The sequence below is a fragment of the Coturnix japonica genome, chromosome 34 (assembly GCF_054131305.1).
Source record: "Coturnix japonica strain WE chromosome 34, WE-NBRP24, whole genome shotgun sequence".
In the NCBI taxonomy this organism is placed as follows: Eukaryota; Metazoa; Chordata; class Aves; order Galliformes; family Phasianidae; genus Coturnix; species Coturnix japonica.
In genome coordinates this window covers 2,151,453-2,683,700 of record NC_140696.1, presented here as the reverse complement: position 1 = coordinate 2,683,700, position 532,248 = coordinate 2,151,453, and the positions used below count along the sequence as shown (strand labels likewise).

The 532,248-nt window shown below is 51.0% G+C and overlaps 37 protein-coding genes and 2 long non-coding RNA genes across 113 annotated transcripts; 15 read left to right on the top strand and 24 right to left on the bottom strand.

Annotated features, from left to right (window-relative positions):
* Positions 1–39,452: 39,452 nt before the first annotated feature.
* On the bottom strand, positions 39,453–60,156 carry LOC107324317 (uncharacterized). 6 transcript variants are annotated; one of them, XR_014938222.1, is made up of 10 exons: positions 59,882–59,988; positions 51,417–51,523; positions 49,667–49,753; positions 49,156–49,262; positions 46,453–46,667; positions 45,942–46,163; positions 43,511–43,565; positions 42,280–42,392; positions 41,904–41,975; positions 40,739–40,862 (listed from the first exon to the last, which is right to left on the bottom strand). XR_014938222.1 is itself a non-coding variant. In XM_085526007.1 (8 exons), exons 5-8 carry the CDS (start codon positions 46,530–46,532, stop codon positions 40,316–40,318), a joined length of 474 nt encoding a protein of 157 aa, XP_085382133.1. In that variant the 5' UTR covers positions 46,533–46,667; positions 49,156–49,262; positions 49,667–49,753; positions 51,417–51,523; positions 59,882–59,988; the 3' UTR covers positions 39,453–40,315. The 6 variants fall into 6 exon arrangements, 2 of the variants coding, with proteins under 2 accessions (XP_085382133.1, XP_085382134.1); XR_014938221.1 differs by lacking the exons at positions 40,739–40,862; positions 41,904–41,975 and adding an exon at positions 40,157–40,374; XR_014938220.1 differs by lacking the exon at positions 43,511–43,565 and having other exon boundaries at positions 59,882–60,156.
* Positions 60,157–84,364: 24,208 nt separating this feature from the next.
* LOC146755279 (uncharacterized) lies at positions 84,365–92,338 on the top strand. Its single transcript, XR_014938219.1, has 2 exons — positions 84,365–84,977; positions 89,923–92,338. It is a non-coding gene; the product is annotated as an uncharacterized LOC146755279 (long non-coding RNA).
* Positions 92,339–136,614: 44,276 nt separating this feature from the next.
* LOC146755278 (uncharacterized) lies at positions 136,615–140,133 on the bottom strand. The gene is made up of 4 exons (XM_085526006.1): positions 139,906–140,133; positions 138,531–138,636; positions 138,007–138,137; positions 136,615–137,739 (listed from the first exon to the last, which is right to left on the bottom strand). Exons 2-4 carry the CDS (start codon positions 138,628–138,630, stop codon positions 137,572–137,574), a joined length of 399 nt encoding a protein of 132 aa, XP_085382132.1. The 5' UTR covers positions 138,631–138,636; positions 139,906–140,133; the 3' UTR covers positions 136,615–137,571.
* BUD13 (BUD13 spliceosome associated protein) lies at positions 139,839–145,254 on the bottom strand. The gene is made up of 12 exons (XM_015883894.3): positions 145,118–145,254; positions 144,908–144,998; positions 144,453–144,537; positions 144,270–144,327; positions 142,848–143,650; positions 142,390–142,498; positions 142,203–142,296; positions 141,762–141,867; positions 141,244–141,382; positions 140,837–141,021; positions 140,603–140,684; positions 139,839–140,267 (listed from the first exon to the last, which is right to left on the bottom strand). Exons 1-12 carry the CDS (start codon positions 145,234–145,236, stop codon positions 140,174–140,176), a joined length of 1,965 nt encoding a protein of 654 aa, XP_015739380.2. The 5' UTR covers positions 145,237–145,254; the 3' UTR covers positions 139,839–140,173.
* A 169-nt stretch (positions 145,255–145,423) lies between these two features.
* Positions 145,424–149,565, bottom strand: ZPR1 (ZPR1 zinc finger). 4 transcript variants are annotated; one of them, XR_014938217.1, is made up of 14 exons: positions 149,416–149,565; positions 148,947–149,108; positions 148,369–148,459; positions 148,138–148,208; positions 147,898–147,984; positions 147,690–147,812; positions 147,510–147,563; positions 147,344–147,410; positions 147,084–147,154; positions 146,719–146,818; positions 146,488–146,598; positions 146,117–146,203; positions 145,800–145,865; positions 145,424–145,683 (listed from the first exon to the last, which is right to left on the bottom strand). XR_014938217.1 is itself a non-coding variant. In XM_015883895.3 (14 exons), exons 1-14 carry the CDS (start codon positions 149,539–149,541, stop codon positions 145,549–145,551), a joined length of 1,341 nt encoding a protein of 446 aa, XP_015739381.2. In that variant the 5' UTR covers positions 149,542–149,565; the 3' UTR covers positions 145,424–145,548. The 4 variants fall into 4 exon arrangements, 2 of the variants coding, with proteins under 2 accessions (XP_015739381.2, XP_085382129.1); XM_015883895.3 differs by having other exon boundaries at positions 146,719–146,808; XM_085526003.1 differs by having other exon boundaries at positions 146,719–146,808; positions 148,947–149,082.
* Positions 149,566–149,704: 139 nt separating this feature from the next.
* On the bottom strand, positions 149,705–151,687 carry APOA5 (apolipoprotein A5). The gene is made up of 4 exons (XM_015883898.3): positions 151,503–151,687; positions 151,326–151,401; positions 150,759–150,870; positions 149,705–150,645 (listed from the first exon to the last, which is right to left on the bottom strand). Exons 2-4 carry the CDS (start codon positions 151,372–151,374, stop codon positions 149,763–149,765), a joined length of 1,044 nt encoding a protein of 347 aa, XP_015739384.2. The 5' UTR covers positions 151,375–151,401; positions 151,503–151,687; the 3' UTR covers positions 149,705–149,762.
* A 1,127-nt stretch (positions 151,688–152,814) lies between these two features.
* APOA4 (apolipoprotein A4) lies at positions 152,815–154,272 on the bottom strand. The gene is made up of 3 exons (XM_015883897.3): positions 154,174–154,272; positions 153,946–154,072; positions 152,815–153,812 (listed from the first exon to the last, which is right to left on the bottom strand). The coding sequence occupies exons 1-3, from the start codon at positions 154,220–154,222 to the stop codon at positions 152,885–152,887; spliced, it is 1,104 nt and encodes a 367-aa protein (XP_015739383.1). The 5' UTR covers positions 154,223–154,272; the 3' UTR covers positions 152,815–152,884.
* A 695-nt stretch (positions 154,273–154,967) lies between these two features.
* Positions 154,968–155,781, top strand: APOC3 (apolipoprotein C3). The gene is made up of 4 exons (XM_085526005.1): positions 154,968–154,995; positions 155,098–155,157; positions 155,231–155,357; positions 155,483–155,781. The coding sequence occupies exons 2-4, from the start codon at positions 155,100–155,102 to the stop codon at positions 155,577–155,579; spliced, it is 282 nt and encodes a 93-aa protein (XP_085382131.1). The 5' UTR covers positions 154,968–154,995; positions 155,098–155,099; the 3' UTR covers positions 155,580–155,781.
* A 398-nt stretch (positions 155,782–156,179) lies between these two features.
* On the bottom strand, positions 156,180–157,708 carry APOA1 (apolipoprotein A1). The gene is made up of 4 exons (XM_015883900.2): positions 157,668–157,708; positions 157,502–157,557; positions 157,147–157,300; positions 156,180–156,919 (listed from the first exon to the last, which is right to left on the bottom strand). The coding sequence occupies exons 2-4, from the start codon at positions 157,542–157,544 to the stop codon at positions 156,322–156,324; spliced, it is 795 nt and encodes a 264-aa protein (XP_015739386.1). The 5' UTR covers positions 157,545–157,557; positions 157,668–157,708; the 3' UTR covers positions 156,180–156,321.
* A 1,494-nt stretch (positions 157,709–159,202) lies between these two features.
* SIK3 (SIK family kinase 3) lies at positions 159,203–225,388 on the bottom strand. Of its 10 annotated transcripts, none has more exons than XM_085525995.1 (25): positions 225,076–225,388; positions 194,189–194,305; positions 192,514–192,577; positions 187,774–187,935; positions 182,109–182,233; positions 181,660–181,783; positions 180,180–180,298; positions 179,743–179,853; positions 179,450–179,593; positions 178,801–178,881; positions 178,579–178,688; positions 177,765–177,918; positions 177,139–177,294; positions 176,510–176,580; positions 172,977–173,120; positions 170,299–170,449; positions 169,513–169,638; positions 169,125–169,210; positions 168,334–168,443; positions 167,472–167,829; positions 166,080–166,969; positions 162,813–162,976; positions 161,980–162,112; positions 161,389–161,556; positions 159,203–161,035 (listed from the first exon to the last, which is right to left on the bottom strand). In XM_085525995.1, exons 1-24 carry the CDS (start codon positions 225,331–225,333, stop codon positions 161,399–161,401), a joined length of 4,116 nt encoding a protein of 1,371 aa, XP_085382121.1. In that variant the 5' UTR covers positions 225,334–225,388; the 3' UTR covers positions 159,203–161,035; positions 161,389–161,398. The 10 variants fall into 10 exon arrangements, with proteins under 10 accessions (XP_085382121.1, XP_085382122.1, XP_015739377.2 ...); XM_085525996.1 differs by having other exon boundaries at positions 178,801–178,878; XM_015883891.3 differs by having other exon boundaries at positions 225,139–225,387.
* Positions 225,389–228,691: 3,303 nt separating this feature from the next.
* On the top strand, positions 228,692–236,969 carry PAFAH1B2 (platelet activating factor acetylhydrolase 1b catalytic subunit 2). Of its 3 annotated transcripts, none has more exons than XM_015884078.3 (6): positions 228,692–228,745; positions 230,009–230,096; positions 230,778–230,867; positions 231,786–231,902; positions 232,822–232,944; positions 233,595–236,969. In XM_015884078.3, exons 1-6 carry the CDS (start codon positions 228,723–228,725, stop codon positions 233,871–233,873), a joined length of 720 nt encoding a protein of 239 aa, XP_015739564.1. In that variant the 5' UTR covers positions 228,692–228,722; the 3' UTR covers positions 233,874–236,969. The 3 variants fall into 3 exon arrangements, with proteins under 3 accessions (XP_015739564.1, XP_015739565.1, XP_015739566.1); XM_015884079.2 differs by having other exon boundaries at positions 228,692–228,981; XM_015884080.3 differs by lacking the exon at positions 228,692–228,745 and adding an exon at positions 228,922–229,001.
* Positions 236,970–238,341: 1,372 nt separating this feature from the next.
* SIDT2 (SID1 transmembrane family member 2) lies at positions 238,342–245,718 on the top strand. 7 transcript variants are annotated; one of them, XM_015884074.3, is made up of 28 exons: positions 238,342–238,701; positions 239,520–239,641; positions 239,711–239,872; positions 239,980–240,025; positions 240,102–240,203; positions 240,282–240,365; positions 240,454–240,565; positions 240,645–240,710; positions 240,782–240,875; positions 241,022–241,077; positions 241,279–241,290; positions 241,377–241,448; positions 241,531–241,605; positions 241,804–241,866; positions 242,107–242,228; positions 242,304–242,377; positions 242,483–242,549; positions 242,675–242,748; positions 242,829–242,952; positions 243,036–243,153; positions 243,218–243,354; positions 243,437–243,545; positions 243,995–244,071; positions 244,204–244,250; positions 244,540–244,645; positions 244,732–244,842; positions 244,917–245,030; positions 245,109–245,718. In XM_015884074.3, exons 1-28 carry the CDS (start codon positions 238,504–238,506, stop codon positions 245,169–245,171), a joined length of 2,607 nt encoding a protein of 868 aa, XP_015739560.3. In that variant the 5' UTR covers positions 238,342–238,503; the 3' UTR covers positions 245,172–245,718. The 7 variants fall into 7 exon arrangements, with proteins under 7 accessions (XP_015739560.3, XP_085382115.1, XP_015739561.2 ...); XM_085525989.1 differs by having other exon boundaries at positions 241,010–241,077; XM_015884075.3 differs by lacking the exon at positions 241,279–241,290.
* Positions 245,719–246,577: 859 nt separating this feature from the next.
* Positions 246,578–249,318, top strand: TAGLN (transgelin). Its single transcript, XM_015884156.3, has 5 exons — positions 246,578–246,631; positions 247,886–248,084; positions 248,192–248,369; positions 248,441–248,543; positions 248,628–249,318. The coding sequence occupies exons 2-5, from the start codon at positions 247,905–247,907 to the stop codon at positions 248,767–248,769; spliced, it is 603 nt and encodes a 200-aa protein (XP_015739642.1). The 5' UTR covers positions 246,578–246,631; positions 247,886–247,904; the 3' UTR covers positions 248,770–249,318.
* Positions 249,319–249,572: 254 nt separating this feature from the next.
* PCSK7 (proprotein convertase subtilisin/kexin type 7) lies at positions 249,573–264,869 on the bottom strand. Of its 4 annotated transcripts, XM_015884155.3 has the most exons (16): positions 264,821–264,869; positions 263,904–264,362; positions 263,427–263,561; positions 263,158–263,323; positions 261,394–261,484; positions 261,204–261,258; positions 260,338–260,476; positions 259,501–259,601; positions 255,632–255,799; positions 254,434–254,541; positions 253,402–253,504; positions 251,806–251,962; positions 251,605–251,699; positions 251,286–251,379; positions 250,834–250,951; positions 249,573–250,673 (listed from the first exon to the last, which is right to left on the bottom strand). In XM_015884155.3, the coding sequence occupies exons 2-16, from the start codon at positions 264,348–264,350 to the stop codon at positions 250,278–250,280; spliced, it is 2,373 nt and encodes a 790-aa protein (XP_015739641.2). In that variant the 5' UTR covers positions 264,351–264,362; positions 264,821–264,869; the 3' UTR covers positions 249,573–250,277. The 4 variants fall into 4 exon arrangements, 2 of the variants coding, with proteins under 2 accessions (XP_015739641.2, XP_085382095.1); XR_014938211.1 differs by lacking the exon at positions 251,806–251,962; XR_014938212.1 differs by lacking the exon at positions 253,402–253,504.
* A 67-nt stretch (positions 264,870–264,936) lies between these two features.
* On the top strand, positions 264,937–274,321 carry RNF214 (ring finger protein 214). 3 transcript variants are annotated; one of them, XR_014938213.1, is made up of 15 exons: positions 264,937–265,095; positions 265,166–265,376; positions 266,359–266,418; positions 266,963–267,103; positions 267,762–267,901; positions 268,440–268,508; positions 269,322–269,418; positions 269,681–269,769; positions 270,196–270,286; positions 270,728–270,826; positions 271,176–271,548; positions 272,035–272,170; positions 272,406–272,513; positions 272,859–272,954; positions 273,503–273,758. XR_014938213.1 is itself a non-coding variant. In XM_085525970.1 (15 exons), exons 1-15 carry the CDS (start codon positions 265,043–265,045, stop codon positions 274,186–274,188), a joined length of 1,950 nt encoding a protein of 649 aa, XP_085382096.1. In that variant the 5' UTR covers positions 264,937–265,042; the 3' UTR covers positions 274,189–274,321. The 3 variants fall into 3 exon arrangements, 2 of the variants coding, with proteins under 2 accessions (XP_085382096.1, XP_015739604.2); XM_085525970.1 differs by lacking the exon at positions 273,503–273,758 and adding an exon at positions 274,006–274,321 and having other exon boundaries at positions 271,172–271,548; XM_015884118.3 differs by having other exon boundaries at positions 271,172–271,548.
* BACE1 (beta-secretase 1) lies at positions 273,943–283,488 on the bottom strand. The gene is made up of 9 exons (XM_015884119.3): positions 283,083–283,488; positions 279,967–280,055; positions 279,216–279,432; positions 278,788–278,925; positions 278,502–278,636; positions 278,075–278,176; positions 277,765–277,914; positions 277,509–277,680; positions 273,943–277,396 (listed from the first exon to the last, which is right to left on the bottom strand). Exons 1-9 carry the CDS (start codon positions 283,326–283,328, stop codon positions 277,155–277,157), a joined length of 1,491 nt encoding a protein of 496 aa, XP_015739605.2. The 5' UTR covers positions 283,329–283,488; the 3' UTR covers positions 273,943–277,154.
* A 64-nt stretch (positions 283,489–283,552) lies between these two features.
* CEP164 (centrosomal protein 164) lies at positions 283,553–320,209 on the top strand. 17 transcript variants are annotated; one of them, XM_085525952.1, is made up of 31 exons: positions 283,553–283,629; positions 284,461–284,554; positions 284,883–284,994; positions 285,369–285,579; positions 290,051–290,209; positions 291,335–291,412; positions 293,591–293,701; positions 296,033–296,473; positions 297,911–297,994; positions 299,596–299,679; positions 302,899–302,984; positions 304,548–304,697; positions 306,739–306,957; positions 308,165–308,296; positions 308,652–308,868; positions 309,171–309,248; positions 309,506–309,637; positions 309,915–310,037; positions 310,548–310,691; positions 310,906–310,989; positions 311,384–311,452; positions 311,779–311,957; positions 312,401–312,527; positions 312,942–313,009; positions 313,211–313,418; positions 313,881–313,988; positions 314,983–315,097; positions 315,662–316,027; positions 316,467–316,533; positions 317,087–317,194; positions 317,992–320,209. In XM_085525952.1, exons 2-31 carry the CDS (start codon positions 284,473–284,475, stop codon positions 318,089–318,091), a joined length of 4,242 nt encoding a protein of 1,413 aa, XP_085382078.1. In that variant the 5' UTR covers positions 283,553–283,629; positions 284,461–284,472; the 3' UTR covers positions 318,092–320,209. The 17 variants fall into 17 exon arrangements, with proteins under 17 accessions (XP_085382078.1, XP_015739578.2, XP_085382080.1 ...); XM_015884092.2 differs by having other exon boundaries at positions 296,030–296,473; XM_085525954.1 differs by lacking the exon at positions 293,591–293,701.
* Positions 320,207–327,032, top strand: LOC146755276 (uncharacterized). The gene is made up of 3 exons (XM_085525983.1): positions 320,207–322,401; positions 323,239–323,290; positions 324,423–327,032. Exons 1-3 carry the CDS (start codon positions 322,228–322,230, stop codon positions 324,542–324,544), a joined length of 348 nt encoding a protein of 115 aa, XP_085382109.1. The 5' UTR covers positions 320,207–322,227; the 3' UTR covers positions 324,545–327,032.
* On the bottom strand, positions 326,742–403,575 carry DSCAML1 (DS cell adhesion molecule like 1). Of its 2 annotated transcripts, XM_015884081.2 has the most exons (33): positions 403,383–403,575; positions 396,703–397,020; positions 395,149–395,295; positions 352,582–352,728; positions 351,283–351,561; positions 350,416–350,691; positions 349,825–350,121; positions 347,875–348,147; positions 344,621–344,899; positions 344,028–344,147; positions 343,703–343,879; positions 339,671–339,870; positions 339,083–339,179; positions 338,848–338,976; positions 338,333–338,500; positions 338,173–338,243; positions 337,317–337,557; positions 336,560–336,706; positions 336,333–336,488; positions 335,179–335,318; positions 333,592–333,745; positions 333,320–333,437; positions 333,074–333,237; positions 332,893–332,991; positions 331,364–331,552; positions 330,838–331,125; positions 330,612–330,767; positions 330,462–330,492; positions 330,193–330,311; positions 329,805–329,957; positions 329,494–329,688; positions 328,988–329,299; positions 326,742–327,625 (listed from the first exon to the last, which is right to left on the bottom strand). In XM_015884081.2, exons 1-33 carry the CDS (start codon positions 403,423–403,425, stop codon positions 327,183–327,185), a joined length of 6,126 nt encoding a protein of 2,041 aa, XP_015739567.2. In that variant the 5' UTR covers positions 403,426–403,575; the 3' UTR covers positions 326,742–327,182. The 2 variants fall into 2 exon arrangements, with proteins under 2 accessions (XP_015739567.2, XP_085382077.1); XM_085525951.1 differs by lacking the exons at positions 352,582–352,728; positions 395,149–395,295; positions 396,703–397,020; positions 403,383–403,575 and having other exon boundaries at positions 349,832–350,121.
* A 5,218-nt stretch (positions 403,576–408,793) lies between these two features.
* Positions 408,794–410,730, bottom strand: FXYD2 (FXYD domain containing ion transport regulator 2). Its single transcript, XM_015884133.3, has 6 exons — positions 410,592–410,730; positions 410,029–410,067; positions 409,853–409,927; positions 409,282–409,318; positions 409,119–409,149; positions 408,794–408,991 (listed from the first exon to the last, which is right to left on the bottom strand). Exons 1-5 carry the CDS (start codon positions 410,683–410,685, stop codon positions 409,125–409,127), a joined length of 270 nt encoding a protein of 89 aa, XP_015739619.2. The 5' UTR covers positions 410,686–410,730; the 3' UTR covers positions 408,794–408,991; positions 409,119–409,124.
* Positions 410,731–411,608: 878 nt separating this feature from the next.
* Positions 411,609–418,979, bottom strand: FXYD6 (FXYD domain containing ion transport regulator 6). Of its 6 annotated transcripts, XM_015884131.2 has the most exons (9): positions 418,813–418,979; positions 417,028–417,148; positions 414,312–414,371; positions 414,153–414,191; positions 413,989–414,063; positions 413,841–413,877; positions 413,685–413,734; positions 413,556–413,598; positions 411,609–413,094 (listed from the first exon to the last, which is right to left on the bottom strand). In XM_015884131.2, exons 2-8 carry the CDS (start codon positions 417,062–417,064, stop codon positions 413,570–413,572), a joined length of 327 nt encoding a protein of 108 aa, XP_015739617.1. In that variant the 5' UTR covers positions 417,065–417,148; positions 418,813–418,979; the 3' UTR covers positions 411,609–413,094; positions 413,556–413,569. The 6 variants fall into 6 exon arrangements, with proteins under 6 accessions (XP_015739617.1, XP_085382108.1, XP_015739618.3 ...); XM_085525982.1 differs by lacking the exon at positions 417,028–417,148 and having other exon boundaries at positions 411,609–413,146; XM_015884132.3 differs by lacking the exon at positions 417,028–417,148.
* On the top strand, positions 418,462–422,107 carry LOC116654371 (uncharacterized). Its single transcript, XM_085525984.1, has 2 exons — positions 418,462–418,731; positions 419,218–422,107. Exons 1-2 carry the CDS (start codon positions 418,603–418,605, stop codon positions 419,398–419,400), a joined length of 312 nt encoding a protein of 103 aa, XP_085382110.1. The 5' UTR covers positions 418,462–418,602; the 3' UTR covers positions 419,401–422,107.
* Positions 422,108–422,987: 880 nt separating this feature from the next.
* On the bottom strand, positions 422,988–430,931 carry TMPRSS13 (transmembrane serine protease 13). The gene is made up of 14 exons (XM_085525973.1): positions 430,853–430,931; positions 429,153–429,324; positions 426,863–427,022; positions 426,542–426,643; positions 426,120–426,242; positions 425,905–426,034; positions 425,715–425,807; positions 425,593–425,636; positions 425,187–425,346; positions 424,934–425,106; positions 424,663–424,761; positions 424,296–424,531; positions 424,060–424,212; positions 422,988–423,976 (listed from the first exon to the last, which is right to left on the bottom strand). The coding sequence occupies exons 4-14, from the start codon at positions 426,633–426,635 to the stop codon at positions 423,962–423,964; spliced, it is 1,320 nt and encodes a 439-aa protein (XP_085382099.1). The 5' UTR covers positions 426,636–426,643; positions 426,863–427,022; positions 429,153–429,324; positions 430,853–430,931; the 3' UTR covers positions 422,988–423,961.
* A 2,433-nt stretch (positions 430,932–433,364) lies between these two features.
* IL10RA (interleukin 10 receptor subunit alpha) lies at positions 433,365–437,126 on the top strand. Of its 2 annotated transcripts, XM_015884124.3 has the most exons (7): positions 433,365–433,574; positions 434,287–434,407; positions 434,487–434,665; positions 434,761–434,927; positions 435,151–435,301; positions 435,449–435,573; positions 435,684–437,126. In XM_015884124.3, the coding sequence occupies exons 1-7, from the start codon at positions 433,514–433,516 to the stop codon at positions 436,539–436,541; spliced, it is 1,662 nt and encodes a 553-aa protein (XP_015739610.2). In that variant the 5' UTR covers positions 433,365–433,513; the 3' UTR covers positions 436,542–437,126. The 2 variants fall into 2 exon arrangements, with proteins under 2 accessions (XP_015739610.2, XP_085382097.1); XM_085525971.1 differs by having other exon boundaries at positions 435,151–435,573.
* Positions 437,127–438,304: 1,178 nt separating this feature from the next.
* Positions 438,305–440,895, bottom strand: SMIM35 (small integral membrane protein 35). 3 transcript variants are annotated; one of them, XM_085525985.1, is made up of 5 exons: positions 440,748–440,895; positions 439,450–439,566; positions 439,153–439,186; positions 438,817–439,021; positions 438,305–438,438 (listed from the first exon to the last, which is right to left on the bottom strand). In XM_085525985.1, the coding sequence occupies exons 1-4, from the start codon at positions 440,761–440,763 to the stop codon at positions 438,913–438,915; spliced, it is 276 nt and encodes a 91-aa protein (XP_085382111.1). In that variant the 5' UTR covers positions 440,764–440,895; the 3' UTR covers positions 438,305–438,438; positions 438,817–438,912. The 3 variants fall into 3 exon arrangements, with proteins under 3 accessions (XP_085382111.1, XP_085382113.1, XP_085382112.1); XM_085525987.1 differs by having other exon boundaries at positions 438,817–439,018; XM_085525986.1 differs by lacking the exon at positions 438,305–438,438 and adding an exon at positions 438,493–438,623.
* Positions 440,896–441,093: 198 nt separating this feature from the next.
* On the bottom strand, positions 441,094–444,120 carry LOC146755275 (uncharacterized). Its single transcript, XR_014938216.1, has 3 exons — positions 443,984–444,120; positions 442,844–442,924; positions 441,094–441,232 (listed from the first exon to the last, which is right to left on the bottom strand). It is a non-coding gene; the product is annotated as an uncharacterized LOC146755275 (long non-coding RNA).
* TMPRSS4 (transmembrane serine protease 4) lies at positions 443,038–448,035 on the top strand. The gene is made up of 13 exons (XM_015884129.3): positions 443,038–443,351; positions 444,871–444,901; positions 444,982–445,095; positions 445,211–445,363; positions 445,459–445,588; positions 446,001–446,102; positions 446,187–446,227; positions 446,548–446,707; positions 446,791–446,957; positions 447,111–447,206; positions 447,288–447,427; positions 447,545–447,694; positions 447,773–448,035. The coding sequence occupies exons 1-13, from the start codon at positions 443,049–443,051 to the stop codon at positions 447,782–447,784; spliced, it is 1,599 nt and encodes a 532-aa protein (XP_015739615.2). The 5' UTR covers positions 443,038–443,048; the 3' UTR covers positions 447,785–448,035.
* Positions 448,036–448,162: 127 nt separating this feature from the next.
* Positions 448,163–454,011, bottom strand: SCN4B (sodium voltage-gated channel beta subunit 4). Of its 5 annotated transcripts, none has more exons than XR_014938214.1 (6): positions 453,562–454,003; positions 453,108–453,357; positions 450,664–450,827; positions 449,894–450,119; positions 449,675–449,804; positions 448,163–449,604 (listed from the first exon to the last, which is right to left on the bottom strand). XR_014938214.1 is itself a non-coding variant. In XM_085525976.1 (6 exons), the coding sequence occupies exons 3-6, from the start codon at positions 450,763–450,765 to the stop codon at positions 449,511–449,513; spliced, it is 552 nt and encodes a 183-aa protein (XP_085382102.1). In that variant the 5' UTR covers positions 450,766–450,827; positions 453,108–453,357; positions 453,562–453,650; the 3' UTR covers positions 448,163–449,510. The 5 variants fall into 5 exon arrangements, 3 of the variants coding, with proteins under 3 accessions (XP_085382102.1, XP_085382103.1, XP_085382104.1); XM_085525976.1 differs by having other exon boundaries at positions 453,562–453,650; XM_085525978.1 differs by having other exon boundaries at positions 448,253–449,604; positions 453,318–453,350; positions 453,562–453,689.
* A 2,246-nt stretch (positions 454,012–456,257) lies between these two features.
* On the bottom strand, positions 456,258–460,382 carry SCN2B (sodium voltage-gated channel beta subunit 2). Its single transcript, XM_015883882.3, has 4 exons — positions 460,149–460,382; positions 458,124–458,290; positions 457,767–457,977; positions 456,258–457,686 (listed from the first exon to the last, which is right to left on the bottom strand). Exons 1-4 carry the CDS (start codon positions 460,216–460,218, stop codon positions 457,487–457,489), a joined length of 648 nt encoding a protein of 215 aa, XP_015739368.1. The 5' UTR covers positions 460,219–460,382; the 3' UTR covers positions 456,258–457,486.
* A 1,153-nt stretch (positions 460,383–461,535) lies between these two features.
* Positions 461,536–467,293, bottom strand: JAML (junction adhesion molecule like). Its single transcript, XM_032449107.2, has 8 exons — positions 467,047–467,293; positions 465,108–465,358; positions 463,588–463,751; positions 463,097–463,322; positions 462,852–462,969; positions 462,444–462,504; positions 462,230–462,325; positions 461,536–462,111 (listed from the first exon to the last, which is right to left on the bottom strand). The coding sequence occupies exons 2-8, from the start codon at positions 465,181–465,183 to the stop codon at positions 461,950–461,952; spliced, it is 903 nt and encodes a 300-aa protein (XP_032304998.2). The 5' UTR covers positions 465,184–465,358; positions 467,047–467,293; the 3' UTR covers positions 461,536–461,949.
* Positions 467,294–467,883: 590 nt separating this feature from the next.
* On the bottom strand, positions 467,884–473,521 carry MPZL3 (myelin protein zero like 3). Its single transcript, XM_085525974.1, has 6 exons — positions 473,394–473,521; positions 472,458–472,624; positions 471,258–471,468; positions 470,465–470,627; positions 469,612–469,669; positions 467,884–469,026 (listed from the first exon to the last, which is right to left on the bottom strand). Exons 1-6 carry the CDS (start codon positions 473,467–473,469, stop codon positions 469,000–469,002), a joined length of 702 nt encoding a protein of 233 aa, XP_085382100.1. The 5' UTR covers positions 473,470–473,521; the 3' UTR covers positions 467,884–468,999.
* Positions 473,522–473,671: 150 nt separating this feature from the next.
* Positions 473,672–478,968, bottom strand: MPZL2 (myelin protein zero like 2). 2 transcript variants are annotated; one of them, XM_015883883.3, is made up of 6 exons: positions 478,687–478,968; positions 476,603–476,769; positions 475,892–476,102; positions 475,500–475,644; positions 475,042–475,132; positions 473,672–474,528 (listed from the first exon to the last, which is right to left on the bottom strand). In XM_015883883.3, the coding sequence occupies exons 1-5, from the start codon at positions 478,739–478,741 to the stop codon at positions 475,069–475,071; spliced, it is 642 nt and encodes a 213-aa protein (XP_015739369.2). In that variant the 5' UTR covers positions 478,742–478,968; the 3' UTR covers positions 473,672–474,528; positions 475,042–475,068. The 2 variants fall into 2 exon arrangements, with proteins under 2 accessions (XP_015739369.2, XP_015739370.2); XM_015883884.3 differs by having other exon boundaries at positions 475,042–475,129.
* An 813-nt stretch (positions 478,969–479,781) lies between these two features.
* Positions 479,782–485,841, top strand: CD3E (CD3 epsilon subunit of T-cell receptor complex). The gene is made up of 8 exons (XM_085525949.1): positions 479,782–480,257; positions 481,509–481,758; positions 481,884–481,992; positions 482,754–482,774; positions 483,078–483,281; positions 483,808–483,960; positions 484,748–484,794; positions 485,149–485,841. The coding sequence occupies exons 3-8, from the start codon at positions 481,950–481,952 to the stop codon at positions 485,203–485,205; spliced, it is 525 nt and encodes a 174-aa protein (XP_085382075.1). The 5' UTR covers positions 479,782–480,257; positions 481,509–481,758; positions 481,884–481,949; the 3' UTR covers positions 485,206–485,841.
* Positions 485,842–487,544: 1,703 nt separating this feature from the next.
* On the bottom strand, positions 487,545–489,680 carry LOC107324150 (T-cell surface glycoprotein CD3 gamma chain-like). The gene is made up of 5 exons (XM_015883885.2): positions 489,470–489,680; positions 488,930–489,148; positions 488,582–488,713; positions 488,174–488,217; positions 487,545–487,840 (listed from the first exon to the last, which is right to left on the bottom strand). The coding sequence occupies exons 1-5, from the start codon at positions 489,663–489,665 to the stop codon at positions 487,778–487,780; spliced, it is 654 nt and encodes a 217-aa protein (XP_015739371.2). The 5' UTR covers positions 489,666–489,680; the 3' UTR covers positions 487,545–487,777.
* Positions 489,681–490,315: 635 nt separating this feature from the next.
* On the top strand, positions 490,316–499,834 carry ZW10 (zw10 kinetochore protein). Its single transcript, XM_015883866.3, has 16 exons — positions 490,316–490,448; positions 490,540–490,674; positions 491,400–491,501; positions 491,674–491,751; positions 491,858–492,017; positions 492,241–492,390; positions 492,676–492,867; positions 493,193–493,356; positions 493,638–493,820; positions 494,003–494,241; positions 495,171–495,242; positions 495,843–496,012; positions 496,613–496,743; positions 497,075–497,206; positions 497,729–497,931; positions 498,209–499,834. The coding sequence occupies exons 1-16, from the start codon at positions 490,332–490,334 to the stop codon at positions 498,327–498,329; spliced, it is 2,349 nt and encodes a 782-aa protein (XP_015739352.2). The 5' UTR covers positions 490,316–490,331; the 3' UTR covers positions 498,330–499,834.
* TMPRSS5 (transmembrane serine protease 5) lies at positions 499,323–504,423 on the bottom strand. 14 transcript variants are annotated; one of them, XM_032449106.2, is made up of 14 exons: positions 504,283–504,415; positions 503,352–503,502; positions 502,544–502,643; positions 502,239–502,349; positions 502,033–502,155; positions 501,629–501,764; positions 501,457–501,558; positions 501,322–501,365; positions 501,084–501,249; positions 500,827–500,999; positions 500,627–500,725; positions 500,313–500,455; positions 500,079–500,231; positions 499,323–499,968 (listed from the first exon to the last, which is right to left on the bottom strand). In XM_032449106.2, the coding sequence occupies exons 2-14, from the start codon at positions 503,418–503,420 to the stop codon at positions 499,960–499,962; spliced, it is 1,428 nt and encodes a 475-aa protein (XP_032304997.2). In that variant the 5' UTR covers positions 503,421–503,502; positions 504,283–504,415; the 3' UTR covers positions 499,323–499,959. The 14 variants fall into 14 exon arrangements, 13 of the variants coding, with proteins under 13 accessions (XP_032304997.2, XP_085382064.1, XP_085382063.1 ...); XM_085525938.1 differs by having other exon boundaries at positions 501,084–501,365; XM_085525937.1 differs by having other exon boundaries at positions 500,827–501,249.
* ARCN1 (archain 1 coat protein complex I subunit delta) lies at positions 503,532–510,710 on the bottom strand. Its single transcript, XM_015883878.2, has 11 exons — positions 510,680–510,710; positions 510,431–510,588; positions 508,968–509,231; positions 508,193–508,372; positions 507,769–507,974; positions 507,186–507,347; positions 506,851–507,016; positions 506,327–506,474; positions 505,930–506,038; positions 505,633–505,837; positions 503,532–505,048 (listed from the first exon to the last, which is right to left on the bottom strand). Exons 1-11 carry the CDS (start codon positions 510,708–510,710, stop codon positions 504,959–504,961), a joined length of 1,719 nt encoding a protein of 572 aa, XP_015739364.2. The 3' UTR covers positions 503,532–504,958.
* Positions 510,664–515,070, top strand: IFT46 (intraflagellar transport 46). Of its 2 annotated transcripts, none has more exons than XM_015883880.3 (10): positions 510,664–511,011; positions 511,323–511,462; positions 511,656–511,730; positions 511,844–511,937; positions 512,374–512,502; positions 512,750–512,868; positions 513,112–513,178; positions 513,472–513,532; positions 514,123–514,208; positions 514,644–515,070. In XM_015883880.3, the coding sequence occupies exons 1-10, from the start codon at positions 510,709–510,711 to the stop codon at positions 514,737–514,739; spliced, it is 1,170 nt and encodes a 389-aa protein (XP_015739366.1). In that variant the 5' UTR covers positions 510,664–510,708; the 3' UTR covers positions 514,740–515,070. The 2 variants fall into 2 exon arrangements, with proteins under 2 accessions (XP_015739366.1, XP_015739365.1); XM_015883879.3 differs by having other exon boundaries at positions 512,747–512,868.
* A 1,251-nt stretch (positions 515,071–516,321) lies between these two features.
* Positions 516,322–528,603, top strand: LOC107324143 (uncharacterized). The gene is made up of 13 exons (XM_085525933.1): positions 516,322–516,602; positions 519,127–519,425; positions 521,341–521,465; positions 521,808–521,856; positions 522,073–522,116; positions 522,255–522,904; positions 524,049–524,154; positions 524,433–524,579; positions 524,778–524,838; positions 525,023–525,189; positions 525,274–525,384; positions 526,302–526,410; positions 526,704–528,603. Exons 1-13 carry the CDS (start codon positions 516,460–516,462, stop codon positions 526,712–526,714), a joined length of 2,022 nt encoding a protein of 673 aa, XP_085382059.1. The 5' UTR covers positions 516,322–516,459; the 3' UTR covers positions 526,715–528,603.
* Positions 528,604–532,248: the final 3,645 nt, after the last annotated feature.

The following is a 532,248-nucleotide window of genomic DNA, read 5'->3' as shown; positions in this document are numbered from 1 at the left end:
ACAGCAACAGGAAAGTGGGGCAGACTGATGGTGCAGAAGGGCGATGTTTGCAAGTCCTTGCCCAGCACTGCTCTGCCCACCCTGGGATGATGCACCATAAATATGCATGCGGCGTGGCAATGGGGTATCACTGCGTTTTGACATGTATTATATGTTGGAATAACTCAGAGGGATTTCTGCACAGTATAATAATGAGCACGCCTGGTAATAGCCAGCTCCAGGAGAGGAGACAAAGCTGGAGTTACTGCACCTGCAGTTTAATAGTTGGAGAATTGTGATCTTAGAAAAGCAGTTTGCCCTAACGACATGATCCGTACAGTGAAAGCCTCTCGTCTCGTTTAAGCCGGCTGTGGGGGATGTTTGCAGCCACAAGACTCTCAGAAAGGATGCGTTTTCTGACAGCAAGAAGGTCACCCAGACCGAGAGCAGAGCTGCGTGCTTCTGCTGCATTGAAATTTCTCTGCCCTCAATTCACCATCGTGATATCAGCCGAGCATTAGGGACAGGGAGGCCAGCCAAGAAAATGCTTTTCTGATGGGTTTGGGATCTGGGAGCCTTGGGGGGGGGGGGCTGCAATGGGGAAGGGACAGCTGCCCACCAGGTCTGGATTGGTCTCAGAACAGGAGGACGCTCCCTTGGTTCCTGGCTCCCCTGCATCCCAAGTGTGACAACACTGCCAGAGTCCCAGCAAAGCCAGGCTGGAACCCCATACATCCCTCACCGGGTCAGAGGCTATGAATTTGTTGCCTTACAGCTCTCCCAAGGTGGCTTTGAATCAAGGGTGGCTGGCATTGGGTTTAATCACATTAAGGCATGGCGGGTCCACTGCTCTGTTTGAGGATGTCTCACCCCAGCAGCATCCTGCCCTTCAGAGGGAGGTGACGCTGCCTATGTCCATTGTCACTGCACAGCCCTGCATGGCAGGGGGACCCTTCCTGACCTTCACAACCATTAGCTGGTCACCTATGGTGTGAGGGCTGATTAGCCCTGACTTCCATGTGCGGTTACAAACGTTATTATTGATCATAACATTACGCAGCTCCTCTAAATCCAGCTACATTTAACCCAGTGACCTCTGATGGCCATAATTCTGCAAGCTGCTGACATGCCAGGTGAAGACACGGAGCTGAGAGGTGCATTTGAAAGAACAGAAGGGAAGGACGTCATTCTCAGGGACCTGGATAGGCTCAAAAAGTGAGAGAAACTGATGAGGTTTAAGAAGGCCAGGTGCAACGTGCTGCCCAGACATGAGCATAGACTGGAGAACTCCTTGAGAGTTGGGCTCCAACCTGAGCCATTCTATGGTTCTATGACAGGGGCACATCTCCATACTCCGCACACACCTGACATCAGCTGCACACTGATTCTCCCTCTGCCTGGTGATGCAGGGAGCATTCACCCTTCATCCTCCTCCTCCGTGAGCCCTCAGACGATGCCCTCAATGCAGCAGTGCTCCTTGCTGGGCGAGCAACAAGCACAGACACAGCCAAAGATGTTTCCAGATGAACCCGGTTCCTTCTCTGCTCTGCAGGTAAACAAACAGATTGTTGTCGAGGGTTTTTAATTTCCTCCGCCACGGAGCTGCCGTGTGCCTTTTACACACAGGCAGAGCCTTTAAAGACTTTGGGAAGCAATTCCAACATTTTCTATAGGCGCGGGGAGATAATTGAATGCTTTCAAAGGCCGCTGTATGGCAGAGGGAAAGTTCAATTTTTGCAGCGCGGCGCATCCCGCATTGACCGACTTCTCCCCTTCTTTTATTCCTTCCTTGCAGCTGAATTCCTCACTCCGTTCTTCTGTGCCTTTCTCTTTGATGAAGCGCTTGGGGTTGAGAAGCAAAAACCAACCGAAAGGAAAGCGAGACCCTTGCCATGAGATAAATAAATAAATAGGCACAAGCAGAGACTTCTGCTCCTCTGAGAGGGCGGAGAGGCGTCTGCTCCGCTCACGGCACCGATAGGCAGAAAGTCTCTGCCGAGCTATTTTTAGTCCTAACATTGCAGAACAAGACGCAGCTCCAGGCAATTTTCTTTTTCTCTCTCTCTCTTATTTTTTTCTTGTTCCTCCTCTCTCTTTTTTTTTTCCTTCTTCTTTCAGATTTATTCATTCAGAGACAGAACAAACGTGATGCTGTGAGATGTGTGGGGGGGTCTCAGTGTGTCCTCAGTGCTCCCTTGCAGGTTTAGAGCTGGCATCCAAGCATGGAGAGGACTCATTCCATATCCCTGCACCAATCTCTGGGCCACTCTTTGCCCATTGGTGGCTGCCTCCTGTCCTGACTATGCTGGCACAGCTCTATCACCCTGTGCCCACCGTGCTCAGAGCCCCCAAATGAAGCTGTCCCTCTCTTCCTGCATCGTGGTGGTGGGGTTCTTTTTTGTGCAGCAAAATAAACATGTCCTTGTTAATGCACATCCCTTTGGAGGAAGCAGCAGGTGGAAGTGTGCGGGTGAAGGTTACCAGCAGACTGGAATTTAAAAGCAGCCAATGCCAAAGCACAATCCCTTCCTCTCCATGCTCCCTGCAGCTTGCAAGGGGCAGTGGGGATGCAGCAGATTTGCAGGGGAATTCAGTTCTTATGTTCACTCCTGGCGCCAGTTCCATGCCAGCTAATTGCATCCCGCTTATCTCTGCTCCAAAGAAAAGACTGATTTAAGGCTTGCCTCTATTGGAAGTGGCATTGCTTATGCACAGCTGCATGCATACTTCACAGCTTTGTGCCGTCCTGCGAAATGTCAGACAGACTTCTGCATGGAATGAGCCTAACCCCAAAAAAACTGTATTGTATTTAAATATTCCTTAAGTCATTTTAATGTATTTAAGTCTTAATTCATCTTCTCAAAGTTCCTTTTCACTACATTAGTGTGACGTATTTGACAGAAAGATGAATGACATTATTAAGGAGTCTCTCTGGCACATTTTAGTAATAAAATCTTTCTTTCCCCTCTGCTTCTCTCTTTTTCTAGACATATAGGCCTTTTGCTTCCTTAATCTTCCAAGGCTGCTACTGGGTTTGCTAGGAGACGCTCAAAGGCAGCTTCAGAACCTTCCCAGGGCAGTGCCCCAGTCCCATTAGGGCCGGGCAGCCTCATGCACCCACAGCATGGCACTGTGCTGAGGTCCGAGCTGAGCCTTGTGCTCCCCCTGACAGCTCCGAGCAGACACCCTCTGAATTTATGCACTGCTTCCCCGTTCCTTTTTGATTTATCATTTTCAGAGTGCCAGAGAAGTCACGCGCATTAATCATCCTGACTTCCAAACCATCTCCCCTAAATCATTTCTCATGCTGGGAGCCATTTGCCGGAGAGCCCCCTCTCTGCTGTGCAGTGTCCTAAAGCCCCCTGTGAGGACACTGCTGTCCCCATGTGCAGAAGCTGAGGGAGAGATGAAGCTGGGGGGAAGGAGTGTCCAAACAGTGGGATGAAGCTGGTGGGAGTGCCTGAACACTGGGATTGCTCCCACATCCCCAAGCTCCCAGCTCAGGGCTCTGTATGCCCAACCCCATCTGAACCAAATGTGGCTTAAAAATAGAGAAATTGCTAAGAGAAACTCCAGGCTTCGTGCATGCTTCATATGAAATATTGAAGAGATGGCTCAGAACGGAGTTGTCAGCGGTTGGGGAGATGGAGGAGTGAGGAGATGGCTCTGCTCGGCTGCATGGAGGAGGATGGCACTGAGAGATGTGCTCGGGGTCAAGGCTGGGTGAGGATGAAGGGGAATCCCTTTGTTGATGTGCTCTCTTGAAGGGGAATCCCTCAGCTCCTGAGAACCCTGAGAATGGGGGGAGTGGGGAAGGTATGGGCAAAGGACATGCCGTGTTTGCTGTCCTAAATCAATGCGGGTGATTGCACTCAGCATTTACCCATCCCTCTCCCATCTCTGCAGAACTCTGCCTCCAGTATCTCCCTCATAGCCCACACCTTTTTTTGACCATAAAGGGGGTATTTTGTAGAGGCTTGGAGTAGGGAAGAGCAGGTGGTGGAGATGACAGCCCCACAGAGCCCGTGAGGACCCTGACATTGTGTATTTCCATGTCTCAGGGCAATGTCTGTGCATCCTATTGGTGCTGGGAGCAGTGAGCGCAGGAGGGCAGCTTGCTCTGCAGGAGAGTATTGCTTGCAACAAAGGAGAGATCTGCTGCTCTCTGGCTGTTTAGACTCTCCAAAGCTTCAGTGATCTACCTAGATTAGGCCTCAACAAGCTGAATTTCTGCTCCAGGTATTGCAGCTGCTCCTTGCTGAATAAAACATGCCATTTGCTCTGCTGTGCCCAGACGATGAGCTCCACGAATTCTCTTATTTCTTTTTCCATTTGTACACACACGTCTTGTTTTTTTTTTTTACTTCCTCTTAGCAAACCTCTGAAAAGAGGGGCAGTGCCTGTTGCTTCCCTTGGGTTCCTGCACTTAGGGAAGGGTTTTGCTGCTTTAATAAGCATCCCTCTGTTTGCCCAGCAGGTGTATCAAATGGATGCTAGTGCTGCACCCACACCTGAGCTCCCCAAATGGGGCAGGAGCACAGCACAGGGGGACTGCATCCTGCAGCCCTCTTTGCACACTCAGATTGATGCTTGAAGTGAGTGCACAGCAAAGCAAGGCCAGGCCCAGGGGCTGAATTTCAGCCTCAATTTATGCTTGAGCTGAGGTGCGGAAAACAACTTGACTGGGATATTTGTATGGCGCCAGCCACAGACAGCGTTTGAAACGCTATTCATTTCCATGGCTGTTGTTCCCATTTAGAAATGATCTCCCTGATAGCTGGAGGAATTTTCTGCTTGTTACATTTGGTCCAAGCTGTCCACTCAGAGTCTCTTTAGTTGCTATTTTCATTTACTTACAGAGAACGCAGGCTTTGCACTGAAGTAATAGGGGGAAAAAATGGCAATCAAGTAATTAAGAGATCAGACATTGAACACTCTGTATTGGATAAGTAGTTTTGCACGAGTTCACACCAGTTACCTGAAGTTCCTCATAACGGTTTAGTAGTTCCTGTGTTCTTTGCCTACTTTTGCATTTGCTCAGCTATTGGTAACCATGCCCACTGTGGAGTGGTGTGAGCAGGATCCGGCCCCCCACAGCCCAGCACTGCAGCTGGGAAGGGCTCCATGCAAGCACATTTCCAGCTGTTTTTGCATGCACACGCACCCCTGAGCCACACCACCCCTGTCCTCCCAGCTTGCCAGCCAGCTCCGAGCCCCCTCTGCAGCAGTACAGCAAGCCAGTCTTTTTATAAACATTTAGAGATCTAAGTTTGGCATCTGCTCCCGTAATGATATAGCAGATCATTACAATTTGTGACATTCCACTATAAACAGAAAGCTGTAAAACCCTGTAATTTAGGGAGCTGGATCAGGTACTCGTGTGTTTTGCATAATCCAGAAGGATAGCGGGTTTCAGGCTGGGTTTTCCTTTTCCTTTTTTTTTTCTCACTTGCTTTCTTTTCCTTCCCTCTAGTTGACATGGTTACAGTATCCTGAGGATGGGGTAAAAGGACACGACACATGATGGTGATCCTGTAGGTCCTTTCCAACCTTGTGATTCTATGATTCTATGCATTTGGGCTGACTCAAAAATCCAATGGAAAACTGAATGCACACCGCTTAGAGACCATCCAGCTGCTTTATCTTCCCAGTATTTCTCTTCCTCTCTTCTTTCCAAAGAGCCATTTGCATGAAAGCATCCTTTTCCTCCCCGAAGCTCTTCACCCACCACTGCTCTTTCCTATCCAAGCCCTTCCTTCCCCGCCTGCAACATCAGAGCCGCTGCTGCTGCGACCCAGTGCTGCAGCAGAGCAGAGCCTGGCATCGGGTGGGGAAACAACCTGTGGCAGGAGCAAGTGCTGACACAGAATAGATAGATGGAGGCAAAAATTGTTCCTAAATTGAATGTTTTTCACAGTTCTTCCAAGCGGTGTCTGCAGTACTTTAAGATTATTCTCTCCCGGGGGGCCTCATAAAAGCTGTAAATACTCGGAATAGCTTTCAAGGCTGGCCTTACGACAGTGCCGTTCTCAGGAAAATATATGCTAATATGCATCACCATCATTATCTGGGAGACCTCGGAGCCGCCGCTTTTGTGTCGACGAAGAAAAGATTTCTGATTGCCGGTGTTTTGCTAAAAGTTAAATACACGCAGCCTTCCAAGAGCACGGGGAGAATTCTTAAGCAGGAATCTCTATATGGCAGCTCCCGCGTGCCACAGCCCGGATCTGGGATTTACTGCAAAGCTGTGGGTCACACTTTCTCTGCTTCTGGTACAGAAGCCCGGGGACTGTGTAGGCACAGGTGGGCTTTCATAGCTTTCTCCTTTGTATAGGGAGATTGGGCAGCATGCCACAGGAATCACAGAACCAGAGGATGATTTGAGCTGGATGGGACCCTTAAAGGGCATCTGATGCCATCCCTGCAGTGCACAGGGACACCCACAGCTCCAGCAGTGCTCAGAGCCCCGTCCAGCCTGAGCTTGGTTGTCTGCAGGGACAACACCTCTATGCAACCTGTGCCAATGGCTGTGGAGAGCAGGTTGTGCAGCATGTGCACACGTGGACTTCCTCACTCTGTCTCATGGAGAGTTCTGTACCTTGTCATCAGCACTGACATGCAACAAAATGGAAACAAGGCTATTTAAAGGCTCCCATACAGTATGGTGCTTCAAGAAAACCACACTTAAGTGTAAATGTCAATGGGACTGTGTCTGTAATGCTGAGCTACTTTACTTAATTGAGGCTGAAGGCACTGAAAGGGAAACAAAACTCAGGGAGCCGTGCAAATGGAAGCTGCAAAGCACCAGCAGATTTACCGTGCCTGCTCCAGTACGGATCATTGCAGGCAGCCCGGTGCAGGGATGTCACCCATGTGTCATCCTTAAATCAGTGCTTCTGAGCAGAGGATACTGAAGCCGAGGCAGTGCTCAACTTCAGCTGCTGGTGAGGAGACTGCTGGCACCAGTGTGTGCAGGGCTGTGTTGGTGCCATGGGGCAGAGGGCAGCTCACCTTTGCCCGGAGCTCAGGGCAGGTTGTGGTCTCCATCCAGTGCCCACATGGGCAATGCTGGGTGCAGAGGGCTGCAGGGCATCCTTAGGGCGAGAGAAGGGGATGGGCGCAGGGAGGTACCGGGAGCCCCAGCTGGAACCGTCCGTCCTTCTCAGACGGGTTTGCAGCTCCCCTTGGTGGAGGCAGGCGGGGGGACAGGGGAGAGCCGGAGCGACGGGGAGGTGCTGGGGAAAGTAAAGTCTTCGCTGTCGTCAAACACTCCTCCAGAAGTGCGTTCGGCAGCTCACAAGCTTTCAGGTTTTAGGATTACCGGTATCAATCTCGAGTGTGGGACGTTGTTTACAGCTGCCTCGGTACAGCAGCTCTGCAGTAATCGCATTCTTTGATCCCAAGAGGGAAATGGAGAAGCTGGGCTCGTGCAGAGCAGTGTCCCCAGGAGCTGTCAGGGTAGGACCTCTCCAGCATCTCTGCCAGGCAGACCTGCCCTCAACGGGCACGCACCAGCACCAAATAGATCTTTAAAGTCCTCTCTCTCCATCTTCCAGAATGTCCTTTGCCTTCAAACTGTGTTTATCATGCATGATTGATATTTGACATTACGATGTACGGGGAACACACACAGCATCACTCTGCTGGGACACAACACCGCTCCCACAAACACATCCATCAGCGCTGCGTGCCACCCAGCACAGGGACAACAGAGGGGCTGTCCCGGAGGGGGGGGCAGAAATAAAGACCCCAACCCCACGAGGGACCTCTCACACATCTGCAGGCTTCAGGAGAAGAGAGGGCTGGAGTTCAGTGCTGCTTTTAAGATGGAGCTGTGGCAGCAAGCCTTGCCGAGCACAGTGGGATCGCTGCGATCAGACAGGCTGAAGGATGCTGTCTGCAGTCCTCTGCCCTGTGGGCTGCGAGTGCCCTTGAAAGATGGCTGAGAAATCCTTGAAGAAAGCAAGGAAGCCAGGGCTCCGGTGGGCTTGGCTTTCATTGCTGTGACCAGGGGAGGAAGGGAAGCTGCACAGTGAGCGGCACACTGCTGGCTTCAGCAACGCCAAAGTCTTTAGCAGATGGAGATAACAGGGGAAGTATCGATCCCAATTTCCCTTTGCTGTCATTTGAGAGGCGGCTGTTGGAGGATCGCATTATCTTCCTGATACGTGCCAGTGTGCGTGTACATCAAGAAGAGATGGCATGTGATTCATTAAGCAATTACACTCGTGTTGAACTACAAGCACAATGAACTCGGCTAAATAGTTGGAGGGCCTTATTCTCCTCCCCAAACAAGATCCCTCACATTCTGATAGTGTAAAAGGCTCCCATTAAGGTTCAGCTTCCCAGTGCTGCTTGTGGATAATGCCCCAGGCATGAAGACAACACAGCTGCCCTGGCTGAAAATGCCCTGTGTTAGGGCAGGGCTGGATGCAGTCCCAGCGGGGTTGAGCTCAGCTCTGCAGAGACCTCAGGAGCCGGCCAGAATTAACAGGTCCACATTGATTTTTGTTTAACTTCTCATTTATTACAGTGCTCTGGATAGAGATTAACTTTCGGCGCTTAGTATTTATTATTGTTTCAGCTGCTTTCAAATGGAAACTGAAAGCACTTTGATGAATGAATCAAGAGCTTTGCCCTGGTCCGCTGTACCTGCTGTGAAAGTGCGATGGATGCTCATCCTCAGTTAACAATGAGGGAACACAGAATGTAGATGCTCATGAGTTTGGCTGGGGCACAGAAATCCCTGCAGAGCCCTTGCAGTTGCCCCAGGGGCCTGACTTGATGCTTCCCTCCCTGCACGCCAGCCCAGAAGCAGCTCCCACTGCTGCAGCACCTTCGCCTGCATTCCCAAAGGCATCAGCTTTGAGGAGGGGATGCAATCCAAGAAGCGGTTGGCAATCCCAAAGGCTTTCCTTGAACCAGCACAGAAAGCAAGTGGTAGTCAGACAGAGCTGGTACTCCTCGCTGCCAGTTCGTGCTCCCAAAGCAAACCATTAATATGCATTTCTCTGACGAGCTGTAAGTCACTTGTGGTGAAGGGCTGCATCTAATTGATTTGAGATGCATCAGCCGAGCCTCACGACCAGCTCTGCTAGGCCTGTGTGTAATAAGTGCAACACACTGGAAAGAGAGGAATTACTCTTGACACTGGGATTATATCTCTGCCAAAGGCATCAATATTCTATTAAAGATATGTGATAACATAACACTAATTACCAATTGAGGGGCCATTAAAGGCAGCCTACAAACAGTGGTTCGATCTCACCTTTCAGATTAAAAACACCACAATGATTTCCTGTTCCTTGTACTTTATTTCTGTGTTTTTCTGCCCATGCATAATTCAGGAATGCAAATTACCAGAAGATACCTCAAAAAGTTCTGTCCTCACCTGCCATTTAGGGGAGATGGCTTCCCAAGCCTGGATGGAGCCAGGAAGGAGATATATCATGTCTACAAGCCAAAAACAGGACAGAGAAGAAGTCCTCTTCCAGTTGGGTTTGGCTGCCTGCCCCAGGGGCAATGTAAAGAATGGCCGTGACTTAGCAATAGAGAAAGGCATGAGCCATGTGAGATGAAAGCTGGCCTTGCAAAGTCTTCATGCCAAACCCCAACAAATTCAGCTCTTCAAAGGCCTCAGGTCTTACAGATGTTCTTCTGGTTGTAAAGATACATATTTTTTCCCCTAAGCCTAGCACAACAATCATAAAGATGAGGAAACCTCATCTTATGGGGGCAAAACTGATTCTCTCATCAAGTGATTTAGTGCTTGTCAGCCCTGCCTATAGCAGAGGGGTGGAACTGGAGGTCCCTCCCGACCTAAGCCATTCTGTGGTTCTGTGTATCTAAGCCTTGGTCCCCAACAGAACAGAACACTGTGCAAGGTTTGAGCCTAAAAGACACAACTGGGCTCCTCTGATGTCTCTGTGAACACCAATGTGTGTCAGTGGGCAAAGCCCAGCCTGGAATTTAGTTATTGGCAATAATAGTATAAAAATTATCGTTAAAGAGGGAATAACTTCCCTGTAGAGAAACAGAGGAATTAGAAACCGTCTTGTACTCCCAGCTGGTGCTAACAGCATAATTTAGCTCTGAGCAATCCTTCTGGGGGCCAACATTGAGGAACAAAACATTGAGGAGCACACATTAAATAAATGTCTAATAAAGGACTAAATGCATCACTGCGGGAGGCTGAGGAAGGTCATGCAGGAGCCAGCAATGAGGAGCTGCACTTCTTCCTGCAGCCTCACTGCTCAGGATCCCCCCAGCACACGCTCTCCTCCATGCAGCAGCCACTGCAAGCCATGCATTATTTTAATGAGACACAATAATATTCTATCAGTTCTACAAGCTATAGATTGAAGCCACAGAGAGAAATAGTCTGAACCTCCGTATGATCAATCTTTTCAAAACACGTTCATTTAATCCCTTACAAACGAAAGGAAGACGTGTTTAAAATGTCATCCTTGGGGTCTAGTAGCCGGGTCCCTATAAATCAGACAACCTGGGTAAACTGTGTTATTTAGGAGCTATTTGACAGCACACAGGCTGAAAACATTCTTTAAACCATGCATGCAAGGTTTACATTATCCCAGGCATTAAAGCGATGAGGATTTCTTTGTTTTACCTGCCTGTGAGTGAGTGCCCCCCGCACGGCGGCTGCACTCCGAGGTGCACACACAGAAGATGGATGGGTGGAGGTTAAGCAAGGACACACACAACTGACGGCAAAGAAAACGCGCCGCCAAACCTGGGGACTAATAAGCTGATGGAAGCTGACAAGGAGGGACAACCGCGTGCAAAACATCAGGCAATAATTTACTCTGCTGGGGGAATTCAGCCCTTATTCCAACACGGATGCTTCTGCAACCATGTACTGAGCCTGCAGCCCCCAGTGCTGCAGCAGTCCTGGGCTGCCTGAACAGGAGCAACGCCTGAGGACACGCAGGTGCCCATATTTACCACAGGTCTGTTTCTTTTCATCAGCATCTACTTTAAAAAGTCTGGAATAATCTGCAAAATTCTCTGTGACATCTTCAGAAAGGACCAACTTTGCACCCAGCAGAGGAGCAGGTGGGAAATGGAGCGGTTGGCTTTGCTTGGGCATCAGGCATTGATTATTGGGCTTTGTTTCGTTCTTTCCATATCACTGAGTGAGATACTTCACCTCCTGAATCACGTTCAGCTTAACCATCATGTCGGCTTAACCATCTTCATCCTTGCCAGAGGTAGGTCAGAAGGCAGCACCCAACTCTCAGAAGCACTTAGGGAGCATCCTGCAGCCATTCCCCAGCTCCAAACTCTGTAGGACTTCCTTCTGGGGAACAACATTGCATTTTTGGATGAACACCCACATGCCCATTTAACAGAAAGGATGTTTGACAGATATGACAATGGACAGGGATTGGTTGGGTTCTTTATTGGTTCTGAAGGTGCTTATATTTAAAACAATTTGTTAGGCTCTCTGTGATTTACTGCCGAGCTGGAAAATGGGGCTGAGTATTGATTCTTTGCCTTTTCTATTGCAAATGGGTGTAATGTTTTATAGTATGTCAGAATAATAGCAGTGGGCACTTTATCAATGTCAAATGTTAAAAATGATCAGCTATTGTGATGTAGGAGATTAAATATGAAAGCTTGATGGGTATATAAAAGCAAAATGGCAATAATAAAGGGATTTTTATGTTCAACTCGTTGCTCTCCTGAATCTACCTGGGGAGCTATTAGAGCCAATTGTGCTGATCAGTGACATATCACGATGGGTTAAAGGACTGGAAAGAGCTGGGTTTCATTCCCTGGGGGGGTGCTTTTTTGTTGTGCAGCTAATCTGGGGGCTGGAGGCCAGCATTGCCTTTCCCTACTAGGATATAGCTGGCTCCCAGCCCTTGCCACACAGCAGCACAGCTGGGCAGCCAGAGGGCACACAGCCCCAACCACACCAGGAACCCACACACTTCTGTTTGTTCCCACACTTCTGTGACCCAGACAAGCCAGCTAATTGCAGTCAGTTAATGCACCCATCCAATTGGCAAAGTTGCTGTAAGGAACACAACAGGACAGCGTTAGGTTTCAGCTGGATTTTGCACAGCTCCCATTCAAAATGATGGTGAAAATGCAACCTACACCCACGCATCTCCTTTAACTGACAAACTGAATACCTTTCCACAAGGATGTCACCAGGCCTTAAATATTTAGTACCTAAAGCAGAAGAGTTTTTCAAACATCTCTTTGCTGCACCTAAAGGCTGAGCTGCTGAAAGCAGCCTCAGTGCTACATAGAGCTGAGGAACAACAGCAGCAGAAAGGCTCCTAGTGCTGCTTCAAGAGCAGAGGAGAGCTTCCAGCAGCACAAGTGTGGGATGGGAACATGAAGGGGAGCCCAAACCCAGTGAGCCCTGCAGCATCACCTGCACTCAACCCAGTTGAATCACACTGTGCTGGAGTTGCTCAAGGAATGACTTATTCCACCAGTCACTATTAAAAGTTGCACAATTACTTTGTTACAAAGGAAATGGGTTTTAAAAAGCAAAGAAATAATAAAAAAAATACAGTCAAGTAATTCTGGAAGCCTGGACTCCAATTAATATATTTTTTTTTTCAAGTTGTTTTAAGCAAGAGGAAAAAATGCACAGGCAGGACAAATGTTCTCCTAATTACCCAAACACTTTATTAACCAGCGCTAATTAAAGCATTTCTTGGAGTCTGACAAATGTCTGGAATTGCTCAATTTAGAAGTTAGTTTTGACTCCAGTAATATATGCCGCATTAGAAAGTTATGGGGGGGAAAAGTATCTTTCAACTCATGTTTTTTTATTAGAGCTGACAGCAATAATTAGTTATTTGCTACTAATGGGGCAGCCCCTGGAGGGGAATTTGTGAGATGGATGGACTGGTCTCATTCCAGCAGTAATTGCTCTGAGCCTCGGTCAGAAGCAATGAGCAGATTGTCCCAAGCACTGCCCCTCCACTTCACAGCCACCCTTTGGTTCCCTTACAAGGAAAGCGAGAGGGATGATCCGCTCTATATCTTAGGAGAAATAATTCCTTAATAATATCTTAAACCAGCTGAGGAAGCACTGCAGCACTGATCACACCAGCAGAAAAGGGCCCTGCTCCAACAGACCGAAGTCATGCACCGGCACACAGTTGCTAAAACCAAAGTTCAGCAGTAATGGGAGCAATGCGGTGTCTCAGCAAATGAAGCTGAAACTCTGTAATTGCGGCCTCAGATTTCCTCAGAGCCATTGTTTTGCTGGAAGTCAGTATTTTGTGCAGCTCGGTCCTAGCAGGCAGTCATTGCCCAATTAACAACAAGCTCCTCACTCCGAGTAGAAGTAATCCACATTACAAACACCATTTGTTTTGTCCCAGAGAATAACTGATCATCTTTTTAAAGGGGCAGCACAAAACATCAGGTCTGAAATTAAAGCTTTGCCCAGAAAAGGGAAACCTGGATTCAGCGCTCAGCATTTATGATGGGGTTTTTATACCATTGCATCTTTCAAATCCCCAACCGTGGGAGCCAACGGATTGCACAAGAACCTCAGTTCTTGTTAAAAGCAGATTTCTGGTTTTTCTCAGATGCAGAAAAAGCCCTGAATATAGGAAACTAATGAGCTGCGTGGATTCAGAAATCAGAATGCAAAGAAAGAGGATCCAGATTTTCTTTTCATCTCTTTTTTTTTTTTTTTTTTTTTTTGAGCTTGACACGTAATTTTGGATGCTTAGGTTGTCAATACCTTTTGTTTCTCATCTTCCCTATAAACTGCAAATGATCCAATTACAGAGTAAAAGGAAGAGAAAGGGGGGAAAGCGGGAGAAATAGAATAATCTATGGGGGAAAGAAAGCAGCTGAGATGAAAAGCTAATGAAATGACAAATGTAACACCACTCAGATGAATTAAAGGGGATTTAGTGTCAGACAGAGCAGGGAAGGCAAACGAGTGAGATCAACTCAAGGACTCAGTTCTCATCCTGTGGCTCCAGGATCTCTACTTGATCCACTCTTCCTCCCTCACTCCGGCTCCTGAGTTATGAAAGAGTAATAGGGGAGAGCTATTCTGAGCCCTGGCTGAAACACATCACAGCCACTTTGTGTTACAAGGCTGCGTTTCTTTTGCGTTGAACAGATTTGCCATGTTGTAAAACAAACCTGAATTCAACCAGAAAGGATCTCTGGAGCTTAATGTTGAGAAGCACTATTTTTCTTCTCTTTCTTTTTTGAAAGAGATGGAAAGGAAATGTGCCACGGGCTGAAAAAGGCACTTAAATCGCACTCGCAGAAGAGGTTAACGGGGAAGCCTTGACAGGTATGCTAATGCTCTGCTATTTAGTCTGTAGGAGCTGACATTAAAAGGCCTTGGTTAAAGACATGGCTCAGTGTTTGAGCAATTTAATGAGGTGTTTCACATATCCCGACCTTGTAGGAACTATCACAGCTTTCCAAATGTTTCTGGTTGTGTTGGCCATTTGGCCTGACATCTGGATGTGCTTCTAACCCAAGAGCTGTGGGAGCCAAGCAACTGTGCCCACACTTCCCTTTGCACAGGCAGATGGGCAGTGCAGGTACCACGGGCATCGTGAGCACTATGGGTACTGCAGGCAACCTTAGTAACCTAACCCTAACCTAAACAATACCAAAAAGCAACCCAATGGAATGAAATGCAATGCAACACAGTGCACTGCAATGGAACACATCGCAGCCTTAACCCCAAGCCAAAAAGCAAAACAACAGAATGCACCACATTCCAGTGCTCACGGGTACCAGAAGCACCAAGAGCATTGCAGGTACCATGGATACTGTGCACACTGGGTATCATAGGCATTGAGAGCACCATGGATGCTGTAGGTATGGTGATTACTGCATCAAAGCAGCCTCTCATCTCACTGAGGCAAGCAACACCACAAAACTCCTCACTATACGCCTGAGCTGCCAGCAGGCACCATTAACCAAAACTGCAGGAAAACGTTTGAGATGCGTCAAGCACGGAACGTCTCAATTTTGACCTTTAGATTTCTGAAGTCTCTTTCACCACTCCTTCCTAAGAACAGAAAGCTGATTTGACTTCAGAAACGGAAATTATTCAATAAAGTTAAAGCCTGATGGTGGGACTACACAAAATCAAGCACGATGCATAGCAGCAGGCCTGGCACATGGAGGCAACATGAAAGCTTGGCAGCCAATGGCACCACCACATCCACACTGTGCCCATCCCACCTCCATGTGCTGATAGAAGGGGCTCTGTTGTTGTACAATCCCAAGTTTCTCCACTTGCTTTCTTTGTTCCCATTCCTTTAGAAACAAATTTGCGCAGCACATTTAAACAACAGGCTCTTGGGACTCACACTGCTTTGGATAAATAGACATCCGAGTGACTTAGCATTTAATATTTTAAAGTCTTGGGGAACAGCACAGCAGGCAGCACTTCGCTCAGCCCGAGCACAGTGCGTTATTTACAGGTCGTGGTGTGCTCAGGCAGGGGAGCCTCAGGGCCTGCATTTCTCTTTCTCTCCATGGGAGCTGCTGTGGATGCGCTCCTGGGAGGCTGCAGCAGCCAGGGCACGAGCTCCAATGGCACAGAGCACTAAGGCCATTTGTGGCTTATCTCATAGGCTCAGAGATTCATGGCCATTCATTCCAACACAGTTTGACCTGTAGGTCAAGCATTGCGAGCAAAGCATAGGGTTAGCCTGGGGAACCACCTGCAAACCCCACTCCTTTTCCTCTGACCCTACAGGGTTCCCATTGCCACCCCAAGGATGTGCAACTCCCCCCCACCAGCACCTTGCCAACACAGGGAAGTTAAACCTGCTAGTAGAAAAGCCACGTGATTTTAAAGCTTTTAAACAAATATTGAAAAGAGCAAAAAGGGGGTTTTGAACTTCTTCCACCCCCCCCTTAAAACTCAAAAAAAAAAGAAAAAAAGGGGGAAAAAAAGAAAGAAAAAGAAAGCTTTTAAAATAAATAGCTGGCAATGCCTCTTGTTTGAGTAATTCTTTGCCAGCCATAAATGTGTCACTCTAAAGTGCTTTATTTAGAAATAAGAAAAAAAAAAAACCCAACACATTTTTCTTTCTGGAGCGCTGTGCATTACATCAAGTTAAAGGCTGGAAGCAGAATGCTCTGCTCTGCATACCCCTCCCCGCTTCATACATTCATATATTCCCCTATAATCTGATCTAGGTTATAAAAATATTAAAGAAAGAAAAAAAATAGAGAGACATCTGGCTCTCCCACACATCTGACATTTCCCTTTATGCCTGGTTTAACTTTTTTATGACTGCCTGGGTTTGCTTCATCGGAGAATTTCTCCCTTCAAACGAGTACCCTGGTTTATGTAAGAAATTCTCCTTTAGAAAAACCTGGTAATGTTGCGTGTTAAAGCGAGAATGCTTTGTGTACTTAGGAAGTTTAAGGATCCTGCTGATGGGGACATAAATCTCAGTTTATTCATGCTGGTGTACCTGTGTCTAACTGACCCTATTCTGAGGGGCAAAAAAGGGAGAGATGTGGAGACTGGGGGAGGAAAGAGCTTTGTTTGGGTTCTGGGTCTGAACACTGAGACCTCTGCTATGGAGACAGACTGAGGGAGTTGGGCTTGTTCAGCTTGGGGAAGAGAAGGCTGTGGGGAGACCTCACTGCTGCCTGCCAGTACTTGAAGAGAGCTCACGAGCAGGAGGGGAAGCAACTGTGTACAGAGTCTGATAAGGACAGGACAAAGGGGAATGGCTTTAAACTACAAGAGGGGAGATTTATGTTAGATGTGTAGCACAGGCTGCCCAGAGAGCTGTGGGTGCCCCATCCCTGCAGACATTCAAGGCCAGGTGGGATGGGGCTCTGGGCAGCCTGAGCTTGTGGGGGGCAGCCCTGCCCACAGCCGGGGGTGGCACTGGGTGGGATTTGAGGTCCCCTCAAACCTGAGCCTTTCTATGACTTCAGTCCCTTGGGAACAAGGAGCCCTGGTATCACTCAGCACTGCAGCACAGGGGTACCCCTTTGGGCACCCTTTAATTGGGAGCAAAGGGGTATCAATACCCCACAGACCACCCCCAGCACCCACCTCATCACTGATAGCAGCACAGGATCACGTCATACCCAAAAGCAGGACACGTCCTACTGTTCAGTAACAAGGAAGGGAGGGGAATAAATAAATAAATAAGCCAGGGACTTAAAAGACCAAAATTATTTCTCAAATAGAATAGGGGATAAAAAAAATAAAAGCCTTAACATGCCTTATCACGGCAGAGAACAAGCGCTGTGCAAACGTGTGGGCCTGTGAGTGGCGTGCAGGTTGTTTTGAATAGACGTGTGACATTGTCAGGGAACCTTCCATTGTGCCTCTGAAAGGCACTCGCAACGTTGCATGAAAATCAGTCATTTGTGTCACCCTGAGACTGAGAAAAGATGCTGGGGAAGGGTTTGGTTGTTGGGCTTGGTTTTTTTTTCCTATATATTTTAAAGGCAGTGTCCCCAGAATAAGACCTTCAAAGCCAGATAAAGCTCATTGCTGATAGGCATTGAGAAAAGGCAAGAAAGCAAGACTTCAGGGACACGCAACAGCCCCAGCTCTTCAGATATACTGATACAGCCCTCCCTGCCCATCCTCACCACACACAGAGCACAACACAGATGTGGGTACCCCCAGCCCCACCATGACCCACACGGTCCCCACTTCTTTGCACATCCCATTCCCAGACTGTCACACAGCAGCACTTCCCAGCCCTGCCCCACAGTAATGCAGAGAGAGAACACAATCCTCCATCCCCACTGTTAATTCTGCATGTTGTTCATGGGAGCAGCAGCTGGGGAATTTTAGTTTGTTTCTATTTGACAAATGCACTTTTGTTTTCAGCCCAGAGTTTCCTTTCTTGGAACAAAAGAAACGTTCTGCCAGCTGTAATGAGCTGCCCCAGCTACTCACAGCAAGGGACTCTGATTGAGCCTTCTCTTAAATCCTTTCCACTTGTTCCAGGTGGGCACCCCATATTGGCATCCTGATTCCATATCCACACAGGGTATGGGGATGGCTCTGCTCCAGCACACAACAGGCTGGGGGGGCAATGAGTGTCCCCCATATCCCACTGTGCCCCCACACATCCCACCCTGAAGCTCTGGGGTGAGCCTGTGAACACCCCAGCATCAATAGAACAACGCCATGTCCCCAGGATGCCACAGAGCTGCCCTGTGTCCCTGCAGGGTGGACTTAGGTTGGGGCAGAAGGGGGGTTTGGGTGCTCAGCCCCTGCTTTCAGCCTTCATCCAAACACCTAATTACATTTTCAGAGCACTAGCAGCTCAACACAAATAGCTGCAGAAGCCAGGCAGAGGAAGGGCAGAGAGGGAAGCAGGAGGAAAGAGAAAAAACAACAACAACAAAAAAATTAATTAATTAATTAAACAAATAAACAGGGAGAGAAATAACAGGGGGAAAATAAAATAAAACAACCTGCAGCCCCGGCCACCCGAGCACTCATTAACAGCGGGAGAGAAAGGAAGGGAAGTGTCTCATTGTCTGGGGCTGTCATCCTTCATCCTGACGAGCACTTAGGGAGTCACGACCCCTTTCAGCATCTCCACACAGACCATCAGCCCCGAGTATCGGTCACCACCACGTCCCTGCATCATTACAGGGATACAGGGATGGGAAGGGCGCAGCAAAGCCCCACAACACCAGGTTGGCATCGGCGCATTGCAAACCCTTTTTTCCCCCCCTACAACGCCTGCAGCTCGGTGTGCACTGGGAGGCCTCACTGTCAGCAGGCACAAAGCAATTATTAGAACTTGGGTTAAGGCAAAATAATAAGGATCATAATAAAAGAGATCGTCATCTGCTTGGATTGGATCCAGGAGAAGCAGCATTACAGGAGAGGCCGACAGATGGGGAGACGGACAGGGCAGAGGCAAAGAATGAGCAGCAGAGCTGGAGAATCTGCAAACTTGTGGTTTCGGTGCTCTGCAGACAGAAGATTTCAGCTGAGGCTGCTCCCCAGCATCACAGCTTGTTACCTTTCTGCCTGAGCTCCCTTTGTGCTTTATTATAATTTTAAAGCACGGTTAGCACTGGTGAGAGATCCTGAATTGACAGCCCCGGAGTGATGCCTCCAGCGCGCTGCCCTCCCACTCGGGTTGCTGTTGTTATTTGTGTACTCGCCGCTCTGACAACGGGCTGATCACTGCGCGGATAATAGAAGCAACCCCTGGCTCGGCGGGTTCAGCTCCGAGGGGGAGAAGGACATCAGAATTCACCATCAGCTCCAGCCGCAGGGAGATAAAGGAGCAGGGAGCATTAGTGGCAACGTCTTTTGGGGACGAGGAGAGAACGCTTGGAGGATTTGGTTTTTAATCACTTCGTGTCAGCAGCACTTAAGTGCTCGGCCAAGGAGGGGATGCTCCCCAAGCCGAGGTGTCTGCATCACACAGCACAGCGGTGCTGATAGTCCACCTATCCTCCCCGATAGACTCCTCTGCTCAACCTGTTGCGATTTAAATTAAAGACAGCTGGCCTCATGCTGAAATCAGTGTCACAAGGCTTTTAGCAGCAGCTTGCCTATCAGTTTACATTCCCTCCTCTAGTTATCCCAGGATGCTATAGCTCTCTTAGGTGGGGTTTATCATGACACAGAACAAGCACTGTCAGCGCTCGCTCTCAATGAAGCGACAGCTCCGAACACACCGAACGCCTCTGGATTTTCTCTGCAAACATTGCTTGTTGCTGGGAACTCTTGTTCTGCCGGACTGTTTGCTCCTCGTCAACACAGAGGAAATTTGGCTGGGTGCTTCAGAACCTCTAGAGCAAACACTCTGAAGTTATTTAAGCAAAAAAAGCAAACATCTGTTAGTGAAATGTGGAGGAAATGGGGATGCTGCTTTCTCTCTTGCCTTGCACTGATTGGAACAGCAGGGGGCTGGCCAGGGCAGTGCCCCCAGGGCCACACTGAGGTACAAAGGAGACACTGATATCAGCTCCAGTTCCTGCTCAAAGCCAGTTCCTTGCTGGAGCAGGTTCTGCCCACCCTGCTGTGCCCCCAGCTCTTTCCATTTTCTCCTCTGTGGTGCCTAATAGCTGTTCTCATCTCCAGATCCCCTGTAAGCCTTCTCTCCTCCTCCCTCTCCGCAGACCCCAAGCTGTGGTGCTGCACTCGCCATCAGCTTCTATTGTTCTACCTAAAACTCACCTCCTGCCTCCACCCCTATACCTGAGAGAGAGAAACCCCTCCACACACAACCCATGGCACAGCCCAGAGGATCCATCCCACCTCTGCTCCCATCCAGGGCTCAGGGTGCTGCTGTGAGCTCACCCCAGGATCTTCCCTCTTGTTTTGGGGGAGCTGCTGCTGCTGGTTGGGCTCCCAATGCTTAATTATTACACACCATGGAAATGGATTCCATGTTCCATTTCTTTCTGGTTCCATGAAAGGACTCCAGTTACACCATAAGTCCGATTTAATCTTTACAGTGCATTCATTAAATCCCAGTTACTTACTGCATTATTTAATGGAACTGATGATGTAATTAAGCTACAAGCAGACATTAACAACCAGAACCGTCAGGGAGGTTTAGGACCCTTTACTGCCCTGTTTGCAGTGTTATACACCTCCTCATTTCAGACCAATTACACCAGCAGGGTGGGAAAGCTGCACACTGCCCACATACTGAACACCAACACAAGCTCCATACAGGCTGTGCTCTGAGGCTGCCCCAGCCCACACCATACTCCAAGGAACACCTGCAGGGCAGCACTGATGCTTTCTTTGCTTTGCCCAATTCCACAAGATACACTTCTGTTTGCTATACACAAAACCCCCAAGATGGGTTTACACCAAGATCCAAATGCTGCACAACCTGCACATCCCCAGTGAGACACAGAGCCCTCCCATCCAGGTTTCATTACATGGGAATAACTCATTCTTCCCATTGCTGGGGGAGGAGGAGGAGAAGATTGGGCCCATTTGTAAATCACTCCATGATTCACAGAGGCAGGACACAGAACTTTCATCCTTAAAAGTGCATCAAAGCTAAAGCCACAAACACCTCCAAAGCACAACTATCTGATTTCACCAGCACTCAGGAAAGTTATTCCAGCACAGCATGGAGGCTTCAGATAGCAGATCTCCCAGCCCAGGTGCTCCTCAGAAGTTCTCTTTTCTCCCTGTTGCAATCAGGTCTGTTTTGGACCTTCTTGTTTCTTAGCAGGAAGAACAACATATGAAACAACCCCCATACCCTGGGGCTGAAATAATGCCAACACAGTGCCCCTGTACCACTGCTTTCCCAGCAGACACAATACAGATTCCAAGCAGATAAATACCTCACCATTGGAAGATATTACAAGAACAGAACCTCACCTCTGGTTCCAGATAGGGAGAAGATGGTGTTGGCCAACACCTGGGCACTGTAAGGGCAGTGGGAAGGCTGCAGCTCTTCCCTCCTGCTCCTGCCTTGTTCCTGGAGCAGCAGCTTGCTCTTGGTGCCATAAGCATAGAGCTGATGCTAAACCTCCCCAGGGCTTTGTGGGACGGAGGTGAAGCTTTAATAATCACTGCGATTGCGTTAGGAGATTGCTTCCTGGTGCCTTATCTGCCCAGAGATATCAGCAGCCAGGATCTTATCACGCTGTAATTACCAGGTCTAGATTTGCACTAATTGGCTCTCTGGAGTAAAGTTACCTCCAATCTGTGTATTATGGGTGCTCAGCAGGAAGCGATTTACAGCTGAGCAGGTTCTGTGTGATGATCTCACAAGGATTAGCTGTGGCTACAGCCTGGAGAGCAAAGAGTGGGCACAGAGGATGTGCTTCTGCCCTAGGCCCTTCTCCTGGTGCACAGAATGGGGGATTTGAGATGGGCAAAGCACTGCACCCACTGCTCTCCTTTGAGGTGCACAGTGCCATACTCAACCAAAGCCCAGTGCCAGCAGACTGGGCATGTGCTATGCCTCACTCTGTCCAATTCAGAAAGTCTGTTCTGCCTTCCCAGCAGGCAAAAAAAGCCAAATAACTAGAAAAGGTCTCTGGGAAAAGGCAAAAGTGGCTCCAAGCACCTGCAGGGTGCAGCAGCAGAGGATTAATGTTCTTGCACCAGCATCCACCTGGATGCTGCCTTTTCCCTGTCATTAATGCCTATCTGTCTCTTTGACTTCAAGTGATATTTAGAGCCTGGGACCCTCAGCAGCATGATTAAAAACAAACAACACCAAAACCAGGTATGTAATTGAGATGCTGCTCCATCCCTTGGGGACTGCAGTGCACTGCCCTGATCAGAGGCGAATAAGGAGAGCAGTGGGTTGGGATGCCCTCAACTCTATGTTTGTTCACTCTCTGCCTTTTGGTGATGTTTGGTTTGCATTGTGTGATTATGTGATCTCTGTTTGAGATGGAAATGGATCCAAATAAGGGGATGGGTGTTCTGCATTAAGGGCAGTCCATGGGACTGGGATGCTGATGTGGTCACAAGTCAGAGCGGGTCTTGAGGAGCACTGGACCACACCAAAGCCTTCAAGGAAAGGTGTATTTGTGCCCTTGAACACTCTCAGCAGCATCAGTGGCTCCTTGCCCATCCCCAGCCACCGGCTCCAGTGCCACATCTGCAACTGCATTGCTCTCCTAGCAGCTGGCATGGAAACCTCATCTCTATCAATCCAACTGCTTCCCTCTTATCTGTCCCCTGAGTCCTCAGAGAGTGACCAAATGCCATCTTTTCTTTTTTTCCTCTAAAATACTCCACATTTGGGAGGCAGGTTTGTGAGGCTACAACACACCTGGTCCTTCCCTTACAGGTCGGGGCTCAGCGTGCTCTGCCAGGGATGCAGCTGTGTCCTCTTATCATGGACAAGGTCATCTTCTCAATGCTGCCTTCTAAAATAGCATAATAAAATTACTTCACATGAGCAAGACGTTCCTGCTAATCACAGCTTTGCTGGTTTAAGTGCTGCTACATGAAACGTTTTGCTGGCCCAGTTTCATCGCTCCGCTTCTCACCTCTGCTAATGCAGCAATGTCAGCAGAGGACTGCAGTGTGGATTCAGTTCCTACAAACTGATGCTCAGCAGCTGCATTTCAGGCTGCTCTCTTGTCCATAGAAGTAATGAAATCCAGCAAGAGCTTAATGACCATCTGAGATGCTGCTCACTGGGCCATGCCTTGGTTGCCTTCAACAGTGATGTCCTGGTGGGACCCCTCCTGGCACCATGTAAAGGAGCAGCCCCAGCCTTGGGGAGCTGAACACTGTAGCCCCAAAGACAGGATGCAAGTAGAGCAGATCTGTGTTGTACTCCTGCTGCCTTGGGGTCATGGAAGGCAATGGGGCAATGAGGCTTTTTGTCACCCACAAAGGGCTTGGAACATCTCCAGTTTGGACCATGCAGCTCCACCAGTGTTAGACCTGGAAGACTGCCGTTCTATTTCTTTTCTACATCCTGTAACAAAACAGTAGAGAATAAGAAAATCAGGCAGATGAAAACTTTGGTTATGAGGGATGGATTCTTTTAAGTTTTATTTTTAATTTCTTTCCTGAAATCCAAACACCTCCAAAAAAATCACAGAATCTGGGCTACCAGGGGGGCAGTGGTTGCACTGTGGGCCCTTTCCTGGGGCAGGAGTTTTAATAACTTCCTAGCAATGGGAGGCTGCTATCAAATCTCAGCTGGAAGAGGGTTTTTTTTCACCCAGCTGGATCTCGAAGGCTCGTCACATCATTAAGTCACCGAGATAATTTTTGAAAGGGAGTTGTTTGTGGCTTGTTTGATTCCCTTCCTGACAAATCTTCCAGGTAAATCTCTGTGCTTCACAGTGCTTTTTATGTCTTCCCAGTGAGAATAAAGTCTGTGATGTGACAATCATTTCCTGTTGGACAAAAGCTCGGGCTAACACGCCTTTACCATGTTAATATTGCATTAACACCGAATATGGCGGCTCCTCTGCTGGTCTCTGCAGATGAGCAGCAGAAAGGTTCCCTGCTCAGCAGTGCCTGGATGGGTTTTTAATTGCTGTCCTTGAAGAGCTGGAGCTGGGTCACAGCAAACCACAGCACTAAGGTTCCATCAATCTGGAACAGCTCCACGTGGCCTCAAGCTGCCCACCTGCCACGTCTTGCTCCATAGCTTATACCCAAATTGACACGTTTGCAGTCGAGGAGGAGTTTTTCTTCCAGATCACATCAATGGTAATCACAGTAGTCTTTCTTTTTGCTTTTCATCCATAGAAATTCCTTGTTATCACGAGGTCGGCGCTTCCCATTCTTCCACTCTCTGTGTCACACGTCTCCCATCTTCCTATAGATCTGAAGTTTGTAACAGGCACAGGGAGATGCTTAGCACAGCCCCTGGTAAATGTAGGCTTTCCATAAACTCTTTTGAACTGCTGCAGGAATGCCTGAGATAAGATAATGGAGGCCTTTCTGCAGGCAGTACACTGCTTCCTAAATGGAGCAAGCAGCAGCCCTGCCTGCCCTCACATACAGCACGTTTAGTAACATAGGCTGAGGACTTGGGGACTGGAAATCCTTTCAAATTCAATTTTGAGAGCTATCATTTTATTTTGAGAAACCTATCACACAAATGATAGTCCCTCAGGTTTTGGGTCTGTCCACATTTGCTTCTATGTCTACAGCAATGGCCAACATTGCCGCCAATCTCAAGTCCATTGAACCTCTCACACAATAAACTGGATGTCCATCCTATTGTTTTCAGTCCTCACCAAGTTTTCACTAGAAAATGACCCTCTAGACCTGAGTTGTCTTGGTGCTGCCCAAGCATGCTCATGCACCAGTTTTAAATGAGTTGTTTATTAATTCCATCAGGTGTTCGCTTGGTCTTGCAGCATGGGGAAGGATAAATATTGCTTGTGCTACAGGAAACAAAGAGGCTTTGGCTGAGAAAACACGCCTGCAGGGAAAATTGGTCTGGGACCGCTGTTATTGATGACTCAGGTATGGAGGGAACAACTCCTTTGAAATCCCCTCCCCACATGCTCCCTCCTGTCCCCATGATTCATCCTTGGCTTAAAGGGATTACTTAAGAGCGACAGGGGAATTTGATCTCCATTAAAACCAAATCATTTGTCACTCCGCAAAGAGCAGTGACAAGGAGGACAATTAGTGAAAACGGGGAGGCAATGTTTATGATGTGAAGGCTCGTCCATTAGTCAAATGTTTATCGGTATAGGTGCTTGCCCACCCCTGAAGGATAATGAGAGATTTTGGTGGGGTCACACAGAGGCCTCTCCATCCTTCTCCAGAGCCTCATCTTTCATTAAGAAGATAATAAAAATAAAATAATAAAGTCATTCTCTGGCTGTTGTTTGCAGCACGGCACTTCTCCAAGGCTGATGCCTGCTGCCTGGATGTATAAAGCACCGTCCCCATGTGTGCAGGGGTCCCTACATCAAACACTTGTATGGGGTTTGGTGCATTCAACAGAGCTGGGGAGAAAGACTTCATGGCTGTACCCACTGATGAGCCACCACACTTCATATTTTAATCCTCTTGCAGCACACGATCACAGGGGGAGTATAATGTAGGCTCAGCTGTCAACAGCATTAGAAACTTTGCATAAACTCAGAGATGCTCACCAGCTGACTGCTCAGGACACAGTCATTCTTTAGGAAAAGCATTATGCAATCATCCTGCTCTTGGTTTGAACCACATATGAGCACTGAGATGCTGTGTACCCATCCTGCAGCCCCACAGTGCCCTGATGTCCCCTGGAGCACCACCAGCAGAGCACTGCCCCTCCTGTCCCCCATCCTGGTTCTCTTCAGCAAACATCCACCACTCACGTTTTCACTCCACCGCTTTCTTTCAGCAGGCAGAAGAGTTTCCTGAGCGTGGCATTTACACTCATCTCTGCTCCAATTTCCCAGCGAGGCTGAGACCTGGGCTTCCTGGGGACATGTCCCATTTTCTGCTTTCCGCACTGGCAGTGTTAGCAAGGCATCCGTGCCTTGGAGAGGGATGTGCTGTGCCATGATCTGCCCAGAGCTGCTCGCTCCAGGCTCCTGTTTGTTTGTGCTCTACCTGGGGGTGGATGTGGGACTGCACTCAGCCGGGATTACTGCGGCATTTATGAGCTCTCACACACAGGTGGATGCTCTGGATGCAGAAGTGGGTCATGCACAGTGATGTGCTGGAGACGCTTTGATGCACAGGGAGAAGGGGAGGCTGGGGAGAGGACAGAGAACCTGGCTGTGCACAGCTCAGCCTGCCCTGCTCGAAACTGAATTACTGTGGGTTTGCCTTGCTCTACATGGGCTCCCCCTGCTCACATTGAGTGACCTCTATGAGCTAAAGGCTTCACAGGAACACAAAGTGTGTATCCAGTGAGAGGACTGGGAGGAGGAAAGCAAGGTGGGCCCACAGGAAGCCCTCTGGCATAGGGTGCAGGAGGAGGGCAGCCCTGGGGGGAGAAGGAGCCATGGCTGAGCCGCTCCCATGCTCAGCCTCCATGTGCTTCAGGAGCCCCAAGCATCTCTGTTTCCTCATTTGCACAACGATAATGATACAATTAGTTCCCTTTGCAGAGCGTCGTGAGGTTGGCTCAGTAAAGTGCATGAAACGCTTTGGGATTCACAGACAAAAGGATTTCTACGGAAATTGAAGATTGCCTATTTTCAGAGAGAATGCCAGGCATCAAACCACACAGAGGGTGCTGCTACCTACACCCTCACCTGCACACAGTGGGCTCTGCTGTGCTGCAGTGGGGTAGGGGATGGCACAGACTGCTGGGAGGGGGGACCAAGCCCTGCCACCCCCATCACATGCTCTGCAGTAGGAGTAATAGCAAAGACATCATTCCTCATCACTTCTAGTTACATCTTCCCCCCCCCCCCCCACACACACACACACCCTCAAGGGGGGACTCTGCCACCTCTCCCCCTTCTTTGTGAGCGTAGCAAACCTTGACTAAAAAGAAAGGCCATTAATAATAATTACCCACAAAGAAGAAGTTAGGAAGAAAAAAAATCAGAAAGAAAGAAAAAAAAATAACCCACTCTCTTTTAATGAGTCCTAAAAAATAAAGTTCCTTAATTGAAAAGCTTTCTACTTCGGAGACAGAACTGACACTACAGAGCAGTCCAGGCGGCTCCATCAAGTGAAGATGAAATGAAGAAACTTGTCAGACAGTGCTGGATTGGGCTCCGCGAGATGAACCTCAAAGTCAGGGGGTCAAATGAAAGCGATCTCTTAAATTCAAGGAACTATCAACAAGGCCCCTAATTGGATTGAAAGGAGGCGGCAGATGGAAAGAAACAAAGCAGCAAAACAGCTTTGGAACAAACATCATTAAAAACAAAAGTTGAGGGAAGCAAAAGGAGCAAGCCCTGGGTGCAAGAGTCACAACACAGCTCTGGTGGCAGACCCAGGAACGTGAAGGGCATCTTCCTTCAGGGATAGGGAAAAGAACTGCAGACAGTGACCGAGCCCCAGGTCAGCCCTGCACACTGAACCCCACAATGGGTTTTGTAGACAACACACAGGAGCTCAACGCTCTCTTTCATTGGGCTGGGGACAGGATAGCACTTCAGGGATGAGCAGGGCTATCTACAGTGCCCATTCAGACCACTGCTCCATGACAGTAAGGCTTAAAACCACAACCCATCAGCATGGCAGACGTTGCACCAGACTATTTCCTGTGTCCAGTTCATAACTATTAAGTTAAGGCTTTATCAGCCAGCAAGACAGACACGACTGAGAATCCATCCATCACTGCTGCTGCTTTCCTGAATGGCTCATTGAGAACTGCAGACATCGACCTCTGCCAGGTGCCATAACTCATGTCCCCAGCACTCACACCTGCCCTGAGGCCTCTGCCATGCTCATGTCTGGCAGCAGCCCAGCCCAGGGCTGGCAGCACTTCCATTGGGACCAATCGATCGCCAGCCACATTTGGCCTCTCACTCACTGCACTGGTGGGGCACAGAACCAAAGATGTGGCCACAGCTCTTCCTGATGGCACTGCTGTGCTCTCCCTCCCCACAGCAGCAAACCCCAGACACCACTGAGCAGCCTGTGGTCCTTGGGTAGCCTTCTCCCAATGCTTCCTTTTATTCCTTATTCCCACATCCCTCTCCTACCACACAGAGTATTTATCATGAGGCCCAAAGCACTCAGAAGCTCCTCAAACCACTCTCTTCTTGCAGGATTCAATTTCATTAGAGCAATTCTATATAGATAGGGAACAGCAGAGTTAGAAGCATCCCATCACAGCCAGGACCAAGGTTTTCTCCTTGATGCCCTGGTCAGGTTCCTAAGGACCATGTTGGGAATGACCAGAGCAGCTTTGGAGATCACAGTAACATAAGAAATAAAACGTGGAGTTTCAGTCTCTCTCTCCACCAAAGCACACTGTAGTATTTCAAGTAGGAGCAATGTAAGGAGCTGGAGAGCCCGCACCAGCCAAGGAGTGAGTGCTGGCACAGCTCCACCAGAAGCAATTGACTTATTGCAGCTGAGGACTTGGCCTCAGACTTGCTCTCTGTGGTTCAATTAATGAGCTAGAAGTGGGGATTAGACTCAAATACTGGCATGAGAAGTGGAATGGCTCTCTTGAGCCCACTTCTCCCACAGCCAACTCCTGTATGATGCCACCACCTTCTGCTCCCTTACAGCCCTCTTGGCTTCTCCTTGACTTCAAGCCTTTTTTGCAATACAGGCAATGCAGTTCTCCTCTCCCAGCACAGGGCAGGTGCAGGAGGAGCACAGCTCAGTACTGGGGTGTCTAGGGGGCATCAGAGGCCAGTGCCCCATCCCAACCCTCTGCTTCTGCCTTCTGGGCAATGAGATCCTGCCCAGCACCTGGAACACACAATGGGCTCAGTGCATGGACATGTCAGAGGCAGCAAAGATTCCCCTGGAACCTTTAGGAATGTCTCTGTGATGGATCTCCAACTGCTTTGGGACAGAAGGGGTTCACTGTGGGCGAGCTGCTCTGCAGGTCAGTGTATGGGATATACAGCACTGCCATTGGTACCATGTACAATCCATAATTATAGACAGCTAAAAGTATCTCTTTCATTATTTTTACGCTCCTGTCAGACACCACGGCTTGGTTGATACACACTCACCGCTCAGTTCCTTAAAGTAGCTATGCAAATTGGATCTTAATATCATTCAGATAAATGGTTTAAGGAAGAAAATGGATACAATAGTCTGTCACAAAGTTAATGTTACAGGCTCTACCTCCCAAATTGCCTGAGAGAAATTAGCAGGAAGGAAGGAAGGATCAGACGAAATAATAAACCTGCTTACCTGCTCATTAATTTAATCTTTTCTTTTCTCTTTCCCCTCTCACAGCCTTGTGGTTTCTATAACCATAGAATGACTAAAGAACAGCAAAGTCCTAGATGAAAGGGAGACTAAGTCTGGAAGCACAAAGATTAAAGCAGAGTTTTTAGGATTAGCCTTTGATTATTATTATTTTTTTAAATATCTTTGGGTCTGTGATGATTATTCCTTCAATCCTTCTGGGTGGATCTGATGGAGCACAGGCTCTTGAGCAACCTCTGCATGTTCTTCTAGGGATGCTAGGGTAAATGCACACTAGCAGAGCAGCAAGAAGACCCAAATGCCTCCTCAAAGCATCACTGCCTTTTATCAAGTGAACCCACACACCAGCCCCTATTCCCTCCTCTCACACCCCTATACCAGAAAGCCATAAGGGAGGCAGGTGCGAGCCATGTCCCTCTATTGATTTTGGCAAGGAGGAAGAGACATGGGTTTCTCATTGCACTGACAGGCCTAGGCAAGCTGTCCTTAGCTGCAGCCAGGCTCCTTCCTCCCTTCTCCTTAAAGGAACTCACCAAGACAGAGTTCTTAAATTAATCAGCACTTTTCTAACTAATGCCCTTTATGTTTTACATAATAACATAAAGCCTGATTCTGAGACAACAGCCTCCTACATCAAAGATCCCTCGCTCACATCCTGAACTTTCGAGCCCTTCTCCATGCAATTAATGCAGAAAGATCTAAATAAAGTTACACAGAGCAGCTTGCAGATAATATCTGGAGCTGCCACGCAGGGCTCTCGCTTTGCTCTGCAGGCAGAAGCACAAAAGCAGCTTTGCTTGATATTCCCTGCCTGCAGGGACCCATTCTGCCATTGTCAGGCTGTGCGTGTGTATAAAGGGGAAATTGCCTGAGCAGCCACGCTGACTGGGGGCTGCAGTGCCTTTATCCCATAGAGCTGCACCACTGGCCAGTGGGAGTTCAGAAGAGGAGAAAGTTTAATTTGATTCTACACTATCAAAAGCCGTTGCCTGGAAAGCTTTGCATTGTGCACTGGGCAATACACGGAGGCAGGCTCTGGTGCACTTATTTACAGCACACCCTGACCATCCCCATTAGTGCTTCAGAAGCTCACTGCAGGCTGATGCCTAAGGGCGTGCGATTCAGGGCAGCCCTTCCCAGTCTAACGTTAATTAATTGAGTTCTTGAGCTGTGCCGTGAAGTTCTACAGCCCATCCCAGCAGCACAGAGGTTGTTCAGCAGCCTGGATGACCTTTGCTTGGGATGGCATGGCCTATGTATGAGGGTATGTTGAAGCAGAGCCTTCCTGGCCATGAGAACCCACAGCACAGGAGGGACGAATACAACCCAAAGATACATAGGATCACATGGAACACATAGCAAAGTCAGAGCTGCTCCAAGGGGATGCAAATCCCTCTGGCAGCTCCAGGACAAACATACAACACCCCAGGCCCACATCCCCCCACGCTGCCCACCTGCAGGCTCAACTCTGCCACATCTCCTTTCAGATCTCTGCAAAATGCTAATTGCTGGGCCTGACCTCCCCGAGATAACAAGGGAAAACCTCCCCTAATTAGCACCAGAGTCTGTGGGTGAAAGAAACCAAATGTTGACTGTAGAGCGGCTGTACTTACTGTAAATTCCAGCATATGCTGTGGAAAAAAAATGCTGCCTAAATAAGGCTTCAGAAGCACGGGGTGTTTAAATAATAATGAATACCCACTGCTGTTTATTACAGAACAGAAACATCATAAAAGACAAAGCTGCAGTTGCATTTCAGCCTTACTTTCAGGGTGTACTGCAACCTGCCTGCAGTCCAGAAGGAGAGAAAAAGAATCTAAAAGTACCAGAAATACAGCAAACAGCAGATCCAGGTGCAGGAATCACATTTATGGACATTAGCTAATTAGGCCTTCCAGCATCCCTGCAAGCCAGGTAATCATTATTAGCTTCATCCTGCCAATGCAGTAACTGTGCCAAATGGGCAGGGGAGATCACTGGAGGGCAATGGGGAGATTGGGTGCAGAGGGAGAATCTCTGGGGCTGCAGCTTCAGGCTGGGAATGGGGAAAAGAAGACTAATAGCACCACAATTGTGCTGTGGTAAAATATATGGGGTAAAAGACAAAAGGGGCACTTGGGTCCAGCAAGGACCCACAGCAGCGCACAGACATACCCCCACACTTCTGGCTTTGCGCTGGTCATTTGCAGTAGTCCAAAGCACATACAATATTTATTTGCTCCTAATTAGGTGTAATTACCACTTAACCTAGAGGAGGGCCATACCCAGCGTGCCCAGCAGCTCAATGCACTCAGTGCCGAATAGCTCTGCTGCAGCTAATTAAAAGAGAAGGGCTCCTGCCCTCTGAAAACTTGCAAGGAAACTGCTGGGTTTGTTTGGTTTGTGAGGAGACTTCATGTAACCGAGCACGATGCTCAGCCTCAAGGTAATCCCAGTGCCAACGGTGCTCTGCTCCTCTCCACTCTGTGCCACCCTATGTGCCACTTCCCACTCAGTATCACCTATAGGTGCCCCCGGTGCAGGGCTGCCCTCCCCTTGAGAGCTGCACAGCTTGCTAATGAAGCACCTGATTAACATTCACATAACAAGAATTAAGGGGGGGGGGAAGAAAAGACAGGCTTCAAATGACTATTGTACCACTTTACAGCTTGGAAAGCCTTCACAGCCAAATAACTTCCAGCAGATCAGCTTTGGCTTTGCACACGTGGAAAGCAGTGAGAGCTGTGTTTCCCAGTGCTGTGCCCTTCCTGCAGGGCTTTGTCCTGAGGAAGTACAGCACAGAGATCACCTGGAGAGGGTTCTGTACCTGAACAAACTGCTTCACCCCATTGCTCCATCAGAAAGGGGATTGCTCCCATATCATGCCCAGGGAGCTGCAGCACCCAGAAGCTAACTTGAGGTGCACGGTGGTGAGCTGTACAAACATCCCTGCTCACATCCTGCAGCAAGCCCCGAGCAAAGCTCAGCTGTGCATGAACACAGGAGGAGAGCAGCCCAAGTCCTGCTCTGTGTGCGCTCCTGAGGGTCTGCTGTCACCATGTCAGCCTTAAGACTTTCTCCCTATCTCCCTTGGGAAAACCCCATCTTGCTGTTGCATGTACATCCCCTGACACAGCCAGAATGAACAACACAACCTGAGAGGTGCCCCACAGGGCAGCACGATGGGACTGTGATCCAAGTGAATTCCACGGTTGGGGGATCTGCCTGAAAACTGAGAATTCTAAAGGATTCAAAGTGATAAACACCATCTCAAACTGCACCAAAGATTTGGGATCTGAATAAAGAGAGCCACCAAACATCCCCAGGCAAGGGGGATCCATTAGCTTGATCCTCTCCCATCATTTCCATTTGGATGAACCAATGTTAGCTCAGTCCCAGCTCCAAACCAACAGACAGTCCTACCCAGGCTGCTTCCATTGCTACCCTCTCCCTTTTACAGAAGAGTGCTGGGCACATAACTGAGTTTTAAGGCCTTAAACATGTTTGGACTGAGCCGTGTGAAAAATCCTCCCTTAGATTGGTGTGGATGCACAAATCTCTGGGCAAAAATACTATTTCTCAGTGCAGCAATGAGGTTAGAGCAGCCTGCAGACACTCGGGCTGCGTACTGCACAGAAATGAGTAGGACCCCACTGTGCAGTGCTGTGCTTTGGCCTCATGCAGTGCTCCCAACAGCATTTCACCCCAAGCAGAAGCGCCTGTGGCCTCAGCACCACCACCCCATCCCATTTGGGGACCAGCTGCTGCCAACAGACAAAGGTTTTTCAAACATGGCTGGACCCCACAAACAGCTGTTCTTCCCCTCTCCCAGCCATCAATCACAGCTGACAGCCTTCCCCCCATGGTCAAGAGTGAGCATTTCACCTTAATTTCTTAGAAGGGCTTTTTCGCCTGCTGGAAGCTCATAAATACCACTTTGCAAACCCAGGTAGGGCTAATGATGGATGTCTGCTTCACAGACATGCCAGAGGCTTTGACCTAATTGTCACAGAAATACTTCCTGATTAACTAATAGATAAAACCCAATTAAAACTTCTGCTCTTCCCGAACTCCCCACTGAATACTTTTCCTCTCTATCTCAAACTGTTTTAAGTAGGATCCAAGCCAAGAGCACTGCTCTGAATGGAGGACAGTGCTTTGACCTTGGGTGCTCCTCAAGGAGACAGACAGGTTCCTCTGAGATGGTATCTAGGTGTGGAAGCCCCTGGAGGTTACACCAGCATTCCCAGTGTTGCTTCCATTTCCTTCCTATCTGGACTCAAACCACAGCACAGAAAAGCTTCTTCAGTATGTTTGCTTTGATGTGCAAGAAGTTAATTACTGTAATAGCTTCATCCTTCTCCCCCAGTATTGAATCGTGTAGAACATCCATACAAATCGCCATCGAGTTGCTCATTTTCAGTCTATTTGTTCTTTAAACAGATCCACCAAGGGCATTTCTGCTGCTGGCACAGAGGAATTTCCTAAATCCCACTGTATACGCTCCCAGCATTTCCCCCTTCTTCTCTCAGTGATCCCTTTGGGTCACCCTTACCCCTTCCCTTCCTCTGTCCCTGCTGTGCCCACTGATGCACTGAGCGAGGGAGGAAAGCCTACAGCCTTTCCCACGCTACCACACACATTACTTTATCTTCCAGACAAATGCTAGGCTTGTTTTTCATCTTACAAGTGAGTGTGGGAGGGTTTGGGGAGTCACCTTGTGCGTCACCTGTGACACTCACACACAGCAAAACTCAGCACCTCGTTTTTACTTCTCTTCCCTGGTCCTTCCCCTCTTCCACCTTTTCCTTAAAATAATCTCTGGGTAATGCATTCAGTCCTGCTGGGCTGCTTTATATCACTCATGGTGTTTGCCAGTTGACTCTCCCCTGCTGAGATCAAGTCTCTTACCGTGGATTAAGGCTGTAGCTCAGGAGCGCAGCTCTGCAGCACACAGGCAGGAGACAGGCAGCAACCCAACACTGCCATGGAACTCAAGGGGAGCAGCCTGGAAGCTGGGTGAAGGAAGGGTGGGCATCCATGAGCAGCAGGGAGCAAAGGACAGGGATCATTCCTTGCCGCTGTCTGGGAGTGACAAAGTCACCACCATGGCTAAGCATGAGGCTGTGTCATTAAGAACATCCTGATGGTGAGTAGGGGGAAGCAAGCTGGGGAGACAGAACAGTTGATCTATCTGAGGTTACGTCAAGCTCTCTGATCTTCCAAGCTTCCAGGAGAGAGGATCTATAGCAAAAACATTACCACTGCAATGAGCGTTCGCTCTGTGCCTAGAAGGGCTTAGCAGAGGGTGGGAGCAAAAGACAGATTTGTCCCCTCTGTGCCGAGCTGCTGTGCTTCTCATGGCACAGAACCCAGCACAGCCCTCACAAAACCCCTGCCCTAGAGCTGCCCCAGGTGGCATCCAAGTACAGAAAGTCTATTTCCATAGTAGGCAGGTGAGTGTCCCAGGTTACTCAGCCCCTCTGAGCTGACTGCTGTTATGAAGGTGGTGAAGAGCAGCTTTGCTGGGGAGGACACTTCCCACTAACCAGCAGTAGCTGAAGCAAAGTTGGGTCAGTGCATGCTGACAGCGCTGGGTATCCCCATAGCCATGCATGCACCCATCCTCTCCCTCAGATCCCACCACCACCTCACAAGCAGGAAGCACTCCAGTACACTGCTGAAGCCTGGACACTCAGCTGTCCTACTTTTTTCTCTTCCAATTTCCTGTTCTTGAACCAGTTCCACAGGCAGGAGCAGCATGAATGGGCTCCTCACAGCTGCTTTAACTCCTATGGAGCCACACCAACATTCACACAACAGTAGGAAATGGGAAGCAAAGCACCAGCACAGCTCATACCTGCGGTACCCACAGCAGCACAGCTTCATCCCTGTGACCTTCCCAGCAGCACTGTGGGGCACAGCAAGAATACAGCCCCACACTGGAGCATCCATCCACCCCCCTTTCCCAAGTCCAGCTCTGCAGAAGGGGCCATCAAGTCTGTTTGCTGCTTTACCCAAGCTATCATGTGCTGTGCCTCAGCAGGGGACTGCAAATGACTTTATAGTTATTGTTCCTCAAATTGGACACCCCCTTGGAGCTTAGATAATATGAGATGAAACAGCCCGCAGGAGGTTGCAGTCAAGTGGAACAGTGATGGAGGCTTTTTCCCCTGTCCATGAAACACTCAGCCGATTTACTTCTCCTCCGCACCTCTTCTCCTCTGTCACCATTTCTAACAGAGCCACACCTGGCGCTGACAAGGGTGAACCTGGGTCTAATCACTGAGCAAACAGAGCTGCCTGAACCCTGTGCGGGTGAATGCATTTTGCATGCCAGGATTTGGGAGTATAGATTTGACAGCGAGCCCTAAAGAGGAATGGGAAAGGAGAGAAACTGCTGCGGTTTCTCACTCTATTTCCAATTGAAGAGGGGTTTGCGAGGAAACGTTATTACTGGCAAAGTAGAAATATCATTTCATGTCATTTGGCTTCACAGAGCCCGTGTAACCGTTGGAGCGCTGCGGCAGAGAGCAGAGATGGCTGCGGGAGCTTTGAGGTGAGGGAGCACAGGGAAGAACAGAACTAATGAGGGAATGGGGAAGGGGGATGTCAGGGTGTGCAGCCACCAAAAGGGAAGGAGCTCGTTATGGAAAAGGGGGAAGCAGAGGGCTGAGGGAAAGGGATCTGAGAGATAAGAGGTCCATGAAACCGCCTCCAACAGGAGGGAATGGGCTGAGGAAGAAGGAGGATGGGGGATAGGGGGTGCACAGCCTGGAAAATAAAGATCCAGAGGGGAGAAACAACAGGGGACAGACAGAGGGAGGAAGGGACACAGCAAGAGATGCCAGTCCCAAGGCTTCCAAATGGAGCAGAACTGAAACCACTGTTTGCCAACAGAGACATTTCCTATGTTCCACAAAACAGAGAGAGAGGAGGGCAGACACTGGGGGGGGCAACAGCTGCTCTCAGCAGAAAGCACTTCTGGGCAGCACTCGGGGCACCCTGGGAGCTTTCAACACACACATAGGTGTGTATGCATCGCCCTTCCCTTGGGACACACTGTGTGTTACACAGCCACGCAAGCTGAAAGCTGATGGCAGAAGCCTTCACATTAACGTGTCCCCAAGCAGAGGTGGGGGGGGGAAGCTTTGCTTTCAGTTCCTTTAGAAAGGAGCACAGCGATGAGAAAACTGCAGAGACATTTGCAGCAGCCCCAGACGTTCCCAGGGAGCTGAACAGAGGGAGAACTCCAACCCGCGTGCGATCACAGTCGCTCTGTTTGCCTTTCTCCATAGCAGATCTGATGATTTAAATTAGGTCTCGATTCTTGTTTAAATTATAGTTTACTGTTCTGCGCCCCGCTCAGAAGTGAATTACCTTAAGCAGCAGTATTAATAACACGGTTATAATTAAGCTTCATTACTGTAGGCAGTTTGCTGAAACAAATTGCTTCTTCATTATTATTATGGCACCTTTGGTAAAAAGACATTTCCCCAGAATGCGACCTTGATGCTTTATATAGAAAAAGCTGAGAGATGATAGAGATGTAAGGATGAATTAGCATCTTTTACCTTCTATATCAAGCTCATTAAAAGGAAAGCAACTCAAGTCAAAACCAAGCAGCCTTGATGGAAATTTTAATCCAAAAGAAATGGGTAATGAATAGGTTTGAACTTTCCCTGACATTTTTATGGTGGTGCTTCATTTATATTATGCTTCTGCTGAAACACAAATAAACAGCGCGGGGCCAGGGCTGAGGATGGACAAAGAGGAGCGCCAAGCCCAAGGATGCTCCCATTAAAGCCCAGCACAAGCCTTGGGACAGAGATAGCTCCCTGGGTTCTCTCTCCATCTGAAAACCCAGGAGCGTTCAGCCCTGTCCTCTGAGCAGATGTTCCTCCAGTTCCTGGACTTCCCACAGGGGCTGCCTCCTGCAGTGACTGCTGTCACCCTGAGTTTAATTTCCTGTTTCATCTTGCGCAGTTGTAACAGTGCTGTACACAACTATATCCCCTTCAGCAGCAGATCCTGACACTTATTAATGAAGCCTTGTAATGCCTGCAGGAAGCTGTGCCATTAATATCTAGCAGCTGTTGGCTACTGCAGCACAAGCAGGGAGTTTCAGGCTTCAGCAAGCCATGTGTCCAACCCAAACCACGCAGCATGCACTCACTAACTAAACTTCATCCAATGCCTGGGCTTGCACTAATTCACAAAGTCTAAATACACTCTTAAAAGCAGAATGTTTGGAAGGAACCACTCCCTTTATCTCTGATTCTATAGCCTCTACTGACCATTGGCTTGGGTCATCTATCAGAGAGGTGCCCCAAGAATCTGAGAGCACTAAGAGGAGAGCAGCTGGTTCTGCAGCCACAGCCAAACCCACAGCTCCATACCCTGAGATAACACCATGCAGCCCTCATTCCTTACTTTCCCTGCAGCTATTAAGACTGACATTAATTTCTGCATTGTAAGTGCTCAACAACTGAAACGAGGCATTATGGACTGAATGGAAATATATATTTAGAGTCTAGAGAGATAAAGGTAGAGCAGTTTGGGAAAATATGAGATTAAAAGTCTATAGAGGGGAAACAACCTGTTTAAGCACCACATCAGAGGTATCATTACAGGTTATAGAAAGGGGCATTGTCTGAGCAGAAATGCTTGCGGAGTGAATTCTAAGATGGATCATTTGCTCAGCTTGGCCAAACCAACAAGGAAACATGGCAACAAAGAGAAGTACGGTTTATCTTCACTCCTGCCTCCAAAATATGTGCTGACCTAAACCTCTTCCCCCAGCATAAGGCATCTCTGGAGATAACCAACACAAAGAGAAGGTGTAGCATTAACTGCAGCTCCTTTCCTCTGCCAGACCTCAGAGGGGGAAACAACTCTCAGCCTCTGACTTAGTGCCAGCCAGGACACATGGTGGCCCACTGCCAGCAGAAAGTAATTAGCCCTCAGTTATCACCATCATCACTTTCACCTGTGCAAGACCATGTAGCAAGCTGCATTCTTGTCCCCCCAGACCAGAAAACAGGGAAATATTTAACCCACATCTGCAAGCTGCACAAAATGAAGCGCTACCCTAGAGCACAGTGAGCATCTGTACCTGCAGCAGGACAGGGGACACTCCGGGATAGGGACCACAGCCACATACTCTACATTTCCACTTCCACAAGCAGCAGGAGGGGCACTAAGAACAAGTTGTAGTGACTGCCACACACACACACCAGGTTGATAAGAGATAAAATGCTGTGCTTACCATGGGCAGCCTTCCAAGCAAGTCCCAGAACCAACCCAGCTCTGCTGCTGTTGGTGAGGGCTGACGAGGAAGCAGAGAATGGAGCCTTACACACCACCCTGGAGCCTGGCTGAGTCCTGAAGGAAGGTAAAGGAAGGTGTTCACACTCCTCTATGTTTCTTACTGAAAGTGATCAGCTCTGGGCAGCACCATCTTATAGCCTGCCCCCATAACACACCACAGCTGCCTCCTCCACCAGGTGCTCTGCTTTCAACCCCTAAATAACCAGAGGACACCAACCAGGTGTGATGTAAATGAGATTGTTTCCACTCTGTGCACCCTGGTTGTGGTGCTCTGTGTGCATTAGCTGTGCCGTCCCCAAATCAAGCAGGTTCCTCTCCAAAGCTTTCCATCCACACCTGACACATAGCAGTGCCACCTGGGGCTCCTGGCTGCCACCAGCCCCAGCCTCTCCTGCAGCACTGGGACCACTCTGCATGGAACTCAGCAAAGCAAAGTCCAACTTTAACGACCCTTCAAACTGTTGTCATTTGCCTTCCCCTGCAGTTCCTAGCAGCCCTCGGTGAATGACTGTTAGCATGCAATTAAACTCCCTTCTCGAAAGGTTACCGATAAAAATATTTCTCCCCATTGTTAAACTGGGCATTTATTGGGTCTTCCTGCGACCTTTAGCATGACAGAACTTAACACTTTCTCTGCAGGGGTGTCTGAGCTGCAGGAAAGCACTGCCATGAGCTGACAGTGCACTGTTACATCGGAATCTTCCCTTCTGAACGCACATGGAGATCTCTCCCCCTCCACGCACATGCATGCCTCTCCCTGTGTATATATACACACTCATTAAACAAATGCTAGCTATCAATTTCACTGAGTGCTTATTCTGATAATAGCTATATTTATCATTTAGCATCTCTGGATGCAGTTCAAGTCTAAAATCTACTATGAGCATTATGATATTTAATAAGGGTGTTTTATTTTTTAAATGCAATAAAAATAAAGATAAGCCCTTTTTTTTTTTTTTTTTCCTTTCTTTTTTTTCTAAAGTCACCTCCTGGGTTTTAAATCCATCTCTGTCATTGACACACTGTGTGACCTTGGAGACATTGCTTGGTCTGAACCTCCTCCTGTATTAGATGGGGACAACCCTACTATGGGCCCAGGGGGGTTGGGGAAGATCATTCATTCAGGTGATGCTGTGAACATGGGGTTGGGGGGAGCAGAGGGGCTGATGTGGGGCAAAAGCACATCCTCAATGTTATAAATATGTGGCAGTTTATTGAGTGTTGGTTTGAACTCAGAAATCCTAATGGCCAGAGAACTCCTGGGGTGGGGAGAGGTGCTCTTACCTGAATTATCACCTGCTGTAGCATCACTTTCTCTTCTGCACTTGTCTCTGTGCTGTTCTCTCAACCATTGTTTGGTCCCAGAAATCATAGAGTCATAGAATCACAAGGTTGGAAAAGACCTACAAGGTCATTCAGTCCAACTGTCCTCCCATTACTGTTGCTACCACAAGCCACTAAACCATCTCTCATAGCTCCTCATCCAGATGCCTCTTGAACACTGCCAGGAACAGCAACTCCACCACCTCCCTGTGCAGCCATTTCATTTCCTATGTTCACCATGCTCCAATAAGTGACATTTTTTCTGCATGGAGGAATTCAGTTCCATACCTTTGCTTCCTCTGCACTTCCACGTCAGACACCGCTGTGTCAGACTGCCCCTCTGCTGCCATCTGTCACACAGCAACAACATGGAACGGGATATTGGTGGGAAGGTTCCATCTCTACTGCTGTGCCACCACCATCCGCCTCTGATGTCACAGGCCAACATCATAAAACAGGAGGCATTACTTTCAGAGCAGTCCTTTTAGCAAAAAGCACAGGTATCACTGCAGGGAGGAAAGGCACCACTTGTAAGTAGGTTGCTGTTATTATTTTATTATTAATAATCACCTATTTTCTTCCAAAGGTGCCAGGTTCACTGCTCCCATTCGCTGCCCTTGGGCTGCTCAGTCCAGTGGCCTTATGCCCTTTCACCACAGAATGGACAAACAATTTGCATAACTTAATTAAATTTACAGTAATCTCCACCGAAGTCGGCCTGTAAAGGATGCTGTGTACATGGTCTTAAAGCAAATCACTGCTAGTGATGAAAGAGCCTATTTCAGTTAAGCAAATTATGAGGAGGCAAGCGATGTCCTCAGTATAATAATTCCATGTGAATTATTTATAAGGAATCTGCAATTACATTGAGCAAAACAGTGTTGTACGCATAAAGCACACTTAATTATCCAACCACCTGTTATGAACGAAGGCACAGCCAATGGCATCATCGCCTATAAATTACCCAGTGCTGGAGCAGCAGGTTGGCAGCATCCTGGGGATGGGAGAGAAGAAGAAGGAAGAAGAATAGGAAGAAAACAAAGATGGAAAAGGAGAGGAAAAGAGAGAGGAAGAAGAGGAAGGAGAGGTAGAAGAAAAGGGAGGAGGAAATGAAGAGGAAGAAGAGAAAAACAGAGGAAGAAAAAGGGAAGTAGAAGAGGAAGAAGAAAAGGAAGAAGAGAAAAAGAGGAAGGAGAGGAAGAAGAAAAGGAAGGAGAAGGGGAAGAAGAGGAAGAGGAAGAGAAAGAGAAAGAAGAAGAAAAAGACAAAGAAGAGGAAGGAGAGGAAGAAGAAAAGGAAGGAGAAGGAGAGGAAGAGGAAGAAGAAGAGAAAGAAGAAGACAAAGAAGAGGAAGGAGAAAAAAAGAGGAAGAAGGAATAGGAAGAGGAGCAGAGCACAGCACTGACAACATACAGATGTTCGACTCCTGCATAGATCCAAGCCCAGGCAAGCTGCATGCCAAGAGGTTTTTCTCCTGGTGGAGGAAGCTCCTCTTCAGATAAACTAAAGATCTTTAATTTCACCCCTAGAAAGAACCTTCTAAAGGTGTTTTGAAACACTTTTCAAGCTCTTCCCTAATGGATGGCTTATATATAAATCTCTGGGCTGATTTCCCTTCTGTTGTCCAGTAACTGGCCCAGCCAAGCACGTGGTTTTGGCCCATCAAAGAATGGACCGGTCCTGAATGTATAATGAAAGAAAAATGTGTGTTTTTTTTCATTAACAGATTTACCATCTATAAATGTGTGAGAATATTAAAGGCAACAATTAACTTTATTGGAAACTTTATATTCTCCGGCCTCATTAGAACTGCCAACAAGATCTATTATTAGTATTACTATGCAGATAATGTAATAAAAAGGGTATTTAAAGTGGACAGTTTTGCACTGAAATAAAACAGCTTTTTCACCCCTCTTTCTGTCCCTCTCCCTTTTGCCCTAAGTTGTGTGGCATTGTTCAACAAGCACAAAGCTCCCTGTGTTGAACCCATGGTTATTGAGCCCCTTGCCAGGAGCTTATGGGAAGGAGTTCTTACCACGATAGCAAGGATGGAATGAGAGACTGGCATGTGTTTCCATACAGTCCAGGGGCTACTTGAGCTGGAACGCTGTGGATAAAGCAAACATCCCTCTGTGTTTGCCTTTTTGGGGTAAAACCGCACACTTTTAGGGACAAAGACATATTCCATCAGCCTACTTATTAAATTAAAACACTAATTCTTCAGGATAAGTATCAGTAGGAAAATTCCTCCTGTCCCCACCGTGACTTCAGAGCACTGCTTTGCCCTGCTGTGTGGAGGGACAGCTGTGCTGTGCAGACTGCTTTGCATTATAATTGCAGAGAATGAAGCTTGCTGCTCTTAACGATGCCTAATTTTTTTGGCTGTTTTGTAAGACACGAACATCTCTCACCTGTGACGTTGTCTGCTCTTCTTGCAGGGCTTAGAATTGCAGTGTTTCCATCCCAAAGCTTCCTTTCACCGAATCCATTCAGAGCAACAGGTAGCGGCAGGAGAAAAGCCAGCCTTTAAAGAAGAAAGGGAAAAAAGGTTTCCTTTTGTGACACAAATGTCAGGACTTCTTCTCCTCTCACCACGACTTTGCTTTGAGTGATAATTTAAAAACTGAAGTTAAAACTCAAAGCAGGAGTCAGCTGAGACTGCGGCTGACCTGAGCTCTGCGTGGCATCACTGAGGCTTGAGGGGGAATGGAGGGGGGTTCATCCATAGCCAACCCAAGGGCAAGCAGCACCCGGCCACAAGCAGGGACATGTGTGAGCAGTGGGGATGCTAGAACCCATAGGCTGCTCATGGAGAGTGGTATTTCTGCTGTCTGTGAGTGAGAGGTGCTCAGGGACCCGGGACATGGACTCTATCATTATATAAAAGAACCTGTTTAATTTGTGGGTTTAAATTTTAAATAACTGTCGGAGCTGAGCTGCTCTCAGCTCTTGTCATAACGCACTACACACAGTCTGCTTCGGCAGGAGTCCCCGCTGGGGGTTCCAGTGCCATTTTAATGAGCTCATTTCTCTTTCCTTTTCTACTATCTCCTCATACAGGGCAGGGGCAGCTCTGTGTGTCTGCTGCCTCTCACCCCTCCATGTCCTTAGCATGTGCATGCCACCATTTGCCCCATAGGGCCAAACCCCTGCTGTGCTGAAATGGGTGACCTGGGCACAGGTAACCATTCAGACAGAGCCATGGTGAGCATCTGGGTGCCAAGCTTCAGCACCCCGAGGCCAGGCACTGGGAGAACACAAAGAAGGCACTCTTCAAGCATGAACTCATTTCCAGCAGGGCCACGCTGCTCAGCACCAACTCTCTCTTTTAACACAGTTTCAGACTTGTAAGCTTCTCCTGCCCTTTGCTGGATGGATGAGGTCAAGGCTTGACTGGCCGTGAGGCTGCACCCAGCACAGCGGCAGCTCCGCACGCTGCAGCATCCCCAGACCTGCCTGGGTGCTTTCCATCACGTTTATTACACCCTGCAGTCTAATTAACAGAGACGAGTCAAAGGACCCGTAAGCAATGATTGCAATAAATAATCACTCAGCGACCACGGAGTTAATATTCCACCAGGGTCTCCTTCTGGCCTCCAGAAGAAATGGCAGAGACAGAATGGAAGAGAAATGAAAGCTCACAGTTGGACGTGCCCAGTGCTGCCTGAAGAAAAGGACAAGGGGGAATGGCTTTAACCTGAAAAAGGAGAGATGTGGGTTAGATGTGAGGAAGCAATCTTTTCCTCAGAGGGCAGTGAGGTGCTGGTACATCTGCCCATAGAGCTGTGGGTGCCCCATCCCTGCAGGCACTCAAGGCCAGGTGGGATGGGGCCCTGGGCAGCCTGAGCTGGTGGGGGCAGCCCTGACCATGGCCGGGGGTGGCACTGGGTGGGCTTTGAGGTCCCCTCCAACCTGAGCCATGCTATGATTCCACAGTTCTATGATCCTATGAAAAGCTGTGCTGCCACAGAGGCTTACTGCCCTTCCCCAAAAACTTCACAGCAGTTGTTAACAACTTTTCTTTTGTAGTTTTCCACATGGTGTCAGGAAATCACAAGAAGCTGGAAAAAACAATAGGTCATGTCAGAGGGATGGATTGTCCCAGAGCATCGCATCTCTGCTCCTCTCAACTCACCCAGCACATCAGGCTTCCACTCCCAAAACCCAGAGGGAGGAGGAGCATCAGGACAACTGCATCACGAGATCTTCATCTGCCTCCTCCTCTTCCTCTTCCTTTTCCCAGCTCCGTGATATCCCCTTGCATCCTGCTTTTGCAGAACTCCCACACGCCGTGCCTGTGCCCAGGGCACCCTTCACTGCCCCTGAGCTGGCAGCAGGGTTCAGAGGATGCCATCAGATGCTGAGCACAGCCCCATGCAATTATCCGTGGAGAGCTTGGCTTTGCTGATAATTTGTGAGCTCCACACATATCTCTACTAATTATAAATCTCAGCTGAGATTTGCATTTTTATGAAATGCTTCTGCTAGAAATCTTTGTTAAAAAAAAAGAAAAAAGAAAGAAAAAAAAAAGCCCTGTACATATTAATTCAATCTAATCTTGGTCATTTCAGGTTCCATAAGAAAGCTCTTTCATAGGGCCACAAAGCTAACATCTATAACTTTTCAGTTTCGCCAGAGAGCGTACCTCTGCTCTCAGTTGTACATTTGTCTTTGAGGATGGTGTTCATAATAAGCTGTAAGGACAGGAACGTCCTGCACAGCCCACCCTGAACACAGCTGGGGGGATGCTCTGTGCACTGGGCTTTGCAGGGACAGAATAGGGACACATTGCCTGCAGGGAGAGCATCTCAGTCCCTGGTAGGGCACTGGCACAGGTTGCCCATAGAGGCGGTGGTGCCCCGTCCCTGCACACAGCCAAGGTCAGGCTGGACGGGGCTCTGGGCACTGCTGGAGCTGTGGGTGTCCCTGTGCACTGCACGGAGTGGCACTGGGCAGCCTTTGAGTGTCCCTTCCAACTCAAACCACTCTGTGATTCCTGGCAGCACGCAGTCAGAGTTGCAGAAAATGGCTTTCTTCCCTTTAGCAGGGGCTCTTTTAAGTGGGCCTTTCCCAGATGGGGCTCAAAGCCAAAAATTTCATCAGCAATTTGTATCTCATTTGAAATGCCTTTGTCTGGAGTCAGGGGAAAAAAAGATTAACTTTTCCTCCCTGAAATATGGCTGCCGGATGCGAGGGAATAGAGAAGGCAAATAAGCAAAGCAAAGTTAAGCTTTCTGTATAGAGCTGGAGGCTTAACGGTGCAGATTACAACAGCAGGTGATGAGCAACTCTAGCCTCTGCTGTGTAGGCTGTGAAAAATCCTGTTAAACTGCAAAGGCGTTTTAGCTACAGCTCCACATTTCAGAAATGATTGAGCTGAAATCTAAGGGAGTGACAGCAGCCAGAGACCAAGAGGCATCTCTCTGGTGGCCGGGAGGGTCCTGGGGGCTGAGCAGAGCCTGGGATGCATGGGTTTGGCACACCATGGTGGCTTCTCGTGCACCCTGAACATTTTCTGTGGTGATTAATGCAGAGAAAACAGGGCAGGATGAAAGCACGATGAGAAACGACTCAGCCCGAGTAACGACACAAGTGAGCAGCCCCATTGTAGGAGCAGGAGTGTCTCGGGGCAAGCTCAAGGAAAGGTCATGAGCTTTATTTATTGCTCTAAATAATTGATGGCGTGCCCGTCTTCAAAGGCACCAGCACAGAGCACAAAAACAAAAGCAGAGGGACCCACAGCATGGGGCAGCTCTAGGATGCTGTGTTGGTAGCTCTGCTCTGGTCCAACGTCCTCAGCATCTGCCCCACCCGCCAGCAATGGCAACAGATGCCGGTGAAGTTCCTGGCCATTAGCTGCTGATAAGAAACTAATTAGCTCATTAGCTAATATCTGATCTTTTGGACTGGGTTCTGTCGGCTGTCTGATTTCAGCCCACGTGTGCACAGCCCAAGTCAGTGCCACACTGCCACCAGCTCCTGGAGAGGGGACGAGGTGTTATTCCTAAACTCCAACCAGCAGCGTGAGTGGTGTCAGCCCTGCTGCAGCTCCCCATAGAGGCAGATTGCTCACCTGGGTCCACCTCTGCTGAGCAGGGCTGGTGCCACACACCTCACACCCATCGACTTTGGGAACTTCACACTTTGCTTGTGTTCTCCTTGCAGCATCACATCCAGACCTGTGCTTGCAGCTCTCCTCCCATCATGTTTGTTCTTCTCTGGGAAGGCACTGAGTCCCTCAGGGATAAGCAATACCTGTTGCCGCTCTTTCACTAGGGTTCCCATTCCAAGTCTCCTGATACAAGATAAAAGAGAAGCGTTTCCACTCTGCACAGGGTATCCCTGGGGGTTGTCCATACTATGCTTAAACCCACTGACCCCTTCTAGGCAGATGTGAAGGCAGCATTTACCCCTTGCAGAAGGCAAACCTGCTGGAGGTGGGCTGCCAATGCGGGCTGCAGGGGGCCCAGACATCTCCATCCCCCCATCTCGAGGCATAATTTGGGGTGCAGGGAGTAGGGCCGTTCCCCAATGCAAACACATGGGATGAGCATTAACAGCACAGTCAAACTTCCCCAGCTTACCCAGAGTGAACCCGCAATCCCCAAGAGGTTTGTCCTTCACTAGAAATTAGTGACAAGTTTCCAGCGCTTTCCTCTGCCATCTGCCCCAGCTTTAGTTGAAATGCAACATTTTACTCCGGCAATCAGTAGGTAATCTTGTCAGCACTGCTTAGAGAAGCTGGGTCTGTCCTGCCCATCTGATGCACTGTGCAACAGAGGGAAAATCGTGGGTTCCTCTTGAAAGGAGGGAAAAAAAATTAAGGTTGACTTTGGCACAGGAAAACAAGCAATCCGGAGATGACAACATGCCACAGGAGCTTAAAATAAGCATCAACTAATTCAAACAAAAACAAATCTGCATTGAAAATAGACTCTTCCCCAGACCACATCCCCACTTTAAAGTGTCTTTGAATCCTCCCAGGCACATTTAGAACATACTCCCCCTTCACTCTCTCTCACTCACTTTGTTTTGCTGTTTTGTAGCCAGCAAATGAGGGCTGAAGTTTGAAATGATGTTTCCTTATTAGCGCACATGCAGATGCTGATACAACACCGTGCCCATGGCTGCCAGTGCTGGCACTGTGTGCTGTGCCAGCCCAGGGGAGCACAATGGGAGCAGCCCGCAGTGCCTTCTGCTCACAGCAGGCAAGAGAGCGCAGGAGGGGTGGGGGGATGAAGGAAGGATGGGGGGGAGGGCATAAAAATAACTGGTTTTGTATTTCTTCTCTAATAGCATTTTAAAAGCTTGAGGTAGAGTATGGGCTGTGAGCCTGAAGGGCAGAACTGATCCCAGCCCTCCCCCTCCCACACCAATCCACCTCCTCCAACCACCACTGGAAGGCTTGGAAACCTGGCTGTCCCAGCATCAGTGGGAGAGATCAATGCAATCACAAGGTCATCCACTGGTAGGCTTGAAAATCACCAGGCTTCACCCATAGATGGAAAGACTGGAGCTTACTGGTTGGCAGGGCTGCAGTTTATGGATGGGTGGGGAGGGTCTACACAGAGCCACCACCTGGGGCCAAGGGTTTGGGCCTGCCCCTAGCAGGAGGCATTGCCCTGGGTAAGGGGATGAGATACAGGGAGCAGGGGATGCTGCACGCACCCACCAGCTCCTGCCTGCTGCCAAGCACCCTCCTCTCTGCTGTCCAAGAAGACCGTAGCACCAACTCCACTAATTAAAAGAAAAGCAGGAGGAAGGGAGGAAAAAAAGATCACTGGGCGAGTCCCCAGGAGGCAGGCTGTCTCCTGCACATGCCAATCCCCTTCAGACATCTCTCAGATCTCCGCCGCCGATACCACCTCCTCGCTCCTGCTCTCCTCTGCATGCCACGCCGGAGCCAGCATTGATAATTAATAAATCTTGCAGAAGGGAGTGGAAGAGGCTGTCGGATGTGCAAGCAGAGCGGGCACTGCTGGAATTGATTACTGTGGAGGCTGAAACGCTGCTTCTAATTAATGCATTGTTCGTTAGGTGTGGTGGTGTTACGGGTTACGCATGGGGCTCCCCAATCTGCCCTCATAACCCTGAGCTCACAGAGCAGTGCTGGGGGCAGATATGCAGGGTTGAGTTGGACGCATACACACATGCATGTGGTTTAATCAATGGGGCAGCACTTCCTATGGAAGGAAACGCAGAGGAAGATTTGCCAGCCTTGATAAGGGCTGAACCCTTTCTTGGTGAATGGAGAATTTCACTATCATGCTTCCCCCAGGCCTCATGTAAGTGACATGAGATGGATGGCACCATATTGGGTCCTAGAATCATTGAGGCTGGAAAAGACCTCTAAGATCACCAAGTCATCCACTCATCCCCATCAACCCACATCCCTCAGCGTCACATCTACACAGTCTTGAACACCTTCAGGTCATGGAGGGAGCAGAGTGGGCAGCATGTAACAGCACTGTTGAAGCCAGGAGCATGAGAAGGGCCATGCAGCAAGGAAACTGCAACCTTCAAGCACAGACATGTGAAAAAGCACCAACAGAGCTCCTGACAATGACCTTGCTTCTGGTAGCAGCTCTGGGCAGAAAACAATGCTTCCTGCCCAGTCCCACCTGCACAAAGCTCACAGCCCACAGGTAGCAGCTGTAGGGCAGGTACTGCAGATCGCTGCTCACTGAGCCTCCAGTTTTGGGGCAGATTATGAATTGTTTGATATGGAATTTCAAATGATCACTTAAGTAGCTAATTAGCCCGTAACAACTTTGAGCAACCTGGGCGTAGTGTGTATTTAAGTGTTTAATGCCTTTTTTTCCCCCCTCTCTCTCTCTTCCTTTCTAATTGGCATTTAATTAAAAGAATAAATAAAAAAGAAAAGCAGCTTTGCCTGGGCTGTTCGGGTTTAAATATTAAACAGTTTGCTGCTCCTCGAGGAGTGCATTGCTTTGGTTGGGAATCAGCACCGAAAGCAAAGGGCTCAGGGCTCTGCCCCTTCCCACATCAGCTCTAAGAGCCAGGCAGCACAGCACATAGTGCCACCTCAGCACCAATGCCTCACCTCCTTCCACATGGTTTAAACCCTGCCCAGAGCTCAATTTGGCTGAAATCTCCCCTCTGCACTTCAAGTTGTTTGCAAGTTGGCTTCAGATGATGTCCTCCCTTTGATGGCATGGGATTTACACATCTCCCAAAGAGCAGCTATCTGTATGGGGATGATGGAGGGGTCTGGGTACCCACAGAGAGCAGCAGCAGCCCCAGCAGTTAGGGGGGCTGTTTCTCACCTTGCAGCCTCCTTCCTCAGCACGTTTCCCAGCCTTGGCACAACTCCCTTGGCTTCCTCCACTGAGAGCAGCCTCTGGTGCCCCCACAAAGCCCAAGAGGGGATGCTCTGGAAGGAAACGTCCATTAGCAGAGCACTCGATAACTTCTGCTTTCTGATTTATGGGAGTCACTAATGTCTGAAAATCATCTAGTGCTCTGGCTTCCTCTCTTGGCAAGAGGTGCCAGAGCAGGCTGGGCTGCCAGATTAAGTTATAACAGCTTCGGGAAGGCTCTGATGTCTCTGCTCAGACATCCAATGCTGACTGAAGACCAGACAGTCCCAAGGAGCTGCTGAACAAAGCAGCACTTTCAAAGCCATTCTCTCCAGAGATGTCACTGTAAAGGAGGAGGGCAACCCCACACAGCACACCCACTGTAAGGCCACCACATCCCCATCCTCAGGTCTGCATCCCCAGGGAACATGGAAACAGGAGAGGAAAACCCCCACTGTGACTGTGAGCAAATACTCACTGTGAAAAGTTGGTGTCCAGAAGAGAAACTTTCCCTGCTCGTTTGAATTTGGGCGGATCTGATGCAAAACACACCAAAAGTGTGTGCCTGTGAATACCAAGCGTGTTAATAGGTTAAAGTAAATCCAAAGTAACATTTGAAAGCTGGAAGATGAAAGTAGATCACAGGCCAAAGATCAAACAATCTAGAACCACTTCTAAGCCTTTTAGTGCTGCAGATTATTAGCATTTGAAAGTGAAGAGCATTAGTGAGAGAAGAGGATGGGGGGGAGCAGAAAGGAATTGCTGTTGTGCAGATAAAAAGTGAAGTAAGTGACAGTGGAAGAAGAGGACTGAAAATTATCCAGCTTATTGGGCATGGCACAAAAGGATGCATGCGCAGCTGGAGGAACCACCAATGGGCCCGTAGACTGCAGGAGCTGCTTCTGCTGCATTGGTCTCTCCAAGAAGTTCTGATGGTTTCCACTGAGCTGTTGTGGCAAAGGCTGGGAGCCATCAGCTGTGGGAATGCCAGCCCTGCAGTGCCATGAGCCATGCATTGGGGTGCACAGCCCCCCCCCAGCCCACAGCATCCTTGCTGCTCCAGTGCTGCTTTACACCCAGGTGACTGAACACAATTAGGCCAACAAGTGCACCAGCACCTGGCTCACATCTCCTTCAACCATTTGCCTCTATTTCAGGGTTACCAAAACCCTCCTCAGCCACATGGTGCGAGATTCTGTTAATTGATGCTTGCAGAAGCTCTCGATGGTATTGTCCTGTGTGGATTCTTTTTGTTACTGGGGCACTGGGATGAAAACCTGCCACCACAAAGGAGCTCTCAGCAGGTCCTCAGGCAGAGCACAGGGTTGGTACAGCAGGACAGGGCTGGTGGTGGGCATTCATCTCATCCTCCCCCCCCACTGCTCTGCTGCTACACAGAGCCCAGCACCTTTGTTTATCTCAGGTGCTCCTCTGTGTGGCTGCAATTGCAAGCAGCAAATTATGAGAAAGGAGAGAGGGAGGCGAGTGGCTGCCATCCCTATTATATGCAGCCTCGGCTGTAATAAACACTGAAGTCGACTATTCCCAGAGGGAGTTGCTAATATAGGAGATTGATTCACTGCAGTGTAACCCCCCAAGGGCTTTACACACAACTCTGACTAAACTTCCCATAAAATCAATCCAGCCTTTTCACCACTTTTGACAGGGTGTTCTAATATTAATCCACTCTCCTTGTCAGTCAGCTCTGCTAACAAAGGCTTTAATGATCTTTAACCAGGCGTAATAAATACGACATAGGTAAGTGGAGGATTCCTGGATCCCTCCAGAAGAAAAGGAAAAATCCCTTTCTATAGGCAATGGGCTCGTATTAGTGCTGATAATAATAAAGAATAGTAAAATAACAATAATGATGACAAAGCAAACAGCTTCCAAGGGGAGGCTGCATGGTGCAACTCAGCTGCTCCAGGAGCACATGCAGAGCAAGGAGTGAGTGCAATGAGATGGGTGCAGAGATGCCAATGCCCAGCCAAGTGAAAGACAGTGCCCAGAAGGCAAGTGAGCCTGATGAGCCCCGGCTATGCTGCCCGCCTCAGCTAGCCTCAGGCACCCGCAGCAAACAGAGTTTTGTTGGAAGAAATGTAAAGTGCCTGGCCCCTGTGATTAAGCCCAGCACAGACTATTCCCTTTCTCCTGCATCATTTCCACATCTCTGCTTCTGACTCACTGCTGACTTATTCTCCCTGACAGTTAGACAGACAGGAGCCCACCTCGGATTGTTCGCACTGTAATTAGGAAAGTCCTTCGCTTCTGAAATGCGAGCAGGGCAGGCTCTGAGCGTTCGACAGGATGGAAACACGGGGAGAAACACAGGAACCTGTGTGTGAAAGCACAAAGAGTCAAAGTAGGTGTAGAGCAAGGCTCAGAGTGGTTGGGAGCTTGAGCACATGCTACAGAGCAGCAGCAAGGTCTGCATACCCTTCTCCAGTAGGGAAAATGCTGGGATGCATCACTGTGGCTTCACTTCTATGCTGCACCCCAGGGCACAGAGACACAAGCACCTCTCATTTCACAGAACCATAGAATCATTTGAGTTGGAACGGGCCTTAAGGGTCATCTAATCCAACTCTCCCATTGGGATCAAGGACTTCTTCCCCACTCAGACCAACCCTCTTCCCCTGCCATGAGAGGATTCCCAATAGACACCATTGAGAGGTGCTAGGTGGGTCTTACAGACAAAGTAGAGACTACAGGAAGATGTTTGTAAAGCAGAAATGGGTGTTTCATGACACACTTGCTCTTCCCTCATGCAGCTTCCCTTTGCAGGCCCAATCCACAGTGCCACATTGCAACTGCTGCCCTAAACTCATAGATGTATAAACACAAACATTGCTTTGGACATGGGCCACAACCAGGCTGATTTCAGCCTGGACAATGTCTGTTTGCTTTGGAACAGACAGTTGCTTGTCATCAAGCAGCAAGTTAATGGCAGGTGAAACATATGTAGCTCATCAGCACACTCGTTCTGCCACAATGAGGCTGAAGCTACTTGCCCATCCTCTTCCTCAAACCATCCCAGTTTGCAGCTGAGAGAAAACAGGAATCAGAAGAGATAACTTAAAGGAATATCATCTGGATTGATTCAGCAGTTAAAGTGTCCAAAAAGTCCACAGGATCCTTCATGGTGCTTAATTACACGGCAAATGGAATTGGAAATACTTATAGAAATTTAATGTCACATTGGCATCATCAGAAAATCCCAGGGACATTTCCTAAGGATCACCTTAATGTCTTTTGCAGGAAAGGGAGATCCTGTGTGAGTATTACACTACCCGTAATGTTATAAACAAATCTAATGGTCTGCTTTGCTTCGCTCCTCAACAGAACTCTTAATTATGTATCTTGCAAATGTGCTTGGAAAATGGATTAGCTACACCAGCTGTTTGCTACCATGGCACAGTCTTCTCCAAAGCGTTTGTAGTGGCTCCAAAGTATTATCCACGTCCCCTGCTCTGGCAGCACAAGCATGTGATGAGGAAGGACCCGCTTTGGTTGGATGTGCAGATTAGCTCGGGCTTTGTAGACCAGACGCAAGGTGTTTTGCTGGAATCCGTCACAGCTGTCTCTGCTTGCAAGGTAGGAATTGGGATAATTTGTGCAAGGTTGGTTTGCTTTTGGTGCGCATGTCGCTTTGCAGCTGGATGGCAGGAGAGAATAGAGAAGAATTTCAAAAACAACCACCACACAGAAGGGATTTTGCTCATGAGCAGTAGCCACAAGGAGGTGCAGGGGTGGCAGGAGGAGAGAGCAGGCAGACATTTGCCACTGGGTTTAGTAGGGGCAACAGAGTCAAAAAGAGAGAAAAGCAACAGCCTTGCAGCAACACTCTACAGTGTGGAGGCTGTGATGGCCATTGGGCTGCTCCATCACCTACCACAGACCATCTGTACCAGAAGGGGGTTTCAAAGCATCCCAAGACAATGGTGACAAGGCAGGATTGCAGGTTGGCATGACCAGCCATGCATTCTGCTCATCTCACTTTTTCAGGGCTCCTGTAGGGGAAGGGCAGTGAGCACCATAGCACTGCTCATTCGAACTCCCAACTTCAGGAGAGGCTGGGGAACTCTCAGCCAACACAAGTGATCAAAGAGGATCATGTATTATTTATAGGTGAAGGAGCCAACTTTTTGTTCTGTATTTACACAATGCTTGACATAATAATATCCTCATGCAACCAGATCCCTGCCTGGGACCAGACATCCAGAGCAGCCCGCAGGCACAGTGCTCTAGGAGCCGGACAAAGCATTACCATGCTGAGATGGGTGGCACATCCATGGCAGCTGCCAGCATCCCACACTGTCTTGGCTCCTTCCCATATTCATCTCCAATGCAGACAAGGAGCCATCCTTTAAATAAGCTCCCGAGGACACCCATTAATAAAATGCTACTTATCTCTGCGTGCTCTGAAATAGCTAGGTGGGCAGTGCACTGTAATGGAACTTTTAGCTCAAGTAGCAATGACTTTGACCGTGCAAAATTACACTCTATTCTGGCCAAATTAACTAGGTAATGCCTTGCATTAGTGTAAAATCCTCCATCAAACCATGAAGGCTGCCGTTAAAAACACTCAAGGCCAAAAATATATGGTGGTGGGGGGAAGCACTCAGCTCAGTTAACAACCCGAGAGGATGATTTTCCACCTGGTGCTGCCCTCTGCATGTGGGTGAGGTGGGGACAGGTATGGAGGGAAAGCAAATACCTTTTCTGGGGTGTAGCAGAGGCTACTGGAGGTGGGACAGGGAGCACTGAGACAAGGCACTGCCCAGACCCCCAAGCACCAGCAGGGTCTCCTTGTAGCTCATAGTCTCCCTCTGCACCTGCACACATTAACATTTCCTTAACTCTAACAGTGTTCCCGTGTCACACTGAGTCACAGCTCAGTGGGCTTGCACCAGGCACATTCAGAAATGCCATTTCTGCTTTGCCTCCATACCTGGAGGAGCAGCTTAGCCATCCTGGTGTCAGCCACAGGACTCTGCTCCCTGTATGCCTCCACACCCAGCAAAAATCCCTCAGCACCTGGTTATGGGCTCGGTGGCAGTCCAGGTACCCCAGGGGAGGCACTTCTGGCACTCCCCACAGTTGCATTCCATGGCTTAAAATTCTTCCTACTGGAACTCCCTCACCTAAGAGGGAGATTCTGCCTGTTCTCATGGCTGTGCTGCTTTATACATGCAGCACTATTTCTCTTTTTCCCCCTCTTTTGTCTGTTACTACAGCAGATCATACTGGAGGAGCTGCCTACTAATAGGTGTTCCAGGCAACCTGAACAGCTCAGGCAGAAGAATACCTGGAAGAAACTAAGGGATCTCTGACGGAAGAGCAGGCAGACATCAAATGTGGCTTAATGAGGAGAACACGACTTTCCTATTAGCGCTCCCCCTCCATGTGACATAGGCAAAGGGAAAGGGAAGAAACTGCCAAAGAGCTTATTTGTTTTGCAATTACGGATGAAATAAAAAATTACTTGGTCTAATTAGGCCTCTTTTAGTAAGAGAACCATGCAAAATAATCTCCATTTCATTATCAATGCCAACACGATTCTCTCTTGCACATTATATGTTTAAGTGAAAATGTGGAAGGTCAATTTGCTATGTAAATTCTCACAAATTTGGCTAAACTAAAGCGATTACACTAATTCGTATGCAAATTAGCTTAATTGATAATGACTTCTCTTAGTAACTTTAAAGAAGGGGGGGATTATTCCAATTGTGACAATCCTCTAAAGTGTTTCTTTGCCCAATAAAGAAATGGTATCTTGACAAATTAAAGAGAATATAATGAAATCAGATTAATTAATGCTATGACCAATTAGCACAAGCAAAGAGAAGAGATTTACAGAAGCAAAATTCACTAGAGCAGACTACAGGAATTCATCATCTTTCACAAAGACATTTATACACCTTGATATTCTTCAGAGCACGGAAGAATTCTTTGCTTACACAAGTAGTCTGCTGTTAAAATAGTTATTTCTGTTCAATGGAAGGAAGCGGAATAAATCCAAAAGCAAAAGCCTGTCATATGCTTGAGGAAAGAGCTGGGTTCTTGCCCTACCTGACTGAGGCTGTTGTCCATCAGCACTCACATATACAACTCCAGCACATACATACATAACATACCCCTTTCCTCCAAAATCCTGTAAATGTCAGCTTCTTCACCAAGGTTTTATAGAAAAAGGAAAAACCCCGGTCCAGCAGCAGGGGAATATTCAACAGGTGCTTCCCATTTCAAAGCTCTCATGGAGATGCTCATCACAGTCCTGTGGACCTGATCCTGCTCAGCCATGCCAGGCCGCCTCAGAGAACATTAACTACACCAAGCAGAAAGTGACAACTCAAAACTCCCCCTACTACCACAATAAAACTAGTGTGAAGTAATAAAAATAATTACCAGCAACGCTGTATGTAATATCCTTCTGTGTCATCTCTCTCCTGTTGGCAATAAAAGCTACCTAACAAATTAACTATTAGGGAGGGACCATTTATTTACCTTGTAATTAGACCATGCTGGAAAATGCTTCATATGAAGTGTCACATGGACAGGTATAAATTAAGGAAGCAGCATGCAGCAGGGTCCCCATGCAGTGCATGGGATGTGAACCAGAGGTGGATCCTGTGTTGCTTCATCCCCAGCCCTGTAGCACATCAATGGGACAACATTTCTCCTTGTGAATTGGCAGATATTCCCACTTGATGAAAAGGAAGGCAAGACAAAAAGCAAGCAATAAAAGGGGGCATGGACTGGCATGATGCTTCTTAAATGAAAGTGGGGGTGGGAAGAGATAGACCTCTCAGTTTTTGATGCTGGGGGTCAGAGCCCCCCAAATGATGAGCTGCATATTATAGGGTTTGGCCTACCCCAAACGAGGGCAGCTCCTGGAACACCAGCTGCAGGGTGCCTGCTCCCAAATAACCAAGTTGGTAGAGGGCAGGCAGCCAGGTCAGCATGTGTGATGGAGTGCTGCAGGGCCACAAGTTTTCTGATGCCATTATCTGAGTTCTTCAGATAGCTGAACTACTGAATAAGCACTATTGCTGGCTTTATGGCATCGCTCTGCTCAAGTTCACATCTCCAATGCATTACCTCACCTCAGCCATTCAGAAAGGAGAAGGGAAAAAAGGTCATTCTTTTAAAAATAAAATACCATAAAACTCCTCCCCTAAAATCGTACAACAAAGCAGTGGCCAGAAGGCCTAGGCAGTGGAGGTGAGGAGTCAGGAGGAGGCCAGCAGTGAGCCCTCTGTTCCTCAGCAGAGCCCCCACATTACAGCCCTGCCCATGGCACCCTCACCCTGCCCAAGGAACCCCCAGCGCTGTCCATGGTATCCCAAGCGCTATCCATGGTACTGCCATCCTTCTCCCTGACACCCTCAGCTCTGACCATAATATTTCCAGCCCAGCCCCTGGTACCCAGTCCATGCTTAACGAACCCCAAGCCCCACCCATGGTACCCCCAGCCTGGTTTTGATATCAGAGTGCTGAAACTCTTCAATTTCTAGAAACTGCTCAAACACTCTCTGCCCTACATTAGATGCAGCATTTATAACCATAAATCAATGGTGCTATTAAACTCTGCTCACAGCCCTGAATTCCTTGAAGCCCTGGCCATCCTCGGCCACAAACACACACTTGTTCTGCCCTGTTTTCATTGCTGCAGAGCAAGAGGCTTAGTACCCCTAGCACAGCTCCAGTAACATGCGCAATGGATGCGATCACTGCCCCCCCCCCGTGAACCCTGCAGAGCCAGTGCGATGGAAGGGAACCTTTTGCTCGATTTATTTCACTGCAGTCAATTGTGTGGCATGTCTCCCAGTTTGTTGGTACCTCTCGAGCAAAACAGGCTCCTTCCATCTCATTGGCGTTATGCATGAGCTGGGATAGGAAATGAGCAAATATGCTGCTTGGATAAACACCCTGAAGAGGGTCTTTCTTCCCTTTCTCCTTTTATTTTGCCACCCTTTTTCCCCCCCCTCTGTCTCTTTTTCTTTTGGCATTTTGTTGTCTACAAAGACAGACAATAAAACAGTAAACAGGAGAAAAAAAGCCATGCCTTCAGATCATCAGCAGAAATCTCTCCTCACTCCATTTTCCTCTGCTATTTGTTCAACTCTAAAACATTAAAGGAAGAACTGGGTGGGAGATGCGGGTTTTTTTTTTCCTCTCAGCTTTGTCTCTTATTTGTTAATTGTGCTCATCAGTGAAAATCATTCATGGTAGAGATGGGGAGCCAAAAGAAAAAGTAGAAAAAAAACAAGCCAGAGCTGATCATATGCAGGGGAAATAACTCAGATGTGAAAATACTTCAAGACTGGGAGATTGCACTATTTATTCACACAAGTGTCCTGCTGTGCCTCAGAAATGCAGTGATTTAATGAGCTGCTGCAAAGGTGTTTGTTATTAAGAAATTCTGTCTCTGGTTATTCTCCCCCGTGTGATTAGGACAGAGCCCGGCAGAAATTCTGACTCGGCACACCATTAAAGATTTAACGTCTCTCCCCTCCCTGCTCCCAGCTCCACAGCACTTTTGAATCCATTCCAGAATTAAACGCGGTACAAGCTGAACAGGGCTTGTTCAGCACAGATGCTGAGTGAGAGTTAAGGAGAAATTAGGAAGGCATTTGTGTTAACAGATGTTCCTCCTCTCTGCCGGGGATCTACGCATGTGGGGTGATAGTATGGAGATTGCTGGGAGCAGGGAGCACCCAGAGATGCCTAACGGGACAAGGACCAGGAGGGGTCTCACCCCACATCCCTGGGCTACACCACCCAGCAGGGATGCCTACATCCATCTCAGCATTGCTACCATCCAGGTTCTTCATGGAGTGGGGCACCAAAGCCACCTCAGGATGCTTGGTGCTCACCAACCCTTCCCCAGGCTCCTGTCCCCTAGACTGATGCTGGTTCCCCACCCTAACTCAGTGATCCAGAACACAAAAGAATATCCATAAGGGGAATTTTCTGGGGCACCCAGCTCCCTGGTGATTTAAGCACGCTCCACGCAGCATGTCTGCTCTGGTTGCTGTGCTGGAGCAGAGTGTTTCTCCTTTCAAGTCGCTCAAGCACCGCTATTACTCTGAGGCTAAGCAGCGCTAATGGAGAAAGCATTCCAAGTTTCATTTTCCTCTGTAATGGAAAATGCAAGAGCGAGATTTCAGTCTGTGAGCACTTCTATGAAAAAACAAATATCTTTATTGGCACTGGACAGCCTGCCAATCAGCCACAAAATTGCTGGCTTCTCTTTCTCCCCTGAAGGAATGCCTCTGCATACAAAGATACCGGAAAAACTTCAGGGCCTGGAGGATAAAAGGCCCTTCTTTGCCTTTCATTGGGTGATTTGCAATGCATTGCTTCAGCATAATTTCCCATCTCCACCGCTCACAAAGGACGCTCTGTTGCTATCTGTGAGTTTAATAATTTCTGTTCCCTACACCTTGCATTCATAATGCATCTTTCAACACTTCAGCTCCTGCTGTCCAATAAAACCTGAGGCTTCACACCAAGAGAGACCTGGAGCTTGAGCTGCTTCTATCGCAGCCCCAAAGCTCCCACATGAGCTGAGCTCCACAGTGCTAGAAATGAGCACTCTGGAGGGACTGGGTCAGAGCAACCCAACTGCAGACTGGCAGTGTCTGCTTTCAGCCTTGTTACTCAACAACTAAGGAAAGCAATGCATAGCTTGTGTGTTCCCATCTTCTCAGGTACGTGGCTATCATCTCCTCGTGGCCTCTGTCCCTCCCAGGGGATAGTCAGGTGCCCATGGCCAAACAGGTCTCATGATTTCATCCTTGTGAGGCTTCTGTCCCACACTGCCCAACTCTGTACATTTCCCACCATCACCATGAGGCAAACTGCAGAAAACTTATTACCACCTGTTTTCAGATGGGAGTATTTGCCTCAGTTATTCCCAAAAGCCTTCAGTCCCCACAGGACATATTTTATATCCATTTACCCAGGAATTCAGCTATTAAAAGCCTGCAGACACGAAGCATTTGTAAAGTTAGTACAAGAGGCTCCAAATAATCCATGGAAATAATCTATGGCTCCATCTGTCCTATGAGCCACATGTCTCCCTCCCCTTCCAATAGATGCAAACAGAAGGCACAAAGCCTGGTGGGGCGGCTGCAAGGCAATGACCCTCACGCACCCCCAGCACAATTCCCACATCCTGAGCCCAAGAACAGAGAAGCAGAGATGTCAGCTCAGAAGTGGGCAGACGTTGCTCTCAGTGCCCTTTGTGTTGGCGGCATTAAATAAATGTCCCCTGGCTCCCACTGGCCATGGCCTGACCCTTTTATCAAAATGCATCAAAACGCTTTTCACAACAGCAAGGAAATGCTTTATTATTTAGTTGGGCAGCCCTCACAAAGTCCTGCATGGGTCACACAGGCAGCATCGCAGCATCCATCTGATTGCTACTTTTGGCACATACCAAGGGAAGGAAAATAGAGCCTATCAGTGCTGCAGCAACAGGAGGCTATGCTGAGACCAGGTCTTGCTGCAAACACCCAGAGCAGAAGTGCACGCACAGCAACATACCAACAGCAGAGCTGCACACACCATAGCTGTGTAACCTGATGGAAAGTACAGCAATAACAATAGAATCCTAGGCTACAGCAAGCAAGAAGTTACTCAGAAACAGTCACGGGCACAGAAAGAAAAGAAAGAAGCTGCTTACCTTCAGAAAGCCCGAGGTACTCAGGGATCTCCAGCAAAATATACTAGCCTCCACTGCCAACCCTTAAATGAGGTCTGGGAAGGGATGGATTCTGGCTCCACCCTGTTCTGGTCACCCAGGTGCATGGCACTGCTTGCACCTGAGCTCCCCTGGGCTGGCCCTGCCTTCCCACCAGGTGCTCAATCACTGCTTCAAGCCATGACTTAGCATTTCTGCTATAATAGCCTCACACAGAAACCTCTGCAAAGCCTTCCAGGCCAGGCCAGCTGCTCTGCAGCATGCATCTGAGTGTTTTGCACAAGCACAAAGTTCTGTAAAAGCACTGAATTATTAAACCACTAGAGTCAGCTCACCCTCCACTTTCAGGGTGAACAGGTCGTTAATTACCTGCTGTAAACAACAGGGGCAGAGAACCAACCAGAAAGCAGGACTGGTTCTGTTCACCCAGACCCCTCCCTGCAGCCCACCTGTGTTCAGAATGAGACCCATCTCCAAGCACCTGCTCTGCTATGGACACAGCCTGCCCTGGTCTTATTTACTTATTATGGTAGGGTCCAGTGTGTAATGCAACTGTACACAAATAAATAATGCAGACTGCTAAAGATTGCTGCAGAGGTGACTTTTCTGGGGATTTAATGCTCACATCCCTCACACTCTTGCCACAGCGAAAAAGAAAAATTACAAATTGATCTACAGGACCAGGCTCCCCTCTCACACTGCCCTGCTCCATTGCTATAAATAATGGCCAAACCCCTGGGGGCTGCATGCAAGTCTGGGGGATGGGAGGTGCTATGCTTTGGTGCTGAGGAGCTCCAGTGTCACCTGGGGACCCAATGATGCATCCCCACTGCTGGAGCATCCATCCCTATCCCCATGCTCTCCTTGCCCCTGGTGTCTCTCCTGCAGTCCTTGACATTTTCTTTCTCAAGGGGCAAGTCCCTGGTGCATCCTCACAGAGTAATTGTGAAATTATTATGGTTGGTGATTTTAATTTAAATTGGATGGAGAAATGTTGTACTGCGGCTGACTCATTTGCTATGGATTTTCACTTAACCAAATTGATTAGTCAACCAACTAGACTTAACTTGAAAGTTGTAATCATTCATTATTAGATCTAATTTTCATGTTGCTCCCAGACTACGTTCAGAAATTGAACTGCACAGACTTTAACCAAGTTGGGGCGGAGGCTCTGGCAGGGGAGTGCCCAACAATAGAATCCTCCTGCTTGCACCCCCCTGGCTGCTTGGAGTGCTGGAATGGTACAGAAAAGCCAGAGTACCGCTGGGTCCAGCCCCAGCCATGCATTCATGCTGATGCTCCCCACCTCCAAGTACAGTTCCAGGAACATCTGTCCTCCCCAGGAGCATGCAAAGGGGCAGAAGCCCTCAAGCAGGGGCTAGCAAAGCCCCCTGCCCATCCTCGCATATCGTTTAAGAGCAGCTCTGTGTATCTGTAATTACCACCAGGCACTGCAGAGGCCACTGCCTCTTTAAATAAGCAGGCTGCATGCCAATTAATACCTTTAATTAACAGTAAGGACTTGCTGGAGGGACTAGGGCTTGGTCTCCCAGATGGACTTTCTGCCTGTTGATCCAAGCGGCAAGGCTCTGTTAGGTCAGGCTGGCTGAGACCTGCTGCCGGATTGCTCACTGCTCCCTGCCAATTAAAATGACTGTGAGGGAAAAGATACCTCCAGTGGGACAGCCAGCTAGGCAGGGATGGGCAGCCAGACAGACAGCTGGACACACAGCAAGGGGGCAGCCAGACAGACAGTGAGGGACAGCCAGATAGACAGCTGGGCAGACAGCTAGACAGACAATGAGAGGCAGACAGACACACCATGAGAGACAATCGGACGGACAGTCAGACAGACCACAAGGAACAGATGGACAGACAGATGGACAGACCTCAAGGGACAATTGAACAGTCAGATAGACCATGAGGACAACAAGACAGGCAAGCAGACCTCTAAGGACAGCCAGACAGATCGTGTCCCAGGGTATGGGGACAGGCAGAGCAAGGCTTCCCAGTGCCTTCCATTCTCTCCCTGGCTCCTTCAGGCTTGGCTCTGCACACAGGGACCCCTGAGGCTGCATTTCAGCTCCCCACCTTCCCATCCAGATAATTGTCATGGTAGCAGGTGCAGGAGCAGCGGGCCAGAGGGAGATCTTTATTCAAAGCAATGTATGTTAACGTCTCCAAAAGCTTTTAACGAAGGCCATTATTCCCACCCTGAGAATCGATGCATTTTAATTCCCTCCGAGCTATTTGTTTGGCTTTGCTTCTGTTTTTCAAACACGCAAGAAACGTTTAACAAAACAAGGTAGCCCTGCGAGAGAGACGGCGCATTGCATTTTCCCTTGAAACTCCTGGAAGTTCATTTTCAAAGCAGGGCAGTTTTCTTGGAATCAATGCATATCAACCAAAATCAATAGTTACTTTACGCAGATGGGCTGAGACACCTAAGTGATAGCGCTCTATGGCGTTGCTATCCAAATCTATATGTTTTCAACAAGTCAATGCATTTTAGCAGCTGCTACTGTCTTTTCACTTAAAAATAATCCAATTGCAGTCCCTTTCCACTGAGTCCAGCGATACCCTCTGTGCATTTAGTGAAACCAAAGCACATGCACTTGAATCAAAACCTTTCCCTTCAGGTTGGATAGTAGGGAAAACTCCTTTGAAAGAGTGGTTGGGCACTGGCACAGCTGCAAAGGGATGTGGGGGAGTCTCTGTCCCTGGAGGTGTTCAAAAAACACGGAGATGTGGCACTGATGGACACACTGGTGTGCAATGTTTTTGGTAGGTGATTGGTTGGACTGGATGATCTTAGAGGTCTTTTCCACCTTTAATGATTCAATAATCATATGCCAGCCCCTCTCTTCAGACAGAGCCCTGTGAGCTCAGCCCCAGCCCAGTTCCCCTTCTCCCCATGGCTCCATGTCCACAGAGCACACAGCAGTGCCACGCTGAGCATTACATCTTTACAAACCAACGCAAATCCCACATTTAACGCTGAGCCCTGATCGTTCACTCCCTCCTCTCAATCTGGGATGAAAACCACTGCTGAACAGGCACTCCAGCTCTTGACCACTTACATTTCTACTGACATTTCATAAGCTTTTTCATCTGGCTTTGCTCTTCTGTAGTGCAATCACCAGCATGTCCAGGTGCGCTGGCATGAAAGGCAGCATGTAAGCAGATTTTTGCAGGACAGAGACATTCAATTTAGTTAAAAGGCTCTGCCAAGTGCAGTGCCTTCAAGAAGAGAGAACTGCAAGTCCCACTCGTCCCAGATACTCAGGGAGAACTCCAGACAGGGAGATTGGCCAGGGTGAGTTATTGTCATCAAATGCTTCTGTGATGTTCACAGTGAGGCATTTTCCTCTGCTTCTTTTTTTTTCCCTGTTCCTCTTGCTGTATGCAAATCGCTGTTCCCTGTGAGTTATTAGATAACAAAGGGCTGTTTGCTCTGCAGAGACTTGCTTGTGTCTGAACCTTGTGAGAAGGATAATTAAGGAATGCCGTAGGAAGCTGCACCAAGGATCATTTCCACCCCTCCCTCTCCAGTCTCCAGGAGGAAGCTATGAGTTTCCTCCCAGACAAAACACAGTGGGAGCAATGGCAGCATGAACACCTGACTCGTGGGGAGCATGACAGCAAACCTGGGTCAGCCCTACAGCTGAATTCAGGAGTCCACTTCTCACCCCTCAGATGTGACTGCAGTCCTGACAGATGCATCTCCCTTTTTCCAGGGCTGTGTTATGCTGGTGGACACGGGCAAGCCAAGCTCCCAGACCTCTGACCAGCTATTTTCTGGCTAATGGCTGTCCCCAACAACACCCCAGCTTAGAGTTTGCAAGACACCATGAATTCTTTCCTTTGCCATAAGCAAGATGCCCGACACCCAACTTCAGCCCCCCAGGGATGCTGTATTCTGCAGTGCCCTGGAGTGCAGAACCACACATCATCTCCCCTCCATGTCCCCAGATCCCCCCTGCTCCCAGCCACCCCCGGAGCCTTGCAGGCATCCCAGAGCCCAGCACTGCCCGCCGCCGGCCGTGTTGCCATGGAGAAGATTTCTGTGCCATTGGTGACACAAAGGAAATTGTTCTTTCCTGAGCTTGCCTGGGATGCAGCGCTAATGAGGAGGAGGAGGAGAAGAGTAGGAAAAGGGCTGGCTCTCTTCCTTTCTTTGGCTCTTTATTTCTAGTGAGAAGGAAAAAACGAAGAATGAAAACAACAACAAAAAAAGACAAACAAGAAAACAGCGTTGGGTAGGAGGGGCTCAGCCTCTCCCCTGCCAAATGACGGAGCTGGCAGCAGCAGAGCTGGGTTTGTGTGCACTCGTTCCCATGCAACGAGCCCCGCTGGGCGACGGCAGCGTAGCAGCACACTCACTGTGAGAGATAAGGCAACAGGTGACGGTGTCCTGTGCCAACAGGGAATGACATCCCATGCCAGCAAGGGATGCTGTCCTATGCTGCAGCCCCAGAGACCATCCCAGCAAGGGACTACATCCACCCTGCACCACCCAGAGCCATCACAGTGCAGGGTAGAGCCAACCCTGCATCCTGCACTAGTGATGCTCACCCACTGCTTGTGTTCCTGAGGGGAAGGCCAAAAGAAACAGAGACAGGGCAGGAAGGTGGGGATAGAGGGGTGAGAGCACACGGCTGCCCTCCTTTACACGGCAACCACGTCCCTGGGACAGCCTGTGAGAGCAGCATCCCAGGCCCTGCACCACTGCAGCCTGCTCAGGTTCATAAATCCTCATTTTCTCTATAGCATTTGATTCTTGAGCATCTCCCAGACACTTCCTCCCTTTACTACAATTGATGGGACCACATGTAATTTGTAAATGATATTAAGTGAGGTAATAACACTCTGGGAACCAAGAGAAAATCATAAATTATTAAAAATTACTGAGCTGAAATGTTACTTCTTTGCCTTTGCACCTGACAGATGGCTCATATGCTGTCTTCTCTGCCCCTGAGACCTTCCAGCCCGCACTTCCCCATCCATTACACCCACATGCAAGCCCATGGGTGATGCACGGTGCGCTGAAGGAACAGCTCCACCAGCACAGAACCTCGGTAGGATCCTGAGCCTTGTGTGGGCTGCAAGCAGCATCCTCTCTCCAAAGCTTGCTCTGATCTTCCCCCTTTTTTAGAGCTCTGACTGCATGTGCCACCAGCAGCAGGAAGCACAGAACAACACAAGTGCAGCGTGCCTGCATCACAGACCTAAGGGGAACCTGCAGAAACCCAGCTCCTGCACCAGGTCCCCCCTCTGCCCGCGAGCTGCTGTAGGTTCCCATGCTCCAGGCGCTGCTCAGCGATGCTCATGCATTTTTCAAGGCGATCGATGCAGCCAGGCACCCCGTAGACATAATGACTGCATTGGCCTGGATGCAGAGACAGGCTGGGGGAACGGCTCCGAGGCTGGCATAATAGACAGAGCCCTGGGAAAGCTGGGCATTATTTATAATTTAACTTATAATTTGCTGCTCAAACCCGGTGGTTTAAAGTGGTTGGATATCAGTGTGCCTTTGGAGAAGGGAGCGGGATGGGAGAGAGGAGAAAAGCAGTGGGATTTTTTTTTCCAGCTTCAAAACCCAGGGTGTTTGAAAAGCCCCTTGCTGAGGTTCTGACCTAGTTTGCATGGCAAAAGCAACCTCCATCATTAGAAAAGAACTAAAGAGCCTGCAAGGCGCAGACCCACAAACTGTATGGCAGTTATGGGGAATCTGGGAGCAATGCTATACGTTGTTGTCCTAGACCCACCAGTTGGACACAGAAGGGCACCAAGGAAGAGGGAGCCCACCTTTGTGACACCCCCTCACTCCCTCCACAAACACATCTCCCAAATTAAAGCATTGCCGTGGCACTGATAAGGGGAGTGCTCCAATGGCAGGCGCAGAAGCAACGCTCATTGCTGGTAGCAAGAGAGGAGTGAGCTCCGTATGAAAGTGTTTTGTCAAAACTTTTTTTTTCTCCTATGGAAAACAAGGTTTTCAATCAAACTGTTTCTGGTTGAAAGCAATCTGCTTCCTTTGAACAGCTCTCCGGATCCAGCAGTTTAGGCCAAAAACTTGTCACTTCTAAGCCAGCTCTTTTCTCATCTTCCTGCAGATTAGTTTTTATTTTTCAACAAAGCCATAAACCACCTTCTGCCTGGTATGGGAAAGGTTAGAAGCGTGCAGCCATCCTCACAATTATTTTCCATGAATAAGTTGTTTGAGATGCCTGTTTTCGTAGTTATAGAATGGCTCAGGTTGGAGGGGACCTCAAAGCCCACCCAGTGCCACCCCCGGCCATGGGCAGGGCTGCCCCCCACCAGCTCAGGCTGCCCAGGGCCCCATCCCACCTGGCCTTGAGTGCCTGCAGGGATGGGGCACCCACAGCTCTCTGGGCAGCAGTGCCAGCGCCTCACCGCCCTCTGAGGAAAGGATTGCTTCCTCACATCTAACCCACATCTGTGTTCCAGGCATGGCGATGCCCCATGTAGCCCAGCCCCACAGCAGCACTGAGCATGGGGCACTTCTGGTTTCCCATCACAACACCTCATCACAATTCCCTGCTGGGTTTGCATCCCTCCTTACTTTAAGCCGCAGCCACTGGATCAGGGCAAGAGCCTGTAAGCTGTCAAATCACATTTTCAGTAGTAAATTGCTTTTATAATTAATTTAATTATTATTACAGTGCCGACTTTTTGTATTGGCTTAATAAACATAATCAGGTTTTGCCCTCGGTCTCCTTCCCTACTCCTTCTACTTCCTTTCATGAATCGGGCAATTTGGGGAGGGGGGGAAAAAAAACACCATACAGATGCAGGCCGAGTAATTAAAGTTTCAGTTGTTGTCATTCATTAAACAGTACATGTTTTAATTATCCCGAGTCTTCCCATGAATTCGTGTCAGCCATGAGAAAGAAAGAACTACCCTGGCCCACCACTAACGCACACACACAGGTGAGAGCTGATCCCTCCACCCCAAAGTAAGTACTTTCAAGTTGCCATGGAAACAGATGGATGGGACCACTTGCATTCTGTTGCTACTACCACTATCAGAAGGGCTTTACACTTCCTCTGCTGACAGCAGTCTCAGCCCCAGCACCAAGGGGCCCCCAGGATCTGATCGCCTGTACCCCATTGCACACTGCAGCTCATCACCTGCTCCCCTGCAGCTCCTGAAGGATTTAGCTCCAATCACCAGGTGCTTTGCTCCTCAGACTGAGCAGAACAGTCAACCCAGGGAGCATTAACATGGAGGTGCCAGCAGAAGCCACGAACCCCTCACCACTACCACACTGCTGATTGCAGAGCAGCATCTCCCCCAGCCTGTTTTTAATCCCACTGATGTCTGCCACGTTCTTCACCCCATTTTATCTCTGTAATCCAAATGCTTTGAGCACCGACTCAACCGCCTGCACAAGACGCGATGCACTACATCAACATTATTACCTTTATCAAGCAAACTTGTAATGTAATCAAAAAGATATCAGCTCCGTTTGACAAGAACTATTTTCCATGCACCTCTGTTGATTGGCACTTATTATATTATCTCCTTTAATTTTTTATTAATCAGGTCCCATATCAGCTCTTCCATTATATTGTCCGGGATTGATGGCGGCCTGACAGGCTGTAATTACCCACATTATCCCACTGACATGTTTGAAGCGCTGGCAGGGCACTGGGTTTCCCCCTCCCATTTTGGGGGGCCCATGGGGGTCTCAGCACAGTGCAGCCCAGCCACCACCTCTCCGCCAGCTGCAGCCAGCAGGGCTCACAGCCCTGGCGCCTTATTAATTCCTAATTTCCAATTTGCGGGAGGAGAGCACCTTAGCCCTCCATAAGGCTGGCCCAGCAATCACTGCGATGAGCCAAGTAGCTCTGGACAGTCTTTAATTTATTTCCCTGCGCACACGGACACTGCTGAGAGACTTGATGGCACCAGCTTAAACATAATAAATTACTCAAGTACCAGAGATTAGTTAATAAAGTGTCAAGCGCCCGTAAAGTGCTGCTTTGTCAAAGATACAAAATATTCCTCTGTTTCTCCCAAGATAAATAGCTCCCTCGGAGGGAGGGACACTTAGGCTCCATGCAGCCCCAAGCCCCCGAGCTCAGGGAAGATGAGCTGGGTTTGGTATCCTCATGATGTACGAGCGCCTTCCCCTTGCAATCCCAAAGCTCTGCCCCACAGAATGCTGCCTGCTTTCTGCCCCCCACCTGTGGGGCAGAGTGGAGAGCAGTGCCTGGGAAGTTGGGTTCTGCACAGATCTTCCTTTGCAGGGTATGGGAAACATCTCCAATGGGTCTTGCTCCAATAAAATAAAATAAAAGGCAAGCTGTAGCTCTAACATAAGAGCCTTTGGGTGTACCCAAAGTCACCTGCCATGGGGTCTGCACTGGCAGCTGCAGGTTGGGGTAGGGGTGATGGAAGGCTCTGTTCCTGCCCACAGGTGTGCCAGGACCTGCGCTGGCTCCGGCGCCCACCCACCAGCACAGCCCCATTGGTGCCACTTCTCCTAAGAACACAATACCTTCCCAAGCTGCTGGAGTCCCCCAGCACAGCACAGAACCTTCTGCTGCCCGCAGGATGAAGCCAAATCACCACTCAGGCTGAAAATTCCCTCTGACTGCACGGTGCTTGGAGAGCATCCCAGGCAAGCAAAGCATAACCCCTGCCAGCTCTATGACCCGTGGGCACCCAGCACAAGCACGGGGACCTCAGTCCTGTCACTTGGCTCCACACTCAGATGCTCCCTCAAATAGAACAACATCAGGGCTCCTATCTGTGGCTGTCTGAGCGTCCCAGCTATGCCCCCATCCCACTCTGAGCAATGGGCAGCAGGTGAGGGAGCAGAAACCAAAGAGCTGAAACAATCTGCTCACCATCAGTGCCGAGCAGTGACTGAAACTGTGCATGAAAACCCAATGATTGGCAGCTCTGAGTTTTTGATAGTGTGCCAGATCAGCTCTCACTAGGTGCTTCTGCACTTGTGCTGCTTGATTTAATTACCAAACAACGGACATCGAGAGAAGAGCAATTACAGAGTAGGGGAGGATGGTTTGGGGGGTAAAAATAAGCAATATTTTGCAGAGAGACGGTTTGCTGCCCAGAGCTCCTCTAGAAGCATGGTGGTCCCAGCTGGGAGCACTGCATGTCGGTGCAGAGGTCCCTGTGTGCACTTCTCTCCTTGAATTGATATATTTGCTAACCGCAGTGACTGTGCCATGGGTTACTGTGCTCTGTGCTAATTAACAGACCTGTCCTCTTACAGTGGGAGTGAGCTCGTCCTTATTAAACTGGCTGATATAACCACATGGTGCTGCTTTTGGAATCTTTGGGCCAGATCCATGAGTGCTCATCACACTTCTGCCCCTATCTCTACATACAGCTGGGGATGCACCCACATTACTGCATCCCCCCACCCACCTGCATCCCACCCCACACCATGGGGTGTGGTGCCATGCGGGGGCTCCTTGAGTCTGCCCACCCCCAGCACCTCTCCCTTCCCATCCTCAGCCCCTTCTCTCCCTTTATTCTCTTCCACAGCGAGGGCGGTAGGAGGAGGAAATAAAGCATTCAGTGAGGCTTTCAGATCTCCTGTGTCATGACCAAGTGTCTGCAGGTTATATTTTGGCTTTTTCATTTTAAAGGAGCTCTGCATTTAATCAAAATGGAAGAGTGATTTCATACCGCATGAAATGTGAATCTGCATCCGTCTCCCTCCCTTCTCTCCAACACAAATCACACTCTCTTTCTGTCCATGCTGCACGCATAGACATCTCTCTCGCTCAGATCTCTTTCTGAAAGCGACAATACTGAATTTCTCTTGTCAGAGCAGTTGTATTTATCCCATTGGTGCCTATCTCAATGTCGCCATCTGACTCACACTCCGAGAGATTCATTCTGCTCCTATAAAATAACAAATGAGATGAGTGGCTTCTAGGAAAGATTCCTTGATGGGCCAGGCTAGGCTCACAGAAATGCCCATCCATGCAGACAGCAGCACATGTGGCTTTGCTCTCACCTCTGTCAGAGAGCAAGGTGAGCACACATGAATCCATGCTGAGCACACACATGGATTCCACACACTTTAGCTCAATGTGGACACCCAAATTGGGAGAGACAGTGCTGTGTGACCACCCTGCAGCAACCCACACATCTCACCCCGGGAGCAGAGATTCCCACTGGCTGCTGGACAGAGCTGCCTCTCTGGTCCCCCTCCGGCTGCTCGCCCTTTGGTGTTGCTAAGCAATCAGAGAACAAGCCCAGCCTAGCATGCAATGCAGATGCACATAAATCCTGTTCAGCTGGAAAGCACTGCCTTCACCCGTTGTTTAGCCAGCGTGGTTGCATGGCCCCCATGTCCCCATGACACCAATCATGTCCCCATGCATCTGCAGGTGTGAAGCCAGCCTGTTGCCTCCCTCTGTGCCTACATGCCAGGACTGATTTCCTCCTGGGCTCTAAGCTCCCTCTGCTTGGATCAATTAGAGTATTGACACGGACGAGCTGTAGATCAAAACTGCCACCCCTGTTTACACGGTATGTGACTCCCAGTCAATAATCCTTGTCTGAGAGATCTGCTGTATTTGCTCGATACAGCCTTCAGGGTTGGGGAAACCACCAGAGCTTGGTGAAAAAAAAAAAAAAAAAATAAGAAACACATTTATTACAGGATTTCCGTATTTAAGCCTTTGCACAATAGCAGAGTCATTTTCCCGCTGGTGTTTCCTCCCTTGCATAGAGGGAGAGAGCAGACGGCAGCAGGGAGAGGCACAGCCTTGATCAGCATTAATAAGCTCTTTCCCCAGTGTCAAGCTATGAGAGAATGGCATGGGTGTAGTCAGGTTCCCTAGACATATATGTGCATATATGCAGCACCCCACAGGAGCGCCCATAGCACCTAGCTGCCCCTGGCCATGCACCTCAGGAGAATTTAGGGCCATGTTTTTTATGTGCTCAGCATCTGCACTAAAAGACAAATTAGTCAGGAGTCTTAGAAAACATTCTCCTGCTGCTCCACTGCTCCTGGGAAAATCTGGTCCAACATAAACTGGTAATTAATAGGATATCAGAAAGAAAAAGAGGGGGATTGGGAGGGAGAGGGGGGAAAACACCAATGACAAAACACTGCCCTGACTGACACCATTAGCATTAGTCTCCAGGAACCGTGAATGCTGTTGGAAGAAGTTCCATTATTATTTTGCTTGAGTTTTTCTAATGGATTTTCCTTGGCCCCATTCCTGGCATGGTAGAGTTTGGCTCCTGCAGCATTTGGGCTGGTGCAGGGCCCTGCAGAGAATGGCACTGCTGACCCATAAGGGACAACAGTGTGGGAGCTCAGGCTGATGATAACTCATAGGATGAGTCTAAATGGCAAATGGGTTTGAAGGAACCTCTTTCCAACGCTCCTTAATGGAGGCAGCCCCTTGTGAAAAGGCAAGTTAGGAGCTGTTCTTAAAACAATAATCCCAATCAGATTAACAACGCCCTGGATCAGATCACCACCACCACCTCAAGAAAAAAAAGACTAATATGAAATCCATAGAATTTCAATCACATTTTTGAATAAACTCCAAACCGTTATGCAAGGATCTGTAATTCCCTTGTGTGCATCTTTGCATGCTTCAGTAGAGTTTGTGGAGTCTATTTACCACATCTAAGACCAATTTCCTTCCCTTCAGTTGCTTTGAAGATAATTGAAGGTCCTTGCATTGTCTGCTTTCGAATGTAAAAGCCGGCTAATGCTGAAATCGATGCTTCCTAGTTAATGCTGCCTCTCCACCGGCACTGAACAGCGTGTAACAAAGCCCTGGGTGACTGGATCAGCAGATCTTTGCTGGCCAGGTACTTTGTTAATCAGAGCAGGCTGGGAGCAAGCCCCGGACCCTTTGATAGCGCTGAATGTATTGAGTTGTTAAGTGCAAATTAAATATTTAATAGTGAACCTTGCAATGCTGTGCCGTGGCGAATGTTTCTCTTGGAGGAACGGGGCATGGAAAGAGGCTGAAAATAGGGTGCTCATTTCCACCCTTTACATTCCCATCCCAGCTCTGTGCAGTTCACCTGCAGGTGCATCCCTGCATCTCATTGCTCAGGGCTCCTGTGTTGGGTTGAGCCTTGTTGCAGTCATGTCCCAAGAGAACAACAAGCCTGATTTCCCCAAGCCCAGGCAGGATTTAATTTGAAAGCCTGTTTTTCTGTTCCAAGCTGTCATCACCAGACTTTCTTCATCTCCAGATGATGGAGATATGTATCAGACTTAGTTACTGTTGTTATCACTGGAGCCTAAAGGCTCTCACCAGCATCTGCTAGGCATTGCACAGTGATGGGGAGAGAAACAGAGGATATCCTGGAGAGCTGCTAATGTGAACAGGCAGGATAAGACAGAAACCCATTGTGGGCTGGCTTGCAGCAGAGACCAGCATCAGGCAGCTGGTGCCAGCACCCAGTATTCCCAGCACAACCCACTGCTCCAGGCCCTGGATGTCCCCACAGCATCCCACCCTCTCACCTGCACCCTCCATGGAGATACAACCTTTGCTCTCAACCAAACACCAGGAGGAGATTTCATTAGAAAACACGGAGGCAACATTTATAATTCTGTTTTGTAGCCTGCAAGAAGGGAAATGGAATATAAAATCACATGAGGCTCCACGTGAGAGGTGCAGATGGGGGGCAATAGCAGGATGCCCCGTAGCACATGTCCCCATGGCATCACCACTGATGCCAACCTCTACCTGCAGCCCCAGCTCAGGCTGAGAGAAAACACAAATCCTCCAGAGGTTTTGAATTGCAGTGAGAGGGGGGAAAAAAAGGGAAAGAAAGAAAAACCACCAACCCTATGGGGAACTGAGCTGCTGTGTAAAGAAAAGCTTTGAGAGGGAGGAAGGACCAGAAATGTCAGGCTGGAAATGGATTGAATTGTGACACAGTCAATAAAACAAGTGACCCCTGTGTGAAGCTGTAATGGGGTGGTGTTTTTGGTATTTAATTCATAGACTCTCTCTCTCGATACATGCCCATCTCTGCAGCTCCCAGCACCTCCACGCTTCTCCAGCCAAGCCCTCCCACCTGCCATTGCGTCCCCTTGGCAATGCCATTACAGCCATCCCATAATTACTCATCTGCCAAGTGCTAGGAGGAGCTCCCTCCCCCTGTCCCTCTGCTCCGCTTCTCCAGGTGCCTGTTTGTATCCATACACAGCTTCGTGTTTTTTTATCACTTCCATAAACTTTATTGTGCGGCAATGAAAACTCATTATTTCACCTGAGCCTGGTGGATCATAATCATACATAGGGCACTTTTACAAGGCTGCTCAGATTGCTGGGCAGACCTTTAATGAGTGACCCCATGGCTTTGTGCAGAAGGGTTTCCTTTTATTGAGTTACAGGCAGGAACACACAAATAAGCTGTAACCACCACAAAGGGACTTTTGCCACACAAATGATACCCTCTCTTCAAATGGGCTGACCCCTTCCACATCTTTTGCTGAGGCAAAAGGATGACACCAATAGCAAGGCGCCAAGGTGGCTGCTTATCAGTGCACAAGTTTCTCAAAGAGAGAAGTGGATACAGAAATGGCTCAGATTGGAGGGGACTTCAAAGCCCATCCAGTGCCACCCCCGGCCATGGGCAGGGCTGCCCCCACCAGCTCAGGCTGCCCAGGGCCCCATCCCACCTGGCCTTGAGTGCCACGAGCACTGGATCTCATGGGGATGCACCGTGACTGCTGCTGATCCAGAGGACCATATCACCTCTACCAAAATCCTGCAGCTGGAAGCACTGCTTTTGGATGGAGTTAGGGATGCAAGCTGAGTTCCTCTGTCTCTGGCTGACAACCTGTTGCAGCTGGAAGGCTGCAGCTCTTACACTCCCCATAGCTGAGCAATGGAGAGTCTTCTCCCAGCCTCGCACTGAAAGGTCCGTGCAGCTGAACAAGCAGCCCTTTCCCCTCTCTGTGCGATGGCATTTGCAATCACACATAAAGGCAAATGTAATATGCAGAAAAGCACTTAAACACAGGGCATACAATTTTAATTACAACCAAGTCTGACCCAGATCCTTTCGCATTAGTACATACCTGTTCCTGGCAATAACACCCTTGTCCTTGTATGACTAAATTAAAAGCTTTAGAAAGTACAAAAGCAGTGTGGAAGTTAATTGTATTCCTAAAAGACACTCCGAATGAGATGAGTTCAGCTTCGTTTTAATTATGCAGAGAAACCCATTGGAGCTGCTGGAGCTCCCTGGAAGCTGTTAATGTTTTAACAGCAGCCACACAGAGGGGTTGAGGGCACTGTGTCACCCCCCCCAAAATGCAGGGACAGCCCCTCAGCTGGGCACTGAGTGGGGATTTATCTATGAGCGCAACGCAGGGAGCACTGCCCATCTCCACTATTTATAAACCCAGGACACAGAGTATGTAAATATTTCACAATTCAATATTTATGAAGTGCTGGCTTGAGCCCTGCTGTAAAATACAACAGCAAATGGCCTGAACACAGCACAGTGCAGTGCTGGTGGTGCCATGCCCAGACTTAGCATCGATAGGGACAATCCTATGCTGCCAGTGCTGACCCCAGCCCATAGGGAACTCATAGACAGAGGGGAGGAAGAACAAGCTGGGATACTGCAGCCCCATGGGGTGAGCTCTGCCCTGGCTGCAATGGAGAAAAACATGAGCCACCCCCAGCTCCATGCCATCACATCAGGATCTGTACTGCTGGGTGATGGCAGACTCCAGCCCTATTGCACATGGGAGCAAAGAAGACTCCCCAGAAAGAGGAACCAGGTCCACTTCTGTACCACTGTGTCCCCAGATCTTCCAGAGCATTCCTAACCTCCATCTCCTCCGTCTTGGGCCCTGCGAACAGCTGTTTAACAAAATGGATCTGCACAGAGCAATAATTTTGCTGCATTACTTAATATAGCTCTCGGCTAAAGATATAATTGAGTTGGTTAACTAATCAATCTTTCCATAAGCATAGATTTCATCCTGGTGCCCATTTACAAGAAAAATAAAAATAAAAATAGAAACTCCTCAAGCTAAAAAGCACTCTTGGGAGGGCTGGAGATGCACAGCAGGTCTGATCTGACAATGGAAAGGGCTGTGATGGGGTGGATGATGGGCACCATGGTTGGAAGTGAGAAGAAGGGATTCTGGCAGCAACAGAGCTGCTGGTACTGTGGTGATAATGTGGGGGGATGCTCTGTGCCCCCCTCTGAGAAGCCCCATTCCCCATGGTACCAGCAAGCCATGCAAGCACATGGGAGCCAAAGCTGCCCTAGTCTGGCCAAGCCCAAAGCAAGCACAATGTTCTTTTTCTATAGGATTTCTCTCTGCAGATATAGATGCATTCTGCAACTCCAGCCCTCCCTGGTGCACTCAGGAAGCACACTCAGTACACACACACATACCTCGCCTTGGCATCGCATGGGGACAGCAGATTTATAGGTACTCAGAAAAATTAAATCAGCACGATGCAGATCTTGGATGCAAGCTGTTGTCTCCAGCAGCAACAAAGCCAGAGTGACCCCAGGAGAGGCTGTGAGTTCCTACAGTGAATTTTCCAGCACAGAGGGGAACGGGGAGTGAAAGACAGGAGCTTCATGACATGGCTGGTGCTGGGAGCTGCACTTATCTGTTTTTATCTGGGCAATTGCCCTTCCCTCAGACATATGGTTCCCAGGCTGGGGCAGCTCTGGGACTTGCTCTTCCCAGTCCTGCAGAAGCTCTGCCTTCACCCTATGGCCCCAGATGGTGATAGAAATCTCCAGGAGTGAACCTGTGCACGGCCAGGTTGCCAGCCAACAGCCCAGCCTGCTCTCTGTAGCTGCATATGTCAGCTTATTTCGCTTCCAACGCCACACATTATTCCCCACCAATGCATCGAGGGAGAGCAAAGTGCACGGACAGACCTCCTGTGTGGCCTTAAATTAGAGCCCTTTTTCTGGGTGCTGCTGGATGCTCCCATCACACACAGACCCAGGAATGCGTTAGCAGGAGCTGTTGGTAAAAGCTTCCAAAAATAACCCCCGAAGCATCTCTGACTCAGGCCATCTAATTCATGCTAAGGATTGATCCTCCTCCAACTGTTGTTTCATGGTGTTAAAAGCAAGATTGATTGTAAATTTATGTTGTAAAAGTGCATCATTATTTCAGCACATTAATGCAGCGCCTTTCTGTGCAAATTGATGTTATTTTTATGATGTTGTTTATGGGCTTGAATAATCGGATTGATTCTTAATTTCTAAGGCTCTGTTGGGAAGACAAGAGGAGACTCCAAAGGCACGCTCCATCCCAGCATCCCTACACAGGGCTGCAGGGGAAGGTTTGGCATTGGAATGGTGACCCCTGAGTCCCACCTGGACGCTTATTATGGCACCCATTGACAACACCACTGATGCAGAGCCATGGGAGCAGTTGGTTGGCAAGCCCATCACTGAGGATCAAAATACATATATCAGGCCATGCTGGTTTGGGTGTTGTCACTTTGCTTTGGTTGGAGCAAAGGTGCTGGAATCTTTCAGAGGGATCACACCAGCACAGCCTTGCGGCAGCCATGCACTTGCTCTAATTGATTTCTGCACATAAAAGCAAACCCTGCAGAACTGCCTGCCATCAATAATTAATTCCTGCACACTCCCAGCCCAGATCTCCTCGCTGGGGGTCTGTTCCCCTCCATTTCCTATCACTTTGTTTCTCCACTTATTCTTCTAGCAGAGATATGACAGACACAGAGAGTGAGAAGTGGTTTCCTCTGCAGAGGAACTTTGTTACCAGGCCATTTAAATCATTCTAATTACTCCAGAAACACACCATTAACTTTTCCAATGAGGTCTGCAGAGGGGAGAGAGGGAAAAAATATATATATATCTAATGTATTTTATGCAGCTTACAGGAATAATGCGGAGGAATAAGACAAGGGCAGAGAGAAAATAAACAGGCAATGCTATGTCCTGACATTAGGAATTCAAAATTCATTAGAAAAGCATTGATTGCCACGGACTGATTTAGCACAGTGTGATTGTCAGGAATAGAGGAGAGCCCACAAACACGCACTGTCATTCACAATGACTCACAAAATAGCAGCACCACAAGGACTGAGCAGGGCTGTGCGTTCCGTTCTTTGTCCTGGCAGGATTTGGCCCTGCTCAAAGGTGAGAGCTTGGCAAAACAGATAGAGGCTCAATGAAAAACAAAGTTATGTGAGGTAGGGTCAACCCAGACCCCACTGCCCCTATAGCCTTCCCAATGGCCAAGGTGTGCTTCCCAAAGCTCAGTGCCTATGGAAATCGCGGTTCCGCGGATGAACTCCACTTCTCCGCTTGGAAATGAGATTTCAGCCGTCCTTCATTTTTCATTTGCATGATATTGTGCAAAGTTAAAATTAAAATGAAATGTACCACTTAGTCAAAGTCATTTCTTAGTAATTCTCTTTCAGGGTTCTTTTCTCCTTTCTCTTTTTTTCCCCCTCTTATTCCTTCTCACATTGGGAGAAGGCTGAGAAATGCAGCAGGTTATCCCCCAGATAACACTGTGCCCCAACCACCATTGACTCATCAAGTGTGGAAAAGACCTGTAAGCTCATCCAGTCCAACCATCCACCTACCAGTAGCATTTCCCCACTAAACCACGCAGCTCATAACCACATCTAAACATTTATTGCACATCTCCAGGGTCAGTAAGTCCACCACCTCCCTGGGCAGCCCATCCCAGTGCCTGAGCTGGGGAGATGCAAGCATCCATTGTGCTATAGGCACAGAAATATGTGCACAGAGAGCAGAACTGAAGGGCTTTGAGCCTCTGAGGGCTCCTCTGGAGCATATGTTATGTTCCTCTGGAACGTAATCCAAGGCTTAGTACATTGTAGGGGGATGCAGGCATCCCCCCAATGGTTTGTTATTCCCCTTCAATGCCCATGGAGCACAAGAGGCAGCTCCATGGTGCAGGTCCACAACATGAAGCGGGGGGACACGCTCACTTCGGATGTTGTTCTTACAAATCTAATTTATTCAATTACCAGGCAATAATCTAGAGCTCTAAACGGGCTTTTCAAAAGGTTTAGACAGAAGTTACACGATTATCCTATCAAAGTCTCTGTCACAGCATCTTTCACTGGGTGCTGCCTGCTTGTAGGATGATAGGGAACCTGGAGCAGGCAGGAGACTCAGCCCCCCAGTTCCACCCTTCCCACTTCAGAGGGCCCCATACAGCAGGAGGGGGCTGTGTTACTAAACCCACAGGGGTCTTCAGACCCCATTTTCCTATTGGACCCATAGGGAAGCCGCAGCCTCTGCTGGGATGGGGCACCCCCATTGCCACCCTCTGCCCTCACACAAGGTGAGCATAGAAGCATCATTTTTCTATACATCCCTAAGTGTTAATTACTCCTCCATTCTGGATCCCACTGTTAATTAAGGTGGTTTTGGGCACAAAGAGTTTCATGCAAGTTGAGACGTTCCTGGGTTGTTTCTGGTGCACGGCTGAACTGCCTTTCCAGTACTGTGGGTTGGTGTTGGTTTGTTGGGAAACAAAGAGCCCATGATCTCTGCATGATGCAGGGATGCTCTCAGCATGCACAGCACTGAGCACACACCTCTTACATGTTGCAAGTCCCAGGTACATGCAGATGCCCTACACCAAGCACAGAGAGGCCGAATCTTGCTAGGAAGTGAGTAAAAGCCCATGGAGAAAGCCATGCGAGGAGCCGTGTCCTGCACCCCATGGCTTTTCAGCTCACTGCAGAGAGCTGGAGCTTCTCCCTACCCCCTCCCTCAACCACTGCACCGCGGGGCCCCACAGCCGCCTCTCATTGGGCTGAAAGAGCCAATCTTGGGCTAAATGGAAAAAAACAGGAGATCTTGGATGTGAAGAGACACTTATTTATCCTTTTAGCAGACGGTCTAATGAATAATTTCATGTTTGCAAAAGCTCATTTTGAAATTTGAAGACAAGAGATATATTGCCAAGACGGCTGGGAGACTGCGACATTAATTTTGTGCTGAAAGATTTACTTAAAAATTAGATTTTACAATTTTAATGCCTTCATTCTTTTCTTTAAATAAGCTGTGAAATGCAGTTAATTAGACTTAAACCCTAGAAGCTTAGACATTTGGGCTGCGGCGTAAGCTACAAAAGAAAACGATCTTTTTCACTTGCAAATTGAATCTAAACTCATTACGTGGCTCAACCTCCCCGTTCCACACGTGCGAGCCCCAGAGCTGCAGGGCTATGGGCTCACTCCCTACTAACCCTACTAACGGATCTGCCTAACTAAGAGTGGGGTTCCAGCCCCGAGCATAGCCAGAACAAAGCCTTAAGCCCTACAGCATCATCCCCTACTGCTTGTGGGGGCTGCGCACCCCTCCCCACCTGCAGACTGCACCCCATCCCGTGCACATCCTGACCCAGAGCAGCAGCATCATCTCTCCCTGCCGGGAGGATGCTCAGAGCCCCTTCAGGTGTAATTACACTAAAGGAAGAGATGATACGAGGCGATAATAGAGTGAGAGCCCCTCCCCAGAGGAGCATCCCAAAGGGGGAGGTCAGTGCGCACTGCTGGCAGGGAGCAAAGAGAGAACATTCCCCACGTTTAAACCCAAAAGGACACGGAGGGATTCAGCAGCCAGACAGAGCGATGTTTTGCCGAGCCTCTCCAAGGAGAAGAAACGCAGCACAGCAACAGCCTTGTGATAAATTATACATCAGGTGGGCCGGGCTCAGATCAGGCACCAGTGAATTCACAGAAGCACCGGGCTGCAAAGGTCTCGTTAAGGATATGGGGCCAGGGAGCCGACACGGCGTGTCCTGACAGCTCCTTTGGCTCCGACAAGTTGGGTGTGCATGTGTTAAACCGGGACCCGGCTCTTAAGAGGCACGGCAGTAATTGGGAATAGCCAAAAAGAAAGGAGGCATCCCGGAGCCCTAGGGGGGATCTGTTAAAAAGGCAAAATTATGAATGGTGTTAAACTGCAGAAAACAAAATGATGTCTCTGTTTAGATGCTGAATTTACAGCAAACACCGAGCTCTCCCTGTGGCTGCTGTTGTATTTATTAATACTATTTGAACACATCATAGAGCCCGCATTCAAACAGGCTTCAAAGAGCAGCAGTAAATCTTTTCCAGGTGCCTGCAAGAAGATCCCCATCCTGGGGCGATGCAGCCCACACAACACGGGGCCCTGATATCATCCCCTTTTACATCCCACCATCCTGATCACTCCTGAGAGGGGAAAGCCCAACACCGAGAGCCCCCAACCCACTCCTCCATATCCTGCCTTGAGCTGGAGGTCCATCCATCCTTTCACTACCCACCCAACTATCAACCATCCCCCTGCCCTGGTTCCATTGTATTGCCAGCCATGGCAAAATAAGTGTTTTAATAAGCATCAGCTTGCAATATTGGTGGCAGTAGGATCTCAAGATAATAGAAGTCTCTTCATCTTCAATGGAGCTGGATTGGAGCAATTGAATGTCTGTGCAAGATTACAAGCAGTTATGGATATTGCTTGTCATGCTGCCATCAGCAGACGCCCTTTCCAATTGACTAGTCGCCTGCATTTCCAGAATAGGTAATGCCAGATATATTTACTGTAGCAAAATGAGGTTGTGATGGCCCTTGGGAATGACTTGTGGGTGTCACGTTAGTGGGACTTACGGTGCCTTAATCCCTCCTTTCCTCTTTTACAGCATCCTCAGAAGTGCTGGGGCCAGTCCCCAGGTAGCTGCAATCCATCCCTGCATGTATAGCACATGGGGGGGGGGGTCACCAGCTGGCCCCAAGCCTAAAGACAGTGGGAAGGTACACACAGCACGGCACAGTTCAGCAGGGAAGGGGCATTGTCACAGCAGCTCTGGCACAATCAGGGCTCACCTGCTTCCACAGCCTTGGAAACACTGCTGAAAGTTTCCAGCAGCCTTTGAAAGGGCTGGGCATGGTTTGAGAGCCACGATGTGGCTTAATTCTCAAAGAGCAATGAGATTTGTTCGCTCCTGATCCTGGGTGTGAAGAGGAGGGGTAGCAAAAGATCACAAGGCTGTATGAGCTTGTGTGGGTGTATCTATGCACACCTGCAGCCTGGCTGCAAGATTAGCACACAGAGAACACCTCCCAAGGGAAGAGGGATTCTCCTCAGTTCAAAGTAAATACAATAAAACAACGCTTGAAAACACACTGGGAAATCACCCTGAAAACAAGCACCACAACCCCCGATAATAGTGATGGATGGACAGACAGACACGTGCCTCCATCACAGCGCCCATTCATCCAGCAGCAGGCAGCCCAGCAGCATCCTGGTGCAGAGCTCAACCAGAGAGCAACCAGTTAATTACCGTGCCGCCATTAAGGTAAACATGGGGTTATGTGCCATCTGCCTTCCAAACCCAAATGGTTAACCAGGAATATTCATTTTGTTCCTATTAAGTATAATTACCCACTAATCTGTAGGAGCCTTTTATTTCTATATAATTACAGGATATTTAACAAATAAGGCAGAGAAGGATGGAATCGGTGTGGGATGAGGCTGGTGGCAGAGTGGGGATAATGCCAAAGCAATGGGAACACCGGGTTAATAGGCACAGAGTGAATTACTGAGCAGGAATGAGGTGGGCAGATGCTATCAGCTGTCCTGCAAGGGCAGCACTGCACGATCACACCAGAAAGTTGCAAAAACAGTTTGGTTTTCCTATATAAAACCAGTTCTGTTATGCAGCCAGAGAGTGTGAAGGGCCCTGGAAGGCTCAGCAGACTGGAAAGTTGATATGGATTTATTAGCCAAGCTTTATCACACCTTTCTCACCAGGTATCTGGTGCAAACACAGCCAGCACTCAGCACAGCTGCCAGGCAGGTGAGTACAAGCCTTGCAGACATGGAGCTGGCTCCTGGTTGTTCACAAAGCCCAGTTACCAGGACCAAAAGACAACCTTTCCCTAACTCACAGCCCCAGTTTCCACCCCAAAGAGCTCAGTGCTCATTTCTCACCACCTGGCAGTGCTGCCAATCCACAGTGGGGATAGCTCTGATTTTGGGTGAGCTCCAAAGGCTCCCTGTGTAAATTGTTTTAGCTAAAGGCTGCCCTTTGAGGCTGGCTATGACTGGTGTCCCATCAGCAAGCTCCCATCATCCTTCTCACAGCATCACCCTTTCCCAGCACAGCCACCCCACCTCAATCATTTGATCCCATCACTTCTGCCTCTGCTGCTGAAGCACATGTTTTCTGGCTGGGTGCTTGCACATCTTTTCTGCCCAATTCCTCAAGTAATGGGGCTTTTCATGCAAGCTCACCCCAGACATTTTAACAGCTTCATTCACAGGCCCTGAGTTCCTAATAGAAGGGAAATCCTCAGCACTACTTGGCAGTGACACCTCCACCAGCACACTGTCACCATGCGCTGTGCCATCCACACTGCTGTCCTTACACACAGCTGAAGAACCTTTAGCCAGATGGCATCTTAAAGAAGAAAAGGGGAAAAAAAATCAAGGGGATAATTGCTTAATTTAAAGTGATTTATTCCATTAAGTAACTCTTTACCATAGATGTTGTGGTTTTTTTTTCAGGCCTTTGAGTGTATGTTTCATTAGTGCTGCATAATAAAATAATTGCAGACATGGGAAGAGATTTGCCTTTTTTTTTCCTCCCCTATGAGATTGTCCTACTGAGAAACAGCATCACACAGAGAGCATCAGGGACCTGCATCGCGATGGGCACAGGACTGCCCCATCAGATGAGGATGCCGAGCACACACATAGCGATACCGAGGGTGCTTTAGGGGCAAAACACTATCACAACAGCCCCAGCATAGAAGGAAAACGCTGCGGAGGGCTCCCCGGGCGTCACCGCACCCCGTGCCCCGCAGCGCCCGCACACTGCCGGGCGCGGAGCTCCCCCTCATGGCCCCGCAGCCGCACTGCCTCTACCTTCCATCAGACCGGCTGGGAAATCGCTGTTGGCCGAGTGGAAAAAGGCCTAAAGCGGCACAGAACTAAAATCAATGTTCTCGTGATTCTCCAGGCTATTGATGCACCATGGGGTAGCGAGAGGAGAATCGGGAAGCAGAGACACAAGCGACTCCTCCAGGTGCTTGCAACCTCTCAATACCTGGGATGCTGCACCCTGCAGAGCTGAGCCTTGACACAGTGTGGGTGTAAGGGACCCCCAGCAGCCCCTTACCCATGGGACTGGCTGGGCGCTACCCTCATCTATGAGTGAACCAAGAGATGGTCACCTTTATTTCACAAATGCCAAAGCATTTGTGCCATCATTTTTGCCTCGGCCAAAAGCTTTTTGCCAAATTCAGCCTCAGCCACTTCAACACGCTGCTCCTTTCCAGTGCCACCAGTGGGATAACAGGCCAGGTGATGGGTAGAACACACACAGTTGCCTGGCTGCACTCACTACCTGCTTTCAGCAGCACGCCTCAGCTCTGGGGCTGATCTCTTGTCATTTATTCCACATATGCACCTCCATCTGATTTTTACAGCAGGGCAGTTAAGTTGGAGCTGGGTATCCCACTGGAAAAAAGCACGCACCGCTCTTATTTTTCCAGTGAAGACAAAGAGGAGGAGCAGATAGGTGCTCCATGGAGACAGCCTCTCCAGAGCAGCTCACGCATGCACTGAATGTAATAGAGCTGTTTGTTTTCAGAGTACAGACTGTGCCAGTGTCAGATGGCAGTTGAGGGACTGGTGTCGTTCCTGACCCGACAAATCTATCCTTTATTGTCAGCCCTGTATTTGCTTCCATGAAGCAATTAGGAGAAATAAAAGAGCCCACCAGAAGGGAAGGAGGAGAGAGGAAACCAAGCTCAGCAGATACAGTCACTGGCGACCCCAAACATTGTGTTTCTGCCCTAAAATCAGCACAGTCCCAGGGCTGTAAGCAAGCGTCCCAGCCCTTGGGCTGATTCCCCAGCACCAAAAGCAGCAAGGAGAACCCTTATAGCCCAGCACCACTGCACACAAGTAGGAAGCCCCCTGGCCCTGGGGTCTTGCCTTCACACCCATTGCTCCCCGGGGTCAGGGGGGTGAGAAGGGCACAGATCCATATGGACAACAAAGTTGGCCACAGTGTAGTTGAAAAGCAAACCAAGACTTTCATTGCTGTCTCAAGAAAGGAGCAACCTCTCCACATCCCCTCCATCTCCCCTCATTCATCACTGCCACATCTGTAGAGGTTTTTTTTCCTTATTTAATAAGCAATTTATTTCCAATTTGACTAATCTCGGGCTGGAGCATCTCGCACCAACTCACCAAAGATGCCAGGTCCGTAAATAGACTTAAAACCACACCAGTTCATATCGACTCCCATCAAAGTGCATCAGGCAAAAAGATGCTGGAGGGAGACTGCAGGCCACTTAAATATGCAAGCGGCCACAGTAAACAATCCCTCCTCCTCCTCCTCCCTGCTGCTGTGGGGGCCTTTAAGCGGTTTAGATTTATATATTTGCCTTCCGGATTGCCCCGTCTCACCTTGGGAAGGCAACAAAAGCTTTCATAAACAATTTACAGGGAGATAATGCAGGAGGGGGGAGCTGCAGGAGGGTGGGCAGCGCAGGCAATCAGAGCTGGGAGCCGTATTTCTGCAGCCCCGCTGCACTGTATCACTCCGGCGCTGCGTTATCGTACCCTTGCCTGTAAGGTCATGTTGCAGCCGTAGATGTACTTTGGAACAACAATTACTCTAGATAAGAAAAATCTAACTGGATAAAGGGACAGCTAATCAGGAGGCTACAAGCCCCCGAATTGCTCAAGGAATCCATATTGATCTGAACAAGATATCAAACGTAAAATAAAGGATTTTGCTAACTCCACAGACTGGTTCAGCCCCTGCAACGCCGTGGCGGAGCTGCACGAAGAGGAGCAGCGCTCAGTTCCAATTCCCAAAGGATAAAGCCTCACCCAACCTCTTGGGGCTGCAGACCAAAGGCACCGTGAGCATCCGACCCTGAGATGGGTGGGGGTGAGCCCTCCTCAGCATGACTGGCAGTGGGCACATCCTGAAGCTGTCAGTTTGTAACTTTCCCACTGGAAAACACAGCTCCAGCGCTTCCAGCCCTGCAGCGGCTCATGCCACAGGTTTGTGATGTACTCTGCAGAAGATTTCCCCTTTCATCCCTTACCCTCCAGCTCTGTAAATCATAAGAACAATTCTCCCTCTGTCTTTCTACCCCCTTCCCCATCTCCTTATTTATTTAAAAAGCTTTAGCAACTGATCGCCTCTCTGCTCTTTTCATGCTCTCTACCTTGAACTGCAAAGCTCTTTGATAAATGGATTGAGAGGTTTGCCTGGTTCTGACGGCTCTGCTGTACACACTGCTGAAATACAAGGCTGTAATTCCTCACCGCAGCTCTCACAACAGACATACTCCCTCCAGCAAGAGCACCTGTCCTCACCGCAATAGAGACGCACAAAGGGCCAGGTTTGCTTTCCATGTTACACCAGTGTGAATCAGAAGTCTTCGATTCAGAAGCATCAGCTTAAACAAGAGGAAACTGTGGCCCTAATACCCAGCCTTTATGCAGTGCCAGACACCATCAGCCTCCTCCCTGCCCCTCTTGTGTGCCTCAGCCCCAGGGCAAAGCTCCTGCACCCAGCCACCAGCTGGGATGGAGCACATCTACCATGGACCGCAGCTGTGTAAGGAGACACACGGCCAAAGCAACGGTGTACTGCCTACTTTGAAGCCATACAGCAACAGGGCAGTGCACCAGGGACTGACCTGTGGTTCTCAGCATCACGGGTGGGAGCCATTGGCACAGATGTTTCAAGTCACTGCAAAAATCGGATGTTTTCTTCTGTTTGCAGTCAGCCATCAGCCTGTCTCTAACATTTCTGCAGGGATCAGCAGCCAAAAGGGGCTCAAGCAGCTGCTGGGAGGCTGCAATTGCTCCCTCCTCACCATTTTAACCCAACTTCTCTTCCTGAGGTCCCACCTGGCCTCTACCTTCCCAGTGTTTGCTTCAGCACTGCAGGGTGCAGGCTGGAAGCACCGGGGCTGCCTTCCTCCCGGCTGAGCAGGAGAGCATCTCGCTCCCACTGGTGTTTTGATGTTGCTATGGTGATTGCCAAGCGATAAATCTTGATTATTATTGCCCAGCGCTTTAAGCCGCAAGCAAAAGCAACCTTTCTGAAGCTGCTAGGTTCCCTTTGTTTCCATTCTCTACCTCCTCCTGGCTTTTGAGGGCACAGATCTGTCCCCACGGCACGCAGCCGAGCAGCCTGTGCTGAGCATCCCACCCATGGGCCAAGGGTGGTCCAGATCCACTGCATATTCAACCAGCAATGCGGCTGCACCACACCCGCTCTGATGGGACACATCCACAGCCTGAAGCTGGGAAAATAACTCCAAGTTCTGCCTCCTACTCAAGCAGACCCAGGCTGGTGATGGAGTACTGGGACTTTGCTCCCAGCACCATGCCAGGCACTCTTGCACAAGAGAGTTCAATTCACAACATCGCCTTGTTTCAGCCAGCTCCGGCTCTGAGCGCCACAAATCCTCTTAAGCTTGCAGATTCAAATGAGTATCTGTGGCTCATTTTTGTGTGGTTTGCCCAGCTCTAATCAATAGCTCTCAAATCAAAGCACCGTGAGGAGCTGAGAGGTCTAACGGGAGTTATCAGCTCTCCCGCAGCACCTGCACGCAGGTAATGCCTGCTCTGCCCCCCAGCCTCCAAAAACCTGGTGTTGTTGGGCCCCCAGACCACGTACATTCTCACTTCTGAGCCATCTCCGCTGTCCCTCCTGGACAGATGTCATTTGCAATGTATATTCTGGGCTGCTCTTTCATCTCGGTCCCTTTCGTATTTTGCCAGAATATTTCTCTGTGTAATTTCACCCAGGGGGAAACACACGTCTGAAATTCTGCTTTTAAAATTCCCTTTCCTTTGCATCCCCAGCTCTCTCCCATGCTGGCGGTCCTCTGTGCAGGCACAACCACAACTGGCAGTAAATCTATAAGCCAGCTCCCTTTCCCCTTTGAAGTAGAACCGGCGCTGCTTGGATATCCCGACTTTTTTTTTTTTTTTTGCTCCTTTTATCTTTCCTCCTATTTCACTTGTGGATATTCAGATCCACAGATTGCATTTGTCTTTCAAAATTGCTTTCTCCGTTGGTAGCTCCTTCCCCAGTCTGCTCTTACTAGGTTTGCTCAGCCATTCTCTGAGCATCCCCTGGCTCCTGCAACCCTGATATGTTTCTTATGGTAACGGGGATCAGATCCCTGCCTCATCTCCCCACACCAAGCTGAGAACAAACCTGGGCTGCCCCACTCACAGCCCCACACCTTCTATCAGAGCTGATTGGGGCAGCACAGCACTATGGGGAGACGGAGCTGGTGAAAGTGGATGGATCCAGGCTTGGCCACCGACATCAAAGGCAGATAATCAGAGCTCCACACTGCTTCCGGGGAAGCAGATGCTACCGTGGATGCCTTCTGCTACCCGTTCTGGCTCTGCTCCCCGCCCAGGTTCCCCTGCACTCCTTCAGCTCCCTTTCATCTGCAAAATTCTTAATTGAATTAACTCTCCACCGGGGACATCAGGACAGGCTCCCAGCCAACATCTGCCTTGCCGGCTGGGCACCATACAACACACAAAGCAGAGCTCAGTGGAGACCTGCAGGATGGTTGGTGCAGCTGACTTCACCTGCATATCCCAACCACTCACCCTCCTGTGCCCCCACGTTCTATAGACCACATCCAGGTTCACCCCGACACGATGCACTTGGTGAGACAGCAAAGGGAAGCGCGGAGCCAGCCAGCCAAACATTCCGATCCATTTATCAAAGCTCCTGCCGTTCCTCTTTCAGGGTGAGCAAAACAATAAAACACACGGAGCAGAGAAAGCAGCATCCAGAACGTTGTATTAAATGCAAGGAAAAAAAATAAAGTAGGGACCTGCTGGCTCATGCCATCTCTAGTTCTATATCAAATGCCTCGCTCCCAGCCTAATGGCGTTATGTAGGCTGTTATATTGGTGCTTTGCTTTACAGCACTGTACATCCACCCCTAATGCTGGAGATTTATTCCCCTGTGCTCAGCAACTATTTGCACGTTGTCCTCAGTTGTCGCTGATGGCGTCGTGCTGCCAGATAGCAACCTGCTGCCCAAGGGGCCCAGTCCAGCAATGCACAGGGTGCACTGGGACAAAGCTAAAGGAGAGGGAGTGGGTTGCCCCCTTCTGCTCTGCCCCTGGAAGATCCCACCTGCAGTGCTGTGCCCAGGCCTGGGGTCCCCAGGACAGGTATGATAGAGTGGATCCAGAGAAGGGCACAAGAGGGAACATGCCTTGGGGAACCCACTGCAAACCACTCCCTGGAAGCACTCATTTTCCAACCGAAGTGGGAATTGAAGCCTTGCGCACCCACGTCTGCTCCAATCTCCTTTATCCCTTCCTATGCTACACGGGAGCAGAGCGCTGCTCACTTGCAAAGTGGCTTTTGTCATCTGCAGGATTATTAGCAGGTGCGCTGGGGCTGTTGTTCTGCAGCAGGATAAATCGGTTCCTTCCTCAACATCTGACTCATTTGAACACCTCATTTAAACATTTATCATAGGGCATGGCACACGATCTTCCTTACAAATTGAGGTGTTACACAGCGCCGAATGAGCTGACATGCTGCAGATAGCACTGCGAGTGTTTTGTCACCCTGATATTTCACAGAGGAGTTGTGTAGCACTTTTGACTGCTGTTTGTTCATGAGGTGTAATGATCCCTTTTAAACAGTGCTACTATAATTAAAGTTTTATATAAACCTTCCCAAAGAAGGGGGAAAGGCAGAGCGCAGTCTTTGAAACCTGCTCACAAAGGGATGTCTCAGACAGAGAAGCTCTGATGGATGCAGTGATGGCTGTGCTGTAGTGTTGCCTTAGAGCAGAGATGCAGCTCCAGCCCTGTACACAGCAGCACTCAGCCACCTCCTCCTGCCCCTCACATCCCCCATACCCAAAGCTCCTTTCTGCATGTCTCATCCCTGTGGTTTACCCATGGGATGCTCTCAGTACCCAAGGATGCAGCCAGACCCCTCCTCACCAACCAGATTGACAACCACCACCTCTATGGCACTCCCTGCAGCCTGTGTTGGACCCAAAATGACAGGCTTTTAAGTGCAGGAGGAGGGATTTACGATCCAACACTACTTGCATTTGGCACGACTTCCCCACAGCACATCAGTCGGGCAGTGGAGCTTGAGAGATTTATAGGAGGTCAGGGTTGGCGGTGGGGGACGTAATCCCTAATAGTGTTGCACTAATTCTCCTCAGGCAGAAAGGGCTGTGACAGTGTGATGGACTCAGAGACAAGCAGATTATCTCGTCCTCCCTCACAGAAGAGTGCCGACCCGTGACTCCCTGAGCCCAAGATTAAGACTGAATTAACCCCCAGCAAGGAGGCTCGGTGGTGGAGCACAGCACATCCCAGCCCTTCCTCACCCCACACAGATCCCCATTCATGCAGAGGGATGCTACTCCCTCACAGTGGGGCTGGGGAGAAGCTCTGAGCAAGGGGTAGGGGGCTGGCAGGGCAGCCCTGGGAATGAGTGAGTCACTGAAATAGGGACAGACAGATGCAAAGAGACAGATGGATAAATTCAAAGAGCTCAGAGACCCACCCCCAGCACAGCACCCATTCCTCCTGGGCAGACGGCACCTTGCTAGGAACAATACATCATTATCAACCCAAACGATGCAGAAACTCGCAGAGAAGTGGAATGGAAAAGACAAGTTAAATACTGCACAAGTTCCTTTCGCTCCACTGCAGCTCAGGGAGAGGCAGCACTGCACAGTGCCAGGCTCCCACCCACAGATCTTATATGAGTCTGAAGTGACACCATACAGCACCCAAGGGCTGTGGGGATAAACCTGGGTGCAACATCACATGGATCAGGTGTTGGCCTGGCCTTACACTTGGCATACACTCTATGGGGCTCTTACTTTGAAGCTTGCAGTGGGGAAGCTGGCCCCAAAGCACAACCAACCCTCAGCCTGATCTGATTTTCCTTCCTCTCCACTTTCTCATTCTGAAGTGATTACAGGGATGAACTGATGACCAAAGGGGGAACAGAGCCCCAGATCCACAGCATCCACCCCACACCTGTGCCATCTCAGAGGCTGCAAGGCACCACATTCCATAACACAAGGAAGCCCATCACCTTCCTCACCCACCTATGGCTGCTGAGAGCCCCCCAGACCAGCTGGAGGAGGAAAACAGGGCAGGAGGAACAACAACAACGAGATTTTCCCCGTGCTGCTGAGCAGGTTTGTTATAGAGAGACATTTACCGAAGCGCGTGACAACCTGAGTCACTCTTATCTGACCCAAACACTTTGTCGATCAGACCTGAAGCAGCATCCAGGGCAGCAGAACCATCTCAGCGCCACACGGAGGTGTGCGGGCAGCATTGCTGCTGTGTTCCGAGACGAGAAACCGGCTCGGAGCTGAGCCTGGCAGGGCGATAGTCACCTTGGAAACGCTCGGCGGCAGCGCGGCGCATCCCGCTCCAACCCCGGGTCTCTCCCTGGGAGAAGCAGGGAGTTGGACTTATGGGGGTGGGTTGACCCTTACAAACTAACTGAGTGCTGGAGGGTGTGGGTTGAAGGGGCCGGATGGCAGTCCCGAGGTGCATGCATGCACGTTGCCACTTCCCTTTGTGGACTGCAGATCTGCCATCCAGCTCTGAGAACACAAAGTGCCTTTTGCTGTGTTGTTTCTGCATTGCCAACATGTACACAGCAAGCAGGATCCCCATCTCCACGTACCACCAGGCCCCCGGACCAAACAAACCCACTGCAGCCACATCACAGCACATCGGATGCACGGAAGGACCCGGAGCGATGCAAATCAGCATATTGCTAAGGAAAGCACACTGCCATCTCCATCAGCAGCCTGCTGACATGAAGCAGGGGCAAGTTTGCACTATAACACTAAAAGCTATCTTTCTCTCCTGCAGAAACAGAAAGCACAACACAGAGATGAAAGTATTTACAAGCAGAGAGAAGCTCGCCTACGGTGCATTGCAAAGCACTGCTGGCAGCCAAGGAGTAATAACGCATCCCTTCACCCCACAGCCCTGGCCCTGTTAATGGGATCCCAGATAAAAGGGAACACCCCAGCAGCCCCCCCTGGCCCCCTGAGCCATCATCACTGCACCCACAGCACTGCAGCAAAGGGAGAAGATGTGATAAAAGTTGTCACAAAGTTTGCTGACATCTTTCTCCCCAGCGATCTGATAGGGATGGTCCAATGGGAATCATCTGCAAGCACCAGGGCTGAGCACTGCTGCCTCTGTGTGTGTGTGTGGGTATAATGTACTCAGAGAAAAACCCAACGTAGAATGGCTGATGCCTGGTATGAAGCAGTTTGTCACCTGTGCTTTTATGATTACAGCAACTAAGGGGAAAAAGATGTCCTTTCAGATAAGCATTGAAAGGGGGGGGAAAAAAGAGCTTTCAAAGGGTCTTTGTTCTCTTGAAGTGCTTCGCTCCAGAAGCTGCAGATCCCTCAGAGGAGGGGGAGGAGGTAACATTTAAAAACAAAACGTGTTCTCATTTTCAAACTGTTTCATATTAACAGTCATCAATTAAGGAATTTGCCTTGACTAATGTTCCAAGGCCATTATATCACCCTCAATGTTTGTAATTGGATCCTAAATTAGGATTAATTCTAAAGGAAAAAGGTTCCGTGCTAAACAGGTGATTTCTCTCTCTGGAGCTCCGGTGATGTTCCTGTTACTAAAATAATCATTTGCTTTACAGAATTTACACAGAGAGATTAAAACCCCCCCGGGCAGCAACTGTGGGAGCACAGCACTGAGGCTGCATTTCAAGGCAGGGACAGAGAATGGGGGGAGGTGGGGACCCCCATCACACTGCTGTGGATAGTGACACTCTGGCACCAGCCCTACTGAAGTCCTAGAGCTCTTTGTGTCCCTTTTGAATGCCTCGGCAGCGAGGTATTGTTATTTATTAAACAGTTGGTGTATTTCTAATAGAAATTTCATTAGGAGCGTTAGGTATAGATAGTCACCAGCCCAGAACCTACAAGTAATTATGTTTAATTATTATGCCTCTATGTTTGGAATAACGATAGCTCCTGAGCACTGAGATTAAGAAGCGGAGTCGATTGGAACAGGAGCTATTTATTTCGTTATTATTATTTTTTCTCCCCCTTTAACAATTCTTCTCCACTCCTAACTGGCTTTTGCTCTTCTGAACAACCAGGAGAAGCCTGCAATGGACACCTCCCTACATCAAGCCCTGAGCAGCATGAGGGGAGTGCTCCTATGGTAAGGAAGGAAGGGGGGGATGCTCCTTCATAGGACAAGGAGAGGGGAGATGGGTGTGAGCACAGCTGCTGGGGGCATCAGGCCAACAGCACGAGCTCTCCCTCCACAAAGAACCTCCCCATCAACCTTGGCTGAAATACACTGTTTTCTTCTGCAAAGCAGTTTTGTCAATGTCTTCCCTCATCATCACAGAGCTGCTGGAGCCTACAGCCCTGTCCAGATGGGAGCACACCTGGAATGCACAGGTACCTGCATTCCAGATCCTGACCTAAGAAGCCACCGTACCCGGTCATTTTGTGCCATCAAGGAGCAGCACTCAGGGCAGCACCAGGCTGCAGCAAACCAGCACAACCTCTCCTGACCCAGCCAAGGGCACCCAGCACCCCAACAGCCTCCCAGCAATGAGCCTGGAGGAATCTGAGTGTTTGGGAAGGAAAGCAGAGCTACAGAGAGACAATGTTGAATGTAAATACCAGTTAAATATGCATTACCATATGCCTGCGCCTTCGCGGTCTGTTAGTAGGCAACGCGAGCCAGGGAGATGCAGGAGCAAAGAGCTGGAGGCTGGGAGCAAAGCGCTCCTCCCTGCCAGCCTGGCACCCACAGCCTCCACCAGAGCCACGACTCATGGAATCCAATAACCAGGCAGCCAGGCTGCCTGATGTGCTCAGCACCGTGCTCTGCAGAGGGTCCAGGGCCATAAACCTTTCCCATACCTGAAGCAGAGGAGGAAGAGCATGAGGAAGGAGGGACAGGAGCAGCATTGCAGCACCCACCGCAAGCCACAGGTGCTATTAGCTCAAGCATAGGGACACTGCTGCTCACAGCCCTGCAGAGAGAAGCCCCTTCCACAGGGTGCAGCAGCCTTCCCTGCTAGCATGGGCAGTGGTGCTGGTGCCCCATATGCCAGGAGTACCCCCAGGCAATGCCCCACACAGCAGTGCCCCAAGCTTGAGTTCGAGGCTTGCATAAGCATACAGAGCCCAGATGGTAATTGTGGCTGCCTAATTATGCCTGTATATGATATTAGCCAAAAAATGTTTGATTATCTCTGGAGTTTCAGAGGAGATCAGAAAGCAAGGCTGCTCAGGGTGCGGGGATTACGCAAATGGGATAATTTGTTAGCAGGCGGCGCTGCGTAATTCAATCTTTTGCTTTGCATCGAGTCCCGCTGCCTCTGTCTTATCCACACGCCTTCCCCCTGCTGCTCGCGGGTCACAGCGCTCCGCATTTGCATCCAGCCCCCGGGGCACTGATTGACTCCTCTTTGTGCTCTGCAGCAGGAGGCTGCGCTCTGAAAGGAGCGGCAGAAGAGATCGCTGCCGGGAGATGCACCGCATCGCATCTCCCTCCTCTGGCTTCCCGCTGAGCTGCAGCACTTCGGGACAGCAGGGAGACGAGGTGGGGTCTGGGGGCTTCCCTGAGCACCGCCGTCCCTAACCCTGGCTTGGGAAGGGGAACAGAAGCCAAATCCAACCCTGTCAAAAGGGACTGGGGATGCTGGTGGATGGCAGCTGGACGTGAGACAGCAGTGTGCCCTCAGAGCACAGAAAGGCAACCTCACAGCACAGCCAGACAGCAGCCTTCAATACCTAAATGGGCTGTAAGAAGGAAGGGGGCAGACTTTAGCGCGGTCTGCTGTGATGGGACATGCAAAAATGGCTTCAGATGACAAGAGTGGAGATCTAGACTGGAGATAAGGAAGAAGGTTTGGCACTGAGGGCGGTGAGGCACTGGCACAGGTTGCCCAGAGAGGCGGTGGTGCCCCGTCCCTGCACACAGCCAAGGTCAGGCTGGACGGGGCTCTGAGCACTGCTGGAGCTGTGGGTGTCCCTGTGCACTGCACGGAGTGGCACCGGGCGGCCTTTCAGGTCCCTTCCAACTCAAACTGCTCTATGAAATCCCAAACCTGCCTTTGCAAACTCTCTCACACCCACCAACCAGCTCCTCACCCAAGGAAACTCAACCAGCGTTCTCATCCGTTCACCAAGAAGTCACGGCCAACTGAGCAGCAATAAAACTATTTCCCTGCAAAGGTTTTTGCAGCAGAAGTGGCCCTCTCCATTCAGGCTGTGTGGGCAGGTAATGAAGCCCGCATGATTCATGGGGAGACCAAAGACAGCCGCTCTCCCAGATCCATGCAGCATCATTAGGGATGTACCTGGACCTGACAACACCACCAGTTCCGTAACGCAATTAACCACATGCTTAAATTCCAGCGCATTCTCAAGTGCTTTGGTTAATTGGAAATATATTAAACACAGGTTTAGAAAAGTTAAACATGCACTTAAATATTTTGCTTAGCTGTGTTGCTGTGCCACGTGCACAGAGCTATACACAGGGGTGCAGGACCAACACCCTCAACTGCTGCAAAGCCTTGCCCATAAGCAGCAAGATGCTGCACCTCCCAAAGCACAAACCCAACACGCTATGGGGGTATCACTCCCACAGCAATCAGCTTCACGTCCACCAGCAAGGCCACATTAGCAAATAATGAACAGTAATTTGGCTTTTTTCATTCTCTTTTTTTTTTTTTCTCCCCCTTCCATCGGTATGCTGTCATCACATTTAATGGATGTTTTAACAGGTGCATTGGTGCTCCAGAGCAGCAGACCTTGCTGGAGCAGCCTTGGCGGGGTGCAGGAGGTCACCCCATTACATTCACTCACACCAGCCAAAGCTATAATGGAGGTACTTGGGCTGCATTTTGGGTAATTATTCATGTTTCCCATAGAGAGTACCTTTTCCAGGTTGATTCTGCTTAAATGGCTCTGCTTGACGAGTGAGAGCAAGGAAAGAAACTCAGCACAGAGGAGGAAAAAAGGGAACCTGTTGTCCTGGCATGGCAGTAATGGGGATGCAAAACCATTTTAGGTTCATTTCAACTCATCAGTGAATCCCTAGAGGAGCTTCCCCATCTTTTCTTCTACAAAGACTCCCCTCCAGTTTAACACCAGACACAACCAGACTCAACTACCTGGTACAACGCAGCCCTGTTTGAGGCTCTTTGTCCCCAAAACTGGGCTCAGACATCTCATTTCCCCCCCTTCAATTGCCCGCAATTTATAAGCAACTCTATTTACAGAACATTTATCGCTCCCTTCTCACAAAGTCTACAGGAGTTCTCCTTCCTCGCCTTTATTGCAGAACGCATCACTATTATAGAGCTGCTTTTCACCACTCTGGTTCTCCCCCTATCGCACCATGCAGACACTCATTAGCAGGAGCTCCGAGCTTCCTCCAGCACGACGGTATCGCTCGTTTAATCCAGGTTATGCATAACTAATGAAGCACAGCTCATTGTTGCACGAGGAGACACATCTGATAGGGCACACGGGAGCAGAATAACTTTGTTTTGGTGCCTCAGCTCTGCGTGTGAGGTTACAGGGATCCTCCTGCACTGGGCAGGTGCTGAGGAATGGAAGCTACAGATCACAGCATGAGGACAATGGGCAGGAGCAAGGATCCTTGCAGGAGCTGGGATGAACTCAGCATCCCCAGATCAGGCTGTAGGGAGGTGTGAGAACAGACCAAACCATAACGTGCTTTGGCAATGCTGGGATTTGCCCAGCACCGTGCAGGATCTGCAGCAAGATAATGGGGCACTGCTGCTCTAATCTGCCAAGGGTCTGGATCCAGCCCTCTGGGTCTATTGCAGGGGGTTGTTAAAGAGCCAGGTATCTCTTCAAAGGAATAGCAAGGGGTTGCATTGGTGGCCATACAGTAACTACACACCTTTACATACCCCCTCCTCCCCTTCCCACCTCCAGTCCATCCCAGGGTCATCCCTGCAGCAGCACTATGGTATTCACAGGGCACCCTGCAGCTCGACAATGCTTTGTTGGGGTTACACAAATAAACCCTCCCTGACTCAGTCTCGAGTGAAGGGTTTTTGAGAGGTGATGGTGAGCAAGGAAAAAGAAATAGACTGCAGCACAGCTTCACACCTCTCTCCAGAGAGGCTCATCCTCTGAGAAGCTGTTCCAGGAAACCAAACTGACACAGGCAATTACAGGGAGTTATAGAGCCGGGTCCAAGTCCTTGCAGTTCAGTAACCACAAGCAGACATCACCAACATAAACAGGTGTGCCCTCTTTTCCCATGCTTACTGCTGCTGCTTCTCATGCTTTGGAAAGGTGTGTCATATCCAGTCCTGAGCTTCTCCCTTTGAGAATGGCACTGAGCATGGGGAAGCTCCACTCCGTCAGAGGGGCACAGAGCCCTGCAGCCCTGAGCTGACACCTAGAGCCTTATTCAGGAGGAAGAGAACAAGCAGGCAAAGCCCTCAGCCCAGTGCAAACGGTCCCCTGTTGTGCCAGCAGAGAAAGCATAAGACAGATAGGATTTGCAGGCTAGAAATACCACTGCTCCAGCTGCTGTGTGACCTTATATTGCCCTGTTTTTGCCCATCCTTCAGTTTCTCCAGCTATTTCCCAATCCTATTCATGACCAGGATGGAAACAGCCCTGCAGCAGTGCTGAGTCCAGAGCATCCCATATTGCACACCACAAGCACCATCCAACACATTGCTCCCAACCTCCCCCCCGATCCCCCTGCAGCTGAGGCAGGAGGCACCATCCCACCCCAGCACATTCTCCTCTTTAATCTCTTGGCAGGGACAGAGTCAACTCTAATTGCAATTTCCATTCTGGTGGCTGCGCTCCGCAGGCAAAATAGGTTCTGTCTATATAATGAGTCACTCCTGAATATCAATCTACACAGGATAAAATGGAGACAATAGCTGCTTACATGCATAGTGAGTTAATTATGAGCATCTGCTATTAATCTTGCTATCAGACTGCTAATTGCTCCTTCTCCTCCACAAAGACATGCTGGAGGTGAGTCAGCTCCACCAGCCCTCCCAAAGCCCTGCACTCTGCTCACAGCAGCACGCAGCTGCAGAAGGAAAGCAGCATTGCAGCCTGTCCTGGAGTTGTTTATGCATGTAAACACTCCAGTGTGCTCACCATTGCAGGAACTGCTTCAAGGTTTGCAGATCAGAGCTCCCAGCAAACAGGAGCAAACTGAAGGCAGTCTTACTTCATTCATATCAACCCCTACCCCCCATGGTGCTGTGGGAAGGGATGCACAACACAGGAGGACCACCCTATAGGGCAGCAAAGAGAGGGAACAGAGCCACCCCCAGCTGCTGGCAGATCCCCTTGTGCCCAGCCCCTGCCCAAGGACACAGCAAGGAGCTGTCAAGGAACTGCCGTGGGGAGATTGAAGTGTTTCAGGAGGAGGTTTGTGAGCAGAAGAGATGTCGAGTTGCACTCTCACAGGTGAGGACTTGACATATCGCATGTAATGAGGAAAGAAAATGCATCAGGAGCATTTGGGGGAGATGACAGCCGATCAGAAATGCCTCCTTCTCCCACAGATTTATTTTGTCAACCAGTCACTCAGAGAAGGGGAGAGCTGAGTGGGAAGAAGGCACTTCCAGCAGCCAGGGCTGTGGCATGTAGGAGAGCCTGAGTCCTCTGATCCTATCCATGCTCAGCAATTGCTTTAGACAAACTCCTGTTGATTGCCTAACAGGAAAGGGGCTAGCACACCTCAATTAGCTGCCCAGCAAGGCAGGAGCATCTCATTAAGAGCTGGCTTTTTTTTCCTCCCCCCAACAAGGACAGAAACATGCTGCTCACTGAAGACCCAAGTAATGGGGCAGTGGGCAGCACCTCAGCCCCACAGCTGGGGGATGCTGGTATATGCAGCTGAGTGTTGATGCCCCCCAGCAGCAGTGGTGAAACATGGCCTGAGATCAACACTATGAGCTTGTGGAGTTGTTTTCCACCCAATACCCTGAGTCCCTCCCCTGAAGCTGGCAGGCGTAATTTGCCGAATACATAACCTTTAAAAAAAGCAGACAACTCATTTGTTTATTTTTAATTAGTTCCCTTTCTCCATCTGCCTGGAATCTAAGTTAATCAGTGCCTTTGAAACAGCACTGTCCCCTTTCCCAGCTCATGCTCTAGAGCTCTGTGCAGGAGCACAGCACATCCATAGAGCATCTTTGTGGCTGAGCTGTGAGCATGGAGAGCCCCACAGCCACCCCCAGCCCTCACAAAGGGACCAGACATGGGGCTGAAAGGTCACAGAACCACAAATCACCACTGCTGCCTTCTGATCTGGGAGGCCTGGGCCAGCCAGGACCATTCAATGGGCCCTAATTCCCCATATGGAATGAGTGAGCTCAACATTACCAAGAAACCCCAGGAAAAACCCCCTCGTTCCTACTGAAGGCAGCAAACAGCACCATGAGAGCAGGGAATTTCAGGTGTTTTAAGAGTCTCAGAAATCTCCTGTATTGATTTCCCCTTCTCAATAATTAGATGTAGTGATTAGACTCCTTTCCATTACATTGCAGCGCTGCTTTGAGCGGAGGCAAGCAGAGCTTATGCCAGTGTTTACAATGGAGATGCTAACATAACCTAATCCATATGCACAGCAAACAGCCCAGCTGCATGACCAGAGAAACCTCCCTATGAATCTGGCATCAGGATGCTATATACATAATATATAACAAGCATGTTTATCAGATGATAACACATCGCAGCTGCTGTTAAACGAGCACACAAGCCTTGAACTGCACAGAAACTTCATGTATTATTTAAAATACTTTCCCACAAATGCTGTCAAATCAAAACCAGCTACTGTGCCCATGAGGATAGCGGTCGGGGTACTGCAGCAGTGCCTCTCAATGATAATGCCTGCTGTGAGCAGCACAGAGCCATCCTGGGCTACACACAGCACCAAGGCCGAGTGCTGGCCAGCAGTGAGCACTGTTGTGCCCAGCACCATGTGGGTCCTACTGGTTCCTGGGGGAGAGGAGCCTCAGTGTCCCAAGGAGCTCAGCTCCTGTGCAATGGGCAGTTCTTTCATAGGATGGTTGGGGTTGGAAGGGACCTTCAAAGGCCACCCGGTGCCATTCCCTGCAGTGCACAGGGACACTCACAGCTCCAGCAGTGCTCAGAGCCCCGTCCAGCCTGACCTTGGCTGTGTGCAGGGACGGGGCACCACCACCTCCATGCTGCACAGCCCCAGCTCTCAGCCTGTCCTCGCAGGGAGGGCTTCCATCCCTGGCCCCATTTCTGTGTCCCTCCTCTGGACTCGCTCCAGCAGCTCCACGTCTCTAATGCCCTGAGGACTCCACCTGTGGACGCAGTGCTCCAGGTGAGCTGGCACAGCACAGCAGAGGGGCAGGAGCACCTCCCTGCCCTGCTGCCTGCACTGCTCTGGGTTCAGCCCAGGGCACTGCTAACTATCCAGGCTCTGAGGGCACACACTGCTGACTCATGTCCCATTTCACGTTGGTTTTGCTCATCTACAGAATGGAATTCCAGCTGTTATCCCTCCCACACACAGGGCATCCCTCAGCCTGCCTGGGTCAGAGAAATGAGGATTTAGCACCACTCCCTCCAAAATAGCTGCAGCAGGCACAGTGAGATATTGATCCATTCTAATGCAGGCAGGCAGTGTAACCTTGTTTGCTCGGAGCTGGGATAATTTGGAGATTATGCTTTAATGAACAGATGATGTATGTTTCAATACACAGAACAAGAAAAGCAATGGAAATCTCAGACAGGTAAATAAGAAGCATAACTCCCAGCTGATTGTAACAGATCCCCACCAGTGTAACAGCATCCTGGGCTTCTGATTGCCACCACATGGAGGCAGGAACTCTACCAGAGACATCCAGGACCTGCATGTTGCTCAAGACTCAGAAACACACACAGCAGGGAAAGGAGCCATCGCAGCCCTGCACACCAAGCAAACCACCTCGAGGGCCAAACCCTGCAGCACGTCATGCCCTGCCACAAGCAAGTGTGGCAACCCCTCCTGGCTCTGCTGCACCCCATCAGCAGGCACATCCCCAATGAGTCAAGCTGCAGCTCAGCAGAGGGAAGCACCGTCCTGCTGGGCTGGCCCTTGCTCCCCAGGCATCCCCTTCCCATGCTCCATTTCCCAAGACTTTCTGCCCAGAGCAGCCCTGTGCAGTTGAGCTCAGCAGGGAAGCAAAAGACAAATGGTTTAATATGTGCTAAATCCAAGCTCGAGCTTCAACACTTATTTTTCCTCTTTTCTTTCTTCTTAATATTTCATACTGCTCCAGATAAGAATGAATACAACTACCGTTATTAAAATCTTCCTTTACATTATACACACAGGTCGATGTGGTTTGCCCTGCTATCTGCATTTTTAAAGCCATTTCAAATACTGACTTCCCTTTTCATAGGGAAAATAAAGTAAACCCGCATGCCAAGCAGGGCTCATACATCCCCAGCCACAGTGGAGATGCTGCCAGGGCAAGCAGGAGGGAAGGATTTCTCTCCCAGGCTGCGTACACGCTCTATGCCTTCGCTTTCCCATCTGCAAAGAGGAGCAGCCAATGCCCAAGTGCTCCCCAGCAGCTGGGAGGCATCACCCAGCCCTGCTCACCCATTTCTATAATGCTTTGCAGCAGCATTTGTGGGGCTGATATTCTTCCCCATTGAGCCTTATGCACGCAGCCTGGAAGAAACAGCCAGGGGACTTTTTTGTTGCAGTTGTTTGGGAAAAGAAGGGGAAAAAAAAAGAAAGAAACCTGCCATAAATTTATTTACTTAAAGGATTTCTCACCAGAAAACAGCCCCTCGAGACTCCCGTTTTCCGCGAGTGAATCTCTCACCTAATCACAAAGTGCCTCTATTTACTGTATCTGCTATCAAGGCAGGCAGTCGCCGTCCCGCCTTTCCTAACATCTATTTACCAAATCCATTTGCAAGTCTAAAATTTAATCAGCCAGGTTTCATCTTAGAGGCATTAACATTCAAATGGGACTCACTCCCAGAGATGGAGATGGAGTAAGGTGATGATTCAGGGGGAGTTTGTGCATTAATAGCACAGCCAGGCAGCGCTCTGGCTGCTGATTTCGGCACGCATTGAGCTACCCATGGGTTGGTCACAAGCAAACTCTGCCTGGAAGTACTTGCATGTGTGTAGGATGGGCCCATGCAGAGGAAAAGGGCTGCTGCTCTGCAAGAAAACCCCACAGAACATCAAGGATATCTATTCAAGAGGGAGGAAGAGAAATATTCCCGAGCACCTCTCTGTCTAACATGCGCCTCGTGGGAGGGATTCATTAGCTAATGCTCATAAAGCATGTTTTATGGCCTGCCCTCCTCTCATTGAAATGGATGGGAGGACTGCACTTGACCTCAGTGGGAAGAGGAGACATCTAATGACAGGAGCCAACAGTATTTTATACAAACCAGATTAACAGCAGCCAGGCTGCCAGGCATCCCATAGGACTGACTCAGAGACGTATGCTGAACACAATACAAGCAGCCCCATCCAACACAGCACCCAGCTTCTGTAGGAATCTATGGCATCTTGGCACAACACCACCTGCACTGCTTCCAGCCCAGCTCAGCCCCCTCCACACTGCTGCTTTCCCTGTTACCTCCCAGTTATTTCACCAACCCATAGCTCCTCCCAAGAGAGGAGGCGTTTGGCCCCACTGCTCCTATGTGCCACGAGGAATAAGAGATCATTAGCTGACATCTCCCCTTCCCCGTGCCCAGCTGCAGACTGCAGCACATTAATGAAGTGCCTGTTCCAGCAGATACAACCAGTGTGTCAGACACCATCCGGGCTCCTTCCATTATTTCCACTTCTCACTGTCTCCAGCACTGACAGATTAAAATTAACTGTGCCGTTTTCTTGCATATTTCATGACATTTGCTTTAGTGGAGCCAGCAGCACCCTGCCCTGCTAGGAGCACACACAGCACCCCAGCATCAGTTTTGCTTTGGACACATGCAGGAGCATCACCTGGGGAGCAGAGCTGCTTCATCCACCCAGCCCTCCTCCCCATAGAAACAACCTTTGCTGTGATTTGTTGCAAGTTGTTGGAAAAGGGTGAGAGAGAGAAGAGAAAGACATTACAAGTCCTATCAGGATGGCCCATGATGCCTTCCATTCCGATAAATAAAGGCAGAAATATTCCCCCGGGCCCCTGTGACATATCTAATTGATATCACTGGGGATCTTCCACCAAGCAAACAGGAATCTAATCTATTGCCTCATAGAGTCAAATGGAAGCAGCAGGGCGCCTGCCACTGAGCCTCCGGCTCCTGACAGGGATGCACGTAATGAGAATGGAAACAGATTATGGTCAGCCTAATATCCAAATGACAAATGGAGATCCTGGAGAGAAACTTGTTTTATTGGTGTTGGAGGGGAATTCCGCTGCTTTCCCATCACTGCAGTCCTTGAATGCAGAGCCAGGTAAAATTGCACTCATTTGCAGGAGTGCTTGGCAGCCCCAGCAAGTACAGCAGTGCCAGCACCAAATGCACCAGCGTGCACAGGGGGGATGTGAATTCTCTGTACCCATTTCCATGGGGATTTGCTATCTAGGATCATAAGACACCCCACACTCTGCCCATATCGGTGCTGCAGGACAGCTCTGGGGGCACAATGCTGAACTAAGAGCACCTATAGGCTGGGAAATGCTGTTTCCCAGGATGAAGGCAACAAAAGCAAGAGTTGGACACTGCAATTCCACACCTCAGCCCTCCCTGAGAAGCACAGCACCAACGTGACCAGACAGGCTTTGATGAAGGCTTGCTGTCGTCTGGCACGGTGTCCTGTGAGCAAATGTGCCTCACACCATGCAGCTCTGTGCCTCTGCAGAGATGCCCTCAGCCACATCAGCTGCCACCTCCCACCTTCCTTGTTTAATTAACTCCCTCCTGATGTAGGTAATGGAGCTCTGGAGCTCTTAAACAAAGATTTAATCAGACCAGGCTCAGCTCTCGCAGCAACCAACTCCCTTTGTTAGATTGGTGTGAAATCCAGGGCATGTTTAGCCCATGACAACGTCCTCACTGTTAATAGCTTCCAGCATCGTGCATGTCCCTGGATAGTCCAGCACTGAGTCCTTTGGACTCACTTCTCTGTGCATCAAAGAGTCACCTGGGTCATTGATTTTTAGTGCCATGCAAATCAAGCCAGCAGGGAGCTGGCAACCCCAGTGCATTATTATTTAGGATGGATAAACTCTTATCTCCCATTCTCAGCATCTTTCCAAGACCAAGGGAGGGTTTCTGATTTATCGTGATTGTTTTTAAGCCTGCGGAGGAGCCACAACAGAATGGTAGAAGGGAGGGGAAATGGGCAAAGCTTCTTCCATCACAAGGTCCTCATAGGATGATGAGGGCGCTGCTCAGGAGGATGATCCCTGCGTTTCCCACTCTTCTCCTATGGGCAATATTTTTGAGCTTCGTAGGGAGCAGAGAAACTAGAGATGGGCACCAAGACAATGCACAAAAATCACCATTGCAGCACATAGCCCTGCCCCATACACCTCCACCTGCCCCCTAGATGCCAGCCTGCCCCACACAGCAGCTGACACACACAGCGTGCACCTGGATTGCTCCCATCCTACACCAAGTGCTCCCAGAGTCCCTGCCAAGTTAGTAAATGATCTCCTTCAGCAGCAGACGATGAACAAGACAGTGATCTATCGGCAGAAAGTAGACATCCAAAAAACCCTTCCAGACCTCTCTCCCCCCCTCCCAGCTCTCTCTGCCCCCACCAGCAGCTCCTTCCCGACCCGAAGCGAATTGCAGATAGATTGGCTCCTGGTAAATGGCAATAACTTTGCAGAATGCCATCTTAATAAGTGCATCTCCCAGCCAGGGGTGAGAAGCAGCAGCTGAAGCGCCGGCATGGATGTCAAGTTACAAATGAGACATCCAACTGCTTCATTTATTAGAGGGAATCAATTCGACTTTTCATATTCACCAGGAGTTTCAGGCAGGAAGGACCCCATCAACAGCCTGCACTCAGCCCATTGCATTTCAGCACAAAGCAACACATGGGGGGGGGAGCAAAGGGGATGAAAAATCTCTCTCTGCATAGCATTACTGGAAAACACAAGTGCTGTTTTACAGAGCCAGGAAGGGAAAGCATGAGGACAGCACACAGTATGTGCTGCCCCATCCTCCCAGCTCTGCTGGGGAATCACAACAGGAAGGAGGACTGTTATCATGGAGCGTAATTAGGCAACATGTTTGGGAAGTACAAATGGCCTTTTTGTCTCTGAAAAAAAGTAGGACGTAGCAAAAACCATCACAAAACGTCTCTAAGTCCTTTTCCAGCAAGCACAACCAGCAGGGCAATGAACAAGAGCACAGATTGGCAGCCAAAGATCAGCAAGTAACCACAGCACACCAAGGTGTGTTCTGGATTCACAGCACTTTACTGTCTTCAGGCTGAACACAGGGAGGCAGGAGAAGAATTGGCTCTACTTCCATTGAGGAACATAACTCAACTCTTTGGATGAAGCTAACAGGTTGTGCACACACAGCTTAATCCTAAAACAATTAACTTACATGCAGTCGCAACAAAGTCTGCCCCAAGCAGAATGCCACGAGTGAACCAAGCCTTCCCCAAGGCAAATAGAAGGCAGACTCACTCAGCTAAGGACACTGATGGTGCAAAGAGGAAGGGCAGCTTTCCCTGCCTTCAAGAACAGCAGACCTGGGGAAGCACCAAGGAGAAGTTCACAGCTCATCTGCTATCCTGCTCCCAACTCCATGCACTATTTCCTCATGCAAACAGAACCGTGCCCACTGCCCCATCACCCCTCTGTCCTTCCTCAGCTCCTCAGAGGGAGCTGTGTCAGCTCAAGCTGCACCTAAACCACGAACCCACATGAGCTTGTTCATTAATTAACAAATAAATCAAGTCCGTCATGCCAATTAGGAATACGCATCAAGAGCTGCTTGCAGGATGCCTTTCCCCCACTCCAGATTGATGGCATTTGCCACCAGATGTGTGCATGCATGGGGGAGGCTGCAGTAGGAGCAATCCCCTCTCACAGCTGTGATATTTATAGCTGGAGCCAGCAGCACCCCTAGAGCTGCTCAAGAGAGACACCTGAAGGCAAAACATGGAGAGACTGCAGAAAAACCACCCAAAACTGCCTTGAAAATGGGAATTATTTGATTGGCACTTTGATGGTGAGCAGGGCAGGGACCCAGGCAGGGTACCCATGTGCTGGGGCAGGAGGAGCCGAGGGTGATGCACCCAGTGCTGGAGCACAGCCCTATGGCTCGGTGACAGCACAGCACCATGGAGGTCAGAGCACTGGAGAGCACCTCTGTGCCACTCCGACATGCTGGCCATTAGGATGCTGTCACATCCTCTCTGAGAAGCTTGTAACAAGAAAAGGGAAGGTGGGGAGGGGGGGGAAAGAGGGGGGAAAAAAGCCACACAGAGCTAAATTAATTCTGATGACAAAGATAATAACAAGATCAGGAAACGGAGCAAAATGAATCCATTATAATTACAGTGTCAGCACTGTCAGCCCCAAGGTCTTCCTCCAGGGCTGCAGAAGGCAAGCAGTGCACAGAGCTCATGAAGCAGCACCAGGGCAAGGGGAGCAGTGCACAGAGCAAGGTGCCATTGAGACAAACACTCTCAGCACCCACATACCCCAAGACCAGGGTATAGGGTCTGGCTCAAGGAAATGCAAAGCAGGATGTAGGTGTTCCAATCAGAGCTCAGCTTCCTCACAGAGCCACGTGCCACGCTACTTCCCAAATGGCTAATTGATAGCATTTGGCAATCTTTCAGCTCCTTTCAATCTCTTCAAACACTAACTAATTAATCTTCATGACCAGAGCTTGGCCCGACTCTTTGTCACAAATGATTTCCCCCAATTAATTTGGCCCTTTCCTTTGCTCAGCTAACTGCAATCAGATAGATTCTTAGTGATTACCTTTGTTATTCCCAATTGTTCAATGAACCTGCTAGGTGAGCTTATTTCAGCCTCTGGGCTGTTCAGTAGCATTTGCTTCACCCATGTCTCACTGATACACCATAACACAAGTCCCTGAGCAGGCAAGGTTGGCGCTCAACAGCAAAACACAGGACCCAGATATGAGCTCATCCATGAGCTGCCCCCCAACATCCAAGGATGAAGCAGCCATCCCAGCCCAACCTGCTCCCAGTTCCCAGCCTGCCTTGACTGTCACCTGTGGGCCACGCAGCAGAACAGCAGGGTCTGGGGCCCTTCTACTCCTGCACTTGTCAGAGCTAGGCAATGGCGACACTGTTATTATACATGGCCTCAAAGCCCATTCAAGGCACTGGAAGATGAATTATGTTTCATTTATATCAAAGAAGCAATCTCAGAGCCCATTTGTGATCAAATTTGCTGTCAGAGAAACTTTGCTTTATCTCATTACATCTGATATCTCTTGGCTTCTTGTCCTTGAGACTATTAAAGTTTAATGTCAAATTCGAGATGAAATGGAATCTTTGCTGTATCATCTCATCAGGACCTGGTGCACCCCGTCCATCCTCACGTTCCTGACAACTCATTACAGAGGGGCAGCAGGGGGAGGAGGATGAGGAAGCCTTCCTCCCCTGCCTGCCAGCATCACTGTTCTGCAGGGGGAATCTTGCTCCGTGCCAACCTAAGCACCTCAAAGATGGGATCTCCCACATGGGGCAGAGCCGCCAGCCACCATCCCCTTGCAGTGCCCTCTGTGAAGCAGAAGGAATGGGGCAGGAAGAGGAATTGCCAAGCAAGAGTGGTTTTCTGCTGCACAGAGCCCATTGCTGTGCCCAGTGCCAGCGACATCAAGCTGCACAGTCTGGTCTTGAGTAACATCCATAAACATCTTGCACTTTGCTCTTTCAGGGACTGAGCTGGGCCCACAGCAGAGAGGAATTTGAAATTCAGAGCCCCCTTTGAGGTGAAGCCCCTTTTCTGGATCATTTAGTCTTTCCACAATCTTGTTTCCTGCCAAGACTGCACGTCTTTGATGATAGGATTTAGTGGGATCCCAGGAGATTTTCCTGGAGCTAACTTGTGCAACCTCCTAAACACGTTGCGCTGAAGGGTCTGAAGGGTCCAGATTAAAGCAAGCCCTCCTCGACTGATCCATGAAAGCGTTCTGAGCTGAACACACAAGAAAATAACTCACTGATGCCTCTCTTCCCACCTGCCCAAAGACTACCAATGGATTTTCCACCACCACCAAGGGGATGAGGATACCAGCCCTCCCCCTTCCTACAGAGGCAGAGGAATGTGGGATAAAAAAGCAGCATTCCTCATCTCCATGACCCATGCACCCTTAGCACAGGGGCACAGCAGCCCTGGGAGCACTCAGAGCCAGCGATTCCTCATGAAATCTGCTTGTGAGAAGGAGTTCTCCATCACAGAAGGACCAAAAAGGATAAAATGAACAGAAACTTTCCTACAGACTCAGCAGCGCAAACCCTCTGTCATCTCAAAGCCCACAGCAAAAAGGGGGAAGAGGAGCACAGAGATGTAACGGGGTGAATTCTCTAAATACCCTCTCGTTTTCAGGTGCCCAACCTTAGGCTCTCCGGCTGGGGTTTTCAAAGCAGCAGAGGGACGCAGAGGCACAATTCCTGCCTTATTGCAAAAGTCTCAAGGAGTTCAGTCTTTCCAGATTAACAAAGAGAAGGTGATGAGGTGACTTGATCAAAGCCTTTAAATACCTACCCAGAGAACAAAAAAAAAGATTGATAATAGAGGGCTCTTCAGTCTAACAACAAAGGTGTACAAAAAAAAAGCCTCAGTGGCTGGAAGTAAAAGCCAGGCGAACGCAGACCAGACATCAGGTGCAGTTTTATTACACAGGTAATTAAGCAGTGGAAATCTATTCTCAGTATCGGGATAGTGGTGGGGTGTTGGGGTGAGAAATCTGCCCTGCTTAACAGAAAGCAGCTCAGGGAGCTCCTCCAGCCCGTGTTACACAGGACAAGCAACCAGAGCAGTCGCTCCCTGCCTTTATGATTTACTGGAAGTGCTATTCCCTTTAAATTAAGGGACGCTGGCTATCTGCATCCCATGGGGCTATAAATCTGGAGACCTCTGCCCACGCAGCTTCAAGCTATGATGGAGCTTTGGTTGAAGCCAAGTTGGCTGGGGCAGAGCGAGGGGACGCGTGGTGGGGAAGTGCTGCTGTTCTCTGGGTAATCCATCAGCTCAACAACCATCACACAACAGCCCAGGGGTCCGGGCTGGGGACACACTGTCCTGCTCCAGCTCTACCTTGTTGATGCTGTGCTTCCTTGGAGCACGTTTGTCAATGTGTATTTAACAGTGAGATGCCTAAGTGAGCACACACCGAGCATAGCTGCACTCCTGAGCGGGGTTTTGCGGCTTAAAAGGCGGCTTGAATGAAGAGCGAGTACAGCCTGACTCTGTTTGCATCAGTAATTTACCACAGAGACAATAAGTGATGCAAGCAACGGGAGGTAAATCCCCCGAGGGAGACACTGTCACAGACACTGCTGTGTGTCATACTTCAGGATCCTGCAAGCACTGAGCACAGAACACAGGACAGGACCCATCCTGCTGCCCCCCAGTGCCCCAACACAGCCCTGAGCTGCTCCGGATCCCTTAGGACTGCACATAGGAACCAGCACAGGGTGAAAGCTGCCAAGGGATAAAGGCAAACTCTGCTCTGTAAAGCATCAAGCTGCTTTTCCAGCCTGGGCTAAACCTCTGGCATCAATAGCTGCTAAACACATCATCATCCACACTTAAAAGAATAAACAGCAGCCTTCATTAGGGGACCTAGGCGTGGGCCAGGGCTTTTCTTTTTAGCTTTTCTGTTTTTAATGGGTTAGTTATGGCACTTTCAAAATGAATGAACTCCCAGCCCAAAACCCCCAGTTCAATTGTCAGTTATTGCTGGCAGTTTATCAGCATTAGCTGATTAGACTCAGGATGATGGATTCCCCTGCCTGAAACTGGAGCAAAGCAGAGCAAAAAAACCTCCCTTCCCTCCCTATTCTGTCACCCAGCAGTAATTGCTCTCTCTAATTCTGCCCCCCTCCCTCCGGCCCCGCTGCAGCAACCTCTAACGGCAGCAGCTTTTGTTTTCAACCTCTTTGCAATCACAGAGAAATAATAATAAAATAAAATTCAAATGAGAAAGAAGCTCAGCCCCAGCGGAATTTAATTGATGATCATTCCACTTTGGAATCTAAACTCTTTTAATTTCATTGTGTTTCTCAGAAATGAGTTATGAAATTACAGCTGGCCAATTATAGATCGTGCCTTTTGCTTTGCATGCCTTTTGGTTCCCTCTCCCTTCCAAATACAGCACTTCCCTTCGAAATGGGGACTGATACTGAGGGGGTAACGCTGTCCTTTATTACCCATCTTCTGTCCCATTGGAGAGAAAGGAGGGAAGCAGGGCTTGTGGGTCCAACCCATTTGTTCCCAATTGGGGATCACAGTGCCTTGGGTAAGGAGCCATGCAAGGGGAACACTCCGGGCTCTGCATCCCATTTCAAGCTGGGCTGCAGGACACACTGAAGTGGCCTTTGGGGAATGGAGGTACCATCTGAGCACAGTGATGTAGAGCTGCAGGACAAGGAGTGTCCCTATTGGGCCAGCAAGCAGAGGGATGCCACACAGCCTCACCAAGGGCACTGTTGAAGGGTCAGGGCATCCCAGCACAGCTCACCCACATGGTCCCAAGGTATCTCCTTCACTTTCACATGGATTTTGATCACAGAGCTGCTCTGCTCTTTGATTCTTTTCCAGCCAATCCCAGGGCTGAATGGGAAAATAAAGCCTTTTGCAAACTGTCACTCGGAGACAAATCCATGCCACACCACCACGGCTCCGCTAAATAAATAAATAAGTGGAAAGTGATGAATTCTGGCTGTCTTCAAAAGACGGGCCAGCATTGCTTATCAACCACGATTTGACCAGATAGCAGCTTCAGAAAACAGACACTGGTCTTGGTGTAATAAATGAAAGCAATAAAGCCAAAGTGCCTCCTCAGAGCCATCACTAAGAGCTGCGGTGCCTTGGAGGAGTGGGAACTGCTCCCCAGATGCACAGGAAGCCCTGCAGGTGCCCTAAGGGGCTGCAGAAGCAGACACCTCACCCCATAGATCCTGCCCTATAGATCCATTCCCGCTCCTGGTGCTGCTTCCAAACATCCCCATAAAGCAAGGAGAGAGCCTCAGGCTGTGCCTCCAACAAACATCCTTTTCCTTAAAGAGGTGTCTATTTAATACCATATTTCCATCACAAGCTGCTGCTTTGCATTCCTTCTGGCTTTATTAAAACTGATTTCCTATTTGCACGATACAAGCTGATCTGATTACATTTCCATTTTCCACCCTTCCTAAGAAGGGTTTCACTCTCTGAAGACAAAGTGGCCATCAGGGCTGCCCCCCGCCCCCACTCACAGCTCTCCTCAAGTGGTCCGGGCACAAGTACACAGAGTTGGGGTTTCATGGAGCTCTGCAGCATCCCACAGCTGTTTCCATGGGGACAAGCAGGTTGTGATTGGGAAGGCCTGATCCTGCTTTTCCTCATACAAACATCAGTCAGAAGGCATTTCCCTTGTAGAGAAACAGAAAGCATTGAGGTCAGGCCATGTGTGGGCCCAGGAGCCCAGCACCATGAGGTGCTGCCCAGTGCTCTGCCCACTCCTATGGAGATGTCACATGAACAGCAATAGAACTTCAAGTCCAGCACCAGAGGGCAAAAACACCCATAAAACTGATAAAACAAGGACCCCCACCCCCGTGACCTCCATACAGAAATCCTTCCACTCAACCACAATGAGAAATTCTCAAGTTCTATTGAAGACTTCTTCAAATTAGCCAACAGCCATTAGTGTCCCCACACTCCACAAGGCATCATAATTCCTCCCCATCTCCCTCTATTGCTCCATCACCGACCTTATTGGAAGCCATTACTGGGAAGATGCTTTGAAGCACCAACTGTATTAAGATGGATTCGGCCTGCCTCTGGTTTTGACAAGTCCAAAGCAAACACATGGGGCCATGGGGGAGATTTGGTAATAATTACCATCTTTAATTACTACTAAAACATCAATTGCTCTTGTTCAATTAGTATCACAGACTCAGGCACGGCGAATTTTGTAGCACAAAGTAAGCTGAAAATTGATTTCTAAACACTTAATGCAGATCCGAAATTGCTAACCTGATAAGGGGGCAATGGCAGAACAAGCACACTATTGGTGAGGAACCCGGTGCTGATGTAATTGCTTTGGTGAAAGATTAATAACCTGTATACTTACATCTTGTATATCAAGTAGGAGTTGCTCATGGGGAGGGAAGCAAAGAAGGGGAGAACGCACTAACAAGGACAGAGGTAATTAGACAAGAAGTGATGGCAGAAGCACTTGCAGCCCATTGACTCAAGCAGTGATAGGGTTTGATGGAGGCTCCATGGCACTAGAGCAGTTGCACAGGGACACCCCAACCACCCCACTCATAAAAGCAAGCAAACATCACAGCAGAACACCAGGGAACTCCATTCTGATAGCCACTTCTCACTGGCCAACATTTCTATCCCCACAACAGCCAGACCATGGGCAGTCCCCATGGAGGAGGAAGAAGAGGAGGAAGATGGAAAGGAGGGCACGCAGGTGAAGGATTGGGCCCATTGCCCTGCCCAAGTCCCTGCACTGAAGCCACCAAGCACCTTGAAGGATACAGCTAATTGTCACAGCAACGAGCAGCCCCATCTGCATAATGAAGCGCAGAAAGGGAGATTTAGCTCATCTATTTTTGAGAAGCTTTACCTTTTATTTTATTTAGCTTAAGAAGGGCATGTCACTCAAACTCAGCTGGTCATTTATAAAAACATTTCAATTGTGTCAGTGCAAAGCTGTCTTTAGGCCTAAGTGGCTCTCATACCAACAGCGAATACTAATGGGGACGGCGCCGACTCGCGAGCGAGGGACCCGTGACTGAATTGTCAGCAAGGAAGTTTTCTTCCTACTATTCTCATACAATATTATGAGCAGGAAAAAAAATATCTCTACCTTTCTACATCACAAGTAGCAGTTTCCCTTTTTTTAGCCTTCAGAGCAACATTTTTGTTAGTGAAATATCAAGATTAAAGTATTGACTGCCTGTGGAAGTCCACGGGCAGCCTGTTTCTGAAGGCAGCTTTAAACGAAGGCTGCTTGCAGACTCTTTATGCAGTTTGAAGATAGACTGCCTTTGTTTTTGAACAATGAGAAAATGAATTAAATTAGTTTAACCCTCTGCAAGCCTGTTTTCAGCACACCAAAGGAGCAGACACACTGCTGGGGAAGGAGCTGCCCCCAGGGCACACCAAGACAAGGACCCACTGAGGCTGTTGGCAGGCTGACACCAGCTGGCACATGGCACAGCATCTCTACCCATTCATTTTCCCTATAGCAACAGACCCCTGCAACAGCCCATTTCTGAGTGTGAACTGAAGGGATTGGCCAACCCATGACTCAGCACCCAGCATCCTTCGCGACAGCCCAAAGGCAAAGCTTTCACCAAATCTTTGTGACAAATGAAGGGCAAGTGACTGAACGGACACAAAGAGGGTGCCGCTATTTGCGTGCTGTGTTTTATCCTTTTTCATCTGCTCTGCCTTCCATCCTCCCTCCCGCACTGCTCCACCTCCCACACCTACCAGGAACTTAAAAGGAGAAACTTAGCTAAAATGTTGAAAGCCAGAAATTCAGTGGCTGCCTTTATCTGTGTCACAGGTGGCTGCAGAGACCTCTTTTACATTGCTTTCAGTCCCATGCTACACAACCCTTCTTTCTCCTTCCAGCACTCCCTGGAAACCCCTCACAGAGCCCATCCATCTGTTTTACAAAGTTTTATATCATTTCTCAACACCACATTATTCCCTATTGCCATGGCTACCATTCTAACATGACACAGAGCGGAAGGGCCATGGGAGGAAGGTGACCCCTCCGTCCAAGGAGCTCCCCACAGGCTGGGTTGCATTTCCCTACCACTAAAAACAACATTGTTCCTCTAACAAAGTGAACAGAAGTCCCATGTTTGGGATGAGACTTACCTGTAGCTTCCAAGGCTGGAGAGCAACTTCTGTTCCCTACAACACCAGGTCCCACCAGCCCCACATCCCCAACCCACCTCTATTTCTAGGCTCTCCATCTGCCCAATTATCCCACCCAGGCCTTTGGTCATTAATGAGCAGAATGCAGCTCAGGTGGGCAGCAATTCCTGCTCACCTGAGAGCTCTGCAGCACTGCTCAGCACCTGCGAGCTGATTAAACACACGCTGAAGTCAGAGAGAGGGCTCTGAACTAATTAGTGCATGCACAGCCACTCATTACTACTATTACTATCACATTATTAATTTCCCCACCTCTCATCTGCAGCTTTTCAGTCACTTCATTTCAACCCGCTCTAGCATCAGGAGATGGAAATTAAGCCCAAGTGTTTATCCCAATGGCACACAGCCACTTCTGTTGCCCCAGCATGCCCTGAGCACTCTCCCCATCCTAATCTGGGTTGAACCTGGTGGCCATTTCAACCTTAAAATCCACATCTTGCAGTACAAAGCATAGAGGTGTTCCCATCTTCTGCATGGGAGCCAGCAAATACATGAATGCGCACAGGGCAGCACCTGAGCAGGGAAAGAGGATATTGTGGTTGAGACATGTTTGTTGAGAGTCATTAGCTGCTCCCTGCCATCAGTCCATTACTATAAACTTAAGCTTCCATATTCTTTCATTTTAAATGAATTTTCATATCAGATTTCCAAATGAACTCTGCCTCCAGTCAGCTCCCATTTATCTAATAACGCTATGCAAATATTTTGTTATATTTCAATGAAATATGTCGAAAACTATTACCCAGTGCATTATCTCAGCATCAGCACGCAGACCCTGGTCTCCGCCACTGGCAGGCTGTCACTCATCATGTTCCAAGTGAAAGCAGGACACTAACTGTCCCCGGCCTGAAGGTGACCCATGGCAGCTCTGGTGGGGGCTTTGAAGGGAGGTCACCATTCCCAGCCTAAATGCTGTTAAAATGCCCAGATTGGGGCAGGATGTGCTGTGGTCACCCTCTACTGTCATGCTGTATGGTCACCCCTTCGTGGTCAGTCTCTACAGTCACTCTCCATCATCACCCTTCATGGTGAGCCTCCATCGTTACCCTTCATGTTCACTCTCCATTGTCACTCTCCATTGTTACCTCCATGGTTACCCTCCATCATCACCCTCTATGGCCATCCTTCATGTCACCCTTCATAGTCACTCTCCATGGTCAGCCCCCACACAACCAGACCCATAACCTTGCTGGGCCCCTGACACAAAGATGGTTTTGCTCCTCAAAAAAGAAACACCAAAATGATCCCTTGAGGGTACACAGTGGGAAAAACCCATTGCAAGCCTGTATTTTGGGGTGCCCAGGAGAGGTGCACCACCTTGCTGTAAGCAGAATGAACCACCCATACAAAATAAAAGCTCTGATCTCTAGCAGGCACTGCTTGGTACCACTCAGTGCTCCTCCTCCCTCCCCTCAACTCGTTATTGCTAAAGGGCACAACGTGCCACCCCCAACCCCCACTCCCTCAATGCATCCCCTTCTCCTCCCGATCTGAGAACTTGGCTTTACAGATATCTGTTTTATTTTATTTTTTAAAATAAAAGCACTTTTATAGTTTTTTAATTGGTATTCTGAAAACTCAGAGCCTTCCCCAAGGAGCTGGGGTGTTTGTCTTCAAAAAGCCTTTATGTGTGTGTGTGTGCATATATATATATATATATAAAGAAAAGGGAAGAAAAAAAGAAAAAACGTGTTTTTTTTAAGTACAAATGTTCCTGGCATGGATGAATGAGCTGCCACGTGCCCTCTGCGACCTGCCCCAGACAGCTTTAAAGGCAGAGTGTGAGCCAGGAGGAGAAGCACTGCTCGCTGCTGCCCATCTCCTGCCCTCACCGTCCTCAGGCCAAGGGCAGTTTGCTGCTTCCTGCAGAGCTCACCTGGGCTGGCACCAGACAGAGCCAAGAGCTGCAGCCCCGCCGCTGCGTTTTCCTGTACTCCCAGCAAATTAAATAACTGAAACTCCCTTTTTATTTCCCATTTGACAGTAACGTATTGCAAATGTGGCTGGTTTTGACATCCTAATATTCAGGCTTGTGTCCCTCGGGATAAACACGTCGTCTGTTATCTGAGCAAATGAATTGCACCAGGATGGGACAGAGCAGGAGGATGGAGAGGACAGCGGTGCCCGTACTGAGCCCACCTGCACCCACACCCCAGTGGGGCTCCGACAGAGCATCCCCATCCTCATCCCAATGGGGATGGACACCTCCTGCTTGGAGCAAGAGGTTAATGCGCTGTCATCTCCGGCACTGCGGGTCACGGCATTGTGGGGAGAATAGGGAAAATGCAGAGAGCATGGTGAATAGGGAAAGTGCTGCTGTGCTCAGCGGGGGACAGCCGCAGTGATTAGCGGGGCGATGGCAGCGCTTTTGTCTTTCCCCTGTCTCCAGCTTGCTGCCTTTTCTTTGCCAGGGGACGTGCCTGGCCCATTGCCGGGTCCATGCAGAGAGCCCCAAGATGATCACCCGCTGCGCACCCGGCTTTCAATGGGCAGCTCTTGCATTTCACCAGGCTCTTTAGTCCCTGCTACAGGACGGGGTAACACGCACACATACACAAAAAATCACAAAAAGCCTGATCAGTGCTTGTCAGCCCTGCACAGCGCTGAATAGCTCAATCACAGCCCCTCTGCATCTCCCTTCATGGGCAAGAGCAAGAGCCCTCTTCATCGCAGCCCTGTGGGGAGCCCCTGTCCTGGGCGAGGTAATGGGGAGTGGAGGGGATAGCTGGGGAGCTGCCTGCATTAGCAGAGCAGCCATAAAGGTGCTCAGTGAGCTTTGTACGGTTTGCCAACCAAGCACTGAACCCATGACAATGCCCAGCACCAGCTCCTTTTTGCTGCTTCAGGGCACCCCGAGCCAATATGGGCAGCACCACAACAGGAGGTGCCCCATGGTCCCATAGCACCTCCCAAAATCCCAGCGAGGCAATGCCAGGGCTGCCTTTGGATGCCAGCAGCATGCTGACCTGATCAGGACGGCAACAAAGCATCTGTCACACGGCTAATTTTATTAGGAGAGATCACAAATGGCTAATTTCCTTTTACTAATGAGTAAATTAGTTGAATCTCTGATCTGTTTTTAAGGCACTTATACTAATAAAACATGGAGCGACAGCTAAATCTGTTATGAAACTCTGTGACGTGTGGTGGTGAAGGCATGGCAAAGCAACAGGCAGGGCATGCACAGGGGATGTGGGGTGAATGCTGAAGGGTTGCGTAGGGGATGCAGAGGGGGTGAGTGGGTGACACAGAGGGGATGCTCAAGGGAGGCACGGGATGCAAAGGGCATACACAGAATGCACAGGAGATGATGCACAGGAGTTGCATGGAGGATGAACGGAGGATCTGCAGAGGATGCAGAGAGGATGCATAGGAGATGTACAGGGGATGCACAGGGGTTACACAGCCCACCCATGTCCCCCACACCTGAGCAGCCCAAGCTGCCTGTCCATTCTGCCCCAGGGCAAGGGCACCTAGGAGATGAGGAGGAAAAAGAAGGATTTGGGTCATTTCAAGGACCCCCAGCCCTCCCTTTCCCCCTCAGGGTCCTGCTGCTGGGCAGCCCTCAGGGCAGCCACTCTGCACCCTCCCACTCCCTCAGCTTCATAAAGACATAACAGCCAGAACACTCCTGTTTTATTTTCTTCCCTTCATTTTTAGGGATGTGAAAGGAATAAAGAAACCTCCTTGCAGCCCAAATACGGGTGCCAGAAAGAGAGCTGCCCTCCTGGTAGCAGCTGTCATCAGTCAGGGCATTAGGAGCCGTGTGTGGTTTCCATGCTGCACCCACCACTGTAGGATGTGAACCAAGAGAGATGGGGAAAGCATCCATGCTCAGAAGCCCTCCTGGAGACAGCACAATGCTGGCAGCCCTCCTCTCCCAGCTCACCCTCAGGCTTAGGCTGTATCAAAAAATCAATTGATTATGTTGCTATATGTTTAAGGAATAAAAGTGGGGCTTATAAAGCAAAAAAAATCCTTTGAGCAAGCAAGACAAAAACGAAGCTCATGGCTGAGTGCAGAGCAAATGTAAGGCTGGTTTCTTTTTTAATCTTCCCAAGCACTATTCTCCTGCAGAAGGAATTGATTGTTGGATGTCACTTAATCAAAGGCAGAGGCTGATTCCTGGCTATCCAGCCTCCCGCTGGGCTCGGCGGCCGAGCTCCTCTGGTGCTGACCCCGCTGTCCACGCGGTGATCACTGCCCTTAGAGCACAGATCTTGCACGCTGCATGCCAGCTGTTCAAGAGTCACTCAACAATAGTGGGATGAGGGTGCCTGACTGTGCTGGGGAGAGACAAAATGCCCCTTGTATAATGTGAAAGCATGCAGCAGGTGATGCGTCATCATGGAATCGTATAATCACAGAACGGCTCAGGTTGGAGGTGATCTTAAGCACTGCAGGTGGGGCCTCAAAGGGGCAGAGCAGAGGGGCACAACCCCCTCCCTCTCCTCTCCCTGCTGCCATCCCTCTGTTGCTGCAGCCCAGGGCACTGTTGGTCTTTTAGGATGCAAGCACACACTCATGTCCCGCTTCTGCCCATCAGGACCCCAAGTCCTTCTCCTTGGAGCATGCACAGGGGGCTATTTCCAACTGTGCTCTCCTGGTGCTCCTCAACCTGTAATCAAGAACTAATCCAGAGCACAGCTCCATCGCCATGCACACCTTTCCCTCCCCCAGCACCTACTGGTTTTGGAAGGTGATGCTGGCAAGCTGCTGGGAGGTTTTCTATTAAAATCTGTGAGGTAGGATGAAAAAGGATTGGCGCCCATGAATATTCTGTAGGAGGAGATGGATTAGTGTCTGAGACATATCTGAAGGGATTTGCAAGGGAATTATTTATGGTGGTAACAAGTAAGCACTCATTTAGCTTATATTATACATTATACAAACAAGGCGTTGAGCTCTGGAAGTTAAGGCAGTAATACCACTCTAAATTAAATTCATCAGTGCCTTAATTAAGATCTATATTTAGTTCTTAATTAAGGGGAGTGGCGGTAGGGGTTAGATTTTTGCAGGGGGGGATCCTGCACAGTGCTGAGGGCATGGAGGTGGCTGCTGCTACGTGGTGCTGCCCACAGCAGGGACTGATGGGGATGTGTTGGGAATGTGCCCTCCCCAGGAGCAGCCCTTTCCTATGAGCACAAACAGCACTGCTTCACCAAACCCATCAAGTGCCACGTTTTCTCCTTTCCCTTCTCACCTATAGCTGTGTTTAGCCATTGGGCTGCCTTTCTTCCTGCTTCTGTTGGGATTGCAGGTAGAAACAGCCCCAGTGCCTGTAGGCAGGCAGAGGAATGGGAAGTTTGAGAGGAGAAAGCGAACTCAACCGCAATTGGGATATCAAAGCAGCGGAGCACGTGGCTTTCTTCTCCTGCCTCCCTTGAATCCGATTCATCAGTGGCTGCAGTGAGCAGCTTTGATCCCAGAAATCAAACCCCAGTCTGATGGGTGACTTGATGTTATGCTAATCCAAGTTGATTGAGCTGAGATAATTACACTTCATCCAGGTTTCCTGGGAGTTTTGAATAAATATTGATGCACAGCTGTCCCCTGCGCAGGTATGCGGAGCTGCTGCTGGCACTGCCCCCTGTCTGCACTCACTGCCAGGCCAGCACAGAGGGAGCTGCTGGTCAGTGCTGGGCATTGGGCAGCACCACCCAAGGGACCACCAGGAAGCAGGAGAAACTGATTTTCTGAGAGGTTTCTGTAGCTCCAAAGGGAGCAGAGGATTCAAGCTCAAGCTCCACTTCTACCATGAGCCCAAGGCTGCACATATGCATTCTCCCTCTTGCTCTCATTGTGCTTCTGCAGTACAACGCAGCATCCTCTCGGTGGCTACCTGCCTCCCTTCCCCTCCACCACTCTCTATCTAAGCAAAAGCTGAGGAGAAATTACCCCAAAGCACATGTGGAAGCCTTGGGATGAACATCCCATTTCAGATCAGGGCTCAGATTTGGGATGGTTCTGGGGAATGTGGGGCAGTGCTGTGGCAGCTCTGTGTGCCCCAGGCATGGGCAGCTGCCAGCACGGCTCCCACTGCCAGGAGCTGCCTGCTAGCGCGGCTTTGGGTCCTCTAGCAATAACACCCCAGAGGGGGCTGTGATGGTTTTGCTCAAGCTCAAGGCTGTCACAGCACAAACAAGCCGAGCTCTGATGCCTCCTCCCTTCCCAAGCGACATTTAAGTAAAATAAATCAGCAAAAGTTGGATAAATGAATGTTGCAGAAACAAAACACCACGTCTCCCACTCCGCTCCCTTTGAGCATGCAGTGTTGCTGAGCTGCTTGGCATTAGCAAACTCCCCTTTGGCTCCGGGTTTGCAAATGTTTTGCAGAGCCAGCTGGGTGAGACTGAATGGCAAAGGTGACAGAGGTGAGGACAGAGCTGCTCAGCATCAGCTCCATAGGTTCAGAGCAGGGACACAAATGGGGAGCCCCCAGGATTGGGCCAGCCTACCAACTTGGGGCTGAAAGAGACGCAAGAAAACAAGCTAATCAAATTACACATTCCTGAGAACCATTTATAAGCCGTGTGCATTCTTTAATCTTAATTAGAAATCTTAGCGGCTCCCGCCGACTCTGTAATCAACGTTTAAACATGGCTGACCCCCATCGCGCTAACCTTGAGAGGCTGGAGCAGGTATTTGATGAGGGAGCTGGGGAGAGCCGGCCTCGCTGCGCTCCCTGCAGTTGGGGAAGCCTGGGGGTACAGAGCCTGAGATCAGAGCGGAGCTACGGGTAATGATGAGTGTTATGTCTGAGCTCTAATTAAACAGTGCTCACTGACAATTCCATGAGCCCCTAATAATCTCTCTCATTTGGCTCAATAACAGCCGTATTTGCAAATAAACATTGTTTCCTTGCACTCCCTGCAAGGGCAGGCAGCTGGGAGCCACTGCTGGCTGCTCAGCGCTGGGTCCAGGGGAAACCACAGCAATATTGGAGGTGTGGGGCAGGCAACCCTCTGTTGCTGCAGCCCAGGGCACTGTCGGCCTTCCGGGCTGCAAGCGCACACTGCTGCCTCATGTCCCGCTTCTGCCCATCAGGACCCCCAAGTCCTTCTGCTCTGTGCTGCTCTCCACCAGTTCTTCTCCATTCAATCTGGACCTGCCTGGAGCAGGATCCCATGACGGGTGTCAGTTATGCACCAGCACATCCCAGGGACATGCCAACACCCTCCAGCAGCTGCTGCACAGTTATCCCAGTCCTCCCCAGCACAGATGATTTCCTCCTGGAAGAAAACAAATGCAGCCACATCCAACAGGGCCATGCTTATTGGGAAATCAATAGACGGTCGGGCGCTCGCCGGTAAGTATGACATGTTGTATACAGGCCCTCTGCAAACACCATCATCTCCTGCGTTATTAATGGGCAGCGTTTGCTGCCTCTTCATTAGTGCTGAATATAAACAGAAAATCGTTTACTTACTGCAGCTTCCAGCTCGAGCTAAGCAAATTTAGACAGAGAAAGTCAAACATGGAGTTTGTTGTCTGGCTAATTGTGAGCAGGGTGGAAAGTTTGGATGCAGCAAAGCTGGCAGCTACCAAAGGATACTGGGGGGGGAGATGGGCAGAAGCCCACCTGCATGTCTCAGCCATTGGCTTTCCCCATCAGCAAGCCTTCCCTTATGCTAAAGAACTGGGGCATTGCATCCCGGGAACCAACAAGCATAGCGACAAATAAGCAACAAAGATGGAGTTTTAGCAGTAATTAAAGCAGTGGACTCCCATGTTCTCTGAGTTAATGACTGCAAGCACTCAACAAAGCATCGGAAAGGGAAGGAGTATCACCTCACATCGCCTCCAAAACATCCCCTTCCCCTAGAAACAGCTCCCCAAGTGCCTTGGAAATAACAAGACCTACAGTATTAATTAATGAGAGAATCACAGATTAATTAAGCCGTACCATATCCCCCCATAGAACCCCTACCAGCTGCTGAGGAGCAGAGGCAACATCCCCAACCCCACCATGTATCCACCGCCCCATCCTTCCACACCATGGAGGTTGGATTTGTTGGCATCCCTGCTTCTGGTCACGGTGCAAATAAATAAATAAGTGGGAGAAAACTCCCCGTGAACATGAGTAATGGGCTGGGAACGAGCAACCCGAGATAAAACTGAATAATAACATGTCAAAAACTACACGATGTGGGTTTTTATTCCCCGGCGGAGTTTCCTTCCTGCTAATCCATCACGGTGGAAGATGCAAGATTACTGCTTTCAGGGAAAAAAAAAACCAACAACCTAAACCAAAACTCCGGGAGATAAATGTGAGTAAATTAGGGTTTATTATATTATTTAGGATGGTATCGTTTCCCACATTCTGTCATTAAATTATTTACACCCCTCGTGGTGGCTGTGCTGGTCATCCCCACATGGTTGGGACTGAAGGGGTGGCAGCTCCCAAGTGGGGTTTGAGCTGTCCCACCCAGTGTGGACATATAGGGATGTGGGTATGGCTGGGGGCACCCCACAGTGATGCGCAGGCGGCATCTTGCTCCCCTCCCTGCTGCACTGAGGTGTCGAGCGTTTTTCTGTGAATTGCAGTGAAATTACAGTTCCATCAATAATGAAAGGCTTGTCCTGTGGAGGGGACGCTGGCAGGAAGCAGCCGTCCTGCTGAAAGACAAATGTACCCTGTATTTAAATCAAGCGGCACGGATGCTCGCTGCTGTACGGCCTTTCTATTAGCGGGGAAGTGGAGCTTGCTGGATAGGTCAGCACTGTCAGAAAACTGAAAGGAGACCACGACTCCGAGACAAGCAAAGCAGGTGGGGAAAGGTGAACTTTGTCACGGAGGGGAAAAGAGCCTTCTGACAGCTTGGGTGCTCTTTGTGAGCATCCAGCTCCTTCGTGTCCCAATGGACAAGTGGCTCCAGCCCATTGGTGCCACCCACCCTGCCCAGCCCCAGGTCCATCCCTGCAGAAACACAGCATAGAACTGCAGGTACTTTGGGGCAGGGCAGCACCCAGCCCTTCCCATCAGCTCTCGGTAGCTCCTCCACGGCTGTTAACTAGAACGGAGCTGACAGAGGAGGATTACCCACTCCCAGGAAGCCGGCGTGATTGTGTTTACTCGGAAACCTGGGCCTATTTAGTTGTCGGTGTGCATCATTAATCTTCTTCTACAATCCCTTCCCCATCTGCTCCCACTTTTTAATGAACTGCCACTTGCCACACTCAATAAAATCAGCGCTTTGCAAGGAGCGCGGCGAGAAGGGGGAAGAGAGGAGGGATGGAGGAGGGAGGGGACGACAATAAAGATATGCAGTTGGGTTTGGGAAGATGCCGTCTTATCTCCGTGGGCAAATGAATCGCGACATCCCTCCACGAGACACTTTGGGCTGTCGTGCCCCCAAGCAAGTTACTAATAACCACATCAGACCGAGCTGAACGCAAATCTTACAATGCAAAATGTCAGCCCAAGTTTGAGCCCAGCGACAGTGTTTTACACAATTATTTTCAGTGCATGAATACTGCAGGCGGCACCGAGATTGTAGTTTTCCAGCTTGCTGGCAGCTCTGGGGATTCATCCGATATCAGGCTATTACCTTCTGATTACTTTACTTGGCAGTCAACCCATTCAGAGCTGGCAAATAAACAATAGGGAAGAGTGTGATGGGGAGCTTAGCTTTCAAATTACACTTTTCAATCATTTGTCACACCAAAGGTATAATGAGTGTTTAATACAAAACTCAAAAGACTGAAGGGCTAGGGTGGGGGAATGCTTGCTTTCTGCACTGAAAGCTCTACTGAGGCGGAGCTCTGAAACTTCAGGAGCCTCTGTTTCGCCCATGAAGGTCTTTCTTGGGAGTGGGCACTCAAGGACAGGGCACCTGAGCACAACACTGAGCCCCTTCATCTTGCAGACCCTATGGGACAGGAGGCAGGATTGCACATCAGTGGTTTTCTGCATGATTCCCCCATATCTGCCTTTCCTTTATTTTCTGGCAGGCCACAAAGAGGTCTCCCTGCAGCCTTCTCTTCACAGCAGAGGTGCTCCAGCCCTCTGAGCATCCTCACGCCCTCCTCTGGACCCGCTCCAGCAGCTCCACATCCCTCCTGTCCTGGGGGTCCCAGGCCTGTGCACAGCACTGCAGGTGGGGCCTTCCAGGGCAGAGCAGAGTCCCCACTGTCCCCAGCTTGGCTGTAAAGAATTGCATCAGCAGAGCAAAAGAATGGTGAACAAGGCCATGCACAGTGATACAACCACCCTCTCCAGGCACCCCCTCTCAGCTTCCTCAATGCCCTGCATGTGCCCAGCAGTGAGGGCCGCATGGAGCTGCACACCCACCTGCACTACCCTCCAGTGTTTGCTGCCTTAACATTACCATGATCAGATTATCTCATGTTAATGTGGATCTAATGGATAAATCCATGTGAGCTCCGGAGTTGTTCGGTATTAATTAAATGTCGCCATTATAACACTTGGATTGCTGCGTGTTTATTGCTCGCTGCAATTAGCGGATGAAACCTGTGCTGCAGCTGTGCTCACCTCCCCACACTGAGCACCCCATGGTGCACAGCACCCACCCAGGGCTCAGCAGCTCCCCCAGCCACCCCACTGACACCTGACATGGCTTCAGCCCCACAGTGGAGCCCCAAGCTGCACCCAGGAGCTTATCATAGAATCAATGACTCACTCAGGCTGGAAAAGCCCATTGAGTCCAACCATTATGGGTGAGACTGTCAGCCCCTGCAGCCCCAGTCTCTGCAAGCAGCCATATCCTGCCCAGAACACAGCTGCAAGGCTGGGAAGTAAAGGCAGCTTTCAAAGGCGAGAGGATGCTGCCTCGCTCCCCCCCTCCAAGGTGTTTAAGTCCTGTCTCGTTATTGAGGTTCGCAGTCCCTCTGCCCACATGTCAGACGAGAGAGAAGAATAGAAATCGCTCCTTAAAGTTCACAACCCATCACTCCAGCTTTCAGAAATACAAGCAAAAATGGCAAAGCAGTAGGGGGAAAATCCATTTCTTTCGTGGCGATCTCTCCTCCGAGCATGTCCTGTTGATTTGCAGTCAGGGAAAGGAGAGTGTGTTTGTCTGAGATAGGGGAATCAGATCTGTCTAAACTCTTCTTTACTCCAAACTATCCCCTTCAAAAGAGCTCTTAAAAAAAAAAAAAAATAGAAAAGCCAAAGAGAGAGAAATCTCTCCTGTTCCAAGACCTTTCTGTTGTGAATGTGCCCTCTGGGAAATAGCAGCTGGGGGTTTTGCCCTTTTCCTGTACTGCTGGCAGACTCTGGGCACTGTAACCACTGCCTGGAGCCTGCAGTGAGAAGGAGAAGGTCTTCCCAGCAGTGGCACTTGAGGCTCAATGCCACCATCCTCAATGGCAACACTGGGCAGCTCATCTCCTTCTGTGACCAGGTGACCCACCTGGTGGTTGAGGGAAAGGCTGTTGATGGAGCCTACAGCAAACCTTTGGACATGGTTTCCCATAGTGTTCTCATGGAGAAGCTGCATCTCACAACTGGGACAGGTGCACTCTTTGCTGGGTAAAGACAGGTTGGATGGCTGGGTCCAGAGAGTGATGGTGAATGGAGTTACATCCAGCTGGTAACTGGTCACTGTGGTGCTCCCCAGGGGTCAGTATTGGGGCCCATCCTGTTCAATTTGTCCTATTGATGATGGAAGGCTGTGCGGAGGGAAAGGAGCTGCGGGTGTTGGTCGGCGCTGGGCTGACCACGAACCAGCCAGCCCCACAACCCCCACACCCGCTCAGCCCCCCAAGCAAGGGGGGAGCTCTGCGGGTCGGTCCGCCCCGTCGGTGCAGCGCACGTTGCGTCTCTCGGATGCGGTTCGCGGCCCCGCAGCCTTCAGCCCGCACCGGTGCAGCAGTGCCACCTCCCGGCCGTTAAATATTGTGCCTGGTTTTCTCAGACAGCAGCCAGCCCGCAGCAAAGAGAGGCAGAAAGCAAAATGCGACGCCATGCAAGCGCAGGAAGGGGGTAGGAAAGTGGTCTGGGTAATCCTGGAGGTAGGGGAGAAATGAGTGGTGATGGGAGCACAGCACCAGGGCAGACATCACCATGAGCCCCTTCCCCTACAGCTGCCAGGAGAGGGATCAGGGTGAGCTGGGCAAAGGGACGCAGTGATTCTACACAGAGCCAGTTCAAGGATGAAGTGCAGGAAGAGCAGCATAAGTTTTGTTACTCACATGCATCAACTATACTATGTGTTCTTTGAGGTCTGCTTCAGAAGTAATGCCTCCTGTTCTATGATGTCAGCCCACCACGTCAGAGGCAGATGGTAGTGGCACAGCAGTAGAGGTGGAACCTTCCCATCAATATCCCTATCATATCTTGTTATTGTGGTCTTTGTGTCTGCTGTGGTTTCCATGGAAAGAAATAGGAGGCATTACTTTCGGTACAACCTACATCTATGTGGCCCAAGACCATTCCTCTCTGCTCAGTGCAGCCAAAAGTTGGACACCATCCCCAAACCTGCACCCATTTCAACCAGAGCTGAAGCTGGGACATCCAGACAACCCCACTGCTTCCCAACCACACCGCACCACGCAAGAGACAGCCCAGAGAATGTAGGGCACCAAGCAGCCCCCAATTAGTTCTTGATCTTAATTACACACATTACTGATGAGCTCATCAACTTAATCTAATTAGTCTGCAGAGCTCAATTGCTTGTCCCTTTCCCTTAAATAATGTGCCACGTATGCCCATTATCCCTTCTGATCAAACCTGGTTGCTCACACAATCCACCAGCCAGGCTGACAACCAGCACCACACACCTGTGGCACAGCACCCAGCCCCACACCCTGCCAGAAGGTGGCCCCCCATGGGGCCCCCATGTGCCCACATGTGGGTTTGGGCATCCCTTAGCAATGGGTCAGATCCAGCAGTGGGGATGGAGGGCTGCAATGGGGATGCTGAGCCCCACGGAGGCGTGCTGAGCGTGTCTCTGACAAAAGCATTATGCTCATGACTGATTTACTGCCTTTGCTTTCAGCTCAGCTGTGTGGTGTTTCTTTTCCTCTGGTGAAAGCAGCAATCCCAGCCCTCATGGCTGTTTAAACAGGAAAACTCTGATAGCGGCCACAGCTTTGTCACCTTCTGTTCTGGTCCATCGGTCAGGGACAGACCAATATCAGCCTTAAACCATCTGCTTTTCTCCCCTCGTCCCCAAAGCTGTCCCCTCCCAACATCTGCACAACCTCTGGATGCTCCGCTGTCCTCATCTTCCCCCTCCCACCCCCCTCTCTCCGTGCACAGGAATCAATGAAATCCCCTAAAAGCTCATAACTCGGAGGTAATTATAAGAAGCATCAATTACCCAGCAATGTGGATTTCATGAATTCAATTAATTTGCATAGTGATCGATTCAGGCGGGTCCTCTCCGGGTCCCTGGAGAAAGTTAGGACATTGTTCTGCACGCTATTGATTTTACAATGTAAAACCAAAGCTCTCTCTCCTCTTATTCAGAGCTGCTCATTCAGCCATATTAACTTTCAGATCATTTATTTTTGTATGTCTTTCAACTCTGTTTGTTGCTATCACACAAATGCAGAGTATTACATTGTAGAGAATAATTGAATCAATACAGTCATGGTACTCTGGGTCTCCCAGACTCTCAGGAACGCGAGCTGGCAGGAGCCCACATGGAGCCTGAGAGGGCTTTTTTTTTAACCTTTCCAGTTATTAAAACGCTCGTCTGGCTACATATTAACTTTCTGCACTGTGTGTTTGTTATTGTTTCGCCTGCATTGGAGTGGGAGATGCACGAGCTTTGATGAATACGTGGAGAGGCTCCAGCGGCGTCTCCGAGCATCGTTGGATCCTCTGCTGAGATGCTGCTGCTATACAGAGGAGTTACATGCCTCAGGCTGTGGGGCTGAGCAGGGCTGCTGTCCTGCCATCCCACTGCCCTGCTGCCCTTCTGTCCTACTGCCCTGTTATCACACTGTCCTGCCACTGTTCCACTGCCCTGCTATCCCACTGCCCCATTGCCGTGTTGTCCTGCTGTCCTACTATCTCTCTGTCCATTGCCCTACTGCCCTGCCATCCTGCTGTCCCATTGCTCTGCTGTCTTACTGTCCTGCCGTTCTGCTGTAGCGCCATCCTGCTGTCCTGCCATCCCACTGCCCTTCTATCCTCCTGTCCTACTGTTCAGCCACCCCACGGTCTTGCCATCCCACTGTCCTACTGCCCTGCCAACCCACTGAGGGATGCCTGAGGTTGTGGGGCTGAGGAGGGCTTCTATTCTGCTGTCCCATTGCTCTATTGTCTTACTGTCCTGCCATTCATCCATCCCACTGTCCTACTAACCCACTGTCCTGCCGTCCCAGCACCAAGCAGCCCTGGGGATGCTCAGGAGCCCTCACAGCACCGTGCCCCCCAGCATGGTCAGCCCTCCTTCCCCTCTCCATTCTTCTCATCTGCAAGTGGCCACACGCAAATAAGGGAATCAGAGAGAGGTAGGGGAAAAAAAAAGCCTTCGAGTGAAAAGGCACCGAATCAAAAAGGAATCCTCCTTCAGATTCAAATGGCTCTGAAAAGAGCCACAGTTTTTAATTTTGGTTCCCCTCCCATTGGGATATTAGACAGCTAAATAGCAGCGTGCCTGTTTCCTTCAGATAACCGGTTCCCAATGAGCACCCTAATTGTCCCCGGACCCTCTCTGCCACCGCACAGAGCAGGTCATTTACTGCACAGCGCACGCAGCTAAATACAAATCCATTTTCCAAGGGAAAATTCCATTCTTATCTGAGTTCTGCAAGAGGGTTGCAAGCAGCCTGTGTTAATTGAAGCTTTGATGTTTGGTGGAGGAGGGCCTCTAATCAGCCGCACAAAGGGGACGACGCACCCACCGTGCATTGAGTGCGCAGGGCTCGCCTTGCAGGGAGGACATAGGGAGGAAGAAATGAGGATAAATGGTGCCCTGGAGTGAGGGGTGGGAAGCACAGGTGCCTGAGCATCACTGACAGTGCTGGGGACCACGGCAAACTGAGCCCATGGCCAACACACACAGGGGCTCTGATGGGTAAGGCGCCTTGGCAGTGCTTTGGCGTGTCTTCTGCAATATCCTCCAGCAAATCAAGCATCCCCTTCTTGGGATGTTTTCAATCTGCTTTATGTTGATTTTAATTAAAGAATTTGAAACTGAACAAACAGTTCGTAGCAGGTGGCCATACAAGTGTGAAATAAGCAAACTGTTTTATCTGCCACCAACTCCACCAGTAAATTCCTTCAAATTAATCTCAGCCTCCGAATGGCTGTTGATTCCGACTGAAACGCTGAGCAATTTGGACCCTGCCATTCTCTAAATATTTGCCTTCATTACGGCATCGGGAGCAGGTGTGTCTGGCAGCCTGTGCTATTGCACGAGTGGGTCCGCCTGCCACTTCCCATTCGCCCAAACTCTGTCCTTCAAGCAGGATTTGCTGCTGAAAAACCCGCCTGGCAGATGGGTGTGTGGCTCCCAAGGCAGGGATGTGTGGCAGAGGTTCTGATGGGCACGGGAGGCTCTTGGGGCTGGGAGAGCTGGCAGTGAGCTGGGTGCGAGCACCACGAGGCTGCTACAATGCAGAGGTAACCTTGACTGCACAAAGGCAGTGTGGGTCCTTCATTGATGTAACAGGTGCTGCATATTGATGGACCCACAGGGAAGAGAGAAGTGAAGCACAGATGCCCAGGAGCTTTATATTTTTCCTTGCAAGGAGGTGCCTGGGAAAGGAAAAAGAAAGGAAAGGAAACATAAACTCACACCCCTCTTCACCTTGCACTCCTGCCCTCTGTCAAAGATCTCAGCAGCAGCTTTAAGAGCTCAGGTTGTGCTGTCAGGAGGTACCACCTCAGGCAGAGCTTTGGGGACTGCCCAGTGCCCATGGCTGAGTCAGTGCCACACAGTGAGCACCTCTCTGCCCAGTGCCAAGAGCTGGGCTGGAAAGGAGGGCAGCAATCAGCTCCCGCCCCATTCCTCCCAGGAGAGACGGTTGTCCGCCAGCTCCTTTCATCCCATTAATGTTCAGAGCGTGTTCAACATTAGATCCATCCTGTTTGCCCTCCCTAATGACCCAGATCTGGGAAATTAGAGCAGTGCTCATGGTCAGCATCCACTCGCGGGAGCCGGTGTTTGCCTGCGCTAGCCAAGCTAGCAAGATAATTACAAGATGTTCTGCTTTCCTGGGAGTACAGGTGGTTTTTCTTCCCTTCCCCTCAATAAATATGGATGCACAGCTGCTGCTAAAAAGAATCAACACAAATAAGAAGGGGCAGGCTCCAAACCCCACGTGTTTCCCTTCAGTTGTGTGGTCCCAGCGCTGCCTCTGCCCTGAATTCAGTCAGGTAGGAGGAGCTGCTGAATGTGTTTTCCCCCAGATATTGTGCTCAGGTGGCAGCAAAAACAAAGCAGTGCTAAGAAATGCATTAGGGTGATACGGTATTCAGAGTAACAAAACAGCAATCCCTTTTTAGTACCTAAAGAGGGACCATATGGAGGAAGGAGACAAACTTTATACTGGGGTCTGTGTGACAGGACAAGGGGAAATGGCTTCAGACTACAAGAGGGGAGACTGAGACTGGAGATAAGGAAGAAGGTTTGGCACTGAGGGCGGTGAGGCACTGGCACAGGTTGCCCATATAGGTGGTGGTGCCCCGTCCCTGCACACAGCCAAGGTCAGGCTGGACGGGGCTCTGAGCACTGCTGGAGCTGTGGGTGTCCCTGTGCACTGCATGGAGTGGCACCAGACAGCCTTTGAGATCCCTTCCAACTCAAACCATTCTATTATCCCTGTCCATCTCATCCCAAAATGCAATATGAGACCTGCACTGAGGTCCCCTGCGCCCTTCCACACCTGCAGACCTCACACCTTTAGACAGACGTGCTCAAATCACACAGGGCTGGTACCTCACCTGTAGGAACCACTGGAGATTCCTACTCCAACAGTTCCTCCTGGCCTTTAAAAACTAGGATGTGCTCTACTCTATATATTAATCTCCTAATCACTAAATTAATTTCCATCTCAGTTACAGCACATTCGGAGTCTATTAGTAAATCATGTCAGAGCTGCTTAGCAACTTTTGTTAGAAGATTCCTGTTAGATCATGTTTCAAACCATCGCAGATGGAGCAACTATTATCTTAATAAGTTAAAACATTAAAGTCACTGCAGCAGGGCTGGTGAGTGGTGGGGACTTTCTGCCTTCCAGATGTGCCCATCCTAGCACTGCAATAGAGTGTGCCTAGCACACTGGACACATGAAGCTGCTCCTGTCCTGGGGACAATGACAGCCCAGCACCCGTAACTTGTGCAATGTGAGCAAACAGCAAGAGCCTGGAGACAGCCATGGTCAGGCTGGATGGGGCTCTGAGCACTGATGGAGCTGTGGGTATCCCTGTGCACTGCAGGGAATGGCACCAAGCAGCCTCTAAGCGTCCCTTTCAACTCAACCCATTCTGTGATCGTAAGGGCTCATCCTGCTCAGAGCCCTTGCTGTGAGCAGTGAAACACACTGTTTCAGACCATACTGAGGGATACAGGAGCTTTCAGGACCCGCCGTGCTCCTCCTGTCTCATCCCACAAGCGACGCGCAGGGTGAGTTATAGCATGGCGAGATGCACACATATTCTGATAAGGAAGAATAATAACTTGTCAAAGATATATATGATATGTGTTTTCTTCCCAGACAGAATATATATTGGGCTAATTCATCAACTCGCCTGGCACTGGTCAGAAGAGAGAGAGAAGAATCCTAACAAAAAGAAGCCAATAAGGAGAAACCCCTTTGAATCAGTGCCTCCTCCCCTTCCCAGCTCCAGAAGAAACACTTGGTGGGATTTAGGGAGGGATGGGGATGGAGGAGGATGGAGTGGGGGATGCTCATGCAGCAGGCAGAGGCTTTAGCACCAAGCCACCGTGTTTATCCAAAGGGCCCTTTGGAGATAACAGCGGCTTTGCTACACCAAGCCCTAAATCCAGCTCAAATGTTAACGCAGAGCAAAGCGACGCTCCATGGATGCAGCCAGCGGCTCTCAGCCCACCCCACAGCCCATATCCCTGCCTCGTGCAGCCCAGCTGGGCTGTTTCTTCCACAAACATATGCAGAAATATACAGATTTCTCCATCAGCAATTACCTGCTCCCACACCGGACACCTGCTAATTATTTCCAGCCCGCCAGATGGTGCAGCCATCAAGCACCGCTACAGACGTCCGGCCAGAAAACAGGCAGATTTTCCCTCCTAGGAGCCAAGGGATTAGAAATAAAGATCCTCGCCAATTAATTAGTAATTACTTTGTTTTAAAATGAAACATTCTGGCAAACAAAAGTCACAGCAGTTTCAAGAGGGGATGGGGCAGCAGCATCCCCAGCATGCAACCAGCAACTAACTGTAATGGGGAGAGGGATGTGCACGGTGCAAAGAAAGAAACAACAACTGGAGCAATAGAGAGTGAACACACACAACTGGTCCCAGTGGGAAAGCAGTGCCCCTCCTGTGTGCCACCTCCTGAGAGACAGCGGTTGGGGTTGGCAAATCCCTTCCTGCTACAGGGAATACAGAAAGCTGCAGAACGGATTTAGAGAATGATTTGTCAACTGACAAGCAAAAATATATTACCAATTTAGGGCTGTGATTTGCCTGCAACTTTTTAATCCTTGAGTTGTTGTTGAGTAGATTAAAGTGTCTGCTTTGATCCAGGCTTTTAGGCGGAAACATAAATATCGCCGCTGCTTGCGCTCCCTGCACCCAGACAGCAACTCTGCAGTGCTGAAGTGTGACACGCTGCCCCAACCCCCTGTGCACACAGGGAGGCTTTGCCCACCTTCTACATTCAGTGGCTGTGCACATCATGGGTCCATCACTTGCAGGTAACCCCCAGTGCTCATCCTGCGGCATTAATAAACTGACAGCACATCCTCTGCACACCCCTGCCTGCCCCTCACCTGCGCTCAGAGGATGCTGTGCTCCAGTTTCCATTTAAAGGCTGTTCTCTGCATCTCTGCCCTTTTGCTTGGCAGACTCCCAGCAAGGCCAGGCCCTACTTTTAGTTCTGTGAGCCCCCAGGTGTGGATGAGCCGTGGGATAAAGGTCCTGTGGAGCACCAAAGTAACACAAAGCTCAATAAGACCGGGGGAAGGCAGCTCCCAGCAGCACGCCATCGGCTCTCAGACAATGCCCCCAGAAATGTCACGGCAGCAGGGTGAGAATTACCCTGACATTTCAGTTAGTGGAAATTTGTATGGACTCGCCAATGTTTTAATTACGACGTAAAAGCCGCCAGCCACGGCGGGTCACTTCAGTTTGCAGCACATCCCAGCATGGGATACATGGGGCCAGATACATGGGGCCATGGCCCAGCAGTGCCTGTGCCCCCTCCCAACGCCCTCCCATCACACTCCACATGATAAAGCATCACTTGCAACAACAAGAAGACATCAATGTTCTGTGTGATGCTGAAATCCAAAGCATCACTCAATTTCCAGCAACAGAACCCATTAGATCTCTGTTCGCTTCCCCCTCAGCCTTCCCCTCCTTCCATCCCCAGTTCAATACCACCCTATGTGACAACATCACCCAACCCATCTTTACTTCCCATGCCTTATAATGCAAATATCCTCCTGATATTTGCATTATAAGGCATGGAAGGAAATCAGTCGCTTCTTTATGTAAACACATGTGTACCAAAGCAAAACACCTCTGCTGAGCCCAAGCCAGGCCATATGGGGCTACATAGGACCAATATGGGGCTGAGAGAGGGCACCAGCCCCTGCCCAAAGCGAGAGCACAGCCCGCAGCCAACGAGAGCTGAACTGAGGGCTGCCATTAAAATGTCACTGAGAAAATTATTAAGTTAAGGTAAACCACTTCTGCGCATCAAAAGCAAAGGCAATCAGTCCCAGGCTTGTCCCCCTAGGAAATTATGTGGAGTAATTAATCAAAAAGCTAATGAGAAATGTGTTTTCTTTCCTAGCCTAACACCACATCATATTCTTATTAGCCAAGGTTATTACAATAGTAATCATGCATGCTCTGAGTTCAAATTGGGTTTTTTTGCTCCACTGCCACCAATTTAGAAAGCCATTAATGGAGAAGATAAACCCTGATACGCAGAGCAGCCCTCTGTGTTGATTTCACCTGTTGTGTGATCACCATCATGCCCAACCTGTGTCCCATCAACACACGTTTGGTGATACCCAGCTGGAGGCTGAGTCCACACATCACCCCATGTGCTAAAACCTGGAGTCCTTCTATTGCCCACCAACGCCATCACTCCATCACAGGAGGCCACCAGGTAGGCCAGGCATGATATGAGAGGAATGGATTTTGCTGCTGCATGCAAAGAAATGGAAAAACTCTATGCAGAAGGACGGGAGTGCTCTGTCAGGGTGCATCTCCGAGCCGCTGGGTGCCACACGCTCGAGCAAATCTGGCCTATTTATTGAGATGCCTTTAAGTGGGATCTCAGTGATTCTGTAAATCTGGCTGTAAGTGGGTAATTTGCTCAGCATTATGGGATCCCCCTGCACCCACCCCAGAGAACAGCCATCTGCCAATCTTCCCAGGCCAAAACGCACCGTCAGCAGCCCTGCAAAGGGAAAACAGCTCCACTTCATATTCAGCATTAAATAATTCAGCCCCCCTACAGAGGGAGCGGGGAGAAGAATGAGACTGACAAAAAACATAAAGATTTCCTATGCCACGTTAAAAATGCATTGACCTGATTAGCTCTCAGCACAGCCCTCCAGCACGACGCCTTCGCACGCATCTTATACAGCACCTTTTCTTTCTCCTTTTGCATTTGGGTGGAGGGAGAGGTCTTGCTGCAAATGGGCATCCCTTTGTGCAAGAGTCACCTCCCACCTTCCTTTTGTAGTTCAGCTGCCACCTGGTTGGGTCGGGAGAATTAAAGAGGTCTTGTTGTGTTTTGCCAAGCTGAAAGCCCACCCGATGCCCTGGGCGTGCTGCCCCCTAAGCCAGCTTCAGCTCCAATGTGTAGATTAATGAGAACCAGCGTAGCAGAAGAAAGACTTTAGAAGCCCAAAAGCAGGGCCTGCAGCCAGCCTGGAGGGCACAAAGCTCTCCATACTCCCTTTGATTGAACAGCAAGATGTGGGTTACGCTACCCATGCACCCAGCCCAGGCAGGCACCCCTCTCTGCTCAGAGCCCTTAAAGAAGAAATCTCTGAGCTGGTTATCACAAGCAGGCTCAAACATTATGACTTTATTACAGTCATAAAGCACTCCCCAATTACAGGCTGGGTGGTGGCAGTCGGACACCGCAGGGAAACTGAGGCACAGGAGGAGCCCACAGAGCAGCTGAACTCAGAGCCCTGCACCGACCGCCAGATAACACAGCTTAAATGTGTTTATTTCCATCCAGGCTGCTTTTTAATTTGATTATTTATCTCCCGTTTAGCCTCTGACAGATCAAAGGCTCGGCAGAGGGGAAGCGGAGCCGGGCTGCGCATGAAAATGAGCCTTGATACATAATTAATTAACATAAAACAGTTTCATTAGGAGATGGCGTTACACGGCTGTTTGTCTTAAAAATTTAAGCTGTGTAAAGAGGAGGGAAAACCCATCCACCCCCCCTCCGGCAGAGCATTGCCAGCTCACCCCATAACCACATCCCAAACCTGGGATATCACGCCCCATCCCTCTCCTTTCATCACGCTCAGCGTCGCCTCCCGTTGATTATTAATCTGTTTTTAATTCTATTAAGAGACGGCCAGGAGAAAGAGTATCAATCCTAGATTAACAAGGTTATTAGCGCTTCATTATGCGAGGTGTCTTTGTAATTGAAAAGGGAGAAAAGGAAGCACCATAAATATCCGCAGCCTCTTTTTGCTCCTCGGGGTTTACGGGTGGCTCCTTTTATTCGTGAGGATATGGAACCATAAATATTAAATATCTCCTGAAAAAAAATAAGAGAATCAGAAGAAAGAGAGAGGATGCCCTCTGGATATTCCAGCGCCGAATGTTCTTGCATTTACAAATATTCATTAACTGGGATCTGCAAAGTTATTTCCACCAAGACTCAGAGAACGAAGCAAGAGAGAAGGGGTTATTTAAAAAGAAAAAAAGGAAGGAAAAAAAAATAGAGTCTAGAGTAAATATTATTAGTAATTTTTATCTCTGTGTGTCCCTAATTATCCCGCTATTAGGAGAACTGCACATGTGTATATGCAGTCACTAACCTGGCGGGCGTATTGGTTCTGTGCTCCTAGCACAATCCCAGGGCACAATGTGTTGCTGGAGCCCAGGGGGTCCCATGGAGGGTCTATAGAGGGTTCCACATCAACCCTAACCCTCAGCCCTATGCTTCAGCCCCATCTCTCAGCTGTCCCAGCAGCACAGGGTGACTTACACAGCCTCCAGCCTTCACCAAGCGCCCACCACTCAGAGCCGCCGCTGCCATTTAGAGTGAAATTAAAATGATAAATCTGGGGCTCTTTTTAATTAAAAAAATAATAGGAGATCACTGCAGGGAATAGTTACAATAACGTGTCACCTGCCAGAACCCACTTTAAGAGCTATTAAAGAAAAAAACAGATGAGGGGGGAAAAAATAAGAGCCTGGTAGTTAGAAGAAGGCGCATTTCCCACCATCCATCCACGCTGAGCAATGCAAGGGAGCAACGCAAAGCTCAGGGAAGCATTACCAGGCAGGAAATCACAGCATTTCATAGAACCCACTTCCATCTGTTTCCTGGGGTGAAATACAGACAGATGCACAGCTCACCAACCTGCCAGCACAGTGTAGTGGTCCCTCCTGCACCCCACACCATGGCCAGGGGTGGCAGGGGGCAGGTGATGTCACCCACCAGGAATTAAGCTCTTAATCTTGACTAAACACATTACTGATGAGCTCATCAACAAAAATCTAATTATTATGTGTGAGGCCAAGCTTAATTGCTTGTCCTTGACATGAATAATGCACCACGTAAGCCTATTAGCCAGTGTAAGCCTATTATTATTATTATCGTGCTCGCTGTCAAAAGTATAAAAGCAAAACAGTCGAACAGGGGGAAAAAAATAATGTTATGCAATTAGCAGCAAAATGCCAGACAAATAAGCTCATTAATTCTTGGAGGGAGCAAACTCTCTCAGTAATTAGCAACTGCCCATTTCGGGGCTGGTCAGGGGTGAAGCCTGCGCTGCTGGGGCAGCTCAGAGCCCAGAACCTGGGGATGGCAGAAAGCAGAAGCTGGGCGGCATGAGGACAAGCATGAGGGACAACACAGCATTGCCAACCCCAGGCAGCAGCTGTAGGTCCCCCTTCTCCCTGCCCAGTCACCCTAAAAGCCACAGTTGTTGGGACGGAGCTGAACACAAAAGCTCAGTGGGCACCCCAGCACCTCTCTACCATCACCTGGAACCACACACCGGGCGCAGCGACCCTTAACCAGCCCCAAAAGCTGCTCGGTTCCTCCACATCATTTGCTAATTAAATCCCACTAATGAGAAAATCAGGATGCAGGAGCTGACAGAGCAACGCTGCCTCCTGCGCACGCACTCCTCGCGGACTTATCACTCGTCACAGGATGTTTACAATAATTTTTAATTTGTGCAATTATTAATCATTTTTTCTATCTGCCTCATTTGCATAATAATTACTCTGCTTGGTGTTTGCCATGACTGTGAATGACAGTGTTTTAAATTAAATTAAGATTTTAATATTCCTTTTTCTTTTTTTTTTTTTTTTCCTGGTTAAAGCTAATCAAAGTCGCTGTTAAGATGCCAAGAAAGGGACTGCTGCCCTTCCAGAAACAATAATCAAGTGATCCACTCCCCAGCACTGCTCACTTTGTCTCTATATCACCCCTCTCATCCCAAAGGATCCCAGAGTGTTTCCCAATTTCTCTGCTGCCACAACCGCTCACACACAGCCATGTCAGACAGCAGAGCTGTGCCAAAGCAGGACGCAGACCAAGGGCAATGGGACAAGCCATACTCCCTCCTCCCTGGCCAACACATGTTGCATTCACAGGGTCAGAATGAGAAGGCATACATAGGGAACAACTTGTGTGCTCAGACCTCAGGTGGGGCTCCAGAATACGCAGCACACCCCAAACACCCCTCAGCACATGTGTGCTGCGGCACCCAGGAGTGCAGAGCACGGCTGCACTTATACCTTATGCATCCAGCCCAGGGCAGGGGCAGCCCTCTGTGCCACAGGCAAGGCCAAACCTGGTGTGCCAGCACCCTCTGCCGGCTGCCATGGCCTGGTGGGGGGAGGCAGCACTCATCCTCACCGCCCTCCTGCTCCCTCTTGAGGTGTACGAGCTCTCATCAAGGTGCAGGCAGCTTTCCTCTTCTCACTGTCCAACTCAGATGTGTTGGATACCTTGCACACGAAGCCACCATCCCACATACCGGATCCTGCAGTCATCACAAGAGATACCAGAGCCCAGCTCCATACTCACAAAGGGTTTCTGCTGGCTTTGGAGTCACTCTGAGAGGAAAAGGGCAGATGTATTCACACTTACTTGTGTCAAATCTTACTGCCCACACAGAGCTGTGTCCCCAGCCCCCCCTCTCCACTCTTCAGACACAGATGGGACACTGCAAAGCAGCTCTGGGCTGGAGGTGTTCCAATCCAGCCTGTTTGCAGACACACGTGATCCACCAACAGACGGAGACAGGCAGCTCCCCTGGCCCTCCTGAAGCTGCAGAGCCATTTCAAAGCCCGTATGTTATTATCCACAACAGCCATCACAGCATTTGACAATTTGCATCTGGGCAACGATACAAAAGGCTTCATTTTTATGTGTAAATTACACCAGCTAAACTCTCCTGTACTCCACTGCTTTGCACAGATATATCTTAGCAAGAAAGTCTCCGGTAATATAACCATAATACACATATTATAAATTCAGTACTGTAATGAACTCTGCTATAAGATCCCCGTGGTAGTAATAAACATCTGTACCTACATCTACAATTTTAAAACTGCAGCCTTGAAAAGAAGTTGAGAAAGTCTTCAATGCTCCACTTGTATGCCAGCTCCTGAACCGCCTTCTTGTTGGCCATCCTGGCAAAGAACTGCTGCTCAAATCCATTAGACCTACAAAATAACACCAACAAGACCATGGGCTACTGTGCACATCTACTAGAGCTCCCTTTTGTACCAGAGCATGTCCCTACCAGCCATTCATGACTGTAAGCAATGATAAGATTGAATGCATTGCATCTCACTCGCTGTAAACTCTCTAAGGCAAAAGCTCATTTAGTTTTACTACCAACAGGTCAATAAAAGAAGATGCCACTGTGGCACTAAATCCTGAAGGAGAACTTGAGGACTCAGCTTTTCCTGTGTGAATTCATCAGCATGCCTGGATGCCAACCAACACAGATGCTCCCCAGCAACACCTTAACTACCAGCCCTCTAAGACAAACCCTGATACAGCATTAACAGGCAGCCAAAAGCAGATGTTGTACAGTGGTTTGAGACCTTTACCTTCCAAGTACTTGCTACTTCTCTCCTGCTTCCTGAGCTCCTGCTGCTCTCTCCACAGCATGTCAGCTGACACCAAGCCAGCTTTGACCCCAGACATCATCTTGGCCTGCAAATCAAACAAGAATCACATTTCACTGCTTATAACAGTAAAAACATTCAGGCAGTAACGACAGCAAGATCCACCCTCACCTCCTAAAAGCTTCCATTTAGTGTTTGTTCTGAACTCCTCCATGAGCTTCACTTCATCTGGATGCTCATCAATAAACTGCCACCTGAAGCTCGGATAACAGACCAAACAGCTTAAGACAATAAAGAAAGGGATTCATGCTCTCTAAACAAAAGGGTCCGGTGGAGCAGCTTGGGAGCTGCTTCTTGCGGCGGTGGTGTTCAGATGTGAGGTACAGTGGTGACACTCATTGGTAGAGCATCTCAGGCTCACAACCTTCCGATGCTGTTGCTATGTAACCCTTCCATACAATGTCCATTACCAACCCGTTGTTTTTAGTTAGAAGTGCTTTCTTGCAAGCAGGGATGGAGCGCAGCGCTCTGCTTGGCCTCCAGCTGCAAGCTGGACAAATCTAATCACAAGAGAGAGGTTATGCTTCGTGCTGAAGTGAGCCCCCAGGCAGCAGTGCTAAGAGCCATCAGCAAGCCTGTCCAGAGAGAAAGCTGTAGGGACTAATCCATGACCATTAGCTACTCTGAAGAAAATAATGGCCAAGGGAAACAGTTTAAATGGCCTCTGCGTGTTTATTGCCACAAGAAATTGACCCCCAAGGAGCTGCTGGAGCTTCTGAAGACTTTGCTGTCAAATATAACATGGCATGTTGTTCATTCAGCCATTTCTAGTAGAGAACTAGAGTTATATATACAGCAAGCAGCTTCTTGCCACATACTGACCCACCTGGCACAGCTCCCATAAGGGCTACAGGAAGCTCTGCTGTGCTAACTTCACTGCAAGCCAAAGACTCCAGGAACCAGAAGGGTTAAGAGTTACACAACATTGAACAAGCAGAAGCTCTCTGGGCTCATTAGCAAGGACATGGAGAACATGGGGCAGACATAACATGAGCCCACAGGTAAATCAGCTCACAGTATTGAGCTGTTTCAGAGCAAAAAACACCCGCTGGAAGAACTCAGCCATAGCTGAAACCACAACCGTGTGCTGCAATAGGCCAACACACCAGATAGGATTAACTCTCCACGACTTAAATCCCAGCATGCTTCCACCATGAAATAAACCTGAGATTTAGGACATCTGAAGACCTGTCAACTGCCTTCAGAGGACAAAGCATTTGGCATAGAACATTTCAACACAGTTTCTACAGTTTATTAGTAAAGAAATAAGTGGGTCAGACACCAGAGTCTGCAGCACCTCATGAAGGAACACCAGGGAGCAGAAGTGTTCCTCTGTGGGCAGCAGCCACTCCAGTTTTTGGCACTGGTCCTTTCTGGCTGGCAGGAAAATCCTTTTCCAGCAGCTCTCCTCTAAACACAGCCTTGCTTCCAAGAAGACGATCCACTGGGATACTGAATGCCAACAGTGCTTGGTCCAGGCAGAGGAGCCGTTACTTTTGGCTCTGGCAGTGGTAGCAGGCAGATCTCAATTCAGTCGTGCCGTTTCACATGGTTATTTCTACTGTCTACATGTCTTCAATGCTCCACTTGTATGCCAGCTCCTGAACTGCCTTCTTGTTGGCCATCCTGGCAAAGAACTGCTGCTCAAATCCGTTGGACCTACAAAATAACACCAACAAGACCGTGGGCTACCGTGCACATCTACTAAAGCCACAAAGCTTTTAAAAGACATCACGTTTGCCACTACTTTTGCATCAACACCTCCAGCTGAGTTTCCACCCTGAGCTGTGGCAAACAGCAGGCAGTGCCACAACAGATCAGAAGAGAACCTGGCTCCCTTTTGTCCCAGACAAGCATGTCCCTGCCAGCCATTCATAACCATGAGCAGTGTTAAGGTTGAATGCGTTGCATCTCACTCACTGTAAGCTCTCTGAAGCAAAAGCTCGTTTAGTTTTACTACCATTCAATGACATCAGTGTATCAGGAATACCTACCTGTCCACCCCATCCCAGCGATACCCAGGCCATATATTAAATCTGTTGAGAGGAGGTGCTGGTCCACTGTACCTAGGTTTCTCTAGAGACAAAAACAGCAATACAGACATTGGTTACTACAATGCAATCTTCAGGACTCAAGCTGCCGCAGCAACCTCACACTGTTCACTGAACAGCAGCTGCATTTCTATGCTCCTTGGGCATTAAAACCTGCACCAGCACAGCTTTCCATACCTTTCTTCTCCTTGTTCTCTTTGGCTTTTCTTTTTTTGATGAACTCAGCCATGGGGTCTCCTTCTCTCTCTTGTTCTCTCAGCATTCGATCCAAATCTTCATCATCAATGTAACGGGCCAATGGTTTCTGCATTTCTTTTATTGCATCTTCCACATTCTGCTGCTGCTGCCTTTCCTGTGCTAATCTAAAAACACATACAAAGTACCACCTCAAAACTAAGGAATAATTTACTGCGATCTGCTCAAATTGTAGTATTGATCAGAATCTACTGTCTGTAGCATCCCTGAGAAGCACCCAGCAACAGACAGGGTAATCCCACACAAAATAACCTGGTCCCAGGCACAAAACTCATTGCCAACCCTCAGTCCCCAGACCTGCAAAGTGACATGTCACCAAGACACCTTACCCCTTTCCCCATCTGGCATATTGCTCATCATGCAACAACTTTGCTTCATCTTTCTGCTTCTGCTCAAGACGTTCCTGCACAAGGTCCCTCTTGCGGCCTGACTTGTCGCGGAAGATGGTTTCCATGTGTCGGGATTCCTCTAGGGATAACAGAAATCCTGAGTCACTCACGTGGGAATATTTCAGTTTCCAAACCACTCCATAGCTCATGCAATGAGCTATAGGTGTAACAGCCTGCTCCTTCAGATCAGGAATAGCAGATGGGGCAGATGAGACACAAAAGCCTCGCAATTGTCTCATTGGCACCTCTTTGAAATCACCACTCATAAATTTCTATTTTAGAGACCCAGTGGCTTTTACCTGTGTATATTCATCAGCATGCCTGGATGCCAGCCAACACAGACACTCTCCATCAACACCCTTACTACCAGCATTTTAAGACATGCCCTGATACAGCACTAACAGTCAGCCAAAAGCAGACTAAAAGCTGATGTCTGTGCACTGGTTTCAGACTTTTACCTTCCAAGTGCTTGCTACTTCTCTCCTGCTTCCTGAGCTCCTGCTGCTCTTTCCGCAGCACGTCAGCTGACACCAAACCAGCTTTGACCCCAGACATCATCTTGGCCTGCAAATCAAACAAGAATCAAATTTCTGCTGGCTGAGAGCTGCCCAGTGACTCACAGGTATGACAAGGGGAAGTTACACGAGAGGCAGCTCTGTTACAAAGCCACTTTGCTGCCATCTTTGCAAACAGCTTCCACAGACTTCCAGAAACGCAGAGTGCTCATGCAGAGCTCATCTTCCATCTACCTCACACGTGGTCTTATGGCAAACTGACAGTGTAGCACAGCTGCATTTACAAGCTATATATCTGCTCTACCATCTGTAAGCCATCACACTGTTAATGATTGCTATCAGAGGAAGCAATCTTCAGCACAGACGGAAAGACAAACCCCTTACCTTCTTGGGAGATCCCTTCTCATCTGAGTAGCGATGATCTGAGAGATTGGAGGGACTCCTTGAACCATGCTGACCCTTTCCAGAAGGCAGAGCCCTTTGAGGATGAGAGAAACTGAAGCATGAAAACTTGCTCTGAGCATGTTTAAGAGGACCATGCTTATGAGAATCACTGTGGAATAGACCTAACCTGTGATTCTTCCGCTGGGGAGAAAGGTCTGCCTCAGAGGCACTTTGGGCACCTCTTCGTGGAGGTGGAGAATCAGAGTCATGACGCATCTTTTTTACCGAGGAAACATCTGCAACACAAACATACATTAATAAGAACCACCAGAGGCCTAAAGATGGTGACAGATGAGATAACCCACAGTAAAATCAAAACCTTCAGTGAGGTAAAGCTGTAGGGAAAGAACAAGCATTGACATCAGCCTTTATGTTCCATTCCTTCTGAACATGCACTGTTCAGAGACGAGGCTTAAACTTCATTTTCCCTTTGGACAAGCGTTTAAGACTTACACAAATTACTTTTAGGTTAATTCTTCTCAAAGTAATCAGAATACAGCATGACAACAAGTTTTACCAACAGAAACAATAACCCATCCACCATAACTCTATGTTTTTGCATTACGCATTCTTATACATGCTCACCTTTTTTTCCCATTGCTGAACTGCTTCTTACAGGAGAGAGATCCGGAGAGTCGTGACGTTTCCTTCTGGGGGGTGACAGGTCGGGGGAGTCGTGACGTTTCCTTCTGGGGGGTGATAAGTCCGGAGAGTCATGGCATTTCCTTCTGGGGGGTGATAAGTCCGGAGAGTCATGGCGTTTCCTTCTAGGGGGTGACAGGTCAGGGGAGTCGTGACGTTTCCTCCTGGGAGGTGACAGGTCTGGAGAGTCATGGCGTTTCCTTCTAGGGGGTGACAGGTCAGGGGAGTCGTGACGTTTCCTCCTGGGAGGTGACAGGTCTGGAGAGTCATGGCGTTTCCTTCTGGGGGGTGATAAGTCTGGAGAGTCATGGCGTTTCTTTCTGGGGGGTGACAGGTCAGGGGAGTCATGGCGTTTCCTCCTGGGAGGTGACAGGTCTGGAGAGTCATGGCGTTTCCTTCTAGGGGGTGATAAGTCTGGAGAGTCGTGACGTTTCCTCCTGGGAGGTGACAGGTCTGGAGAGTCGTGACGTTTCCTCCTGGGAGGTGACAGGTCTGGAGAGTCGTGACGCTTCTTTCTAGGGGGTGACAATTCAGGGGAGTCATGACGTTTCCTCCTTGGGGGTGATAAGTCTGGAGAGTCATGGCGTTTCCTCCTGGGAGGTGACAGGTCGGGGGAGTCACGCTGTCTTTGCTTGGAAGGTAAGAGGCTGGGAGAATCATTTCTTTCTTGTCTGAGTGGGGACAAATCTGGTGAGTCGTGCCGTACTCGCCTTGGTGGTGAGTTGTCTGGGGAGTCATGACGTTGCCTAAGAAAGTACGAGAAGCTTTAAATAAGAGTCAGCTTACTCATTATCTTTTCTTGTCTTCAGAGTGGAAACAGAAATCAAATGAGATCTGTGAAGTCACCAGTAGGGTAACATACAATGATCTGCATTACTGAGCAAGAGATTGCACAAGAACAATTCAAGAAGCGCTCTGAGATGTCAATCAAAGAAAAACTCTTAACTGTATCACTTGAAGCCTTCATTAAACCTTATTATGCTCAAACTATAAACCCCACTCTGTGCCCTAGAATAATCATCTTCTCACAAAGCAACACCTGATCCTGTATAACTACCTCAGAAAAGAGGCGTGTCGTAACACCACCATCCTCACTATTTTACACATCTGCAGTCTGTCATCACACAGATGGCTCTGATATCAAAGGACTGTGGAATAACTGCTCATGAACCTTGCGGAAACCCAGACAGCAATGCCAGCTGGATGCACTTCTCCACCAGCCAGAGTGGATCCAACATGGGAAAAGGTATCCCTGGGAAAGCTCCTTCACACACTTTGATTCACACCTTGAAATTGCAGAATGAGACAGATGAAAACAGAAAGAAGGATTAATCAGTGCCGGAGTTTATAGCTGGAGATCCTTACCTTGTGGTAGGTTTGGCAGGGACTGAAATATCTGAACTTTGTGATTCTTCATTCTGGTCTGAAGGAAAAACAATCAGTAAGCAACCACCATTAAGGTTCTTCATAACTACCCTTAGTTTGTGATGTCACTGTTTAGAACTGTACAAACATTCAGGCAGGAATGACAGCAAGATCCACCCTCACCTCCTAAAAGCTTCCATTTAGCGTTTGTTCGGAACTCCTCCATGAGCTTTACTTCATCTGGACGCTCATCAATAAACTCTGCCACCTGAAGATCAGACAACAGACCAACCAACACAGCTTAAAACAATAAAGGGATCCACGCTCTCTAAACCGAAGGGTCAGCTAGTCCTGAACTAGAAATGATGGATCCAAGGGCTTTGCCTTCAGCTTCTCCTCTCTTCCCTATCTTAATTGCCATGTTATTTTCATACTTATACTCACAGACAGCACTCAGCACATTCTACAGCCGTTCATCTCGCTCTGCCTCACCACACCCGGCCGTTTTAAGGCTCTAACAGCCACCACGGAGGCTCAGCCCCACGCTTTTAGTGTCTGTAAGCGGTTCCAAACGTAACCACCCCATACAAAGACTCCTCCTGCCCCCATTGAAGACCAGGCCGTGTCTATGCGCTCACCACGGGCATGTCGCCTTCATCCTCCTCCTGCTCCTTCTCGGGCACAGCGGCGATGCTGCTCCATCCCACATCGTCATCCACGATCCGCATCCTGCGGGCACACACAGGGCCCAGCCTCAGCGGAGCGCCCGCCTGAGGCCTGCAGGCCTCACCGGGATGGGGGGAAGCAGATGTAGGCCTCAAGGGGAAGCCACCACCACCCGCACTCACCCGGCTCTGCCGGAGCAGCTCGGGGGCTTCTTCTTGCGGCGGCGGCGGGGCTGCTCGGCGGGAGGGCCGCTGAGGTAACGCTGCAGGTACTGAGCCTTGGAGACACCCTGCACCGCCATGACACCGACACCGGAAGTGAAGGGCAGAGGAACGGCGCTGTGAGGTAAAGGCGGCGGGCGGGACTTCCGGTGTTAATGGCGGGGATGAGTGGGCGGGGCTTCGAGGAAGGGGGCGGGGCTTCGAGGAAGGGGGGCGGGGCTTCGAGGAAGGGGGGCGGGGCTTCCAGCTCAACCCTGATAGCACGTACATGGTGATAACGATTTATTGGCCACCCAAACAGCCCCCAACCAGGATCTTCTCGCTCTGCAGCAGCATGGAAAGGAAGTTCAGCTCCTCAGAGCACACAGGGGCTGCTTCACCCCACCCTGCTGCTATCGGCCTGAGGCTGGTGCTGCCTCATAGCCCTCAGTCTTCATGTCATTAAGGCCCAGCTCTTCATTCTGCTCATAGGTACGTTCATAGTGCTCCACCTTCAGCTCCGGGTCCTCCTCTGGGGCATATACATTCTGCAGGGAGAGAAAAGCCCGGAGCAAACCCTGAGAGCCAACACAGAGCCAAGGAAAGCAACAAAACCCACTGAAACTGCTCTGAATAGCTCAGGTCTGAGCTCACACCAACATACCTGGAGATAGCTGTTGCCTGCAGGGTCATCCATGATAAAGACAGTCTTTGTCTTCCCTTCTATTACCTGCACAGGGAGAGCAGCATATCAATACTTCAAGGCTTCTTCTGATCCCTCAATACTCCCAGCAGCTTCACAGCACACTTCATGCTTCTGACATATTCCTCAGTAACAGCAAGAGCTTGATGAGGTGATGGCACAAAGGACAAGTGTGGAACAGCTCAAAGAGCCACGGTGACACTCATCAAGGAGTTAATAGCTTCAAAGCAGCAAAAGTGATGGCAAAACCACATTATGAGACTTGGGAGGACACTCACCTCCTGCAATCTGCCAATGAACTCCTTCAGCTTTTCCGTTTTGCTTGGAGTGGAGCTGTCCCCCAAAGTGAATGGGTTTCTCTCAACCTGGAAGAGCAGACACAGGCACTTATACAGCGCAGGAGAAAGCCAGAACCAAAGTGTCCTCATACCACAGGCAGACTAAGTATTGATACAGAGGAGCTCTGCTGGGTGTTGAGAAGCAGCCTTCATCCAGTATAAAGACTCAAGCTGACAGCAGGACCAAGTCTGACCCCTGCTGCCCCCAAACCAATGGGGTACAGGAGTTGGAAATGAATCCACAAGTCTAACTGACACATTATGCTGCAAAGGGAAGAAGCATGCTGGGGTGTGCAACCAGGACCACTCACCAAGTCTTTGATATCTTTCAACAACCCTTCCAGAGTGGTGAATTTCCCTCCCAGTGCTCCCATTCCCAGCTCAAACTCCAGCTCTGGAATCTCCACGCTGCACGTTTCCGACTGCAACAGAGACCTTCATGTCAATCCTGACAGCCCCGCTCCTCAGGGAACAGCCAGGCCACGGTGCATCATCTGCAGGAGCCAAGGAGGGAAGGAGGGAAACACCTTTAGGTTCATTACCTTTAGGATGTCTCTCGTCATGTCTGAAGGATCTGTAATTCTAAAGGTAATCCTGGTGCCTCGGGGTTCAATTGCTCCTCCAGACTTCACCTAGGAACACCTGGCAGTCAGCAGACAGGACTTTTGTACTTGAGGTTACTCCAGACACAAGGCAACCCCTCAAAAACAGGGAACACACACAGGTCTGGAGATGGATTATCTTCATTCATTACATGCAGCTCGTGGAGACACAACATTCTCTCCCTTCACTCATTTAAGAAACACAGGAGCCTGGCCAGCAAGTCTAAGAATCTCCTACCCACCAAAGCATAGCAGAACACACCACCCAACACACACAAAAGAGAAAAAGGAAGACAGTAGTTCACCTCATTTGTTCTGTGCCCACAGGAGTCACAGTTTGTGGCCATGATAATCACTTCTTTGAAGTGTGGGATTTCTGGAGCAGACAGTCAAGGAAAATTCAACAGAAGAAATACCTAAGAGTGACCTGCAGCTTCTACTAGGAATTATTTATTTGTGCCTTAAGGATACAGCAGGAATAGGACTAGGTCAGCTCACAAAGCAGCCCATACCCTGGCCTTTGCAGGGTATCCCATCTGAGCCCATGCCACCACTCAAAGGATACGCACTAGCTTCATATTTGTGTTTGCTGGAGCATTGCACTCAGGACAGTTGGTGTTGAACTGCAGTACCTAAAGAACAGGAATGAAAAGGACAGTCAGAGAGCATCAGCCAGCCCTACATGCCTGTCACCTGTGCATAGCTGTTACTACATTGCAAAAATCACCCACCTCATTCCTTAGGTCCTCTGCAGAATCATCTGGCTTCTCACCCAACTCCTCTTCCTGCAACAGAAGAAGCCAGAAGCAATATTAGCTTCTACCTGTGCCTCCTAGAGTCTCCCAGGTAGCAAGGGATGGATCAGTCCTGAGAGCACACCCAGCAGAAAGGGAACAACACCTCCACGTTACCTCAAGACCCAACAGAGCAGCCTGCTGTGGAGTCCGCTTATAATATGTAACTACAAGAGCTTCATCCTTCTGAGGTGCGTGGGGATTCTCCACAAAGCTGTTCCCTGAAGGATCATCTATGATCTGCAGGAGAAGAGAGCCACAGGAAGCCTTAAGAAGCCAGCCCACCCCTCCAACAGAATGGGTCTGCGCTCCTGAGCATACTTACGAATGTGAAAGGGGAATGTACTTCTTTCAGCTGCTTTAATTTACTAATGAACTCATCTATTTTACTTGCCACCTCTTTGTCTGTTGCCTGCAAGAGGACACATTTGAAACTGATATCAGGGGCAACCCAGAGCTGAAGCTGTCAAATAGCACACTGTCAAATAGCACAAACTGAAGCTTATAATAGCAGCATTTGTTAAACAAGCACCTCTCAAAAAATTCCTCTTTCACAGCACCTTACCCTGCGCACTGGCTGGTCCTGCTCCAGACCCATAACAGCTCTGTCAATTATGCCTTCAATGGTGGTAAGAACTTGACAGGGAAAGAAAAAGAAGCTGCATTAAGTAAACCACGGCAGTGTTCCCAAACCTGATGGCTTCCCCTGACTACGTACACAGACAGGAGGGCTGCTCCTCAAACACAGCCTACTACACAACAAAGACATGCAAATGGGCACATGCCACACACCCACCTCCCTTCTGGGAGAAGGCAGGGATCTCAAAGTCCAGCTCTGGAATTCGAATAGTGGCACAGTCAGTCTTCACAATCTCCCTGTTCATATCCTGCACACAACAGTTCAAAAGCAGCGTTAGAACCAGAAGCCTCTGCACCTTAAGTGCCCACACTGGGGCATGCAGCTCTTGCTGAAGCAGCAGCATCAGATTCAGGACAGCTTTAGCAGCTTCTCTCTTTGCTGTGAGGCAGAAACAGGACAAACATCCCATTCCAGTTTGAAGTTACACATTCAAAGACCACCCAACATCCAGCCCAAACTCCTGCCTCACCCACCCACCGAGGAGGGGCAGATCCCTCACAAACCTGCAGACATCACAGCGAGGGAGCAATGAGCTGGTATAGGATGTGCAGGAAGATAATTCCTATATGTGTGCATTAGTAATATACTCAGGTTTGGGGACTACAAGGATACAACAAATAAAAAGCTATTTCTCACATGGCACAGGAGCTTTTATTCTCAAGTAAGGCCAACTGAGGAACAAAGACACACACTGAGGCAGTACAGAGCCAGCTGTTTGTTGGGAGGAGCCTCACCTGCCGGGAGGCCACGGCCAATGCATAGCGCACACCCTGCTCCTGGATGCGGCCTGCAGACTGGATCTCAGTGTTGGACCAGGAGCAGCTCTCGCACGCAAAAGAACTGACAATGATCTCTTTGAAGAACGGGATCCTGGTGAGCAGGAGCCGCGTCACCCCCTGCAGCAGCAACGAGCCCGATGGAGCTGGGGGGCGGCCTGCAAAGCCCTGCAGGGCTCCAGCCCCACACAGCCCCAACTCCGGCCTCCAACAAGCCTCACCCCCCACCACAGGCCTCACCTCCCCCACAACAGGCCTCAACCCCCCGACTAGGCCTCAGCTCCCACCACAGGCCTCAGACCCCGACTAGGCCTCACCCCCAACCACAGGCCTCACCCCCAACCACAGGCCTCAGCTCCTACCACAGGCCTCGCCCCCCGACTAGGCCTCAGCCCCAACCACAGGCCTCACACCCCCCCGCCCTCACGTTTCGGAAGCAGTTCATGCACAGGGACTCGATCTCCGCCGGTTGCTGCTCTCCATCCTCGGCACTAAGAGGCCGGAACAGCGCAGCCCCCCCAGCACCCGCCTCCACCGCTCCCAGAGCCGACATGTTGGCCAGGCCCGCTCTCAACGCGAGGCCACGTGATATCAGTCACATGACGGGGACAACGATCATATGACAGGGAGGAGGGACAGTAATGGCGGCGGGGCAGCAATGGCGGCCGAGGGACAGTAATGGCGGCCTAGGGGCAGCGATGGCAGAGGGGTAGTGATGGCGGCGGAGAGGCGAGGCCTGCTGGCTTTATTGTGTCCGCTCCCCGTACCCAGCCATCACGCCGCTTCCCCTCCACGCTCGCTCAGACTATACGCCAGATCTCGCCACAGCGCGTCCAGACTGGCCCGTAGATCCTCCAGCGGGGCCGGGCTGCCCGCAGCCTCCTCTAGATATTGAGGCCGAGCCGACAGCTTGAGCCTCATGTCCTCCGTCTCCTGGTGCACGGCACGAGTGAAGTCCTGGATCTGTCGATACGTTTCCCTTCGGAACTCCTCGATGCGTTGCTGCACCTCGCTGGCCATCTCCTCATGGTGCTCCCCCGGCTGAAGGCTGAGTTTGGCTTTCAGCTGCTCCAGGTTGCGCTGGATGTTGCGGTGCAGATCCCGGGCGTTCTGGGTTAGTTTGGCTGATAACTCACCGATGTGTTGGTTGAGCTGCTCGGGGCTGGCGGGGCTGTGCGGGACCACGTTCCTGTGGAGCTCCTCCACTGAGCGCTGGATCTCGCTCAGTAACCTGTCAGCGTAAGGTTGGAAGATGTCCTTCACCTGGTCCGTGTGGAAGGCGATTTTATCGGCGTAATGAGCCATGAAACGCTGCACTTCGTCCACGCCGTCCAGCAGTTGAGCTGCCACGTCTCGGCTGGGCGTCAGGTGTCGCTGCAGCTCCCGTGCACGGAGGGACACCTGGTCCAGCAGCTCCTCGGTGAAGGGCTGCAGCTGATAGCGCAGGTCTTCCAGGTGTTTGCCCACTCTGTGGTGCACGTCGTCCACGTAAGGGGACAGTTTCACTCTCAGGCTGTCCAGCTCTTTCCTGATGAGCTTCCTCAGGCTGTCGGAGTCGTGGTACAGCCGGGGCTGGATGCCTCTGTTGAGAGGTGCCAACTTCTCAAGGAAGTTCCCCACGTTGCTGCCCCTGTCCTGGAGGCTTTCCTTCAGGTTTCTGTACAGGACAGCAGACACGGTTAATAAAGCACCACTGACTGACGGGACGGGCACGAGGTTGACATCCAGCTCCACTCAGTGGGTTGTGAGCCCCAGGAGCAGGATACTCACGTGAACTCCCTGCCCAGCTTGCTGCCCTGTGCCTGCTCTAGGCTGTCCTTGTCACTTGTCAGCTGGCTGAGGTACTCCCAGAAGCCACTCCGTGCCAGCTCGGCTGGTGACACTGCAAGGAGAAGGGCAGTGGTTATTACTGGAGCAGCCCACAGACCAGGAGATACAGAGCAAAGGGAAACAGAACAGTTGGGGTGGTTGAATGTGGGTTTGGGGTGGGGATGCTGTTGGGCTTCATCATGTTCTACCAGTTCTGTGTCACCTGGGAAGCCAGCCCTGAAGTGGCTGAGGGATGCAGCCAGCAGGGCTTTGTGCTCCTGCACGACCCCTGTGCCCACAGCAGCCACCACCTGCCCCACTGATGAATCACTCTGAGTCACCAGGTGGCAGGAGGATGGGGACAGGTTGGCACACAGTGATCATGGCATTGGTTCAAGGGGACTTAGAAACCCATCACGGGGCCAGAGCAGCTGTGCCATGTGAGTAGTGGCCGCCTCTGCTCCCCCATACCCCTTTTCCACCCCATCTCTGTGCCACTGGGCAGCCTGGAGCTACACAGACACCAACCTGGCAGGGTGGCCAGGAGGGTGAGCAGAAGTGCAGCCTTCAACGACATGATCTGCTGGGCCAGCGAGCTGCAACTCTGCAAGAGAAAGAGAGAAGGGGAGCGTTAATTCATGCCGCAGTGCAGGTCTCTGTCCCGTGGGCCATTATCCATCCCTGTATTTCACTCCCCAATTTTACCTCGCTTCTGGGGTCTGGAGTAGTACTGCTCCTGAGTGGGGCTGCCCAGCAAGGTCAGACACGTTCTGCCAGAGGCCAAAGTGTCCCCAGCACAGGGAGCACAGCGAGGCTGCACCTCTGCCCTGCACCTGGCTGCTCTCACCTCTTGCTGCAGCCAGGCACGGGCTCACTTTATATAACCCATCTGCGGGCGGCAGAAGAGCTCTGAGATAAGCGCATCCACAGGGGAAGGCTTTTTGGACCTCACTCCATGTAAATACAACGTGGAGGTTCAGCAGCGTGCCTGGGGGATGACGTGAATGCCCATCACCTGACTGCTGCACGTGCCCTGCACCAGCCAGACCGTGGTCATCCAGCCTGACCTTAACCCCCAGGGCTGCAGTGAGCCCTCCCTGCTCCGCCAGCATCTCCCAGCGGGCAGATTGTTCGTGTTTTTTGTTGTTCCAGTGATAAATGGGCCCTCACTGTTTGCTCTGTGGATTTCTCGGGATGGAGCTGACCTTCGCTCCCATCTGACCTTTGTATCGTGGAGCAAAATCCTTGTGCATGGGATGAGGGGTCTGTTGTGTGGGAAATGGGAGAGCAGAGCAGGGAGTGCCCGGACCAGAGAGTGCCCCATGGGATGTGGGCTGGTTGTCTGCAAATTGTGAGCAGCTACTTCCCTATAGAATGCCAAAGGCTCAGTGGTTTTGTGTATTTCTTTCACCCCAGTGCTCTTGTGCAGCTCTTGTACCTCTTTTTGTACATAAGGGTGCCCATTGCATGGGCTGCTGTGGGGCTGCTCCTGCCTGACTGCTGACCCCGGGCTTTGAAATGTTTGCTCTAAAGCAACCCAGCAAACAGGGGCAGGAGCAGACCTGCTGGGACCAGGCACCTCCAGGGCCGCCTCCATCCGGATGGGGCTGGGGCTGGGGGCCAAAGTGCAGCCTTGTTCCCTTCTCTGTGCAAACACCTCTGCATGTGGGGTCACCTCTGGGGGTACTCTGCCAATGTGCAGCACCCCATCTCATATCGCCCATCCTTAATGGGCTCTGGGGCCAGGAGCTGGGATCCTGCTGGGGGCAATGGGCTGGAGCAGGGCAGTGCAGAGCTGCAGAGCACCTGCCAGGGTTGGGGTTCTGCTGAGGCCCGGCCATGGGGAGTGGGGTGCTCAGGTTTATGCCTTCCCCACCAGAGCCCCAGGGGAGCCCATGTACCACTGAGACCATGATACAGTGACATCCCATGCTCCATTTCGGGCTCCCTGGGACCCAAATTTGGGGGTCACCCATAGGCCAGGATGGATGCAGAAGGACAGACACGGACCACAGGGTGCATCACAAAGTGCCAGTTTATTTCTGCCATAGGGAGAAGCTGTGAGTGCTCTGAATGGCAGGGAGGGCTCAGCTCTCTGCCTGCTCCATGGTGCTGAGGAAGGTGGCCACCTTCTCCTTCACTTCCTTCTCCAGGAGGTCCAGGTGATCCTCCACACCTGCAGTGCCCGATTCCAGCTTCTGCTTCATCTCCTCCAGCCTCTTCACCAGCTGCTGCCCAAAGGTCTCGCTGGTGGGGGCCACTTGCTGCCGGAACGCCTCCACCGTCTGCACCAGGCGTTCATCCAGCTGCTGTGCCAGCAGGTTCAGCCTCTGCCTCACGGCCTCAGCATCTCCACCCAGCGCCTGCTGCAGCTCCTGGGCCTGCGAGCTGAGCTGGGCACGCATCTCCTCCGAGCTGGCAGCCAGGCGGGAGCGCAGCTCCTCGGCCACCCGCTCCATCTGCATGGTGAGACTCTCCAGCTGCCGGTTCAGGCCGTCCTGCACCTCCTGGGCATAAGGGCTGAGCCCCTTGCGCAGCCCCTCCACGCTCTGTGCCACCTGCTCCTTCAGATCATCAGCCAGGGGTGTCAGCTGCCCCTTCAGCCCCTCCACGCTGCTGTCAATCTTCTGCTGCAGCCGCTCAGAGAAGGAGCCCAGAGAGGCCTGGATGCTGCCTGCGTTGTCCTGCAGCCTCTCCCTCAGCTCGGTGGCAAAGGGCTCCAGCGCCTTCCTCAGCTCCCCGGTGCCGCGGTCCACCTGCGAGCGCAGCTCATCGGCGTATGGGCTGAGCTTGGCCTGCAGCTCACGGATGTTGGTGCCGATCTGCTGGTGCACCTCGTCAGCATAGGGAGCCAGCTTGGCCTGCAGCTCGGCCAGCTCGCGTTGGATCTGCTCCTTCAGCCGCTGCGAGTCCTGCACCAGCTGTGCCTGCAGCTCCGTGGCAAAGGGCACCAGGCTCCGCTGCAGCTCCTTGGCGTAGGAGTTCATGCTCTGCAGGTTGCTCTGCAGCAGGGTGCTGTGGAGAGCGGGCAGTCAGTGCCCTGTGTCCAGCACCCAGCACCCATTGCTGGGTGCCCTGCGTCCAATTCCCATCTCCCAGCACCCTGTGCCCTCCCATGCCCACAGCCCTCGGTGGTCCCTGCACTCACTTGAGCTGCTTGGTGATCTCAGCTTGCTGCAGTTGGTCCGCGGTCTCCTTGGCATTGCTGCCCAGCTCGGTGAAGTACTTCCAGATCACAGTGGCCACCTGGTCAGGGCTGACATCGGCCCGTGTCCCTGCAGGCACAGAGATATGAGGTCAGATCTACCTCCATCCCACCCCAAGGCACAGCCACATCTCAGCCCCACCACCCCCAATGGGATGGGAGCTGCCTCACCTGCCACAACCAGGAGCAGCAAGAGGAAGGCGGCCCCTTTCAGCGACATCCTGAGTGCTGCCAGCGATGCTCTGTGCTCTGCTGTGTGCTGTGGTTCCTGCCGTGCAGCAGCACCCGCCGCTATTTATGCACCTGAGCAGCCACGCCGGGTTCCACGCAGCCCCGCACCGCAGCTTGGACTTTAGCAAGGTCGCGACGTGGAAGCGCCTGACGTGAGCGCAGAGCTGAGATCACCGCGGAGCCCGGCGGGGTGCCAGGGGGCAACACTGCCAGGGGGAGTGGGTATGGCCTGCAGAGGGCAGGGGGCACGTGGGGCTGGGACTCTATCGGAGCAGGATGGGGATGGAGCAGGAGGAGACGTGCCATGGGGCACATGATGTGGCCGGCAGGGTGATGGGGAGGTGTGGGGAGACACGGCTGTGGCCCCATCTCGGGGTGTTTGGAGTTGAGGACGCAGCTTGGCACTGCCACCCACCCCCCTGCTTTTGCAGCCCACCACCCCGCAGCTTGGCTTGCAGTGGGTGCCGCTGGATGTCACCCTTGTGCTGTATGTGCCCCACAGCCGCCCTCACCCCTCACACGTGTGTGCAGACACGCATGCACAGCCCCCGGCCTTGGCCCTTGGGGATTTCTCAACCCCTTCTGGGGGAGCAGAGGAGCCCATCCAAATAAAAGCTGGCAGCGGGGAAAGGGATCCGGGAATGGGCACCTTGCCTGCGGTCGCACCACCACTGACCTTTGAACATGCGGCCTCTGGGGAGGGTATATAATGGGAACTCAGAGCAGCCCCCACTGCGCGGAGGCAAAGCACAGCGTAGCCAGGTGAGTGCGGGGCCCCCAGGACCGGGACCAACACCAGGGGTCCAGGGGATGGGGATGGGTGTCACATCTGACCCCACACCATGTGCTCTGCTCTCTCCCCAGCCATGAGGGTCTCCATCCTACTCCTGTTCACCTTTGTGGCCATCCTGGCAGTGGGAGCACGTAAGGGTGATGGGGAGTGAGGGGTCAGTGGGGGTTTGGGGTGCACCATGCCCACGCTCTGTGTGCTTTGCAGGGGCTGATGCTCCCGATAAGAAAGAGGCGGTGATGAAGAAGATGCAGGAGCTCATCAAGGAAGCCACCGAGGCAGTCAAGACTGCCATGACCATAATGCGTGAGTCAGATGCAGCTCAGCAAGCCAGGTGAGGCCGTGTGCCCCCACCAGCACCTCACACCCCAGTGACCCCCATTGTGCCCCTGGTGATGGGGATGGCACGGGTCAGGGGGAGCGGAGCTGAGACCCTGCTCTGATGTGGTCCCTTTGCAGGACATGGCTGTCAGACAACACCAACGTGGTGAAGCAGCAGCTGGCGCAGCTGAGGGAGCAGGTGACCGCGCTCTTGAAGCAGACACCAAGCGCATAGCCCGGCTGTGGGCTGGTGGGGGTCCTGCCCCCCATCCCATACACAGCACCATTTCACAGAATCACAGAATTATCAAGGTTGGAAAAGACCTAGAAGATCATCTAGTCCAACCATTCCCAATACTTCCCGACTAAATCATATTCATCAACACAACATTTCCTTTCTGTTGTGGTTCTTGCAATAAAGTGGAGCTGGAGTGAGATGGCTTCTGTCACTGCGGTGTTGTTGGGGGGGGTGTAATGGAGGAGGGCTGGGGTGCTGAGCACAGCGCTGCACCGTGTGTGTGGGGTGGTGATGGGGTGTGTAACCCCAATGTGAGCATGGTGTCCATCTGACACCCAGCTGACCCCCAACCCAGGGTTGTGTTCTTGAGGTGCTCAGCACAAAGCTGGTGGCACGTGGGGAGCTCCCAGCCCAGCATCACTGTGACCACATCCTGAGCAGAGCTGGGACTGGCACTATGGGCATCAGCAAACCCTAAGCCAACACTAACCCAGATCCCCACCCTGCAGCCCCCCACCCTAAGGGGGTGCCAAAGGGCCCATCCCCACTTATGGCTTAGATCCCCAGCATCCACTGCAAAGACTGAGTGAGCTCCAATAACTTAAGTCACGTTTATTTGACAAAAGAATGGCAAAGCTGAGACGGACTCCAGGTCGGGGTGGGGGTGGGAGATAGAGGAGGGTAAGGAGGGGTCTCCTGGGGGCCGGCATGGCCTGGGCTCAGTCCCTGGGCCAGCAGCTCAGGCCATGGTCTTCTGGACTTCATCCAGGAGGTCGATCAAGCGGTTCTTGAGGTTCTCAGCATAGGGGGTGAGGCGCTCCTTGAATTCCTGCACCAGAGGCGTCATCTTCTCACGCAGGTTGCTGAGCTGCTCCACCACCTTGGCCTGGTACTCGGAAGCCTGAGGGATGCCCCTCTCACGGATCTCCTCCAGCTTCTGGCTCAGCTTCTGCCTCAACTCGCTGCTGTACGGCGCCAGGTTCTTGCGCAGCTCCTCCACTTGCTCACGCAGACGATCCCGAACCTCCTCGGCCACTGGGGTCAGCTTGGCCTGCATCAGCTCCACCTTCTGCTTGGTCAGATCCTTCAGCTCCTGAGCCACGGGTGCCAGGCGCTGGCGGTACTGCTCCACCTCCTCGGTCCACTTGGCAGAGAACTGGTCCAGGAAGGGTCGGATCTTCTCCTTCACCTCCTCCAGGTCCTTGGTCAGCTCAGCACGAAGAGCTTCGGTGTCCTTCAGCCACATCTCGCGCACCTCCCTGTAGTAGGGAGTCATGTCCTCACGCAGTTTGGCAGCCGCAGCACTCAGCGTGTCCAGGTTGTCAGCCAGCTTCAGGCTGGGGAGAGCAGTGCGGGGTCAGATGTGGGGTGGGGACGTGGGGATGTGGGAACATAGAGCCACGGGATGTGGAAACATGGAGAGATGGGGACGTGGGGACATTGGGACATGGGAACACAGCACATAGGGACATGGGGATATAGGGATAGTGGGATATGGGCATATGGAGACACAGGGACATGGAGACATGGAGACAGGGACAGCACCACGCATCTCCCCACTTACTCAAGCTGTTTGCCCACAGCAGAGGACTCGAACTGGGAGATGGCATCCTTGCCACTGGCCTTCACCGTCTCCAGGTAGACGTCCAACATATCCCGAATGCGGTCCAGGGGTGTCTGGGGGTCATCGTGCTGCCAGAAGGAGCGGGCCTGGGTGCCTGCAGGGACAGACAGAGCGTTGGGGACGGGCAGATGGGGGGGATCCCACTGCACTGCCGTGCCCGGGAGCTGTGGGTCGGAGCCCCACCGATGGGGCGCTGCAGGCTCCGGGGAGCGCTCGGCTGCGGTTTAATGGCACGGAGCGCTTCGGGATCGCGCTCTGCATCGCCCACAAGGGGCTCATCCCTGTTCGGACGTACCCGTCAAGAAGAGCACAGCGAGGGTCACCAGAACGCCTCTCATCTTCGGGCTGAACCTGAGGGCAGAGCGAGAAGTTGGGCTCAAGGAAGCCCTGAGCAGGACCGGCTCCGAGCCCGGTGCTGCGGGGTGGGAAGGGGGGTCCCGGCTCACAGCTCGGGCTCTTACCGGCTCTGTCCTGCCGCTGCTCCGCTCTGCTCGTCCCGTGTGAGCCCGCAGCTTCCCCACCGCCGCTATTTATGCAGGAGGGGCAGTTCCCGCAGGAGATAAGGCAGCGCTGCAGCCCAAGAAATCACTCCCCGACGCGGCCGATGTGGCGCGTAGAGTTCAAGGATCGTGTGCACGGCCCGGGACAGGGAGCCAAGGAGCGCCGGTCTGGCAGAGCCTCGAGCAAACAGGAGCTCCCTGGGGATGCGGAGTTGGCCAAGGAGATGTTTACGCTGCGGGTGACCCAGATTCCAGGCAGCCCCCGGGGTTTGGCCAAGAGCCCGGGCACCGGGTTTATACCCGCAGGGATTTGGCCGCCCGGACCCCAACCCTTCGTTCTCCTCCCGTCACCCCCGTGAGTCCCCCCCGCATCCTTCCCATAGATGGAGACCCCCCCCCACAACACCCTGCCCGCGTCCCGCCGTGCCCCCAAAGCGGAGGGACCGAGCGGTGCCCTGCGGCTGCTGTGTGCCCGCTGCTGTCAACACGGAGCCGGGCGGTGGGGCACAGGCTCAGCACAGAGCAAACAGCATCTGCAGCACGGCCACCCCACATCACGGCCTCGGCCCCACATGAGCATTGTCCCACCAGCACCAGGGCTGAGCCCGAAGGAGGCTGAGTTGGGGACACAGACATGGGCATGGCCCCCAGGTCCCACGGTTAATGGGTGGGTTGGTTAGTGGATACACCGGTTAGTGGATGGGGTGGTTAATGGCTTGGCTGGTTAGTGGATGGGTGGATTAGTGGATAGGTTGGTTAACAGATGCATTGGGTAGTGGACAAGTTGGCTAGTGGGTAGGCTGGTTAATGGCTGGGCTGGTTAGTGCTGGGCTGGTTAATGGCTTGGTTGGTTACGGTTGGGCTGGTTGGGGTTGGGCTGGTTAATGGCTTGGTTGGTTAGTGCTGGGTTGGCTAGTGTTGGCCTAGTTAATGTCTTGGTTGGTTAGGGTTGGGTTTGTTAGTGTTGGGCTGGTTAGTGTTGGGCTGGTTAATGGCTTGGTTGGTTAGTGTTGGGCTGGTTAGTGTTGGGCTGGTTAATGGCTTGGTTCGTTAGTGTTGGGCTGGTTAGTGTTGAGTTGGTTAGTGTTGGGTTGGCTAGTGTTGGCCTAGTTAATGTCTTGGTTGGTTAGGGTTGGGTTTGTTAGTGTTGGGCTGGTTGGGGTTGGGTTGGTTAATGCCACGGGGCAGCTGCTCATTGAGCAGTGACACTCTCAGCTCTGGTGCAGCCCCGCACCCACTTGCTGTGCCCACATCCACACCCCCAGCCCCTCAGCCCACCACCAGGAGCAGCTCCTCTCTCCCAGCCCTCCTCCCCCGGCTGCAGCTCAAGGTCTTTCCCATCAGGGCTCAGAGGGAAGCCGGGCTTTGGCAGGGTGCACCCGATGGGGTGGTTTGGTGACCTATGGGGTCAGCACAGCACATGCTGCTCTGCTGGGCAGCCCTGTGGCCCCCATCCGCCCCCGGCGTTGAGCAACAAGGCAAACAGAGAAGCCAGGGAAGATCACCAGCATGGTTTTATTTGCCATGATCCCACCGTCCGACCAATCGACGCGTTGCAAGTGACCCGCCAAAAGAAATTAACCCCCACCCCCCAAAAAAAATAACACCCAACCAAAAAAATGGACTGAAGATTTACCAAAACTTCAGGTTTTTCCTCTTTTTTTTTTTTTTTATATATCTTAATTTTTAGTCTGACATAAATGAAGGGGGAAAATAATAACTTCTGACATTTCCAAAAACCCAGAAAGAATAGCAAAGTATTTTCATCTACATTCAACATACACTGCGCGTATCGATTACTGCAATACAAAGCCATGATGAAAAGAAACCAAACCCAAAACCCAAAGGTGATACGTCGAAATGGCACGGTTAGAAGCGAAGTCCCCCCGCTGGGTGCTGACTGTAGGGCGGCCACCTCTCCCAGGAATAAACAGTGTAAATGAAAGGAAAACAAACCAAAGATACAGAGCAAAAAGGTTTTTGGTGCCTCCTGGTGCCTCCCAGCCCCTTCCCTCCCATATCACCAGCTTCAGCTCAGTGCTGTGGGCTTTTCCTCCTCTCCAGCTCTCCAGCCTGTATTGAGCATCACTTTCCTGGGGACCAAGGGATGGGGATATGGGGGGAGGCATTGGTAGCCCATAGCGAATGTAGCTCTGCCATGCTGGTTTCACACTTCCTTCTGTGCAAAATTCAGGAGGGCTTGGTCAATCCTTTTATTATTATTAGATATCTATGTCTTAAATATTCCAAAAGTGTCATTAAGAAGAATTTCCAGGTGGAGCTTCAAAAGTCCCAAAGGGTGACGGTGACGCCAAGCTCTCCCCATAGCCTGGATGATGGAGGGGGAGGGAAAGGGGAGGCTTTGCTTTCTCTCAGCCAAGGAAAGAGCACAAAGAACAGAGAAGAGATCTCTGCGCATCTGAACCGCGTAGAGGAGGACACCAATTTGCCACGGGCACAAGAGAAGAAAAACCAAGTCACAATTACAACGGCATGAAAAGAAAGCAAACACTCGGAACAAAAGTGCAAGTCACAATGGGTGTAAGAACAGAATCCAGGTAAAAAGGTCTCTCAAACAGAAATTCCTTTTGCCTTTTATTAATAACAATAATAATAAAACAACATTTCCCAAAATAAAAAGGATTCCTTGATGATCGGGAGGAAAAGCTCTGAAAAGAAAGGGGGAAAATCTGTCTTCCCTACATTAAGCCAAGGAGGAAAAGAAAAGAAGAAAATCACGTGGGGGGTTAGAAATGAAAAACATCCAAAAAAAGGGGGGTTTGGTTTTGGGGAAGGGATAGAAGTGATCCTGTTTAGCACAGTGCCAAAGTGAGGAACGAAAGCAGACAGAGATGAGACATATTGCACCAGGGCAGGCGCTCTGCAGGCAGGCGGGAGGTGAGCGCTGCGGGGAGGGGGGTGGGCACTGCGCCCTGCTCAGGAGCCAGCAGAGGGGGGCAGGGATGCGCTGCAGGTTCCTGCCTGCCTTGCAGGCTCCGTGGGCTCTGCTCTGAGTGCCAGCCCCCTACCGTGGATGCTCGCAGCCCTCCAGACCAGGCTCAGTGCTCGGGGCTCCGCTGACGTGTAGGATTTGGGGTTCTCCGGTTCTTTCAGTGATAGCTGGGAGTTACAGGCAAATACGGCAAAAAATATATATATATATATAAAAATTAAAGGAACCAAAGGAACAACACACTGGATGAAGTGATTATGAGGAAAGGGGCCATGGTATTCCAGTTAGTCAGAAATACTACGGCAATTTGGCGCAATGCTGCTAGATACTGTTGGTTTAAAATGGACCTTTTTCATTTCAAAGCTGTACATAAAACCTGAAACAGAGAGAAGCAGAGATGTGTTAGGAGATACCAGAGAACAGCAATCCTGCTCCCACAGCCCCTCAGCCTATTCCCAGCCCAAACCCGCAGGGCAGAGCCCAGAGCAGAGCCCACACCGACAAAACATGGCTCTGGAAGGACAGCAAAGGCACAAAAGAGGGCCCTGAGCACACAGAAGGGACAGCCAACAGAAGGAGCTCAGAGCTGAGGGTCTCTCCTCCAGCCCTGAACCAATGCTAGAGCAAAAGGGTGGGGAAGGAGATGGACAAAGTCAGGCAGCTTCAGAGCTGCCATCCAGGAGAGCCCAGATGTGCAGCTGAAGAGAAAAGGAGGACACTGATACTCACTCCCTCCTGGTTACACCCCTGCCTGCTCCATCCCAAAGGGCACCTCCGGGTGCTTGTAGCTCAGTAGGACATCTGTGATACATGTCGATGGGTAACAAGAGGTGTTTAGATGCTGGTTGCCATCACCTAGGTTGGGATGCTCTTGACCTTCCAAACTTTCTCCGCATTCTGTAACATCAAAGAACAACATCAGGGTTTGCATTAGGAGCACTGAGGAGCTGCAGCTTCTGCAGGTGGCTCAGGCCAGCAGGAAGCCCAGTTCACTGCTGTCACAAGCTCAGCAGCACCCAAGCACAGAGCTCTACAGACTGTCACAGGTTTGTACCCAAAATATGTTAGAGCTGGAGATGGCTGCAGCATCCAAGCCTCAAGTGCAGTGAGAAATCCAAGAGACTCTCTTTAATTCAGCTCATGCAAACAGCATTGAGGAGGCTTTGATCCCACAGGTGACAGCTAACCCTTCCATCCCTGCAGAGCTCACTGGCAGCCGAGGTGGCTTTGCAATGCAGGCTGTCAGAACAATGCAGGTCCTTACAGCTCCTTACCCCCATGCAGTGCCCACGCCATGTCTGCAGCTGGCCAGGTCCTTACCCTCACTCTCCCTGTCACGCAGCTGCTGGCTGGCCATGAGCGACGACTGGCTGAGGACGGCATCAGACATCCGAGCAGAGCTGAGTGCTTTTCCAGCCATTAAGCTCATCCCAGGCAGGTTATCTAACTGCACCTGAGGAGACACAAATCAAAGTGGGACCAGAGCCAGCCACCTGCCAGCAGCTTCCCTGCCTATCTCTGACAGCTGCACAGGGAGTTTCTGCCAGCCTTCAGCAAAGGCTTCAGAGTACAAGAGTACACATCAGGAACAATGTAGGTGCAGCCAGTGTCACCTCAATATGGAACGAATGGACAACTCAACCCCCTTATAGACTTACATTATACTATCACTAGTTAGGGAAAAGCTCTGCTCTACAGCAGTAGGAAGCTGTAGCAAGAAACATGCCACAATCTGGGTCTGATTGTTCTGAGAGGTCCAAAATGCAGAAAGCAGAGCAGCTGCTCTTTGCTCTCGGCGTGGCCCAGGTCACTGAGCACACTGCAGAGCTGAAAGCTGGGCTCTGTGCATCTGTAAAACTACTGCAGCCAGAGCCAAGCCTGGGACAGTGCAAATAGTTTCATCAGAAACACCCTGGGGACAAAAGGAATAACACAGCCAGCTCTAGGACAAATCAAGCAACACATGAGCAGAGGAGAAATTCCACATTGGTCTCTGCTAAAATGCTTTCAGGATTAAGCAAAATGGGGGTGCTGACTGCTGAGTCCCAACAGCAATTCATCCCTAGCAGCCCTGCAGAGCAGGGTGCTGCCTTTCTTTTGTGGCACCTCTTCCATAACCCAAAGCTGCTGGGCACAGGACTCTTCCCACTTACGTAGGCATCATCACTGTTCTGGATGGTGTGATGTCTCTGCAGGGTGCGGGGCCGTGGGTGCTCGCTGGATGCTGGCCGTGCTGGGTAGCCCAGCCCGTTGTGGTCAGGCACCTGCATGGCTTGGCCCGGGGAGCTCCTGTCCATACAGTTCCCTACGACGGACTCTTGAAATCAGATGAAACAGAAAAGCATCACATTAGCACAAGGAACCAGTTGCTCTTGGCAACACATGCCACCGCAGCACAAGCCAGTGTCACTTGCAGCTTGCTGGCTGCTCTGGCTCAAACACTGCAGCACTGGGGCTCTCTGCATGGCCCACAGGCCTCCCTGCTCCTGCAGCAGCCTCCATCTGCCTCCCCTCCAGCCCTGCACCCTCCTCCATGCATTGCTCACATTACACAAGAGAAGGAGAAGGGTCCCCCCCACCTCCGACACAGGATGTTCTTAGCAGGGCCCCTTGGTAATTGTATGCAACAGATCTGGCTGGAAAAGCTGCTAGGATAGTAGTTGTTATCAGATGACTTCTCCCTGCCCTCCTCCAATCTGGCCGTAGGAGTACAAGAGCATTCTGCCTGGCAAAGTCCATCTGCACCGCAAGCTCTTATGACCGAGGGTAAAGGCTACATTCCTATCCAGCAGAACCTATCGTCATTAAGTACACGATGTTTTGAATAAAGTCCTGAGCTATGGAGAAGCCTATTGCAAGCTGTGCTGCACGTAAACAATTCCCTTTTGGTGAGCAGTCCCAAAGAGCACAAACATATGGATGAGGCCACAGGCCCTTGGGAGCTGCCCTGATGTGACACGGCCTCAGGTGGATCCCAACAGCAGATATCAGGTTTGCATGGAATGGTCAGCAGGAAGCAACCCCTGGTTGTGCCAGCAGTGAGACACTACTGGCTGGGACTGTGTCATACCCTGAGCACCCCATGCTGCTCCCCAGCATGGAGACAGCACTGCTAGAGCATCCTTCCCAGCAGCCAGACATTGAGCTCCCAGCCCCCAAAGCCCAGCCAGCAGCCGGAATGCAGCCGGCCTCCTTCCTCCTGCACATCTGTGGGGTTAAACTCAGTTAATGGTCAGCATTCCCGGAAAGCAAGAAGGAAAACATGAGGTAAGGCAGTGCTGGCACTGCAGGGCCGCCCACGCAGCGCTCGGGGCCCTTCCAACTGTGGGAATGGTCGGGGCAGGCATTGCCAGAAGCGGGGAGCAGTGAGGAGCCCTGAGCACAGGCTGCTTCCCTTGCCCCTGCCCCACTCTGGACCCTTTCATCCCAGGCAGCCTTTGTGTCAGTGCATGTGATGCTGGCACCCGGCTCCCAAGTGCTGGGGAAAGGTTTCCCACGGGCAGCGCTCCCGACCCCAGGTTGGAACAAGCCTGAAGCTGAGCTGCTCCAATGCGGTTTAGTCATACCCTAACCACAGATTTGGTTGAAACTCTCATGATCTGCAGTTACCTTCTGTGGCTGATGCTCAACTGGCTTTTAAAGCGGGGTCAATGCACTCTCTTTGGAAGGCATAAATCCCGCTGAGCCCCCGCAAATCTGCACTCCTCCCTCGAGCAACGTGTATTTCACAAGCTGGGGGGGGAAGGAGATATCTGCCCTCTCAGCTGTCCCTCCTCCACAACACAGAGGGGATGGCTGGAAAACCCCAAGCTGTGTCTGAGAACAGCAGCCTTGCAGAAAGCCCTGAGTGCCAGTGCTGGGGTACTCCTGCTGCCATCCCTCAGCACCTCTAACACTTGGGCTGTGCTACAGGTGAGTGAGTGGCACTGGCACATTCAGGTTGTTTGGAGCAAGGTTTTATAGGATCGACTTGTAGGAAATGTACCTTGGGCTGCTCACATGTCTGCTTTGTTTGGAAGTGAAGTAACACAGGCCAGATTCCAAGTGGGTTATTAAAGCCAGGAGGAAAGCTCCGAGCAGCTGCAGCTCAGAACACAGTTTACTACATGAGCCCTCCAAACAGCCCCTGTCAGAAGTGCTTACACAATGCAACTTGCAAACATTTACTTGCTTTTTACTCATTTACAAAGTCTTGTTGTCTAAAGTCCTTTTCCCTTGTGTAACCTGTTTTAGCACCATCAGTACCGGGGCAGAACTTTAGCTTCTGACGCTGTTAAATCTTATCATTTTGCATGTTTTGGTCTAAGATGTGATGATGCGAGCTCCAGATCTGGTTCAAAATGCACCAGCACAGCTTTCAAATCCCACCTAACCTGGGGTTACTCTTCCCTTTTGTGCTACAAATACCACAGGGATATTAAAGCCTGAGAGAAATCAAAAACACAAAATCAAGGAAGGCTTCAGAAAAGCAGGGCCCTGCCCCTGCTTTGAGGGACACAGCTTGGCATGCCCACACCGCCCTCTGCACCACTCTGTTCCCAGCCAGTACTTTCCCAACAAACCCATGCTGTGTCCCCAAACAAAACAGCACCTCCTGTGCCCAGGACACTGCTCCCCTGTAATAGGGAGCCCTGTGCCAAGGGCAAGTTGATGGCTTCAGACCAGTACAGCTCAGTGCTGCGGTGAATACTGATCCACCCAGCCCAGCCTGGAAAGCCTCTATTCAAAACCTTCTTAGCAAGGGGGTAGGATTGTGTTTTTTCCTACAGGGAAGGCTTGTAATTATAGCTTGGGCAGGAATTTCTCTTACAACACATCACTATTAATGCAGCAAGGGCACAACTGTTTCCAACAAGCTTCAGCTCCCTTTAGAATCAACTCCTTGCAGCTAAAGCAGGGCTCCAGCCTCACTGCTGCTTCCCAAAGTGCCTGAGCAGTGCAAGGCAGACTTAGCAGCATTTATCACCATTCTTGTGCTGCAAGTTTATGGAAGCTTTAGCAATGCCTGGACTCACAGCTCTGCCCCTATGAGAAGGAATACACCACATTATAGGTCTTCCAGAAACTTAACCTCTTCTGGGTACTTCAACCCCAACAAGAAGAAACGAGTCAACAGATCCCAGCATCAGTTCAGAGATAGCACTATCATGGTCCTGGCCTTTATCTGCCTACAGAAGTAGGTCACATTCCAGAGAGAAGAATCTAGCAGAGTTCTTATTTAACACTGTTTATTAGAGAGACTATGTCTGCAATTCATAGCCACAGAAGCCAGAAAGAATCTAGGTAATTCTGTGCTATGCAAAATATGTCACGAAACCATCGCAGTGCTGGGTAGGGATGGTGTTCTCTGGTAGGAACACGAGCAGTATGCAACCAGTATGGAAAAGCACTTCAGCCATGTGAGTGGCCCTGAGCCTTACCTCTGCTGGGCACCTTATTCCTACTGAATCCAGCAGCGGGCTGATGTCTGTATTGATGCGTCCCCAGCTCCTGAACGTGATTAGCAGTTCCTAGCAAAGATTCTGGGTCCCCGTGCCCTCCTGCATTTACAAGCAGAGGGGTCTCGTGGCAACCTTTGGTCAATGTATTTGAATTCTTACTGTCTGGAAAGCTGTCCCTGGCGCCCTCGCACGCACAGTCTTCCTCCATGCTCTCCGAGTGGAACAGAGCTGGCTGGTGTCCGTATCCGTGTGGTGGCACTGATGCAGGTACCTGCTGGATACATTCTTGCGCCCTGATTTTTAAGAGATGCTGGGGGCTGTTCTGTGGATGATAGGCGTCAGCACTCTGATAAGGCAAAGACAACGACTGACGCTCCGACAGGCTCTGTCCCATGCTGGTGCCCATGTTCCCAGCATCCCCTTGATTCATGTGCCTGAACAACTCTTGGAACTCTTGCTGTTGCTGTTGCTGCTGCTGTTGCTGCTGCTGCCGCCGTTTGATGAGCTGTGCAAATTCTGCCTGGGGCAGCCGCATGTCCGTGTGCCCCGTGAGAGAGTGACGGGGAGAAAGAAGTCCCTGGAGGATGTGCGGTACCTGCTGGTGTCGGCTGTAGTCAGGAGGCGTTGGGGACAACAGTGCTTGCTGTAGTGCCGATGCAGTGTAGTGCTGTTGTTGCTGATGTGCATTTTGAGGGAAATTGGGATACTGGTCAAGCTGTGGGACTTTGAGAGCTTGCTGAGCTGGAGGAAACCCAACTCCTCCTGATGGGCTGTAGTTACTGGGGGAAACACGAGGCTGCTCTGGGAACAAGTGGGGGTGTAAGTGCACCTGGTCGTAGTTGGCGGGGGGGTTCCTGTACACGTTCAGACTGCAAAGAACAGAAAAGAACAAGTGACTGCACTGTGGCAGCTCCAGCTAACAAGGCGTGCAGGGCTGCCTTTGGTGCTCCCACCTCCCACAGAGCCTGCTTGATCCACGTCACCCCCTAGGGCAGCTGCAGTGTAAGGTGGTGCAGCCTATTCCAGAGCTGGTAAATGTAAGGGAAACAGGAACCCTGACTGCACCAAGAGCAAAATACGTTCTGGGAAAAGAATCTGTTTCATGCAAAAATACTTTGCTATTTAACTTTTCCACCTCCTGCCCTGCCCTGGCAGGATGCAGGGACAGACACTCTTAGCACAAGGTGCTTCTCCCAAGGCACAAACACCCACAGCCTTGCACACTCCCAGAACTCCCAGCCTGGGCCACTGCCTGGAGTCAGCTTCACTCCCAAAACAAGTGGCTGATGAAGAACCCCCACAGCTCCACCTCACACCCAGCCCCATTCCCAGCTCAGTGGAGATGTGGTGCAGCAGTGCCAGTGGCCTTACCTGTGTGACTCGGCGCTGTCGGCACTGAGCTGCTTGGACAGCTGCCTGTGGCCATAGGTGAGGGAGGCCATCAGGTTGGCGCGGTGCTGCATCTGGATCTGGTTGGCACTGGGGCTGATGGACATACCCCGTGTGTGGGAGGACATGCCCTGCCCGGCCACCGAGGCCCCTTGCAGGAGGTTGTTGCTGACCATGTCGCCGGGTTCCTGCACTTGGATGGTGACCTGCTGGGCCTGGGACTGCTGCTGCATAGCCAGGCACGTCAGCCCCATGGTTGGGGGAGGGGAACAGTTACCAGACTGTGGGAAGATTGTGTTGTGGGATGGCATCCCTTGGAACTGGGACTGGGAGGCTGCACCTACGAGGAACAAAGACTCTCAGCACCCACATCAGCCCAGGGCAAGGCTCAGAAGAGAGCAGCACGCAGAGCCCCAGGACACATGGCAAGGAGAGCACTGCTCCTGGTGACTCTGTCACACTGCGTCAGGGTGCAAGGGTCAAGCTAGAGTCACTTTGCATACAAAGAGAAACAAAGCACAGCTCACAGTGATTTGTATCTACCCGAGAATAACAGCCCTTCCTCCCCACCCCCGGGAGTGATAAGTAAGGATCTCATGACAAGAAACGTATCAACACATTCCAGCTGGCAGATCCTTGCGAGCTCTCGATAACACCAGCCCTTGCCGCCAGATGGAGAATCTTTTATATCATCAGCAAACCGCACAAGGATTTGAGCACAGGGGGACCAAATGCCCCCCATTCCCCCACACACTTTTTCCCCAGAGGTTGGATGGGACCACAGGGCTCTGCTGAACAGGCTGCCCTGAGGACAGAGGATGGCTGGGCAGCTGTCAGCACTTACCATGGGGCTGCAGCACGCTGCTGCTCACAGGAGGTGGGCTGCTGTTTGGTTGCCTGAAGAGGTGGTTATTAGGGTGGTTTGGGGGTGGGCTGGATGGCTGAATCCGTAACCTACGCAGGGAAACAAACACCTTTTCATCACACATGCTCCTCATTAAGACACTTTTTCAACTGTGAGAGCTGAAGCCAAATGCTGTGTTTTTGTTGTGAGATAAACACCATGAAGCCTGCGTTTGGGATCCCAAGCTCTTTGCAGCTTACCTTCTATTATGAAAGCCGTGTCTAAGACATGTAGGTAATGAGTGTAACCTGGTGGCTAAACAAAAACCCTGTGAGGAGAACACCACAAGCTTCTTCCTGACTCACTGTGGCCTGTGAGAAAACCTTCCTTCCTTCCCAGAATTCAGCCTGCCTCATTTACAAGTGATTAAAACAAGGACTGTCACCTAACACAAAGTTGGAGAAGATGTGAGAAATCCAGGAACACCTCTGAGTAGAAATGAGAGGAACTGGCTTACTGAAGGTAATGCATTTTCAAGCTGGTCAAAAGGCAAAACTGCCTGTCATCTGTTCCAAGCAGATTTCTACCTTTGAATCACAATTCTCTACTTCCAGATTTCTTTCAGACAGGATCTAGCAAAAAGGACCATGTACATTCACCTCTGAACTGGCTCCGTCATTCTTATTTTACACACTTCCAGCCTTGCCCTGGACTCTAAGTGTGTTAGCTCACCCTCGGGTTAGGCAAAGTAAGTCCCACCCCCCAAAGCTTTGCTAAAGCCATTTCTTTACCTCTGAAGCTGGTGAGTGAGCAGAGCTGGCTGGTTTTCACACTGAGCTTGCAAGGGTGGAGATGGCTGAGGTGGCCGGATACAGTCCTGAACCAGGTATTGAAAAACAAGAAGCGTTTATGATCAATACTGTATCAAGTAATACATTTAGGACGTGGTGATTTGTGAAGTGGAACATATCCACACTCTCCAAACACTTGGCCCCTGACTGCAGCTCTCGCTATCACAGTGGCAAACACCACTACTGAAGTCCTTCAGGCTCACTCCTCATTAAGTAAGCTGAGCAATCTACCCTCCTCAATCCCACATGGACCTGCTCTGTAGTTTTATCTGCAGCCATTCAGAAAACACAGCTAAGACAACAGAAAATCTGCCTCAGGCTCTAATACCTGGATCTGCTGATGAAGAATCTGATGGTGCTGCTCTTGCTGATACAGCATGTGTTGTTGCTGTGTCTTCTCCAGTGTCCTCTCATCCATGTGCCCACCATACATCTTCTGAAGCTGTTCACATTCCTGTAACGAGTCCAACACACCCTAAAAGTGACCATTCTGTTTATGGCACACATACTGGGCAAAAAAGGCACTTTGCTATCTAAAAAATCCAGTAAAAAAAAAAGCTTAACCCATTTAATTTGACAGAATTGAGTGTGCAACAACACGGCTAGCTCAGGTCTTAGATAACAGAGGAGAAACTGCCCACTCAAGCTGGCAGCATTACATTCCCTTAAAAAATGCAAGCACAAAGCTTTAATAACGATAACTTCAAGGTGAAAAGAGCATCTCATATTTCCACCGTACTGCAAGGTGAAAGTCCTGTCCTGATGCCAAATCCAGCTCAAGCCATGATAAGACATGTGCCAGTTGCACAGGGGATAGCATGCAATGTTACTCCCAGCTCTACCAGTATGAACTGCCCTTTTCCCAGGCATTCTGGAACAGCCCCAAATCTCTGCTGCCCCAGGAAGTGTGAGAGAGCAGCAGACACAGTTTGGCAGAGCTGATGGGACCACAGAGGCTGGTAGAACAGCCCACATGTGGGCACAGCACCTCCATTTTTTTCCCTAGGAAGAGAGGAGTGGAAGCTCCCAAAGCTCCCAAACTGCAGTTGAGCAGCATGTACTTTTGGAGGGCGTTCTATAGGGTTTGCTGCCTGAAGTCCTTCACCCCTCTCACCTGCTGAAGCTGTTTGATGCTACTGTTATTGCCCATCTTCTCCAGGTGGGCTTTGAAAGCCTGGATGCTGGCAGCACCATCAGAGAAACGCCGAACTGGGGAGAAGCGTTCCGTGGGGAGGTGCAGAGTATTGGAGTCCTTGTAAATAGAACTGAACACATGGGGAAGTGGGTTAGTGATGCCAGATAAAAAACAAGCTGTGGTACAGAGACACTTAATTTAAACCAGCCACGCCAAAGTTCTATCTGCCCACTCACCCAGAATAAATCATGTTTTAGATCAAGAAATAATGTGCCATCGATACCATGAAGAGGAAGCAAGATTACTGAGTATCCCTGGTGGCTGGGCAGATAAACGTGATTCAGGGTTGAACGTGATTGAGCCACAAAACAGATCAGGACGGGCAGCAACTCGTCCACCCAAAGGCAACTTTGAATAGCAGATATAACTAGAATCAAGGTAACCATGCCCGAAGAGTTACGCACATTTCCCTTTGCAATGAGATTTCTTCTTCACCATAAGGGGGAGCCAGAATAGGACTTTTATGGGGGAGCTGGATTATAGCAAAGATGGGGCTCCCTGCTGTTTAAGGTAAGCACTGAGCTCCTGCCTGCATTGGGATGAAATCTCAGCACCTGTGACGTCTGGAACCAAATTCAACAGGACCCCAGCTACTTTCATATTGATTTGAACCTCAGCTGCATTACCTCAGACAAGTCAAAGTCTTAGCTACTGCTCACTCTGCTCTTTGTGCTACTGTGCATATTGCTATTTGCTGAAGTCTGTTCTAAGAAAAAGAATGATTTCTCTTGGAGAGGCTCCCCCTTATCAGAACATGACTGTGCTGGAATGCTGACAGCATGCTGGGGTCAGGTCTTGTCCCTTAGCAGAACATAAATCAGTTTCTATAGATTTCACATGACTTCCTTCCATGGACAGAGCTATGTCACTCCCTTTTGATACCATCCCATCCATTATCCTGATCCATTTGATCTTCTGTTGTACCAATGGAAACTGGAAACTACAGGTAAAAATTACACTGAGGTTTCCAAACACACATAGCCAAGGCAGAAGAGTACTGGTTGCTGTACCTCAATCTGCTTTCAGATACTATGTTATCATGACCAAAACTGGTGCTCTATATAAAGAAGATGGCTTAAAATATGTGAAGTGCTAAAATAAAACCCACCAGCTGTTCAACAGCAGAGGTCTAGTTATGTGATGACACGAGTGTTAATGGTTTCTGTGCTGTGTGTCTCAGACATGACTGGGGGGAGCCTGTTTAGAGGCCATAGTCAGCTGAAGTTTCCATGATTCCTTAGGTAAAATGTGAGGCAGGCTCACAGCACATTACAACGCCAAGGGTGGAAGAGAAGGAACAAAACACTCTCAGGACCGTGAGGCAGAGGTGATATTAATATACTGACACGGGGTGTTTTAACAATTTCTTACAAAATCTAAGTCAGTTCCTGCAGTGCATGAGTGACACAGCTTACCTTCACAATTTGAAGCAATCCTTAAAGTAGGACACAGCACGTTCTGGTTGTTTTGCAAGCTGCACTTCTCTTCCTATTAAGGTCTTCTGTGACCCCAGAAATCTCTCCCCCTCCTGCTCTTCCCATCCCCCAAGCACCTCTACGGAGTAACTTCAGGGTGTAGAGGTGCTTATCTTGGTTGTCTAGAGTTCCAGCGTGGCACTGACACTGGCTCAGTCTGCTCAGAGTTCACCTGTCTCTGCTGATTACATCAGTGCTCAGCTCAGCAGGTATCTGGCTACAATAAAAAGCACTTTGTCAAGCTCACCAGCGTGAGCTGGCTGAAAGATTTAATGCAAATCTAGCCTGGTAGGCAACTGCTTTCTCAACAGTCGAGACCAACAGGCAGCAAACTCTGTACTTCGCAGCTGGTTTGCACTCTTGGCACTGAGTGGTTCAGAGCGCAGGTTTTAAGCTCTCTCTGTGGCATTAGTGTTTACAGTTTGCTTCTGTGCCAAGGACTCTGTGTCAAATTAACACTTCCCGCAATTAGGAATGACCTACTCAAACATTTGGAGTGTGTTTAGACACCATCTGCAGCAGTTCCCTCTTTTCCACTGCAATTTTTCTTCCCACTCAAGCTTCCTTTCCCCATATCCTTCCCCTCAGGAGTTAAAGATGGGAAAGAAAATGGCTCTCCAGGAGCTTTGCAAAGAGACTTTGCAGTCAAAACAAACAACTCTGGTGCAGAACAGTGAGGATTTTATGTGGCATAGATAATTTTTGGTGCAGTCTTGCCCTTGCATCTGACTCCAAAATGTTCCAGAGAAAATCTACTACCTACTGCTAACTTGACACCTACCAGTAAAACAGAGAAAGCTCTCTAAAATGAACAGATTATTCTCAACCCTTCAGTGATGGCAGCCGTTCTGGCAAACCATCTCCTGCCACAAAAACAGGACCAGAGGGGACAAGCCAGCTGACTGCTGCCCCAGCACTGCCTGCAGCTGCAGGCACAGAGCCCGCCCCAGTGCAGAACTCCAGCATGGTCGGACATGTCTGCCCTGAGGATCTGCTCCTGATGCTTCCTCCTCCTCCTCACCCCTCCCTGCCAAGCGGGATGTCTTCAGTGCTCCATTCCATGTGACATCTGAGCAGGTTTCCTGGTGCAAAGCTGCCCGAAGGGCCGGTGTCATTACTCACCGGTGCTGATCGGGTACCAGGTGTGGAGCCCAAGCCCGGGGTCGGAAGGACTGCTGTCCTAGCTGCCTCTGCAAGTCTGGAGGGATTTCAGCTGTAGGGTTGGTCATTGCCAGAGTGTGCCTTTTTGACCTATTTGCCAAGTATCTGCAACAAGCAGGAGCACATTTTATAAGAGACTGATGGGAAGATACTCCAAAAACAGGGAGTGTTAGATAATCCAGAGTAAAGGTGAAGAAAGAATGCTGCTGCAGTGCTCGGAACTGACTGGGGGCTGAGTGATGCCTGGGGAGAAGCACAGCATAAACATGCTGCCCATGCCTGTCAGATCAGTAGGTCTTCAGTGTTTAGGGGACAAGGGGACAAGCGTGGTTTCAGCTGCTTGTTTGCTAGCACTGTTCTCAGAAGGAAAGAGAAGCCATTTGCTTTTCGCATCAGGAAAGCCATGTTTCATCTCAAGGGAAAATCTGGTCTATTCTCTGGGGAACACACGGAGACCTGCTGCTTTCAGCATGGATTCACTCCACTGCAGCAGGTCTGCTTCTCCCTCACAAAGCCCCACTGAGGCACAGAGAGATCTGCCGTACTCATGGAGTCACAAACAGTCTTAGCAAGGAAGAGAAGGGGCACAGTGCAGAGGCTGCTCAGCTTCCCCCTCGCAGCTGCCCTTTGCACTTCAGACTGGACCCGTCACACCCTGGGCTTGAGCAGAGGCCAGCACAGCATGGAGCACCCCACTGGAGATTAGGGGTGAGGAGAGCACTGGCTGCCCCATGACAGAGTGCAGGCAGTGCAGCACAACCCAACCCAGTCACAGTGCGCCATCTAGGCCCTATCCTGCTTTGCAGAGCTGGGAATCACCCAGCAATGCAGTGGGCAAGGATGCTGCGAGGAGGGGTGAGCAGCACAGTCACAGCTCTGGGGCTGCAGCCTTAGCACTGGGCATGCCCCTTGCACCAGAGCACAGCATCTGTGGTTTAAGATGAGGTGCCCTCTGCACTGGAATGAGAATCCTCCAACTCTTCTTCAAACCCTCAAAGAATGCGGGAGCATGCAGAGCAACACTACAAAGCTCTGCCTCAGCCAGGATGTCAGGAAGGGCTGCAGGGTGCTGAGGGCTGTGCCCTGCTGGACTTGCAGTGAGCAGCAGCAGCAGCGATGCCTGGGGACCAGCTGGGGGCATAGGGCCAGAAGAGATAACAAACAGAGCACCTACCCAGAATGCCTCGGCCTGTGACAAGCACCAGGGCAGCACTCTGCCCACTCAAGGACAGGCGGGTTAATGCCCGCTTTTGAACTCAACTATTTCTGCTCTTGGGAACCAGCAGCAATAAGGCGACTGTGGCAAAGAGCACCTGGCCAATGACAGAAGAGCTACAAAGGGGGGATTCTCACCTTTGTTTTTTTAACCTCTGCAACTGCAGCTTCATCTCGTAAAGCAGAGGAGAGCAACAAGCAGAAAAAGAAGGAAAAAACCAACAGCGTTGCCTCCTCCAAAATCAGCCTTTGCCAGCTACTAAAGCCACTTAGGCAGAAGGCAGCGAGTTAACAGAATGAAGAGCGCTTAGCATTGTGGTAACTTGCCAAAGACTGTGCCATTAGCTGTTTAAGAATCATTTGATGGAGACAGGGAAAGTTTCCCAAAGTGCTTTACAGTTGTGGTTTGCTAAGATCATTTTATTTCAGACCTCCAGGGAACAATCCAATCATGAGCTATAACAGTGTTTCTGGTGGAAGAAAGTTTCCCAAAGCTCAAAGGAGATGTGGCTGTTCCCTGGAGCACAGAAAAGGATATGGGCTGTTTTCAAGGTCAGATTAAGAAGGGTAAAAAATTGTTCGCTGGTGGCTGCATACACTGTTCTAAGAAGCTAAATATTTGCATCTGTCCCTGATGTTACTGCTATTTACCCTTCTCTGATGACTAGCTATGTGTTGCAACATAACGGGGTGGAGAGCACGTTAAAGCACAACCTGAATGGGCCATCTGGTGGAAGGAGAGGGCTAAGGACAGCACAGCTGACAGCAGCAAAGCGACCTGTGGGTTCAAGGAAATTGCTCTTCAGTGGAATTCAAACACCTCTGCAACTTGCATGGGGGTTTTACTGCCTTTCCAGTCGAAAGCTAGCTAGTTCTTAAGCCACACAACTGCATGGATCTGCCAGCACAGACAGCTGGTGTTCCTGAGCCCTGCTGGGGAGGACGGTGTACAGTTAGGGTACAGCAGCTTGAACAGGACTGAACGCAGCCTGTGGTGTCTGGGGGTGTGTGCTCTTCACCTGCTCAACACTGCAGCTTGGCCTCATTTCTTTCACCATGCTGCCTGAGGCAGGTGGACGAACAGCAGTGCGTGAAAATGGAAAATACTGTGAGCGAGCACAAAGATGAAGGTGGCAATGAACTAGAGTGTAAGGCTGCACAGAGAACGCAGGATGCATTCTGTGGAAGGGCTGTGCTAATTCTAAGGCAGAGCTGGAAGCAGGTTCCTTCACATGGACCAGCCCTGACATCCTTCTAAGCTCTGGGAGGCAAAAGGAGTATCAGAACACACCCTGCACAGTCCATCACTACATGCACCACTGTTTGAATCCTCTAGACTCTGAAGCACTGAAGTGATGAGTGCTGGCAAGGCTCTCTCAGACGAGCTCTGCCCATCTCAGAGTTTCTGCCTGCAACCAACCCTCATCTGAATCATTCACCCAAGCATAGCCCAGAAGAAATGCTGTCTTACTTGAAGCGATGGTCTGTACAAACTCAGGGGGAAACCCAGAAATCTTTTCAAGTTTGAGGTAAGAGACAGGAGCACTCCATGACCACACCCACAACATAGTGCACCAGCTGGTTAGCACAGAAGAAACTACACAAAAGCTACTGAGAAATGTTAGCAAGGAAATGGTTAGTGTTTTCATGGATCGAGAAAGTACAAGCGTATTCTACCCGCTTCCCAGTATGCATCTGGAGCAGACAAAGAGAACAAAAGTTTTCAGACTAATGCCTAATAGTTCTTTTCTTATTGGAGCAGACTATTCTAAGGCCTACTGCTAAAATTAGAAGCCAAGAGGTACTTGTATTTTCAGCAAGCTCACTTTGTTTAAGGCATCAGAGTTGGATGTTTACTGCATGTCTTGATACAAAAGCTGCATTTACACCCAAGGCCACAGACGAGATCTTCCTACCTCCATCACTCAGCAGGGAGGGGTGAATCACTTAGCACTCATTTTGCAGGTTAGTGTGGATTGCATGCTGGTGCACACTAAGCAAAGGAGTTTAGCAGTTCCAGAGTTTCTAGAGAACCTACTGCGCTTTAACAGCTTACAGAATTTCAGGGGAAATCCAGTTTTGTAAGCACCTAGTAGCATCAGAGGAGTAATTGCCTGCAGTAATCAACACCCACAAGAATAAGAGAAGTGTTAAGCATTCATTGTAATTTACACTGCTGCCTGTGATGAGGTTGCTCGTGTTTTAATTCAGTAGTGGAACACCACAGGGTGAGCCTCTTTGAGGGTAATAAGGGTAAACGTTAACAGACTGGGGGTTACCTCTGCACAGCTTCCTGATCTGGCTCCCCATCAGAGCTCTCCTCGTCCACGGGAGTGACAGCTGGGACAGCCTGCAGGGAGAAGAGAAGCCATGGGCTCCAGAAGGCAGCCAACGTGGTCCCATGCGCACAGCGGACACCTGGCTTTCCCAAACAGGCTTCTACAAGGATATATGCCAGCTATAGGGCACTCAGCCAAGAACCCCTTCCTACATTCCTTCCCCCATACAGAACTGCCGGTGCAAGGCTGCTGCTTATTTTGGTACTACCAGGAAAATTCATCCATGCAGATACATCAAGGAAGAAAGAACATGCATTAACAGTCAAGACTGATGTTTTAGTTTTCTATTAGATCAGCAATAGATAAGAAAATCAACTGTAGTAAAAACATTCACAAACCCTCTGTCAATTCCAAAGAGCAGCAGCATCTCAGCTTCTAACCACAGGAGGCTACAGAAACTGTCCCACAAGGGAACACAGCACTGCAGCTCTCCTGAGCTGGGAGGGTTCCTTTTGGCAGCAAGCTGGCACAATCCCTGCTGCATTTCCACAAGTACTACAGCCTGAGTCTACTACCCTGTCATATTTTTAAGCACACCACCAATTCTGTTCTTTCCTCTGGCTACTTACTGGAGTCATAGTGACGAGTGGAGATGGACCTCGAGGACGTTTCAGCAGTTGCTGTGCGTGTAACTGGATGTTAGCTCCACCATCAGATGCTCTCCGCCCCAGAGGGCCCATGCCATTCAACAGCTGCAGAGTAGGGGGCTGCAGCAGGGACTGCTCCTGGGAAGCAAACACAGTGCAGTTGCCAATCAAGTACCAGATCCTTCTGGTACCTGAACCCTAAGGCCACAAACTGGGATATTAGCATGAGAGAAGACAAGCATTCTGGGCTTCAGGAGAAATGAGTAATTATCAGTATCAACAAACTGAGGTGGGGCAGACAGAGACACTGTCAGTGGAAAAGCTGTGTTTAACTCTCCATTTCCCAGCATTCTGCTTTAGTTACCAGGCAGGCTGCCAGCTGCACCTCCAAAACCAGGTAGCAAAATCCTCTCTCTTCCCAGCCCATTCATGAATTTCATATTGCAGTGTTCTTTCATTCTTAGCTTAAGTAACCAGCCAGAATCACACCTCAAGCACCAACATGATTTGAAATTCATGAAGTCCAAGGAGTTGGAAGATAGAGAACAAGCACAAGCACACTTGCTGGTGTGGAAAAGGCTGCAGGGAGCATGAACGTGGGTCAGTACCTTGTACTCCAGCTGACCCGTGGGCTGCAGGTTCTGCCTAGGCAGCACATTGTGCATGAAGTTCACATTTGGGGTCACCTGCAGGAATGGAGCCTGAGGAGTGACACGAGGGAAACCGGGCAGAAGCTTCTGCAGATCTTCCATGACCTCCGTCCTGTGCAATCATATTTATAGACAGGTGACTTAGCAAAGATGCATGGAGAACCACCCCTGGGCTCAGTACATCCAGCTTCCCTTCACAAAACAAGCTTGTTACTGTACTGGAAAATGGTCACCGAGAGTAACCGGGCCACTTTTCGGTTTTCATCAGTCCTTTCTTTTCCCCCCTCTAGGTTAATTTTTTCAGGCATTTGCTCTTTGTATTAACCTTGAAAGCACTTATCACAAAGACTCCTGCTGGGACACAATAACAGTGCAGCTTAGGTGAGAAACTGGCTTGCATAATAGTCAACACTGCTACAATCAAGAAAGAGAGAAGATCTTCATCTTCAGCTCAAATTCTAACCAAGCTGTGCAATGGGACTAGGATGCTTTAACACTTTCTGCATGAAAGTCACTTTTGTTAAGGAAACACCTTGAAGTTCTTTCCCCATCTAGCAACAATTGAGTGTGCAGGAATAACTCCAAGCCACACACAGCAGGAGCAAAAAACCAAAGGTTTGATACTAGCTATGATACAGATACGTTCATCCCCACCTGTTACTAAAGGATCATAGAGAACTAAAAATGCACTGCCCCAAATTCTACCTAAGAGAGGGTTTACAAGTAGGAAAAGTGCCCTTAATCCTCCACAGAGTTAGAGTCCAATACTAACCGTGGGTCAGCTACTCCAACCGTGTGCCTTCTCATAGAGAGGTAACGGACCAGAGCTTCAGGTGATGGTTCTTCCCCTTCATCACTATCCAAGTTCATTGTTCCATCAGTCTGGGCAGGAAAAATACAGGAGATGTTGAAACACAATGTGAAGATCAATCAAAAGGCTTCAATGCAAGTCTTGGAAAAGAACTTGCAGGGGTTGTTGAGGGGAGTACCTCACCTCCACAATTTGGTTTTCAGGGTTGATGAGCTGGACTTGCGGCACATTGATGTTCATGGTATTGCCTGCCTGTTCTGTCTGCTGAGCAGAGGGATCAGAAATCAGTAGACAAGAAACTGGCATCTCTTACAACCCCTTTATGATCACCCTTGGACTAACATCAGCAAACAGACTTAACTTGAGAAGAGAGATATTACCCTGGAGCTACTGAAGGTGTCCTTAATTCTTAAGGGATTGCCTCAATTTCCCTCCCTATCCTCACTTCTGTTCAGGCAGGACCAGCATCTCTCCTCCTTCTCTTACGACCTGGCCTCTCCTAAAACAAATACTCATTTATTGGATAGTATCTCAAGTTGAGCATCATGCAGTGGTCATGGTCTGTAAACTTTATTTCCCATCCTGTAAGCCTCACGTTGCTTTTTCTGTCACTAGGTTAACTAACACTAGGATTTTGTCTGAAGAATATCTGGTAAATCCACAGTCAACAAACTCACAATTACAGAACCCAAAATACACACAAGGTTCTCAGACACAAAAGATCTTGGCACTCTTGGTGCAATGAAAACAATCAGAAGTAAGTCCAAGCTTAACAGGTAAGGGACTGTCTGACCTTCCAGGGCTGAAAAAGTATCATACAAGCAGGATCTACCTGGATGTTAGCAGAGGTGGGGAAGGTCACTGTCCGTGGTATACTTGGAGATGGGGCAATGCGCAGATTCTTGTGCCTCTTCAATCGGTCACAGAGCAAGCTGTAGATTGCACTGAAGTGATCATAAGCATCAGCTCTTAATGACTAGAAGAAGAAGAAAAGGAAGAAGCGGTCAACTCTTTCCATCAAGCAGCAAAATGAGCTCCATGCTCAGTTACCAGACACGATAAGCAACAGATATTTGTTATCCAGCTGCAAGAGGCAGCACACAATGGTCAGCTGCAGAGCGTTACCTGAATTGTGCGTTCCTTGTCCAGCCCCATTTCTGCCATTGCTAACAACACATCCTCATTCAATGGCTCCATCTGCCTCTCTGTCTTCAGGTGCTGACACTCTGCTATCAGCTGTAAGAGCACAGATACAGACTTCAGTGCTTACATACCCAAAGGCACTGAGATGAGTCACAGCTCTCTGAAGATCCAATTCACAAGGCTCAGTCTGCAAGCTGGCATGAGCTTTGAAGGCTGATGGTACATCAGTTCAAAGGGGAAAAAATAACAAGTAATCAGAGTCAAAGGATGATATGGAAAGCAAGACAAGGGGGGCACAGATAAAATGGGTACACCAGAGCTTGGAACAGGAGTTCCCAAGCAGCTGAAACAAACACCACGGTAGTCTTGCATGTACTGAGCAAGTCCCACTCACACACAGGCTCACTTCAGCTTCTCACCCTATCAAACTCTGCATCAGCTTCCCCAAGCTTCATCCACTTGTGTTTGCAGATCTGGTCCATTGAGAGCCGCTTACTTGGGTCCAAGACCAGCATGTGGCGGATCAGATGTTCACATTCTGCAAGGGAACAGACCAGTGAGTAACCACAGTGAGGAACAAAACTTCTGCAGCAGGCAGCCTTGTGCCACGAGATCAATAGCAAGTCTTCCCTCAAAGCAACTTCTCCGTAGGAAGTCATATGCAGCAAAAATACTGCTTCTCCTTCTGGACCTTGCACCCATTCCATGTACCACTTGGCTGCAGGAATTTGATGCTATATGTAGGCAGCTGAGAGGACAAGAGAACACAGCCTATCTCAGACAGAATGAAAGTGAGATACTCAAAGTTAAAGGGACTGTATTTGTCAGTGAATACCCAAAGCTTTCTAGCTAAGTACTGGTTTAAATCAGTCAGCACAGGAATAAAAGCTTCTCTCAAGACACCTCAGTAGCTGCTGCCACCCCAGCACAGGAGCATCTCCCCTCTTTGAAGCTACAAAGAGCAATGGCAGCATCAGCTGTCAGTGCCAAGCTCCCAGTGCCACTGCAGTCCCTATAGATGAGATCATCCTAACTCAGAGCCTGTTTTTGCTGGCTGTACAGTTTTCCAAATCTGATCTGAAACTACTTTTGGAGCAAATTTCTACTGCCAATACAGACATAAGTCAGCATGCTCCTTTTACACTTACCTCACTCAGGATTTCCCCATGCTAGGGAGGAAGCCAGCCAGGCCACAGTATGCTTGTGCTGTCTGCCAGCACCCCTAGGTGGCATGCTGTCACCCTGTCCCAGCTTGCCTTGCCCTGCACCATCCAAGGCAAGCAAAACACAGCTGTCATGGCTCGGGCTCCTGTAGGAATACCTCTCCCAGGGAGCTGCCACAGCAAAATGTGCCTTTTTTGTCCTCCATCCATTTTTCCACTCAAAGGTATCATAAAATACGAGCTGCTCTTAAGTGAAGTTGGTTTTATCTGACAATTAATCACATTTTTCAGAAACAGGATTTATTACCCAGGCATTTGGAAACACACTTGCAGAAAAAGGACATGGACATTCACTTGTGGTGGGGATATTGCAGGAAATTAATGTGCTGTAATGCTGTAAGAAGCTTCTTGTCTAAAGCAGATACAGTGAAAGCTTCTATATTCCTCCATTTTTAGCTTTCGCACTTCCCAGAATTTACTAAGGATGGATCTTTGCTGATGTTTCGCTTCAGCTTGTAGTTATATGCACACATGGAATTCAAGATATTTTAGAAAGAATATTTGAGTTTCTAAATTCTAGATTCAAAATTCACTTTTGCTTCCATTGCAAAGCACTATCCACCCAATTGGCTTCCTGCTATACCACTTACCTGACATATAAACCAGCTGGTGTATTGAAATCTAAGTGTTTCCATCTGTAAGCAGAGATGTGAGCACTGCAGGCACACAGCCTTACCTGTGGACATGAAGAATGGAATGCGAAACTTCCCGCTGAGCACCCTGGCACGCAGATTCTGCAGCGTGCTCCCATCGAAGGGCAGAGCACCACAGACCAGCACGTACAGCACCACGCCAAGACTCTGCATCAGACAAAGGGCAGTCAGCAGCAGCAGGGGATGGGCATAGGTTCATAGCAATAGGCGTTCTTTAAATAAAATGATAAATAACAAAGGAAGAACAAATCCTTGGAAAGGATCTTGTGACATCTCAGTCTTGGGCCAGCCTAGGTTCTCCTTTAAACTTCTGGCCTAACTTAAACTTCCTTCCAAGTCTTAAAGTCCATGGCTACACAAGCCAAGAGCACAAGTATTTCTCTGGACACCCTTCTTTTTTTCTTCTCTTGATCTAAGTACTCAAGAAGCAAAGCCAAAAATGAAACCCAACTTGAAGAGACTCATCACATACCCAAATGTCAACCTTGGGCCCATCGTATTCCTTCCCCTCGAAGAGCTCCGGGGCAGCGTAGGGAGGACTCCCACACCATGTTTTTAGCAGCTGGCCAGGTGTGAAGATGTTACTGAACCCAAAGTCTGAAAGAATAAAGAGAATGGCTTAGTGGAATGTGATCCAGTACAACTGTTGTAAACAAATGGTATTTACGTCATTTGCTGTGTCTAGTGAAATCACATACAAGTCATATAAGTCATTCAGGCTGAGGGAGCTGGGCTTGTTCAACTTGGAGAAGAGAAAGCTGCAGGGTGACCTGATTGCAGCCTTCCAGTACCTAAGGAGAGCCTACAAACAGGAGGGGAGTCAACTCTTGGAAAGGGTAGATAACAGCAAGACAAGAGGAAATGGTTTTAAGTTGAAGGAGAGCAGACTTAGGTTGGATATCAGGGGGAAGTTCTTTACTGAGAGTGGTGAGGTGATGGAACAGCTGCCCAGAGAGGCTGTGGATGCCCCGTCACCCCTGGAGGTGTTCAAGGCCAGGATGGATGGGGCCCTGAGCAGCCTGGGCATGCTTTGAATGGAGGCCTCCAGGTTATATTCAAGAGACCACACATACATCTAGGCACTAATTTCCAACCCTCAGCTTCTCTGATGACAAGTTTCACAACCCCATTAGGGCCATGGCAGCTGCCAATAAAGACAGAGTGCAGACAAAGGGAAAAAGAACAATAAATCAAGTTATTTTCCAGAAAGCACTATATGGAACTGGAAACTTCAGTTCTGGTGGGCAGCTCTACGAACCAAGTCAGGTCATTCACCTGCAGCAAATAATAAATCCTGAAAGAGAAATTAAAAGAAAGGCCTGAATCTTATGGGCAGTCAGATGGAAGCTTATGTGGGCACTAAGGGCATTCTCTGCTCATTAACCTGCCACCCCTGGCACACAGCAGCTGAGACTTGTGCTGTTCTGCACTCAAGAAAGGTGTTCTTTTTCCTTATAAAAATAAGGAATCCTTTTTTTCTCTCTTTTTTCTTCTCTCAGATGAATAAAAGCAAACCCATGGTCAGAGTGGGGTTTCCATGTCCCATGGACAGGACCGTAAAGCAATTTCTATCAGAAGGAGCTGCTATCTGCAGACTGCTTTGCCTGTTTTTCTGCTAGAAGTGTGCCAGCAGGAGGGTGAGTGACACTAATGCATGTGGATGGGGACCCACAGCAACAAGGACACATTTCATAGCATTTGCCTGAGCAGCAGATCCTCACGGCAGGTGAAATCCTGGAACAAAACACAGCAAGCTGGAAATACTCTGTTTGCAAATTCAGCCCTATTAAACCAAAACCCACCACAGCCCAAATAGATGGTACAGGTGCAGGAAGAAACAAAACTTTCATGAAGAGCTTCATGGTGTTTCTGATTTAATTGCTGCTCCTAACTGCAGCATAGCTGGGATAACGTGGAGCTGACATGGCTCACCTGTCACTGGAACACAACACCCTCTTTTCTCTTCATTTCTTTAAATTAATACACACCCATCTTGAACATTCATCTCCATTTAGTCTGCTTATTTCTCCTTACTTCCTTCTGCCAATGCTTCTGAAGATAAGGAACTCATCACGCGTTCTTCAGCCATCACTGAAGGTTTGCCTTCCTAAACCATAGAAAACTGTGAGTTTGCCCTGCAACATTTGATACCACCCTGCTGAAAGGAATTCAGGTATCACCTTTTGGACAAAGAAACCTTCCCACCAGCACCTGGAGCTTCACAGAGCACAGCAAACCCTCCGTGCAGGGCGCTCAGCACACCCAGCTGGCAGGCACTAAGTGGCTGCTTTGTGCTCCTGCCTGCAGCCTCCGTTTCCTTGCATGATTTTCCATGACCTAATTCCAGGTGACTACTTTCTTCTCTCTCCTTTAAAGAACTTCAGCAGAAACAAGCACAGCATCCAAGCACAGCTGGGTACAGCAGGATGCAGTTCACACAACTGCCAACTCCAAGCCACCAGATTACAGTCAGCTTGTCTTCCCATCCTTACAGGGGGCAAAACCCTCACCAAGAGACTACCTGTGCTTGCAGAGACCCCCATAGAGTGGTGTATTCCTGCTGAACCTTCTAGAGGACAGGCAATGTAGTGCAGACCCCTGCCCAGAACAGAGCACAGCAAATGCAAAGCCATTACGATATCAAAACCAGGAGGTTTCGACTGGAGGAAATGGGATAATCTTAATTTCCAGAACACAAGAAAAGATGAATTTAGGCAGATGAATTGGAGGGACACAGCAGACAGCTGCACAATTGTCTTTTCCACCTCAGTAAGCTTTTGATTTACTGTCTCACTTTTACAGTGGGATTTTTAACAAGTGTCTGAGCTACGACCGCCAGAACAAGCAATAAAATCTGCAGCACTAAAACAATTTCCATCTCCTACTGGCAAAGCATTCAGTAGTCAAGTTTATTTGTAAACCAGTGCAAGAACACACTGGGGTTTTGGTACTTCACAATTCAGTGATATTTTGAACTAATTGTTCTGGTTTACTTTTATTCATCCTTTTATGCAGTGAGTGGACTTTACTCCTCTTTTGTGGTTGGTTGAAATTAGCCTCCAGATTCACTTTTTTCCCATTGAAACTGAGGAGGAGACGGTCAAAGAGCAGCTCTGCAGGGTGCCTCCTTCGGGAAGCAGTCCAAGGCGGGGATGCTGAAAGGAAAGGTGGTGAATCAGCAGCTCACAGAAGCAGCAGCTCCTGGAAGCACCTGGCATGGCAGAAAGGAAGGGTTCTGGTTGCAGGGAGCTGAGCTAATCCCTATTAGAGCTGTGGTTGTGTCTGCTCCATATGGAGCTTGGGGCTGGGAGTGTTCCTTTGGGAGCCATCAGTGCTCAATGAACTGCAGCCAAGCGAGGTGGAAATGGCACACCTAAAGCTCCCCTACCCCATCAAGGTAAGAGGGAGGACTTGGGAACATCGAAGAAACAACCAAAAAATGAAAAAAGCAACAAAAGAGAGCAAAAACCAAAATCTCCCAAACCTCAAAAGACTGAAATAAATGTTCTTCTAAACATGACACGTCACCCCAGCCTAGAGACACAGCAAATCCAAACACCGGGGAGCAGCCAGGTCCCATTCCACAAACAGAGCAAAGGGAAAAGGGTGTTTTGGGGGAACAAACTCAAACCTCCTGATGATGCAATACAGGGAAAATACCTCAAAGCCATCTCTGTGCTATAACACAGAGGGTCTGGTCCCTCCTGTCACCCTGGAGCAGAGCCCAGGGAGCTGCTGTTGAGCTGCACACGGGGACTTTTATCCTCTGAAGGCGAAGCAGCGAGCAGGCTCTTGCAAACGAAATGCAAAGCAATGCATAGATCAGATTCCTGTCTGAAATCATATCCTAGGGAGGCCTGGGTATTTAGCAATAATCTCAACTCCTGGCTGAACTCTCTGACTGGGAGCACAAGGGAACACAGTGCCAGCAGCTACTGAGTCAGACTGAGAAGGTACGCGGGAGCAAAGGCATCCATGGGAAAATGAGAACTGGGGTCACAGCGTTCGTATTGTACTGTTTATGGAAAAGCTGTACAGTTGCAATCAATCAAAACATAAAATATAATAGGCACGCTTCTAGTTACCACCAAGTAGAAACAGCAGCATCAGCCTGCTTCTTGCATTGCAAGCATCAGTTGCTTAACTAACACTGAGTAAAGCCATGCAAAGCTGCAAACGCAGGTCAGAAAGACCAGTGGTGTTGTGCTAGGTAATGTGCATGGCTACATGAGGGGTCTGAATAAAGCAAGCAGTTTGCATACAGAGCGCCCAGCAGGTACACTGCTTCAGCTGGCCGAAGCTACAGATATATTAAATGTGTTGTTGAAGAGGCCAGAGTTTGACAGCATTAACAGGCTTGGCAGTAAAGGCTTTGCTGATCCTCCACCCTGCAAAACAAGGTTCTGTGCAAGTCTGCTGTATTTATTCTGGAAGGTCGACAGTGAAAGTAATCGGTTTCTATCGCTTCTTTTTTCTTTTTTTTTTTTTCTTTTGCTCTTGAAACAATGGAAGCTCTGGTGTCAGGCTGCAATTGATGAGTTATAGGGACAAAACTTAATACTCGGAAAATCCTATACCATAAATCAGCTTTTCCAGGCTACTATTCAAATCTGCTCTATCTTCCTGCCAAGAAAAACACTGCCACTACCAGGGTGGGAAATACCTTCTGGAGACCATTCTGGGAGCTGGGATTTGGAAAGAAAATAGTTTCCACCTTCCCCAGATAAAAAAGCCTCCATGATTTTCAGGCATTCACTGAACTTGCTGGTGTGCTCATGTGGTTGTTCCCTTACACACAGATGAGATTTTACCCCTTGAACACACGATGGCCTCAGATCATGAGTGCATCTGTTTGCACACAGCAGACACCGTGCTGCTTACACACGCTTCCCAAGCAGCCTTTCTGCCAGACTCACAGCTTTTGTAGTAAGTTACAGTCTCAGGCACTTTGGGTTTTTTTAATTCATGTTACAAACCCTTGTAAAAGCTGACAAGCTCTCAGAGGAACCCCATTAACACAGGGCACAGGTAACAAAGTGCCTTCCAAAAACACTCTGGTATGTGTTAGTCTCTAGTAGAATTAAACGTAACTATTGGCTGTTCCAGCCTCCCAAACAAGATGACCAGGGCAGTACTAAATCCTCTTGTTTCAAGCAGTTACTACTTCATCCCACAAAGATAAATGAAGTCAGGTCTAGTTAGTACATCACAGAGCTCAACAGCCAAGGCTCATTCTCATGTACAAAAGGAATAGACACCGGGCATGCTAGGCCAGCTCACAAACTGCCTGAGATGTAGCTCTCTGAAAGGACAGCAGTTAGCAAAAGAATCACAGTGTTTTGAGTTGGAAGGGACCTTTAAGATCATTGAGTTCCAGCCCTCTGCTATAGGCAGGGACACCTCCCTCTAGACCAGGTTTCTCACAGCCCCATCCAGCCTGGCATTGAATTCCCCCAGGGAGAGGAGGTTCACAATCTCACTGGGCAACCTGTTCCAGTGTCTCATCACCCTCATAGTAAATAATTCCTTTTTAATACCTAGCTTAAACTGAAGACAACTTGAAAAAGAAGCCTGCAAAACACAGGTTACAGACTGAAAGGGCCTGGTGTTTAGCAGCTTCAGCTTCTCCTATGAACAACATACCCAAGTCACTAGGACTATTTTCTTACCCTGGCTGAGCAAGACAGTGAAATTAGTCCAAGACTGCTTTTTCCCCTTTTGCTTCCGTACCACTAATTTTGTTATACTTACTTTTCCATTCTTTCTCTCTCACCTGGCCTGACCTGCTTTGAAGAAATCCTAAGCTGGCAATAGCTCCCAAAACAAGGTCAGTTTCTTTATTTGTCTTGGCCGTCGCTTGGTGTATTGAAACACTGCAATATCTACAGGTGCATATTTGCCTACGAAGCCAAACTTGCTTTAAAAGAAAAATTATTTTGCAGTTCTTGAAGGGAGATATAAATCTGCTGGCTATAACCTGCCAGTTCCAGCTCTGGGCAGCAGGCCACAGAGAAATCCAAAGCTTCCTTTAGCTGCACCACGTTTCCTTCTTTCTGAATACCTGGAAGCAGCCAATGCCTACATTTATTAACTTCTGAAAGCAGCTGCTTTCCTCCCACACCGTAGTCTTAGCTCACCTGCTATTTTGATGTTAAGGTTAGCATCCAGAAGAAGATTTTCCGCTTTGAGATCTCTGTGAACGATGTTACGGCAGTGACAGAAGTTGACAGCAGCCACGATTTGCTTGAACTTTCTCCGAGCTTCCTTCTCCGCCATGCGCCCGTGGGCCACCAAGTGATCTGTGATGGACAAAGCAGAGAACAGTGCTTACTGACCACTTGGAGCTGGGAAACCAATAGTTTGCTTTCGTGAGAAGCTTCAGGGCTTCAAATCTGCTTCTACACCAAAATAAAAATGCAGCTTTTTCAGCTTTTTCCTTTGCTTTCTTTGCCCCACTCCAACAGTTTGAACATCTGCCCAGGGTCCTGCTGCTGAGGGACACAGCACTCCACAAGGAAGCCTTGGCCAAGGCTCAGCCTCAGTGCTGATGCATGCAAGCACCCACTGCAAGTGCTACAGCTCAGAACCGAAGTTGTTTTAGGACCATCTTTACTTCTGTGATGCAATGAAGAAAATTGTCCCTCATGTTTCAAAATACACACAGAAATTCCCAATCTCTGGGTACCTGGTGTAAAAATATATTGGTAATACTGAACACACTTCATTATGAAAATGGAGCTTATCTCTACTAAGAAAATCTGAATACTCTCAAGAATTTCACTGAAAAAACTACCACCCAAAGGCAGTGTCTGTGGCCAGACAGGCTACAATTGTGAACATGGACAGAAGAAGGCTCCATTTGACCTAAGAGATCACAAAGGCAGGTATCCAACAGCAACAAGCCTTAAATCAATCCGCTTACAGCTGGAAAGCACCAGGCTTACAGAAGCCACTAATCATCCTGCTCTGTTAAGTCAGGGCAAACAGGGCAGAAAAACATGGCAGAGAAGGGAGAGACAAAAGCATGATCCTGAGCATCACAGAACAGGAACACAGCTCTGCCAGGAAAAGGAATTGGCAATTAAAGAGTTGAAGGCAGCTCCACAAGGGGCCTTCCCATCATTCTATCTGTGCCCACACGCCACGTGGCATGCAGGAAGGTAACCTGGATGGGCAGATGGCTTAGAAAGGAATCACGTGAGGACTGAATGCCCAGCACTCTCTCCTCACTCACCTCAAGAGGCCCTTCTGCTCAGGTTCATCCCAACACCTCACAGCCAAAAACCAGGCCGAAGGGATTTCATTTCACCCTATAAACTCTGCTCAAATTGTAGGGCTCGATAGAGATATTTCTTCTTGAAAATGATACAAATAAATCACTTCTGAAGGTTTCTCATCAGGTGGTTGTATTCTTCCCAGCCACCCATTAATTAAAAAACCTGTGACATAATTGACTTGCAGTAAATACTAATTACTGAGACACATGAAAGCAGTTCTGCCTGCTTCTGTCTGCAGAGCAGCCTACTTCTCTGTGCTCATACTGAAGGGAGTCCACCACCAATGCCAATATATGGCCCTTAACTCCCTGCTAGCAATAGCATCATTTACTCTCATACATTGTATTTCACCTTTTCCTTTGCATGGTCACACACCGTGTGCCCAGAAGAGCTATGACGGTGATGAGCGCAGTCAAGAAAGGGACTGTTCCAACACAGGCATTACTGCTGATTAATAGATAGCTCAGCCCTAAACAAGTCAAGGTCATTCACATTTGTAATCCTCTCGAGTCTGGGAACACAGCCTGCTGATGCAGTAAGTGCTCTTAAAACCAAGTGCAAAGTTCCAATCTCTCAACATTTCGGAAATCATTCAAAGACATTCTCCTACAGGCAAGAAATCAAACCCAGCTACTGCAGCAGGCACACTTCTATGAGGCTCTTGATGCATATTTTTGCCCAGCACAGGCTCAGATACAAACTAAAAACTTTCATGAAGTGCAGAAGTACACAGCTGGAGCTGCACTTCACACCAAGGAGAGGAAAACAATTCCTATTTCAGCACAGAACTGGCACAGCCAATGGGTTCCTGCATGGTGAGCTTCAAGGGTCTGGGCAGATCCTGGTTCTGGGCACTGCCCAGGGCTCAGCCCTGCTGCCATCAGGTGCTACATGCTTCCTGCCAGCTGCTCTGTCCACTTGGTCTGGAAACACAGCTTCCCTATTATCAGTGCTGCTTGGGCTGCAAAAAAGTCCTTTTAGGTTAGACATGAAATTTCACATTTAACCAAGAAACCCGGAGCATGGGCCTGTCCCCGAGCTCCGCACGTAGGCGCAGCATTCAAAACACGCTGACATTTCTGCACAAGCTCCAGAGGAAGGAGAGGAACAATGAAGCTACAGAATACTCTGCATACCACCAAGGGCAACTGTATGCCAAAATTAACCATTGCAAGCTTAGTCTGCACAAACCCCTGCTGCAAAGAGGGTACAAAGGTGGCCGTGGCTCGGCCGGAGCGCTGACCTCAGGCACACCAGAGCCAGGAGCTGCTGGCTCCTATGCACCAAATGCTTCTGTCACCGTGTCCTCCTGGAGCTGAAAAGGTGCATGGACTTGATCTCACACAGCAGCCACTGGGACAAAACTGCCACTTGTTCAGCTGGAAGTTCCACCCTGTGTTACTGCCTGTGGAATATTTGCAGCTGTAAGGCCCAGTTTAAACCTTCAGTGGTTTTGTAAAGCATCAGAGGGAAACAACTTAGATTTGCTTCAAATGAACCTGAAGCTCACAGTGCTGTAGCGATGTAGCTCAGATTATATGAGGCACTCAGCTTTACATCGAGCATTCAATGCAGAGGAAATCAAGGCCATCTCACAGACATTAAGAGAGAAAGAAGAGATGAAGGACAAAGAACACACGTGTTCAATACAGGGGACGTATCCCATGCCCAGGAGGTGGCAGATAATCCAATGACAACAAGCATTTTTCTCCCACGTACCCTTGAGACTGGAGCACACGCTGCCATACTCTGTGAGGATGTGAGCTGATGCTGTTCTGGTTTGCTGGCCATGCAGTGAGAGCTGAGCTCAAGGGCTCTTCAGGCTGCACGGTGCCTCTCCAGGCCCACCTATCCACTGACCTTGGCAGCCCACACTGCAGGGAGATGCTCCCTGGGCAACGCAAGGATGTGATTCTGCAGTGCTAGAGATGCTAACGACTGCAAGGCAACATTTCCAAAATGGGCTGCTGCTTCCTCCCAGTAAATTGCTTCCTCTCTTAGAGCAAAATCTTAATGGCTACCCAGGAAACTCTGATTACAGAAACCTGAGACTTTGGTTTTCCTTTCTCTGCTCTAATGCTTCAGGGTGCTGGGCCTCATAAAGGACCTGGAAATGCAAAAAGCCCAGCACAGCCCCACAACCATGGGCTGGAAAAACATCACAGCTACTGCACCACTGACAGCGCTTGGGCTGACTGCTCCCAGCTCTGAATGAGGATAAAATGCTGGGCAGTAAAATGGGAATTAGCCATTCTAATGGGCTGAATTTACTACAGCATAAAATATTTCAGAAAGCAATTAGATTTATCTTCAACTCATGTAGAAAACTATTTCTATAACCAGGAGAATTCATTCCAAGTTTGCATATGAGCTCGCACATAGTTCTGGATTTTAAAAAGGATGAATTGTCCCTGCCAAATTCAACAAAAGAAGGAGAAAAAGTCAAAAGGAATTCATACTTTCCTGCAGTGATCCACATACAAGTGAAGTCTCATAACCACTGGCAGCGTCTGATACGCATTCAGATGATTGTGCTGCAATTATGGCTTGCTGCACAGCATCAGATGAGTTTCACAAGCCCTCAGAACTGCTGAGCGTTCAGCACCATGATTAATGTTTGAGTAAACAACTGGGAGACTCAGCTGAGTGAAGGCAGGGTTTCACCACACCACTCATGCTCTGCAAGCACCAGCCACGACTCACCTCTTCCCTCAGCTGCCAACTCCCAAAGGAGAAGGTAGGTGAAGGATGTGGATCATGCCAAGAAGAAAGTATGGCAACCATTTACAATGGTACTGAAGGACAGTGAGGATATCACGTTCACTAGAAATCAGCACCTCCCAGCTAAAGTTGCCCTATCTTTAATAATTTGGGGGGTCTCTTGTTGCATCAAGACCTTTATCTTTTAGTGCACTCAGCTTCGCTTTCAAGAGGGTAAGAGGTGCTGAACAAAAGTGAGATTCCTGCACTGACTTAACAGGACAAGTTGGAGAGCAAACAACCAATAAACCAGGCAACAGCTCTTGCAATTGTGCTGCATAGATATTTGCGTGTGTGTGTTAAAGAATATAAAGAAATGTGGTGAAGAAAGCTCAGAAGAAACCTTGCTAGCAGACAATGGAGTTTAAAATGAACATAGCTAATATATACTAAGATAACATTCAATACGTAAAATATATATATATGTACACACATGCTTTTGAGAATGAAATACTACAGAACTACAGGAGCCTATTTGTTTTTGAGTGCTACTAACACATGCCAGCATTTAACCTACAGTCAACAAGTTCCAGATGACCTGCTGGGAAGCGAAGCCCTCAGCATCGTATACAACTGGTTAATGCCACAACTTATTTAATCTAAAGACAGCATAAAAGAGCAGCACCACCTGTCAACGAAACCCAAAGAAGAAGCAGAGGTTATGGAAGTTATTTTTCCATTAAGTTGGTATCATTTATTTTTTTACTCCCTTTGTCAATGGAAAGTTCTCAGGCTGAAGGGCATCTCTCAACTGAAACAAGAGAGCAGGGCAGCTATTTTCAGTTTACTGTAGTTAACTGAGTGCATTATCTGATTAAAGAATGCAATAAATGTACTTACCAAATATTTCCCCTCCGCTGGCATATTCTGTCACCAGATAAATCATCCTCTCTGTCTCCATAACCTGGACATAAGGACAGAAAAGCAATGGATAAAGGAGACTGCTTCATGCAGAGAAACATGATAGAAATTTGCATTCCTTCTATAACGTGTTCAGAAAACATGGTTTTAAATTCAGATTCCTAATTAAAAAACAACAATTAAAGACTCCGAATTCCCAAATCCAGGTTTTAGTAACTTTTATTTAGGATTCTGGGGCAAGAAAGAAAGCATGAAGAAATCAGTCTACAAAGAGACATTCCCTAAGTATCTTAACATGTCATAATTCCGTAGTATTTGCTGTAGGCATTTCAATTTTGGTTATTTGGCAAAAATAGCTAAACATTAACCTCACTCACTTCTACTCAGTTTTAACTCCTTGGAGTCCAAATAATTGCTTACATCCACCAGGCAAAGATCAGAAGCAGACTGGTCTTGAACAGACAAGGGTTTAATTCTGAGGAATGGCATAACCATTCTTGAGGGTTTAACTTCTCCCTTAAAACGCATACATGAACATCCCATTACAGAAGGAAATAACTCCTGACTACTTCCCCAGAATTTCAAGTTTTTATATTCCATTGCCTGCCATCAGAGAAGGGAAGCCACAAACAGCAGGTTACTCAACTTAATTAGTCTCTTGCACTGTAATTCTTTCCCAAGATAAGGGGCCCTGGACAATGTGTGTGCCTGCCCAAAGAGGAGCTGACTTCCCAACCAGAGCTGGGATGGAAGCTCTGTCCCTTCCCAGTTCAGGCTGTGTCTGTGAGCAGAGGGCAGGTGGTCCTGCATAAGCCTGGCAGGCAGCAGGCAGCTCTGGGAAGGGACTGATAAGCAGCCATTTTCCTCCAGCTTCCCAGAAATCAGATTGCACGCAACAGAAGAGAATTTGTACAGAGCTTTCAAACACCCTTCGGTTGTAAATAATTGTGCGAGGCCTTGAATCAAAAAGATTCAGAGAGGGAATATTCAGTTTCCAGAATAGCACTGAGCATTTCACCAAGGTGTCAGTCCCTCTTACTTCCTTGCTCCCATCACTCTGCTCACTTCTGGCTTGTTGCACCTTCCCTGCTGTTCTGTTTGACCATGCTGAATACGTGCGTAAAAAGCAGCACAAGTAGGTTCTGTCTCTGGCAATTCTGTTTGCAGAGTAAAAACGCCAAAGAAGCAAAAAGTCTGCAAACATCGGACAAAAGCAGGTGTGCCATTGCTATTGATCACCTTCCAAGAAAGCACAGAACAGATCAGCAAGTCCACAAACCACCAGGGAGTTGTGCAGGGAGAGGAGAGCAGCACGCTCTCAGTCCTCCTAGAGGACGAGAATTATTCTCTCCCTTCAGCTGAGAAGGGTAACCCACATCCGGCTTCAACTGGGAAGCTGAAAAGCAGACAATAGCCATAAAGTGATGGCAAAGGGCCAGCCCCCAGCGGAAGTGTGATCTCCCAGAAAAGAGAAGGGTTAGCCACACTTTTTGCCTGTCCTCTTCTCACTCAAGTACTTTGAGATCTTAAAAACATAAAGGACTTTCCCAGCACTTCACCTAGGAGGAAGAGAGGGACAAATGTATGGAACACACTGTTATACAGTGTAAAGGTGTAGTGAAGAGAGGGAAAACTCACTGCAAAGTGCACCTACCTGATATAACCTGATGATATGTGGATGGCAGAGCATCTTCATAATCTGAACTTCTCGAAATATCTTCTTCAGATTCTCTTCATCCAGCTGTGTCTTATCAATTATCTTTATAGCAACCTGGAAGAAGGGGAAAAGTTAAAAAGCAGGTTATTTACCCAATTACATTTGTGAAAGAACATTAAGAAAAGACCCAAATACTGTACATAAGACTGTGCTGTGCTAAACACCAGATGAAAACTGTGCTTTGTAGTCCATACCTCGGAGAGCCTGGGAGCTCTGCACAGCCTCCAGGGGCTCTAAACACACAGATGGGGGCAATGAAGGAAAGGGAAAGGCATCAGAGCAACAGGCTCTGGTGTTATCCACACCATGGCTTGCTTACTGTAATGGGACAGACATACAGCAGTGAGGGGATGCCAGGCAGCTAAAAAGTCTTGCACACCCCATGAGCAGCAAACACTGCATTTGCAATGCTGCTTGCAAACCAAACTTCAGCCACCAACAAACCTCAGTGCAAGACTGCAGCTACAGTGTGGTATTTCATCTCAAGATTTGTGGGCTGGACTATCTTCCACCAGCAAGTTGTTCTGCTTAGAGATTGCACTTTCCTTGAGAAAAGACCCACTTTTATACAAGTTCTCCTGGCTTGCGTGTGATCTGCAGGACTTTAGTCCAAGAAGACTGCAGAATCACGTAAAGATCAGAGGAAGGGCATGCAAAGCAGCACTGCGGGCACAAGTGCTGATGGTGCACAATTGGAAAGACGTGACACAGGAACTCAAAGCCCAGTTATGCAAACACAAGCTTGCAGCAGGATCCAGCATTCACTAGGGATGGGGACGTGATTATCTTGAAAAACCAATTTCCTTTGAAGTCTATCATGATTAAAAGCATACACAAGTCCCATTTTCTCCCTCAAACAAGATACTGCTGGTGGAAGGCAGGACTTGACACCGAATCAGCCTATAGAAACTGCACCACATGCGACTGGAATGCATCCAAGCTCTGAACTAACAGCCCTGACCTTCACACCCAGCGCAGGTGTTGGCAGCAGGGGAAGCCCAAGCGCACAGGGCCAAGCACGGGGCCCTGAGGCTGCAGATTGGGAATGGGAGCACTGCGGGATTGCTGCTGCCTGCCCAGGAGCACATTGCAGAGCTCCCTGCCAGCCCCAGTGAGGAAAGGGGGCCAGCAGCAGGTTGGTCTGGGTGCTGGTGGTATTCCTCCTCTGGTGCCAAACCCAAGTGTGATGCCAAATGATGCTCTAAGAGGCGTGACTCTGTTTGGTGGGGGAAGGGGGGAAGAATACTATCTTGAGAATCTTTAAAGGGATGAGCTGAAGCAAAAGAAAACGAAGCTATGTATTTTATGAGAATACCCTTGTCAGAAGAATAGCTGCCCTGCATGTGAGCAGAACCCTGAAGAGGCACTATGTACAACAAGCTGGTTTTTTCACTTGAAACACTTAGAGCAAAGGAATCATTCCAGACATCCAAGTCACCGAGCGTGCTTACTACAGCAAGAACAGAAGCTGTAAAGCAGCCAGGGCTGGCACTCAGCGTCAGGAGTAGCTGGCAGCAGCAGGGCTGGAGCCAAGGCAGAAGGTGAAGCGGCACAAGCAGCCCCTGCTCGCCGCTGCCAGGCACTAACAGGCAGTGATTAACAGGGTGACAAGTTGCTGCTGGGACGCATCCCCCATGGCCCAGCAGACATGCAGCAGCGTATGGCTGTGAGCTGTGCTGCTGGAGGTCCACACCGCCAGGCTGCAAGGACAGTGCTCAAGAATTGACTGGATAACTTTAGGGAGTCAGAGGAGGTTCGGGAGCGCTCACCACATGCCTCTCCCCAAGGACCTGCCTCCTATGAACAAGCTTTTGTAAAGCTTCAACTAACCATGTTTAAAAGAACGGCGAGAAGCTTCCTGCGAGAGCGAAGGCAAGATGTCTACCCAGAGACATGAGTCATTTCCAGGCACAAATATTTAAATGAGAATCCACAGGTCTGGAGCACTCCTAAGCTCCTTACTTATTTCACGACCGTATATTTGCTCAAAGGAAATCTCATTTCCTGGCTTAATTATTTGAGTTGAGCTGACACTTCTGGCCAAGTTCATGTGAAGGGATATAACTTAGACAGCGAGGCCAGGTGGAACGGAATGGAATCCCTTTGGTCCTCTTTGATAGCACAGGGCAGAGTGCTGCCATCCCATACACCAGTGCAGAAGGTACAAGAAGGCATTGCCTTCTTAAAGAGATCCTACCTCCCCATCAAATGGGTGGCCCTGGAGTAAGGCTGAGTATGTCCCATAAGTGAGGAAGACAAGAGACCTGGCAATTCTGAAGGAGTTTCTTCATTGAATTTAAATGCCTCCAGCAACAGAGATAACATGAAAGGTAAAAGTCTCCTGTAAAAGCCGGGGGAAAGCACCTCGTGCTCCAGTTTCAGGAAATTCAGGGCTTCCTCACCACGGCGCGGGTGGAAGTAGGAAATCCCCTCAGTGCTCCTAACAGACCATGCAGGGAGAGCCAGGGCTGGGGGGGAACTGTGTGGGGTTTGTGTTGGATGCTTGGATGCCTGCTCCCTTCCACAGCACAGGCACTTCCCTTGAGCTGCATAATAACAGTGCCCAAGCAGGTGCTTAACCATTTTCTCCATAAAGCATTGCTTGGAATTCCTGGGCATTTTGCTAATGTTTTCTTCCCAGTCTTCTAATTGCACTGTTTTGGAGCTGATGGATCACAGCAGGTACCAGGCACACCCCACGTTCATTATTGGGGTCACCGTCCCACTGGGCCAGGAGAAATGCAGCTGGGGTCAGTGCTCTGGGCTTGGTAAAGGGCTGCAGTGCACCTCGAGGAGGAGGAGGAGGACAGCCCATCGCTCATGCCAAGCAGTGTCTGAAGGAGCCAGGTGCTGTTTCACCCCTTCCCCTCCCCTCTGCCAGGCGTCACTGCTATCAGCTAAGACCCAGACAAGTGTTCCCATCACTCACAAGACAATTCCCATCAATCACCGCCCTCGTTGGCAGCTTCAGCCGGCAACAACCAGATCCGTGTCAATGACGCACGGCGGGTGGCTGCTGTGATGAGCCTGCAGTGGGACGCAGGGCTGAAGGCACGGCCATGGCGGGGCCCACAGCTGCAGCCACAAGCGCACCTTACAGCAGTCAGAGCCATAGGAGAAACACAGGCAGATGGGTTTCCTGCTGCAGTCGAGGGGAGCGCTGACATTTATGGCCCCATGGCTCTGTAGGACCACTTGTGCATAAGGAACAAATCTCTTGAAGCACTGAGACTCAACCCCAATTAAGCGCACTCCCTCATCCCACATAAAAACATAGAGAGGAGAGAGCGAGGCTAAACATCATTAAATAAAGCACAAGTTAAGCTACAATTAAAAGTGGAAGAAAACCATAATCTAATTCCTTAAACAATGAAATGTTCTTTAAAAAGTAGTCGGAAAAATTCACTCTTCTTTTATCAAAAGTTAATGAAGCTTAGAGGCAGCAGGATACGTGCCAGCTCTGGGGCATGCATGCTGCTACCAATTAACACAATGTTCCCTCCACTTCCAAACATTTCATTTTCTTCCTTCTCGGAGCCAACTAACACACCAGTAGTTTGAGAGACAAATTGTTACTTGGAAGAAAAGTTAAGTTCTTAAAAACAACAAGCCATAAAAAGAAGGTGAGGCTTTCAAGCTGATGACCACAAGGCTGTGCTCTTTGGGTTTGGCTGGGGCATCTCCATGCTTCTCATTGCCTGGTGTGCTCCAACTTGAATATTGTTCCATGTTTTCCTGATTCTAAAGCTGTGCTGGGCATGTGTGAATGGTGAGGGCCAGCCAACCCGCTCTTAACAGGAGACTGCAGTAAGGAAATGGGTTTTGAAAGCAGCTGTGTGTACAAAATAAACATGTCAGCCTTATAGAGACCTGAAAACTAGCAAAATTCCAAGGGAAAAAGTCTCCCTGTACAAGCCCTGAGATGACTTTATTATGCCCAAAGCAGCCCAGAAGCTTGGTGACTGATCCAGGTCAAAAGTGTCCATCACCTGATTAGCCCATCACCAACCCTGGGTTGGGAATAGAGCTAAAGGATTGTGCCAAGGGCAAGAGCATTAGTCTTGGTGTAGAAAATAATACCCACTTGTAGGAATTCAAAGTTATCCAGACATCCTGTTTATCAGCTAATGTGGCTCATGTTCATGCATACTTCCTTGAATCACCACTGCCCTTGCCAACAAGGAGAACAAATCCCTGCTGGCAGGGGAGGACGGAGCAGGAGGTACCTGAATTCCTCGGGCGCTGAATGCCTCTGTGTCACCACATCTAACTCAGAAAGAGTTTGGGATGTACCAGAATGGGTCTGCCTGTAAATTCTACCTTGCATTAAAGTTAAGCTATGAGGAACAGCTCACAGCACTGCACATGCATGGAAGGGAGCAACCACGCTGCCTGCAGTTGGGCTGCAGGACAGGCACTGGAATGGCAACCAGCCCTGGCTGCCCTCCCTCAGCCTCACTGGGAACAGACAGCCTGTGCCCAGCAGCCTGCTAAATTAAGTGCTTAACCAGAGCCCTGCAAAACAGTCACACATGCAGCCAGCTGGGGAGGCCAAGCACCACTGAGAATGAACATCAAACTTCTCAAAGAGTCAAAGAGAAAAAAGATAGGAAATACTAGCTTGTGCTCAGTGGAAAGAAGCCATAATAAGAGACCATTCCTTCTTCTTATATGCACTGAGCAAAGAAACAGCTAAAGACACTGTCCTGGCCTAACATCAATCCCTTAGCACTCAGCAACTTCTATCTAGTTATAACTGATTAAAGTCTCCTGTTTGGATGGCTATTCCTTAAAGAAACCGCTTTCATTATTTCAGCTCAGTTGTTTCTATAGTGGCATAAGTTCAAAACCAGGAAAAACCACGCTCCTTTCAGACTACGACCATGAGATTGATCTAATCAGTTACAAAATAATAGTGCCAGTAAGTGTTAGCATAAGTCAGCCATCGATCTCCTCAATGTAACAGGAGCCAACAGATGGCACTGACAAATTGACTGTGCTGAGGAAAAAAAGAAAAACAACAAAGCATGTTTAGGAAAAACACAGTTCCTAGAATCGTTCTGAGAAGTCCCTCTTCTGCTTTAAATTGCTCCTGGAAAACCCTCCATGAACATTCACAGATGTATTCTGCTATAAATGAGTGAGTCCATGGAGCTCGGCTCCTCCATCACCCGTCACATAGTGCAACCAATGCAATGGTGGCATCCATACTGGTCTTGGGACTAGACAATAAATAGGCTGCAGAAGGCCAGACTGAGTGTAAAAAAGAAGAGGCAGGGTGTGATAGGTGGGGAACCAGAGCTAAGCACTGCTTAGATAAGGACATATGGAGGTCAGAATAAAGCCAACTCATCCCAGCATCCTACATGGCTAGACAACAGCACGCTTGTCAGAGAACCAGAAACACTCCCCTTGACAAGCTAGTGGGCACAAGAGGCACCTACAGCTCCGAATTAAGTAACCAGCAGAATGAACCTAACTGAAAGCAATGCTGCAGATAAAACTAGGCCATTCTGCAGCAAAACCAGTGGCTTTTGGAGGTGGCATAAATGCTAACATTGGCAGCGACTGAAAGCAGGAAACTGTGGACCAAAATGTGTCTAGCAAAGTTGCATTTGCTCAGGAAGGAAGTTATCACCTCATCCACATCCCTCTTCAGAATCAATGCAGTGACTTATACCTTGCACAAGGTGAAGAATATACTGATGGTGTTTGGAGAAAAGTCAATATGCCCAAATCCTCTTGGTCTGCTGCAATGTTAATACTCCACTTGTGTGAACGCTGTACTCTGCTATGACCTTTCAGCATCCCCAGGGGAACAGGACTGGAATTTCAATGACAGAAGCAGAAAAACAACGCTCACATCTACAGCCACATAGCAGCTAAACTCCATTACAGAAACCTCATCATTTCAGTGCACACACAACAGCCTACACACGCTGTTTGAATTGTCACAGCTAGAGGAAACTCATCCACAACACCCTCTAGGAGCCCAGCCTTTAAACACACGGACATCCCAAGCATGAATCCCTCCCTTCCCAGCTTATCACCAAATTTACACCAGCAGTTGCAGCTTCTATTTCCAAAAGGAAGATGTTAAATGCATATGGGAGCTGTACCTCCAAACCACGCTGCTTCACAGCACGAACTTCAGTGCCAAACAGTGATTTTAATGCAAATCCTTACATTTTATTTTCTCCCTGTTCTGAAAAGTAAAAGGGATGACAGGTATTCTCCTGCAGGCCCACTAAGTTAGAACTAACATTCTGCAAGCAACAAGCCAGGTTGATTGCCTTGCTAGAGCTGGCTTCCAGTAATTGTATTCTCCTTCACTTGTCATTGTTTCCTTGCATCATAGATCAGCAACAGTGAGGTTCTGGAGAGCTGTTCTTAATTACTTCATCACTTTGGGTAACAGCAGGAAACAGACTCCAAGTTACCTTTGCTGCCTGCTGAGCGTGTTCATACCAACTGCATCCAGGCCTGCGGAACAGCACGATGGATGGATGGTAAGATCCCAGAGAGAGACAAAGGAAACATAACTGGAGATGCTAATTAGATGAATGAACCATTTCAGTATGTGAAGAAACTTCTTTAGCAAGTCAGAAGGTCTGTAGCTGCAAATTACACCACATTTCATAGGTAGGTAGGTCTGAAAACCTTAATACCAACATGATTTAGCTGAACTTCACAGCTCAACTATAAAGGCAGATATCTATGGACCACAATACCTAGTAACCCTAAGCCCAAAGCAGCAAGGGTTAGCAGGAGCTAAGGAAGGTGCTCTGCTGTCCCCAGGCCAGCTCTTCCTTGCCTTCCTTACAGCTCATTTCTGCCTCATCGCAGCTTTCCAGTGTGGAAATTGAGATCTCCCAAACCAGAGCATTCTTTAATCAGTTTGCAGAGATTAAGTTGCAAATTAGGCCACTATCTGGTCAAATCTAACCCACGCTGCAGGTGCAAAACACATCAAACAGATGATTAATGGGAAAGCAGCTTTTGCTCATAACATTAGCAGTGGCCCCCCATTAATTACAGTGGGATCTACTGAGGCAGCCAAGTACAGTGTGGGTTTGCTGGAGCAAAAGGAAGGAGCACTCAGACACGCATCCTGCCCTGTTTCAGCTCGTGATCTGCTGACAATCTGCAGAGCTACCTCTGTGGGTTCCACACAAATTAAAAGCAATCGCAACACTTAATGCACAAAGATTGCACTTGTTAATTAAAACGGGGATTTGAATGAGCTTGGTTTAGCTAGCACAGAACCTAATGGTGGCACGCTGCAATCTGTCTCAGCTGGTTAACTTGTCAAATGCAAGGTGAAAAAGCAGATCCTGGTTGAGTAAGCACGAGCTGCTCTGCAAACAGGGCTCGAGTCCTATCACAGCACTCCTTGGGGAGGGAATTCAAGTAGTTAAACTTCTGTCTCAGTACAGATAAACACGGCTGGGCTGCATCCGTGCAGCACCGGCTGTCAGGACACAGCACTAACCTCACCTAAATCAAGGAGAAGGGAGGAAAGGCCTGGGAAAATCAGATGACAACACAGGATGCTCTCATCTTTTATCTGCTGCGTTTCCCACACATGGAGAGAAGTGCACATCAACTGCACGTAGGAGGGAAACAAAAAGCAGTTGCACACATTCAGCTCCACACCTCAACAGTGATGGAAAAAGCTGAGGGGGAGAGGTGGGAGGGGGAGAACAGCAGGGACGTCATGGGCTGGGGATCCTGCGGGAGGGCAGGTTGCCTGGAGACAGAGCCAGCAGGAGCAGGAGAGAAGGCTGATGATGCTGGGAAATGGAGCTGCCTGGCACCAGCAGAGCTCAGCAGAAAGGCACCAGTCTTCAGCTCTCCAGCCAAAGGCTGCTTGAGGTGCAGTCAAAAGACTGCGTTTGTTGTGAAGGTTTAAGCAACCTCAAATGTCCAGTAGATGCTCATTCATTTTGCACCTTCTAACAGCCCTTAAGAAGCCAATGCTGCACTACAGCTCAGAACAGGATGGGCCTCAGCACTGCTAGGAAGTGCCCAGCTGCAACCAGGTGAGACCAGAAGCACTGCAGCTTGCCTTGGAGGGCACTGACGCACCAGGTTCTCCACTGCTATTTTAATTGCAGAGACAGCACAGGGGAGGAGACTACAGTGAATTCATTTATAGTACCAGTGACGTGTGTAAGCCTCCCCAGCGACATCCAATACCATCCAGCAGGCTGGAACAATATCAGGAGAATAAGACAGGTTCTGAATGCATCAAAAAGTGTGCTGCTGTAAAGCCAGGCCCTCCATGACTTGCAGGAATTACAGCCAAAATCATCCCATCCCAACTGATGCTGAATGCTGGGACAGCCCAGGAGAGCTCAAGGCACAGGCAGCCGGTCAGCCTCAAGGTTGCACTGCAACATAAACATTCAAGTAAAACAAGACTGAGTTTCCCAACACCGAACTCCCATTTGTCTGCAGCATTGCAGGTTGTTTTAGCAAACTGACCGACATATGATTAGTAACAGCTTTAAGAGATTGCCATTTTAAAATGAGAAATGGCTGCTCAAGAGCTAATACTGCTAAAAATAAAAGGGGCTGCTGGGTCCAAACAGTGACATTTTATTAGTATACATCACATTGAAGAATGAGCATCTTGCAAAAGCAGGAGTGCAAACTGTCTTTGCAACAAACATCACTGCTTTGCCCAGCACCAAGCAGTGGTGAGGAGCTGCTGCAGCCAACACACCCAGCTCGGGTCAGAGCCAGAGCCCAGGTCTGCTTCCAAGGTCCCCTGCACTGTAATTATCATGTTTCTTGTATTGCTAACGCTCCTGCCTGCAGTCAGCAGAGCCGGAGGAAATAATACAAGTCTGTTACTCACTGACACTACATTAGAGCAACCCTGGGCTCTCGGAGTTGCTTAGCAGCACAGTTTTGGAAATGTAGGCTCATGCAGGAAGAAATCTGTCACAGCAGGCTCCACATCAAGAATGCTGGGCAGCAGCAGCCACCGGTCACCCGCTGGGGAACTAAGCCATGCTTGCTGCAGTGCTGAGACTCGCTGGAGAAGGACAGGGCACGCCACCTCCTTCCACACTTCTAGAACGTCTCGAATTCTAACACGAAGCCTTGACTTCTGAGTGCTGGGAGGATATTGGAGCAGGCAGGTTTTACTTGTTTTACCTGGATTTGTCATTTTGCTTTAACTCTGATGACCTACATGCAGAGAAAGAAAAGTGGTACATTCCAGGTACACAGCTGAAAGCGGAACTCCAATGTGAATGCAAGTGAATTGGTTTATTAAAAAGCAAAAGCAGGAAGATAAAGAAATGCTCGGTAATGTGCTGTACTGTACACTCACTTGTGAGTATTTTTAAGCAGCACTTACATTGCTACCATCTCAGCTTGGATCCAGAGGTCACCAGCAGGACAGCAGCGTGCCTCAGCCCAGCATACACACTTGGATATTCAAACGAAACCAAGAGTAACAATTGGAAGAGGGAAATCTGGTATAATAATGCTGCAGCTTAAAGACTGCCAAACAGTAGAAACCTGTGCAAAGCATTTAATTATGAGCACTCCTTGCAGCCCCCAGCTAGAGCTGCACCCAGGGACCTCAGCAGAACTCAGTGCTGTGCCAAGGGATGGCTGCACCAAGACCACAGCAGGGACATGACAAGGGACTGGCAACCATCATCGTCCACCAAACACCAATATCTCTACATCACTACCTATGCAGTCTGCTACACAACCTGAAATACTTAGATATCTGGTTTGATAGAAACCACACCCAATAAACCAAGTCACGATGCAGCTGATAACCATCAGCTGATTAGGGTTTTGCACGTGGTCATTGGAAGGTAAGTATTTCAGATGAACAAAGCGTGAATCGACAGCCTGCTGTGAGCAGAGCACCAAGGAGGCCACAGAACAGGGCTGTGAGCAGGGCAGGAGACCCTGCAAGGTGCTCCCATCTTTTCCTGTTTCCCTATGAGCAAATAAACATTCCCCCCTGGCTGGTAAGTTTAGGCCAGCAATCAGCAGGTGATACTATTGCATTTGTGATTAAGGATGCCCAATGCATTGCTGTCACTGGATCTCAAGTGCACTTAGCAGGGAGGGATGGAGATAGGACATGAAAGTGCAGGATGAAGCAGAGCACATGCCAGATATCTAGATGATGCATTCAGAAATATTTAGAGACTGCATTTCCAGCAGCAGCCTTTATGCAGTTTGCTGTGATTAGCTGCCAGTTTCTATGGGAACAAATAAGCAGTGGCCCCGTCACTAAATGTAAACTGCACTTTCTTACTGCTTAGCATCAAACCCGCCCTCTATCAGCACATCCCGAGATGCCAGGCCCAGAACAATGATGTTTTCAGTACACACGTGCACTGCCCTCAGCGTTTATGATGAAAACCCCCCGCTCTGCAAGGCGCTGTGCGAGCCACCAGGATTCATCTGCTCCCAGCAGCAGCCAACCCACTCAATAGTGGCTTTAATTCAGGCAGCTTCTCCCACCCATATAAATGCTCCTTTTGGGAGCAGGCCTTTTCTATGCAAAAAATGTTGGCAATAGCCAGGGGAAGAGCCAGAACTGCTGAATCCTGAGCGCTAATGTCATCGCTGAGCCAGTTCCCACCAGCCTGGAGAAGATGCCTGCTCTGCAGAAGGCACAGCAACCAGGGACAGGCAGCACTGTGAAGGCCGAGCAGTCCATCACCCATCAGCCAGTCTTTACCTCTCAGCATTTCTCCACACCACTCATCCTCTTCCCATCCTAATCATCCCAAACACCTACTGCTGATCTTTAAGGACTGATGAAGCACCTGAGCCAAAGGCAGCCTGACTCACAAATGGCTTTCTCACATCATACAGCACCTTGCAAAGACTCCCCACATTAGGATATCAGCTCCCCGGGCCCAGCTCGGCTGATGCCTGCAGCCAACCACATCCCCAGGTCTCCTCTGTGCCCTCAATTGGGTGACAGATCCCACAGCTGCTTTCACGAGGTTTTTTTCCTGCAGAAACACAGCGATTAGCCTCAAATTTACATTTATTTCATAACAATGCAAGCTTGGCAGAAGATCCTTTCACAGCAATAGCTGCACAGGACGCCTTAAAGAGTCACCTTCCAACACTAGAGAAGCACACAAGCCATTTCCAACAACAGAATCTGATTCTCCTTATCAATAATAGTCCTCGCAGGCCTGACAACCAACCAAAATTCTTAAGAAAAGAAATTAAAACAAGGGATAATAGAGTATTTTTAGAGCAGGAGACGCTGCTATTTTGAAAGGAGCCTTCAGAATCGTAGTACCGAAACTCTCGTAGTTGTAGCTTCTGCTTTGCCACCATAAATCATATTCTGAGGGAGTAAGACAGCAGCCAATACATGAGCGTAGGCATTGCACAACTGGGCTTCTGCAAGCACTTGGTGTGAAGAATAATGTTCTTAAAAGATTTAATTTCTAGGGAATGTTTAAATACTGAAGAGTAAACACTGAGTCAGAGACAGGCACTAAATACAGGTAAATGCAGCGGGGGCACGTGGAAGCAAAGCCGCAGCCTGGAATTTGCTCAATGCCTTCCCTTGTATGTGTGAAATTCTGGGCCCAGCAGTGGACAAAGCCTCTTTTATGCTTGCAGAAACTGCAAGAAAACAAAAACCAAACAAATAAAGGCAAACTACAGAGCCGTTTGGGGGTCTTAAAACAAGCCTGAAGCACACAGCTTCGCAAGGTTGAGCTTTCGAGTCCATGTAAGGCACGGATGGGCACGGAGTCACAACTCAGGGAATTGCTGAGCAGTGCAATAGTACAGAAGAAAGGAAGGACTGAATCATTGCAAATGTTTAAGCAGCACTTCAGACCCCAGCTCCTCCGTGTCCACTCCTTGAGGCTCCCTGCCAGTGTGCAAACAAGAAAGCAGACCATGCCCAAGCCCACTTCCCAAAGCTGCTTTGCTCCATGCACTGCTGTGTTCTGCTGCTCCTCAGAGGGCTCTCCCCATCAGCTCCACCAGGAAACAAAGAATGGGGCTGGCTGATTTCATTACGCTGGAAATTTGGTTACCTCTCATCCTCTCCAATTCAGCATTAGGATGAGAAGCTACCAACCTCTCCCAGTCAAATACTTGTAAATTATCAAATTCTTAGTCTAATACAAAGGAATCGTGCAGGCAGGTTTACTTCGTATGACTTCCTTTAAGAGCACCATGGAGTCCAACAGCCACAAAACCCAGAGGGGTATGTGTATTGCCCATAGATTCTTGCCATCCACATGCAACCCAGATACTGTATATTTTCTATCAACAGCTCAGCCTTCCTAATGTGCCCCCACCATATTTTGTATGACAGTATCCAAATGCACCAGACCTGACTGTAGAACAAATGCTTACATGAGATGGTATTTGTTAATACTCCTAATACCGAGCTGAACTGCTATTTCAAAACAAACTTAAACCACGATAAAGACATGGAAGGCATAGCCAGAAGCTTGCACAACATCTAGCTCCAGAAACAGGCAGTTAGTGCAGTACATGCACAGAACCAGGCTTTCCAAACCATGCATTCACCCCACTCAAGTGTGTGGGTACAGCACTGCTCTGCCTGCCCTCACCCACACCAATGCCGGGACTCAGGTATCTCTGGGCCAAGGGGCTTTTCCACATGGAAATGGGAGGGGGAACACAGAGGGCTCTCTGCAAGCTTGGCAGCCCATGGAGGAGCTGACACGGCCAGGGTGGGCGAGCTGGAGCCAGGCAAACAGCTTTGGCTCCCAGGCTGGAAGCCTGAAAAATTGGAAGTGGCACTCCATTTGTTTAAATTACCTTCTGAAACCATGCTCCATATGTGGGAATAAACAGTCGCTCTGGTAGCCCTAAACACAACCAGGAGTAAATTGTTCCAAGATGCACATCTGCATTTACCAAAGATTAGACGGATAGGCTGCCAAGTCAGCATTTGATTTTCCTTAAAATAATTTTTTTTTTCTTAAATGGCAGCACAGACAAGCACTATATATGGAACAGATCACCATGACCACTGCCTCATTCTCATAAAGATCTCAGTCTGTCCCTCTGCCTTGTGCAAGCAGAGCCCACCAAACAGAGCACGCCCTGTCTGTCCCTCTCACAGTGTACTTCAATAGCCCACATCACTGTGGAATCCCAGAGTAAAATACTATCTCTCCCTAAGCAGCTGGCACAAAGCTTGTGCCCACACAGAGGGCTCCCTGCTATTGCTCCAGTGCCACTCAGGTAAAGTTACCCTATGAGTGTCTTCAAAAGGACAGAGCAAAGCTCTGGAGGAGGTTGGAATGTACCACTTCTTTTTTGCACGTATGATGCTGTAAATGGAGACTGGAGATCACTGCACAGGCTCTGGGACAGCGATGGGCTTCAGGAGGAGTAGTCAGTCTTATTCTGCATGCATGCAGGGGATTTGGAAGCTCAGCAGTCAGCTCAGCACTTGTCCCATTCGCAATATATGCTGTGTGGGGAGCTCACACTGTACGGGTATCAGATGGCACATCCAGGAAAACAAGCTGCTTGCTTTCTAAACCTGGACCATCACAAGACCACCACATAAATGTCAGGCACAGTGCTGCCCGCAGAGCGGACACAAGCTCACTTGGTCCTTGCTGGCTGCCATTAGGACACAGCCACAAAGCAAAGCACGCACAGTGCATTGCTTATTGGAGACCAAGCAGCACCCAGTTGCTCAGGTAACCTGAGCACTGCATGTGCCACACAGCCTGCAAGTAATTAAGCACACACTACTTGCCAGCAGTGCCTGGTTGGAGCAGCAATCTGGATCATTCCGAGGCATCCCTTTCCCCACATCTCCTCCTTTGATCATTCTCAGAACAGTAATAGGCACTGAATGGGGCACTTGCTTCCACCACATTTCCATGGCTCTAATCAACCTGGAAAGATTTAATTCAATTGCCAAAAAAAAAAAGGAAAGCAAAAAACAAGACACCTCCCCACTCATAAGCAAGCATAGAACCTTAAACTTTTGACTTCACACCTTGCTTTGTTCCTGTTTATTCAGTGACATGTACTCTGGCTAATGCAATTACAAGATACAGCGTTGTTTCTGAAGTGCACAATCAGAGAAGGTAGGAAGCTGATTTAACAAGCAATTTAATGATCCTCAGCAAGGCAGGTTTATGGCAGCCATACAAGAAAGCATGGAAGAAGTGCTGCAATCCAAACAGTACGTTCCTTTGATATCAAGCTTTTATCCAAATATTGACTGCTTGGCCATGGGTAGCTAATTTACAAGTTAACTGAGCTCTTCCACTGTTTTGCATTTCTAGCATGCACTAAAAGCCCAAGGAGTCTGAAACAGCTGCAACATCAGAGAAATTATGATATTAAAGAGGGGAAAAAAAGGAGCTGCATAAAGGTTCCATAATACAAAATCTTTCCGTGCAGCTGCAAAGTCATACAGAAGTGCTATGTAGCTCTCTGCTGAGCACATACTGAACCAATTAAACAAGAGCCTCCTAAGACCCACACAACCTCAGCAGCTATCACATTATAGATCCTTATGTAAGGCACAGTGACGTAAATACAGTCTCCCTTGACACACGGAGGGTGCAAGATGAGCGAGCCTGCAGGAATTTCAGATCACATTTCCGATCTCCTCTATTCATTCATTTGTATCATTCGTGATGACCTTGCTCTCCAGGGACGTACATTACCAGAAGCAGATAAATGAGATTTCTATCAATTTAAACCATACCAGCAAGAAAACAGAGCCACTATCCTGCAAGGCCGGCTGCTATTTTCTATTCAAATGCAGATATAAATATATATAAAAGCTTATTTACCAACTGCAATGCTGGTAACACCAAACCAGCCTCAGTGCTCGAAGCCAGATAACCCAGAGAGTTTGTATTTCAGCTGTAATCTCCCCTCCTGGGAAGAGAAGGAGATCACGAGAAACACGCAGGCTGTTGAAGAAGCCTTTGAGGCAGCACGTTGTTCCTCCCTGCCCCCAGTCCTCCCCTTCTAACCTCCACCCTCACAAATCCCAACAAATGTATTTCCACACAGTCTAATCTCTGACCCTTTAGACGCGTCCAAGTAAATTTAAAACCAAGTATCAAAATCCCAACCAGCTAAGATCAGATAATTGTGCTAAAATAGACCCTCTGCTTATGGCAATTCAGCCCCAGCACCAGCGCAGGAAGACGTCAGCCACCAGAAAGAAAACAACACCGTGTGTGCTTAAATGTTATCTTTTAACCTTGTTTTGCTATATTCCCAAACACACAGGAGCCAACGTGCTTTTAGCAGCCTCACCAGTGCATGCTTGCATTGGATACAGAGCCTTGCTTCAGGTCAGGATTGCTGCTCCTGCAGCACACAGCGTGCTGTGATCTTTCCAGGAAGACTGATTTCCACACTGGGTTTTTCCCTTCCCAGGTGTCCAACTTACGAGCAGAAGAGCAGAAATACAACTTCTCCTCCATGACCGAGTCAAACACATTTGGTTTTATTTCGGAGGCTCAACGTTAAGAAGTGTCACTTTCAGCAGGTCACCCTCACTGTGAGATGGGCCAAAAGTATGACAAGTCTCCACCCAAAGCCTTAAAAAGAAACCAAAGGACCCTTTTCCCAAGCAAAGTTACACAACCCTACTGCTGCAGAACACAAGTGCAGCCCATGCACACAGCTAGTTTCACTCAGCTTCGCCTGCAGAGCACAAACCAGATCCATTAGCATAAGCTAACCACTTCCAAATCTGTCAACAAAAACACCTATGTTGCTGCCCCTGCATGAAAGGCATCTTACAGAATTTCCTGTGGGTGCAGAAAGGCTCCGAGCTCCCCATCAGGCAGCACAGCGAGCACAGGAACAGCCCCTGCTTGCCAGGCACAGCCCTGCTAGAGAGACCAGGAGAAGGGAGAGGTGAGCAGAGCTGGCACAGGCACAGAGGGTTGTGCTGAGTGGGAGAGCTTTGTGGAGAGAACTTGCCTTTCCAGAAACGATCTTCAGCCACATCGGCACGAATCTCTATAAATCAGGTAGAAAAGGAAAATGGAGTTTCTATTCCAGTATCCATCAAACATTCCTTAAATGCAACAGCAGCCCCAGGGGAAGAGAGAACTTTTCCCCGCTTATGAAATATGGTGGAGTCTTCAAGATTAAGTAACAGTGACATCTGAGAGAGACACAACCGGTTAAGGCCGGCACGTGCACCTTGTGAAGTCAGTCCTTCCCACCAGCAGGACACTGATCCACACACACAGCACACCTAGGGATGAAGCCAACCCACACAAACCCAACCCAAGCACTGACAGCTGCTGTGGAAGCAGAGCAACCAGGAGCGTGGTGGAGGCAGAGCTGACCAGATGGGGATCCGGCACCACAGCCCCTGGTCTCAGGCTCCAGCCATCCATCCCCCTTCACCCCTCTCACTGTGTGGCTTCCCCTGTCCAAGTGAAGCTGGCGAGCGGAGGGTAAACAGTTCTGCTGAGTCCCTATGGGGAAGAAGAAAGAAACAACTTTTCCCACGTCACTTCAATGGAATGTGGGGGAACTCAGCACACTGGGTGAGGAGGACGGCTTTACACTCCAACCTGTCTGTGTGCAGCCATGGGAAGCACACAGCTCACTACAAGGTACCTGCGTTTGCACTCGGGATCCCATCCAAGGGCCTGAAGAGATATTCTGGTTTGTAGGAAAGTTATGTTAATCGAATGAATCACTTGATAGGAATGTACAGTCATTCCAATGCAATGGAAAATCTAGAGATTAAAACGTTCAATCTACGCATCCAACAGAAAGGTTAGGGTAGCATTTCTTTAAAAAGCATTACTCATCCCTGCTTCAGCTGTACATCAGTGCAGAGGTGTGCAGAAAGGAGGATGAACAGCACCAATTACCTTTATCAGCTGCAGCACAAAACAACCAGGTAAGAGTCAGAGAAAGCACAAAGCAAGATCCGAACCTCCCAGATGTGGGAAGCACAATACAGCCACTTGCTCTCCATTGAGGCTCCAAGTGGATAACGTTTGAGGCCTTTCTCACTGTATCTGAAGTTATGTGTATTGTGGTGGTAAATCCACACGCTCCCTGAAGCATTAGAAGTCGCCCACCTCAGAGCAAACTGAAGTGCTCCATTTACACAAGAAGGAGAAGAAACAATGTAAGCCTGAGTTGAAAACAGTGTAAACTCTGCATCACACACATGCTTTCCTAGGCTCCCAAAGCCATACTCAAGAAATGCAGATATACAGATTAGAGTTTATTCGGCAGCTATCTAAACAAACTGCTCATTAACAAAGGGGTTTATGCAAAGGGAGTTACACAAAGAGCTTTTAAGTTCACCATTCCAGTTTGATTTGATGATCCTTCGCCATTTATGTGCTGTATGGAAGGGCAGAGAAGCAGCTTGCTGCCTCACATAGGCCATCCCCCTTACACCATCCTCTTGCAGGCAGTCTGGAAGCCAAGCACTGAGCTCACCCAGATGGGAGGTGAGCTGGAACCCCTCGTGTGCCACACACACCCTTCTCAAAGCCCTCAACTGCCTTCAGGTCTGTTGAAAAGCAGTGCAGTGAGGAGCATATGGATAGATCCAAAGATACTCTGATTCCCTACAGAATGCCAGCATATATATTGCTGTAATTAGCCTCTAGCACAGTCACAAAATTTGTTTCTGAAAAGCCTTTGAGCGAACAGATTTGGTTATATAAAGCTCAGACCCTTCCTCTTTTGCATGAGCTGATAGCCTTATTGGTGACTGGTATTTGCTATTAAAACATCACTCCCTGCACAGACAAAAACACAATCAAACAGAACAGCTTCCCTGTCCATCAACCTGCCAGTGGTATGGAAACAGTGCCCAGTTCTCCAGTGTCTGCAAAGAACAAACTGGATCAGAACCACCTTGCTATGACAAGTAAGGGCCATAGCAGCCTGCAGGCCAAGCAGTCAGGAGCCCTATATGAGGCAGCAATACAACACTGCAACCATCACCATCAGCCTATGCACCTTCTGCTGCTGCAATATACCCTGCTTCCATGAGGATAACAAGTCACTGAGTATACCCTCACCAACCAAACAGAAAAGGCTCATTACATTACTGAGAACTTTCAAATAACTGCAGGTTACCACTGAACGCTCTATCTTTTATCTAAACAAAATGTTGCAGGACTAGGCTTGTTTTAGGCACCTACGCCCATGGAGCTTCTGCTCCTGATAGAAGCAGTTGGTTCTGTGCAACTCACCTGGATTCCCTTCTACCTTTTACAAACCTGAAAGAACAAAAAGATGTTCTGTGCATCGTATTTTGGTTTCTTTACTAGTAAACACACAATAGGATTCTCCCCCACCCCCAAGGTTTTGATAAACCTCTTGTGGTTGAAGCTTTACTGGAAGCCGTGCTTCCTAACTTGTTAGTTTTTCATAATACTCTTTCATTAAGCAATTTAGATACCTAAGAACTGAGCTAGAAATGAAGCTTCTCAATGCTGAGATCAAAACACAACTGGGTCCTCTGTCAGCTCATGGCTCCCAATAACCACCTCAGCTTCTGGAAAAAGCTGTCTGACACCCAGCTACCTCAACCACCTGAAGGAGGCCAAACTCACACATATTTTCCTTGCAGAAGGCTGGTAAACAGTGGAATAATACACTAAGCTACAGTAACTCAACTGCTTGTGAACCCCCTGTAAATAAGCAGAGTCCCATCCTGCCCTAAGAACAATAGGTGAAGCAGATGCACTGAGTGCAGCAACCACAGTGGCAGTGAAATACAGTTAACTATCCAACCTCGCTTCCAAATTATCCCTCAGAAACTTGGCTTCTCAGTAAGAGCAGCTCTGAATGTGCTTTATCCAACAATTCTCAACGCAAAATACATAAACAGTCCCTGGAGCACAGATGGAAGCTGATGCCTCTCCCCTCCCAGGGGAGTTCCCTCATCACTAGGCTACAAAATCATGTTCCCTCTTGCTTTCGGTCTTTGATGATACAAATCTTACGTTCCTTCCTACACAGCACCCCAGTTTCAATAGGAGAGGCAGAGCATCCCCTCCCTCATTAGCCTGCAGCACAGCAGTCGGGGCACTCTCAGAAGATGGAGTCGTGGCCCCAGTGAGACAGCTCACCTTGCTGTCCCCACCAGCATCATCTCACAGCTCCCTTCTCTCCCTGCTGGCACTGGTGTCTGCCTCAGGGCCAGCTCACCCACTGCAGGCAGGCTCCAGGCTGGAGCAGACACCACAAGCACTCACCTGCCCCAGGTCCAGGTTTGCTCTTCTCATGAGAGCGAGATGCTGAGCAAAGCTGTTCAGCAGCACAAGTCCAATCTTTCTCCTTGGAGGAAATCAAAAGCAGCTCCAGCCCAGGCCGCAACCTGGGTTTTCATGCACCTCAAAGATCACCCAAGAAGGAGGCTGTGACTCAGCAGCTTTACAAGCTACAGGAACATTCCCATGGCTTACAACATCTGGAACTCCTCAGGTTTCCATTAATGCAGGAGAAAGCCACCAGCCTTAGAGTAAGCCGTGCAACATGCTGTCACTCAAAGCTACCCCCCCAGCAAATTTCCCCTGGGCTACTGCTTTAACCAAGTTATCTGTGAGCTGGCCTCCAGAACCATTCAGCCTGTCAGGATGAGGCACTTCTCCAGCACATTTCCTTCTATCTCATTTAGGGGGAGGAGGAAATGAAGATAACCCAAAATTGGCAAGATGAATACAATAAAAAGCTGAGGGATTTAGGAGCTCTCTGAAGCAGTAAGTAGCTTTCCCACCCCAAGTTTTTAAGCCTAGAGCTCTGCTATCTATGGAAAAATTAATACATTAGAGCCAAAGAAACCCAACTGAAGATAAATCATTAAGTAGGCACAGTAAGAAGCAGCTCCGCAGCCCCACATTCAGCCACCAGAGCAGCTGGGTGACACATAGGGCAGCTCAACAGGCAGAGATGGGCTCAGACACTGTGACTGCAGGGATGGGGGCCTGGACTGATTGAGGGGCCAGCCCTGGCAGCTGGGCTCCTTGCACAGAGCAGCTGTGCAAGCACAGCTCTCGCCATGCAACAGTAAGTTCCCAGGATAATCTGAGGCGCTCTGGAAAAGTAAAGGACAAGGCTCATCAGCTTAGACAAATACTGGTATGGGCCACTGCCTTTATGAAATATTTATCACTGCAGTAAGTGCCTCCGTTGAATTGCTTCCCTTTGGCTACTACACAGCCCCACATGGGGTATAGCGGGGCCACCTTACAAGGACCACCAGCAAATCGTCCACTGCCACCTAGTTCCTATTACTGGAGGTCATCACCTTCAGCAAAGAGCTTAAAGAGTTTCATTTACAGGAAAGAAATTAACACCCATCTCTAGACCTTAAAAGTAACCATTCTTGCCAACATGGTCCCAGATTTATCCTTATACCTGTTCCTAAGACAAGAGTCAAACCCTTACATTGAATCCACTGAAAGTATAATTCGAAGTTCAAGCTGTTTCCACTTACACCAAGTGCTCAGCATTAAATCTTTGTAAAACACAGCCCTGGCTACTCAAGTGCTTTGAAACAGAAGCAGGTTTGACACCACATGTCACATCACAGCAAACCTGATGCCTTCAGAAGGAGATGGGAAGTGAAACAATGGTGTAAGGATAAGGAAGGAGGGCAAGACAGGTGACCAAGAAGGAAATCAGTATCTTCTAAATAAGGTTAACCGAAGCAGTAACACTTCCACACAGCTATTACATGTTGCTGGTTGGCAATTTGAAAGCTGAAGCCAATGAAGCAGTGGTGCAGACAACACTGACAGCAGGTACTGCCACCCATCCCCTGCATTGCTTACAGTGTGGACTCCGAGAAACTGCTTTCCACAGCCATGAAACGAAGGACACATTGTCTAAAACTATGTTAGTGGTTTCAAAGCACTTCTCCGATGACTTCTAATTACACTTCTAATCTGCTTTTTATCAGGTGTGGATCTAAAGTGCATCACAGGTGCGCAGTGCAGCGTGCTGAAAGACTAAATTCCAGCCTACATGAATTTCTGTATCACAGCTGCTCAGAGCAAGAGCTTACAGGAACTTTGGCTGTAATCCTTACTAAAATGAAGTCTCAGCTTGACTCTCATGCAATCTCTCCTGCAGTTAAGCTTGCAGCCCTGGACAACTAGAAGCCTTCCAGGGCTGAGGAGGAAGGGAAGTGTGGGCAGTCTGACTCCATAGGCACCAGCAGGCATCCAGCACGGAGCGAGTGATTCAAAGGCTGACTTGTGGCCGTGCCAACAAACAAGTGCACTGTTACACTGGGCGTCTTCTCAGAAGTTACTCAAAAGCTGGCAGCCAACTGCCTCCTAAAAAACAAACTGCTGACGTCTGAAGTTATCATCGTGTTGGTCACTCATGCTCACACCGAGGGCCAATGGAGCTCTGCACTGCTCCATCAGCTTGAAGCAGCCACCCAGGGACACGCTGCAATGCATCCAGTACCTGAGTTACACACCCTCAGACAAAAATCAAGCCCAAGTTGTGTTGCTGCTTCACACAGTCCTCCAGCCTTGTTTTCCTCAATGAACACAGACAGGTTGCCAACCAAGAACTGTGCTGTGGGATTAGCCAATGTTTATGAAGTGCTTTAAAGATTAAAAGTGTCACCTATGTGCTAAATATTTCTCTGGCACTATCAGCTTGAACAGCAACCGAGTATCTTGTATCTGCTCCTGCTGATCTTGAGCTAGTTGCCAGAGGTGTCAGTCAGCCCGACTTCCAAACCACTGCACTTGGCATCGCTCCTCAGAGCACTTCTAGGCACATCACAGCACACAGCTGGGGAACCAATTGATAAATGGTAACGTCTACGAACAGCACACACAGATAAATGGACGAGGATATATTTATGCTCTTTACCTTCTTCCTTGCTCTCATATCACCCAAGTTCCTTTTCCAGTTCACCTGTGCAGACCTTCCTAGCAGCTGTGTCACACCTGGAGCAAGCTGTAAGTGTTCCAGCTGGAGTGCTCACCCTGTGTCATTCATTCACCTTGAGTCGCCTTCCTCCACCTCCCCTCAGATGCACCATCTGCAAGTTTGTAAACACCCAAAGGACACAAACACCCCACTCTTCTCTTTGGCCCACAGGTTGTACAAAGTAGCAACACAACAGAGCAATTGTTATCAAGTGACACTTGGTCCCATAAGTTTACACTGCATTGGAGACAGAAGAAAACCCAAAGTCGGACATTGCTCACTTCATATAACCACCAACTGCTCCAAAAGCACTGCTGTCGACAGCAAGCCACTGCGCTGAACTGTGTAGACACTTGGCTTCCAATCTGCCAACAAGGGGCAAGGGAACGCTGATACCAGGCACAGGCACCCAGAGCCCAAGGACAAAGGAGCCCATTGCAAACACAAACACTATCCAAAGCCAAAACAGTGTCCCGCAAGGCTTTCTACCCAGCAGCAGAGCCAGAAAACTTCTTAATACTTAGTATTAGCTCGCTTCTTAATGCTTAGTAGCAACACAAGAACAACAGAGCCGAATAAAGAACTTGGTTGTCACAGCAGTGGTCATCAATCAGCTCCTCTGTAGCCTGGAGGGCACCTCTGGGAGGAACCACTGGCTGCAGTGCAGCCACAGCAGGAGGCAGCCCAGAGCTGAAGCACTGCTTTCCCCACAGGTTTCTAACGGTTTCACAAGCAACAGCAGCACTGCTTAGATGGCTGAGCCCCAGCCGTGCAATCTAAGGAGGTGCCCTCGCTCTGGATAACATCGGTAAGGTTTATTTCCCAATGTTTTGCACAGGGTTTTTGGAACGCGTTCAAGTCAATGTGGTTGACAGCTGCCTCATATCAGGTGACTCACTGAAGCCACACATCATAAATTGCTCTTACTCAAGCTATGAATTAGCATGGCAGGTTGGTAAAGGAGTCCGAAAACCCTCTGCTGAAGACACAGCTAAGCACAAGTAAAGCCCTTCCAATAACACATGCCATTCTTGCAGAGCCACTCGTACACTTTTGTGCACAAAGCCAAACTGAAACCAAAGGACCAAGACAAGCTGCAGCTTGGACTTGCAGTTCAAGATCTCCAAATATACATAACAGGAAAAAAACTATCAAAAAAAGAGTAGCTGTCTTAATTGCTATTTTAATTGCAAGATGATCTTCCCACTTTAATAAACTCAACATTTTACACGCTGAATGTGGGCACTAACATGGGTGCCCAGCTGAGTTTTACACTGGTGAGAAGACACACACCAATAGAGGTTTTGCAAAGGTTTTCCCTTTGTTTGGGGATGCAATAAGGAAAACTCATCCACACGGCCCAAATCTCATTCCCAACCAACTTGATATGATCTGAATTAGGAGGGTAGGAAGCAAGCTTTGTTTCAGGCAACAAGAAACGGTCTTATCACCAGCACTAATGCAACAGGTTTTCGAGTTTCAAGATCTACATGTGGCAAAGCAAAAAAAGCTTTTGGCTGTTTACCTCGGAGATACATAAGCTGCTTTAAAATAGCCTGCCTGGGTGGCTCTGCGCAGCACCTCTTGTTTGGACAAGCACGTTTGCTGGGTGATTATTTGAATTCTGACTCACTCCAACAAGCCGGGGCACCCTATGAACCAAACCCAAAGTGCTGACTAGGGGTTTGTGATGCAAATCCGGCAGGAAGCGGCATTTCCCTGCTGGGACACACTGCCCTGGTCACCAGGACACGCTGCACTGCATGGCACAGTACGCAGCTAAAGGAGAGCTCTTCCCAGCCACACGGTACCATTTAATGTCTGATTTGCTTGCATCACTCCAATCAAAGTGTGGCAATTGTGAGCAAACTTATCTTGTACCACTTGTGTATGGACAGCAGTGCAATCAAAAGGAACTTGCATGACACTAACAGATATTGGCTTCTGTCAGAGCACCTAAGCACCAAAGATTTAGGCACTGAATGAGAAATTCCTCTACCTCCAACATAACCATAACTTTAACCAGCTCATTCAGCAGCAAACATGAACGACAGACCTTCCCCAAAATGAAACTACACCAACAGACGCACATCACACCATCAGAAAGTGATGTGGTGTTAATGCAACCCCGTGGCCTGCTTGGAGATCCAAGGGAGCCCAAGAATCAAACAGCTAAGCTGTGCCCTGCCCTACAAAGCAGCCTTACAACTGTTCTGTTATTTAGAAGCAATTATCAAGGAAAGGTAAACAGTCTGTTGGGCATTTAGAAAACATTCCGGTCCACTGCAGCCATTAGAAGGAAGCCAGGTGCTGTGCTGAGCTAGGAACCAAATCAGCACAACTCTCTCCTATTCCCTAGTGCCAAGTCCCCCAGTTCACTGTCACCTTACCAACCCCTTCCACTGAAGGCAGCTTTCTGACCCAGGAATTGCTCATGGATTCACATTTCTATGTGCAGTGTTTGCAGCTTACGTGGTTGTTTTGGAGAAAATGCTGAAACAACACAGCTTTGATCTACAACACAAAACGTGGCTCTGCTCAAAACAAGGTATGAGGAGGAAACTCAGGTTTTCCAGGTCTCTGAAAAAGCAAAGGGACGCACAGTCCAACCACCGCTATAATTCCACACTGTGTCCCATCAGGGCCCCCATCTACTAAATGACTCAAACTACAGATGTGCTTCCTGAGTGGGAAAATACCCACAGTCAGTCCTCACTCGTCTTTTTACTGTGTGATGCGAGTCCCAGCTTGGCTGAGAAAGTCTTCATATCTGGTTCTGACTAAGCAAAGGCTTCCCCATGTAACTCAGCAGCCATGAGTTGCACATTGTCCAGGGCAGTGGGCACCCAGCACCTACACAGCAACAAACCCCACAGCCAGTGACTGAGGTTTCCTTCTCCTCCACCAGCACTGTGTTCTGTTTCTTGGATTATAAAACAGCTGAACACAAAGGAAAACTTGTTGGTTTTTTTTTTGTTGTGGTTGTTGTTTTTTATTTATTTATTAAACCATCTTACACTTTGCAAAGCAGCTCAGATGTAAAAACAACCACACTGGAAGCCAAATATCAACAAGCACCAAGGAGCTACTGAACGACAATGAAAACCCATTGCACGTGGCTGTCAATAAAGACATCACCTGAGTTACACAACAGCAGAACAAAGGCCAGTCACCTCGCAGCACAAAGCAGTCACTTTGCACAACGCGATACCTCATGACCTTCATACACTCCAACTAAATCAACATTTGCACTGATACCTCTAATTTCATACCAAACATCCAGCGACCCAAAGCTTTCGATAGGAAAGTCTGTGCTCTGGCTTCATGAGCAATACAACCAGGTTGTATCAATAACCAAAGCACAGAACTCAGCCTGCTTCCCAGTTAGCTGTGCACTATCCAAGGAGGAATGGCAGTCACTACAAACCAACTTGTAGTGGGCAAGAATGAAGCCTTTTCTCTACTTCTTCAACATTATGGCATCCCTGAACTTCATCTAGCCAACCTGCTAACATTCTCAGTACTGGATAATGAGGTTGCTGGGATAACCTGAAGCAACAGCAGTGTTTCAGTGTCATTGGGATGCCTACATCTACCAAACACTTCAAGCAGCTGCACTCCAATGATCCATGTAGGTCCCCTTCCAGCTTGGGATACTCCATGATTCTAAGACATCAGGGATGCCATAGAACACCATGGGAGAGCTGGTGGCTGTCAGTAGGACCCACCTGGGTTCGGATGCATGCAGACCAGATACCTGCTGTCCCCCAGATGCTGCTGACTCGTGAAGCCGAGCTCAGCTCATCTCCCCCCACCCCCCACACAGCCAAATGCTGCGCTATTTTTGGGTGCAGCGTGTCAGTTCCACTGGGTGTGGGAGTTTGTTTGTGTGGGTTTGTATGATTCGACTACTTTGAAACTTGGCTGAAGCCACATAATTCTCTTTTTATGGAACCCCCTTTGATGGCCATTTAACAGAGAGGGTGAGGTTTAGCCTCAACTGCAGAGACTCGGGGTCAGAATTACTAGAAAAGAGATGCATAATGACTAACAATGAATCAGCCTTCAGTGGTTTCTTCATTTAAGTGTTAATGCAGCATAATAAACCTCTGGACTAAGATCAGCAGGAAAGCTCTGTCTGCAATAAGTGAGTTAGACCCACACAGGCTCCAAAGGGACACTTGATCCCATTTAACCCTTGATGCCTACAATCAGTGCCATGCAGACAGAGGACAGCAGAGCTGCCCATGGGATGGCAGAATTCACATATATTTCTCTTCAGTCAGGGGGAATTTCAATTGCTAATTTAAGCCTCTACTACCCTGGCAACCTTGGAGCACCTTCCTAAAGCTTTACTTTCATGGTGGGGCAGGAAACTGTCTTGGCACAGTTATTCTATCAGGAGCTAGAAGGACCGCTCTTCTTGGGCTAGCATATATTCAATGGCAATTGTATGAGGCTGATGTATAACACAATGTGATCATGTAGAGAGGAGGAAGGAGCTGAGTTGCTGCTTATCTTTGAAAATATCCAGTGCCCAAGGAGTCCGGTACAGAGCAGCACACTGTGATCTCTGTATTCTCTTCTAACAGGATTCCTCCTTCAAACACAAATGAGAACATCTAATTCATCCTCCACGTCATTCACAAAACCTTTTCAAGACACGTACTAAGAAAAGACACACAAATCCATTTTTATGTCATAGCTGTTCCTCTTCCCACTCCTCTTCAGCAGCAGCCATTCTCCCCCCAAGGGCTATTTCTGTCCCTGCCCTGGGGTACCAAGCTCCATCGATGGGCATTAATCTGCTCCTGCAGCTCAGCAGCAGATCCAGAGCTTCACGACAACAAATGTTGAAGAGGAAGAGCTCCTGTGCAGAAGGTGGGAGGCTGCAGTGCTGAAGAGATAGCAAGTACATAGCCCCCTCAGCCCCCAATTAAGCTACCACTGACACAGCACAAAAGCACTAATTACCTTACCTAGCCGGGCTGCTCCCTCACCAGAGAAGGCTGAACACAGGGCAGGTTCTGTGGCTGTCTGCTCACCCTGCAGGAGCAGTGCTGCTGTTAGCTGGTACTCCGTCTGAGCTGCTGCACTGTTACACTCATCAAGAAGAATCCTGGTCTCAAATTTAACCATGCTCTCACATTAATCTCTTGGTAACCATATGTTATTTCCTACAGCAAGAAAAATGTTTTAATGAAACATGTAATGTCTCTATTTCTGCTTGTAGTTGATACAGTTAATACCTCTGTGGGGTTTCATAAATATTCTCTGTTATCCCCACTGCAGCAACTATGCTCAACCTAAGACCATTCCTGGCTCTTAGGCTTTTACTAAACCTCTCCACTAAATGAGAACTAAAACACAACTCTCTTGCAGCATACAAACGATGAGAACAAAAGGCCATGTGAGCAGTATTATAATAGATGCCGGAGGAATTAGTAATTACAGCTATTGGCTTTTCTTATGGCCAAGAGAAATAAGAAGCAGGGCAGACAATGCACCAGCAAATACCGAAAAAGCAGAGGAAAACAACTGAAAAAGGTCACCTTACGAGGCCTTTGCATGGCTCATTATGAAACAAACAGCACCAGTATCAAATAATTCCCCTCTGACACAAGAACGGACCACAGCATTGGGGCACACAGACTGCTTGGATTATCACGCTCTGAACACTGATGATCCGTGGTTATCCCGTAGTCACATGCCCTGGTGCTGCATGCCAAAGGTAAGGAAGAGCAGGAGAACAAGCAGCAGCCAAGACTTTTCCAGTGACTGGTCCGCCAGCAGCTCTGCACTCATCTCAAGGAAACAAATCCAGACAAACCAAGGCGCCTTCTAAAGGCTCCTATGTACAGCAACCAAAGCACATCAGTCGGGGCCAAACATCTTCCAGAGCCTCAAAACCATGACAGTACCCCAGCTGGATTTTAGCCTGCTTTTAAGTGTCACAGTGCCCACCTCTAAGAACTCAGTGCGACATTTTCACCATTGGCTCTCAATTCTTCTGAACACAAACCACAGAATCAAAGCCAGCTCTTCCAGAAGGGATCGTCCTCCCTTGGTTAAAGCAGAGACATCTCCTACCTCCAAAAAAGGCTCAGCTCCTTAAAAGGATAGAAAAACAAAACTCAGCTCAGAGGAACTAAAAAATAAGTGGACAGTGAGCTTGCAAGAAGGTAAGGCTGGACAGCAAGAAGGTGGCTGGACTTGGGAGGTTGCCACATTCTTTCAGGCTTGTGAACTCTGATGTCCATTGCATTCCAGCCACACACAGTGCCCAGAACAAGAGATGCAGCATGAGACCCACAGGTGCTCAACTAATCACAGTCAGAGGAACCAGCCCCAGTTCCTTAATAGGACTCTTACAGAGTATAGGACTCTAAGTCTGCACAACCAGGGACTGAGTATAAATTGCTGGCTTGGTTAACACATAAATTGTCGACTGTTCCTTTCTATTTCATTAGTTCCAGCAAATACAATTATGAATACAGGCTTCCTGCCCTTTAGGATGATTAACATTCCCTTTCGTTACTGTCCCCAGCACTGTTGACCCACATTCAACTTGTGAAATCCAGTTATATGTAAACTGCAATGTTCTGTGTCAGCAAGATGTGCCAGACCATCAGAGCCAGGAGCACACAGCATAAGTCTGGAAATAAATGCAGTCCTTTAAGTACAAAACAGCCAAGAAAATCTAATCCTTTAACACAAGAATGGGCACCAAACCATCCTTTTTTAGGTAAAAGGGGACACAAGCCAGGAATGCCCACGCTGTTATCTTCATGTCACATCAAAGTCCGCTTGACTTGGCAAACATCCATAGGAAAGGAAAACAGATTCCCAATCCTTATCAATAGTCAGGCTACCTTTTACATTCGTGAGCAGCAATGAACATAAGCCTTCCAAGCTATTAATTTCCCCTTCATAGTCACATAAAAAGACAGGGCACACTACCTTTCAAATGAGGATAGACATTCACACTGGATTTCCCTTTGAAACAGAAGAGCATGGTTCCCAAGCAGCAGCCATGATGAGCAAACCAGCTTTTCTCTAAGAGAACATGACACAGGGTCAAGTTTGTGCAGGGATTTGATGGCTATATTTGAACGCTGCTTGATTCTTCTATGCAACTACTACTGGAAGAAACCATCTCTGGAAGGGGTTGCCAGCACACTCAACTATTGTACTACATTTACGTAGTGTGTTCAAAGGATTCTTTCAGATCACAAATGGAACCATTTGACCAAGTCTTTACTTTCTCTTCAGTCATTCCATTAAGCCAAACTATTTCAAGTACTACAGGGATACTACCGGGCTGTTTTCTATTCCCACTGCATATTTCCCATACACATTTGCCCTTTTCAGGGTATTTTACATCAGCACCTCCCATCTAACCTCAAGAATCCCAGAGCTTGAAGCAAATAACTCTCCCCTCCTTCCTCACTCCTCTCCTGGAGTCAGCAATGACAGCGCCTGCAGAGAAGGAGAAGTACTGAAATAACAGCACTGGGGATTTGCAGGCAAAAAAGAGCCCATTTGCTTGGCAGGGTGGGATTTTAAAGGAAACCCGACCTCAGAGTTAAGAAAGCTTCCAGGTCAAGTTTCAGCTCCTGGCTGTTCAACCTCAGCCTTCCCAGCCCTGCCACTCACCCAGCCAACAGATCCCAGCTGTTCTCAATGCAGGTATTTCCCTCAACATGACTGTGTTCATCTCCTCCACTCAGCTGAAGGCAATTTCAAGGCACACACTCCAGCAGCCAGGTGATAGCAGCAACTACACCTACATCCCACCCTGCCAACAGCTGTGCTGCTTCCTAAAGCAAACAAACCATCTTCCCTAGCTGCAAAGCTGCAAGCACCAGTAAGCTGCTGTTTAGCAAAGCTCCTTCACAAATGGCCATTCCACTTTTATATCTTGTTCAATAAATAAAGCATCAAAGTTAACTTCAGCCCCTGTCCATTTAGAACACGGCTTCCTAATCTAAGGTTGTGTGTATTTTGCCATCCTTCAGAAGGAAAAATAAAGGGGCAAACTGAATGCAAGACAGGCTCTGCTTCAGTACTTGCAAACTAATATCACTCAAGAGAAGCCTTGACTCAACAAGGAGGGCTGCATCCATTAATGTACCTTGTAGCCAAAGGACTGATCTCTTTAAGAAGAGAAGCCTTCTGCGTTTGAAGCATCCAAGCTGCTGCCTCCACTGCTTCTAGCAGGAAAATTCAGCTTCGTGATGGAAAAAATAAAGCGACTGAGCTCTGTGCAAGGGCAACAGTAGCTGAGCTGCAGGTTAAATTGTAGCATCTAGAATTTGAAACTGACATTAACTTATGTGATATATACAAATGTATCACAGTTCTGTAAAGAAAGGTCGAGCAGATGTTTAGCAATACATCTAAACAGCCCCTGCAATGAATTTCATGCAGTTACCTCGGAAAAAGACGGACAGATCACCACAGAAACAACTTCACGTTGAAATAGTCCCATAAATCACACCGTAACTCCCCAAAATCAGACGGCAACTCAAACATGACAGCCACAGCCTCCACATACAGCACTTCAAGTCGCTAACACAGCAGCTAATAGCAGGACAGCAGAGTGACCTGCCCGCTCCTCACCACCTCCCATAGAGCTCCCTTAGAAACCAATGGGGGGATAAAGAACGCTTCGGCATCGCTGCCAGCAGCACCGAGCTGCCCCCAGCCCTACAAACCATCAACCCAACGGAGGCAGCGCGGCCATATGACAGCACCGACAGCACCGACAGCACCGCCGGGCCCGGCTGCGGCCCGCACCCACGGGGACGGCTCCGGCCCAGCTCCGGCCGCTCTCCCCGGCTCAAGGCCGCTGTTCCCGGCCCATCTCCGAGCTCCCACAGCGGCACCTCGATACGGCTCAGGCCGACATGAGGAGTCGGCTCGTCAAACAGCCGGAGCGGGCCCCTCACCTTGGCCCGGGTCACCAGGTGCGTGGCCAGCTTGACGACGGCGAAGTTGCCTTTACCGATGGTTCGTTCGATCTCGTAATAACCGATGCGAGCCGGTCCCGGGGGTCTGGGGGGCGGCGGGGCCGGGGGCAGCCGTGGAGCCGGAGGGGGCCCCCCCACTCCGCTCGCCGCCGCCGCTGCAGCCGCCGCCGCCATCTTGTAGCGAGGAGCAAACCCCCCCCCTCGGGGCTGCGGCACCGCGTGAGCTCATCCGCGGGGGGGGGGGGGGCGGGCGCCATGGCAACCCCGAGGGGCGGGCGGAGTGACGTCAGCGCGGCCGTGACGCACTCATACGTCACCGCGCGTCGAGACGCCGGATTGGCTGGGGGGCGTGGCTTAGGAGCACACACACGGCGCGGTGGGGAGGGCGCCCCCGCGTGGTGAGGAGGTGGAGAGCAGGAGGTTGAGGGTTCGAATCCCGGCGCTGCTCGGCGGCAGGTGGCCGGCCCCTATTCAAGCTTCATTTTAGCCTTGCATTAAAATGAAGGGAACTTACTCCCAGGAGGGGAGTAAAGTATTGGAAAGGGCTGAAAAAACACGGGGAAATGGTTTTAAGTGAAAAGAGGGAAGATTTAGGTTGGATGTCAGGGGGAAGTTCTTCACTAGGAGAGTGGTTAGGGCCTGGGACAGGCTGCACAGGGAGGTTGTGGATGCCCCGTCCTTGGAGGTGTTCAAGGCCAGGTTGGACGGGGCCATGGGCAACCTGATCTATGGGGTCTCTATGGGGGTCTATGGGGTCTATGGGGATCTATGGGGTCTCTATGGGGGTCTATGGGGTCTCTGTGGGGATCTATGGGGTCTCTATGAGGATCTATGGGGTCTCTATGGGGATCTATGGGGTCTATGGGGTCTCTATGGGTCTCCATGAGGGTCTATGGGGTCTCTATGGGTCTCCATGAGGGTCTATGGGGTCTATGGGGTCTCTGTGGGTATCTATGGGGGTCTATGGGGGATCTATGGGGTCTATGGGGTCTCTATGGGGGTCTATGGGGTCTCTATGGGGGTCTATGGGGTCTCTGTGGGGATCTATGGGGTCTCTATGGGGATCTATGGGGTCTCTATGGGGATCTATGGGGTGTCTATGGGGTCTATGGGGTCTCTATGGGAATCTATGGGGTCTATGGGGTCTCTATGGGCATCTATGGGGTCTCCTGGGCAACCTGATCTAGTAAAGGTGTATGTTTGGTGGCCCTGCTGGGCAGGGGGTTGGAACTACATGATCCTTGAGGTCCCTTCTAACCCGGGTCATTCTGTGATTCTGTGATTAAAATGGTCTTTCTTTGCAGTCACATATCAGTGCTTTGTGATACTGCTTTTAGCCTGGCAGAAAGTTCTCATCCTGCCTTAAAGCCTCTTTTAATAGCAAACAGCCAACCTTTTCATTTCCAACTTTAGGCCTGGCTGCTCTGAGCAAAGCACACAGCCCCTTACAGGGCACTAATAGGGTCTGCAGACACCTTCCTCATCTCATGGCATTGCTGCTGTGTGCTGGGGAAATGGCTGCAGGGTTACATGAAGCAGGCAGGGGCACGGAGCTGGCAGCACGCTGGGATCAACACCCCAATGTGAGATTATGGCAGCAAAGCCAGCAGCAATCCTCATCAGAGCAATAGCAGGGTGAGAGAAGAATATGGGATCTATGGGGTGGGTATGAGGGGCTATGGGGTGGATATGAGGGGCTGTGGGGTGGATATGAGGGGCTGTGAGGTGGATATGAAGGGCTGTGAGGGGGATATGAGGGGCTGTGGGGTGGATATGAGGGGCTGTGGGGTGGATATGAGGGGCTGTGCGGTGGATATGAGGGGCTGTGCGGTGGATATGAGGGGCTGGGAGGTGGATATGAGGGGCTGTGGAACGGATATGAGGGGCTGTGAGGTGGATATGAGGGGCTGTGGGGTGGATATGAGGAGCCATGGGGTGGATATGAGGGGCTGTGGGGTGGATATGAGGGGCTGCGAGGTGGATATGAGGGGCTGTGGGGTAGATATGAGGGGCTGTGTGGTGGATATGAGGGGCTGTGTGGTGGATATGAGGGGCTGTGGGGTGGATATGGGGGTCTGGGCAGGAGGAGCAGGCAATGCACAACAGTATTCCAGAGATTAAATCTGCAAAAAGCCTGAATGAGGAGCTACAAAACCCCTGCTCTTCTTCTGCTTGATGCCAATGGCTCGCAGGCGCTGCACTTGATCATTGCTGCCTTTCTGCGCCCCTCCATTTCCACCCGCAGGGATCTTCCCAGAGGTTTGTTGTTGAGGTTGCCTTGGGAATCGGCTGCATTCGCCTCCAGTGGTCCGGCTGTTGCTAAGAGCAACATTTCAGCTGCATCTGCCCATGAAAGAAGACAGGTGTGCTGGTTATGTGCTTTCAAAAGCCGTGATAGAGCAAAAGGCTGCTTTCCTTTAATAATCGTTAATCTTTGCCCTGCTGGCACTGAGCACGTGGGATGGTTACAGCCACCAGCAAGCAGTTGGAGTGCAGGGAGCCTGAACTATTGCATTTACTCTATGCTTTAACCAGGCTGCCTCCTTGCCACTGGGCCTGCCTTGTGCTGCCATGTTCCTGCTTCAGGAGGAAGCAGAGAGAGAAACCAAACTGGGGGGCAGACTGAGAGTGGGGTGTCTATGGGGCTCTATGGGGTTCTATGGGGCGCTATGGGGTCCCTATGGGGCACTATGGGATGTCTATGGGGCTCTATGGGGTCTGTATGGGGTTCAGTGGGTCTCTATGGGGCTCTATGGGGTGTCTACGGGGCACTATGGGGTGATATGGGGTGTCTATGGGGTTCTATTGGGCTCTATCGGGCGGATATAGGTCCTTATGTGGTGTCTATGGGGCACTATGTGGTGCAATGGGGTGCTGTGGGGCACAATGGAGTGTCTATGAGGCTCCATGGGCTGCTATGGCGCACTATGGAGTAGTGATGGGGTGCTATGGGGTCTCTTAGGGCCCCTATGGGGCACTATGTGTCACTATGTGGTGCCTATGGAATGTCTATGGGGCTCTAAGGTGTATTTTTGTGTTCCTATGGGGTTGCTATGGGTCTCTATGGGGCACTATGGGGTCTCAATGGGGCGCTATGGGGCTCGATGCGGAAGAATGGGGTCTCTATGGGGCGCTATGGGGTCTGTATGAGGTTCAGTGGGTCTCTATGGGGTGTCTATGGGGCACTATGGGGTGTCTATGGGGCACTATGGGGTTCTATACGGCGCTGTGGGGCACAATGGAGTGTCTATGAGGCTCTGGTAGCGCAGTGCTTAAGGACGCCACTTTGCAACACTGTAGGCTCGGGTTCGAATCCCGACTGAGTGACGCAGCTGACGTCACCGCTTGGAGAATGACGTCATAGTGACGTCACACCGATGCAGCGCCCCCTATGGGCCGAGCGCAGAGCGGCTCAGGGCGGGACTTCCGTCAGCGCGGCCGGAAGCGTAACGGGAGGGCGAGTGTTGATTGGGCGGGTTGTAGCGACGGAAGCGGAAGTACCGTTGGCGCAGGCGCGGAGAGAGCCCGGGCTGAGGGAGGGAGGCGCCCGGCCGAGCGGAGCCATGGAGCTGAGGGGGGAACTGCCGTGAGTGAGCGGGCACCGGGAACGATGCAGGGCCGCAGGGCTGTGGGACCGCAGGGATATGGGGATATAGGGGTATAGGGATATAGGGGTATAGGGCTGTAGGGCTTTCAGCCCCTCCCGGCCCGTTGGAGCCGTTGGCTGCGGGCGCTGCTGAGGCGTTGGCCGCGGGGCGGGGCGGGATCCGGCCCTTAGTGCTGCCAAGGGGAGGAGTGAGGCCTAAACGGCGTGACCGCGGGGTACGGGCCTGTTAACGGGGGTATGGCCCTATTAATGGGGGTACGGGCCTGTTAATGGGGGTACGGGCCTGTTAACGGGGGTATGGCCCTATTAATGGGGGTACGGGCCTGTTAATGGGGGTATGGCCCTATTAATGGGGGTACGGGCCTGTTAACGGGGGTATGGCCCTATTAACGGGGGTATGGCCCTATTAACGGGGGTATGGCCCTATTAATGGGGGTACGGGCCTGTTAATGGGGGTACGGGCCTGTTAATGGGGGTACGGGCCTGTTAATGGGGGTATGGCCCTATTAATGGGGGTACGGGCCTGTTAACGGGGGTACGGCCCTATTAATGAGGGTACGGGCCTGTTAATGGGGGTACGGGCCTGTTAATGGGGGTACGGGCCTGTTATACCGGGGTACGGCCCTGTTATACCGTGGTATGGCCCTGTTAATGAGGGTACGGCCCTGTTATACCGTGTTACAGCCCTGTTATACCGTGGTACGACCCTGTTATACCGGGGTAAGGCCCTGTTATACCGTGGTACGGCCCTGGGCCGGGTTTGCCCTCCTGCAGCCCCAATGGCCGCTGTCCTTCCTACACGAGATCCCTCGGGATCACCCCGTGTGCGATGCGCAGCCTCCTGCAGCTTCATAATCCACCTGCACCGTGCGGCTCAGTAGCCGTAAGCTGGCTATCGTTGTACTAATAGGGGCTAATCCTCGGATTAGCAGCATTTATTCTAGTTAAGGATTTGCCCAGCTGAGGTGTGCTTCTGCAGAGCGCTCTCTGAACACTCTCTTTGTCTTTTTCAACACGTTGTTTTCACGTGTCTATAGCTGCCTTCAGCAGGGTCTGCCTGGCAGTTCTGCACAGAGTCAAATGGATTCTGTTGTCACCCTGCTTCAGAATGGTCATGAATTGTTCATTGTGAATGTCAGGAAGCGCAGTAGTTTTCTGCCAGCCCCTGTTTTTTTTTCCCTTTTTCCCCTGTTGCTTGGGTTAGCTGCTGAAATCAACCTGTCTGAAATGTTCTCTCCGCAGGAATAGAATGAGCCATGGAGACTTGAACCCTGCAGCAGTCCCACATGCCGCTGAGGATATTCAGGGTGATGACAGATGGATGTCGCAGGTGAGAGAGCCGTCATGGGGGATTGGAGCCTCTTTCCTGAGGGGCTGGGGGCTGTGGGGTCTGTCTGACCACACTCTTGATCTGAGGTTGTAATAGCTCTGCTGCCCAACAGCTGGCAGCATTCTGATGCTCGTCTTACTTGGGATGATGAAAGAAGGCCAAAAGCAGCATGACCTGGAAACTACACTGTGGTATAACTTCAGGAAATTAACTGAGAGAAATTGCCAACCCATTTGTTAAACAAAGTGCAAAACTGTGCTTTCTGATGTGTTCCTTTGTAAGGGAGTGACAAAGCTGAAAAGCAGAACTGAAGTGTCCAGCCTCCCAATTTCTTTCTGCGACACTTCATCCTATGGAGTGAAATAGCCAGAGGATACTTGCTGCACTGACTAACTGTTCATTTCTCTGTTATTTAATTGTTGGATTTAGTGGGTGTGTGACAGGCTTATGGGTTGCATGGAGTAGACAAAATATTGCTCTTCTCAGAATAGAGGCCACATCCCCTGTTAGAGTTTGTGTAGTGAAGGGGAGTGTCCAGTAGTGTGTGGGTTAATAGGGAGAAGCACATAGGAGGGAGCAGGGGGAACTGGTTGGGCAACTGTCCCTTTCTGTCCTGCAACAGAGATACTGATGAGGAGTGATCAGCCTGAGCTTAAGCTTATGCTGCTTTCTTTTAAACAGCACAATAGATTTGTCTTGGACTGCAAAGACAAGGAACCTGATGTGCTCTTCGTGGGTGATTCCATGGTGCAGTTGCTACAGCAATATGAGGTACTGTTTGAAACAAAAAAACAAAGAAAAGAAAGGGAAAAAAAAAGCAATTGTGGGGTTATGTGAATTAGAATTTCTAATCTATTCGTGTACAATTAGTCACTGTCCAAACTACTTTTGTTCCACTCTGATTTTACTGCTGTTTATTCCAGCATAATTCCTTAGTTGCCCAGTGCCCGTTCAAAGTCTCTCTGATTTATCTCTGTAAGCCATTTGTGGTCGTTCTCTGAAGCAATTAATAACTGCTTCCGCTTTGACGTGCATACACAACCCTTCACTGGTTCCTTGATTCCAAACTCGAGAGCATGCCAGTGAAATCTTTGTAGGTGTGTCTTTCTTGGCCAGAACACATTTAACCCTTGTTGTACTATGTGCACTGACATACCTGCTTTTCTGTTTACAAAGTGTTAAAGACCTTCTCAGAAGTGAAGTTTACATTAAGGACTAGCTGGGTTGTATTCCTTTGCTTAATCTGTGAAACCACTGGAGCAATACTAAGAGTTTTGCTGCCCTACAATGGTGCTGAGTGACATTGTTCTGTATGAGCTGCTTCCCAGTGTAGTTCACTTCTTGTAGTTTGGTTTCCTGGCAATGTGGATATCTTCTTTAGAAGCCCTGTAATTAGTTGAGCTAAGGACACTGTGAACTCCCTTCTGTATCTGATGCCATAATAGCCATTCAAGAGAGCTTCCCCTCCCTCTGTGCCAAGACTGAGTGCATGAATGACAGCAATTCTGTCTCTTATGGCCCACAGAGTAAGGCCTCATCCCGTGTTTAAATGCCACTTCTGGAAGTGAGTTTTCAGAGGGTTTCTCACTTCTGATTCCAGTGTTACTGAAGACATTGTGTGTCTGTGTAGTATCCTTCTTTCATGATCAGGATGCTCCTCTCAAAGAGGAAACTGACCTCTGATTGCAGATATGGCGAGAGCTCTTCTCACCACTTCATGCATTGAATTTTGGGATTGGTGGAGACACCACTGGACACGTTCTGTGGAGACTGAAGAATGGTGAACTGGAGAACATTAAACCGAAGGTATAAACAGACAAACAAACAAGACAGCCTTGTGCTGACGTATGAGAGATATCAGGTCCTCAAATGGTGTAAAACTGAGTGAGCCATTAACTCTTAGAGAGCTTTTGTTGAAAAGCTGTTGCCACTAAGTATGCACAAGGCACTGAAATGTATAAGGCTAAGCTAGAAGTGCTTGGGAATGGAGCCATGATCTTCATACGTGTGGCTTTCACTGCTAATGTGCATCAGAGGAAGTCATCAAAAGAGAAATGGCCTTATAGGCTGATCAATATTTGTTCCATCATTTGTTGTAGTTTGGAGTTGCAGTGACTCAGACCTGAGATATGTTCTCAGATAGAGATGGTGAAATATTTGATACAAAGTGAGCAAAGGTGTGCAGTGAAGAACTGCTTCCTACTTTACACCAAGAGCTGCAGCCTTGTGGTCAACTTCTTTACTGAAAGCAATGAGTGGTCCACCATGGTACTGCAGTAGGAAGGCATTGTTACTCATATTTCAGTCTGTTTCTTAGCAGCTATGTAAAGAAGTGGAGTTGCATGGTTGTCCCTGTCCTGCAGGGGCCTCACGCTGTGCTGTATAAATGCTCTCTTCTTGAGCAAAGCAGGCTCCTGCAGTGTGTTGACTGAGAAGCTCTGTGAAAAGGGGTGGGCTCACACATCCCATAGGCTGTCCAGAAAACCTTCAGAAGTCCTTGTTCTTCATCCATACTGGATGTCAGATCTGAAGCTTGTAAGATACTGTTCAAAAGTCAGCATTACTGGCAGCTGAAAACCTCCTCCATTTATGGTTTATCCTTTAGCAAGCCTGGCTCTCGGTTGAGCTTGATGACTGTAGATGATGTTTATGCCGTGCTTTCAGGGTCAGCAAGACTTATTACAGCTTGTTCTGAAAAAGTTGCAAACATTTCTTCTCCTCATAGGTCATTGTTGTTTGGGTTGGAACAAATAATTACGAAAACACAGCAGAAGAAGTAGCAGGCGGGATTGAGGCTATCGTGCGCCTGATAAATACCCAGCAGCCACAGGCCAAAGTTATTGTACTGGTATGTTTACTGGAGAGCTACAAAACAAAGCCCTCTAAGGAAGCTGTGTGTTCTCTGTACTGTGTTTCTGTGGTACTGGGAGTTGTGGTTGTGATGGGGGAGGGCAGTTGTTTCATTTGGCTTCTGCTTTGTGTGTGCCTCCCTGGCTTCACCTGGCTTTGCAAAATTGATCCTTTTAGCCCCTCCAGAGACAGATGTGATCACCCTCGTTAGCAGCATTGCTATCCCATGTAGAGGCTTTGATGATGTTCTGTAAGGTGCCAAGATTGGAGCTGGGATTTGGAAGTCTTGGTTTGCTTCCTCATTTTAACAAGTCAGCTGGTGTCTGTCTTTTAGAGGAGATGAGCCAAAGGCATTCAGCACACCACTGAAACCTTATAAAAAGAATACAGACTGATAGATTTAAAAAAAAAAACAACTTAAATAAATGAATAAATAAAGCAAATTCCATGCCAGATGTGCTTCTAGCTCATCCGGCTCCTTCAGTCACGTTTGAAGTTAGATCTGAACGGGCAAAATCTGATTCAGTGAATGAGATCCTTTTATAGTAGACATCTTCAATCTTGAAAGGGTGCCTGAAATGAAAGGGAAATTGTTATTACCCCATCAAAGTTGAATGAAAGCTCTTCATTACCTCCTTCTTGTGTCAGGGCCTGCTACCTCGTGGAGAGAAGCCAAACCCTCTGCGGCAGAAGAATGCCAAGGTGAACCATCTGCTAAAAGCCTCACTCCCCAAACTACCCAATGTCCAGCTCCTGGATGTAGATGCCGGCTTCGTGCACTCAGATGGCACCATCTCATACCACGATATGTTTGATTTCCTGCACCTGACAGGAGGGGCCTATGCAAAGATCTGTAAACCCCTCCATGAACTGATTATGCAGCTGCTGGAGGAGACCCCAGAGGAGAAACGAGCTGCCCTGGCCTGATTAGCTGATGTCAGTGTTAACATCATCCAACCCATCAGATCAATTCTGTCACTGGCACTACAGAATCCTTCTTTCTTAAAGCACTTTCCATTGTAGAATGTTACGGATGTTCATATCTAGTGTTTTGAGGGGGAAGGCTGATGTTTAACTGGTCTTGTACAGATGAGGGCCGGCTTGGTTGGTTTTATTGCAGGAGGAAATTAGCTGAGGAAGAGTTTTACTTTTAAACCATTCCCCTCATTTAAAATGAGAACAGGACTGTCACTCTGTGCCCCTCTCACCTATTGTTTCTCTGTGGTTGTCCTAGAACCTTTTTAGCCTGTCTCTGACAGCCCCATACACAGCTCCTGGCCCACCCTTCCTGGCTGTAGGGGTTGTGCTCTGTGTATTAGCCTGTGAACAAGCATTGCCTTTCACTTGCTAATAACAGAACAGATGCATTATCTCCGAGCTCAGTCCCACCTTTTAAAGGTTTCTGGTTGCTTTTTTCTTTTTCTGGGGTTTTAAGTGACACCTGTTGCTTCTCACTCCGTATTTCTGAAGCAGCATGAAACTGGAATTCAGAAATCTAAGGGAACAAAGCGTTAACTGAATTTCTGTAATGCTCCCAGGTGCTTGTTCTTGTGCTCATCTCACCATGCCTAGGAACCAGGGCACTCTTCATTCCAGGTAGCTTTCCCTGTGGGCAGTCCCATCGGGTGCTCCTGATGGCTGTCCTGTTCTCTGCACCTGTCTGTGTACGGCATTGCTGGCTTTTTAACAGTCATTCAGTTTAGGGTTTTAATGACCCTGTTAGTATCACACAAGGCAGTCACTTGCTCACTACTATGGAACTGACATTTCATTCCTTTGGGATGCCTGTGCTCCAGGGCTCTTTTCAGTACTGTTCATTGTTCTTTTTTTCTTTACTTTTTTGTATGACTGTTACACCCTTTTTTCCTAAAGAAATCCCACATGAGTAGCCCCTCGTTGGTTTTTTTCAAGGCATAAAACAGCCTGAAGCTTTACAGATTCAAAGGTGTATATTTCTTTATTGCTTCTGTTTTACTTGTATAAACATTTTATTCAAGCAACTGCAGCCTCTTACAGTAAGAAGTGGAGGTGTGGCCTTTTGCTGCTCACCTCCAGCCAAGGAAGCCAGTGCAGCAGTGCTGTCTTACAGGGGATGCAAGTAGGTGGGATTTCTGTTTTGGTTTTGTTTTTTATGAGCTGGTTGTAGCCTACTAACGGTAACATGAAAATAGCCTTTCATCTACCATGAAAGCTTCTCTTCATTCAGAAAGAAAAACCATTTTTGGACCCTAAATACAGAGCTCTAGGGGAATAGATAAAATACACTTGCAAATAAAAGAATTTTAAATGAAGTCTGTTCTTCCTTGGCTTACCTACCAGAGCTGGAGCTTACAGCACTGTGCAAACACTGCAGTGGTAGCACAGATCTCTGCACTTCTTTCGGTGTATGAGGAATCTGCAGCCACACGTGCTCATCTCGGCAGGTAAATTGGAGAGGAACCGATAGCTTTTTAGCAGGCACTTCATACTCTGTTCTTAAGGAGGGGTGTTTAGGTGTCCAGGTTGCTTGCTGTGCCCTTCTGCAATGAAAGTACGTAGGTACTGTATATAGTCTGTTTGCCCTTTTTTATAATAAAGGGTGCTGGTGTTTAATGCAGTCTATAATCTAGCATTGAGGAATACTTTTACGTCCCCACTACATTCCCCTGTTCCTGTAGAGTTGATCATAGCAGGATTTCTGCCTGGATTGCATGCATAGTTTGTGTTTTGTTTCCAGTATATGTGATCTACACACAGATGAAGGAAGGATGAAGCTTTCCACTTCCCAGAGACACATACCAGAGTGTGTAGTAGAGAAGGGATGGTTGTCTTACCCCACAAAGCAGGCTAAGCATGGTGCTGCTCCACAGGCCTGTGTGCTCTGCAGCCCTGCTGCCTTGTACAGGGGGCTTTAAGCTGGTATGATTCACACTTCTGGTTTGATGCTCGCTGGAGAAGTTGGTATAAGAAAGTGTAAAATGTTAAAATATAAACAGCAATGGAGGATTCTTGGGGAAAAGGTTTATTAATCCCTCTCCCCCTCCTTAGGGAGTGGGGTTAAAACACATTCTGCTCCCTGTGAGCTCTTCAGCTTTTATGCCAAGGCAGCGTGGTAGCTGAACCTATGCATCCCTGCTTGGCTCCCTGCTGTCACAGCATTGAAGAGACGCTGGTTGGGAATGTGTTCTCCAATAAAAAAGCTGTAACTTCTTACCTAAGCACGCTTATAACTGGGGCTGTGGCCTGCCCTGAGTCAGCTGCTCTTGGTGGGGCAATGCAGTGTGAGAGAGGTTTAGCAGGTTCATGACTGCAGTGTGACTGAGGATGGCTCTGCTGGCTCTGTGCTTAAGCTTGGTGTGCTAAGGTGCCACGTTCTGTGCTTGCTTCAGTGTTCACAACCCTCTGCTACCTTAATCGTTGCTGGTATGACTGATGGACTAAGAAAGGAAGGGCAGCTTTGTGTCTGAGACTTCAGCTCTGTTTGTAATAAACTGTCCTGCTTCAAATGGAGGGGTTTTTGTGTGAGGGCAGGGAGGGATCGTTCCCCTTCACTGAGCAGACACCAAAACTGAGTGCTTCCCTATGAGAAGTGCAGGAAAGCTTCAGGGTGACCCATGTCCCCTGGGATCGGGGCTGTGAACTGTGTCATTGTTAATGGTCGGCTGTGAAAGAACTGGCCCTCTCGAGGCCTTTTCCTTCTGTAAACAACCTCGCTGTGTTACTCAGTTCTGTGCTGAAGCCCTGCTGTCCTGTCTGTGCTGTGAGCGTCGCCGAGCTTCGTATTTATTGCAGCAAAGAAGAAAAGCTGTGAAAGGACAGCAGGAGTCTCATAACTTATCAGTGGGAGGAGGAGGGGGAAGGAGGCAGAGCACTCCATGCATGTGATGGGGACCTGCCTGTGTATGTGAATCACCCATCACTGCTCGACTTGAACCTTCCCAGGAAGAAATTGTGATTCTGCTTTGGCAAAAAAAGAAGCATCAGCTGGTAGAACTCACTCTGTTTAATGCATATAGAGATATAAATGTCAATGTTTCACCCCAACGTGTTGCTGTTTGTGTGTGTGTGTGTGTGTCTTCTGTCCCCCCTGTGTTGGTTGCTTGTTTTATTCCTGCTGTGGGAAGTGCTGCTGTGGGAAGCACTCAGGGTGGGGAGAGCAGGGAGCTTCCAAACCGAATTCACAGCGTTCCCTTCCTGGGTGTTTAAAATCAGACTCATCTGGATCCTCACTGCTCGTTTATCTGTCCTTATTTCCAGCCTGGTTGGGTTCCTTTGCTTTATTCCCTTTAACCTGAAAACAATGCCAAAGCTCTCAGCAATGTTCTGCAGGTGAAGGTAAAAAACTGACTTTTTGGCCCCAGATGAGATTTTTAAGCTCTTATTTTTGATAGCCTTGAAATGCGTAGGGAATGCACCGTCACAAAATCAACCTTAGAGTCGTTCCAGTGGAAGCAATATTTGCATCTCAATAGGAGCTGGGGAGTTCGCTGCGTTCTGCTCCTGGCTCCTCACTGGTTTCTGTCTGTCCCCAAGTAAATCGCTCCACCCATCGGCAGCAGCAGCAGCACCCATCAGCTGGAAGCACCGCGCACACTGCCTGAAAAGTGCTTTGAGATCCTCAGCGAGAGGACCCAGAGAAATAAAGTGCACAGTAGCAGCAATGCTCGCGTCTCTGTATGTTTGTCCAGCAGAGAATAGGCAGAAACCTGCAGCGGAGGTGTTGGGGGTTGAGGTGGAAGGGACCCTGCAAGGCTGCCCGGTGCCACTCCGTGCAGTGCACAGGGACACCCACAGCTCCAGCAGTGCTCAGAGCCCCGTCCAGCCTGACCTTGGCTGTGTGCAGGGACGGGGCACCACCACCTCCATGCTGCACAGCCCCAGCTCTCAGCCTGTCCTCGCAGGGAGGACTTCCATCCCCGGCCCCATTTCTGTGTCCCTCCTCTGGACTCGCTCCAACAGCTCCACGTCTCTCCTGCCCTGAGGACTCCACCTGTGGACGCAGTGCTCCAGGTGAGCTGGCACAGCACAGCAGAGGGGCAGGAGCACCTCCCTGCCCTGCTGCCTGCACTGCTCTGGGTGCAGCCCAGGGTCCGCTTGGCTTTCAGTGCTGCGAGGTGTGGGGCTGGGCTGTTCCATGGGTCCCATCCTCGCTGCCGCCTGTGCCACGTGTCACTGTTGGTCGATCCCGCAGACCGAGGTGTCGGGTGGGGAATGGGGGGGGCTCGGCCCCATTGTGTCGCTGGGTACGGCCGGCTGTATCGCCCCCGGGCAGCGTCCCACTCGGTCCCGTCCCACTCGGTGCCGTCCCACTCGGTTCCGTCCCACCCGGTACCGCCCGCCGCCCTCCGCGTCACTTCCCCGGCCGGGCCCTATGAACGCGTGTCACCGCCCTGACGTCACCGCCGGCTCCGTGTTTACAGCCGTCCGTGGAACGGGGCGATACGGACAGTCCCGCCGGCCTCACCGGGCAGCCCCGCTCCGCAGCGCCGCGCTATGGGGCTGCGAGCCCCGTCACCCCCCGCCTGATCCCCCCCTTGGCCCCGCAGCACGGCAGCCCCGCGCCGGGGATGCGGGCACGATGCCCGCTGCCGGGGCCGCCGCTCTGGCCTGGGTGCTGCTTTGGCTTCTCGCCCCTCCGTCCGCTCGACCCGAACCCCTCGACCCGAAGAAGAACGTGGAGCAGCAGGACGCCGTGTTCGATAGGATCTATACGGACTGGGTGGGCAGCGACACGCTCAACATCTACGCCTTCAACCACACGGTGCTGAGGAACAGGGTGAGCCGGCGGCACCGCGGGGTGGGCACCCACTATAGGTGACCACATTGAAGGGGGTTGTGTTCTCATTTATGGGGTGTGTTCCCCTTTTTGGGGTGAGTTTCTCCTTTTTTAAGGAGTGGATTTCGCATTTCCGGGCTGAGTTTCCCTTTTTGGAGGTGTATTTTGGGGGTGGGGAAGGGGAGAAAAAGTGGGATGTTTCTGGTTTTGGGGTCTATTTCCTGTTTTGGAGGATGTTTCTCATTTAATAGTGTCACAGACTCATTTAATGGCTCAGATTGGAGGGGAGCACAAAGCCCACCCAGTGCCACCCCCAGCCATGGGCAGGGCTGCCCCCACCAGCTCAGGCTGCCCAGGGCCCCATCCCACCTGGCCTTGAGTGCCTGCAGGGATGGGGCACCCACAGCTCTATGGGCAGCAGTGCCAGCTCCTCACCCCCTCACATGTCACCAACACCTCCCCTCGTGTCATTTCAAGCCATTCCCTCACTATCCCATCAGCCATTCCCCCTTGTCTGATCATTTTAGGGTTTATTACCCCAGTTTGGGGTTTATATCCCATTTTTTGGGGCCATGTTTCCCATTTTAGGTGACATTTCCCATTCCCTTCTGCCCTGGCACCAGGCACAAGGGAACCCAGGCAGACCCATGTCTCTCTGCCTGGGATGACAGTGTAGCCAGGCACTAGGGACAGCCATACATCCCCCATTAGGGAGGTGTCCCCCCAGCAGCAGGGGCCGACATATCTGCCAGCTCAGGCTGAGCAAAGTCCACATGCTGGGGAAGGTCCTGCCTGGCCAAAGTGTCACCTTCCCACAGACAGAGGGAGTGCGGGTGTCTGTGAATGTTCTGTCCGACCATAAGGACCTTCCCGTGCTCTTCGTGGTGAGGCAGAAGGAGGCTGTGGTCTCATTCCAAGTGCCACTCATCCTGCGGGGGCTGTGAGTATCAATGAGGCTGAGGGTCCCGGGGCTGTTGGCACAGCTTGGCTCAGCTCCTGTCCACCCCAGGTACCAGCGGAAATACGCCTACCAGGAGGTGAGCCGCACGCTGTGCCAACCACAGACCACGGTGGAGGTGGAGACACAGCACTTCTTTGTGGACGTCTCCACTCTGTCCCTTAACGCCTCCTACCAGCTGCGGGTCACCCGCGTGGAGAACTTTGTGCTGCGGTGAGGGACCCCCATCCCCTGTCCTACACCTCCCACCCCCCATCCCCTGCCTGCTGTTATGGGGCTGCCCCACTGGGCGGCCCTCATCTCCTCTGTGCTCTCTGCAGGACGAATGAAGCCTTCACCTTCAATGCTACAGCGTCACAGCCGCAGGTGAGGGGCTGTGCTGGGGCAGAGGGGCAGCGCCAGTGGGAACAGTGTGGGGAACGATGTGTCCTTCTGCCCACAGTACTTCAAGTATGAGTTCCCTGACGGAGTGGACTCGGTGATTGTGAAGGTGACCTCAGCCATGGCCTTCCCCTGCTCCGTCATCTCCATCCAGGACATCCTGGTAGGAAGGGGCTCAGGGTCTCACCGGGCAGCCCGTGCTGCTTGGCTATGCTGATGGCTCCATCCCTCTGCCCAACAGTGCCCTGTCTACGACCTGGACAACAACGTGGCCTTCATTGGGATGTACCAGACCATGACCAAGAAGGCGGCCATCACAGTGCAGGTGGGTGTGCGGGGGACAGCCCAGCCCTGTAGGGTCCCACACACCCTGTCTGGGTGCTGCTGATCCATGTCTCTCCCCAACACTGCAGAGGAAGGATTTCCCCAGCAACAGCTTCTATGTGGTGGTTGTGGTGAAGACGGAAGATGAGGCGTGTGGAGGAGCCCTCCCCTATTACCCCCTCTCCAAACGCACCTCCCCAGGTACGCACTGTGGGGCTCGTGCTGGGTATGGGGCTGGCCCCATGCTGTGGGGCTGATTCCTGCCCTTGCCTTCCCACAGATGAGCCAGTGGATCTGCACAACCGGCAGAAGATGCTGGAGGTGATGGTGTCACCAGCCATAACCTGTAAGTCTGGGTGGGAGGTGGCTCTGGGCAGCTCTGGGGGCTGCTCAGTCTCACCCTGAGACTCTCTGCAGCGGAAGCATACGTGAGCAGCATGCTTTTCTGCCTCGGCATCTTCCTCTCCTTCTACGTCATCACGGTGCTCATCGCCTGCTGGGAGAACTGCAGGTGTGGTCCCACAGTCCCACCCTGCTCCACTTCAGGAGCTGGCCACCCCATCCCCTTGCAGGGCCATGTCCATCCCCAGTGCTGCATCCCCTCCTGGTGCTGTGTCCCAGTCCCACATTGCAGCTCACACGCAGTTCCTTTTGCAGGCAGCACAAGAAGAAAGGGCTCCTGGCTGCCATGGACTCGCCCAGCCTGGACACGGGTGAGGGGCTGGGGGCACATGGAGTGGATGTGCCTGGGGCTGCTGGGTCCTTTTCCCCTTTCAAGCCTTTCCTGTGCCAAAGAGCAGAGTCAGGGGTGTCCTGGGGTTTGTCTTCTCTGCTCTGGGGCTGACGCAGCTGAGCTGGGGCTTGGGCAACTGACTGAATCTCTCTCTTTTTCCATGTCTTTCTGGGACCCCCAGCATCCTTACTGGGTAGGTGCCGGCACTGCTGCACACCAGGCGGGCGCAGCCCCGTGTTGGGGTGCTGATGGTGCTGTGTGTCCCCTCCTGCCTTGCAGGGCACACCCACAGCATCCCAGACTCCTTCCTTGGGCATGCCCCCTACATGGGCTGTGGGTACGGCTCCTTTGGTAAGTGCTGCACGCCATCCCTCACCCCCTAATTATGGGGCCGGCAGCCGTGCCACCATGCCCACCCCCTCTGTCGTTCCAGAGAACGGTTCCTCCTGCAGCACTGAGGCCATCACGGACAGCATGGGCTCTGCAGACATCTCCTATGGATATGTGGGTGCGTGTGGGGCTGCCCCAAGGGCACGACCAGCGATGTGCTCCCTCCATCCCTGGCAGTCCCTTGTTGCCAGCCTGCAGCAGGGGCTCCAGTTGGGCATCACCAACTGGCAGGACGGTGACACGCAGGGGGCTCCCGAGGTGCTGGCTGTGGGCTCAGCCCCCGTCCTGCCCCAATAACTCTCGCTTTCCTTTAAAGGGCAGGAGCAGTTCAAGCGGCGCATCCCGTCCGCCCCGATGAGGCACCAGTACATTGCCATGGGTAGATGTTGGCCCGAGCAGGGATGGTCAAATCAAAGCAATCTGCCCTGCCCAAGCCTGGAGCTGGGCACTGACCCAGCCGTGTCCTCGGCCCCGATGTGGCCACATCCCAGGGTGTAGCTCTGCTCTGTGCCCCATCCTGCCCTGGCGGGGAGGTGTGGGTGTAATTGGGGTGATTGCTGCTGGTGAGGAGCCGTGGGTGCTCAGTGCAGCCCTGCTGACAGCCCTGGCTCTGCTGCAGGTGAGCGGTCGCTGGAGAACGTGGCCGGGCGGCCGCGCCTGGACTCACTCAGCTCTGTTGAGGAGGACGACTACGACACATTGGCTGACATCGACTACGACAAGAATGTCATCCGCACCAAGGTTGGTCCATCTGCCCATGCATTGCCGTGCCGTGCTGTGCCCCAGGCTCTGCCCTCACCCTGCTTCTCCTTCCAGCAATACCTCTGCGTGGCCGACCTGGCCCGCAAGGACAAGCGGGTGCTGCGGAAGAAGTACCAGATCTACTTCTGGTGAGCAGGGGGTGGCTGGAGGGCTGGGGTGTGTCTTGGCAGCACCTCTCCCACCGCCCCAGCTGGGTGGCAGGGACAGTGGTGACGCTGCTGTGACCCTCCCAGGAACATTGCCACCATCGCTGTGTTCTACGCGCTGCCTGTTGTCCAGCTCGTCATCACCTACCAGACGGTGAGCAGGCAGGAGCACCCCACACCGTGCTCTGCAGCCACCATGGGGACGAGCCCCTGTCCCTGGGTGTGCCCCCATCTCCTCCTTCTTCTCCTCCACCTCCTCTCATTGTACCACATCTGTAGGTGGTGAATGTCACTGGCAACCAGGACATCTGCTACTACAACTTCCTGTGTGCCCACCCGCTGGGGAACCTCAGGTGGGAGAGTGGGGTCCTGGCATAGAGCAGGGCTGTGTGTGTGGGTCCTGGGGCACTAATGGGCTGACCCCCCCCTGCAGCGCCTTCAACAACATCATCAGCAACTTGGGCTACGTGCTGCTGGGTTTGCTCTTCCTGCTCATCATCCTGCAGCGGGAGATCAACTACAACCGGGCTCTCATGCGCAATGACACACATGCCCTGGTAAGGATACACAGCCAGCAGGCTGCATCCCCATGGAGCTCAGCTCCCCCAGGTGCCAATTCCCCTCCTCTCTGCCCCTGCAGGAGTGTGGCATCCCAAAGCACTTTGGGCTCTTCTATGCCATGGGGACGGCGCTGATGATGGAGGGGCTGCTCAGTGCCTGCTACCACGTCTGCCCCAACTACACCAACTTCCAGTTCGGTGAGTGCCATCCCAGCACTGCACTGGGAGCTGCTGCAGCCCCTCTCACCGCTCCATCCCGCAGACACCTCCTTCATGTACATGATTGCTGGGCTCTGCATGCTGAAGCTGTACCAGAAGCGGCACCCCGACATCAATGCCAGTGCCTACAGCGCCTATGCCTGCCTGGCTGTTGTCATCTTCTTCTCTGTCATTGGTGTGGTGAGTGTGAGCACGCAGAGGGGCTGGGCATGGTGTGAAGGGGCCACTTGCCCACCTGCTGGTCATTGGGCTCTCCCCAAAGGTCTTTGGCAAAGGCAACATGGTCTTCTGGATCATCTTCTCTGTCATGCACATCATGGCCACGTTGCTGCTGAGCACCCAGCTCTACTACATGGGGCGCTGGAAGCTCGGTGAGGGTTGAGTGTGGGTCTGCATGGGGGGTCATGCTGCAGGCAGCAGGGATGGGAAGGGGTGAGATGGGGTGGGATTGGTTGGGATGGGTTGGATTGGGTTGGAATGGGGAGGGTTGCAATGAAATGAGATGGATTGGACTGGGTTAGGTTAAGATGGGATGCAATGGGTTGGGTTGGAAGGGGATGGGAAGAGATGTGATGAGATGGATTGGGTTGGCATGGGATGCAATCAAATAGCATGGATTGGGTTGCAATATGATGTGATGAGATGCAGTGCAGGGGGATGGGATGGTTTGGAATGGGATGAGACGCAATGGAGTGGGATTCAGTGAAATGGGAAGAAGTGTTGGGTTGGGTTGGGATGTCTTGCAGTCAGATGGGATGGGATGGGATGGGATGGGATGGGGCCAGCTCTGTGCCCAGTACTACATTCCTGCTCTCCACAGACACAGGCATCCTGCGCAGGATCCTTCACGTGATGTACACAGACTGTGTCCGGCAGTGCAGTGGCCCCATGTATGTGGTGAGTGATGGCACCAGAGAGGCAGGGACGTTGCTGGCCACCAGCTCAGGAGAGGTGCTGTGCTGAGACCCTGCTACAGAGTGGCCAGGCACCCGTGTGTTCCCTATTCACCCCTGTTGTCTTCCTTCACAGGACCGAATGGTGCTCTTGGTTATGGGAAACATCATCAACTGGTCCCTGTAAGTCCAGAGCCAGGAGCAATCGAGACCCCCGCACAGCTTCCTCCATGCCCAGACCCCCCCATGCCCCCTGCTGCTCCCACCCTGCTCCCCTCAGCCCCCCCAGCCATTGTCCCCATCTGGGCTGAGGATCCCCAGCTCATGACAGCTGTGAGCCATGCACAGCATGAGCCCCCCACACCCACAGCACACAGTGCTCCTGCAGTGCCCAGAGGGGCAGAACCAGAGGGTGGACAGTGGGGCATGGGGGAGGAGTCCCCAGGCTGTGCTGACCCCGCTGCCTCCCCAGCGCTGCCTATGGGCTCCTTGTCCGTCCCAATGACTTCGCTTCCTACCTGCTGGCCATCGGCATCTGCAACCTGCTCCTCTACTTCGCCTTCTACATCATCATGAAGGTGTGAGCCATGGGCTGGCCATGGGGGCACCCATACCTAGTGGGAGGGTGGTAGGGAGGTGTGTAGTAACTCACCGTCTCCTCCAGCTCCGCAGCGGTGAACGCATCAAACTCATTCCCCTGCTCTGCATCATCGGCACCTCCGTGGTCTGGGGCTTTGCACTCTTCTTCTTCTTCCAGGGGCTCAGCACCTGGCAGGTAGGTGTGTGGCCGTGCAGGGTGTGGGGTGTCTGTGGGGCAGACGTGGTGATGGCTGCCCCCATCCTGCACAGAAAACACCAGCGGAGTCCCGGGAGCACAACCGTGACTGCATCCTGCTTGACTTCTTTGACGACCACGACATCTGGCACTTCCTCTCCTCCATTGCCATGTTCGGTTCCTTCCTGGTAGGTGCTGCTGGCTGTGCTGATTCCCACCCCCCATCCCTGCTGCCCATCCCACTGCCGCCCCATTTTCCTCTGCAGGTGCTGCTGACGCTGGATGATGACTTAGACTGCGTCCAGCGGGACAAGATCTACGTCTTCTAGAGCCTGGAGGAGAGGGCCCAGGCACAGTGCAGCACCCAGGACCCTGCCATCCTATTGCCACTGCGGTGCAACCACCCAGGGCTGTGCCAAAAGCCCAGCAGGACCCCGTGGGCCATCCCCATGCTGTGGGTTCTCACTGGATGCTCCGTCCTCCTCGCCATCCCCACAGCAGGCTGGGGTCCCTTGGTCCCACTGTACCTCCTGCTCACCATGGGTGCCCAGCACTCGTCCTCACCTAAAACAGTTCTGGGGATGCACTGCGGTGCCCGGCCCTAATCCTGCACCAGGACTGCGCCCATCCTTGGTGACAAGTGACACTGGAAAGGCGCTGGTGGGCTGCACGTCCCGCAGCTCCACACACACCAGTGTGGGACCTTCAGTGCCTAACGCCCAGGTGTGGGGCACGGCGATGCCTTCACACCCCGGGGCAGCCACGAGGTGGTCTGGATCAGCGCCTCTCGGGGTTTTTATTCTCCCGTCCCCTGTAAGAGCTCAGCACTCAGCTGGGCTCCGGGCGGCTCCATTAAAGTCTCTGCACTTTACAGCAGCTGCTGCCTCCTGTTGGGAATGGGGTCGGGGCTGGGGCTGGGGTCTCAGTGGATGCACCCTGCCGCTGGGTGTCAGCCACACTCTGGGCATAGGGTTCTGTGTGCTGCAGTCATTGGGTTGGGGTGGGGGGGAGTTTGGCACCCCTAGGGAAGGATGTTTGGAGTCCTGGGGTTGTGCCCCTCGCTGAGCACACAGGATCCCCATGGGATGAGCTTGGAGCTGTGGCTGTGCCACATGGCAGCTCCTGGCACAGCAGAGGGTTGGGCAGAGCCCACAACAGTGTGGCTGTGCCAAACACTGAGCCCTATCGCACCCTGTCCCAACATCAGCTCTGCCCCCACCCTGCTGTATCCTGCCCACCCCACTGGGGCAGAGCAAAAAAGACCTTTTGTGCCTGTAGGATGCCCATAGCCTCACTGCCCTGCACTGCCCAGCCCACACTCAGCTGTGCCCTCCAAGAGCCCCCTGTGCACTGTGGCCATCCCATACCCCAACCTTGCACCCGCTGCCCCCCATGCCCCCACCCACCAGCAGCCTCCCAACCCTGCGGTGAGCACAGGGGAAAGCCAGCCATGAAGTCAGGGCAGAAAACTCCACAAGTGCCTGCCTATAAAAGGATTTACTTCATCAGAGCCCCCGGGTCCCGCTTCCTCCCTGCCCCAAAACCATTGGGGCTGAGGCATGCAGGGAATGCTCCGGCACGGGCTTTAGTCACTGGTTTTCGGAGTCTTTCCCCAAATATGGTGCCTGGGCTGGAGTCATGGTGTGCTGTGGGGCTGTGGGAGGGCTGGGGGCTGTCCTGAGGGCTGCTGACATCACTGTCCGGCCTTTTAGCACAGCGTCGGCCTCCGAACTGTGCAGTGTGTTGGCATCCACCGAGCATCGCCCCTCACCTCCGTCAGCTGTTGCTTGTGAGTCCTATGGGGTTGCTGGAGGGGGGGTGTTGTCCTGTGGCTGCCGGTCCCTGGGATGGGGATGCTGCTGTGGGGATGAGGATGATGCTCCCCACATCTGGGGCCTTGGTCTGTGGACTGGGATGCTGCTCTTGAGGATGGGGATGATGCCATGATGCTGCTGGGGTGGAAATGCTGCTGGTTGGGATGACGGTGGTGCTTTCTGGTTTGGGGTTCTGCTCCCTGGGCTGGGGATGCTGCTCAGTGCACGCAGCTGCCCCTGGGACTCAGCACCACTTTGCTGCTGGGGCTCCGTGGCTCATAGGAGCGGTGTTGGTGGGTGCTGGCTCAGTCCAGCTCTGGCTGTGCAGGGGAAGCAGATGCATCCCCCAATGACTGAATACCTGCAGGAAAGGAGCATGGCACTGTGCAGGGAGACAGGTCAAGAGGTGGGTGTGGGGTTTGTCTGGGTTCAGCAGCATTGGAGACAGAGCACAGGGCTGTCTGTGGGGCTCATGGGGTCCGGTGCTGCTGGTGGAGAGCAGGATGTGTGTTCTGCTCTGCTCCATGTGTGCTCTGCTCTGCTCTGCTGGCTGTGCCAGGGCTCGGTGCCGTCCTGCAGGAGTCAGGAGGCTCTGCCCAGTGAACAGGGTGAGCTGGCTGCTGGGGAAGCCCAGGGAAGGAGTGGATGTGGAACCAGGCGTGCTGCTCCATGGCTCAGCCCCAGCACCCACCTGGCTTTAACCCAAGCAGGAGCTGCACAGGGAGGAACAAGGCCAGCTCCATGGGGGTTTAGCTGCTGGCTCCCCATCACTTCTCCCTCCTGGCTCCCATCCTGACATCCCCTGGCACTGCCCACCACAGCCACCCTCTGCTCTGCCCGCACCATGTCCTTACAAGGGCACGGGACAGGTCCTGCCATGGCATGGTCCTGCTGGTGCTGGCATGGGGACATGCCCATGGCACTCTGCTGAGCCACAGCCACCCAGCTCTACTGCCTGCTCCCTGCCTGGGCATCTGCTGGCAGATCCAGCCATGGCCACCCAATGCTGGGGACATCCACACCAGCAGGAGCTGAGTGAGATGGGGATGGGGCAGCGCACCCCAATGCACATGGATCCCCAATGGATCATGGCCGTGCACACACCTCCAGATCTCCATTGGCATCAGCAGCCATTGCCTGCCCCGGGATGAGCTCAGGGAGGATGCCATGGGATGCAGCACTGCTGGGTGTGGGGGCAGGCAGCCCCTCACTGCCCCCTCCCGCTGCAGGTCTCTGCCCACCGCAGCCATGGCAAACAAGGGCCCGGCCTATGGCATGAGCAGGGACGTCCAGTCCAAGATCGAGAAGAAGTATGACGATGAGCTGGAGGATCGCCTGGTGGAGTGGATCGTGGCTCAGTGTGGGTCCAGCGTGGGCCGCCCAGACCGGGGCCGCCTGGGCTTCCAGGTCTGGCTGAAGAACGGCATCGTAAGTGCGAGGCTGGATGGGTGGGAGCGATGCATTACAGCACAGCACCGTGCATTACGGCACAGCATGGCACAGTGCGCAGGGCTCAGCCTCTCCTCTGCCTGCAGGTCCTCAGCCAGCTGGTCAACAGCCTCTACCCTGACGGCTCCAAGCCCGTCAAGATCCCCGACAGCCCCCCCACCATGGTGTTCAAGCAGATGGAACAGATCGCCCAGTTCCTCAAGGCGGCTGAGGACTATGGCGTGGTCAAGACAGACATGTTCCAGACTGTGGATCTCTTTGAAGGTGTGTGTCCGGGTGGGTGGGGGGCTGCATGTTGGGGGGCTCACAGCGCTCACGGTGCTGCCCTCCCATAGCCAAGGATATGGCGGCGGTGCAGAGGACACTGGTGGCCCTGGGGAGCCTGGCGGTGACCAAGAACGACGGGCATTACCACGGGGATCCCAACTGGTTCATGAAGTAAGTGGGAGCTCAGCCCTGGGGGGGTGTTGGGGTTTGGGTGGGGGGTGCTGGTGCCCCATCGCCTCTCTGTGTTTCCTGCAGGAAGGCGCAGGAGCACAAGCGGGAGTTCTCCGAGAGCCAGCTGAAGGAGGGCAAGAACATCATCGGCTTACAGATGGGGACCAACAAGGGCGCGTCACAGGCGGGGATGAGCTACGGCCGACCCCGGCAGATCATCAGCTAAGCAGCCCCCGCCTCCCCCAGCCCCAGCCAGGACCTCCGTCTCCGCTCCCTCTGCCCCTCGTGCCGCAGCTGCTGGGGCAACGGCGACAACAAGCGCCCCTCACCGATTGGTATTTATTGAAATCAAAAAGCCAGCCAGCCCAAACGACCCTTCAGCGCATCGACCGGCAGCACGCACCGAGCGGCGGCCCCCGCGGCGATGCTGGTGCAGCCCGGCCATGCCCTGCCGTGCTCGCTCCGGCTCCCGGGCGGCCTCTCGAGCTCTCTCCTCTTCTCTCCGGCCTCGCACGCTCCCCGCTTCACCCCTGCGAGCCCCGCCGCGACCTGGCCCTGCCCCGCTGTGCCGAGCCGCGCTCGTGGGGACCCACGGTGCCCCATCGCCCCCCCCGGGACGGGCGCGTACCCCAGCACCCGGAGCCACCCCGCCCGCCCATCACCCCGCACCGGCCAAGCGTCACTCCGGCAGAGATCCTTGCGAATGGGGAGAAAAGAAAATTGGCCTCTGTTTTGTACTTTGTTTTTGTCAAAATTAAAAAGGTTGTTCATCTTATAGCGCGGCGTGACGAGCTTTTCCTCCTGCCTGTAGCTGGGGGCACACAGGGAAGCCAAAGCCCCCGCTGAGCCGAGGGGTCTCTGTGCTCTCCCAATGGCTGCTGCCATTCCTTGTTCCACCTGCCCAGCCCTCACTCAGCCCTGCTCCGGCTGCAGGGATCAGAGTGCAGAAGGCAATGGGCACCCAGGATGGGGTGTCACAAGCCAAGCAAGGCCTGGGAGGGCAGAGGAGTCACAGAGCGGGGAGAGGAGGGTTTTTAGAAGGCTTTATTTGGAAAGTTACACAATAGGACTTTGCTGTTTAAAAAACAACCCCCGGCTTTAAAAAAATAAACCAGCGAATCCAAAGACACGTGAACAAAACAGCCCAGCTCGCAGATGAGCCACTGCCAGAGCAACTCCATCCTCCCATCCCCAGCCCAAAGCAGGCACTGCATGGAGCCCCATCCTTCCCAGCGTGGGCTCACACCCCAGCGAGAGCAGCTTTGTTTGCTGCAGCGGGTCCCCAGGCAGGGACATCCCACATCCCATCCCTCTGCCCTCCCTGCAGCTCGGGATGGGCACAGGGGTTGTGGCACCCAGCACACACTGCGCTGTTTGTTCTCACTGCACCCCATGACCAGGATGGGTGAGGAAGCTCTGCTGCCTTCTGCCTCCCCAAGCATGCGACTGCATGTGTGCTTGCTGGAGAGGACAGCGTGGCGGGGTCAGAGCGCAGGGGACAGGGAGCAAGCTCCTTGAGGAGTGGGCTTAAGGCTTGCTTTGTTTTCCAGAGCAAGGGAAGGGAAGGTCCTCTCCCACAGCCAGCAGAATTCCTCCATGTTTCTGAGCCGTTTCCAACAGCACCTTCTGCAGGACACAGTGACAATGGTCCCTGGTGGCTCAGGAAGTCTCTGCTGCCCACGCTCAGGACAGACGTACCGAGTAGGGGGACGCAGCCCAAAGCCCCATCCCCTGTTAGCATGTCTGGAGCTCTGTGTCGTCTGTGAGGAGCTCAGCTGCTGCCTCCCGGCCCAGGTACCCTGCTGTGGTGGGGGCTGCAGCTCTGCTGCTAGTGGGAAGTTTGGGACGGGTGGGGGTCCAGGACCCCTCCTCCCCTGTGTCCTCCTGGGCAGGCTCCAGCAGTAGACACTCCACCTCCATGTCCTCGACTCCCTTCTCCCTATAGAGCGGCACAGATTCCATCTCCAGCCCGTTCTCCAGGGCTCTGTGCTTCCCTCCCTGCTGGTACCATCTGCAGGCAGTGGAGCCGTGACAGGTCAGGTCGAGCCCAACGTTGTTCCTGCTCAGGCAAACCTCCAGCATGTAGTAGAAAGTCCAGAACACAGCAAAGCATCCCAACAGCAGCAGGGTCTGTGCAGGAGGAAATCCTTTTAGACACAACACCTTCAACTACTGTGTTACCTGGCACATCCCAGGGCAAAGCACCCAGCACCAGTAGGATCAGTGATGCAGGCTCTCCCGTGACTCGTTGGCCTGCCCCACACCTCCCAGCAGCCCACGACAGGCTCACCTTGAGAGTGTTGGCTGTGATGGTGTAGTGCTGCTGCTCAGGGATCTCCAAACCTGGAGGGCAGGGCAGGGAGAAGTCGCTGTTCAGGTACTGCCCACTCATGGCTTCTTCCAGCAGTCTGGAAGATAAGAGGCACCCACTGAGGGTCTCACAGACAGACAAGACTCCCGACAGAGCATCCTACATGGCTGTGAAGGCTCTGGAGCAGCTTTCACACCACTGAGGGTTGCCACCTCAGCAATAGGGCTCTTTTATGCAGCCCAAAACCTGCATTTCCCACCTATTGAGGGTGACCCTGTGCTAGGTGACAGCTGCTGAGCTGCAGCCCCTCCTCCTCACCCTGCCCTGTACCTTGTGATAACACTGCTCCAGTCAAGCAGCTCCAGCTCCTGTAACATCCCTTAGCCCTCCAGCTCCTGCATCCCCACTGAGATGGGGTTGTGGTCTCCTACCTCTGCCGCTCCTTCATCTCTGCTGGGGACCAGGAGGAGCCGTACAAGGTGAGCTGCCACTGCTTCAAGGTCCCAGGCCTCAGACTCTCATCTCCTGGGGAAGAAACAGGTTGGACCAGAGGGAACTCCCATCTGGCAACGCATCAGGATAACCTACTGCAGCCCAGGTGCTGGGCTGGCAGCTCCCCAGGGCATGGCAGGGAGCCAGGGTACAATGGTACTGCTGCACGCCCTGGTTAAGTGGCTCTGGGAGGGGATGCTCCCATCTCAATTGCAGTCCCAGCTGTTGTCTTGGGAGCACAGCTGCAGCAGGACTCACCTGTGTCCCTGATGACCAGCCTGTACGTGCCCTGAGCTTCCTCACCCCAGCATCGAACCGTGGAGAAGGTCCAGTCAGCAAAGCCATTGGGATCCCTGCCAGAGAAATGAACCATGAGTTTGTAAAGCAACCTGAGACACAGGGCCAGCTGGGCTGGGTGTCCTGCTCTGTGCTGTGAGCCTCTGTTCCCCCAGTGCTTACGAGTCCATGCTCCTGGTGGTTCCTATCAGGGACATCATGCCACTGGGGCAGAAGAGCCTGATCTCCAGGTTGCCGCGGCGAGGGTGCGTTATGGTGACGGTGACTGCCACGTGCTCCAGGGTTCTCATGCCAGAGAGCTGCAGGTCAGTGGTGGTGACTACGAAAGGACACAAACACTGATGGCTGCCTTCTCCCAGCTGCTCCCATGTCTGAGCCCCTGGAGCCATGAAGGGTCTTGCTAACACCCAGCTCTCCCCTGCCCTGACTCAGGGCCTGCAGTTTCACCAGCCCACCCAGTGGGCTCTGGACACTGCAATGAAATAAAGCCTTGCCCCTTATCTATCCATTCCCTCTGGATTTGTGTAAGCTTTCAGCAGCCCCAGAGGCTGCTTTGAACCACAGCTATACAGGAGACAGATTAGGAAAGGGGATGAGAAACCTGATGTCCAGACTCCCTGTTCCATCCTCAAACCATTCACAACTCCACGGATGCTCACAGCCCTGGAGCTGCTAATTTTAGCAGAGGAAATCCCAGCACATTTCAGAGCAGGTTGCAGCACGTGGCTCAGCCTCCCCATCAGCAGCCCAGCCAAGCAGCAGGTGGGCACCCTGCAGCCTCCTGTAAGTGCAAGGCAGGTACAGCCCACGACTGCAGTGCACTCCCTAAGGCCATGTGGGGAAAGGGTTAATCCTGAACCAGCCTGCAGCACCTGGGGGACCATAGTGCCCCTGGCTGCACATTCCTCTTCACATACTTCTCCCAATTGCCTCTTTTTTGCCTCTTCCCAAAGCTGCAGCTGCTCAGCTTTCAGCTCTTAACTCCATTTAGGGCAAAAGGAGCAGCTTTAGCCCTAGACCTCATCCCCAAGGCACAGCAGGGCTAACCCTGCTGCCAGACCCCTGCGGTTACCCTCTCACCCCTGGGTTCTGCAGTGCTGGTGCCTGAAGGGTTGTACACTCTTTATGTCCTGGGGCCAGGACAGAGAGTGTACAACCTGTGCCCACCCAGCATCTCCCGGCTGGCCAGCAAGGAGGGAGGGGAGAGGATCAACAGGAAGGTGCTGGGCTGCTGAGCTCCCCACTCCTTCCTAGGGGACCCCCGTCCTGGGGAGCAGCTTCTGGCCACTGCCAGTCCCCCTGCCAGGGGCTGCAGCCAGGGCAGTGTGGGGGTCAGCAGGCAGCTGGGTGCTGCTGGGGGTGGGCAAAGCCCAGCTCTCCTTCCCACTGGTAGCAGCTTGAGCATCGCTTTGTTTATGTGGACAGCGGCCGGCCAAGTCAGGAGCTGGAGCATTACCTAAAATGGTCAAAGCCAGAGGAACAGGTCTGGCTGCTGCCCAGAGCAGCCCAGTGTGCTAAAGCCTGTCTGGCTCCTCAGAGACATCAATCTATGGGATGGAGTTACCGTGGGGAGCAGGGAGGGGGTGCAGATCAACAGATACAGGTCCTCTGGGGAGGGGCAGCGGAAGGAGACAGGAAAGGGGCCACACAGGCCAGCACTTAACCCCTTTGTGGCTTGCTCTACACTGTAGGTGGTGGACAGGCTCTCAGGCCTCAGCACAAGCACAAGCAGCCATGTGGCACCACACCTGCCCTTACCATTCCATGTGGCCTCCAGCTCCTGTGGCAGCAGCGGGATGCTCTTGCCTTCCTTCAGCACTGGGCTGACATATGAGGCGAGGTATGGAACGGACTCCCAGATCTGCCAGGTGGAAGGCAAAAGAGTTCAGTGTGAGCCTGGTCCCTCCCTGCATGACCACTCCCTCATCTCCTATCACTCTTGCCAGCCAATCATACCACCTGTGTGCAGATACAGGGCCCAGCTTGCAAACCCAGGCAGTGACAGCACAGGGCTGGGGAGGAGTGCCCATGAGTCTAAGTGCCTGTGGGCTGGAGAGGCTGATCAGACTCGTGACTCCAGGAAAACATCACCTCTGGTTTTGTCTCCACCACTTGAGTGGCTTTGAGTAGTTACTTGGAGCTGTTATGTTTCAGCAGCACAGCAGGGTAGGACTCAAAGCCCTGGGAGAAGAGTGAGTAGGCCGTACAGTCCATGAAAAATGGGGCATTGCTGGCAACAGGCAGCAACCCTGCATAGCCACGTGGCACTCTGTAGTTGGGTGAGGACAGAGAGTCAAAGGGGAGCGCTCTGGTCTCCATGCAGCTGGTGGTTATGAGGGAGTAGAGGTTGGGATGTCCCTGCTCTGACCACAGCACATCACAGAGGCCCTGGGACAAAGAGCTGCCAGCTCAGAACGCCCCAGTTCTTTGGGGCATGATGCCCTCCCTGCAGCATGGTGCACGTGGAGAAGGTGCTGGGGCTGCTGACGAATCTCCCCAAGCCATGAATCAGAGCTGTCGTCTCCCACGAGCGAAGGTTCTCGCCCATGGCTATATATAGTTGTGAGAGAGCAGCAGCTCAGCAGCAGGTTTCAGGCATTGCCGAAAGCCTCATGACTTCATACCAAAAGCAGCCTTGTAGAGAGGGCCAGCAGGATGACAGCCTCACTGCTGGCCTGGACTCCTACAGTGTCACCCCACTGCACTGCTAGCACAGGGAACTGTCCCTACTGCTGGGGTAGGTCTGCTCTAGGGGCCTCTGGAGCACAACTGGGACAGGGGCAGAATTACCTTGGCAGCGTTAACCAGCCTCCAGGCGTTGAGCAGACCAAAGCCATGCTGATGACTGTGGCTGAAGCCGGCCCGGTTGACGTCCCACTTTGCATGACGATCCTCGTACTGAAAAGAAATCAGAGGCATCAATTACATTGGGGGACTCTGGCAGCCCTGCCAACCCAGAGCAAAGGAACCAGGTCTGAAGGAAAGGAGGCTCAGAAATCTCCTGCGGAGTGGGGAGGCAAACCTATATGGCCTTATTAGAAAGAAACAGGTTGACCTTTGCTTGAAACAAGTCCCAGGACAAACAGGCTTCCCAGCTCCTCAGAAAGGAAATCAAACAGCACAAAAGGGCACAAATGCCTCTGCTCTGAAACATCCCAGCTGCTCTTTTCCCCCTGCCACCCAAGCCATGGCCTGTGGAATGGCAGAAGCCTGGGGGAGAAGGAACCTGGTCGTTTAAATCAACAAGATTCAGGCCAGAAGGATCTGTGTTCCATCATTTATCAGGTTGTAGTACTAAGGCAATGCTGGCCTGAAGTTGTGGAAAACATTGCTGTGTGCCAAAGTGAGTTTCCTCTTAGATACAGCACAAGCTGGACATAGATTTCTGCTCCCTGTGGGCTGTGAAGGAGCCCTGTCCTTTGGAATCAAAAGCTCCAATCAGTTCCCACTCCAGGTTTCTGCTGTGAGCTCCACCATGTCAGCAGGAGCTGGGCTGGAGTCAGGGCTGTGCAAAAGCAAAGGCTGTGTTTGCTGCTGAGCTCTCTGTTATGTTTGTTTCCAAGAGCTCAGCTCTCTGGAGAATACAAGGAATAGCTGGTGCAGGACAGAGCTCCTTGCTTTCCCAATGCACAGTGCTGGGTGGCACAGTGGGGATGTGTGTCAGGCACACTGAATGTTCACACACTCTCAGGGTCTGCAGGCGAGGACCGGTGAGCTCGTGGAAGACCTGTACGGATGGAGACACTCCTGGAGCAAATACCCCATTTGTTATCATGATGACAGTGGAAAATGCCTCTGCCGCATTCCTGGATGGAACATGGGGTGAGGGGAGAACGCCATCCATTTGCTGAGAGCCAAACAACTGAGAGATTTATACAGGGGCAGACAGACATAAACAAGAATGTGCACTGCAGGACCACAGCCATCCTGCAGCATCCTCAGAGGGAAGCTGTGGGAGCTGCAGCAGGAGGGAGGGCTGCTGGCTCACCTTGGTGGCTGTGAAGACGATGATGTGCTGCACATCTCGCCAGGTGAGGCATGGCCGCACCTGCAGCATCAGTGCGATCATCCCTGCAGCAAGTGGAGCAGCAGCTGACGTCCCCGTGTGGCCCTCAGTGCATCCTGTCCCCTTCTGCAAGTCCCAGTCTGTCGTCACCTTCAGAGACAGAGGAGAGATGCCTCCTGTCACGCCAATCTTTGCCATGCTGCTGTGGCTGGGTTAGGAATGGGATCAAGTGAGCCGTGCTCTTGTGCCATACGTTTCATAGCAGCCCATGCTCAGCCACACAACCACCTGCCCTGGGGACCACGACAGTGGCTCAGTTGCTCCAGAGGGACATCCAGAGGTCAGCACTGCTCCTCACACTATGGAGATTGTATAAAAGGTGGAGGCTCTGGGACTGTGAACAGCTAAGAAATAAGCAATGCTTGAGCACAACAGGCCAGAGAAGGCAGATGGTGGAGAGCTTCTGAAGTGAGAGCAGCCCACGGGCACTATGTGGGAGCAAGAGCCCTGATTTACTGCATGAGCACCCCCAGCAGTGTGCAGGATGGTACATGCAAGCTCTTAGGTTTGCTTGACAGCCCTGCAGTGCTGATCTATTGCTTGTGCATTACCATCAGCAATACTGATGCAATTGCTATTGCTCTACATGAGCCTGAAGAACAGATCCCCCAAGGTCTGGCTGGAAACGTGATGAGGGGGCTCAGAAAACTGGGAGTGGAAAAGAGTCATGCACAGGCCCATCTGGCCAGCCCCCTCCTCCAGTGCCAGGGCCCATTGGGACACCAGATTATTCTTTGCTCAGGATGGTGAAAACCTTTTCCAACCCCGGGTGTCTCTGCTTGAACTGAGCAGACTGTCCCAGGAAAGGAAGAACCAAGCCAACTCCTGCAGCATCGATACCATGGCAGTTACAAGCAGGCTTTGTGAAGCCAGCAAGGCTTTCACACAAAATGAGAGAGAAGTATCACTGTAAGCTCAAAGACTTGCCCTTCAGAACACAGATGTGGGGAGTGGTCCCAAGCCCCTGCCTGCATCAACAGCCACTAATCTGTCTGTCTCCAGCAGTCTCTTCCGCACCAGCAGCTTCCCCCCCAGCCAGCAGGCAGGAATTTGCAGAGCACAAGCTTTCCTTCTCTCTGTGGTTGCTGAGATCAGGCTTAGAGACAGGAGGGGTAGCCAGAGATCCCATCATCCTCCCTCAGCCTGGATCAGAACAACAAGAGCAGGGCAGCAGCAGGGGGAGAGGGTCAGGGATTAGTTGCTGAAAAGCCTGGAAACATTTCCCAGGCAGCTCCTGGCCAGGCCTTGGGTACTGTAACCAGTATGAGGTGGTTTCAGTTCATCTCCCTGGGGGCTCTGGGAGGTGACATCTCTCAGCTCTGCTCCCATAGATGAAAACCTGCACTGGTCAGGAACAGGCACACACACCCACCATGCTCAAATGCTGCAATTAGGACCCAAATGCCAATTTGAACAAGCTGATTAAGAGCGAAACTATTCACAGGGAGCTCAAACTCGACATGAAGACTCCTGGGATGCCCTTGTTTCAGGGATAACACATTGCAGTTGTAAAGCAAAGAATGCAGATAGCTTCCTTTGGACAGGGAGAGGAACAGGGCCTGAACTAAGCAACTTGGAGAGAAGCTCAAGGCAGCTTCAGGGCCCGTGTGACTCTGGCTTATACTCCCTGCTGACCACACTGTAACCCCAGAACCTCAGGATGTCTGCAGAGGGATCTTACTGGGCTGTGCAGGAGCACACAGAGCCTCAAAAGAGGCACTGGGAGGTTCCCAAATTATGCCACCTCCTTGCGAAGTGTCAGTGCCCGTCTCCCTCTGCTCTCAGCAAGGAGACACACTGCACTGCCAAGAGCTGCACTTTTTGTTTCCTTCTATGTTTGATGCCATACCATCCTGTCAGCTGCTAACAGCTTCAGTTAGCACTCAGACACTGCACGTCCCACAAAGAACACCGTGAGCAGCATAAACTTTCAGTAGGAAATGGAGCTCATGCCAGAAGCTGTATTAAATTCTTCCCATTAAGGAAACCACACAAAAGTTTACAGACTGGTAAAAGAAAAAAGCCCAGCAGATGGCTCAGCGCTTAATCCTGACACCACTAAAGCACAGTTACAGGGCATTTAAGAGCAGGAGACTATGAAAAGGGGTGTGCAGGTTTTAACAAGAAAGGGGCTCACACAGGAGCAGTCACATCAGTGAGAAGAAAAAGGATGGCTCGGTCATACTCCATTCCCAGGCTCTGCACAGCCTCTCCTTCTGGCTCCTTGGTGGAATACATCATTGTCAGTATTCAAAACGAAGGGGCATCTGAGACCTCCAAAGCTACCTCACACCACCAGCAGGCTGTGGGCAGCTGGAGGTAAACCCAAAGACTTGTAACTCCTGATCAAAGTACAGCGGCTCCTGATGAGAGTACAGACCTTACTTGGCTGCTGTTGCCTTGTTTCCTAGCATCGACTTTCCAAACCAGGATGGGACAACTGAAGTTATTTCTGATACTAAAAAAAAATAAATGAGCTCCACTCTGGGTTTTACTTTCCCTGCTGTATGAGCTGAGTCATTGCTCTGGGCAGATTGTGCTGTGCTGAAGTTTGTGAGCGAGATCTGCCCTGACCCTGGGCTGTCAGAAGAGCTGCACAAGGACTTGTGAGTCTCAGCTGAGAAGCCCAGGCTCTCCCATTCCCTGGCGTGCTCCTCTCCCAGGCTCTCCCTGTTCGCCTGGTTTACCCAGCATGCAGGCAAGCCTGTTTGACAAGTCCATATTCAACACCTCTCAATCAGGCACAGAGCCACAGCCACACTTCCCTGCTCATGGGATCATCTCTTCTGCCTGCCTTGGGAATGGGACACCCACCAGGGTGGCTTGGGCTTTGCAGCTCCTGGTGGCACCACAGAACAGAGCCAGCACGCAGCCATAGGGGTTGGCTAGACTGATGGCTCCCTGAGTGCACCTCTGTCCTGGTAGGAACGTGTTGGGTCAGGCCTGGGGCTGGTGAAAACAGGCCTGGCTGCTTGGCTTGGGGAAAAAGGACATTTTGTTGACAAGAAGTCATTTTTTGGCAAAAAAAGGAAAAGTTGATAAAAATATTCAGGAAAAAAAAAAAAAAAAAAGCAGCTGAAAAGAGGCACATGTGCCAAAACAGAAGAACTGTGGCCAAGCAGCTTAAAGAGACCAATGTTGCTCCTGGCTCTCCATGCAGAACAGGGGTGACAGGACATGACGCAGCCATAGCAGACACCCCATCACCACCCCGGCCCCTGCTCTCAGGAAAGCTCCAAGCTCCATCCCTGCTGTCCAAGAGGGGCACACACAGTTGGGATGCAGCTTGTTTTCCAGCTGTCACTGGGGGAACTCTTGGTGATGTTCCCAGGGACACACTGCAGAGGAATTTCTTAGGGGTCACCCAAGTGGCCCCGGTCCCAGAAGATGTCTCCCTGCAGCTCCCAGCAGCACAGGGCAGGAGATAAGACAAGGCAGTCCCTGTCCCTCTTGGATCCTGCCTGCGGTTGAGGAGGCAAAAATGACGCAGACAGGATCTGCATTTGGGGACAGGAACACAGCATGCCCAAGGAACACCCCAACTGAGAGAGGGCTGCTGAGCTGCAAGTTACCTGCTGACAGACAGTGACAGCACTGGGAACAGCTAGAAACAGGAACCTCCTGCTCACAGCACTTTTTATGTAGGACCTAGCTAAAAAGCATATAAATTCCCTGCCTTTTAGCTGTATGGTGGTTAGAAGAGACAGAGCCTTGTCCCTGGTCTTTGCTGGACTGTTACAGCCCTGCAGCTGGCAGAGCCTAGGGGAAGACGTGCCTCACGTGGTACTCACGATGCTCCTCATCATCTTGTCCCCACCACTGAAGGTCACAGCCAACATGGAGGCACACTCCTCAGCATAGAATGGCATGGAGCCCATCTCGTCCACTGCACCTGGAGGAAAGCAAAAGGCAGTGACCATATGAAGCCTGTCTCACTTTAACCACTGAAACTGCAAGGTGATGAACCCCTGAGGAGCTGCTCTGCTAGCTGTGCTTCTTCCACATTCCCATCTGCTACCATGGCCTCTACTCATGGGTGCACTCTTCCCTTCCCCAAACACAGAGGAAGAAGGGGAGGGCAGCATGGTTGCCTTGCTGCTTTGCAATGCATGCTGCACCAGGCAGATGCCTGGCTTTGTCAGTAACAAGCCCTGAGCACATCCTAACCCCCCAAAGCTCCAGGTGTGCAGATGGACAGGAGGAGGGTCAGACCATGGTGCATATGGCTTCCTAGCTCCACACACTGTCCCTCAGCACCAGGACTGCTTTCAGTGCAAACATTGCCAGCAGAGAAAGCACTGACAGGACCCGCTCCTGGGAGCTGGGGAAGGAAACCAGACCCAAGCCTGTATTTTTCCAAGGCTGGAAGATTTACAAGAAAGGCAGCCACTAAAAACAACCTTTCACTGTGCTTAATATTAAACAGCTTTTCTACCCCCCATGTGGTTTCTGGCCTCAAGAAAATGGATTAGATGTTTCTTTTGTAACACACATAGTGGGAATGCTGCGTGTCAAGTCATTCCCCAAACACGGCAGCATGGGTTTCACAGCCCCAGTGATGGAAGTCAGAATGCAGGCAACGATTTCTCCTTCCCTGAGAAAGAGCAAGATGGAAGACGTGCACTCACCTATTGTGACAGTGTAGATGGAGTTGGCATAACCATCATAGTTGCAGTTGTCATTGTGCTGCCCACCATTGCCACTGGCCACCACGAAGATGCTCCCGAAGCCCCTGCGGCCGGCTATCACACCGTGCTGCAGGGCAGCCTGCAGAGAGGGGACAGTTCTGTAGGTGCTGCCTTCCCCAGCATCCTGCTGAGTGAGGCTCTCTGCTCCTCAGCCCTCACATACACCTGATATACTCTGCCCCAGAACTTCCTCCAGCAGTCTCTGCATGCAGCGAGAGAACAAACTGCGTAACTGGAAACCATTTGTCACCTCAAGCTGATACCCCAGTTGTCAGCACTGCTCTGAATGGCACAAAACAGCTATCTTGTGGTTAGCAAAGCACAGCAGGAGGCTGCCAAGCAAAAGAGAAATGAAGCAGAACTACATCCTGCAAGCAACTCAAGAGTCAGTTCTGGGGCTCCCTGCAGCAAGCCCTCACTGCATCACCCTGCAGCAGAATCTGTCTGCAGGCAGCTGTTAGTGCTAGGAATGCCTGGTCTGAGCTGAGAGCACCCTGAGCATCCTTTGGGTTGCAAAAAGGTATCAGAATAACACCAGAGGTTGCAAAACAACATTTTCCTGCTACAGCCACAGCCAGCCTCTCCTTGGAAAGCACATCCAGTACTGCCTTAAAACTGTCCTCCCACAGCAGCATCACCTCTCCCCACCACACAAATGTGTAATACCTCTGCTGGCAGTGATGGGAGCCAACAATTGTGTGTTGCACCACAGCAACACCCTGCCCTGCCTGTTTAGGCAGGGAAAAAGCCACCAGCACTGCAGGGCCAGGCCAGGGGCAACCTGTACTGCTGGAACTGCTTTGTACCTTTCCCAGCTGATGGGGGCCATCCACAGTTTTCCCATCATCATCTGGACCCCAGCTGCAAAGAGAGACACCGTGATGTAACAGGAGTCACAGGCAGCAACACTCCCTCCTGTTATGGTTTGCCATCAGAGGGAGCTACACAGCGTTGGAGTAATGCAAAGAAAGCTGCCCAACTAGTGCTCAGGCTTACCTGCAGCTGTAGATGTCATTGATCTGATAATGCTTGTTGAAGGCGATGGCCTCCATGCTGTCAGTGAGGGGCCCATCCAGAACTCGGATGCCTGAAAACAGAAGACAATGAACGTGACTAAAGGGGATCAAAGCAAGCTGTGTAAACAGCATGAACAAATTCCTCAGCTGGTTCACATGAGGGACGCCTGCACTCCCAGCCTGACTGAACCAGATCTCCTGGAACTATAACCAGGGATCAGGCTGAAGGGCACAATGGAGTCAGGATCTGGAACTTCAGACACATCCTCACGCTCAGTTCCTCATCCTCTGCCAGACACGGCTTTTCTGTTAAGCAAGTACTCCAGTCCCATTGCCAAAATCAAGTTAGGGGGAAAGGACAACTGAACACCAGTTAGACTCACTCCTAAGTGCTCCAGAGCATCCTTGCCTAAAGCATTGCTCCATGTTATTGCTTCTTTTCAGGGTTAGTCCCTGCCTTGAGCTATTGCTTCCCCTTCCAGGTGACCAAATGGCCAGACATTGCTTTGGGATGGGTGACATGCTTGACTGTTGAGGAAAGGGCAGAAGAGACGTAAGACACCTCAATTACTGTGCTTGGGACCTCTACAGCAGTACAAACAAAAGCTCAATGCAGAGTTTTCCTTGAACCTAACCCTTAATAACTACAGTTTTACATCACAGTTTTGGCTGGCAAAGAATGTTACAAATGGAAACCAGGCACACATCTCAATTAAGACTATTTATAAACAGTATAACTGCCCACCCATCTCAGCTCCTGCCTGGCATAGCACATGTGGCTTTTTACTGTCACAGCTGAGCAGCCCAGCTAGGGATGTGCTGGCTCTGCCTGTTCCAGCACTGTGCTGGCTTCAGCACTTCCATGCTGCCGTGGCATATCTCCCTGTGCTCAAGGCTTTCCTCCTGCACTCACCCTGCAAAGTCAGGCTTTGGAAAGCCAAAACTCAAAGAAATGCTGGGTCCTGCCCCAGTGAGCTTGAGCTAACTCGTTCTTACTGCTGTATTCACAGTGCTACAGTTAAACTACTGAGCTGATCTCTTCTCCTACCGGCCTGGTTTCACCAGCAGCTTCTGTCTGCAGTCTCTTTGGCAGGTTGGAGACTGGGGCTGTGCTGTGACCCATAGACTGCTCTGGAAGTATTCCAGTGGGGTGCCACGAGCAAGGCAGGGGCACTGAGCTGCCTGCAGTGGCCTGGGGAGTTTGGTGCCTCTAGGACCCTGCTGGCAACCTTGGGCAGGGCAGCTACAGGAGGCCGGTGCTTGTCATAGGGAATGTGGCACCATCTGCTGGGTGTGGAGAGAATCACACAGCAGCACTGCCAAGCACAGAGATCTCACTTCCCTCTGCAGAGGACAGAGAGAGCTACGGAGACAACCAAAGCACGTTGCCCAGCTTTGCACAGGGCAGAAGTGCGGCCCTTTGCGCCCAAGGGGAATGCAGGGTACTGGGGGACATTTGCTTCCCAACACCTCCAGATGCAGCCTGTAGCTCTGCACTGGAGTGGACATGTCTGTCCAGTGTGGCACCACACATATAGTGAATACTCTGGAAACTCCCAGCACACACCTTGCACACTGTCAGGCTTCTCTAGAGAGGCCACTAGTCCTTACCTCTAAGAAAGGAACCAGCCTTAGCAAACCCTGCCTGATTCACAGCCACCTCTGCTGAGCCACTTCTCCAAGGGGCCGTGCTCCAGCAGCACTTGGGGAGAGCAGACACACTCAGTGTATTGAGTGCACCTACCTGCAATGCGGCTCCCGTAGGCAACTCCCACCGTGCAGAAGCTGTTGTTGGGCACAGCAGCGATCTCCCCTGCGCAGCGTGTACCGTGGTGGTTGCCATTCTCTTCGTCAGGGTGAGGCATGGGGTCGGGGTCGTTGGAGTTCAAGTCATAGCTGCCTTCTGGGCACTGAAAACAGACCCGTGGTCACAACTCAGGCTTTAACAGACAAATGGCCACCACCAGGGTGACCACACACCTGGTCCCTTACACCCACAGTGCCAGCACTCACATAGTTTGGCTGTATGTCCTTGATGGTGTGCTCCACGCCATCATCCACCACCACCACCGTCACACCGCGCCCCGTCACGTTCCTCTCCCACACACCGGTGACGTTGATGTCCCTCCCGGGGCTCTTACGGTTGTTCTGAACAGCAGAAAGGACAGTGAGAGCAGCGGGTCAGCCCTGAGGGCAGGGACCTTTTGTACAGTTATAAAGCACAGGGCTCAGAGTGAGTAAAACCAGTCACTGAAGACTGGTTCTACACATCCAGCAGGCAACAGCTGCTCAGTCACGGAGCAGAGCACCAGCACTGCATGGGCAGCACCGGATGCTGCTCCTCACAATATAACAGTGGGTGAGCACGCAGAGCTCTCAGCCTGCTTCCTCCTTGCTGCAAGCACAGATAGCTGCTGCTCTGCCCATGTGACACCTCACTCAGAACCACACAAAGGGCCCCGCATTGCCATCAGCAGGAAAACCACTCACCAGATGCCACTGCTGGGGGTATTTGGGATCATTAAAGTGCAGGCTGCGTTTGGAGCGCTTCAGAAGCTTCTGTTCCGAGTGCCACCGCACGCTGTCATGCTGTGCAAACAAAGTGTCCACCGATCTCCTTATTGCTTCGTGTTCAGGTGTTGTGTGGCTGTCGGGCTGGTAGGAGAAGAGGTAATGGCCCTTGAGCTCCCCAATGCGGCCCATGTTCACCAGCCCTGCAGTCTGGGCCAGCTGCTCAGCCCGCTGCTCCAGTTCCTCCTCCGGCACATCCAAGCTGACGGCCCACGCCAGCTCCCCGTGATGGTGGGCCACACTATGGCCATCATCGAGTCCGTGGGACAGCACCAAGGGGATCCAGGCAGCTCCCAGCCAAAGGCACGTGTGGATGCAGCGCACAGCCTGCGCTCCTGCGCTCCATCGCGGCTCCCGATGCGGCATCAGACAGGCAGGCTGGAAAGGAGCCGGAAAAGAGGGTTGGTGATGAAAAAGAGGAACAGAGACAATAAAGAGGAAGGATGAGCTCTGTTCTCACTGCTCGCAGTGGCAGCTCCCACAGCACTCAGTTGTGTTTGCTATAGATAACTGGCACACTCAGGTCTCCTCCCTGTCAGGCCCGGAGCAGGCAGCGCCCGGCCGATCCCTGCCCTGTGCTGTGGGGAAGCAGGAGGTGAAAGCCAAACTCACGGCGATCAGTGGCTGCTGTCAGACCCGCTTCACCCCAGGCCTCAACGCTCCCACCGCCCCCACAGGCCGCCGGGCCGCCCCAGGCCAAAGTCCAGCTCCGTGCACGGGGCCGGGCAGGTCGCACAGCCCCGGCAGCGCCCACCACCACCCGCCGCTCCCCGCCCCATGTCGGACTCTGCCGGTCCCCAACGAGCAACGCGAGCCCGCAGCCCGTCCCCGCTCACCCTGCATGGGCCGCCGGTGCCGCTCCGCAGCCGGATGCCCGCGGCCTCTGACAGCGGCGTCACGTCCGCGCCCGCCCCTCCTCGCCCAGACCTCCGCTCCTCAAGGGGGCGCCGTCCCCTCGGCCCGTTCCGCCGTGGGCAGGAAGGGGCGGGCCGGGCCGGGCGCTACGCGGGCCGAGCGGCGCCGCTCCGGGCTCAGCCGCGGCCTCAGCGCGGTCCGTCATGGCGCTGGAGCAGGCGCAGGCCGAGGGCCCCGCCGCAGCGCCGCCAGCCAGGTAGGGCCGAGCGGAGGGACAAGGCCGCGGGCTGGAGGCGGGCGGAGGGTGACATGTTTGTTTTGCGCAGCCTCTCCGCCCCGGAGAGCCCCGGCCAGGCGGTGTGTGGTGGGGAGGCGGAGCCCGCGGCCCTGCCCGGTGAGGAACCGGCGGCGGAAAGCGAAGGGGAGACCGAGGCGGGCGGCGGAGCGGAGGCCGCGGGGCAGAGCGATGGGGCGGCCGAGGAGGAGAACGACACGGAGGCGGCGGCAGTGAAACCATCACAGAACATCGCAGTGCAGGTGGGGGTCGGTGGGCTGCCACCATAGGGAGGGAGCAGCTCCGGGGGTTGGTGGTGTCTATAGGCTCTATAAGTAGAATGAGCCAGCAGTGCGCTATGGCAGCACGGAAAGCAAATGGGATTCTGGGCTCCATCGGGAGAGGGGTGGTCAGCAGGGATAGGGAGGTGATCGTCCCTCTCTACTCTGCTCTTGTGAGGCCCCATCTGTTGTACTGTGTCCAGGTGTGGAGCCCTCAGTACAAGAAAGACATGGAGATTTTGGAAAGGGTCCAGAGGAGGGACAGGAAGATGATCAGGGGGCTGGAGCACCTCCCCTATGAGGACAGGCTGAGGGAGTTGGGTTTGTTCAGCCTGGAGAAGAGAAGGTTGCGAGGTGACCTCATTGCAGCCTTTCAATACCTGAAGGGAACTTACTGCCAGGAGGGGAGTAAACTCTTGGAAAGGGCTGATAATAGCAGGACTAGGGGAAATGGTTTTAAGTTAAAAGAGGGAAGATTTAGGTTGGATGTTAGGGGGAAGTTCTTCACTAGGAGAGTGGTTAGGCCCTGGAACAGGCTGCACAGGGAGGTTGTGGATGCCCCGTCCTTGGAGGTGTTCAGGGCCAGGTTGGACAAAGCTCTGGGCAACCTGATCTAGTAAAGGTGTATGTTGGTGGCCCTGCCAGGCAGGGGGTTGGAACTACATGATCCTTGAGGTCCCTTCCAACCCGGGTCATTCTGTGATTCTGTGATCTGTGATTCTGTGAATGGATGTGTTGGTATAGAGTGCCCCCACTTGGCTCTGAGATATTGCTTTGGGATGCCTCCAGAGCTGGAGGTGACGTGTGGAATCAGACTTTGATTAACTAACCAGAGATAGGTTATAAAGCAGGTATGTGTTTATTCAGCGCTGGGCACATGGGGGATCACTCCTCCTATCAGAGGTGATTGGAGGGATGTTGGGTGTTTGTGGGGGGTTCTAATGGGAGCCACCACCCTTTACAGACTGACTTCAAAACGGCCGACACGGATGTGAACACGGATCAGGACATTGAGAAGAACCTGGTGGGTACTGAAGCCCTGTGGTAGGTCGGGGTGCTGCTGCTCCTGCTCACACACTGTGGTTGCAGAGGGGGATTTAGCTGTACCTGGCTGCTCTGTGGGTGATCTGAAAGCTCTCGTGTTTCAGCAGTCAGCAAAGTGACCCATGTTCTGAAGTGCTGATGGTAGAGGCAGCGTCTGTGGGACTTGGTAGCTTTAATGTGTGCTATTGATGAGCAAGAAAGTCCATTTGGCAATTCAGTGGATATATGATGCAAATCTTGCTCTGTTTCTGGCTCTTTAGCAAATGAAACAGTGCTTTTCCCCCCTTTAATTACCAGCTTTATCTTCTTGAGCTGTCCTCTTTAGAAAGCAGCACTGATATCCATCTTCTCTGACCTATAGAGTTCGAGCTATGAACCACATTGAGCTGTGGTTCTTGACAATATAAGCCTTGGCATCTACTGGGCTTCTATACACTGTTCTGCTGAGCTGTCCTGTTTGTGCCCACACTCTGTAGTGTGATGGAGGGGAAATGTTCTCCTTGAATTTCTGCTCTCTGCTGCAGGACAAAATGATGTCTGAGAGGGCTTTGTTAAAGGAACGCTACCAAGAGGTGCTGGACAAACAGCGGCAGGTGGAGAACCAGCTGCAGGTGCAGCTTAAACAGCTCCAGCAACGGAGGGAAGAAGAGATGAAGAACCACCAGGTAATTAGCAAAGTCTTCTGTTTATGGTGCCCATTAGCAGCCCTGCCAGGTATGTGGTTGAGGTGGGCTGGTACTGCTGAGGTGCAAAGCATCATAAGAAGTGGCAGTGACACATGGCAGTTCTCCCAGTGTATTACAAGTGTAATTTTACAGCATTAAGGATTGATCCGTGCTCAGATCTGGGTGGTGAGCAGTTTAGAGCTGTGCAGCATCTTGCATGTCTGGTGGTCTTACAATGTCTCTTTAACACATGCAAGAGTTTTTCCACTTGGAAACTGATGGAGAGGGTGGTGTGAAGTGAGAATTATCTCCGTGCTGTTATATTGGTGTCACTAGTTGTTGCCAGTGGGTCCCTAGCTTGAATGAGTGATTCCCATCTATCTCTGTGGAGCTCAGATTAAGACAAAAGGAATCATGGGTGGTTCATCAGCTAGAAATGGTCCTCATAAGGAGACAGGAGAACCTGGAGTTCTGACCTTCTGTCTCTGGGTTGCCTTATAATAAGCTCTATGAACATTGGGGTCTACTAGAATGTAAGATCACAGACATTGAAATCTTTCTGTCTCTCCAAATTTAAGATAATGATGCGTTTATAAACAGCAAAAGCCATTTCTTGAGGATTTTGCTCTTTACTTGGGTGATGCTTGTGCTACTCTAGGAGATTCTGAAAGCAATTCAGGCTGTTACCATCAAGCGGGAAGAGACAAAGAAGAAGATGGAGAAAGAGAAGAAAGAATTCCTGCAGAAAGAACAGGATCTGAAAGCAGAAATTGAGAAGCTCTGTGAGAAAGGCAGAAGGTATAAGTATGAAAAGTAGTATTCCTGTTTTCTTGTAAATTTCCTGCTCAAATAGCCTACCTATGCCTCATGGTTTGTAACACTCTGAATCAGTCATGCTTTGCTTTAAGGCGGGCAGCATGCTCTGTGTGAAGGATCTTACTAGATCCAGAGGTGTCCTGAAGCAGGCAAAGAGCTCCAGGTTCCTTTGAATGGTGAATTGGTGCTTTTATGGTGCTGCTTTCATAATGACTCCCAGCACTCAGCTCCTTTCCCCCTGTTTGCGAAGCTCACGTTGTCAGAGGCACAGTTCTCTGTGGTAGATCCTGGATAAAAGCCACAGTCTTTGCTCAGTGTCATGATACAGCAGAATTTTTGCTCTTGAGGACGGCAGTGGTTGCTTGCAAACATATCGTGTAGTTTGGTCTTCAGAGGGTGTTGTGACATTGAGCACGCAGCTGTGCAAATACACAGTGTAAAGCTGAGGAGAGCAGCACTAGTGGCTGTGCGTTAGCACCTTTGCAGTAGGTAACTCCATCTGTTCTGTATCCTTGTGCAGGTTGCTGAAAGAGCAGGAGGAGAAGGAAAACAAGATCGCTTCTCTGATTGCAGAGCAGTCTGATGAGAAGTAAGGCTCTTATTTGTTACTGGATTAATGTTATTGGGCATACTTGTACTGCTGGTCATTTTGTCTTGGAGTCCCTTATGGGACAGGCTGGAGGTGGTGGTCTAACAGTGCTGTCCAGTTATGCATTCTAGAGGCTTCATCTCCCCTTCCAGCAGGTTTGTGCTCACAGCTTCTGGATTAAATCCTTTTGGTCCTGGTCTCAAGGAGGCTCCTTGATACTTGTGGCATAAAGATCCCACGAGATTGGAATTTATGCCTAATGGATTGACTCAGCTTGTAGCTGTTACTTCTGACTCCCTGACTTTTGGGAAGCTGAAATTCAAACCTATTTCTCTGTGCTGTTCCCTACAACTGCCCAACTACTTGAAACCTGAACACATTAAAGCTATTTTAATACTGCAGAGAGAGGTTCCAAACCCAGTCGCGGGTGGGAAGGACCATCTTCCTTCATCTTCAGGACCAGAGTGATTCTTATCTATGCATTATTAATTCAGGTTGCTTCCCAACTGCACACCATTCACTGGAGCTGGCCAGAATTCTGGTGAAGGCTGTTCTTTCCTCCCCTCTTTGCTGAGCTGTACACGTGTGTTTGCACAGTATTTGTTTGCATGCTCTGGAACAGTTCAGTCCTGGGATTCTGACTCACGCAGCCTTGGGAAATGTGACTGGTGTCATGGTCTGGATGCTGCCAGTATTTCACAGTTCCACTCCATCAAGAGTTGCAAAGATCAATTGGCTTTGTGGGAGTTTGTCTGCTCTCTTCTTTCAAGTGATTCCAGTGCCAAAGCAGACTTGTTCTGTTTCTGTCTGCAGGCAGCTATGGGAGATGGAGTTAGATAAGCTGAAGAACCAGCACAATGAAATCAATAGGAACATTCTTGAGGAGACAGAACGGGCCTGGAAAGCAGAGGTTAGTAGGTGACTTCTTCCTCTTGTTTGCAGGTGTTTTGTTGGGATTCTGGGTCATCAATGACAGATTCTATGAAATTAAGAGCAGTTGAGCATGAGGGCAAGAAAAGGATTAAGCAATTGTCAGTGCAGTGAACATTAGTTGGGATTGATGCTCCAGTGCATGCAGTGTGGTGCTTAGTGGAGAGATCACAGTCATGGTATTGCAGCAGGAAATAAGGGCGTACAGAAACTGCTCTTCACATGGGACCCCTCTGTGTTAGATTCTGTCCCTGGAGAGCCGAAAGGAGCTGCTGGTGTTGAAACTTGAAGAAGCAGAGAAAGAAGCAGAGCTGCACCTCACCTACCTCAAGTAAGTCCCCGTAGCCTCACAAATGAAATGGTGATTTGAATGTGCCTTTGTGCCCAACTGTTCTTCCTCTACTTACTCCAAAAGTTTGACTGGAGTGGTTCAGTTTCCTTTATTCATTTAATGTGATTCAGTAATGTCACAGGACGGAATTGTTTGGCTGTGCTTACATGTTTCCTGTTACTGCTCATCTGCTGTGTAGGCACAGTATTGACTGTGGTGTTTGTCTGTGTGCACCAGATCAGTCTGTGCTGTGGTAGCACCATGCACTCCTATTGTAGGGTTCCTCCCCTGGGTTTGAGCTCTCCTTCCTCCCCTGCTATGGGAAAGCAGAAGGGTTCAGGGAGTTGGTTGGTTGCTTCCAGCTGCTCTGACTTTGCTCCCAGTGACAGCACATCTGCAAGAGGGAATGTTAAATTGTTCTTGCAGGTCTGCGCCACCAACACTGGAGACAATGAGGCCAAAGCAGGAGTGGGAGATGAGGCTGAATAGGATACGAATGACCAAGGAAAGTGTCCGAGTAAGTTCCTGTCACCCAGCTCCCAGCTTAAGAGTGTGTGGTTCACATTAATGTGCTTAGTTGCAACTCTCTTTGGGAGAAGAGTAAGACCCAGGAAAGAGGTTTGTGTCCCAAAGCATTGCACAGTCAGCATCTGCGAACAGCTGCAGAGCTCTGCCTGCATCCATACTCGTGAATGTGGACAAGCCATGTGGATATGAAAGCAATGTGTTGGGTTAATAACGGAGGCAGTTAGTCTCTCTCTTTACAGATCCTTTCTCATTCTCTTCAGTCCTGCAAAACCAAGCCATGTCTGCCTTAGGGCCTGTGACCATTCTGGGGCTGAGTGCTTTGTTGAAGCAACTGTGCCTGGGGAATTTGCCTGTTCCAGGCATTCAGAGCCCCAAAATCCTTTAGGCGGAGGCTTTGATAAACATGCTTGTTTTTTTTCCTCTCTTCTAGGATCAGTTCAATGACCACATTCAGATGGTGAGAAATGGAACGAAGTTGAGCAGCCTCCCACAGATCCCAACCCCAACACTGCCACCTCCACCCTCAGAAGTGAGTGCCTCTCCAGCCTAACAAATACAAGCTTTGATTGCTGTGAGGCTCTGGGAGTAGCCTGTTTGCTGGTATGTGACTGGCATTGCCTATGCTAAGTGCATAAAAGGAGACTCTGTAGGATTATACTTCTTGGAGTTCTCTGCTTGTCCTTTAATACAGCTGGGCTCACCTGCTGCCCCTGCTGAGAATGGTCTGCATGGCCCACAGCTGCTACAAGATGTGTAATGGCTAGTGGCTGTGGCTCAGCTCATCTGCCTGGTTGGGGAGGAAGATACTCAGCTGTGTTTTGAGATGGACTTACTCTAACCAGCCTTTTCTTTCCCCCCTGTTTTTCTTTCTCAGACAGATTTCATGCTGACGGCATTCCAGCCCAACCCATCCCTTACTCCCAGGCTCCCATTTCCCATAGGACCAGTTCCTGTTCCCATGGTCATGCCAAGTGCTGATCCTCGGGCACTCTCCTTTCCTCTCCTGAACCCTGCAATCTCCAGACCCAACCAGCCTTCCCCACCGCTGCCTGCATCCCAAGGAAGAAACAGCCCGGTCGTGGCATCGCTTATTGGCACACACAGTCCTCACATGACTCCTGCAGCCTCCATCCCTCCTCCACCGGGTCTGGGAGGAGTTAAGGTCACTCCGGAGTTTCACAGGTCACAGCCAGCAGATAAGCTGGAGAAGCTACTGGAGAAGTTGTTAACTCGATTTCCACAGTGCAACAAGTAAGTGTCTCATGGTGTTCTTCCCTGGGAATGAAAGCTTGTGGGTGAGGTGTGAGCTGGGATAAGGCGAAGTGAGGCTTGTCTGGAGGTTGAGAGGAAAGTAAGTAAAGTCTAAAGGCAAAGGGTGGGTGCTCTCTGTCAGTAAGACAGATTTGGAGATTTATTTAGAAGACAGCATTGACACCTGAAAGCAGCCAGGAGCTCTGCCCTCCTCCCCTGAGGTGTTGCAACAGCTGGGCATTATCTCTTGTTCCAGCTGGGATTTCCCTCACTTCCTGCTGTTTTAGGGACAAGCTCAGCATGTGATGCATCTCATTTGGATGATTGAGAACACATTTCTCTGCTGTGATACAGCCTTCCCCTGGTGCTGGGGTGGCTGTGTTGCATGGAGCACTGTTGCAGGTCCTTTGATGGAGGGGCTCCCTCTGGGGAGGCCACTTGGCTCTAGTGGTAGGTGGGAGCTCTTAACAGGCTGCTGTTCTGCAGGGCCCAGCTCACCAACATCCTGCAGCAGATCAAGACTGCTCGGAGGACAATGGCGGGACTGACTATGGAGGAGCTGAACCAGCTGGTGGCAGCCAAGCTTGCAGAGCAGCAGGAGCGGGCAGCAGCTGGGGCTCAGGTAGGATTGCTGGCGTGGTGTTGGGGGACATGCCAGGCTCCTGGTGGGTGGCTGCAAGGAAATAGAGCCTGGGTGGCAGAGAGAAACGAGCAGCTCCTGTTCCCTGGCTCCCTGCACTGAACTGAATGGGGCCCACTGGTGGGACAGCACAGAGCTCAAGCTTGGGTTGTATATGCCAGGGGAACTGTGCTTTACTTCTGAGCATTTCTGATATGTCTTGTTTGCTTTCCCGCAGCCTCTCAGTCGAATCAGAGCACCCATGTTCTCTGCTCCACTGCCTCAGATCAGCACGCCCATGTTCCTGCCCCCAGCCCAAGTAGCTTACCCTGGAACAGCATCACATGTAAGAGTTTGTGGTTTTTCTGAGTGCAAATCATCTCCAAGGAAAGCCAGCTGGGGAGGGAGCCCTTCTGAGAAGCGGCCAAAGGGATGAGCTGGTGAAGCAGGGGTGTCTCTTTATCCTCATGTAGCTATTCAGGCTGCTGGGTTAGAAGGGAAGGGTTGGAAGAATGGGTTCTTCTGTGCTGTGCATCAAAGGGGGAGAGAATGGCTTCAGGATGGATTGGTGTGTGGGGGAAGAACTGGGCAAACTGGGGCCCCTGGCAAGACCAGTAGCTGCAACACTGAATATGTGCAGGTGTATCTGTGTAGTGTAACTGTCTGCCTTGTGTTCCCTTGCTCAACCCAGACCCCAGCTGCTTGTAAGCTGTGTCTCATGTGCCAGAAGCTCGTGCAGCCCAGCGACCTTCATCCCATGGCCTGCTCGCATGTGCTGCACAAGGAGGTAAGTCCTGCCTTGCTACGTACATCTCCTGTGTTCCTTAATTATGGTTCCTGGTGCAGATTCCCTTCCTGGGTCCCTGTAGTGAGTTCCTGTTTGTATGGAGACTTTGCCAGGAGCAAGGTACGATCAATCAGTTGACTTCTCTGTGTCCTGTCGCTTCCCCGTGCTCTTAGCTGGGCCACCCTGAGTAGTGTCTGGTTGTGGCTTTAAGAACAAGGCTATCCTTATTCAGCTTTGGAACTTGTGCTCATCTTTAGGAGGGTTAAATCTTGGCCTTTTGCCTTCCTGGAGGAGGACAGTCTGGGAGGTTATAGGACTCAGGGTGATGGAGCTTGCACTCTCACCTCGTGGCTGGTGCACTGCAGACACATGTACAGGAGCTCGGTTGAAAGGGGCTCTCCAGTCCCAGCAACCTTTTGACTGAGCTATTTCTAAGCAGCAAATAAGCCATCCCATAAGCTGGATGCCCTTGGAAAGTAACGCCACACTGCATTCACAGCACCTTTGAGTTGTGCCCGGTGGCTTTTGACTAATTCTCTTTCTTCCAGTGCATCAAATTCTGGGCACAAACCAACACAAATGACACTTGCCCCTTTTGTCCAAGTCTCAAATGACGGCTGCTCGAACAAAGTGGTCCCACGGGAGGAGTTGCTGTGAATAGACAGGATCAGTCCTAAGATTTCTACAGTTCTATATTTATACGACCATGTATACACATGTACATTTTTATTATATAGGTTATGTGTGTATAGAAAGTCTGTATACATACGAATTCATAAATAAAGTGTGTATATTATGCAGTGATTTGCTGCTGCTCCTTATCTCTTAGTTTGTAGCGTTGCTGGCTTCCTTTCCAACCTGTGTTAAAGCACAACCTGCCTGTTGGGACTCCATTACCCTCAATGGGAGCTCTCACATGCCCACTGCCACTGCTGCTCCTTGTGTAGTATTTCCCCTCCTAACAAATAACAGATTGCAGATGAAAAGCTTTTTCGTATGTTTCTTTTTAATGTAATAATTTACTGTGTTAACATTCATTGTTCTTACACAGACAATAGGTTACAGAGTACCGGAGTCTATAGCGACAGCCTGCAGGAGCCATCCCCATCCCTCCTCCCTCTGGGCTGAGTTCTGCACACTCTTTTCTCCTGGCGTTTCCTGTTGTAGTTTTGGGTCATGGGGAAGGAACAAGGGGGGGAGCAAACAAATCTGGCTGCACTGCAGCTCAGGGTAACCCAACCAACCAGGTGCAGCTCCTCATATCCCCTCTCCTGTACTATCTCCTAAAGCCCGGGCTGATGCACCAACCCTTTCTCCATGGATTTCAATGAGATTACAAGGTGCTCAGCACCGCTTAACATCTTGTACTTATTATTTAGGTTATTTTGTCCTTTTTTTTTTTGTCTTTTTTTTTGTCCTTTTTTTAGTTTTCTTGCAGTCTGTGGCACAAATTCAGCACGGCTATAGAAGCACCTTTTGCTTTGGGGCTGGTCAGTGCAAGTACTACCAGGGTGTACAGCGTGCCTGAATTTAGCCACAGTCTGAACCTTTCTACACGCACACAACACGCTTGTCAGCATGTTTTAAGGCAGTGGTCCACAACAGAGTCTCTGTGGGATCCTGGGGAGGGTCCTGGGCAGGCACGAGGGTGTGGAGGTCTGCGTGCACACTGCAATTGCATATCCTTGCCCTCTTGCACTGGAATTGAATTGCTGGATGAGTTTTGGAGCACAGCGGGGGAACTGGATGCTTAGTTAAGCGGGATGGTGCAGTGGTGCATGTGATGGGCTGTTGGGGCAGTGCCTGGGGCTGTGACTGGCTCCCTTCTCTTCTGTTCTCCTACCCTGTGTTTCCTCCTGCCTCTCTGGCTCCCTCGCAGCTTTTCCAAAGCACTCTTTACCAGCAGGGTTTGGTTAATGAGCTTTATGTTAGCGGTCACTGTAGGCTTGTAATGCTCCAGCCAGTCTCCACCTGAACTGGTGCTTAGCTCTGCCCAGGCCCTAGCACTGCAGGTAGTTCTGATTTCCACTTGTGGAGGAACGCTGCCTTATTCATTAGTGAAGCTCAGTGATCAGAACAAAGCATTTTCACATCCGAGTCTGAGGCAGAGAATCAAGGGAACAGCATCATTCACTGTCAGTAAACTCAAGAGCACGTCCTGTGGGGATGGGAGGTGACCACAGTGTCACCCTCCTCCTGTGGCAGGGTGAGCTGCGATGCAGGGGGGAGTACAAAAGGGAAAGGTTGTTCTTTACACACCCTTTGCTGTATGAACAAAGCGAGGGCAAAACCACCTCCATCACTGTCAGTGGATCACTGACACGCAATAACCACCAACTCCCCGTCACTTTATATGATCCATAAGGTGCTTCCATCCAAGCATGCCGCTGCTGGGAAAGCCCTGGGCTCAAGTGATGGCCGAGGACTAAAAATATTTTATAAACCAACACAACAAAACAGGATAAAAGCCCCTAAACGTTGGGTTTGGAATAGTGGCTTAAAAATATATCTATGTGTCTATATGGTACAGGTGAGGAGCTGGCTGTTATCTGTACACCTGTGTGCAGTGCTGCTCTATACACACTGATTCTGCGCAGCTGTACTACCAGTGAGTTGCACTGTAAAAGGAAAACAACAACCAACAACAAAACAATAAATACAACCGTGTGTTTAAAAAAAAAAACAACCCAAGAGATGCTGCAGTCCCCACAGACGGCTCCTTTCCTTTCCCCCGTGCTGCCCAGCTGTCTCTTGCCTTGGGGGCAGGAGCCCAGGTCTGAGTGTGTCTGCAGCCGGGTGTGCTGGCTGCTGAGGGGAGGCAGCAGCTACAAGTGGGGGCCGCCGAGCCGGTGCTGGCTCCCCTATGGCTTTCAAACAGGCGAGTGGGCTGAAGAACGGGCAAGCTCTCTCCTGGCACAGAGTTTCTGCTTGTTCCAGGCTGTAGGGAAAGCTCCTTCCTTTGTTCCCGTTCAGTCCAAGGGGCTGTGAAGCGCAGGGAGGAGAACCCTGTGTCCTGGAGCAGAGGCTGTTGGCCCCAAGGCTGGAGGGCAGCAGCTTCTATGCAGTGAATGTTGTGGATGCTGGAACGCAGGTGAGGCAGTTCCCTGTCCCACAAGGGGACGTGGTGATGAAAAATGGAGTCAGGAGAGGATGGCTGCCTGTCCTGGGAGGCAGCAGGGCAGGGTGGGTGCAGAGAGGCCTGGGGCTGGCAGCAGTGGAAGGGCAGGGGAAATGCCACAGCTAATGTTAGTGTGCACTGTACAGGGGAGCAGGAGGGGAGCAGCTGTCCCCCAGCTTCTGCCCTCTCTCACCCCAGGGCAGCTACGGGCTGGCACTGTGTGTGTTTCCTACAAGCCTGGGGGTGGTGGCTCTGGAGATGCACTCTCTGGAGTCCAGCTCACAGGTGTTATGGGGAGGGGAGCTGCATGGGGAAGGCACGGCCACAGCACACATGCACACGCACAGATCACTACACAGAGAGCCTAGGCCAGCAGCTTCCCTACAGCGCAGGCTGAGAAGGGCAGATACACCGCACTGGGAAGGAAGGGGGACAGACATGGCGTGATGGCTCATCAGTTTGGAAAGTCCCGGCAGGATAGCTAGGGAAAATTCAGCTCAGCCAGAGCAGACACTTGCACTCAGTCCTTCCAGAGGCTACAGGTGAGACAGGGTTGCTGTGCTGTCACCCAGTAGCAGCCAAGCTATAGCTGTAGATCCTAGATACAAGCAACCAAGGTCTGAGGCTCCCCAAGCTGCCCTTGCACACGCTGCTTCCTGACAAGCTGCAAGTACATGTTGAATGTTTGCTTGTATCTGGCTGTGGGTCAGCAAGGGGTAGCTGGTGTCAGAACCAGGGCAAAGTCTTTGGAGCACAGAGGGGGATCCTAACCTGCTGCTGGGACCTGGATCTCCACCTGCTCCCCATGCTGGTGTTGCCTCTCCTGTCCTGCTACGCAAATGCTGCCCTGGGTGATGGTGACCCAGGGACTCAGTGCTAGCATTCTGCTCCCGGTACTGGCTTGCTCCTGGTCCATTAATTCAAAGGGCACAGGGTCCCTGCGGCCAGGAGGGCCTGGGCTGACTGTCTGAGCACCCTACGCTGATGTCCCATCTCCATGCTCTAACCTCCAAAGAAAGGACCTACCTCTCCTTGCCCTGCTGCCTCACCTGCGGTCCCGGGGCTGCCCCCACGCTCCGGTGTCACTTCAGCAAAGATATGTCATCAGCAAAGTCATCGTGGTCCCGTCGCAGGCAGCGGAAGCAGCGCCACTGGAACACCATGAGGCAGAGAGGCAGCATGAACAGGGCGCAGATGGCTGCCATGACATAAGCAATGGTCATCAAGGTGGACTCATCCGTCTGTGGGATGTTGTAGCCACAGTCCTCCATGTTGGAGTGCAGGTAGGGCCCCTCCACTGCGGCTGTCCGAAACTCATCGTGCACTGTGGGCAGGTTAAAGGCAACCGGCTGGTCACTGAGATACCACTGCACATCCACATGTCTTCCCCATAGCCCCCTGCCTCCTCTCCCTCTTGCCTTCCTTCTCTCCCTTACCGTGGCAGGCACTGACAGCAAAGCCAATGCGCTTGCGGGCACGGTCAAAGACCACGTAGAAACCTTCCATGATAACAGCACCCATGACAGTGCCTGTGGAGGACTGAGAGATGGCGAACTTGTAGCAGTCATCCTGAGAGGTGGCCACGTCCTCCACTGGGCGCAGGTATTGCTGCATGGAGAGAAGAGCTGTCAGCTCTGCCCCAGACTGCCTCTAGCTTAGTGCCAGGCAGGGTCTGGCATGGCCAACACTCACCTGGGGAAGGATGGTGATCCGGAAGGACTGATTGGTGGCCTCCCCCATCAGGTAGAGGGACAGAACAGGGAATATGTGCCAGGGGGTGGTGCCGACCTGCCAGCAAACCAGCTGCTCCCCCAGCCAGAAGCCATCTGGGAACTTTTCTGTCTGCCAGAGGGAAAAGGGAGGTGAGGGGTCTGTGTGGGCAGGGAGCAGAGATGCTCAGGCTGGTGACAGGCAGTCACTCTGCCCACAGCCCTTAAATGGCACTGGGAATGTGCCCACAGAAGGGGAGGATGGATGGATGGGTTTCAAGAGCCACACTGACCGAAGAAGCTGTTTTGATGGATTTCACTGCAGCCTCAAACACCTTCTTTGGCAGCCTGAGGTTGGTGGTGCCACTGTCCACGATACTCTTGTCATAGTTGTACTGCAGACAACAAGAGGAGGAATGACCCAGGTGGAATCCCAGCCCAGCTCCCCTCCATGCTAGCACCTGACTGCTCTGGCTCCCCCTGCACAGCTACTGAGCCCATCCCTTGTCTTCTATTGTGATAGACTCAAAACCCATGCTTGTCTTAGCTCCACCCCTGGCCAAGCTGCCTGATGCCCTCAGCCTCCATCACCAACCAGGCACTGAATCCCCAGGCACCAAGGCATGCAGCATTCACTACACCTGATGATTTTAGCTGTAACCAAAGGACAGATGCCTTCAACAACAAAGCAAACCCTTGCAGGGCAGGTCCCCCTGTCACCTCTTTGCAGTCCATGTTCAGGTCCTGCCCATTGACCTCCAGCTTGACAATGATGACCTCGTAGTACCACTCCTTCCGGATGGGTGTGTACCAGATGTCACCCACATACAGCGAGCGGTCGATGCCACCAATGATCTGCAATGGGGACAGAAAGGTGCCTGATAACACATGCTGCCATCTCCAATCAGAGCACATTCTATGTGGCCATCCCATGGGAACACCCAAACCACGTGGAGAAACCCCAACCTCCCATTGCCACGCAGGTTCCATGCTCCAGAGCACTCACCATGCTGCCTCCCACTGATGACAAGGTCTCCGTCTCATTGGGTGAGAAGCCTGCCCCACAAAGCTGGAGAGAGAAGATGTTGGGCACCTGGGTCTGCTTCACCAGGGAATCAAAAAAGGGCTCCAGGCTGTCGTCAGGCTGGAGAAAAGCAGAAGCAAGACAGGGATGTGTCAGTGGAGGACACCCAGATGTCCCATTGCCCTGTGTCCCAGGAATCCTGGCTCTGTATGCTGTTAGAGCAGGGATCAAGGTCAGTAGTGTAAATACATGTCCTATTTGGCCCATTGGGACTGTGTGAAGCAAAGGAGAGAAGAAATTTAACCCCTTGAGCAAGGTGTGCTGTGCTGGGACAGGATGCCTATGGTTGCTGAGAGAAGCTGGTTGCAAGTACAGGCAGCTGTCGGCCCCCAGCTGTGATCAGGACTTACCCGTGCGATCTCAGCATAGGCCAGCCCCAGGATCCCTTCCCAGTTGGAGCCATTGATGAAGAATTTATCCGACTCCGTGATGGCTGCGATGTTGGCTCTGACAGTGACGTTGGGGCCATGGGGAATGGTGACAAGGTCAGTGCCCAGTTCCCCTTCCCACTTGCCCTGGGTGTAGGGCACATATACACCCTTCCGCAGATCACGGTAGGTGCTGGACCTGGAATGGTGTCAAAGAGAGTAAAACCACTGCAGAGGAGACAATGACAGAGCATATGCATTACAACCAAGCATTGCAAGTGCACAGGCCTGCCTAGCCTGAGGGTCAGCGTGGCTGTGTGAGGACACTGCATTTCTCTGTATGTGTGGTTGCTGGAAAGCCCACAGAGAGTCAGTGAAGCACAAGCACAGTGCCTTGCAGCCTGGGTTGAGGCTGTAATGGGGCACACGGGAAACAAATGTAGCTGTTGTACACTATGCAATCAGCCAGCAGCACAGATATGGGCTGCTTAAATGTTTTGAGAGAAAGGACTGGGAGCCAAGGGGTCCCCCACTTCTCTGGGCACAAGAAGGGGACATCTAGACCTACCTGAGGCTGAGCAGCATTACCTGGCTGTGCCAGCCCAGGACTTAGAGCCATGTCTGGCCTAACCCACAGCAAGATAGACCATGACACCACTGGAGGTGAGCCATAGGCACAAGGACCAGTGGCTGTGCTGTTTTCCCCCAGTGCCTGTCCCCACAGCATACTCACAGCTGCCGCTGGTAGTATCTCCGGAGAAAGGGGTGAGGTGCAGCTCCCACAGCAAAATTACTGCTCCCAGTGTCCACCAGGATATTGAGCTGGAAAAGGAAGACACAAGGAAGGTCTGTGACTGCAGTAGAACTCAGGCTGCACTGTGCACCAAGGTCTGTGTGGCACTGCAGGCAAGTGATGCTTTCTCCTTCCCCATGTTTTCTGCTTGGTGGCTGCTGTGCTCTGGGTCCTCATCTCAGCAGCAAGCCTAGTTCTGCCCTGCTGGCCAGGGCTGCATGCCAGCCACGCTTATGGGACCATAGGAGCAGCACCAAGGCAGGCAGAGGTAGGGCAGGGAGCTGCTGGGGCCTGCTGATACTGTGCACAAGGATGGCTCAGGGCAGCTCTGCAACAGAGGACGTGATGGTGGAGCAGGAGTCAGCAACATCACGCTGTTGCACAACAAGCAAACATCATCCGGCACTGTGCAAACACAGCATGAGCTCTCCTGCCCTGCTCAGCACAGCACGGCCTCGGCCCCCTGCAACCGGTGTGGGAGAGTGCAGCAGCAAGACAAGGTCTCCAGGTTCCCCTTGCCAGGAAATCTAATTTACTGGTGGGAAGGACTGATGGTACACAAGCCGCTGTGGATTGCTGCATCCACTAATCAGCCATCCATATGCTGAGCTCTGCTCCCGATTCATTTCTGCCTTGCCCTGGATTAGCAGCTTGCAGGCAGAGCTTGGCAAGCACTCCACCAGCCGGGCTAGGAGTGGGCCAGCCCTGTCCCACCATTAGCCAAGCCCTGCCTGTGTCCCCTCTGCCCTGCTGGACCTGGAGCTGGCACAACATCACTGGTTGCAGAGGGCTGTGCAGCCATGGGGCTGCTCACCCATACAAATGATCCACCAGGGCCGTGGGCCTTAAGCTGTGGATTCGGAAAGGAAGGAAGCTAATGCGCTTGTGCTAATCACACTGGGGCTTGGCTACCACCTGCAGAATTTCTTCAATGAACTGTGGGCAATGGATCCCTGCACACAGCACAATCTCAACAACCCCTGCCCTGGCCCACCTCAGTGCCCAGCTCTCCTGCACTGATGTTGCTGGCTGTTCTGCATTCTCCACACTGCGACCCAGGCAAGTTTTTGCCAAGAACACCTTCAGCCCAAGGTAGAAAGTGGAGCACCAAGCTGCAAACCTCACTCAAAGGAGTGCTCAGAGCCTTCCCCAGGCAACCACAGCCCTGCCATTCCCAGGGTGGCTGCTGGAGCGTTCATTAGCCATCTGCTGCACAACACCTTGATCTCCAGGGTGCCCGATGAGGATGGCTTTCCCTGGAGAGATACCTGCTGAGCTGACACTGCAGGGAGAAGACACAGACAGCAGGGAGGAGGTTCGCTCTGGAGGCTGCATTGTCAACAACAACCACATTAGGAAGATGAGGAAACCTGCAGCTGCCCAGGACCCACACCAAGCCCTTGGATGTTCAGACAGTCCCAGAACTGCCCACTGGACTCTTCCTTGCATGGCATTTGCACCAGTGACAATGGGAGGCAGTGGTGGGGACTCTGCTGCCTCGGCTTTGCTGCCACGTGCGTTGGCCCCACTTCCTCCAGGCACAGCCCAGCCCTTGTCTCAGACCAGGACACGACACGTGCAGCGATGAGGCTGGGACATGTGTGGCAGGGATGCTCTCTGCAGCTCCCTGGATGTGACAGCCCCTCTGGGTGCTTGGCAGAAGCGCTGCCTCCACACTGCACACGAGAGCAGGGCTGGCAGCGTGATTGTGGGGTCGTGGGGGGACAAGCACGCAGCGGTGGCACCAAGCCTCTGCCATCTGTCCCGGAGTGCTGGCTGGGGCTGCTCTGCTCCCACCTCCTCCTGCTGTCCGGGTGAATCAGCACTGGTGGCACAGGCGCATTGAGAGCCCGGGGGGTGCGAGCGCGATTAATTGTTGGTAGTGACTGCACAGTGCAGCCAAAATCCAAGCACAGCACAACAAAGAAGGTAAAAGCCAAGGAGAGCAAGGGGCTGGCAGCGAGACCACATTGGGCTGCATGTGTATCTCTGTAGCAGACACATGCATCCTCCCAGATAAACACCCGCCACGCTCCCCAATTTCCTGTGTATGCATCAACTCAGCCTTTCATGTGAATCTTTTAATTCCATTAAAATGCCTGGAGGGATTTTGCTCTGGCACACAAACATGCACACACACACACACACACATGCACACACACGCTGCATCCACGCTTGGAAGCACTCCAAGGCTGGAAGATGCTTCCCAAAAGGGTGACAGCTTCAGAAATCCACGAGTGCCTGGAAACAGGTGGTTCTCACTGAAATTATTTGGCAGCTGTGACACATGGCGTGTTCCAAGCAAAAGCTCCAGCAGGGCTGGATGATGAAATCACATTTAGAGCTAGATTTTAGAAATAATCTCATTGGATTTGTTGGTTTTTTTTCTCCATAAACATACCCTGCCTGAGCAGAAAAATACATCCTAAAAGCACACGGACAACACAAAGCTGCCTCCAGACACATGATTCATAAGAGCCATAGAATGGCACGGGTTGGAGGGGACCTCAAAGCCCACCCAGTGCCACCCCCGGCCATGGGCAGGGCTGCCCCCACCAGCTCAGGCTGCCCAGGGCCCCATCCCACCTGGCCTTGAGTGCCTGCAGGGATGGGGCACCCACAGCTCTATGGGCAGCAGTGCCAGTGCCTCACCACCCTATGGGGAAAGAACTACATCATTTTGTTGATTGTGAGCAGAGGTGGCTGTACAAACCCCCCTTGCTATGGTTCACTTCTCCCCTCTGGTTGCTCCCCCCATGCAATACCCACCAGGCACACGAGTTAGGAGGCAGATCTTGCTGTAGGTGCACACAGCAAAGCCAGCTGCTATTTCAGAACCTCCGTGGGCACACAGAGTTTTGGCAGAGCCAACATACACCGTGGGTGGCAGCAGCACAGAACCTGGCCTTGTGCTTGAACAAATCCGGACCTCCATGCACTACAGCAGGCCCTCAAAGCCCTGCTGGGCTGGGCACCCCCATCCCACCCTCCTCCCGTCCCCCATAGCCCCCCATTGAACCCCCAGGGCTCCAAGGTGGTGCATCCCAGCCCCTCACCTTCTGCGGCGGGCTGCCCACCGTCATCTCCACGTAGTAGCCCTGCCCGGACTTGCCCCGCAGGTTATCGATCATCTCCACGAACGCGCTCCTTCTCTCCGTCTCCTCCGTTCCCCTCCGCGCTCTGGGGCCCGGTGGCGGTGCCGCACCTCCCCGCAGCGGCAGACGGATGCTCGGCGGGGCCGGGCCGGAGCTCAGGGCCGCGGCCCCGAGGCACAGCAGCAGGCAGGGCCAGCAGGCAGCCATGGCCGCGGCCCCGTGCCCGGATCGCCCCTAGCGGGCCCGCAGCGCCCCGCGCCTCGGCCGGGCGGCCGCGCCGGGGCGGGCAGGCGGCGCGGGGCCGAGCGGGGCGGCGGGCATGGCGGCTCCAGAACCCTGAGCGCGGGGCGGTGACGGCGCTGCCCAATGGGGCTCGGCGGGGGGCGGGACGGGGAGGGAATGCGACCCGGATGCGGTTGTTGTGTGGAGCCGGGCAACCTGTGGGCGTCCATGGAAGCGGCGGCGCGGAGGGGCCTGGTCCGATGAGTCCTTTGGGGCTGGGAGAAGGGTGAGGATAACAGCACGGTGTGGGATGTACCTTGGCCTGCTGAGCCCTTGGGGACACCTACACCTCGAATACTATTCTATCTGCTTATAAAAGGCTCCTTCACCGCCAGCTTGATGTGCTCTAGGCCGCTACAGCTGTATAAACGCGTTAATTATCCGCGTTAATTATGGGGGTGGTTATAATTATCGGTTAATTATGGTGGCTGTACCTGGGGTGCTGTTGATGTACCCGTGTGAGTGCTGCAGTCTGCTGAGCTTGTGGTAACGAGCTCTGAAGGAGCACAGGTTAAACCTCTGTCTGTGGAACTGAAGTTAAACACTGACACAACCCTCCAGGGGTTAGAGATGGAGCACGGTGAATTAAAATCTACTTTTAGCTTCCAAAATGCCCCCTGGGATCATGAGAGAGGCCAAGCGGGTTGCTGGGAGGAGCTGGCTTGTCCCCAGGCAGAGCAGAATCAGCCCAGGGATTTCTCAAGAAGCAGTTCTGTGGGCTGGGAAAACTCTTTATCTTTCTTCTTACCATTTCTTATTTCAGCTCGCCTTTATCTATCTATAAAGTGCCCAAAGTCAGGGCTTGTTTCTTCTGTAGGTGCTGGAAAGCCTGGGGGAATGAAACTTCTCAGTCAGCATCAGCCTCAGGTCTTTGCTCAGTGCTGTACTACTTTGTTCTCACAGTTTGCATCCATGCTTGGTCACCCCCATGTCTTCTGCTGCCCCATTGCTGAGTTTCCATAGGGACTCTGCTATGTACTGCACGATGGGAAGTTTTGTTTCTGTCTTGCTACAGTTGCTCCTTGTGATTTTTGTGTTGTTTCCTTCCCGGTGCCAGGTGCAGGGAGCCATGGAAGGAGGTGCCGTATGCATTGGTGACCAGCTCATACTGGAAGAAGATTATGATGAGACATATGTTCCCAGTGAGCAGGGTAATAGATGTTGTCCTCCTTGCTATATTATTTCAAGGAGTACTAAGGAAATGGAAGCTGGGGGGAGCATGATTCAAGAGAGCAGACAAAAGGAATGTTGTGTATGGTTGAAAAACTAGCTTTTTGATTGCAAGGGTATTTGCTGTCTTGCAGTCTCTTATTCCTTTGGGTCACCAACCAGGGAAAATGTGTTCACTGACACACAGACCTGTCTGGACAGTTTTGAATAGTGGGATTTCCCATTGTGTCCATTAGTTTAGCTGTGGAAGCTGGCTCTGTGTACTGTTTGGTGCAGACCATCTTACTGATTCCTGTTCTTTTTCCCTAGAAATTCAGGATTTTGCAAGGGACATCGGCATTGACCCGGAGAAGGAACCTGAACTGATGTGGCTGGCCAGGGAAGGCATTGTGGCCCCTTTACCACCCCAGTGGAAGCCCTGGTGAGAGAACCCTCTCAGGAGCTGGTTTATAAGATTGCTGGTGTCTGCTGGCCTTCTCTGCTGTGTTTCTGATTGTCAGAGCAGGGTAGCAAGTGGCAAGGGGAAAAAATATGCACAGGTTCTTCTTGGGGTGGTGGAAGAAGAGGAAAGATCGTTTAACAAGTTAAATGAGGATGTGAGCATTCTCAAGGAGGGCTTTTTCACCACACTGATGCCTCTGGGTTCTTGGAGGCCTTGTGCTCCTGTTCAGTGAATGTGGGGTGATCGTGTGGTGCAGTAAGAATGTTTTTAGAGCCTTTGAAACCCCTTGAATGAGACCATGTCTGTGCAGAGCTTACGTTGCTGTGTGTTCTCACACTGTTTTTGCCTCACAGCCAGGATGTCACTGGTGAAATCTACTATTTCAACTTTAACAATGGCCAGTCCGTGTGGGACCACCCCTGTGATGACTATTACAGAGAACTGGTTGCTCAGGAACGGAGGAAGCTGTTGGCACGTGGCACCTTGAAAAAGAAAGAAAAGAAGAAGAAAGACAAGAAAGATAAGAAAGACAAGAAGGATAAGCAGTCGCTGAAGCAACATGCTGTAAGTAGGCTCTGCTGCATGCAGTAAGTCTGTGGAGGAGCAAGAAGGCTGGTTGAGGATGAGTGGCTGTGAATTAGGGGGTAATGCTGTACTGTTGCTGCTTTGGGATGGGCAGAGCAATCACTTGACTAGGAATCCTGTCAAGCTGTGATGAGTCTGATGAAAATCCAAGGGAAATGGGGTCACTCACCCAGAAATCTTGACGTTTTGGTTTAGAGGCGCGCGCCTTCAGTGGCTCTTTCACAGCCCTGTGATGCTGCTGATGAAAAGCACCACGTTGAGGTCTGAACCCAAGTTTGTTGCTTGTTTATGATGTACTTTCTTTAGGGCAGAGAGCAATTATTATTGTGCAGTTTAGTGGAGAGATGGAGGGTAACTGGACTACACTTGGTGTGCTGGGTGGATTTTCTTTTGGAGAAGACAACAGAGGGTTTCTGTGCTTGTTGCTGTAATATCCACACATAGAACACAAGTGAGGGCTAGTCACTATGCTTTTTGTAGCTGCAAGAATAGCCAAATGCCCTTTAGATGTGATGGAATTCTTTCATTCTTGCCTTTCATTAACCTGTAATGAGGTAAATATCAGTGGGGAAAGAGAGTTTTGTGTTGCCACTAACGATATATGCATCTTTAGCCTCAGGCTAAACATGAGTATTTTTCTTCTATACACATGCAGCTCAATTCAAGTGCTCCAAAATTTGCACACCAGTTTATATACATGACATGTTTATTACATATAAGTTTGTAGTTTAAATAAGGGTTTGTATATATATATATAGTTATGTGGAATGTTTCAGTTATTTGCTTATATTTATCTAGTTAGGAATTGGAGTGAGGAACTCTTCTTTCAACATCCTTTTGTCATATGCCCTGTGCCATTCTATCCCCTGGGCAGGAGAATCCTGAGCCAGAACCAGATAGCCAGATTAGAAATGAAGGCGGTGGGAATCTGTCACACATAAATGATTCATGGAGACAGTTTGCAGGCATGGGGCCAAACAAACTGCATCCCACACTTGTATCAGCATTCAACAGGCCATGCCAAACCTTAAATGATATGAAAACTGTAGAAGGTGGCCCACCATTCAGCAGCTTTGATGTATACATTCACCAGGATCAAGATATACCTTTGGAAATACAAAGAAATGTTTGTTTCAGCTCTGCTGGGGATATGAAAGGAAGTCCAAATTTATTGCAAGCCAGAGAAGGAAGAAGGAACTATGACATGACTCTCATTGATTCCAGTCCCACAGATGACTGGAATTTGCAGGGCATGATTGATGCTTCGTATGCTCAAGAGCAGCTAAGGTGTCACAGCAGAGTATCTGAGAGTAGAAGTAATAGAGAAGTTCAGGATGAGGCTTTGGGTCAAGCTGTCATTCCTGGGAAGAATAAAGAGAGCATCAGCAGACCTGAGAGACAGGATTCAAAGCAAATGGAGCTAATGGAACTAGGAGCAGATATAAAAGCAGATGATATCAGTGGTATACCAGAGAATCCATCCAGAGTTCCTCAAGAGATCATGGGTGTGCAACCCTGTTTGCAAGGAGTAGATGCAAAGAGGGGAATTGATGCGTACCATCCTACATCAGAACATGTTTCTCCACCTTTCAAAGATGGCTGTGGAGAAGATGCAGAAAGAGGTGATTCAATATCAGAATGTGACAGCAGTGATTGGGACAGTTCTCATGGTGTTGATACACCCCAGAAAATGGGAGTGAGCCAGCAATTCTCCTCTCCACACCATAAGTCTGGAAGACCAAAGGACCTGTACTCTTTCACAGAAGAGCCTATGCTGCCTTATGCCTTCCTGAAATCACCTGCCTCTCAGACACTCAGTACTGTCCAAAAATCTGAGGGGGAACATAGCTCCAGGGATATGAAATTGTTCCACATGCTGCAGGAATATGGATGTGTTAGGTTTGTGGTGGATTCCTGTGAGAAACTCACTGCTCAGGAGTCAGATGGTGCTGCTGAAGGACAGAAAGAAATGAAAGAAGGAAATAGAAGGACAGATGAGGATCCCAGAGTGTGGGAGGATGCAGGCACAAAACACTCATGTGCTCCTCCTGAGCATCTCTGTCAGATGGCTGACTGCCAAGGAAGCAACAGTCACTGTCAGCACATGGAAGTGAGGGTGACCCAGACCAGAAAAACTGCTGAGAATTACAGCAAAGTAGAGGTTGGTGAAGGAACAGGTGAAAATGAGGTAGGACTTAGTCCTTTGTGATGGCATTTCTGTCATGTATCTTTGTGGAGATTAGAGATTGAAACCACGCCTTGTAGCTAACTTACAGGAGCAAAGGGGGAAGGCATCCTGTTAGGAGTTATATAAGGAAGTGTGACAAGCTGCAAAATTTACTCGCAAGTCAGTTTTATGCTAGGGGAGGTGTCTTCTAAAAGAAATAAAGAGGTGATTGGCAGGGAATGCAAAAGGATTGTAGCATTCCATACAAAATAGGTTTTAATTTTGGCTTCAAGACCCTTTGTAGTAAGAATAGGAGAAGTCAGTCTTTTCCCTCTAAAACCCACAGTCTAAACTGAGGGTGAAATAAGCTTTTTCAAGCCTAATAAGGCCCAGTGTGAATGCATTGGTTAAGACATTATAGAAGCTGTAAGGCAAAGCCATGTAGATGTCTGGTATTTAGACAAATGGACTCTCTTCCCCCTTAAAGGAGAAAAACAGAAAAACATTTGAATTAATTCTCTTTCTTTAAAGAGAAATATTATTCCCATTGGTTCCAGATCATTGTTTTGTGGGCAGTATGACTTAGTACACTGTGGTCCTTGGATCAGTGTTGCAGTGGTCTTAGGACACCGAAAAGGTTTACAGGTATGATGTGGCCCTCTGTAAATGTAGCCTTCTTCTTCCTCTTTGAATACCAGACACCCCAAAAAGGCTTCTAGAAAAGACATAGCTCTGTAAACCTGGCATTCAGCTTGCAGCAGTGGAAGAAAGTAGTAGAAAGTGGAAGAGTAGGGAGTGGAAAAGGCAGGTGTCTGTCACTGTACATCAGTGCTATGGAATATGCCTTGCAGCCTTCAACTCACAGAGCCCCCCCCCCTTTCCTAGGAAGAGCATTTCAGGTTGTTTTGCCTTTGTCCTTAAGTAATTGCTTCAATTTAATAAGAAATTAGCAAGTCTCTTGTTCTGAAAACAAAGTAAAACTTGCCCCGGAACTAAAAGGTCACATTGTGTAGTGGATTGCTTTGCTGTACTACTGCAGGTACCCAGCTGTGCCTCCACCAAATTGCTAGCTCAGATTTCTAATTAACAGCATGTGGTAGTGCTCAGCTGATAATAACTATACCTATAAATATCAGATAAACTGCAGATTATCCTAAAAGTTTTAATTAGCCCACTGGAAGTGAGTTTATCTTTGCTGAAGGACAACGAGTGTCTACTGCTCCACATGCATAGTTAATGGCCATCTGTAGAAAATAATTAGGTAAGCACAGAATACATTATTTGTACTGTTACCATTGATGTGGCACTGAGTTGGTGGAAGGAGGATCAGTGTGCATTCATCTCCTTCTCCCTATCCCTCAGTGTGCAAGTGAATTAACTCTGTTTTCAGTCTGTAATTTAGTATAAACACCGAGTACCAGGACTGTGATTTATGAATAAGCATGTGCTCTGCTGAAGCAACAGCACGTGGCCATACTGGCATGATGTAGAGAAAACCCTAGAGTACACTTGCTTCTGATTTAACTGGTGCAGTGTATCAAAGGTGAGACTTCTTGGGCGGTGAATTCCACAAAGTAAAACAGAACAGTCAGGTTTCGTGGTGGAGGATAACTTGAGATGTCAAGCTTGCATTGTTCTGAGGTGAGGATTTTGGGTGGATCCCAGGGCTCTTGCTGTGCTTTGAAAGTTAAAGATGTATTCAGGAGCTTCTTACTGATATGCTGCAGCAGAGCTACTTTCCACTTTCAGTACTGCTGAAAAAGTACACTGGTGTAAGGTAAGGAAGCAGGCTGGATCTCTGTCTAGAGATGTTAATTGCAGCTCAAGAGACTTTCCTGGTTGCTGGTTTCTCCCTTACTTGTTTCACGCTGTGCTGAGTAGCAGGGCAAAGCAAGGAGGGAAGTTACCCAATTTTCATAGGGCGATGTGCTGGTAAGAGCCTCCCTTAGAGGGTACTGTGCTTGAGTGCATGTAGGTGTGTGAGTTAGAGTGACTGTTGTTATGCTCTTGCTTCCATTTTGAAGTGATGCCCATTTATTTTCTGGATCACCTTGCTGCTGTAAACCAAATTGCTGTATTCAGATGGGTCTTCAGAAGTTGAAATGTATGAGTAAATCAATCTGGTCTTCCTTACACGTCATTTGCTGGTAATTGTTTGGCGTTAGCTCTTAAGAACAGTTTCTTGTTGGTAGGTTCTGTGCTAGCAGACAGTGTTTGCACTGGGGAATACCTTCTGAAACAAGTGTAAACAGTGAACCCGTGCTCTTCTCTCACATCCTCCAGCCTTCAGATGCTCTGCTAGCACCTATGCAGGTGCCCTTGGGGAACCTTGCTCCTCTGCGTGGCCCCATGGCTTCTCCAGCTGGCATCCCGCGTGGCTCACTGCACTCAGATATGGGGAGCTCTGTGGACTCCGGTCTTGTAGACAAAGGAGAAGCTCAGGTAAGATTGTCTTCTCTGGGAGCTCACCTGGAAAAGCAGACCCTGCAAGAGCTCACGGGTTTGGTGTTACTTAGGAGTTTCAAAGATGGTGTTTGTGACCTCTCCTGTTTTGAAATGCTTTGGACTGAAATACTTCTATTGTTCCACTATGTTTCTCATCTTTTGCTGTTTCTAAGGGGTTCAGTGATAAATTCTGCTTGTTTAGCAGCTTGAAAGACAGAGTCGTTTCAATAGTTGAAAAACAGTTAAATTGATTTGACGTGAGCTTTGATTTCTACCCAAATGAAGCATGATAAATAGTATTTCTTTAATAAAATTGATACGAACAAAACATCTGCCACAGTCTTGACTGACTCTGTGTTCTGAGGCACAGGCAGGTTTTGCAGGTGTGCTTTTGGATAGGAGCCTCTCATTTGTCACTTTTTGTAAAGAGAAGTGAAACCTCATAAGAAATGTCATCTCCTTGCTGGATGTGGCTCTGCAAAATAAAGGGTAGCAGCATCATCCTGAGTTCTCAGAATTCAAAAACTTCCTTTCTGTTGCCTGCTTCAGTGGGTTTGTATCTCCCCTGTTACTTTGCCTGTCCTCTGATTTCCCTTTCTTTTTGACTTCATAACCTGGAGAGACCTGTGAGCTCACTAGTGGAACCAAGAAGTTGCTGGGATTGATCTGTGAAGAGTTCTCTAAACACAGTGGCTGTAGATAAAGGGAGAAGTGAAGAGGAAGTGAGAATGAGGTAGTTGGTGTGTATTGGATCCTCATATATGTCAGTAACCACGGTGCTTGAAGGCTCAAGGAGTGGAAAGCTGTGATACTACTCCAGTAATGGCTGATTGACTGTGGTGATTCAGTTTGACTTCAGGCTTCAATTTGCCCTGTGCTTCCTGTGTGTATCTTTTGGGTGCCAAAAAGCATCTAATCCTGTTTTGTACTCTCTGTAAATCCACATCTACCCCCATGCAATTCCAGAATGAATTGACTGTAGGCTTATTGCTGTGGTGTGTTTCTCTGGCTCTGCTCCCTTATTTCCACAAATTACGGACCCTCAAGTTCCTTCTGCACAGCCTATGGCATTGCAGAGATCAGAACTCAATTTTGGCCATTTCCTTTTTTGAATACATTTAGAGTCTCCACAGGACAACAGAACTCTTCAAAAACCTGCATATGGATGTCAGCGCCCTGGGATGCAGCTTTGAATCGGAGGTAAGAAAGACACAATGAAACAGGTATGTAAAACTGCCTAAATAGAATAGGAGCTATGGCATTGCAATGCCCATGTGTGGGCTGCAGGAGTAGGAGCCCAGGAGTGGTACCTGAGGAGCTGTTTGTAATTCATGAGACATATCAACCTGCACTGGGGCTGATGGAGAGGAATGCACAACAGCAGGGCTGGGAAGGCAGCACATAGGATAAGCCAGATACCCACATCACTGCCCCTCTACAGAGAGTATGAGAAGGTAGATTTGCCCTTGAAGGAGGGTGCTTCTAGTCTGATAGATAGCATTTGAGTTGACAGCACCTTTGCGCAAGGTGGAGCTTTAATTCCTGATGAGTGAAGAAAGAGAAGAACTCAAAGTGACATAGGTGTGACAGGCAAGGCAGAAGTCATTTCATCCAAGGAATGACAGAAAGAAGGGGATCTCAGATCTGAGTGGTGCCACTGCTGATGCTGTGGGAGGAAGGATTGATGAGGAAGAGGCACAGTTTGTTTCCTTGTTGCTTTTTTTCAGTCAGTGCAGAAGGAAGGCTTATTTTCAGCAGAAATTGCAGCGTTGTCATTTGGGAAGTGGAGAGGGAATTTAGTCTGGAGACACGATCCTCACATTGTCATTCATTTCCGTAAGAATCTCTTAGGAGCTTCATTGTGGACTGGATACAGCAGCTTTTTCCGTGTGTGGCAACATAAAACTCATTTTGTATCTTGCGCTGCTGATAAATTACATTTCTCAGACTCTCAGCATCAGCAATGAGTTCAGTACATGCACTGCCTTGTGCAGACATTTTGCTTTCCCTGCGGGTGTGCATTCTTTGCCAGCACTTTCTTAGCAGTGATCAGGCTTAAGATGACAAAGGGACAATGTGAAGTGCGTTGCAAGCAGCTCTAGTGATTCAGTCTGTCTATGCTGACGTTAATCCTTTCTTAGCACTTTGAAAATTCAGTTCCAGCAATTGAAAGGCAAATTAATTTCTCTTAAAACGTTTTTGCTATTTCCCTCATCTTTTTTCACAGTGTACAGAAAATTAAGCTGTAAACTACTTTGGAGGACTCATTCATAGAGCTGGACAGGAACTGCGAATGTTTGTAATAATGTGGATGCAAAAAAGCCCACCGAAAAGCAGAACAAAAAGGCTTTGACTCTCATTTCCAAACAAGAAGCCTGTCAGAGCCCAATTCGTCACTGAAATGTTAATGTGTCCAGGAGCAAAGAGTTGTCTTGGCATTTCAGTGACGTGGCAAAGCTTCAGGACTCTATTATAAAATGGCAATTGCTGCCCAACAGCCAGGCTGTGTCTCAAAATCTAGTAACTCAGGTTGGTGATATCTTCACCCTGATAAAATATGAGTGCCCTGATGAAAATATAATTCACTTGTAACTCCATGAGAGGGCAGTAGAAAAACGTTCCTATGAGTGAGCTCTCATCCTGTATCCCATCTTTCCATCTTTGTTCCAAAATGGAGAGAAGGAAAGAATTTGTAAAACAAGCTCTGTGGAAGGTGAACCTAGAAAGTAATGGGGTGAAAAAAGCTGTTTTCATGGAATCTGTGGGTCAGGGCTAAATATCCATATTCAAAGAAAAGAAGTGTGAGAGTGTAGTGATGTGCTGAGGTGCAGGGATGCTCCTGATAGGGACAAGGGAAGGAAAAGATCTGGAAGCACCTCTGGGTGCCTGGATTGAGGGTCCCATGGCAGCAGGAGTAATCCGCAGACTGCAGTGCTTGCAGCTTGGGAAGCCTTATTGCTTTGCCTTCTGTACAGGTCAATCTCTGGGTAAACAATTGGAGTCAAGGGGGACCTTTATGTGATGGGGGATTAACATGCAAAGCTCTCTTAGCAGATGGAGATGTGTGAAAGGGAGCTCTCTCTGTAAATAAACATTATGCAATACAGTGTACATGTTATTGCAGAGATGTATACACAGGCAGCAGCGTTGCTAGTTCCAAGGATATTAAGACATCCATAAAATATCAGTGCCCCAATGTCTGGTTAAAAGGGATGGATGACTGATGTGTGTCACAGCCTTGCTCCTTCATGTCCTGGGGAAGCATGGTGAAGAGCTGCTGTGCTCAGTTCTTACTCAGGCTGTCACAGGCAGAGGACTCCAACAGCTCAGAAGGGTGCTGTGTGAGTATTGGCTAGCAGCTATTACCCCATTCACTAGGATAACAGCAAAGCAGAGGAGGAGAACTTTGGTGGATGCCTGGCTGATGTCACTGAAGCTCATCTCCAGGAGCAGAGGAGTCCCATGGAGGAAGCTGGCAGTCTGAGAGAGGTGATGAGTGGCTCTGACATTGCAGCCCTGCTTGCATGATGTCACAGAACTTTGCTTGCTGCTTCCAGTGTTGTGTGGATCTGATTGTTGCTTGGCTTGTTTCTTTTGCTGCTTAAAGTATTGTGTGTATAGAAAGAGGTGTAAACTCAAGAGCAAATGCTTCTCAGATGCTGCCAGACCTGCCCCACTCTGCTCTTCTCTGCCTTAGAACAGCCTGAAATCGGGAAGCAAAAGAGGAGCATGTTCAGCCTGCAGAGGAATTCTGTATGCAGTATGAGGTGGTTTGTTTTCTTCCCTCTCTTTTAAAGATAGAAGGATTGTGAAGGTTTTTGTTGTAATCTCTCACGTTCAAGCTGTTAAAATCCAAAGTGGCATAGTCATCCTGCTTTGGGAGATGAATAAGATGCAGTTTTGTTGGCTGCTGTCTGCACTGATTTTTCATCCCTGGGTTGGATGCTTTTCCAAAAACCTGATCCCACTGGGATCACTGTGGGTTGCTGGAGTTGTTTTTTTTTCCTATTTGTTTTCCTTCTGTTATACTGATCACTGGGAAGTCTGGAAATAATGTGTTTGAAAGGCAGAAATTCCATATTCACTCAGCTGCAGGTGAAATGTATTACAGTTTGTGAGAAGATCAGTTAAAGCCAATTGTAATCTGTAAGGCCCTTTGTCACCCCAAAATCTGTAGCAAATCTGTGGTCTCTTTCTTTACACAAGGAAAACCTCCCTCCTCTTCCACCTGTGTGTCTGACTGTCATAGTTCCCTATTCTGGAGAGCTACGCTTGTTATCATTAAGATGTAACATTAACAAACATCTTCTGTATCTGTCCTTAAAATAGGATTCTACCAGGTAGAGAAATGATTCTGGGATGTTCTAGTAACAGGTAAATTTTATTGGAGAGAGGTCTTCATGTGTGCAGAATATCAGTGGATACGTCTGTATGTTGTATGTGTTCCCCAAAGGGAAAGATCTGTTTACGGTTTTTAAACCTAAGAATCCAGGTTGGTCTCATCTGGCACATCTTTTCTTGGACACTATCAGATGTCCTGGGGAAGGGCCCTCATGAGAACTCCAAACCAAATCTGTCCAAAGAGAAGCAGATCTAGTGACTTGTTGTTCCAGATGCTCTTATCCCCAGATAAAAGGAAGCATCACGAAGATGGGCCCACTGGACTGTCACTAAAGGAATGGCACCACCACGTACATTTTTCTGGGGTCTGGAACAGAGATTTTAGCCAGGCCTTTGAAGAGCCTCCTGTGGCTGGCTAGTGATTCAGTGGTGTTTGTGAACCTCTGCTAACCAGGCACTGAACTGGAAACAGGCCATAAGCTTTCATTTATTACTTGGCAGATTGCAGGTGAGGCTCTGAACTGTAGTTTTTTTGGAAAGTACCCAGTGATTTGATTTCTTTGTCCTCCCCTCCGGTCTGATTGATGACTCTCTCAGCCCTGAGAAGGTCTCTCAGACAAATGATGTGCCCAAGACAGCCTTTTCAGTTTGCCGCAGCTCCGCGTTCAAAACTGACAGCGTTCCAGTTGCACTTTGATAAAAATACATCGTTAAAATATGCAGTCTGTGTAGGGTACACGCTGTACGCAGGATGCAGCTAATGTTTGACAAGATACCACAGCATTAATAAAACAGCGAGAAAGTAGGAAGTGCAAGGAGTTTTGTTTGCATACCGATGAGGGAACCTTTTCCTGCTTCCTCCTGGCTATCAGCGCTATTTGTTGTGAGTTTTGTGGGCCTCCCCACTGCTGGGAGATGAACCTTTGGGTGACTGAATTGTTGCTTAGGATTGTTTTTCCCAAGGCCAGTGGGAAAAAGACATTTCTTAGTCTAATGTCTTAGTTGAGTTCTGAACCAAATTGGGACTAGAGTGGCTGTTTAAATCAGTGCCTGCACTCAACTTGTCCCACTGGGAAGCAGGGAGTTTGCATCCTGCCTGCCCTTCTCTAGTTATTTTGTGCTAAGATTCTTGCAAACATCCACTTCTCACCAAGGAGACTCAGTATATAAAAGCCTCCTGCAGAGCTTCCAGGGTCTGATGGTCCCTACAGCAGCCACTGCTCACACTTAGCTACTCATGATTACAAAAGCAGTGGAGTAATCTCAGCCCCAGGAAATGTATGAGTTTATCTTAATGTTCCTTTCATTTGAAAGAGCCTGTATGAAAATAAAACCAAGGTGGTCTTGCTGAAGTCACCCAAAGCTTTGTGATTGTATTGTTTGCTGTAGAAGAACCCGTGTAATTTTCACCCAGCATCCTTCCGGAGAGAGAGTAAAGAATGTTATAGCTATAATTGTGTTTGACTTGCTGCCTAGAAGGAGTCTTTAAAGTCAAGACGTGCTGAAGGAGAGTCTTCCTTGGATTCTGGCGACGCATGTCCTCCAACTCCAGTTAAAGCCCTTTCTGGAGATGCTCACGGTAGCCTGTCTGACCAGAACAAAGAGGAATCTGATGAGAAACTTGCTGGGAATGAAGGACTGGGTGAGAAGGCTGCCGGGGTGCAAGGTGACGTCTCTGCAGCTGACGAGCTGCCACAGTCTGTGGAGGAAGGGAGAGCAGCAGGGACAGACGTGCCCAGCAGTCCTGGGCAACCTCGAGCTGCATCTCCAGATGCTGAAGCTGCTGAAGCTGCTGAAGCAGATCAGTTGGCAAGCCTGGCTGTCACCATTGACACCGTGTCTGTTGATGAAAATATAGTAAATGAAATGAGGGAGGAAGCAGCTGATGTGAAAGCAGACAGCAGGCTGGATGCTGGCAAAGTAAGAGACCTGCCTGCTTGGGTTTGGTTTGGTGTGGAATCTGCTGTGGCTGTTCCCATTGCTTTGTGAGGCCCTGATTCAGAAAAGCATTTGGAGCTTTTACTCATTTTCTGTTTAGTCAGCATAAGTGCTTTCCTAATCAGCAGTGTGTTCCTGCGGGGGGGTGGGGGTGGCAATAAGTGCTCTGAATTCCCAAATTGGTTTCTTCAGTACTGAGCTAGGAAATATTCTTCTACGCATACACAAAGTGCTGTCCAAAGCAACTGACAGGCAAAAACCCTGGACTGTGACGCATGTTTCAAGTCTTAGAGGAGAAATAAGTCTCAGCTTTCAGTGCTGCCATCTGTACTAAGCAAGCAGGTTTTATAATGAAGTTCACACCACGATCAGCTGTCTGTACTGCTTTGTTTCTCTCCTTCTGTTGTTTCTCTCAGCTTATGTAGAGATGGGGCTAAAGTGTAAAGTGAGCTGCCAGCTGTGATGTTTACAGCTCTGCAGGAGGATGCTGAGAGGGAAGTGTGAGGTCAGGGTGGGGAAGGGCCATACCTAGGGGCTGGCTCCTGTGCTGCAGCTCATGCCCAGTACCTTTGTAGTGCTGCCTGAGAGGAGAACTGGCAGTCAGCACTGAGCTGCACTGATTGTGCAGGCCCTGGCAGGAGGTGAACTGTGCTGCATCATGAGGTGCAGGTGGGTTAACATCCTGGACCCTGCAGCCACGGTGTCAGATGCACACCTTCCAGTTCTGTTACCTGTCTTCCACAAGTGTTAAAGTGAGACCTGAAAAAATGATGCCTCTCTGATCTATTTTCTTCCTGATCATTTTGGTCATTTCTCTAGTTCCGTTGGTATGTAATGTCTAAGAAATGATAAACCTTATGACTGATTCTGGAAAGCATGAGCTTAAAACTGAAATCTTTGCTTTTATAAGTGCTCTCTTTACATGTTTGGTTAGGTCTGCTGAAGTCAGCGGGACTGCATGGGTGTTAATTAATTATCATTTCATTGTGACTGGGAACATAGGAATCTGCACTGCAAGTAGGGAGAGCAAGGTGCTGTATTTTTTTGAAGCTCTGTTCTGTGTGGCTTCATGATTTACTTGATGGGTTCTTAGAGCTGTGGAGATCCCTGCAGAAGGAACGAAGCAGTAAGCAAGTGCTTTAATCAGGGATATTTAAAGAGCACTTCTTTGCCTTCCCCAATCCCATCTCCTACATGCGTCCTCCTTTCCCAGCCCTTGCTCTGTGGCGTTCTGTGATTGCCTTGTGAATTACACCCTTAGTATTTCCTAATATGTTCATTCACCTCAGATGCTTGCTGTTTTTCTTCCTTATGGTATACAGAGACCAGATCTGTCTTCCAGGTATCATTTGTTGTCTTTTTAGTTGGAAATGCCTAAACGAAGCTGCAGGGCTAACACATGTACATATCTCCTTTCAGCTTTCCAAAGTATCTGAGAGCAGTGAATGCATGGAGGACTTGCAGGCTTCTGACCGCCTAGACCAGGAGCTGATACAGCATGTGGTGAGTTGCCAGGAGCACCTTATCCCTTGGGTATGGGCTTTGCATCCCTCTGGGAACACACAGCCAGTGTAAAGTTATAGCCATTTCTTATATCCCTAACTTATGCAGTGACCTTATTGCTATGGCACAGGTCACCGGTGTCTCCTTCTGCTTACCTCCCTTTGGTATTCAGAAAGACTCTTGGAATACTGAAGCATGCTTGTGCTTAGCAAATTCCTGAGCCAGCACAGGCTGTATGAGATGAAGTAGCTTGACTGAGGACTTTCTGTGTTTGGAGAGCAGTGCTTCAAGAGCCAGCTCTCGCTCTGAAGCCCTCTAGCTCCAGGGATGTGCTTTCCAGATTGAAGCTAGACCCAAGTCAGGCACTCAGTAGGATTTCCAGGTCTGCCGGTCATGTATATTGCCCATGGTAGGAGGCTTGTGGTACTTCTGCAGTCAGATGTGGTGAGAGACTTGTACTGAGCAGGAATTGCAAAAGAGCGCAGGTTCATTCTGTGGGTGAGGTAATAGCCTTGGCAAAGTAGGTCACTCATAGCTGGGATACCATTCTGATAATTGCAAAGTGGAAAATAATAAGCGATATAAAATCATGCTTTAAGGGATGAAACAGCTTTTTCTAAGGGAAACGTGCATGGCTGAGAGTCCTGGCTCCCAAAAGTTCCAAGGGGAGAACATTCAGGAGGGTAGCCCTGAGGTGAGGGGTGAAGTGCCCATCAGCATCTCTTCATCTCTGCAGGAAACTGCTGCTTCCATCTGCCAGTGGGAGCAGAGGCAGCATGGCCAGAAAATGGCTGCGAATATCATTATCTATCAGTGTTAGTCCGAGTCTGTGTTGGCAAGTGGCTGCTGCATCAAACAATACCTTTTCTAGAGCTTGCTTGTGGGCATGCGTGTATGCTCTCTCGCACGCTGTGTGTGCAGCCAAGTGTGTGAACCCACAGCCTCTGCCAATAGGGAGAATTCAGAGTGAGTAGCCTGTGGGCAACTTGCAGAATCTGACTTCTAGGAAAAAAATATCTCAGAAGATCTGCAACAATACTGGGAATAGAGCAGTAGAGGGTTGGGGGCTATAGATGCACCATATCGTGTATCACCTGTGCCTGCTGTCATCTGTGGCATGGAAGAACACATGAGGTAGCATGGCAAGGCTCACTGCCCTGTAGCAGTTCTGTGATGCCCTTATGTGGAATTGCAGTCTGCTGGCATTTCAGGGCGAGTTTCCTTTGGGACCATCAGGGAGGAGAGCCTCATTGCAGCGCAGTGCCCCATCTGTGATGTTTCATGCCGGTAGATCAGTAACCTGTTACCTGTGTGTGTCCCTACAGCTTGGGAAACAAAACCCAACTTGCTGCTGTCATGTTGCTGCCAGGGCCATCTGACTGCAATACAGATATAAATCTGTGCTTGGATGAAGGCCTGGATCTCAGTAGAGCCATCTCCCATGTCCTATAAACCTTTCTAATTGTAGTAGCTCTAGATATTTATACTGAACTGCTGTCAATGGGATGATGAGTGAGGATTCCTAACTGTTCAGATTTCTTTTCTGTTCCATCAGGATCTTTCATGGGACCAGTGAACTGATGCTATTCTTTCTTCTTCAGGACTTGGCTTTCCAGAGCCAGTTTTCTGAGCGTGTGTTGGATGTAGATGCTCTGTCTCCTGCTTTAGACAAGTACCCATGCAAGGTAAGTGCTTTATCTATGGTTAGGGACCAATCTTGGAATGGGCAAGTTAAAACACTGTGCTGTGGCATACTAATAGCAGGATGAAGCTATTGGCATAAAGATTTTGAGGCAGATGGAGCACTCTGACTTCAGGGAAGGGATCAGAGCAGCAGTCCTGGCTCAGTATTGTGTCTGCAGAGTTGCAGGCACTCATGTGAAGAGAAGCTACACTAATATCGTACTCTTGGGAAGAGGTGGCTTGTGGGTGATGCATGTGTGCAAGCTCACAAGCGTGTGCTTTCGCTGCCCCCAGTTACATGCATAACATAAAACATGGTTTTCCTGGGGAGTGCAGGGAAGCAGAGTCTGGCTTTTTTTTTCTGTTGTTAGTGTGTTTGTCCTTTTCTTTCTCTTAAGCAGATGAAGAGAGCTTCTGTAACAGAGCACAGTAGCAGAAAATGAAGAAATTGAGGTTACCTTCCATTGACTTAATTCCCTGCTTTCATGTAGGGAAAACGAAGATCCTTTCACTCAGTCTGTGGCATCTGCTTCCCACCTCACGTTGGCCCCATATGTAGCTGTGTTAGGGCAGTTCAGACTGGAAATTGCTGTGCCTCTTGAGATTTTTATCCTTGTCTTCTCAGCGTGTTGCCAAGTTGTCCTTCTCAGCCCCACACTCCTATTGAGTCCTCCTAGCTATCCCTCTCCTAGCTATCCCTCTCCTGCACCATCTCAGCTCATCAGCGCGTTGAATGAAAGAGTGTGCTGCACAGTGAGGCGGAGGGTCAGGCTCCAGCTGGGGTTTACTCAGCCTTGCTCTGATTGTAAGTGAGTTGATCAGCTGCACTGGAGGAGACCTTGAGTGGCAAACTCACCACCTGTCCAGCAGAGAGGAGCAATCCAGTTTGTTAGATTGTCTGGAGAATACACCTGTCCTCTTGTGCCTAATAATGAGCATAATCAGATGTGAAGGGAAAACAAAACATATGCCTGCTGTGTTCTCCCCCTCTCCCTCTTGCTACAGCACAGTCATCGTGCATACCAATGTCTTGTTGGAGCAGACACGTTTTGAGTTTTTTCCAGCCTTGTCTTGAGGAGGGAAGGTGGAGTTGAAATGGTGCCCCCTGCAGAACTGCAGCTGCTCTTTTGTGTCAAAAGACAGAGGCTATTTCAAAACGAGACTCCGGATTGTTGGAACGTGTTTATTTCCATGTAATGGACTTGCCTTGCTTTGAATATACTGGCAAAATACTCTTTGTAAAAAAAAAAAAACAAAACTCTTCAATGGCACTACACATGCACAACATTGGAGGCTTTCAGTTAGCATGTTTTGGCAGGAGCTGTGTTAGATTGCAGTGGCAGTGTGGGCTGCTGTCTGCTAGACTTGACTTCTCTGCTGGCAATGGGAAGGTTGCTCCTTTCACCCTTCACTTAGCAGGCATTTAAAGTGCTGGCATCCTGCTTTGCTGGCATTGTTACCAAGCTGAGGGTGATGGTGGTGAGGAGCTGGAAGCAGGCATGGCATTGGAGCTGTCACGTGCTGGAGACCATAGAAATCCTCTTCTCAAGGCCTCTTGGGGACTATGCTGTGCGAAGAGCCTATTATCTGTCATCCTGGCTTTGTATTGTGAATGTGTGAGATCTTTCCTGTGGGACTCAGCCCGGTGTTGAGCAGGACAGAAAACCAAGCTGCCAGCAGTACTCAGTGCTTCCCAGGGTCTGCTGGTGGTCCTGGAACAACACGAGGGGTGAGGCTCTGGGAATTTCACAGGCAGGGCTTAAAATCCAGCCCTTGTTCCCTGCAGGCACGTGCTCTGTTCACCTTTCCCAATATATCTACATATTCCTACAGAATGGGATTTCTGGGGAGGGAGTGCTTTGGGTAGGTATGTTGGGTCCCAGGCACGGGCTCAGCAGCACTACCTGTAACTCATCATCTGTATTCCCTAGAAGATCTCATTCTTCACTTTTCTGGCTTCTTTCCTCTCACAGGCAGCAGTGACAGAGCCTGTTTTGAGCCAGGTGATGTTTTCTGGGCTCCTCAGTTCTCAGGAATTGAAGTCATTATTTAGGTGGGGAGCTGCTGGGAGAGTTCTGACCATGCTGATGTGATGGAAGGTGACAGCACTTGCAGGGAATCCTTCTGCTGTTTGCTCTGCTGAATATTTGCATAAATTACTGCTGTTTTAATTGTGTTATTTTGGCTCTGCTCCACGTTACATTCCTGCATGGCAGGGGCTGAGCTCACCTGCTGTTTGTGTGGTCCCCAGGAATTTGTGGATGGGCTCTGGAGACCCATATGTAGTGTCCAGAAACCTCATCATGCAGGATGGGCTGTTGGTGCTTTCTCATGTGGGACTGAGGGTTTGAAGAGGGGACCTGTTTCCTCTTCATCTGGTGAATTACACAAATGCATGTGCATATGTATGTCCTTGCTGGAGGGACACAGGTGCCTGGTAGATGGCAGGTGGGAATAGGAACAGCTGACTATTTTACATTCAAATATTTGTTATTTTAAGTCTTTCCTATTTCATAATTAAGCCACCTGAAGTCACTCTGAGCGTGTTACTGAGGGACCAGTTTAGTCAGCTGCATCCAGACTGATCTGCTCTGGAGGGAGTGGTCAGAAGTCTCTGGATAGGTGTGAGCGTATGAAGCATAGTGCCCATTGTGGCCTGTTTGGGAACCAGGATTCAAGGCAGGACTATTGTAATTCTGGTCACAATCAACACATCAGTTTTCTTTATGGCCACAGTACATTATTTCATGTTTGTATATGTGACATTCCTGCTTTAAAAGATTTGTCTTACATTATTCAGACAGTTTATGGTTACTTGGATATGTAAGGTGGCCTTCAGGGGGGAATAAACAACTGAAGCTGATGTTGAGAGTGCTGTGTGCTGGCAGAGAGTTCATCTTCTGTACTGAAAAAACAGTCCTGAGACCAATAATAGTAACACAACCTGGAGAGCTGAGATCCCACATGCCTCTGTGCTGATGGAGCTGTTCCTCCATGTGTTCCCATGATATCTCAAGACCTTGATTACATGCAAGAGAGGAAATTAATGCATTCACATGGGCATTCTGGAGTTGCCCTGTGGATGCACTTTAGTCACTGAGCTTGGTGCTGGTATGCTGGACCAGAGCGAAACTGCTTTTCAGTGGAGCCACTGGAAGGTCCTGGGAGGCTTTGGTGGCAAAGGAGCCAGCAAACTCCACACTGTTTGCTTTTACCTGCAGGCCCAGGAGCTGGGAGAAGAGGAAAAAGACCAAAGCAAAGCCAGTATAGATGAAGAGCAAAGTAAAAGAACAGAAGCTTCTGAGAGGTACGGTACAAGCAGAGCTAGAAAGGAGGCATAGGCAGCTCTATCTGCAAGTGACTTTCCTGTCTTGTCTGTCCCTGCTGTGCTCAGGTCACTGTAACCTGTCCAGGAGTTCCCTGCAGAGCACTGAGTTCCTGCAGTGTCTCATAGAGTCTCTTCCATTCACTCTTTCTTTTCTCCCACCACCTTTTTAGTATCATCTCAGCAGATTTTAGCATTGTTTCAGCTTCTGTCTGGGAAGTTGGCAAAACTTGCCTGCCTTGCCTTTTGTCATGACTTATCTCCAGGTGTGGAGCTGACTTTTCCATTTCCCTTATATCTATCTGGCTTTTATCTAAGGCTGTGGAGTCTCTGTCTTGCCACAATGATCTGTTTTTTCATGGTGTTGTGCCTTGTGGCATTTAACACAGGTGAGTTGGGCCCTAGCCATTGCCTGATAACAGACCTTGGAGGTTTTGGGGGCCAGTCAGTGCTGGTTTGGCAAGGGAGTTCAGCTCCAAAATGAACAGTTCAGTTCCACTTCCTTCCTTAGTGGTATCTTAGGGCCACTTGTCCTCTTTTGGCCAAGCATAAACATTAAGCTATTTTCTTATCCTGCTTTGTGGATATCTCTATAGTGCAACAGCTGTAACCCCACAAGCACCACAGGTTTCCCAACCTATAGTTACTGTGAGGACTAGACTGTCTAGGAGAGCTGTTTTCCCCCTGTTTGTGGAAACTTGTTTAAGATGACTGTAATACTGTGCTGAGCAGAAAGCTCTGCGGTCTCTAGAGCATCCTGCTCTGCCTTTGAGAGTTGTAACATGTGGCATTTATAGATGAACCGTGTCGAAACTCTTAGCCTCCACACAGAGCTACACACCATTCTGGGGCACTGGGAATGAAGAAGCTGTTGCTTATGCCAGGAAAACCTGTGAACAGAAGAAGCTGCAGTCCATCTTAATGACTGGCTGTGTGCAATTGGGATTCACAGCTTTGTGCTCGAAGAAGCTGTTCACGTGAAGGTCCCTAAAAATGTGTTCTGCCCAAGGAATTCTCTTTATCACTTTGTACCTGCTTCCCAGCTATGAATCCTTTCCATTTACTCTGCCTGTACAGCTACTCTGTGCTTGCTTAGTCTCTCTTCTCTGTGCTTCCAAGATGAAGTAGAATCATAGTTGTAAACATGCCTGCCAATATATTTCCATCTCTAATTTAGTCTACAGTGTGAGTGTTACTAATAGGGCTGATTTATCTTGGGGAAATTCTGTAAGGACTTGCAAAGAGAGGGAGGTAATCCAGCAAAGATATTCGACATTTTGAGGTTGACAGACAAATTATACCCTCAGCTGCCTGTTAGTCTGGCAGTGCTCGAGGTGGTGTGAATGGTTTGGAGCTTTGTTGGGGCTTTGGCAGCCCCGTATTGGACAAATGAGGCCCCTTGGCAGGCATGAGCTTGTGCTGCAGACTGCCCATCTTGAGTCAGCTGCTCATCCCGTCTTCCCTCTGTCTTTGTCTGCTTGGAGCAGTCGCTAGAATCCAATCTATGCTAATCTGATATTCTGTTACCTTTTTTGTGCTGCAAAGTGAGAGGGATCAAAGTGGTTGTGAAGCATCAGAACAGAAGTATTTGGCTTTAGAAAATGCCAACCAAGAAGAAGCTGTGGCCCCGCAGCTGGAGGAAGAATTGCCGGATAGCATAATCGATCTGGAAGAACTTGCAGCCCTGCAAAAAGCGTAAGGGCTTCATTTAAGTCCCTAGCATTGTATGCATAACAGCTTTTGTCTTTTTGTTCTGTTCTTCCCTTTATTTGAAGTTACTGTGTGAGGTTGGCACGCTAGGAGATTCAGTTTGGTGGGCACAGCAGAGCTTGAGAGCATCTCAGCATGCAAATCCAAGCAGCTGTTCTCCTGGCAAGAGTGCCGAGGTAACAGTCTGTCCTGGGGAGGGTGAGAACAGCAGCTCAGCCCTTGGGGTCTGTGGCACAGGGCTCTGTGGTATGGAAAAAGATCTGTTTGCTTTGTACTTGGAAAAGCCTCCTTACCAGCATCACTAATGAGGCTAAGCATTTACACACCTAAGATAAACTGTTTTCCACTGCACTTTGCTTGCTGAGGAGTACTGAGATTGGAAGGAGGGAGGGGGAAAAAAATCCTCTCGCTTTTAGAGTCACTGGGAACATGTTGGATTTGGGATAACGAGGTCAGGGCAGAAGATGGGAGAGCTCAGTTTCTCTGCAAAAGCCAGTGGTCTGTCACAGTACTAAATTGGTGGAGTTTGCTGATAGGTACCTGCAGTTTCACTGCAATGGAAGTTCTCAGTAGAAGTGAACATGCTGACTTTGCTTTCTGTGTCAAGTGACAGATCAGCAGAAGTAATTGGGAAAAAATAGGCAATGCATCTATCAGGACAAAGTGGTGGAGCAGCGATTTGGTTTGAAGACAAGTATCTCTTTCTGTTTTTAATTTGAAATGGTATAAAAGTCCATGTGTTGGTTGGGCACTTATTTAAACAGAAATTGGAGCAAAATGAACAGTTTTAGGTGGAAATACTTGAGGTGCTGTGCAGAGCAGCCTGATAAATGGCACCTCCTGTAGGCATCTGTGCAGTTGGCCCGGAGCACGCAGTGTTACAGGGGAGGAGCAGTGAAACAGGATTTTTCCAGGACCCTACTACCCTTTCCTCTCTCTCTGTTCTTTTGCTAATGGCTGCATAAGTAACCTTTTCTCTCTGACTCAAGGTTATATTACTAAAGCTGCTATTTGCCTGATTTCAGGCAAGACAGAGATCTCTGCCTTATGCTGGCAGTCTCGGTGTATGATGAGAAGACCTTGCTGCTTCAGCTTTCACTAGCACAGAATAAGAATTTTATCCTTCGACTAATCTTCATTTCTCCTTCTTCACTTTCAGACCTTCTAATTTTGCTACTGTATGTCTGGAAAAAAAAAAAAGAAATAATTAGAAACAGATTGGTTTTGAATTTTTGGAGAGCTCAGGGCTTTCTGTTGCCTAGGGCTGGCAAACTCCCAGCACACTTTTAGATTGCAATTGCAGAAAAATACCTGGTCCATTAGAAATGTATTGCTAATCCCTGGGTTAGAAGCTGGTGCTGATTACATCTGCTTTAAGGTCCTAGGCAGGATTTCATAGCTGCTAGATCCTTCATGAGGTGTAGCTGGCCCAAATAAGAGTTGGTCAGGACCTAAGTTCTGTTAGGACTAGGTTTAATTTATCAGTCAGAGTTTAGGAGTCAATGAGAGTTCCAGCCAGTGGTGCCTGGAAACATCCCCAAGCTGTTATCTGAGATAAAGTGTTGCTTGAACCTTGGAGGCTGTGCTGTGTGTTCCTCAATAGCCTTGTAGAAAAGCTTCCCTGTGTCTGCAGCAGCAGAAGTTCAGGATGCAAGGCTGGTGAGTTTGGCTGGCAAGAATGGGAATGGATTTGTTTTCCAGGCATGTTGTAGGGAACAGTGGCAGCATGAGTTCTATACCAAGCTTGTCTTCTACCTGTGTGCCCTCCAACTGCATACGCTGCTGTTCCTCATCTCCTGTGAGCAAAACAGCAAGTGCTCCTCAGCAGCAAATAAAGAAAGAAAGTGGATGCCAACCAGTGGAGATTCTGCATTTCCTTTCCCTTCATAGAGAGGGAAGCTTATGGAGTAGGTGGCTTTGAGATTTGGGGTTTGGAGGTGATACTGTGTGTGGGAATGCTACACGTTCCCATTGTGTTACCCCGTTCTCTCACCCTTTTGCCAAAGGAGCTTTTTCTTTTTGATAGGCAACCTGAGAAAGAAATAAAGCAAAAGCAGCCCTTGACCCAATCTAGTGAAGAATCCCTGGAGGGAGTAGCCAAGGAGCTGGAGGAGGAGGTTGAACAAGAGAAAATTCACTTACTGCAAGCAAAGGAGGAGAAAATCCAGCAGTTCCAAGAGGAAATGAGGCTACAGGAGGAGGAAGAAACTCAGAAGCTTTATCAGCAAAAAGAAAAATCCCTCAGGTATTCCTTTGTTTTTCCTATTTCTCCTCCTGAGTCTTTCCCAGGTGTGATTCACTGCTGGTGGCAGCAAGTTTGTGCTGTGTTATAGGCCACTGTGAAGCAGGAGCTGCTTTGTGGAATTATGGGTGAAGGAGGCAAGAATAGAGGTGAAAAGGAGTGTGTCCTGGCAGTGACAAAAAGGATCTGCACATCCTGAAATGGGTAGTGCTCTGCTCTCAGTGCTGCAGATGCTCAAAGCAGAGTGCAGTCTGCCTGAGGAAAGCTCTCTTCCTCGTTCAGGCAAGACAGCATCTTCCTCGTGTCCTGTCAGAAGAGCTATGATTCGATACACATGCAACTTTCATAGAGCTGTGAACTTGTCTCTTATTGTTAACCTGGGAAAAGTTTCCAGTTCACTGCTTGGAGCTTTACCGCCTGGCAGACTTTCAAATCTTGGTTTAAATGGTAGTATTAGGGCTGGAAATTGGGGCATTAGAGAAGATGAAGTTACCCCAGAGGAACTATTTGAAGCTCTGTTACTGAGAGTATTACAGAAGGACTTCCAAACAAGACTTTAAGGAATAGGGCATGGATTTCTATGTGCAAAACCCAGCCAATGCAAGAAGATCTAATAGCAATCCAGGGAGCACAACAGCAATAGGAGCGGTGTCCTCTGTTCTGGGGGATTTTTCTCTCAGAACTTGTATTATAAACATCAGTTCTTAGTAGCACGCAGGCAGCCAGAAAAGGTACCTTGACATGAAGCACTGTGGGAATGTTGCCTTGGGTGCAAAAGAGGACAAAAACTGCACCCAAAGGGAGAAATGTCTAAGCAGTGGGGAAAAGGGTGTTGTGTAAAAGCATGAAGCTTATACCAATGCATCCAGCTACCTTGGCTGGGATCTGCCTTCATTTCATAGAGTTGATTTTTTATGTACATGGGGGAAAAAAGTGCCACATATGATGGCAACGCAGTGAGCCTTTAAAATACACCACAGGAACTTGATGCTCAGGGGCTGCGTCTCCTGTGCCAGCAGCCAGATTGTGAAGGTGTAGAAGGGAATTAACTGTCTGGAGCCTTGGGAATGCATCTTTCAGCTCCCACTCACTGCACGTGCCTGATCTGTACACCTTGGGGGGGTGGTTTGAAGACACTAGAGCTTCCTGAACCTTTTTTTCCTTCCCCCCCTTTCCACTTTTTTCTTCCTTCTGGCTGCTCATCTCTCAGAACACTGAAAGAGGATTTGGCAAAGGTTTGCAAGGAGGAAGAATTGCGTGTGAGAAAGGAGGAAACTGAAAGACTCTCAAAGCTGCGAGCCACCATCACGTCTGAGACTGAAGCAGAGAAGGAGAAGATAAGGTGAGAAGTTTTGCCACAACAAGCAGGAAGCTGCTGTCCCTATGGACATATACTGTGGGTTTGAGAGGGTGCTTCCCGCTGTTATGTACCATCAGCATTCACTCAGGGGATGTACTAACAAGCCTGAGGTTCCCATAGCTGCTGCCTTGCCTTGTTAGTAAGCTAGGAGTCATGAGGACTTGGCTATGATGTTTTTTTCTAAGGCCTTTGCTGATTCACTCATGGTTCAAAGCGTACATGGGTTCTCAGTTTCTTCTGGATTTTTTTCTTCTCTTAGCTCTGGTTCCTAAATGGAGCCCAGTATTTAAGTACCAAATTCTAACTGGCTTTTTTGCTTTTGTTGTAACCCTACCAGGGCAGAGCAAGAGCTGGCACTGCAAAAACTGAGAGAAGAATGGGAATCCCTGCAAGTAAAGGAGAAGGAGAGCATGGAGAAGAAGCAGCAGCTTGCTTTGGAGAAAATGAAGCTGGAGATGGAGGAAGCTCAACAGAAAGAAACAATCAGGCTAGAAAAAGAGAAGGAACGATTCCTAAGGGAGCTTAAAGAGAGATTAGAAATGGAAAAGAAAAAGGTGAGATTCATGTACCTTATCAGGCTAGAATGCCTCTTGGGTGTTGCCTTAGCACTATGGAAGGCCTGAGGTTCTTGAATGGAGGCAGTTCATAGTCTTCCCATGGGATGGCACATCTGAGATCCACTGAGATCCTCTGGAAGGAAAAACATCCAGAGAGAATATGGTGTGTTACTTGTTTTGAAAGGGGTTCACTGTGCTTTTGATGCTTGTGGATAGATGTTAATTGCAACTGCATCTTGTGTGGCATGTCCCTATGAATGGAGGATTTACAGCAGACTGTTTGGCTCCTGTTCCTGTAGGCTGCAGAGGAGCTAGAGAAACAGTTTGCAACGGAACTCCAACAGCTAAAATGTGCAGCAGAAGAGAAGCATCGAAAGGTAAAGAATGGTGTCCCTAGAATATAAATTGCTTTTTCATTTCACTCTATCTCCAGGTGTGGGCAGGGTGGGTGGCATTAATTTTTCTACTTCCTAAACATGGTTCTGGTCTGGCTCAGCATTTGGGCATGTTCCAAGTTAGAGGGTGGTGGGACTGTACACACTGATCTTTGCTGTGCTTCTTGATCTTTGTAGGATGGCACTAGAGAGATCTTGTCAGAAAGGTGACAATTCTCTGTGGGTGGTTTTCATGGCAGGTCACTTCCAGCCTGCAAACCCAGATAGCAGAGGCACAGAGGAGTGAGGAGGCTTGGCTGCGTGAAGACTTGCAGAGAGCAGAGGAGAAAGTGCAGCAGAAAGCATTCCAAGTAGCACAATATGAACGTGAGGCAAGTATTAAGCTTGGATGGTGAAAGGTCTTTGTTCTTGGTTGATTTTTGGTGAGGTTTGAGATGCAGAGTCCCCTACCCAAAGGTGATAGTGATGTGCATCAGAGGAAGGGACACTCCTGCAGCATCTCCTTTCACAGAGTGCTTGCTTTCTACTATCTAGGCTGTGGCCTTATCCCACTTACAAGGTTCTCAGTCTTAATGTTCATGTGGGAAGCTGCTCTCTTGGGAAACCAGTGCAGTGATTCAGTGAAACCTCTTTGTGTCATCATTGCAGCTCAGTGAGCTTATGAGTGAAAAACGCCGTGAAGTGGAAAAAGACCATGAGAGGAAAATGGAGAGGATGAAGGAGGAGCACCAAGAGGTCCTAGCAAAGATTCGGGATCAATATGAAGAAGAGGTACTTCTGGGGAAGTGCAATGGACTGGGAGATCACTGTTGGTCACCTGGGCTGGCGCTGCTGCTTGCCAGCTCTGCTTATCTCTGCCACTCCTAGAAGTGGGGCATCTCATTTGTTTTAGTGGCTTTGCTGCTGTATAAAGCAAACTGAGTCTCAGGTTATGAGGTAAACCTGTCAAAGTGTTCTGTGCAGGCAACTTCCACGTGCATTTCTGGACTTCTGTACTAGAGAAGCTTATTGATGGTTTTATAGTTGCCTGTTCTGGAAGGCCTCCTGTCACACAGTCAGCAGTGTGTGACAAACCCCTAGACCATCATGGGTCATTTCTTCTTTCCTGAGCCATCTTCATAACAATATTGTGTCTATAAGCAGCGGGCTTTAATCTTGCTGAAATTGACATTTGCTAAGGACATGTTGTGAGATGAGCTGGTTATACGGTGTGTGCCCTTTGTGTTCATGGCTGGCTGAAGAGCTTCACTCTTCACTTTTCTTGTTTGTATTCTGTGATAGGAAAGAAAGCAAAGATCAGAGCTGTTTGAAGGCCTGCGAGGTGAGATGGCACGGCTCCGACAGCTTCACGAAGTGGAGGTGAAAGCTCTGCAGGCAGAGCTGGATGAACGTCTGACCGCACTGCAGCACAGACATGGGGAGAAGGTGAGGAGGGCACTGCCTGGCAGTTTGGGACTTGGCTGTTTTGGCCTGGATGCTGTGATGCCTCCATGAATCTGCCTCCCTCTGTAACCAAAAGTAATACAAGTGGCAGGTCATTCTCTCCTGGTATTGTTTGCTAATTGCTCTGATAGCAGAGCTCTGTGTGGTGGGTGAGGAACTTGTGCCATTTGCTCCTTAAGTTGATGTCTCTGTGCAGGAAAGAAGACTTCAGGATTCAGAAAATGAGCTTGAAATACGTGCAAAGAATGTTAAAGCAAGATCAGTGCAGCTTTTTAGCCAGGTGAGTCAGCTGTGTTGGGTTTGAGACGTTTCCTTGCCTGAGCTGCTCCCCTGGCTGCTACACTGTGGGTTGCATCTGCCACCCAAGTTACCAAGTTTCAAGGTAAAACTTCTGTCATGAGGGCTAAGTGCTGTTAGTAGTACAGGTTCATGGTTGTATTTGTGGTGAAAGTCGGTGCCTTGGGTGTGCTCCCCTGCTTTGGGAGGCAGCATTCTGTAATCCTCTGTCATTTACAGAATGGGATGGGATGAAGCAAAACTGAGAACAGTGTTGAGGTAATCTTGAATTGTCTTGAAAATTAGGCCTGACCTTTCAAGTGCTTCTGAGCATCAGCAGTCTCCTCTACTGGCAGCCCTGTGTTCTGATAGTCACCAGCTTTTTCTGCTGTGTCTAGGAGGAGTCTCTGAGAAGGAAAAAGCAGCAGCTGCTCGATGAAGACAGACGGACTGAGCGAGAAAGAGATGTATGTGTGCCTTGTCTCTGGAAAGGATCTGTGCTGCTTTGGTTTTGGGGAGGGTGAGGGGAACACATTAGAACCATGGCTTAAGAAAAATGCAAGCTATGTTGTTTTCTAAATTGTGAGTTTGCAAATTCCTTCCTGCCCCTTTGGCTCGGCCTGGAGAGTCTTCCTGCTGGCAGTTTGGTTAGCTCAGAAGTATTTCCCAAAAAGAACCTAGTTCCCCTAGGACTGACTCCCATGAACTATGCAGATAGCAAAAGTCTCTTGCATGCTGTGTGCTTTTGTTCCATGGTCAGGGAAGCCTGAGAGATGTTTCTTTTTCTTTCTAGGAAGCTGCTTTAGCTTCTCAACTCCGCCTAGAGGAGAATCGGAAGGAGCAGACTGACCTTCTTGAGTCCATCCGGCAACTGCGTAAGACTCGTGAAGAGCTCCAGGATCAGAAAGCTGAGCTGGAGGCCCAGGTTGACTTGTTGCAGACTCGAAGCCAGAGGCTGCAGAAACGTATCAGGTGTGTGTCTACATGCGAGAGTTTTCCACTGGTGCTTGAAGTCTGTGTGGTTACTGGTGCTGTCTGGAAGTGTTGCACGAGCAGTTCAGTTGTGTTTAGGAGCCAGTGGCAGCAGGAGATTGTCTTAATGGTAGTTGTCAAGCTGCATTGCTAGTGTTTGATTTACCCCAGCACTGGATCTAGAAGTCTATATCTGTGAACTGCTACACAAAGCATCTTATTTCTATTTATTCCTGTACGTGGAGAAACTGTATGAGACAGCAGCTGTAAGCTGTTGTGAATCCTCGTTGTCAGCATGTTTCTGTGTTCCTGCTTGTCTTTCATGTCTGGCCCTTTCCTTTCTGGAATCTGGAGGTTGCTTTGGACACTTGCAGGTAGTTTACTGGGGTAGGAGGACCTGCAGTCTAATGAATTGCTGCCATTGTTGCCTTTTCATGTGGCAGTGAGCTTGAGGCAGCTGTCAGGAGCAAGCAGGAGATTTTGAAAGAATTGGAGGCAGAAGAAAGTGCAGAGTCTCCCCAAAGGAAAGCTGAGCTCCATGTTGAAGACCTGAGAGAAACTATTCAAGCTGTGAGTAGAGCTGTCTGCAAAGGCATTTGCCTTGTGAGATCTGAGGCTGTAACTTGAAAATTCCAGCCTTGGCTCTTTCTGCCTAAACTTGTTTCAGATGCATTGATGCATTCTTCTTTGCTGGAAGACGTCAATGTTTTGTACTCCTTGTTGCTTTTTGCCTATTATTAGGGGAAAAGGAGTGTGGGATGCCTGAGTGCCCTTGAAGTCAAAAGCAGAACCTGAGTTGGGGATGGAAATGTCTCTTACTTCTTAAAATATCACACAAAAATATCCCCAGCACTAGTCTTGGATCGGGGCAATAATACAGTGATGTCATCCAGAGTTTTTACCCCTAATTTGATTCTACTGGGGTCCTAGGGTTCAGTTTTCTTGTGCGTATCTGCCAGTTGTTGAAATGTTTCCACTCTTCAGCATCCATCCGGAGAGCCTGCTTTCCTTCCTTCTCAAAGCCATGAAGACAGCAACTTCCAGTTTGATCAGTGAGTATCTGTATACCAGCTACTTCAGAAAATGTGGTTTTCTTGTTTGTTTTGGTTTCTTTTTCCCTTGGGTTTTAGAAGTGAATGTTTTTGCTTGAGTTTTATATTCATTGCACGTACAGTTTATTTGGGGGGAGGGATGGGGTTTTGCTGGATGGAATGGCCAGCACAGAAAGCCAGAATTGTACCTGATCCTTTTAGAGTCAGGAGCTACATCTCTGCTGAAGGAGTCTCCATCAGAAAAGCCAAGGAATTCCTGGTGCGTCAGACCCACTCCATGAGGAAGAGACATACGGCTCTGAAAGCTGCAAAGCAGCAGTGGCACCAAGATGTGCAGAAAGCGCAGGAGGTGGTGCAAGATCCTGACAACTCCCAGCTCCTGGAGGGAATGCGCAAGAACCTGGAAGAGGTGAGTCACTGAGCACTGGCAGGCATCCATCCCATCAGCAGGGACAAGTTCACAGTTGTAGCTCTGTGGCAATGTCACTCTTGCTTGAAAATCGATCCCTGAGTACTTATCAGTCCTGCTGATACACCAACCAAAGACGGGGAAAAGGTCTTCATTTCCTTCATTGACAGAGCACTCCTATTTGCAGGTTTTGCTGCAAAGCTGTTGTCTCTATTGGATGCAGGACTGGAAAGTGACAGCCCTTTTTCCTTGGGGCAGTGTTGCCTTAGGCCTTGTTCTTTCCCCTCTGCACATTTCTTTTTGTTGCTCTGTTGGACTTGGGAGCAGTTTTACTCCAGCAGCGTGATTTCTTGTGCCAAGTAGAAATGAGATGGTGAAAATCACCGTGACCACTAAAGTAGATCATTTCCTGTAGTTCTTGGGTAATTTTCCTCCTTGTCCTGGCTGTTTGATCCACTGCAGGAAGCCAAGCAGCTGGACAAGATGAAGTCAGCTATGCGGAAAGGACAGGTGCTGCTGAAGAAGAAGGAAGAGAAGCTAAGCCAGCTGGAGTCCTCCCTGTTGGAGGAGGTAAGCACATACATCCTGCTTGGGCCTGACCAGCTGCACTCCCAGTTTGCAGAGCTGTTTTCCTCTTCCCATAGGCAGGAGCCTCTGCAGAGCTGAGTTGAGCTTTGAGAGCAAAATGATGGGTCTGTAAGAAGAGTGGGAGAGAGTAGGCGAGACAAAGAGCTGGAGTAAATGACTATGGTGCACATGATTCACCAGGTCTGAGGTTTGAGATGGAGGGTTTGTCCCATGATTGCAGTTTGCCAGTCAGGGCTGCTGGCATCAGGGCTTGAGTTGGTTGGAAAGAAAAATCTGCTAACTGAGCCCTCAAGCTTCTTAGATCAGAAGCAAATCCATGTTAATGCTGACATGCAGCATACAATATAAACTGAACTCTAATTAGAATTGTTAGATATTTTACTAACTGTCTGTGTTTTGGGCAAGATAGCAAATGTTTCCCTTTGCTGATGACATCTGGATTCAGTATTAAGCATATGACCCGGAAAACAACCTGAAAAATCTGCATGATTTTTGCCTAGAGAGAACAAGGGCAGGTCACCTCATGTGAGGTAGAATCCGCTTTACTTCCCTGTTCAGGACAGACGTTGGAGTCTGTCCAGCTCTGCCTGTGTGACCATGTGGCCTTAGAGCAGCAGTGTAGATGTGCACACACAAGACTTCTGGTGTTCAAGCACTTTCTGTTGGTGCAAGGAGATGACTCAGCCATGCAAGTATTATAAGGTGTAGTTGATGCACAGAACATTTTGACCTCTGCTTGGAAGGGCCGGTTCATGCAGTAGTTAAATTTGGCCTCCAGTGAATGCACGTGCCTCTTCCAGAGACCATGCAGTCTTTTTACTTTTCAAATGTTACTGCTGGAGTCTTAAGACTGTTCACCTGTGCTGTGCCTGACCACGCAGTCCTGCCTGCATAGATGAGCTGTAAGCAGTACTCCAATGGCTTTATTGTTGCAGAGGCAGAGAGCAAGTTTTTTTTACAGTGTTTTCCTTATCAGCTTTCAGATGAGGATACACTGAAGAGTGTTGCGTGCAAGAAGATGGTGACTTTTGATCTCAGCAGCTCTGAGGACACAAACAGCATATCCAGCGCAAGCATACATCTGCCAAAGTGTAAGTTTCTGACTGGTTTGATACTCTTTGCCTGATGCTTTTGGCAGTGTCTGGCTTTCCCTTTTGCTTCTCAGTTGTATCTAAGGCTGTTTCTGTTTGTGCTTGTTTGAGTCTAAGGCAGCTTTACTATTTATGACCGAGACTGCTCTGTATGATGTTTTGCTTGAAAAACTTATTTCCTGCCTGTAGCAGAGTATGAGAGGGATGGAATCTGTGAGTGAACTTGCATCTTAAATCTACCCTTATTTTTACTGCAGAGTGTAAAATGTAGCTTCAGCTGTTCCTTCTCTGCTGCTATGGAGCTGTCATGCTCTGTCAGTGTCCAGGCTTCCTCCTCATGTCTCTGTCAGGAGAAGCTGGTGCAGTTTCCCATGTCTGCTGCTTGTGCTTTTCTATGTGCTTTCTGTTTCTTTCAAATGAATCTTTGTCTCTGGTGCTCTGTGTCTCACTGAGCAGAGGCTGATCAGCTCACTGTGATACAGTACAAAGTGAGTCTCCTGCTAAGGAGACGGCGTTTCCCTCACCTTCCCAGTGATCCCTTTTTTCCCTTCTCTCCCCTTCTAGCTGACTTGAGAACAGAGGTCCAGATTGCCCTACACCAGGACAAGATCCAGTACTTGACAAACTCGGTGCAGCACATCACCAGTGAACTGAATGGGGTCCTCGGCATTCTGAGTTCCCTGAACACCCTCCAGTCCCCACTCTTCACTTCAACACAGGTGCCTCTGCAGGTGTCCTGTGACAGCATTCCTCTTTCTACATATTCCACCTTGGCAGGATCGCAGGCAGGTGCTTCCTCAAGGCCCTCTGCTGGGGTGTCTGTGCCTGACCAGTGGGCCTGGGGCACTGGGCTCAGCTCCGGTCGCTCCTTCCTGGCTGGGCAGTCAGTGGACCGCTTCCTGGCAGAGAAGTGGCGCAAGTACTTCCCAGGTAGGTCTGTTCTCCTTACTCTATCTTATTGTTTGATATAACTTCTGATTTCAGTTCTGCATGTTCTAATCAGCTCATCATTCCAACCTGTTCTGCTGTCAAGAGTAGTGTTAATAAGATCAAGAATAAGAACCTTATTCCAGGTAGTGCAATACAAGTCCAACCATGTTATCCTGCCTCTAGAACAGTTTGGCCTCTGACATATGTGGTAGAAAAGTTATTAAAGAAATGAGCAAAAAGGAATCGAGATCTTCCAGAAGCCTCCTGTGAGTTGGAGATGGTGTTCACCATCTCAGTTTCCTTGATAACAACACTGAGATCTTGGCAGAGGGCTCCACTGGTAGGGACAGCGTGTCCATAACACAGGAAAGCAACTGCATTCAGATCTAAAGCCTGTTGAATTTTTGGAAGGGATTTTCATTTAATGTCTGTTTCCCAGGTGGGTTCCCATCATGCAGTGGAAGTTCTGGTCCTTCAGACAACAAGCTGGGTTACATACCTGCAGGGTGAGTGTCTTTTCACTTGGAAAAAGAGTGTTCTTTTTCCATTGTGTTGCATTAATTTGTCTGGAATAATTTTTAGATTAGGTGATTTTGTGTCTTACCTACTTGTTCAGTGAAGCAAATTAGATATTAAGAAGATGAATTAGATGCCATTGGTTACTCACTGCCACATGCCTCGAGACAGCAGCTTTATTTCAGAAGCCAGAGTTGTGCAGGTAACATTAATTCCAGGAGCAGGATCCAAGGGTGCCAGCTGTCTCCAGGCAGAACTCAGGCTGGCTCTGCTGTGCCAGATGACTCTGGAGGGGTGACACTCCAGGCTGCCACCTGAGCCTTTCTGATGCTACATAGACTGAAGGATGGACAGCAGCCTGGCGGGATGAGGGCTGTTGCTGCTACAGCTCTTCTTCATGCTGTGGTTGGGAAGAGTATTTAGATCTCAGAAGAGGTTGCTTGCGAACCTTGGCTCTTTCTTTAGCTATGCTTTTTCTCATCTCTGGGATTGTTTCTGTCTAAGGCTCTTTCCCACTTTTCCTGTCTTTTTCTCTCACAACAGTGAGCAGATGCGCATGTTCCAGAGCCGTGAGTCAGACAAGATGACTATTCAAGGAATGATTGAGACCAATAAGAAATGGCTGGAAGACTTCAAGAGCGATTCAAGGATGTATCCTTTGCCTGGGTCTGGTCCCTAATTGTAGTCCAGCTTCCTGCAGCAGATAGGAGGAAACAGCAGGAGGTGAATGAATCAGGAGCTGCTAAAGGATTGAACAGCAATTTTGAAGCGTTAGCCTCTATTTTAGTGTCCAGTTCTGCAAAACTGTTTAGCAGTTGAAGCACGAGTGACCTGGTTTTTCCATCTTTGAGCTGTACTTGCCTGAGAGATTCTCCTTCCCTTCTCCCTAGTTGTGTTGTGAAACACGAAGGTTGAAGATAGTAATGTGAGAATTTTGCCTGCTGTTGTAGGCGTGCAGTTGGTGTAGATGATACAACCCCAACCAGCATCAGGCAGCCTGGTGTGAGGGAGCCATGAGCACAAGCCAAAGCTGTGTGTGGCAGCTGTGACTTGCAAGGTGAGGTGGCCACATGGCTGTGCAGAAAGGGCCTGGGCTCCCTGCTGGAACTGTTCTGTCCAGCTCAATTTGGAGATGAATGAGTGAGTGAAACCTGATGGGAATGTTTCCAGGTTTGTGTTGTAACAGCATTATGCTGGGGCTGTAAGTATCTCCTTTGCAGCGTACTCTGATATTAGCAGCAAATCCCTCAGGCCCTCTGATAGCGCACACTGTCCTGAGCACAGTGCTCCTTTGAATTCCATAATCCCCCTTTAATTCCATTTGACTTGGATGCAGAGGGATGAAGGCAGCACGTGTGTGTGAGGCTGGTACCTGCCCTGTCTCCTGGCTGTGCTCATGCCTGCTAATCTCTTGTGTAAGCCATGCTTTTCCTTCACCCAGCTGTCAGACCTCTCTTCCCAGGCACACAGAAGCCCCCTGCCAGCAACTCCAGCCTACTTCATCTAGGGCTGGATGAAAGCAGACAAATTAAAGTGTACCCGTACTGAAAGGTGGGACTTGATGTTTTCAGCCCTCAGCTCTGGACATAGGACCTGGAGAGGTGATAGCTGGGGGCTGTGCAGTCTCCCTGACAAGTTGGTGGGTTTTGGCGATACCCAGCCATCCCTGTCTTCGTCCTGTGCCCTTGAAATAGTCTCTGTACAAGAGAGTGGAGGGAGGAGGAAGTGAAGTTCCCAGGTGGATTCTTCTAATCCTGTAATGTGTCCAAATATACTTTATAGACTGTTTAATCCAGTGGTGAAATATCAGGGCTTCAATAAATCAACAGTTCTCTCATTAGTATTCTAGAAACTGTGAGACATAGCTGTGAATCACGGAGGACTTTGAGTAACTGGTCAAGGAGGAGGACATGAATCTAGCTGAGACTTTGCTAGAGGAAATGTATCAGGAAATGAGCCCACACTGATGCCCAACAAATGCTTAATTACAGATGAGCCAAGTCATCTGGCTTCTGTGGCGAGTTGCATGAGCAGGGGAGAGCGGGCAGCAAAATGGCTCTGGAACTGGGAAACAGCAGATTTTGACTCTGTGAAATGCTCCTCTCTTCTGGTGTGGAAACAATAGGAACAAAACCAAGGGTGGTTTTCATGGCAGATATTGTAGGAAAGAGCTCCCTGCGTCTTCCTCTTTCTGCCACGCTGGCCAGAGCTGTGCAGCATAACTGTGCTATAAGAGCTCAGCTCACGTATTACAAATGCGCTGATGGCAACTCAAAGCAGGGATGGCAGGAGAGCATGGAGCAGTGTCTGCTGGTACAGACAGTGCTGGGGAGCTCAGCCTAGTGTGACTGTGAGGAGACCAAGCCCCATCTGCGTCCTTCCCTGCCCTGGGGATGGAGATCCGGAGCTCAGCAGCTGGGGCTCTTTCTGTTCTTTCTGAGCACTGGGGCCTGGCCTCGCTGCTTGGAGCAGCTCTCCCAAGACCTTGAAGCAGGGCTGAGGGGTTGGCACGTGTTGTGCTCCAATGTGAGCTCACACCTCAGCAGGTTGGCTGTGGTTATGGTGCTTTGGATGGGCTGCATTCAGAGCACAGCACCATCCTGCTGGCATGGAGAGGTGAGAAAGGGGCTGCTTGAGCCCAGGGGAGTGGGAGAAGTCAGGCCATGCTTTCATACTGCTAAGTGGGGAAAGTGGTGTTTGGTTGTTTTATCAGTCATTCCTCCAAGCTGACTTTAAATATTTAATGCTTGAAAAAAACGCTGTACCATTTGCTATTTTGTCTGATGAGAAGTCTGCATTTGAAGGGATCCCATCTGTGAGAAATCAGCTTCAAAGTCGCTCTCTCTGGAGACAGCTGATGCGGGGAGGATGGTGAAGTTGCTGCTCTTCACCCTTCAGTGCTGTTTGTGCTTCTCAGTGTGGCTAATGATGTGCAGCAGAGTAAAGCACAGCTCCCCCTCCTGCTCTGCTTCCTGGCCGTTGTGCAGTGGCGCAGCATTGCAGCCATTTGTGCCGTGAGGGTGGCAGGGGAATGTTTACATGCAAATAGAGATATATTTTTGATGAACTTTTTAGAGCTCTCAGGAAGGATGGCCCTGTTTGCATTGATTTCTTATTCTTTAGGGGCTGAGCTCCTTAATGTTTTCTAAGTTCCTCAGCCAGCCTTCTCCCTGGGACCTTCTGCAGTGGGTAGCATCACACTCGGGTCCTTGCTGAAAAAACCCCAGCTGGGCTGAGCAGGGAGACCTTGTGTGACCACAGGGAATGGCAGCTGGCTGGGGCAATCCCTCCTCCATAGGAAGCAATGGATGGAAATGCAGATATCCTGTCTGCTGTCAGATGATGCCAATCCCCGTCTATAGGGATCTTGCTTTTGGTTTCCCAGCTATTGGTAGAACACGTGGCAGAATCTCTGGTTATGTTTTGGAGTTCTGTGGCTGCCTGAAGGTGTGGGGATGCTGTCAGCATGGTGGATGCTCTACCCAAAGCCATGCAGCTGAGCTCAGTCTGCATTCTGGAAAGCACATATCGGTAGTGTGGGGGGAAGCGCCTGTTTTCTTAGCAATAATACATTTTGAAACATGTTTATTCTTCCTGTTGAAACTTGCGATCACTGTATCTGGTTTTGTAAGCAAATTAAATCAACACGAGTCTGTTTTGTATTGAGGTGACGTTTGCGGCTTTATTTCTCCTTGCTGAGCCGTTCAGTTGTAGCTCCGGATACCCGGCCTGTACTTACCTTTCACATCTTCCCCTCACTTGTCTCCAGGCTGCTTCATGTTTTATCTTGTCAAGGTCATCTCTGGCAATTTTTAAGACCACTTCAGCTCGCTGTAGCTTTATTACCATTATTCTATTAAGGATCTGGCCGTGGTAGCGAAAGCAGGGGCAGATAGAAAGCTGAAAAACAAAACTACAAAAGCAATTCTTCACGGGGCTCTCAGCCAGCAGGACAGCTTTTCATTGGGCTCGTATCCTGCCCTTTTCATAAAGCTGTCATCCAGGCTCATTACAATGGTTGTCTCCCTCCTGAGCTTCGTGTCAAGGCTGCAAGCCGGGCTGTGCGCCTGCAGAGCAAGGCCGGCCCTGCAGGAGGGGTCTGGGTGCTCTCCTGGCTGCTTTGTCTCTGCCCTGGCTCCCTGAGGTTGTGTTGCCCTCCTGGGGAGCGGGGCCTGGCTCTGGGGCTGCTCTTGGATAACGTAGGCATCCCTCGCTGTGTTGCTGGGTGATATTCTCTGTCCTCTGCCCATTACTTGGTCCTTTGCCCTTCCCACCACCTGCCAGCAGCCCCTGGGACTCCTGCAATCCTCCATTCCCTCTGCATGTTGCACCTTTGGGACTTTACATTTCAAGGCAGTCTGGTTAAAATAACTCAGATTGTCTTGTCTCTAAACACTGGAGTGAAGGCTCCAGTGCTGAGGGACTGCAGATGTGTAATGGGGACAACAGAAGTGATGGGAAGAGGGAGTTCAGCACCCGCCCTTGTTTTTCCATCTCTGACTTCAGCACAGCTGGAAATCCCAGGTTCAGATGGATGGGGATGGGAGGACTGGAAACTGTAATATGGTTTGAGCTCCTGGTACAGCAGCAGCGAGACACAAAGACAAATGTGGTCCTGGGATGCCATGGGGCTGAGGTGTGTGGGGTGTGTGAGTGTGCACAGGTACATAAAGAAGAGGATTTGCTTTTCCTGGAATGCCAGTATATGTGTGTTGGAGAAATTCAGTGATTAGAAGAGCAAGAGGACGGGGTGTGATTACGGTGCCAGGATGAACACAAGCTTTAAGCTCATTAAGGAGCTTGGAGTCGGCTGGAGGAGGGGACGCTTCAGTCACTGCTGCTCAGAGACCACAGTGCATCACTGCCAGAGCTTTGGCTCCTCAGGCCGGTTGGGAGACCCTCAAGACCATAGCCATGCTGGGGACCCTGATGACAGCACTGTTTTTTGTGGTGAGAGCATTTGGGCAGGTGAGTTGGAGCAGGCAGCAGGTAGGATTTAATGCTTTCTGTCTTGTTTCTAGAAGTGTGGGAGTTGTTATCTTGTCAACTCTTAAGCTAGTTTGAGTTTCTGTGGCTGTAGCAAAGCAGATTTATCAGCCGCTTTGCAGAGAACTGCTAAGTGCAGGTACTTTGCTTTCCCAGTTTGGTGCACTGGGTGCTGCAAATGGGGGTGAATCTTAGAGCTCTTTGGGCTGGGGAGGGCAAGAAACCCCCCATCCTCCCTTCAGCTTGTTGCTGGGGGACCTGACCCTACAGCAGTACCTTGGAGCTGGGGGAAGAGGATGAGGACTCCATGCTTGTCTGGTGGGACATATCCTAACCCCCCCTGAGCAGAAGGTCTGGGCCACCTGAACTTAATACAGTGCCATGTGGCATCTGCCTCATCTATGGCCACTGCATTTGCTTTGACAATTTCATATCTTTAGTTCTTGTCATTTCAAAGGCTCAGCAGCACAATCTGCTGCCTCTGTATCTTTCCTTCCTGACCTGCTGCTTGTGAGGTGGGCAATCATGCTGTCAGGTGGGCAGGGGATGCTGCTGGTGGGAGGAGGAAGCTTTCTCAGGGCTGTGAGTCCCATGGCTGTGCACTGTGTGTCCAGGACTGTTGAGAGCTGCCCATCAGTGTGGTGTCAGGATGACAAGCAGAGCATCCCACTGTTAGCAAGGACCGATGATCAGTGGTGATGTCCATGCAGGACCAGCTCTTCCCCATTCTTTCACCTGTTGCAAATCCTCTCTCCATCCAGCTCGGGACCAGCTTGTTCCAAGAAGAGCCCCTGCCATATCTCGTGTACCAGCCCCTGCCCTGGCAGATCCAGTGTGTGACACAGAGCCGCCGCACCAGCCGGGACAGTGATGTGAGTGCTGCCTTTAGTCGGAGAAAGCAACTGGTAGGGAGGAGGAGGGGGCTTGTTTGCTGGCCCTTGTGCAGCCCTAGGCCTTTCTCTGGCAGTACAGTGGTCTCATGGGGCACCTGTTGTACCCAGAGTGTGCTGCCAGGCTGCCTCGCCAGTCTGTGCTGGCATTGGGTGGCCCTTGATTGGTATGTATGGAAAGTAGGGTGTCTGGCATGCACGGAGCTGCAGCGAGGGCAGGGATTGGTGCAGAGCTCAAATGAAGAGCAGCAAACATCTGTTAGGCAAACAGTCTGCTTGGAACAGAAGGCTTGGGCAAGGGGGAGAGATTTGTTCTTTCCCTTGAAAGACAGAGAATGGGGTAATTCTGGGAGGCAGGGCACGCTGAAAAATGTAGGCTGGTGTTTGTAGCCAAACTCAAGCTGTTATCTTACAGGGATGAAGATGTTCCCTAGCAGACCTGACATCCCAGGGGCAGCAGCACTGTGGTAGGGGCTGGAGCTGAGGAAACAAATCCAGCCAGCCTGGTTCCATACTGGTTTGAAATGCACCCTTGGTGAGGTTAGGCTGAGCCAGCGCTCATCCCAAGATGTTCCTAGCAAGTCTCACAGATAGGGTTTTTCTTACAAAGCTCTTCTTTCTGCTTCTCCTTGGAGAACTTCTCCCAAATGCAAATTAATTAATCACTGCTCTATAGGGCTCTTTAAGGGAACAGTAAGTATTTTTAAGTTTCCCAAGGGGAATGGATGGCAGACAGCTCGGTGGAGCCCTGTCCTGTTCAGTGCATCCAGTTGGCTGGAAGGGGCTGCTCCCACTGACTCTATTTCTGTTCCTTTCTAGAGAGGCAGGAGCTCACGTCACAACAGCATCTACTCCATTTCTGGAGATAAAGGTGAGTGTGGAGCTGTGCTGTCCATGCGGACAGCAGCATGTGTGTGTCTGATCCCTACCTCCCCCTTCCCATGCAACCTGCCCCACTGGAACACGTGGCTTGGGCTCCCCACCACTTTTCCTCCTCCCTGCTCTTCTAAGTCTCCCAGCACTCAGCAAATAGGATTTATCCGCTTCTATTCTCAGTGCACCTCGTCCAGTAATCGGATGAATGCTGGGGTGGGTGCTGCTGCTCACCCCGCACACTGCTCAGTTAAATGGCTCTGCCTCACCTGTGTTGGGGTTTTCATTGCTGTGATCAGATGAAGGTCCCCAAGGCTTCCTGGGTTTGCGGTGGCACTCGTGTTGGTTCAGCGGTGGGCTGTTATTGATGGGCTCTGTCACTGCTGAGCCCTGCCGAGCTCCTCCACCCGCTGTATTTCTCACATAGCTGTCAGCAGCCCGCACAGCTGGGGGTTGGGTTCTGGAAACACGCAGCTCTAAGTGCCCCCAGCGGCTCCCCAGCCTCTGGCATTTGATTTTTGCAGCGGGGTAGGATTTACAGCTGACGATGTATCTTGTTAAGCAGGGCAGGAGGGAGCCGATTCCCAACGCGGACTCCTTTATGTATCTTTTTACTTGGCAATTTCTTTTAGGATGTGAATAAAAATGGGTTCAGGTGACATTGGTGAGTTTATACAGCAGCATCTGGCATCAGGATTCCTGATCGCTGCTCGGGGGGTGCTTAGCGGTGACACAGTCGGTTAAAAGAGCACTGCTGAGTGGCTTTGATTCAGTTCCTGTTGAATTTCACAATACTTCCCTAATGCCACATTAAGCGTGGAGTGGGGAGGGCTCCCATTTATCAGCATGAGAGCTTTATTGCTGTACAGCGCCGGGCTTGGGTTGTTTTTTTTTTTTGTGCTGTTGTTGTTCCTAATCTTATTTGTGTGTGTGAAAGTAAGTGAGTATCATACGTGGTGATTAAACGTGGGGAAGCTGAGGTCTTTGGGGAGTAAAGCTGTGTAAATAGAGGGCTTAGTGCTGCCGGGGAAGCTGGGCTTTTCCCTGCCTCCTGCTTTCCTGCTCCTCTGCCCCTGTGTGTGCTGCTGGGCTCACAGCTTCCTGATGTCCCTCTTTGGTTCTCACCATAGACAACATGACCCCTGATGCCAGCAGTGAGGGCAAATTCTTCAGCGATCCCTCTGAGAAGGCAGCTCTCACCATCCAGACCCACTTCAGGAGATACCAGCAACAGAAGCAGGGGAAGAAATAGATGCCTTGGCCGCTGTGCCCTGCACCATCCCTCCTTTTGTGCGTTGTGGCCGTGGTGACTGTGACCCTGTTACGTAGCTCTTGGTGTGTGTAGATCCTCTGCTGGTTGCTGAGATCTCTTTCCTGGTGGCTCCTTCCCCGGGTAGAATTGCCTTGAAGACTGAGGTGCAACCACAGGGCTCCTGGTGGGAGCCTGGCACCCATGTGGCAGAGTTGGTGTTTGCCAGTTTTGGTGGAAGCACAGTGCTGGGAGCTGCAAGCCTAAGATGGGGGAAACAGGGCATACACAACTAAGAGCAATCTGCAGCAATTAAGCATCCAGGTGTGGCTCTTCCTCATCAGCTTCAGCCCTTCTCTGTGCCTCTGCTTTGGGCTGGAGCTGAGGCAGAGCTCACCTCTCTTTCCCTTGCTCTTGGACCTGAACAGGGATGGCCCCCAGGCTGGGTGCTGCAGGCAGTGAGGGAGCATGAGGTGTGCTGTGACCTGCTTTCTACTTCTCCTGGGGGTCCTGGCTTCAGAGTGGGGCTGGGGGTGAGACTGTGTTGGACCTGCTCCTTCCCCAGGCAGCCCCCTGCCATCCCTGGGCTTTGGGTTTGCTGCCTGTTGTTGTCTTGCCCTCTCTGTTGTTCCAGAATATTGCAGACCACAACACCTCTTCCACATCTGGCAGGGACAGGACGTGAGGTTCTCTTGGTTTATAGCATTCATTTTTGGGTGCTGGCTTTGGGAGGTTGCAGAGTTGTTGAGAAAGAGGAGAAAATGGAAATGGAGGTGGGAGGAGCTGGAGATCCAGGAGCTGCAGCACAAGTGGAAGGGCCAGGAGGTAGAGGAGATGCCGACTGTGGGTGGTGATGCTCTGACCTCTGAAGTGTGTTCTCAGCTGCCTCCTTGCTGGGTCTGATGCTGAATTTTCTGCTTCTTCACCTCCTGCTTCACTGTTGTGTGATGCAATGAGCTCCGGGGCATCCTGGAGAGGGTCTGCAGCCATGGCAAAGTGCATTGGGATCGCAAGGAATGGATGCAGTGCTGGAGTGGCATGCTGACCAAGCACCACGAATTGGGCCTCTGTTTGATGAATGCAAAGCCACAGTCTGGAACTGCTGGGGAAGGTGGTGAATTCTTGCTAAGATGTAGAAGGAAATCCTTGCTAGCCGATTATAATAAAGACTTTGTAATCTGTTGTTCTTTTTATCTTGCTAATCCACTTACTCTCACAGATGAGAACACACTTGCCTTTTCTCTTCTATTTCAAGTCTGGGATTGACACTTCAGAGCTGCTGCATGGTTGCTTTGCTGTGACACGGCTCTGGGCTGGGCTCTTGGCTCCATGCAAGCTCTGCACGGGGTTTGATGTCTGAAATGCACTTGAGCTGTTTGTGCAGTCTCAGAAACACACTAGGAAGAGGCTGGTTTGCTTTTCCATGCTTTCCACTGATTTGGGGGCAAGTCAGAGGGGGTAAGAAGGGTTTCATGTTATTATTGCTGTAAGGCAGACCCCATATGGGTGTGGGCTGGTGAGGGCAGAGCTGCAGCCTCTGTGTTGTGCATCCATGGGAGCAGCTGTGCCTGTTCACTGCTTGTCTCCCAGCCTCGCTGCCCCCTTCACGTTGTCCCTTGTTGTCTCCTTACCTTTGAGCAAGCCGTGTAACCTATTTCAGGTCCTAGGAAGCCCCGTTGGAGCTGCATAACGTGGCGTTCAGCATTAAGTTGCAATGAAATCGATGTCCTCCTTGCATGCAAGTTGGAAAACTTGGCATATGGACTCCAGCCACCTGTTAAAACCCAGGGAGGGAAGTTGTGTAAAAGTAAAGGCCGTTCAGAGCAGCTCTTGGGATCTGTGTTTCAAGCAGGGGCTCTCCTGTCCATCCCCAGTCGTGCTCCTTGGCACGGGGTGGCTCTGACAGCCACCAAAACTGATGAAGACAGAATAAATTGTCATTGCAGCTCATTTTCTGGGTCTCCCCTCCACTAAAAAAAAAATCTCACTGCTGTCGCAGCAGCTTCCAGCTTCACTGGGTTGAAAGCGTTGTAGGACTCCAACAAGCAGATGGCAAAGAGGGATGCGCTGAGCAGCAGCAGCAGCTAGCAGAGGTAATAAGGGGTGAATGAGAACCCAATGCCAACAGCATTGGCATCAACCCTGCCCGCTGCTGCCCTCCCCATCCTGGCCCACGCTCAGCCACCGCAGAACACCCGGCTATAAACATAACCTTTATTGCACACAGCGCTGGTTTTTTTTTCATAGAAAAAGGTATTAACACATAAGCATTTGCAAATTGAAGCAACTCCTGTTGTTTTCAGAACAGTAAAATAGCATGCAATGTCTTTTGAGACGTTCCTTTGTCAAAACCACCGACGGGATCAGGGAGGGGGGAAAACAAAACAGAAGAAGTCGCCGAGTCTTTCCTTGTGCCCCTCTCAAAATGATGTGAAATATATATATATATGTTTACATATATATTATATTCTTTTTAATCTGTAACATCAAATTCTTTGTGCCCTGTTTCTGTTTGTTTGTTTGTTTGTTTCCCATCTGGAGAAAGAAGAAAATAGTTTCATTTATACAAAAGAGTTCCTTTATGTACAGGTCCGTGACTTAAATAGAAATAAGGGGCGGGCAGGGGCTGAGTCCACGGTGCCTACACCAGCGTATAAGACTTGGAATAGGCTCCTGCCCCTTGCTTCTGTGCCCTGCCTGCACCCGACGTGCTCATCTCCAGCAGTGAGTCCCGCGAGCCCCCCACCTTGGAGTGCGTGGTGGTGTTGGTGGTGGTGTTGGCGGGGGGCTCGGCGGGGGCAGAGGGTGCTGGGGCAGGTGCTGGCGCGGTGCTGGCCGCGGTGGGCATGGGTAGAGTCCTTTGAGGTAAGGTGGTGGAGGAAGAGGAGGAGGAAGAGGGAGGAGGAAGGCCTGGGGGTTTGGCAGTGGGATCCAGCGTCAGGTGCCGAGCTGGGGGGTGGTAACCGCGGGCCAGGCTGCGGATGGAGGCTTCACGGGGAGGCACCACTGGGCACGGCTCGTGGGAGTCTGGCTTGCGGAAGAAGGCGTCCGACTTGACGTATAGAGGGAGGTTGCAGTAATCACCTGAGAGAGGGGAGAGTGAGCTGTGAGGATGGGGAGCATCGAGCCCCGGTGCTGCACGCGGTGATGGAGCTGAGTGCCACTGCCTGGATTGCACTGTGATACCACACCAGGGTTGTGCTGTGATGGATTTCTGTTTTGTGTCTATGGTGCACATCATGTGCTGTGCCTGTTGCTTTTCAGAGAATGGGTTGGGTTGGAAGGGACCTCAAAGGCTGCCTGGTGCTGCTCTGTGCAGTGCACAGGGACACCCACAGCTCCAGCAGTGCTCACAGCCCCGTCCAGCCTGACCTTGGCTGTGTGCAGGGACAGGGCACCACCGCCTCTCTGGGCAACCTGTGCCAGTGCCTCACTGCCCTCAGTGCCAAACCTTCTTCCTTATCTCCAGTCTCAGTCTCCCCACTGAGACCAGGTGTGCAGCAGCTGGAAACAGCTGGCCACATCTGTAGCAGCAGACCCTCCCCACAGGAACAGGCATCTTCCACATCTGGAAGAGCTGGGCTGTGGGGAACAGGTGCAAAACGTGGCAATATCTGGTAGCACCTGCTTGGGTGCGCAGTGAAAAGCCGGGTGAAACATCTGGCCACATCTGGAGTGGCGTGAGGGGGACACATCTAGAACAGATGTGGCCAGCTGTTCCCACACACACACCTGGAAAGAGTGCCAGAGTGGGGTAAAGCAGCTGGACACATCTGGAAGCAGCTGGCCTCTGTACATCAGATCTCTAAGATCCTGACCCAATCTACAATACAATATGAAAAACTCCTTCTAAAGTGCATTGGAATTTGGAAGACTCTGTAACTGCAATGCGCTCTGTTGGGCTATTCAATTTCATGAGATTCCTTCAGATTCTGTCAGACTGTAATGCATTTTTTTATGACCTGAGAAGTCGCTTAAAGCCTACTACAATCTGTCAGAATCCCTTGAAATCTAATAGAATCGGCCAGCATCTGTTTCATTGTCAGCCCCTCGAATCTACTGGAATAGTTTTTAATAGTTTTGTAGGGTTGATTAAAATGCAGCAGGTTCTGGGAAATCCTGACATCATGTTAGATTCTGTCTCAATCTCTAAACATTGTGTCAGAATCCCTTACAACCTCCTGGCATGCATCAGCCTCTGACAAATCGTATCAACATCTATTAGGTTCTGACACAGCCCAACAGCTTCTGACACGTGTGTACTATGATATGTGTACCATTTGCAAACAAGCATGCAAAAAGCATGATACTGAAATACGGCCACTGGGCAGAGAGGGGCAAAGGGAGCATCAAAAGGCTTCTCCTTGCCTTCTCTTTGCAGGAAGCACTTTGCCCTGCCTCTGTGCCTTCGTTTAACTGCAGCACACAGCCCAGCACCCAACTTACTCTTGCTGGCGCGGTGTGGGATGGGCACAGCCACGCTCTTGCCGCGCTCGCTGTCTTGGGGCTTGGGTGGGGATGCGGTGAAGCGGCAGATGCCGGGCTCTGAGGGGGTGCTCATGGAGGTCATGCTGTCAGCGTTGTCTGTGGTGCCCGTGGTCATCTGGTCTGAGGAGCTGTCAGAGATGAAGCACTCGGTGATCTCGAACTTGGCGTGCTGCAGCTGCTCCTCCAGCTTGGCGTGCTCGTAGGCGCGTGCCAGCTCCTCATAGGTGGATGAGGCACTCTCAGTTGACACCATGCTGTTCCGGCCCTTGTCTGCGGAGGGAGAGGGCATCAGGTCCCCATCCCACAACTGGGAATGCCATCCCCAGCTTCTTTATAGGGACTGCCTATGCATCCCCCTGCACTGGGGCTCAGGAGCCACCAAGGACCCCGAGCAGGCAGAATGTCCCCCAATCCTTCCACCATCCTGTTGGGTTGAGCCCGTGAGCACTGTCCCCATCACATACCAGTGTCCTGCGAGAGGCTGGCGCTGTAGCTGTCGCTCTCAGTGACGGTGATGCCATGCTGGGAGCCCACCGTCCTCCAGTCCGAGGTCAGGGTGCGCGCTGGGGTGGATGCCTGGCACTTGGTGAGGGTCCATTGGCTTGAGTAGCGGTTGCGGGTGCTGTGTGCAGACTTTACACTCTTCCTTGACACAGGGTCTATGGCACAGTGATAACATCATGCAGGCTCAGTCCCAGAGCCAACCACCTCTTTACCCACTGGGGGAGATGCCTCGCAGCCCACTTGCCCCCAGCATACCCAGCCCAGCACTCACTTGTGCCAGGGCGTATGTCCGACATATCGATGAGCGGCCCCGTGTTCTGGATCAAGGCAGGGTGGTGCAATGAGACTCCTGTGCAGAAGCTCTGGGGGTTCACAGCTTGGCTGAACTCAGTGTCTGTCACCGGGATCGTGGCTTTGTCGTCTCCTGTGGGGAGCAGCTGCAGCTCAGAGCTCTTTCCATAGCAAGGCTTGCTAGTCTGTGCCCAGCTCACCCATCACATCCCCTGGCATCTCCTACCCCTCTGTGCCCCAGAGCATCCCTGGGGTGACCATGAGGAAGGACAGGAAACCCCCTAAGCCAGAGCACCCCTATGCCCCAGGAGGAGGGGGTCCACCCAGGGACACTGTGCCCACCCCTGCGGTCTCCACACTGTGCTTACCCAGCTGCTTGATGCCTTCCTTGTCCTCGATGAGGAGCTGCACGCGGGGGATGTCGATGTGCAGGCGGGGGCCCTGCGGGGGCCCCTTCACCGGCGTGTCAAAGCTGCGGTTATTCTTGCTGTGAGGTAAGAGGGGACGCACACCCGGCCATTACTGGGGAGAGCCCCCGCGGCTCGAGGCACAGGTTGGGACTCCCCATGCACCAGCCATGGGCTCAGCACCCCCCGGCCCCCCAGTCCCTGTGCCAGGAGCTCACCCCGGGACCCACCTGATCAGCATCTCTGCCAAGCTCTTGGCATCTGTGTGTTAAAAGAGGGGAAAAGAGGATGGGAGCTTTTTGAGCCTTCAAGGTATCACTGTGGTACATCACACACAGGTTAGGGACTCAGTCCCACACACAGTACCCAGCCCCCCTCACCTCGCAGCCTCTTCAGCCGCTTCTCCTTCCTCTTCTTGCGGATGATGAAGAGTAGGGCCACTCCCAGCGTGGCCAGGATGATGGGGCAGGCAATAGTGAACAGCTTCTTCACATCATCCCCTTCCCCTTGCGCAGATTTGATGGGTGGGATAGTGCCTGCAGACAAGGCGTGTGCTCAGCACTCCAGCCCCCCATGGGACAGCACAGCCCCCCATTCCCCACTCACTGCCATCGTAGTCCAACGTGGCGAACTGTGTGCTCTCATTGCCGCAGCCCGCGCTGTTGCAGGCCTTCATGCGCAGCTCATACCAGGTGGCCTCATGTAGCTCGGTCAGGAAGACCTCTCCGGAGCTGTTGGTGCGCAGGCTCTGCCAGCCCCAGTTGCCTTTGGGGCGATACTCCAGGACGATGGCGGTGATGGGGCAGCCCCCGCTGCTCCAGCCCTGCAGGTTGAGCCTGGCGTGTGTGGAGTTGATATGGGTGAAGAGGTGTTGATCCTTGCTGAAGGAGGGCTCTGTGGGATGGGAGCCATCAGCATCACAGCATGGAACTGAGGACAGGTTGTTCCCATCCCAATGCACCCCATCCCTTAATTTTTAAACCAAGGAGCTATGTGGGAAGTAAGGGTGCAGCAGGAAAACCTAGAGATGCACACGCATGGGGAGCCCCCAAGCCAAAGCACATGCAGCTCTTTGGGCTGTGCATAATAACATACGATGGCAGAGGTTCCAGGGCCCTCCTGCCTGGCTCACCTCTGCCGTGGGTCTTGGCCTCGATGATCTCACTGATGCGCCCAGCCCCCACGCTGTTCTTGGCCGCCAGCTTCACCTTGTACCACGTGCCACACTTGAGGCTCTCCAGCTTGAAGGAGCGCTCAGAAGAGCTGATGAAGACATCCTTCCACTCCTCGCTGTTGTCCACTGAGTACTGCAGCACGAAGCCTGCGGGTTGGAGGAGAAGCGGGTCTGTGAGCACAACCAACAGAGCCCCCCAGGAGTGCCATCCCCATCGCAGCACGGCCTGGCTGCATACAGCCCTCAGCCCATGCTGAGCAGCTCCGTGCTCTGCGCCCGCCTCCACCACCAATTACTGCAGTTGTGCACAGGAGCGCGGGGAGCGCGGAGTGTGATTGATTGGTGTGAGGCTATAAAGGGAAAGCCAGAATTAACTAGCTCCCTCGGGAAGCCGCTCGGAAGTTGCTTCTGTCATTGAACGCCGCCTCCTTTCCCATGATTAAGAATATTAGGAAGCGCATTCTGTCCTGGATGAGCAAACCTGTTACGCTGCCAGCAGCCAGATGTCGGAGAAGGGCACTCTGGGTTTCCCCGTGGAGGGGCACAGCGGTCAGGACATGGTGCTGCAATGCCTGGTGCAGCACAGAGCTGCTCACCCAATGCTCAATGTGTGCCCCATACCAGCATGGGGCTGTTCATGGAGCCCATCGCCATGGGGCTGCCTGCACCCATTGCTGCTCTGCCCATGCCTGGCACCTCCCGGTCATAGGGATGGAGTGCAGCTGCCCTGCAGTGTGCGCACAACAGCCCCGTTGCTGTGGGAACCACCACTTTGACTGTTTTGACCTTTTTGGAGATGCAAAATCCCCGCTTACTTCCCCATCACATCACCAGATTTGGTTATTCTCATGTTTCCCTTTGCCAATTCTCAAGCAAAGATAGCGGCTGTTGTGCTGCTGCGTTGTGTGTCAGGAGCCAAACAGAGCCCTGCTCCCCACACCGCTGCCTCCATCACCCCATGATGGGAGCACAATGAGGCACCTGAGCTGCCCCATCCCCATCCCTGTGCCCACCCAGCACCCCGCTGCCTGCCACCCGGCATTCATTTATTTAGTACATGCAGCATGTTTTTAATATTTCTAATCCAATTATAACCAAATTTATCAACAGAGTCCACTGGAGTGAAAGGCTGCTGGCTGGGGAGATTTGCTTGTAATTACTTTCATGCTTTTAATTAATTGTAAGCGAGGTCTCCTTCCCCTCTCCCCGCTCCCCCCTCCGTGCGCAGCTGTTTCCACGTATAATTCATCAGATGAATCAGAGCAGAAAGGAGGCTCTGGGAGGCAGGGGTGGTCCCGCAGCCCTCCTGCATCCCACAGACACCGGGGATGAGCCCGGCAGAGCTCCAGCACTGGAGCCACCCAGCACCTGCGTAATTAATGCTGTGCCCTTCATTAGCTGCTGAACAAAGCACTCACGAAGAGCAGCATCCCTCCTGCAAGTGTTAACCTTATTTTGGAGCATGTGGGGTGGCTCTGGGGATGTACCTCGGATGGAGCTGCCCCCGTTGTCCCCAGGAATCCATGCCAGCGTGATGGAGGAGGCTGAGGTCTTGGACACGGTCAAGCGGGGCTGGTCTGGGGGCACTGTGGAGGGGCACAAATATCCGTGAGCATCATGTACACACCAACACCACAGCACACACAGTGTCCCAGCAGCACCCCGCACCTTGCACCAGCAGGTTGATGATGATGGTGTCGAAGCCCCAGGTGTTAGTGGCAGTGCAGGTGTAGTAACCAGAGTCCTCTGCCTTCACTGACCGCAGCACCAGCGTACCATTGGCCTGGATCAGGCGGTGCCCATCCACTGTCACTGGGATGGCAGAGTCCTCACTGCCAGGAGGGAACAGCACACATCAGCCCCATAGGATTGCAGCCAGCAGCGGTCCCTGCCCCATGTTACAGTGCCCTGTACCTGTCTTTGGTCCACTTGATGGCAGGGACCGGCTCCCCCACTGAGTTGCAGGGCAGCCTCACGTCCTTCATCCAGGGGGTGGTGACGGTGCCTCCAAAGGAGATGATCTTGGCTGGAGCTGGGGAGCAAGGAGGAGGTCAGCCTCACTGCTGGTACCCACTGCCACAGGGGCCATGCAGAGATGCACTGAGAATGATGGCTTTGCATATGGCCGACCCTCGGTATGGGACCACGGTGCTTGTCCCACAGAGGCCCCCACACATCCTGCATACCTTTCCCAGCAGGCTCAATGGTGACTTTCTCACTGATGTTGCCACGGCCCGCAGAGGTGACGGCAGCCACCCACAGCATGTACTGCTGCCCACGGTTCAGGTGTGCAATGCGGTAGAAGAGCTGGTCAGGACTGGTCTCGTATTCACTGGGGGCCTGCAGGGGGGGAGCCAGGAGAAGGGTCTCTGTTAGAGCCCCACCGACACAGCCTTCATCCTGGGCACACAGACACTGGGAGAACAGCATTACCACAGTCTGAGCAGCACCTGAGCTGTCAGCTGGGAAAATTCATCCTTGTTCCATCTGCCTGCATCCCAGCATCAACACCATCATGATATTTAGGGCATCACCGGCACCCGGCCCTGGTACTCAGAGCACCACCACCACTCCCATCTCCAAGATATCCCCAAGGCCATGTGGCTTAAGCCCTGTGCCCATCGCTTGGCAGAGGGCAGAGGGTGCTGCACTGCCCCATTGCCCCATTGATCATCCCACCCAGCTCTCCAGCAGCACACCTCCTGGAGGTGCTGTGGGTTTGCTCCCCAGCAGCAGCTCGGTTCTGCTCAGTGTTTCTTAATGCCATTGTAAGCCGGCTGGTGTCGTAATTTCTCCAGGGAGCCCAGGCCAGTGTGAGAGGAACAGATGGCAGCGACGGCATGATTTGTTCCGGAGAAATGACGCTTCCTGACTGCCCCGGGCTGCAGTGGGGCACAGGGCAGGCCCTAGCTGGGCAGCCAAACCCTTCTGTGTGGCAGTGGCAGTGATGGGGTCCCCAAAGTTCCATAGGGTCTCCAGCACTGCCCACAGATGTCCCAGCCCCATGGGGTCCCTTTGGTGCACTCTGGCTGCCAGCCCCATGATGGCAGACAACCCCTCTGCCTGTGTGCTGTGCATCAAGGCCACATTTCCTGCATACCCATCCTCAAGTGCTTCCCCACTGCCTCAGCCTTGGCATGAGATGAGGCCATGGAGGTGCCACCATGAGGGATGGACGTGTTACTTCTGTGCACACACAGGGTCATACGTGGGCATCTGCACATTCATCATCTCCAAACATGCACCCTGGTGGGGCCCACAGATGTGAACGCACCCCACAAGCAGACACCTATATGAATATTGCATGGTATACATAATTTTTTTTTAAGCAAATGACAGTTTTGACAAGATGCCAGGAAAACAATATCGGATCCCAGCGGTTTTACCAGTTGCTTTGATGAAAAGATTATGTTGCCCTGGAAACCAGAGGCTCAGATAGTGAAATGAGTTTGAGAAGGAGCTTTTGATAAGCACCAGCCTGCAGACCTCCCATCAACCTCTCCCTCACCAAGGAGGGATGGGACCAGGCTGAATTTATGTTTTATTTTTGGTCAGCTGTTTTCATGTTTCCCATTCTGGAGTGAGCATTGAGATGGGGGAACACTGGAGGGAGGTGGCAGGTGACTCATGGGATCAGGGTGCCACAGGCTGGATGCATGGCACCACCTCCAACATCCTCTTGGCAGCATATGGGGCAGGTTCCTATTTCTGCCTCCATCCAGAAGCTCCATAACTCCCCAGCACTCACCCCCATCCCATTGCCATGCCCTTACCGGCTGCCCCGATCCTGGGCTGGAGCAGAAGATGGTGTACTTCCTGATGATACCATTGGGCTTTGCTGGGGGCAGCCAGGACACCACCACGCTGCTGGCTGAGGATGGCACAGCCTTGATGCCAGCTGGGGGACCTGGAACTGAAGGAGCAAGTGTGTGATGGCACTGACAACATGGGAGGAACATGGGGGACCCTTGTGCAACCCCATGGCTGTGGCCACTTCCATGGGTAGCCCAGACCCCCACCCATGTGGAGGTAGGAGAGTAAATTGCAGTGCTGGTTTAGAAATGGTGTTTGGCATTGAGTGGCCATCGCTTTAATCCACTCACAGCCCTCTGGCTTAGCCCTGCCCAGCTGTGTGCTGAGCAGCTGCCACTTCCCAGGGCTGCACTGGGCAGGAGCTGCTCTGCTATGGAGATAATGGCATTAAAGTAGGGCAGGCAGGGTGTAAATATTTAAATATCTGCACTTAAGGAAAAAAAATAGAACAGGAAATGCCCTGCCTGCTGCACGCTGGGGGTTCCCCACACACTGCAACTGCCCCCATACGTGTGCCCAGCCCCTCTGCTCGATGGCCCTTTGGTGCTTTGTGCTTGGATTACTGCGTGCCTATCGGCCTAATCAGCCCAAGAACATATGTCTGCCAAAGGACCTCTGACAGATTGCAGCCCGCAGTGCTCTGCAGCTACAGGGAGCACCCTGGCAGTGAGTCCGACCCACAAACCGATTGCCCGCGGAGCTGGGGGTGCATGAATGCCAGCCCCAGTGGCTGCAAGCAAAGGGTAGGAGCTGTAGAGGATGGATTGGGCTGGGGGCAATGGCAGCAGCACATGAGCTATGCTTTGGGCTCAGGGTTTTTGAAAACCCAGCAAGGAGAAAAGGATGGAGAAGCCCTGCCCACCTCCTCCAGGGGCTGCAATGCTCTCCTCATTATTTCTTGCCAATGGCTCTTACTCGGCACTCCATGTTCTTATGTCTAATTAACACACACAACTCTGATTTATCAGCCAGGGAAGAGGGAGGCATACGTGTGCCCACTTGCAGCATACAGGAGCCACCAGCTGTGCCAGGATCTGCGTGGAACCACACCTCCCTGGCTGCCATCCCATCACCAGGACCACAGGGACAAAGGGGTTGGGGCAGTGCCACTCACTGTCCTCCTTGGTCTGGATGTAGAGGACACTGCTGCGGACGCCATCACCAGCCTGTGTGTAGGCCAGCACCTGCACGCTGTAGTTGGTGAACTTCTCCATGCCCCGCAGCTCCACTCTCTCTCGGGTGGTCGTGATGTTCTGCATCTCACCCCACTCTGCAGGGACACAACCATCAGCTCTGCACTGCCCCCCACTTATTCCCCATGCCCCAGGCATCAGCACTCACCTCCATCCATGTAGAGGGACCAGAAGATGACCCGGTAGCCCTTGAGCACACCGTTGAGGGTACTGCGTGGGGGCTCCGACCAAGAGATGACAGCCACATCTGACGTGATGGAGATGGCCCGCACGTTCTCCGGGGGCTGGCTAGGCACTGGGAGGGCACAGATGGGGATGGTCAACCTACCATCCCATGGGCTCTGTGCTGGACCTCCCCATTTCCCTCTCCATCCTATCCCCAAGCTCAGTGCTATGGTCCTTCTCCTCCTCCTCACCCCAGGGCCACCAGGATGCTGCACTTCCCAGCAAGGGGCGAGCTGGCTGGATGCGAGGTAATTGCATCCAATTGCCCCATAAGAGGTAACTCTAATTTTTATGAGCATTTAAATGATGATACATCACCATAATGACCCTCTTTGAAAATGATTATTGTTTCGTATTACTTAGGTGTAAAAATATAAGCACCATGTAATTAGGGACCGAGTATAATAAACTAATACAGATAGTCCGTTTGAACAAAATGAAGGTAATATAATTATGGAAAAGACACTATTGCTAAAACAGGGGCCCTTGAATACCCCAGGAGGAGTGCTAATGTAGCCAGGAAATGATCACGGTTTGACAGGCTAACGAGAGCCTTAATTAAGTATGAAAAACTGCTGCGCGAACGCACAGCAAAACTTTTTCTGCTCATTTCTGGAATGGTAGAGGCTCTCTGGATGGACTCCTTGAGCCCCACAGCATCACCATCCCACCATCCTTACCATCCTCCAGCGTAGTGGCATTGATCTCACTGGAGGATGGCCCCGTCCCTGCGCGGTTGAAGGCCTGGACCACCACCCCATACTGTGCAAACTTCTTCAGGTTGTCCAGAGTGTAAACCTCGCTGTCTCCCGTTGCCTTCATCTCCACGATGCTGTACTGCCCGTTGCTGCCCGGGCTGTTCTCACGGTAGCCAATCTGGTATCCACGGATCACCCCGTTCTGCAGCTCCTTCTTTGGGGCCTGAAGCAATGGGGACACGAAGGGTGTGACAGAGCTGACAGCCCTGCAGCCTTTAAATCAATCTGAACAGGGTTTCTCTGAAGCACTAAGAAATCGATCGGGTTGATTGTGAATTTATGTTACACAGCCAGTGCGATCCATCTGGCCGCAATACTCTCCGAACAAACGGAGTTATCTTCCAAGTGAACCTCATCATTCATTGATCCGCCTTTCAGGAGTGGGGGGAGCTGGGGGGAGAAGCTGAAACCCTAAATTTATCGACTTCCCCTTCATTCTGAAGTCCTAATTTTATAATCAATTTTCTTCTCCTTCGACCTCCTGAAAAATAAATCTGATTCTGAACTCGATTGATCTGCGCTTGAGCAGCTGGCAACCAGACATCTCAGTTTTCCCATGTTTATCCTCACTCTCCCCGTGGCCCCCCATGGATATCCTATGAGATAATGAGCTCGTTACCAAACACGATTAACACGTGAAGTGGCTGAGCTGCGTGCCCGGCCCCCAGGTTTTGTGACATCTCAGGAGCTGTTCTCTGAGCTACAAGGGGAAATGTGGGTCCCAAAGTCCCACCAGTGGGGGTGGCCAAGGAGTGCACACTACCCCAGCCCCACTCACCTTCCAGGTGACCTGGATGCTCTGCGATGTCATCGGCTGCAAGGTGACATCCATAGGAGGCCCATCAGGAGCTGGGAGAGGGAAAAATCACATGTTATCACAAAAAGTCCCATCCACAGAGGGCTCTGCTCGCACACAGTGCTACAGCACAGAGCAGAACCTGCTTCCTCCGTGCTGATGGTGAGCTCCTTGCTGGGTTCACTGCGCCCAATCTTGTTGAAGGAGTACATGCGGATGCTGTACACAGAAGCAGGGTGCAGGTCCACGATGTTTGCCTGGTTGATGGTCGGGGAGATGTTTCGTGTTGACTGCTTGAAGTCCCAGGAGTCTGGAAGAAGAGGTAACGGGTGGTCAGCACCCACACCCCACGTGGGAGTGCGGTCCCCAAAGCCCTCTGCCACGCTGTGTCCCCCCACATCACTGTTGTGCTGCTCTCGGCTCGGCTTTCTGCAAATATTGCCTCTTTAAATATTCCCTTTCAAATGCTCCCACCGAACATAAATTAACATATTTCATTAATGCTTCTCTCTCCTTTCTTCATCAAAGCAGTCAGAATGCGGAATATTCCCCGCACGGAGGCAGGAGGGCCAGTTCCCCACCTGCCCCACAGCACAGCCAAGCCCCCAGCGTGGGCTATGGAGGTCTGGGGGGCACAGGGGGGCAATCAGCTCCTACCAGACTTGTTCTTGTACTCGATGTCGAAGCCAGTGATGATGCTGTTCCCATCAAAGCGCTGCGTCCAGCGCAGGTTCATGCTGCGGGCTTTCACCTCACGAATCTCCAGTTCTGGGGGGTCAGGAGGCTCTGGGGGGGATGGAGGTTGTTAGGAGCATGGGGTGACAGGTGGAGACCTCAAGGTGAGGCTCTGCCTGCCCCCATGCCCATGGTCATAGTGCTGTGAGCTTGGTACCTTGCACGGTGAGCTGGATCAGGCCCCTGTCCTCGCCGTATGAATTGATGGCATGGCAGGAGAAGAAGACCGAGTCCCCACGGTCAGCCGGTTTCAGCTGTGTGTATTTTGGGGACAGAAAAGCAGCCCCTTCAGATTTAGGCACCCCAAGCACCAAACCTCTCCTTCCTACAGCCTGCAAACACAGCCTGCCCCCAAGCCCCATCCCCATCTACTGCCTGATCTGGTGGGTTGGAAATGGATGACATTTGAGGTCCCCTCCAACCCAACCATTCTGTGATTCTACGACCACCTGCTCAGATTCATGCATGGAGATTTCATGCTTTGAGGCATCCCTGGTGCTGCAACGCAGCTTTTGAACAAGGGCCCATTGCACAGCAAAGCAAAATCTGGTGCAAAGACAACCCAGCTCATTGGGTTCCTCTTCTGGGCCAACACAGCAAACGGACAGCAGTTGTGTCTCAGCTCTTTCAAAGGCACTGAAAGCAGCAGATGTGTGTTCACCACCCCATTATCTGCAGCACAGAAATGGCCCCATGATGGAGGAGGATGCCTGGGACCCAGGGGCATCCAGGACCTTGCCCTCACCTTGAGGGTGGAGATGACCTCGTCACCATTGTCCTTGGTGGTGATGGCGTAGCGCATGTTGCGGTCGGGGTCGATGACGGTGTCACCCTTCTCCCAGCGGATGATGATGGGCCGCTCACCCCGCGCCGTGCAGTTCAGCTCCTTGCTCTGCCCCTTGATGGCAATGGTGGTGTTGGGGTGCGAGGTGATCATAGCGGGGACTGCGGGAGGGAGCACAGCTCAACCAGCTGCCAGGCACCCCCCAGAGCCAGCAGGGCGGTGTTGGGTGCTGAGCCCACTGAGAGGACACGCAGCCCCGAGCGGAAGCGTTTCGCTGCATTATACGGCTCAGGATCATAAAATAATGAAGCAGATAAATTTTATAATGCATAGCATTACACTGGGGTAGACAATAAAACGTGAAAGACAAATAACCAAGCGCACGCTATAATGAAGAGAAAGCCTCCAGTCGGAGACGTGCGAGTATGAATTATTGACTAAGGTTTTACACTCCCGAGGATGAGAGGAAGAATGTTTTCCATCACAGATTTGCATAATTCACTCGTATGAACCTGGGCAGAATATAGAGCGTGATTCCACAGCAGCAAGGCAGCAGCCTTTGCATTGCAGATGCTGGAGACGTATATATATATATATAAATATATTTCCTTTTTTTTCTTATATTCACCCAAACATGCAAAGGAGGGGAGGGGACACCCATTGCCCTGGTGTATCACTCAGTGTGGTGGCATTGTTGTGTGGCATTGCAAATGGCACTGTAGAGTGGGATTGTGGCTGGCACTGTAGAATTGCATTGTGGTTTGGCATTGCAGGTGGCACTGTGGGGTAGAATTGTGGTGTGGCATTGCAGCATGGCATTGCAGTGTGGTATTACAGGTGGCACTGCAGTGTGGCATTGCAGAGTGGCACTGCAGGGTGGTACTGCGGGACTGCAGGTTGCTTTGGGGGATGGCACGATGTGTCACAACTGCATGGCACTGCAGTTGGCATTGGGAGGTGACAGTGCAGGGTAGCATTGCAAGTATCATCACAAGGTGGCATTGCAGGTGGCACTGCAGGGTGGCATTGCAGGCAGCGCTGCCCGCAGCCCAGCACTGCCTGCGGTTGGGAGCTCTTGGTGTTGGGTGGCAGAGCTGGGATGGATGCTGGCAGCACAAAGGGCACCTCGTGTCCCCCAGAGTGCCAAGGCTGGGGGCGGCCTGGGTAAGCCAAAAAAAAATGTAATGCATAAACAAACAGCGCTGCTGAGTCCCGCAGTAATATATGATAATGACAATCCGCAAAGGCAACACACACTGTTATAATGGGACACAAGAGGCTCTAATGAGCTACGACTTCTCGGCTTTCTGTGGCAATGTAATTCAATTAGCAGCTAAGGAAACCTCTCCTCCGGAGCTGTCGTTTGCAGGGTGCAGCCTGTGCCCACGTGGCTGGGATGAGGCATGGCCTGGGTTGGGGTCACCTCCTCTGCATCATGGATACTCGGGAGCCCACAGGAACTCTGCCTGCAACAGCCCCAGGATGGTACAGCACCACAAGCTGATGTGGGGCAGCAGAGCAGGGAAGAGCCCAGTTCATTGGGGTGCATGGGGGGCATGAGGGCAGGGAGTCTTCAGCCAGAGCATGGCCCTGGGGCTCAGAGGGCTGCAGAGGAGCCAGCCCCTTCCCTGCACACAGTGGCCCCGGGAGAGGAGCTCTGTTTCAGGCTCTGCTTCGCTGAAATGCACTTATTGATGTTTGATTAAAAGCAGCTCCTTGGATGTAAACATATCAACTTCTCTCAATTGCTGGGGTCCCAGGAGAGTGGCACGTAGCCCAGAGCAGAGGAAAGCAACAAAACAAACCAGAAGAAAACCCCGACCAGCTGCACAGGCAGCATGGGCAGGGCTGGGAGCCACACTGTGCCACCACCGCACCCCAGCCTGGCGATGCCCACGGTGACTGAGGGAAGGAGAATGCACGTGGCCAGAACTCCTGCAGCTGTCAGCAGCCTTCTGTACAGGGCAGGCTCCTGTATGCCAGAGCTCCTGTTAACACAGCTCCGACAAGAGCCACATCCCATTTGCTGGGCAGAGATAAGGCTGCCCACAAAGGGAACTGTCAGTGCCCTACGTGCCATCCCCAGCCATGCTGGGGCAGGAACTATTGCACAGCCCAGCAGTGACAACTGAATGAGAATGGTGACATCGGTGACAAGGGCTGCGCCCGCCTTCTCCCCCCTCTTTCTTGTTTAGAGCCAGCTCTGTGATGTTAATTTGATTGCACCCGTTTTAGTTTCCTTTCTACACTGATTAGCTGAGTTTCACCTGAAGCGTGAGATTAATTCAAATTGCATGGAAGCAATCAGTGATGCTCCTACAGGAGGACACCGAACCTCCCAGCACCTCTGGCCCTGGCCAGTGCACAATGAGCCCCCACCACCAGCACTGCCCTGGAGGACTTGGACAGCCCTGGTGCTCTGCTCTGGAGTACAGGGTAGCATAAAGGCAGGTGCTAAATGCCATTTAGCACGCACTCATGAGCTCCTCACCTGCACCTGTGCCAGCCCTTGGGTGCACACTCACAGCCTCCAGCAGCCCACATCTCTCACTCAGCAGCGCGCTGGACCTGATGCTAACAAGTTGCTTTGGAAAGCACGGATGAACGCCCCCAGTCCTGCACAGCAGTGGGATGCTGCTGTGTTCAGACAGGTGCTGTGCTCAGGGCTGAGCAGAGCGATGTGGCAGTGAGGTCCCAAGGCCAGCACACGCCCTGGGCACTGTGTTCCCTGCGGTGCCCCAGCTGGGAACAGCACCACTGTAACTCTATTTGCACGCAGGTTTGCCACCACCTGACAAAGCAGCAGCTAACTCCTCCTGGCATCAGTGGGGCTGCTCCTGCTGCTCTGATTTATTGCCTCGGTCAGCGAGGGATGGTGCTGCACCTCCCATGCCGTGGTTCGGGCTCTGCTTAACTCCCACTTAACTCTGTCTGCAGTGGCCTGGCCTGAAGCGTAAGCCAGCACTGATCTGGCTTTAATTGGCCTGACATTTCACTAAACAAACAAAAATCAAAAAATGAAACAAAACAAAGAGCCCCATATAATGCTTAATTGGCTGCGGTGCTTCGTCTACCTATTCATTCGAACCTTTTCAAAGGCTGCTGAGGTCTCTGGGAAATGTAAAAGCACATGCATAATAAGGTTATGTGCTATTCAAGTCAGCAAGCAACCTGTCCTGGGATGCAATTATACCAGATAGCAGGGACACGGCAACAGTTCAGGCTCCAAGACTTCAGCACTCTCACTCGGGATTAATCGCCTTGACTTTGTACCTGCGCCTCATTGAAGTGGATTGTTTGAAGTCGCTCGTTTCAGTTCATCAATCAGCAGGATAAATTAAACAGCTGACAGCGAGGGGGAAAGGCTGCCCTCGGCCCTCCCCACGAGAAGCTGGCTGGAGATGGGGGGAAGCTAGGAAGGCAGCAATAAGACAAGCAGGGAGTGCTGGGGGCCAGCAGGAGCCAAACCGGGGTGCAGGGCAGGTGGGCAGAGCAGTACGCTGCATGGCAACCCCACTGCCATAGGGGAGTTCTCCCTTCTGCACCTCTTCAGAGGGTTTGAACTCTTACGGCAGCCACAATCGAAATAAATAGAGAGGCGCTGGAGATTATGTATTCTGCTGATAGCAACGGGAGAGGAATCCAATAATAAGCGCAGTTCAAACACGGTGTCTAACAACACTTCCCGGCCCAGCCCTGTCAAATTAGCAGAGCTATTTCCTCTCCTGCCGTATGATGTAGATTGATCGCCGGGTTTTATTAAGGACTAAGTGTTTTTAATAGCATAAGGGAAGTCTCCCCTGTAGGAGGGGAATCAATGCCCTCCATGCCTGCAATGATCCAGGGCTGCGTGGCGCCGGGGCTGCACTGGGCTGCTCTCTGCATGCTGCAAGCTGTGATTCCCCATCCACCCACCTGTCCATCTGTTCTTTGTCTGCCTGTCCATTTCAGCCCACCCCCAGCTCCATCCCAGCCATGCCCCTGGCTACTTACTCTTCACAGTGAGGAACATGGACTTGCTGATGTCTGTGCCCACCCCGTTGCTGGCCTGGCAGAGGTAGTAGCCGATGTCCTCCTCCAGCACATGGCGGATGAGCAGCGAGCTGTTGGGGAGGATCTGGATGCGGCCTGTCAGCGGGATGGGGTGGTACTGCTGGGGGTTCCCACTGCCTGGAGGGGGAAGCAGAGATGTACCTCTGAGTGCACAGCTGAGGCAAGGGGTGCTTGTGGGGCTCAGTGCTGGGGTGACCCAGCAAGAATGGGACTCGCCCCACTAGCACAGAGGTCCCCGTGTGCTGCTGTATCATCTCCCACATACCTTTTGCATGCTTCCACATCACTTTAGGAGGAGGGTACCCATCAACAGAGCAATTCAGCACCCCGGCTTTACCATAAATGCCATCTTGGTTGTTGGGTTGGACCACAAACCGAGGAGGCACTGCATAACAGGAAGGAATCATAGAATCACAGAATCATTGAGGTGGGAGATGATCTCTAAAATCATCTAGTCCAACCATCCACCTAACACCGGTCCCAATAACCATGTCCCTCAGTGCCACACCTCCATGTTTCCCAAACACCTCCAAAGATGGTGACTTCACCACCTCCCTGGGCAGCCTGTGCCAGAGCATCACCACTCTTTCAGAGAAGTTATTACTAATATCCAACCTGAACCTCTCCTGGTGCAACTTGAGACCATCACCTCTCATCCTATCATTGTTACATGGGAGAAGAGACTGACCCCCTACCTCACCACAACCTCCTTCCAGTGAACTGAAGAGAGCGATGAGGTCCACCTGAGCCTCCTCTTCTCAAAAATCACCTCTGCCTGTTGCCCCCCAGCCTGATTCCATCTGCTCCCATCCATCCTTCCCACCCTCCCACCCAATGGGGGGACCCCAAAGCTCTCACCCCTCACGATGAGCTGCCTCTCGCGGCTGACCGTGGCGGCGGCGTTGCTGGCAATGCAAGTGTAGTTGCCGTTGTGCTTGAGGGAGACACTGGAGATCTGCAGGGAGCTCATGAACTCTTTGCTCTCAATGGTGACACCTGAGCCGGAGAGGATGACGTGCCCATCCTTGCGCCAGGTGATGTGGATAGGCATGTCCCCAGAGGAGACCACGCAGGGGATGTAGAGGAGCTGCCCAATGGAGGCTGGTGGGAACTCGAAGGGCTGGATCAGAGGAGGGACTGCGGAGGGGAGAGGCAGAGCACACTGTACAGCCATGATGGGAGAAGCCCTAACCCATAGGGTTCAGGCCGGCAGAGGGATGGGGGAGATGAGGAAAAGCAGTGTGTCCCCGGCTCCTGGCACTTGTCACAGGCTGGTGCACACCACTGAATCATTACGGATGGTGAAGACCTCTAACATCAAGTCCAACTCCAACCCACGCCCGCCATGCCCACTAACTGTGTCCCTCAGTTCCACATCTCCACTTTTCCTGAACACCTCCAGGGATGGTGACCCCACCACCTCCCTGGGCAGCTCTGCCAGTGCCCAACTGCTCTTATGGAGAAGAAATTTCTTCTAATGTCCAAACTGAACCTCCCTTGTTGCAGCTTGAGGCCATCACCTCTCGTCTTAGCCCCTGCACCTTCCCACAGCAGGACATGGCTTTGCAGAGTGAGACTGCTTGGGGACAGCACAGCAGTTCATAACTCATTGCCCCATCACCCAGAGCATTTGCTGCCCAGAAATAGGCAGGCTTTTGTTCTGCCATAGCACTTCCAGGAGGGGTGGAAGATGCCACTGAGCAGGTGACAGTATGATGTGACCATGTGCAGAGCAGCACAAGGAGCTGCCAGCCCCAATCCCTTCTGTGTGCATCAGCTGAAATTCCACCTCAGCATTTATCTGCTCGCAGAAAAGCAGTTATTAGATGGATGCTTTTCTTGAAGGCTCTGGATTCAGAACCAGCCATTATCTTCCTGATAACTTAATTAGGCAACCGCAGCATCTCTGGCAATGTGGGAGGGGGAAGAAAGCAGAGAGAGGGAGACAATTAGCTTAACAAGGCTCAGCACCTGGTAGACGAGATCCTCTTTCCGCAGCCTCCGTAATTAAATTAGCAGGCTGCCAATTGTCCCCTCGGCAGAAATAAGATGCCCTCTCATACAGACGTGGAGCCCCGGCAGGCAGGGTTCACTGTGCCACCATGTACAGCCCCATCCCCACCCCACCCCTCACCCAGCGTGCTGTAAGGCTCTCACTGCTCCAGCAGCACTGCTCAGGGCTCCAGGGACCATCCAGAACCAAGCTGGCCTCATTTGGGTGGCCCAGAGCCCATCCAAGCAGTGGTGAAGGGCAGCAATGCAGATTGGTTGTCACCCCAAGCCAGGCTGCAGCGACGTGGCTCGAGCTGCCGGAGCCATGGAGCCAGCAGCGCCTGCTTTCCATAATTAATGAATAATTAATTGGGAATGCACTGCAGTCTATTGCAGAGGGCCGGGCTTCTGCGTCTCCAAACACACCCCACAGGCCACTTGTGAGCACACGCAGCCTCTCAACAGAAGAGCTCTCCCTGTTCTATCTCCCCTTAACCAGAGCCCAAACCTCATCCTTCTTCCCCAAATAATATCGTGCTGCATGTTCTATCTGCAGCACATCCCAGGCTCTCCCACACATGGCACAGCCCTGGCATCACTCAGAGCCCCCACATCACCCAGCACTGTGCTCCCACCGCTTCCTCCGGGCACAACCAGGCAGCACGGCCCCAAGTGGTTAATTAAAACATTCCAAGATGTCTGCTGCTAAATAATGAGCTGCAGGGCACCTCGGCAATGCAGAGAGCAGAGGATGCAGGAGGCTCCCTGTTGGGACATAGGGCTGGGAGCCATGGGAGCAAGCAAGGGCTTGCACATGGATGTTGGATAGAGGATGGAGGTGCTGGAGATTTTACCACCATTGCCTGGGAAACCTTCATAATTCACCAGTGGCACTTAGTGTGGCCGCCAGGCACTTGTGGCAATAAAAGCTTTATGGTGCTCTGTGCCATCCTGCACTCAACACGGTCATATTTATTTACTCTGCTGCTCTGAGTGAACTCCAAAGGTAGCAGAGGGCAGCTCAGTTCTCCTCTGCCCTTTGTCTGATGGGCAGCACGAGCAGCCTGGCTGGGCTGGGTGTAACCCTGTGGGATGAAGCTGGTGAATGGCATTGCATGGCAGCTCCCAGACAAGGCAGTAAATCTGTGGTCAAAGGAGTTTGCATGGCATTCACTCCCTGGGATATAAGGGTGAACTTCTGCATCCACCTCCCAGCAATGGGCACCAAGCAAAGTGTGTAACTCAGCATCCCTCCGGACACCTTCTCTGTGAGGATTTGGGTACAAAGGGAGGAATACAAAGGCTGGCTGTGGCCTGCAATGGGTGTGCAAGGGATCTCCATCCCCTTGGCACTGCCCAGAGGTTATCTGCAACCCACACTTCCTCTAGCAAAGCCTCGGAGAAGAGCATTAGCTAATCAAGTGGTAGCATCTATAATCAGCTTGATGCACTCTCTTGCTAACCTGATTCCTAATAAGAAAATGGTGGATGGGAGGGTTAGGAGGGGGGATCAGCATAAAAATCCGGTCCATAAATACCCTGCTCAGTGAGACAGAGGGAAAGACAATTGGCCAGCTCTGTCCCCAGCATGGCTGTGTTTGTCTGAATGATTTACTGCAAACACTGCACCGGCGACGGGCAGAGCCGACCCGACAACTCTGAGGACGGGAGATAGGATAGCACCGCGCTCACAGCACAATCTCAGCAAGTCACTGGGAAGGAATGCATCCGACTCAATTCATTAGGACTGATAGCTCCCTCAATGGGGCTGAATAATTGATGGCCTGTAGAAGCTTTTAAGATGTTCTGCGCGCTCGGAAGACCGAGAGTATTATTTTTTTAAAAGCTAACACACAGAGAAAAGCATCAGTGAAGGTGATCCGAGCAAAGGTTAGATGTTTTAATACACTGTGTTTACACCGTAAATCCTTGCTCCGCTGCATGTAGCAAGAAATGGAGCTGGTGCAGCAGCAAGCACACAGGTGGGTGAGAGGTGTGTTGCAAGCGCAGCATTTGGGCTGCAGAGTATCCCCTGCATTGCCTCTTTGCCTTCGCCCTTCATAGAGATGGTCCCAGCACCACCTGAACCTCTAACCCAGGCCACCCCTGCAGCTCCTTACCTTTCACCGTGACATGGACGCTCTGGCTGATGGAGAGCTGGGGCTGGATCAGCACGCTGCACAGGTACTCCCCTTCATCCATGCCTTTCTGGACGTCCATCAGCTTCAGGGTCCCATTCTCAAAGACCACTTGGCGGTGGTTATCGGGCAGCAGCAAAGAGTCTTTGTACCACTTGATGGAGTAATACGGGTACCCGATCACCCTGCAGTTGATGAAAGTGTCCCTACCCGCGACCGCCGTTATGTTCTTCATCGCCCGGATGCTCGGGGGACCTACATAGTGGGGAGGAAGGAAGAGGCAGGCTAGGTTAATTCCGAAGGGCAGTTTGTTTGCACACAGATCCGCTGCAAATGCTGCTGCTGCCCCTCAGAGGGACACCAGAGGCTGCTAGGAGGCATCTGGGGAAGAGCTCCCAACCTCCCCAGCTGCTCTGCCCACTTTGCTGAAAGGCCTCGGTGCAGAACTGCACGCAGGGTCCCCCCTTCCATTTGTACATTTATTTATTCTCAAATGAAACAGCCCATTCCGTGCCTCTCACTGGTTGCCTGAGTACTGCCCAAAGCCAGCTCACCCCCTGTTCCCAGCTGCTCTCACGCTGGCTGGAGGACTGGAGGCATGCTGCAGGTGAGTATTATAACAAGAGGTTTCATGCTTCAGTAATTATATTGTTCTTGTGGCTGTCGTATAAAATAGCAAACCCATCTGCAGATTAACTCCATCTTGGCTCCTCACCCTAAATGGTGAGGATGACAGCTTAGCAGACACTCCAGATAAGCCAGCGTTGCCTTTAGTGTGTTTCTCTACATTAAGTCCCACTGCCCCCAGAGTGGGGGGCACCCATCAGCTGTTGGGAAGGTTTGGTGGGAGATGCTCTGTCCCCATGGAGCAGGGAGGTGTCTGAGAGCACAGCAGCATGGATTCCCCCCGGTGCACCATAAGAAGGAGCAGGGGGAGATAAATTAGCATCTGCAGCTGCCTCCTGGGCCTGTTGGAGGGACTTGCTCAATTTCAAGGCAAGAAAAAACAAAACAAAAAAAAAGCCTGAATCTTATCTAGTGACAGGCAGTCAGGGACCAAAAGAGGGAGGGAAAAAAAAAAAAAAGAAGACAATGAAACATCCTCATTCAAAACACAGCAATTGCTTCTCGTGGCTGGGACATGAACTCACTCCAAATTTAGCAGTAAATGGCAGCAAAATTCAGACTCTCCCGGGATCCCAGCCAAAAAGCCACTAGATCCATTTCAAACCTGAGACACAGATAAACGCGGCTCTTCAAGTCTCTTTCTAGTAGATAAATTAGTGTTACCTTGACTCTGCTCCCACCTACGAGCCTAGAAGCTTTTACTGGTGATTATGAATGGGCAGGGGTTTACACCACACCCCGTGCCCCGCAGTACGCCCTACAATGCACAGAACAACGCGCTCCAGTGTGACAACGCAGTGACTCACGCAGCTGTGGCTTTTAGCAGACAAAGAAAACACAGACAAAACACATCCAAGCTCATTTTTCATCATTCTCCGTGCTGCCTCATCATCGTTTGTAATGGGATTGGGGCTGGATGGGGTGAGTTGGGGTCCTGGGATGGTCTGGGGACGCATCACTTGTGGGTGCAGAGGAATGGACAAGACAAGTCACTGCTGTGCCACAAGGAGGTCCTTCACAGAAGTGCTTGCTGCACAGACCCAATGATGGGTAGGGTGAAAGCAGAGCCCAACAGGGAGGCATTGCCCCTATGGGAAGCGTTGTTCTGGATGCATTCTCAGTTTGGGGCCCTGCTCTGCGCCATGGGGAATATCCATCCCATGGATCTGGGGGTCAGCAGGGCTGCAGGGGGTGTTAGGCATTGAGGGACCTGCACGACTGGGAAAGGGCAGGTGCGAGGAAGAACAGAACACAACCAAAAGCCCAGTAAAAGCCCTATTCTGATATTTAAAAGTAGACAGGCACCTCTTACGTTTATTCGCGCTTGGTATTCGGCGCTGCCCACCGAGTTCCGCGCGGTGCACCGGTACACGCCGCCGTCCTTGATCTGCGGGCTGGTGACGTTCATGTGGCTCACCGTGGTGCCATCCGACATGGTGTACTGGTTGGTGCGGTGCCCGTTGTCCCGCGGGATGGGCTCATCATCCAGGGCCCACGTCACGGTCGGGGGCGGCGCTCCCTTGGCGGCACACATCAGGGAGAACTGCTCCCCGGGGTTCACCACCTTCTCGCTGAAGGAGGAGACGATGCGGGGGGTCCCATCTGGGGGCACCCAGCGGGAGCGGGGTTAGGGCACGGCGGCAGTCACCCACACGGATGTGCCCGTGCCCCTTTGCACCCTTGGCTCAAAGGGTGCCCATCCCTGCTCCAACACCCAATGATCTCCATCCCACTGTCACATAAAAAGGCAAGAAGATGCCTAGTGGAAGGCAGGGAGCCCACCCTGCTGGCACTCGCTTCCCTCCCTCCTTAAGTAAAGCATCCAGGAATGAGGCAGCTTGGAAAGGGGCAGAGAAAAAGCCACCGCCAACCCCCACCCCGAGGAAGCCAGCTCACCCTCCAGCGTAATGATGGAGAAGTCCTGAGCAGTCTGGGACTTGCGGGTGGCAAAGCACTGGTAGGCTCCAGAGTGGCTCTTTTGTGCTGCTGTGATAAGGAGGGTCTCGTTGCTGATGCCCCGGATGGAGATGAAGTCATCCACCACCACCAGGTCTGTGTTGCGGTACCAGCGGATGACATACTCAGGAGACCCACTGAGGGCACAAGAAAGGATGACGGTGCTGCCGATGCCCGTCTTGAGCTTCTTTGGTGTGAGGGTCACACGCAGAGGGTCTGTGCAAGAGAGCGAGAGCAGGCAACATGTTGGCAATGCTGGGCAGCGGGTGCCTTCTTTGCCTTTCTATCTCTGGAATCACCAGCCTACGTGCACAGTGTCATCACACAGCCAGGGGTGGCAACCCTGCCCTCCCTTGTGTTGCTCAATGGGTGTTAATGTTGGGGAGGCAGTGGGGATGTGGCTCTGTGATGGGACAGTGCCGAGTGGAGATGTGCCAGGGCAGCCCTGGTGGCTGCAGGAACCCCCAGGAGCAGAACAGGCAGTAAATATTTGGCCTGCCCAGATGGTATTTACTGTTTGGCTAGAGCTTATTTTATGTAGATCAGCAAAACAAAGCACAGAGGCACCTTGCAGAACATTGCCATCCAACAATTTACATCCCATGGTATTGCACTGCTTTTTCCAGAGGTCCCGATTAAAGTGGTAAATCAGGGGATGGCTGCAGATCTGCTGCTGCAGCATTACAAACTCCCCCCTAACACTCCGAGCACCACATTGGATACTCTGCGTAGTGAGGCACGCCAAAATATAAAGCCTTATGGTTATAAATAAATGGGCAGGATGCAGCTCTCCCCTTCAGCACTCACCGATGACCGTGAGGGTCCCCGTGACCTCTGCAGACCCGAAGGTGTTGGTCACCTCGCAGATGTAGGTCCCGCTGTCCTCCACACGCAGGTCGGCGATGCTCAGCCCCGTGATGCGCTTGGCCCAGCGGCCGTCGGCGGGCAGAGGGCGTCCGTCCTTGAGCCAGCGGATGGCAGGGTTGGGGTATCCCGAAGCGATGCAGGGCAGCTCCACCAGCCGACCCGCACGCACCTCCCGTGACTGGAAGCTGTCTAACATGGTGGGGATGGACTCGGCCGGGTCTGCATTTAGAGAGGAAATCAATTCACCCAGAGAAGGAAGGGAGATGTGCTCCTGCCCTGCATGGAGAGCTGGGCTCTGAGATGATGGGGACACAGGGAGCAGTGGGCCAATGCTGTGTCAGCCGGTGGAACCTCCCCAGGGAGCCTCACCCAAGAGACTGGTGGGATGGATAAACTCAGCACAGTAGGAATTACTCAAGGTGACACCTAATTGGTGCAAAATACACAAATTCTGTGGCACATTTCAAAATTTACAAGCAAAAGGGGCCCATCAGGCAGCTGGGAAAGAAGAAAATTAATCACCAAGTCTCAGGCGTGAAATTAAATTCCAGGGGAAAGAAACCTCTTTCATTACTCCCAAGCAGAAGTAAAACGCCGTGACGTGTAAATAATGACAGCGACCAGGAGGGGACAGAAGCACATCGAATGCACAGGGAGAAGGGACGGGGTGCCCCGTGGCTGCCCACGCTTCTCTCTGGGATCCAACAGGGCCGGGTCAAGGAATCTCAGTCATTCCCAACCCCATCCCAAACCCTCTGCAGGGGTTAATTCAAGGAGTTAATGAGGGAACCATGCACACAAGGCTGGAAAAAACATATGGCAGAGCGCGGGCGAGCTGCATCTGACGGGAGGGAGAGACAACGCAGCTCCCGAGCAGAGTAATTTGGGCAGTGAGCGGAGCCGGGAGCGCCCGGAGCCAGCCGGCACTACGGACTGCGCCGCTCGGCTGCAGTATCGCTTGCATCTTCGTCACATCGCGTCAGGCTGCTCACATCGCCGGCTGTCACATCGCATCGCTGTGCGCCCTGTCGCCTCCTGCTCGGGGTGCTGCGTGGTACGGCTGCCCACCGCCGGGCACAGGGGCATGGCACGGACACCCCGTGGTCCTCGCACCCACCTCCCCCCACAAGGGACATGGGTAGGGGCGCACTCAAAGTGGGGCACGCAGGCTGGGTGCTGTCCCCAGGGCTGGATGGGACTGGGCACATCCTTGGCACACCTCGGGGTCCATGTGCTCACCTGACACTGAGAGCCTGGCCCCGTTGCTCTGCCGCGTCTCCCCACTGTACTTGTGCTTGGTGATACACCTGTAGGTGGACAAGGCATCTTCCTTCTGCACGTCCGATATGTACAAACCTCCGTAAGAAGTAATAAAAAACCTATTTTCTGGAGACACAAAGAGGGAAGGGAGGGGAAGGGTGAGCGGGTCCTTGCACCACGTGTTCTCCTCCTGTACACACCCCCTGCTCTCGGGGTTGGCATCACCAGGGCTGCAGTTTGGGTAGGCTGGTGAGGATGAGTGCTGTACATGGGTGTGCAACAGCAGCCCTGGGCACTGCACTCCTCCAGAGCAGCACTAACCCTGTGGCACACATCCTGCCCATGCACTGAGGTATGTGGGCTGTCCTTGCAGCCTGCCTGCAGCCCTTGGTCCCAGTGCCAGCCCAGTGCTGGCAGTGCAGGATGCTGCAGGGCACAGCTCTGGGCTCATAGTGATTCAGTGGCTGCAGCTGAAGAGGGGAGCACATGCCACGAAGCCCATCTCGGTGTGCTGCATAGCAACGCTGCAATTAAAAGTGAATCCGTCCTGCTGAGTTAATAATTAGCTTAACTTACTTAGAAGCATGTGAAAACAAATAAGGGCTTGAGTTGATAGTAGAGCACAGGGGGAAGATTGCTGAGGCCACCGGGCAGCACAACACAGCCCTGTGGCACTGCCTGGCTGCTTCTAGGTAAGCCCATGCACGTGGGAAAGGCAGGAAAAGCAAACCACCAAATCAGCCTCTGGAGGGGATGGCAGAGCTCCTCCCTGCCCCCAGGAGCAGAGCTGGAGGCTGCAGATTGACACAAACCAGTTCTGCACACAGGAACTAGAGTGCATCCATCACAACTGCCAAGCAGGGGGCAGCCCTGACCCTGCTGGCACTGCCCCCAGTCCCATTGTAGATCAGATAGACAGGTGGGTTTGATTCTAATTGAGAATATTTGGGACTCCAGACAGAGGAAATAGCAGCCTCACTAAGATGCAAACCCAGCTGTGGTTTAATGGAAGGCACAGGCAGGAGAAACTTGAGCACCCCATAAGCCCAGGACAGGACAGGAGGAGTCAGTGCCCCACACTGTCAGTTGGTGGCATTGAGAGCTTCATGCAAACCTCTGTAAAAGGGATGGGGGAGCAGTCCTGCAAACGCAGCTGAAATAATATGCAAATCAAGCATTAATTTTTCATCTCCCATCAAACCAGTAAGCACAGAGCATTGGCTGCACTGGAATTTGAGAAGGGGGGAGCCAGTTTCTATGGTAACAGCTGCTGCATTTTGCAAAGTGCTCCGCAGCCCCAGCTGGCCTCCCCCACAGCGCGCACTTCTGTGCATGCCGAACTGCAGCCCTGCTGCCAGGCACACTCACGAGTGCTCTGGAAACAAAGACTTAGAGAGCAGCAGCAACGTGCAGGGACCCAGGAGTAGCAGCAGCACTATGGGGACCTTGTGCCACCTTGGACACTCGGCTCCTGGAGCTTGCCAGTGCACACAGACCCATATGGAGCCTGTGAGTTGGGTTATAGTCAGATAGGAGCGTGGCTTTAAAGATGCCATGGTGTTAAATGTAAGGTCTATACAACCTGACAGCACAGCCTCAATTCTTTCTTTTATTTATTTTATTTTTTTTCTTCCCAACAAGGGACAAATAACTTGGTTGAGGAGCGCTGTGTTGGTTCAAGGGAAAGATGCAGGGCAATAATTGATGTAAGCAGGTCTGACGGAGACCTCACCAGAGTGACTTATGGCTCAGTTAGCCAGCGAGATTAACGTCGAAGGTCGCCGAGTAAAATCAGATCTTTCTGCCTGCCAGGAGGTGGAAAAGCTTTACAGGATGCAGAGGATTAAGTACATCCACAGCCAAGCTGGAGCTATGTGCCTCTAATAACTCTTCCAGCCAGATCTCAGCTGCTACTGTGGCAAAGGCTTTGCAATACCCTGCTCCCCTCTCCCTGCTGTGGGGTACCCATCACTGGAGTTCCCATCAGCAGAGTACCCACCACCGAGGTACCCATTGCCAGGGTACCTATCACCAAGATGCTTATCACCAAGGTACCCATCACCAAGGTATCCATCACTAAGGTACCCATCATCAAGGAATCATCACCAGAGTACCCATCACCAAGGAACCCATAACCAGAGTATACATCACCCATCACTGAGGCACCCATCACCAGGTAAGAGCAGTGCTCTCCTGCATACAGAGCAATTGGAGGATCACACACATCCACCTGCATTCTCTGTCACTGAAATCTCATCCCCATCCACCAGCCTGTAGTGGCCACGAAGCTTCAACATCAGTCCCAAGGGCCTTCCAATTCCAAGAGAAAAATTACAGTCGATATAGGTTACCAGTTACTGCTCCATCCAATATAGATTTATAAAAACAATGGGGTCAGGGCTTCAGGAGAGAGCACATTTTATAGTTCATGAGACTAATGAGATAACTTTCCCTTGGTACTCTGGGGCCAATATTTCCTTACGCAGTCTATTTTAACTGCTAGAGAATCAATAGGTGCCAGCATTTATGAATTAGCCATACTTGGAGCATATGCAACCCAAGGCATCCCGGACAAATTCAATAAATGTTTGGTGCTATTTCTGGCCACGTTTAAAGTGACAAATGCCTCCCTTGGGCAAAAGGCATGGAGAGGGAAGCCCCAAAGTACACAGCCTGTGCTTTCCCTGTATGGGGATGAGGAGCCTCCCAAAGGGAGCCAGGAGGGACTCCTGATCCACTCCAGGTTCCCCAGACCAGGGCTGGGGCCACAGCACCATACGTCCCTTTATTCTGACCCTGGGGTTGGTGCCACATCAAATACCTAAAGCAGAAGGTGCCTGGATTAGGCATGAAGATTAAAGATCCATCCATCCATCCCAGAGATGGTAAATAGGAGCCGCGACTCGAGCCCAATGCAAATTTAATAAGAGCTGCACGATATCTGACAGATTTATTTACATGTTTCCCTGCACACAGGATCCCAGGGGACATGTAAGGCAGTCGCAGGCTCCCCAGCCCTTTCAAAGGAAACACATTTCTCCTACGTAGCCATGCAAAGCTGAGCAGCCCAGCACCCAGCACAGCGCTTCCACCTTGAAGTTCCATGGGCATCTGTAAAATCACCGACTCCAGCTGAGTAAGTGGGTCACGCTTTGCACCAAAGGGCTCCCTGCCTTCTTTCTCCTCCTCCTCGATCCAGGAGGAATGGGGCTTTGCTGGAATGAGAATACTGTGTCCTAGAAACGTCGCTTTGGGGAGGCTGCGGCACTGCACCCCGGCCTCGCTGCATCCCAGGCACTGCAGCGGGGTGGCGGCAGCTTTCAGAATGGTTCCCCTGAGAGGATGATGGATATTGGGATGAGAGTACAGCCCTGCAGCCAGCTCTGTGCGTGCTCACCAGTGCCCAGTGCGGTGCCAGCTGCCAGCGGGTGCACAGGAGCTGAAGCACACGGTGAGCTTTGTGCAAAAGCCCTCAAAACCCCTCCCAGACAGCTGCGGAGCATCACCAGGACCTCCCCTTGCAGACCTAAATATAATCCCTCCCTACTCTTGCTCCCGGCCAGAGCACAGCAAAAGCACTGAATCACAGCAGCACGCAAGGCCACCCCAAAATCCACGCTCTCCCATCAGGCTGAAACACACACAGCTGGGATGGAAATCGGGGAGTCACGGCAAGCTGCCTGCCTCCCCCTCCCCTTAATCTCCTTTATAAGCACGGCTCTATCTCCTCCCGTTACAGGATTAACACCCATCTCTCATTCTCCTCTTGCAACAAGATTTTATTTCTAATTACGCTGTAATAAAACTGGGCGCGCTCCCAGGGTTGCTTCCAAATGACTTGTAGACACTCGGCGAGATTGGATCCTACTCGGGCCCATTGTCAGCGCGCCTGCCTGACATTCATTAGACATGCATGAGGGAGATGTTTTAAGAATGGAATTGCATTTAAATGGGCTTTCTGAGAAGGAGAGATGAAACAAAAAAAAAAGAGAGGCAGAGGGAGAGAAAGAAGCTGGAGCGGCTGAGGAGAGGATGTAATTGTCACCGTGCTGTCACACAGCTGCCAGGCGGTCCTGCTCAGTGCACAGGAGGGGCTGAGGGGCCAAAGGGCCAAGGGGCCAGGGTCTGTCCTCTGAGCACTAATCCCGCAACACACCCCATCCCATGCCTTGCCAGAGCTGCAGTACAGCAGTGGATAATTTTCTGCTGAATTACCTCTTAATGCGGTACAGAATTACCTGCAGGATGGCGGTCTGCGGTGAATAAACACCAAAGGAAATGCTGTGGTTTTCCCCAGCCTTGTGTTTGGCTCTGACCACTGGATTTACTGCAGGGGGGCAGCAGTGTGGGAACAGCCCCTGCAAACAGCTGCACAACAGAGCTGGGCTCTGCATGACAGGGTTGTGCACTGTACAACAGAGATGTACACAGTATGATGGAGCTTTGCACTATATGACTGAGCTGTGCATGGTATGATGGAGCTGTGCACTGCACAACAGAGCTGCTCACTGTATGATGGAGCAGCACACTACACCATGGAGCTGTGCACAGGGAGGTAAGCTGCTTGCAGACACCGAAACTCAAGGGATCAAAAGTTGAGGAATGAATGACTCAGCTCACAGGGGAGCTGCCAGGTGAGAACCACCGTGCTGAAGCTCCCACACACCACGGCCCTGCTTTCCCTGCCCCACATTTCCTCCTCTTTCCTGGATCCTTACAGGCCAGACAACAGTTGGTATCCACATCATTCTAATACTGGTGCCACAGATTTGCTTTCTGTCTCTTTCTCTTCAGGCAATGGAGACACAAGAAAAAGTTTGGGTTTTGTGCCCAGGAAGCTTTATAACAAAAGAGCAAAAGGCTGCAGTTTTTTTAGCTGCAACTACAGTCCCAGTAGGAGCTTAAGGAAATCATCACAGAAATGCTAATTTCATTTAACATGAGAAAATGAAAAATGCTGCTGTCACTTTAATACGCTGTGCATATCTTATTTCCAATGCACGGCCGCTTCAGACATTTTCCTTCCCCAGTTTGCTTGCTTGCAGCGTGCACCGAAACCTGGCTGCCACCCCCCAGCCACGACCTTACAGTCAGCAAACCTGGGGAAGCAGATGCTAAGAAAGATCTCTTTCTATTAACTCCCTGGGAAGCAGCACGTCCTGCAGGGCTGCGAGGAGTTATTAAATCAAGAGTAATTATTTACCAAAGGGCCACTCTTGGAACTCACTTCCACAGGAGTAAATGCACAATTGTGCCCCCGACAAACTGGGCTCACACAGGGCAGAACGACTCTCTCTGGGTTTCAGACACTGCTGAGCTCTTTTGGCCTGACACCCCCAACCAGCACTACTGAGGACTGAGGAAGAATCCATCTCCCGAGGTGGTCCAGAGATGCCTAATTCCAGCAGAAAATTACAGAACAGGATGAAGAGCGTTACAAAATGAAGAGGAGGGGACTCGAGATTTCCATGGCTAATCCTGTTAACGAGACAATTTCTTATCAAACTCATTAGGTGGAGCAGAGCGGAGGGGAGGGACGGGCTGGGAACAGGGCCGGGGGGGGGTTGGGGGGAGGGATGAGGGCAGCCCTGTCCCCACAGCGCATCCCTTCGGTACAAACTGAGTCTTCATTTCTAAAGCCAGCTAAATATTACCGGAGTGACATTTAGCACAAAACGGTGCCTTCTGCTCCAGCTCTACGATGAGCCCTTTCCTCGGCAGAGAGGATGGGAGGCATTGGAAAAAAAAGAAAGGAAAGGAAAATAATCCACTTGTGGCAAAAAGGGGGGAAAAAAAGACAAAAAGATGCTTTTTAGGATGTTTTTTTTATATATATTTTTTAACTTCCCGTTACGATGAGCGCCGTACTATGGGGAGAGGTGAACCGAATGCTTCAGCCCCCATGCTTTACAATGGTGTGGGGCTCCCAACCAACCCCTCTGGTTTTATACCCCTCCCCAAAGGACTGTGGGGGTTTTTAGTGCAACTCCATGCGCGGCTCCGTCATTTCTTAATATTGTTTTCTTAATTTCTTTTCCGTTTTCTATTGAAAAAAAAATCGCGGACCTAGTCAGATTTCATGCTAATGAGAAGGGAATCTGCATCGGGAACTGTGCAGAGAATTTGCATCTCAAAGAGGAAAACAGGAAGTCACTAAGAAAGGAAAATCCACCGCTGAGGTGTCGTTTATGGCCATAATTAGGCTAATGCTGCTCCGTTCTGTCAGCTCGTTTTCATCAGCCTCGGGGTGACCGATAGGGGACAATGGGCTCCTTCCCAACGTGGCCCCAATCAGGACTGAGGGCTCCTGGAGCCTCCTGCACCATCAGTGCCAAAGGGACTCCCCAGCTGCACCATGGTGCTGCTTCCCTCTCACGCAACTGGTGCGTTCCTGAGATCTTCACTTAAATGGAAATATGGGAACAACCTGATTATCAGCGCCAACCTCCTCAATGCATTGGCCATGGGGTGTCCTGAGGCTGCCCTGTGCACCCTCTGTCTCATTTGATACAGACCCACAGTTTTCCCATCACTTTCCCCCTGATTTCTTTAATTGGGTTTTGCTGCTGTTGCAGACATTCCTGTGCAAACAATGTGGAATAGCTCTAACCAAGGTGTCTGCTCATAAAGACCCTTCGTGAGGATGGAGAGTGACAGAAATGGGAAAGGTCTGATGAAAACAGCGGGGAAAACAACAGGTTCTTCACCCCATTCTAATCCATCAGCAATTCGGGTCATTAAAAATACACGAGGGAACAAATCCTAACATTTGCAATCAAACCTGGAGAAACCTTGAAAGGACAAATACCTGCATAGGAGGAAATGCGTCCCCCCACTGAAGCCTGCAGGAGTTGTGTTGCAATTATGACAGGAGTGAGGCTGCTGGATAACGCCAGAGTTATTTTCCTCACTTAAGTTGTCAAATGATCATTTTGCCCTGCAGTGAAACCTCAATAATTATAACTCCAAACCACAAAAGAACAAAGAAATAAAAAAGCAGTGACGGGTTTTCTGTGTGCGCGTGATTTTTTGGTGGTATTTTTTGTTTTGGTTTGGTTGTTCTTTTTTCATAAGGGATTGGGTGGGGGAAAGCTGCAATCAGAGGGCTGAGAGTGCAGTTTTTCCCTCATTATCTCCTTTAGGGCCGTGCATCAGCAGTGAGATCCCCACCAGAGCACAGCGCATCAATGGGATTTTGCATGGGCTCTGCTGGGACATCCTGCAGTCTGGCTGCACCCTTTTGCACAACAGTCACTCTTGCAAGGGGAAAAGCAATGGGAAATAAAAGAGAATGGGAACAGAGAAGGGGAAGTGGGGCGAGGAGGGGGGATAAAGAACGGGAGGAAGAAAAACAAGACGACAGAACGCTTGCTCCACAGCCCTCGGCTAAATTACAAACCGGTTTACTGAGGTGGAAAGCTGCAGTGAGCTGAGGAGGAATATGTGGAAACCATCTGCAGATTTAAAAATAATCTATTTTACGATCACCCTCGAACATATTCTTTTGCGGAAACCAAATAGGATTTGTTGTTGTTGTTTTGTATAAACTGTTAGGGGAAAATTACTAGAAACATGCAGGGGGTTTTGCCTTCTTGAGTACTGAGAGTCTAAATATGCCCTTCCTTATGTTTAGAATAGTAACAGTCATCTTAAAATTAACTTGGTCTGCATCAGAGCCTCCAACAGTAGCAATTCTGAGCATGCAGAAAGCAGGACAGACCTGCGCTGGGTATCTCCGCTTCGTGCTGACAGATGTCTTCCTACATACAGTAAATATAGGTCGTCTTTTCCTACCCGGAGAACTGTGTATCTTAATTAACCAGGCCACTAGCAGCATATGTAATGATTTTTTTTGCATCTTGCTCAGTAAACCTCCCCTTGCTGAGATGCAGGAGCATAAAACACGCGTGAGAGCCACCCCTGCCCTCACCCCCAGCCCATGCACACACTGCAGGGTGGCTCCAGCTTTTGTTTTTCAATAGGAAATCCGCCACCAACACAGAGCAGGTGCCCCAGTGCTCAGCTTCACCCCAAGAGCCTTATGTCCCTTGGGATGAGCAGTGTCACCACTTTGCCATCATTCCAGGAGCAGGGGGAGCTTACAGCATCCATACCAAGAGGAGACGGGTGTGGGATGCATCAAAAGGGAGGGACATGGAACCCAAATCCCTGTGCTGGGGATGCTCTGGCTGCATGCAAAGCAGAGCAAGAAGTTCCCAGGGACTTGCATGGGGAAGCACAGAGGCCAGGAGGCTCCCGCTGCAAAATGGAACAGCACAGGAGTGCTGCACACTGCGCCAGGCTGTGCTGATTCCTGCTGATCTGAGAGCAGGCTTTGATTTGATGAGGAAAGCCAGCAGCCCCATACACAGATCTCCCACTGCCAAAATGCAGGATTGAAGCAGGGAGGTCCCATGCTGCCCTGTGCTGCTGCTGCTGTCCCACATCAGGCACATGCACAGCCCCTCTGTCCCTCCCCACTGCTCACAGGGGGGAAAAAGCCAAGTGAAGTCAGCTCGAACAAAGGGCAGAACTTCTTCCCCGCTCATTAGCACTGGAAAAGCAGCAGCAAAAAAAAAAATCCCCAGGACATAACCTTCTCTTTGACTGTGAAGTCTGAATGGCTCAGAGAGAGCGGTTACATTTATTCTTTGCATTTCCCCTTGCACAAAGAGTTGGAGTGCGTGTTTTTCAGTAAGGCACCCGCACCAAAGAGGTGCCCCAGAGCTGGAAGCATCGCTTTCCTATGCAGGAACCCAGAGATGGCAGCAGGAGGAGAGGAGCTGCTATGCCATCAGCTGCATCTTATCAATAATTATTAAGGCAAAGCAGATGTATGTCGACCTACTTAGAGGTCCGTGAGAGATAACGGCAATGGAGCCCTGTTAAATCCTTGCAGTTTGTCCACCCAACAAACAGCACCGGGGTGCACCCTGCAGAATTGATGCACAGCTTTGGACTCTGGGCCATCAATCACAGCAATGCCAAGCACATCCCAGCATCCTCCTGGTCTCAGGGATATGAACAGGACATCCCTCTTCTGTCCTTTTGTAGCTGCCTATGGACCCAGAAGCCAAAGTCAGGCAAATCCAACCATGAAACAATTTGCAATTTCCTAGCAACGAGCAGTGAAACGCTGGGGCAGCTCAGCCGCAGAGTGAGGGGACTCCACATGGAGTCTTTAAATGAGATGAGTGTGCCATGCGCTGTGCTGGAGCTATGGGTGCTGAGGGCAGGAATCCGCTCACATTATATCTATAAAAACCCTGCTGTGTTCACACATTTCTTGAGCACCTCCAGGGATGGTAACCCCACCACCTCTCTGGGCAGTCTGTGCCAATTCCCAACCACTCTTTTGGAGAATTTTTCTTAATATCCAACTTGAACCTCCCCAGAAAGCAAAAACAATTGAAGCACCCACATAAATGGAGGCATCAGGAGGAAGGGGATCTGGGAAGGCCATCTTCCCATTTCCCAACTGCTCCACTCCTCCTAGGAAGCAGGCTCCCATGCTAAAGAACAGAACGCTGCCAAGGGGAGCTCTGCTGTCCTCATACCCTTAGATTCACTAGAATCAGTGTCAGTGCCTGGCAGAGGTGAATGGGAGCACAACCCCCCCCCTGCACAAAACACAATCACATGCAGGGGAGGAGAGGAGGGAAACAAAAGCCAGCAATAAATCACCACCCTGCTGCTACCCGAGGAGATATAATTAAGTTTATGCCTAGAGTGGCTCTGCTGATGGTAGTCCTGGAATGAGATAAACAGAACGCACGAGGTTAGGCTGTAATGATACAAGAGTGGATTGGCAGGTGATACGTTTGCTTTGCAGTGGTGCTCAGTTAGTCAGCCGCAATTTTCACATGCAAGCTGCAGAGCAGAGAACCACTGGGTCTCTGTTCCCCCCCTAGGTATGAGACACCCCCTGGTGCCGGCTGTTGCCCGTGACCCACTCCCGCCTGAGTCCAGGCTTAGCTTTAAGCACATGAAACGTCCACTGATCTCCAAAGGATTATTTCTGGGCTTAGCCAATGTGCAGGTCATCCTGCAGGCCTTGGCTGGATGCTCCACATCTCTGTGTTTCGGGAGAAAAATTCCCAACACTTCCTAAACGTTCTCCTCCATTCTCTTACCAAAAAAATAAATAAATCAAACCACCGATCCAAATCCAAGCTACTGGGAGCTCTGACAAATGCCACACAAATCCCACTTTTGGGGTTTCTGCACCCAAAAAGCACCATGTGAATGATGAGGACGTGTTGCAGGGAATGGGGGAACCTGCAGACCCCACAGCCTTTGGTGTGCAATGGGCACTGTGCTCAATGCCTGGCCCTGATGCCCTGCGGCCGTGCTGTGCTGAGTGCCCAGCTGCCATCTGGGCACATCACTGCATTTGTGTATGAGAGAGGGGGTGGGGGAAGGCTGAGGGAAAGCAGGCTGCAAAATGAATTCAGCATCAATTATTCTAAAATATGCATGTTAATAGGGGAAGGGCTCCGTGGCTGCATTCATCTCCACTTCTGTTAATTTCCAGCATCAAAATGTGACCTGGGAAGATGACAGCATCTCACATCTTGGTTACACAAATACGAGCCTGGAAAAGGGGGTATATTAAACCAGGAGACAATGCTGCATATTAAAATACCACAGATGGAGCTTTCCACAGACCTCACAGTCTGCCTCGGAGATTATTGCTGGGCCATATTGTATTAAAAATGGGGGTGGGTGTGTTATTTATTTAATTTTTAAACAAATTCCATCTCCTACTCACACCGGATGGATGAAGTGAGCTCTTGAGCCCCAGACAGCTTTTCCAGCAAGCCCACATGAAAAATGCATTTTCATTAATACAAACAGTTTGCAGTAGGTAAATTAATTCTGGAAATGGTTTTCATACATGGCAAATTATACGTTTGGTGGAAACGCCAGACGACACTCTACAGTCACAACAAAAGCCCCGTATCTCCTTTAATGAACCGGGATTGCCAGGTAAGAGGAGCTCTCTCCAAACATTCCACAAACAAACAAGTAAATGGTGGAACAAAAATGGCAGGCACTGGCAGTGTTGGATGCCTATGGGCATCATAAGTACCAAACCCATTGGGACAGGAGGGGAAACTCACTGGGAACATGGGGCTGGAGCTGAGTAGGGCTCCATCCTCCCAAGTTCCTATTTCACCCTCCAATCTGACTGTGCCTCCTCCAACAGCCCCATGTACGAGCGCCTGCTCATGGCAAGGGAAGCGATCTATAATTGATGAAATCACGACGTGCTCCAGCCACAGCCTCATCCCCTGTTGCAAGACATCTGTTCTGCACGTAGCCCCGCTCAGGTGCTGTCACACCGCATTTACCGCAGTGGAGCAGTGCTAATATCGGCACAGCAGCAGCGCCATGCAGCTCAGGGTGTGGGGATATTCGTGTGTTCTTCACCCAACCATTGACTTACATCCTTCCAGCCCCTCCAGTTGCCCACCCCGCAGCGGCATAACCCAGAGATGCGTCTGAGCGGCACCACGGAGAGCGGCTGCCTTCACCCAGTCATCGCAAGGGTCCAACAGCTCCATGGATGGCACTGGAAGAGCACTCATCACATGGCACTTCGGGAGGCACGGGAGGAGGGAGCAGCACTTCCTAGCAGCCTGCCGCATCGGGGAAACAAAGACTGAATGAGGATCTTTTAGTCACTTCCTTATTACATATTCTGGGTACATGACAAAAGAAGAAATGCATCTCAGGTCACCGCCTGTCACCGTGACAAAGGCTCGTGATGAGTTCTGTATTCAAAATATTTGCACTAATTATCGGCACAGCTCCCCTTTGAAGGAGCAGGGAGGGAGGTGGTGCTTGCCCTGGGGAATCAGCTCGGAGCCTGCACGGGTTTCGCTGCACTACAGATAAATATACTCGTACGCCCGCATATTTTTACCAACGTGCCTGCATGTGTATCCATGGAGAAAAGCCTATAAATGCATAACACACATCGCGTGGGGCTGAGCAGAGCAGCACAGAGGGGACATTTCCCATCAGGGCAGGTGTCAGCAATGGACGAGGATTGGTGGCATCACTGGGGTCCCTGGGGTGGAAGAAGCACCTTGAACCTTGTAGTAACAACACTTGTGCTTCACCAAGTGAGAAAGAGCACCCATGCACAAGTGGAAAGCACTGAATGCAAATGTAGGTTGACCTTTAATTAGGCACAAGAAAAAAACAAATAAAGCAAAGCAAAACAAAACAAAGCAAAACAAGTGACAGCCCTGGGCACATTCCCTTTTGCCAGGCCTGGCAGGAATCCTGCTGTCCCAGGTCAGTGATGCTGGGACAAGGATGCCACAACTACCCCAGCCCTGATGCCTTATAACCAGCCCTGATGGCACCACAGGGGCTGCCACACTCCTCCCAGGGCTCCCTGCAGGGCAGCAATGCCATCCTCCTCCCCATCCTCTTCCTGGCCACAGGTGCAGTGGGAGGAGCAGAACAATGTGGCACCTCTGAGATGCCACTCCTGCCCAAGTGCCACAGCTGGGCGCCAGTCTCTCTGTGCTCTTCCCCTGCTCTGTCGCTGGCCGATGCCCGCATTGCCCTCCCGAGGCACTGAGCCGAAGCAGGGCACGCGCTGCCGAGCATCCCCTTCCCCTCAGCAAGCATTTAATCCGACTGGACAGGAGCAAAATCATGTAGATATAAATGGGGTAAGGAGAAAATAGCATGCTTCAGGTTCCTGGGGAAAGCATATGGGAACAGGAGACTTATTAATAAATTCTTCTTTGTTCTGGATTGTCTGTGATAAATAGCCGCACTCAGCATCAATAACGGCAAACATCCTTGGGAAAGAGAGACATGCAGAAACCCATCACGCCACTGAAAGCAGAGAATGGATTCAATTTCAGGTTTGAAGGCAAATTTCACAGTCCTAAACAAAATTATCGGAGGGGGCTGCTGTGGCCACAGCCGCAATAAATGTAAGGTTATGGCTGCTGAGCCAGGAGAACGTCTCCCAAGAGCTGTAATACCTTAAGCTGAAGGACAAGAAAGAATAGCCCCGCTCAGGGCGATGCCTTCGGAAAAATAACGTTTATGCTTCCAAATAAAAAATGTTTTTATTAAGGGAACACAACACTTCTGGAATTTTATGGCACCAGAGATTATTCAAACTCCCACCTCTCTGCTGGCATTCGAAAGTTAATTTCCATGAGATTTAAACACTGCTGAGGCCTCGATAATTTTGGGGGGTAGGAGGGAAAAGAGAGCAGTGGCAAGAGACTTCCCTAATGGCGAAGACATGAGAAATGCTGCTTTATTTTTTGATGATTGCATTAGATTTGTTATTGCAGAGATGAGAAACGAGCGGCTCCCGGCTTGCTGCCTAGGGACAGAGCACGGCAGCTCCTTCCCCGAGCACTGGAAGCTCAGCACTGCTGCAATCACTCCCTGTGGGCGCCTGGGGCAGCCTGCAGACCTTTGCCACAGAGGCCAGAGTGTCTTGCTGGAGTTTAACCTGCCCAAAGGGCGCCAGTACTCAAGGAAACAATTTGCACAGCAGCCCAGCAACTGGGCATCCCCTTTTCTTCTTCCTTGCTAATCCTCTGCTCTGTAACCACTTTTTCTCATGCTCCAACTTGAAGCACCATGAGCCTGAAAGGATAAAGTGCATTAAGAGTTTTAATGCCGAGGAAGATGTCAGCCTGACACTTTAATAACACTAATGCTGTGGAATTTGCAGAATTATCGCTGTAATGCATTCTCACAACAGCAGTGTGCTTAGCACAAAGCTCTGCACCACGCTGAGCACCACAGCCTTCCTGACACTCAGGGAAGGAGCTCAGCCCCTGCACAGCATCGCATGCAGAACCACATCCAGGGACCCACGGATGTCCTCCTCATCCTGGTTTGCAGTTCAGCATCTTGCAGAATCATCCCCAAGGCACTGCTCGCCCACCCCATAGCTCAGCTTAATGTCGCTCAGATTGCTCGGTCCTTTGCCTGCATTGAGCTGAAATCCATCCCAAGGGCATATCAGACAGTCAGGATAGGGCACAAACTGCTCTTGAGGTCTTTGTTCCCAGATTGAGATCCTGCTTCCATCCCCAGCCCTGCTTTCCCAGAGCCTGTGCATCTTCTGCCCACCCTCCCATCTCTGAACAAAACAAAGCCCTAAAGGCACTAAGAGCTTCAATCAAATCCAATGCAAAAATGTAGATCTGCTCCAAAATTATACGCCCACAAATCTATAAAAAAATACAGCCAAAATCCCGTGAAAGCCAAGGCTTTTTGGAAAGTTAAGAGAGTGATGGAAGGGAAGAAATTGCTTCCTTTCCTGCCTTTGAAACACACTGCTTTGTAAGGCTGATGGCAACGGGCACTGCTTTGGCTCCCAAACCCCAGTCCTGTGCATGGAACCCTTACACTGGGATCGGGGTTAACAAGCATCAATCTGAAAGCAAAAGTTAAGCTCATTTTTAGCCTCTGTCCAAGTTTCACATGCAAAGTCAAACACAGGAGTAAATAAGTGGCAGGAAACCCGAGGAGTAAATGAGAGCGTTACATCTCATGTCTAATGAGTGACACCAGGTAACGCTGGCAAATTGCTCACCTAGAGACAGCAGCACTGAATTGCTGATGGATGAACAAGCTCTTTTTTTTCCCCCCTCATCAGCACACATCACAGGCAATGATGGAGCATGTTTCTCTGATGGCGCTGGAGATTGGCACAATCATTTTCTAAATCCGGTCCCGCTAGTAATATTTGGGTGATAAAAAAAAACACAACAAGCAAGAACAAGCAGCACTAAGTCAAATCCTCGGATGCTGTAAGCTGGGAAAGCTCCCCAGGGTCGGCTGAAAGCATCTACATGTCTCACCCCTGGCTTCTTGGAAACACAATCCCACTAAAACACATGCAAGGTGGGGAGAGCGCACACTCAACGCAGTGCTAATGGGCAATAATAGACAGGGAGACACCTGGATAACGAGTCAGTGGGGGATCCTTAGCATTACGTCAGGAGTATCTCCCCACTCCCCAAAATGAGGGGCCAGGGCTGCAGTGCCCAGCTCAGCGCCCGCCATCACGTGGGGAAGCCTCACGGCTGGGCTGCGATGCGGAAAGGGATTTACAGATGTAAAGCCACATCTCGATAACGCTTGGAACAAATCCCTGACATTCTTCACACAGCTCTGCACTAACAGGTTCGGCTCTATCAGAGTGGAAACGCAGCTCCCCGCTATCTCCGTGCTTCCACTGCCTTTAACTATTTGGGGACCCCTTTGCTTCGTGGTGAGGTACACGGCCCTGTGAGGCAGGGCTGTCCCCGTGACAATTATGCTCTGGTCAGGACTAGCCATTTGCATGCAGTTCATTTGTGATGCAGAAAAGCTTGAACCTGTCATTATCACTTGGCATCAGTACAGCACTGTGAAAAGACACAGCTCAGAACATGCGCACAGCACTGCACCCTATTTTCTTTAATCTAGGCTGAAATGACAATGAGAGAAAGCAGGAGGGAGGGAGGGGAGAAGGGGGAAATTGGGAAAGCATCTTTTCCATAAACAAGAGTTCAATCTTTCAATGAGCCAAGCTCAATGCCCGAATGGTTGCACATGGGCAACCAGGGGAGAGAGATGACAATGAGGGGTTGCATAGGACTTATGGGCAATGAGTGCAAATGAAACCAGGCTGGAGCTCTGGCACAGCTGGGGATGGCTCACCAAAACTGTGCCCTGAAAAAGGGCTCTGCAGGCATCGACCTGCACCAACCTTGGCTAGGTAGGATTTGCCCCCACTTACCTCCCAGGTTTGGGAAGATGGGGGAAGCCAGAAGAGCAGAAGGAAAGCAACAGCCCCATGGGAGCTGCACTGCCCACCCAGCACCCAGCATTCCTGAATGGGCAGATGTGGGCTCACCCCAACAGCCAGAAGTCAGAGTAAGCCTGGCCTGCATCAAGAGCTCAAACAGCTCTATCCAAACATGTGCCATCATCTCACTTTGCATCATCTCCCAGCACGTCAGCATCCAACTGCTTCATGCTGATAATGTGACCCCTGTGACCAAGTCCAGACCATGGGTGGGAGAGGAGTGCCCCAAGCAGCTGGAATCCCTTCAGCCATGCTGAGCAGGGGGAAGGGGCACAGCTCAGAGACAGGGCAGGTGGTCCAGCACTCAGGTGAGTTTGGAGCAGGATGTGTTGCCAGCAGGGAGCCCAACTCCCTCGTTACCTTTCAAATGAGCAGAGCTACACATGAATATTAAACACCACCTCATTCCAATCCCAGGGAAAAAAAAAAAAAAAAAAAAAAAGAAAGAAAGAAAGGCAAAAAAAAAAAGAACAGTCTTTGAGAATCCCTCATTAAGATGCACTGGGCGAGTTGCACTGGGAGCCCGAGAGCCAATTAAGTGGGACTGTAACAATCCTAAAATGAAGCTGCATGCGCAGATGAGATTCAAAATGTTTGCAGAGCTGTAGCAGGCATGTTCCCTGCAGTGCTGCACTGCTGCCCTGCCCCATCCCCACACACATCCATCCTAACAGGGCTGCTGCAGGGAGCACAGATGGGACCCTGGAACTGAATCCCCCTTTCAGCCCCTGAGCTCCAGCTCCAGCACCAGGGAGAGGTGAAGGGAATGGCTGTGTGCTATGAGAAGCAGCAAAGTTTATCTGCTGACTTTCAAACACCATTATTTCCAGGCCGGATCGCAGGTAATACAATCAGACAAGTCCGACATTTCTCATGACTTTAGAAGGACTCTATTTTCATTCCGTGGCTCAGCCTCATCCCACAGCTCTCTGATCCACCCCCTCCCCGCCAACACGCACAGCCCCACTCCCAGATCAATTTCTATATTTCAGATACAAAGGTTGTTTTGCTTGAAAAATGGAGCTGCCCTTCACTGAGGTAATGAAGAGATCAATACTAGTTACAGCGAGTTTCCTAGTCAGATCGGGGAGCCAGCTGCACTTCCCACATCGTGGTGCACCAGCATGGCCAACCCTGGGTACAGGTTGGCACCAACAGACCTCAGGGAGCAGCAGCACATGCTCCTCCCCCCTTCCAGTGATGGGAAACGGGAGAGAAAATTGTGGATATAATTTATAATGCCTCATTAATTTGACAAATGCCGCTTCATGCGTGCTCTCCGTCACTGTCCCAGAAGCCACTCCATCATCAGCTCCTTCAGATGGAAAACCCACCTGCAGAGCCCTGCTGGTTCATGATGGGTCCTTCACCACCCACTATCTGAGTGCTGCTGTGCACAAAGCCCCCAGACCACTCCAGCTGCATGTAGTGCTTCCAGAGGGATGCGAGGAGAGATGGAGGAGGCAGACCTCACCTGTGGCTATCAGGGAAAACACCTGCCCAGTTCTGATAGCTTCTTACTGGGGTTTCTGCATCAAATCAGTCCTGCAGGAAATACTCCTTCACCAAAACGAAGCTTCTGTGGAATTTCTGTGTAAATCCCACAGGCAGAGATGTATGGGTGTACAGCAGTGTTAGGACAGCTCTGCTTGCTGCGTGTTAAATAACTCTTGCAGGGCACGAGCGGAATGGCAGTGCAGAGCGACCGGGGGACATAAATCCCTGGTTGTAAATTCCAGCCGTCAGAGGAGCAGTCTGTGGCATCAAGTCCTGCCACATCCTCAACACTGGTGTGGCAGTGCTGTGTTCAGCACTGGGCCCCTCGCTGCAATACAGACATGGAGGCCCTGCAGCATGTGCAGAGATGGGAATGGAGCTGTGAGGGGTCTGGAGCTCAGTGGGGTCTTATGGGGAGCAGCTGAGGAGTTGGAATTATTCAGTCTGTAGAAGAGAAGGCTCATGGGGTCCTCCTTGCTCCCTAAAAGAAGGTTGTGGTGAGGTGGCAGTTGGCTTCTTCTCCTGTGTGACTACTGATAGGACAAGAGGGAATGGCTTCAAGTTGTGCCAGGGGAGGTACAGGTTGGACGTTAGTCAAAATTTCTTCTTCAAAAGAGTGGTCAGGCATTGGAATGGGCTGCCCAGGGAGGTAGTGGAGTCACCATCCTTGGAGGCGATCAAGAAATGTTTAGATGTGGTAATGAAGGACATGGGTTAGTGGGGAAATACTGGGGGTTGGGTGGATGGTTGGACTGGATGATCTTGGAGATCTTTTCCAACCCATGTAAGTCTATGATTCTATGGCCACCTCCCAGCCTCAATCTTCACCCCCTGAGATCCTCCCACTCTGGGAGCTCCCCAACATCACCACATCCCTGACAGTGCAATTCCAGCACAGAACAGGAGCAAAGCCCCCAGCACAACCCATGGCAAAGCACAGGGGAATGCTCCCCAAACTACAGCCCCAGGCAGGGCTCTGGAAGCTGACCAACACAGGTTGAGCAGACAACACGTCCCCATAGTGTGTTAAGGAGAGGAAAGAAGAGGGAACTGAATGAAGATATCCCTGAACCACCCTGTTGCACTTCAGCTCTGCCTCCTTCAGCTGTTATTTCCTGCAAATATATTGCACCGTGGGATGCCTGCGATATTTTATAAAGTTAATAACTTTTTTTTAATTGGATGAGTTTATAGAATCGTGTGAGCAATTAACAATAATTACGTTTAAGACACTTAAATTCCAGGATGCACCACAAACATTGGAATATTAAGCTATAAAAACCCTCGATTGTACATTCAAATTACATTAAGGGTCTGTTGGAAGGAATACACTCAGTTTCAAGAGCACAGCTCTGCCTGCTTGCACAACAAGCTTCCATCAGCCATGTCAGCAGCACCCATTGCCCAGAATGGTTCAGTGCTTGGGCACAGCACAGACAGGGCTCCTCCAAACTTCTGTCAGTGGGAGCACCCCTTAACCCAACACAAACCACAGGCAGGAAGGGAACTCATCACGGGGAGAGAACTGGGCCAGAGCTTATTTCACTTTAATCACCAGGTGCCATCCTGAATTATTGATGTAGGTTCTCAGTGACAGGTACGGCATTTTATCAGCGCACGTTTAATAATGCAGGAGTCATGATACCTCATGCTAAAATGTCAGGCAATTCTCAGGTTACCCCCGTCTCGCTGACATCTCCTCCCTGTCCTGCCCCACGCTGCGGTGCCCAGCTGCTTGTGCAGCCCCATGAGAGCGACACTTAATGCAGCAGCACCGGGGCTGACCGTTGTTTGCTGTACCTCTGAGCATCAACCCCAACGCAGCAAGGAGCGAGCGGTGTCAGAGCTGTAGCAGACACCCCTGGAGCCACGTTCCCGTTGCAGCGCATTGGAAACACGCTGCTTACAGACCAATTTAATGCGTCCCGGTCACATAAAAGGACAATTTCAAAGCCATGAAGGCTGCAGGGCAGAGGAACAATAGCAGCCTAATGTCTCCATTTTGAGCCGTGCACGCGCAGCTGGCGTGCCTCCACCGGGGCCTCTGTGCAAGAAGCAGCAGCACTTCCCCGGCACGCAGATGCTGCTTTGCAAGAAGCAGCGATGCTCCCCATACCCCGTGCCACGCACGGTGCTCCTGGCTCCCACCGCAAACCCAGAGCTCAATGCCAGCCCGTGTCTGTGCTATGGTAACCCCCAGACCCCCAGCCGGACACGGCACAAGGCTGAGCTCAGCCTTTGTATTCCAGCAGCACAGCTTGACATTTATAGGGGGAAGTTTTATTCCTGCTGTAAATAACCTCTAATAGTGTAGGTCATTACACTAATTACAGAAGATAATTAATTTTCTAATTCTTGTTAGGCCGCTGCATATTCCAAGAAGAGCGCAGTTCATTATTTTCCCATGCAATTATGACCTCCCTTCTCCTTCTCCCTGTCAGCCCCGCCTTCAGGATTTTAGCACTTTGTCAAGTTGTTTATCATGCAGCCATCGAGCTGTTGCGAAGCCGAGGCGGTGCGCAGGCTCCTCTCTTCCTCCCACCCCATGCAAACGGGCAGTGAGCAGCGCCTGGGATCCAGCCCTGCGCCCTCGGCTGGGACACATTGCCCGCAGCCACCAATGGAACAAAGGTCTCTGATCGCCCCAAATAATCCCCTACAGGAGTCCCAAGAACAGCTTGCAAGCAGGAAGGGGACTGACTTTTTACATGATCTAATAGTGACAGGACAAGGACAACGGAGAATGGCTTTAAACTACAAGAGGGGAGATGTATGTTAGATGTGAGGCTGCCCAGAGAGCTGTGGGTACCCCATCCCTGCAGGCACTCAAGGCCAGGTGGGATGGGGCCCTGGGCAGCCTGAGCTGGTGGGGGCAGCCCTGCCCATGGCCGGGGGTGGCACTGGGTGGGCTTTGAGGTCCCCTCCAACCTGGGCCATTCAATGAGTCTGTGATTCCACGCTGCAGATTGATAGTTCTCAACTCAGCCACTGTGGCCAGACTCAGCCCATGAGGAGCAACATGTGCAGGGTCACATCCCACCATGGGTCCAAGCATACTGAAGTCCACAGCCCTGCATGCAGATGGCAGAATAAAGACAACTTAGCAGCCAGCAGCTCACACAGCTTCCCTATCCTCACCCTGTCCAGGGCCATAAACCACCACAATAAAACACTGTATGGTGAGAGAAGAGGTGCAGCACTTGCTCTGCCAGACCTGAGCACCATGGCTGCTGGGCCCCCATCCAGGGCAAAACCCTTCTGATCCCACAGCCCCACATGTGCCACATCCTGGCTGCTCCTGGCTCTGCAGCCCCGCTGTAAATCTGGGTATCAGACAGGTTTTAGTGGTAATCAATTGTAATAACGAACATGTATCCCTTGACCAGATAAGTGGAATATTATGTTTTAAGTCCAGCTGCAATTAGCAGAGCAGATGGATGGGGGCTGAAGCAGCAGTAAGTGCATCTCCCATCCCGCAGCCACTTCCCACCCGCCTCCGGATGGATCCCACTGCAAACCCACGTGCTGGGGTGACCCTGCTCCCTGCTGGGATGTGCATCTGAAGGAGCACATGGCTAAGCAGGGAACTTGCTGCAGCATGGTCCAAGAGCCCATCCAGGCTTTGCCAGGTGATAACATGCGCACCCGCTGTTGTATCAGAGAGAATGAATTTTTAAAAGGCATATAAACCCCTGATGCTTCAAGGCATCAGCTGAGCACTAAGGAGGATTAGGAGGAAATATCTCCTGTGGAAAGCTTATTCCACATGAATTCCACTGACGGGATCCTTTCATCTCCCCCCGGAGCATCTCTTCCCCTGGTCTGATGTGCCTTGGCACTCGCTGAGCTCCTGTAATATATTTGCAGGCGGCGATCCGCCCGCAGAGGTTGACAGCTGTCTCCGTTACAATGCCTCCTCCCGACTGATGGCAATGTGACAGGAGCCGTGTGACAGCCCCACAGGACAGCGTCCCTGTGCCACGCACAGTGGCTGAGGTTGACACGCACTATGGGGTCAGGGTTGGCAGCATCCAGTTCCTTGGTGACAAGCAGGCAGGGCTGGCGCACCCAACTCAATGGGGTTTTTTGGGCAGGCAGTACCCTGGGAAAGGGTTAACACGAGTCCCATCTCCCCTCTGCTTTGCATCAGAAAGGAGAGGCACTGAGTGCATTAAAAACTGGGTTAAAAATGGCTCTGCTCTACCTATCTTATCTTCTTTGTACTAAAAGCCCTCAAAGAGTGGCAGGTTTTCACGCAGAATTTTCCCTTCTAATCCCCTTTTGTTAGCTCTGATACCGGCATTGCAATACAAACCTCGTCCATGCGATTTAGGAGGGATTACACGCCCTCAATCCTACGGCATGTGGGAGAAAAATGTTTCCTCAAATCAAATTTTACACAAACCGGTATTTGAAAATAATCAAAGCACAAATCCCTGCCATGGGGATTTCTGGAGGGAGGCGGTGGGGGGTTGGCAGCAGGACCTGGTGCATCCCCCAGTGCCATCACCCCCTGCTCCATGCCCACCCAGCCACGTGCCCACTGCTGTGATCACACCAAGACCAAAGGGAACCCCTGCACCACGTCCAAACTGCTTGTCACCATGGCCAAACTCCTTGTCACCAAAGCCCATCCATCCCCATGTTTCACGCGGCCAGCCGTGCGCTCTGAGCAAGCTGGTTTGGCTCTGCTTTCCTGCTGAAATATTGCCACTGCCGCTCCTGTAATATATATGCCACAGACGCAACCTCATCTTATCGATCTCTGGGATACCCACAGCGGAATTCATGCGTCCTCTCGTCTCCACCACATATAAATAAATAAATAAAAAGGTAAGCCCATCTGACAGTTTCAATTAGGGAAGCGTGAAAAGCGATTTGCGTAAGACTCTCCGGCTTCGGCGGGGGAGAGGAGGGCAGCCCGCAGGCAGCGCGTCTGTACGCTCGCATCTGGGTAAGTGAAGTGATTTCCTACAGGAAGTGATGGAGGCCAGAGCGAAGCCCCCACCGTGCTGTCTGCGGCTGATGGAGCGCTCAGCCTGCCCGCTCTGTGTGCCAGAGTGGTGACAGCACCCGAGACGACAGCTCTGGCATGTCCCCAATCATGACACTGGGCACTGGGAGCAGCACAGGGAGCATGGCACAAGAAGGGAGCATCAGAGCCAAGACCATCCATGACCACTACTAAGGAAGCAAGGTAATAAATACATCCCCCTGCAGAGCTCTCCAGGGTCCCACTGGGCATTTGCCATAAGCAACACCAGCCCCTCCACTGGAGTCATAAAGGCCAGAAATAATCTCTAAGATCAACCAGTCCAACTGCCCACCTACCACCAATACTGCCCACTGACCATGTCCCTCAGTGCCACATCTCCACATTTCTTGAATACCTCCAGGGACAGTGATTTCACCACCCCACTGAGCAGCCTGTGCCAGTGACCCATCAATCTTGGAGAAGTTTCTCCTAATATCAAACCTGAACCTACCCTGGTGCTGTTCCTTCTCATCCTATCGCTGATACCCAGGAGAAGAGGCTGACCCCAACCTCACCACAACCTCCTTTCAGAGAGCTGTGGAGAGCAATAAGGTCTTCCCTGAGCCTCCTCTTCTCCAGACTGAACAATCCCAGTTCCCTCAGCTGCTCCCCCTCAGACCTGTGCTCCAGACTCTTCACAAGAGCAGCTGTGCTTTGTTCAGCAGAGCATGCACCAAAAGGGATGTGCATGAAGCAACCAAATCTACAAAAAACCTAGAGCCATGCCAGAGCAGGAAAATAGCCAGCAAAGTGGGGTAAACTCTATACTGCCTTTGGGGAGGGACAGGGATGAGTGGGTACCATACAGTGTGGTACAGTTCATCCTCTCCACAGCCTCAGGTGGGCACAGTGGACAATGGAGGGCTGGGGAGCATGGCATCTGTCAAGAGCTATTATAACCACATCCATTCAGGGTGGAGAGCTGTGAAATATTCATGTAAATGTAACTCATAGGGAAGGTCTCCCCTTGCACCTCCCCAGCCTCCTCCAACACTCCCTGACAGAGCTGGGAAGGAGACGCAGAGCCCAGGCTATAGGGACTGCATGTTCACTGTCTCCATCCAAATCCAGACCCTGTCTGTGGGTGCAGAGATGCAGCGTGGACTCGTTTTTATCCAGATTTGGGGCAGCGCTCTGCTCCAACATAAAATTAAAAGTCATGTGTCTAGATAAATCAATTGAGATCTTGTTTGTAACAACACCTACCCACAAATCCCACCAACCCGGGGTCTGGCCAGCTGTCCCAACATTTGGCTTCTTCCCAGCAGGATGCACAACAACACAAGTGCTTAAAGCACTCATCTGTGAGGAAGCAAAGCCCCTTCCTAATCCACTCTGCACTGAATGTGGAGCCTCTAAGAGCCCAGACTGTGTTATCTGTATCCGTTTGTTGCATCTGATGGACAACAGGAGGTGAAATGCAGGTGGAGCTGACTGGTCCTTTATGCATACCCAACAAGTTAAGTTCCCCTTGGTTTCCCTGGACGTGCCCCACATTGCCACGCTCCCAGCACACGCAGCCTGCAGCTGGCTTCCCTGGCACCAAAAGCAGCACATCACCAGCCACAATTAAGCTGTATTTTTTTCTTGGGGGTAATTACATTTAAGCATGTATATTCCCGTCGCACTCAAAGGCCCCACAAAGCACTGCAGCCAGCTGTGTTGGGCATCACCAAACCTCATGCACAGCCTCCCAGCAGCACAGCAGGCACCCTGCTCACAGCTCAGAGCACCCACACCTGCCCCTCTCTCTAAACACTGTAGGACATGCATGGAGCAGCCATCAATATGTTTGCAAAGAACAGAGCACCAAAGCATCCTCAGATAAAACAGGACACCTGGTCTCACTCACTTTGCAACAGGACCCATGTGTTGCAAGCCATCCAGCAAACCCCCCCTTCATGCTTGCTTACTCCTCTCCAAAACCCTTCCAAGAGCACAGGTGTTGCCATAAGCTAGCAGTGCACTCTGGTTCAAAAAGAACGGGTTCCATGCCCCCAGAGGACCCCTCGGTCCCCAGGGAAACCCTGCTGTGCAGCAGAGCACACAGCTAAGAATTGATTCACTTCATTCTAACAGCTTAATCTTCTCCTTCCCTTGCAGCAGAGCTGCTTCCCTCAGGTCCCTGGCGTGAAGCTCTCTGTGTTGGACGCGTGAAAAAAATGGGGGGGAAAATGGTAAAAAACACAGCACAAGAAAAAAAAAAAAAAAAAAAGAACAACAACACAAAACCCATAACACAGCAAACAAAAAACCCCAACAACAAACTACATACCTTCTGGCAAAACCCAGAGCACCACTTACACAACATCTTTACTCACTCCATTATTTATAGTGCAACTGAAACATTTATTCCTACGCTGAACTAGCCAGAGCCCCGCGCATCTGTGAGCTGCAGCGGGCGCTGTGCATCCCAGCACACCCCATGACCCTGGGGGGAATTGAGATGGCTGTTCCATAGAGCTGCATCCTGTTGCCAACCCCACTGCAGCGAGGGGTCCGAGCCCTGCTAGCACTTGTCTGGGATGCTGTGATGTGAGCATTCCTTGCTCCAGATGGGCGTGTGTTTTTAGCATGTGGGTGTAACAGTTGAAATCCTCGTGGAAGAGTGAACTCCACGATGAATCAATGAGTAGGGCAGCAAAATTGCTATTAATGATGCTGTCAGGGTGTTCTTCCCTGCCCCAGCACAGTCTCTTTCTTCCATCGAGGAGAAAAATCAGCAGTTCTGTGAAGTGGGTCTATGGACAGAGGGCTGACATCACAGACAGCAAGGAGCAGGGTCCAGAAGTTCACATCTAAAACTGCTCCAAGACCCACAGCTTTTTCATGCTCGGGACATGCAGGCTGCAGACCAGCAGCATCACCTCTTGCTCACTCCCACTGATCCCAAAAGCACTCACACAGAGGCTGCTTTATGCTCAGCACTGGTCCCTCCACTCCCTCCCCTCTCCCCTACACCTCCACAAGCGCAGGAATAGCTGCAGAATCAGTGGGGCAGAGCTGAGATTTGGTGAACAGCAGCAGCCGGAGCAGCCCCATCTCACAAACACCCCCAACAGGACCAACCCCATAGCAGGATGGAGCAATTATGATGGATTGCAGCAGGCTGGAGCCCAACTGTCTCACATCAGGCTAATCAATAGCAGTTAATCAATACACTGATCAATGGTCTCCGCTAGTAAATATATTTCAAGGAGCACAAATCCCATTATGCATATCTTTAGCCTGAATGCTGGCTCCCCCAGGCAATCGGAGGATTAGGGGCAGCAAATCTCCCATTCGGAGCACACAACATGCATGCCTCATGCCAAAGCTCGCAGCTGGGTCTGCCCTGCGTGTGAGGAGAGAGAGTTAAAACTGAAATTAAATTAATACGGGCTGGGAGCCAGCTTGGAGCAGGCTCAGGAGGATGCTTTGTGCCAGGGACCAACACACCTGCAAGCGGTGGCAGCTCCCTCACTGAAGGACAGACACCTGCTTGCTTAGGGCATGGTTTTGTGGGCATGGTGAGGATGGGGTGATGGTCGGACTTGGTGATCTCAAAAGTCTTTTCCAACCTTAATGATTCCATGATACACCAATACAGCCTTTCCTTAGCACGGAGGGAGGTCGCTGGGTTAAACCTGAATCCAATTACTTTGGAGAACGCCATGTCCTGTGCTGTGATTGCCTGCATCATCAGGGCTGGTGGGTGTTAACAAGGCAGCTTTTTCCATGCTGTAACCATTCACCCCCTTTGGACCCTGTCCAAGAGGAGCAGTTGGATGCTGACCTGCAAAACCAGGGGCAGCCTTGTGGCTGCGGTACAGCCAGCTTTGTCCTTCCCTTACTCCCCACAGATCATAACAAAGGGCTTTTTTCTCACCTTGGCCCCCACAAATCAGAACATGAAAGGTTCACAACCGTCCCAGACAGCAGAACGTGGGACCCCAGCGACAGGGACAGTTTTCAGCAGTACATCTCAGCACTGCACAATGGTTTGGGGATGGAAGACGATAAGAGAGAGGATGAAAATCACAGACAAATGCAGGCCATGAAAGCTGCATGACTGTATGGAGCTGGAGAGTTCAGCAGGAGGGCCTCTCTCTGCTCCTCCCAGAGAATCGGAAAGAAGCTGCTCATCACAATGGGTGAACACCAGTATCAGCAGGGATTATCTCCTCCTGCCTGCGAATATTTGCTCACTGGAGCACATACAGCAGGTGCAAGCCCAGCACAGCCTCACGCACACACAAATACGTACAGCAGGACAGCAGAGCAGGACATGGGGACATTTCAGCACCACAAGGGGTGGACAGCGCCAACGTTTTGGGCTATGGGCGGACCGAGGCGCGGACTGGAGATGCTGGCAGCACCCGGGGGGGTCCCCACCCTCAGCCCACTCCTGAGATGGACACAGCACAACAGAGGGGCTTAAACGACACGAAGAAACCCGCAAGCAAAAAGTGCAGCCAAAGAACTGTGAAGCTTTAGGAATTACAGCGCTAAGCCACCTGGGACGTGTGCATATTGACTTAGAACCAAGCCTTTAATAAGGCAGCTAACAGCATTGCTTTTACATTCATCCCTGCTACAAGCAGAACATGCCCAGGACAAGTTAATGTTCCAGCTTCAACATTCACTGGGCTCAACGGTGGGATTACCTGGCCTTGTAACTACAGCACACCCTTGCCTCTTTTTCTTTCCCCTTTTTGTTCCTTGCTCGGTGTCAGGTCACAGCAGCTCTTCCCATTCTGTTTTGTTTTGTGCTTTGCTTGCAGATCAGACGCTGCCTCGGGGTCCCTCCTTCGCCGCGGGCTGGCTCGAGCAAAGCAAGATGCTGCTGCCCTCACTATGTAGCTGCTGGGGAAGGGCAGCCCAGCAGCAGGAATGGGGTGTGAATTTGTTTCAAGTCCTTTTAAAGGCAGCAGGAGAATGTCTTTGCCACTGGCAGATGGGTTTGGAAACCCACAGGGGAGCTTCCTCACAGGGACAGACTGAGATGATTTAGAGGCTCCCAAAGCATAACTGAGCCTTTCCTAGGAGCACTGGAGACACTTTAGACCCATGACATCCCCATTGTAGAAGCACACGGACACCAGGCAGCACAGGCAAATCCTGCAGGATGCAGCCCCAGGGTGTCCTCTGCAAGCGCATCTGTGCAGATGGCATTTTAAATGCACGTTCCAGGCTGCTGGAAATGTCATTAGTGCCTGGAAAATGAGAGTCTTTCTGCTGCAGTGGGAGGCATCTCCTGCTCCTGCAGCTGAGGGGGCAGTGGGTCAGCCCCACATGGCCCCAGGAACACCAGCCATGGACACATGGGGCTGTTCACTGCATGGGGATGGTGTGAACTGGGGCACTGGGCTCAGCAATAGAAACTTGAGCAGACAGAGCAAAGCAAATGGAAAACCCAGAAGGCACTCGTGGGACTTATTATTTGCAACTCACAGATGGATTTCTTGCTTTGATGTCTCCATGCTCAGTGGGCCACCGTCTTTAAGGTGTACAGATGCCACCAAGGCCACTCAGAGTTTGGCTGCCCTACAGCCTTCCCAGGAGGAATGACTGGAGCTTGGATGCAGCGTTGTCTCCACATCTGTTTTGTGTTATCACCAGCAGTCACTGCCGCACACAGCACCAGGACCCTGCCGGGATCCCGACCTGCTCCAAAACCTTCTGCAGTGACGGCTGCACGCACAGCGCAGCAGATTAATGTCACAGGCAGCCAGCACGGAGAAGTGATGGCAAGAGGCAGGAGGAGACTTACCACAGACATTAACAGAGCCCGGAGTACATTAATACTATCGACATGCTGTCCATCAAACTAAGGAGGCTCCAGCATCCTCCGGGCTGGACGCACAGGCGGCAGCGCTGCTCAGCGCTGCTCCGTGCAGCTCCGTTTGCCCTTTGCGGGCACTCGGCTGTGCCAGGCAGAGGCAGCGGGTGCTCCCTGACCCGTGAAGGAGGGGCCCGGGGCTGCCCCCCGGCCGCACACATGCTGGCTGTCAGCTCTGCGCATCCCCAGCTCCTGACGCTCTTTTCTGCCCCGTCCTGCGGCTGCGCTGAGCCCTGCTTTGGGAAGTCCCCTCCTTGCTCCCCGCGCAGCATTTTATCTTCATAACGTTTTATCTTGGATGACAAGCCTGTGTAATGCGGTTTAAAAGCCACAGCTATGCTGACACCGTAACGGAGGAAAGGGGGGGGGGAAGAAAAGCTCTTTTCTCCCGTCTGATACATTTGCTAAGGTCACAACTTTAAAACCCCTCCCCGTGTCGTGTTTGTTCGCGGGGCTGGGAAGCTGCTTTGCGCAGCAGCTCGGAGGGACCGGCAGGAGCTCATGCCCTGCTCCTCCCTCCCATTCAGGGTTTGTGCAGTAAAGGCTCCATCTCTCTCTTCGTGTTGGGGGAGGGACAGTTGTTCTCCCCTTGCTCCACGCAGTGAGTGCTGGAGGCTCTGAGTTGAGATGTTCTGCTTCCCACAGCTCTCTGCACCCCTCCTGAATCCTAAGGCTCTCCACATCCCTCCTTCCCTGAGTCTCTCTGCAACCTGAGGTTCTCCACGTCCCCCGGTCTCATCATGATGGGTACAGACATGCAGCATCACAGCACTAGCAACACTCCATCACACTCTGGGTCCAACCCCACAGCATCCAGACCCCACTGCAGCCCAAACCTCCCGCAGCACCCAAACTTCCCAGGGATCATGCACTGTGCTGTAAGCACCGCAGTGATAGTGCATAATATGTTATCGTTAGGGAGACGGCTATTCTGGTCTAATTGCCAGCAGTTCAGAGAAAACACAGCAGCCTGTGCCTGCTCAGAGCAGAACGGCTCCTGTGCTATCAGCTTAAAGACAAAGAGCACACAATGGGAGGAATAAAAATAGAAATTAAAAAAGGAGAAACCTAAGCAGAGAGGCGTGGAGATTGGAGCTAAGTTTGAGTTGTGAGAGCTAATTTAAGACCGGGCTGTAGATTATTAGCCCCCCTCACCAGCAGGTAGGACCTGACCAGTGGTGGGAGCAGTGCCCAGAGCCAGGCAGGAGCCCACTCTGCTCTAGGAGGGAGCACAGCCCCCCCACACCCCATCCTGTCACTGTCACCTTGGTTTGCTGTGACAGACAGGCCCCAGCTCACAGCACCATCTATTATTTACGTGCTCTATTTCTGAATATTGATGTTAAAAGCAAATTCCCTGCCCCTCACTTGCATTCCAAATGAGGTTTTCACGCCACCAAGGACCTCAGTTCCAGCAGTGCCATTAGGTGCTGCCGGTCAGAGAGCCCCATGTGGGCTGTGTAAAAAGCACAGCACTATTTCTGGGTGATGGTACAGCATATCACCCCTCAATGCCCCAGCCCAGCCCAATGCCCACTGCCTGCCAGAGGTGCCCTCTTGCAGGCACCAAGAGCTCAAGGCCAATGGGAGGGATACGTGCATCAAACCCAGACAAAACAGCATCTTCTCCCCTTCTCATACGAAAATATTTGTAAATAAATGTTTCCTGCTTCTGTTTATCCTGTTTTAAAAGACTTTAAATGGAAGCCTGCTCCACACACTGTATCATTACCCTTCATTATCGCAATTTTCCAGAGTTTAGGTGGCTGGAGAAAGAAAACAGAGGATAATATGCCACTCCGAGAGCTGCAAAAACAAACAGAGGGAGAACAATCGCGAGCCTAACTTGGAGCCTTCTGACCAAAGCATTTCAGTGATGCTGGGCACGCGGCGAGCGCTCGCTGCGCAGCCTCCAGCACGGCATCGGCGCGGTAATTAGGCTCTGCGTTCATACGTAAACAAGGTAGATGTCAGCACATTTCTAATATGCTCGCCACCGCCGCGGGGCAAATTAAGTCATTTGCAGCTCGGTCAAGCTTTGCAGGGAGCCCCGCGAGCAGGCGCAGAACCTGCTGCGGGTTGGGGCTTGGCCGCTCATCCACCCCATGCAGCATCCCCACGGTGGGCATCATCCCACTGAGCACAACCTGAGCTCCCTTGGGGTGATGCAGGGAAGGAGGCCAATGCGAAACCCCACATGGCTGTTGAGAGCAGGAGCCACAGCACAGCGTGTGTAGCCAAGTTGAAAGGCACTGGTTTGTTTCTTGGGGATGGAAGCAGAGGTCAGCAGGAAGGGTGAAGCGAGCAGTTAGTACAGAAGCCAAAATGAGAGTTCTATCTAGCAACCACAAATAACCCTCAAGGGGGACTAAATTTAGCCCTTGGTGAACACAAATTATTGTGTTGGGATTCACAGTAAGAACAATTTGGATCCCAGTGAGAAAGAAAAGCCAAGTGCCAGAGCCACAAGCACCAGCACAGCCAAGGTGCTGCTGACTTGTTTTCCACCATTATCATACAATCATTGGAGTTGGAAGGGACCCTCAAAGGCCGCCCGGTGCCACTCCATGCAGTGCACAGGGACACCCACAGCTCCAGCAGTGCTCAGAGCCCCGTCCAGCCTGACCAGGCTGTCTCCAAGCCTGATGAACCCAACAAATGGTTGCTGTGCTACTGAATCCAGAGCACTGAGCAGCTGACAAATGTCCCCAAGTAGGGACAGCCCTCGCTGCAGCAGGGAAGGGCTCCAGAAACAGATCCCATTTATAGATCACTGCTTTGATATCTTTTTCCTTTGCATTTCTGTTCTATACAGCCTTGTTTACTGCACTGATATTTCATCCTGCAGATTCATCTTGGATCATCATTAAGGTTCCTTCCTCGCTTGCAGACATGCTTCTGCTCATCATAAAAATCCACGCTGAAATTTCAGATTAATTAAAAGCTGTAAATTGGAAAGCCAGATGCTACAAATCACACCTTCACCCATCCAAAAATAATAAGTAAAAAAAACAAAACAAAAACAAAAAGGAAGATGAGATGAGATCACGATGCCCTCCCATGATCACTGGGCAGCCATTCCCTGAGGACACTGTACAGGGATGGAGCTGCTCTGCACTACCATCACTCCCTCCAACGTAGCACCTGGTGCTGCTGTGCCTCCTCTGCCCTCTTCCATCACTTCAGGGCGGATTAGCAGGAGAGAGGCAGGCTCCAGCGCTGCTCAGTTCTTGAGCTCCTACTTGCTGCAGATCTCTTAATGCATTTCTTGGCCAAGGGTTAGCAGATTAAACACTCCATAGAAGGCGAACTGACACAAGCTGACAGACCCGAATCTTCTGCACATGCATAAGTGCCAGTCCTCATCACAAGGATGCTTATTTGCCAGCCTCATACCTATCACTTTGGCTGGGAGTCAATCTAAATAAAGCAAATTCACTTGTTCTGATGGGGAGAGGGAGTCACCGGGCTGTCATAAGGCTGAACTCAGCCTGCATCACTTCAAAGTGGAGGTGCCGAGGAAACGCAAAGCACTTCAGCTCCAGGAGCAGGAGGGGGGAAGTTTTGCTTCCATCCAGCAGAGGTGCAGGAGGGAGAGATCTGCACACCCCTCCCCTGGCCCTGCCCTGCTCAGCCTCAGCTTCCCGTCCCTTCCCAGCTCTCGGCTGGTGAGGATTAAGACTCATTTCAAATGAAGTTTTCATTATTTTCCCACTCTCCTTCTTTATTCCCAAACTCATTTGCATTACAAAAAAAAAATTAAACAAAAGCTGCTTTTTGAATCTCCACTCATTACTCCCATTACATTTGTTAACATCATTATCTTCAGCTGAAGATGGCAACTATTATCAAATGTTGCAGAGCTTTTGTAGACCTCTTGCTATATTACTCCAGAAAATTGCTTTAATGCTTATGCTTTTAGTGGTTTTAAAGAACCAGCTATAGCATTAGAAGCCATAAAGAAGATAAAAAAAGAGTGCATCATTTGATAGTATGTGCATTTTTCCCCTTTACACTGAGATATAAATACGCCGTGGTAATGCAGGATGCACTACAGCAATCTGCCATGCATCCTCCTGTCTGACCCTTGTTACACCGCTCTGATTCTCTGCAGCTCCTCCCTTCCCTCCAAGACTTTTTTGCAGGAGAATGCACTGCAACAAAAGCTTCTACCAAAAGGAGCACCTTCTGAATGTGGCACACTTTGCTTCTTCCAAAATTTAGCAATACAGATCTTGTTTGCACAAGGGAGAGGAATGGCAACCGGCTCCAGCTGTGGCTGCAAGATCTGTGTCTTTAGAGTCATAGAATGGCCTGGGTTGAAAAGGACCTGAAAGATCATCCAGTTCCAGCCCCCTGCTGTGTGCAGGGTCACCAACCAGCAGCCCAGGCTGCCCAGAGCCACATCCAGCCTGGCCTTGAATGCCTGCAGGGATGGGGCATCCACAGCCTCCTTGGGCAACCTGTTCCAGTGCAGCACCAACCTCTGGGTGAAAAACTCCCTCCTAAGATCCAACCTAAACCTCCCCTGTCTCAATTTCAAACCATTCCCCCTTGTCCTATCACTGCCCACCCTCATAAGCAGATGTTCCCCCTCTTGTTTATACATTCTCTTCAAATAATGGAAAAAAAAATATCCCTCCCTTTAGGAGGGAAAAGAAGCTCAGACCACATCAGTGCTTGGGGAGCAGCACAGGAGTCTCCGAACACAGACTGCAAGGATGGTACATGGATGTGACAACAAATAGCCCTGTTCAAGCCATGCGTGAGCACAACTCACATAAGTTCATGCCTGGTCACACAGCCCAGGAGACCCACACACACAGATGTAAATTATCACTTTGTTTTCCATTGGGCTTTTGGTGTTGATTCATGCTGCCCAAACAAATAATTACATCCTTATCTCCATCACACAGCAGCATTAGCTGCGATTCATCATTTCTACCTGCTTTGTTTCACACGTAGCATACATACATATATAAATAAAGAAGAAATTCAGCCGTTCATCCTTCACGGGGCACAGCAAAGCGGTGTTAGGTTAAGCATGGGCCCCAGTACAACAAAAGTGTAGACAAGGCAGCACAAAATCTCACCTGCAAATTGATCCCATCCAGCACAGCGGGGCTATAAGGGAACTATAACCCATGTATAGTCATCCACCACAACACAACAGTTCAACACTAAGGATTAGGGGGTGCACAAGCGGAACTCAGTGAGCCCCTCAATCCCATCCCATCCCACCCCATCCCCACTGCTGGGTACCACGTGCTTAGGCAGAAATCTCAGTTCTTGTTTAAAAATAACAGCAGTTTCCATCCCTCAAAGGTACAGAAAAAATGTGACCTCTAAAAATTCAGGAACTGAAAGGCAAATCAAATGAGTCCCAAATTTGTCTACGCTATAAACGTCAATTTCTTTTTGAAAGAAATGAATGTTTTTGATGAATGTTTTCTTGAATGCCTGCTCTTGGCAGTGCTGCCATCTGTGAAAAATCTCTGCCACGCTCGCTATTAAGATTCCATTTCCAAGAAGAGCTCGTCGCCGTTTTAATAAATGGTTAAAAAAAACCTGTCACCAATCCAAAGGGGCAGCAGCTTGTTTACTGCGAGCAGCTCTGTCACCACGTACAGCACCTCTGAGAGATCGGCTCCGAGCTGCCAGACCACATACGGTCCCCCCGCAGCCCTCCAACGAGCGGCATTTTAGCTGTGTCGGGCACGTAGGAACCCAATGCCTATTGACTCTGAATGAGATTTATACTCCAGCTCACTTGTGAGAGGGTCACTTAGAGCCTCGCGGAGGTCTCACCCAACACCCACGAGTCATTTATTGGCCTTTTTGTAGCATTCCTTGCCAAAAAGCACAAGCTCTCCCCAGTGGCGGAGGTGCAGTAGCAGCACCTGGCAGCAGGGGCTACCAAAAGCCTTTGGAAGAGCACCAGTGTTGGGCTGGGATAAAAGCAGCACGCCCTGCTCACACCATGAGCAACATGCCATGGGCTGCAAATTGCTCCATGGCTTCATGCATCCATCCCAGCACACACGGGTGGGCTGAGGATCTCATCTTAGGCACACAGCTGCTGCAATGGAGGCCCAAAGCTCCTGCTGCATGCACAGCTCTTGTGCATGACTACATCAGGAGGAACAATGAGATCTTTTTCCAGATTCGGCAAACATCAGTATAATAATAATAATAATAATAAAATATATATTAATTATACGCTCGAACATATGCACCAGAGCAATGCCCTGTATTTTCTCCTAATTGTTCTCTGAGCCTCACAGAGCCGCATTTAAATAAAAATGAAGCAGTTATTTAAACCGCAATTAAAGATGGAGCCATTTATTTTTAAACTGGAAGGAGCGTCACCGGAGCAGGCGCGAGGGCTGCGGGCAGCAGCAGCATCCAGCAGCAATGTGAGCCTGGCACATCTCAAACAGGAGATGGAGGCTGCAGTGCCACAGAAAGGCTTGGCCCTTGCTGAGGTCAGCTCCACGCTAGCAAATTTGCAGCCTGGGTCTCTCTCCCCAACCAGGGCCAGGCACTGCAATGCGTTTCGGGGAGAGAGGCAGGTCTCTGTCCAAAAAGATGGCACTGAAGGGATATTGGGCATGGTGGGGGTGGGTTGAAGGATGGACTTGATGATCTTTGACATCACACAGCCCTGTCCCCCAAATCCCTGCATCCCACACCAGCGGGAGGGAGCATCCTCTGCAGCAAAATGCTGCTTGGAGGGGGCTGGGGTGGGAAGGAGAGGAGCACCCACAACACAAACCCACCCTCTCTTTTCATAAGACAGCAGAATTTATCAGCCCGCAGCCCTTCACATCTGTCTCCTCATACAAAATGAAAGAGGCTTTGAAAAACAGAGGAGATGAAATAAAGCCGTCTGTGTGAGGAAGCTGGCATCTCTGCCACTGTCACTGTCACCATGGTAGGAATAATGACCGCGATTGTTTCTGCATCTGTGGATGTGGAGGGAGGAGAAGGAGGAGGAGGAGGAAGCAGCACACCCCCAGCAGCAGCCCTGAGCAGCTCTTGCACCCCGACGTGGCCGCATCCTCGTCCCCACATGTATCAACCACCCCAGTGGCTGCGTCAGCAGTGATGGCACAGGGCAGGGATGAGCTCGGCAGCACGCAACCATGGGTCCTCTTCCCCCCAGCCCAGCACAGCGCCAAGGGCTGAAGCTTACGAGAACATGGTTTGAGAGCCTGCATAGTTTGCACACCATGACTGCAGTACTGCATCGATTGCAGGCACGTTGCCCTGGGAGGTGCAGCTCCTCTGGAGATCTCAGGGCCACAGGGTACAACCAGCACCATCCTCACTCTATCAGATGTCAATTAAAAGGGAAAATACTGAGGCAGAGCAGGGCTCGGACCGTGCCAGCAAACAGCTGGTGCAGCAAAACCCTTCCATCCAAACATTCACCAAAGCTGGCTTGAACACATTCAGGGAGATGGCAGCAGATTCCAACCCAAAAGGGTTCCACAGTCTTGTCCTGAGGTGACCCAGCACATTGTAGAGCTCCAGACCCCTAAGGATCGCATCTCTCCTTCAGCAGCAATGCCTTCAAAATGCACAGAAACATTACGATTTGGCAAACGCCTTTTGAATGGCAGACAGCACACTCATCTCTCCCAGGGCATTACAGAGGGCTTCTCATCCTCCCCTTGAAAATCTGCAAAATCACAATTCAGGGCACAACTGGAACTAAACCTGTGCAGAGACACCCTGGGACTCAAGTCCATGCAGCACGTCCTGCTGCCACCAGCAGAACACATTCCTCCATTCATTTTCTGCTCCTCTCCCCACTCCACATCACTCATCCCATCCCCATGCCAAGAGCAGCACCAGCACTCAGTGCTCAGGCACTCCTGGTAAGGTGGAGCCCACATGTGCTCACCCTTCATTCCCAGCTGATTCCCAGGCTCTGTGCCCAACCCTCCAGGGCCTTAAGGGGTCCTTGGGTATCTTCATACCAGCAGAGCCTCCCACACCTGGAAGCTCACCCTGAGATGCCAGTGCTGGAGGCAGATGTGGGGCCAGAGAACAGCAGTGAGGTGCCAGGCAGAGATGTACAGCCAGCCATCCCAGCCTCTTTGTGCCATTCATCCGTTCCCTAAGCACCACAGCTCCTCAAGCAGCAGCAGATTTACACGCACAGGTGTGCAGAGATGGCAGCTCCAACACGGACACCTCTATTTTAACACCGTTGAGCTCATTGCACTGCACTTGGCTCGTGCTCTACCACTCCAGAGGGCTTGGAGAGGGCAAGGACACACTAGGTGTAGCACACTAGGTAACAGGGCTAGAGCATAAGGTTGGGATGCCACGTGCTGAATCAACAGCACCTTTCTTTCACAGGCAGCTCTCTGCCCTGCACCCACAGCAACCAGGGACCTCCTCGCTCTGACCTCAGATGGAGCTTCTGCAGGAGAGAAGTGCTCCAACAGCGCAGCCAAAGAGGCACAGAGCTTTCCTGCAGAACGGGCTGAGCTCACGCAGTTCCAGGCAATTCTCACTGCAACATCAGCAGCTGAGATCTGCTGCACAGGAGGTGAGGTTGGCAGCTAAACCTGCTCTGCAAAACAGGGGCTTATGGCACGCTGCAACCACACCATTGCCACCAGTCCCCACCACAGCATGGGCACAGCTGGAAGCAATAGGTGCTCACCCCTGGCTATTCTCATGCATTTATTGACTTCTTTTAGTCTTCCCGTATGTGTGTGTGTGTGTGTGCGTGTGTGTGAGATCGTCTCCAACGTGACTCTGCATTATCAGGGCTATAATGAGTCCTTGTTAAAGTGGATTTGATGGAATAATTATATTCCAGAGAAAAAATAAATAAATAAATTGATCCTGCAGGAAAGCGCTCTCCCCTCTTAAAGGGCAGGAGCATCAAACGTTCTCGCCACATTATTTGCAGTCACACCTTCTGCTGCATCTGCTCCTTTTAAAATCTCTAACTCCAATCTGATCTGAATATATAAATCTGAATTATCACAGCAAAAGGAGATGTGCTCACACCTTTTTTTATCTGTTGCCATGGCGATTAGATAAAATTCACGCCAAGTCTCTGGGGAAGGATGAAATGATTTCAGACAGAATCTCACCCCACTTGGTGAGAATAACGCCTGGAGCTCCTTCCCTCTGTAACAGGTCTGGGCACATGTCGCAGCCAGAGAGGGTGCGAGGGGTGGGGGGACACTGGGACACTTTGGGAGATCTTGGGTCCGACAGAGGAAAAGGTTCCGCAGCACCCCCAGCCAAGGGAGGGCAGGACCACGCTCAGCTGAATCACATCAGGCGGCTCCACAGTGCTATGAAATGTAAGTGAAAAGGGCACCTTGTGCCCATTGGTCACAGACTGGCTTCCTGCTGTCCAAGAGATGGGTGTCAGCCCCACTCCGTGCCCACTGCAGGGGCAGGTGAGGCAGCAGCCCCCACCCCATCCATTCCAGCGTGGGCATCCCATGAAGTTGGGGTGACTCCTCAGGTCCCAGCGTGTCCACACATTGCCACTGCAGGCTCTGAAACAGCCTGAACTACTGCGTGTTCAAACAGAAGTAGCACATCCCATGAAACCCCTCTGCCAAGGGTCTATCCCACACCAGAGAGGGGTTGGAGGGGTGTCACAGTGGCACCAACTGAATTATTCATCTGTGTTTTACCCTAGAAAGCTGTGGGCATTCACATAGATGCCAGCAGAGGCTTTGCTGTTTAGCAGGAGCTGACACAACTCGCAGTGATGGCATGAAGAAGCCAAACTTCCAGCAACACGGGGAGGGAAGAGGTCACATTTCCCCCCAATTTCTGATGTAAAACTTCAGGAATCTTTAGACCCAGCTCTCAGCATCCATTGGGAGATGGATATTTGACAGAGTCTCTGTCCCTGCAGGTGCTCAAGAATTATGGAGATGTGGCACCTGGGGACATGGTGGGGATGGGTTGATGGTTGGACTTTGTGACCTTAGAGGTCTTTTCCAAGCTGTGGTGACCATCCTCAGCAATGTATCTCCAGCCCCCAAACCATCTCACTGAGAATAAGGCACACAGACAAGGGCTGCCTTTCACCTCACCACATTGATTCTGTCCCAGCTTTTCTCCGGGAGCTCGATGCCTCCAGAACAAGTCCATCAACTGAGGGACAACGCTTTGCTCCCCTGGGCTGCTACTGATGCCTCTGTGATCAGCTGCCCCATCCCACAGCACACAGAGCATTGCACCTATGCACATCATTGGGTTTAACTGCTGGCAGCCCCAGCCCTGGATTCACTGTGCTTGGAGACAGAGTAAAGTGGGATTTGTGCATAGCTGCACTCCAATATTTTAGAGAGAAATGCAGTGCGTGGCAGATGCTGCCAGGTACAACAGAGCAGAGCATACATCTTTGGGGCAGACGGATGTATTTAATCACCAGAAAGCTGTTACAGTTTGATTCTCTACATCACTGAAGTGTCTCTGAGATGAGCCTGAGAATCCATCCGTAGACTGGGGCACAGCATGGCAAAGGATATTTAATTTAAGCTCATATCTGAGCCAGCACCACCAGATCAGCTTATGTGCTCCACAGAATTATAGAACCACCTGGATTGAAAGGACCTTGAAGATGTTTCCTACATTCCAAACAAAAAGGTTCACAGAAACCATTCAAACTTTGCAGAACAGATCATTTCTTTCTATGGTTCTGGCATGGAACTCCTCATGTTGGTTTCCAGTGGAAGGACTTTATGGCCACCCAACACACACACACACACACGTGCCTTGTTTGGAAGCAAGGATTTGGAAAAGTCACCAAGCTCTCTGCTGCAGAATCACACAATCATAGAATTGCTCAGGTTGGAAAAGACCTTAAAGATCACCAAGTCCAACCACAATATATCCATACTATCTGAATTCTAACAACCCTCTGCTAAATCATGTCCCTGAGCACCACATCCAAACAGCTTTTAAACACATCTAGGGATGGTCTCAACCACCTTGTCACCAGTGAGAAGAGACCAACCCCGCTCTCACTGCCATCACCTTTCAGGTATTGGATAACAATAAGGTCTCCCCTCAGCCTCCTCATCCCCAGATTAAACACCCCCAGTGCCTTCAGTCCTTGTAGGGCACACTCTCCAAGAAGGGCTGACCACTCCTCACCAACCCCTTCCAACACCTTCATTTCACTGCTTGCATCTCCACACAGCCCCCGAAGATGGGTGCACGCTCAGCCCTGCTGAAATCCCTTCCCAACAATCAACACCTGCAGAGAGGACGCGCCAGCACCGCGCATTTCCATTTCTGTGTCACAACAACTAGAGCACGGTGACGCTGAGGCAGCTCCGGTCACGGATGCAACAGTTCCTCTGACAAATCCAACCCGTGTGCTGCAAGACCTCACGTTACACAGCGCTTTAATAGAGCCATTCGCTCAGCTCAGGGCAGCAGCTTCTCCCTGTTTCCCCCTAAGGAAGGGAGAGGCACACGGAAGCACGCTGCTCAGCTGCATCCTCCCCGGTCCTCCTCCCACCCCACCCCCAAGGATACATCAAGATTCATCAATAGCAACAGAGTTTGAAATCACAGCCTCGGTGTGAAGCGCAAATCTTGCACGCAGCCCCCAGATTCTGTGAGTGCTGCTGCTTTATTCTGAATAAGCACGAGCCCACGTTCCACGCCAGAACACTGAGAGCGCTGCTGCACGTGTGCTACCAGGCTGAGAACGAACAGCAAGATTGATTTGGACGTGAGCACCAGCAAAGCAAATGGCTTTTTGAAAACCCTATAATTTCTCTGCAACCCTTGACTTCACTAAACACACATTTTTAGACTACGGCACCGTTAGGTAGGCATTAAACAAAAATGAGCTGCACTAATGATGATTTATGTGCAGGATAACCTTCCATAAAGAATTTATCTTTGATTTCAGGGTAAGTTTCAGTGTTGCCAAGTTAACCAAACCACGCGAGTCAGCACCAAAGCCCCTCCTGCAGCAGTGCGACACAGACACGAGACTCTGCTCCACCATTGTTTCAAGATCTCACCCAAAATAAACCAAGTAGCAGCTCCTGAGAAGGAACTGGAGGAGATAAGTCAGGCAGAGCGCTCAGAAAGCAGCGCTAAAGGAGCATGGAGAACACAGGGCACAGCAGCAGGGGAGCATGGGGACAAGCAGGAATGACTCCCCCCATTTCAAGGGGAGACCATGGTTTGGTAATAGCAAAGCCAGCACCAGCTCTAGCAAGAGCAATAAGAAATCAGCTCCAGGCAGATACTATATTTGTAATCCAACAGCAAAACACGCTTGCTTGTGTTGACTCCGCACTGTAACACAATTTGTATGTTCTGTCTTTAGGGTAATTATTGCTTTAGAATGTTAAAATTGTTCCACTCTAATTAAATCATCATATTAAGGAAAAAAAATAAATAAATATATATATATATATAAATCCACCGCAGCAGTGAGCTTGGGAGCAGGCCTGGCTGAGATCATGCATGTGCATGGGTGCTTGGGTGAGCAATGCAATGCTGTTGCTCACACAGAGCACAGACACCGCCCTGCTCCTGCAACTCCACTGCACAGCACAAGTCCATCAGAGCACCCTGACGTTCCCGGGGTCTCCAGCACCATTGGGAGCACACAAAGCAGAAGAGCAGCACCAGGAGCCACTATGCACTGAGCCAGCCCATCAGGGAACAATGCTACTCCTGAGTTACAACTGCTGCTGAAGGCATTTCCATGATGCTGAAAAACCTCCTGAAACATCAGAAAGATACAGGTTTGTATTTGAGAAGACTGTTTGCTAAACAAAAATCTCCCAGGCACAAGGCTGCTGGAGACACAGAGCAGCTGCCCATCAATGAGCAGCATCCTTCCCAGGAAAGACCATGGAGCGAGGAGTCTCATGCAATATTTCATCCTGAGACTGTCAGAAGTGGGTCAGTGCTGGGGAGGAGGGGCACTGGGCTGGAGCCCTGACCACGGCGGGGAGTTGGCTCCTTGCCCCAGCTCCACAGCCCGGCGTGGGCTTAGTGCCAGCACCAGGATTGGCAAGGGGGTCGGTGGAGATGTGTGTCCTTGATGCTCCAGCTTGATGCTCCAGGTCACCTCGCAGACCCTACAAAGCCCCAATAGTAGGAAGGGTGCTGTCTCCCTATGTCCATCCCCATGGCAAACATAGGGGAGCATTGATCCAACAGCTGCACCCCGAGATGCCACCACAGCCCTCCGGAAAGCTGCTCGTCCCCCTCCAGGTGAAGAACTCTGCTCCTTAAGCTCCTTAGGAAACAGCCCCGCAAGGCAGATTAGAGCAAATCCCCTCCCATGCACGGACAGCAGCTGGCACCGGGATGCCCCCCCAGCTGTCCCTTGCTGGTGGCAGCCCCTGGGCACAGCATACCCTGGGGGAGCAGCAGGACTTACTGACCTGTGAGCAAATATCAAGCGCCGAGTGCTCACTTTGGGCAAAATCCTTTAATTCTTTCTGGATCCCCTGGGGAAAGCAGCATCGATCGCTTTACTACCAGCTCACCCACGCTGTGCCGGGCAGCCAGCACAACCATCAATACAGCCAGGGAGGGAGCCAGGAGGTCACCCCAGCACACAGGGATGCTGGTGGCCCCATACAACACCTGCCACAGCCCTGTGCTGCTCCTGAGCCTGCAACAGCCCTGCAAGACCCAGCACAACACAGCCAGCAGCATCCCCTGCTTGACCACACCAAGCCTGAGAGGCTATATTCTACCCAGGGGGACCTGCTGGAGCAGGACCCTGCTCTCAGAGCCACCCTGATCTCATAGGTTATCAAAAGCCATGGGGAACTGCCCAAAGGTCCCTGCAAAGGGTTGGGTACTGCCGTCTCCCCGTGTAACACTGGTACATCCTGCCAGAGTGGCCACGTGGCTGCCTGTTGCCCACAGAGGGAAGAAAAGCACAATGCCATTTTCAAGTCGAGAAGCTGGAAAACTGCCTCTGTGCCATTGAAAAAACAGGGAAACCAACCAGCTGTAGGTCAGGATGGGGACAGCATGGGACACCTCCTGCTGTCCCAGCGTGGCGTGCCACTCAGACATGGGGGTGAGATGTCTCAAGAAGGCAACAGACACCAGGACAGGAGCCACGAGCTCAGCAACGTGCAGAGCATCACCATCCACAGCACCAGAGACACCGACACGGCACATCTGCTCACACCACCAAGCCTCTCTGTTGGGAAGCCACAGGATGGTCCCCAATAAAAGCCTTGGCTTTGGCAGCACAAAATGCCATCCTCCATAACAGCCAGCCCAACACCGCCAAGCAGGTCACATATTCCAAGGAACACGGCGCTTCCCCAGCAGCTGCTCTCTTACCTGGGATGATAGAAACGGTGTCTTTTTCCCAGGACACAACACTAACATATTCCTGCACTGAGGAGGGGATGAGGCACTTGAAGACAGCCACGTTTCCACGCATCGACCTTTGGTCCTCCACCCGGACGGTGTACGGCTCCCTGAAAACTGCAGAGAGGAGCAGAAGGTTGGTGGTATGACAGCACTGGATGGAAACCCACTTAGTTTTGCTTTAATCCTCCATCTTCCCTCCCCCAAAGAAAAAACCAACCCCCCACCTCGCTGGCTGTCAGGACACCTTGCTTTGCTGCTAAGATCAGGAGCAGCCCCTGATGCTGCCAAGCTGCTTGTCCCACAAAGGTAGTTAAAAATCAAGACCAGCATGCTTGGAGCTTTCCATTGGCCAGAGAGATTTAGCCCCTGCACTCACTACCAGGTTTGCTAAACCTTTTGAGAGTTTTCCCAATTCCTCATATTTTTAATTAGGTCTTACTTGCTTTCTTTATACAGCTGTCATTGGCTTTTTGTGCTGCGTGGCCATCATAAAGCAGAGGACACAGATAGCCAAGTGGATACAAAGCTTTCAACCAATTTCAAGTATTCCAGAGCCAAAGTGCTTGGAGCCACCACTGCTGAGGCCATCCTGGCGGCCCTGCTCATTGCCCCACTGTATGCTGCCCACTAATTGTACCTGCTAATAGGACAGAGGTGGGCCATGGGCAGCAAGGGAGCTTACGGAGCTCTGGCACAAGGAGTGGGGGCAGCTCCTTTCTGCACAGCCACATTTACAGCACCCCTACCTGCCACCATCCCTCCTCCACTATGCTGTGGTTTATAGGTAACCTGCTAATGTTGGTAAATAATTCACTCCAGGAGGGGGGTTAATACCCATTTACTCTGCAGTACAAGGTATTAAAATAAAAAAACCCTGTAGTCACTTCTGTCATGTTCCCTCTGCTAGCCCCACTTTTAATAGGTTACATAATGAAGCCATTCCTGGGCTATTAGCCCTCCTCAGCCTGGTCAATAATTTACCATAACGGCTTTTGGAAGCAGCTCTTTGCCATATTCCTCCTTTTTTCTTTGCTTAATAAGCCTTGGCATGCTTGGGCTGGATGCTCTAATGGGAACAGAGTGGTCTGAGAGGGGCTGTGGGACACGGTGGGGCTCTGAGCTACAGATGGATATGTCCCAGGTCCTCCTGGGTTTATGCTGCTTAAGGGAGGTGCAAGGATGCAGCCACACCGCTGCTGAACCCAAGCCACACTCCATGCCCCTGCCCATCACTGTACAGCCCTTCCCATGCCAGCAGCAGACCTGCATTGCACAGCTTGCCCTGAGCTCAGGCAGGACACAGCTCACAGACACATTGACAGCTGCCTCCCGTTCATCCAACCCCTGCTCTCCGGCTGTGCAGCATCGATTGGTGCCCTCACAGCAGGGCAGCACAGCCCGTGTTCAGCGCTCCTGCAAGCACAGCAGTGTGCTGTCACCATCCCACACCAGGTGAGCAGACCAGGAGACCGAAGAAAAGCCATCACAGCATCGAAGCCCCAAACCTCAGAGAGCTCCTACCTGCTTTAACACGGATATTCGGGCTCCTGATTTTGCCAGCCGAGTTCTCCGCCGTGCAGAAGTAGTCGTTGTCGTGGATAAAGCTATTGAAGGCTGATGGCGAGAAGGGGTAGAGCTGCAAAGTCCCATTGGCATGGACATGCCGGATGTGGGGCACATCGTAGATGTCGTCTCCTGTGGCCAAATACCACCGAAGGACGGCGCTGGGTGACCCCGCGGCCGGGCAGGGGATCACCACCCCCACTGTGCTGGAGAAGGTGACCTGCTGGATGGAGTCGTTCACAAAGTAGAGGCTGGTTCCAGCATCTTCAGTGTGAGCTGCAGAGGAAGCAGAGTCTGAGGGTCAGTGTGGATGGCGATGCTCCCGAAACCCAGCCACACAAAGAGAACATCAGGGCAGGGGCTGGAAACACGGGTCAGGAAACATGAGCATCTCACCACAACCAGATGCCCCCAAGCATGGGTGCTCCTCAGCCAGATGTGCAGCCCCAAATGTGCAGCACAGGCTCTGCATGGATGCACCTTTACCTGGTGACAGGAGCTGAGCGTGCACTGGTGGCCCTGAGCTTGCACCAAAGCACAGCTCACACCACCCAGGAGCTGCCCAGGATCACCGCAGAAAAGCAAAGGAGACCTCTCCACCCAGCACCCCCTTTGCCACTCCAGGACCACGAGCTCCCTTTTTCCACCACAGTGAGCAAAGCTGACTACAAATAAGGACGAGGCAGCCCCCAGTCACTCAGTTCCGTTTTTTCTTTTTTTAGCCTCACTTTTCTGCGTGGGCAGAAGGACACAGATATAGCAAGCGGCCCTCGGCAGTGTATTAATAGCTCTGCCTGGGAGCACCACTCGTGGTGCTGCAGAGCCAGCACACAGCGTGCCATGCTGCCGGCTCCAGCAAGCCGCTGGGGACCTCCCTGACCCCAATTCCTTCACCTGGGGAGGAGAGAACAGGAACAGGAGGGAGAACATCCACCAGGCTCCATGTCTGTGCCTGCACCATGCTCCACTCATTGTCAGCCAGGACAACAAAGGAAAGCCCAAAGCACCGCAAGCCCTGTTCATGTTCCTGTGCTCCCAGTGCACCCACATCTTGCTACGCAATGAGCCATCATCTAAAATGATGATAAAAGAGACCAATTCTCCCCCTTTGCCTACTCAGAGCCCCTCAGTCTCACACCAAGGCACCGCAGCCAACAAAGGTTGGAAAAGACCTCCAACCATCAACCCATCCCCAAGAGCTGCATTTACAGAGCTGCACCACAGAGCAACCAAGGGACTGGCAGGCAGAAAGACCCAGCACCATCACTGCATCCCAAACAGAAAGCTCTGCATGGCCATGACTGCAGAGCACTGACACGCACCAAGGCAGGATGCTACCCAACCTGCACCCTGCCCCAGCAGCAATGGGAGTGCAGCCCTATGGGGAAGCATCATCCTTGCCTGGTGAGGGTTACAGCTGGAAGGGCGAAGGGTGGGAGCAAAGAATGGAAAAATACCTCGTAAACAGAAATTCAGATTACCCATGGAGCTTTTTCAGGTCAAAGGGAGAAAGGGATTTTTAATAGAAAATGGAAGTTATGGGATTGGCAATAGTTATGTGACAGACGCATAGAGTTAAATCCAGATAATCTCCTTTACCATTTAGCATTGAGCACCATTCTAATTCCATGTTTCATAAAACTGGCTCCAAATCACTGAGGGGGGATTAAAATATATATATATATATATATATATATATTCAGAAATAGCGCCGCAATATTTTTAAACCAGAAATCACTGCTCACATCTGGTCAGATGTGCTGACCCCAACCTAAATATCCAGGGCATTAATTCACGCGAGCTGGAGAATGAGGCGGCTCCAAAGGAGCCCAAATGGAAGCGTTTTGCCTGGGGAAGTGCAGTGAAGCAGGCACAGCACCAGACTGCTGGTTCCAGAGCTGCACAAAGCCCCGCACGCAGCCGGACACTGTCTGTCTCACTCTGAGAGGCACGTATTTGAAGTCATCAAGGCGCAATCTTCTTAAATTGTAGTAAATTACAACCTAGAGGTATTGAAATATTAATATCTCTCACTGAGCTGGGAGAAGAGAGTCATTTTGCTATCATCCCGTAGGAATATTTACTAGCCTCGATGGCTGGACTTTCCAAACTCAACTCCCTCTGGATGCACAGCCACTCTCGGCACTGCGGAGCCACGCGCTGTACTATAAGCACTCATTTACTTTAACGAGTGGCTGAGGCAGAGCAGCCATAAATTGACCCTGGGGTCCATCAGCAGCCACGTGCACTGGGAGGAGGCAGCTGCAGTGTAGGTGTGAGTCCTGCGTGGAAGTGACACACAGAAATGCCATCACCTCCCCGACGGCAGCCCAGCAAGGCAATGCTTCCTCACCTCCAGACCTCACAAGGAAGAGCTGCTCCTGTCACATGAAATGGGTTCAGAGCTATTTGCCATGAGCGTGTTGCTGCCATGCAAAGAGTTTGCAGCATGACAGAGAAGGCAGCTGCTGGACTGCAAACCCACTGCACCCCACCAGCAGCACATCCCCAAGGCTTCCCCTTGGGCTCAGTGCTCCAGGTGCCTCCTATGATCACCACCAGGCAAGCAGAGAAACTGGATGAGCCATGGGGGCTGCCCAGCCACCAGCTGTGATGGGCTCTGCCAGGAACAGCAGGCTAATCACCATCTCACCACTCATTTATTATCCTCATTAAGGGCATTTGACACCTGCCCTGTTCAAGGAGAAAGTGAAGTGGGTGGGCATAGAGGTAGGTGGCATGGCCTGACCTTGCCTCCCTGCTGCCAAAAGGTGGGATAGCTCCATCCCATGCTGCCCATCCATAGACAAGCAGCTCTTTGGCTCTGCCTGGAAGGAGCTTCGATCACCATCAGAGCACTAACAATCTTTCTGCTAACAAAGGGAGAGTCCTCGGAGCAAGAAGTGGCATCTCTGAACATCACAGAAGGGAGAGGAATGGTGAGACATGGGGACAAACGCACATGGCAGGGCTCCTTCAAGCCCCCCCTCCATGCAGGAGGTCCCCCCCATGCAGCAGTTTCCCAGAGCATCTCAAAGCCAAGCAGCCAACCCCCATGGAGCAGTGCCCCCAGACACCAAGTACAGCCCCAAGGGCAGCCCCAGAGCACCAGCCACCTTCCTTAGGAGGGAGTGCTGAAGCAGAACCCAGCTTCCAACCCCCTGTGGGAGGGCATCCTGCTCAGAGTGCTGCTGCCTGCTCCTTAATGCATCTGCATGGAAATTAAGGCCTGAACCACCTCCAGCTATTGCAGCAGCACCCAGGCACAGGCTGTAACCCTTGCCTGGAAGGAGCAGCGCTCCCACTGATTTACCCAGCCCCTGCAATGTACAAATGGCCACCACCAGCTTCATCCCACTAGAGTGTCATTGTCACTGCCCCATCCCTGGGGGCTGGCATGGAGCCGGGCATCCACCAGCTCTGCACCACCTCTCTACAGCCTCACAGCCTCCTCCAGGAGGTGGAAACAAGCTCAAGAAGCACAGGCAAAACCTCTCCCTACCCCCCAACAGCCCACCCTTGTTTCTCCAACAACACCTGTGACCTAAGGGGACATCAGTGACACGACCAAGACAGGCTGCAGCAACACACCCAAAGGGAGGTGGGTCAGATCCAATGGACAGAGAGGGACTGAGGCCACACAAGCCTACTGCCAGCCTTCCTGCAGACAGGTGTAAGATGAGGGAGCATATCCATAACGCAAGCCAGAGGAAGGCAGCTCGCTCACCTCATCCCTTCCTCTTTAAGCCACGCTCGTTCCCTTCTCTCCCACAGAAATGAAACCCAACGGCCCCTTCCAAGAGGCAGCTGCTGTGAGCAGAGTCAGGAAATGGATTTCCAAAATATTTGGTACAGCTCTGCTAGCAGGTGATGATGGCGAGATGCAGATGGTACACGGTTGGGTTTGTTTCTTAACCATCTACAAGCAGGGAAACAGAAACCGATGACATTATAACATACAAATATGTAGCTGGCTGTAGCTGAGATTTCAAAGACAAGAAATGCTCTGGACCCAAGGCAGCCACTGCATAGCTTCTCATTACAGCGTGCTTTGTATCTGCTGTGACATCCTCCTTCATGCCCTCCTAGGAAGCCACACTCGTTAGCAGCCTGCTTATCTGGGTGTGAGATGACTTCATGCGATCCAAGGCACAGCTCAGAACTCACACGCTGCCATGTCAGAAGGATTCCTGCCACAAAGAGATGCTTCCAGTTTTATCCCTGCTCCGTCAGCTGCTTCAAACGAGGACAGTGCTCCTCACCACTCCACTCCAAACCAGACGGGTAGAAATGCTGCAGCAGAAAGGCACCCTATATGCCCACAGCACTGCTGGGCAGCACGGCCCTGGCACCCGCAGCCTCTGCTCCTCCAGAGAACAAACACCAAGAAACATAGGGTTACCCATCTCAATTTCTCATCCAAAAGCAAGAACAGCCCTGACCCAATGCCAGGTGCAGGTAAGAGCTCTGGGCACGTTGCCACCGTGGCTCCCAGAGCTGGGAAACGTTGGCTATCCACAGACTAACAAACGCCGGGCACAGCGAGGGCTCAGCGCCGCAGCCTTCTCCTCTGTGCATTTAATGAGGCTTCCATGTTTCATTTCAGAGACAAATGAGCACCATGCCATGCTGGTGGGGAGGGGGGGGGGGGAGGGCAAGATGGGGAAGAGATTAAATAAAACAATTAAAAAAATTAAAACAAAAATGCCGGCTGCATCATCCACTGCACCCAACGATGGAGCAGAGCATAAATCTAGTGCCAAAATAAACCAGGACAGACCCAGCAAGAGATGATCTCCCAGCTCAAAGCCTCTGCTCCTCATCGCACTGCTCACACCACGGAGCTCCTTCTGTCCTTCCTGCGGGCTCCCCACCTTGGTTTGTTCTACAAGCAGGGCAGAACGAAGCTACGGCCACCAAGAGAACCCTCAACTCCAGCAGCCCTCTGGATCAAATGCTTATTTGCTTTCCGCTCCTACTTGAGCTCTTGTTCTACAGCAGGAATGTATTAAAAGGTTGTGCTCCGATGCCCAGAAATATTAAGTGCCTGAAAGGTTTATCGTGCATTAAGCAATTCATTCTTTTTTTTTTTTTATCCCATTATTATAATGAAAACTTCCCATTGTATTGCTGTCCTCTCTTTGGAACCGTTTCACTTTAACACTTTCCATCACCGAGGCTGCTCAGCACTGAAGATGCGTTTCATTCCCCCTCCCCTCCCCAAAAAAAATAAAGAGAAAATGAGGCCACGAGGAGTTGTGCTAATGGAGGCTTTTAATTTGCACTTCTCAGAAGAGATAGCTCTGTGGGATGAGATCCTTCTTCCAAGAAGCTGGGGCTGCAAACAGGGGTTTATTGGCTTTGCAGCTCGTTATTTTGGCAGCTGGGGGCAGGGAACGGTGGGGTCCTCAATGCTTATTTGTTTCCATTTTTCCCCCCCCTCTCCTTGTAGCACGGTAAGAAATGCAAATGTAAGCAAAGCAGGCGCTGGCACATTCAGCACCAGCAGATCTGAAACAAAAGCAATTTTGGTTAAAGCTCCCAAACGCAGTTTTAGCCCCAGCTCTAATAAAACAGCTATTCCATAATTAATAATTGATGGAATAATTGATCACCGGGCAACTGGACAGGATGTCCCTATTAAGCCTCGGTAAATATTATTCATTGGGTTAGCACTGAGATAGATGTGCGATTTGACAGCGGGAGAAGTCTCATGGAAGGAGGCAGCTCCGTTCCCCTTTATTTCTCTTTCATTTCCTAAATTCCTCCCCCATTTCTGCTCCCAAATGTCAAGAAAAAAAAACCCAATCAAAGGTAATTGGGGCAAAAGCCATTTCCTATCCCCCCCAAACACCCCGCCTGCCACAAGGTGGGCACTTCCCCGATCTGCAGACGTAGTGATGGACGTCCAGAGAGGTAATTGATGAGAGAAGCACAATTAAACATTCCCACGGACCTGGAAATGGGCAATTCCTTTATGTAACATCGATTGATTGTTGTCACAAACGCCCTGCAATTTAACTGCCCGCGCTCCATGCGGCTCCTTGGCTTTCTATTTTAATTGCATCTATATCAGACTTGGTTTAGAGTATTACCTCCATAGATTCGGATAGCATTCACTTAATCTCCAACTTTAAATTAATCTCTAATCTTTAAGTGTGCATCTCTCCTTGACATACTTCTTCCACTATCCCCCCATTAACTCCCCCTCCCCTTCCCAATCTGATTCATATCAAACCACTGGGTTACGCTTAATGCAACATTCCTAGAGGGAAGGATGTGATTTTTAAAGCATCGCTGGATTTATCCAGCTTGATGGGATTAAGAACATCGCTCTAAGTAGTCCCGGTAAAGCGGGCACCGAGGCACAATGTTCCCCGAAGTAGCGCTGCGGGGCCGCCGTCCGGGGCTGGGAGCGGGGATGCTGCACCCGTCGGTCCGCGGGTCTCAGCGCCTCCGGGAGCTGCACCGACCCGCACCGTGCGCTCCTCCGGGGCAGCGCTCCGCCACGGGGCAGCCCGAGAGTCCCGGAGCGCCGAGCGGCTGAGGAGGGACGGGTGGGAGATGGTGGGGGAGGAAGGAGGAGGGGGTTCGAACGCGGCCCGAGGGAGCCCACCGCCCTCCCCGTGCGGACGTACCTTTCCGCAAAGAGTACAGCAGGAAAAAAGTTACCAGCCACATGCCATAAAGAGCACCTATGGCCCCGGGGTGCGGCGCAATTGCGGACGGTGCGGTGCCCCCGGCGTGCCGCGCTCCCTGCCGCCGCGCTGCCAGCCAGGTTGAGATGCCCAGAGCCGAGCTCGCAGCCGCTCCTCCTCCCCTCTCCCGGCGAGTGGCGTCGGGAGGGTGGGCCGGGCTCCCGCGCACTCCCCGCCCCCGCGCCCCGCTCCCCGCCGGGCCCCTCCGCGGCCGCGGGCGGACACGGCCCGGGGCTGAGCCCCTCCGCTCGCCCGGAGCGATCCGCGACGGCCCGGGTCCCCCCCCTCGTCCGAGAGGGAGCACATGGCTTCCCCGCGCTTCCTCGGGCCGGGCCGCGTTTTGGGAGGGCGGCTGGTGACACCCAGCCCTTATGCAAGCAGGGGGTGTGTGCTCACAGCGCACCCTTCCTCTGCGCACCCCGGCTGGTGGCACGCACCGAGCCCGGCGCTGCGCTGAGGTCGGAAATGGGCTCAACACCTGGGCGAGCGCAACCGCCCCGCAGCACCAGGTGTGTGCGCTCGGGTTCAGTGACAGCTGGGCTGAGCCCGTCAGGCTCCGTGAAGCTGAGCACAGCTCCATCCTCTGCAAACCTCATCTTCACCTTTGTACAGAAGGGTTTCCCCTGGGGTGAGCCGTGTCCTGGCTGTAGAGCTGCTCCTCAAGGCGGCGTGCAGTGCACACCTGAATTTCACAGCTGATAGCGCTCCTCCTCCTGGAAACCTCTTAACAGCCCAGGGATAGAACTGGGTTTTCAGGACAAGCAGCACCAGCACTCAGCAATCCCATAACACAGGGCCTAGCAGACCTCACTGCATCAGCATCCCTCCAGCCAGCAGATACATGCCAGGCCGTGCTGTATTGTGGGGTGTATTTAACACAAGGCTTAATTGATTGACTAACACCAAAGCCAGTTTATCTGGACCATTAGAGGAGTTCAGGTTGTCTTGTCTTAGAGTGATCACAGAGCTTTCGCTTTGCTTTCCAAAGCAAACCTTTTCAACCCAAATTTGTTGAGAAATAAACAAAGACTGAAGCAACAATGTATAGATAAAAATATACACTGTCTTCTTTAAAGAAAAAAAAAAAGAACCCAATGGTTTAGATTTAGAAGAAAACACACCATCTCCCAGTACAAAACAATAAGAAATGCAGCTCCTTGGCCATTTTCAACCTGCTCCAGCTCATTGCAGCCCCTTCCTTCTTGAGAGGGGTTAGGTGCCTCCTGCACAGTGTGTTGGCACCACAGCCCTTCCTCCTCCCCCCTGAGGCAGTGCTTCATCACCTCCAGAGCTGCTAGCATCCATCACCCCCCCTCCCCCAGCACTGTGTAACCATGTGTGGGTGTCCCCACATGCAGCCCTTCCCACACCCACCCTGCATCCCCCAGGGAGTGAGATGCATTTCCACCCCCTGCTCCACCTGTGTACAGATATTATCTGACATCCAGCAGGGAAATTGGAATTCAGGCCCATACCCAAAGCCACAAGCAAGTCCCAGGCCCTGGGGAGTGCCAGCCACATGCCAAGCACCTGCCCCTTCCCCCCCACAAGCAGCTGAGCAGAGCCTGCTGATGGGAACCTTCCTCCTGCTATCAGCACACTGCTGGTCCCAAGGGCAGCTCCTGCTCCCTGCAGTGATGGATGGAGCACAGGGCACTTACTGAGAGCCCACCCCTGAGTTCTGCCCTCATATTCAGGGATGGTGACCTCCCACAGCCCCCACACATGAGCACTGACAGGGGTATTGGTGTGTCTCCTTCACGTGAGCACTCAGCCTAGAAAGCTGTTACCCTGCTGAGAGCCACCCCGCTGGCAGACTGTGAGCATCACACACCTCATACAGCCCCTCTCCACATCAGCACAAAACACATACAGGAGGGATGACACACTTGGATCCTGGTGAAGGAACTGCTTTGTCCAGAGCAGCCTTACCTGGCTGTGATTTTTCTGCTCTGGTGTTGGACAGCATTTATAGTCAGCTCCTGGATAACCCCTGAGCTCCTGTATCCCCTTATCACACTGGGTGTGTTGGCTGTCACATTTTATCTACCACCAAACACACAACCTGCATGCAGGCATGGAGGAACACTGGGGAAAGCAGCCTTGCTTCGGCCTCACACTATGGCCACACCTGAGGACCTCTCCCAAGGACACAGCCAGCTCACAGCCCCCTTACCCCACATCCCCCAGCCAATCTGCCAGACAAATCCCATAGAGGAAACACTCATTAAAACAACAGGGCTACTTATAGGATTTCCACAGGATGCTTCCGATGCAGCAAGGGGTTTAACCTGACAGCACCCCTACATCTAAGGAGGCAGCCCACTGCGACCCCAGCCTTCCAAGAACCCCACAAACAGCCTCTATCCTACATGAAGATCCCCAGCACTGCTCCACCGTACAGAATTCTTAGGGCTGAGAGCCCTTGGGACTAATTGCAGCGTGGGCTGCATCTGCACCTGAGCTAATTGCATGCACCTGGGTCTTAAAGGGGCAGGCACAGCTCCAAGTGCTTTCTCAACACAGGGAAGGGGCAACAGGCCTTGGGCCCCCCCAGGATGGCTGAGTCCCAGACTGCATCAAGGAGCAAAGCCCCCACCCCGCTCCGTTTCCCCGATAGCAAAGGGTAGCGGGCAGCTGGAGGGGCAATGCCGGGGGCTTGGAGCTGCGTGTCGAGGTTGATGACACCTCGATCAGACTGAGAGCAGCGAGTCAGAGCGCTCCGACAGCCGCGCGCCTTCCGAGGGATGCTCGGAGCCGGCTGTGCCTCGCGAAGTGCGGCTTCTGCCTCCCCCTAGTGCCGCTGTGCGGAGCGGCGGGTCCGGCCGAGAGGCAGCGGGGCCCGACCAGCTTCGAGCCGGGCTGCGGGGACCGATCGTCGGTTCCCAACTCCGTCTTAACGCCAAACCCGCCTGGAAAGAACAGCCCGTCCCTCCTGGCTGCCCGCTATGGGTCTCAGCGCCTGTACCGTGCGGGATCTGGGCTGGTATGAGTGATACAAGCTAATAACCCCTGCTCCGGAGCGTGACCCGCAGGGAGGTGAGGGCTGAAACGTGGTTTGTTTCACTTGGGAGGATATTTTCAGCCCGTGGAGCGCTGCTGCTCTGGCAGATCCAGCGCTGCTGATGGATGCGCTGCCTTTTCGGGAGCAGAACAAAGGCAGAGCGAGGCGTGTGGCTGGAACCCCGCCAGCCCGGCCCCGTCTCTCCACATCGTCAAGTGTTCCTCCTTGGCTCCATTAGTCACCATTTGCTGCTCTCCTGTTTTAGCTAATGAGGAGACATTTTACATTCGCGTTTCCTCCCGGGCCAAATGCATCCCTGGTACCGCGGTGATGGCAGAGCTGCATTGATGGGCTGGGCACAATGAGCATCCCCCCATCCCTGGCTGCTGCCCCAGTGCCTCACCTTTCACATTTACAGTGCATTAAGCACCAAAACTGTCTGAGCCACAGCCTCTCCCTGTACCTGTCCATCTCTGCCTGGCAAAGCAAATGGTGAATGGTGCCAAGCTGCTCTGAACTAGATGCCCTCCCGGAGGAAAAGGACATTCCAGTTGCCCGCTGTATTATTTACCCAATCCCCTTTGTGTCACTGAAAAGATTTATTCTGAGCAGATTAATGGCTCAAGGCACCGTGTGAGAGAAATCCCCCAAGACTGCCTGGTTCAGGGCAGAAGGTGAGTGCCTGCTCACCAGGGCCAGCAGCTCCTGGATGCCCCCCGGGGCCATTCCTTTGGGTACCCCCAGTGGGGTGAGCAAAGAGGGGCAGAAGCCTTTTGCTGGGCATGCATGGGAGAAGGGCAGTCAAGCAGAACATGGTGGCTTTTCAGTGTTCCCTGAGCCCCAGCTGGGTGTGCAAAGGGCTGTGTGAGTGCATGTGCACACGTGTGTGTGTGCAAGCCGTGCAGAATAATGCTATTAATGCCATCTGGTGCCGAGACACAGATCCCCCCATGCAGCAAGCAGACACGGCTTTTTGCTCCCATTAATCTGCTCCCACTGCGCCTCTCAGGGTGGGCATGTGGGGGTCTCTCTCTCAGGGCTGATGCTGGGTGATGTGTACCCTGCAGGGCATGGCTGTCCCTGAGCCACTGCAAAGCCAGCATGGGGAAATGGGAGCCTGGAGGGCACACAGCACAACTGAGGGTCCTTCCCTGTGCCAGCTGCTCTCCTGGCTGCTGCGCCCTCAGCTCCTTCTGCAGAAGGACACAACCACACCACACCGCCAGGCTGCAGGGCCTGGGAGCTGCAGCACAGAGAGGGGCTGGGGCTGCAAGCAAAGCCCTCAGTTCCTCTGTGCTGCTGCAGGGATGCTGCTTCCCTCTGAATGTTCCTGCTTGAACCATGCAAAGCTGTGCCGAGCCTTTATTAGTGGGTCAGTGTCAAAACAAAATTATATTTCCAAATAATCTCCTTACCGTGTTAAATAAGCACCTCAGATTATACAAATTGCACGGATTTTGTCTAATAACCTTCCCCCAGCTAATCCTATTTTACTGTCAGTGTCTGACCTCGATTTAAGCCCAAACGAAGCAGGTGAGGCAGTTTCTCCTCTGCTAACAGCATGGGGAGGGGAGGAAGGGTGTTTGAGTTTCCAGAATACGGAGCAAACCCACAAAGGGTTTGGACACAAAGAGTCCAAACCCAGTGCCCACTGCCCAAGTGGATCCCGGCAATGCACCCCCTGCACTGCTGCTGCTGGGATTTCTCCCTCTATTCCCCTTTCTGTGCTATTTCTGTTTTCTGCCTTGGCTTAAGGCTTGTTTCATCACCCCCAGCTGCAATGCCCTCAGGGGCAGAAGAACAGGGGCAGAAGTACGGGGCTGCATGCAGACCAGGGTCAGAGCAGCAGGGCACAGTGCAGCAGCAGCAGCACACTGCACAGCAGTCGCTAGGTGTCTGCCTTGGTCCAGCACAGACATTGACAGCGAGCTGCACGTCTCACTCACCAATTGCAGGAGAGTGATTTGTTGGTTTGCATCCAAAGATGTGAAACTGATGCACAAATTCTGTGCACAGGAAAGATGCTCGGAGCAAGTGGTCCAAGGGAAGCAAGCACAATGACCTCCCCAGCAGCACTGCCCATGTGTGCACAGCACTGAGCACAAAACCCAGGCAGTGCATCCCATGGGGTGGGCACTGAGGCCCCGCAGCCAGCCCTCAAGCTGGGCAGGAAGGCATTAGGGTGTCCGGGCTCAGGGTCATCCTTCCCTCTATGGGACCCAGTGCAGATGGAGTTACTCTGTGACACTGGGCTGTGCTGGGCCTGTGTTGGAAGATCCCTGCAGGGCAGAAATTCATTGGTGCTGGGCCAGGAGAGTGGGCAATTCAGAATGTCTCAGGCACAAAGTTTAACCTCTCTCAGCTGGAACTTTATTAGCTAAGAAACACTTGCTGAATCTACCAGAGGGGAAAGCACGAGGGCAATTAACATCCCAGCCTTGCCCAGGGTGAGCAGGGTAATGAATGGATGCATTGGAGCGAGGCAAGGGGTGGCTCTTGGCAAGGACTTCACAGCTGTGGATGAAGCTCTCCTCCCACAGCAGCTCTGGAACCGGATGGAGAAGGGGGGTCACAGTTCATCCCCACACTGCTCCCCCCAAGGCAATGTGCTTGTGTGGCTCTCAGCATTGCCCTGAGCCACACTGCCCCAGGTGCCTCCTTCTGTTGCCTACCTGAAGCTACAGATCCTCCCCGTTTCCTTGTCTGTGGATGAAAAAGTGAGGGGAGACGCATTACCCGGGGCAGCATCACAGAGAGGGGAGGGAGGACAAGCCAGTCCCTGTCTTTGCAGCCAGCAGGATGGATGGTGCTGCCTTAAACCCAAGTCATACCCACCTTCTTTTCTTCTTCCCTCCGCAGTGGAACCGCTGGCCTGGGGGTGAGAGGATCATCTGAGGCTTCCTGTGCTCACAGCCCCCTCCCCATCTCCCTGCCCTGATGAAGACTGCAGGGCTGTTCCCCCTTCTGAGCTCCCACTGCTGCCCAGCAACACCTGAATGCTCTCCTGGGTGCCCATCTGCCTCCTCAGGCTACTCCTATGGATGCGGGATCTTTGCTTATCTTTCTCCCTAAAGCACTCAGGAATGTCGTTGTAAGGGCAGCTTTGCAGAGCCCCACACACTTGGAACCTCATCCCTAGGAGCTGCCCAGGGCTGTGGGAATGCTGCTTTCTCCCTAGGGAAATGTCAGGCTTTTTCTCTGCTATTTTTAATGACTGACCTTCCCTCCGAAGCCTTTGATGCTGGCAGGGGAACGCTAAATATTTACACCGTCTCCTTCCCAACTCACTTTGTGTTGGGAGTTGGCCTGGGTGGAAATTTCCCATGCAGATGCAGGCGATGCCCACCTTGGAATCAGGACTAACACCCTGGGAGCAGAGAGGAGCCCCGCACACGGCAGCACTTACTGAGGATAATGAGGAGCCCGACCACAAAAGCCACGACAGCGAAGATCAGCCCCCCGTTACGGATGGTCTCATAGTCTGGGGGGGAGGAGGGGAGCCGCAGCATCAGCCTGAGTGTGTGGGAGGTGGGCTGCCAGCCCCCCCAGCTCACAGCCACACACCACACGGGTACCACTTACCGTAGGTGAACCTGTCCAGGCCCTGCTCAGGAGCTTGCTCTGGAAAAGAGAAAACTCAGTGGGAGCCTGAGCCTGGGAGCTGGGCTCAGAGTGGGCACCTGGGCAGGCAGGTGAGGTGGAAGATCTGAGAGCTGTGAGAAAGAGTGCTCTGATTTCCTTCCTGATCCAGTAAAGGATTCCCAGACTCCTGTGTTTCACCCCGACTCACCGTGTGCTCACAGGATGCATTTGCAGGATGCATGAGACTCGAGCTTCAGGTGAAGCTGCACACAGGGACCAGGAGCACCGAGCACCCCATGGGCTGGCACTGTCATTTGCCACTGTACAATCCACCTCACCTGATGGCACATCCCATGGCGAAGAGAACTTTGGCTGCAGAAATCCCCTCCAGAAGCTGAGTGCTGTCCAGTGCTGGTGCCCCAGTGGGCTGCAGGGCTTTGAGGACCCATCCCCACATCTCCCCCAGTGAGAGATGCCCCCACCTTGATGGCAGGAGGGTCCAGCCCTGCTCCCCATGCTGCAATGTGCCCCTGTGTGTTCCCCATTGCCCACAGCTCTCTTACCGTCCCCCATCGTGTCGGTGTGCCGTCCAACGGGCGTCTGGCACTGGGAGTGGGCACCCAGGGGAAAGCATGGTAATTGGGAGGCAAACCTCATTAAACATTAACAGCCTTGGTGTAATGTTTATCGCAGTCACGAGGGGAGGCCCAGGGCTTCTGCCTGCCTTTGGGAGGGAGGGGAGGGCCTGGGCAGAGTGCCTCTATCTCAGCTGGGAGGAGAGCTTGGATGCTGCATGGGAGTGAGAGAAAGGTGACAGCAATGCCAGGTCCCTGCAGCAGCTTGATCTGTGCCCCCAGCCATCACCAAACCATCCCAAGGTGCCACTGCACCCCAAAGTGGTATTGCCACTGCCAGGATGTCGTACCCCCCCCAAGCTGTGCCACCTTGGTGGCAAGGCTGGCTGCCAGCAGACCGCTCCATCCAGTTAGCCCTAATCTCACCACCAGTGAGTGGGAGCCCAAGCTGCTCAGTGCTGGGGGGCTGAAGGGCAAGACCCCCTGGCCATACCTGGGGCCCAGCTCCAACTAATCCCAGGAGGTGCACACAAGGCCGTACAGAGCCACGCAGCCCAGCATCACTCAGCACCTCTCTCTCAATGCACCAGTGGCTGCAGGAGGGATGTGCCCCAAAGGCCAGGGGACAAAGGGGCCTTGTGCCCGCGCTGCTGGGCTCACTGTTCATGCAGCTATTGACTCTGGCTATTGTTGAAACTGCTGCTGGCTGCAGAAAAGAGCACAGCACAGAGCGAGCTCAGAGCGCCCGCCCGCTGCCAACACAAAGCCCTGCCTGTGCTGCCTGGGGGGCCGCTGCCACCTCCCCAAGGGAGCCAGGCTGGCTGCCTCACTGCCCAGCACAGGGCACAGTGTGGGAAGGGCTCAGCCCTTGCTTTGCTCCACACTTGCCCCCATCCCCTGCACACTACGCAGCCAGACACCGGTAGAAACGCTGTTTTATTCCTTTCCCCCTTAGATCACAGCACAGAACACACCAGTCCTTCACCACAGCAGCACTCTCGCCTCTTTAAAAGGAAACACAATAGCTTGGTTTATTTTACAACAGTCAAGGTCTGGCCGCTTCTACACAACCACGGGGTTTTCTTTGTTTAGTGTTAACACCAACGGAACGCCACAGACACCACGGGCACTCCAACACCGACACCGGGACACACACAGCGACGCATGGGGCTGCAGGGCACAGGGGACAGATGGAGCAATGACAGCCAGGAGGGAGGGACATGGTACACAAGACCCCTCTCACAGCCTCCAGGATGCAGAGAGCTTTGCTCCCACACCAGCACAGCCACAGGTTCCCATTGAGGCTCTGCATGGACTTGGAGAAGCCACCAGGAGCAGCGAGCTCCTGCACATGGGGGGTGAGCTCAGCCCAGTGGGCATGTAGAGCTCTGAGCATCGCTCCCTGCTGCTACAGAGTCCTGGGGCTGCGAGCACGAGGGGTGACAACACACAGTCACTGGGGGACATGGACACAGGGTGGGCACCGGGATGAAACGTCCCTGCCCCTTCCCACTGGAGGTGATAAGGATCGGGGCTGAGCTCAGCCTGCGCTCCGTTCAGCCTGCCCAGCTCCGCCCCAGCAGCACGCGGAGCGGTGAGGAGCGGTCGGTGCTGGCTGGTGGGGTCACCGCCGCACAGCCGCCCTCGTTCACAGTGACTCGGGATTTCACAGCCCTCTCTGCATTTAATCCCATTTAATGCAGCACGGTGCACTGGGATGGAACTGGGGAGCGCTGAGCGGAGATGGGGGCTGTGCCAGGGGGTCCCCGTAGCCCTGAGTGCAGCACTATGGGGCACCCTGCACAGCCCAGCCCTGGGTTTGGTGCTGGGGGGGTTATTGCTGAATGGGCAATGAGTGCTGTGCTCCCTTTCCCTCCAGCTGCAGTCCCAAAACAGATGGAAATGCCTGCAGAATGCTGCCGGTCAGTGCCAGCAAGCCAGATGGGGGGAGCCACACGTGCCTGGTCCCAGCCCCACCATGTACATGCATGTGTTGGCACTCAGCAATTTCCCAAGGGCCACGGTGCCCAGGCTCTCCGTGCCCTGCAGCTTCCATTGCCAGGGCTGGGAGGGAGCAGGGGAATTGATACAGCACCATGGAGGCACACGGTGCTTCACAAACACCCACAATGCTGCTCACCCCCTCCCCTGGTCCCCACAGGACCCAGGACAAGCCAAGGGTTCACCATGCCCAGCCCACATCACACTCACAGCACGAGGAAGGTGAGGTGAGAGTCACTATTACAACATCAGCAACAACTAGCCCTAGAAGTAATGGTCACCTTACATTAACATACACAGCACTGGAGGCAGAGAGGACGGTGAGTGGAGTTAAGTCGGGTTAGTGGATGGAGAACCGGTGTTGAAGTACAGAGGGTAACACAGACACAGCAGCTTTGCATCTCCTCCGAGGGACCTGTTGCTGCGGGTTCAGTTTCCTGGCAGGCCGCTGGCACCTGCAGTCCGAGCATCTGTCTTCAGGTCTCTGGGTCTGCGTGGGGAGGACAGCAGGGGTCAGGTGGGCAGCACACTGCAGCCTGGTCCTGAGTGGGGACAGAACACACTCCTACCACTGCAGTGAGTCTCTCTGAATGCAGACCACAGCTCAGAGGAGCTCTGACTGCAGGGTCTATGGGCAGGCAGGAGGTGAAATGCCCCAGGGGATTCACACTCAGCTCTCTAGAAGCCCTAAAAATAAAACCACTTTGCTGTGGAGAAGCAGAAGGAAAGGAAGTTTACCCCAGGGGAAAATCCGGACAGATGCTTCCTTTTCCTGCTGCACTGCCCAGGGCTCGTAGAGCTCAGGGCTCGCCAGCATTGCACAGTGCCATGCCCCAGCCCCAGCACCGTGCTGGGGACACAGGGCTGCTCAGAGTAGGGGACCCACAGCTGCCCCTGTGTGCAGCCCCAGACCCCCCTCCCTTCCTTCCCAGTACCTGTGCTGGGACTCACCGCATGGCTCTGCTTCAGTTCTCTGCTTTTTGCGCTCCCGTTGCTGTAAAGAGAAGGGCAGAATGGTTTGCAGAGCCTGAGCGAGGGCATTCTCTTGCCCAGAGCACACACAGCACAGGGCAGCCTTACCATTCGAGGTGATCAGGTTCTCACCCTGAGCCTCTTCATCCCCTGGAGCTCTGCAAGGAGAGGAGCACAGTGAGAGCAGCTGGCACCAGCTGCAGCATGCGGGGCACACAGAAGCTGCTTGCCACCCAGGGCTGTGCAGCAGAGCATCTCACTCACCTGGGCTTCTGGTGAAAACTGCACCTGCACCTCCTGCCTGCAAGAGGAGAGAAATACCATCAGTGTGGTCCAAGTGGGGATAGGATAAACCATGGCTTTTCCTGATGGCTGCCCCATCAGGAGCCCTGAGCGCTGCTTCCCAACTCACTGAGTATGAGGAGGATGCCGACAGTGAAAAGGACCACAGCAAACACCAGCCCTCCAATCCGCAGGCTTTGGTAATCTGTGGGAAGGAGAGAGACGCATTTCTGCTGGGCTCAGGGAAGGGGAAGCATCTCCTGCTACTCACTGTACATGCACAGCAATGCTCACCATAGTTAAAGGGGTCTTCCTCCTTCTCTTGGGCACCCACTGGAAATAAGGAGACAAAGGATGTAATGTGAACGTATTACAGGGTGATAAATTCCAACCCCTCTGCCCAGGGCAGGGACTGCCCCTGCAAGATGCTGTGCACACAAGCACTGTACCCACCATCCGCCGCAGCTGCAGACACCAGCAGGGAGCACAGGACGATCAGCACCGCCTCCATGGCTGCAAGCAAGAGGGAGGAGCAGGGTCAGTGCCCAGTGAAGGGGACACGGGGAAGGCTGCCCACCACCAGCAGGAATGGGGAGGTTTGACAAAGCCCCAGCAACCACAGCTATGATGCCTGGTGTCATCACCACACCCCAGATCCAAAGCTTGGTGCCATCACCATACCCAGCCCTGGTGCCTGGTTCCCATGCCCCTCCAGCACTTCAGGTACAAAGGATATGCCAGTAGGGTGGAAGTGGTGAGCTGAGCATTGCTTTGTATGGAGCTGTGAACTGCCTCTGTGCTGCTGGGGCCAGAACAGGACCCCAGGGGTGCTGGCCCCACTCCTGGTCCAGATGTCAGCACAGGCTCAGGGTTGTGCCACATGGAACAGGGTGAGAGAGTGAGGGCTGCGATCCCTCTATCAAGGTCAACACTGTGTCCTTCACCCAGCGCATGCTTTAATTTGTCCCAATTAGCATAGCAATTACATTCTCACAACGAGGCCTGTGACCCTGGCACTCGTGGCTGCACTTGGCCCCTACTCCCCCCGCTCACCAGTTTCTCTTGGGGAGCAGTAAGGACACTCCTGGGGGTGAGTGGCACCATGTTATGCATTGGGGGCACAGAGCAGGGAACACCCACAGGGCCAGGTGGGCCAGGTTCCAGCTCCAGGCACAAAGTGAGGGCTCAGTGGCCATAGATGGTGCAGAGGGAGGCTCCCTGCAGGAAGGGGTTATCGGCCCTGCACAGCCCTGATAGCACCGTGCCAAAGAGACACCGCAGCTGCTGTGCTGGATGAGTGCCGACAAGAAAGGGGCCCAAAGCAGAGCAGGAATTCGAGGGATGCGGATCCCTGGCATCGGGCTACACAGCCCATCCACAGCCTGACCTGCTTCAGGGACAACCTCTGTCCCAGTGATGGGCAGACATGGGCACAGGGCTTCCAGATTCCCAGACTGGGTGCCCAAAAACAGCACACAGAGCCAAGCCCAAGAAGTCAGGGTGGGGACACACGTTTCCACAGCCTCATTTATTCATGATACCGAGTCACATCCCATGACAACTCACGTCCTTCCCTCCCTTCTCGCGTCCTGTCATTTGGAAGCCAACGTGCTTCATCTGAACGCCGGAGGGTTTAATTTCCCCCTCCTGCAGCTGCCTTTGTGCAGTGCAGGCTGTGCTGCTGCCCAGGCAGCTCCCTCGTTTGCTCAGGCACGTAACACTGGATAATTACCAGGTTTTAGAAGCATGTACAAAGAGCCCAGCAGCTGGTGATACAGTAACTTCTAGTTGCACATTTCCCTATGTCCTTTATCTCACGGCCTCTATCTATTTTCAGAGCAGAAGGATGGTGCCAAATCAGTGCTATCACCCTACAGGAGGCTGATGGGGGCACATGGACGTGGTGCAGACCCCCACACAGGCACAGGCATTGCTCTCAGCCCTCTGCTCACTTCTTGCCTTCTGCAGTTGAGCGTGGCAGAGTTCAGCCTTTCAGGCAGCACACATATGTTCTTTGTTTTTCTGCCTCCCTTCTGGAAATTCACACACTTCTGCACAGCAAAACGTTACTCCACACACGTTTAACCACCAGGATTGGCAGTGGCCTCGCTGGGAAAACAAACACCACATTCTGGAGTGCAGATGAGCTCGTTTCCCCTCCAAGGAAGCATATGCTTTGCAAATCATCCCAGGTTTTTGGGTGTTTTTCAAGCTGGCCCACCCACTTCCTTGTGAAGCTGAAGTAAAGTGAGAAGAGCAAACATTGCACTGGGTTTGCCTTCTTCCCTGCCTGCACCATCAGCTTGGAGCGTACAGGGCTGGAAGCTGCTGCCCACTGCCCACACCAGACCCAGCAGTGTCCTGCACACAGCATGGCCACTGAGCAATGGGGACCACTCCATCCCTCTCACCTCCCCCCAACCACACACACAGTACTGGTGTTAAGCTGGTGATCACTGAGCCATGCAGCCAGGCACCGTGTAAGGGGAGCGCAGAGCACTGGGCACGTGACTTGAATCAAAATGTTGAGTTTTTTTTCCTGTTAAAACAGATGGATCTGCCATAACACATGGAGAGCAGCGCAGGAAGCGGGGCAGTGGCTCCCAGGGCTTGGCATCCCCATTGCTTTGGGTCAGCTGTTTTAAATTCTTAATTTTTAAATACCAATTCTTGCCCCCCAGTTCCCTCATCCCCACCCCATCCCCACCCCAGGGGTGAGGGTGGCTGAGCAAGACAGGTGCCAGGCAGACAGGGGGCTCAACATCTGTACCCCACAGGGCTCCAGCAGCAAGGAGCTGGGATCTGCCTGCTCCTGGGAGAGAACCAAGGTGCTCCCACAACACCCAGTGGGGTAATGAAGGCAGGATGCAGCTGGGGAGAGAGGAGAGTGGGGAAATCCCATGCAGGAAGACCCAGCTAGCTGAGGAGCTCTCTGAAGCCCTGCCAGGGCAAGGCGGGTACATTTGTAATCGTCTCCAGTCTTGAAGCACCCTTTCCCTTTTCATTGTTTTGCATAGATCAGCCCTGTCAAGTCTCAGCCATCACCACCCAGTGCTGGGCAGCCTCCCTCCTTCAGGAGCCCTGGGGGCATCTCCTGGAGATCAGACCTAGTTAAAATCTCCAGTTTCTGTGCAAAGCCCCCAAGACCATGACAGCAGTGTTCACTTGCCTGAAGCATTTAAGGGTGTGCATGTGTGAATGGACATTTCCAGCTACGCATAGATGTGCTCTTCTGCCATCTCACGTCAGCATCAATCTGGCTATTAATGTGCCTGTCATGCCTCTTCTTCCTAAATGAGAGGAAGGAGGATTTCCAGCCTCCACCGCTCCAACATGGACAGCACTTCCCAAATTTGGTGACGATTCAGAGGCTGGCCGAGTGGAAGACACAACCAATCTGCCTAACATCAAGCTGTCTCTTGTGCATATCTCCCCATAGCAGGGAATAGCCAAAGGAAACCCTCTCCTGGGTTATGCAGACCCCATGGACCAGCCCTGACCCTTTGGATGCTCACAGGAGCACATGGGCACAGGGGATCACTGCAGCCTGTCACCAGGGGTTTCATCCAGCCCTGAAGCACCCAGCAACTCACAGCCACCTCCTCCTGCTTGTTCTCTGCTCATTTGCTTAACAGATAACCAGGTGCTGTAAAGCTGAAATTTGCAAACACTTCCAGCCTGAAGCACCCCCAGCACCTCTGCAGCCCTCACTACACCTCAGCCAAACCCCAGGCTCTGCTCACTATATGGGGACAACCAGGTACCGAGCACAGGTCCCTGTGCCTTGTGCCAGTGCTGCCAGGCTGTGAGGAGGGACACCAGGCATAGGATGTCTCCATAATGGTGTACACAACAGCTGCAGAGCTCAGAGGCTCTTTTACAGCCCGGAATCACTCCAACCTCCCGAAAGGCAAACAGAGCACACAGCTCCATGCACAGCTCCCAGCTCACCGCAGCAGGGAACTCATGCAGACTTCCTCCATGCTGAACTCCTGACAAATGCGTGACTCTCCGCAAACGAGAAGGGAGCTAAAATTAAAACATGAACGTGGAAGACGAGCAACACGAGAGGCAGCAGCAGCAGACAGCCCTGAGCATGGCTGGGACGGGGCGTCTCCTGGCGAGACAACTGCAACAGGTGGCCCTGCTCTGCAGCGACTGCACTTTCTGCTGGCAGCACTCCCCATCACGCTGCCACCCAACACATGGGCTGCACCTTGGAGTTACCTTCATTGCAAAGCAGAGCGAAATCACTCCATGGGGCTGAAAATCCCTTTGGGTGCAGCATGCTGCCATCCACGTGTAGCTGTTCCCGTGAGGCTCCTCCTTCACGTTGCAGAGCTTATTCACATCCACACAAACCACCTGTCACTTTCCCTCCCACGGAAATATCCCTGCAAGATCCGAGTTCCTCCACATGGACTGTGCTATCTGCTGCTTTGGGAAGCACTGACTGCACACCCGGCGACACGCTCTTCCTTTCCTCTCGTTCTCCTTCTCAGGATATAAAACACTCGACTGTTTATGTATCGCCACGGCGTTACTAAAATATTTAACAACATAAGGCTGAACGATGCCAAATATTTGGCGAGGAGCAGCCGCCTCCCTTCTATTCGACGGCTGCATGGAGTACAATGAGCAGGATGAGCCCGAGTCCCCCCACGGTGGTCTCCGGTGGGGACAGGCGATCCATCCGCCCGAGCATCTTCCCAGCACGGGGGGCTGGTAACCAGGCAACGGTGGGATGAGGGAAACCATGGTGCCCGGCGTTGTCATGGCAGCCGCCAGGCCGGGGATGCGGGCGGCCTCGAGGCGAGGGGCGATGCCCCGGGCACACATCGAGCAGCGCCCCGACGGCACAACGGATCCCGAGGTACGGCTCGGGAGCAGCGCCCCGCAGCCCCGCAGGGACGGACCCCTCCCCACCAGCGGGGCCGCGCCCGCCGCCACCCACCTGAGCTCTTTGGACCGGAGCGGGGCAGCGCAGGGCAGAGCCGGGTGGAGCGAAGTTGGGGCCGGCGCTCCCCGCTACTCCGGGCGTGTTGAGCCGAGCCGGACCGGGCGGTGCCGAGCAGGAGCCGGGCGGGCAGAGAGCGAGGCGAGCAGGGAGCTGCACAAAGCGAGCGGGGCGGGCCGGGCGGGCGGTGCCTGCCGTCGGGAGGGGCGGTGGCGGGGGGAGCCCGGGGCGGGGGCTGCGAGCAGTCGGCCCCAACCCCAACGGGAGCAGCGCCAAGGGCCGGGCTGAGAGCGGGGACGGAGCGGCAGAGCGCTTTGGGGTGGGGGTGGGTGTCCCGCGGGGCTGTGTGCGGGCGGTGGGCGTGGAGGAGCGAGGAGGCTTTGCTTTCTCTCCCCGCTGCAGGAATGGGATGGGACGGTGCGGGCAGGATGCTGGCACCGCTGGGCTGCTGGCACGCCCGTGTCTGCTCCGCTCCGCTCCTGCTGCTGCGCCCTGGAGAGCCATTTCCTCGTGGCAAAACACCTCGGCAGAGCTATCAACGCTGGCGTGGTTCATCCTCTAATAACTCAAATGCATCTCGGATAGATATCAGCCTCACGGACAGTAATGGCACATATTTGCGTTCATTTCCCAGTTTCCAGTAAAATATAAAAGCAGCCCCGGCATTTCAAGGCAATTACACAGAAGAGTCAAGAGATAGAGGCAGACACGGAGGAGCTGGACAACGTCACATCTCCTAATGCACTGGGATAACATGATAAGGCTCTCCATCACACCGTGGTTAGGGAGGCAGGGACCAAACAGCCATAATCAAGTCTGGGGCTGCTCTGATTATCCACAGCCCTCAGCTGTGCACTGAAATGTTTTGATGCCATGACTGTGCCCGGTGGCTGCTCTGAGGCTGGTGGGTATCTGCAGGTGTTTGCATAGGCTGAGAGATGCAGGCAGGATGCAGCTCCCACAGCACCGGGCTCCTGTGTGTTCTCCTTTTTCGGGTTCCTTTACTCTAGAAATACTCAAAGCATTGTCCAATTGAAAATTGGCACCATAGGCTTTTTGCTGCCTAAACTCAGGTGGAATGAGGAGCACATTGTGCACATGAGCAGCTCCTCTGGCCACAGCAACAAGTGTTGAGTGAGCAGGAGAGAGCCTGGGAGAGCAACGACTTTTTGGGGCCGACCCCTTTGTTGGTGCAGGGAAAACTGTGCTGATTCATGGCAACAAAGGGGCAGGGCTGAGCTCCTCACGCTGTTGGAGTCAGCAGAGCAGTGCAAGCAGCACAACAAGGACATGACTTCATCTTGGCAGACGACGTCTGAAGGGAGCAGCGAGCAGGACGGAGCCATTTGGTCTCCTGAACTTTCCCCTCTGATTGAAGATCCTTCTCTGGGTTTTGGCCATTTCTCCATCTCAGTGCTCCGAGCGACAGCGCTGATGCTTCATCTGTGATGCAACATTGATCAGGAGCCCAGGACAGACATGGGAGCTGTAGAAAGGGGCAGCAGAGCAGCCAGGAGCCCTTCATGCAGCTGGCCCTCAATTTAACAGCGTACAATGAGGCCTCAGTGCCACGCACTCCCCATGAGCTCAGACTTTCCTTACCTGCAAAGCACTGTCACTGAACAGCACTGCCCCGAATAGTGGCTCCCCCAGCAGCTCTCCATGCTTTGCCTCCCTCAGCCCTGCATGCTGGGTGTGTTTTCCCAGCAGCTCTGTGCTAATTTTAACTGTGCTGAGACTCTGGGCAGGAAGCAGGAATCCCATCCCAGGAGCCCCAGAGCAAAGCAGTTTGCTGTGGTCTGAAAACTTAACTCCTGTTTGCTGGGGATTGGGGCACGGCTGGAGCTGCCTGGCAGTGCTGGGGGAAGGAGAGGGTTCAGTCCATACCCCAAGCTCAGAGCGGAGCTGTCAGACCTCCCTGCTTGTTAATACCAAGCCTGAAAACATGTGCAAACTCTTCCTGATCCTGCTCAGGGCCATCGGAGAGCTGAGCAGCGACAAAGGGGAAGGTTGTGCAGAGCCACATGGCTGCTTTTAACCCAGTAACATCCTCTTTCATTGGGCCTGAGCCATTCCTTGTGCTTGGGAGGAACCAAGGCAGCAGCAGGCTGTGTTAATGCTGACAAAGCCTGTGTTCAACAGCAGCTCTGTATTGCCCAAGCTGAAGTTCAGCGACGCTGTGCCAAGAGGCGACGTTGCCAACCATGGGAGGGAACCAATCCGAAGCTACGGGAAAAACATTTTTGAGGAGAAACATCACCTCTGAACCCATAGAAACAAATCAGTTCTGACACAACTAAACAGAGAGCTATAAAAGGAGAGTTTGGGAAGAACACCACTAATTGGGTGGTGATTCATATGGTGCCGGTCAGACTGCGTTTTTGTAATCTCCATTCCTGGGGGATGATTTTCAAAGCACACTGGAATGTGGAAGCAGCCTGGCCAGATGTGGGCTGGAAGATGAGAGAGGAGCAAACAGTGCTGAGAACACAGGAGCGGCAGCAGCAGAGTTGGGGGCTCCCATAACAGCAAAATGAATGGAATCATCCCAAAGCAGGGCACGAGATGCTTCACCCTCTGCCCTGTGCCGGCTGGGGGCAATGGGAGCAGGACTGCTTTGCTCAGGTGTCCTGATGCTGGAGGTGAGGCTGTGCCTGAAGGATCTACGCTGTGTTTTTGCTGGGAAGAGCAGAGCCTAAAAGCCACGGCCAGGCAGCTGCATGAGAAACTAATCGCTTTTAATCTGGTTAGAAAACTTCAGCCCTTGGGGAAAAACAGCACAGCCTTCTGGAGCTGGGCGGGGAGACCACGGGATGGCAGGTTGAGAAAAAACAAATTAAATTTGTATTAGGGTCTGCAATCACTTCTCTGCTTTGAGAGGCTGTTTCAGAGAGCAGGAGGGCAATAACCTGCAAGGAGATGAAATCCATAGCAGAGGTGCAGGTTCTCTGTGCACCGAAATGGCCCCATTACCAGCAACATAGTTCCAGCAAGATCAGCTCTTATTGGCCTCCGTTTATTTGTTTTATGCCCTTTCAAAAGATCTGTTTCTTCAGGACACCACCTAAAGTGGCAATAAAACATTTTGGGCTGCTGCTCCGTGCTGCACACTCTGAGGAACACAGAGATCCTTTGTACAGATGCTGTAATTCAAACCCCATTGAGTTCACTGCATAAAACAAGGGAGTCATATGGGGGCCCTACTCCTATCCCATCTCATCTGTCATGAAAAAGCATTGCTTTCCAAAACCCACAGCCAGCAAGGACCAAACAAAGGTGCGTTTTTCCCCCAGCCTCTGTTTCTAGCTGTGGTTTTCATTGTGGTTTTCAGTGCTATCCAAACAGCAGCAGCTGCTGGATGCAACGGGGTGGCTCCAGCTCCATGCACACAATGCACGCCCTGCCCAGCCCAGGGAACTCGAATCATCAGGTTCTGCAGGTCCCTCCCCTTCCTGAGCCTCAGAGACATCGTAAAGAGAAACCAAACCGTCTCTCAGCCCCCACACTCTCCCTTTGAAGGAGGTTCATTGCTGTGGGAGGTTTCTGCGAGGCTTCTTAGAAAAGCTCCTTGAGGTCGGGCTGACTCAGTGTTTCCCAAAAGCCAAACACTGCCTGGCCCACAGTTCTGGTCTGAGGTTGATTTCTGCACACACACACACAGACTGGAGCTGCTATCCTAAAATTCAATGGCCTTTTTCATACAGCACGTCCTGGGAAGTGAGGAGCAGCATCAAGGTGCCTGCAGCAGCATCTCAGCTCAGCTCTGTGGGTGCTGCCTGTACACAGCTGGAGAGAACAACGTCTAGAAGTGTCCTGAGCCTTCCTCATGCACAGACAGCCACAGGTTGCCCTGGTCCCACCAGCTGTGCTGTGGGTTAGGAGGCAGGCAGCCCAGCCCAGAGGAACCCTGTTTGCACAGCTGCATGTGCAGCAGTCAGGGAGCTCTGTGGGATGTGCTGCAGCACTGAGCCCGCTGCCTGGGGTCAGTCCAGGAAGGAGAGACAGGGCTCTGGGAGGGATGCAGGGCAGCCCCAAGGTATTTCAGAGAGTGCTGCTGAGCCGTGGCTAAGAGCTTCAGCCCCCACAGCTGGGGTTGCTGTAGAAGCATCTGCTCATCCCATGGCTCCCAGCTCCTGGGGCTCAGCAGCTCCCAAAAAACCATCTGCACAGAGCACTACTGAAACGTTTATTGAGAAGAGTGTGGGGCAGCCAGGAGCACCAGGACCCCCTGCAGCTGGGGGTACAGCCTCAGCAGAACAGCAGCCTGCCTCCATCCAACATGCACGCACCTCAACACATCTGCTCTGAGACATGGGCATCTGTGTGTGCAGCCCTGAGACAAAGAAACCTGGCACTGGCCACAGAGCTGAGAGATGCATGGGGCTAGAATGGGCCTGGGTGCTACTCTAGATCTTGCTCTGTCCTGAGTTTCAGCTGCTGCTGGTTTCTGTCACATGTGTCACAGCACAACCCTGCTGACCCCAGGAGCAGACCAGCCCTGCACTGCTGCCTACCCACTGCCCAGGGCAGGCAGAGAGATGAGAATAGCTGCACATAGTCCCAGCAGTGAGTACTTCCAGGGCATAGAAAAATAAATAAATGGATGTTTCTCTGCTGGGGAAGCACTTCATTAAAAAAGACACTTCCTAAATCCATATGCAAATGTGAGAGCAACCACCGTTCCTCCTCCCAGCAGGTGCTTCAGTTGCCCCATGGGGATCCCCTTTGCTCAGCTGTCCCCGCAGTGAGCAGAGGAAGGGGCTCACTCACCACAGGCACCTGCAACTTTCTGCTCCTGGCTTCCAGCTGCAGAGACGGGCAGCAGCCCCACACCTTCAGGCTGTGCCCCCATTCAAGGACATACGGTCCTGGTGCCTCTATTTGCAGGCCAAGGGCCACAGCTGAGACAGCAGCTCCAAGTGGGCACATACAGCACAGGCTGAGCCCTGGGCAGAGACGTCTCCATGCTGTCAGCAGGACTGAGGTGCTCTGCAGGTGCTGCATTGTCACAATCCAGGCAGCTGCAGGTCCCCAATTGCATGGGCAGCCCAGAGAAGAAGGGACAGCAGCTGGTACCATTCCTTGATGGCAGGGGGAGTGAGGGGCTGGTGCCAGCTGCTGCTGCTGCACAGGTTCCAGCCTGGCTTCAGTTGTTCTCGCTCTGCAAGGGGTAGATAGCAGGGGTAGGTGTGAGGCACGGGGCCAGGTCGGACCCACTCCTCTCCCTCCACGCCCCAGCCTCACCTCCATTTTGCTGTAGATCCAGCTGAGTAGTTTTGTCACACGTGTATAAACCCCAGGCTTGTTCTTCTGGCCACATCCTGTCCCCCAGCTCGTCACACCAGCCACGTACCAGCGGCCGTTGTCCTCGCACACCAGGGGTCCCCCGCTGTCCCCCTGGCACGGAGGGTACAGAGTGGTGAGGAGAGCAAGCAGAGGCCATCCCTGCATGTCCCCAGGCACAGCCCTGCCCCTCTCACCTGGCACGCATCCTTCCCCCCCTGCAGGTACCCAGCACACATCATGCGCGGGGTCAGGTAGCCCTCATACACCTTGTCGCTGTTGCAGATCTTGTAGTCGATGAGTTTGACCTCGGCCTCCCGCAGCTTTGGGGAGGTGTTATCTGCAAGGCAGGAGGAGCCGTCGGGCAGGGCCAGCCTCGGCCCCCCGCTGTAGGAGGGAGCAAGCTGCTGCTTCTCGCACACCTTCTGCAGAGCTGCACGGGCAGGAGAGCGCCTGCTGTGTGTCAGCTCTGCAAGGCACGGCCCTCACACACCCCTCAGGAACGACATGCACGTGGGGTGTGCATGAGCTCCAGAGCAGCCGGCATCTCCCTCCCTCCCTCACCTTCATTCTCCCTGGTCTTCCCAAAGCCGGTGATGAAGCAGGACCTGCCGGTCTGGAAGCGCTGGCCGTGCATGGGAAGGCAGGCTGGGCGAATCTGAGCTGGATGAAAACCAGAGGAGAGAGGGATGAGTCACCCACCAGCACAACAACAGCACAGTCACCCGCCCTGCAGCCAGGGCCAAGTGTGGGCTGTGGGAAGCACTCCCCTCCACGCTGACCCCGTGGGGTCCCACAGCCCCCAGGACCACCCCCACCCACCCAGTCCTGCCACCTGAGAGCGTCAGCGGCCGGGAGAGCTTCATGAGAGCAATGTCATAGTCATCGTGGTCATCGCTGTAGTTGGAGTTGATGATGACCTGGGAGACAGGGATGCCCTCCATGGGCTGCTTGAGATCCGACACCCCGCCGTACACCTTCCAGTCATCCAGGATCTTCATGCTGTTCCTGGGCACAGGGGGAGGCAGTGAGGTGAGACACACAGCCATGCCCAGTGCTATGGCTGCAGGCTGCAGAGCAGCACTCACATGAAGAAGCAGTGTGCGGCGGTGAGCACCCACTGCGCATCGATGATGGTACCACCGCAGATGTGGACGGGCCCGTACTGCACACTGACCTGCCAGGGCCATTTGCTCACCGAGGTTTCCTTCCCTCCAATGATTCGGCCTGAAATCCTCTGCCCACAGGCTGCAGGGGAGAGCAGAGGGCTGAGAGAGGGGGAGAGCCAACAGAGTGTGCACAGCGTGTCCCCATCACCTCACCAGCAGTGCTCAGCGCAGCCTGCAACCTTCATTGCTTTGTATTACTCAGAATGTTCTGCTGGAGAACACCCTTTTTGCCCAACCCATCTCGAAGATGGGAAGAAAACCCTTCCAAGCATTTGCTTGGCCTTGCCTGCCCTTGTCCTCATGCCTTGTTGGACAGCCTGCTTACTTGTACACCGCAGGGAGACGAATTTCCCCGTCGGACACTGGGAGCTGTGGGAGAGAAGAGGGGGATACACATCAGCCCCAGCCCAACCCCCAGCTCTGGGCTGGCAGGGAGCTGCTTGCTACCTGTTGAGGCTCTGCTGGATGGTGTCCCGCTCATCTGCCACTGTGAGGCTCTTGCCAGAGATGTGTAGGGGGATGTATTCTGTCTGCGAGGCACTGGGAGAGAGGAGGTGAGACAAAAGTGTTGGGTAAAGCCTCCCGAGGGTAGACCTGCAATGCTGGGGCAAAGATGAGGGCAGGAAGGAAGGATTACTTCTGGAAGCCCAGCTGCCGGCAGGTCTTTCTAGAGAAGGACTCATCCCAGGCGCTGCTGCACACCGGCAGCCACTGGCTCTCAGCGCTGGAGTAGACGTGGAGCAAGGACTGGTCGGAGCTGAACCGCACTGCGGGGATGGAGGAGGGTCAGCAGCACCCGGCGCTGCGGGGCTCCCCAGCCCGGACGGGGCGCTCCCGGTGCTGCTGTCTTACCGCAGCCCAGCTCGTCGCTCCTCTGGGAGCAATCCACCACGCCGTCACAGCGCACGGGGTTGTCCTTGCAGGTCTCGGCGGGCTCCTTGTACACGATGCCGGTTTGCGACCGCCAGAACATAACTGGGGATAAGTGCGTGCTGCGGTGAGGCTGGGTCCGGAGAGCTGCCACGGACAATCCCCCCCCCCCTCCCCCCCCCGCCCGTCTAGCAGCTTAGTTACAGGGTCAGGATCCCGAAGGGCCGTAGGGCAGCGCAGGGCTGGGGGCACCGAGCATCTCCGTGCGCCCTCCCGTCCACCAGATGTCAGGAAAACTCAGAAAATGGGAAGCGCGCATCTCTGCTCCGCCTTCCAGCCCTCCCCTGCAGGGTACCAGCCCGGCAGTTGTCCTCCAAGCCCCTTACCCCCCACCCGGCACTCACACAGCAGGATGAGGGCGACGATCAGCACGATGAGGACGGAGACGCAGAAGATGAGCGCGAGTCGCCGCTGGCTCATGCAGGCGGCTCTGAACATGGAGGATCCTGGCAGCGGGATGGGGGCTGAGTCAGGGGGAGCGCAGCCTCCTCGAGGCACCCAAACCCTGCCCCGGACTTCAGCATGTGCCGCTCTCCCCTCACACCCCCAGGGAATCCCACCCCTCTGCCAGCAGCGAGCACACGGATCTATTTTCTCCTTCCATCCCCTCTCCGGGAGAGACCAGGAATGGGCTGAACCCAGGGCACAGACCACCGTCATCTTACGTGTGCTCTCACAGGCCGTGCACGGGACCGGGGCCGGGATGGAATCGGGGCTGTAGGGCTTAAAGCTGATGCCGAGGACGTTCTCCCGAGGCTGTGGGGGCCGGACGCTGAAGATGCTGCTGGCTGCGGAGGCATGGAGGGAGCTGGGCGATGCCGTGGTCTGTGAGCAGAGGGCTGTGTTATACAGCAGTGGCCATCACCCGCTGCCCAATGCAAAGCTCTCAGCACCCCGTTGGCATGGCTGAAAACCACAAAGTTTTCCCCCTTTTGGAGGCTGCTGGCCACATGTCCAAACGGATGGCTTCCATCAGAGCCATCAGCCGGGTGTTTGGTATCGGGTCAGCCACACCATGGCCCAGTTCCACGGGGCTAGTGCCCCAATTTATGCATCTATCTTTAATTAGCCATTCGAAAAATACAGCGCAATTTCCAAGTGTTGTTTAGTAATACTTAATAATCAGTGTTTTCCAAGCCCTGAAACATCCTGCAGCCTGGAATGCTGTTCTGCAGTTGTGTCACTCCTGACCTGTGAATTTGCAGAAGAATATGTGTTTGTTTCCTTTCCTCCAGATACTCTCCCCCAGTGCTTCCCCAGCTTCAACAGCTCCACAAGCAAAGCCTCTCATTTGCCTTCAGAGATCTGCAAGGAAAATCGTTTCCTCTGCCATTGTCAGTTCATATGCAAAACCTCAAACATCTTTGGCAATGAGAAGTGACCCTGTGCCTTCTGGAGGCTCCCCCCCCCCCTCCTGGTGCCTCCCTCAGCTCGCACTGTGCAAATGAAGCCATCCACCAACTACTGCCAGGCAGGATTTTGACTGCATCCCTAAGCACAGCTTTACCACCATCCCATAGAAGGGGTGTACAGAGGAGCCTGCGCCCATTGGCAGCACAGCACTTGCCTCCAGGGGACCACTGAGCCCATCATGAGCTGGGATTTAGCACATCCCTTCACAGCCTGCAGCCGCTGGGATCACGTTTCTCCATCATTTGGAGCATCCTGGTACAGGACACAGCTTGGGGACAGCAGGGTGCTGGCAGGGCTCTGGGCACTGCCACCACACTGCCCCTTCCACCTGGATTCTCCCTGCCCTTGTGCTTCCTGCTGGGAGCCCAGGGCCCTAATGAGCACATCAGGATCCTGCTCAGGCTCATGCTTTGTAAATACGGCTGTGCCCTTTCATGCAATGCAGCATTGTCACTTCCTGGGCATTATCCCCTGAGTCACACACCTGGTGTGGCCACGCACAGGGTCTGCCATGAGTTGGGAACCCCATGTGGGGGGAAAGCAACTCTGGTACAACCCCTTCTGAGCCCAGGCACAGCACCCAGGGCAGCACAGGCACTCAGCACAGCACTACTGAGCCACCTCCCACCCCACAGCATCTCCCACCACTGCCCTGACCCACAGTGGATGCTTAAGACTCTTCCCAGGCAGTTCCTCCCGTACAAAGATGAAGCTCTGCTAAATGCCAGTGCCAGTTGTATAATCTGGGTATCTGCAAGCTATCAGCACATCTGCTGCCTCTCTTCAAACCCATCCTGCAGGGAGAGGAATGTTTCACTTATCAGATCAGCTAAGGCCAAACATCAGGGTAGCACAGCAGAACAGCCCCGCTCCAGGCATGCTAAAGCATCTCCAGCTCTGGCTTACAAACACCTCACACAAACATCTATACACACTGCAGGTTAAAAATTGCTCTTACTATTGCTTTGCAGGAAGCACGTGGCCTTTCTTCTATTGTTGGACTATTAGTTACCCAGTTCCTCGAAAGTCTAAAGTCCAAACCTTGTTTTAAGCTCTATCACAGGAGCTTACCAAGCCTTTATCATGGAGCCCAGCAACCAGCACAACTAGTTACTGTTGGGTGACCACTGAAGCAGAGAGCAAACAGCAGCAGCCTTACAGGGATGGTATTTCAGCCAGGAGCTACGACTCGTGGCCACAAAGCCTTAACTCATCCTCTGTCAGCTTTAGAACAGAAGTCAGACTCACAGCACTGACTCTCTCACACATGTGGCTGTGGTTTTGAGCCATTTTTCTGTTGTCCTCTCTGCAAATGTTCCACCTGCTGTGAGAGCATTTAGCACTGCTGTGGGTCTAAGACTAGAAGTCATGCAAGCAAGCGGGGATCAGTGACTTCTTGGGCACGGGCAAAGCCTGAACCACATGGAGCAGAGCCCATGGCTGACTCTTTGCACAGCCAACACCTTCACCCTTCTCAGCTCAGCATCACATCTTTGGGCATCCCATTCCCTCCGCATTACAGCCCAGACCCCAGGCACTGACCTCCAGCTCAAGGCTCTGCCTGTGATGACACGGCCAAATCCACACCAGGACGTCACAAATCCCAGGGAAAAGGCACCGTGGGGCTGGGCTGGATCCAGGTGGGATGGGAAGGGAAGCGAGAGCAATCGCCGGCAGTTTCGGAGTGGGAGGGAGAGCAGAAGCCAGCTGGCACCTGCAGTGTTGCAACAGGATCCGAGTCCCAGCAGCACCTCAGAGGAGCAGGAGGAGCAGCAGCCACCAAATCAAAGCACTGAGAGGGGCTGGAGGCAGCCTGCTTTAACCAGGCAGCAGGAGCTGCTCAGGCAAGAGATCATCTTTCTCAGCTGAGCTCACTGCTGTTGCACAGGGAATCGTCTTTCACCTGTCAGCCGTGTCCTGTGCCAGGCCAGCTCTGAGAGCTGACAATGAGGACATTGTCCCCATGCCCCTGGGGTGAGCCCTCCTGAGCCTGCAGGTGCCTGCAATCCCTGTGCAGCCCCACGTTCCCATGCAGTGCTGGCCCAGATCTGAGCCCCTGGCTCAGCCCAGCTACAGGGAGCTGGATGCTGTACAGGGGACATGCATAGGGAAGTGAAAATCCTTAAGCATGCAAGGGGCATTTTGCAAGCATGGGGTGACAAGCCATTGAGTCAGCCCCATCAGGACAGGGCCAAGTTGCCATATACCAAAGTGAGGAGCCCTTCAGGCAGAGATCAGAAATTGGTGCAGGGGGTGAGTAAGCGCTGCTCAGCCCATTCCAGAGATGGGCAAACTGAGGCACGGACTGGTGAAGTGAGGGTGGTACCTGGGATGGCCCATATCATCCAAGCAACATCCAGGTGACCCAGCAGGGATACCCAGTTCTGGGTAATATTCTCCATATGCATCCAGCCCCGCTGTCACCATGGTGCTCCTGCCTGCTTTGGTTTAGCTGGGATCACACAGCACAGCAGCTCTGGAGCTGAGCAAGCAGAGCTCGGGGCCTTGCAAAAAAGGACAGAGCTGCAGGCAGCCCCGTATGGAAACCAGCTCAGACCCAGGCTGCCTTGGGGGCACCTTCACCTCCAGTGCCGCGTCCTCTGCATCCCCATCCCTGCAGCCCTGCGGACATCACAGCGCAGCTCAATGCAATAATTACTGCTTCTTCCGGGAGAGCTGAGCCCCGTGACAGCTGGGGATGTTTTGCTCATGACGGGATGCTCACTGCACCCTGGGGAGGCCCAGCAACAGACAGAGAGACGGCCCTGAGCAAACCAGCCCCTAACTAATGGGGGAAAATACCAAGAAAGTGGATCAGGGAGGACTGCTGGGGCCACCTGCATGCTGCTGGTGCTACCAACATGATGGGGCCAGCAGAGCGTGGCTCCCGCAGGTGTTCTAGCATCCTGCCATGCTCAGCAGCCTGCCCTCAGCTGGCCTCCATCCTTGCAAACCCACCAGAGCCACAGATCCCTCAAACATGGATAAGCAGTGGGGCTGAGAGGCCCTGACAGCCCCTTCTGACAGCACAGGGCTGGAAGATGCTGCTGACACTCAGCCTCCCCGCCCACGATCCCATGGCAGAGCTTCCCGGTCCTTCCCCCACTAGTATCCACTGCCCAGGGAGCAGGGAGGCAGAAAGCAGCCCTAAAACACCCAAAGTGAGAGACTCACAGAGGCCTCAAAGCAAACCCCCAGCACCCCAGCCAGCTCCAGACCCTGAGCTGTTGCCCATGCCTTACCGGAGAGGTTTTCCCTTCCATGGGCCGCTGTGGGGCTGGGCTGGGATCACAGCTCCGGCACAGCCATTCCCTGCTGCGGAGCGAGGTCAGGTCCGTGGGGACGGGGCAGGATCTGTTTGGTGAGCGGGTTTGTACGTCAGTGCCAGCGAGGAGGAAACCAGTCGGACCTGCTGCCCAGCTCCACTGCTGCCTGTTTCCCAACCACTGCAGGCACAGCGTGCAAAACACCTGCTCTGCGCCCTGGGAGGAACGTGGCTGTGGATAAAGACTGGTGAGGTGAGGGCTTGCCATGGGGTGAGTGGGTGCCAGCTGGGCAGCCAGGCATCAGGGCTGCCAACAGCTCCTTGCTGCAGCTTGATCACCTGCAGTTCTGTCCTGGGTGGGGATGGCAGGGGATGTACACCCCAGCAACAATATGTGGGGTCAGGGTGTTCAAATAGTCACAACAGCTCATTGGAAGGGGTGTGAAATGTCATCTTTGTTCTTGGAGATGGCAGGGACTAGCCAGGCCATCTCAGCTTGTGGGGTGCCAAGCCTAAAGCCCTCTTCATTGCACTGCCCCAAGCTGGGGTGAGGAAACTCCATCCCTCCACCTGCCCAGGGCTGCTTATCTGACCCCCCCCCCCCATGTTCCTCCAGCAAGGCCTGGCTGGAGCAGACCTTTTCCTGCATCCTGCCTGGCAGGTCCGCTTTCAACACAAACTTCCCAATGGGTGATGTTCATTTCCAGGCTTTCTGAGCCCACCCTGGCACGCAGCACCATCCTCTCCTGGTCTGCACTCACAGAACTGAGAGCATTTTGTTCCTTTCTGCAGCTGCCCTGTGCTATGCCCTGCAGGGTGTGAAGCAGAAGGAGCAGCGCTGCCCTCAGTGCCCCGGCTCTGATACCTTTGAGCTGCAGCTCTGCAGCTCCAGGAATGATGCCTTGCTGGAACTCACTCTCTGTAGGTGGCTCTGTAGAAAGAGTAGGAGCGGAGCTGGGGCACCTGCTGCTCCCAATGCTGTGGATGCCCTCTCAAGGAACAGCTTCTGGAGAAAACCTGCGGTGCTGCTCTGACTCAGGTGCTTTCCAGGTTGGTAAAAACACTATGTAGAGTTTAGTCAATTGTTTTGAAGATGAAAAGGGAACTTCAGCAGTGCTCTCAAGTGTCAATTTGACCCATGAACTCAAAACCTCTCCACCCAGCGCTGCAAGAGATGAAAGAGTTCTTCTCTCTGGTTTTATCACAGTGCTCTGGTGGCCACCAGCACTCAGACTGCAGAGCTCAGCTGTGGTTTCCCCGAGATGCTTTGAGATGAAGGTAGGGGAGCAGTCACAACTGAGAAGTGTTTTGGAGGGGATAGAAAAGCAATGGCAAGAGGAGCATCCTCAGCAGCACCCACATATGCCAGGTCTGCGCCCTATGGTGCTGTCCCTAACACAGCACCTGGCAGTGCTGAGCTGGCTGCACCTCCTGAGGCCTTCAGAATGAACCTCCAGCAGCAGTCCTTTCTCCTCAGCCTCTTTTGTTTTCCTCTAATTTACCAGCCACGTGACGGGCCGCAGTGTGTGTATTTTCCAGCAGGTTACCTCCTTCCCTCATTTCTGGTCCTGCTGCTTTTGTTTTTTTGTTTCTTTACATGAAACACGGGCTGTGTGTGATGGGCTGCACCTCATCTCAGCATTTTCAAATCCTGCCCCTGCCAGCTGTGACTCATGGGCTGACAGCAGGGTGACAGGGCACCAGCTGCTGCCCAGGAAAACAAAGCTTAGCTGGGCACAGCCATGGAGCAGAGCTGCTGCCACCTCCCTGCTGAGATCTGGGTACCCCTGTGTGCTGCAGGATGCCCATGTTCTGTGCTCTGTGAGCCAAGGCTGCTCTGAGGCTTTGTGGTGTCCAGATGCTCTCGGTTTCTCTTGTACTTTTAATGTATGACCTTTCCATCAGCTCCCCAACGGGAAATTCCTCTTCTCGAGACAAATCACACTTCATCACACGGGTTTGCACAGCCTCCAGGAAAGCCTTCAAGCTCTCCTGTAGTCCAGCTTGCAAAGAGAATGCAAAGCCAGCTCAGCCCTGGCCTTGAGGCCATTGTCACCACCAGGCAGGGTATGGCCCTGGGGCCCATGGCTCACTCCAGAGCTGAGCTCTGCCCCTTATAGTGCCCAGACTACCCTTATGCATTGGGGTGTGGGGAAGGGAGGGAGCAATAGACCTGGTCTGTGTGACCAGACAGGACCTGCATGGTGTGGGACATTGACCCTGGGGGTACTGTGGGACTGCTGCTGCACTCAGTGATGCCCTGTGATGTGTTGTCAAGGTGCTGCTGCGCTGTGCTTTGTAAATCTAATTGCACAGGGAGGCAGACACGTGACGTGTTCCTATTTTCACTTTCTTGCCAATATACCGTTTCTTTGGAAAAGCCCCCATTGCTCCCGCCTGGGGCTGCAGGCAGGAAATGCCCAACCTTGCGCAGAGAGCTGAGCGCTGCTGAGTGGGTGGACAGCAAAAAAAAAAAAGTGGAAGTCACAGCACAGCTACTTTCCTCCCACTGCGCTAACTCCTCCGAGACGTCACTGAGCCAGCCAACCTCCGGGGGGAAAACAAGTGCTCACAGCCCGCCCGGCTCAGTGCGCACCCGGCTCTCCAACCCAGCACCTGCAGAGGATGCGCTGCAGCCATGGCCCTCTGCGCTGCCCTGCCCCTGTGTGTGGCTCTGCTGCTCACTCAACCAGCACACGGTAAGTGCCCCATGCCCCTTCCATGGGGGCTGCTCCTTGGGGCTGCTTCTCATCCCCATCCTGAGCCCACAGCAACAGGGACTGAGGCTGGGAGGTGGGGGAGAGGGGGATGAGCAGCACATGGGGATGTTGTGGTGGGGTCCTGTGGCTTCCAAGTGCTTTTGGAACAGCAGCCCCTCATCTGTCTCATCCCTATCTGTGAACCTAAAGCCTTCTGAGCACTCAGACCCTTTTGAGCATTGCTCACCACAATGCATTCAGTTAGTGCACACTCTGCGGGCAGCTCAGCTTCAAGGCTCGGTGTTCACTGGCTGACAGTGGTGTTGGGGGGAGCGAGCACAGAGAGGGTGGCAGATGTTATCGATTGGTGTTTTGCTGCCAGGTAACAGTACTGAAATTCAGGCAGGAGGTGTGAAAAAGTCTATTTTTTTTTCCCCCAGCAAGTAGGTGAGCAAAACAGGAAGGCTGAATCCAAACAGAGAGCTTACTAGCAGTCAGCAGCACTCGGGGGCGCAGACACAAAGGGGAGGAAAGCAGTGAGGTGCTCTTGGCTGGGCTCCCTCCGTGGGAGAGAGGAAGGGAAACAGAATGAGTAAATGCTGGAGCCTGGGATTGTTCTGGGGAAATCCCTGCGCCAGGACTTTGGGGCCAGCAGAGCACCCATGGCCATGGCCCTTTTTGGGAGCCCAAAGCTGATGGCATCATCCTGCAGGTGAGCTACGGTTAAAGCCCACACGCGTGCGCTTCGTGGCGGAGATGGTTTACCACCTGCTGCAGTGGGAGCCAGGCCGTGATGCTCCCAGTGACGTCCGCTACGACGTGGAGCACAAAGTGTGAGTACGGTGCCCAGGGGGTGCAGTAGGGACAGCCAGGCCCTCAGCACTGTTCTCACCCCGGCTGTTTCCCTGGTAGCTATGGCACTAACAGTCCATGGACCGCTGTCCCAAACTGCATGAAGATCCACGAGCACAGCTGTGACCTCACCTACTACACCCTGGATCCCTCCCTGCGCTACTACGCCCGGGTGCGAGCTGTGCTTGGAAACCACACATCTGACTGGAAAAGGACCAACGCCTTCTCCCCAAAGGAAGGTAGGTCAGCACCCACCCCCATCCTTGGCTGCCCTAAAGCCCTCAGAGTTGCATGAGGACCTTCCAACATGCTCCTGAACATCCCCTTTCTGCAGCCAGCCTGCGCCTGTCTGGCCAGAGCCTGACTGTGATGGACAACAGCATCCACGTGCAGCTGCAGCTGCTGCTCCGAGCAGGGAACCGCACTGTGAAGTACGATGACATCCAGAAGCACGCCAGGCGGTACCGGGTGTTCATCCGGCGGGCATGGGACAACCAGACGGTGAGCATCAGTCCTACACACAAGTTAACACTGAGCCAGAGCATTGCAGATATGCCCCTGTGCTGCTTACTATAGTGGGTCCTCTAGTTCACAGAGGGATGTTGGGTCTGGCTGTTGCCAGCAGCTCTGCTAAGCACCCAGAGGCTTTCTCTAGGGGATGGAGGAGGAGGGAGCAGAACCTTAGGACCAGCTCTTGGGTACCAGCTGTGCTCTTTCATTGCAGTATGAAGTGTGGGAGACTGCCCCAGAATTCGACATTCACAACCTCTTCTGGAACACTGAATACTGCATCAGTGTGGAGCCTGACGTGGCCAGCCGGAACATCCCTGCCACGCGCACTGCTGAGCAGTGTGTCACCATTGGCCACAGAGACAGTAAGGATGGAGTGGGGCTTGGGGGACCTTGTGGGACCTGGTCAGCTCCCAGCCCTGGTGGGAGCTGCGCCTGTTGTGGGGTCTCCACACAATCTGTGCCATGGGATTTGCACTTCCCAGCTCACCTGGGCATGTCTTCTTGTGCAGGAAGTGCAGAACTCATCCCCATCACTGTCAGCTCCTTCGCCATCGTCTTCTTCCTTCTGGGCATCCTTGGGGCTCTGCTGGTCTGCATGTATCTAAAGAAACCCATGAGGCCACCATCTGTCCTGGTAAGGCAGCGGGCACACAGTGCCCTTTGTGGCTGCTGCAAGGGATGGGAGAGGCAAGCCACGAGTGTTAATGAAACAGGGCTGACTCCTGTCTTTTCTGTTCCTCCCAGAAGTCCATCATAAAGCAGAGCTCGCTCTGGGTGGATCAGGAGGCCTCATCCTTGGGGAGCACGGATGCAGTGCAGCAACTGTTCCTGTGCCAGAAAGAGCCCCAGCACCACGGTGCCCCCAGCACCACGGGCACAGACCAGCCACCAACAGAAAAGAGTGGCCTGCTGCCAGCATGGCCCAAGGAGCAGGCAGTGGGGAGCAGGGACAGCAGCTGCACCAGCACAGACAGCGGCATCTGCATGCATTCTTCCTCCTCATCCTCATCTTCATCTTCATCCTCCTCCTCTGAGCTGAGCCACTCCGAGAACCGTGGCTACAAGCAGCAGCTGCCTGTTGGTGATGACAGTGGTGTGAGCTTGGAGAGCCCTGCTGGGAGCCTCATGGAAGCTACACACGGAGCAAAGCCTGACTTCTGCCCTGCCACAGAGCAGGACAGCCCACAGGAGGTGGAGTTCCGTGGGTACCTGCAGCAGTCCAAGGGCACGGTGGAGCTGAGGCAGGGACAAGCTGATGTGGGGACACTCTGGGCCTGTGCAGGAGCCCCTTGGGGCCCAGCTGGCACCGACATTGTGCTGGATATGGACTGCATGGAGCTGCCAGTGGCCAAAGGATACCTGAAGCAGTCCTCCCCTGAGTGTCTCTGCAGCCACACACCAGCCCTGGCTGCCCCAGGGTCCCCTATGCTGACCTATGGGGCTCCCCTGGCCTCCAAGGTCCCCCTCGATCTGGGCATCTTTGACACTGACCTGCTGGGGACGCTGCCGCTCATCTCCAGCCTCAGCTCCAATGAGTGGCTCACGGTGCAAACCAACTCGCTGAGCATACTCAGCAGGGACAGCAAGGACAGCCGCCTGTGAGCCCCCCTGTGACCCTGACACCACTACCTCTCACCACTGCCCCTCAGGAGCAGCCACTGGATAAGCTACCACCGACCCCTGAATGTCAGAGCATCGACCTGAGCACAGCCTTGGCAGACTTACCCTGGAGCCACTGGCATTGCCACAGCTGGGGCAGCTTCCTACCAAGCCCAGCACTCTAGTGACGCTAATGGACATGGGGACAGGCTGTGCTGAACCAAGACCAAGGACATGCACCAGCCCCATGGCACAGCACACAGCCCCTGAGTTTGGACTCACTTTGCCACACTTCCATTCCCCACTTTCCCCTCCTGCAGGTGAGCAGCACGTGGTTGATGCCACCCGAACCTTTCACAACATCGATACCGAAAGTGCATCACAGCACCACGTCAGCTTTCTCTATGCAGCTGTGGGGACCTCCCACCCTGCTGGCTGCCCTCTACCACAGCCAGGGACTCCCTCAGCCCTACTGAGCCTGCAGCCCCACACCAGTGAGCTCAGAACAATGGTCGATGTTCTACCACTTCATGTACAGATACTATTTATTCTATTTAATTTGTAAATACAGAACGGGATGAAGCATCATTTCTTCGCTCCGCTCGTCATTTCTCCTCATCTAAGGCTGGGTTGTGATTTCTGTTCTCAAATACAGGCATTCACCCACAGCAGACAACAACACTGTGGGGTTCAGATGCGCTTTGCAGCCCCCGCGGGTGCCCCCATCCCTCCTCCTTCCACTTCCACATTCTTTTTTCCTTGAAGTTGGGTTTTTTTTGCTCGCTTTCCCCCCCCCCCCCCCCCTTTCTCTTTCTCTGTCTCTCTCTCTCATTTTGGGGGTTGGACTTCCTCTGAAAGTCAGAGTCATCAGAAAGAAGCGTGAGGTTTCTGCGCTCCTGACGTCAAGCTCTGTGGCCATCCCCGGGGCTGTGCCGGGTGCTGCCGGTTCCCACTCACCGTGGGAGGCTCCAGCAGGCGGCAGCTGTGGCTCAGGGACACCACATTCCCCCCTCCCCTCTCCTTTCATTGAAACAGATGGCTTTGCAAGAAAACCACACGCTTTGGCTTCGAAAGCAGAGAGCACGGACAGCCCCTTTGGCTCAGGGGAACTACAGGCGCTCACATTTTCCTTGGTGAAGTCACAGCTCAACACGCTGAGGATGTTCCACTTCCATTCCTTCTGCAAAGCTCTCTTTCCTCCCCCTCCCTCTCCATGCAGTGTGTAGCATCACATCTCTTACCCTGGGAGCCAGAGGCAGGACTGCTCCTTTAAAGACCCTTTCCTCCCCAGCTCCAATACCTGAATGTATTTCCAGTGATGCTCCAACATTTCCAACGCATTTCCAACAAATCCCCATCCACAGAGCCCCGTGCCCGGGGGTGTGAAGCATTGAGGGGTGGAGGCAGCAGAAGGCAGACCAGGGAAGGGAAGAGCCACGCTGGGCACAGTGCTGTCCCATACAGCTCAGCCCCATGGGGACCTGTCCTGCTGTACCCAATGGCCCAGCACTGAGCTGCTGAGACCCACACCAGAAAGTCAGTGGGGATTTCTGCAGTGTTCTCTTTCACAGTCAGTACAGACTGGAGAAATTTCCATATTGGCACAGTTCCTTGAATAAGGGAAGTCTGATGTGTTCTCATTTCCTTACAGCGTTTTCCCCTCTTGCACAGTCAGCCATCCATTTCTGTGGCTCCTTGCCACACTTTTGGGCTGGTTCCTCATGCTCCTGCCCCAAGGTCTGCTGGGCAAACTGGAGTCCTAAGCACTGGGATGTCAGATCAGTGGGGAACGTAGGATTCCTTTGCTCTGCAGGGTGGGTGCTTGGGATGAAGCAGTTCCCTTTTTCCTGCGCTTCAAGAGGAGGCTGAGCCCATGCCTAGCAGCAGCTCTCTTCCAGCCCTGCCCAAGGCCAAGGGGGGCCGAGAAGGAAACGCAGGAGCAGAGAGAGAATGGAGAAGCTCGATATAAAACAGAAACAGCATCGCTCCAAATTTGGTAGAAATCCTGCGTATCTGGGAGGTGTTATTTAAAGAACCCAGAATAGACAAATTTCCCCATGGCCAGCTTTGTTCTGTCTGTGGTTGCTGGTGGGGGGAAGAGGGAGCAGGGAGAAGCTTTTAGTGCCATGCACTGTTATGTAGCTCTGCTGTGTATATTCCAGTCCCTCCTCCCTCACTGCTTTGGAGAGGGACTTTTAGAGAAAAAAATCCTTGGGACTATCCTAGGGAAAGCCAGAGCCACAAGAGGGGAAGGAAGCCTATGGTGCAGCACACTCACCACCACAGGAAGGCCCCATACACCACGCTCCAGGCTTTGCAGGACCTCCATGAGGCTGGGACCCCATGCACAAGGATCAGAACTATGCTCTGCTGCTCACAGCCCCTGCTCGTGGAAGCGCACGTAGCCGCTCCCTGCCTGGCTCACGGAGGCACTGATGCTGAACGGAGGTGCCAGCTCCACTGCCACTGACCTCAGCCTGCTGCTGGAAGGGGAGGGGTGTCAGGGGGGTGTTGGACCCTTGGGCATCTGGGAGAGACCCTCACCCTGCCCACGGGTTAGGGGCTGACGAGGGTCTGTAGCACAGTGCAGAGGGAACCTGTGTGACTAACTCACCGGCCAGAGTAGAGGTTGAAGATGAAGTCAGGCCCTGGGAGGAGAAGGAGGGAAGGAGAGGCTGTCAGAGGGCCCCGTGGTGCCTGTAGAGGTCTGTGAGGTGGCACAGGGAAGGGACAGGACAACCCCCTGGATGACCAGCAGCACTGGGACATCTCTGTGCATTCCCCCTGTGCACCTCCAGCCACCCTACATGCTGATTTTGGGGACCAGCAAATGCCATTCGTGCTCCCGACGTTCCTCCTTTATCCCCTCCCTGCCCTGCAGCTGCTTGTCCCCTGCTCTGCCCATACTCACGGCACCAGCCCCAGCCCTGCTGGTAGCAGACGAAAATGGCGTAGCCAAAAATGATCAGGATCAGCAAGGCCAGCCCAATGCCCAAGATTAACCCGAACACACTGATGAGACCTTGTCCTGCAAAGCAGAAGGAGAAGGGGCTCTGCAGATAAATACCTCGAGGGGCTTGAGATTATGAGCATCACCTGTAGTATCACACAGTGGTTGTGTGCGTGCCCCCATGCTGTGCCATCCCTCTGCTCCACTACGCCCAGCCTTGGGAGTGCAGGTAGCTTGCAGCAGTCCATGCACGGACACACAGTTCCCTCTAGAGGATGCAGGCGTCAGGGCAAGAGACGTGCAGAGCCATGTAAAGACATGCAGAGCCGTGTAAAGACATGCAGAGCCGTGTAAAGACATGCAGAGCCGTGTACAGCTGTGCAGAGCCACGCAGAGCTGAGCAAAGTGGACCCCTTTCTATTTTACTCCTATTACCCCTTGTCCTCTCGCTACACCCCCTGATAGAGTCTCTCCCTGTCTTTCCTGCGGATGCAGGTCCCAATAGGGAAGGTGTTCCCTGACCTTTATGCTGCCAACCAGCCCCACCAGGCCCTCGGAGCAGGCAGGCACAGCACAGGGACTGAGGGCAGGTACCGTCACACAGACAGGCATTGCGCCTTGCAGCATCAAGAATGAGCCAGCGGAAAGGGATGACCTAAGAGCAGCTAAATTTAGACAGATGCCGGTGGGGTGAGAACATTTCCCCTGTGGTCACTGTGTTTACATAATGCACAACGTCCCAGATCATCCCACAGACCTGCAGCACTCGCCGTACCTGATGGCACACGACAAACAGCCGGGGAGCAGCAGAGCATCACACCACCAGCTCTGGGACCATAGTGAGGATGGAGAGGACCAGCCCGAGCTCCCAGCAGTGCTGGGGCATGGGGGTGTAATGCTCCTTCTGCTGGGCCAGGGGGGAGCTGGGAGCCACAGGACCCCGCAGTGTGCGGGCAGGCAGCGTGCTGCTCAGTGACTCACTGAGCGTGGTGCAATCGCTTCCCTGAACCAGCTGGCTGCTGAAACTGCCCTGTCCCCATGCCTGCTGCTGGAGGGTGTGCTCGCTGCCCCTCTGCATTCCCAGCCTCTGCCCTCTGTGTATGCAAGGTGTTCCCTGTACAGCAGCTAAGCAGAAACCAGGCCCAAGTCCCATCTCCCAAAGAGAGCAGATAAGAAACTCCCCCCCCACACACACTCCGTTTGTGCTGTAAAACATCTCCACCTCTGCTTGATATGGGGGAAAAATGCCAACATCTTACCTGTCTCAGGTTCCATCTCCCTGTGCCTGCTGCCCTCCTGCAGGAGCTGCTCACGGCTGGCTGGGCTGGGAGCAACTCCCAGAGCCTGGTGTGTCCTGTATGTCCCCTGCTTGCCCAGTGACACCGCTCCTCATCCGCTGGCTAGACTGGTTCCCAGTGGAGAAAGCAGAGAACCCTGGCAGAAATCACCCTCATGCCCCAGCCTGACCTCCCCTCCCTGGGCTGGGCAATGCAGTTGGCTCTGCCTTCCCACTGCAGGCAGGAGCCAGCCCCAGCAGAGGTTGAGCTCATGGCACTGGGAACCCAGGGGGATAGGGATGCCCCAGGGGGATAGGGATGCCCCAGGGGGATAGGGATACCCCAGGGACATGGGTGCCCAGTGCAAGGTGCACAGGTGCTCATCCCCAAGCACTGTACCTGAACAGCTCTGCCCTCCCAGCTGTCTCCTCCTGGCAGGGTCCCACTCAATCAAGGCTTGGGGATACCTGCAAGGATAGGAGGACAGGGCAGCTCTGGTGCAGCACAATTAACATCTGTGTTTGGCAACCTTATCAAAGCCAAACTGAGCTGCAGAGCCAGGTCGGAACCACTGCACACTTGCAGGAAGGAGCAGGAAAGCAGCCGCTGTGACTGCAGGTGGGAGACAGCAAGTAGGGACATCAGTTAACAGCCCAGAAAGTGAGCAGCCAGAGGGGAACCCTGCAATGGGAGACACACAGGGCAGGAGCTGAGCCCTAAACATCCCCTTCTGGAGTGAGTTCTCCAGCACCAGGACCACGAGGTGATGGCCAGGACAGAGGACCAAGGGAAGGGCTGGAGGAAGAGGCAGCAGGGACTGACTGCTGCAGCCCTGCATGCTGTTGGCCACTCAGAGCCTCATGCTGCCCTGCCTGGCCCCTGTCTGACCCCAGACAGAGCCACGTCACACCAGGGCCACGCATGGAAGAGGTCAGGGAAGGGCAGCTGGGGTAGCAAAGCAGCCACAGTCCAGGAAGCAAAGCCCTGCAGGCGTACGGGGCTGTGACATAACATTTCCAAACCTCTGCTTCTTCCTCAAAGCCTTTGATTAACCTCAAAAGAGGAAGAGCCACTCCCTGCAGTGCCACCTCCTGCCCTGCCCCACCAACACTCACAGGCCAGCGCTGGGCACTGGGAGCTCTGGGAGGCAGCACTGTTAGGGGTCCTCGCTGTTGGGTTGCAGGGCTGCAGTTGCCCACAGGGGGCTGAGTTTGGTCCAGAGCCCCTGTGCCATCCCTCACCCATTTCCTGAGCTGTTTTTCCTTTTAAGCCACAGTTTGGTTCCTGACACTGGACAGGATGTGCCGGAGAACTCACTCCATCAAGCTGTATCTTATCATCAGTGAACACCAGGGAGCGTGGAAGCAGCATCTGTATTGCTGCCCATCCAGAGCAGTGTCAAGACTCTGGCACAGGGAAAGGACACATCCCTGGCTGTGAGCTGCAGGGATGCCATGCTCTGCAGGCTCCCACTGACACTGTGCTCACAGCTGGCAGCAGCTCTCACCCCAGCTGTTGGGAAAGCTCAATTACAGAAAGAGGAGAGGTAATTAGCTGCTCACAAATCCTGCACACCCACCACTTCCAGCATGAGTCTATGTGACTTTCTAGCCAGGAGCTGTGCAAGCTGAACACTCCCTGACCCCAGCCTCGAGGCAGCCAGAGAAGCTCCTGCAGCCCAAAGCTGAGCAATGTCTTGCCCTTTACAAACACCTTTTAAAGGGGGACTGCAGGAACCCCTTTGCCCACAGCACTGCCAGCCCTGTCCTGAGCAACAGCAGCACATCCATCCAGCACAGCATCTCCACCAAGCAATGTGGTTTGCAGGGATGCATGCCCATCCTCCAGCATGCATCCATTGCAGGGAGTTTGGGGGCCATGTGCTGCAGCCATCTGCTGGGTCTCAACCAGCACAGGACACTGAGCTGCTGCTGCCCTGCATGTCACCTCCCAGCAAAGGTGCCACTTCCTCCCTGCATGGTGGTGCAGGCACACACTGAGTGACCCCAGGGACAGGGACATGTGCTGGCCCCATAACCTCAGGTATAAACTCTTCTTTCCTTTCCTCCTCCACCTACCAGTATGTCTGTTTGAAAACAGCCCAGCGCAATGCGGAAGGGATGGGCGACGAGCGGGAAGGCTGTGGTTCCTCTCATCATCTATAGAGGAGCATGAAAAAATCCTGCTCTGTCAGTCAGCTCGCTCCTGATAAAGTGATTCTGTGACAGTGGCTCCGCAGGTGAGTCACCCATCGGCAGAACCCCGGGGAGATTAGTGCAGGTGATGGTGCTGCTGATAGACCGGTGTTATATTACAATACAAATCATAATTCCTGTTTCACAACTCCCCTTGTGGGTTTTAGGGAGTGCTGGGGCGGTCCTGCCCCAGTGTGAGGACGGCACGGGGCAGAGCAGCACAGCACAGCACAGCACAGCACAGCACAGCACAGCACAGCACAGGGTGGTGGGAGCAGCGCGGGGCCGTGGGAGCAACGTGGGGCAGAGGGTGCCCACGGCCTCCCCGTGCCTGGGATTTTCGCTGGGTTTCTGCAGGCAGAAGACCCCCCCAAGGAGCTGGAGGAACATGGTGAGTGCTCTGCTCCCCAGCCCTCCCCTGAGCTATCGCTGTTCCCCTGGACAGCTCAATGCTGTTTGCTGCAGGGGGATTTAGCGAGCAAAGTTGTGGCCATCTGCTCCCAGGCTGGTCCTATCCTGGACCAAAAGCTTTCCTTAGCTGAGCAGCCATTCATGGCCCAACAAAAGCCCCCAGCAGCACTGGGATGGGGAGCTGAGCCCCTGCACAGGATCAATGGCTGCATGCACATGGGTTGGATTCCCTGCAGCCAAGGAGGGCTTGGGATACAGCCTTTAACACAGGCTGAAGCTCAGTTTTGAACTGGAGCATCCCACCTCCAGGAGCTGTGGCACAGGCTCCCAGCACAGCCCATGAACTACGCCCAGGCAACAATCGAGGGCAGGCCGGCCATAGCTGCGTTCATGTTTTACCAGACAATAAGGCATGGGAGCACAATTAGTTACGGTAGCAATGGGTTCCCAAGGAAATTATGTGCCTACATTCCATGCAGGAGCTGGCACGGCTCTGGCTTTGAATTTAACCAGTGAAGCTCTTGCTTTTAGGCTTTGAGAGCAAGCAAAGACAGCCCCTGGGACAGCTCCTATTTAATATCCCTTACCTGGGTGCCAGAAGTCCACCCTTACCTGTTGAGGTGGGGTCCAGAAGTAGCAGTTGTGGAAACGCTCTCAGGGCTGAAGGGCATTAGGATGAAATGTAACCGTGCTGCTCCTACAGCACCCAGAAGGCAAGAGCGAGGTTCTGAAGCACCAGCTCTGAGGCAGCAGCTGCAAGCAGGGCAGGAATTGTGTCTGCCTGAGCCCACCCAGCTGGTCCCCCTGCCAGCTCATAGAGGAACAGAGTCCTGAAAGACCCAGGCAGGATCAGTGCTGTGCTCATTGCTTGCCCCAGCACTGTTGCCACGTCTCCTAGCAGCAGCACAGCTCTCCCTGCCTACCTGAGAGCACTTGTTCCCATGGGCTGGGCTGGTTTCCCCAACCCTGCATAGTGCAACAGCTGTGCCAGTTGGAGCAGAGTATTTCAGGCTCTGCTCTGGGCCAGCCAGAGGCCATCGCCTACTGCAGCATGCCTGAGTGGCACAGCCCAGCAGTCACGCTCATTTCTTGATGCACGAGGAGGCATTTGTTTCAAAAAACCCGAAGTTTGAAGCCTCTGTTGCATTAGGATCATAAATGCTTGGCATGAACAGCCTGTTACTGGAGCTGTATTAGTGATGTCCTGAGGAACACTGCAGCTGCTTGCTCTGGTGATGCTGCGCTGGGATAAGGCAGGTTCTCACTCAGGGTCTCTCCAGCAGCAGTTTTCCAGCTAACCCTGCTGTACACAGGGCAGGCTCTGTGCCCACCCAGCACAGCGGTCCTCATTTCACTGGGCTGCCCTGGGCACTGTCAGCTTGGAACTCAGTGAGGCAGCCATCACAGGGCAAGCTGGCCATGCTGCTACTGACCCCACCGTGCACCAGCAGCACTTTGCTCTTGCAGCTCACTGCCTGCTTTTCCTTTCCACTTTACAGGACCCAGCCTCCGAGCGGCTGAACAATGAAGGTAATGCACATGGGGCTGGGGGTGCCATGGAGGCAGCCAGGTGGGGGTGGCACTGCCAGTCTCCCTGCTCTGTGTTGCAGAACCCGGCATGAGACCCAAAGCCTCAGAGGCACAGCCCTCCTGGAAGCGGATCGGCATCCCCATCCTGGTGATTGTGCTCGTCCTCGCCTGCCTGGCTGCGGTTGGGCTCCTGGGTGCGGCTCCTGCTCTGTTCTGTGCCTGCTCCTGCCCATTGCTTGGCTGGGAGTGGTTGTGCTACCACCATCCTGAGCCCCCAGCCCCAAGCTGAGCTCCCCACTTCCCCCCCAGTCAAGGTTTACCTGGACCACCACTACTTCATCTGCAAGCAGCCCCTGAAGCTGGTACCGCTGAGGCAGGTTTGCAATGGGGAGGCAGATTGCCTGCACGGTGAGGATGAGGTCAGCTGTCCCCAGCAGGTCCCTGAGGGGCCAGAGGCTGCCGGTGAGTGCTGGGAACCCCATGGAGCCCCATGATGCAGCATAGCCCCTGCCCAGTGAGGTGACCCAGGGCAATGGTGACCCTGTCCCTTCCTGCAGCTCGCCTGTCCAAGGACAGATCGATCCTGCAGGTGCAGAACAGGAACACTGGATCCTGGCACTGCGTCTGTTCCGACCACTTCAGCCCAGCATTGGCAAAAGCAGCTTGTGAGGAAATGGGCTACGGCAGGTACAGGGCTTCTTTCCCCACACCTCACTCACTTTGATCTCTCACTCTCCCCTAAAAGCCTCTCTGAGTGGGCTGTTGTGTACATATCCAGCACTCAGAGCCCTGCACTAATGGGTACAGCCCATCCCCAGCACACAGAGCACTCGGTGTGCCCATGGAACCTGGCAGCTCCCCAGGCAATCCCAGTGCTGTGTCCCTGCTATGCCCAGCTCCCAAATCTCTTTCCCTATCCCTCCACCCTTTCTCATCTTTCCTGGGGGATCCGGGAGCTCTTGCTCCCTCTCCATCTCAGCTCTATGGGTGAACATTTGGGACCTGCTCCTAAATCTTCAGAGCGGGATAACCCCTTAGTCTCAGTCCCAACCCAAATCCAACCCCTGGCCATGCCCTGACTCATGCACATCTCTTCCAGCACCCCAACCTTCTACGCAGTGGATGCGGGTCCAGGACAGCCCCTGCCTCCCCGTGAGCTGATGCTGAGCAACGGCCGCCTACAGCTTCCCGAGCCAGGCAGGTGAGTGCCACCCATGGGAGCACTGCTGGTGCTGAGCTGGAGCCGCTCCTGTGCAGGTCACAGCCCTTCTCCTCTCTCTTCTAGGAAGTGCCTTTCTGGATCGGTTGTTTCGCTCTTTTGTTCCAGTAAGTACGGGGACAGCTCTGTGCCTTACGGGCTTCGTGCTGCTCCCTGCACAGCCCTGTGCACCCAGCTCTGGCCCTGGGTGGGTTCACTTCTGCTGATGAATTACTCTGATTAAACAAACCTGGCGGTGGGATGGAGAGCAAAACACGGGGGTGAACAGATTCAGGCAAGCCTGGGAACGATGCGCAAACAGAGAACAAAAGGGGGTGTGCCCAGTGTGCCACCGAGGGGTGACACAGCGGTGTGGAGAGGGGTGAGGCCGTGGCAGCCTCCATCCAGATCCCTTCCCGAGCTCACATCGTGCTGTGCTCTGGTGAAGGCTGCGGGGAGAGCGTGAGGACACCGCGTGTGCTGGGAGGGCGACCTGCAGCCATCGAGACGTGGCCGTGGCAGGTCAGCCTGCGTTACCGCGGGGAGCACATCTGCGGCGGCAGCATCATTGATCCCCTCTGGATCCTCACCGCTGCACACTGCTTCAGGTGAGCCGGGGCTGGAGCGTGTCCTAAATGAGCAGCACATGGGCAGATGGGAGGGGTGGGAGCTGTAACATGTCCGTGCACAGGAACAACCCCATCATACCCAGCTGGCGCGTGAAGGCCGGCTCCGATGTCCTCTCTGGCCCTGCCACCCTTGCCATAGAGAAGGTCTTCCTGCCCGAGGGGACGTCCACATCTCCCAGTAACGATGACATCGCGCTGGTGAAGCTGCAGGTCCCTCTGCATATGTCAGGTGAGACGTGGTGCACCCCAGCACCTTGCACCCAGGATCCCAGGCTCTCATACACAGGGATGGAAGCACCGACTGCCTGGGCTGTGCTGGCTGCACGCGGTGCTTGGGGTGCTCAGCAGCACCTCCTGCACTTCACTGTGTCTCACCCTGCAGACAGCATCAAGCCCATCTGCCTGCCCTACTTCGATGAGAACCTGGAGCCAGGCACCCCGCTGTGGGTGATAGGATGGGGCTACACACAGGAGAATGGTGAGTGGGACATTGTGAGCTCACTACCCTGTTAGGGCTGCTTGGGGACACCTCCAAATGGCCACATTTTGTTGCGTGCAGGCAAATTGTCAGAGACCCTGCAGCAGGCAGAGGTGAGGCTGATCGACATGCAGAGCTGCAACCTGGAGGCGTACCATGGCAAGGTGACACAGAAGATGCTGTGTGCTGGGCTGCCCGAGGGAGGGGTGGACACCTGCCAGGTGAGGGGCTGCTTCTGGATGCCCACTGGGATGCCCAGACCTGAGCTGGGCAGGTTGTTCTATGGAACAGCCCCATGGAGGTGATGCGTGTTCACAGCCAGCATTGCTCTTTGGCAGGGGGACAGTGGAGGGCCCCTGCTGTATTCAAACAGGCACTGGCAGGTGGTTGGTATCGTCAGCTGGGGCTTTGGCTGCGGCACCCCCAGCACTCCCGGTGTCTACACCAGTGTCAGAGCCTACCTCAACTGGATCTACACCATCCGCAGGGTCAGTGTCCTTTGCACCTTATGGTCACTGCTCTGCTGTGGCTTCCCTTCACCATTCCTCTCCTCTCTCCCCTTGCAGTCGGAGCTCTGAGACCTGCCAGGACACCGGTGCTGTGCCAGGGGCCTGACGAGGAGGCAAAGGGCAGCTCAGGCAGCGGCCACAGCCTCGGAATGCACCCAGCCTGAACTCCCTTCCGGACGGAGATTAATTTATTGCCCTGTGCTGATCCTGCTGTGTCAGGGTCTATGCTGCTCTTTGCTCATTACTGTTTTACAGAGATAAACGATGTTTGTGCTTTAGTGTATCGCCTTTAAAATAAAGTATTTGTGGGTTTTTTTCCATGCAGCCTCTGAAAGCTCCGTCTGTCCCTCCTGCTCACAGCTCATCCTGCAACCAGCTCCACGTGCTGGGCTGCTTTCCCATCCCTGCTCTAAACAGGGGCCAAATGAGCACCCAGAGGAGTCCAAACCCTGGCAAACCAAAACTTTATTTCACTCAATGCAAAGCTGGGCAAACCCTAAAGGTGCAACGAGGTGTTTGAAGTCATCACGCAGCACGTGGTGCACACCTGGTGTTTATTGCAAGTATCTCCTACAGGTGTTGATATATGCGTATACATACGTGACCGTCACAGCTCACACCTCAGGCAGCGCCTTCATCCCACAGAGCCCATGGAAGGCCCCATAAGAAGGGGTCCTGCAGGACTCCCCCCACCCTGCTCTGCACTCCACACTGTATCTATAGGCGTATGGATAGAACCTCATTTCAGACACGGGTTACGCTGATTTCCTCCATCAAGCCAGAGGAATAATCCATGCATAGTACAGCATTGCATATCCTGGGGTAGGTGGAACAGTGTCCAGATACCGACTAAAAAAGGCTGACAGGTTATAGGACAGCTAAAAAGAGTTCTGTAAAAAAAATCCCTTCCTGCCCTGGAGGCTTTTCTGTGAGGGGGGCCGGGGGTCTCGGGGCGGCTCCAGCCCAAGCTCTCATGCACGACAGGGGTAACGCGGGGCATTCACAGTGTGCCTCTGCTTGGGAGCTCAGAGCGCTGTGCAGAGCCCCTGCTGGGCAGCTGAGGGCTGAGCCCCGTGCTACAGGTGGGGAAAGTGAAGCACAGCGAAGTCTCCCCAGTGCCGGAACCCTCTGCGGGGACCCTCTGGCTTCTTGCACACCCCTCACCGAGAGATCTTGATGTGCTTTACTAAGAGTGAGCCAAAAAAAGCCTCACAGCAACCCCTGCGAGGTAGAGCAGCGCTGCTTTCCCCGTTTTACAGACGGGAAACTGAGGCACGGGGACGTCCCAGGGTCACCCCGCCAGCCAGGGGCAGGATGGGCAGCAGGACGGGGCAGCCCTGGCCCTGCTCCTCCTCTAGGATCCAATCGTGCTCCCCCCACAGCTTTCTTGGAGGAAAGGGAAACGCACTCAGCCACTTTCCCACCGGAGTCTAATAGAAAAATACCCACGTAACGAGTGAAGCCTTAGAAAGAAAGCCCTGAAAGCATCACTGCCTTCAAACGAGGGGGTGTAAGTACGGGCAGAACCAGCACAAACCCTCGGCACGGCACGGCACTCCCCGGCCCCTCTGTCCCCAGCGGGCAGGGCAGGCAGTTCGCTCCATCCCATCCACCTGAAGCCCCCCTCCCCCCCCCCAATTCCCCGCGGCAGCCCAAGTCTTTTCCGAGAAGCAGCGCAGGTCGCAGGCACGTGTGTAATAGAAACATGTCTCGAGCGTTGGCAGTTTGGAAAGGAAACAAAAGGGAGAAGCTCCCCGCCGGCCCCCACCTCACCTCCCCGGGGCGCAGGGCTGCTTCATGCCTTCGGAGGCGCTTTCTGCTCCGCTTTGGAGCCCGCCAGGCCGTTCTCTGTGTTGTCGTTCCCCGAGGAGCTGACGAGACACTCCTTCCTGCGGGGAGCACACAGCTGACACCCGGCCCCACCGCCCCCCAGCCGCCCCACAGGGTGCCCGCACTCACTTCCCATCCTGGGTCTTCTTGATGATGAACAGGACGACCCTCTTGACAAGCATGAAGAGGATGAGGAGGCCGATGAGTCCACCCACAACACCCACAATGATGAGCGTCACGGTGTTGTCTGTCTCCTCCACTGTAGGGCAGGAGGGGTGGAAGGGGTTTGGGTCAGGGCACCCCCAGGCACTGTGAGCCCAGTGCTCGCCACCCGCCAGCAGCACTTACTCTTATGGACCACAGTGAGGAAGATGGTGGCATTGTGCTGCGCCTTCTTCTCCTTGGGGTTGAGGACATGGCAGGTGTATCTGCCGGCATCGCTGAGCTCCACATCCTTCAGGACGATGGAGATGTTGTTGTCCTTCCCAGTGGTTGAACCAACAAATTCGACCCTTGGATTGCGTCCCACGAGGATGGGCTCAGAGGTTTTGCTCTTGATCTTGCCGTGGTAGATCTGCAGAGGCATGGTGGGGTCAGTGGGATGCAGCACACCTGCCCTGCCTGACTCCTGAGTGCAGACACAGCCAAGCATGGATGCAGTGGGTCAGTCCCACCACCCTGCAGCAGTGCAATGGGCCACACAGATCTGCATTACTCTGGGGCAGGGAAAGGTCCCTTTATTCTGGGATCATCCAGGTTCTAAGGACAGAGCTGCTCCAAATCCTCCTCCTTACCAGCAGGAGAGCAGTGTGCACAGCAGGAAGGAAGCATATCTATACCGAAGATTTAGCATTTCAGAGCAAGCACACGAGGAGAAAATTAACCATATTTTGCATAAAGTATAGCCAATTTGTGAGCAATTTATGAAAGACAATCAGCTTTAGGTGGCAGAAACTCCAGGCCAGCTTTGTTCCAAAGCACAGGCATGCACAGGTGCTCCACCCGAGCTGGATGTGCTCAGAGGGAGAGCATCCCATGGGAGGAGGAAAGCAGCCAGTGAGAAGCACATCTGAAAGGAGCTGACAGGAAAACACAGGCAAAGCCTGGAGCGCACCCACCAGCTCCGTCGAGTTGAAGTACCATGTGAAGATCAGATCCTGGAAGCCAATGCAGGTGGTGAAGGTGCAGGGCAGCAGGACGTCGGAGCCGTTCAGTGCCATCACAGTGTTGGTTTTCCCCACAGACACCTCCAGGGCAAAGGCAATGGCGAGGATGTACAGACCTGGTGGGAGGAGAGCCTTCATCCCATGGGCACGGCCACAGTGCTGGCCTCATCCACAGGACAGCATCAGGCCCTGCCTGGCTCCCCCAGAGACAGCACAGATTCAAAGGGATCCATAATATCACCACAGATAAAGTATGCAAATGAAAGCCCTGATTTGCGTATCATCCACAGAGCCTTCAGCTAAGCTTTAAAGGGGGGGGGCTTAAAAAGAAAAAAAGAAGGCAAAAGCACTCTGAAAGCAAAGCAGAGCTCTTCATTCTCAAAGCATGAGCTCAAACTCCAATTAGCATCGCTGCCCTGGATGGCTGCCAGCCTGCCCTACCCTTCCCTTCACCCCAGCAGCAGAGCAGTGGGTCCTGGTGGAGCGGCAGAGCATGCCCTGCCTGCAGCCACTGCTGCCAATGGATGACCTTCAATGCTGCTCTCTTGTGCTGGCACAGAGAAGCACTTCGTGAAGTCCCAGCTGCAGGAGGTAATGGGGTCCCATGCAGGGAATGTCCCCAGCACAGGGATGCCAGCACCAGGGCTCCATCCATGTGCCATGGAAAAACCCAGCAGAGCATCCCCCACCCCACTCCCAGCACTCAGCAGGACCCACCCACACCCACAAAGCTCCCCCTTAGCGCTGTGCCATGGGGTCACTGCTGGTCCCAAAGCCACTTCCCAGTGCTGCTGGCACCCAAGAGCTGACCTCAGCCTCCCCCCGCCCCCACAGCCACTTCTGTGCTGATTTATTCTCCCACACATGCCGTGCTAACAGCTCCCCAGGCACGTCACAGCCCAATCCAAGCCCAGAGCCCTGCATCCTGGGCTTCAGGCCCTGCTGCAGTGCTGCATCGAAGCACTGCAGGGGAAGTTACTTAACTTTACAAAGAAGTGTTTCTCCTTCTGCTGGAGGCTCCTTCGAACACTGGGAGCTGTGCAGCCCTGGGGATGCCAGGAGTGTCGTGGGGAGCTGGGGGCTGTGCCTCCAGCTTTGGGGGTGCCTGGCTCTGCAGGATGCCTGAGGAGGCAGGTGCTGCAAGGGAACATTTACTTGCAGGAAAGATGATTCCTTGAGGCTTGTGACACTTCTAATCCTACCTGCCATGGTTATAATATCATAAACATAATCTGGGCAGCATGCAGGGGGCAAACGGAGGCTGATCTTGTTCCTGTCATGCTGTGACCTCAGGAAGGCAGAAGTGATAAGTTACCACTAAATAAAGCCTAGAGGAAGCACAGAGGGGTCACCAATAGGAGCTGTTGCTCCACTTAACACCATGTGTCCCATACAGCTGCACCTGGTGCCTCCAGAGACCCAATTTGTGCCCCTCGAGGGATCAGGACCTGCCTGGGGCTGCCTTCCCTCGAGCAGCAGCAGCACCATTGCAAGAGATGGATGGGGAGCAGCACCACTCGAGCAGAGAGGTGTGCACCTGGGGTGCAAGACAGCAGCAGGAGCTCAGAGCAAGGCTTATCCCCAAAGGGGCAGTTGGCAGCCCTCCATTGGCAAGCTGGTCTGGGAACCACTGCCCTAATGGAAAGAGCTCATAGGATTCACCAAGAAAGGCACCAGGCGCCCCCACCCTCTTCAATAAAGCCACTCTGTACAACCTTTTATTGCCCACAAACATCAACGTGACCTCTTGGCACGGGTCTCCCTCCACCTGGAGGCTACACAGGAGGAGCTCCCGAGCTCCGGGCTGTGCTCAGCAGCGGGTCAGCCAGGTGCAGCCAGGAGCCCCCTGCCAGCCCTGCAAACACGGCACCCCCGGACACACGCACCCCCACATTGATGCTCCCCCCAGCAGCATGGGGACAAACTGCCACCTCCACCCCCACGTGCTCTCCAGCATCTCCAGCATCCCCCTGCAATCAGCACTGAGCCGGGGCACGTTGAGTGGGGCACCCAACCCCTTGCACGGACGCATTAATTAAACGCCTTTTTGTGCCTCCAGCTCACTTCAAGTAACCTTAAGAACTATCCCTTCTAAAACACCTCCCGAAGGAGTTTATCCCAGCCCAAAAGCAGCAGCATCGGGAGCACCGGGATGAGCGACGCAGCGCAGTGCCCCGGTGGGTGCGGGCTGATGCGGGAAGCCTGGAAGCGGCCCAGGGGCTGCAGCACGGGGACGGCTGCGGGCTCCTTCCTCCGAGCAGCCGAGAGGGAGCGGGGTGGGGCTCGGCTTCCCCCCAGCCCCACGCTCCCGGTTGCAGCCCCGCAGCACGGAGATCGAGCTGGGGAGAAGCGCATGCAAAGGGTCGTTGGACAGAATGAACCGTAAAAAGAATGACCTGTCGGCGGGCGTGCTGGCGGCTGCGCCGAAGCAGTGCATTGCTTCCCTACGGCTATCCCCGTTAGCAGGCAGGTAGCGGAGCAGCGGAGCGGGGCAAAGCGGGATGCAGCGCTCGCAGGAGGAAGCTCTGTGGCCGGCAGCGATTGATGCGGGTGCGGGCTGGAGCCGGGACTTCAGAGCCCTCCCTCGGACTCGGCTGCGAAGTCACCTTGGCCAAACCACTTATCCTCAGCGCTTCGGACTCCCGTCTGCAGAGCAGAGGTAATTGTGTTAGCGCTCGCCACATTCATCCCAGCAGCGGCGTCCGGTTCCTTGCGGTGCGGATGCAAAGCGGCCGCGAGCGAAGGGCGGGCGACGAGACGGGGGGTCACCCAACCCGGGGTACCCCACGGCGGGCGGGGCTCCGGGCATCCCCCCGGCTCCCGGTGGCAGCGGGCACCCCTCGCCCTTACCCAGCAGCGCGGCCAGCAGACGCGGGGCCATGGCTGCGGCGCGTCCCGTCTGCCCGCAGCGCCCGGCTCCGGCCGCCCCCGCCGAGGCCGAGCCGAACCGGGCGGAGCCGCGCCGGGAGGAGGAGAAGGAGGCGCCGAGCCCCGCCCCGCCGTGTCCCCGCGTCCCTCGGTGTCCCCCGCATCCTCCGGAGCCCCCCGCTCCGCCCACCCAACCGGCTTCGGAGGTTGCACGGATGCAGCCCCGCAGCGGGTGGATGCGCTTCCTCCGCCGGGAGAACAGTTAAACCCGGCCGGGCTCTCACCCAGCGCCCACCCCAGCAGCCCCCAGGGAGGCACTGAGTGTCCCTGCAGACACAGATGGGGACGGAGCCGTTCATCGATGGGTGCGGGTGTGCCCAAAGTCTGCCTGGCGCCGCTCTGAAAACTTACTTTGTCTGCCCAAACGTGTTCTGAGATAATTGGCTGCACATATGTTCACCTATCAGCAACCTCTTGCTCGCCCTCCATCCATTAGACATAACCTTCAGCAGACCGCATCCCAAAATGTGCTGGTGCAGCCTCTGCTAATGGAGGCCTCCAGCAACGTGAAGTGTGAGGATGGAGCTCTGCATTCCCACCCAGGGCCCTTTAGGGAGCGAGACCACTGTGTTGAGCAGTGAGCTGCAGGCGGTGACGCATCCTGAGGCCAGGCACAGTGGGACAGGAGAGGAGGTGGCACAGCACTCATTCCTGGCACAAGGCACGTGTCCCAGCCAGCAAGAGGCACCAGGGAGGAGGGAGGCAGAAAGCAGGATGCTCTGTGAGGCATTGGGGTATCCTGGGGGACCCAGTGGTGTCAGTGGGGTGAGGAGAGAGGGCTGCTGAGCTGGAGAAGAGACAGAAGTGCAGGTAGGTTGGTCTGGGTAGCACAGGCAGCCAGTGCTGCAGGAGCAGCATAGAGAGTATTGCTGATGCTGCAGGAGGTGTCTCAGTGGCTGTGATAGATACAGGTAGGTGACAGATATGGGTAGGGGATGGATACAGCCAGGTGATACAATCCGATGCGCTTAGCCAGCCTCCTCCAGGACAATGTGCCCCTGCAGCCCTGAGCTCCCACTGAGCTGTGAAGTCACAGGTGCTGCCCACAATGTGCTGGGTCCAGCTGTGCCCTTGGCCCAGGGCTCTGAGCACGGTGCTGCCTGTCACTGGACATGATGGAGCTGTCACACTTGGCAGCCCTGGCCACTATCCTCAGCCGACTGCTCTCATCAGACATCTGCTGCTGCCATGGATGTGGAACATGATCTGCTCCCTGCCAGCCATGTGTGCCACGGCCAGGAAAGGGCACTGGGGGATTTGGCACGGTGCTGAGATGTCCGGAGCACAGATAGCGCTGCTCAGAGGAAACTCTTTTTGCTGAGCCCAGCACAAGGCTGCAGTGTCTGGTTACAGGGAAGTCGAGCACCCCCTGCTCGGACTCTGTCACCTCCCCAGAGGGATGGGACGCAGAGCTCAGGGGTCCTTCCTGCTGGCTGCTTGCACCCGGAGCTGCAGGGCTGCTGCATTCCTTCTATTTACCCTGCAAAAATGGGACTGGGAGGGTTAAAACGCCCGAGGAGGGCTCCTGCTTCCCTCCACGTGGGCAGGGGCACAGGGTAGGGCTGAGCAGAGCAACGTTGGACAGCAGCTTTCAGCACAATGCAGCAGACTGCACAGCTTCAGCAGGGAGCAGCTCCAGCAAGGATGCAGGGATGCTCTGGCCCCCTCCCAAACCTCCTGGAGCAAGCAGAGCCCTCCTGCAAAAGAGGAGGTGGCGACGCCAGAGCAGGACTTCCCATCAGCACCTTATATTTACTGCAAGGTCCTCTGGCTGCGACCTTTAGAAGACGAGGCGGCCTGGCAGCCAGCTCTGCAGCAGCGTCCCGGCTGGAGCTGATGGAGGTCCGGGCACACGGACTGCGGTGAGTGTTTGGCTGCTGTGCCATCCCCAGCCCTCCCCTGCCTGCAGCTCTCCTGGGCAATGCTTTCCTCTCCCCCTGCCTCCTCTCCCATGCAGAGCCGTCCTCCCGCTGCCCATCCTGCTCTCCAGCAAGTCCCTATTTGGGGGACCCTTTAAAACAAGCTGGAAAAGGGGAGCGGTGTCCCCAGGCAGGCACTGCAGAGGCAGCTGCACAGAGGCAATGGTACCGTGTCCCAGGGGGAAAGTTTCTTCTTGACTCGATTCAAGCTCTGCTGGACCCTTCCTGCTCTGTAGTGCTGCCCTTCACCCCCTGCTCCATTCCCCCTCTGCTCACTGCCCCCGGTCCCTCCGTGCAGAACATCAGACTGCCATTACACTGAGGGGACAAAGCTGTCCCCAGTTCATGACCTTCTTGCTGGTGACCATCCCATCAGTGCTGGCTATTGGTGCCTATTGCTCCATCTGCGCTCACCCATCCAGAGGGCTGCTCCTTCCAGCTCCTTCCTATGGGTACAGCACAACCTGCAGCACAGTGGGGCCATCAGCGCAGCATCACCGACCTCCTGCCCTTCCCCAGGGGGAAGAGAGCTGTGCTGTGCTTGCCTGACCCACGCTCCCTTAGCACCCAAAGCAGAACTGCTGCCCAAGAGGGGCAGAGCAAGGTGGGTCTGGGGAGCCCAGAACTCAGTCCCAAAACCTGGGCTCCCCAGAGCCAACTTGCTCTGCAATGAGAGGTATGAAAGCACCCAACGCACACTTTGCATTTTGTTGTTCCTCTGTTGAACTGTACAAAGAGCAATAAAAACATCCTCCAATCAGGCTTTGGCAAAAACACCACCAGCAAAAAGAAAAACAAATCAAACATTGGAAGGTGCAAACCCAAAGTGCAGCTATGGCCGATAGCAGCACCTCCCATATATATCTATATATATATCTATGTATATGTACTTGTAGACTCTCCGTTGTGTACAGCTATGTACAGACAGATGCATTGGCAAGTTGCAATCCAAGGACAGTGCGTGAGTGAGATGAAGGCAGGTGTGGGGCTGGCTGTGAGCTCACAGCTTGAGTTGGCCCCAAAAACCGCTCTCAATGGAGCAGCGAAGCGATGCAGCTGTGCGTGTGGGTGCAGGCAGCGGGCTGAGCCCGGGGGGTGCATGGGGCAGAGCAGGGCACGTCCTGGCTGCAGCAGGACAAGGGACAGCAGGGCACGGTGCAGCAGGGGATGCAATGCTTGCTGCCTCTGCTGGCACCGCTCTCCTGCAAGGTCTTGGATGCACAGGACAAGGGTTTGCCCACAGGCTCCGGGAGCTGCAAGCAGGGCAGGAGCTGGACTGTGGGGTTTGGGGGTGGCACCGCGGGGCCCCACGGGCTGGCAGTGCGTGGCCGTGGCAGTACAAGTTGTGCAGGGCCCCTGAGGAGCCGGGAGGGGCAGTGCTGGGTCCTGGGCTCAGGGTGGTGGCTGTGCCCGCTCCATTCCGGCACACGCTGCTCCTTCTCCCCGCCGCTGCGGTTTGGCACATCAGCAGAACACTTTCCATTACATTCCATCTCCCCGGGAAGTAAACACACACTGAGTAATCAGCCCAGCGCCTTCGGATGAGGTGCTCAGGCTCAAATACAGCCCAAGAAGGGCACGTCCATGACACACCGGGAGCCACAAGCCCCTCACCATGGCACCCCAGCACAAGGACGGGCAGAATCAGGGATGGGACGGGGACATCGGTGCTCTCCCCTCCTCCCCCACCCCGTCCCCAGCACCTGTGCCCCACGGAGCGGGGATGAGCCGGACCCAGCCCGGCTGTGGGGCAGGAGCCAGCCCCCCCGGACCCCCCCCGGCAGCTGCGGGGCTGCTCCTCCCTGCGCCCTGCTCCGGGCGGGTTGGCGGTGCGGGTGGCAGGAGGGACACTGTGGGCAGACAGCAATCCTGGCTGTGGGAAGCACACGGACGGGACACGCTGTACAGTGAGGGGGAAGCAGGCTGTGTTACTTGGTGCCCTCCTCCGGGTTGCCTTCACCGTCCGTCTTTCCTTCCTCCTCCGTCTTCTGGTCATCCGTGTTCAGCCTCTGCTGCTTTTTCCGGCGCACGCACTTCACCACCATCAGCACCAGGATGACCACGGCCAGGAAGCCGCCCACGGAGGCACCCACGATGACGGCCACCATTGAATCACGTTTTGGAGGCTCTGGGGACACGGGGCAGGGTCAGCCCTTGGCACCCAGCACCCGAGGGTGATGCTGGGCACAAGGATGGGGCTGCACTGACCTTCGGTGAGCACCTTCAGGCTGATGCTGGCGTGGCCCCGCTGCCGGTCCGGGGGGTTGAGGACGTAGCAGTTGTAGGTGCCCTCATCTTCCAGCTGCACGTTGTTGAGGGTGAAGGACACGTCGTTCTTGGTGGGGTTCCCAGTGAACTCCACTCGGTTCCCAAAGCGTTCCAGCTGCTTGTTCATGATCTTCATCCGGAACTGCAGGAACTGCGCAGTGGGGAGAGGTGTTGGGGTACCCCGAGCCCTCATCCCCCCCAACCAAGCCCCATCCCTCACCATGCTCACCCCATTCAAGGATATGGCCCAGGGCACCTCATACAGCCCAGGGTCCCCAGCAGCCCCCAGGCACTCACCAGCTCCTCGGAGCAGTTTGTGCATGCCTGGTACGTCCAGTTGAGGGAGAACTGCTTGTTCTCCACCTTGTAGCAGGAGTTGAAGGTGCAGGAGAGCTTTACAGAGCTGCCGTTCATGGCGTTGATGATGGGGGGGGCCATCACCTCCATTCCCAGCCCTGTGGGCACTGAGATGAGAACATGGATGTGTTAAAGGGGCACAGATTCCCACCCATACCCACCTCCCACTCTGGTGCCCTTCAGCCCTTCTGCATGTTGTGGCTTTGGGGGACACGGGGACACCCCCAGATCTGGGCAGAAAGCACTGTTGCAATGGCTGAGATCCCCCTTTGCCATGCTGGCCTGATGGCTCCCAGCACCAAATTCTGCTGACTCCAAGCAATCCCTGCTCCTTGCTGCTTAACCAAGAGCTTTGCTGCTGCAGAATCGATCCTGCTATGCAAAAGGGTGGATGCAGCATCAGCGTGCAGGGCTCAGCACCACGGCCGCAGGGAGGGAAATTTATGGCTGTGCTCATCAGATTCTGTTCCAGGCAGGACGCATTACGGCAGCACACGATGGGAGCTGCCAGGGACAGACCTGGAAGGCTGCAGATGCTCCCCCACAGCCTGTGGGGGTCAGGCAAAGCTCCTCCACCTGGGAGAGAAGGGTCAAGAGCTCAGTTTCTCCCCTGGGAGGACGAAGCCAATCCCTGCACTCCTGGCACAGAAACTGGGTCAGCACCCAGTGCAGCTGACACTGCTCACCTGGTGCATGGGCGCACAATTCCACCCCTCTCCTGCAGCTCCCCAGATCTCCAGCTGTCCCCAGCAGCACCCACCACTCAGCACCCACCCACAGTTTGCATAGGAGGGCACAGGGCAGGGATGGGCTGCAAAGGGGCCGTGGCACCCCAAGGGGGGGCAATAATGGCACTGACACCTTCTGCCTTACAGATCCTCAAGCCCCAGGTCTGGCTGCAAGATGGGACCTGGTGCCATTCCCAAACCTTGAAACAGTGTGTGCCTGGGGCTGTCCCAGCCTTATTGCCCCAGCCACAATGTGGTCACATCCAAGCAATCCTGGCACAGAGGAGATCTGGGTGTCTGTTTGTCCCAGGAGCCCCCACACAGCCTGAACCCCCCCAGCCCCGTGCTGTGTCCCAGGCTCTCAGCCTGCATTTGGCTTTGTGCTGCACCCCCAGTGCTCTGCAGAGGGCTGGGTGCCAGCAGGAGCTCTGCACAGACACTAGGCACTGCAGGACCACGTTGCAGACATGGGGCCCTCATGGGAAGCTCACACATGCCCCAGGAGTGCTGACATGCATGTGCCCCAGATGTGGCCCTTTCCAGTGATAAGAGATGAGATCAGTGGCAAAATAAACCCCTGGGACTGACCATCCAGGCTGTGCCCTTTAGTGCTCCGTGAGCCCAAATGCTGTCACACAACACCCTGCTCCCCAGGGCTCGGCAGGTGAAATTACACATCGGCTCTGAAGAAGATCTCGCTGAGCTTTTATCTTCCATTTGATGGCCTCCCTCCTAAAGCCAAGGCAGCCCCCCAGCAGCTCCAGGCCAGGGAGAGCAGCACCTTGCAGAGGTGATGGATGCATCCCTGCTTCCCAATCGATACAGCCCCAAACCTGCTGACACACGCTCCTGGCTGCAGGGCAGAGCAGAGATGCAGAGCGCAGCCCCCTCCCTCCCAACCCCCTGCACATGCCCCGCTGCTACCCTGACCCCAAAGCACAGCACAAAGCACCCACAGCCCACCAGCATCCCTGCCGCAGCCCTGCAGGGCATGCAACCAGCCATGTGCACAGCAAACCCCAGCAAGCACGGTGATGCTGCAGCGTCCCCCCACCCTGCCCACAAGCAGGTCACCCTGGCTGCTGATTTCAGCATCAAGGCACCTCCACCCCATCCCTGCAGCACAGCATCTCAATGCTGCTCCACGCCCAGAGGGGCTTCTCAGGGCCCAGATCTGGGGAGGGGGCTTCTTCCCACCTGGGTGCTGTCCCATGCAAAGGGTTGGGGTGGCACTTACCCAGCGAGAGCAGCAGGCTGAGGGCAGAGAGGCACAGGGCAGGCTGAGGGAGCCAGGCATCCGGGCTCATAGTGAAGGAGCTGGGTGTGTGGAGAGGGCTTGGTGTTGGTGTGGGTTGTGGTGGTTTGCCTTTTTTCGAACGCCCGGGTTATTTGCAGGTGACATATAACATTAGAGCTGCTTTATTTCTACAGCCCAATATGGCCGGTGGAGCGGTGCTGGGCTGAAAAAATCGGTAAATGCTATGGTTGGTGGATTACAGCAAAGCGAGTGGGAGGGCAGAAAAAATTTCCCCTGAACAGAAGCTGAGGATCCTGGCACATCGCTGCTCCGTGCTGCGGGGTATGGGGTGGGCTGTGGCAGCACAGCTTTGCTCCTCTCAATGGGAGCAAACATCCCCCCAAAGCACCACTTTCAACACTGCTGAGGTTCCCTCTCAGCAAGCAAGCAGTGCTCAGGGCTCCCATAGAAAGCACAGTGCCCAGGGAAGTGCCCTGCAGCACAGACCTGGTCATTGAGCTCCATCAGCCTCTGCAACCCCCATGTGAGACCACACCATGTGGCACCTTCTGGGAGCACAGAAACCCTCCCCTGGAAGCAGAATGCAAAGGTTCTGCCTGACCTGGAGGGAGCTAAAGGTGCCCCAGGTCAGCACACAGGGGCATAAGAACTCCAGCCCTGGATCCACGGTGCAAGGAGAGCACGTGGAGATCACGGAGTCGGTGACAGCATCCACAGACACCCTGTCATCCTTGTGTGGTGCAGTTTGCTGAGGCAGCATCAAAGAGGAGGAAGGTGAGGGATGCCCTGGAGGCAGAGCACAACTGCATAGAGGGTCCTGGGGAGGGATGGATGGGGCACAATGGGTAAGCAGGGCTGGGTCTGCTTTACTGGGATGGGTCCCACCTTGTTGCAAGGCAGCAGTGGCCGTAGGCAAACCCAGCACCCCAAAAAGGGCTCCGGGTACTGAGATCCCACAGCTTCTCCTCACCCACGAAAAACAGAGTAGGGTGGCAACGTGAAACCAAGGAGTGCAGCCCGGAGCAGCCTGTGCTGCAGTCTCCCATCCAGCAGAGCCGAGGAGGTGGTCCCCAGCTCCCAGCTCTGCACCTGGAGGTGTCAAACATCTATATTTAGGGGTAGGATGGCAGCCAGCACATCGCAAGGCGGCAGCCCTGGAGGAGGAGCGGCTGGCATCGCTGTCCCGCCCACCCAGAGCAACGAGTCCCGGGGCTGCGGGCAGGGGTGGTCACTCAGCGTGGGTAGGACACACGTGGGAGCAGCACACGTGAGAGACCCTGCTCTGCTCCAGCCCTGCAGCCAAGGGACCCCGTTTGTGGCCCATTTTGATGGAGGGTTTTGGCACACTCTGATTTCATACAGTTAATCAGGAGGTAAAAGGAAGCCAGGAAAGGGGAAGGCTCCCCGGGCTCGCTGAGTTTATTAACTGCAGAAGATACCAGTGCACAGCTGCCCCTCCACCCCCAACCCCAAACCCTCCCCTGTTGTCGAAGCCCAGCCAGGCTCTCCTCATCATTTCCAGTCCTGGAGCAGCACCGACCTCAATCAGTGCTGGAAAGTAGGGACTGCCCTCTGTGTCCCTCTCTGGGGACCAGGGAGAAGGGATCCAGAGAGGACACTCCCCAGGTCACCCTGCAGATGCTGGGCAAGCCATGTCCCAGCAGCAGTTCAGGATGGAGACAACAGTGCAGGGCTGACAGCAGTATAACAGTGACCAGCCAAAGGAGCAAAGAAGTCTTGCGTGCAGCTGCTGGTTAAGGGGTTTACAGCCCCAGCGTGGCTATTTTCCCCTCTCTGGGACACGAGGAAGTTCCTCCTGGGGTTGGCTGTAGGGCTGCTCACTGTGCCCACTGTCCCGTCTGCCTTCTGCCATCCACTCTGCTGGGATCACCCCCCTGGCCAGCTCCACGTAGATGCCATTCTCATGGAGGGTGGAGGGGTGCTGCAAGGAACCGGGGATGGAGTGAGTCCCTCTGTGAGCACTGGGGCCATCGGGCATCACCAGCCTGGAGGGGTGCAGTGTAAGGGGTCCCACAGCCCTGGAGCTGCTCCCTCCTCACCATGGTGATGTAGGTCTCCTCAGCTCTCCTCTTCTTCCCTGCATCCTGATCAGCCTTAGGCACCACAGCTTCAGGAATCGAGGAGTAGTGCCCTTCCTATGGGGAGGATAGCAGGACACTTGGAACCAAGCAGCAAACAGGTGGGTGGTGAGGGCCAGTGCAACAGCCATGGCACCTTGTGCTCAGCCAGCCTGCCAGCCCCAGGAGCTCCCACCTTGGCTTTGTCCTTGCTGCCGTCATTTCTGGCTCTCTCCAGGGCAGTGGTAGCTGCAGACCTTGAAGGAAAGCAACAGAGGTGTTACCTCCAGCGGGAAGCATCACCTGCTCCCCCCACCCCTGAATCCCACTCCTGAGACCCTTCAGATGCACCTTGGCGGCCGCCAGGTGACGGTGCCCACCGAGGCGCTGGGGGAGCCCACCACCTCCCTTGACCCAGAGGGGTGCAGCCATAGAGGCAGCGAGGAGCCCAGCAGCTTTGGGAGGAGAAGGCAGAGTGACACTAGAGGGCAGCAGGAGCAGCGCTGAGCGCTTCCCGCATCTGCATCCTGCTTGGAGCGGGTCTATGGGGGGATGCTCGGAGGTGCTTTGCTCAGCCCAGTAAACCCGAAGCAAAAGTTGGTACCTCTTCCTCAGGTTGAGTCCTGCCAGAAAAGCCAGAACCACGGCCACAGCGCTGCAGCACACGGTCACAGCCCAAACTCCAGTACGGCCCAGGACTTGGGCACTTTCTGCTCCTCTATCTGTAGAGAGACACCAAGGCAGGGCTGGAACCCACCACAGGGACACCAGCACTGCTGCAGAACTGTGCTGGTAGGTACGGGAACCCCTTTGTGAGGGTCAGATGGGGTGACAAGCTGGGGCTCACACCTCTCTGTATCTCAGGGCTGACGTGTAGAATCGTGTGGTTCTTGAAGATGCTGCCGTGCTGAAACAGGCGGATCTCACACGTGTACCTGCCACTGTCATTCACCTGCACATCCTGCAGCTGGATGGAGCCATCCCAGCACGAGACATCTCCCTGCCACCGCACCCGGCCTTGGAAACGGCCCACAGGGACACTGGAGTTGCTGTAGTAATAAAATACCATCTCCTCCTGTCCGGGCACAGAGCAGCTGGTGAGTGGAGCCCAGCAAGCAGGGCATTGCAGCCTCTCCCCACACACACACATACACACATACACACGATGCTCACCATGCACAGAGCCCAGCTTGCTCCATCCTGCACTTGTGCCCCTGGAAAGCTCCACTGAATGCCACAGCGTGGGGCACACAGCTGGGGAGCTCTCCTTCTGCAGTGCTCCAAGAGCAGCGGGGCTGCCTCCCTCTCCCTCCCATTGCCCACTTTGGGTTCTGACCCACCTTCTGTTTGCCAGCCCTTGGCACACGCAGCCAGTCCACTTTGGTCACCGTCCAGCCCGTGGCCTCTGGATCTTGGAAGAGGCAGCGCAGAAGGACAGAGTCCCCAGTGCTAGCATGGAGCCAGGGCTCTGTGAACACCCATCCAGCCAAGCTGCTGCTCCTCCCTGCCAGGCACAAGGATAGCAGGATGAGGATGGCTGAGCGCAGCCTGCCTGTCCCCATAGATGTCTCCTCTCTGGATGAGCCTAAAGGCGCTGAGCAGTCCGGGAAGCAGTGGGGAGGCCCTGCAGACAAAGCCTCTCCCTGAGCCCTGCTTTCCGCAATCCGGGGATGCAAGGCAGCACATCCTCCTGGGTGCCAGACACCGAGGGCTGCTGCATTCACTGAACGAGCCGCATGGAAGTAGAGTGGGGAAGACACCTTTGGATTCAGTGCTCAGCCCTCTGCGTCTCAGGGCTGAAGGCTGCAGCTCCTGCACCGTGGCTCGTGTGAGTCACGGGCTGGGAGAACCAGTGGCACTCATCTGCAGCAGGCCAGAGGCAACTCAGCCCCTGTGCATCAGTCTCGGTTCCTCCTTTCACAACCTGCCCATCTGGCTTCCTGGCTGCTTGCTCACAGGCTCCTGGCTGAGCTTGGACGTGTCCAACCACATAACCACCTCTATGGGTTTCTGGAGAAGTGGAGCAGCACAGAGCAAAGCCAAAACAAACGGGGACACAGCACACAGGGCAGGGCAGAAAACAGCCCCGGGGTTTTCTCAAGAGAAAGCCTCCATCTTCTGTAATCTATAGGGTCAAAATGGTGAAGAGAGACACCTGCTTGGCTGAAAGGCAGCGCAGAGCAGAGCCATGGGAAGCAGCACAGCAGGGAAGCACTGCCAACTGCAAGGAACAGAGAGAAGCATCAACAGATCCTAACCAGGAGAACAGAGCCCAGCGCTGCATATGAGGGCCGGGTGAGCTGATTCAGAGGGAGCTGCTTGGGCAGGGACATTTTTCCCAGCATTAGAGCTGCCCTGCTCAGCCCTTCCACAACCACCAAGGGCTGGGCCCTGGCAAGGCACCAAGCACTCATCTGATGCCCTGTAAGTAATGAATGCAAAATGCTACAGCTTCCCAAACAGGTTTCTTTTGGGCTTGACCAGCTTGTGGAGGCAAACATGAAGAGTATGTCAGTTGTGGAGACCAAGGAGGCCAGTTGCCTTAAGCGGAGCCAAAAATCAATAGCTTGGAAGGCTTACCCTGTGTTTAGATGTGGTAAAGCTTCTCTACATCTTCCAAAGCCTTGGAGCCTGGTACAGTAAGTACAGGCCTCCAACAGGATGCTGTGACAATTCCAAGCCTATGCGTGTGCAGGAAGGGAACAAGCAGCTCACAGATGCCAGAGGAGTTACTGGCACGCTCAACACTCCCAGCCTTGCGTGCCTGCAAGCCTCTGAGTGGTCCTTACAGCAGAAAAGAGGAAGCAAAGGGTCTTAGGCAAAAGCAAGGATAAAGCCACTAGAATGATTTACAGCTTACCCAGTAACATCAGCACCAGAGCCAGGCACAGCAGCACCTTCATCTTCTCTCCAGGAGAGCAGCAGAGGTGGCACATGCAGCACACCAAGTGCTTGCAGCTGCACCCCAAGGCCTGCAGAAGGCTCCAGTCCTTCAGGGAGGAATGTGATCTGGATGTTCGGCTTCTCAAAGTTAGTCCTACCCCAGCTGGGAGCCTACAACTCAGTGAAGCACAGCTGTCACACGTGTCTGATTTGAGACAGCTCTGAGCCCTGGGAAGGAAGAGTGAAAGATGGGGGGTAGGGCTCAGCATGAACATCTTTGCATTTCCCCTTAACCAAAGCATCTTTCCGGTGGTTTGGGGGGTCGACTCCTTACCACCAGAATTGAGACATTCACAAATAGTCACTGCTTAAAAAACAATGGGGTGGTTTTTCTCCTGTAGAAGTTTGGATACAGATCCTAAAATCATATTATCCTAGAGATAACCTCCTTGCTTCAGAACACCATGCACATTGAAAGCTTGTGACGGAGTCTTTTGGGTCTGCTCAGACAGCGCTGAGTCTGGTCACTGCACTGATTGACCAACTGCACATCACTGAATACAGCTGATGCCTCCTTTCCCCAAAGCATAGACATGCCACAGCCCAAAGAAGAACTGACTGTCATTGGCAGGGATGTGCTCACACACAGATCACAGGAGGCAAGCAGTACCAACTACCAGCAGTCATTTTTCAATACAGGCATTTATTTTCCTGCAGCAGTAAAAGCAACAAGAAATGAATCATAGCTGAAGTCTCATTAGCTTCTCTCATTTTTCCTCCGCTGTGAAAATCAGAGGCCCTCTGGATTAGCTTCAGCAAAGCCTGGAATAGATAAAGGAACCAGAGATACACCGCAAGCAGCAGCCCAAAGAGAGGCGGGGAATATCTGACATTGTGTCTATGCTGTCATCTCGTTCCATCCAACACCACAGAGCAGCAATCCACAGCTGTGGGGTCTATTCTAGACTGTAAAGCAGTTCTAAAGGCTTTTCATCCAGAGCACGGCCTCACTGCCTGATGCAAAACCACTCTGCTTTTCCCTGCCCTCCCATCCCATCAGCAAAATCCTGACAATGGCAGCAAACCTTCAGTGACTCTCTCAAATCTACCTCTCAAAAACCTAAATCTGTTTGGGGGATGGGTTTGTGGAGGTGGAGGGGGGAGCTGTGGTTTGGGTACGTTCTCCTTTGCATGTCTGCTATGACAATCTGCAGCGCAAACTCACGCTCGTGCGTGCATGACCTATAAACAGCAAAATTCACACTCGGCTCCAAAGATGCGTCGGTGCAGCACATCTCAGCTCAGCAGGCCAAAGCATCCTGCTGCCTCACCTTGTTTTAATTCAGCTGTGCTGTCTGAAGCCCTCAAACACAGCTGGAGCTGCACCTTCTCAGGGCCACCCTCATCCCAGAGTGAAAACAGGACCTATAGCTTATTGAAGGCTCTCATCATCACACAGAAGCCTGCACAGCAGAGTACCAGCTTGCAGAACTCCAGAATCCCCCTTGCTGAGGCTCTGGTCCTTAATTTACCACCAAGTTCTTCCTGCACTTCTTAACCTACTTCTGAAAACATTTTCTGGTCCCACCTCGGGATCCATCTCTGCAGGGTCTCCTGTCACAGCGTGTGTCAGCAAGTGCTGAAGGCAGCACCCACTCAGCCAGGCTGTTACATCTCACAATGCTGACACACCCAGCCCCTCTCAAAGCCTCCTAGAAGAATTTTCTTCAATCCATATGGAAAAGGCAAGAAAAAAAATACGTGGATACCACATTGCCTTCACACCTCCCCGCTTTTGCACATAGGAATCTTTATTTCAAGTACTTCTATGTTTCGGTAATTTCCATTTCACAAAGGCAAAAAAAAAAAACCCAAACATTAAAATAAGGATTCATAGCAAACATATAAACACTCACCCAGCATGGTTTGGGGCAGCTGACTTTTTTATCTTGCACGTAGAGCTCTTCAGTGACTGATTTGGAGCCTCTGAATTAATCACACTAAATCTTCCTGAGGTTGTGCATGCGAGATGTTTAGAACACAGCAGCTCTTTGTTTCGGGTCTCTTACTTAAGGTTGGGTTTGGTGACCACTCTTTGCTTCTAAGAGGAAGTTGTAAGAGGAAGATGGAGGGTACTGACAAGTCAGAAGGGACCTGTTATACAGACAGGCAAGAAGAATTACAGATGGAAAGGCAGCTTCAAAAGCCACTCTAGATAAGAGATATGGCCAAGCCCTACAGCTCTTGTTTACAGCTCTCAAGCTCCACAGCAGCCTGATCCATTAGTCATTATGTAAGATTTAGCCCTGTTACACTGTTTGCAAAGCATTCACAGCTGAAAAGTGAACATTCTGTGGAGAAACAAAAGTTATTAATTTCCATAAAGAAGAGTGATGCATTCTAACTGAAAGTGGAACAACAAAGCCACTTCCTCCGAGCTGCAAATCCCAACATCCTTTCTCAGGATCGTTTTTTGTTGGTAGAAACACTGAGCCATCACAGAGCACCATCTTTACTGATGTTACTTTGCTGTAGATGAGAGGAAAGAAAATAGTCTGGAGATACAGATCTATAGCTGACTTGCATTGTAGTCAGAACTCCTACACAGCTCTGATTAATGGCCATCACCAGGTTTCTGATGGGAGTCTGGGTTCCCAGCATCACAATTCCTTTCAGCAAGCAACAAGTTAGGATGGCAGCTTTATGAATCCAATACATTTACCTACACAAAGCCAAATAAAGATATCCACAGCTTAGAATGAAGCATTGCAATTTATTGGTAACAGTGCAAAGTAGACAGTAAACATATCCCACATACATGAAAGGAGACCATTCAACCAATGCCATATACCAAAATAAAGCAGAAAACAGCAGCTCTTCAACTATTAGAGAAGAATTCCACTGCTCCCTGTAATCCATTATTGAACAAGGCTGGCAAGAAGGTGCTCTCAATCTTACAGGACAGCAATGACATGTTTCAATGCTTCCCAGAAATTAACTGCTTCCCTGAAAGAGAGGAGGAACACGATTGTTCTGAACACAGAAAGTCCCTTTGGACAAGGCTTTGAGTCAGTGGTTGAGGTAGATGGGGTTGTGTTTCCCCAGACATAGAGTCCCCATTTGCATTTCTGATTTATAAAATAAGCTGTATATGAATTGTGCTTAGTGTAAGTAAAAGATGAGCCCAGTGATGCAGTTGTTGGACAAATAAGAATCAAAGTAAGGTAACACTGCTGTGCAGTTGAATCAGAGAACAGTGGGAATAAAATGATGATCCTGTAATTAAGTGGCAGCTCAAGCAAGGAAACAATTAAAAAACAGTAGGTTCTCTTTGCTTTGAGACAAAGGATGCCATGTAACAACTTAATCAGACTGCTCTAAGTCCTTAGCAAGTACATTGCTCAAAAACTGAGATGAATATGTTGTCAGTGCCCAATGATGATTGTCTTAGAGAGATCGTGTCACTCTGGAGTACTCTGTTCTTCAGGCAAGTGGAGTTCAAGGGCACAAGAAAGGAGGGATATCATCAACCATAAAGGAAACGTTAGAAAGTAAGCTAAGAAAGGAGCATTGTCAGACTGCTGGTAGGAAAAAACCTGTACAGCTGCAGGCACTGAGGCTCCTGTAGGCACTGAAGTAGTGAGGTTTTGGAGTTTCATTTTTTTCCACTCCCTCAAAAAACTTAAAGGGATTTCAAAAATCATTACATTGTGCTTAGAAGTGAACTATCTAATCAGCATCGTTGTTCCAGTATACCAAGATGAGAGCAGCTCTTTCAATCCACGCTGTTAAGCAGCAGCCTTTGTACTTGTCTAGTCATGATTCTCAGCATTTTAAGTTTGTTCTTTATCCATATGTTTGATCCTTCATCAGTATGGGTCTTCCTCATCTGTGTCCTAAGCAGGGGGGAATGGAGAGAGACATTAAGACTGTACCAAGACATTAGTTAGATAAAAAAATTGAGTTTGTTGGGTTTCAAACAAGAGCCTAAACACTTTCCAAGCTGCTGGTGTGATTGAACAAGTCTCAGAGCTTGTAGCTGTACAAACACTGACAGCTAAATCTGTTGGACTGCCATAGACACAGGTGAATTGCCACTGCTCCATTAACACATGAAATGCATTTTAAATTAAGCAGCAGATTAAACTTAAGCAAAAGAAAAACTTAAGCACAGAAAGACGTCACCTCAAAAGACATCCCAGCCCCCTACAGTGGGGATCCAGAGCAGCACAGACCGCTGTGTAACTCAGCTATGACCAGCCACATACTTTCAGATCCCCATCTATCTTTCCAACCACAGCAATCGCTCCTTGACATCTTCACAACCCAGCTCTGCTGCCCTCATATGTGGAAAACAGCAAGGAGTAAAAGCACAGCCAAATGAGACTGAAGTCTCTAAAGTTGAGAAATTATGTTCTTGCACCTCCTCTCAGTACTGATAATGAGAAAATAAAATGGTAAAGACATCAACTTTCACTTACCATACAGTTCAGACACCAGGTTTTGAGTCTCCCCATGCAGCTGTCTGTATGTTCAGACCTGGAAAGCAGCAAGCACAGGATGAGGCTGGCCTTTCCACCAAACACAAACTATATCTCTTCTATTATTGACCATGATTTCTACTCCTATTAAAATGAATTTCAAGGCTTTCCATCATCTCTTTGACTTCATAGCAAGCCCAAAAAGAATACAAAGTGTCGGGTTTCTTATTTCAAAAGGTAGCTACTGCATTTAACAAGAGCTGCCATTCAGGTGAAACAATTTTACAATAATCAGTGTTGTATTAAAAGACAGTACTACAAATGAGCACAGAGTGAGTTCTCTGCAAAAACAGGTACAATTCCAGCAGCTGCAGGGCTGCTCTAGTGTTTGGTGTGGTACTGTAGTAAAAACACTCCCAGCACAGAGTCCTCTCCAATTCAGAAGGGAATCCAGCCTTAAGGAGCTGTTCAACACTTGGCAGCTCTGGGTTGGGCCATCACTGGAGAAACCAGTTAGCATTATGTAACCAAACATAGACTGAATAACTACAAAACTAAGCCCACATCAGCAAAATATTTTGCCGATTTAAGCTGAAATAAGTTTAACTAGGGAAGTGAAAGACTAGGTTAGACACCCTAGACTGCTTCACTTCCATGGCCTCATTCTGCAGCCAGGAAAAGGGATGTAAAGCGTGAAGATAAGTAACAATAATTTAGCTCACGGCCTAAATTATGCTCATTCAGTTACTTAAATGCAGATGTTGAAAGCTATGCAATGAAGAACACTAGAAAAACAATGGCTGGTATCTACAAGCTAAGGAAGAACAAGCTTTAGTTTCCAGACAGAACTTACTCAGATTCTTCAACAGAGGATTTCTTGTAGCCAGTTTTTTTCTTCTCTTTTATCACTCCAGATTTCCTTCCCATCCTCACCAACATCAGAACAACCACAACAGTGGAAGGGATAAATACTACAATGGATAGCAGCGTCACTGAAGTCAGTTGGAAAGAAAAGCCTGCAGGATAGACAAAGAACAGCCCCATGGTAACCATTTAAATACGGCTTTCTTAAAGCTCTGTGAAAAATATGCATCCAGGACAGACTGATATCCTTCTTACATACAGCACAGGGCTGTCAGTTTTGAAACAGCTTGTTGCTGAATCTGTAAGACTCTTAGCACACATCCAGCACAGTAGGATGCTTCATGTGCATAAAACTACACAGGCAGGTCATGATGTAACTTCATCAGCCCATCTCAGCTACACATTTGGGGCAGTTCTCACATGTAAGGCAGATGATGAAATTAAGAATGACTAAAAAATCAGTGTGTGGTGTGACTATTTTTGGACCAGAATTTCCCCAAAATCTAACTTACTGCAATGTTTGAAGACTGGTATTCCTGAACAAAAGCCCATTTTCAATTTCTGTTACCACCAGTGCTTTTCCCATCTCTTCCTCTCCCCAGCAAATTCAGTGGTTCTCAGTGTGTTTCACAATGAAAGAGCAGCAGCTGAGGTAGCTCTTGCTGAAAATATTACAGGGAATTCTAGGGAACAACTTCAAATACAATGCCCAGATTGTTAAGGTTCAGAGCCACAATGCAGCTGTATCGCATAGGTGAGAGAATGTTAAAATAAAGGCTTACCCCTCTCAGTAACAATCAGCACAGTCTGAGGAATGTTATGGTACACATCTGGAGGGTTCTTCACACTGCAGATGAACGTCCCATTGTCACTCACAGTCGGGCTTTGGATAGCAATGGAAGCATCACCCTTAGCAGCATCCCCAACCCAGGATATCCTGTCTTTGAACTTTCCCACTGATGGTGGGTATGCGACAGACTGATAGTGAAAAATCTGAAAGGAGGGAAAGGCAATAATTGCTCTAGTAAAACAGTCTACTAAGAAAACAAAGCCAAGCACTTCTTGGATTGTAAACAAAGAAATATGCATTAACAAGTCAGAAAGAATAACACTTATACAGGAGAGATCTCCAAGTCCCCATTTGTTAGTTATGAATCAGCTGCATTTCACTACCTCTCCAAAGCTTCTATCTACCAGCCCTGGCATTCATGTGTCACCATCACCCTTCTAACCAGGCTGTTCTCTTCCACAGATATACAGCCAAGAAGTAGAGCACCTTCCTTCTCTCATGCAAGATAGCATCATAGTTCTTAAAATGCTTCCTGTGCACTTACTAATCTATCTGTAAAGACTTGCAGACTTTATTTCATACAGGCAGCATCCTTTTATTCCAGATAGGAGAACATTATAAAGAGTTCAAGTTCTTCAGGAAGCATTAATCACTGATTAACTGTAAAGATAGACATTTTCAGTTTCTGCCTTGAATGAGACTTCCAGCAGGTGCTCGGATTTGTGTATTTATATATAGATTTCAAAGGGCTACCACAGAGATAAAGCAGCAACCCGTGAACCTCAGAGACAGTCTGAAGATAGTGATGATGCCTATCTTTGTAAACATTTTAACTACTCTTATATCAGGAGTAGATCCGGTCACCAAATTAGCAGGACACATTTGTTTCCAATCAAGCTCCCAACTGAATGTTTTACAGTCATTCTAAGTACAGCAGTAGGGTACAATTTAGCTCTTATGTCAGAATCCAAAGGTTTATTTAATCATTTCTACATTATTATGCATTTAAATAAACTATTTCTTGCTCAAAGGACACACGAGCAATTTCAGATGGAGGAGACAACAAGGACAATCCCAACCTTTAAAGCAACAAAGAAGCACAGCAAGGCAAACAGAAAAATACCACCAGACTTTCAATGTGCATGGGGACCTGGCCAACATCCAGCTGGAAAAGAATCCCTGCTCCACTTACCGTCTCCATACGACCACCAGTAAGGGGCCGGTAAGTCCAGTCTATCGTCAGACTCTCGGTGATGGGAAAACTGGATTTGAATGAGCATTTCAGCACTACTTGTTCACCCACATAACCTCGCACCTCAGGACTGGTTTTAATATCCAGAGAAAGAGCACCACAGACACCTGATGGAAGAAGCCCAAAAGATAAGGATTATGTGATTATTTGTGAGGCGTGGAAGCAGTGATGCCCCAAATATACCGATGTATGTGCAGTATAAAGATGGAAGCTCAGCAACGACTACCAGCACCATAAGGAAATGTAAAGAAAGACAGATTGTACTCCTAACCTATACACTCTATGGGACTGCACCCTATCCCAAGAAGTGTTTAGCCTGGAAAAGCCTGCAGATACTTATAAATGGAGGTAGGAGAGGTTTTAGAGACAAGAAACTCCACCAGCAAACCCAGGGGAATTACAGTGTGCTAAACTTATACTGCTTCCAGGTGGTTCTGATCCTTTGCACCAAAGTGATGGAGCTGGTAACAGGATTCAGAGTCACACCACACTGGCAAATACCCTTCACTTGTTATTTTCAGGGTGCCACACAATTCCTGCTCCATTCCCTTACTGCAGTGTTCCAGCCAAGGGGGAAACCTGCCTTAACAACCCAAGTGAGTTGGGAGGGGACTTGTATATCAGCCAGTTCTAACCACCTGCTGGGGGCTGGATGCCCCCCACCAGCTCAGGCTGCCCAGGGCCCCATCCCACCTGGCCTTAAATGCCTGTAGAGATGGGGCACCTACAGCTCTCTAAGCAGTAGTGCCAGCGCCCCACCAACCCCTAAGGAAAGAGCTTCCTCCTAACATCTAGCCTAACCCGCAGCCCCCCACCTTATAGCTTAAAGCCCTTCCCCCTCGTCCTATCGTCCCGTCCCCCCCTCCCGTTAATTACCGAGCAGGAGCAGAGCCCCCCGGGGAAGGAGAAATCCGACGTTGCCGATCCGCACCGTCCCACCGCCGTCCCTCATCCCGGCCGCGCCGGCTCCGCTCAGGAGCGCAACATGGCGGCACACCTGCGGGAAGAACAGGTGAGGGCGGGGACGGCCCCAATATGGCGGCGCTGTGTCTCCATGGCAACGAGGCCGCGCCTCTCACCTGGGCCGGCTCTCAGGCGCAGGCCTGTAGGCCTCGTGTGGAATGTGAATATCCCCAGCGTAATAACGTTGTCAATTCTATCCACAAACCGAGTTTATTTATGACGAACGTGACACAAAACAAAACTGTACAAACAGATAACGCGCTCAGCGTGTTACACGCGGAGTTATAAAGCCATAAAGTTACACTTTAAATAAACAGGCTGATATTTTGATTTAGTGTTGGTTAAACACCGGAATAGCTCAGCGGTTTTAGTGAGCTGGGGTTCCGTTTGCTTGAGGTTTGATGGAAATACAGGGTATGAGTTGAATAGATGGATTGACAGGAGTGAGATGTGCTGGTGGTATATAAGCAGCATCCATATAAACAGAGCTGTGTCAGTGGGAGGATGTTTTCTCAGCTATCCCAAGGACAAAGCCTACTAGAGTGAAAAACACCCCCTGGTCCTGTTATCCCTAACAAGAAACTGCAGACATTGCTTATCTGTAACACTTTCCACTTAGAGTAGCAAAGAGGCTAAAAGTACATTGTAGCAGCTCCTCCGATCCCTCACCCAATGGTCTTCCTTTAGGTGATAACAGGGTGCGATAATCTGGCAGCACAAATGGACCTTTTGGTTTTTAAGGTGCTCAGCAAATATCTATCCAGTCACTCATCTCGTTCAAACCGACTGACGTTTCATCCTCACAACCAATTTGTTCACATTTGGCAACCGTGGAGATTAAGGACAGTTCCTTGTTCATGGGACAAGGGCCTCTTGTTGTTCTTCAGTGAAGGAAATAACACTTTATAACTTATGTTATGGTCACTCTCTTTTCCTGCAGGAATTACAGGTTGAGCAGGGATACCACACTTCTAGCATCAGGCGTCTGTAATTCAGCATGGTACTAAGATCCAAAATTACAAGCTTTTACCATCTGCTTTAGAAGTACCTGAGGAGGAGGATTAGAAGAAAAGAAAAACAAAACAGATTCATTACTTATGATTGTTGTTGAAAACAAACATAGGAGAAGCATCTGTTGACCTCAGAAATTGAATGGGGAAAAATTGGTCTGAAATATTTCAGCAAAGCCAGCAAATCTGGAAAGAGTTTCTGTCTTTCTGTAGTGATTACAAGGAAATAAAGATTAAATGAATCAAAAAGCATATTCAAAACTAGTGAAAGGGAATTCATTCCTCCCTTCACAAAGCAAGCACAACATGGAAAGCAGCAATAAGGTGGAGAAATCTCTCTTATGGTTAAGTTCTGTCACCACTGCCTATTCAGTTGTCAGTCTTTCTTTGAAGGTTCCTCAAGAGCAACATCTGTCTGTGGTCTTAGTTGTTCATATTTATGGCTACTGTGGCCTGGTGACTGCAGAATAGTAGTGAAATACATAAATTAAACTGTCTAGAAAGTCTGCAGTAACACCAAGACATTAATTAGAGAATGTTTAATTAGATACCTGCAATGTATATGCTATCAGAGACCTCTAGTCTTCTAATGGAGTGATTTCCTTTTCTTCTATATTCTTCAGCTTCTCTTTTTCTCTACTGCTATGAAAAAAGTAAAAAGGGAAAGAAAAAAAAAGAAGGGGAGGGGGGAGGAAGAAAATCATCATCAGATATCCTGCGCAGCAGTGAGGTTCTGAGTTACATGCAACATAACAGGAATCTGTATGGGCTTCTATTCAGAGTAAAGAGCCACCTCGAAGTACAAGAGCAAAATGAGGACTCAGAAGTTCATTTGTCCCTTGGGCTCTGTTCTGACTGCAAGTAAGCAGCCAATTATTGCTAATTATGTTGGCAGTTTTGCATTGTAGATGCTTAATATAGGGCCCAAGCTAATGATTCAGAATGCCTGTGAAGATATATTTGACAAGCTTTCCCAGAAGCCTTTCTCCCTCTCCCCTTTTGTGCTTACAGTTCAGTGTCTGCCACCTCGATTGTCTTTGCTTGCTGTTTCTTCCGACGATGTCGACAGACAATCACAACTGTCACCACAATGATCATCAGTCCACACGCAGCCCCAATGGCTATAGCAAGGAAGTGGATTTCTGAGAAATTCACTGCATGGAGAGAAATAGGTGGATGAACAAGAGGGACACATTGAGTGCATTCGGTATGAGGTTGGGTACCCATTCCCACAAACATAACCTTCTCTTAAGCACTTTTTTCCATTATATCCATTACTTTTCCTTATGCTTTCACTTCATAACCCTTTTTCTTCCATTCATTTTTCCATGTATGGGGGAAGACCCGCCACTGTTTTACACTATGCTCACGTGGCTTCTCATAGGGTTCTTGGCCTCTCACCTTTCTGCACAACTCTGAGTCGCACTTCTCCAATGGTGCCATCGATGTCTCGTGGGTTCTTCACTTGGCAGGTGAATGTTCCATTGTCAGTGGGCTGTAAATTCCAGATAATGATGGAAGCATCATACCGCTCGATATTCCCATCCCAAGTGACTCGCCCTTTGAACCGCCCAGCGGATGGCGTGTAGGGCTCCTTGAGATAATAAAATACCTAGAAGAAAGAGAGGACTCTCTCTCAGATGAACCTAAGACCATTTCAAAATGCTCCAGCAGCCATGCAACCTCAGTTCTCTCAAGCCTAAGGCTTTGTTAGGCTGTTCAACAGTCTTTCACTTATGCTACTGTACTTGTTGACCTGCCTGTCCTGACATGCTGGCCAAAGAAAATCATAAGTCACCACGTGCAGGATGTTAGCTAAGGAATGGGATTCAGCTGTCAGCAAGTAAAATTTCATCAGTCCCTTGCTACCCTGCTTACCCCAAACTAAGCAGAAAGTGGCTTTCTTGAACAAGGTTATCCAAACAAAACTTCTTGCTTAGATTAATCCTCATGAACAGCAAAAAAAGGCTCGAGATGTGCATACTTGTGTGTTTCAGCTGTGCGTGTCCAGACCCACGCCTGGCATTGTTACCCAGCCAGTGCTGGGTGCTGGGAGTGGTTTATGTGAGCAAAGTGTGCATCAATGAAATGGCGCATAAAGGTCTCACTCACTGGCTCATGAGAGCTCAGGTCCTCAGGCTGGAAGTTCCAGGTCACCGACAGCAGTGGGCTAATAGGGCTGCTGCTGGAGAAGGTGCATTTGAGCCGTGGGTTAGTTCCATTCACAGCAACCACCTCCTTAGAAGTATAAACTTCTATGGCTGCAACAGGCCACAGTGCTGCAGGGAAAATAGGAAGAGTTTAGAAGTAAACAAAACTACTGTCTTGGAGTAATCTCATCATGTATCTGTGCTTGTTCTAAGCAGGAGCCTGCCCTATCTGTCCCTGTTAATGTTTAACCTAACAATTAAAAGCACACCACTTTAATTACTGACTGTGGCAGTCCTGTGTATGCAGAACCCAAAAGATCCCATGTGCTTCATGGCTTTTGTCAGGTGATATGGGAGCTGCACCCTGCTGCTTTCACGGTAGTTTGCTTTCATCCACATTGCTAGGACAATGCTTGCTTTGTAGTTCTGTGACTACAGGTAGATACTGACAGATCTAATAACGAGTTGAGAAGGGACCTCTGAGAGGGACTCGCCTGCAGGAAAAGACGCTGGTTTGTTTTATTAAGGATACGTCTCTTTTCATGTGTGAGCAAATGACACCTAGGAGGTGCAACTCTACAGTAAATGCCAGCCCTCTTGCTGCATAAGCTTCTATCTGACAGACACAAAAGATGTCACATAACTTCATGTGCTTGTCCTGGTCACATTATCACAAGTGATTACACCTTACTGTACTCAATTCCCCAGGCAGACTTCCTCAGAAAAGCATCTCTGTTCCTTATAGTAGCACTGCTAAGCACCTTCCAACAGTCACCACCTCCCACCCCTGTACTTTCTCCTATCCACTTTGTGTTATTACTCTGAGTAATAAGAAGTCTAAGTAAGAGCAGTCTGTTGAGGAGGTTAATAACACCACCTATTATAGGCAAATCAAGTTGAGAATCTACACAGGAAATCCTCAAGGTAAACCTGCAAACATTTGTTTGTCAAACAAACATCCTCTGTTAAGTAAACCACCAGAGCTGCTGTTAAAAAGTAAGTTCACATCAAGGCAGAGGACATAGAGAAGAGCAGCAAAAGTGACCACAAAAGACACAGAAAGCAGGTGCTCTCAATTCCCACGTTTGTTCCCCCCTCTCCCCTGTGATCACATCATTGCTTCCCTCCCTGCTTCAGACTTCTGAACCGACACAGTCCCTCTGGGTTAATGAGTAAATTTCCACTGGGAAAAGGAAAGACAGCAGAAAAAGAAGAGAAGATGAATGATTTTCTATGACTTTAGGAAAATTATTTAACCCACTCTTTATGACTCAAGGAAAAAGTGTTTATCGGGGGTTGTCATAGCAAAGACAACAAATGCTCCTGTATTTGAATGTAATTTATAGCTAAAGAATTTCTTCTCTCAGAGGAGAAAATACGTGAAATACCAAAGCACCAAAGGAGATCACATTTCATAACGTCACTGGCAAAGATCATGACTCTCTCCTGAAGATTAAACATTGAATTTTCCTGTTTTCACTTCAAACTTCTTAAAGAGAACAACTGTGGGGTCTAAGGGTAAAAAATACTCTTCTTTATGAGAAAGATTATTGGGAATGTCTGCATTCCAGCACCTTTCATAAGGAGGATCGTGCTGTTCCCACACTGAGTTTCGATCCTGGTTACATTGATATCAACCACTGCCAATTCAAGTGACTCTTTTTGCCATGGTTATTTATTGCTGTCATTTATCTAAACGGAACACTGATAACAGACTGTGATTGTCTGGTAACAAAGACAGTGAAAAAAACCACTAAAGTCTGGATTCCTGGTAAGATCAAAGAGGGGAAAGGATGTGTAACCAGAGCTCAGAATTAGATCAGTGTTCTTCCTCCACCCGCACACACCTGAGCCTGTTTGTCACAGAAACTCAATGGCTTCTTGTCACTTGCAAGCGAACCCAGGACCAAAAGAATCCCAGCAATCATCCACAAGCAATATCCAAGACTCCTGTAAAGTTGCTGCCTTAAGGAGGATGATAATTAGGGGATGAGAAGAGGAAAGTCAAGATGGCAACAGAAGCCAGACAACGTCAGGTTTCCTTACCTCGGAGCTGTACCCCAAGGATGAGCACAGCCCCCAGCCAGGTGGGGTTAGGCATCGGGAAGACAAGTCCGTGCTCTGCGGGCTGAGCAGCACAGGGGGGAGTTTGTTTCAGGTTCTTGGTAACTGGATAAAAGATGAGTTTCTCAAAGCCTTCCCGGGACGGTTGAGTAAATTCCTTTCTCCAGCCTGGCCTGGGAGGCAATGTGAACACCTCTTCCTGCCTGAGTCACTGCCCTGCACAGTAGGTGAGGTGCGGCAGCCAGGCAGCTCACCTCTGTGTGTAAAGCAGGCAGATTTTCAAGGTAAGATTAATTTCTTCTACCTCCCATATTCCCTTGCTCTTTTGTGTTGCAATCATCCCTCCTCCCAGGTTCCACTTGAAACCACTCCCCTCTCGTGGGACGGCATTTTGCACCTAAACATCGGTTTGCCCTGAGGTGTTTAGAGATAGCCTGAAGGAATGAAGTCTATTTGTTTGATTAAAAAGCTGCAAACTATAGCAAAAACAAGCAATCAAACAAACAGAAAGATAACAGAACTGCCAGCCTGTGGATGGCACCAGGAGCTGGAGAAACTCCATGGGACATAAAACCTTTTCCCAGTGGCACGTTTCATGCATGGAACTGAGTTGTCCATGTGCGTTAGCAATAGAAGGATGTTTGCATTCAAAGGCCATAAATCATATAAAAGCATTTAAGTTGCTACTGGCTGCGACTGGGCTTGTGTCTGATCCTTGGCCAGCCTCCAAAGCAGCCATCCCAGGTTATGAACTTTCATTGTGTCTGGTGCTAATTGCCTTTGCAGCCTTACCGAAGCGGGAATGAGGTGTTTTAGCACGTGTAAGACTGACATGTCTCAGACACACTGAGCTCACTGTGTGTGCACTATCTGAGCGCATTATATTCAGTGCTTTCAAGTCGGGTATGCTGGAAGGGTCAGCTGTTGCTATGGTTGATAGTTCGGTAGGAGTGCCTGGTTTGCATGTCTCTTACAGCCCTAGGAGAGCTAATTGCTATTCGGTTGTGTTGTCTCAGGTCTGAACTTGAAGAGCATTGGCACAGGCTCTTATTTTTAACCACCAGATTCTTTCCTTAGGTGCAAGAGACAGGTCCAGTCCTTCTTGATTTGGAAGAAGCTGAACTGTTGCCATTGCAGCGGTGTTTGAGGCTCACCTGGCCCTCCTCACTGCAGAGGAACTCAAATACATCCTGCTTCCAGAACATGTAACTTGCAGCTCGTGCTTAGAAAGCACCAAATGTTCAACATTAACTCGTATTTTCCATATAATCAAGCAGGATTTCCTCTTTAGATTTTTAGATCCAAGTGGATCCAGGTGCACAGCTTTCCCTCACACATGTTCAGGCAGAAGCACAATTGTGTGGTTAGAGCAGCAAGACTCCACAGCTCCCTTCTCAGCCTGTCATTTGGTTTTGGCTCATAGAGGCTCGCTGGGCTGGTTTCTGGAAGGTGTTCATGGCTTTCCCTGCAACAGGATGTCACCGATTCCATGCTGATCACTGAAAGCCTGGGGCATCCCCGACAGCACAGGGATTAGTGCATCTATGTTACAGGTAATCGGCTCATCCAGAAGTCAAGCTGTAGGAATTTCCAATTTAGGACTCGGGTGCTTTGTTGTGCTTCATTACGACAAGGCATCACATAAGCTTTGTGTCTTCCCACAGACCAGGCTGGCACCTCTTAATTCCTTCCTGCACAGCAGCAACTTATCCTCAGGTAACCCATGTAGGACCAGTGTATTTCCTCCTCCAACTGCTCTTTGGTCACTCAGCAGTATTACTGATTATTCATGGCTACATTAGTGTAATGCCCAGCACTGGGGAGGAAAGTCTGTGCTGGTCTTTATTTGTAACCTTTTACTCACTCACCTTCAGCTTCTTGTTTCAAAACATACCGACTCCAACTGCTAAGAGAACCAAGTCCAAGGCACCATTATTAGTAATGCTTTGACGCAGAAATTAGTAAAAGAAAGGGCTGAAAGGTAATGGGAGCAGCTCAATCAATTGAACAAAAGCCATGATGTGATTAGCTATGTAAGTAAATAAGTTCTTTGCAAGGAGCAGGAAGCAGCTTCACCCATCCCAAAAGGAGTGTCTTGAGATCTGAATGGCAGACTGAGGACAAAGTGCACCCTTGTGGAAGGAGGAAGTTTTGTCTGGTTATATAGTGTCTATTTTGGACAGGTACCCTAAAAAATCCCCTGTATCTTTGTGCCCTTTGTACGAGCAGCTCTGCCATACTTCAAGCACAGGAAAACAGAAAGGCGGTGCGTTCTGCATGTCTGCATCCCTGCTGGGAGCAATGCATGGGACAGCCCCAGCCCTATGGGAATCTTTGGGAGGTTGGGAAGGAGAAAGTTCCCTTCTGCTGTGCTCTGCAGTGAGGGCAGGAGAGGGCTGGGGTGAGAGCAGGGAGTGACGGAGGGGTAGGAGCCCCCTCTAGTGGAACCTGAACTTTTACTCGGGTTCTTCATCCCCAGTCATGGAAAGCCTTTCAAAAGTCAGCTTTTATGAGTGTAGCAACAGGGCGGGGAGAAATGGCTCTGACTAGAACAGGGTAGATTTAGACAGGATATTAGTTAGAAATTCTCCATGATGAGGGCAATGAGGCTCTGGCAATGCTGCCCGGAGAGGCTGTGGGTGCCCCATCCCTGAGGTGCCCAAGGTCATGGATGGGGCTGTGGGCAACCTGGTCTGGTGGGAGGTGTCCCTGTCCATTGCAGAGGGTCGGAATTAGGAGATCTTTAAGGTCCCTTCCAATCCAAATCATTTTATGATGTCTGGTTCCTCTGTTTATTCCTTCAGTACATTGGGCTGCTTGCAGAAGTTTGAACTTCAGTAATACATTGAAAAGTTCTTAGGAAGGTCCTGAAGGTAAAACTAGCACAGGTTTGTGTATGTAACTGAGCAGCAGGTCTCCAACTGGGCTGGTGCAGAGCAGCCACCCCTTGCTGTCAATGACGTTATATGAAGACATGTTGAGCCTCCACACTTCCTGAGAAGGGTTTTTCTTATCACACGTGCTCTGGGCTGCCTGCAGGTTTCACTGGAAACAGTGAGACTCCTTGGCACTGCTCCATTCACTGCCATACACAGTTCTGGGAACAAAAAAAAACCTCTTGGGCCTCTTTCTTGTAAGCAAGAACTTGAAGAGCCAACGTGTTCTGTCTTCCTCCGCAGCCAGCTGCAGTGATGCCAATCTGATCGGGAACAAGAGAGAAGAGCAAGAGAAGGAGGAGCACAAGGATGAGGTGTGAGATGCCCCTCCTGGGCCTCCTGCTGTGTGTGGGTGAGTGGAGCGGGATGGACTCCCGCAGGGATGGGGAGGGGCTGCAGGGCACAACGCATGGCAGCACGGCTGCTTTGGGACCTGCAGCCACATCTGCTGAAACCACTGCTGCCTTCCAGAGTGAATGCTCCTCTCAGAGGGCAAAGAAATGAGGATCCGGTCCTTTCAGGCTTGGCTCCATACTCAGTTTCTGCTTGCTCGCTGATCCGCTAAAGCGCATGGTCACCAACATTTAGGGGAATTTAGGATGAAGTTAAGAGCTGAGGATGAGGCTTTACCTCCCACAGCAGTGTGAACTGTAATGGCCCGAGCTTCAAATTCTTATTTTATTTTTACACTTTATCTGTGCACTTTTCTTCAACCATTCTGTGATGGTGGTGTATAGCTTCCACTCTGTGCACTGATCCGCTGCTCTCTTGGGAACTGCAGCATTTTCCATGTTACTGGTTTGAACTGAGCAGCATTTCTTTGATCCACGGTAATAAAGCAGAATTGCTGAGTGTACTCCTGACAAGAAACCATTTTCTAAGTGGGCTTTAAAATCATTCCAACCTCCGCTCAGACGTGGTCTGTTTAAAATGGCTTCCAAAGAAAAAGGCTTCACTTCAAAACAACATCCTGTCTTAGAAAACAGAGTGTTTCATTTAGCACAAATATGAGTGTGAAGATCTTTCTCAAGAAGCTGAATTCAGAAAGGAGATCCTTAAAGGTATATAATATCAAGAGCTAATTTGATTAACACGTTATTCTTTCTTTTGTAGCTGGTGCAGCAGCTCAGGAGGGTAAGTGTATCTTACTTGTATTCATGACTGATTTAAACAACTAATGTAGCAGTGGTGTGTGGCCACACTGTCTGACATGAAGTTGAATATTCTATGATGACATCCTGGGATGGTTACTGCTTAGTACTGCAAAGTGCTCAGTGTGGAAACTAAAAGAAAACATGCATGCAGAAGAGTTTATACTCTATATTTAAATTAAAGGTAGAGCAGATCAAATTGGATGGGATCATGGGGGTGGGGAGGGGGAGGGAAGCTTGTCAGAATCTCCTTGTAATTGTGGTTTCTCTTCTCATTGATCCCAAGTCGAAGATGAATTCATAGTGGAGATTTCTGGAACCACAGTGACAATCACATGTCCCGTCTCTGGAGACGAAATACAATGGATGCCAACTGGGAAAAAAAAAATTGACAATAAGTACATTATAGAGAATCATGACAGCTCTCCTCTCAATGTGACTTGTCAAGGAAATGATAATAAGCAGCGTGCAATGTATCTGAATGCCAAAGGTGAGTGAAAAAGCACTCAAGTCTGTGAGAAGCTGCATGGGCTAAAGATAAAGTGAACACCTCTTGGAGGTGGATGTTGAGATGGGCTGAGCGAATGCTGTTCTGCAGAGGCACTTTTGGCAGCTGCTTTACATTCACTGTGTAGAATTCAGCATAGGTAGGGAGAGGTTAAAGGCAGATCGGCATGAGAAGAGCAATAAAGATCTAGGAGATGTCTTACATTGCAGGCAATGCAGAGCAGCAGAGTAGAGATGGTGCACACATCAGCCCCCAGAACTGTTTGAAGACTGAAACAGAGTGGGGATAGAATGGCCCCATGCCTTCTTCCTTCCTTTCTGTTTGCTCTTTGCTCCTTCTCACCCCAAGCTCCATCTTTTCTGCTAGCATTAAGTGGATGAGTAACAAACACGAACATAATGAGCAGAAAGCATTTTACTGATGTTTTGGACACGTGGCTTTTCCCTTTGACCTCTGCTGCAAAGGCAGCGTGCCTGGCTCTGAGCACCTTTGTATTCCTTCCTGGCAGTGTGCACAAACTGTGAGGAGCTGGATACCTTGACTGTGATAGGGATCATCATTGCAGATCTTCTCATCACCTTGGGGGTACTGATTTTGGTCCATTACTTCAGCAAAAACAAGAAGGGGCAATCTAGAGCTGCTGCTGGCAGTCGGCCACGAGGTAAGAGCCATTTCAGATGTGTCTGCTCTGCAGTGTGCACTACATGCAAAACTAAACACTTGTCCTTGCTGAGAAATGGAGCACCCTCTGCCTCCCACAAGCCCCCAGAGCCTCGCCAAACCCCACTCCTTATGCCACATCTGTTGCTCTGGGCTGACTTCTGTATGGGCTGCCATGTTGTGACAGGAGCTTCCTGCCTGTAGGAAACCATTTCACAGGCTGCTGTGATGAAGCAAACACCACATCTGTCTCAGTCGTTCAAAGATCCAGAACCAGGAACACAAGCAGAAGATGCATCATGACTTACTGAAACACTGCATCCAAATTTCTGGCTTCTGAGGCCTTGTTTTGGTGGTCCAGCAGTGGGGCTGATGGATAGTAAATGCTGGGGTAAAGTGATGAGGGGTCATCACGATGCCTCTTTAGATTTGTTCAGGCAGTGTCAGTGGTGATATCTGTATCAGGGGGCTGCCTGTGGGTCAAATGCAATGTGTTCTCATTTATTCAGCTTGCCAGGCCAGAGGGGTATAGATCTGGTATCCATCTGTGGGGCAGATGCCTGTGGTCATAGGGCCTTTGTGTTTTCTTCTTGAAAAAGAAAGCTGATTTCCTCCTAAATGATTATAAGGCTTCCGAGCTGCAGCAGTTGGGTCTTTAAAAGCTCTGAGCTCGTAACAAAGTCACATGAGCCTACCCATGGTACGTGTTACCCTGGGATCATCTCAGTGAAAGCCCCTCATACTGTGTTAGAGGAACCATGGGTGACCCCTCTTTGCCTCTGTTGCAGCTCAGAAGATGCAGCGTCCTCCCCCTGTTCCAAACCCAGACTACGAGGTATGGAGTACCTGCATCTTTTCCACCTCTCTTTGCTGGTTAGGTAGGGATGGCCGTGGCTGGGGATCTGTAGCATTTGTCCTGTTTTTCTCCTTTGATGTAACATCCAGTCCTCTTCCAAGCTCTGCAGGGTGTGGAGGAAAATGGTGGGGAGGGTGGAGGCCCTTCTCTCTGATGACATGGGGAGTCAGGGGCAGAAATGCAGTTTCCTGCAGACTGCTCATTGCCGAAGCAGCACTTTGTTCCTGGTCTCTCTGTTGTGGTTTTCTCTGAGTACTTATGGACTAAGAGCCTGGAGTCTTGGAGGGTGTGTTAAGGAGGATCCCTGACCTAACGTCTCTTCTGTTTCCACAGCCCATCAGGAAAGGCCAACGAGAAGTGTATGCAGGCCTGGAACACAGGGGCTTCTGAAATTCCCCCAGATAGCAGGCTGGGTGGGAAACAGAGGCAGAAGAACTGAGTGCTTCTGGCTAGCTTGCTGCTGGCTCTCTGCAGACCCACTGAGGCTCAGGTGCTTTGGTGTCAGCCAAGCAGGTAAACAGGACAGGCGTCCTGCTGCCCTATGCTGTGCCACCCTGCAGTGTTCCTTCAGTCTGACATTAGGGCTAAGAAATCTTCAAGCCCGTTGACAGAGAAGTTTTCCTTCTCACTCAAGGCCTGGAGCCTCACCCATGGTTGCTAACCTCCTAACCTCCCTCTCTGCTTCAGTTGCACGCTCCGACTTTCCCTCCCATTTCATTTTCTGGCACAAGTGCCTGCACAAGTGCACTGCTAATTTTGCCCCCTGGGCAGCTGGTGCATGAAATGAGGGTCCTTCTCAGAGGGATTTGCTTCTGATGTTGTCCTGCTCTCCCAAGTCACCCAAAAACCTATTAGAAGATTTGAGTCGTTGGCTGAGTGTGAGCTCTGCTTGGGTTCTATTAGAAAGATGTCAGGCTACTTTGCTAAACGTCTGTTTCAGCTTTTTATATGTATATATATACATTTCCAAATTGTAATATATTAATAAAATGAGAGCCAGCATCCCCAGATATGCAGCGGAAAAGATTCCTTGTGGGTTTTTTTGTTTGTTTTCTTTCTTCTATTAAAGAATTTGTGTTGAATTCCCAGCTCAGGAATAGAGTGAGGCTGTGATTCTGTGGGCCTGGGGGGAGAGACCTACATAGAAATGCACTGCCATGACTTGGAGAGCTCAGCCTCAGCGCAAGGATGAAGAGGAGCTGGGAGTGGGGCTGGCCCCAAACACATAGCAGCTCTCTGCAGCATGATTTGAAAAGCTGCAGTTTCCAAAGCAGCACAGTGGGACTGGCAGTAACGAAAGGAGAAAGGCCCAAGAGGTGCTTTGATGCATGGAAACACTTCTGGCCTAAGACTCACTGAGCAAGCCACATTTCTGTTGCTCTGCAAAGCAACAGCTCTGAAGAGAGGAAACAGCAGCAGTGGTGGGGGTTGTGGGTGGTTTAGCTTGAGTTTCAGCACAAGGGAGATGAACGCCCTAGCAAGGATTGTGCTTCAGACTGCTGTACATACCCTGCAGGATGTGGTTTTAAAGGCAGTACAGAGGCTTTACCATACAAAGCCCTAAATGTCTAAGAGAGAGATTGCAAGACCCAGCCAGCACTTACCCCCAGATGCTCTGAATCCACTCTGGGTCACGTCCTCGTCCCCAACATACCAGTGCTGCCCAAGGAAGTGCTCAGCCATATAGACCATGGCCACATGTGGGATATGAGAAGCACAACTAAATTTTGCTTCAAGTTGTGCCCTGGTGCATCTACCATCTATAAGGCTGCATGTCTGCCTTGTGTTTGCCTCAACCAGTGCCACCTCACTCTCTCCTTACCTCAGTGGAATCAGCACACATCCAGTGACAACATCCCTCTGAGCTTAGCAGTGTTACAGAAGCATTTCTGCATCTCGAGGTGCTAAGGATCTTCCCACAATGCAGACTAGCTGGAAATGCTGCTCCTGAGCAGTTTGGAGGGGAAAAGCCACTAAGATGTGAAGAGTAAAATACTGTACAAACAGCTGACAGCACAGGAAAATGGGTCACTTTGTTGCTCACTGTCTGTAAGGCTGAACACATGGCGACCCCTGAAAGGGCACGTGAGCTGCACCCACAGCTTTACACAGCCTATGTGTTGTTATCTGTGCCACATATGGCAGATTGGAGACCAGCTCTAACTGACTGTGAAACTGAATTGAGCACAAACCCTTTTGGAACTTGCATTAAAGCACTGAGTCACATTTGCAGCCTACTGCTCTCTAAAGCCTTAGATTCTTAGCACACAGATTCTTAGAAAAGGAGAAAAACAAAACCTACAGGTGTGTGCAACTGGCACATAAGATGACCTGGTTTCCGAGGTTTCAAACTGCTAAGCTGATGCTGGTTACAGTCAGCCTCTGATTTTGACCAGTCATCCCACAAGTCAGCTCTGCTGAGTGTTGCTGTGAACCACACTGGTGGCCCTGATCCCCAGAGTGGAGTTAAATGAGCCAGGAGCAGCGAGCTTCTCCCTTCACAAGGTCCCCGAGCTTCACCTTCAGCAGTGGATCTGGATGCCATTTGGATCAGGGCACACAGGAGTGGTACAGATGTGGGTGCCCACCTGCACTGGCAGAAGTGTCTTATGAGAGCAGGTAGAAACCTCAGAGCTCTGCAGGGATCCAGCAGATCGCAGGCAGTGCACACCTCCTCCAGTGACTGCACGGCTCCCCAGGCCTTAACACAACTGATAGAGCAGGGAGGCTATAGAATAAGATCGTCTTTAATGAGAGGAATACAGAAATACAACGCATCATGGAGAGAGCAGAGTGCTACAAGCAGCCCGTCATGGCTGGAGGGCTCTCCAGGCAAAAACCCACACTGTCTTCTGCCATCAGCAAGTTCACAAAGCAGCGCCAGGGCAGGGTGCTTGTGTTCTTTGGCACTGGCTATGGTTTCATCTTGTGAAGGAGTCACTTGCCCCAGTGCCTTCCTACTTCACTTGCGGGCCTTGGCAGTTGCCAGCTGGCTGTACTGTCCATCATTCCGCTCACCAAGGGGCTAGAGAGGAAAAAAGGCAGGGCAAGCTACAACTGTGTCTATCCAGCCTTGTGGGGGAAGCTGGCCAAGACCCCCTTTTGCCAAGTTTTTGGCAAGCTCCCTCCAACCCCCTCAAGCTTAACAACCCCAGAGAGGAACAGGCAGAGGGCAGCTGAGCCTGCACCATCCCACAGGTCACTCAGAGGGAGGCAGCTATAAACCACCTCCCAGCAGAGAGTGACAGCCCCACATTCCACCTCCCCAGCAGCTTTGCCATAGTGGCCATGTCATTGCAGCCAAGTGGAGCTGCTGGCACCCATGTATGTACGCAAAGGAATATAACCACCTGCTCACCTGGTAGAGCTGGTCATTGGCTATCAGGTTCTGCCTGTCAGAATCTAAATAAAGAAAGATTGTTGTCAAAGATCAGGAGGAACCATGGGCAATGTGGCGAGCATTGGCAAATAAACCCAAATGGCTGTTTTGACTTCCTCTAGGAGATAGGGCAGAAAGCTGCTGTCCTGGGGATGATGTTTTGGAGAGCACTGTATGTTTGATGGCTTCTCCCAGGAAGGGGCATAAAGGGAGCACAGACCGATCCCTCCCAGGGCTGCCATAGACAAGCTGGCAGCTGGCTGGTGCCTGTGCCACACAGTTACTGAGCTACACGCAGTGATGGAAGTCCCCAGGTACCATGCAGCCCAAAGGCACCCAGGCACTCCCAGTCCCCACCCGTGTGCAGCCAGCAGGCTCTCCCCTCACCTCGTGACAAGCGTCCCTTATCTTGCCCTGTGATGCAATACACAGCAATTGCCAGGAAGACAGTGGCAACAACATCCGCGACCACAATCCCTGAGATGGTGGGAGCGTCCACTTCTATGCAATTCTGGCACACTGGAAACATAAAGAACACAAAGACTGAGAGCACGATCAGGACCAGCAACCTGCCCCTGGCCTCCAACCCCAGTGGCTGTCTCTACATATGAGCCCAAATTGCTCTGCCAGCTCGGGCAGGCTCTACTCTCAGGACAGCAGAGAGCAGAGATTAAGCTTGGTTTGCATGTGTGATCCAGATCTGGAATCTGGATCTAGAAATTGAGCTTCACTCACTTCGATAGTGCACCTGGAGAGTGGCGAGTTCTCTGTCATCCGACAAACACTTATAGGTGCCTCTGGGATCATCGTAAATTGCACCCAAGTCTAGCTGTGTCGTGTTTCCCAAATCCTCCCCATCTTTCTGCCATTTGATTCCTTTCTTTTGCTCTTCTTTGCTTGCATCACACTGCAGGAACACCTTCCCACTGGCTTCTTTCACAGTTATTTTCGCTCCTGTAAAATAAAGGAGAGCAGAGTTTCATGGCTGCATTCTCAGCCCTCACAGTGGCGCAGAGCTCCTGAGTGCCCTTCATAGAGATGGCTGCTGTAGAAGCATCGCATTAAGTTGTATCCTGAGTGAAACCTTTCTCTTAAAAACAAAGTCAGGAGCAAAACACAAACAGCAAAGCAAAAGGAAATGTGAAGGGTGAAAGGGGGAACAAACATTCCTAGGGAAAACCATGCACTAGAAAGCACAGAACTGCTTCTTTGGCCCCTTTGTCATCCCCACGTCCCCCGTGTCAGTGGGCAGCACCCAATGCCTTTGGGACTTACCGTGGATGCCCAACTTGGCCACAGCCATGCTGGCGAGCAGCAGCCAGGTGCCCAGGGCCCGTCCCTTCCACATGGTGAGTGATGGCGACTCTGTGCTGCTCAGGGGAGAGGAGGCGGGGAGAGATCTGATGGTGGAGAGCGGAGCTTCGTCAGGCAGCGGAAACACAGGGCTGAGGCCTCCCTGCAACGACAGCATCACCACAACATACACAGGGGGGTATGGGGGAAGGTGTGCCCTTATTGCATAGAAACCTGGGCTGCAGCTCCGTGCTGTGCCAGCTCACATGGAGCACTGTGGACACAGGTGGAGACGTGGAGCTGTTAGTGTGTCCAGAGGAGGGACACAGAAATGGGGCCAGGGATGGAAGCCCTCCCTGCGAGGACAGGCTGAGAGCTGGGGCTGTGCAGCATGGAGAAGAGGGGCTGCAGGGAGAGCTGAGAGAGGCCTGTGAGTATCTAAAGGGGATGTGAGAAGGAAGGGACAGACTCTGCAGTGGTGTCTGTGTGATGAGAGAAGGGGAAATGGCTTCAGACTACAAGAGGGGAGATTGAGACTGGAGATAAGGAAGAAGGTTTGGCACTGAGGGCAGTGAGGCACTGGCACAGGTTGCCCAGAGAGGCGGTGGTGCCCCGTCCCTGCACACAGCCAAGGTCAGGCTGGACGGGGCTCTGAGCACTGCTGGAGCTGTGGGTGTCCCTGTGCACTGCACGGAGCGGCCTTTAGGTCCCTTCCATCCGCACCCATCCCCATTAAGGCACACGGTGGCGGAGCCATTCCCGCACTGTTGTGTCCCCTCCCGGCCGCCATCCGCCGCGGTGCCGGTCGCTGTTCCCGTGGTGCCGCGGGGCGGCGGGACGGAAGATGGCGGCGGGCGCGGGCTCGTTGGTGGCCGCGGTGTTGGCCAACTCGGGCCGCCTGGACAAGGAGGATCTGGGCACCCGCATCGGGCGGCTGTCCCGCCGTGTGGAGGAGCTGAAGGCAGGGCTGCAGGGCTGCAGGGCTGCAAGGCCGCTGGGTGGGCGGCGGGGCGATGTCGGTGTGTGTGACGGTGACGGTGGTGTCTCCACAGGGCGAGGTGTGCACCATGATCACTAAGAAATACAGCGAGTTCCTGCCCGGGATGCAGAGCGCAGAGGAGCTGGTGGCCAGAGTGGACGGGCTGTGCCGGAGCATCGACCTGCTGAGGGCCGGCGTGGAGAACGAGGTCATCACTTTTATCCGTTTCCTCTTGGTTTAATCCCAAACTGTGTGACCCCTCCCCCCCCCCATCCCCCACAGCCCCGGTGTTTACAGAGGGCGTCACCTGTAGTGTTCCTTTGGATGACACATAGCAGAGGAGCAGCCCGTGATGTGGGCTGAGCACTGCCACAGGGCTGCATCTGACAGCCTTTGGATACCACGCCTCCATCCCACGCCATTAAAACACCTCTAATGTACATAAAAAGAAGCAGCTTGTTGGGGCTTCTGCTGCTTATAAGGCCGACAGCGTGATGGACGGCCATAGAACTTACAGACATGGCCATTATCATGTAGCACAGCAGGTGTGCTGCTAACACCACCCTCCCATCCTCCTCCCTCAACCACTGGGTGGCAGCCAGCCCATAGCAGGGAATGGAACCAGATGGCCTTTAAGGTCCCTTCCAACCCAAGCCATGATCACAGAATCACAGAATGACCCGGGTTGGAAGGGACCTCAAGGATCATGTAGTTCCAACCCCCCTGCCTAGCAGGGCCACCAAACATACACCTTTACTAGATCAGGTTGCCCAGGGCCCCGTCCAACCTGGCCTTGAACACCTCCAAGGACGGGGCATCCACATGATCCTGGTAACAAACCATTTTCTCTCTCATGCTTTTGTCGTCATTAGGTGGAAATCTACCTGCTAACGTTTGGCTGCTGGAACTGAAGTGAGAAGTTTTGTGTTTTAGGTTCAGCGGGACCTGAACGTCGCTGTGGCTGAGTTCAGTGAGCTGAAGCAGCAGCTGGAGCAGGACACGCTGGTTCTGAGCATCCTGAAGAAGCTGCAGGAGGTGAGGAGGGGATGTGGGAGTGCAGCTCCAAGTCATTGAGTATTCTGCTGCTCTGCCTGTTCTGGGCTTCTCTTTTGAACAGCCAACAGCAGCTCCTCTGTCTCTACCCACACTGTTATTAATCCTGTGGTCTGATAGCATGGTTATATATAATCCTCTTTGGTTGTTGCAGTTTGATACAGCTCTTAAAGAGTACAACACTGCACTGCTGGAGAAGAGGTACATCGAAGCAGCTCAACAACTAGAAAAGGTGATCATGATTTCTTAAACATACGACAGAATTGTGCAGGAATACTGCCAGTAGGTTTCACAAGGCCTGCAGTTACCCATGGGATCTGTTTGACCTTTCCTACCAGGCACGGAGCAGCCTGAAAATGCTGGAATCCCGCAAGGGCTTTGAGCTGAAGATCCTGAAAGCGCTGAGCACGGAGCTGACGGTGCAGACACAAAACATGCTCTATCATTTAGGAGAGGAATGGCAGAAACTGGCTGTGTGGAAGCTTCCTCCTTCTAAAGGTACTCGCAGTTCTAATAAGGGACTGGTTCTGGTTCCGTTGTCCTGCGTGGTGACACGAGGTGCTCAGTACTCACTTCTAAAGCTCTATTACAGGAGCCACATTTTGTGTTAGCGAGAGGTAGAATATTGCTTTAGCCACCAGCTGAGAACTGCAGTAGCTCCTCAGATCTGCTGCATCTCAGAACGTGCTCTACCAGAGAGATGTTTCTTCCTTTCCTTTAGAAACCGTCGGCCCAGAGTCAGTGATACATTCAGAATTGCACTTATGCACACTGCCATCAAAAGAGGAAGAGATTGCAGGCCCACCTGTTGCTTCTGTGCTTCAGGCATTTGCTGTCCTTGGAGAACTGCGCACCAAGCTGAAAACTTTTGGTAAGGCAGACCTGGCTTTGTCTGTTGTTCTCTGCTTCGTATTAAAGATGCTGCTCTTTGCTGGGTCTCCATATGTTTTGGATAGGTTAAATGGTTCTTTAGTGAAACCAGACCCAGTGTTTTTTGCCTCATGAGCATTCTCTGGTGCAGCTAATCAAGGTGGTGTATTTTTTACTTCATGTGGAGAATCTCTGCATCCAAAATAGGTTGGACCTCACTGGAAATAAACATGCCTGTCTCCTGCTGTTTGAAACCATCCATTTATGTATTTACTTCATTTCTCAGGCAAGTTGTTGCTGAAATACATCCTCAAGCCACTGATTTCATACCCGTTTCTTCAGCCGTTCATAGAAGAGCAGTCAGATGTGGTCATCCTAAAGTTCAGGTCTGAGAAGCCTGACTTGGATCATTCCTCTCCTGCGGAGGTTTTTGACAAGATAAAGTTTATTCTCGAAGTTCTCCACAAATACCTGCTGAGTAAGTTGTCTCTCCCTTTTGGCCTTAGTCTGAGTTGCCAATCAATGCCTTGTTCTTGTAATTGGAGTGGAAGCTCTCTTGAATAGCTGGTTGTTAAGCAGTTGTCTGCAAGATTTAAGCAGCTTTTAATGCTAGAAAATAACATAAATTCATATATCTATTGATCAGAACTGCACGTGGTTTGGATATGAAGAATATCTTCATTATGCAGTTGTGGAACAGTTGAAGTGCTCTATTAAAAGACAGAAAGAACTGAATGAACAAGTGAAGGGTCTGGTCCAGGGAGCAGATATATTAAAACCCACTTCTGTTCTCTTCAATTCAGATGTGCCTGTTGAGCAGTGCGTGGAAGATAAGAAGGAGTGCAGAGTTACGCTGGCAGAACTGCTGGGTGATATGATATGGGAAGAGCTGTCAGACTGCCTCATTCAGAACTGTCTAGTGAATTCAATCCCATCCAACAGCAGCAAGTTAGAGCAGTATATAGAGGTAGGTCTTCAGATCTTTCAGATGGAGGTAGTGGAAATACCACATGACCATCTTCAACAGAAAGCTGGAGCCAAAAGGCTGTTACTGTGTGATCATGGCCTCCAACTGAGCCAACTTATTCCAGAAGAGTGCTGAGAGCTGTTAGGCTCTTTGCAGCCAGGTTTTATCCTTTACTTCCAGCTGAGTGGAAGAAGTTCTATCCAGCTTTAATTTTGTTATTTGATTTTAGGAAACTTGCAGTCCACAAGTATCAATGGAGAATGTATGTCTGCTCTTTTCAGGTGATTAAATCCACAGAGGAGTTTGAAAAGGCCTTGAAGAAAATGAAGTTCTTGAAAGGAGACGCAACAGATTTACTGAAATACGCCCGGAACGTCAACTCCCACTTTGCTAACAAGAAATGCCAGGATGTGATTGTGGCAGCCAGAAACCTGATGACCTCAGAAATACACGATACTGTAAAGGTACTGCTGCTGCACCATCCTGAAGGGGATCTACATGGTCTCCTGTGGCATTCATAAGTAATGAGGCCTCCAGCATTCTCAGGGGGTTTCTGCAGCTTAATGCTTGCCATGAGGTTCAAATCAGTGTTTTCTAACCTCCTTTGTCTGGGCTCTAAATGTAGTTTTATTTTGTTTTCCCTTAGATCACACCTGATTCCTGTGTAACGCTACCAGAACTTCCTGATCCTGGGTCTGGAGATCATGTTAAAATGCAAAAGACTTCTAAACATCTTCCTAACAAGATGGTCCATTTGGAGAATGACTCGAAGCTGAGCAAGTACACGTTTTCATTGCCCACGTGTCGCATCAGTGCCTCAGTGGAGAAGCTGATGGAGCTGGCTTATCAGACACTGTTGGAGACTACAGCCAGCACAGATCAGTGGTAGGAATCGTATCTCAGCCTGTAACTTCTGGGAGTCAGATATATATTGTATTTGGCAACACTAAGCACCTGCTAATAGATGAGAAGGAATTCGTAAGAGCAGAGGGTACTTAAAGATTAGGATTAATAATTAAAGTTATGCTGTGTTTTGGCTTAAGGCTGCATCCCTTCCAGGCTTTATGTTTCAGGGAGCATTCAGGTGGGTTTTGCCATATTTGAGCTATTGCAGCAGTGACAGCACGGTGACTCCGTGCTTTGCACAGGGCAGTTCCCAGCTTCAGTCTTTTGTTTGGGAGAAATGCTACAGCTGTGTTCACTGCAATGCTTTACCGTGTGTCCTGTTTCTGTTGTTGAAAAAGATAAAAGCCATTTCTTTTGTTCCAACCCAATAAGGGATGGCACCCTAATGTTCTGAGTTGAGTTCTTGCTCTCTTTTTCAAGCAAAAAACTCCAGCTCTGCATCAGTCAGGGCTCTTGAAAGAAAACAGTGGAATGTTCTGAGAAGCTGCTTGCAGCCAGTTTTACAAACTGAGTCCAAAACCCTGAAGAGGGAGAGTTTCCCAGGTGCTGAATGCCCTGCACTGTACTGTGGCAGAGGGCTGAGCACGTTTGCATACCTACTGGGAGAAGGGACACTGCTCCCTTTGTTTGTAGGGTTTCACATATCTCTGTTCTGACATGTGGTCTGAAGCTCATCTCTTCCACGCTGAACTTACAAGGTCATCCCAGCTCTTGTGAGAAGCCTTTGTGAACTGCCGGGGATGCAGCCTTTATTGCCATCCCCTCAGTGATTTTGACAGCTTGTTCATTAAGGAGAATGTGCTTCACCACTAATAAAACTTTGCTGTAAGGGAGGGGCAGGGGTCACTTGGCACACACAAGATATTGATTCCTCAGACAAACTGACGGGAACCTTACTTTCTTTGTAGCTGCATCCAGCTCTTCTACTCGGTGCGGAATATATTCCAGCTGTTTTATGATGTAGTGCCAACATACCACAAGTAAGTGTGTGATGTGCATTACTTAAGGCCTGCTTTGCAGTCAGGGCTGTGCTGTTGGAACCATCCCACTCAATCTCTTATCCAACACATCCAGAAGTTACTGAGGAGTGAGTGGGAAGAAGCTGATGCTTTTAGTCCATTAGTAAATCATACCTGTTGCAAATTATTTGCTCGAGAGTTTCTACACTGGCAGTCTTAAAACCAAGGAAATGGTTTTTAATATATCTTGGAATGAATGAGATGGATTCTGTGCCTGCTGGCCCTTACATGGGTGGGAGCACAAGTCACATCTTCAGTATATAACTAAGTCTTGTAAACTGGATCTTATACACCTTATATCCAGCTATTAACTAGAACAGAGCCCTCCCCCTTGGCTTTGACCTTTAAGATCTTTCATATTGCTTTCCCTGTAGGAAAGAGCAGCAGCGAGGATTCAAAGTATACTTCTCTTCCAGCTGGTGGCTTTATCAAGCATTGCTTGCTGTGAATTACTTGCAACATCTCTCTAAAGTCAGACTGTTTTTGCAGTGTCTGTATGTGAGTTTAACAGAGCCAGGCCTAAATACATCCATTTCTTCCGTTCTCTTCTTCCTGAGACAGAGAGAACCTTCAGAAACTACCCCAGCTCGCAGCCATCCATCACAACAACTGCATGTACATTGCTCACCACTTGCTCACCATGGGACATCAGTTCCAGTACCGCCTGACCAACATCCTGTGTGATGGAGCAGCTACTTTTGTAGACCTGGTACCTGGCTTTAGGAGACTTGGTAATTTTACATTTCAGCATTGAAGTGCCTTGATGGATGATGTGGTGGTTAATACCAGTGTGTGCTGCTGAATGATTTAGAATGTATCTGCTGACTCAAATAGTTGGCTGTTATTTATGAGTTTTAGGCAAGGAAATCTTGGTGGGTCTGATGGAGCTCCTGGCCCTAAGCAGTACAGCTGTTTAAACAGGGCTATTTAAACAGGGCTCACCTTGTTTGGTGCATGTTCCAAGAGCAGACTGTTATCCAGTGAGGTGCTGTGCCACTCAGATATTGGGGATCTGCTGCTGACTCCTGCCATACTTTCTTTAGGTTGTTCTTTGGAAGCAAGTTCTGAGATAAACTGCTATTAGTTTAACAGGAACCTGCCATCCACAGTGAGCTCTGCTGCTCAGCTCTTTCCCAGAGTGCTGCAGCAATGCAAGTTGTGCAGGAGCTCATTAAATGCAGTGGCCAGGCCTGAATTGGCTCTGCGAGAATGATTGGAGACTGGAAATTTCTATTAAAAAGAAAACATGGTGGGTTTATTATTACAGTCTCTAAATCAGCATCAGCAGAGCAAATGAATAATGGCTTAATTGCTTCTTTTTGCTCCTAAAGGGATGGAGTGTTTTCTGGCCCAGATGCGAGTGCAGAAAGGAGAAATCCTAGAGAGGCTGTCAAGTGCCAGGAACTTCTCAAATATGGATGATGAGGAAAATTACTCTGCAGCAAACAAAGCCATAAGGCAGGTAGGCAAAGCAGAGCTGTAGTGGGACGTGCTGTTGCCTGTGGATGCTGCCCTTGGGCTGTGCCTCGTTTTGTGGGATGCTGAGTTTAAGTTCTGCTTGCACCAAGACAGCAGTTTCTTAGTCACCATGTTTTTCTGTAGTACATACGTAGGGAGCTTCCTTGTTCAAGGAAAAGCTGTCACCTTTCTGATAAGCTGCAGTGTAAACTGAAGACGTTGCTTTCTTTTAAGGAACATCTGCTGGCTGTGATACTTCAGTGCAGTATCATTTTGTGCTTCTCTTAACAATCTTCTTGATAACATGTTGATAACACGTGGCTGTTACATCCCAGGTATTGCATCAGTTGAAAAGGTTGGGGAAAGTCTGGCAAGATGTCCTTCCAGTCAACGTGTACTGCAAGGCCATGGGCACCTTATTGAACACAGCGCTATCTGAAATCATCACTAGGATTGCTGCCCTGGAGGTAACTGCATCATATGGATGTGCCAAGCAAGGTCTAAAGAGGTTGCATTTGTGACCTCCAGAAGCTCTTTACAAGCTGAGGTTTTATGGGAGTCAGTTTTAGTCTACATCTTGAAGGGCCCTTCTGCTGTCAGTAAAGTGAACAGGGCTTGTTTTCCTTCAGCAGCTGGGATTCTTTCTTATGCTGTGCCTGCCAAAAAGCTTTCTTTCTTATTGCTGGTATTACCTGCCAGTTTCCTTGTAAACCAATCAGACCTTCATAACCGCTCTGCCTCGCTGTGAATCTGCTCTTGAGAAGCACAATCCTTGTTCTGAGTTGACTGCAGAGAACTTGATTAAATAGCTGCCTTGCTTGAGAACATTAAATGCAACCCAAAGCCTTTTTGCCTTCATGCACACAGCCCCATTTTGGGGTTTGAATTGTTTTTTTCCTTCATTTCACTTCCTGTTTGGTGATCCAAAACCACACTTCTCTTCTGTTAACAACTTGATCAATTCTAGGTTATTCTCTGTTCAATTCTAGGATATCTCTGCAGAAGATGCAGATAGGCTGTACTCGCTCTGTAGGATCATGGTGGAGGAAGGACCTCAAGTTTTCACTCCACTGCCCGAAGAGGACGAAAACAAGAAATACCAAGAGGAGGTTCCAGTCTATGTGCAGAAATGGATGACGTTCAAAGAGCTGATGATCATCCTGCAGGCCAACCTCCAAGAAATAGTAGATCAGTGGGTATCTGCAGGCTAAACTGAAAAGTCTGCTCTCAATACCTAATTAAATGATTCTGGACTCGGGTTGCATGCAGCTGATGGGCAATTAACTTGTTTTTGCTTCCAGACTTAGTACCATTCCGTCTTTGTAAATGCTTGATGCATTTCACTCTGCTTTAAGCATTCATTATAGGAGCTGGAGAACTGCTGTGGCTTGATGTGAATGCCCCAAAGGTTGGTTTTAATGCGAGGTTGCCATGTGGTTTTGTTAACCAGAGCTTTTTCTCCCTCGTAGGTGGGCAGATGGGAAGGGACCTCTTGCAGCTGAGTTCTCCCCAGCAGAAGTGAAGAGTCTGATCCGAGCCTTGTTCCAGAACACAGACAGGAGAGCAGCAGCACTGGCCAAGATCAAATAGCTCTGTTAACTCCTCTGATAAAGTGACAGTGAACTGAATCTTTTAACTATTTCTTTCAGATTTGACCCTTTTACTGGACTATAAAAAGCATTGGATATGGGCTTGACTAAGGGAGAGGTTTCTTAGCTCCCTGTATTTAAGGCAAACGGTTTGGCTCTGTGAGTCTCAGACCAGGAAATCAAAGGTGAACAGCACTTAAACACTGACAGCTTCTGCTCCATCTGCCAGGCAGGTGGAATTTGGGCTTGAAAATGCCATTTCCTCCCTGGAGGTACGCACAGATCCCAGGTTTTGCTTTGAGCTGGTGTGTGTACCGGGTAAAGAGGAGATGCTTTCTGTGGTGTTTGTTAAACCCCATCCTCTTGGATTTCATCCTCCTGTAAGCCCAGCATAGGCAAAGAAATCAAGTCTTCTCTCCAGCTTCTCTCTGAGGATGATTGTTGCTGGCAGATGGGGCTGTCATGCAGTGCTGTACATCATCTCAAGCTTCTTTGCCTGGGGGGCTTGCAGAGGGATTTCTACTTCTTACTCATCAGTCTTTCTTACCTATGCAGTTTTACATCAGGGGACATGTAGCCCCTTTGTCTCTTACCTCGTGTCCCTGCAGAATACAGATGAGACCCAGCGCTGGTGGCAGCGTTTGGTCTCCTAAGGATGCTCAGGTGCCAAATTTTGCTCTTCCCCACCTGTTCTGCTCGGGTTTCCCTGCAGAGTGAAACTGGAGGTGGGGGGGGGAAGAGGAGCCCTCATTCCATGTCAGCTGTTTACCAGGTCAGTGTTTTGCACAAGAGGTAAAATTCATGGCTTTGTTCCTCATTGCAAATATCCTAAGCCTGACTTTGCATCTTCAGTCTCACTGCCGGCTATGAGAGCCAGCTCTGCTCCTTCCAGTCCCCTTGTCTATGAAGCAGCAGGTCTGGCATCTCTTGTCTTTGCAGTAGTAACTTTTCTGTCCTTTTAAGAATGTAAATAACATAAGAAGGGAACTAAACGTGCACTCGTAGCATTGGCTTTTATTTCACAGAAGGCCACACTTTGAGAAACATACACTTATTTTAATTGGAAAACTCATCAATAGCTGTTATTGAACCATCACCCCGAGGCCATGATGCACCACTTGCTGCACACAAACTATTTCCTACCATGTGATGCTTGCAGACCAAACTTAGAGAGCTAAATATTGTAATACCGTTGTATCCTTTGGATTTCGATCTGATTTCTCTTTGCATTCCTGCCCATGGCTGCAGAATTCAGCAGCTCACACTGCATCCAGCCTGCAGGGATGGCAGGCATCACTTGGACCTGCAGCTTCTCCTTTTTACTTGTGTGTTATTTCCCCTCCAAGCAATTCAGCCAAGGGCTCAGAACGTTCCCACACCCCTGGGGAGCCCTTGTCCTTTCACACATAGAGCAATCAGTAGGAAACAAAGAGCAAATGCCTCTTCTCCCGTGTCATTCACAGAAATGCAGTTTGCTATTTTCTTTAATAAACTATTTATACTGGCCATGTGGTGCTGTCCGGGGCTTCTTTTAGGGGTTATAGGAACAGTGGGAATTAATTAGACCTGGCCTTTTCTTCACTTAGATGAGCATTGGGCTGTGTGTCTCTATGGGAAGTTCCTCCTTGTTTCTAGTAGATCTAGGCAAAGAGAAAGCAATTGGGGTGAGGGGCAGGGTGCTAACAACAGTGGGGCTTCTCTGCAACACACACAGCTGGAACTGAAGCTGTGCTGCTGTTTGCAGCCATACCTCGGTGATGTGATAGATCCAAGGCAGGAGCTGAGCCACGTTGGTATAAACCCCGGGGTGGTTGGGTTCAGCGCAGCCCCGTCCCCAGCTGACGATGCCCACCAAGCGCCACGCCAGCTCGTCCTGGCAGACCAAGGGGCCTCCGCTGTCACCCTGCAGCAGAGCAGGGATGTGAGCACAGCACAATCAGCCCCATGGCCGCCCCGCTGTGCTCCTGCTGCAGCCCCACGTCACCTGGCAGGCATCGATCTTGCCCTGCGGGTACCCGGCGCACAGCATCCTGGCCGTGAGCTCTCCTGCGTACATGCACGAGCTGTTGCACTTCTGGGTGCTGATCAAGGGCACCAGGGCTTCCTTCAGCATCTCGGTGAGCTGTGCTGGGGAGGGAGGGAGAAGCCAAGAGGGGAACGTGATGGTAGGGAGCAGGAGGGGTTGGAAGAGGAGCAAGATGGGGTCGCACTGAGGGACTTGTGGGGCAACAAGAGGAGGGAGCAGCAGTGGCAGAAGCACAGGAAGGGCTGGCAGGGAGGAGCAGGGACGAGGCTTACCCTGGTCGGGCCTGGTGTAGCCCCAGCCCGACACCCAGCACGGCGTGCCAGGGAGCAGGTCCTGATGGGAGGGCAGCAGGCACAGAGCTCCAATGGTGTCTGGTGGTGAGGGGATGCGTTGGGCCCAGGTTGGCTCCTGTGCACACTGCTTCCCACCAGATGCCAGGAGAGGCTGAGGGTGCCTCACATCAGCGCCTTACCTGAGAAATTCAAGGGAACTCTCAGCTTCATCAGCGCGATGTCGTAGTCCATGCTGTTATCGTTGTACAGCGGGTGAGAAATAACCCTCTCCACGGGCAGCCCGGCCTCCTGCTTGGCTGAGCCGCGAGTGACACCAGCACGAACCATCCAGCCCGACGCGCTCCGCCGGTAGCTGAGGGGACACAGAAGAGCCCCCAGGGCAGCCCGGAGCCCCCAGCTCAGACCCTGAGCCCCCCGTGCTCGGGGCAGCCGGTACCTGTGCACGCAATGGGCGGCGGTGACGATCCATCGCGGTGCCAGCACGGAGCCGCCGCAGCGGTGCCGGGAGCCGTGGCTGACACTCACCTGCCATGGCCAGCGCCCGGGGGCAGCATCCACCCCCCCCACCACGCGGCTCCCGGGCGCAGAGCGCTGCCCGCAGGCTGCAGGAGGAGCGGGGCTCAGCGGGCACGAGCGCCCGGAGGTCACGGGTGATGCAGAGAGGGGGCACCCACCTGAGCACTGCAGCGCCACGACACGGCCCGACTCGCAGCCGCTCCTGTGCGTGGGGAGCGGGTCATGGAGCGGGTCACGGAGCTGCGGGTGAAGGCAGCGCTTTGCACCAGCGCGGCCCCACGACCCGCCCGTACCGGATCTGCCACGCGTCCTCCAGGCTGGACCCCACCTGGGCGAACTCCTGCCCGTCCTCCACCCTCACGTCCGTCAGGTTCACCCCCTTCTGATGCATCGCTCTGCGGAACCAACAGCGGCGGCGCACGGAGGGTCGGGCCGCTGCTCTGCCCCCACCCCACCCGCACCCACCTGAGCGCCCCGAGCTGCCGGCACAGCCGGGTGCCCATCGCGGGTCTCCAGCGCTCGTTGCAGACCAGCAGCCACCGGGACCGGCCCTGCGGCCGCACCGCCAGCAGGGAGGAACCTGCCTGGATCCTGAAAGACACTGACGGCACCGACATCACCTCCCCGCAGCAAAACAAGCTCCAAAGCAATTTGTAGGGAACAATAAACTGCTCACAAAGCTTCTGAAGCGTTCTCAGGGAGGGCACATGCAAAGGTAGGAGCACGCCGTGCACTGCTGCTAAGGAACACAGGGAGATGCAAAAGCAAAGTGCAACCATTGCGGCATGCAGCTGAGCTAAGCAGGAGGTTCATCAGATTCACTATCCAGGAGTATCTCAGGCTCAGCGGGGCAGTGGGAAGGGGGAAACCTCCTCCAGGCGCCCCGCGGACCACAGGCTCCTCCTCCTCGCCCTCGCTGCACGCTGTCACCGGATCTAATGCCTGTGGTTTGGCCAAGCCCTGGTGCGGCTCTGGACCCCCGAGGTGCTGCCCTATGGGAGAGGAGAGCGGTGGGTGAGGGGTGCAGCGGGGCAGGAGCCGGGGATGGAGCCGGGGCTGTTGTGCAGGCACTGACCCAGCAGCCAGGCCCCGGCCACCGCTGCCAACAGCAGCCCCACGGCCCCCAGCAGCAGCAGCAGCAGCCTCCAGGTGGTGCAGACGGTTTCCGTTGATGCAGTGGCAGAATCTTTAGGAAACAAAGAGATGAACGCAGCCCCATCCATCCCTCACACCTCCGTCCCCTGGATTCATCCCCCGGTCCCTGTGTCCCTACGCCTGGGACCCTCCAACCCTTTGCTTCGAGCTGATGCACTGAAGCCGTGGGTTCTGCAGGGGCTGAGAGCCGGGCAGGGTCCGTCCCTTCCTCCCCACACAACTCACCGTGCCCCATCCTCAGCTCTGCTGTGGGGCTCTCACAGCTCCGTGCATCACCTCCAGTGCCGGGCACGTCGTGGGGATGGTGCTCGGCTGCATCCGGACCCTGCGGAAAGGAGCAGGGAGGGATCAGTGACAGCCCAGGTGCCATAGAAGGGGCCGGCTCCGCTCCGCAGCCCCGCTCACCATCCCAGCACCGCACACACAGACTCTGCTGCTCCCAGCAGCTCGTGTTTCCCTGCCCGTGCCGTGCGCACCGCGGGGCTCAGGGCGCGTTGAAGGGGCTCCTTGTTTCAGCTCCTTGTTTCAGCTCCCAGCCCGTCTCCCAGCTGCCGTCCCCTCCTCCCCCCAAAGCTCCTCCGTGAGGAGCACCCGGAGCGGCCCAAGGCTGTTGAAGGACCAGCACATAACTGCTGCTTATCAGCCCATCTGCAGCCATGGGGCAGGGGAACAGCCCCAGAGCCCCGTGCCGGGCCGCCCCTTTGGATGGCAGCGCACCCGGAGTGAAGGTCAAACAGCAGCGCCTGGCTTTCCATCTCATTCCTTGCTGCTGCTGACAGCTGGCTGCTGCCTGCAGGACGGGGACACCTCCCAGCCGCAGCTTGAAAAGGATCTTCTCTTCTTTACACACTCCCGCAGCCCATAAGGCGCAGCTGATGGCTGGTACTCCATCAATCAATGCATTTTTAATGCTGTTTACTCGAGGGAAGCCCCATGAACACTCCAGCACGGCTCCGTCCCGCAGGTTCACGCTTGGCAGGGGGACCCAGCGGGGCCGGTTCCAATCACTCCATCTCATCCCTTCACCATCTGCCTCCGCTCTTAATGCTGGGACGCTGCTCAGCTCCAGGTGACTCAATGTTCCCCCCTCACATTGTGCCATAACATCCCATCCCGGGCTCTGGCTGCTGGATCTGGCTCTGTTTGGTCGCAGCACCGCGCAGTGTCCCCACACAGCTCCAACCCTAAGGCAGGCAGAAGAACCCCAGCCAGATTCCTTTTATAATACTCTTTTTATTTGATTAAAGAATTTGTCTTCTTTGTATACACTGGAATGTGCTCTATTCCCTAGGCCAGTATTGTACAGGGTTACAAAAACTGGGGTTCTGCTTTTTAAATATCACCCTCCGACCGAGTTCAATAAAAATGCTCCTTCGATGGTTGAACTAAACTCGACTCCATTTTAAAATCATACAGACAAGCAACTCCTGAACACAACTGAATTAATAAAGATTCATTGTCTACTTCACTACAGGGTTTGCTTTCCCTCCCCCAGAACAAATCACCCTCCCAGGGAAAGAATCAGTTTGTTTCCTCGCTGGCGCTGTTAACAGAGGAGAGACCGCTAACTTCTTTGGCAGAGGAGCCCATAGGAACAACAGGCCTCACACAGCACAGTGCACGGCTTTAGGGCTTGGACACCACATGGATTTCACCTGCAGGCTCAGCCCACACTGCAATGGGGAGCTCCCCTGTGAAAGCAGGTGGGGGGGGGAGCACAGCCCTGGGGACAAAGTGATGCTAAGCAGGCAGAGGGGAACAGCTCTGGGTGCTGCTCACGCTCAGATCAACCCCCTCCTCCACTCCCAAGCACCGAGAATGAACATGGGTTGGTGACAGGTCCTACCCGCACTCCTACTGTGTGCAGGTGACGCAGTTCAGCTCACCAAGACACTGCACAGCCTGAGCCAGGACATGAACCTTGGCCAGGGAGTTACTGCAACAACAAACCTTCAGACAGGCACCTGTGGGTGTTGTGCTCCCTGCAGGGCAGACTGGAGTGTTCAGAGCCGCAGCCTGTGCCGCCTACAAGCCCCACTCTGACCCAGCGCCAACACCAGGAGAGGCCCAAAGGACTCCTACAGATCTGGGGCTGAAGTTCAGTGCTGTACAGCAGGGCTGGAGCCACAGCAAGGAACAGCGCGATCGGATCTGAGCTGTGAGTCCACTTCTTCCAGCTGGAAGGGTCCAGAGAAGCACTGCATCGCTGAGTGTATCATCCTAATGCCTGTTTTCATCACCAGAAGCGAAGAGTTGAAGGCTGAGGAGAAATTAAAACGGCAGCACCAACGATGGACCAGGGTTTGATAATTAAAAATGGGTGAACGTGATGTCTAATAGGCTCTGGGACTGAGCTCCAGTCATCTTCATGGGAGGTGGGGAAGTGTTGAATCCAGGTTCTCTGCAGAGATCTTGTTCTCCTGCCAGCCAGTACAAATCTGCCAAAGAAATTGGGAGCCTTTCCCCTCCATGAACACGTCAATTCTCTGCCTAAAATGTCTGGCACACAGAGCCGGGTGTCTCAGCAGAGAGGGCTGCGACGTTCCAAACATTCAGAATAAACTTCGGCCTCTTTTTTTGTTTTGTTTCTTTGTTTGTTTTAATTTAAAAATTTCCTTTGCAAATTCCCCACAGCCAACATTACAGGATTTCGTACTTGTCCACCAGGAAGGTGGTTTCAGTAGAAAACCTTACAGGGCTGTTTCCATCCACCTGGGTCACTTTGGTAACCTGTGGAGATAACACATAGAGCGAGGTCAGCGTTTAACATCACTTCCCAACACAAGAAGCACGACTTTCCAGCTCCAATATGGTCAAGGAGGCCCAGAACCAACCCAGGACTCATGAACCACCAGTCAGTGTTTAGGAAAGTCTTTGGCCAGGGGATGCTGAGGTAGCTTGGCAGCACATTGTGAAGCATTAAGCCCCTGCAGGAATCAGACACTGGTGTTGACTGCTCTCATTCTGATATGCAGAGGAAGGGGCAGCCCCAAACACACACAGAGCATGAGCAAAGCTTATGCTACTGTGATCACAGAATCACCAAGGTTGGAAAAGACCTAAAAGATCACCCAGTCCAACCGTGCACCTATTACCAATAGCTCCCACTAAACCATGTCCCTTCACACAACGTCACAGCACTGTATGGGAAAAACTGCCCGTGGGGGGACATGCTCTTCTGAAGACGACAGTACAGTACATCAAGGACTTGTGGCACAAGCACAGCCAGTATAACTGCAGATACAGCACAGTCTCTATGCGTTCCCCAGTGAGTGTGGCTCCCAGAGCAAGCCCTGCATTAGTGCTGACCATACCTGTATGTTGCAGTAGTTCTTCTTGGAGATGAAGGAGACTTGTACTGGAAAGAAGTCATTTGGCTGCCCTGCTATGCTGAACTCCAGGCTGCCGCTCTTGTTTTTGGCATCTATCACTGGCAGGCACCACTCAAGGAGATTTCTCCGGCTGTCATGGCGATACTCACCATCGATCTCCCCAATCACCGGGGCACCAACACCAGACCTACAGCAGGCAAAGAGGAGAGAGGCTTGGCCTGATCTACGAACCCCAAAGGTGACAGGTACGTGAAGGGCCAGGCACAGAACGTTACTTACGGTAAGGGGATCATGATGACCACATCGTTCAGTTCTAAGCTCTCCTCCTGCAACTCGTATTCAATGTTAACATCGCAACTGTTCCCACTTTCTGATGGCCAGCAGTTAACTGAGAGTAGAAAAACAGTATGCTGAAATATACAACCTCTGTAGGAAGAACAGGCTTTCAAAGGATGATGCAAAGCAAAGTAAAACTCGAAACAACAAATTTTGTCAAATAAAATCTTTGTGTTCTTTGAGAACAGAAAACAGACATTGGTAATAACAGCCTCATAATGTCCCTCAGTGCAGAGCCAGCCCAGCTGCTGCAATGCAAGGTGCAAGCAGGCAGCTCACAGACTGACACCAGGTTCCTCCACTGGAGGCTCCCACTGGCCCCGCACACACTTGCACTCACTTGTCAATGGAATGAAGGATTCTTCTGTCGTCTGCAACCTCCACTTCAGCACACCCACATCACTGTTAATAGGGAATGATTTCTCTGGGTTCTTCAGACCAATCTGTGATTCCGCAGTAAACAGCTTCTTGTCCACATTGGGGTGAGTCTGAAACGGGAACAAAAGCCGAGGCTGCATCAGCTACAGCAGTAACCTCAAGCCGAAGGCAGACCTGTACTTCAGATAACTCATGTTCCAGTTGTACAGACCTAATATCCCTGAGAACCTTCCTCCACCTTGAACCTGCACCTGCCTCAGAAGCCCTATTACAGCACATCCACATCAGCCTCAAATTCTGTCTGGATTTCTCAAGTGACCTTCAACCTTTTCAACAGGATCTAGCCCAGTATTTACACTGCAGGCTGTGGTGACTCCTCCCACTTTCAATTTATTAGCTGAAAAGGCTGGAATAAGATCATAGCACACTAACACACTTGAGTATTTGCTATTTTGCCACAACAGCATGGCACACCAGTCATGTTACCTGTAATTGCACTCCCCTCTTGTCTTCATTTTCTACATGCAGGCGAATTCGTGCAAATTTTTCATCAGAGATGTGCAGCATGATCATGCCATGCAGCTCCATATTCTGTAAGCCTCCATCACGGCCACAAGTCAAGGAAATTTTCTCCTCTATTTTCATATGCACGCTGGATAAGCAAGAGAAGAAACTAATGGTCAACAAGGACAGTCAACGCACAGTGAGCACATGCTCCAAAGAGCATGATGGTCCCTAACAGAACGATACATACAGCAGCACACAGATCACAAAGCAGTGAGAAGACAGCTTTCAGAAGAAGCATAACACATAATACCTACCTCTCCATATTAATGGGCGGTGCAAGAACTTTGGCTGCTTCTGTAGAGCGTTTGCCTACAGAAGTCATGATATTTTCTCCCTCCGATTTCAGCTTGTCCACAAAGTTGTCCACCTCCTTCCCTTTGGCGCCCAGTTTCAAAGCTTTACTAGGACCTGATGGTCTAAACAAAACACACAAACATCTCCAAGTCAGTTCAGCACAGCAGTTTCATCCATCCTCAGTCTGATCTTCAAGTGTTGTAACTTCAACAATATTAAGCTCACTTCAGTAACAGTACACACAGGAGGGGCCTGCCCTTCCCTATCTTCCTGTAGAGACAGAGTCACAAACAGAACCCATAATTACAGTACAAAATGCTCCTTGCATGACCAGGGGGAGAGAAAGCTCTTGATTCCCAAAACACAGCACCAGCCTGACAAACACCAACAGACCACACCAGCGCCAGCCATACCTGACCACTCCCTTATGTACCCACACACACACACCAGGTACTTCAGCACCTGTTTATCCATGAAGACTCAGGAGGAAGCCAAACAAAACCCTTCAGACAGCACTAACTGCTGCCAACTGCACACACCTACCTGGACGGTGCTGGTGCCACTTTGGGCTTCTCTGTTTCAATGATGGTCTCTGTGATCATTGCTGCTGTTGTGCCCCCAGACACAGCTGAGCTGCCAAAGCCACCGAAGCCAGGCGCCTTCTTGCCCAGCCTCTCTGCATCCCTCCTGGCCTGCTGCAACTCCTTCGCTTTACGACGCATCTCAGCTTTTGCTTCACGTTCCTGAGTCTGAAATAAAAGATGAAAGCTGCTAAAGCTTTGCAATCTCAGTTTTATTCTGTACAGCTGCTAATAGTGTCTTCTTACAAACACAAAATGCCAAAGAATGGGTATTCAATGTAGAGGAAAGCTAAGTATCTTTAAAAGCCTTGCCAAAGTGGAGTAACACCTTTGCATAAAGAAGCAGTGCTCCCAAAGCACCTTGCACCACAATTAGTTCCACTCACCTCTCGGACAGCTCGGAACACCTTTTCTTCATGCGACTCCATCTCTGTGAAGGTCCGAATTTGTGCCAAGTTTACATTCTCACGGTAGCCCAGGGCAACAATTTCATCAAAGGCAAAAATCAGGTCAAAGCAGTGCTCAGAGATCTCATTCTCCTCTAGAGCTCGGCAATATTCAGGGATCTAGGTAGGGAAAAGCATTGCAAACAGATGTAGATGTGACAATCAGCACCCACTGAGCTGCTGTTCATTCCTTTACATTGTTGATAAAAAAGATGAAGTTTTGTGTCTGTTTTTTCCTTCCGTAAAACACTTATGGAGTCTTTCAGCACAGTTTTAACTTTGTAATTCACTACAGAAACACACCCTGTGATGCTGCTCAGTTTCTTGAAGATCCTTCAGCTGCACAGATATAGATTATGAAGTTAATTAAAAAAACAACTGCAAAAACTCATGACTTAGAAATCCATTTAGAGCACTGCTATGCTTCTCAATCACAATGTGAAGCCAGGACTGAAGGAATGCAGTTGCTACCTAAAGAACATAGAAATATCTGACACTACATTCACAGCATCTCTTTGGCTTCACCAGTTAAATGGCAAGCATGGATTTCTCACATGTAGTTCAAAATTACCACAGGAGCAGCAAAGGTTACTTCCAAGTCAGGAACAAGCCATAGATAACCAAGTTATGAGGTGGAGGCAGAGTGCTTCAGCACCAGCTTGCCACTGTTTGGGGCTACAGGTGTGAACACAGGACCCGATGTGTAGATCCTTACCACTCTAGAGAAGAGTCGGAGTGTTTCCAGGTCTTCCAGGATGTTGCTGTTTTTCGTGGTGATCAGCACCATGTAGAGCTTCTCCATCGGCTGATACACGTACCTCACGCTCTCTGTTTCCACAAAGGTGTGTTGCTTCCCAGTGTTCATCAGTTTGGGGAAAGCTGCCAGCAGCCCCTCGATGCGGGTTCGGGTCATCTCCACAAACTGCCGGGAGACGATGGCCTTCCCTGCCTTGGTGCAGACAGCTGCCGCCAACAGCACCTATGGGGACACAGACACAGCATTGAAAGCTCTCAGTCCTCCATTCAGGCTAATGCAACACCTAAACTGACTTATCTGTTAGTTCAGCCCCAGCAGAAAAGTCACAATAAATACCAGAACACTTTGAAATGTGACATCTCTTCCCAGTGCCACACTTAAACTAAGCCGGGTTAATAAAATATTGACCATTATATTAATTACAGCACGTGGATGGTTCTCCTGGGCATTTCACTGATGTTATCACACCAACAATAGAAAGGCATTAAGGTAACTGCCAATTCACCCTTTCTCATTCTCTCTGCCTCGACTTCGTCCTGAAATACTTCTCTCACAGATTAGTTTCTTAATTAACATAGTGAAGATAAAGCAGTTTCTAAAGGTAAGATCCTTTCACTCCCCAGCCAGTTTTAATCACAGCATTCTAACAACGAGAAGCATCAGAAGCTCTTCAGTGTCTGTACATTTCAAGCATGAATCCCAGCACGGCCAGGTGAGCAGCCAGCACCCGGCACAACTGCTGTACATTGAGTGGCCATAGGGACCCTGTAGTCAGGGATATCTTGAAGAAAGCAACAGGCATAAGCCTCCATTTCCCAACTGCTCTTTGAAAGGGCTGTGAGTGCAGCACAGCACAGCACAGCACCGAATGGCACAGCTGATCTCAGCAGCACCTCGGCCTCTGTCACCAAGCAGCAGGTCCCGTTCGGGGAGGGAAAGCTCACAGCTCCACGTCACCCACAGACAACGGGACACAAGTGACCTCCACCCGAGCTGGCAGCTGAGGCAGCAGGGGACGAGGCCTGGTTATAGATGTCAGCCTTAACGCTGCAAGCAGCCTCCACGTTACACATCACGCAGCGCACAGCGGGCAGTGCCCCCCAACCGCCCTGCGGCAGCGCCCGGTAAGCGGAGCTGGAGGCTCCCACAGGCCGCGCCACGTCCGGGCCCGGAGCGCAGCGTCACCCGGCGGGGCAGCACGGCCTGGAGCAGCCCGGGTCCATCGCGGAGCTGCGGAGCGATCCGACAGTGCTCGGGGACGAGGCCAGAGAACGGCAGCGGAGCCGCCGAGCGATGAGCGGCCTGGCCAGGCCCCGCGAGCTCTCCGACCCCGGTCCGGCCGGCAGCGGCCCCACGAGCGGCGGCTGAGCTCTGGGCACAGCCTTACCATGGCGGCGGCTGACGGCCGGGCACACCCTTACCATGGCGGCGGCGCTCGGCTCGGCGCTCGCTCCCTCGCGGCTCCGCGTCCCCTCGGGCAGCCCCACAAGATGGCGGCGCCGAGCCACGTCCCCAGCCGGAAGCGGCGCCGCGCACGACGCGAGGGGCGGGGCGGGGCGGGAGGACCCGGAGCGCGGCCCTGGGGGCGGCCCGCGTCAGTACCGGCCCCGGCCGGCAGGGGGCGACACCCACACGCGGCTGCGGGGCCGGGCCGCGGGCGCCGCTCTAGCCGGGAAAGGGAGAGCGAGACGGGGTCGCCATGGCGACGGAAGGCGGCGTCATGGCGGAGCGGCGGCCGGCCGAGGGGAGCGGGGACGGGCCGGGCCGCGCCATCGCCTCCCCGCGTCCCTCCGCACAGCCTCGGCCCGTGGAGAACCAGCCGTACGACGAGAGCCTGGAGCTGCCGGACACCGAGGAGGCGGCGGGGAGCGAGAACCGGCCGCAGGGATCCCGCCGGCCGGGGCCGATCTGGTCGGGAGGAGGCGGCACGGGAGCGCGGCCCAGCGGGGCGGGAGAGCGCGGCAACGACCGGGAGGGAGGAGGAGGCAGCAGCAGCAGCAAGGTACGGGGGGAGAGGGGCGGTACGGCACGGGACGGTACGGTATGGTATGGTATGGTACGGTATGGTACGGTATGGTACGGTATGGCATGGTATGGTACAATACGGTATGATACGGAACGGTACTGCACGGTACGGTACGGTATGGCTCGGTACAGTACGGTACGATACGGTACGGTACGGTACAGTATGGCACGGTACGGTACAGCACGGTATGGCACGGTATGGTATGATACGGTACGATACAGTACAGTACGGTACGGCACGGTACGGTACGGTACAGTAAGTAAGGCCGCGTCCCTCCTGCCCTGAAGGAAACAGTGGCCAGGCTGGGACCCTCCACCGCCAGCGAGGACGACGATGATGACGATGATGATGATGATGATGACGATGATGAGGATTCCTCCGAGAGCGACTCTGAGGACTCGGAGGAGCGCGGGGCTTCACTGGAGGGGTGAGCAGCGGAGGGAGCCGGGAACCCGTGGCTTAAAAGGGTTGAACAGCGTTGTGCACGGACAGGAAGCCTCTTACAGTGAGAGTGTCCTGCTTCTGCTTTGGGGCACAGCTGGATCCATGTTCGTGCCTTTGTTCTTGTACAAAAACTGATAGGAAGTAATGTCTGCAAGAATTGCTTTTCCTCTCTTCAGTGACTACAACCTCGCAAACTATGACTACCTGCCGGTATCTCCTGAAATTAAAGAACTCTTTGAATACATAAGGAGGTGAGTTGAAGGAGCTTTCGCCTGCCCTGGGTTCTCCTTTGTCTCAAGGTCTTTGTCTCTGGCAGGAAATGTCAGTTGCCCACTATGTAATCCTGTTGTTTTTCTCTCTCAAGATACACTCCGAAAACAATACAGATTGAGCACAAACTGCAGCCTTTTATTCCAGACTTCATTCCTGCTGTTGGAGACATTGATGCCTTCCTAAAGGTACAGTGTTTTCAGATATCCCCATATCTGCTGACACGCAGGGTGAAACAGAAGGTGGTTTTGATATGAGCCTGGCAGACTGCAGCCACACTGACCTGGTGGTAGCGAGGTGCCCTTGCTCTGTGCTGCAGATACTGCTGTAGACACCTAGGAGATCACAAATAGCAACACTATGACCTGGCTGGTCACTTTGGTAACATCCCACATAGCACATATGTAATTTGGTGCAAGGGCTGCCTGTTTCTTTGTCCAACACCTTATGCATTTCAGGTACCGCTGTGTTAACAACTCGTATTTTCTGCTCTTTCAAAGCATCACACTTACAAATTTCTTCTGAATTGAGTCTGAATTTCTAACAACAGGGAGACGCTGTACAGAATAGTTCCAGCATCCCCTGCTACTCCCATAGAGGATTCCTTCTGTGTTTTACCTGCAGGTCCCACGCCCAGATGGCAAGCCTGATAACCTCGGTCTGCTGGTCTTAGATGAGCCATCAACAAAGCAGTCAGATCCCACAGTACTCTCTCTTTGGCTAACGGAGAATTCCAAACAGCACAACATTACAGTGAGTCATGGGGAGAGAGAAAACATTTACTGCACCCAGGCTAGAATGAAGACATTGCACTTTACTCTTTGTGGGACTATAGCAACACAACACAACTGATAACTTGGCTTTAAAAGCAGAAAAATAACCCTTTTTGACCTATAGCTTTAAACTGAAATGTATCTAAGCCCTGCCTCAGGCAAGTCTCAGTACAGACTTAGGAAAACCACCACAAAGTGCTTCCAGGTTTCTATTTTTGTTTCAGCAGCAGATAAAAGTGAAAAGTGTGGAGAATGCAGAGAAGAACCCCAAAGCCATTGACAACTGGATTGAAAACATCAGTGAACTGCACCGCTGCAAACCTCCTGCCACTGTCCACTACAGCCGGTGAGTCATTATGTCAGCAGAACATCAGGTCAGTGGGTGGCAAAGTCCAGGGGCACTGAGCAGGATGATCTCAGTGTCTCTGAGAGGAATAAGACGTGCTGAGTTTCAGGCCAGTTGTTCTAGCGTGTTTCTTTAGCCTTAGTGCTAAGACTGTCTGTCCCATTCACAGCAATGGCAGTAGGAAGCCATTTCAGCTTCTTGCCTGCAATCCTAACGTTTCTGTTTTTCTTTCTTCTTTTACAGGCCCATGCCTGACATAGAGACCCTCATGCAGGAGTGGTCACCAGAATTTGAGGAGCTCTTGGGAAAGGTATGGCATCCAAGTGTCAGGCATAACATTACAAATTAAAAATGTTCAGGGCACAGCATTAAAAATGATCCCACTTGAAATCTAGATTTCTCTTCCTCTTTGACCAGTTTGCTTGCACCCTGTTCAGTTCAGATTTGTTCTTCACTGAACATTTTGTTCTGATCAGACAATGGGAGCAGCCTAAAGTCTGAATGCCTGGCTGCTGCCCAGGTAGCCCCTGTTCTCAGCTCTGGTTTAGTGCATGTTCTCAGGCCTTTGCTGTATGAGAGCAAAACTGACAACTTATTTTCCAGGTGGGCCTCCCAACTGCAGAAATGAATTGTGACCTGGCTGAATACGTTGACATGATATGTGGTAAGCAGGGAAGATCCCTCTTTTCCCCTTACTTACAGATTATTTGATTGTCCCTAGCACAGAAATTACCAACAAAAGGAAATGCTCAGCTTTCAGAGACAGTGAGGTTTCTCAAGCTGGTCCAAAGAGGATGTTTCAACTAACTGTTATCTCATTGCTATTCATCTTTCATTGGCTTGGGTTCTTTCTGCTCTTCTCAGCACGCTGATGATAGTGAGCAGTCAACTCTTCAAAGAGCTTAGGTAGGAAAAACCAAACAGCTCAATCCTTGTACATATACTTGATCCTTTTGGACATTCAGGACAGTCCAACTCCAGTCTTGCATACTGTTCACAGCTGAAGACACAAATGTACTGCCGGCCTGTCACTGTTATTAAAAAAAAAGGAGATTTGTAGGTACAGATTCAGACCTAAGTAGTCAAGTCCATTCTTTGTCGCCTTCAGTAGGAAGTGGACTCTTGTGGCAAAGATGCGTGCAGTCATAGATGAGCAAAGGGCCAAGTCATTGGAGGCAGTGAGAAGTTCAGGGCGGACCTACAGTACTCCATACAGAGGAGAGTAGTCCTGTACACTTCTGCTTTTCTTTGTAGCCATTCTGGACATCCCTGTATACAAGAGTTGGATCCAGCCTCTGCACGTCCTTTTCACACTCTACTCGGAGTTCAAGAACTCCCAGGTAAGCAAGCCCAGGCAGACACAGGTCACTCAGCTGGAAGCATTACAAAAGACATCCTATCCTTAAATTTGGCCTTGTTGTGCTCTTTGTGTGTGAAGAGCTAGTAAGCAGGAAGCTATCATAAAAAGTGTCCACAGAACATTTTCTAAGGTCCTCATTTCCCTTGTATCACAAGGGAATTGATATTGCAGTATTACACAAGGAGCCTCTGACTTACTGCAGGCCTGGCATTGTTTAGCAAACCAACGTGAGTCCAGATGCTTTTTCCCACTAAAGTCATGGTGACTGTGCTGAGCATAGACAGAACATGCACAAAGGGAGGTTTGCTGCTCAGCACACAGCTCATATGGTGCTGAAGTGTCTTGGATTTACAGGTACACATGTACTATCTTCAAGTAGTCTCATCTTTGCTCTAATGCATTCTTTCTCCTGCAGCATTTCAAGCCTCTGGCTGAAGGGAAGAAGGCTAGGAGCCCTCCATCCAACACACTTCCACAGTCAGCGGAAGCAGAAGTATTAAGCTTAACTTGAAGCTTCACCTTAAAACCTCATCTCTCAGATCAACGTCTGCTACTGGACATAGATATTTGACTAAAGCAACCTGTGAAGCAACACACAGGATTTCAAAAGCCTCTCTTAGATAGATATTGATGAGTTATTCTCCACTTGTAAGTAGAACTGTACTCTTCACTTTTATAGCAGACGCTGCCTAATAGCTCCATTTTGACTCATCTCCAGGGAATAAAGCATTAAACTCACTTTTCCAAATGACAGACTCCACGTGACACTGCTGTTACAGAGCAAAGGCTCACAAAGTGTATGTTACAGGACATAGGAATAAACTCCATGTTCTGACACAAAACTCCCAGCATGTTCCAAAGTCTGATGTACTCTGGGGGTTTTAGTTTTCCTCTGCCCTTTGTTATAGAGCCCCTTTTTCTATTCACCCTTTGCTGATGCAAACAGCACCATTGCTTTCCATCCCTTGCTGGTGAAGGCTAATGGGAGTACTTAGGGAATACATGGAGGAGATCACAATACACAGCATCGCTAAGGAAAGATGGAAAGCGTTTGGAATTCACAGTATATGAAAATTGACCTTGTCTATTTCTTATGTTCTATTTCTGCCACCTAAAGGCAGAAAAGAGTATGAATGGTTACTGAAAGAAAATAATCACTGCTAAGTGAAAACACACCCATCTTTCATCTAAAGATTTCAAAGCCTTACAAGAGCAGGACATCACTTACCAGAGCAAGGATTTCAGGGAGATCCAAATGACTCTGCTATTACAAAGATGAATTCATTTTGTTTTGCAACACAGTTCTGTCCTGAGGTGAGGTGAGTTCATGCTTCGTCGTCATCACCATGACTAAGAGCTGTTCGGGTTCACTTGCACAGCACCGACCTCTTTCATTATAAGTTTGTTTCTTTCAGCCATCATCAGCACAGATCCGAGATGCAATTACCCAGTGGCTTGTCTCAGCGTAGCAAATTGGGTATTCCTGTTTACTCTGAAAATGTGAGACAGACTGGATAGCAACATCACAAAGCCGTTTCAGAGCTTGTGTGGATACAAGCTTTTACAAGTACATACATCTAAAGTGCAGCGTAATTTCAACTCTTCACTAAGAGCACCTCTGCATCAGAGCAACAGTTCCCATGAGAGACACTGAACAGAAGAAATCCTGCACACATTCTGCACTAGTTCTGAGTACGAGTACTTTCTAAATTCCTGGACATCCGTTAAGCTCAAGGCCTACTTACAGAGTAAACTGTTCACCTTCAAAGAGAGTTACATACAAAGACTGTGTTTTATTTACATTCTAATCAGACAGTGAAAGCACATGCAGGGAGAAGAGCCACGCTTGCTTTCTACAGCAGTGTAAATTTATCCCACCATCTCCTGATTCCTACATATTTAAAGTAGTATTAATAGACAAAATCTTTGCAACAAAGGATTTCTCAGGCAAGTTAACAGTTGGCAAAACAACAACATCGAAAGGGAAAGACAGACAAGAACCTAACCCAGCAAATGCTGTTAAAGTGGGTGTGTACGCTAAGGAGACATGTAGCAACAAGGGATGAAGGAAGCTACAGAGCATTCACCCTGCATCCAAACGTATACAAGGAGCTGCACCCACTGGCAGCATAACCTGAAAGTTTACATGGAGAGAGGTTGGCAGAGCTGCCCATCATAAATCAATCAGAAAGGAACTGCTTTAAGTACAGTTATTCACTTGGAACTTCCCGATGTTGATGGCCATTTATCTAAAAACACGGCATAAGTACATTCAGAAAGGGAAAAAATGGCAAAGATCCAGCATGCTATTTTTCCTAACGAGGAGGGGAAACAAGAAGTGCAAACCAATCCTTCCTAAAGAGCAGGGCTGCTCGTAAGTATGGCCAACCAAAGCTGTGTTTTGACCTCATCTCCTTCCCTACATGGCTACTGAAGACTTACCCAAATTCTTATACTTACGTCCTCCTCTTCAGTCCATACTTCCTCAGTGCTTCACATTTCCCCCTTCCTTAAATAAACGGGACAGAATAGGTTACATCCTACATCCTACAACTATGGAAGATGATGAAAACCATATTTCCCAGCTAGGAAATATTTTTTCCAACCCAGGTTTGACTGGGCTGTAAGCTGAACAGTTCTGCCCCCAGCTGTGAGAATCAAGAGGAACCAACTGAAGAAGTACTTACGGATCCTAGAAAGCCTTCTTTATAATTTCTCTGCTCTCTATGCATGCTGAAACTTGCCTTAGAACATGACCAGAGCCTTCTCAGTGAGTCCAAATTCACAATGGCGAGTGAGACAGGTCAGCCATGCAGCTGTGAATGGACAGCTGGTTTCCAGTTTGGGCTAGTTTTAGTAATGTTTGTAGAATAAGACTCATAAAAGCTATTTGAATTTGCAATGCTGAAGTGTTTGCAAAACATATCAGGTAGCTGTTGAATTTGGAAGCAAAAGAACCACAAGATTCCCAGTTAAATACAAAGCCTTGGAGACAGTTACTTGTAGAGGCCACATTCCAAGGTTTCTGTTATGCTGGTTATGTAAAACTGCTTCTCTTTTCCTGGCTACAGGAATATGTTTTGGTCCTTTCCGTGTCATAAATCCAGGCTAATTCCTGTCTTCACTGTGGATGTAATAGCATGTTGGAAACAAGCACGAAAACTGTCCAGTGTATGGATTGGAGTATGGAAGAGAATAGGAAGATGAGAAATCTCCAGTATGATTTAGAACCCAATAAATGCAATGATTCATCGCAGCAATTTCCTGTTTGCAGTCAGCCAAATTTTCCCACCTATACAAGCATTGATCAGTTCTCTAGTGAGAACTGGGAAGGGAAATACTTACTGAGGCACAGAAGAATATGTCCTTGGTTAAGAATAATTGTTACTCTTTGTGGCTGTCTTGTTGTTAGAGAGGTAAATAATCTTCCAACCCCTGAAATATCCTTTAACTGATCACTTCCCTGGGGCAAACTGTTTACAGTCCACTAAGGAAGGGACTAGAACAATGGTTCATTACGTGTCCTTAAGGTTCCAAGACCTACAGAGAAGGATGGATTTCAAAGCAATAAGAGCCTTGCTCTGTTAGCCCAGATTATGAGCAGCCAAGCAAAGAAATGGGTCTGTTAGCCATGCCTCCCCCTGTGCAATCATGTTTTATGATGCAGTAATGCCACCATATTGGTACCTGACTCCACGCTCATTTTACAAACACCAGACCTAGTTTTGAGCATTGCCTGAATAATTCTGCCAATGTTCCTAAGTCTGGAGTTGCAGCAGCACAGAGGAAATGGAACACGAGAGTTGTGCAAGTCTGTAGGAAGAAATCAGTACCCAATTTAAACGAAAGCTGTTTGTAATGCAGTTCTCATAACTTGGTGCAGAAGGTCTGTCTGTTTCCTGGTCAGGCACATACAGGGTGATTCCGCTTAGGAGTAAAGCTGGAGTGCTCTCCAAGACACGGCTAAGGGAGCTGCTGCCATGGATGAGGTCTGCACCCTTCCAAACAAACCACTTGAGGGAAGTACCTGTTTCAGCTGAAGCGTCATTGCCCTCTAGTAGGTGTGAGAACTGCAGGGTATTTCCCAGGGACACGAGAGCAGAGTTTAAACCTGGCCCTGAGGTCTCGTTGTGACAAGGAAATGGACTTCTGCAAGAAGAGGATCCATCCAAATAGACTCTTAACGTGTCAGTTGTTGTGCCCATCACTTACTTAAGCATCCTTGCCAGAAATGAAACAGGCAAATCCTCACAGACAGAAACACCAAAATCCCTAATGGGGCATGTTCTGAGATTCTTTGATGTAGAGCTGCTCTCTCTTCATAGACTCGAAGCTACATGGGGTGGGGGGGTGGGGGGGTGTTTCCTTAGCTGGATTTTTGTGCTCAAGGGAAGATGATTTGGGCTTCTTGAAGGCTGTCAGTTCCAATTCTGCAGATTTGGAAAAACTGTTTGATTTTTGTTTCTGACAAAGGAACCAACAGAACATTTGCTTCTGGATCCAGCACTCAGTTGCAGTCCACACGATCAGTCCATTCCTTTCCCTACCCATGCTGTTTGCAGTAAATCAAATAGATTTTCACGGTTTCTGCCTAAGGAAATGCTCTTTTCTACTCGTGCTCAGTCTTTTCATGGGAAAAGCCATTTCTTCATCAGCTGCTGCTGCTGATCGTTGGGAAAGAGGGTGGGACCTCCGTGCTGACGTCCTTCGTGCCGCGCCTGACTATAAAGAGCGAGGCAGCTCTGAGCCAAGAAACTCACAGGCAGTTGCAGGGACTGCCTTCATTCTGCAGCCACTGCAGCGTGCAACAGAAGAGGGAGTTGGGCCTACCCATGATGGGGAATTAAATACAACTATCATGTTCTCGATGTGAAACTGGATACTTGTTTCTTTTGCAGCTCTGGAAGGTTTTATTCCCACCCTTCCTTTCTCATCTCTTCTACGCACGCAGAAGTAATGCTGCAAACAGCCTGCACGAGCCCTGAACTGCTGATCAACCAGAACATCACTGAAAATGAAAGCTGTGGCTACAGCCCAGGCCAGGGATCTCCACAGCCTGGGGAAACTGCCAGTCCCAAAAGGCATTTTCAACAGAGCCCATCGCTGCCAGACTCTGGATTAACTGAACTTAATGTTGCAAGCCCTGAGATCTACCCAGCTCCTCCACATAAACCTCCAGCGATGTCTGCTCCCACTGGTAAGATCAAACCTTTATTGACATTTTCTGTTTTATGCTGTTTTTGCAATGGGAAGAGGTGCATACACCGACTTGTAGCTCCGTTTGTGCCAGCAGCACCGAGCTTCTGTGGCAGCAACGTCAAACAAAGGCACATGGCGTGCTCCTACTCACACCTTGTTGTTATTTGGCTGTGCTCTGCCATGCTGAAGTCAGAAATTACTCTGCTTCCTGAAGGGTACTCCATTATTTCTGCCTGTCTCCGACGTTCTGCTGCTCATTCACAATGTGAATTGCAAGCTTGGTTGTGAACTTAATAGTAATGTAATATAGATACGACCTTTGAGTTGGTAATCTTACAAAATGGTGTGAAAGTGTGCTTGGTCAATTGTTGCTGAGCTCTTCACTTTCAATGATACAGCCATGCATGTAATGTAACCCACTATCTATCATTTTTACTGAGGAACAGCTTGAAAGATAATAACATGCCTGAAATTGTGCCTTTTCACAGATTCCTTTGAAACAGAATCATAGAACTATAGAACAGCTCAGGTTGGAGGGGAGCTCAAAGCCCACCCAGTGCCACCCCCGGCCATGGGCAGGGCTGCCCCCACCAGCTCAGGCTGCCCAGGGCCCCATCCCACCTGGCCTTGAGTGCCTGCAGGGATGGGGCACCCACAGCTCTATGGGCCCTCTGAGGAAAGGATTGCTTCCTCACAGCTAACCCACAGCTCCCCCCTTGCAGCTTAAAGCCATCCCCCTTTGTCCCATCACTATCAGACTGTAAACAGTTGGTCCTTTTCCTTCGTGGAAGCTCCCTTCAGGTACAAGAAGGAAACACTCCACAAAGACTAAATCATTCTCCTTCACAAAATCAGCCTAACGGAGGAATCAGTCCCATTTCTAGAGCAGTCTGAGAAGTAACCTACACTTCAGAAGTCCCAGTGCTCAGTGACAGGCTGGGTACACACAGCCCAGCTCAGCACCAAGCATTCAGCACATCCTCAGCACACACTGCTCACTCCTTGGGACAAAGGGGTGTCAGCTCTCATTGCCTGGAGCAGAGCATAGAAACAGCATCACACAGCTAGAAACCACATCTCACGCAGCTGCACTCCTACCAGCACTGCTGCTCCATGGAGGTGCACCATGCCTGCCTGCTGGGCACTGCTACAGCCCCATGCTGACCCCAGCATGTGTCCTTCAGTCTGCTCATGTCATGTGTTAACTAGTGGGATGCTGCTGAGCCGATGCAATCAAACTGTCATTTCATGATGATGATGGTTGTTACTGACTGAATGTTATGGGAAGGTTGATCATCTTCAAGGGGAGAGGGCTGAGGGATGTGGTGTTATATAAAAGGTGTTTCAAAAGCAATGCATTTAAGCTCCTAATCTGGGCAAGTCTTTCAAGTTTGGGGATTCCAGTCTAAGATGCAAGAAGACCTAGCAAACAATTACAGAGCAGCTTGTTTTGACGATGGCAAACTTGTTTGGACAATTATATATGTTCTCAAATAACTATTTCAGTACAGAAAACCCTTGCTTCCCTTTGCATCACACAGCACTGACCTCTCAATACACCAACAGCCACTACAGAAAGACTTTGTACGTGGCATCAATATCTCAATTCTAAAATAATTCTATTACTTGTGGTTTTTTTAACCAATGTCAGTAAAAGGAACTGTGGGACAGGAAACTGCTCCACGCTATTTACTGCAGCTGTAGCTCAAGAAGCAATGCGTTACAGTAATTGGTGAGCAGGAAGCGTCTTAATAAAAGGCCAGAGCTAAGGAAGACGTGGGGTGGTGTGGAAATTTCCCACAAGTGATGATGAACAGCAGAATCACAGCTCGCAGGGTGACCTCATCCTTCCACTGCCCTCAAACAGCTCAGAGAATTCTGTTCCTTTAAGCATCTTGTGGTGACTTTTCCAGACTCTACACTGAGCTCGGATCCCCCTCCTCGGAGGCGTTACATGGGTGTGAGGGTGAAGATGCCGGTGCGGGAGCTGCTGAGGAAGGTCCGGCTTTCCAGGGGGCTGCAGCCAGGTGCCAGCCAGGTAAGGGCTGTGGGAGGGCAGCCCTCGGAGCTAGGGCAGCAAGAAGCCACCCATGATCTGAATAATGCCCTGCAATCTGTCCAAAGACTGAAGAAACAACAGCCCTTTGGCTATTGCAACGCAGCCTTCCAAAAAGGCTGTGCCCCTGTCCTTGTGTGGCTGCTGCAAGTTGCCTGCTTGTGGAAATTCATTTGTGTGCAGTCTCTGCTGTGCAAAGTACACAGTGCAAAATACAGTTCTCTTAGCTTAGTTCACACAGTTTGCCATTATTTCACCTTCTCACATGAAAGCATGTTAAATGTAGTTTTGTTATTATTATTATTATTATTTTTGTCTCCTCAGGAAGCCTCATTAGTGAAGACGGCAAGCAAAGGATCCTTAGGAAAAACAGGTCGGGAAGCTCCTCTCAATGACACCACCCCTCTCCATAGGGGCATCAATGTTGAGTACCAAAGGGCCCCATGCCATCCCTAGGGCCCCTCCGATGGCAGGAGCAGGGCAGCCATTCACCTGCACTGTGGATGTGTTATCTGGGATAGAATACTTTTGTGTTGGCCCCCTTTACCCCAAACTCAAGATGGCTTTTTTCTTCCTTTCTTTCCAACAGAAAAGAGAAGAGTTCACCCTTATACAGAGAAGCAGCTTAGACAGGTATGCATAACACCTTTAGCACCGTGCTGCCAGCCTCCCCAGGCGCATTTCACATATATCACCCAGCAAGAACAGGACACTTCATGTCTGATTTCCCTCCCCCATCTTCCATCCTCTCCTCTTTTGTTGCTGTTTCAGAGCAAGCAGAGCATTGGGCAAACGCTAAAAGGCTTAGAGGACCTGGATATCCTGGTGGAGGTGCTGCAGGAAGACCTGAACAAAAGCCAGCTGAAGAAGGAATCTCTGCATGCTGTGCCCGATGGCTTTTGGCAGGGCTACCCTGCAGAGCTGCAGGCCCCTTGGTGGGGAGCTGGAGGAAGCAAGCAGGCAGCTGGCAGCATGCAGGAAAGGTGCCAAAGCTTCATCAAGCCGCGTTCTCATTGTTGCTTTACAGACTGCAGCTCGGCATTGCAAGAGGAGGTAGAGAGCTCCTTTTGTGGTGGTCAGAAAGACACACATGAGCCCGATTCACCAGGAACATTCTCAAGGACAAGGGAGAAAGACAGCAGCTGTTGGATGCAGGGCATGGGCAGCAGTGCCCAGAAGGACTGCTGGGCACAGAGTGCATCTCCCTGCTTCGGCCCACCAGGAGCCCATCCAGAGCCATTTGTGGAGGCTGACAGTGACTCTTTGGGTTCCAGGGGATGCTCGAGGCTGACTTCGATTGCTTTCACGCAGCAGGATCTCTCCGCCATCTCTTTCTTCCAGTTCCAGCTACACAGGGAGGAAAGCTTGCTGAGGAGTATTCCAGCAGACAAACTGCTTGCACCTGATGAAAATGGCAACAGGTCTCCATCTTTTTTTCCTATAGAAATACTTTGGATTCTGTTTCCTGGGGCTGTAACTTCAACTGCTAGTTTAGGCAGTTCCATGGCAAGTCCAGATGTGCTCCAGTTCCCCCAGTTTTAGACTGGGGGTTCTAAACATTCCATTAGTAAAATAGAATGGGGTTGTGGATGTATTGCTAGACTACAATTGCCATAGGACAAATTCAGAGGGAAGAATATTCAAGATTGAATTGTAAACATAAGCTCACAAGAGAAGGAAGTCATTGCTACAGGAAAAGATTTACCAAAGATATCTTATCCATGCTGCACCATAAGGAAGATTACTTTGGGGTTCCATGCAGTTCAGCTAGTTTGAAGGCATCAGGATCAAATTCTCACGTGTGAATAGAACTAATTACAATTAAGAGATTAAGGCAATTTGACTGTATTTAAGTAAATGTCACAAGCTAAAAATTGCAGCAAACACACATTTATAAAGCACATAAGCACCAGATGACAAGGTCAAAAGAGCATACGAAGACCACACACCAAATACACCAACCCTGAGGTGTAGTTATCGTGCTCTGGGATGAGAGAAAGAAAAAAATGAAAGGAAAAATACCACCAATGCCTGCATCAGTATTTCCTCCAGGCAGAAAGAAAGGCTCACCAAATCAACAAGAATTCCAGTATGGGATTCAGGAGAAATGTACTATTTTGAGCAGTTTACTGAGACTGGGTACATGGAAGAACTGGAGCTCATACTCTGGTATTTGGTCCTACATAGGACTGAATTGTGGTTTGGAAATACTTCTTTGAAGTGCAGGAAAAAGGTTTCCCTTCTCTGGGTTTTACTCTGCTTTTTCTGTGTACTAAAGGGGGGGGGGAAAGGAGGAAATCAGGTTTGGTTGGTGGCTAGAAGGAAGGGTGTAGCAGCTCCTGGATAGGAGAGGAATGGGTAATAGTGAGAAGGGAGGACCAAGAAGTCCTGGCAGACAATAAATTCAAACAAAGCTGGAAAATCAGCAACTCCTTTATTAATGCAGAAACTAAATCAATGAAATGCTTAAATATCTCAACATTTTGTGCTTTGAAATCTCTGTTGCTTTTGAGTAATTTAACCATTCCTTTATCTTCTGCTTGTTTAAAACATGTTCTGTTCCAGGCTGCTGCACAAGGCTGTTGCTCAGGGAAGAAGAGCTCTGACTTACGCACTTGCACGGAGATTTGCATCCCTAAATAAAATTGATGAGAAGGATGCAGAGAAACGGGTAGGATGCTAATTTGCCAAGAGTCATTTCCTATGGCATGCAGATGCCTTTCAGACCCTGATAAACACCAAGAATCCATTTGGGCAAGGAGTGGCTGCTCTCCTTGAGTAAAGAGGAAAACAGAAAGAAGGAGGCAGTGCTCTGAGCAGAGCGAGTCAAAGCACAGCTGGGCAGAGAACCCGATGTCCCTACTCCCTATCTCCTTCTCTAACAAGCTCTGTGAAACAGAAGAATGGCTTTAAAGTAACAATGAGTTTCTCTCATTCTTCTCTCCTCAGACAGCGCTACATCTTGCTGCAGAAAAGAACCAGCACCTGATGGTCAGTGACCTTATATCCCTGGGGGCAAATGTCAACGAGCAGGACGGGCTGGGGAAAACCCCACTCCACTTGTGTGCAGAGAATGGATACCTGCGGGTTTTAGAGGTGAGCTGATCATTGCTGCAGTGCGGTGGGATGAGCAAAGAGAGAGCAAAGGTCAGATGTGTGCTCTTTTGATTAAAATAGACGGGGGTTTTCTGAAACCTGGAAGTTACCTTTGGTTTGATGTGGTTAACGTGGGATAAGGTAAGAGTATCTGGGCCCAAATCAGGATTTATCATCTCAAAATCCTCCTATTTTCAGGTTCTGAAAAACTGCAAGGACAGCGGGGTGTGTGTAGCAGTGAACCTGACGGACCACTGCGGTAAGAGGGAATGCTTCACCATTTGGATGCTATATGTCAGAAGCTTCAAACAGCAGATTTTCCCTGGGCCAAAGGATGATCAGTTTGGCATTCAAACAGTCTGCCCTCATGGTGGCTGGCAGGGTGGGGTGGTTCCTGTAGTGCAGATGGATGTGTCTGACTGCTCCGTGTGGTTTCTGTTCAGGTTTAACACCACTGCACTGTGCTGCTCTCGCCCACACCATCTTAGCCATGGAATCTCAAAAAGCAGACAGCGACAGTGACATGGGGAGGTTTCTCAAACTACGCAAGGACCAAATTCTCGAGGGAATTAACTGCTTATTGCACATGGGAGGAAAACTGGAGCTGCAGGTGAGAATCAGCAGCAGGCTGTTTACTGTGACCTTATGCTTTCTTGTTTGATTGCAATCACAGGTCTCACAAATTGAATTGCAGGTCCTACATTCATGTCAGGCTACTGCTCCCTATTTAAAAATTGAAGAGAACACTGAGCTGATGTGTTTGCTCCAGAGTCATAAACCCAAGGGACCGGACATTCTTCAAGAGGTAACAATACAGCACCTGTTACACAGGCTCATACCCAAGAGCCCAGATTAATACGGACCCTATGGTGAGCACAGATGCTCCCAGCCCTGCCCCAGTTGGCACAGGGCAGAGAATCCCCTCTTCAGAAGAAAGGCTCCATAGGATCTCACTGCAAACATTGCCCCAAACGTTGCCAATGTCTCCTTCCCTTCAGCAAGACCTTAAAAGACAAAGAGCTGAATCGTATCCTTTCCTCCAACCCTAAGCACACCCATTCTGCACCAACACCACCCAAAAGCACATGGCAGGTCCCAAAATATCCAGATGATCCTGTGGGTGTGTGTGGCTCCTGCTGTGTTTGGTACAGGACTCAAGGCACCAGCACTGAGAAGTGAATGTTTGTGTGCTTAACAGAGGGCTGTGTTTCAAAATCCCATTCAGCTGAAATAATGCAATAACCAGCACAGATTTCAGTATTCTTGTCCATGATTAAACAAATATTCAATGCTTGAAAATAACAACGACCCTTTTACCTTTTTCAGTGTCTTTTGACTATCAGATATGAGCTCTCACTTATGCGTGTATACAGAAACTGGTAGCGTAAGATTTGAACTAGGAATACACAATTAAAGCCGCATTTCAGGTCCTTTAGGGAATCATAGAATCACCAAGGTTGGAAAAGACCTCTAAGATCATCCAGTCCATGCTCTGTGAAAGATAATTTGCAGCAGAAGCAATGAAAATAATTTCAACACAGCTCTTCTCCAATTGAACTGATAACTCCTTCCTTTCTTATGGCACCCCTTCCATCTTATGGCACTCCTTCCTTTCTTATGGCAAGGAGCAGAATGTAGGTTTGGGATGTCAAAACCAGAGCATGGTCTTAACACAGAAACGTCTGCTGGAAATTCACTGTTCTGCTTTCCTCATCCACACAGAGTAATAGTTTGCTGGAAGCTCCAGGAGTGCCACGTCCCTCACCAGCAGATAACTTCTCTGAACTTCTGTCCGTTTCACCTTTGGACTTCGTTGACATCATTCTTAAAGGTATTTCCTGTGAGAAAATGATTTATCCTAGTCAAAATCTCAGTATTACAAGAGCTGTAATGTAGTGTCAAGCTCTGGTTCATTCCTTGCACTGCTATGTAACCATAATTCATGAGCTTCATGGGAGCTGGTAGAAAAGATGCCCGGTGATTTACACCAGACTTTGGATTAAGTCCACGGAATCTCTTTAGCTTGTAAAACCAAGTGGAAAATAGGGCAGTGAGTATTTGGCACGAGAAAGAAGACGTGACATGTAAACTGAACCGAATATGTGTTCATTTATTACCTTCCAGGGAAATGCTGATAAGGCTCATTATCTGCATCTCGTGGTCCGTGCGCTGCAGCTGTTGCCGAAGAATAGGCCAAGAACAGACAGTAAAAGTCTTCAAAAGTATTACAGCTTGGACTGACTGTTGAAAATATCTCCTCAGTACCCAGCATTAAAAAGTAAACTGTCCAGGGCAAATCCTCAAGCCAGATGACAACAGAATTAGGCGCTCAGTGTTAGATGCTCCAGTCAATGAATCGGTCTTAATTTTCTTTCTGAGCGCTAGCACTGCTTTTTGGAGGTCCATCGGAACCACAGGTGTTCTACTTTCCCAACATCTGACTTTTTTTTATGCAGCTGCTATTGGTTAAGAGGAAAACCTTAGATTTTAGCCCTTGAGAGCTTAGTCCTGATGGTACCAATGCAGTGTGAACTTGATGGCACTGGAAAAAGGTATTAACAAAATCCACCCCTCCAAAAAAAAAAAAAACCCAAAAACCAAAGCACAACACACAGCTACGTTGTTACTGAGCGTGTTTTTTCAACAAAAGTCGAGCTGATTATCTATGCAATCAGAATTTGCCACCAGGAATGGACTTGAGGTGAAGTCTGGGATGTAAAGCATTTTGAATCGGTGTATTTGTGATGATCTAACAGAGGAATACAACCTTTATAGAACGCGGGTCTGTAAGAATACTTCACAGCAATAAGCTGTTATACCGAGCAGCTTTGCTTAACGTATTTTCAACTGCCAGATGCTGAAGTATTCAACATGATCTCTAGAAATAAGGTAATTAATATAAAACAAATTCTCTTCCCAGATGTAATATCATTTAATTCTAATTTCTGATTGTGAATTAGCTGGTTTCTATGAAACTTCCCTGTTTGCTACGTATGGAGCAATCTACGTTTTCCTAGCTACAAAATGATTGATCCAGCAATCAACTCATGAATGTACCTCCCATTGAAGTCAATCGGGAGACTTTTCACGTCTAACATTGCAGGATCCAGCACTGAGTACTCAGCATGCTTGGGGAACTGATCTTTAATGATCCCTCTGAATTTTCTCCTCAAAAAGTTTCTTTGATTTCTTCTTGGATATCCCTAAGTGTTAAGCTCCAAGAGCTACATTGCATGACATGAAGCAAGTTTTACTGACAAGTGACAGTGTTTAACTTAACTCCAGTGGGATTTTGGCCCCATCTTGTGTTCCTCCTGTTCTGAACTGCTGATCAGGGTTGCATTCATCAATGTTCATATTCTTGGGTCTGAATGAGACCTACATCAAGATTCTTATGCGTATCTTACAATTCTGTGTTGCTATTCACATAATGGGTTGTAAAGCACTGGAGGATCCCATCGGTGTTCTGCATGTTTTAATCCTTTCCCCTTTTGGGTTTCACATGGAAATACAAAGATTTTCCTCTTGTGCTTTGAGGTGAAGATCCCCACTATTACCCCTCCATTACCACTCATTCCTCCTTCGTGTTGGCATTTTAACTCACATCTGAGCTCACAGCCTTTTCTCATGTGAAGAGAATTAATGAGGATCTTCTAAGTGGTTCAGCTTCCATTGGTGGGATTTAAGGATCAGACCCCACACTCACTGAAACTGAAGAACTCTCATGTTAAGTGAAGAATGAAGCTGTACAGTGAATACAGAAGAACATCAATAAGCATTATTATCAATAACAATTCTTTTAATGGGATATCTTTAAAAGGTGTAGAAATATACTGTATAAGAATTCAGCTTTAATCAAGGAGGACAGGAGCCTTAACCTATCATTTATTCAACACATGCTAAACTGAACTAGCCTATGAAATATATTCTATGAGTTATATCTTAATTGCATTACCATTAGTAGGCGTGCTTTACGTTGCTTCATTGTTCCTTCCTGTCAATAAATACGTGATTTCATGCTGAATGTAGCTTTCTGATCTTTACGAACCGCTCTTGCTGTAACACGCTCACGGCAGAAGTGGTGGTCATGGAAAATTAGGAGGAAGTAAGAAGTTGATGAATGTGTAAAGGTGGGCAGAAGAGCAAACACATCTGACAGCACCCAAAGGGCTCTGCAAGCACTGTGTTCTCCCTACTGCCAGCACAGCTGATGCTACAATGGTACAACAGACAGCTGCTCTCAATAGCTGGGCTGAAAGGGGAGAAAGAATTATTATCAAGTGGAAGTTCTGGGGCTGAAGCTTTCCAAGCCAGGGTGTGCAATGGATGTCATGACTGGGGTGGGAAGTGCTAGTGATTCAGGGCTGTCTCAAAGGAAAGGACACCACTCTCTGAATTAGCACAACACAAGCCTGCCCACAGGTCTCATCAGACAGTCGCAGCTCAAACATGCTCAGTTAGCAGTGGTTACGGGATGCCAACAGCCACCCTGAGCCGCAGTGACGTTATGGCTGGGCTCAGAACTGCCCAGCCCTGGGTCTCATCCATGAGCCACAGCCGCAGGCAGCAGCGTGGGACCCAGCACCATGCAGTGCCACTGAGCAGCATCACAGGGAGGCAGGCTGCATGCAGCAGGCGTCCTCCAGCTAATGAATCCCCAGCCAGCTCCCCGTGCTCCCCCAGGCTGCAGTCACTGCCTTTGAACTGCGGCACAGGGCATACTTAGAGAAATGCTTGGCTTCTTCACCTCGCTTCTCACCCTGGGTTACAAAATGAGTGTCATGCACTGGCTCACATGGTTATTTTGGTTCCCAGCTCCTTTGAAGGTACGCGAGCACCGTCATGCATAATTATTTTGAAGTTCAGCGTAAGAGTTTCGCCACTGAATTAGTAACAATTCAGCACAGGAATACAGAAACAGGTAACTAGATCAGATCCTGTGCTCCCTGCAGCTCTCGGGGATGTTCCTGATGAGGAAAGGATAAACGTGAGATCTGCTGCACACTGGCTGGAAGAAGGTCCTGTTAAGGACAGAAGCTCTCACTGTACACATTTACCACCAGTGATAATTGCAAGGCTGTGGTCCCTGCACTTAGAAGTGAATGACGGAGCAACCACAGCCATTAATGGAGATGGAGCAACCACAGTCATTAATGGAGATGCAGTATCCTATAGCAATTCACATCACTTCTCAGGGCTGCCAGCTCTAAGCCTCATTTAGGGCTGGGTGAAAAAGGTATCTGAGCCAGAGCCCTACAAGCTCAAGTCATCCTGAAAACAGGTTGCAAGTTACAGCAACGTCTTTGTAAAAACAGCCCGAGGCCAGGCAACAGGAACTCCATCCTCCCTGTTTCCTCAGCAGCGCTCTGGCTGCATGTTAGACCCTCCTTCCACAACATCAGTGCCTTAAGGTTGAGCATGGAAACACAGCACAATCACGGACATACAAAAGATGAGCAGGTTAGAGAAGATGTTTTATGAACACAAAATTACATGCAAATCAGATGGAAGCTCTCTGTACATGGAAATAGGAGAAAGAACAAAAATGGAGAGCAGAGAAGGGATCCTGGCCCAGGTTTTCAGCAGCACAGAATTCTGCATCCAGCAAGAGAGGCTGTTATAGACTGCAGCTCTGGGGGGTGCAGATGGCTCCTCCAGGAGCTGCTATCAGTAGCTGGTGATGGCATGAAGGTTTTTGTGTTCTCCCCTCCCACCAGTTAAACCAAATGGGACAACAGCATTAAATTTTGCAGAAAGGAATCCCAGCTAAGGAAAGAGTTGGGAGGAGAGAGGTGGAAGGCACTGAAGAAAGCCCTCCACAGCTCTCTGAGAATATATATCTGCTATTGGAGAGGAAGCATCGGCACTTCCTCTTCACCACTCCACATCCCAATTCCCACAGCTCCACATCCCTCCACGTGACAACAACTGGGATGGAGTTGCAAGCAGAGCTGGAGGAGCCAAGTTTCGGAGCCAAGCAGGAGGGAGAGGCTGAGCACTTGGCTGATTCAGATTCTTTTAGAACAGTCTCGCCCATCGAGTTGTATTTTTCCTGCTCTGTTTGTGATTGTAGAAACCTGGAAACAAAATGATTCTGTCCAAAACAAGGGTTGTTCTGCAGCACAGGAGGGAGAATCAGCAACTGCAGCACATGGTGTCCAAAGAAGTCCAACAAGGAGTCATAGTGGAGAGAAGTGGAGAAAGGAAGGTCGGGACACTGGTTCACAGTCAGCCCAGAAGCAAGAAACCCTCCTGTCCCACCTGCAGGGCTGGGGCTCCAGGCTCCCTGCTCCACAGGGCACAGTGCTTTCAGTTTCCTGCCTTTTCCCTTCACCCACATGGCTTCCACGAGGAGGAAGAAGTTTCAAATGAGGTTATCAGGAAAAGCTTTTCCTGAAGGAAGAAGATAAAGGTAAGAGGGTTCTTAGTGAGCTCCATATAAACCACAGACACCCTGCTTCTCCAGGTTTCCAGGCTACAATATATATTTCTTTTGCCATCTGTTTTGAAGCCACTTCACCCATGAGAAGCCTGTCTGTCCCAGCTCTTACTTATCTCCATTTGTCATCTCTATCCATCATCACTGGCCCAATAAGTTTACAGAAGTCTCATGTTTTGGAACGTAACAGGATCTCCAAAGACAAATATTGAAGTCTGTGTGGTGTAACAGGTACATGCAGAAATCATAATACCATCACCTGAGGCTTGCTATGTAAGCCAGAATAAATACTCGCATTGGATCTAAGGGAAAACATACAGCATGGGCTGACACAAAAACATCAGTGACAGATTCAAATGTTAAGATTCATTGGGTTTTGCTTCATTTTAAATAAAGCCTTCTAAAGCCCTTTGCTGCTGAAGTCCATTTTTGAACCCTTCACCATTACTTCCAGAAAGTGATTCGTATAAGCTGCTCACCAACAGCACGGAAACACACAGCAACCTGCCCTGAAGGCCAAACAAATTCCATCCTCACAACACTGAGGCTTAACAGGGCATGTCACTGTCTGCAAACTACAGCCCCCTCCAACTTCAGCTCCCATCATCCTCACCAGGATTTTCTGGATCTTATTCTCCCCATCCCATACCACTCCTCCACACGACAGGACCAAAGAGTCATTTATGTGTACAGCGCTGTTATGAAATCACATTTCAATTCATCAAGAGAAAAACTCCAGGAGATGTTAGGAACATGCATTATTTTACTACAAATCTAAACAGTTTTTCAGTTTCTGATTTCGTTTTGTGACGTTCCAGGTGTGCATGTTTTGACTCCTAGATAACACGACCTTTCAATTTCACTGGAATCATTACTCACACACAAAGGCAATCTCTTTTCTGATATAAGATGAGATAAGCTTCTGTAGAACCCAGCAGTCCTTGTTGTTTGCAGCCAAGGAGTTTATTTGCTCATATGACACACATTCACTGCTTGAGTCCATCCTGATGGTATTTATGTACGTTATGGAGGTCACCTTAATATTGGATTTCTATTTTATGTGTTCATAGTAAGCTATTTCCAGCACCATAATGCTGTCATACAAAAGCCTCAGCTACATTCTCTTCCCATTAAATGGAGCTTTGGTTTTTAAATCCCCAATGAAACCACAGCCCCACTGTGTTCCATACACTCCACTGTAGCCCATCTCCACATCCAGAAACAGCATTA

What these genes read in the sequence shown, in the direction of transcription:
- SCN2B (XM_015883882.3), bottom strand. Translation starts at nt 460,218, where the DNA reads ATGAGCCCGGATGCCTGGCTCCCTCAGCCTGCCCTGTGCCTCTCTGCC. An exon ending in CAGCCTGCTGCTCTCGCTGG is followed by an intron (nt 458,291 to 460,148) that starts GTAAGTGCCACC and finishes TTCTCATCTCAG; the next exon opens with TGCCCACAGGGCTGGGAATG. An exon ending in CAAACTGCTCCGAGGAGCTG is followed by an intron (nt 457,978 to 458,123) that starts GTGAGTGCCTGG and finishes CCCACTGCGCAG; the next exon opens with TTCCTGCAGTTCCGGATGAA.
- CEP164 (XM_015884092.2), top strand. Translation starts at nt 284,473, where the DNA reads ATGGAAGGAGGTGCCGTATGCATTGGTGACCAGCTCATACTGGAAGAA. An exon ending in GATGCAGCTTTGAATCGGAG is followed by an intron (nt 291,413 to 293,590) that starts GTAAGAAAGACA and finishes CCCATTCACTAG; the next exon opens with GATAACAGCAAAGCAGAGGA. An exon ending in TAGCACAATATGAACGTGAG is followed by an intron (nt 309,638 to 309,914) that starts GCAAGTATTAAG and finishes TCATCATTGCAG; the next exon opens with CTCAGTGAGCTTATGAGTGA.
- SIK3 (XM_085525995.1), bottom strand. Translation starts at nt 225,333, where the DNA reads ATGGCGGCGGCGGCTGCAGCGGCGGCGGCGAGCGGAGTGGGGGGGCCC. An exon ending in GGCCCAAGGTTGACATTTGG is followed by an intron (nt 181,784 to 182,108) that starts GTATGTGATGAG and finishes TGTCTGATGCAG; the next exon opens with AGTCTTGGCGTGGTGCTGTA. An exon ending in CTGAAAACCAAATTGTGGAG is followed by an intron (nt 178,689 to 178,800) that starts GTGAGGTACTCC and finishes TTTCCTGCCCAG; the next exon opens with ACTGATGGAACAATGAACTT.
- RNF214 (XM_085525970.1), top strand. Translation starts at nt 265,043, where the DNA reads ATGGCGCTGGAGCAGGCGCAGGCCGAGGGCCCCGCCGCAGCGCCGCCA. An exon ending in CGATTTCCACAGTGCAACAA is followed by an intron (nt 271,549 to 272,034) that starts GTAAGTGTCTCA and finishes GCTGTTCTGCAG; the next exon opens with GGCCCAGCTCACCAACATCC. An exon ending in GGGCAGCAGCTGGGGCTCAG is followed by an intron (nt 272,171 to 272,405) that starts GTAGGATTGCTG and finishes GCTTTCCCGCAG; the next exon opens with CCTCTCAGTCGAATCAGAGC.
- PAFAH1B2 (XM_015884078.3), top strand. Translation starts at nt 228,723, where the DNA reads ATGGAGCTGAGGGGGGAACTGCC. An exon ending in AGTTGCTACAGCAATATGAG is followed by an intron (nt 230,868 to 231,785) that starts GTACTGTTTGAA and finishes CTCTGATTGCAG; the next exon opens with ATATGGCGAGAGCTCTTCTC. An exon ending in AGGCCAAAGTTATTGTACTG is followed by an intron (nt 232,945 to 233,594) that starts GTATGTTTACTG and finishes TTCTTGTGTCAG; the next exon opens with GGCCTGCTACCTCGTGGAGA.
- LOC146755276 (XM_085525983.1), top strand. Translation starts at nt 322,228, where the DNA reads ATGTCCATGCAGGACCAGCTCTTCCCCATTCTTTCACCTGTTGCAAAT. An exon ending in GCACCAGCCGGGACAGTGAT is followed by an intron (nt 322,402 to 323,238) that starts GTGAGTGCTGCC and finishes GTTCCTTTCTAG; the next exon opens with AGAGGCAGGAGCTCACGTCA. An exon ending in CTCCATTTCTGGAGATAAAG is followed by an intron (nt 323,291 to 324,422) that starts GTGAGTGTGGAG and finishes TTCTCACCATAG; the next exon opens with ACAACATGACCCCTGATGCC.
- IFT46 (XM_015883879.3), top strand. Translation starts at nt 510,709, where the DNA reads ATGGCGACGGAAGGCGGCGTCATGGCGGAGCGGCGGCCGGCCGAGGGG. An exon ending in GAGGCAGCAGCAGCAGCAAG is followed by an intron (nt 511,012 to 511,322) that starts GTACGGGGGGAG and finishes CCTGCCCTGAAG; the next exon opens with GAAACAGTGGCCAGGCTGGG. An exon ending in CCAAACAGCACAACATTACA is followed by an intron (nt 512,503 to 512,746) that starts GTGAGTCATGGG and finishes TTTTTGTTTCAG; the next exon opens with CAGCAGATAAAAGTGAAAAG.
- DSCAML1 (XM_015884081.2), bottom strand. Translation starts at nt 403,425, where the DNA reads ATGTGGCTGGTAACTTTTTTCCTGCTGTACTCTTTGCGGAAAG. An exon ending in ATCAAGTGGACCAAAGACAG is followed by an intron (nt 333,238 to 333,319) that starts GTACAGGGCACT and finishes CCCTCCTGGCAG; the next exon opens with TGAGGACTCTGCCATCCCAG. An exon ending in TTGGCAGAGATGCTGATCAG is followed by an intron (nt 330,312 to 330,461) that starts GTGGGTCCCGGG and finishes CTTACCTCACAG; the next exon opens with CAAGAATAACCGCAGCTTTG.
- TMPRSS13 (XM_085525973.1), bottom strand. Translation starts at nt 426,635, where the DNA reads ATGTTCAGAGCCGCCTGCATGAGCCAGCGGCGACTCGCGCTCATCTTC. An exon ending in GCCGCACACTGCTTCTTCAT is followed by an intron (nt 425,107 to 425,186) that starts GTGAGTGCTGCT and finishes CCCTGTGCCCAG; the next exon opens with GAACAGCATGAAGATCCTGG. An exon ending in GAAGACCAGGGAGAATGAAG is followed by an intron (nt 424,532 to 424,662) that starts GTGAGGGAGGGA and finishes CTGCCCGTGCAG; the next exon opens with CTCTGCAGAAGGTGTGCGAG.
- APOC3 (XM_085526005.1), top strand. Translation starts at nt 155,100, where the DNA reads ATGAGGGTCTCCATCCTACTCCTGTTCACCTTTGTGGCCATCCTGGCA. An exon ending in CATCCTGGCAGTGGGAGCAC is followed by an intron (nt 155,158 to 155,230) that starts GTAAGGGTGATG and finishes TGTGCTTTGCAG; the next exon opens with GGGCTGATGCTCCCGATAAG. An exon ending in GATGCAGCTCAGCAAGCCAG is followed by an intron (nt 155,358 to 155,482) that starts GTGAGGCCGTGT and finishes GTCCCTTTGCAG; the next exon opens with GACATGGCTGTCAGACAACA.
- ZW10 (XM_015883866.3), top strand. Translation starts at nt 490,332, where the DNA reads ATGGCGGCGGGCGCGGGCTCGTTGGTGGCCGCGGTGTTGGCCAACTCG. An exon ending in GAAGCTTCCTCCTTCTAAAG is followed by an intron (nt 492,018 to 492,240) that starts GTACTCGCAGTT and finishes CCTTTCCTTTAG; the next exon opens with AAACCGTCGGCCCAGAGTCA. An exon ending in ACCTGGCTTTAGGAGACTTG is followed by an intron (nt 496,013 to 496,612) that starts GTAATTTTACAT and finishes TTGCTCCTAAAG; the next exon opens with GGATGGAGTGTTTTCTGGCC.
- ZPR1 (XM_015883895.3), bottom strand. Translation starts at nt 149,541, where the DNA reads ATGTCGGCTCTGGGAGCGGTGGAGGCGGGTGCTGGGGGGGCTGCGCTG. An exon ending in TGGCCGTGGCCTCCCGGCAG is followed by an intron (nt 148,460 to 148,946) that starts GTGAGGCTCCTC and finishes TGTTGTGTGCAG; the next exon opens with GATATGAACAGGGAGATTGT. An exon ending in TGAAAGATATCAAAGACTTG is followed by an intron (nt 146,204 to 146,487) that starts GTGAGTGGTCCT and finishes CTGCTCTTCCAG; the next exon opens with GTTGAGAGAAACCCATTCAC.
- FXYD6 (XM_015884130.3), bottom strand. Translation starts at nt 418,146, where the DNA reads ATGCTGCACCCAAAGGGATTTTCAGCCCCATGGAGTGATTTCGCTCTG. An exon ending in AGTTTTCACCAGAAGCCCAG is followed by an intron (nt 413,735 to 413,840) that starts GTGAGTGAGATG and finishes CTCTCCTTGCAG; the next exon opens with AGCTCCAGGGGATGAAGAGG. An exon ending in GAACCTGATCACCTCGAATG is followed by an intron (nt 413,599 to 413,684) that starts GTAAGGCTGCCC and finishes TTCTCTTTACAG; the next exon opens with CAACGGGAGCGCAAAAAGCA.
- APOA1 (XM_015883900.2), bottom strand. Translation starts at nt 157,544, where the DNA reads ATGAGAGGCGTTCTGGTGACCCTCGCTGTGCTCTTCTTGACGG. An exon ending in CGCTGTGCTCTTCTTGACGG is followed by an intron (nt 157,301 to 157,501) that starts GTACGTCCGAAC and finishes CTGTCCCTGCAG; the next exon opens with GCACCCAGGCCCGCTCCTTC. An exon ending in GCTGTGGGCAAACAGCTTGA is followed by an intron (nt 156,920 to 157,146) that starts GTAAGTGGGGAG and finishes TGCTCTCCCCAG; the next exon opens with CCTGAAGCTGGCTGACAACC.
- TMPRSS5 (XM_085525935.1), bottom strand. Translation starts at nt 503,420, where the DNA reads ATGGCACAATGTGAGGGGGGAACATTGAGTCACCTGGAGCTGAGCAGC. An exon ending in GGCCGGGGCCTGGCTGCTGG is followed by an intron (nt 502,156 to 502,238) that starts GTCAGTGCCTGC and finishes CCTCTCCCATAG; the next exon opens with GGCAGCACCTCGGGGGTCCA. An exon ending in CGGCAGCTCGGGGCGCTCAG is followed by an intron (nt 501,559 to 501,628) that starts GTGGGTGCGGGT and finishes TTGGTTCCGCAG; the next exon opens with AGCGATGCATCAGAAGGGGG.
- LOC107324317 (XM_085526007.1), bottom strand. Translation starts at nt 46,532, where the DNA reads ATGGCAGAGGAAAGCGCTGGAAACTTGTCACTAATTTCTAGTGAAGGA. An exon ending in GGATTGCGGGTTCACTCTGG is followed by an intron (nt 46,164 to 46,452) that starts GTAAGCTGGGGA and finishes ATCTTGTATCAG; the next exon opens with GAGACTTGGAATGGGAACCC. An exon ending in AAGAGCAGACAACGTCACAG is followed by an intron (nt 40,375 to 42,279) that starts GTGAGAGATGTT and finishes TCCTCCCTGCAG; the next exon opens with TGATACCTGTGCTTTTTGCT.
- APOA5 (XM_015883898.3), bottom strand. Translation starts at nt 151,374, where the DNA reads ATGTCGTTGAAGGCTGCACTTCTGCTCACCCTCCTGGCCACCCTGCCA. An exon ending in CCTCCTGGCCACCCTGCCAG is followed by an intron (nt 150,871 to 151,325) that starts GTTGGTGTCTGT and finishes TTCTCCTTGCAG; the next exon opens with TGTCACCAGCCGAGCTGGCA. An exon ending in AAGCTGGGCAGGGAGTTCAC is followed by an intron (nt 150,646 to 150,758) that starts GTGAGTATCCTG and finishes TGTCCTGTACAG; the next exon opens with AAACCTGAAGGAAAGCCTCC.
- SMIM35 (XM_085525985.1), bottom strand. An exon ending in GCAGGGCTGGGGCTGGTGCC is followed by an intron (nt 439,187 to 439,449) that starts GTGAGTATGGGC and finishes TTCTCCTCCCAG; the next exon opens with GGCCTGACTTCATCTTCAAC. An exon ending in TTCAACCTCTACTCTGGCCG is followed by an intron (nt 439,022 to 439,152) that starts GTGAGTTAGTCA and finishes CTCCCCTTCCAG; the next exon opens with CAGCAGGCTGAGGTCAGTGG.
- LOC146755278 (XM_085526006.1), bottom strand. Translation starts at nt 138,630, where the DNA reads ATGATGTCTGGGGTCAAAGCTGGCTTGGTGTCAGCTGACATGCTGTGG. An exon ending in AAGTAGCAAGTACTTGGAAG is followed by an intron (nt 138,138 to 138,530) that starts GTAAAGGTCTCA and finishes GTTATTTTGTAG; the next exon opens with GTCTAATGGATTTGAGCAGC. An exon ending in GCAGTTTTAAAATTGTAGAT is followed by an intron (nt 137,740 to 138,006) that starts GTAGGTACAGAT and finishes ATGGCTCTGCAG; the next exon opens with CTTCAGGAGGGCCAGGGGAG.
- JAML (XM_032449107.2), bottom strand. Translation starts at nt 465,183, where the DNA reads ATGTGCCACCTCTGCTGCTCTCCTGGAGAGAAGATGAAGGTGCTGCTG. An exon ending in TCTGGTGCTGATGTTACTGG is followed by an intron (nt 463,752 to 465,107) that starts GTAAGCTGTAAA and finishes TGTGCCTGGCAG; the next exon opens with GGAGGAGCAGCAGCTTGGCT. An exon ending in CAAGGGCTGGCAAACAGAAG is followed by an intron (nt 463,323 to 463,587) that starts GTGGGTCAGAAC and finishes GTGCCCGGACAG; the next exon opens with GAGGAGATGGTATTTTATTA.
- BACE1 (XM_015884119.3), bottom strand. Translation starts at nt 283,328, where the DNA reads ATGGCTGCCTGCTGGCCCTGCCTGCTGCTGTGCCTCGGGGCCGCGGCC. An exon ending in TGAACATGGACTGCAAAGAG is followed by an intron (nt 278,177 to 278,501) that starts GTGACAGGGGGA and finishes TGTTGTCTGCAG; the next exon opens with TACAACTATGACAAGAGTAT. An exon ending in TGCTGTCAGTGCCTGCCACG is followed by an intron (nt 277,397 to 277,508) that starts GTAAGGGAGAGA and finishes ACCTGCCCACAG; the next exon opens with TGCACGATGAGTTTCGGACA.
- MPZL2 (XM_015883883.3), bottom strand. Translation starts at nt 478,741, where the DNA reads ATGCCTAACCCCACCTGGCTGGGGGCTGTGCTCATCCTTGGGGTACAG. An exon ending in CCTTGGGGTACAGCTCCGAG is followed by an intron (nt 476,770 to 478,686) that starts GTAAGGAAACCT and finishes TTTTCCCTGCAG; the next exon opens with CACTGTGGCCTGTTGCAGCC. An exon ending in GAGGTGGCAGACACTGAACT is followed by an intron (nt 475,133 to 475,499) that starts GTAAGCACAAAA and finishes CTTTTTTCATAG; the next exon opens with CAGTAGAGAAAAAGAGAAGC.
- APOA4 (XM_015883897.3), bottom strand. Translation starts at nt 154,222, where the DNA reads ATGTCGCTGAAAGGGGCCGCCTTCCTCTTGCTGCTCCTGGTTGTGGCA. An exon ending in GCTGCTCCTGGTTGTGGCAG is followed by an intron (nt 154,073 to 154,173) that starts GTGAGGCAGCTC and finishes CTGTGCCTGCAG; the next exon opens with GGACACGGGCCGATGTCAGC. An exon ending in GAGATCACCAAGCAGCTCAA is followed by an intron (nt 153,813 to 153,945) that starts GTGAGTGCAGGG and finishes CGCTCTCCACAG; the next exon opens with CACCCTGCTGCAGAGCAACC.
- ARCN1 (XM_015883878.2), bottom strand. Translation starts at nt 510,710, where the DNA reads ATGGCGACCCCGTCTCGCTCTCCCTTTCCCG. An exon ending in GTCTCGCTCTCCCTTTCCCG is followed by an intron (nt 510,589 to 510,679) that starts GCTAGAGCGGCG and finishes GGCCGCCCCCAG; the next exon opens with GGCCGCGCTCCGGGTCCTCC. An exon ending in TGTTCCGAGCTGTCCGAGAG is followed by an intron (nt 507,975 to 508,192) that starts GTGAGTGGAACT and finishes CTTTTATTTCAG; the next exon opens with ACTCAGGAACGTGAAGCAAA.
- SCN4B (XM_085525978.1), bottom strand. Translation starts at nt 453,592, where the DNA reads ATGGCCCCGCGTCTGCTGGCCGCGCTGCTGG. An exon ending in CCTCACTGTGGTCCATAAGA is followed by an intron (nt 449,805 to 449,893) that starts GTAAGTGCTGCT and finishes CCTGCCCTACAG; the next exon opens with TGGAGGAGACAGACAACACC. An exon ending in AAGAAGACCCAGGATGGGAA is followed by an intron (nt 449,605 to 449,674) that starts GTGAGTGCGGGC and finishes TGCTCCCCGCAG; the next exon opens with GAAGGAGTGTCTCGTCAGCT.
- LOC107324150 (XM_015883885.2), bottom strand. Translation starts at nt 489,665, where the DNA reads ATGCTGTCGTTGCAGGGAGGCCTCAGCCCTGTGTTTCCGCTGCCTGAC. An exon ending in TCTCCAGGTGCACTATCGAA is followed by an intron (nt 488,714 to 488,929) that starts GTGAGTGAAGCT and finishes TTATGTTTCCAG; the next exon opens with TGTGCCAGAATTGCATAGAA. An exon ending in TAAGGGACGCTTGTCACGAG is followed by an intron (nt 488,218 to 488,581) that starts GTGAGGGGAGAG and finishes TTCTTTATTTAG; the next exon opens with ATTCTGACAGGCAGAACCTG.
- TAGLN (XM_015884156.3), top strand. Translation starts at nt 247,905, where the DNA reads ATGGCAAACAAGGGCCCGGCCTATGGCATGAGCAGGGACGTCCAGTCC. An exon ending in TCTGGCTGAAGAACGGCATC is followed by an intron (nt 248,085 to 248,191) that starts GTAAGTGCGAGG and finishes CTCTGCCTGCAG; the next exon opens with GTCCTCAGCCAGCTGGTCAA. An exon ending in GATCCCAACTGGTTCATGAA is followed by an intron (nt 248,544 to 248,627) that starts GTAAGTGGGAGC and finishes TGTTTCCTGCAG; the next exon opens with GAAGGCGCAGGAGCACAAGC.
- MPZL3 (XM_085525974.1), bottom strand. Translation starts at nt 473,469, where the DNA reads ATGAGGGACGGCGGTGGGACGGTGCGGATCGGCAACGTCGGATTTCTC. An exon ending in GGGGGCTCTGCTCCTGCTCG is followed by an intron (nt 472,625 to 473,393) that starts GTAATTAACGGG and finishes TTCTTCCATCAG; the next exon opens with GTGTCTGTGGTGCTCTTTCT. An exon ending in CCTGGTGTCTGAACTGTATG is followed by an intron (nt 469,027 to 469,611) that starts GTAAGTGAAAGT and finishes CCCCCTGCTTAG; the next exon opens with GACACAGATGAGGAAGACCC.
- SIDT2 (XM_085525989.1), top strand. Translation starts at nt 238,504, where the DNA reads ATGCCCGCTGCCGGGGCCGCCGCTCTGGCCTGGGTGCTGCTTTGGCTT. An exon ending in TCTCCATCCAGGACATCCTG is followed by an intron (nt 240,204 to 240,281) that starts GTAGGAAGGGGC and finishes TCTGCCCAACAG; the next exon opens with TGCCCTGTCTACGACCTGGA. An exon ending in CCTTCTACATCATCATGAAG is followed by an intron (nt 244,646 to 244,731) that starts GTGTGAGCCATG and finishes CGTCTCCTCCAG; the next exon opens with CTCCGCAGCGGTGAACGCAT.
- FXYD2 (XM_015884133.3), bottom strand. Translation starts at nt 410,685, where the DNA reads ATGAGGTTTGCCTCCCAATTACCATGCTTTCCCCTGGGTGCCCACTCC. An exon ending in CACCGACACGATGGGGGACG is followed by an intron (nt 410,068 to 410,591) that starts GTAAGAGAGCTG and finishes TCTCTTTTCCAG; the next exon opens with AGCAAGCTCCTGAGCAGGGC. An exon ending in CCTGGACAGGTTCACCTACG is followed by an intron (nt 409,928 to 410,028) that starts GTAAGTGGTACC and finishes CCTCCCCCCCAG; the next exon opens with ACTATGAGACCATCCGTAAC.
- LOC116654371 (XM_085525984.1), top strand. Translation starts at nt 418,603, where the DNA reads ATGAGGGAAACCATGGTGCCCGGCGTTGTCATGGCAGCCGCCAGGCCG. An exon ending in ACGGCACAACGGATCCCGAG is followed by an intron (nt 418,732 to 419,217) that starts GTACGGCTCGGG and finishes TCCCCGCTGCAG; the next exon opens with GAATGGGATGGGACGGTGCG.
- BUD13 (XM_015883894.3), bottom strand. Translation starts at nt 145,236, where the DNA reads ATGGCGGTGCAGGGTGTCTCCAAGGCTCAGTACCTGCAGCGTTACCTC. An exon ending in CCCCAGCGGAAGAATCACAG is followed by an intron (nt 142,297 to 142,389) that starts GTTAGGTCTATT and finishes TCATCCTCAAAG; the next exon opens with GGCTCTGCCTTCTGGAAAGG. An exon ending in AAGTAGCAAGCACTTGGAAG is followed by an intron (nt 141,383 to 141,761) that starts GTAAAAGTCTGA and finishes TGTTATCCCTAG; the next exon opens with AGGAATCCCGACACATGGAA.
- TMPRSS4 (XM_015884129.3), top strand. Translation starts at nt 443,049, where the DNA reads ATGGTGCTGCTGATAGACCGGTGTTATATTACAATACAAATCATAATT. An exon ending in TGAGGGGCCAGAGGCTGCCG is followed by an intron (nt 445,364 to 445,458) that starts GTGAGTGCTGGG and finishes CCCTTCCTGCAG; the next exon opens with CTCGCCTGTCCAAGGACAGA. An exon ending in GAGGGGTGGACACCTGCCAG is followed by an intron (nt 447,428 to 447,544) that starts GTGAGGGGCTGC and finishes GCTCTTTGGCAG; the next exon opens with GGGGACAGTGGAGGGCCCCT.
- CD3E (XM_085525949.1), top strand. Translation starts at nt 481,950, where the DNA reads ATGAGGTGTGAGATGCCCCTCCTGGGCCTCCTGCTGTGTGTGG. An exon ending in TGGTGCAGCAGCTCAGGAGG is followed by an intron (nt 482,775 to 483,077) that starts GTAAGTGTATCT and finishes ATTGATCCCAAG; the next exon opens with TCGAAGATGAATTCATAGTG. An exon ending in TTCCAAACCCAGACTACGAG is followed by an intron (nt 484,795 to 485,148) that starts GTATGGAGTACC and finishes CTGTTTCCACAG; the next exon opens with CCCATCAGGAAAGGCCAACG.
- IL10RA (XM_085525971.1), top strand. Translation starts at nt 433,514, where the DNA reads ATGGCCCTCTGCGCTGCCCTGCCCCTGTGTGTGGCTCTGCTGCTCACT. An exon ending in GGGCATGGGACAACCAGACG is followed by an intron (nt 434,928 to 435,150) that starts GTGAGCATCAGT and finishes CTTTCATTGCAG; the next exon opens with TATGAAGTGTGGGAGACTGC. An exon ending in TGAGGCCACCATCTGTCCTG is followed by an intron (nt 435,574 to 435,683) that starts GTAAGGCAGCGG and finishes TGTTCCTCCCAG; the next exon opens with AAGTCCATCATAAAGCAGAG.
- PCSK7 (XM_015884155.3), bottom strand. Translation starts at nt 264,350, where the DNA reads ATGCCGCATCGGGAGCCGCGATGGAGCGCAGGAGCGCAGGCTGTGCGC. An exon ending in GCCCCCATCAGCTGGGAAAG is followed by an intron (nt 260,477 to 261,203) that starts GTACAAAGCAGT and finishes CCCTCTCTGCAG; the next exon opens with GCTGCCCTGCAGCACGGTGT. An exon ending in GCTGGAGGCCACATGGAATG is followed by an intron (nt 251,963 to 253,401) that starts GTAAGGGCAGGT and finishes GTCCTTTCGTAG; the next exon opens with TCACCACCACTGACCTGCAG.
- LOC107324143 (XM_085525933.1), top strand. Translation starts at nt 516,460, where the DNA reads ATGTTGATGGCCATTTATCTAAAAACACGGCATAAGTACATTCAGAAA. An exon ending in AGCGATGTCTGCTCCCACTG is followed by an intron (nt 519,426 to 521,340) that starts GTAAGATCAAAC and finishes TGACTTTTCCAG; the next exon opens with ACTCTACACTGAGCTCGGAT. An exon ending in TGCAGCCAGGTGCCAGCCAG is followed by an intron (nt 521,466 to 521,807) that starts GTAAGGGCTGTG and finishes TTGTCTCCTCAG; the next exon opens with GAAGCCTCATTAGTGAAGAC.